A 408,368-nucleotide genomic window follows, 5' to 3' on the forward strand; every position below is an offset into this window, starting at 1 on the left:
GCACACATCCTAGGCAAGTCTCAGAGCAAGCTGGGGCCCAGGGCCCTACTAAGTGGGAGTAAGGCTCTCCTTTTATCTGGTCAGAGCAGCCCCCCACATCTCATCAAAGAAAGGGAGCCTACCCCAGGGCTGCAGGGGTGGGCCCCAGGGGATCCAAGCCAGTGGGGCACCGGGCTGCAGAGACTTAAGGGACCAGGGGAAACTCACAGGCCTTCCCTGTCTCCCAGCAACATGGGACAGTTCTAGCTACCAGGGACGAGCCCCAGCCTCACCAGGCATTTGCTTCCCGCAATCTTTCCTAAGGTGGGCATTTGCAGGTCCTGCTGGGGAAGAAGCCAGCTATGTATGGACAAGCAGGAAGACGAGGGGGCGCTTTTTCAATGGGGAAGATCCCCGTATTCCACACAACGGGACCAAAGGGAAAGACCCCTCCAACCCCTACTATGGAAGGAAGCAAAGAAAAGACATCCCTGGGGCATTCACTCTGGGGCATTGCACTGTGTTTTTGCACGGTAGTATTTGCCTTGTTTTTAATCTCACCAGTCCTGTAAAGCAGATCTGATAACTCCCATTTTCACAGATGAGAGGTTAAAGGCTATTTAAAGGCAGAGCCAGCACCTAAACTTGACCCCACAGGGCAGGCCGATCTGTGTTCTAGGGGCTCAGAGCTGCTGCAGGTGGGGGGGTGGGGGGAGGAGAGGCCCAGCCCCCACAGTCCCAGCCCCAGCGAACATCCTCTCTGCCCGCCTTTGTTCACAAAACCGAAAAAGTGATGATGGTTTTCCTTCCTCTGTTTAAGAAAACAACAGAATCAAAACAAACAGAGAAGGGGAACTCCCCTCCTGTAGCTTTTGCCAGAAATAAAAGGAAGAAACAGTCCCAGTCATGCTCTGGGCAGCCCTGCTGTTGGGATGGGGCCTGGAAGGGGAAGAGAGAGCAGCCCTCGTGAAAACTGGAAGCTTCAGTGTCCCCACCCCCTGGTCCTGCTGGGGGTGGTGGGAGCTCTGCTTCACCCTTGCAACCCTTCCCCACTTGTGGCCTCACCACCCAATTGTGACACACACAGCTGAGGCAGCTGAAACTTTCCAGAGGGCTTCAGTAAATCCCAAGGAAGGACAAAGAGGAAATAAAAACACACAAGTCCAAGAAATAAAAATAGCTCCCAGAATGCATGCTGGCACTGCCGACCCCCATGGTCAATTCCCACGTAGGGCCCCTGGGCCTGCCCTGTGTCCCCCTCCTGAGCTACCTGCCCTGGCATCCCCATGGAGACACTTCATGGGATCCCTCCCTTGCAAGGGTCAGGATTGTCTTGTATGTCAGTGGCCACAACAGAGTGGGGAGTAGTGCTGGGCTGGAGGAACTGCAGGATGCCCACCCCACCCAAGCTGCCCAGGGCCCGCCCACTTGCCACCTAGTTCTGATTACAGTTCCAGATGTCTTGTGCCGATTGGTTCACTTGGGGGTGACTGACAGCTTCAGAGACCTGCCCCCTGTGCGTGGGTGGGTGGCCTTAAAGGCTCAACAAAGTCATTAATACCAGGCCCCACATAATAGGCGTTGGTCTCACAGAGGCTGCCCGTAAGCCAACCTCACACTTGGACAGGGCCTCTGAAGCTGGCAAGAACCTTCTGAACACTGTCTGGGAAGATCAAGGAATTTATGGTCTGGGTTCAAAGTCCATCGGTAGTTGGAGAATAGTTTTTTCCCCCATTGAGATAAGTCTCAGCAAATACTAAATGAGCACTTAGTCATGTACTCAGTACTGTACCTGGTCCCAAGGGGAATGTATGAAGACGGACGAGTCTCAGCATCTCCCAGGGACCTGGGAGAGATGGTGGTGGCAGAGGGATTGTTCGAAACAGTTAGAGGAGAGTCTAAACAGGGACTCTTCCCTTTTTGGAGCTGTGGGAGGTCGGAGGGAGGAATGCGTGGGTGACGCTGCTGACTGTCCAGTCCTGCCTCTCTGGTTCCCTCTTGCATCCCAGGGCCGACTGGTCCTGCACTTAGTAGGTGCGCAGTGGGTGGCTGTTGGATGAACAGCCACTGTCTGGGTTAGTTGTGGATTAAATGAGGTGCATTCTGAGTAGGGATTCACAGCACTTGCCGGCTTTCCTCAGCATTATCAAGATGGTAGTTTGTCTTCCCACTGGCCCAGGAAGCTTCTCCAGGGTAGGCACTGTGCGAGAGCCACCCTGCATCCTCTTGCAGGTCCCAGCTCAGCGTTGTGCCACTGGAGGAGTTCAGTAATGCTCATAGACCAGCACCGATGGATTTGGTTTCTCCCCAACCCAGAACACCCTCCTCTGCCCTCCCCAGCCCCAGCACACTCTTACTGCCTCTAAGACCTGCTCTATCTGCCTCCTCCAGGAAGCTTTCCCTGTCACTTGGGTCAGATCCTTCCGTGTCCCCACTGCATGGACAGCATGTAAGTCTGAACTGACTGCATTATTGTAGAACTGTTTCTGGTTTAGGCAGCCGGCTCCCAGGAGAGTGTCCCACCTCTTCCCTGTGGAGTCTGGCTCAGCAGCAGCCCAGCAGGATTTTGATGAATGAATTGAGGAACCCACTTGGTGACCTTGAGCACATTCCCTCTGTCCCTTTCTAACAAGGGGCAAACGCTGTCTTTCTTGGGTAAGTGGGACGAAAGGTCTGGAAGTAGAGGAGACGGGAGCAGGAGAAGAATGGGGTGGCTCTGACACCCACCACCGCCAGATGGGATCTGAAAGGGGCTCACCCAGGGAGAACCAAGGGAGAGCCTGGCCCCACCCCCAGGTGTGCCCTGGGTAGGGGGCTCTTCCCACAAGGGGTTGGAAGGGCGCAGTCCCTTGGCAGAGCCCATTTTGAAGAGGAGGTCTGTGTTTCCAGGCTCTTCTCTCAGACAACCTGGTCCGGGCGACCTTCCCCCAGGATCTGCCTCGCCCTGCTGGCCATCAGCAGCGGCTGTGACCTTGCGTCGGTCACCACTCTCCCCTGGTCTTCCAAGTTCTCTCTACCCACCAGGGCTTAAGGTACCACCATGGGCAGGTGCCTGGGAAGGAGCCCAAGGATGGAATCCGGGCTGGCTGACCACCCCTCGCTGGGGTGTTGGCCCTGGCCTGAGGGTGTCAGGTTTCAGCTTTCAGAGTGTTTTCCTGTCTAGGGCACTTACTGTTTTTCAATACTTTTCCTATCACAGCCAAACAACAAAAAAGGAAATTGGTGAGGCTTCTAAGGGCTGGGCTGGTGGGGGTGGGCAGGACCCACCATGGGAAAGGCCGGGGGAGGCCTGGAGGGGGAGAGGCCCCTCTACCCCCATGCCCCTGCCTTCCTCTCGTCCTCCCCTCCTCCCCACAGGGCTGACTCATTGTTTTGCAACAAACAGCGGGCAGCCAAGCCCTGGCAGTTTCTCGAAGTCCAGGCTCGGTTCAATCCCGGCCCTCCCAAAGGCCCAGCCGGGCCCTAAACGATTGGGTTATCTCTGCCCGCGTCCCCTTTGTTTGGGGGCGGCCACCTGCTCCTCCGAGGTAAACAAACTCTGAGCAAGTGAGAAAAGGAGGCACCCGTTATCTCCGAGGCCACAGAGGCCTGGCGGGCTGCGGAGCTGGAGCAGGACTCTTTGAGATCCCCCTCCCCCAGAGAGTTTCCCCTGTGGAGGAGAGGGGTTTTCAGAGCACAACATCCAGAGCCTGGTGCCTGGGTTCAAATCCCAGCTCTGCTACTTACTGCTGGTGACCTTGGGCAAGTCCCTGACCATCTGCTTCCACCTTCCTAGCTGCAAGATGTCGGGATAATGGCATCTACCTCATACGGTTGTTGTCAGCATCGATGAGCTCCTATTTATAAAAGGGTTACATTAATCATGTTAAATTTTAAGAGTTATCAAAAGTGGTGTCCAATGGGCTGGGAGGAGTGATCCATAAGTAATGTTAAATAAAATAAGCCCAACACCCAAGGCCAAGCCAGGAGGGAATCTCCCATCCCCGGCCCCACTTTCCCAGAAGGCCAGCTCCCTCACTCCGCATCCCTGAGCTGAGGGCATTAATGGGCCCCAGCGGGATAGGCACTGAGGCCCCCAGCTCCTTTTCAAATGGAAGTTGTAGGGTGGGGGTGGAAATCCTCGAGGGAGGTAGGCGCCAGCCTGGGAGGGTCTGACCACCTGAGGGGTTGCACGGACAGGCTTTTGGGTTTCCTGCAAGAGCTCTTGGAATTTCACAAAGATACCTGCAGGGATGGGGAGCCCACAGGGGTGAAGCGATGGGGGAGGGGGTCAGGACTGCAAGCTCTTCCTGAAGTCCAGCAGTGGGACCTGTCCTGCCATTCTCTTTTCTGGGCCGATTTTCTTAGGCTCCGGTTTCAGATTCAGATCTAGATCCTGACGCATACTAGCTGGGAGACTTTGAGCAAGTTACTTCCTCTCTGTAAAGCTCCATTTCCTTGTCTATAACAAGAGATAATAATCCCACCTTGTCAGGCCATCAGGGGATCAAATGAGGCAACACAAGCAAAGCTCATAGAGAGGCGCCTGGGTGCAGGACTCAGGCTCCATCTGTGGGGGACCTGGGAATCTCCTTACTTCCACACTGACTCAATTTGGCTGTGGATGCCCACCTCCACCCTTGACCCCACCCTGCTTCCTGCATCCTTTCCCATGAGTCTAAGGGCCTGAGGCTGGCTTCTCATCCTCTTCCTTCCTGGTTCCTTAGTGCTGCCAATGTCACACGGTGTTAATAGTGCTCAAGAGATTGGGGCTGACGTCCACTCTCCTCCCTCACCATCACTAGGGCCCATGGTCACAAGTCATGGGTCTTCTCCAAACTTCTGTCATTCAGTCATTCATTTGGCAAATATGAGCACCTGCTCTGTGCCTGACACTGTACAGGGTGCTGCAGGTACAGTGGTTAATGAAATAGAGTCATAGTCTAGCAAGGGAGACAACTATTAAATGTATACCCAAACCCGTATTTACTGATTGTTATGGAGAGTGAAGGGTACTATGAGCTAACATTTCCTGGAGGGCTCAAGAGAATGTATTCCTGAGATTTAAGCCAGGACATCCAAGAATGAAAAGAGCTGGGGAAGTAGAAGGAGAGAACAGTGTATAGACAGCAGAAATAGCATGTACAAAGGCCCTGAAGTCACAAGACTTTGGTACCTGAAGGGAGTTGATGGTGAGTGAGCAAAAGCAAGACTCAAGCTGAGGTTGGAGGATAGAAAGGACCAGATCTGATGGGACCACAGAGACTTTGGGAAAGGTTTTGGATGAAAACCACTGAGTCATTTTAAGGAGTGGTGGGGGTGGGGGGATGTTGTTAGAGCTCTTTCAAAAATGTCTCCAGCAGCTAAATGGATACTGGCTTGGAGTGGATTCTGGGAGAGCAAGGAGGAACCTATCTTCCAAGGTAGAGGGGCTGTAGCAGGACGAGAGACAACAGAGCTGGAAGGAAGGGGGCACAGCCGATGCCTAAGGTGTAGGCACAAGAGGCATTGGTGATAGGGGAGGTGTGGAGGGTGAAGGAGAACGTGTCAAATATGACCTTCAGGTATCTGACGTGGGAAGCTGGGTGGAAGACAGGGCTAGTTCCATAGAGAGGAGGCCCCAGGAGAGAGGCAGATTTGATGGGAGGGAAGAAGATAGCAGGAGTTTAATTTTAGACATCTATGTCTGTAATACCTTAAAAAATATTTTTTAATTAAAACATTTTTTTTTAAGATTTTAAAAAATGTATTTATTTGTGGACACCTGGGTGGCTCAGCATTTGAGCGTCTGCCTTCAGCTCAGGGTGTGATTCCAGGATCCGGGGTCGAGTCCCATATTGGGCTCCCTGCGAGGAGCCTGCTTCTCCCTCTGCCTATGTCTCCCCCTCTCTTTGTGTCTCTTATGAATAAATAAACAAAATCTTAAAAAAAAAAAAAAAGAGGGCCAAGTCCAAGGCCCCAGAAGCACCCCATTTCCATTTAAGCATCTGGAGAAACTGGAGCCTTGGTCTTACCACCTCCAAAATAAGTCACAGGATCTGTAGCTCACAGCTAGACTGAAGATTATGTTAAGTAATGGATGTCAGGACTTAGCCAGGCGCCTGCCCGGCACACAGTAAGCGCACAATAAATGATGGGTGGGAAAGCTGTGAGGACACATTCAGAGGTGATTTTCTTCATTTGCAAGTGATAGAAACTCAGACTAGTCTTAGAAAAAAAGGAGTTTATTCAAATGATTCACGGTTATCTCGGACAATGAGAGGAAGAAGGGAATGTCTGAGCCCCCCACAAAGGCCGAGCAAGCCCTCCTTCGGGGGACTAAGCCTCTCCTCCCCAATTCCTCTTACGACCATTTCTTTTTTCACAGATTCTCTGGCTTCCCTTACTCGAGGGGGGACACAGCTCTGCGTCTCACATCCTGCTGTTCCCTCCACCCGAGAAGGACTTACTCATATTTGCTCCCATCCCACATTAACAACAGCTCAGCTCTGTTTGGGAGCCTGCCCTGCACCACTCAGCCAGGAGCAGCAAGGGGCTGGTACCCAGAGTGACAGTGATGAGGCTCTATGGGGGTGGGGTGGGGAAGGAGGCCTGCTACCAGCAAATAAGTAGGTGGCCGCCTCAAATTAAGCTGGAGATGCACTTGCAGTCAAGAAAGGAGCTAATTTGGGGCCCCTGGGTGGCTCAGTCGGTTAAGCGTCTGCCTTGGGCTCAGGTCATGATCTCTGGGTTCTGGGATGGAGTTTTCTCCCTCTCCCTCTGCCACACCCCCTCCCACTCTTGCTTTCTCTCTCTTTCTCCCAAATAAATAAATAAAATCTTAAAAAGAAGAAGAAGAAGGAGGAGGAGGAGGAGGAGGAAAAGGAGAAGGAGGAGGAGGAGGAGAAGGAGAAGAAGAAAGGGGCTAATTTGGTACCTATAGGTGATTAAAAACAAAACAACACCTGGCTACGTTGCCACCTATTGTTCCAACTTTCTGACTCCCTTGATAACCATCTTTCTCCCAACCCTCACCCCAATCGCCTGGACTCACCAGTCACCTCATCTGTGCTTCCCACGCCCATGGTGTTTGCCCACAGAGAGCCTCCCCCCCCGCAGTCAGGCAGACCTTGCAGGTAGACAGCCCTCTCAGTCCCACTTTGAAGGGTCCCCTTGGCAGAGCCTTCAGTGGCCAACTTGGACCCTGAGACTGAGGCCAGTTTCCCAGGCCTGACCTCTCAACCTTTCTCCTCCTTCTATGACCACACTTCTCATATCAGTCAGGGCTCAACTAACCCCAGACCTCCTCCGGGAAGGGTCCCTGACCTCTCCAGCCTCATGCCTCCTCCCACTGACCTCCAAGGGCCTGCTGCAATGTTCAGTGCTTACATTTAAAGAGTGCCTGCCGCCTGCCAGTCACCGAGATTAGGAAGTGCTTTTAGATGCTTCATCATGCTTCCTCCCTGAATGACAGGCACCACCATCCCCATTCCAGAGAGAGGAAGCAGGCTCAGTGAGATTCGGTAACTTGCCCCGAATGACACCATTGGTGAGAGAGATAACCAGGGCCTGAATTTGACTGATGACCAATCCCAAAACCATTCCCCTAAATCAGAGGCCAGCAACCTTGTGGCCCCTGCCGGTCAAATTCTTCCAACTGTCTGCGTGGCTCAGTAGCTGAGCATCTGCCTTCGGCTCAGGATGTAATCCCAGGATCTGGGATCGGGTCCACACTGGGTTCCCTGCATGGAGCCTGCTTCTCCCTCTGCCTGTGTCTCTCTGCCTCTCTCTGTGTGTGTCTCTCATGAATGAATAAATAAAATCTTAAAAAAAAAAAATCTGCCAACTGTTTGTTTGCTTCTGTGCTGCCCAAGAGCTAGGATGGTTTTTACATGGCTGGGGAAAGAAAATTGAGAAAAGGGTAAACTTTGGGCATGTGGGAAAACCACATGAAATTAAAATTTCATCACCTATTAATAAAGTTTTATTGGAACATAGTCACCCATTAATTTAGATACCGTCTGTGGCTGTTTTCTCACTACAGTGGCAGAGCTGGGTAGTTGTGAACGAGACCAGCTTAAAATTTTTACTATTTGGCTTTTTACAGAAGTTTTGCTGATCCCTGCCCTAAAAGGCACCACCAGCCTGCCTTACTTTGTGACCTTACCTTACAGCTACATGAGTTCTTTTTTTTTTTTTTTTTAAGACTTTATTATTCATGAGAGACACAGAGAGAGGCAGACACATAGGCAGAGGGAGAAGCAGGCTCCTTGCAGGGAGCCCAATGGGGGACTGGATCCCAGGACCCCGGGATCACGACCTGAGCCAAAGGCAGATGCTCAACCACTGAGCCACCCAGGTGTCCCAGCTCCATGAGTTCTAAATACCCACCTGCCTCTAGGGGTTGCGGTCCTTCTGTAAAGATGAGCCTGCAGTGGAATCGTGGAGGGAAAGCAAGGTGGGTTGTGGTCCTCTCTCTACCCCCAGCCTCCCAAGACTTGCCCCTGATGGGACTCGAGGTTCAGACCTGAGAACATACAGGAAATCCCCCTCAGCCAACCGTTGTCCCCCTGGCTGAGCCAGGCTGTCCATCCAGGGTGGGCTGCAGACCTTTGTTCTGACAGGATCTGACTCATCTAGAGTATACATACTCTGGTCTTGTTTGATTTTCAAGGAAGCAGCTTCAGGGAAAGAAGCAGAAGGAATGGGTCTTATCCAGAAGAATGAGTCCAAGAGTTGTCCTGGGAGCTAACTGGGTTCAGGAAAGAAAGCACTAACCCTGAAGGCTGGCTTGTGCTTGTTCATCTGCAAAATTCAGGAAGATCCGGGCTTTTGCTGGCCTGTGTGGGGTTTTCCTGTAAACTAGAAAAAGGCTCCTCTTCCTCTAGCGCATGGGACTCTGCCCACACCAGGACACCCTTGTTGAGTGGAGTGAGAGGGACACTTCAGCCCTCACTCCCATCTCAGGCCGGGTGCCTTTGTGCAGTGCACATAGTTTGCAACTGTCTGTGGTAGCCCTACTGGACCTAGAGTAGGGAGGTTTGAATGGAGTTTCCTGAATCCTTCCTCCACCTCCCCCCCATAACTCTGACCACTACCTCCACAAACCCTCCTGGGCTTCCGTTTCCTCTTCTGTATAATGAGGATGCTTGTCCTGTTTCCCTTCCTCGGGCAATTCTGAGGATGAAATGAGGGAGCAGATGTGGAAACCAAGAGTGGAGGGTTTTGATGTTAACCAAATGACCAAATGGAAACCTGCCATTTGGGGTCCTCTAGAAGCTGCTATTTACAGAGAGGGCTTTGTTGTTGATGTTTTTAGAAATTATATGTTGTATAAAGTTTGGAAAGCAGGGGGCTATGGTGCCCATAATCTACCACAGTTATCATTTCTACACTTTATCTTGCTTTGTGTGGGGGACGAAGCAGGAGGAGAGATCCAAAGAGGGGAAGATACTAGAGCAGTATTTCTCAAACTTCACCTGGGAGGTTTGTGAAAAGCAGGTTCTGATTCAGTAGGTCTGGGATGGGCTCCCAGATAACACCCGTCTGGGGATTACTCTGTCACTAGGACCTAGAAGACCCTAGAGAATCCTGCAAAGGTAGAGCCTGGGTTTCTTAGCTCCAAGGGCGCAGTGGGAACAGTGAGAGTTTTTCCCATCCCAGTTGACCTGCTTCTGGAAGCAAGGGGCAGGGGCAGACTCCCGGGACCCCAGGGATCAGCTCAGCTGGCCAATGATCTGGAAAATGGGACTGAAGGCCCCCAAGGCCCCACACCCTCAGTGGAGGGGGGTAGGGGGGTAGGTACAGAAGCCAGGGAGGCCGGGAAGGGCTGGGTTTCCCCCAGATCAAAGCAGGTTCTCCAGCCTTTGATTCGAAAACAAGCAGCCTCTTTGGAGGCTGACTGGAGTTTGGGGCTGGCTGGCCTTGGGGCCTGGGGTGAGTGGTCAGAGGCCCCAGCCCCCTCTCTTTTTGCATAACAGCTTGGCTGCCTAACAAAAGGGCGGTCCTTGAAAGGCCGTATGGGGCTGTTAAAAGCTTCCGGCAATGGTTTAATTGGGGGCGATTAAAGTGTCCTCCCCAGGAAGATCTGCCCTTCAAAGGCCAACCAGGCCCGGCTCCCCTGCCCTCAGCACCTTTCCCTTGGCCACGCCCCCCGGGCTAGCCCTGCCCCAGCCTCTCCCCTCCCCCTCCGGCCCCCCCACTTCCCTGCGGCTCCCTGCGGACCTGGCAAGTCGGGCGACTGGCCCCTTTGGCCAGCCTGTCTGGGAAGATTCCGTCCCAGCCCCGGGACCATCAGCACCATTTGCTCACACAGTTTGGTCTCGTGGCTGAGTCTGATGTGGGAGGGCGGGGAGGGCTGGTTAGAGACACAAAGGGCTCGGTGGGCCCACCCCAGCACTGCTGCCGTCTCTCCCCTGGGACACCTAGACTGGCCTCTGGGCCCCCTCCTGGAGCTCCCTCACCAGCCCCTGTCCCCAAGGCCCCTGCCCGACTGGAACTTCACCGTCACCGTTGGGGGTCCCCTGGCCGACCACACATTCATCTTCCAGACATCTGCTTAGCACGACCTGGGAGGCCTTGGTGGCAGAGGTGACCAGACAGGGACCACGACGGGGTTGGGGAGGGCACTGCGTAAGTGAACAGGCCCAAGCGATCTGGCGTGATACGAGGTGAAATGAAGCAGGGAAGACTCCAGAAGCAGCAGAGCCTCGAGGTAGAACGTGGTCGGCTGATTTGGCCCATTTACCCTGATGTCAATGGCAAGGCCGCAGCTGGCTCCACTAACAGACTTGCCCCACAACCAACCGGGGGATCTTTGAAAGGGGAAGCAGGGTAGGCCTTCCTTCAAGTCTAGAAATAATTGTTCTGTGGGTATCTGGTACAGAACAGACATTTCCCCGGAGCCCACTGGAGTCTCAAATACCTTCCTTGGCTGAACCAACCTTTAGGGAGCCTTGTTAAGGGATGCTTCGGATGCTGTTTTCCTGTCTTATCCCTTTAGCCACCCCCACCCCAAGGTCCAAGGCCTTTCCCTTCAGGGTCTTTGCTTCATCCCCCCAAGCCCGGCTCTCATCTCCTCCATTGGGCTTGGGCTCCATTTTGACTGGCCAGAGCCCTTCTGAGGACAGAAGAGCTGGGCACAAGGGACTGTAGGATTTCCATATCCCCGCTAAGGAAGCTTCTTCCTTTTTCCAGAATGAGTGTGGGATAAAACCAAGCCCCGGGGCTAGGAGGCAGGGAGACCTAGGCCTGAACTGCAAGCTGTGGAAAGCCTCCATTCTGACATCCCTGTCCTGCTTTGAAACCTCTCTACAGAGGGGTCCCTAACTATTCCCCGACACACCTGCCAGCTTTCCTGTCCTGTCCCCAGAATGTGCTCTGGCCCTCAGAAGCCCATGCAGGGTAGGCAGGCCAAGTTAGCAGGGGCACTGAGAGGGGGTGGGGGCCGAAGCTCTGAGCAAGCCTTCCGACTGGACCCCAATACCAGGCCGGTGCCCTGACTTTGACTTTCAGCAATTCCTGATCTCAGACACCTGAGCCCTGGTTCTACCTGTGGTGTTGTAGCAGCTCGGCAAGCAGAGCAGTGAGTGGTGGGGCCCAGGACCCGCTCTGAGCCCCATCCCCACCCCTGAAGCTCCTGCAGAGCAGCAGACAGCGAAGATTGTCCTGTGAACTCTCTATCTAGTTCACCCTCGGCCTGGCAAAGAAGCCGCCTGGTGCAGCGGCTCCGAGCTTCCAGATTCGGGGACTCGAGGTCACACCTGAGTGGTGTCCTCACAGGGGTACGTGCTGAAGATGAGGGGACGTGGCTAAGAAACAGGACTGTGGGAACTCGGGAAAGAGGTGTTTGCTCTCCCCTCCTGGCGGCCCACCTGACTCACCCCTTCTCTCCTGGGGCGGCCAACATCCCAGTTTCCCGGGACCGAGAGGGTTCCCGGAATAAGGAACTTTCAGTTTTAAAACCTGAACAGTCCCAGGCAAACCATCCTGACTGAGGGATTTCCCAGGACAGGCTTTCAGTGTTGAAACCGGAAAGGCCCTGGGCAGACTGGACAAATTAGTCACCTGACCTTGTCTCCAGCCCCCCAGGCCCACCCCACCGCCCCCAGCCTGGCCTCTGTCCCCATCAGTCCCATGTAACACGTACAAAGGCCACCGCCAACCTGCAAACATCGGTCCCCGTGTCCTCTTCTCCCTCCTCCTGCCCCACTGGGGTGGTGGTAGGGATGGTTGGAGGCTGGGGCTAAACCCAACTGGGGCGGGGGGAGCAATGGGGGTGGGGCAAGGGGCAGGCGGGTGGCAGCCTTGCTTGTCCCTCCCTTCATGAGCCAGTTGCTTACACCCTTTATCACTGCCTCACACTATCTAGACCCTGAAGGAGTATCTCCTCTGAGCCCACCCCTGCCCTGCCCCAACTCAGATAAACCAAGGGGCCACCCCAGGAAGACAGAGGTGACTCTCTGGCCTGGGTCCTTCCCTGCCCGACCACTCTGCCTGACCCTTGGTCCAACCTTGGCCAGAAAAGCAGCAGGCCCCCCGTTGGGGTCACATACACTGTCGCTGGCTGGAGCTCCTCGGCTCACTTGGTGGATGAAAAAAAATGGCAGCAAGGGAAATGAAGTGACCTGCTCAAGGTCGCTGGGGAGGACCCAGAGAATGCAGGAGCCAGAAGAGGCCTCAGAGAGCATGGCCAAGGGCTCCTGTGCTGCAGCTCCATAGAGGCTGTGTTTAGAGCCTCCCCCAGGAGAGAAAGACCCAGAGATGAAGATTGAGCACTTGTACTTCCCTGCTGGCCTCAGGCCGCCTTCCAGACCACTCAAGCCCAGGGCCTTGGGCCCTGCCTCCCACAGCGCTCCTGTCCCTCAGAAGGCCTTCCGCCTGGCTTCTCTCACCGCCGAGGCCAGCTCTTGGCTGCCAAAGCTCAGCCTTAGTGTTGTGGTTCCCATTATCCCAGGACAGCCTGACATTCTGAACCTTCCCCGACCCCAGCCCCCACTTCCGACCTGCTGGCAGTGGCTGTGGCCACATGGAATTCCTCGTGGTCCCCAAATATGTTTGCCTCCGCAGGGAATGTACACCTTTCCTTCACCTGGATCTGTGGAAGCTGGTCCCTCAAAGGCCTGCTTATGTGTCTCCTCCTCCAGGGGCTTCCCTGAACATGTGAGTCAAAAACACACTCTCCTTCAAATGGCTTTGGCGTTTACCCTGTTCCAGGCACGGTATGGGGCCCCGTCTCACCTAACCCTTATGACAGCCACAAGGAGCAAGGAGTTTACTATTATTATCCCCATGTTATAGACAGGAAGCTGAAGCACAGAGAGGTTAGGCGACAGGCCCAACGCCACACAGCTGGAAAAGGACAGAGGCAGGAGGTGGCAGTTCGGATACGCAGCCCGAGGCCTACACCACCAACGGCCTGCCCCTCGTGGTGTGCAAACCTCCATTGGGCTTCCCTCTTACACGGGGCAGTATGTCTCGTTCTAGCTACACTGGACTAGAAGTCCCTTGGGGGCAGAGAGCATAGACCAGGATTGGCATCTTCTGTGGAAGTCTTGCTATTTGCTGAGAGAGCACAGAGAAGGACCCTTACCTCAGACCCCGCCACCGCCCCAGAGACCCCTCCCCAGGGGAGAACAGAATTCTGTTTCTGGTAACTCTAAGCCCAGCTTCTCAGAAGTCTCTGTCTGGTTTCTTTTTTGGCTCCAGGGGCCTGGGCCCAGCCTGAGCATGAGACACGGGTGGGGCAGCCGGTGGCGGGGAGCTCCAGTAGCCCCCAGGACCTCTCTCTGCCCTTTGAGTCCCTCCCCCCTAAAGGCCAGCTCCACTTCCACCTCCTCTAAGACAGCCTGCCTCAGCCTGGCCCTTCTGTCTCCTTCCTGCCCTTTCCTGTCCCCTCCGCGGGGGTGTGTCTGGATCCCCATGTCGATCCTCACGCCCGCCCCACCCCCCGCTGCATCTCTACTGAAGAGGGGGACAGAGAAAAGCAACTCTGCTTTGAAGGAGACCCGTAAAAGACTTTTCTTTTTTAAGATTTTATTTATTTATTCATGAGACACACACACACACAGGCAGAGGCAGAGGCAGAGGGAGAAGCAGGTTCCATGCAGGGAGCCCGACATGGGACTCGATCCTGGGTCTCAGGGTCAGGCCCTGGGCTGAAGGCAGCGCTAAACCGCTGAGCCACCCAGGCTGCCCCCACCCCCCACCGCCATAAAAGACTTCTTGATGCACCCTAAAGACTTCAGTCCTCTGGGGGGTGTCAGCAGGGCTCAGGGCAGGGCTGGCAAAGAGGCACATCCATGCCCAAGGGCGCACTTGTCTGTGTGTCCGCATGCCCGTGGGTGACCGCGCATATGGGTGTGTGAGCATGAGTGTGCAAGTGTGATTCAGAGACACCCTCTCACAGTCCACTTCTGTGCTTGACTGCTCCTGGCTACGTGCGAGCACCCATGCAGGCACGCCCCCTCCCCCAGCAAGCCCGACTCCTGCTCCCCAATCAGGGGGCGCTCCCCTGCCCCGCCTCACCCCTCAAGCCGGCTCTGACCCGCTGGCTCACACTGTCCTCGCCCCACCCTCCCCGCGGGCCCTGCGGCCCTGACCTGCTGACCTACATCACAAACACTACCCATCTCGCTCTGGTTCAGGCCTGGAGTTTGGTCACCCTTGCTCCCTGAGGGCAAGGCTAACTCCTTTTCAAATCAGCCCCAAAGCCAGGGTTAGGACCGGGGGACACAGGCTGGCCAGCACACTCACCCACCTGGATCACAACCACTGCGTGGAAGGGAGCTGCGTCTAAGTGCCTGGAAACCAGAGCACGCGCTAGCTCTCCTCTCTCCTCTTTAAATTCTCCCACTCTCTATCCTTCCGCCTTGTTTGCTGTCCCAATCTTCATCTTATAAAATACTTCCCTGTATGCCCATTATCTCAGTCGAATCTTTTCAAGATAAGAATACTTATCCCGGTGGCACAGATGAGGAAACTGAGGCCCAGGGAAGCGACATGATTCACTCAAGGTCACACGGCCTGGAAGTGGGGGGCCGCCATCCTCACGCAGGAATGAACACCCCTCTCCACCAGTAAAGCGCCTCCAGGGCCAGAGGGCGATCCGGATCTGGGATCTGGAGGGGGTGGTCTTCCTGACCCTCTCATACCCTCTCCGTGGCCTGGGGTCACCACCCGGAGGAGATGAACCAGGGCCCTCAGGGCCAGGGGTGACCCCACCCAGCCAGCACTCCCAGCACCGGAGAGGCCCTGAGATCCGTGAACATTGTTCCCAGTCCCTGGTTACTGATTTGACAACAGTCTCGTTCCTCTTCAGCCAGCTATGGAGTTAATGATTAAGGAAGGATTAAATATTAACCACCTGTCGGGCCATGGCGTAATGTCTGCACCTGAGCCTACCTAAAAATACCTCCCACCTGCTGTGGGCCGCCCCGTGCAGGCCCCTAAGCCCCTGCTTCTGGCCTCCACCTCCCGGTGCCCCCACCCTGGCCCCGGCCCACTTTTTCCCACCCATGCCCACCTGCTTCCACTCTCCCATACCCATGGCACAGACGCAAGAAGTTTTTCTGCAGCCCGGCATCTGCAAACCACACCACCGAAAGCACTCCTGGTGGGCTTTCCGGAGGAGGAAGACTGGCCTGCCACTAACTGCTGTGTGTTCCTGGGGCTTGGAGGACGGCCTGGGGTCAGTAGGTTACATTCCTACATGTGATCTAGTTTATCAGTGTCCTTATCTCCTCTCCCAGCTCCTTCCTCCACCTAAAGACCTCTCCGAATCTACAGATACCAAGCCCCAACACCGGGGGCTGCAGGGATTTATTTCATGGAAGAATCACAAAGGAGTGGCACCTTCCCCAGCCAAGCTGTTCTTTTCTCTTAGCCCTCGGGATCTGGGGGCCGCCTCCAGGAAGCCTCTCAGACTAACCTGGCCCTAAGCACTGCCCGCCGGGCCGCTCCTCCAGCTTCCCTCAGCCCGGGGTGATTCAGACTGCTGTGGGCTGTTGTACAGCTGCAGGAAACTGGCTGCATCTGTTAGAACGGTCCTTTGAAGTTCAACGTGTAGCCCATGTGGCCCTCTAAGGGCTGGGGGCAGGGACAGCTCCATCACACCCAAGCCCGAGGCCTGCCCTCTGGTGAGCAAGCCTGTGGTCAGCTTCCCCCCTTCAAGAACCACAGACCTATGACACAGAGCTCACTCAGTCTTTTTCTAGAAAAACTGAATTCTTTGTTCAAGTAACAACTCTACTGAAAAGCTCTCAGTTTCTGTTCACGGGGAAGCCCCGAGTGTGCTTGCCAAGCACCCACATGGGCTTGAACTACCCTCCCTGTGTGCCTTGTGGCACCGCGTTTCGATGGCAAGCCTGGTGACAGGCATTATCGTCCCCATTTTACAGACGGCCAAACTGAGGTTGGGTAAGGTTAAGGGACTCAGCCAGGTTCAGAATGTCCAGAAAAATGGCAGAGGCTGGGCTGCGTGACCCCAAAGCCATATAAAATTGGAAAACCTTGACACTGCTCTTCTCACAGCTGCCTGAACCCCACATTCAGCTCTTCAAACCATTTACCCATGGTGTGTTTCCTTTCTCCTTTAACTTTCTCTCACGTACATTGATACTTGTACTCTTAATCCCGCAGAAACACTTGTGTGGGGGACTCTCCTAAAGGTGCTCCCTGTCTCCTGAGTGTCGAGGGTGTGACCCAAGGAGACTCCACAGGGAGACTCAGGAGCTCTAAATGGGGATTTCCAAGTCCCTTCCCAAATGGGGCTCACCCTTTAAGATGTGTAGTTATGCTTCTCCCAGGGACTTCTAGAAGGACTCACAGCCTGCCTTCCTTCTGTAGGTTATAAATCATCTTACCAGGCCCAGGCTGCTTAGAATCAGCATTGCACAATGGTTTCCTCACACCATCACTTGTGTTTACAGATGAGGAAACCCAGGCCCCCGGAGGTCAAGTGCCTCGTTGGCCATGTGGCTCCCACACGAGTCCCTCAGGACAGCAGTGGCGCTGGGTGCCTAGACGGCCTCTAGTTTGCACCGGTGGGGACTTCCAAGCCAACCCTAGGAGGTTTCCTCGGGGGGCCACAGCATCTGTCTTAGGCTTGGAGCACATGCACACTCTGGCTCACCCCGGCAGCCGCTTTTGCCGTGGCACCCCTCCCTAGGCCACCACTCCCCAGAGTCTGTCTGCCTTCCCCCATCTTTGACAGCACCCCTGAAGTTTTCCCAAAGACTCTGAAGCCCAGGGGACATGCACATCTTAGCCATAAAGAACCACCCTTTGATTCAGGCTCCCTGTGGGAGTGTAGTCTAGGCCTTGCACTTTCACTCAGGCTCAGAGACCCAGATCTCGAGTCCCCGGCCCCCAGGCTGGGCCCCTCGCCCCACGATGTCTTTTTTTTTTTTTTTTTTTTTTAATTTATTTATTTATGATAGTCACAGAGAGAGAGAGAGGCAGAGACACAGGCAGAGGGAGAAGCAGGCTCCATGCACTGGGAGCCTGATGTGGGATTCGATCCCGGGTCTCCAGGATCGCGCCCTGGGCCAAAGGCAGGCGCCAAACCGCTGCGCCACCCAGGGATCCCGCCACGATGTCTTTTTACTCTGTATCCTGGCTTCTCTCTCGCATACGCAGCACAGTCACAGACACACAGTCACAAATTTAGATGTATCTGGTGGAGCAGGCAGGAGGGCGCGATACCCAGTACCCACACTGGTGTTAAGTGGGGGTGGGGAGTGTGCTCCATTTTTATTTGCATCTCTTTTTGCATTTATTTGCATGGGCTGCTTTGGAAGGTCTCCATTTTCCCAAAGAACACAGAAAAGTAACAGATTTGTGGGCCAGGGAGCAGGAAGGCCTCAGTGAGGTTTTCAAATGCTTGGGGTGGGTCTCAGGATTTGGGTCCTGAGTGCAGAGGAGGAGAGAGAGGGTGGAGCACTGAGTTGAGGGGTTAGGGGTGGCATAGAGGGAGTGGGGGAAGCAGCCACCATGGGGGTGGGGCCTAGAAGACCTCATGGGCCTCGGCTGCCTTCCTGTGGCAGGGACCCCTACTCTGTGCACCCTTCCACTTGTAGACCACTGCTAGGCCAGGCTAGGGGTGGCCAGTATGGGTTTTCCAAAAGTCCGGGTGTGCGGTGAGGCATACTTCTGGGAGCCAAATATGGTAGGCAGGAGAGAAACTTAAGAGGATGGACCCTGAGGAAGGGGAAATTATGAGACACTGAGGCAGGACCAGAGGAAAAGCATACCCAGGAAAGTATGGCCTCAGGACGGAGGTTGTTGGGGAAGGTGGGTCCTGCCTTTCAGGCGAAGCAGATTTTGGTGTGACCTGACACCTGCTCTCCCACCCTGCCTGTCGGATTTATTCCCCACAGAACCTGAGGCATAGTTCTAGGTGAGTCAGAGCTCTGGCCTGACTCTGCAGCCCTGGCTGGGTGACCTTGGGTGAGTCTCTATCCCTCTCTGGGCTTTAGTTTTCCTCTTCAATAAATTATCCATGAGAAGATGATTTCCACAGGCCCAGCCAGGTCTGACATTCTCCGCTACCCCGGCGCAGCCTCTCCTGGTTCCCTGTGGCTCAGGAAACATCTACCTCTAAGATCAAGTTCAAATTTGAGACTGTTCGGGATCCTTCTGGGTTTGGTACCATCTAATCTAATCGGCCTCATCTTTCCCTGAGCAGGCCCAGTTCTTCCCTGCCACTTGGATGCTTGCTCCCCACTCCTGTCCTTTCCCGACCAACTGTCCCCTCCTGCAACATGTGCCCATCCCACAGGCCGGCTTCATTGGCACGTGTCCTGTGCACGGCAAGACCCTGCACTTAGAAGAGCCCTGTGCTTGGTCGGTATAATGGTCAGTCAATGCCATCCTGAAATTTAAAAATTTAAGCAAGGAGCCCCGAATTTTCATTTAATGATGAACTTCCCGGATTATGCACCTGGTCATGCCTTCCTGTCCTCCCACCAACACTGCCTCAGTTCCTCCTCTCTTCAGAGCCCTCTCTTTACCCAGGCGAAGCTCTGGCCTGGGATGGTTGGAACTCCTGGCCCATGAGGAAGTGGAGGAGAGCCTCTGCCCCTCAGGCCCAGGCCTTATGTCATCTGGGAGAATGGCTCAGGAGCTGCCAGAGAGCATGGAAAACAGAAAGAGGCAGACCCCCTGGCTCTGTTTTTTTTTTTTTTTTTTTTTAATGTTTATATTTCTTTATTTTTTATTTATTTATGACAGTCACACGGAGAGAGAGAGAGAGAGAGGCAGAGGGAGAAGCAGGCTCCATGCACCGGGAGCCCGACGTGGGATTCGATCCCGGGTCTCCAGGATCGTGCCCTGGGCCAAAGGCAGGCGCCAAACCGCTGCGCCACCCAGGGATCCCCCCTGGCTCTGTTTTAGAAGGAAACCTGGCTTCTATTTCAGAAGGCCCTAATCTGATGGGGGAGGCCAAGTCTCCGGCTCAGGGAGACTTTAACCTTACCAGGAAGGTGGCTGTCAGGGCACAGTGGGGGTGGGGACAAGCCCACATTTTGAAGATTTTATTTATCCATGAGAGACACACATAGAGAGAGGCAGAGACACAGGCAGAGGGAGAAACAGGGCTCCGAGCAGGGAGCCCGATGCAGGGCTCTATCCCGGGTCTCCAGGATCATGCCCTGGGCCGAAGGCGGCACTAAACTGCTGAGCCCCCCGGGCTGCCCCCCACATTTTGAATTTCACTTTTGACCTCCCTTTGACCCTTGCTAGGAACAAGAGAGGTGGAGACGTGGGGTGCTTCAGGGCTGGGAGGAGAAGCTGGGTACCCCTCTATCGCCAGGCCCCACCCTGCAGAGCTCTCTCTCCAATGCAAGGAGACTTGCATCTGCAAAGAGAAGCCTCTACCTACATACTCCACTGAGGAGACTGGGGCAGTGCCTCTCCTGCCTGCAAACAGCCTCACTGAACCGGTGGGCACGACTGCTGGAGGAAGGGCCTGCTCCCTCTCTCTAGCCTAAGGACCCATGGTCTGACCTTCCCAGGAGCCTATGAGTCACGTCCCACCCCCACCCTGGAGCCACAGGCAGGGCCAAGGGCCAGAACTGCTGCTCACCTGGAGGAGCCTGATTGTCATGTATGTAGCGATGGGGCCACTAGGCCCTGCAGGGGCTCGGTCCCGCTGAAACCCCAGGCCAGTCCTTGACCCCAGAGACCGGAGGAGGGGAGGTGGCATGAGTGGGCTGCACAGCCCCAACAGACCTCTGGCTTCTCCTCCCAGAACCTTCTTGAACAATAGCCCTGCCCACATCAGGCAGCTGTCTGCCTCTGGGCCTCCTCTAATGGAACACCTTCCCATCTTTCTTTGCATGGCTAATTCCACTCATCATTGAACATCTGACTTGAGAGTCTCTTTCCCCCAGGAAAACACAGGGTCCCTGAACCACAGGATGGCCTGGCCTTTCCCATGCTGTTCCCTCAGAAAGTACTTGGCTCTGTATGCCTCTAGCCTGATCAGCTTGGGGTGGGGGCGCGGGTGAGGGGGCTTCCTGAGGACTGGACTGAGGCCTCTCCTCTCCATGACCTCGGGGGCAGGTCTGCAGCTGGGATCCCGCTCACGGGTGTGGCAGGGTAGCCAGCCTGGGCAGAAGGTGAGGGGCAGGGGGGAGCTTGGGGCAAGGTGAGATTTCTTCCTGTCCAACACATGCGTTGCAACTTCTGAGTGAGTGCACCTGCTGAGTGGACATTCACAGGTGATGAAGCTGGGTCTAGGTACAGCGGCCTGCTTGAATCACATGGTGAGGTCTGCCTGCGGGGGCAGGACATGGGCCCAATGACGTTGGAGACCTCAGCTGCCTGGCCCAGATATGTCTCATGTCTCATACCAAGGCAGGGGGCGGACTAACTGACCTCTCCAGGGCCTCCAGGTCAGGCTTTGTGTATCCAAGGGACCCCCAGGCTGAGGCTCCACCCCCACCCCAAGCTTGCCACCCCCCAGGCGCCCCCCCGCCCCCCACCCCCCGCCAGATAAACGACAAATGTCCTCCCTCTCCACCAGCCCAACCAGCTCCCGGTTCAGCTGCACAAACGGCCCAAACGTCTCTCTGGAACCCAAACAGGAAGCTGGGGAGAAGAGGGCCAACGGCCCGGGGATCTCTGAGGCTCCTCCAGGAAACATGTGGGGAGGAGGGAGGGGCAAAGACAGGGCTGCTCAGCCCACAGCCTGGCCCTGGAGCCCACCACAGGCGTGAGCATCCCCCAATCCACCTCCCTCCGTGTCCTCTTACGGGAGACACTGTGGACAGGGCCCTTTGGGGCTTCTCACTCCTGGGTCACTTTTTTCCTTTTCTTTTTCCTTTTTTAATAGACTTTATTTTTTATTTTCATTTTATGTTTAAATATTTTATTTATTCATTCACAAGAGACACTGAGAGAGAGAGGCAGAGGCACAGGCAGAAGGAGAAGCAGGCTCCCCGCAGGGAGCCCAGTGCGGAACTCGATCCCAGGACCCCGCGATCACTCCCTGAGCCGAAGGCAGACATTCAACCACTGAGCCACCCAGGTGCCCCTGGATTTTATTTTTTAGAGCGGTTTTAGGTTCACAGCAAAATTGAGTGGAAAGTACAGAGACTTCCCATATACCCCTGCTTCCCCCACCAGCAACATCCCCCACCAGAGTGGTACATTTGTTATAAGGGATGAACCTGCAACGACACATCGTTATCACTAGGAGCCCAGAGTTAACATGTGTGCTCATTCTTGCAGAATGTACGACACATTCTGTTTGGACAAATGTATAATGACACGTCTCCACCATCGTAGTATCATACAGAGTAGTTTGGCTGCCCCCCCTCCATCCTCTGTGTTCTGCCCATTTGTCCTTCTGTCTTCCTTAGCCCCAGGCAACCGCTGATCTTTTTACTGTCTCCATAGTTTTGCCTTTTTTCAGAATGTCATATAGTAAAAAAAAAAAAAAGAATGTCATATAGTTGGAATCAAATGGTATGTGGGCTCTCAGAGTGACTTCTGTCACTTAGTAATATGCATTTAAGGTTCCTCCATGTCTTCTCAAGGTTTGATAGGTCTTTTTTTTTTTTTTTTAAAGCACTAAAGATGTCGTTGTCTAGACATACCACAGTTTATCCATTTAGTTACTGAAGGACATCTCAGGTGCTTCCAAGTTGAGGCGAGCTGCTATAAACAATCCACGTGCAGGTTTCTGTGTGGACATGAGTTTTCAACTCATTTGGGTAAATATCAAGGAATGCAATTGCTAGATCATAAACAGTATGACATTTGTTGAGTTTGGTAAAAAGCTGCCAAACTGCGTTCTAAAGTGGCTGTACCGTTTGCGTTCCCACCAGCCATGAATGAGAGTTATTGTTTCTCTATATCCTCGCCAGCATTTGGTGTTGTCAGTAGTTTGGATTTTCGCCATTCGAACAGGTGTGCGGTGGTATCTCATCGTTTTAATCCACAGTTCCCTAATCTCATATGAGGTCGAGATGGGTCACTTTTTAAAAAAATTTTTTATTTATTTATGATAGTCACACAGAGAGAGAGAGGCAGAGACATAGGCAGAGGGAGAAGCAGGCTCCATGCACCGGGAGCCCGACGTGGGATTCAATCCCAGGTCTCCAGGATCGCGCCCTGGGCCAAAGGCAGGCACTAAACCGCTGAGCCACCCAGGGTTCCCAGAGATGGGTCACTTTTAAGATGGGTTTTTCTTTAAATAATCCTGAGACCATATTAACTTCATTTTTAAAAATCAACTCACCCTACAGGATCGAGGACTGGAGACATACCTGAATTTCAGACTCTGTTATGTCTCACTAGCTTGCTTTCAGCCTTGGCAAGTCACTTACCAACCTGGACCTCACGTTTCTCAGGCTATGAAATGGAGCTGAAGGCACTCTTCCCCCTTGAGGAGGTATGGGGGGTCTCTGTCCTCTAGGATGTGGGTAATAGTTTGGCATGATGGAGGGTGGTGAGTGAAGCCAGGTGCTGGGCCAGCTGTGACTGCAAGCTAGGGTGCCCCACGGACCAGAACTGAGGAGAGAGAGTCAGGGGTACTCACAGCAGGGCCCTAGGAGGCTGCCAGCGAGGCCAGGAGGGCGGGGCTAAGCAGGAGCACCTGCCACAGGGCTTGCCCCGCCGGCTAAGCTCTGCCCCTTTTGGGGCGGGGTGGGACAACCGAAGGCAGGACAGGCCCTGGTGGGGTCGTCCAAATTGCAGGCAAAACTCAGGCAAACAGACAGAGCTCCTGGTTCTTGTCCCCACAGAAGAAGAGCATATGGTCTGGGAGGGCTTAGCTCAAACAACAACAGGAGAGAGGGCGCCAGAGCCTCAAGCGCTGGCCTGGGCTCCTCAAAGGCCTCCAGAGCCAGTTGGGAATGGGGAAGAAGAAGCAGTAGGCAGGGCCCCCTCCTACCCTCCTTTTTTCTGGGGTCCATGGGCCCTTTAACCTCTTGCTCCCAGCCAGGCCCTGCCCTCAAAAGCAAGACCCAACACAACCATACCCCTTCTCCCAGCTTTCATTACTTTTTTTTGACACTATAGTAAAGAGCAGCATGGCTCATATCCCAAGTGCTCTGATCTGTTGAATTAAAAAACTAATTAAAAAAAAAAACTAATAGGTACATGGTAGGAAAGCCAAACAGAAGAGAAATATTTATGTATTTATTTATTTATTTATTTATTTATTTATTTATTTATTTATTTATTTATTTATTTTTAAGAGAAACATTTAAAATAAGACATACCCTTCATCCTTTCCCCAACCTCTGTCCAACAGCAACCAGGTAAGAGATGAAAATGTTACATCCACACTGGCACGTATAAACGTGTGTCCATTTAAGACAATGTACAGGAGGGATGCCTGGGTGGTTCAGCGGTTGAGCCTCTGTCTTTGGCTCAGGTCATGATCCCAGAATCCTGGGATCGTGTCCCTCATCGGGCTCCCTGCATGGAGCCTGCTTCCCCCTCTGCACCTCTCATGAATAAATTAATAAACTCTTTAAAAAAAATAAGACGATGTACAGGAAAGAAGGTTGTGCTGTCATACAGGTCTTGCCTTTTTTTTTTTTTAAGATTTCATTCATTTGGGATCCCTGGGTGGCGCAGCGGTTTGGTGCCTGCCTTTGGCCCAGGGTGCGATCCTGGAGACCCGGGATTGAATCCCACGTCGGGCTCCCGGTGCATGGAGACTGCTTCTCCCTCTGCCCGTGTCTCTGCCTCTCTCTCTCTCTCTCTGTGTGACTATCATAAATAAATAAAAATTAAAAAAATAAGATTATTAAAAAAAAAGATTTCATTCATTTATTCGTGAGAGACACACAGAGGCAGAGACATAGGAAGAGGGAGGAGAAGCAGGCTCCATGCAGGGAGCCTGATGTGGGACTGGATCCCAGGACCCCGGGACCACACCTTGAGCCAAAGGCAGACGCTCAACCGCTGAGCCACCCAGGTGTCCCTTGCCTTGTTCTTTTAACTTCACAGCTGACACAGACCACCCCGTCTTGGGCCATGTGGATCAAAGCACGCCCCAGATGAGCTGTGGTGGGACCAGTCCCCTGTGAACAGGCCTCTACGTGGTGTCCAGTCTCTTGATAAAGCATTTGAAATGTTTACCCACCTCTCTTCTTAATCACCCGTAGGCCAGAATCTCTGTGGCCCATCTCAGATCCCAGGAATCCGAGTTGCAATGAACCCAATGCAGGCAGAGAAGCTCGTGGAGGCAAGGTGGTCTGATGGCCTCGGGCAAAGCATGAGTTTTATCTGAACCTCAAATTTTTGTCTCCTTAACATGGGGTGACCCTCTCATAAAGTGGAGGTGGGGGATTTTTAAAAGGTGGTATGATCCTAAGAATGGGCTTCCTATAGACCGTTCTGGAACACAGATGCTATTTGAAATGACAAAATTTCCTCTGGGACCTCAGGGCCAGGAGAATAATAGATGAGGAAACAGAGGACAGAGGGATTGAGGAATTTGCCCAAGATCACACAGCTGGTCAGAGGGACAGCGGGGATAGCACGAGTTCAGTCTGGCTCTGGGGCTGTGCTCGGGAATAGCGGGTGAAGAGACAGCTTCGTGAGGGCCTGGCCCTGGTGTAACATCCGGGGACTGGACAGCCACAGTGATCTGGGCAGAAAGGCAGCAGGGGGTGGATAGGGGCCAAGCGAGCAAAAAGGACCTTCCAAACTGGACAAGGTATGTGAGCTCACCCACCTCCATCCCAGGGCAGGGTGAGGGGGGTCTCAAGCCCCTCTGGATCCCTCCTCCTCCATGGAGCCCCAGGGCCAGGGGGACTCACTGTCAACTCCAACTTGCTAGAAGGAGTGATCGCAGGAAGGTTTGCAGGGACAGTGCCCAAGGAGAGCTGGGAAGAGGCCCTGGCATAATTTCGTGGCATTGTGTGCCAGGTGTGGTATCTTTTATGCATTTAATTATCATACGACAGTTTTACTACTGGCCCATGGACATCCTCCCCCCCAAGGGTAGGGGACTGCATGCTAGGGGAACACTCTAGGGGAACAGAGGGAGGCAGGTAATGTGATCCTGGGCTTGAGAGCCCACGAGGGTCAGGGTGAGTGGGCAGGAGGCTTTCTCTGCAGGGCAGGGCTGGGGGTGACCACGGAGCCAGCTGTAGGCCACTGCTCCCTCTTGCCTGGGCTCCTCCTTCCTTCCTGCTGTCCTGCCCTGTCATTCACTTTGGCCAGGATCATAGCTGCCTCCTGAGTCATCTTTGCTTTCTAGTTTTCTGGTTTTTACTCACCTGGCCCCCTGGTGTGGGTTTCTACCTTAGTGGAGAGAATTTTTTCTCTCCCCTCCCTCCTGTGCATTCATAAGGACAGACAGCCTGCTTGGTGACAACGCCTCCAAAGGGTTCTCAGGGAAGGACCTCAAGGTTAAGAGGACCCTGCACCTCTCAGCCCACCGGAGGCCCACAAGGTGTGAGCCTTGGCTCTAGAGTCTCCGAGTCAGAGGCTGGCATTCCCGGAGCTGACCAGCCCACCCAGGTTATTATTATTATTTTTTAAAGATTTCATTTATTCATTCATGAGAGAGAGAGAGAGAGAGGCAGAGACAGAGGGAGAAGTAGGCTCCATGCAAGGAGCCCGATGTGGGACTCAATCCTGGGTCTCCAGGATCACGCCCTGGGCGGAAGGCAGGCGCTAAACCGCTGAGCCACCCAGGGATCCCCCACCCAGGTTATAAGATACCTCCTTCAATCCTGCGCTCCTCTACCACAGACCTGGCTGGGTTGAACCTGTAGCAAGAGGCCCTGTTGGTCCAAAGACAAGGACATGGGCCTTATCTCTCCTGTGCTTGGGCAAAGTCGGTAGGTATTAGGAATCCCGCCTCCCAAGACTTACTGGGACTATCCATGCCTGTTCCTGCCATGACTCCTGCCCACTCTTCTCTTCTGAAATTGATCTGAACTTAGAGAAAGGGAGAACAGCTTGGCTGGGCACCATCTGCCCTGTGATGAGGTCATCGAGGGGAGGCTGTGCCATAGGCAGTGGCAATCCTGGAAACCTTTCTGCAAGAGGTGGCATGATACAGCCAGAGGAGGGCTTTGGGAAGGCATTGCTGGAGGGACCTAATAGGGTGGAAGTAAATTTACATGGCATGAGTGTGCAATGGGTAGGAGGGAGGAGATAATGCAATCATTCCTTCGAATTTCTGTTAAGCATCTACTATGTGCCAGGCTCTGTTCTAAGCACTGGGGCCATAGTAAAACAGATGAAACAAACAAAAATCGCTGCAGCTGACATTTTAACAGGAAGGATACCCCGAGGGGGTAAGACTGCACATTTCCCAAAGGGTCTGAAGCTCAACTGAGTCAGGATGACAGGATTGACCCATTCTAGTGGCCCCTCACCCAGTGACAGCCAGGCCTGTGGCTCCGTCTGTGCCATCAGAGAAAAACTCAGCACAGATGGGGCATGTGGAGATCCAGGCCAAAGCTACCTCCAAGTAATTGCAGCCTGTGCCAGTGTCTTCCTTCTTTAAGAGTTAGAGTTGTTCTCATGTCCGCCTGTTCCTGGAGGCCCTCCTTGGTTAACCTCTCCCCTCACTGGGGTGGAAAAATGAGAGTGCCCATTTTTCTTAGAGAACACTGCCCTTGAACTGATCAGAAACTTTCTTTAAAGTCTAGAAAGATATCCACCTTCCACCGACCTCACTACCTCTACCCACGTGGACCTGGATGAAAAATGCTGACCCGTATCCTTAAGAGTCTGAGCTAGGAATCCGTGATTTGCAGATGCGTTCCAGACCCTGCAAGGTCTCAGGAAAACTGTTTCTCTGGGCCTCAGTTCCTCCCCTGTACAATAGGGGAAGATGCATGCCCCTGCGATACCCCTCAAAGGGGGAACAGTGGCGGCCGCTGGCCTCTGCCAACCGCTAGATGCATGGCAGGCACAGCGCCAGGCTCGGCCCACGCACAGGCTTGCACGCGTGGCAGTGCTGCACGCAATCCTCGCGGTATCCTTGCGGGAAGGCGCGTTCCCATTCTTCAGATGAGAAGAGTGAGACTCAGAGGGCTTCGTGTGTTGTCTAAAGTCATAAGGTTGTGCAATTCTGGAAAAACTCTGCTCTGAACATATCAGTCTCTATGGTTCTGAGTAAAAGGTTCCATTCCATTCTGTTCAGCCAGTTACCTGGATGAAAGGCATCGATGACACAGCAGCCCTGGGGAAGCATCTTGAGGGTGCCCAGCTGGCTCTCTGCTGAGGGAGGTGGGGGGCAGGTTCCTACCCTCCCGGAGCCCGGGGGTGTGGGGAGATGGGGCTCAGCCACGGGACGCTGTGAACATAGGCTCCGCTGCCAGGCACTCGCAGGTGTAGATAGAACCATGGATAATTCCCATAACCTCCCTCTGCTTGAGTTCCAGCCACGTGAAGGTGGTAAGATGCCACCTTCTAGAACTGGCATGAGGGTGACATCGTCAGAACAAGGGCACTTTAGGGGACCACTTTAAGGGACTTTAAGCTGAGAGTGTGCTACACAAGTTGTGGCCACTATTATGAAAGTGAACAACCGGAGAACAAGGAACGATGGTGCCCGGTCAGGTGTCGGGTTGTGTGTCCAGAGGCACCTCAGGAGCTTGGAGCAGGAAGGGAGCAGCAAGGCCCGAAGCAGGCCGGGGAGGCTTCCTGGAAGAGGGAGTCTCAGTGTGTTGTGGAAGGGCTGGGTTGCTGGGAGCCAGCGGGAGGGCAGGGGTCCAGCCCGGGATGAGGTGTCAGAGGCACGGAGGGTGCACCTTTGTGTGTACGTGAGGGACAGAGAGGCAGAGACAGCAGGCTCCGAGGTCACCCCAAGAGTGGGAGCACACACACGCGAGCGGCGAGTCTGCACTGGAGGGCGAGGGGCTCCAGTGCCAGGGACAGGCCTCTGGGACACAGGGAGCCTCCAAAGGCTTTAAAGAGAAGGCAACTTGGGGGATCCCTGAGTGGCTCAGTGGTTTAGTGCCTGCCTTCGGCCTAGGGCATGATCCTGGGGTCCCGGGATCGAGTCCCACATCGGGCTCCCTGCAGGGAGCCTGCCTCTCCCTCTGCCTGTGTCTCTCATGAATAAATAAATAAAATCTTTAAAAATAATAATAATAAAAAAAATAAAGAGAAGGCAACTGTGGGGTGAGGAAGGCAGCACGCCTCGTTTGTGGGGGCTGCCTGGCCTGAGGCCGACCCAGCAGAAGCCCAGGGAGACCCCATGGGCTCTCCCCTCTGTCCTGCCCCCGGGCCGGGATCCGGAGCCTCGGATGCTCACTCCTGGAGAGTTCCCCGACCCCTGGCCCGGGCTCCCGGGCCTGCGTTATCACCTCGGCCCAGGCCAGCCCGCAGCGCCGAGGCGCAGGCATGGGGGGCCGGAAGAGCTGCTCTGTCCAGGGCCTGTTTGTGGCAGGCGAGGGAAAGGCCCAGAATGGTGTTTACATTTTTCCTCCTTTCCTTCTGGTGGCCTGGCCGGCCGGCGGTTACACCACTGCGGTTTGTTGGCCCCAGGGAGTGCCTCCCTTACATAACGCCTCACACAACCGCCCCTAAAACACACACGCACACTGGCACACGACCAGGCGCGCGCGCACACTCACCCCCACGCTCTCAGAGAGATACACCTGCGCAGTCTCACAGCCTCCATTGGCAAAGCTGTTGTCCCAGAGCCCTTTCTGCTGCTGCCCCCGCCCAGTAGTCACCTAGATGGGGCCTCCCCCACGCCACCCCTGGGGTCCATGGGAGAGTTTTCCCACCTCCTGGCCCTCGAACCCCATGGGACTGACCCGGGCCTGCCCGGGGCTCCCAGGTGGCAGCCTGTGTCTTGGGCACCAGCCCGGGGGTGGACAACCGCAGGCTGCCCTCTGGGAGCCTGGAGGTGTGGGGAGATGGGGCTGAGCCACAGGAGGGTTAGAGGACAGGACAGGGAGACAGACAAAGACCAGACCCCAGGGGGCAGCCTCTGTGATGCAAACTCCAGAAACTCAGAACAGGCAAACAGGGAGCAAACGGGTGGAATGGGTGGCCTCTGAGGCACGGCGGGATGGGAGGTACTGGGCGCACCATGCTTGGGGGCGACTATTGCTGGCAGGTGTCAGGGTTTCAATGCACAATGCCCTCCAGAGAAACACATGGGCTGCCCGCAACCTAGCTCTGCTGCCCTTCGGGGTCTGTCTGATAGAAATACTCACACAGGGGTCTGGGTATGAGGATATTTGTGCTGGACAGTCCACAGAACCGTACTAGTGTGCAACTTTTTTTTTTTTAAAGATTCCACTCATTTATTCATGAGATAGAGAGAGAGAGAGAGAGAGAGGCAAAGACACAGGCAGAGGGAGAAGCAGGCTCCATCCCTGCAGGGAGCCCGATGTGGGACTCGATCCCGGGACCCCAGGATTATGCCCTGGGCTGAAGGCAGGCGCTAAACCACTGAGCCACCCTGGCGTCCCTACTAGGGCGCAACCTTGGTGGCCATCACTAGGGCCCTCATGCCGTGAGGTACCATGCCACCACCGAAAGAAGGTGCTAGCACCCTGAGTGTGGGGAGTGGGCCGATGGACAGGAGGTCCAGCATGACCTGGTGGTGTGAATTGACACAACATGTGAACATGTGTGTAAATATTTATAGGTGGAGCCTCACAATCAAATCCCTGGAGTCCATCACACAAAGAGGTTCAAAGCAGTCAGCTTCGCCGAGTGGGATTGAGGAGGAAGGTGAGGAGGGACTTTTCTAGACGCCAGAACCTGGTGTCCCCCTTCGGAAGGGCCGGGGCCCCCGTGGGGAAGGAGGGGGAGGGGCAGCATGGCCCCACCATTCACGAGCTGGACGACCTTGAGTGGGTGTCCTTTCCCCGAGCTGCATTTTCCTCATCTGTCAAATGGGAGAGAACAGAGGCGCTCTCAGGCTGCGGTTACCGAGGCCTCTGGGAGCCAGGCTGGAAGGTGCAAGGAGGAACACGAGGACGTTCTCGCTCTGAAGGAACTTCCAGGCCAGGGAGCCCACAGAGCCTGAACCAGCTGGCATAGGACAGTGTGCCCCGTGCTCCTACTGAGGCCTTCTCAGGGGGCACAAGCACCTCGAGCTGGTGGGGATCAGTGGAGGGGCCAGGCCTGAGGTGGAGACTCTGCGGAGGCAGAGAAAGCAGCGGGGACGTTGCAGGTGCGTTCCAGGCAGGGGCATCATCAGCCGTCAGCACTCCAGCACAGGGGAGGGGCAGCCGGTGTCGAGGCAGAGCCTCACGGAGCATGTTTGGAGGCTTGGATCTGAACCGGGGGTGAGGGCGCTCTTCAGGGACTTAGGACAGAAGGGGCACTATTGCCTAAGAGTTTTATTTTATTTTTAAAGATTTATGTATTGTAGAGAAAGAGAGAGGGAAAAAAAAAAAAAAAGAGAGAGGGAGTGGGGGAGGAGCAGAGGGAGAGGGAGAGAACCCCAAGCGGACTCTGCGCTGAGCGTGGAGGCCAATGCGGGGCTCAGTCCCATGACCCTGAGATCATGACCTGAGCCAAAACCGAGAGTCAGATGCTTAACCGACTGAGCCACCCAGGTGGCCCTGCCTGAGCGTTTGAGAAGCTGGCTCTGAATGACAGATGGGTGGCTAGGAGGAGGACCAGCTGAGGGCTCCTGCGTCATCACTGTCCGGGTGAGATGGGGAGCGTGAGCTGCTGAGGCAGTAGAGATGCGCAAGAGGAGGCAGTGCCTGTGCATGGTTAGAAAGCACTTACTAGGGTCAGGCCGCCTGTGAGGGAAGGGGTGGAGGGAACTAGAGAAAGACCCCAGGAGGACACCAGGTTCTGGCATCAGTGGGTGGATGTGGTACCACAGCTGTGCAGACAGGGACGACGAGAGGGGTCCGTGTCCCTGGGGTGTCTGAGAGGAGGCAGGTCCCCGGCTGCCAGGCAGGGTTGTGAGGTGCCACCATGCAGTGAGTGGCTCCTTCATTCCTCCTCCACTGGCACTGGTAGTCTACTGGACAGAGCGGTGGTTTTAGAATTATTTCAGACCCTCTCGGCTCAGGGAGGGAGAGAGAGCCATCAAGGGCATTGTGGGTATGTTCCAGGACTGCCTTTGGAAAAGGCCAACCCTTCAAGGGTTGGATGCTAGCTATTTGTATTTCATAGAACATTCTAGAATAGCCATGCTGTTCAGTGCCTGTGGCTGTGAGCACTTAAAATGTGGCTAGTCGACTGAGGAAGTGAGTGTTACATTTTGTTTGACAGAAATTAAATTTAGGTAGTCACACGTGGCTAGCGCCTGCCAGTTTACACAAGGCAGATCTATTTAGAATTTCTGAGGGAAGGCAGTCACCGCTCTTATCTTAAGGCTTGTGTGGTTGGGGAGTTTGGTAGAGGCAGAATGGTAGCCTTCTTGACACCATGCCTCGCCGCCCCAGATTTGGTGCCTCTTGTTTAGGTGTGAAAAAAAAACCCAAGAGATTCAATAACAAACTGTTACATTGCACTTGTGTATGTGTATATATGTTTGTATGTATTCATCATTCACTTAGAAGTTGCTCCACATGCTGCACTAGTTTCAGGTGTGCAATATAGTGGTCTGACATCTCTGTACGTTACACTGTGCTCACAAGTGTAGTTGTGTCACCGCAAAACACCGTATTCCCTTTTATACTGTGACCTATTCGTTCCCTAACTGGAAGCCTCTACTTCCCACTCCCCTTCACGCACTTTGCCCATCCCCCCACCCCCCTCCCCTATGTCATGTTTTTGCTGTGCCAGCTTCTGTTCTCACTACATGGGTTGACTCACTTAAGCTTCGTGACAGCGCTAGGACATAGGCCCGGTATCTTAGAGATGAGGACATCAAGGCACAGAGAGCGTTAGCAGCTGGCTCACGGTCTCACAGCTGGCAGCAGCCAGCTGCGCTTTGAACCAGGCGGCTCCAGTGGCTGACTACTCCGCTCAGTCTCCACAGTTTCATCTGGGGGACCCTGAACCAGGCCCTCTCCTAGACACTTCACACGTGGCATCATATTTGACCCTCACGGGGGTCTTGTGCAGCAGGAACTGGACCATCATCCCCATTTCACGGATGCGGAGACCGGGGCTCAGAGGTCTGCTCAGGATTACACAGCTAGGGAGTGGCAGTGGGATGGGGTTTGAAGGCAGATCTCTGGGGGCCTCTGCTTGTAGCCCTGGTGTGACCAGCCCCTTGAACGGCAGTGGTGACGCCTGCCTGGAGCCCTCCCATGGCCCAGCCCCGGCCCCTGCAGCAGCTCTGGGCTCATAGGGCTGTGCTCTGTAAGGTCCTGGCCATGTCCACCCAGTGGACCCTCCAAGCCCGCCCTGAGAGGCTGGAGGGACATAACATCCAGAAACCAGCTGCTCCGGAGCCTCTTAGCCCAGAGGGATTTAGGTCTGCTTTGGTGAGAGATGATATTTACATTTTTTACAGCCCTACTGGCACAGGTCATACCTTAGGGAGGACAGTGTCCCGGGTGGTCTCTTTTTCCAGGGCTCCTGTAGAAAGCCAGAAATTAGAAAGTCTCCAGAGTGGCGTCCCCTCCCTGCCCGCCCACCCCCCCCCCCCCGCCCCCAGCCATCTCTAAGCCTTAGTTTTCTCATCTGTGGAATGAAAGGGATATACTAGGTCATGAATTTTTAAACCTTTTTTAGCATTAAAATTTTTTTTCCAGTCTACTCTCTGCACAACTGAAATCATTTAAAAATGTAAATGTGGTGGAGGCGCCAGGCAGGCTCAGTTGGTAGAGCATGTGACTCTTGATTTCAGGGTTGTGAGTTTATGCCCCATGTTTGGTGCAGAGATTATAAATAAATGAACTTTAAAAAGCCGTAAATGTGGTTATCTTACTCCCCAGCTTAAAATCCTTCAGTGGCTTTCCCTGCTCTGGGGACGGTGCCTGCCCTCATGAAGCTTAGAGTCTAAGAAGGAAGGACAATATGTACATAAAGGCATTTAAAAATATGGCAAATGATAACAAATGCTAGGGAAAACATAAAATAGGATGAGAGGGGAGGAATGCTAGATAGAGCTGTTGTTTTAGAAAGGGTGGTCTGGGTGGCCCCCTGAAAAGGTGATGGCAGGAAACTGAAGGAACTGGGTCATATGGAAGAGCATGGAGGGAATAGCAAGTGCAAAGGCTCTGAGTGGGTGCAGCAAGGAGGCCTGTGTGGTTGGTGCAGGACGAGGGAAGGTAGAGTCAAGGTCAGTAAGTAAAAGAGTTGCGGAGGGGGCAGGAGGGGAGGGACAGATAATGAGGACCTTGTAGGCCTTGTTGAGATTTTAAGCTTTTTATTTAAAAAAAATTTTTTTTATTTATTCATGAGACACACACAGAGAGAGGCAGAGACACAGGCAGAGGGAGAAGTAGGCTCCCTGCAGGGAGCCTGACGCAGGACTCGATCCCAGGACCCCGGGATCACAACCTGACCCAAAGGCAGACACTCAACTGTTGAGCCACCCAGGCGCCCCTTAATTGTGTTTTAAACGCACTGATGAGGCAGGATACAGTCGTCCCGGGGTTGGAACCCTGGAAGTCTTTTTGGAAATACGGGTTTATAGGCAGTGTAAGAAAAGGCAGGTTGAGAAGAGTCAGAGAAGTAGCCCCAGGTGATATGAAGGGGCAACAGTTTAAATTCTTTTTTTTTGTTTTGTTTTTTTTTTGTTTTTTTTTAGTTTAGTTATAGACAGGCAGAGACACAGGCAGAGGGAGAAGCAGGCTCCATGCACCGGGAGCCTGACGTGGGATTCGATCCCGGGTCTCCAGGATCGCGCCCTGGGCCAAAGGCAGGCGCCAAACCGCTGCGCCACCCAGGGATCCCCAGTTTAGATTCTTTTGAATTCTCCTCCAGCCTTTCCAGTTTCAGGCGTATGACAACTCCTCTGAGCTCAGTTTCCTCATCTTTGAAACGGGGATAGTTACCAGTACCTCAGTCTTGCATAGACATAAAGGACTATCCTTACCATATGTAAAGCTTTAGCAAAAAATAGAAACTCCATAAATAGTAATTATTAGAATCTTTAAGGCATTCCTACCAGGAGACCTGTAGGCATGAGCTGGGGAGAGGGGAAAGCAGAAGGCGAGGAAGCACCGTGGTAATACAGTGGTCTCCCCTTATTGTAGGGGATGTGTTCCAACACCCCCAGTGGATGCTGAAACTGTGAATAGTACAGAACCCTCCATACACTATGTGTTTTCCCATATACACATATGTATGATAAAGTTTCATGTATGGATTAGGCACAGTAAGAGATGAACAGCAATAACTAATAATCCAATAGAACAATCATAACACTGTACTGTAATAAAAATTACACGAGTGTGGTATCTCTCTCAAAATATCTTCCTGCGCTGTACTCACCCTTGTGATGCTCTGAGGTGATAAAACGCGCCGTGATGAGAGGAAGTGAGGTGAACGACATAGGCAGCGTGACGTAGCATTAGGCTGCAATGAGAAGACAGGAGCGTAGAGATCATTGAAGCAAAAATACAATGTTTGAATAGAGGAATTGGTGGAAAGCAGAAGGCAGGACAGAGATCTTCTGGGGCTGAGTCCACTGCCCTGGCCCCAGACTCTGCCACCTTGCTCCATTCTCCACCCCTTGGCACCATATCCTCCATCCTTTCTGCTCTGGAACCAGGCTCCTTCCAACCACAGGGCCTTTGCACTAGCTCCTTTTACTTGGACACTCTTTCACTGGCACTTTATCTCATTCAGTGTTACTTACCCTCTGCCCTTCTCACATTAGGGCCCTTCCTGGGCCCTAAGTGAGATTAGTTTCCCTGATAGAGGCTCTCTTCCCTCTTGCAGCCTAGATTTCAGCTTGCGAGTATACGTTTTTTAAAAAGAAAGATATTGTTCACATACAATAAAACTCGCCAGATTAAAGTACACAAATGTGCAGATTTTAGTATGTTCACAAGGTTGTGCAACCATCATTATTATCTAATTCCAGAACATCTCCATCAACCCCGAGAGAAACACATCTCTTGGTACTCATTCCCCATTGGTCCCCTAGCTCCTGGTCACCGCCACTCTACTTTCTATCTCTGTGGATCTGCCCGTTCTGGACACTTCGTGTAAGAAGTGTCATATGATACCATATGATAGCTGGCCTTCTGTGTCTGGCTTCTTTCACTTAACATTATGTTCTTCAGGAGCATCCATGTGTCAATACTTCATTCCTTTCTCTGACTCAATACTATTCCATTGTAAGGATAGGCCATATTTTGGTTGATTTATTCATCCGCTGATGGACATTTGGGTTGTTTCCCCTTCTTGGCTATGGTGAACAAGTGTACAAGTTTTCTTACGTGGACATCATGAAGCCTGCATGAGGTCAAGAAAGGGGGAAACTAACATTGATAAAACAGTTCTGGGGGTACCTGGGGGGCTCAGTTGGTTAAGTATCTGCCTTCAGCTCAGGTCATAATCTCTGGGGTCCCAGGATCAAGCCCCATGTCTGGCTTCCTGCTCAGCAGGTACTCTGCTTCTCCCTCTCCCTCTGCCTCTCTCCACCACCTGTTTCTCTCTCTCTCAAATAAATAAATAACAACCTTAAAAAAAAAAAAAACCACCACAATTCTGAAAACCAATGTATCACTTTGGAAAATAGTAAGACAGCTCCTCAAAAGGTAAACACAGAGTTACTGTACGATGCAGCAATTCTACTTCTAGGTAGACAACCCAAACTGACAATGTGTTTGCGCAAAAGCTTATGCACAGATGATTGTAGCAGCATTATTCAACAAGAGCCAAGAAGCTGGAAGAACTCAAATGGCTGTCAACTGAGGAGTGGATAAACCAAATGTGGTGGATCCATATAACATATAATGGAATATTATCCTGCTATATATACAAAGGAGTGAAAGCGGATTCATACTACATCGTGATCGGACCTTGATCGGACAGGGACATCCATTATGGTAGGGGGTGACATCTGTTAGCATTTACCATGGGACGGCTGGAGGGTCCCAGCCAGCAGCCCCAGCACCCCATGCCTTCCCTGTCTGGGCTGGATCTCAGGGCAGGGAGGCGGCGGGCCTGCCAGCGAGTAAGTCTGAATCACACCAGGTGTGGCTCTCGGTGGCAGGAGCCTCTCGCCCTGCAGGAGTCTCTGATTTCTGCTTCAGGACATGCTGCCTTGGGACTCTAGGCATCCTGCTGGTGCCCAGTGAAGTGCTGGCACCCTGGCCTGACTGGACCTGCAGCTTCCTTAGTGGCCAGGCCAGCAGGCAGCCACCAGACAGCACTTCCCTTCCCGGGCAGTGGGCCCCTCCTGGGCTCAGTGGGTAGGCGGGCAAGGGGCAGGTTCCCAATGGCCCCACGGCCACTTCTCAAGAGGTCCCAGGCTCAGAGACAGCCTCGCAAGCAGCCCCTCACCTGTCACCGAGAGGGTAGCACACGGCCCTGGACCTGCATTTCGAAGGGTCCACTTCCCCATAAAACTGGCACAGGGCCCGGCGGAGGGGTCACAGGCCATCTGCCGGCCCAGCCCCACCTCCTGCGGAGGGGTCCCTGGGAATTCTGTGTTTTGTCAAATATTGCTGGGCTGTGGAGTTTTATTTGAAAATAATTTTAATTAGCTGGAAACTAGGAGTCTAATAAATGGAAAACAGAAAACTTTCCAAGGCCACGGCTGGGAAACACTTGCTTTTTTAAAAATTCCGCCTGGCTTCGCAGGCCAGCTAAGCACCCTGACACGAGGGCCCGATTGCCAGAGGAATCCACAAGGAAAACAAAGCTTATTTTTAGAGAAATATTTTAAACTCAGTTTCAGCGAGCTCAGGAGTTTTCTTGTCTGTCGAAAATCCTTAATATCTTTCCTTCTATTTCAGAGCTGCCTCTCACCCCAGAGGTCTCAAGAACTCCTATCCGATGAGAGCTATTTCTGTGCAGATGAAAATAAAGGGGTCCCCTCCCCCTCCAACCAGAGAATTCATTGTTTCTAAATATGTCCCTGCAGTCAGGCTCTGGCGGCCGGTCCTTGGCAGGTGCGCCCAGCAGTCAGGTGGGTCTGGGGTCCCCACAGGCCTGGAGGCCTGCCTGCTGCCCTCCCACTCGGCCCTGGTCTGCCCACCACCCTGCAGGAAACAGATGACAGCCTGGTCACCATTTCCGGGTTTTGAAAGCAGTTTTTCACTTGAAAGAGGCCTGCTAAAAAGGGCTGCTTTTCCTCTGTAGGTGTTAACACCCTCACCTCCACACAGACACATCCAGACCCAAACATAGAGCAACACCCTCGGATCCTTCCTCACACCCCACAGACCCACACACCTACCCACAGCCATAGCTACACAGATGCAGCCACCCACAGCAAAAGGCACAGCCACACATACCTGTACACTTACGCACACACACCCCGACACACACCCACGCAGCAACAGACACACCCAAACCTCGACCCCTACTCACACACAGACCCTGGAACGCACACCTGTACACACACCAACACAACACTCTCATACTCTACGGACATATATACCCCCCCCCCCCCGCCCACATATCGACAGCCCCACATGCCACGACTCCCCTACGACAACAGCACACAGACCCCTGAACACCTGCATACAGAATGATACCCGGGAACATGTGCACACCCGGCTAGACATGCAAGGACACAGATACACATACCCCTCCATAGGGACGCTCCCCCCCCAGACCTCTGTCCACACACACAGACACACCCTTAGGCAGGGAGGGGGCGCAGGGGGGTGGATCCTGGAGGGGCTGTGGGCTTCCTGCTGGGCCCCCTCACCCACCTCCTGCCAGCAGGGCTCCTCCTGGGCAGCCCTGGCCCGGCCCCTCCCTCTTCCTCCCTTCCTCCTGGGCCTGGCCAGCAGCGCGGAACTGGAACTGCCCTGGATGGCCACAGGTCTGCACAACCCCCAGTGCCAACAACAAAACATAAACATGATTAAGTGGGGGAGCAACAATGAGAGTGGCTTTGGTCCTCTTAGGGAAGGGGAGCCTGGCTGTGGCTCAGTCTCCAGGGACTCCTTTGGCTGCCCTGAGTCACCAGCCCAAGGAAAGCTCAGAGACCCAACTTCTGCTTTCAAGACGACTTGGCCAGAGTCACCTCTAGATCTTTGCTCTTGTCACTGCAAGCAAAGCTGGTGTACACCAAGTGGCTGGAGGTGATTCCCTCCAGGTTCAAATGCTCTAGGGTGTCCTCCTCAAACATGTCCAGCCTGAGGGGAGGTCTTCTCAGGACCCCCACCTCCCACAAGCAGATTTTAGTACCCACCATCCGTCCTCTTGCTGGGCCTCCCCACTTGGGTCCTTCCTTCTCTGGGCTCCCCACAAGGCCTGGCCCTTTTATCCAGGTTCCTGAGCAGCCGCAGGGCTCCTAATCTCCCCCCCCACCCAAATCCCAGATCTATTCCCATGGGCAGGTGGGGGGCTTTGGCCTTTCAATTGTTTGTGTGTGTGTGTGTGTGTGTTGTTTTCCCCTTCTATATACTTAGCAATAGATTCAGAGTGAGGGGTGGCAAATATGTCCACATGGGCATTCCTTCTCTGAAATAATCTAGAAAGTGGCACATACTACTCAATGGGCTACTCAAAAAAACAAAACAAAAAAACCCTTCCTTTTCAAACAGCCAATGGCAACGCTACTATTAAGACATTCTCAACACCCTCCCATCCTGGGCTCATTTTCACAATTGGCTGCAAAAGAATTTTATCTCGAGTATAACACAGTCTTGGACCCAGTGAGCTTCAGTTCCGCTCCCTGGCCCGTGACAGGAATCCCAGCTTGTCCTTACTTGCAATTTTTACTTCTAGTCCCCTTGGTTTGCAAGGAGACTTTCCTAAGGGTGATCGAGCAATAGTAGAGAGTTTTGTTTGCTGTTCATTCCAGCCGCTGCAGAAAGACAATGACCTATATACCCTCCATTGATCTGTGGCAAGAGGAAATTTCTGAATGATTCCCCCTCAGCTGGCCATGCTCCACTGGGTCTCAGACACAAAACATCAAATCCTAGCAGTTGGGCTTTCAAACAACCCAATTTTTAAAAATGATGTGGCTTACCCCAACAAGTCTGACATTCCAGCCGATCAAAAGTCCTTGTTTAGAAAAATAAGTTTTGGAATGAGGTGGAAACAAGGCCTTTGAAATGCAGCTTGGCCTAAATAGCAGCGCATTTCAGACTTTTCCTCCCCACTGCACATTCTTTATGGTGAAGAGGCCAGGGAGCCCGCAGGGTCTGGCCGGCCAGGCCCTCCTTGGCTTCAGGCTTCCCCTCCCCCAAGGCGAAGCCCTTCGCCAGGGGCCCAGCATCTGGGAGAACTTTGAAACTGTTCCCCAGCCCCTTTGGCAGCCAAGCACCAAAACGCTCCAGTTAACACCAGCGCAATCATCGCTAACGTGAAACAGCTGCCCGGCCCGGCGGGCTCCAGACCACCCCCCACCCACCCGGCTCAGCTGGGAGACACAGGAGACCCGGCAGAGGGGTACAAGCAGTGGTTGATAGGGCCCAGCTGTTGTAGATAAGAAAACAAACTATTGCTAAATCTTTTACCTACTTTGGAAAAAGTGTCTGAACTGGGGATTGGCGGGGGAGGGGAGGCAGGGAGGATGGAGCAGGGAAAAACATGAATTGATTGATGAACCTGATTTTGAAGTATTAAAAGTTGATTGTAGGAAAAACAAAAACAAAAAAAACAACCCACCATACCAAGGTTTTGTTCAATTGTGTGTGAATCGGCAAATTGGGGCCTTTTTTTTTTTAACTTACTTTTTCTAAGAGGCCTGGGTTGAATTTGCTTTCTGGCCACTTACAGTCGCCCGAAGCAGACACTAATCCTTTTGCATAAATAACGTGTGTGCTCATTCCCAGAGGAAGCTGTCCGCATAAACAAACATTACCCAGATATAAGTTTGACCTGTTTTCGTCTTCCTCCCCGGACAAGGACACAACCAGGCTTCCCAAAGTCCAGGCAAAACCCTGCTTCTCCAGCTTGAGAGGCTGGGTCTAGGCCAATCGGCTCCCCTTCTGCGGCTGAGCCCTCTAGGGGGGGCCCACAGCACCCTCCCTTCTTTCACCACCCTAGCTCTAGCCGGTCCATTCCCTGGGCGTCCCAAAAAAAAAAAAAAAAAAAAAAGGACCTTCAGCTGCCACCGCAGACACGTGATCCACTTGGTGACTCACAGGCGGGCCACACCCCTTCAGGCCTTCAGCCAGGTCCAGCCACCAGCCAGTCAGCCAACACAGGGATGCATCTTATTACCAAGGGGAACAGCTAACTAATGCCCTTGACAGTCCAAATAATTATTTTCCTTCAGCTAAAAGAACTTGCTATAAAATACACAGGGGCAGGCCCTTCCGAACCCCGACTGTGCCAAGCTTCCAAAATCTCACCCCCCACCCCCCAGCCCCTCCAAGGCCTGGGCAATGCCTGACAGTGGTGCCAAGCTAATGCTCAAGGTTTCTGGTTTAAAAAACGAATCTTACAGATTAATACCTTTTTTCCCAAAAATTTTATTGGGGGAAACTACAAAACATTTACAGTACAATGTTTACAGTCACAATTTGTAGTGAACTGATTCCCCAAAATATATTACAACTCAAGTTGACTTATCTTGTTACATTCAAAAACCTACTTCTGTCAAAGTAGTCCAGAGTACATACATACAGAGTGCTCCAACTGTACCTACGTACAAACAAACTAAAGCTACTGCTCATTCATCCGCTGTCCAGGAAAGCATTCCTGCCTTTCTACACACGCAAAAAAAAAAAAAAAAAAAAAAAAAAAGTACAAGTTTTGGAATTTTCTGTAATGAAACAAGGCATATTCATGTACTACATACCATTTTTTTTTTTAGCACTAAGAGGTGGCCTCTTCACTTTAGATCTATATAAAAAAAGTGGTAAATATCTTTTCCTTTTGTGCAGTTGAACCCATCCTACATTCAAATTCTCTCAAGCACTAATAGAAAAATACTTATTTGGTTGAGGAAGATTTAAGGCAAGTTCTGGCCCTTCCAAAGGCACTGTGAGACTAAACCCCCACCCCATTATTGCTACATGTCTTTATACGCAGAGTATGTCACAGTAGAATTGGTGGAATAAACAAAAGACCTTTTTTTTTTTTGCTAATTTAAAAAGTTGGAATGAGAAAAGCATGCCACATTGAAGTCTGATTTGCAAAGTATGTGGTCACTTCTTTAAAGTTGGATGGGCTACAACCATTATACATTCTAAGAAAACTCATAAGATATTCCTCAAACTACTTCCACAGCATCAGGATAGGATTTCTGTAAAGAAATCACGCAATCTTTCAAAATTTACGTAAACAAGGAAAGAAATTAATGAAATAAATATTACATACAATCTCTTAAATTAAGATTTTTTTTTACTCATTTACAATAAAATAACCAAGTGAAGTTACAAAAGGCATATATTACTGTGAAAAGAACATACACTCCACATTTTGCCGATTAATAATGGCAATCATAATTTAACATAATAAAAGAATATATATCTATTGCTTTTCATCATACTTGATAAATACAGTATGAACAAAATTTTCAATGTATACTTTTCACAAGATAATAAATAAGTTAAATAGTTTTTTCATATTGAGTTGTGGTGCAGTGGTGCGAATCAACTCAAAACAGCTAAAAATTCAGCAGTTATTCCCCCCAACGATTACGAACTAAGCTCTGCCCAAGGCTTCCAGAAAGAGCAGACAAAATGGTTCTAAAATTAAACATCCACTAAGTGGTGGCAATGAAACCAGTAACCAGTAGGAAACTTTGGAATGCAGGTGTTTTTTTTTTTCCCAGACAAAAAAACTTGGTGTCAAACAAACAAAAACCTAGGGAGCTGAGGACTACAATCAAGGCATATTCCTGGTAGAATGTTGGATTCCAGAAGCTTAGAGGTTTAGCAAGGTGGTGGCTGGCTGGTTTGTTTACACTGGTCTGAGACAAACGACAATTAGGAACTTCAAGATAAGAGTTCCCACATCTGGACTGTAACTAATGCTTTTCAAGTGAAGATATGGAATGGTGGTTGGTAGCTGCTGGTGCTGGGTTGATTTTATTTTATTTTTTTCCTAAAGTCCCAAACTCCTAGGAGACCTAAAAAAGTTTAAGTGTTTGGTTTTTCTTTTTTTTTTTTTTTGTTCTGTTCGCATCACAACTGCCCTGTTGTGAATATTTTTGTTCATCAATACAAAAGTTCGTTGGCTTTGTTTTGCTCAACAAGAATGAAAACTTCGTAATAATAATAAAAATAATTAAAAAAAAAAAAAAAAAGAGGAAACCGAAAGGGGGAGGGGTGGGGGCCCCTCCCGGCACACAAGTTCGAGTCCAAGTGCTCGGTGCGGCCCCGCAGTCTGCAGGCGGCCGGGGCGCCCTCCAACACCCCCGGGGCGGCCTGGCCTCCCCTCCTCCTCCTCCTCCTCCTCCTCCTCCTCCTCCTCCTCGCTGGCGCCCTCTTGCCTCAGTCGTCGGAGATGGACAGGCGGCTGAAGATGGGCAGGCGGCGGCCGGGGTCGAGGCTGGGGGACTCGGAGCCGCTGAGGCTGCCCGAGCTCAGGGAGCCGCTCAGGTAGCTGTCGCGGTCCGACAGCGAGTCCGGGGGGCTCGGGGGCGCGTCGAACACGGGCGACTCGGACAGGCGGCGCGGCAGCTGGAAGCTGAAGGGCGGCGAGGGCGGCGCGGCGGCGCTGGCGGGGAGGGGCGCGCCGGGCGGCGCGGGCGGCGGCGCGGGCGGCCCCAGGCCCTGCTGCTGCTGCTGGCTGCGGTAGTACGCGGCCGCCACCGTGGCGAAGCTGTGCGTCTGGATGGCGAGCGGCGTGATGAGGCTGCTCAGCTCCGGGCCGAAGGCGAAGGCGTTGTTGGCGCACGAGGCGGACGAGCAGGCCGCGCACGGGGCGCCCGGCGCCAGCAGGTCCTCGGCGCCCCCGCTGCCGTACAGCAGCGCCGCGGCGGCCGCGGCCGAGGGGCAGCACGTCGGGGCGCCCGAGGGCGTGGAGGCCGACGAGCAGGACGAGGCGGACGAGGAGCAGGACGAGGCCGAGGAGCAGGAGGGCGGCGGCGGCGGCGTGCGCGACGTGGGGCTGTCGAGCAGCAGCGGCGACTCGAGGCCGCCCGGGGGCTGGTGGTGGCCCGACGGGAAGCCCGAGAAGCTGAGGCTGTGATGGAGCTTGGGCCGCGGCTCGCGGGGGAAGCCCAGGTGCAGCGCGTCCCGCGCGCTGAAGGCGCGCAGGTCCCCGGAGGCGCCCCCCGACGGCGCGGGCCGCCGCTCGTCCGCGTTGTGGATGAAGTGGCAGCGCGGCCCGTAGGGGCAGAAGCCGATGGTGTGGAAGGTGCGGCACAGCTCCGTCTTGTACTTGGGGTGCCGGGTGAGGCTGCGCAGCTCGTGGAAGCCGTGCGCGAACTGGCACTTCTCGCCGTACTTGCACGTGCCGCTCTCCTCGAAGGGCCGGCACAGCTCAGTCTTGTAGCGGGTCGAGTTGATCTGGGAGCCGCCGCCGCCGCCGCCGCCGCCCCCCTTCTGCTGCTGCTGCTGCTGCAGGTGCAAGAGGTGCTGGCTGCGCTCGCCGTTCTCGCTGAACGAGCGGTCCCGAAACTTGTTCTCCTTGTTGAGCAGGGCGGTGCCGCCGCCCCCCGACGGCTCCTTGAGGGTGCCGTAGGAGGCCGGGCCGCCCGCCGCCCCGCCGCCGCAGCTGCCGCCGTTAGCCGCGCCCGGGAACTTGGGCGAGCAGCTGCCGGCGCTGGGCGCGGGGTGGGCGAGCGCGTGCAGGTTGCTGGCCGAGTGCCGTCGGAGAAAGCCCGGCGTGAAGCCCGAGCTCGGGGCGGCGGCCACGGGCGTCCCCACCGCCTTCTTGTCCAGCATGTTCAGGTTGAGGTTGGCCAGGGATTTCTCCGTCTGCCAAAAGGAGGGGGGCGAGGACGGGATGAAATATGGACAGGGAGGGGAGAGTCGGGGCGAGCCGCGGAGGAACTTCAGGACTCCGGAGTCTTCTTCCTTTCTGCAGGGCTTTCGACTCGGCCCCCACCCTCCACCCGTACACGCGCAAAGGTAAGACAAAAAAAAAAAAAAAAAAAAAAAAAAGCCAAGTTCGCGCGGGGAGGGGCCGACTCCCACCCCGAGCCACGCTCGGTTTCGACCTGGGATCCTCAGCCCGCGGGCCGCCGGCCTGGGCGGCGCAGAGCCCGTCCGGGAAGCCCCGGGCAGCGTGGCCGCGGTCGGCGCCGGAGGAGGCCAGCGGCGGCGGCGGCGGCGGCGGCGGCTCGCTCTGCCCTTCCTCCGCGTCCTCCCCCGCCCACACGGCACGAGCACACGCTGCAGCGGCCTCCGGCAACTCCTCCCGGCCCCAAAGTCAAGGCGGGGAGGGCTGCCCCGAAGCCGAGCGCAGAGGCACCGTCCGAACGCCCGCCCGCCCTCCTCCCGCCTCCGTGCGCCCTCGCGTACCTTGCACAAGAAGTCGATATCGTAGAAGGCGGACAGAAGTGTGGTCGACATGTTTCTGGATCCCGTAATGGTCGGAGCTGCGGGCGGGGAGGTCCGGAGGAGCCCTCGGGGCGGCGCGGCCGGGCTCGAGCCACGACGAATAACGGGTGAGGGGCGGGGGAGGGACCGAAAGTTTGCCGGGGGACGCGACGGCAGGGACGGGGGAGCGGCGCGGACCGTTCTCGGGGCTGCCCGGGAGTGCGGGGTGGGGGGAAAGGAGAGAGAAGCAGGGAGCGCTCCTCCGCGCCCCGGGGTGCCCGGCCCGCCCCCCCCCCGCGCGGAGCCGACGACAGCTCGCGGACTGCTGGAACTCCGCGGCCCGCGAGCGCGCGCCCTATATAGAGCCCGGGAGCGCGGCAGCGGCGGGGCGGGCGTGCCGGGGGAGGGGACAGAACGCTGACCCCGCCGGGGTCTCCAGGCAACGCCGCCCGCCGGCTCGCGGACGTCAAGCGCCTCCGTGGCCTCCCATTGGCCGCCGCCAATTTTTTTTTCCTGGGGGGGAGGGGGCGGGAGGCCTCGGGGCGGGGCGGGCTGCCGGGGCGCCCGCGGCGGCGTGGAGAGCTCGTCCCTGATGGGTGCTGCTGGGTGGCGGCGGGAAGATAAGGGCCCCCTCCGCCGGGGCCGCGCTGTTGGAAATCCCCTGCACGTTTAACGTGGCCGCGGTTCTGCAGCCCTGGACGTGTCTGTCCCCGCCCGATCCTGCTAGGCAAAATTGCGGAGCTTTTATCTCCCACTCTGGGTTTTTATACCGGGCGCGGGAATTGCAAAATGCAAGAATATTGCAACCGTCCGCGCGGCCCGGCTGGCTTGCAAAGGGTGCTCCGGTCGGGGGGCGGGGGCCCAGGGCGTGCGTCCGGTGGGTGGCGGCTCCATCCCGAGTGCACGTGGAGGCGCGGTGGGGGTGGGGGTGGGGGCGGGGGCGGGAGCGGCCACGCGGGCGGCCGCCGCGGCAGTCTCGCCCGGAGGAGCCTGGGCCCGATTCTCCGCCCCCTCCCCGCCCAGGCTGCAGTAAACAGGGCTTCAGCGCCGAGGCCTGCCGGGCCGGGCCGAGTGTCTGAGGACAAGGCGCTGGCTTTGCTAATCACATCACAAGACCTTGAGCCTGGGCCAAAGGCGCGGAGTGGCGCGGAGCGTCCCGGGCGGGGGAGCCGGCTGGGAGGCCGGGAGGGCCGGCGGGAGGGCAGCGCAGGCCTGGAGGCGACTTCCCGCCACCGCGTCCTGCCGCCCCTCGGCCCGGCCTTCCGCAGCCCTCCAGGAGTCGGGGCGCAGCTAGCGGCTGGCTGGGGCGCGCCCTCTACGCCCCTTCCCTCCCCGGCCGCTGGGGGCGCCGCGCCCTGCGTTAGCTCGCGGTGGGCCGCGGCCGGGGGCTGGGGCGGGCGGGGCTGGGCACCGAGGACGCTCACGCGGGTTCGCCCGCCGGTTCCACACCCTAAAAAGCCTGGGAAATGCCTTGGCCACGGGGCTCCCCCCGGGGATGGGGCGGACCCCCCCCCCCCCAGCGCCCAGTTAGGCTAAAGCGGCTGACGCCCCGGTTCGGGCAGATCTGGGGGCAGGTCCAGGACACCTCACTCTGCGTGGAAACCCAGGCTGCCAAGGAAAAGCGGAGCGGGCCCAGGATCTCGCACACCTGGCGGCCTAGGCTGCGCTCGGGCCTGCTGGAAGGCCCCGGTCCCTCTAGGGAAGGAAGCAACCCACGCCCCTTCCAAAGTTGATCTTTCTCGCTGTTTCCTCGTGGTTGTTTCCCTTCGTGAACCTGGAAGGGGACGCGCCGGGCCTGTCACTCCTGGAACTGACTCCTCAGAGTTCCGTTGGCTGCTGTAACTCCCCACACCGCCACCCACAGAGCTAGAGTCCACACAGGGCTGCAAGGACTTTAGGATCAGAAACAGGGCTGGAGTTCAGGCCCTGCCCCTTCCAGGCCATGTGATCCCAGGCAAATCACATAATCTCTTTGGTACGTGGATTTCATTATAAAACTAAGAGAATTCCTGCTTTACTCATCTCTCATCTTTGTCAAGGTGCAAATGAGTTACCTGTTAAGATGTATAAAGGAGCAACAGGTATAACCCTTATTGTTTATTAAGCCAAGTTGACAAAGCATAGAAATGGAGATAGCCAGGTGTCTGAGCTGTGGCCAGATGGGGAGAGGTGCACAGAATCATGCGTGCAGACCTGCGGGGGCCCGGAATCTTGGACCCTCTAGCTTGGAGCCAAGGGCAGTGACTTCAGAACAGGGGACTCCTTCGCTCTGGGTGATTGCAGCACCCAGCCTACACTGGCCCCCAGGCAGTGCTGGGCAACTGTGGCTGACACTCACAGCCAGGAGTGCCCAAGAACCCCAACTGTTGTTTTGTTCTTTGTCGGAATGACCCCAAACACGGGAGTTCCAGGGTAGCCCTGACAGTAGTACTCCAAGATTCTCCTGGGAATGCATCAGGCAATGTGAAACAGCCATTTCCTTAGCCACTGCTGTTGTAGGTCAGTAACAAGATTTCACATACAAAACCAGGAGAAACATCTGTCCCTCCTGTCCTTCCAGGCTGGCCACAGCCAGCCAACATCAAAATCTGGGGTGATTCCCAGTCGGCAGCCCTGAGAACACCCACTCTGCAGGCTTGGTAGAAGGAACCTGGGGATTACGTGTAAATATGCTATAGTACAGGTTTTGGTACAGAGTACCTGCTGGTATAAAGTGTTTTTATTATTATGTAACTGCTTTTATTTCATTTTAAATGGAGAAAAAAGGAATGCTGGTCTTTTCCAGTGAGCTGGGCTTTGCTGGGCCAGTTTCATAGTTATTGAACCATGGTCATCACTGCATCATGCCAAAGATTCCCTGACTTCTCACCCAGTCAGGTCTTCGCAGAACAAAAAGAAATGTGGGGGAGATGCCTGGTTGGCACAGTGGTTGAGCATCTGCCTTCAGCTCAGGGTGTGGTCCTGGGGTCTCTGGATTGAGTCCCGCATGGGGCTCCCATTGAGGATCCTGCTTCTCCCTCTGACTGTGTCTCTGCTTCTCTCTGTGTCTCTCATGAATAAATAAATAAATAAAATCTTAAAAAAAGAAAAAAAAGGTTAGACTGGCAACTTTCCACCAAGTGTGGGCTACACAGATGCCCAACCAGGTAATTTATTCAGGATCACAAAAAAACACATTTTGAGTGGAATAGTGCAAAACCACCAAGAATCTCCTATTCTCTTTAGGACAAAACTTTGGATTCTAGGTTTCCCTTCATTCCCTGCCTTTTCTCTACATTTCCAGCACAGCTGTATTTTTAGTATTAGGTGGTTTTCTTTTAAAGAGAACACATTCAAAATACGAGCCTTTCTGCAGTAGAAAATTATATCAAATTCTCACTCCTCTAAACTGCTCCTTAAAGGCAGCCCGGGTGGCTCAGCGGTTTAGCGCCGCCTTCAGCCCAGGGTGTGATCCTGGAGACTCAGGATCGAGTCCCGAGTCCCACGTCGGGCTCCCTGCATGGAGCCTGCTTCTCTCTGCCTCTCTCTCTCTGTCTCAGGAATAAATTTAAAAAATCTTAAAAAAATAATAAGCTGCCCCTTTAACATAATTCCAAGTGACCGCTCACCTGAGAAGTATTTAAAACTACTGGGATGACTGGGTGGTTCAGTGGTTGAACCGTCTGCCTTTGGCTCAGGTGTGATCCCAGGGTCCCAGGATTGAGTCCCACATCAGGCTTCCTGCAGGGATCCTGCTTCTCCCTCTGCCTCCCCGGCACCTCTCATGAATTAAAAAAAAAAAAAAAAAAAAAAAAAAAAAACCAAAACTATTGACAGACCAAAAAGGCTAGACCAACTTTACGTAATACTAAAATGGCTTTTTCCAGGATGAAAAATGAATATGGATGAGGCTATGGCCAATACAAGCTATGAATTTCAAGATAGCTGTCTGTAGGTAACGCTTATTCTGAAATCTTTTTTTTTTTTATTCTGAAATCTTAAGTAGAAAATGGCAAGGCAATGAAACGCAGGACCAGCAGCAAAATGTATGCAAGAGCGACACCTGCTGGATATCAAAGGAACAGGGCTGGGTCCGGCATCCAAAGGCCAGGCGTCTAAGATTCAAACACTGAAATGGATAAATGTGTTTTCTAAGATTTTTAAAAAAAGATTTTATTTATTTATTCATGAGAGACACACACAGACAGAGGGAGAGAGAGACATAGGCAGGGGAGAAGCATGCTCCATGCAGGGAGCCCAACATGGGACTCGATTCCAGAACTCCGGGATCACACCCCAAGCCAAAGGCAGATGTTCAACTGCTGAACCACCCAGGCGTCCCTGTTTTCTGACATCTTAAATGAGAATCTTGTTATTGCCACCGAGAAAATGACAGTAGTCAGTGTAGACATCGAAGAAATAATTTACTCTGGCTTTCCCTTCCCTGCGCTTCCTTCTAACAACCAAGGGTCTGTGCTTTCAGTGGGTGGTAAAAATCAGGTTTCCTGGCCTTAGCACAAACACTTTTGTGGGTAGGAGCTCTTTTAATAATTCAGATGGCATGTGCAGGTCACCACAGGGCTTGGGCACATGTGGAGAGTAAAAACAAAACTATTTCTATACAGTTGATCTTGAATTCTCCCAGGAGCCAACATTCGGAACATACTTCTGCCTTAGCTAAAATGGAATAAAATTTGGAATTCTGACCCAGTGGGCTGCCTGCCAACGAATCCAGCTCTTCTATGCAGTGGGAAAAAGAAGAGAAAATCATGAGTTAAAATCCAGTTCTGTACAGTCAGTTTGCAGAAAATGCCGGCTGGCTAGGCCTGGATGTGCGAGGTCGTGGAGGAAGAAAAAAGGCGAATTCAGGTCTGCAGGTGGCCAGCACCTGGGAGCAGAGTAAATATTCAACGTGGTAGCCTCACTTCCTACAGTAGCTGCAAAAACCCGGGCTGCCCTGAATGAGTGAACTGGAGAAAGACTCTGCAGGAAGGGACAGAGACTAGACCCACAAAGGGAGAACATATTTGAATTTATGTTCCACGGGTTCCCGGCAGATTTAGTGGGGGGAACGGTCTGCCCCCCACCCCACCCCCCAAAGTCTTCTTTCTTCAATGAGCTGTTTCTGTTTTGGCAAGAGTAAACTGATTCGCTTCTGCAGGTGAGTCTGAAGCCCTGAGGACGGGGGTATCTTCCCTTTCCTTTCCTTCTAGAAAGGCCAGCAGCTGCAGGCAAGCCAGAGTCCTCTCCTCCTGAATGCGCAGTCGTGTGAATTCCACGGTCTTCAAGAACTCAGCAGCTGGGGGCAGCTCTCTGAAGAGCTGCGAAAGGAGGTGGCCCTGCTCTGATGCTGTCCTGCGGAGATGGCGGAGGCTTTCAGGGCTGAGGGGACGGCGGCTGGACGTGGAGAGGAGACGGAGGAGGTGCTCGTGGAGGTATTTCACGAAGATCAGGGTCTCGGCCCAAAAGTTGATTTCTGCTTTTTCAAACAGGTAGTCTTCCACCTAAATCAAAAGACAAAGCCCAAAGTCAGCATAACGGGGGATGTCGACAGCTCCAATCCAGACCAGAGTCCCACCCCCTCCTGAGGCAGGGCCTGCTCCCGCCTGTCAGCACCCACATACAGATGCCACTCGCAGCCTGGAAGGTCACCTTCTATTTTCATTTGCTGTTCTGCTCTACCAGGGAGGAATTTTCCTCCCCAGACTTAACATGACCTTTGATAAAGATGTGTTTATGGTGCCGAGCCAAGATATTTTGGGGGCCTGCTGTTGAAGGGGACCTCAACAGGGGAGTGGGCCCTAGACCCAAAGGTGCGTCTAGAAATCAGAGGGTGGGGGTGGGGAGGAAAGAGAAATCTCAGCAGCAGAACAAAGAGCAAAGGATTGCCAAACACGAGACACTACCCTCTAAGTATGAAACCAAATTTCTATGATGCTGGGGATTTTTCAAGGTTATTTTATCACAGACACTTTATCTTGTCTTCAAATTTCCCATAAACAAGCTGCTTTTTGAACTCTTGGCCTGTTGGGTATGTCAAGAGGGCCAGCTGAATCAGACACTGGTGGATGGATATAGATTTCAGTTGACAAGATGCTTTTGCTGCCTGCCTTGATCCTCAGTTTCCCGGTCTGCTGACTCATCTGGAGGGGGCGAATAGTTTTCTCTAAGCAATAAATACCCTGGAAAGATCCCGATTCTCTGGAATTGTTTCACCTTCAGACCTAACTGTGGGGCGAGCCTCTCACTATTGCAACGCTCAGTAATAAGCATTCTCCATAATTAAGCCCTCAACTTCCAAGGGGCCTCTGCCTTTCCTATCTTTTCTTTTCTATTGAGGTTTAACTGACATACAATATTATACTAGTCTCGATGTACAACACAGTGACTCGACATTTGTATACAGTGTGAATTGATCACCACACTATCTAGTTACTCTCACCCTACAAAGTTACTATAATCTTAGTGACTGTATTCCACATGCTATACATTAATCCCCATGACTTAGTCATCTTATAACTGGGAGTCTGTACTTCTTGATCTCCTTTACCCATTTCACACCACCTTAACCCCCCTTCCCTCTGGCAACCACCGATCTGTTCTCTAGGAGTCTGGGTTCGGTTTGGTTTTGCTGGTTTGTTTTTTAGATTCCACATATTAAGTGAAATCAGGTGGTATCTGTTCTCCTCTGACTTCTTTCTCTTAGTATAATATCCTCAAGGTCCATCTGTGTTGTCTCAAATGACAACATTCCATTCTTCTTCATGGCTGAGTAATATATATATATATATATATATATATATATATATATATATTTATAGGAAAACACACACACCCAATAGATACACAATGTATGCATGTATGTGTACACACACAGACACACACACCCTTTATCTATTCATCCACTGAAGGACACATTTAGGTTGCTTCTATATCTTGGCTATTGTAAATAATGCTACAGTGAACAGAGTAGTGTATGTATCTTTTCAAATGAGTGTTTTCATTTTCTTTGGGTAGATGCTCAGCATTGGAATTGCTAGATCCTGTGGTAGTTCTATTTTTAATTTTATGAGGAATCTCCATACTGTTTTCTAGAGTGGCTGCACAGATTTACATTCCCAGCAATAGTGCATGAGAGGTCTCTTTTCTCCACATCCTTGCCAACACTTATCTTTTTGATAATAGTCATTCTGACTCTGGTGTTAGGTGATACCTCATTGTGGCTTTGATTTGCATTTCCCTGATGATTAGAGATGCTGAGCATCTTTTCAGGTACCTGTTGGCCAGCCGTATGTCTCTTTGGGAACATGTCTATTCAGATCCTCTGCCCTTTTTTTTTTTTTTTTTAAGATTTTATTTTATTAACTCACGAGAGACACCGAGCGAGAGAGAGGCAGAGGGAGAAGCAGGCTCCACGCAGGGAGCCCGATGTGGGACTGGATCCCGGGTCTCCAGGATCAGGCCCTGGGCTGCAGGCAGCGCTAAACCGCTGCGCCACGGGGGCTGCCCCCTCTGCCCATTTTTTAATCAGATATTTTTTTGTTGTTATTGAGTTGTAAGATTTCTTTATAATTTTTGGATATATATATATTGCAAATATCTTCTCCCATTTGGTAGGTTCTATTTTCATTTTGTTGATGATTTCCTTCACTGTGCATAAGCTTTTTAGTTTGATTTAGTCCCACTTGTTTATTTTTGCTTTTGTTTCCCCTTGCTTTTCGAGTCAGATTCATAAAAACATCTGATGTCAAAAGGAGTTTACAACCTGTATTTTATTCTAGTAGTTTTATAGTTTCAGATCTTACAATTAGGTCTTTAATCCATTTTGAGTTAATTTTTGTATATGGCATAATAAAGTGGTCCAATTTCATTCTTTTGCATGTAGCTGTCCAGTTTTCCCAATACTATTTATTGAAGAGACTATTCATTTCTCATTGTATACCCATAATTTAGGTTTATTTCTGGGCTCTCTATTCTGCTCCACTGATCTTTATGTCTGTTTTTGTGCCACTGCCATACTGTTCTGATTACTATAGCTTTGTAGTATAGTTTGAAGTCAAGGCACATAATATCTCTGGCTTTGTTCTTTCTCAAGACTGTTTTGGTTGCTTGGGGTCTTGGGGTCTTTGGTGGTTCCCTATAAATTTTAGAATATATGTTCTAGTTCTGTGAAAAATACTGTTGGAATTTTGATAGGGTTTGCATTGAATCTGTTGACTGCTTTGGGCAGATGGATATTTTATTTATTTATTTATTTATTTTTTTAAATTTTTATTTTTATTTATGATAGTCACACACACAGAGAGAGAGAGAGAGGCAGAGACATAGGCAGAGGGAGAAACAGGCTCCATGCACCGGGAGCCCGACGTGGGATTTGATCCCGGGTCTCCAGGATCACGCCCTGGGCCAAAGGCAGGCGCTAAACCGCTGCGCCACCCAGGGATCCCAGATGGATATTTTAATGATATTAATTCTTCCAATCCAACAGCATGGAATAATATCTTTCCATTTATTTGTGTCTTCTTTAATTTCTTTAATCAATATCTTATAGTTTTATAAGGTTTTTCACCTCCTTGGTTAATTGTATTCCTAGATATTTTTTCTTTTTTATGCAACTGTAGATGGAACTTTTTTTTTTATTTCTCTGATAGTTTATTAGTGTATAGAAATGCAACAGATTTTTTACATTGATTTTGTATCATGCAACTTTATTTAATTCATTTATTAGTTCTAAAAGGTTTCTTTTTTTTGGTGGAGTCTTTAGTCATCTGCAAACAGTGACAATTTTACTTCCTCCTTTCCAATTTATATGCCTTTTCTTTTTCTTGTGTAATTGCTGTAGCTAGCATTTCCAAGACTCTGTTGCATAAAAGTGGTGAGAGTGGGCATCTTTGTCTTGTTCTTGATCTTAGAGAAAAGCTTTCAGGTTTTATCCACTGAGTATTAGCTGCGGGTTTGTCATATATGGCTTTCATTATGTTAAGATATGTACCCTCTGTACCCACTTAGTTGAGCTTTTTAAAACCATAAATGGATGTTGAATTTTGTCCAATGCTTTTCTGCATCTCAATGATGAGATGATCATCATTGTTATCTTTCCTTTTGTTAATATTGTGTATCACAATGACTAATTTGTAGATGGTGAATCACTCTTGCATCCCTGGAATAAATCCCACTTCATTATGGTATATGATACTTTTAATGTATTGTTGAACTCAGTTTGCTAATAGTTTGTTGAGGATTTTGCATCTATGTTCATCAGGGATATTGGCCTATAAATTTCTTTCATTCTTTCTTTTTTGTGGTGTCCTTATCTGGCTTTGGTGTATGTGCTGCTGAAGTGAGCTCCTTATCTGGTTTTGGTATCAGGGTAATACTGGCCTTGTAAAATGAACTTGGAAGCACTCCCTCCTCTTTAATTTTTTGGAAGAGTTTGAAAGGGTAAGTATTAAATCGTTGAATGTTTGGTAGAATTTATCAATGAAGCTGTCTGGTCTTGGACTTCTGTTTGTTTGGAGGTTTTTATTATTTTTTTTAAATTTAAAGATTCTCTTTATTCATCACAGACACACAGAGAGAGGCAGAGAGACACAGGCAGAGGGAGAGGCAGGCTCCCTGCGAGGAGCCTGATGCAGTACTCAATCCCAGGACCCTGGGATCATGACCTGAGCTGAAGGCGGATGTTCAACCACTGAGCCACCCAGGCGTCCCTGTTGGGAGGTTCTTAATTGTCTCCCAGTAATTGGTCTATTCAGATTTTTTATTTCTTTATGATTCAGTCTTAGAAGATTGCAAGTTTTTAGGAATTTATCCATCCTTTCTCAGTTGTCCAGTTTGTTGGTATATAATTGTTCACAGTAGTCTCTCTTTTTTTATCCTTCACAAGTTCCTTTCTAAATTCATCATAAATAAGAATTGTCTTAAAAATAACTTTCAGTATTTCAGAAAAATGGATTCAAACAATAGTACTGTAGTAACATTCATCAAACTGTTTATTCACTCTATTTATTGAACATCCACCACGAGTAGGTATTGGCAGCACAATGATAAATGAATAGTCCTTGTCCTCTCAAGGCTTCCAGTTTAACAGAGGAGAAAAATGTAAAGAAATGCCCCTAAAGCCCTGGTTTTATCAGCCAGTTCTTAGAACCATAATATTTTTTACAAAGGTGTTACTCCATAACCTTTACACATACAAAAGCCAATAATTGCTAGTCAACGGCATTCACTGACCAAGTGGGTAGGTCTATGGGAAAGTGGTTTTCATAGTGCCAGCTGTATAACCTCTAAAAGGTCATGAGATCAGTATGGGTTGCAGCCAGCTAAAAATAATCCAATAGAATGGTTCAGAAAACATTAGCACCATGTGTTGTTAAGTATCATTTAGTGAAATGTTTCAGAAATACAGAGAGGGAAGTGCTTCCCTGTCTTCCTATATACATCTCCCATTCCCTTTCCACCTGCCCCAACACACATCCTTAGCACTGTCATTCAATTCACGGTAGCCTCTTATGATCCTTTGTATTTCTGTGGTATCAGTTGTAACCTCTCCTTTTTCATTTTTTTTTTATTTGAGCCCTCTGTTTTTCATGGCCAATCTAGCTAAGGTTTGTCTATTTTGTTTATCTTTTTAAAGAACCAGCTTTTTGTTACATTGATGTTTTTCTACTTTTTTTTATTGTCTCTATTTCATTTATTTCCACTCTGATCCTTTATTATTCCCTTCCTCCTAATTTTGGGTTTTGTTTGTTCTCAGTGAGGTGTAAAGTTAGGTTGTTTATTTGAGATGTTTCTTGTTTTTTGATAATAGGCATTTATCACTTGAACTTCCCTCTTAGAACCACTTTTTCTGGATCCCATACCTTTTGGTATGTTGTGTTGCTGTCTTCATTTGTTTCTAGGTGCTTAATTTCTCCTTTGATTACTTCTAATGATCCAATAGTTGTTCAGTAACACGTTGTTTAATTTCCATGTATTTGTAGTTTTTCCAGTTTTCTTCTTATAACTGATTTCTAGTTTTATACCATTGTGGTCAGAAAAGATGCTTGACATGATTTTTACCTTTTTGTATTTACTGTTTTGTGGCCTAACATATGATCTATCCTGAAGAATGTTCCATGTGCACTTGAGAAGAATGTGTATTCTTCTGCTTTTGGATGGGATGTTCTGTATATACCTATTAAGTCCATGTGGTCTAATACATTCTTTAAAGCCAACATTTCTTTACTGATTTTGTTTGGATGACAATGGAATGTTAAAGTCCCCTACTATTATTGCGTTAGTCATAACTTCTCCCTTTAGGTCTGTTATTATTTGCTCTATATATTCTGGTGCTCCTATGTTGGGTGTATATTTATAAATGTTATATATTCTTGCTGGATTGACCTTTTAATCAATATAGTGGCCCTCTTTCTCTTTTATTACAGTCTTTGTTCTAAAGTCTATTTTGTCTGATATGAGTATAGTTACACCAGCTTTCTTTTTGTTCCTATTTGCATGAAATGTAGTTCTACATCCTTTCACTTTTGGGCTGCATGTGTCCTTACTTCTGAAGTAAGTCAGGACAGTTCACAGGGTACTGCAGGCGGTATACAGATGCATCTTTTTTAAAAATTCATTTAGCCATTCTATGTCTTGATTGGAGAATTAGTCCATTTACATTTAAAGTGATTATTGATAGGTATCTTCTTATTGCCATTTTGTTAACTATTTGCTGGCTGTTTTGTACATCCTGTATGTTCCTTTCTTCTCTTTCTTCTCTTGTGGTTTGATGACTTTTTTTAGTGTTTAGATTCCTTTCTCGTTTTCTTTATATATGTATAATAAGTTTTTGCTGGGGACGCCCGGGTGGCTCAGCGGTTGAGTGTCTGCCTTCAGTTCAGGGCCTGATTCCAGATTCCAGGGATCGAATCCCACATCGGGCACCGTGCATGGAGCCTGCCTCTTCTCCCTCTGCCTGTGTCTCTGCCTCTTTTTTTGTGTCTCTCATGAATGAATGAATAAGATCTTAAAAAAAAAAATGAGTTTTTGCTGGGATGCCTGGGTGGCTTAGCAAAAGCATCCGCCTTTGGCTCAGGGTGTGATCCTGGTCCTGGGATCGAGTCCTGCATCCGGCTCCCCACAAGGAGCTCCTCCTGCTATCTATGTCTCTCTGCCTCTCTGTGTCTCTCATGAATAAATAAATAAAATCTTTTTCTTTTTTTTTTTAAAGAGAGAGAGAGAGAGAGAGAGAAAGGCAGAGACACAGGCAGAGGGAGAAGCAGGCTCCATGCAGGGAGCCCAACATGGGACTCGATCCTGGGTCTCCAGGATCAGGCCCTGGGCTGAAGGAGGCGATAAACCACTGAGCCGGGATCCCTGGGTGGCGCAGTGGTTTGGCGCCTGCCTTTGGCCCAGGGCGCGATCCTGGAGACCTGGGATCGAATCCCACGTCGGGCTCCCGGTGCATGGAGCCTGCTTCTCTCTCTGCCTCTCTCTCTGTGTGTGACTATTATAAATAAAAAACAAAACAAAACAAAACAAAAAACAAACAAACAAAAAAAAACCCACTGAGCCACCCGGGCTGCCCTAAGCAAATAAAATCTTTAAAAAAAAAAAAGTTTTGCTCTGTGGTTACCGTGAGGTTCACAAATATCATCCTTTAACAGCCTAGTTGAAGTTGATTGCAACTTAAATTTGAATACATTCCAGAACTCTACAGTTTTACTCCATTTTATGTTTTGATGTCACATTTTACATCTTTTTATGTTTCCCTTAATTATTGTAGTTTTAGTTCATTTTGCTAATTTTTTTCTTTTAACCTTCAAAGTAGCTTTTTGTAAGGGATTAACCTACTACCCTTACTATATATTTACTTTTTACAATGGGATTTTTATTTTTATATGTTTTCTTATTAATTTGTGCCATTTCTTTTTTTAACTTAAGGGAGTCGTTTAACACTTCTTGTAAGGGCAGTTTAGTGGTGATGAATTCCTTTAGTTTTTGCTTGTCTGGGAAAATTCTTTATCTCGCCTTCCATTCTGAATGATAACCTTGCTGGTTATAGTATTCTTGGTTGGAAGGTTTTGAGTATGTCATGTCACTTCCTTCTGGCCTGCAAAATTACTGCTCAGAAATCTGCTGATAGCCTTAGGGGGTTTCCCTTATACAATTTGTTTTTCTCTTGCTACTTTTAAGATTCTCTTTTTAACTTCTGACATTTTAATGTGGTCTGCTGTAGATCTCTTTAGGTTCAGCTTATTTGGAATTCTTTGGGCTTCCTTGAGCCTGGATGTCTGTTTCCCTTTCCAGGCGAGGGAAGTTTTCAGCCATTGTTTCTTCAAATTAGTTTTCTGCCCCTTTCACTCTTTCCTTCTGGGACCCCTATGGTATGAATGTCATTCCACCTGATGCTGTCCCATAGCTCTCTTCATTTTAAAAATTTGTTTTCCTTTTTACTGCTCTGTCTGGATGAGCTCCAATGCTTTGTCTTCCAGCTCCCTGATCCATTCTTCTGTGTCATCCAGTCTGCTGTTGAGCCCTTCTAGTGTATTTCTCAGTTTAATTATTGTACTCTTTGGCTCTATGCCTTCTATTTGGTACTTTCTTATGTTTTCTCTTTGTTGAAGTTCTGTGTTCATCCATTCTTCTCTTAAATTCAGTGGGTTTCTTTATGGTCATGACTTTGAATACTTTATCAGGTAGATTTCTTATCTCCATATCATTAAGGTCTTTTTCTGAGGTTTTGTCTTATCTTCCATTTGGAACATATTTCTGTTTCCTCATTTTGCTTGACTCTGTGTTTGTTTCTATGTATTAGCCAAAGCAGCTCTCAGTCTTGAAGAGTGGGTGGCCTTGTGGGTGATGAAACATCTCATTCAACCTTGCCCTAGTTCTTTGTTGTCTCTTGAACTTTTCTGATTGCCTAAACTGCTGAATTTATTCTTAATATGTCCCTGTTGTTGAGGGACATAGGGCTGTGTGCCAAGACCTGTCAGTGCTCCAAGGGGAGGAATCTCATTTAGCACCTGCTTTCAGGTTGATTGGAAGCCAGACCCTTTAGCAGCAGATTTTAAAATAAAATACTATACTGTGGGATGGCAACAATAATCTTTGCTGGCCTCCAAGCCAGGAGATCTAGGGATCTAGGGATCTAGTCCCCTAGGCAACTATTGAAAAAAAATGGGGCTCTAGATGAACGTATTAGCTCTTTTCTGAGAGGTCTAGTGGAGCTGTATCAAGGCCAAGGGGGCATGCAAGGATGTCACCTTCTGGGGCAGCCCTGGTGGCTCATAAGTTTGGCACTGTCTTCAGCCCAGGGCCTGATTCTGGGGTCCTGGGATCAAGTTTCACGTCAGGCTCCCCGCAGGGAGCCTGCTTCTCCCTCTGCCTGTGTCTCTGCCTCTCTCTGTGTCTCTCATGAATAAATAAATAAAATCTTAAAAAAAAAAAAAAAAAAAAGGATGTCACCTTCTGCTTATATTCCCTGGGAACACCTCCTGAGCTTCTTGATGTGTGGGAAATCTGAAGCCTGTCTCTCAGGTTGAAGTTCCAGGCTAAGTAAATAGGCTTTGTTCCCATGAAGACTGGGGTTGTATTTCAGTCTCTTGTCTGTACAGTGCCCTGGGGGTGGTGGACTGCCAGGAACTGTCTTCCTTCCTGATCATCACCTTCATGCGGAGTTCAGGATGCCAACTCCCTTGGCTATGAGAGCCAAGCAATCAAGGAGTGTCCTGGGTGTGGAGTAGACATGACTGCTGGCTTTAACTAGGCAGTTGGAGAGTTTAGGGGATGGGCACACCCGCTGGCTTCAGAAACCAAGGAGTCTTTTTCAAAGTCCTCTCCCCTGGTGATCTGAAGACTTACCACTGGAACCTCAAAAGTCAGCATGAAAGCTGCCCCAGTGCCCCCAGCAGCATCTAGCAGGTTGGAGACTTTCCTAATTGGTTATTGATCTGTATGTGAGTATCTGGAAGCACACTTTCAGCAGCCACATGAAGTCTAATTAAGCCTGGTGTGCTACATCTAGTGGGTTCAGGACACCACCACTCTGACTTCACCTCTACCCCGAGACCCTAGGATTACCTGATGTGTGTTTTCCAGATGGACCACGAAATCATCATCCTCTCCCAACAGCCATCCCAGCAGGACTGGGAGTCCAAGGGCCAGCTGGTCCCACTGCTGGAGCAGGTCACACAGCACAGCTAGGGCTAGGGTCAGTGCAATTGAAGCATCCACCTGGCAGAAGGCAAATTCTGTGGAAACAAGAGAGAGGCGAGCAGTGAATGTGCTGCTCAGGGAGTCTCTGCAGGACTCTGGGAATGTGAAGGGCCTCAGGTTAAATCACTGTCACCAGCCTGCAGGGAGGCTGCTGGGATAGGCTCCTCAGAGGTTATTAATCCATTTCATTCTGGTGGAATGAGTCAGAGGCCCGAACCCCAGCATTTCAGCGGCCCCTTCTCTGTGTGGTCAGGAGCAAGTCCACCTGCAAGATTAGACATTTAGCCACCATCAGTCCATCTAGTGTAATTAGAAGGATATCAGAAAGCTTTCTGCCCAGTGTCTCCTCTGTAGGCTTGCCACAAGGCCTGAATTCCACTGGTTTGCCTTTCCCTCTGAAAGCAAATCCTGCTGGCCACATGACACATAAATCTCTTAATATTTGAGAGCAGGGCACCAGTAAACTTTTTCTTAAAAGGTCAGAGAATAAATATTTTAGACTTTGAGGGTCTTCAGGTTTCTGTCACAACTACTCAACTTTGCTGAAAGCAGCTACAGACAATATGTAAACTATATTTATGTTCCAATAAAATTTTAGTTTCACATAATTTTCACATGGCATAAAATATTCTTCTTTTGATTTTTTCAACCATTTAAGAACATAAAAACCATTCATAGTTCATAGGCTGTACAACAGATGGCAAGATGGATTTGCCTTCTTTGAATTCATTTTTCAGACAATTGTCTTCCTAGCTGGCTGAGAAAGGGTGCATAAAGAGGAGAATGGGGTGCAGAAAGAGGAAGCGGGTGCTTTGGGGAAACCATTGCTTGCTTCATCATTTTGCCTCAGACAGTCCTAAATATGGGCTTGAAGAGAGGCTCTGGGTGTTGACACTTCCGCCAACAACCCCAGCCATTGCACCCCCAACCTGGAGGAAGTCTGAGATATGGGACTGAAATACCACCACAAAATGAACCCCTTTGGATCCATCCATGTACCAGTGCCTGTCTTTCAGTGAGGCACTTCTGTTGAGGCCTCATCCTCCCCTAATCCATATCTCCAACTCTAGGACACACACTTGGCCCTTACCATTGGCCCCCACAGAGAGACCTGCCCAGCACACAGGGAGAGGGCTCAGTCTGGATTGAAAGCTTGAGCTCTTAGGGTACCGAACCGGCCCAAGTAGAATGGCCTCTCGAGGGCCTATTATGTGCTAGGCCCTCACCTAGTACTTCCTGTCCATTCCTTCAACATCCTACAGGTTGGGAATTGCCACCCCTGCTTCACAGGTGAGGAATCCTGGGCTCAGATGAACCCACTTTAAGTAGCTGTAAATAATCAGAATGGCCAAACATTTCATGGTGCCTCCTGAGCACAAATTTGGAGAATTAGCACCAACATTCTAGATATCTAGGTCTTCCCAGTGAGAATAGCAGGGTTGGTGACCCTACAGTGGGGCCAGTTCCACCTGGAGCCCACCCGGCAGAGTCCAAACTCATGGCGCAGCCACAAGACTGATGTCACCATTGCCAAGTCAATCCCCCAGGACACCTGCCCCTTGGTGCTGCTGCCTTGGCTGTCTAGAACTGGGATTTAACCCAGGCAACAGAAAAAGAGGACGGGGATGGACGAGAAGCAGGGAGCAAATGTGCATTTTGGCTGTAGGTCTGGGCCATGTGTTGTTCCAGCCTTTACCTATTATATAACCTCTATTTTTTAAAATACTTTTTAAAAAGATTTTATTTATTCACGACACACACACACACACACACACACACACACACACACACACAGAGGCAGAGACACAGGCAGAGGGAGAAGCAGGCTCCCCACAGGGAGGGAGCCCAATGCGGACTCGATCCTCCATCTCCAGGATCACGCCCCAGGCCAAAGGCGGCGCCAAATTGCTGAGCCACCCAGGCTGCCCTATAACCTCTATTTTTTATCTCTACCTGACTCTGCTGTGTAGTTCTCAGATGGTTTAGAATCTGTATGGGGAGGTGGTACAGTTAATCAGCATCTTTCATACCTCAAAGAATTGAAAATAAACATGAAGACCAGCATAGGATTAAACACATAGCAGATTGCCAGAATATTCCAATGTGTGGCTCCAGAGATAATGAAATCTTTTCCTTTACCCCTGCCTTGATTTAGTTTGAACACTAATGTAGGGACAAAGAAAGCATTCACTAAATGGTTAACTAGATTACTGTGGATAATAATGAACACTGGCCTATCTAACCCTTACTGCTCCCGCACGAGCAGGGAGGTATCCTTATTTATTTATTTATTATTTAAAGATTTTATTTATTTATTTATTCATAGAGACACAGAGACAGAGAGGCAGAGGGAGAAGCAGGCTCCATGCAGGAACCCGACGCGGGACTCGATCCCGGGTCTCCAGGATCACACCCCAGGCTGCAGGCGGCACCAAACCACTGCGCCACCGGGGCTGCCCTAGGTATCCTTATTTAACCAATGAAGAAGCTATGCTCATAGGTAAAGGATCCAAGTTTGCAGAGTGAACAGTGGTGGCAGTGAGTTAAGTCTGCCTCAGTGCAGGGGCTGCTCCTACCCTGCTGGGAGGCCATGGACAGACACCCCCAGCACCCCATGGAGATGAAGAACTCACATTGGCTTTATCACTTTTATTCATTAGAAAAAGCTCCCAGCTGGGGGCCATATTTTTAAAGTAGATAATATAGTAAATCCTTAGTATTGTGCAGTGGGTCATCTTATGGGAAACCTTTTTCTAAAGGTTTCTACTTCTTATTTACTGCCTGTCCTCCTTTTGGCCTCCACAAGACAAGGATTAGAAACTCCACAGGAAAGGAAAGTTTTACCCACCAACAAAATCAGTGCTTGCAGCTCAAGTGACACTCCTGTTAGCTCCATAAAGAACACATGGGTGTGACTGGAGATGCCGCCAGGAAGGCCAGGCCGCTGCACTTGCCACCTCCATCCTGTACCACCTTGTCATGAATTGTGCTTAGGAAGTGGCAGGAGAGTGATGGGCATGAAAGATGCACAGAGCAGCACTGGTGTGATTTGGCTAGAAGCAGCTCCAGAGAAAATTATAATCGTCTAAATACTGACTTTGAAAGATGAAGAAGGAAGGAGAAAGAAAGCTGGGCAGGGTGGGGCGAATTAGTTGGATTTAAATCTGCTTGAGGGGCCAGATGTATCCCACCAAGTTTCCTCTTTTATTACCTTGCCCTGGACTAGGATGGCTTGGCCAGAATAACCCAGATCTTTACTGGCCAAATGCCTTGTGAAGGAGGCAGAAGAGTGGAAGAGGAATTTTTTAGCTAACCAAGCAGGCCAGCCAGGCTCTCACAGGCTTGCCAGTCCATCAAAAAAACAAGAAAGCAAATGACCAAGCAACCACTGTGTCTGAAGAATCTGCTGCATGTCTAGAGCAGCCAAATAATCTGGAAAAACAAAACAGAACTGGGAAGACTCACACATTTTGACTTTAAAACTTACTACAAAGCTACACTAACCAAGACAGTGTGGTGCTGGCATAAGGACAGATACACAGGTCAATGGAATAGAACTGAGATTCTAGAAATAAACCCTCATGCTTACATTCCATTCCATTCTTTTCTTTTCTTTTTTCTTTTGATAAGAGTGCCAAAGCAAATAATGGTAGGGTAAGGACAGTTTGTTTCAACTAGTAGAGCTGGGACAACTGGGTATCCATCCACATGCAAAAGAATGAAGTTGGACCTACCTCACAGCATATACAAAAATGGACTCAAAATGTATCAAAGGCCTAAATTTAAGAGATAAAACTATAAAACACATAGAAGAGAATATAAAAGTGAAGCTTTGTGATCTTGGATTAGGCAATGGTTTCTTAAATAAGACATCAAAAGCCCAAGCAATAAAAGAAAGGTTAGACCTCATCAGAATAGCATGTGCTCCAAAGGATATTGTTAAATAAAGTGAAGACAACTCACAGAGATGGAGAATATCTGCAAATCCTATATCTGACAAGGGACATATATTTAGAATACATAAAACACTCTTAGAATGAAATAATAGAAAGACAACCCAATGAAAACATGTGCATGGGGACACCTGGGGGCTCAGCAGGTGAGCTTCTGCCTTCAGCTCAGGGTGTGATCCTGGAGTCCTGGGATCGAGTCGCACATCGGGCTCCCTGCATGGAGCCTGCTTCTCCCTCTGCCTGTGTCTCTGCCTCTCTCTTGCTCTCTGTGTCTCTCATGAATAAATAAATAAAATCTTTAAAAAAATGTGCAAAGAATCTGAATAGACGTTTCTCCAGAGAAGATCCACAAATGACCAAGAAGCATAGGAAAAGATGCTTAGCGTCATTAACCACCAGGAAAGTGCAAATCAAAACCACAGTGAGATACCACTTCACAACCATTAGGAGAGCTATAATAAAAAAGGCAGATAATAAGTTTTGGTGAAAATGTGGAGAAGTTGGAACTCTCAGACACCGCTGGTGGGGATATAAAAATGGTGCAGCCATATGTCCATACAAAAACTTGTACACAAAATGTTCATACTAGTCAAAATGTAGAAACAATCAAAATGCCCATCAACAACATGGATAAACAAAAAGGAATGAAGTACTGCTATAGGTTACACCACAGATGAACCTTGGAAACATGCTAAGTAGAAAAAGCCAGACACAAAAGACCATGTATTGTATGTGAAGTATCCAGAATAGGCAAATCATAGAGTCAAAAAGTGTATTAGTGGTTGCCAGGGGTTGGAGAATGGGGAAACTGAGGAATGACTGCTGATCGAAATAGTGTTTCTTTTTTGGGTTGATGAAAAATGTTCTGGAACTACATAGTGGTGACGGCTGCACAGCCTTGTGAATATACTAAGATGCATAACTCCGTACACTTTAATTTGCTGAATTTGTGGTATATGAATGATCTAGGGCCAGGGGCATGGGGAATGTGACAGGCTGAAAATAGCTTCGGCCCCTGGAACCTGTGAATATTACCTTACTTGGAAAAAGGGTCTTTGTAGAGGTGATTTAGTTAATGATATTGAGATGAGGAATTAATCTTAGAGGATCTGGGTGGACCCTAAATGCCATTGTAAACGTCCCAGTAAGTGAGAGCAGAGAGACACCTGACACCCAAGAGAAGGTGATGTGAAGCCAGAAGACTGGAGTGATGCCAGCTTCTGGAGACTGGAAAAGACAAGGAATTCCCTAGAGCAAGATTCTCCCAAGAGCCTCCAGAGGAAGTATGGCCCTGCTGACACTTTAATTTTGGACTTCCGGCCTTATGAGGCCATCTAGGTCACCAAGTTTATGGTAATTTCTTATGTTACAACAGCCCCAGGAGAACGAAGGGGGAGTGCTGAAGGCATGGGTTTCTTCTCGCAGTGACAAGAATGACCCACCATTGACTGTGGCGATGGTTGCACAACTCTACGAAGATGCTACGACTAGTTCACCGTACCCTCTCAGGGGGTGACTTGTGTGGTACACGCATGGTACATCTCAGTAAAACCGTGGAACTGAAACATCTGCTGTGTACAAGTTGGTTCCGATTGCTGAGCACAGTGGATGCCTTGAAAGAGTTCACAGGATAGTTGAGCCCTCGTGCTTGCTTACAGTGCCCAGGCCTTGGGTGCCGAAGGACTCTGCAGAGGCGCGTTGGCTCAGCGGGTGGGCAGGGTGCCTGAGAGGGCTTCCTGGAGGAGCCGCATCTCTGCCTGGCCCTTCACCCATCAGGAAGCTGGTGCTCAGGGTCTCCTCTGTGGCCAGCACTGTGCTGAGTCCTGGGGGAAACCAAGTCAAGGACATCTCCTGTACTTGAGAAGGTGGTGCTCTGGGAGGGGAGGTTAAGCTAAAACTCAGGCAACAGCGAGATATCTGGCGCTCAACAGAGTGGTGTGGATTCCCAGACCTGCAGGAATCTGGGGAGGGAAGAATTCAGTGTGGGAAAAATCAAGCATCGCCCCCAATGGCTACACAGCTAAAGCAAGAGTGAAATATGCCTTAGACCCCTCCGGGAGTGCCGCAAGTGGGTGAGGTGTGCTGGTACATACTCTTGTCTGTGGTAGGCCTACATGAGGGGTGGCAATGAGCTGGCAACCCAACGAATCAGTATTTATTTATTTATTTTAAAAGATTTTATTTATTCATGAGAGACACAGACCGAGAGAGAGGCAGAGACACAGGCAGAGGGAGAAGCAGGCTCCATGCAGGAAGCCTGACGTGGGACTCGATCCCGGGTCTCCAGGATCATGCCCTGGGCTGAAGGCGGCACTAAACCGCTAAGCCACCAGGGCTGCCCCAAATCGGCATTTAGAACTAGCTAATCCTGGCCTTCTACCCTTGTGAATGGAACTTGGATCATAGGGGGAGGGGAGCAAACATAGTGCTTCAGGGCTGCTGCACTGTAGACTCACTCTCGCTGCTGCCTCAGCTGCTTTGGGGCTCCTCTGCCAAGGCAGACACCTGGCTAACCAAAGACCCTACTTGAGGATACTCCTGAGGTGAGCCCGGGGAGTCCCACAGCCCTGCCGTCCATGTTCTTTCCCTACTTCCATAAGGGGGCCCGCCTTGGAGCTGGCAGTTGGGGGCAGGCTTCACACAGTGTGCTGGATGCACTTCAAGTCCCTGGCTTTGAGGTGGTCTTCAACCATACTTAGGAAGATGAAAATGCCAAAGTCCACTTGCAGGTGCCAACCTTGAAAACTGCTTCAAACCATGGTTTAAAAGTGCATAATCTGATTCTAAAGTTAGCGTGGGGGAGATGCCTTCTAGAGTAAGGCTGTTGGTCAAGTCTCCTTCCCAAGAGAGGCCAAGTCAGCACAGTAAGTGGAGATGGGTTGAGTGTTCCCTGTGCTTGGCTCTGGGGTATCCTGTTCCAGATACTTGTGGAACTCCCTCAACCTTGCTGTCCAACCATCTCTCCGTCCACTTACTCACCCATTCATCCATCAATTCAGGCTTCTATAGGCCCACAGCACTTACTATCATCTGCTGTGTGTGTGTGAAACACGAGGAAAACCCTAGTCCCTTCTCTTGAGAGAGAAGAGCATAGTCCGAGGTGAGCTGACACACATGAAGGGTCAGGAAATAGTCCACAATGGTATATGATGGGGCCTGACGATACCATCAGTAGCAGTAATAAAAGAACAGAAAAGGAAAAAAAATGTGGGGAGTGGGAGGAGGGAGCTTCATAGAGGGACAACTGGGTGGGCCAAGGATAAGGGGCCACGCACAGCTGGGACGAGACAGAGGGGCAGGGAGATCAGGCCTGCCCAGGCGAACTAGAGGTGAAGCTGGAGGGCCAGACAGGCTGGAGCAGGCCTGGGGAGGAAGGGCAGTGTTTGAGTGAAGGCATAGTACTGTGTCTTCTTTTTCTGAGAGAAAATATTTTCAGGTTGCAAAGGCTGTTTCCAGACAACTTCATTATTTTCGGTCTTCTCCATAGACTTCTTCACTTCCCCTCAGCAAGAGCAAGTCTGTATTTTATACAGTCATGAGAAACAAGCGTGGAACCGACGCTTGGTCCAACTGCTGACTCTGCCATTAGCCTCTTCCTGAGGCTTCCAGAGCCCCTCTGCCTCCCTGCCTCGCCAGGGCCTCTACCCTAGAGCCCACAGCTCTCTGCTTTCAGGGCCTGTGGAGCCAGGACTCTGGATTTCCTGGCATGGCAGTCAGCCACATGACTTCATGGCTATACCAAAGGTCACCATCTCAGCCTTTACCACTAAACAGAACTCCCAGGTGACCCTTACCCGAGACAAATGGCCCAGAGGAAGGTCTGTGTCCTAATGAAAGAAAACGAGTGGCATCTCCAGTTTTGAACTCAGCAGGAAGTCTGGGTGGGGGAACATGGGTGTTAGTGATATTAGTTTTTGTTCTCTATTTGAATATTTAAAAAATTTCATCAAAGAACCAAATGTGCTAGGCAGTGCTCTCAAGAGCAGTTCCAGCCCCAGGCCCAGCATGCACTGGGTCAAGTGCCACGAGCGTGGGCAGCACCGAGACTACTGCCCACTCACTCACTGCTCCAAGTTGGTGCCTCAGGACTACACGAATCCTTCCCTTCCACTCCCAGCCTGGCCATGGTATCAAGTCTGGAGGGGAACTCTGACTTCACCTGACCCACGTGGACCCCTCTTCTTCCTACTTCTTTTGTTTTCTTAAGCCCTGGGAGCTATTGCTTAAGAGACAGTACACAGGAGACAGAACCTAACCAAATGCACAGCTCAAGGGTTCTAAGGCCCCAAAGGGCTCATTGGAAACATCTGGCCAGGGATGCAAATGGACTGTTTGGTCTCCACACAAATCTGGTATGGCTTACATGGGTTTTTTTTAAAGTCAAGAGATTTCTCATAAAAATCCAAATTTCTAGCCATCTTTTGAAAATTCCAAAAATCAGAACCTGGTGTCCTAGGCCTGCATGGTGATAGATGCTTGGAGCAGAGCAATGGCCACGCTCCATAGGAGGCATCAGCGCATCCTACTGCTCCCCCGTCCTGTAGCTGTGTCAGTTTATGACTCCTACACCCAAGTACTGAGGAAGGTAACTGGTCCCGAGCCAGCCCCTCATCTTCACAGATGAGAACACCAAGACCCTCCACCAAAGCTGTTCGATCACCAGGCTCCCTCTAGGGCTCTCTGGGCCTTCTTCCCCCCACCTATTCTGGCTCCAGTTTGCTTACCATTCCCATGGTCTACTAGATCTTCTCTCATCCTGACTTAGCCAGGCCTACCCATCCCTCGGGACCCAACTTAGGTCCTGTGGTCTAGATTTTTTCCAGCCTGCTGTGATCTTTCTCTGCTCGTATCTGTCCAACACTCAGTGTGCTGACAGATGGTGAGAGAGGGCATTCCCATGTCTTTGCTTTTTCCAGAATCATCCATAAAACAGCACTGGGCACAAAGCAGATACCATCCACTTGGTACTTGATTAGAGCTATGTACTAAACAATTTACTGGGCAGCCTGGGTGGCTCAGTGGTTTAGCACCACCTTCAGCCCAGGGTATGATCTTGGAGACCCGGGATCGAGTCCCACGTCGGGTTCCCTGCATGGAGCCTGCTTCTCCCTCTGCCTGTCTCTCATGAATAAATGAATAAAATCTTTAAAAAAAATAAAATAAAAAAAATATAAACAATTTACTCAGGACTTGTGTCTCCCCAATAGGAAACCTCCAAGACTGCAAGACTTAGGTCACATATGTAGGCAGAATTATTGCTGCCATCCTACATCTGAGGTTACTGAAAGAAGTCACTTGTTCAAGATCACACAGGGGAAGTGGCAGGGGACACATACAAGCCCAGGCTTATCTGACTTCAGGGCCTGTTTTCTTGACCATTTTGCTAAGCTGCCTGTAGTTGTTGAATGGCTACATGGATGGATGGTAGAGTGGTTCTTTGCTGTTTGTGTCCCCATCCATTTTTTGTCCTTCTGCACCCCGCTTAGTGCCCCGGGGGCTGACCTTTCTGGGCCTGCATGATGCAGGCTCCTTACCACCTGGGTTCTGGCAGGATTCATCCAATGGGAAGGGAACGCTGGGAATTTGAAAGGTAGAAAGAGAAAGTTGGATACTTCTTTCCTATGACCTCCCCTGTGAGCCACCAAGGTTCCGGCAGTGGCTGCGCTACCCCATTCAGCCCTCCTTGGGTTCAGGAAACCCCATTCCCTCCGCTCTCAGAGTGGTAGGGGCTTCAACACCACTTATGGCTTCCCTCCACCTAGTGGTTCTCAGCCTCAACCAGAGATGATATTGCCTTGCAGAGTGTCAACGTCTGGACACGTTTTGGGTTGTCACAAGTCAGAGGAGGCGGTGCTAATTGGCATGTAGTGGGTGGAGGCCAGGGATGCTGTGAACCACCCTACAATGCACAAGATACCTCCCCTAAATGTCAACAGTGCTGAGGTGCAGGAGCCCTGCCTTACCTCCAAAATAGTCCACAATCTTACACAACTGTACAAAGTCCCTGCCTGCGGTGAAGTCTCTCCAAGTCAACAGTTTGGTGGGTGGATAGACGGAACCCTTCAGTTCACAGCATTAGGGGCTCAGGGATCTATTTGGGGCAGATGAGAAGCACCTCACCTCCTCTTATCTTTTGTCTGAAAGGCCCTCCCTAGCTCCCTGCCTCCTCCTTAGTTCTCTGTGCAGGGAGGTGTCAACAGGTGAAAAGCAGCCTCGTGAGATGAACAGCTTACTACACAGAGCCCTTTCTGTATGGAGGGGGAAAAAATTTCCAGGTCTGAAGGCAAAGGATGAAAACATCATTTAAAATTCTAAAAATAGTTGGGGGAAAAACTTTCAAATATTAATAATTTGCCTTTTCTTAATTTTCTAGCCATTTTCATATGGAACAAATAGCCCCAGTTCCCAAAGTTCCTGTAGACCCAGCTTCCAAAGACTGAGGATCCCTCCCCAATGCAGTCATATGCCTGACATAAACATTTTCCTGATGACCCATCACAAAACCAGAAAACATCCGGCAAAGCTTTTGTTTTCATTTTAAAGACAAGATAGCCTTTATTTGTAAAGTTAAAAAAGCTATAATTTAAAAAATGTGGGCCCAACCTCAAATCACTGGGTAAATACATGTAGATTTTTCCCTAATTTTAAAAATGGATACAGTCAACATGAATAAAAACAAATAGGCGTTTCATATGAGTTAAAAGTGTGCACTTTTTGCTTAGGAGGGCCATACTTCACTGAAATGGGGTTGATGAAATAAATTAGGGCTGGTTAATAGTACACTCAGCTCAAAGCTTATAAAAATGCTTGCAATTGTTCACTTCCAACCACACCAAAGAATGAGGAATAGATTAAAACCAACTCCTAGGCAATAATGGCTGTGAAAAAACCTGGGTTCTCCTAGGGGCATTCAGCCTGGGAAGATGGGGAGTACCACCCACCAGCTTAAGCCTTTCAGAGTACTCAGCTGTACCTAGTTTTGTGTGCAACTCACTGTCCTGTTTCTTGTGGCTACTGCCAAAGCTCAAAGGGAAGGAGTAGGTGCATGTGAGCTTTGTCCATGGCCACTCCAGAGCAGGTTGATGAAGGCCTGGTGTGGGAAGGGGTCACAGGGTAAAGAGTGGGCTGGGTCCAGCCCGGAGATGGTCTGGACAACAGCATCTGGCCTACACCTGATGCTCGGGTGCAGGTGCAAAGTCAGCCCTTCTCCCCAGGTGCTCCACCCTCTCTAGCGGCACTTCCCTTGTGCTCTGTGGAGCCTCCCAAAATGTTCAATCACCTCCATCTCTTTGTGGAAGAGGAATAAAGCACAAGAGGTGCTTGTGCTTTATTCCTTTCTGCTAGGTCACCCACCCCAATCTGAGGGGCAATCCGACCCCTTCTCCCCATCTCCCTGACTCTGCCTGATGAGCCAGTGAGGAGGTGGGATACAGTGAGGATGCCTGCAGACGGAGAAGCTCTGGGGGGCGATGCTGGGTAACTTGAGTCCCCTTTGGCCATCAGCCTCCTCTTCCTCTGCCTGGGCAGAGTTCAAGGGTGCTGCAGACAGTCTACATTCCGCAGTGACCAGCGTGGATCTCACCATTCTTTCTCTTTTCCCTTTCCTTAAAGTCATTCCAGTTTTCTTTAGTTTATTTCCCTTCTTTCTCTTAAAGGAAATTTCTTCTCAGCCTGAGCTCTGAAGACTGACTAGTTCTTTTGGAGTTCTTCCTAAGCTTCTCTGACTCTCAGGGCCAGTACCCACCTCCCTTACTCTCCCCTTGGTCCCCCCATTCCCATTCTCAACCCTTTTAGCTTATTCAGGGCTTGAGGTGGGAGACAGGAAGAAAACCCAACAAGTGATTCATTTTAGCAAAGCTGTCATGAGCATAAGGCGCTGTGCCAGTCAGAAGCCAGAACTCCCCAAAACATGTGTCCAGTCTAAGCATGGGACACAAAGCACAGAGCACAAGATGGGGGTTTGTTCCTTTTTTTTGGGGGGGGGGGGGGTTTGTTCCTTTATTCTGGGCCACTGAGTTACCTTCTCATTCAATTCTTCCTCTGCTTCAATCCAACTTTCGAGTGGCCCCCAAGCCCCTTAGCACCCTACCCCTTCCCCAACATACTAGTGGACTATGGAAGGTAGTGGTACAGATGGTCCTGAAATGTAACTGAAGACTAGAAATTTAAAATCAGAAAAATTCAGGAAGATAATTTTTGTCCTGAGGATGTTACCACTACCATCTATCTCTTAGCCTTATCTAGAATCCAGAAAGCTCCTTTATAGGTAGCTCTCGCCTCACTCTCAGGCTTTTACAGCTTTAAGTAGAACAAAAACAGTCCACAGAAATATGGCAAGTTCATCAAGGGATGAATGATCCCTAAACTCACAAGGTAATTTTAAGATTTATAAACAGTGCTCAAAATGTTAAGTAGCTGTGATTTCAAAATTTCTGGAAATTTTATACCTTGAAAGTGAGTTCACTCGCAGGCTTCTCAAGGGCCTTTCCTATCATCAGTTCCTTGTGGCCAGGACTCCCCATCGGCCTCCCCTGAATTGCTGCCCACCTCCCAAAGGTGTGGGAAACTACTGCTGCCATGGCTCTGGGATGATGGGAATGGGGTGGCTGGGGTGAGGGAGGGGAATGGAAAGGCCACAGAAAATCTGTCTTCAACAACAAGCCAAGGAAGAGATGACAATTTAGAGAACACAGGTCAATAAGTTAGTTGGGTTTCTAGCCAACTAAAAAAAGGAAAAAAAGTCAAACTGTTGTAGGGTGGATTCAAACTAGCTGCTAGGAAGAGTGCCTGGGTTCTCTGAGTGCCCAGAAGAGTCCACTGCTTCTTTTCTCTCAGGACCAGTCTTTGATGGGAAGGGTGGAAGGGGGTTTAGAAGGAAAAATTCTGGGAAGAAGTGGGCTGCATTTGACCTTAAGCATGTTTTGATCTAGCCATGAATGTTACTGCTGAAAATAATCAACATACCACTAAACTGACAATGGCTCAATAGCACATGACAAAATTCACAACTGACCAAAGAAGTTATTTTGTCAGTAACACTGAAATCTGCAGAAAATAACAATAGCAACTGGGGGGAGAATGCGACCCAATGGAAGAACACCCACTTAAAAAAAAAAAATACTGAAATCTAAAACCCAGGTATGGTAAAACTCTTATTGACTAAAATTTCTAACCAGAAAGTCAAGTCTTTATTGTTAAATTTATGCCTAAAAGAGCTGATACTTAAGAAAATAAAGGAGAACATCAGAAATGGTTTCAGGCTCTGTGTAGAAAATTGATCAAAGAATTCAACTGTCCTGATGGAGTTACAAATAGTTTCTTGATGAAAATTAATCAGGGTTGGTGTAATACAGATGAAAACTGTATTTAGTTAGTTAGAATTTTGGACTTTAGTCCTCTATCAAGAAGGAGTAGTCTGGCCTGCTTCCACAACGTCCCAGTCCCTAAGCTCACCCCTTTCGCCTCTTACCTGGCTGGACACTTGGGCAGTGGGCACTGTGCTCTGGAGCCCCTGGGCCTCTCTGCAGCTCTCTCCTCTGCCACTCACTGCCGTGTCTTCTCAGGGATCTCGTGTCCTCCGCCCTCACCTCTGCATGTGGGTAGCTGTCACAATGCCAGGACCTCGGGATTACGATCTGAGCCAAAGGCAGATGCTCAACCACTAAGCCACCCAGGTGCTTCCTCCCTCTTTCCAGTTGTCTTCCTCTCCTCCATGCCGCCCTCCCTCCACCCTATAGTCAAGGTGATACTTCTAAAGCCTCCTTTATAAAAGCCCTCAGTGGCTCCTCAAAGCTGAGTGTCCTAGTTCCTCACCCTAAAGGGCTCTTTCTGCCTGGCTCCCTCTACCCCATCGTCAGTCTATTGCTCTCCTCACTTATCACTCTTTCACTCCGTACCAGCCATGGGTGTTTTAAGTTCACATATTCCTTTATTCTGGGCCACTGAGTTCCCTTCTCACTCAATTCTTCCCCTGGCTTAGTCCAATCTTTGAGGGCCCCCAAGCCCCTTAGCTCCCTATCATTTCCCCAGACTGTCTTCCTTCTGATTACCAGCATTTCTTTGGTGACCTTATTCACTTCCAGAGAAACTCCTGACTCCTCAGTCTTATTCTTTCAGTTTCTTCCAGGTCTAACAGAGTGAAGTCAACATGTCTTGGGGTCTGGGTCTGGGGTGGTATATGCCCACTATTCCTTGACAGAGTGGATCTAGGAGAATGTCCATCAAGAAGGAAACTCCAGGGGCATCTGGCTGGCTGAGTCAGAAGAGCATGTGACTCTTGATCTCAGGAAGATGAATTCAAGCCCCACATTGCGCAGAAAGCTTACTAAAAAAAATTTAAAAAAGGGGGACCTCCAGTTAAACCTAGAATTACAATACAGCAATTCCAAGAACCGAAATCAGGGACTCAAACAAAAACTTGTACATCCATATTTATAGCAGCACTACTCAGAGTAGCCAAAGGTAGAAACAACCCAAATGTCCATCATGGATGACTAGATGAACAAAATATAGTACCTCCACATAGTAGAGTATTAGGCACAAGGAAAGCACTGATACACGTTACCACATACCACAGAGATGAAGCTTGAGAACATTATGCCGAGTGAAAAAAGCCAGGCACACAAGTATTATATGATTTCGTTTATATGAAATACCCAGAAAAGGAAGAGCTGGAGACAGAAAGAAGACTGGTGGTTGCCAGGGGCTGGGAGGGAAAGGGGAGTCAGAGTGGTTGCTTAATGGACATGGGTGTTTTTGAGGGGCTAAGGGAGCATGATGAAAAGGCTCTGGGGGTGCGTGGGTGGCTCAGTCTGCTGAGCGTCTGCCTTCGGCTCAGGTCACGATCCCAGGGTCCTGGGATCAAGTCCCCCATCAGGCTCCCTGCTCCTTGGAGAGTCTGCTTCTCTCTCTCTCCCTCTGGCCCTCCCCCCGTGTGTGCTCTCTCACTCTCTTTATTTCATAAATAAATAGATAAATAGTTTTGTTTTGTTTTAAAGAAAAGGCTCTGGAACTAGAGGGGATGGTTGTACAATATTATGAATATACTAAGTGCCACTGATTTTATACTTAAGATATTTAATCTTATGTTAAGTGAATTTTACCTCAATAAAAGACAACAAAAATACAAAAAATAAAGGATCTCCTTGGGGCTGGAGCCAGAGTGTGCTAAGAACAGAGGATGGCAGATAATTCAGTTCTGTGCTCCTGCGGCTTTAAGAAAAGAGGGTAGGTAAGAAAGAGCCACCTCAATGAGTAGTGCTCCCTGGCACACACATCCCCAAGACTAACTCTGAGCAGGGTTGTGAGGGGTGGATGGATGAAGGTAGACATGGGGGTTAGAGGAGGTGTACATGGGACTAGCCCTCCCTCCCCACTGCTGGAGCTGGGCTCATACAAAGATGAGAGATACAGGACCTGTTGGGACTAGAAAGGTGGCAAGCCTAGGAGGGTGGTCTGAACAGCCACTGAGGAGGGAATCCTTGTTTTCTTATTCATTTGGTAATAAAACAAGACATATTATGTCTAAAAGCACCTGCGAGGTAAGACCTATGTAAGTGGATCCCCTGAAATAGAATTTTATGCAGAGAGCAGGGATCAGATCACAAAGCTGCAAGGAGAAATCTCCTTGCCCAAATTACACAGACCCACTTGTCTGGTTTCCATTTCATTGCCTGAGTCTGTTTTATAGTTGTGCTTTTTCATGAGAGCTTTTAAGGAAGGCTATTCCCTGACGTCATGCAAAAAAAATGTCCAAATACAATTACATTACTGAGCGGCGCTTTTGGAAGTGAACGTGGCCTGGAAGCTTGCTGGTGTCCCGTTCCCTTCCCTTTAAAGCCATTTGTCTGCTCTCTAAAAGCAGAAGCCCTCAATGCCAGTCCTCCTGGTCCCTCTATGCTCAGAGCACCCCATAGCACCGACGTGGGAAATGCACACAGCACCGGGTACCCCCAGAGCAGGAGAGTGGATGGGTGGGCAGGGGGGCGTCCGGCCGGGGCGCGCCCAGCACAGCGCACAGTCCTGAGCCAGCGTGTCTAATGCTGCACATCCTACAATCGAGGTGAGGGAACAGAGCCCCCCATCTACTGGCTTTTCCGAGAATCTACTCTAAAACCGCCTTCCCATTTCCTTCCTTATGCTCAAGCCTTCTTCAGATTTGCCCTCAGGCTTGGGGAGTGGATTTTCTTAAACTATATTAGGAAAAACACCTCTTTTCAATCCAAATCTTTTCTACTGTGAGCAAATTCTCCACTTTTTTCATCCTTGGTTCATTCCTATCTCCTCCGGGCAGAACATTGCTCGCTTTCCAGTAGAGGCTATTCCTTCCTTCCTTGGTCTCTGACTCAGACAGATCAGCACCTCCTTCCTCCACTTCTAGAAGCCACTCTCTCCTCCTCTCTCAACAATCTGTCTTCCCTTGAAGCTCATAGTAGCTACCTCTCCATTTTTGTTAACTTCAGCTAGAGACCTGGCCTTTCTCAGGGACACACAGACTTGTTGCCACCCCACTGGTGACCTCCATATCCATAAACGTGTCTCTCCCAGAATTTGGGTTCACCATTCTTCAACCTTCTCAATTCCAATACTTTCCATCTCCAATTTCACTCCACTCACAACAAGCATGAGAGTGGAGGTCTCTTCAGTTGAGAACCTGGCATTACTGAGAATTGTTTCAACCTCAAGGTCTCAAGTTCTTTTTTTTTTTTTTTAAATAAGATCATTTATTTATTTATTTATTTGAGGGAGTGAGGGAGGGAGGAAGAGAGAAAAAGAGAGAGAGAGAAAGAGAGAGAGAGAGAGAACAAGCAGAGCAGGGGAGGAGCAGAGGGAGAAGGAGAAGAAGACTCCCCACTGAGCAGGGAGCCCGATGTGGGATCATGACCTGAGCCGAAGGCAGATACTTAACCAGCTGAGCCACCCAGGTGCCCCTCAAGATCTCAAGTTCTAAGGCTTCCCATCACTTTTTGTTTGTTTTGTAATTTTTTTTTTTAAGATTTATTATTTGAAAGAGCATGCAAGTCGGGAGGGGCAGAGGGAGAGAGAAACTTCCAAGTCTCTCCTGGAGGTTGATCTCATGACCCATGAGACCATGACCTGAGCTGAAATCAAGAGTTGGACACTCAATTGACTCATCCACCCAGACGCCCCTGTTTTGCTTTTTATTTATTTATTTTTTCTGTTTTGCTTTTCAAAGTAAAAAGCACTAGGTTTTACTGTGCTGTGCATGGAGCCTAGTGTGGGACTTGAACTCTAGACTTTGCGATCAAGATCTGAGCTGAGATCAGATGCTTAACCAACTAAGTCACCCAGGTACCCCCTCCTTTTCATTACTTTTAAATGAACATCCCCATTGCCAACATTCACTGAGTACTTATTACACAAGTACTATCATAAGTACCTCATATGTATTAATTACAACGACCTTTTGAAGGTTTTATGAGCCTCATTTTATAAGGTTAAGTGGAGACACAGGTTAGGATATGGGATTTAAACCACATAGTCTATATACAATATCATACACCATATGGCCTCTCTAATATTCCCAACATAACTGTTTAACCTTCTATTTCTTCCACTGAGACAACTCCCTCACACGAATCCTGACCCCATCAATGACCCTGCCTCTTCTCTCAGGCTATCACTTGCCTTTTCTTTCTTTTTTTTCTTTTCTTTACTTCCTTTTCTTTACTTGTACTTTTATTTAATTTAGGACTTTGAGTTCGTGTGCGGGGAGTGATATTGATCGGCATTGACGGTCGGGGGGAGGGGCGGGAGGTGAGGGATGGGCGGATGCGGAAGGGAGGGAGTGAGGGAGGGAGGGAGGGATTGGGAGGGGGGTAGGGAGGGGGTTGAGGGAGGGAGGGAGGTACTTTGAGTCTTCTTTCTTTTCGTTGTTCTTTGATCTTTTTAGTCTTTCTTTATTTTCGGACTTCCTTCATTCCTGCCTTTCTTTCTTCTTTCTTCTTTCTCTTCCCCTTTCTTCCTCCCTCCCTCCCTCCCTTCCTTCCTTTTTTTTGCCTTTTCATTACATACCCTGGCCTCCCTGGTCTGTGATACTCTTCCAGCCCCCAACCCCCATGTCAAATTGACCTGCCACCAGGCTCAACAGTGCTCCATAACCACCTCTCTGCGAACCCAAGCGAATCGACCGCTCTAGTCTGTGCCACTGATTCCAGCCAGAGAGGGGCAGTATGTCAATTACGCTCTCTATAAATTTAAACTATTCAATCTCAGCTGGCCTCCCACTGGCCCCTGGCAATTCTTTCATTCATTTTTTGGTGACCCACAGCTAAATCTCTAAACAAACTGTTCTAACCTTCTCCCTGTCCCTATATCCCACTCCCTATCCACTCATTCTTACAGATAATCTTGTCTTCCACAAAGGATATTCCACCTAAGCTCAAACTTCTGTCCTCCCCAACTTCAAAATTTCTCTAATGATTCTTTTGAAACATTATCTTAAGGCAGAACAGGGCCTAAGAAATGTCATCTTAGGACAAGAGAGTAATGTCAACATTTATATGAGAGATAGCCCTGGAGAGGGAGGGGGGCCTAAAGACACATGAGAGAAAAGGACAGCATGGTTGGATAAAGGTCATGGGGATGGCATCAGGTCCTTTGTGAAAAATGTGTGGAGGTGAAGGAGGTTTTTGTTTTTGCTGAGTTTGGAGCAGGGGGGAAGAGAAGACGGATGATGTTACAGGGTAGCCTCCTACTTACTTCTGAACCCCTTGAAGTTAGCTTCTGACTGTCCTACTACCGGACCTTCTCTTTCAATTCTCCCTTCTGACATCTTCTCAGTCCCTATCCTCCTTGACCTGGCCTTTTGACAATGTTTGGCCTTTTGACCAACTCTGTCCTCTTGACAATTTTTCCTTCTGTGGGTTTCATGACAATGGAACTTCTTGATTTTCTTGATGAGTCCTCATTACTTCCTTTATTAGCTCCCCTCAGAAACTATTACAATACCCTCCTACAATGGCATTGCTATCCCCACCCTCAATCCATCCACTTATCTCCCTCATTCCATACATAGTTGAGCTCCTACCATGTGCCAAGCACATGGTAATTATTAAACTGTAGCTGAATTCATCTTAATGCACAGTTCTTTTTTTTAAGATTTTATTTATTTATTCATGAGAGACACACAGAGAGAGAGGCAGAGACATAGGCAGAGGGAGAAGCAGGCTCCATGCAGGGAGCCCGATGTGGGTCTCGATCCGGGGTCTCCAGGATCAGGCCCTGGGCTGAAGGCAGCACTAAACCGCTGAGCCACCCGGGCTGCCCTTAATGCACAGTTCTGATCATTTGTTCAGAAATTTTTACTGGTTCTCTGCCACAAATGATATCCAGATTTATTGGCCTGGTATTCTAGGTTTTAGTGGACATCTATTGTTTTTGTGGCCTAACTTCCATTAATTTTTTCAGGATACCTGGATCCCACACTCCCCCTACAGCCAGCCCCTCCATATCTTTTAGTCCATGTGGTTTGGGTGGGACCAGCCCTACTCTTAACTCCAGGCATGGACATCTGCCCCAGGTCCAAGCCACTCAGGGCATCATGTTCCCTGACTCAGATTAATTCTGAGACGGGCTGGAACTGGACGACAACCATTAAGAAAGCATTTAAAGGTAAAGGAACTCTACTGACACAGGCCTCAAATGATGATGCAAAGGCCAGAGCTGCTGCAGCTACCTTATAACTGCAAGGGCAGTGACAGCTTATCTGAAAATAGAATCAACCAAAGAGTAGAGGGGAGAAATGGCAAGAAACCAGGTCCTTGGGACACTGCTTGAATTCTTGAATTATGGCACATCTGAATCCAGCCCAAGCCCCAGAATTCGCACTTATATGACCCAATGTGCCCCTCAGTGCTCACGTGGTTGAGTCAGACTCTGTGACCTGTGTGTTTGGAAGAGTCCTACTTGATCCAGGGGTCTTGCATTGCATTCCTGCCCCGTCTGATCCCACCCTACTCATGCACTTGAGGCTTGTACTATACTTATTCATTTTCTGAGCAGGCCTCACACTTGGCCACCCCTGTCTTTCTGGAATGCTCCCTGTCTTTCTTGACTGAAATCATAACCACTCTTTAACAGTCACTTCTAATGAACCTTCCTCCAAGCGCTGTTCTTCTCCAATTTCCCCCAATGACAAATGTTTGTTGAATATACAACCAAATGAACACAAAATGACATAGAGAAACAGAGCCCAGTGGGGGTAGGGTACTCCATACTGCTGTACAGAGCTGGGTTCCAGCAATCATGTCCATTGTCCCTCAGGGGTGGGGATTTATTTTCTCCATCTCCCACTGGTCTAAATCCCGGCTTTCAACCCTCTTTGGCCTATCATTCGCCAAAATGTCTTCCTTGGGAAACTGGCTTTTTAGAATGCTAATAGATACTTAAAACAAAACAAATCAGAATGGAAAAACTCCAAACTCCAAAACCAACCAAAAGTGAAAACAAAAGATTTGGCTATTAAAAAAGTTGGAAAATTCTGGGTGAAACAAAGGTTTTTTGTTTGAAATTCGGGAGGTGGGGAGGTAGGGGAGACAGGGCATGTACCTTTCTCCAACTTACTCTTACTCATAAAACAGGTACTGGTTGCAGAAGGAAGTGCCACATTCTTCCCTGCAGACATGCTTTGGGGTTTAAGGCAGTGCGGGTTATTTTATATACACATATAAATATCCTTTCCTTTGTTCAAGGTGCCTATTTGCTCTGCACAGTGACTATTATGAACACAAAAAACTGTTCATTGTTAAATACGGCATGCTAAGTGGTTTTGCTTTCTGGCAAATCTCCAGACCATAATTATTAAGGGACTCGAGCTGCTGAGGAATTCTTGGGTTACAAGAGGCTTTGATCCTGCTCCTGCCTTCTTTCCCTGACCCAAATTTCCATGGGTGTGGCTGATGTGTATTGTTTCTTGCTGCTGTGGGGCAGGAGCTTTGAGCCTGGAAGGTGAGAGCTGAACAGACTCCCAGGTGATTGGGGGCTTGGGCCCCACAGCAACTGAGACAAGGCTCTGGCTAAATCTCTGTGCCTTTTGGAGTCCCAAATGGCTGTAACCAAGGGAATGCACAAGCTCCGTCCAAGTATCAGAGTCGGAATGCTGTGGCCTCTACGATTCAGTTTCCCACACATTCTGGGGAGCCCAGATTCTTCAGCCTCCCTCATTACTGGGTTTCCAGCTGGGAGAAAACCTCCGAACTAGATGAACTAGACGGCTGACGTGACTTTGCTCAGCAAAAGGCAACAGGCCTTGGGTGGGTGAGGCTTTGTTATTTTATTCCCATCAAAGTGGAGACGTCTGCTCCAAAATTCTTCGGGTGGCCATGTGGTGAGTGTTGACCTCCAACTGGCGTAGCTGCCTCCTCCATGGACGGAAGACACCTCCACTCAGTCGTAAACCTAAGTGAGGGCAAACTTTTCAAAGAGCCAGACTTCCTTCTACTGAAATATATGATGAAATGTCAAGGGGGGAGAGTCTATTCCTTTAGATTCTTTAAAATTTTCCCCTACCTGAAAGGAGAGATAGGTAAGAACACTAGATACTTATGAGCCCAAGACAGAAGGAATAAAAAGTCATCTTCCAAATGAAGTGGTGAGGTTCTCTAATTGGAGGAGAGGAAAGGATTCTACAGCCAACAGCAAGTTTCTGGCTTTTCAGCATTAAAAAATATCATTTAGCAACTGGATTGGGGATGGAATCTTGTTCACTTTTTGACACGTTTTTATTCACATTTTAATATAGTTTTTCTGAGACATGTGATCATTCCCATTTCACAGATGACAAAACTGAGGCCAAGCAATTAGAAGCAACTAGTTCAGGATAGAAGTGACTCCCTGACTCCCAGATCACTATTCTTTCTCCAAGATGGCACTGCCATTCACAGGTCTGCTTCCCAGATGGGAAGGCACCTTTGGGGTCATGGTGGTGGAGAGCAGGGATGGAGAAAAAAAAGGGCAGGGAGAGAATGGAAGAAATACAAACATCACAGTAGCTCAGGGCAGTGACTACAAAACAGAGGTTCTGATTCTGGAAGAGCTCAGAGAATTGCCCTGTCCCCCCACTCCTTTTGGAGAGGAAGCCAGAATGAAGTTGCCTTCCAAAGTCCTCTTTCATCAGGAGGGACAGGGAGGGAATGGAAGCAGAAGGCCACTGGGCTCTGGTTATTAGCTGCAAATCTAATATGTTCTTCGCTGTCTATCAGAGGCAGCTTCTTGCTGGGAACGAGCCAGTTGACCAATCACAAAGAGAAGAGAGCTGGACTCTGCTCTGGGCGGCTGGGCCCAGGGCCAAAGGCGAGGCTTTGGGCCAGTACAAGAGGCTTCTGAGCTCCTTCTCCTAAGTTGAATAGTCAGCTTAGCAGGATCCCCCCTTTGGTCCCCCACTTCAATCTTTCCCATTACCACCTTCCCTACTGGCATCCGTCTTTGGAAGTGCATGTGAATTCATTCTGGAAATGGGAGACCTTTCTTCTAGCTCAAGGTGAATGAAGGTCAATGATTCATAACAGCTAAAAATGAACTTGAGGCCACCTATCAATAAAAGGAAAATGAAACACACAAAGTTAAATTCCCCTGCTATTTAAATTATAGTAAGGAACCTAAAACCTTATTTAGTAATTATAACCAACACTCAAATATGCAAACTTTAATTACATGTTTCGGGCCAGCTAGAGCAAAACGAGGAAAAAGGAGAAGTGAGGGCAGGGGAAAGCCACAGACTATAAGAGAGGAAGGCAAGAGGCAGGAAGTGAGGTGTAGCTCAGGAGTTGGGGCAGCAAGGAAAGGGGGGGGGAGGCACCAACAGTGGGGTGGGGCGTTCAGGAGGTTCTGGGTGTCAGGTGACGTAAACTCCTGGTGATCTTCATCCTTAAACTTTCAGATGCCCCCTTTTGGAATGTGGGAGCCAAGGAAGCCCACTGGAGTAGAATTGCTGAATGAAATGGGGGTTACCCAGTTAAATTAGAACTTCAGATAAACAACGGATAACCTTTTAGCATAAGTATGTCCCAAATATTGCATGGGGCATAGTTATACAGAAAATACTATTCATGGTCATTCTGAAAAGCAGATTTATAGACCTGAATATTTATCTGCTAAATCTGGCAACCCTATATTGGAGGTCAAACCATTCTTTGGACCAAAGCCCAATTGGCCAGGCCGGTATTTACACAGAAGGTGGGGGCGGGGGGCCTGTGGAGGGGACATCAAGTTGAAAGTCACTTTTAAAAATAAGGAGTGAAGCAGCATAGAGGCTGGAGAGAAATCAGCAACTGGAAGAGATCAATCCTTGAGCTTTCTCCTCCTTGAGTTATTTCCTGCCATTCTTTTTCAGTACAGCTGGGGCTGTTGGCCCCTCTCCCTGCCAAGGGTTGCAGAGACTAGAAAAAGAGTAACTCTTCACAGGGTTACATTGGGATTGTGGGTAACTTGGCCAGTGTGGGGCCTCCTGAAGATTCTGGAATATTCTGGGGGTTCTTAGGCAGAGAGCAAGTTTACAGAACACTACAGAACAAGTAAAACCAAAACAAAACATAGTCCATAAGTTCTAGGGTGCTAAGTGAAAAAAAAAAAATCTTTTTATTTTTTAAAAGTAGGCTCCATGCCCAGAGGGAGCCCAACACAAGGCTTGAACTCACAACCCTATCAAGATCTGAGCTGAGATCAAGAGTGGGGCCTTAACTGATGGAGCCACCCAGGGTGCCCCCTAAAAATAAAATCTTAAACTCAATTTTAATCACTATAACTTTCTGAGTGACAGGACTGAGCCCATACCTTCACACTCACAGGAAAGGGGCAATGAGACTGCCTGCCACCAGAAGCTCCAGGTTCACGCTATGCTTGCTAAGAGGACACAGGATGACGTTGGCAGGGGCTAGCCCTGCTGTCCTCACAAAAGGGCCACAGAGGTCATCTTCGGGCACAAGAGTTGCCAATCCTGAGTCCTGATCCATGGACTCTGGGTAGGACCTTGCAAGTTTACAAATCACGACAATTGAGAAGGCACCTGCTCACTACAGCCCCTGCTCTTTACTGTGACTGCACACTCGGCTGGCTCACCCATTTATGCCCTATGCCAGGTCCCTGTGGGCACCAGAGACTGAATTCAGGATATACAGCCATCCAGGCTTGAAAAAATTACATATTTATATATAATAACAGTTATTTTTTTCAGGTAACAATATGCCAAGGGTACCTTTGGATGTCGGTTCATATAGATCTACTCTTTTTTTTAACTGCCTCATGGTACACGCATGTATCATGTTTCTTTAATCCTTTGAGTTGTACATATATCTTTGCGCACGTCCACTTATTTCCATAAGATATATTCCTCTGGAATTACCGGAATCAATTGACAAAAACATTAAAAATCTCTAAAGATATCATTAAGATACCATTAAGCTCCCTCCAAAAATGCACCGATTTACAGCCGAACCAGTAAGACATGGGGAATCAGGGCGCTGTTAGTTGGTCAGCGTTTCTTTATCATTAGCAAGGAGAGTGTGTTTTGTCCTGTGTGTACCATTCTTGGCTGTTTTTAATTCCACGAAGTGCTGGGTTTTTATCTCTTGCCTCTATTTCCACTACCTTCACTTAACTGATTTTGAGAGAATTACCTGTTTTTAGGGAGGACACTTTACTTGTCCATGACAGTGCAAGCATTTCCTCTGAGGATAGGTTCATCTGCTCAAATACAGATAGCCCTTTTCATCTGTTTGGGGTGTGAAAGGAGTCTCTAATTTTTATTTTGTCATTGGCAGAACTTCTTTAGATTGTGTATAAATAAAGAATTATGGCACTTTATTGTTGTATTTTTATTTCAAATGTCTAGTTTCCTTGCAGTTTGGTTAGAATGTGGCCTAGAAAGATTCCTAAAGATTCCTACCTTGTGGAATTGAGATTTTTCTTAGGGGCTTGAAATATAATCAATTTTTGCATATTTTTTGTACCTATTTGAGACGGATGCTTATTTTCTGTCCACAGAGTACATTTTTTTATACACACTTAAGCTTTAAAATATGGCATTCGAGTCCTTTTTAACCTTATTTATGTTTGGTCTGCTTGGCCTCATAAATTCTGAGAAAGGTGGGTTAAAGTATCCTACTGCGGTGATAACGTTAACAATTTTTTCCTAATATTTCTTACAGTGGTTTTTGGAGGGGGGGTGGGTAGATTTTTTACCTAATGTAAAAAGGTTCATGTCTGTGACATGTTCTTTGTTGACCATACCCTTTAATCACTATCATGGTCCAATTACCCCCCTTCCTCTTTCTATTCTTTTGTCTAAAATTTTAGTCTGCCTAATATTACTATTGCCACCCCTTTTAGTTGTCATTCGCCTGGAATAGTTTTGTTCATCCCTTTATTTTCAACCACTCCTTGTCATTTTAGGTGTAACTCTTGTATCAATGTGGCATGTAGCTAAATGTGCTCCTTTGTTCCTTAGTAAGGGAATTCTAGGTGATGTGCCCAGGCCAAAATAATACATTCCTCTGCACATCTTACAGCTTAAAAGGCCCATGTTACTAAGTTGTAGCCAGGGAGAGGTACGCTGAAGTGCACTGTGGGACTTTGGGAGGGCCCCTTCAAAGGGAGTAGGCTGGAGCCCTTCACTGCTCTCCTTTCTTTCCCTTCTTCTCATCAGCAATGAGGATGGGGTGGCTAATGCTTCTAGCAGCCATCTGGGATCAAGAGGTGCCCTTGAGAATAGAAGCCACGTGTCAGGATAGGGAAGCAGAAAGACACGGGAAGCCTAGGCCTGGGGCTAATGACTGAGAGCCCCTGATAAGCCTGGATTCCTTATGGACTACATAAACTTGAGAGAGAGAAACTTCCACTGTTTTGGCTTTTCTGTTACCTGTAGACATTAAGACTCCCAAAAGATACATCAGATTTTGCTCCCCACCCTTTTTGGGAGAAGCTCAATGTAAGAGTTATTGTCATTTTTCCTTTAATATTTGAGTCTCAATTCCTATTCCAGTGATATTAGTAGATGTATTAAAATGTTTAACAAACATATTTGGTCATTTCTTCCTCCCTCCCTCTCTTCCCTCCTTTCATGACTCTATCCTTACATAATCTCTACACCCAACATGGGGCTCGAACTCACAACCCTGAGGTCAAGAGTCATGTGCTCCTCTGACTGAGCCAGCCAGGTACCTCTGGGCATTTATTTCTGAAGAGATTTCCTTTAGGGTCTTGCTACTCTGAGTTGGGTCCCTTGACCAGCTACATTAACATCACCTTGGAGGTGGTAAGAGATGTGGAATCTCATGCCTTCCCCAAACCTACTGAATCCCCAACTCACGTCACAAGATCCTCAGATGGCCTGTGTACATCCTAGAGGGTGGGACCACTGCTTTAGGGGGCACCGCATCCCCTCCCCTCCTCTAGGTGATGATGTGTATTGATCTCCTGGATTCCCACAGAGAGCCAAGTCCTTAGCAGGGCATTCTTGGACCCTGATGTGGCCTTCACCTCTCCAGTTTAGCTCTGCTTCTTCCTCCATCACAGCCCATTCTCCACTTCTTTTGAGGGCTACTTCTACAGTTCCTTAGGCGTGTCAGGGCATTCCCTGGGCACATACTCAGACCTCTCCTAGTAGTCCACCAGTAGCCACTCCCTCTCCCTTGCTATCATAAGTTCAATTTAGTTCTGGGGGAGACATGTGCGCTTGCAGGTGATGTGTCTCACCCCTTCTCATACCTTTGTAGCTAAGATGGCCATTACCCAGACCTGGCCAAGGAGACATACAGAGATGGGCTTTAGAGGACATTTTTTCTCCCTGGATGAAAATTACCTTGAGATAAGAGAATTTTATCCTCCTTCTTCTTACCTAGAATATTGGAAGTGATGGCTGAAGGTGCAACCAGTCTTGTAACCATGAGAACAAGCATGAGGTCAAAAGCCAACATGTTGAGGATGACAAAGCAGAAAGACAAAAAAAAAAGAGCCAGGCCTTTGACTGGGAATCTCTGTTTCTCTGTTCCTCCCACCTCCTCTCTCTTCTCATCTGGTCCAAACTGACCCTTCCTTCAGCTCTGCTCTAGCTAGTATCACATGTATCAATGTGGCATGTAGCTAAATGTGCTCCTTTGTTCCTTAGTAAGGGAATTCTAGGTGATGTGCCCAGGCCAAAATAATACATTCCTCTGCACATCTTACAGCTTAACAGGACCATGTTACTAAGTTGTAGCCAGGGAGAGGTATGCCGAAGTGCACTGTGGGACTTTGGGAGGGCCCCTTCAAAGGGAGTAGGCTAGAGCCCTTCACTGCTCTCCTTTCTTTCCCTTCTTCTCATCTGCAACGAGGATGGGATGGATTCCTGATGGAATTAGAGTATATTTTAGTCCATTAGCTATATTATGCTGTATTCCTTTTTTTAATTTATAGTAACAGCTACATTAAGCCTGTCCTTATAAATGTCACTCATCTTCCCAAATCTCCCTGCCCACCAAATCCACCACTCTAGAATGAGAACAGTGGGCTTTTAGTTCTCTGAGACTTGGCAATTATTCTCCCCCATGGGTTTGAGCCAGCCATTTCTGATCTAGGCCAACCTCCCCTCCTTCTCCCATTCCCAGGTGGCCAGCCCTGGTTCTTGCAGGCTATGTCAGGGGGCACTTTGCCTATTGGGACTGATATTTTTAAATTTCTGTGGTTTCTGGGGAGTAGAAGTTGTAAAATGGAGTGAAAAGAAACTGAAGTTTGAAATTTGGTGAACTTTCCCCTGCCCCTTACATGTGAATAATGACTTGCTGATAGAAGCGGCTTTTTCAAAGATGAAAAACAATCTAAGATTTATGGACGAATCTGTTCAAAAAGAACCAGCGCTGTTTGTAGCCAAGGTGGAAACGTCAGGAGATTCCTAGATCTATTCCGGTTGGAGGAAGGGAAGGACAGAGAGGAGCCTGGAGGGTGGTGGGGGGGGGGGAGAAGGAGAAAAGATCATGGGGGGGGGGGGTTGGAATTAGGCCAGAGAAGAACATGGGGTGGTGAGCACTGGGAAAGGTTTCTCATGTCTGTTTCCTAAGTTCTACAGCAACATGAACGCGACAACCATTTCCAGCAAATGATGGTGAATGAAACAAACGAGACTGCTTTGCTGGCATTGTTTTTATGAAGAACCATGCCACACACACCTTCTACATGGACGGCGAGGGAAGATGGGGGCCAGGACAACTGTACATATGGAGATGAATGAACTCTTTACAGGACACTGCTTCTAAGGGTCCTGACCTCTTATTGTGAGCTTGGGAAGCCTTCAGGAAAATATTCCTGAGAGTTTTTCAGGGTCAAATCTATAACACTTGGCCAGAGTTCTGCTCCTTGTTGGACCAGTCTCTTAGAGCAACTGCTGTCCCCTGTCCCTCCAGTCCCTCCCCAAGAGGCCAGGGGTGGGGGCAGGGCCCTCCTGGGAGCAGTCCCAACACTGCATCTGGACAGCCTCCTGTGTCTTGTGGGTGCAGAGCCAACATTTTTGAGCGTATATTTTATGACCACAGTTTCAAAGTATAAAAATAGAGTGTGAAAAATAAAAACAGAACTCACAAGCAGAGCCTCAGCCTCCCTGCTGGTTAGAGAGGTTAGAGAAATAATAGAACGAGAGTAACCAAATTGAACACTTGAAGAGGGCTCCCTCGCCTTGGCAAGGAGAAATCCAGGGCCAGACTTGCGCACACTTTTGTAAGTGCTGAAGGCAGCGTGGCTCCCACTTAGAACGTCTGTTATCACTCCTGTCTCCCCTGGGGAGTTATTTATGAAGGAAGGTTTCCTGGCCAGCCTGCCAAGCAAGGCATCTTTCACAGGGACCGGCCCAGGCAGGAGGAGCTGAATGAAAAGCCCACAAAGGCTGTGGGTCGAGGTGCCACTCACTTCTGCTTCTTCAAACACACCCAAGCTGTAACTCAAAACCTGAAAACAACCCAAATCCTTCTCCAAACAAAAACCAAATCTTTTATGTCAGGTTCCATATATTTTCCTACCTCCATTCCCCATCCCAGCTTCTCTCCACAGCAGAAATCAATTTGCTTAACAGAGAAAATTCTGGGGAGTTTGCCTTCTTGAAGCTCTCATTTGGAACAGATTAAGGAGGAGGAGGCACGAATATGATTTTTTTTTCTTTTACTTTGAAACAAATTAACACACTTGAGACTTTGAGGCAGAACCACTATGTTCTATGTCTGGCTTTTAAAAGAAGAGGCGAATTTCATTTTCTGGCATAATGGGACTGCATTGCTTGGGGAGCCCTTGCCAACCCATTCTAATTAATTTATTATTTTAAAAAGTAGGCTTGATGCCAGCGTGGAGCCCAATATGAGGCTTGAACTTACAACCCTGAGATCAAGACCTGAGCTGAGATCAAGAGTCAGACACTTAACCGACCGAGCCACCCAGGTGCCCCCACCCCATCCCAATTTAGCCTGACTCTGAAGACCCAGCATGGATCACTGGGCATCCTGGGGCTCACTTTGAGGATGGGCAGGAGCCTCTCACCCAAAGACAGCTGCTCACCTCAACCCCCATGTGCACATTCATCTCCAAAAACCATGCTGCTAGAGCAATATGTCAGCCTGATGTGAGCTACTCAAGAATTTAACACACGCAGCTTCACTGAGATGGAGATCCAGCCCTTAAAAAGCTTACAGTGTGGGTGGGATCCTAACCAAGAAACAATGTAAGAGCTAAACAGTGTGGATCTGACAGAGAGAGAGAGAGAGAGAGAGAAACAAAGGCCCGGAGGCTTTGTGTAAAAGGAGGGCCTGGGGGCTGGACCTTGTGGAAACAGCCACATTTATGTAGGTCGATGACACACCAGGCACAAGGCCATATGGGTGAAAGCAGACAGGGAACGTGCAGGAAGAGATGGCCTCTAGGCTCTCTCCTCCATGTTCCTGTTCTTGGGTCTCTTCTAAGTGTGGTCTCCCCCACATCTCCATTAAAGAGATAGCTTTCTAGTAAATTCTGGCTATGGGTAATGCAATTGCAAAACCTGCTGTCTTGTTTTCTAAAAAAGTTTTTTGTTTGTTTGTTTTTTTTTGGCATTTTAGTTGATGTGTGTGGTCCTAAGAAATGTAATGTGGATAAGCAACTAAACTTGTCTTTTTTTTTTAAAAGATTTTATTTATTTATTCATAGAGATGCAAAGAGAGAGAGAGAGAGGCAGAGACAGAAGCAGGCTCCATGCAGAGAGTCCGATGTGGGACTCGATCCAGGGTCTCCAGGATCACGCCCTGGGCTGCAGGCGGCACCAAACCGCTGCGCCACCGGGGCTGCCCACACCTAAACTTGTCAAGCTGGTGAAAAAACTGAGATGAAAATCCTTATTGTTGATTACTAATTGCTGCCTTTTCTTATAAAATGGTCACAGGAGTTACTTAAAAAAATATGGATGCCAATACAGGGAAACCTATTGACTTTAGATGGAATAACACCCAAGAGGGCAGAGGCCCAAAAGTTAAGGCCAGAGGCTCTATCTCATTCATCTGTGTCCTCAGCTGTTAGCAAGCAGTCAGAACTTTCCAGGAACTTAATAATTAGTACCTGTGTGAAAATAAGAAGATCAGAAAGGGCGAGAAGTGAAGGTCCTATCTCCCCAAATCCATTCTTCCCTCCTTACACAAATAGACTCTTTACCTCTATACATGTCCACTTAATGCACATTTGTGAGCCTCCTTCGCTGAACCATGTGACACATGACTAAGTCCTGGATGATGAGACACCTCTGGATGTGGTGTTTATAATGTCCAGGTGGGCTATCCTTTCCCTCCTCCCCACTCATTGGACTGTGGATATGCAGTGGGATGGCAACTGCTACCTTGGATCATGAGCAGAATGGTGCCTACTAAAAGCAGCCAAACACCAAGAAAGAAGTGGGGGGGGGTCCCCTGGTGATTGTAGACCATTACAGCAGCATACTGAGCCCCCCCTTTTTTTTGAGAGAGAGAGAGAGAATGGGAAAGAGCATGCACATGTGCAACTAGGTGCATGAGTAGAGGGTGGGGGTGAACGGGGCAGAAGGAGGAAAGAATCTTAAGTAGGCTCCAAGCTGAGCATGGAGCCCAATGTGGGGCTTGATCTCACGACCCTGAGATCATGACTTGAGCTGTAACCAAGATCGGATGCTTAACTGACTGAGTCACCTAGGTGACCCATGAGCCTTTTATGTGAGGAGAGTGAAATAAGCTAACTTGTTTAAGCCACTTAAAAAAAAAAAAAAGATTTTATTTACTTGAGAGAGAGAGAGAGGGCGCACAAGCAGGGGCAGCCGCAGAGGGAGAGGGAGCCTGACATGGGGATCATGACCCAAGCCAAAGGCAGACACTTAACTGACTAAGCCACCCAGGCATGCATGTATACACCACTTTTACCTTGGGTCTCTGTTACAGGTGCCAAATCTATACCCTGACTAGAACACCAGTTGCTTCATGCTTGAGATCCCAAGAAAATACTTCAGAAAGTCTGTCTCAAGATATGCCCTGAAGTAAGATCCTTGGTTGTCCTTTACTAACTTGAGTACTTTGGCTGGAGGTAGGGGTGGGTGGAGAGGGAAATGGGGCAGGGGCGTGGGTGGAGGCAAGCTGCAGTCAGTGCCAACATTTGTCTCAGATCCTCACTTGATGCTCTCCACTCCTGTAGACCAACTTCACAAGAAACCACTTTTGAAAACCTGGATTACAGAACTACATGAGGATTTCCCACTCATTTAGATGATGTAGGCGTGACCTGGTCAAAGCATATCCCCTACAATCTCATTCTTCTCATGACATCAGTGTACATGTTCATGTCCAAACTGCTTCTGTGTCCTCTTTACAGAGAGCCACGTTGAAAGGAGTCCTGATTTACAACACACCAGCTCACACGTGTACCCAAATGTACACACACACACACACACACACTCACACACGCTCCATGTGTACAGTAAAAATACACCCTGTGAAGCCCTGTCACCACCAGAGCCACCTCCCATTTTGTTCTGCCTACACGACCTTTTGGCATGTGGATTCCTGTAGTCAAAGGAGGGCCATTGGGGGATCCCTGGGTGGCTCAGCGGTTTAGCACCTACCTTCAGCCCAGCGGGTGTGATCCTGGAGTCCTGGGATCGAGTCCCACATTGGGCTCCCTGCGTTGGAACCTGCTTCTCCCTCTGCCTGTCTCTGTATCTCTCTGTCTCATGAATAAATAAATAAAATCTTAAACAAACAAAAACAACAAAGGAGGGCTGTTGAGATCAAGGAAGCCTGGGTGATCAAGCTCAGACACTTGAGAACAGAACTTGGGAGGTTTCATGGGCAGCATGAGGGCTTTCCAGGCTCCAATGTTACTTTTCACAGCTCTTGGGATAACAGCAGGATGCTGAAGCATGAGAGGCTACTACAGGGCCCACATATACTTTTTTGGGCAGTTATGTTATCACAGTGCAGACTTGAACTCATTTGTTTTGGAGACCGGAGGAAGAAGGTCATCCTCTGGCCAGTCTGCAGGTGAGTGGACTTGGGTGGGAAAAGGGGTCATGTGCATGGCTATGTGTAGATGAAAGGTGTGGAGGGATTGCTCAGGGAAGGCATTCTCCAAGGAGCTGGGGTGGGAGGTGAATGCGGCTGGCCAGTCCAGGGATGAATGAAGATGGGGACCCATCTGGTCATCCCGACAAAGAGGTGATCCTAACTCCTGAGATTGGCTTAGGTTCCAGAAGGGAGATGGTTCACAATAGTCAGAAGAGGAATCCTGAGTCCTGGTGTGGCCTAGCTGAGGAAAGTAGAGGCTCCTGAGGTCGGAAGAGGAAAGCACAGAGATTCTCTGTGAGGCTGGGGCAGGAGAATGAAGATCACCGGGCACTGGGCTTGTCCTGACCAAACACGTCAGTGCCAGAGAACTGTGGGCTGATCATCACCCTCAGGGATCAGTCACCTTGGGCCCAGGAAGCTTGGCTTTCGGGAGCAGCAAGAGTGGAGGCAAAATAATGCAAAACTGACCCTCATTTCCTCGAGAGGAGCCTGTTGTTGTCTCTCTAGGGCTTAGTAACCGGGAGGCCCTGGAAACAATCTCATTGCCCCAGCAACCAGGCCCAGTCAGGGTACTCAGTGGCAATGGCAACCCACTCCCAGATTTAAGGCAGTATCATTAGTTAGCATCTGTCTTTGCACATCGGGGGCAGCTGCCAGTGACGCACTTGCCAAGACGCAGGTGAACGTCACGGCCAGGCTTTCAGGGACACGGTGATGGGGGAAGGTGGTCTGGTGAGAGGTAAGTGGGGCTGCACCGGGAGAAGAGAGAACATACTCCTGACAGGCTCCCTCCTCCAACAGCTGCTTCCCTTCACCCTCTGTCGAATTCTTGCTTAAGAAATTCCATCTAGTGTGAGACAGAAATGAAAAGGCGAGGGAGGGGACAGCTAGTCCAGGCTTTACCACTGTGGCCTTGCCTTAGCAGGTGCTCAATCAGTTCCTTGGTGCCACAGGTCCTCCTGGGAGTTAGAATCACAATTCCCAGCTTGTTGTGTTTCCTCCCCTGGAACACTATTGGCACTATGGATGAGCACCCAGAGGCCCTAAGAGCAGGGCCCCAGAGAGAGCAAGGCTGTGGAGTGTCAGGGCTCACCACAGGGTGTGGTTTTATTGCTGGGAGATGCCTGGTTTCACTCTGTTCTTCCCAGCCCTGTGATGCTGGAGTTCCTCCAGGCCCTCTCTCCAAGGCAGTGTTTGCTCTCCTCTGCCCCTACCCCACAGCTCCGACTTCACCCCTTGGCCCCATCCCAAGAGTCCAGAGTATTCTCAGGGGCGCCCCTACATTTCTGTCACTTCTGTAAGTTGAGGCCAGGGGAGCAGTAGAGAAGAGCTGCTCTGTCTCGGGAGGGTGGGGGAGGGTCTGTGTCAATTTAGACCTTTTCCCCCACTACTTATGTAACACTGGGACAATCATTTATCTTCCCTGGCCTTTGGTTTCTACATCTAAACCCTTCAGGTCCTGTGATCCCCATCCTTTAGGAAGGGGATTGGGAAATGGGAACAAATCAACCTTGATGGTGGACCTCCCGCCACCTCCCACTGCAGCCATCCACCCGTGCTGCCCCAACTCCTACTGCCTTCCCCGGGATAAGCTCTATCTGAGCTCCAGGATCCCCAAGCCATTTGCCTGGGTTGATTTTAGTGCCTTCCTTTCAAACCCAACAGTGAATTTAGAAGCCCTTCAGCATCCCTCTTCAGTTAACTCCTTGGCTCCAAACCTAGAGGGCTGGGTTCAGAGTCCCCTTCCTGTGTCAGAGGAAATAGTGAATGTGCAAGGCCTTTGTCCCTATGGAACCTGAGCTCTATCGCTGCTCACTACTTCTCTCCGCAGGGCCTGGGGTCCACTGCTTCAACTCTGACCTTTAGCTGATTCGTATTTAAAATGGAGGCAAAGTAACATATCTCTGAGTGGCTGTGAGAATTGAAAGAAGCCAGAGTGCCTGCTGGGTGATGTTCTCCATCTCCCCACCCCTGCCGCTGGCCTACTCAGAATGGGGAGGAGACTACTGCAAGAGGCCCCAGGATGAAGGGGCCTCCATCCTCAGGGCTGCCGCCACCAGCTCTAGGTCTTCCAGGTGGATCCATTTGGCGCAGGCCCGGTCTCCTGGCCGGGGCCTGAGGATCAACTGGAATTTTCCCCTGGCTGGCCACGTCCCAGCCCAGTGGGCTACTACGGATGGAATTCTTGCTCAAGAAATTCCATCTAGCGGGAGACAGAAATGAAAAGGCGAGGGAGGGGACAGTTAGTCCAGGCTTTACCACTGTGGTCTTGCCTTAGCAGGTGCTCAATCAGTTCCTTGTTGAGTTACTGTCTCTGGGAAGACGTGGGGCCTAAGGTAGCCAACTGGGTCTGCAGTAACAAGGATCCGCCACCTCCAGGCCATTTCACAACAAAGAGAATTCAAAGAGCCCTGCCTCCCTCGCCTTCGGTTGCTTCTAAAATCACTGATCTTTTTACTGTGTTTAATTACTGTGATGGGCGCATTCCTCCATTCCTTTATTCAACTGATTGTTCAATAGTGATCCCCCCCCCCCCCCCCCCCCAGCATCTATTATGTGCCAGGTTCTGGGAATATAGCAGCAAGCAGAAGAGACAAAAATCTTGCCCTCTTGGAACTTTTATTCTGGTAGGGGGAGACAAAGAACAAAGTAAATAAATAGTAAAATAAGACAGTGAAAGGACTAAGCAGAGAGTTAAACCAGCAGACGACTGGGTGGGTACTCTAAACTGGCTTGTCAAGGCAGGCTCTCGGTGGAGATGACACTGAAGCAGAGATTGAAATGACAGGAAGGAGGTTAGCTGTGTGGGACCAGGGAAGACCATTCCAAGCAGAGGGAGTGGCTAGTGCAAAGGACCTGAGGCTGGGTGGCTGGAGCAGAAAGAAAGAGAGGGAGAGAGTGTAGCAGATGAGGGTGGAGAAGGGCAGGGGTGAGGTCAGGTATGGCTTTATGTTACTTTAGGAGGTGGCTTTTATTCTGAGAAAGAAGGGAAGCCTGGAGGACAGGCAATTTGTAACTATTTCTTAAACGAATATGCTTGATGTCACCACTTTCGGCTTCGTACTTAAATACTAAGAGAAAAAGCTGTATCTAGGTAGGTGTGATGGAGGAACTGAGAAAACAATTCGGAGTTTAAGAACAGGCAAAAAGAAATGATGGAGGCAGGTCAGGCCTGGAAGGTGTGAAGGCTCATTCTAGTGCGGTGGTTATCTTATCTGGATCATTTTCTCCAGGAAAATGTACTTGGTATATACACCTCAGGTTACCCTCAAGGGGCTTGAAAGCCCTCTAAATCTGCGTTTGGGGCCAGGCTCTGGCACCACAGCACGGAGGAGACACTGTGGGGACAGCACATGTGAGCAGGTCAGGGAAGAACCTATAGGGAGGCAGAGGGAGGAGGGAGGCCAGACTCTGAGGGCTCTTCTTCCAGGACCACCTGGGAATTGAAAATAGCACAGGCCTCCACGCCCCCACCCCTCTCCTGGGCGTGTGGCTGGGTGGGCTGGAGGCCTTGGTGTGTAGTCCTAGAAGTTCTGGGGGTGGAGCTGCCTGTGACTCAGCCGAAGCCCCACAGCTCCGGGGCTTTGCTGACCGGGCGTTGCCGTGGGGCTGCTGTGTAATGTCAACGTGACCCGGCCTCCCTCCCTGCTTGCTCAAGGGTTGGAGCCTGTGAGATATGTTGGTGCTGTTGTGCTGTCTCTCGGGCTCTGTGTGGGTAGCAACCGTGCACGTGTGCATGTGTGCGAGGAGGTAGGGGCATGGGTACGGGGGGAGGAATACAGTTTGGGGGAAACTGGGCAGATGTTGGGTCTTTTGTTCTTCACCATGCCCTAGGCTAGATGACTTGCAATTCTTCCCACAAAGCCACCGGCCTACGGCCCCATCTTCTCACCTCTGACTCTCACTTTTTTACCTTCTGTTCCTGGTCTGCTCTTTCACCTCCCTGCTAAGCTATGCTGTTACTCTGGAATCTCCAGGGCTCCCCATGCCAAGCACAGAGACTCCTGTTGTGTCTCTCCTGCTGCTCCCTGGCCCCGCAGCCTGAGGCCCAGACCTGAGAGGTAAGGGTGAGGAAGAGCTGAGCGCTACAGGGCGGCCAGCTCTTAGCGTGCAAGACCTGGGCAGTGGGTCACTTAGCACTGCTGCTCCAGTTGCCCCTGGAGCGGATTCTCGCACAGAGGGTCAGGCTGCCTGTTCTGGAGCACTCTCTCGGTTCAGAGGGCACTAATGTCCTCAGGATCTCAAGACTGACCAGGCAGTTCCTGACTGTTAGGCAGCCTACTGTGGTCAAAAGGCAGTCCATCAACACAAATTGAGCACCCACAGTGTATGTAACAGGAGAATATCTAGCTCGGGGGCTGGTTGAGAAGACAAAGCTACATAAAGCACATGAAAAGGAAAATACTAAGAAAGTAGACAATGAAGGGCGATGTGGGGTGAGGCAAAGACAGCAGGGGTTCAGAGAAGTGGAGATCCTGGGAAGCTAGGGTGGTGGAGGTGGGATTTAAGGTGTCACTACAAAGGATGAGCAGAAGTTTTACATGATTTTTTGTGGGGAAGAGGCCTGGTGAGAGAGAGGGATTGGAATTACTCGGAGCCAGGCCTCCAAGGAAAAGAACAACCAGCTGTGCTTGTGCAGGTAGGCTTGCTTCTCTTTTCCTGTGTGTGTGTGTGCGCGCGCCTGTCCATCTCTCTTTCTTAAAAGTCCTTTATACTTTTTACGTGAGAAATTGCTACCCAGAAGTCATTCTTTTTGAACCTAAATACTGAAATGGGTATGGGGTCTGGAAGCCCTTCAAATTTCTCCCTGTTGCTCTCACCCAGAACTCTGCCTAACTTGAGAATCACACAAATTTAGTGAGTTAAGTGTAAATACTGTCCAGGTTGGTCCCTCTGCTCCTCACACCCAACGGAAGCTCTGTTCAAGTGGAATCCAACATGAAATCCTGATGTGAACGGGACCAGCATGAGTGAGCTGCTCTGGCAAGAGCGGGGAGCCCAGGGAGGCAGGAGCCGCAGAGCTGATGGCCTTCAGTGTCTCCTGCTCTGGAAACTGCAGCTCTTTCCAGAGCATTCCAAGGCTGGAAGTAGGGGTCCAAGCAGGGTAAGGAGAAGATGGAGCCTCACCTGGAGCCCTGCCCATACCCTTTCTTGTCCTACCTGCAAGTTTCAATCCCTTCTTCCTGAGTCCAGAAACGCCATTTCCACCGTCCCTCTCAGAGCACTCGGTGGCTGATCTAGGAGTAGGGAGCTAGAGAGGGTGGTGCTGCTGGGGCTTCCTTAGGTCATGCTTGCAAAGCTGGGCTCCCCGGGGGCACTCAGAGAGTTGTTGACCGGCTGTGCGTTTCACTTTCCAGGTGACCATGCGGGATGAAGCATGGGGTTATTTTCACCAGGCCTCCCAGGATCATTAACCAACAGATGCCACAAATCTACACCTGAAGCCAGCCGTGGGCAAAGTGACAAGCTAGGGATGCGGTCTGAATGACTGGTTTAGCACTTGCCTCTCCTGTGCCTTCCAGAACCCGCACTGGGGCTCCCAGGATAACTGCGAGGTGTGCCGGACAGGGCAGGGCCGAGCTGTTCCTGCAGCAGGTAAAGGCCCCCTCTTGCCCTCTCAGTTTCCATCACCCATCTCCCCACGGCCTGAGGAATACTCTGTCCCAGATCACAGAGTCTTGTAGTCTCCGTCCCCTTCCCAATTCCTGGTAGTTTCACTTCCTGGGAGGTGACTGCTCAACTGCTCTGTCAGTGCCAGAGGCGCATCCGGGTGTTTCTCCAGGGTCACCTCACAGGTTTGAGGCCCCAGAGCCCTCTCTGCTTTCCCTTCTCACCCACTCCTGCCAGCACCAGCAGTCGACCTGCCATGCTCTCCCCTCCCATCTCCACCGACAGCGGCTCAGGAGGATCTTTGCTACCTGCTCCCAGCTGGCCTCCCTCCCGGACCCCAGCCCAGGTCCCCTGGCACATGGCTGCTAGAAAAAGCTCCTCAGACATGCCACTGGCAACACTGCTCCCCACTTTAGAGCCCTCTCCAGCCTCCTATCACCTATAGAAGGAGACCCTTAACTTGGCGTTCAGAATCATCCTAAGAGAGCGTGCTTTCTCTTCCACCCCACTCCCCTGGCCTCTGCCTGTGTTCTGGCCATGTGGCCCCCTAGTCGGCTCCCAAGCTCTCCCCGACTCTCCCAAGTTCTGGCTCTATCTTCTTCTGCATTGTAAAGCTCCCCTCTGGGTCCCATTTACCCTGTCTTTTGGGCCAGCCCCACTCTCAGGGACCTCCCTAGACCACACAGTCAAGATGCACCTTGCATATCCCTGTGCACCCAGCACACTCACTACTCGATAGTGTACGTGCAAAGCTCTCGGACCACGTCTAGCCCTCATTTATAGGATGGGGTCTCAGAGGCAGGGAGTCCTTGTGTTTTACTTTATTCTTAGGAGGTAAAGTGAGAATTATTATTGTTATTATTTACAATATTTAATCTTCTCAAAGAAAACATTAAATATTGCCATGATTTAATAATATTATACTGTGACATTCATTAAACCATTGACTTGGGGACAAAACTAAGGACATGTGTTTTCAAGCCATTCAAGACTCAATAGTGATGATTAACTTTGGACACCACAGAGCAAACCATTAGTAGTGTAGTCTACAAGATCCCTGCATGCTGAAGGAATAAGAAAAGTTACCATCAGCCACTTGATATCCTTAAGAAATGTCAAAACAAGACAATATTGTTCTCCTGAATTAGCTGGCTGAACTTCTGACTAAAGCGAAAAATCAGGGGTGATCCTCAGCCTTCAGCTACTTGTCAGTTCCAAACAGAAAGATATATTTTTTTTTGCTTGAGAAAACCAAGCTGTATTACAGAGGTTCTGTCTAAGTACTGCTGCCAGGCTGAACAAGGAACACATGAGAAAGTGGTGAGCGAGTGTCCCCACACAGTGATATTATGTTGCTGAGACCTTTGAGGAATCTGGCTTGGGTCTGATTTTTTTGGATTCAAAAATTCACTCAAAATGAGTAAAACAAAAAACAAAAAACAAAAAACAAAACAAAACGGAGGGAGTGGGTGGGTAGGATGCTTTCATATAACTTAGGGGAAAGGAGTCACCACAGGGGCTGTATTGTAGGTAAACCAGTCAGATGGTCTAGCAGTATATGCTGTGTTGGTGTTTTCAAGTTGTGGAACTGGATATTTTAAAAAACATTTTATTCCTAAGTAATTTCAAATATACAGAAAAGATGCAAGTATAGTAACCCCATATCTGTGCTCACTATTTACATGCACACACAATTTTTTTCCCTGAACCATCTGAGAGTATGTAGCAGGTGTCGTGCCTCTTTTATGCCTTAATATTGCTGTTGTAGATTTCCTAAGAACAAAATATTTTCTTACAAAACCACAGTACAGTTATCAAATACAGGAAATTTAACATTGATTTTAATCTACAGACAATATTTCAATATTGTCAGTTCTTCTAGAAATTTCCTGTACGGCTTTTCATCCCTCTAGCACAGGACCTGGTCCAAGGTAGCATACCACATTTAATTATTATAGAATTCTTGTCTTTTTCATACCTCTTTTTATGGGCCAAGGCGAGGAATACAAAAATAGGTAGTCTTTTACATTTATTCTTCCTGCAGAGGCTTTACACATGGATTTTTACGTGTGAAAGGCACTCAATATATAATTATTGGTTTGTATTTCTTGAGGAAAAATTCAAACTAATAGGAGGAAGACTGTGGTAATACACTTTTACTCTAGATGAACTTGGGAGAAATTCTGAAAGAAGTAAAAATAGTCAGAGAACAGTTATCAAGATTAGGAAGGAGTAAGTCCACTGATGAGTTCCAGGATGTAATAACCGTTCCCATTTTAGGTGGAGAGGGTCCTAGAGAGATCTGGTGAGTATTATATTCCACCAAATATTTACTGAGCACTTGCTGGATGCTCTGTGTGTCCTTCTAAGGGAAACACACAGTAGGAAAAAGGAATGAATCACTAATGGCAGAATTACATACCCAGGAACTCTGACAGCGTGAGAAAGGGGTGAGGAGAGGGCAGCTTGCACATTACTACCAGATCAAACTGTGTCTTCCCACTGAGAGGCAAAGCTGGTCCTGATCAAATGTGCTCTGGAGCAGCATCACAAAGAGATTATTAAAAAACCAGCTTCTCCCATATATGCCACTACAACAGAAGACTCTGGTACAAGGAAGTTCATATTCCAAGGGAAGCCCCCAAGATCCCCAACCACTGGGATGAGGAGCCCAGAGTTCGTTACAAACCCTATATGGCTATTCCCTTTCCCATTCTGCTATCAAGGTAAACTTCTTTGTTTACAGAGGCCTGTGATCTCTTGCCTCCAAATGGTGTTCTTGCTTCTTGGGATGGCTGACCCAGAGATCTTTTGAGACAACCCTAGTGAAGGGAATCCAAGTCCACCAGGGCAGTCACCCTCCCAGCTGGCCACTTGTCCAGAGGTGTGACCTTGCTTCTACTCCAAGTTAACTTGTCTCACATGCATCTGTTTTTATCACAGGCAAAAATTAATAGAAGTACAAAATGATGGAGCTTTGATTCCCAGGTTATGTAACCACACAGATAATCAGGACTTAGCCTTATTTAAAAAGGATGGCAAAAAAAAAAAAAAAAAAAAAGACAATGTAACTAGTAAAAAGCACTGCCTACTAGATTTCTGTCTTTGAAGACAATTTTTCTCTATGATGTCTTAGAGCAGGGGTCAGCAAATCTGGGCAGCAGCCTATTTCTGTAAGTAAAGTTTTACTGGAACACAGTCATGCCCACACGTTTATCTGTTGTTTAGGGCTGCTTTCCCATCAAAACAGCAGAGTTGAGACAGAAACCAAATGGCCACCAAAGGCTAAAATATCCACTCTCTGGCTACTTACGGAAAAAGTGTGCCAACTTCTGTCTGGGAGCAGTAAGCTGCTGCAAAAGGGTAAGAATGAGGTACCTGTTGATCGGCAGGTGTTTTCTTGTGACATTGCGGTCACTACCGTTCCCGTGGCTGCATCTCTGACAGCTTGCTCCTCACTCTGCAGGAGGGTGAGGACACATCTCCAGAGAGCAAGTGTATCCTGCAAACCTAAGAAGACCAAAAGGGATTCAAATGACCTATGGTTCAATTTATAAGCAGGTACAAATAGTGCTTTAAATCCATGGTGGAAGACAGCAGTATTTAATGAGCAACAGCCATTCTTTTCTTCCTGGATATTTCAAGAAAGGAAGACTTGGCAGTCGGATAAACACGGAAGAGAGAGGGCCCTAAGGGGGCAGTTTGGAAATGTCTGTCTTTTTGAGGAGGAAGGCTTCTGGAGGCAAGCAGCCCAAGGCAAGGCCCCCCAGAAGGTGCGGCACGGCTGACTAAGGCCCTGGCCCCAGCTGTCCACAATGACTCATGATTCTCAGGAATGAAATTTTATGCATCAAGAATGCTTTGGGGAAACTAGCCCAGTGTTGCTTTGAGTGACTGCTGGAGCTTATAAATTCTGAAAGCAAAGTTTCAATCAAGATTATACTTTGGGGGGACCCCTGAGTGGCTCAGTGGTTGAGCATCTGCCTTCAGCTCAGGGGGTGATCCTGGAGTCCCAGGATCGAGTCCCACATCGGGCTCCCTGTGGGGAGCCTGCTTCTCCCTCTTCTCATGTTTCTGCCTCTCTCTCTATGTCTCTCATGAATAAATAAATAAAATCTTAAAAAAAAAAAAGATTATACTTTGAGGTGGTGGTGGTAAGAACTGAAAAGGGCAGGGAATCATCCATGATAGCCTGGGACGAGTCTGTGTGGGGCCTGCTATCTGACCACCAGAGTTCCTTGGGCAGGAACTCTGTGTGGTCCCTGCGCCAGGTGCTGCTATGGACAATGGGAGAGGAAAAGATAGTATTTGTTCCTGAGCAATAGCAAGGAACACCAAGGACACACGACAAGGAGAGGTCAGGGATGGAAACGTGTGGCTGTGCCTCATGGAAAGGGTATGTGCTGTCCAGGGGGTGGGCCCAGGCTTGGGCAGAGTCACAGTGGGTAAGCCAAAGGAAACCATCACTCCATCATCCCTAACCTTTCGATGGGGTACCTACCCTGTCCTACGAAGTCTCCTTAGACTACCCGACTACCCTCTCTCTCATCTGCCTGCAGAGAACCTGGTAGCAGAGTTTACAGGGCGTTAGTCATACCAAGAACAGCAACGTTCTCTCTGGGGTTTTGTTCTCTCTTCTCTGTTTTAAATCTGGCTTTAAATTTTACGCAGTCTTTCAGAATCTATCCATTCTAATGGTTCTTTTGGGTTTAATATTTTCCTTTCTTAATATTTGCTTCTTTAAAGCTTGGTCATTTATCCCCACTGAGATCTTCAGTCTTCTTTCTTTAGTCCATTTCAAATTTTCTTTTTCCTTAAATGACTGCTCTGTCCTTAACTTGTCCCCATGCACTTTCATGTCTGTTGTCTCTCAGTTCTGTACCTATTTGTCATGCTCTTATAGCCATCACCACCACCGGCCTTCTTCCTCATTACCTATAATGCTATAACCGGTTCCAGAAATTAATTATGAACCATGGCTTTTAACTAGTATATTTCACTCAGCATTCTAGATTATTCTACATACATTTTGCCTGATATGAGCTAGCATTACAGTATCCAGAGTCACCCAGAAAATGCTGTAAATGATATACTAATTGGAGAAGCTTCATCAAAACTTTTGGTGAAGTTTTTTTTTCTTATTCCTCTGGGTCTGATGATTAAATCACCATCAATGGGGCAGCCCAGGTGGCTCAGCGGTTTAGCGCCGCCTTCAGCCCAGGGCCTGATCCTGGAGACCTGGGATCAAGTCCCATGTCAGGCTCCCTGCGTGGAGCCTGCTTCTCCCTCTGCCTATGTCTCTGACTCTCTCTCTCTCTCCTTTCTGTGTATTCTCATGAATAAATAAATAAAATCTTAAAAAAAAATCACCATCAATGAAGGCCCCTTCCAGTCCTCCTTTGGGTCTAAGAAAAATGCCTGGAAGTCACTTAGAAGAAAGAATTAAAAGGATTATCAAAGACAACTTTGTTTCCCAGGGAGATCCAGGGATGAGACATTTCACTGGTCTGAACTGTGCTGGCTTAAAATCTGAATCTCACCATCTAAAAAAACAATTATTTCCTTTCTCCACAACTACACTGACAGCTCCATGGATGCTGGGACTGTGGCTCATTCTTATTCTTTGAATCTTCCATTCACATTAACCTCTATGGAGTCCTGTTGAGTTACTTCCTAAACACTCCTTGAGCCTGTCCTTTCTTCCTCCTCAATGCCCTGGCTTCACCCTGACCATTGCTTTCTCACCAAGATCACTGCATCAGGCTTCCTGGAAGAGATGACAGTTAGGCTGAGTCTTGAAAGACAAACAGAAGTCATTCAAGCAGCAGTTTGTCTCAAGGACTGTTCCCTGCCAATGATGTATGGAGCCTGTGTTGGGGAATGTGGCTGATGAGCAGGGAGGGCTGAGGAGGGTATTTAGATTTTAAATCTAAAATCTAGATTTAGATTTGGAAGGGTATTTAGATTTTATCTTGAAGGCAATGGGAACCCACTCAACGGCTTTAAGAAGTGGAGTGAAACGATCAGTTCTGTATTTTGGAAAGACCACACAAGCTTTTGGAAGCATAAGGAGAATGGCTTTGGGGGCAAGGCTGAAAGAAAGAGGCTGGTTAAGAGGCTCTTAGTGAAAAATGAGGAGTTAGGAGGGTGGGGGGAACACGTGTGAAAGATGCAAAAGTATGGTGCACATGGGTCAGTTTCATCTTCCCTTCTTTTCTACTCTGGAGTGTCTATTCACACTTTTAACTCATTTGGTGCAACGGGCTTCCCCTAGCCCAGAGCACTTACCAAGAACGGGATGGGGGCTGGTAAGCAAGAACGGTGTGGTGCTGGTGAGGGCTTCCGCAGCAGCCAGCCTGGACTCTGTGGGAAGGTGTTCTCCACAGGATGAGACGACCAACTGAACCCACTGCTTCAGTGTGGGGGCCACTGAGTCCCTGGTCTGAAAGCACAGAGTGTATGACAGTTGAGCAGACGCAATTAAGGGCTGACATGGAACTAGGTACGAGCCACCTATACCACATAGGATCTGCAAATTAGCTCTTACTACAGGGAAGAAAGGTTTTTGTAGTTGCTTTTCCAACCCAACTAGGGAGAAATAAACAAGCCCAGGGAAGAAAATGTGACTTGTCTTTCAGTAATACTGAGTCACTAAAACTAGTAAGCAAGTTCCTGGAGTCTTTCTGACGCAAAAAAAAGGGTACCAGAACATTGGTGTATTTGATAGCTTCAGTAAAGACAAGCCTTTTGGGAAAAGACCACGGCAGCAAATAATACCATTGTCTTCAATAACCTGATGCTCCTTCCTTTTTTTTCTTTTTTTAAAATTTATTCATTTTATTGGAGAGAGAGAGAGTGACAGAGATAGTGAGAGAGAGCATGAACAGAGAGGAGAGGGAGAAGCAGGCTTTCTGCTGAGCAGGGAGTCCCATACAGGGCTTGATCCCGGGACCCTGAGATCATGACCCAAGCCAAAGGCAGATACCTAACTGACTGAGCCACCCAGGCATATCCCCCCCAACTCCACCCCTCGTCCCCTACCCCAGATTCCTTCTATCTTAAGGAACAGAACCTTAGATTTTTGGCTGGGTGTGTGGGCACCCAGCTAAAGACTACATTTCCCAAACGCCCTTGCACTTGAGAGTAATATGTGATTAGGTTCTGATTAATCGTGTATTATTTTTAGGTCAAGCCTTAGGAAACACATGTGACCTTTCCTTCCTGGGTTTCTCTTCTCCTGCTACCTGAACAAGGACAAGATGGTGGAAGCTGGAGCCACCATCTGGGGCCATAAGATGGAAGATATGTTGAGAATGGCAGGATGAGAAGGTACAAGAGCCTGGGGGCCCAATATTGTCAAGCCACTCTATCTGCTTTGACTGCTGTGATCTAGTTTAAGCCACTATATTTAAGTGTTTCTGCTGTAACATTTAAAGCAGTATCCTAACTAACATTATTGTTTAAACAAAGCTCTATTTTTTTTAAAGGAACAGCTTTTTAAAAATTGAGATACAATTCACATGATACAATTCTCCTATTTAAAGTATATAGTTGAGTTTTTAGTATACTCATAGGTTTGTACACTCACTACCAGTCAATTTTAGAACATTTTCATCACCAAAAAGAGAAATCCTGTACCCTTTAGTTACCAAAACCCTCTCTGCCCCATCTTGTAAATTCCCCACTCACAGCCTTAAACCATTAATCTACTTTCTATCTCTATGGGTTTGCCTATTCTGGACATTCCATATAAAGTGAACCATACAATATGTGGTCTTTTGTGACTGTCTTCTTTTCTTTAGAATGTCTTTAAAGTTCATCGACGTTATAGATATATCAGCACTTCATTGCTTTTTTGTGACTGAATAATATTTTATTGAATGGACAACCACATTTTGTTCACCCATTCATCAGCTGATGGACATTTGGATTGTCTCCATCTTTTAAACCCTGGTTTTCTATGTATTCTAGAAATGGGATTATTGTTCAAAATATACTTTACTTCCCCGATTAAAGAAGCCTCTTGGGATCCCTGGGTGGCTCAGTGGTTTGGTGCCTGCCTTTGGCTCAGGGCGTGATGCTGGAGTCCTGAGATCGAGTCCCGCATCAGGCTCCCGTCATGGAACTGCTTCTCCCTCTGCCTGTATCTCTGTCTCTGTCTCTCTCTGTGTCTTTCATGAATAAATAAATAAAATCTTAAAAAAAAAAAAGAAGTCTCTTTAACTGTTCAAAATAACTGTTAATGGGCTTCTGTGGAACTAAACTGATGAGCATCTTAGACCTTGAGGAAGAGGCTGACTCCTAATGTACAAAAAAACCCAGGTCTCTCTGGGAACTTCCTTCATGTGTTTTTCTATGGTTTTGCTAATTTTTCTCTCCCTGGAAATCTCCCAATTTTATCAAATGTTTCATTCGAGTATCAAGTACTGCCTTTAAGAAGCACATGACTACTGGTTAGTAGTAGATGAAAACGTAGACGCCTGTAGATGAGAACGATGTCTTTTGGCAGATGGGATAGGCTGCCCTGTGACTATTTGCTTAGAATTTTTTTCCCTCTGGGCTGTAGTTTTTTCCAGCAAATCCTCTCCCTTCCTACAAACCTCTCCCCTTTAAGCCCCCAATACATACCACTGACTTTTTTTTTTGCTCTTTGTTTCTCCTAGTGACCAGCAAGCTTTGGCCTCCTGGCGTGTCTCTGAATGACCCAAGGAAACCATGGATCTGCTTAGTTCTCACCCTTTGTCCCCTCTGCCCAGTCCCTGCTTTCTGAACTCAACGACCTCCTCTGTGAAGTCTTCTCCTTAGCATGCCTACACTCCCTTCCTCCTCTGGATTTCTTGGGCCTCTTTCCTAGTCATGATCTAAAGCTCCTTCTCACTCACGACACTGTCCCTCCATCCCTGTCCATCTGATCTCCTGCACCTCTGGCTATGCCACTTTACCATAAGGAACTGGAATCTGCGATGTTATGCTGCCACTATGATAGTATGGTCACATGTAACCAGGAGCTTCAGGTAATTTTACTGTAGTATCGACTGCCTTCTACTTTTAATAATTCTCTGACGGCAGCTTTCTCATATGCCCCTAAGTATACATGTAGTTGTCTTAGGGCATCTTCCTAGGAAGCTGTTTTGGTTACTCTCGTTCCACCTCTCCCCTAAAGGACATGTAAGAGAGATAAAGCACATCTGGGCCTCCATCCAAAGTCAGCTAGGCCATGTTCTGGGGAAATAGTTAACCCTTAGGGATGTATTTTCATACTTAGTTGGCCAGGATGCAATCCTAGTGACTTGCTCACTTGTTCTTTAAAAAAAGGGTCTAGGGGTACCTGGGTGGCTCAGTCCATTAAGCAGCTGCCTTCTGCTCAGATCATGAACCTGCAGTCCTGGGATTGGGCCCCGTGTTGGGCTCCCTCCTCAGTGAGGGAGACTGTTTCTCCCTCTGCCCCTCTCCCAACTTGTGCTCTCTTACTCACTCTCTCTCTAATAAATAACTAAAATCTTTAAATAGGAAAAAAAAAAAAAAGGGTTTGGGCATGTGTGTGAATGTGTGAGTGTGGGTGTCGATGTGTTGTAGGAGAGGAGGTTGTGTTACCCTCACGGATTCAAATCAGGTATGCCCAGGACAAGAAAAAAGAAATGCTGACTCAGAAAATTTTACATAAGTTATACCCAAAGTGAAAAACCAAAAAGAATAACATTTTTGTAGAAGCTGCGCATACATGCCTCAGTGATTCTGCTTGCTGAGACAGTTCACCTTTGTCGACACCTTCCCAGTGAAGAAGAGCGCAAAAACCCAGACCCTAGGCCAGAGGCCAAATCAGCCTTACCTCCTCACACATCTGTAGGTGGTGGGCAATCACTCTGGAGGCAAGTCTCAGAGCTACACTTTGAACTTCAGACCTAGACAAAGTAAGCCAAAACACACAAAAAATAAACCCAAATATACTTTATATATGGATGGGTTTTTGCAGATAGTCTGTAATCCATTCCATCGTGAAAGGTGGAAATGCTCACCTCATGGCCATACAAATGCCTCCAGAGGTAATTACCATTTGGTTATTAATGTGAAACTCTGACATCATTCTACGGCTTGAGCTTAGAACATGCTCATGAGATTCAGAAGGAAACCCAGAACCCAAGCCCTTAGGGGAGGACTGTGCTCAAGTTCATTATGTAAGTGACTGCTGGGATGGAGCACATGTCACACTGAGGTTGCACATGGAATACAGGGGCAAACCTTTCATTGGAAGCAATATCCATTGTCCAGATCAGGAACTCCTTTGGGGTGAGGTGGATACAGCGCTGCATGTGGGAAAGCCACTCACTGGGGTCCATGCAATGGAGAATTTTCAATATCTGTGTGTTAAAAAAAAAAAAATTCAGGAAAAAGTCTCCAAAGCCAAATAATCATCACTTATACCAATAAGGGGGTCTATCTTTCAAAAAGCTTCACGGACTTCTTATTTCTCCCTTACTATTTTTGGGAGACCAAGACAGGGTAGAGCAGTGACACACCCAAGGGACCTAGGTGACCTGAGATCAGAGTCTAGATGCCCTGATTGCTAGGTCAGTGCCCTTTCCTTTCCTTTCTAGGTGGCCATCTGTCCCCAAATAGCCACACTGACAAAGACTACCCTCTGCCACAGTCTATAGCCAATTTTCAATGCTGCATTTCTTACAGCACTGAGTGGCTTCCTCTCAATCTCTGTCTTGGCTTACTGCCATCATCATTACCATCGTTATCACTTTTTTAGTGCCCTTCCATGCATGAGGCCATGACAAACACTATATGAAGAGCATTCTTGCCCACTGGATGTTGTACCTTCTTCCTATTGCTCCTGGAGAAGCCCAACCCAATCCTGTCTAGGTGATCTTGTTATGGTGAAGGGGACGGTCAGTACGCCAGAGACTTTACCTTGCAGAAGCATTCCGGGTGATTTTCCTTCACAGCCAACATCAAGAATGTCTCCCCCATATTCCGCTGCAAAGGTGGCAGCCCCTTCTCTCCTAATCCCAAGGCTGCTGTTGAGAACCTTTCCAGCAGGGCTTCTAATGTCAGCAGGCGCACTTCAGGGAAGGAAGACTCCAACAGCTGAGAGAAGGATATGGGAATGTTCCCTGCCTGCTCTCCAGCCTGGGCCGCCACTGCCGCTGTGGTGATGGCTAGTTTGGTGAGACTCTGGAGGTACTGGGGCAGGCCTGGCACCGTGAAGGTATAGGTGAATCCCGTTATCAGCTCTGATCCTGAGATGATCCTTCTGACATCCTCCCAGAAGCCAAGACACTCCACAGCTAAAAAAGAAAACAAAAAAGTAAAGGAAAAGAGGTAATCACTTTATTCAAAGTTCCACAAAAGGATAATGGAGAATGCAAGGCTCTGAGTACACGGGGTGGACTACCAGGCGCCATTCTTGGATAGATTTCACAGGAATGATGTAATAAGTGACTAGCCCATCTATGTTCAGAAGTCTGAAGACATGAGCCACAAGTCTGAACCTAAGTGGGCTAGTCACTTATTACCTTTGCCCAGAAGCAATTTCTGTTTGGGTAATTCATAATGTCTCCCCCAGAGGGACAAAAGGCTCCTGGATCAGAGAATGTGCTCCTGGCACCCCTTCCCAATATTCAGTATTATGGACTCAGGGACCTCCTGAATTATTAAGCCTCAGAGTTGAGCAGGATAAAAGCACATCTAGTCCAAACTTCCTTTAGGGGCTCAGATTCCTCTGCAGCACCTTTCCTCGGAGGCTCCTGATCCACTCCTACAGTGACTCAGAGCTCATAAGACAGACTATTGCACTGTTAGTAGATCCAAGTGTCACTGAGTTCTTTTGAGACTTTCTACTCACTGGCCTAATTTGGCATTTTGAGGTTCTCCATGAGCCCTTCAGGCATCAGAGCCCCTGTCTTCCCCAGAGGAGACACCCCTACTTCCTTCAACTACTCCCCATATGGTGGGGTTCGTCTTCTCTCACTCTTCTAGCTGCCCTCCTTTGGACGTGCTCTACCTCTCTCAAAGTCTGACGCCATAGAATGGACATGACTCTCCCATGTGGTATGACCACAGGACGATGACTTTCCCTGTTCTGACACTAGGTTATAGTAGTTGCATCACACTGTTGACTCACGGACCTTAAAGTTAACTAAAACCACAGCCTTTCTTTTTTTACATGGTCTACTGAAGGTGGTGAGTCATCTTTCTCCCACCTTGCACTCAGTACTTAGATTGGGACCTGTTTTTTTTTGTTTGTTTGTTTTAAGCCCAAGTAGAACCACTGGTATAGTTTATCTCTTAAGTTTTATGGTCTCCCTTTTAGGTTGCCAAGATCTTTTTGTATTTTTACTTCTGATCAAAAAACACTTATTGCCTACTTACTGCGTGAAGGGCACTAAGTAAAATAAGAACACTGCTTGAGGAGTTTATAGTCTAGTTTGAGAGTGAGAAAGGAATGACCAGGTAATTCCAATACTGTGGTGTAAATGATAATCTGAGTCTTCAAGGGGAAGGGAAGGGAGAATGTGTTGGAGCCACCAAAGGCAGAGCAAAGGACCATAGGAATGAACCAGAATGGACGGTGTGGGGAACTACAGGCAGTCTGATATCATTACAGCATGGAGTTCGAGGTGGGGAATAGTAGGAGACGAGTCCAGAGAAGTATGGTGGCCAGGACATTCAGAACCTCCTAGGCCATGTGAAGGAGCCTGGGCATTCTTCTGGAGGCTAGGGAATGCCACTGATGGATTACTACAAGCAACAAAGTCAGGCAGTAGTCTAGGGGAGAAATGATGAGGCTCTGAAGTAAGGAAGGGATAGGGAGAAGATGGATTTGAGAAAGTAGTGAGAGAGTAAAACAGGTGACACTGGCAACTGACTGGGGGAGGGGTCTTGGGTATGTCCCCAAACCCAGATATGCTCCACAGAACACATCCATCATCCAACAGAAGTTGTGTAAACCTCAGTGTGACAAGCATGTCATAAATGCCTGCAATCAAATAATTACTGAAACTGTGAACTGGGCCAGTTGGAGGACAGAGGACATCAGTGAGTGTCAGAGGCAGCTCCCTGCCCACCCCCACCGTTCCCCTGACCTGCCCACTCCAAACTCTTACCGACTCATGATCAGTTATAAATCCTCCTACCTTGATCATTCTGTGCCTAGAATTTCATCTGCAAGAACATCAGGATAGACTTCATCAAAGGTCTTGCTGAAATTTAAGTATCTCATAACTTGGTGAACACTACTGACTTCTAGAAAAAACTATCATATATGTAATAGAAATGTGAAAGATTATGGTAATAAAAACACTTACTTGAAATTGCAAAATCTTATAAACTTGCAATAATCCAGGATTTAAAAATATGGACTATTCACATTACACATCAAATTGTTACAAAAAGAAGTTTGCCTCAAAAGGCTAAGTGGGGGCTCAAGCTCTAATATGACTGGGTCCCATGGAAGACACTATCCACCATCTGCCAGCTGTGGTTACAGACATACCTCTGCTCTTAATTCAGAGTCAGTTCAAGTATGAGGACACTCATCTTTACAAAGCAGCAGGGAAGCCCCAGGCAGTTGGGATCCTCAACTTGTGTCACCAAGTTGATGCCTTTATTTTCGATGCCTAAAAACCCATCTGACTACAATTTAGTAATGAGACCCTCGCACCACGTGGTCTTCAGGTACCACTTCCCTCTCCTTCCCACCCACCGCTGCCTCAAGACAACACTGCCTTAAAAAGGAATTTCATTTGTTTGGCAAGGAGTCAGAAACATGGCTCAGAGATCTGCTCTTTAGAATGTAATTAAAAACAGGAAGACTGTCTAGGCCATTCTGGATAATTTTCAGAGGAACCTGTTATCTGAAAGAGATTTCAGGCAGAGGGCATTGTTCACTGGACTCAAGAGCCAGGTACCCAGACACATTTGCCTCCTCTAGGGCCTCGAGGAAGGATGATATTATCATGAACCCAGGGGATGAAGGCACTCCCCCCAAAGAAAAGGAAGATGGAGTCAGGCTTAGGAAGGGCTCCTATGGAAATTCTTAGCCTACCTGGACTTTGGAATGCAGTACAATTCCATAAGCATTTACTGAGCATATATTAGGTACTCTTGGAGAGAGATTCAGAGTTGAGAAAGAAAAATTACTTGCTATCAAAAAGCTTTACAGCTAACAAGAGGATAAACACAACTACCAAAAGTGCCAAATGCTTAGTGCCCTAAAATTGTTAGTGAGGAAAGCTATATTTATGTGCCGGGCACTACAGAATGTTGTATGTCCATTATTTAATGTTAGGAATAATAATTACTTTTAGCTGACACTTGAGTACTATTCTAAGCACCTCAACAAGAGTTAATGCATTTAATTAAAGCAGTTGGTGCTAGTACTATTTCCATTTTACAGATGAGGAAACAGGTTAAGTTACTTGCCCAAGGTTGCAGGGGATGGGAGGTAAAGAGAATACATAAGCCATTAAGAAGGACCAAAATAAATGTGACAGGCACTTATTTTCTACAGGGAAAAGACAAAATAAAAGCTTTCAGTAGGGAATAAAGTTGAAGATGGGCCCTGCAGGCTTCCCAGAGGTGGCTGACTAGTGGAGCAAGGGGCAAATGCTCCAGGGGAAGTTAAGAGACAAAGAGTGACCTGTGAATTCATTTGCTGAATTATCAGCAGAGGAGCAGTTAGGTCAGAGCTATAAGCTAGGAAATTATCAAATAACATTCATTTAGACATTTTTTCCTAACTGCTGCTTAAGGAAAAAAACCCAAAAAGCACCTTTTTGTGCACTGAGACCCAAAGAGATGACCTAAGCAGAGTTTCTCAAACTGGAGTGTGCCTAGAATCACCTGGAGGGCTTGCTAACCCACAGACTGCTGCCTCACCCTCAAAGCGTCTGATTCAGGAGATCTGGGGAAGAGGCTGAGTTTGCATTTCTAATAAGCTCCCAGGTGATGCTGCTGCTGCCGCCGCCAGATCAGATGCTTTAAAACCACCACCCTCAAGTGATGCTACATAACTAGAGCTTATTAAAACCACACGGACCTGAATCCCACGCCTGCATATTTGGAGTCAGGTGGCTTGAGGTGGGCACAGACACCTGTAGTCTTAAGAAGCCCACAGCTAATTCTGCTACGTACCCCAGCTGAGAACCATGCTCCTAAGACACGACTTTCACAGGGGTCCGTAGGGTTAATGGGTGGGGAAGTAGGGGTCTGCAGTCCTCAGCAGAGCACACTTGATTCCAGCCTGGTACTTCACTTCTTTTCTCTTACAAATAGACATCAAAGGAGGGAAAACCACCAAGAATTCAAAAGAATGAATAAGCCCTAGAATAAAGGCCTCTGGCCTCAACTGTGGCTCAGAAGGTCCAGGTTCTGTTCTCAGTCTAGGATGTAGCCATGAGACATCAGAAAGACCAGGACTCTATTCTTACGGAGTTCCCACAAATGTGGGGACCACAGAGCCCCTCTCCCCCTGTGCCTTCCTTGTGCCTCCAGGGGCTCTTGAGGCTGGAGTTAGAGGTAACAAATATTTTCACATAAGCAGCTCTAGTGACTAGAGCTTTAGAAAAACAATGGTAGGGGACCCTTTACCGCATGTCTGGGGCAAGTCTGGTTTTAAAGCACCGGGTGATTCTAGTGTGATTACCCTGGGCTTGACAGCTACTGCTTTACTGGCTCTGCACCCCACAGCTGATAGACAGTTGGCCAAATGGTTCTCACAACCAAGACTTCCTCCTGGCTGAGCACTGTTTTGTGTCCTGCACTACCAAATGCATTTCAAAGTCTAGATCAACCTGGGGAAATTTATTTCCATTTCCGGCAGTGACAGCATGCAAAAAACTGAAGCTGGTTCTTGGATGGGGTTCCTCAGTGTGAGGTTTAGAACTTCTCTTCTCTGGAAGATAACATTTCTGTTTGCAATTTCAATTGTGATTGCTTTGGATTTTTCTTCTTTCTGATCTTTCTTGGAAAGCCAAGTGTTCCAATGAAAGAATCGAGTCCCTCCTTTAGTGGCCCCATCTTTTCATAAATTAGACAAATTTTATAAATTTATTAATTGGGAGTTTCTTCTAGTCCTCCTTGTTTGGAAAGTCTTTGGACTTTCTCACCAGTGCAGTCATTTTAGTAACTCAAGAATGTAGGGCTGATTTTAAACCTTATATTTTATTTTGTTTTTGAAATTAACTTTTTGTTTCTTTAGAGCAGGCATGTTTTTAGCCTTCAAAGGAATGGCTAACTGGCTGGCTTCACTTGGAAGGGCAATACCTCCTGCTGTGCTAAGTCCTGGTTCAACGGAGAAGTAGTTCCCAAGTTTGGAATCCAAAGATCAAGAAAATGTCAAAAACACTGTGACAGACTGGTACACATTGCCAACTTTTTATCTTGTCCAGGAAGGATGTTAAAAACCCATCATCTTTATTATTTCATGAAAGAAGGGCCATCTCAACACCAAAACCGGTAGTAAATCCACAGTGTCATCATAAAAGGGCAATTCTTTTTTTTTTTTTTTAAGATTTTATTTATTTATTCATGAGAGACATAGAGAGAGGCAGAGACATGGTCAGAGGGATAAGCAGGCTCCCTGCAGTGGGACTCGATTCCAGGGCCCTGGAATCACGACCAGAGCCAGCGGATGCTCAACCACTGAGATACCCAGTGCCCCAAAAGGGCAGTTCTTTAAAGACATCTGGCTTTAAGAAAAATTTGCCATAGTATCGTTTGGTTATAGCTTGATTGTGAAAGTGTCACCAGGGACCAGCATAAGGGAACTGCATTTTTGGGGAAGCTGGTAACAGTTTCCTGAGTGTGATCTGTTTGGACAGCATGACTACCCTGAACAGAGGTCTCCTACGGAGGAACCACAGGGACTCAGCCGAGTCCCTCGGGGCAGCGAGCAGAGTGTCTGTGTGAAGGAGCACAGTGGTCCATTCACACAATTCCCTCTGGTAATCTCACTTGTGTTATTCTAGCAGTCCTTGGTTCTTTGGCAAGTTGCAGATTTCAGTGTTATGTCTGCAGCCTGAACAGTGATTGCTAAATTAACTGAATTTCAAAGTTGCCACTCCCTAACCAACCAAGGTAGGGTGCTAACATCAACGAGGCTGCTGAAAGAGGATTTAAAAGCAGCACGTATTCTGAGCAGGGACAGCATCCTTTGTCAAAAATTCTGTTTTATAGGGGATCCCTGGGTGGCGCAGCGGTTTGGCGCCTGCCTTTGGCCCAGGGCGCGATCCTGGAGACCCGGGATCGAGTCCCACGTCGGGCTCCCGGTGCATGGAGCCTGCTTCTCCCTCTGCCTGTGTCTCTGCCTCTCTCTCTATCTGTGTGTGACTATCATAAATAAATAAAAATTAAAAAAAAAATTCTGTTTTATCATTTAGGGAAGTGTATCTTTGCCCCAGAGGAGAGCATATCCTCAAAAGGCAGGCCTGTGGGTCATTTATCTTTGATTTTCTGAGCTACTCATGCAGATTTGTTAAAATTTCTTTTAAAAAATCAACATAATCTTAAAAGATGCGTGTTAATCTAAACAGCCTTAATAAGGACATTGTGGGAGAAAATGTGGGATGATATCATTGCCACATAATTATGGATACAGTGGAGTTGCACCATAAGAGCATTTAATTTAGGTGAATTTAACTCTAAGTACTCAGCAGAGAGAGACAGATCGGAAAATAACAATTAAAATAGAGGGCAGTTTTGCCTGGCACCCTAGTCACTGTGCATATTTCCAGAAGGGCGGTGGTGCTGCTACCTCAGACCAGGGGTTTCTCAGACGTTAGTGTGCTTCTTTTGCAGAGGTCCTGATTCAGTTAGGTCTGGGGCAGGGCCCCCCCCCAGATCACATTTCTAACAAATTCCCAGGTGACACTGGTGCTGCTATTCAGGAACCACTGTCTTAGCTCATCTGTGCTCCTCACGGTGTAAACACTTCGTTGTGCTGAATGTGTGACTCTAGTGTTTAGTGGCGCTTGTTTTTGTACACCACAGGCCCTAATCCTAAGTCAACCCCTTCATCTAGTGTTCAGCCAAAAGCTCCTGGCCTTCACTGTTAAGTCATAAATCCAGATAGCCTGATTTTGTGCTGAACTTGCCAAAGTAAAATAGGCAAGAGGGAGTAAATGTGCCTGCCCAAAGGCAGCATTTCCTTGGCTCCGTAGAGATAGTTCTAGGGGAAGTCAAAGCCCCAGTGGTCACAGCAAAGTTGTTCTAAGTAGCAATCGGCACTCATGATGGGTGAAAAATCCTTCCCAGGATTGAAAAGGCCAAACGGAAGAGAATAGTATCACTGCTATGGGATAAGTCATTTACTGGGATACTGTGTAAGTGGCAATGATATTGACAATGCCACTGTGGTGGTCACTTGCCACTGTGACTCGGAGAAAGTTTCTCCATTCTGCCTGACATGTTCCCTCTGCCTCAGATGAATCAATGAATGAACAAATGATTAAATTTCTCTTTCACATATTGAAGAGGCTCTGAGTTCTCTGACACCAGTAGGTCAAGAAAAGTTTGCAGATAGATGTAACTGTTCTGAAGTCTCCCAGATGCTCCCTCTTTCTCCCAAAATTTCTACCCTCCTTAAAAAAGTAGGGAGTGAGAAAATATAAAGCAGATTTCACTTTTAATGTATAGCAAGGTGGCCGTTTTTTTGTTTTTTTTTTTTTTTGGTGGCAGTTTTTTTTTTTCTGTTTCAAAGAACTGTGGCTCTGGTCAGAGATCTGTAATCAGATCCAACAAAAGTTCTTACCTCAAACAGTTGATAAACTGGTTCTAAAAATAATCAGATGATAATTTGTACGCTCTGTGAATGTTAATGTCCTGTTACGCAATTTGTCAGTAAAAAAATTATATTTGGGGAGAAAAGGAAACCATAGGAACTGCAACAACAACAACAACAACAACAACTCAACTGATTTCATAAACGTTGGCTTCTCCTTATCAAAGGGAAATTCCATTCTTCTATTTAATCCTCTGCCCCTCCCAATACACTGTAATCCTGACCCCAGGGGCCCCTCCAACAACAAACATGCAGGATGACCTGGTAGAAGGATCTGGAGACTGTCTTTTTTTTTTTTTTTTTTTAAGATTTTATTTATTCATGAGACACACACATACACACAGGCAGAGACACAGGCAGAGGGAGAAGCAGGCTCCATGCAGGGAGCCCGATGTGGGACTCTATCCCAGGTCTCCAGGAGAGAAACTGCTGAGCCACCTGGGCTGCCCTGGAGACTGTTTTGAGAAGCATGCTGAACTGGTGGTGCTGGCTGCTTACTTCTTGCCTCCTTCTGTTTCTTGGGCTCTGAAGCCCTTCATGCCCTGCTGACACAGGTGTGGCCCCAACACACATCCCTTTGAAAATATTCCCTCCTTCCTCTGCCCCCAGCATATTCTCAAAGGCATGTATTTTCCAAGCACAGAATTCCTTATCTGTGGCTGAGGGAGGAGGATGAACTTCCCAGAAGACCATCTGAAGACTATCTTGTCCACCCAAGAAATAAACAGTCCTGGGCTTGGGAGCCTGCTCGGGGCGGGAGCTCTGAAAGGATTTGGGCCAGCTAAAAGTGAGCTCATCGGGCACCGGGTGGGACCAGCTTTTACTTCTGGACTCCACCCACCATCCCATTGCTGCCTCTGCCCAACACAGGGGGGAAGTCAGGAAATACTTGTGGATAAACACATGACAACCAAAAGATACAAACATGAAATTACTTCTAAGCAAACACTGTTTCTGGTTCTTTGTCAGTGACAGGCTACTCAGGACAAGATTGGGAAATCAGGAATCTCTCTAGTACCACACCGTCGACATCCCTGTATAGATCTGCCTTTCCCCCCCAAAAGATGTGGGGCTTCTCTTCCATCCTCAGGCAATGAGATACAGTGTGAACCAACTGGAGAGGAAGTAGCTGGCTGGGAAGATCTCCTGTGGTAAGGGAGGAGCGAAGACCACCTACCTCTGTCCCCTGCCAGTGCTACAGTTTACAGTTCTGGGAGAAACTGTAAGGCTGAAGAAGTTCCTGGCACTACTGGACTGCACTCTAACACCTGTAGGAATGATGCTCTGAGGTGCAGTTTATAGCTGGCAAATCCAACAGAGTCTGGGGAATGCTATTTAACGTGAAATCCAGCCCCAACATGGAGGGAGGAGTTAAGTACATTTTGCCATATGAGCAATGGAGGTGAGCCTGGAAGTGGGACCTGGCCATAGGACCAGCAGAAGCTCTGTCTCCTGCTCTGGATAAGATGATCACTCACTTCTTTAGTTTTGCTATCAATTTTAACTCCTGATAGCTTCTTTTCTTCCAACATTGGATTTTTCATCACTTTTCAAGTTTTCATTTTTTAAGAAAAGATTTTATTTATTTGAAAGAAAGGGAGAGAACATGACCAAGAGAGGAGGGAGAGAGGGAGAAACCAATTCCCCACCGAGCAGGAGCCTGACTTGGGGCTTGATCCCAGGACCCTGAGATCATGACCAAAGGCAGATGCTTAGCCAACTGAGCAACCCAGATGCCTCCATATATATATATACATATATATATTTTTATGATAGTCACAGAGAGAGAGAGAGAGAGGAGAGAGAGGCAGAGACACAGGCAGAGGGAGAAGCAGGCTCCATGCACCGGGAGCCCGACGCGTGGGATTCGATCCCGGGTCTCCAGGATCGCACCCTGGGCCAAAGGCAGGCGCCAAACTGCTGCGCCACCCAGGGATCCCTCCATATATTTTTTTTTATGTGACTTTCATCACCCCAGTCTTCAGAGGGTATTATCCCCATTTTACAGTTGAGGAATCAACAGGCTTCAAAAACAAAGTGATAGAAGTGATTTTCTAGTGACCGAGCCAGTCAGGCACCCCAAAGTCCAACACTTTAAAGGAATAAAATAAACCCAATACTCAACAACATAAAATTAATATGGTCTGGCACCTAATAAAAAAATATCAGCATGCAAAAAAGTGGGAAGTATGGGAAAATATGACCCATAACTAGGAGAAAAATTAATAAATAGACCCCCAAAAAACAATAATGGAAGGAGAGACAAGGACGTGATAATAGCTACTATAAACATGCTACATTTGCTCAAGTATCTAGAGGAAAATGGAACACGATGAAGAGAGATATGAAAGACATTAAAGGGACACAAATCAAACTTACAGAGGTGAAAAAGATAATACGTGAAATAAAAAAATACACTAGATCAATTAGCAGCAGATTAGACACTGCAAAAGATTAGTGAATTTAGAGACATAGATTAGAAGCTATCAAAAATGAAACACAGCTAGGAAAAAAAAAAAGAGTATCAGTGATGTGTGGGACAACTCCCAGTGACCTAATATACATATAGTGGAATCCTAGAAAGAGAAGAAAAAGGGAAAGGACTAGAAAAAATATTTGAAGAAATAATGGTGCTGGAATAATTGGTTATTTGTTTGCAAGAAATGAAAAAGAGAAATTCAATCTTATGAGATGCATGAAAATTAGCTTGATGTCAATTAAAGATATAAATGTAAAATCCTAAATACAAAATTGTAGAAGAAAACGTGTGCGAACATCTTTGTGACCTTGGGATAGGCAAAGACTTCTTTACTAGGGCACAAAAAACATGAAGCAAAAAAACCTGATAAATTGGACTTCATCAAAATTAAAAATGTTTGCTCTTCAAAAGACATTGTTAAGAAAATGAAGAGATAAGCAATAGACAGGTAGCAAATACCTGCAAACTATTTGTTTGTATAAAGGACTTATATCCAGAATAAAGAACTTTCAATAATAAGATTCAACAGTAAGATAAACAACTCAATTTATTTTATTTTTAAAAAGATTTCATTTATTTATTTATTTGAGAGAGACAGAGAAAGAAAGCTCTCGAGCAGAAGGAGTGGCAGAGGTTAGAGGGAGAAGCAGACTCCCCGCTGAGCAGGGAGCCTACTGTGGGGCTCAATTCTAGGACCCTGGGATCATGACCTGAGCTGAAGGCAGATGCTTAACTAACTGAGCTACCCAGGTGACCCAACAACTCAATTTAAAAAAGAAATGTGTAAGAGATTTGAATAGACGCTTTACCAAAAACATATATGTATAGCAAATATGGTACCTGAAAAGATGCTCAATATAACTGGTCATTAGAGAAATGCAAATTAAAATCACAATGAGATACCACTATACCCACTCAAATAGCTACTAGAGGGATAATATCAAGTCTAGGTAAGGATGTAGAACAACTAGACCTCTCGTATAGTGCTGGTGGGGATACAAAGTGGTAAGCCCCTTTGGAAAACAAGTTTGGCAGTTTCTTGTAATTCTTATCATATGACCCAATAATCACTTTCCTAGGTTTTGCTTAAGAGGATTAAAACATGACCACACAAACACTTCTATATGAATGCGCAGAGCCACATTATTCACAATTTCCAAAAAGTAGAGATGCCCAAATGTATTTCAATTGGTGCGTTAATATAAACAAGCCATGCATATAATGGAGCAGTGCTAAACAATAAAAAGCAACAGGGTCACATCATATTAATAAAAGGTAAAAAATCACATGATCATCTCAATAGATACGGAAGAAAATTATACAAACTCCAACACCCTTTCACAGTAAAAATACTCAACAAACTAGAAATAAGGGGAACTTCTTCAACCTGATAAGGGATATGTATGAAAAACCCACAGCTGACAACATACTTGATGGTGAAAGATGGAAAGCTCTCTCCTGAAGATCAAGAAAAAGACAAGAATGTCTACTCTTGTCATTTCTATTTAACACTGTCCAGGAAGTTCTAGCCTGGGCAATTAGGCAAGAAAAATAAATAAAATGCTCCAGATTGGAAAGGAAGAAGCTCATGCATATGACATGATCTCATATATAGAAAACCCCAAAGAGTCCACCAAAAACCCCTAATAAATGACTTCAGTAAGGTTGCAGGATAAAAGATTAATGTACAAATTTCAATTGTACTTCTATACAGTAGCAACAAACCACCCAAAATTGAAATTAAGAACATAATTTCATTTATAACAGCTCACAAAGAATATAATAGGAATACATTATTTAGCAAAGATATTCATGATGTATATACTGGAAACTACAAAACACCACTGAAAGAAAATCTACATAAATGGAATGACATCCTGTATTATTATTCTTTTTTTTTTTTTGACATCCCGTATTCTGATCTGAATTTTTGAAGACATAATATTGTTATAATGACAATACTCCTCAAACTCAACTATAGATTTAAGACAATACCTATCAAGATCTTAGCTGGTTTTTCTTTCCTTTTTGCAGAAGTTGACAAACTGTTCCTAAAATTTGTATAACAATGTAAGCGACCCAGCCAAAACAATCTTGAAACAGAAGAACAAAATTGGAGGGTTTACAACCTGATTTCCAAAGTTACTAGAAAGCAATGATAATCAAGACAGTATGGTTCTGGCATAAGGGCAGGCATATAGATCAATGGAAAAGAACTGAGAGTCCAGAAATAAATCCATATATTAATGGTCAATTGATTATTTGACCAGGGTACCAAGACAATTAAACGAGGAAAGGATAATAAGTCTTTTCAACAAATAGTGCTGGGATAAATGCATAACCACATGCAAAACAATGAAGCTGGATTTGTACCTCACACCAAATATAAAAATTCACTCAAAATAGATCAGAAACCAGGGTACCTGGGTGGCACAGTCAGTTGAGTGTCTAGGACTCTTGATTTTGGCTCAGGTTGCGAGATCAACCCCCATGTTGGGCACTATGCAAGCATGGAGTTGGCTTGAGACTCACTCTCTCCCTCTGTCTCCACTGCCACCCCCCCAATAAATAAATATTTTTTTTAAAAAAGAAAAAGGATCAGAAACCTAAATGTTAAGAGATAAAACTATAACAGTCTTTTTTTTTTTTTTTATAACAGTCTTTAGAAGAAAACATGGGTACACATCTTTGTGACCTTGGATTAGGCAATGGTTTGTTAGATTTGATGACAAAAGCACAAGCAACAAAAGAAAAATAGATAAACTAGATTACATCAAAACTTAAACTTTTTTTTTCTCTTTAAGAGGGAGAAGCAGGCTCCCTACCCTGAAGTGGTACTCAATCCCAGGACCCCAGGATCACGACCTGAGCCAAAGGCAGACGCTCAACCACTGAGCTACCCAGGCGTCCCAAAACTACAACTTCTGTACATCAAAGGACATTATCAAGAAGGTGAAAAGACAACTCACAGAATGAGAGAATATAGTTGTATATCATATATCTGATAAGGGATTAACAGAATATATAAAGAACTCTTACAACTCAAGAATAAAAAGACAGCCCAATTTAAAAATGGACAAAGGATCTAAACAGACATTTTCCTAAAGATATACAAATGGCCAGTTAGCAATAGAACAGATGTTTGACATCACTAGCCATAAGCGAAATGCAAATCAAAAGTATAATGCAATATTGCTTCATGCCAACCAGGATGGCAATGATAAAAAAGAAGGACAATAACAAGTGCTGTCAAGGATGTGGAGAAATTGAAGCCCTTATATATATACATTGCTGGCAGAAATGTAAAATGATGCAGTCTTTGGAAACAGTTTGCCAATTCTTCAGAAAGTTCAATTTAGAGTTGGCATATGGCCCAGCAATTCTTCTAGGTCAATACCCAAGGGAACTCAAAACATACATCCTCACAAACACTTGTCCATGAATCCTCATAATAGTATTATTCATAATAGCCAAAAAAGTAGAAAGAACCTAAATGTCCATCAACTGATGAATAAACAAAATGTGGTATATTGATCCCATGGAATACCATAAAAAAGCATAGTGTTGGTTCATGTACAACCAGATGAACCTTGAAAACATTGTTAAGTGAAAGAAGCCAGACACAAAAGGCTACATGTTGTATCCCAAGCTTTCAAAAACAACCTGCTTAACTAATTTAATTGACATGGGTAACTAGTATCAGATTATCTGTGATGAGGGCTGCTGGAGTGTAGCAAGACAAGAACACAGAAGAAAACTGAAATCACAGAGACTCCTGGGTGGCTCAGAGGTTGGGCGTCTGCCTTCGGCTCAGGGAGTCCTGGAGTCCAGGATTGAGTCCCATATCAGGCTGCCTGTTTAGAGACTGCTTCTCTCTCTGCCTGTGTCTCTGCCTCTCTCTCTGTGTCTCTCATGAATAAATAAATAAATCTTAAAAAAAAAAAAAACCTGAAATTACAGATGTTGTATGTAATAGTATTTTACTCCTGGGGTGGAAAGGTGGTAAGACAGTTTCAAGATATGGTTCCATTACAGATCCAGACACTTAACCCAACTCACACTACTGGAGGCTCTTAATTTTGGTTATGGAAATAAGCATCGGACCAGAAGCCAAGGAAGCTTGACTATTTCACTAACCAGCTGTGTGACCTTGGGCAAGTCATTTAATTGGTATAGTCTCCATTCTACCTACTGATTAAATGGTCTCTAAACTTTAAAATTCTAAGAACCATGGGCCTATGTCTTCAGCACCACGCTTGGAATTAACGAGGGGTAGACACCACATGAACCTAGCAATCTAATAACACATCCTCTATTATTCTGACTTCTGAAAGGCAGCTAGAATCATCTGCTTATTTTAGGAGCTCACTGTTCCCTGGGAAAGATATTTCTGGCAAAAGCAACCGTTCAGATGACAGTCTCAGTGTTTTGGAGAAAAGCAACTAATTTATTGACAACAAAGCCTGTTTTTTTTTTTTTTTCCCTTGAAATTTCATAGCTGCAGGCCCAGAAATAAAAAGTCCCCAGAAGACTCTAAAAATATGTTCTCAATTCCCTTTTATCTCCCACCCAGAGCTAAGAGAATAGCACCAACTGTGTCATATTAAACACATCTGCATCCAACACCGATAAAAGTACATGACCAAGGGAACAGATAAGAATTGTTTTCAATTTGTTCAGATGGGATTGGTTAAATTTAACCTAATTAGACCAAATAATCAAAGCAGGTGTTTGTAAGTTGCCAATGTTTTTATTCTCTGTAATTGTTTGGCTCTATTTCCCAGGAACTTAGGTAAAGGAAGTTAGTATGTCATAAAAATCATTGACCTTATATTTATTCATGTCACACATATATTATTCATGTTCAAGGCAGTACAAATACAAGGCCTTGTTGGATACTTGTCACAGGTTTTACCATTTAACCATCATCAACATCTGAGCTGGCCTTTGGGAGCGCTTACATTACCTAACTTCCATTATATAAATACAAGTAGTAATAAATGAGAGCCTGTCTTCTAATCTTATACTGATCTACAAAGCACACTGACTTGGCATTCAGACTATTTAGGGATTCTGACTTCACGCCCACAAGCTGGTCACTTTTAAGGCATTAAGAAGAAAAATAATAACAGTAATAAAAGTTACATTCCAGTAAAACAAAATGTTTATTGCATTTGGCAGAATGATGAGATTTGAACTATAAATCCCAACTAACAAAGAAATCACAAAATGTAGCCGCCAGCAGCCTGGTACTGGGAAGCGTTTCGTGGGCCATAGGTCCACTAGCAAAGACGAAAAGGGCAGATGGCTGCCTGGGAGCAGTCAAGCTTCCTCTTTCTAGCAACTGCTTCTGTCCCAGGTACACCCTCACATTATTCCACATACTGCTGGCATGGAGGACAGAAATGCAGGCAAGAAAGTCCCCATGAAAGCATGTGATCTGGAAGCTCCTTATGAAGGCGATCCGTCCCTGAGGCCTGGGGGTCCTACAGGAGAGGAAGAGGAATGGGAAGTTGGAACAACCCAGAAGGTTCCAGGGCACCCTCACTGAAGTAGAGGTTTTCCCGATTCTGGCCCTGTGTGGTGGGGAATCTCAGGCTGTGTTCTCTTACTATTCTTGGGACACTTGGCCAAGTTGTGTTTGTGCCTTGGGTGTCCTCATGTCTAACATGAAGGACCACTACTATTTCCCTCATTAATGAGGCAAAATGCTTGCATGATGCTTGGCACAGAGTTAGGTGCTCAGTAACTGTTGGTCAGAATTATCCCGCAGGGAGGTTGGTATTGAAAATGTTTCCTCAGGGGATCCCTGGGTGGCTCAGCGGTTTAGCGATTGCCTTCAGTCCAGGGCGTGATCCTGGAGTCCCGGGATCGAGTCCCACATCGGGCTTCTGCATGGAGCCTGCTTCTCCCTCTGCCTGTGTCTCTGCCTCTCTCTCTCTCTCTGTGTCTCTCATGAATAAATAAATAAAATCTTAAAAAAAAGAAAAAAGAAAAAAGAAAATGTTTCCTCAGAATAAGTGTACGCTGGGCATCCTAGAAACATTTTCAAGGGCAGGGAAACAAACAGCCTGTACACTGACTGCAGAGTAGGATGGAAAATGTCCAACCTGAGAGCGACGAATTATAGGTGGGTTTCCAATGACAGTGAAAGCTGTGTCTCCCCATCCCTGCCCAGGCCTGCAAGACAGCCTCGGAGTGCTTGGGGTGGTTAGGCCTCTTCTTCCTCATCCCCCAACTCCACCCAGAGACTATAATTTTCTTTCCAGCAGGAAACTGATGTATACGAATGATGACAGCTGGATTCAGAAGAGGAAAAAGAATACAGGGGACAGAGAGTCCTGTGGGTTTAAATCACTTTGGAACTCAAAACAAAACCCCCAGATCTGGAATTTTTAAAACCTAGTTAATGGCTGAGGAAACCTCAAAGGATGGGGAAGCACTAAGATAAAAGTCTGAATCACACAAAACACATCATTATCTGAAGCTTTTCTAATCATCTTCCCTGCCTTTCCCCTGCACTGGTTCTCCTCCTTGTGTATGCCCCCAGCCTCTCAACGTGGTTCTGAGAAAATGTAGGGGTGGAAATAGCCTTCTAAGGTCATGTATCGAATAGTGTTTGCGAGGAGATGGACAGATCCTCCTCCAACCAAAGTTTCCCTGAAATGGATACTACTTCATTCCTTTTGGAAATAATTAATCACCTTCAAGATTCATAGTTAGATACATTCACTGTTGAAATACAAATATATACTCCCCTATGAATAAACCAGAATTATGGTGTTTAAGATTTGTAAAATGGAAATAAGAGGAGGAAACCCCCCTCATGGCACCATTCCAAGACAACTATTTTTAGCACGATATTGCCTTTACGTTCAGTCTGGTTCTCTGCTCCCCACTCCCACTTCCCAGAGCCCCAATGCTGATGATCACAATGTCTGGACAAATCCCCCTGACATTCCATGAATGGATTTTCAGTTATATTCTTTCTTGGTGACAATTGGAACTTAGTTCATAAGGATGGGAGCATAGAAGGAAATGTCACCTTGTCTTAAAAACCACACGATGTGACTCTTATGTCCTTCAAATTGATTCTCCTTTGTCCACAAGGTCAAGTACAAGCTCTTCGATTAGCCTGTGAGTTCCTTCATGATTGAGTTCTTGCTTCTGCAGCCTCATTTCCATCATGACACTCAGGTCACTGTCCTAGCTCTGTGAAGGCTGTGCTGACTTGTACCTCTGTGGCTCTGGCCATGCTTCTCCCTCTATCTATAATGCCCACCTTCACCTTGCACATATGGTCAATCTCTACTTTCCCTCAAAACTCAGCTCAACCAATTCTTTTCTATGAAGCCCTCCTATCTTCCCAAATAGAAATGTACTTCCATTCTTGGGTGCCTCCAATGAATCCTATAAAGACTCTTTTTATAGCACCTATAATCCCTTACTGCCCCTACTTATAAGCCTAAAACTCATGTATGCGTATCTCTAGCTATAGGTATTCAATCTGTCTGATATTAGCATGTCATTTTTGATGAATGAAAAAATAAATGAGCAACAAAAAAATGATACTTTTTTGGAATCAATCAGAGGGGCAGGAGCATCCTTAATCAAGTGGATTTTCTGACATTCTTTTTTTTTTTAAGATTTTATTTATTTATTTATTCATGAGAGAGAGAGAGGCACAGACACAGGCAGAGGGAGAAGCAGTCTCCACGCAGGGAGCCCGACACGGGACTTGATCCCGGGTCTCCAGGACCACACACCCTGGGCTGAAGGCGGCACTAAACCCCTGAGCCACCTGGGCTGCCCAATTTTCTGACATTCTATGATGGCTATGCCATGTTTCAGTATTTTCCTAGGAAAGCAGGCATTTCTTCTTTCCTGAAGATGTTTAAGAGAATTGTGAATGTGAGGGGCTGCAGGGGACTGGATTAGATGCATGTTTCCTGCTAATGATAATGATGATCATGATAATATAACAATATCTTATATTTATTGAGCACTTATTCTGTGTGATGCAAAGCACATTCTTTATATAAGAATGTACATAAATTTGTGAACAACCACTCTAAGATACAGATCCTGTTATCACCCCCAATTACAATTGAGAAAAATCGTCTCCCAGAGATTCAATGACTTGCCTAAGGTCACAAAGCTAAATGGCAGATCTGGGATTCAAACCCAGGGCTATGGCTTCAGAGCCTAAATGATACACCTACTCTGAGCTTTGTGAGCTAATAATGGAAGTACGTGCACATTTATAGACATGATATGAACACGATAACATGATATCAACATACCATTTGAATTCAGAAAATGAATTTACATCTGATAGATACATGAATTTCAATAAGACTTTTGTATCTTGATGACAACTGTTACTATTCTAAAAACTGAGGAAAACTCTGCATTTCACTCAGTTCATAACCCATTTAATGATGGCTTGCTATGTGCTTAGCTGAGGGGCAAAGAATCTTTTTTTTAAAAATTATTTATTTATTTATTCATGACAGACACAGAGACAGAGAGAGAAAGAGAGAGGCAGAAACACTGACAGAGGGAGAAGCAGGCTCCATACAGGGAGCCCGACGTGGGACCCGATCCCGGGTCTCCAGGATCACACCCTGGACCCAAGGCGGCGCTAAACCACTGAACCACCGGGGCCGCCCAGGGGCAAAGAATCTAAGGCACTATTCATTCTTTCAAGGTACTTGCAAGGTAACACATTATAATGTCATGACATTATTTTGAAATCATATGGAAGTCTATATCTCAGTAAGTGATCGCTTTGTTTGGGAACATGTTTGGCTATTGCTCAAACTGCCTTCAGAAACAATTTATGAAACACATAAGAATAGATTTTATTACTTTAAGTTCACAGTTCATTTTTTTCCTCAACAGTGCCATCCATCTTAATTGCCATTGTATTTGGCATTTGGTTAGTTCTAAATATCCAGTTCCATCCTCAAAAGAGGAAAATTTGTTACCACTGTTTGTGTGGATATATGATATGATTATATAACATTCATACAGATAGACATGCATATATACACACACATCTGTGGCTTATGTGGGCAAACTCCAAGGGACTGGATAAAATCCTTACTTGTCTGATAGGAATATAATAGGAGCCATATATGCAATTTTTGATTTTCTAGCAGCCACATTTTTTAAAGTAAAAAGAAACAGGTGAAATTAATTTTAATAATTTATCTAATTTAATCCAATATATCAAAAATATTATTATTCCAAGATGTAATCAATATAAAGTAAATGAGAAATTTCGCATTCCTTTTTTCATACAAACTCTTTGAAGTTGGATGTGTATTTTATTCTTATGAAACATTCCCATTTGGATCGGCAACATCCCAAGTGCTTAGGAGTCACATGTGGCTGGCTAGTGACTGCCATACTGGGCAGTGCAGGATAAAATATTTAGAGCGATGGCTGTCATACTAGAACAAAGGCAAGAACACCCACCCTGTTGCATCCTACTCTGCAGAGTAACTAATTTGTTCAGAGGAATGATGCATTGATGCAAGTACAATACTGCTGCATAAAATAAACGACAGCTGTGACCACATTTAACTGGGATACAAATTCTTATATAACGCAAGACTTTGGAGCAAAGGATGGTTCAAAAAGACCAACACATTCATGGAGGAGCCCAATCATCAGTAAAGGGCAGGCAGTTGGAGAACAGAGAAGGGAAACCCACAACATTCAAGGGTGAACCCCCCTGGACAAGGAATAAAGGTACTAATACATTAAGAGAAACTTAGTTCAGGGGCACCTGGGTGGTGGCTCAATCAGTTATGTGTCTGCCTTCAGCTCAGGTCATGATCCTGGGGTCCTGGGATGGAGCCCTGTCTAGGCCTCTCTCTCTCCCTCAGCTCCTCCCTCTCCCTCAGCTCCTCCTTCCCCTGACTTATGTGTGATCTCTCTCTCTCTCAATAAATAAATAAATAAAATCTTAAAAAAAAAAAGGGAGGGGAGAAACTTAATTCAAATAAACTGATGATTACAATCAACCACACAACTCCAAGAGGATCGCAAAGGCTGGACTCATTAGTCATGAGCAACTCTTTCGTGGCCAAAGTCCTTCAGCTACTAAGCAGAGAAGTACTGTAAAGCTATATGGAATCTGGAACTGAAATACAAAAATAAAGGAAACCAGGAACAACTTACTTGGTACCATCTGATTTATAATCTCTGCACCCCAGTTAGTTCAAGTGTAAAATAAGGTGGTGCAACCCTGAGGTCCCTTACAGAGAGGGTGATCTATAATTTCTGCTGCAAACCTGGACACTTTCAAGAGTGAAGGGGGGCACTATTAATAATTATGCTGGGACAAGAGGCATAAACTAGGACTGGTTTATAGCTATAAAACTATATGATCTTATTCCATCAAATGGATACAATAGCTACCCCTATGCAGGGATATGGAGCTGATGAAAATCCAGGCGTGTTCTTCTTACCTCTGCATGGCCACAGGGGCTTTGTGGGCTAATATACACTGATCCGGGTGAGGTGGTTTCGCACCTCCCCCTCAAAGCACTTTAAATTGGTTTGAATTTGGGAACAGGGTTCCATATGGACAGAGCCGGACTCTGACAGCCTGAATATATTTACTGAAGACAACAAATCATTGACAGACTAAATGTAACAGAGGAAAGGCCTGGCCTGCTTGTACTCAGAATGTGACTTTGTAATTGTAGCCTCCTTTAGACAGGCCTAATCAATTAGAAGAGGCTGATTTTAACCAGTTGCAGGCTCATTACCCTGCATTCCAGTTTGTGTTGATGAAAATCAGTTTCAGTCTGTGGCCTGGAACTCATGTACAGCACTTCCTGCAGCCTCTTATATAAACACATAAAAAAATTTTTTTTTTATTTGGAGTTGCCCTTCTCTGTTTTAAGAAAACCACTCTGAATCATGATTAAAACAGAACAATTGTATATGGATCTGGCGCCTGATAGAGACATATATGACCAAGGAACACATCTTAAGGCAGTAATGGGTAGATTGGGACAGTGTCTCAGGTATTCAGACTCCAGGATCAAATGAGCCCAACTCAGCTCCACGAAATGAAGCATAGACTCTCAGTTGTTGAAATTGATGAACTTTCAAAGAAAATTCAACGGAAGGGGAAAAAGCCAAGGTCTCTGAAACACACGGGATATCTGAATAGAGTCCACATTGTCTCCTGAAACACCAAATAGAAAATAAATGAAAAACTTCCCATTCAACAAGAACTTTCCTTGAGAAGCTTCTATGAGGGAACCATATGATACCATGCTTAATTTTGATGTGTGGTTAGTTTGACAAAAGTCAAAGCTGGGGGCAGTGTGTGGTAGAACCACTATAAGCCCCACCTGTATTTCAAAGATCCATCATCATTCCAAAATATGATATAACTATGAATCATACCTGGCTGGTTGCCTTTTGTGGGTTTGTCAAGGCAGCGAGTCAACAGGAAGAGAATGTCAATATATACAGCTCTGGTCACCAAACATGGATTTTGCCTAGAAAGGTAAAGAACAGGAGATAAATTGATATTTTTTCTCCCTGAGGTCTGGGTCACACAGAAGAGAAAAAGGTATTTTCTCATAGGCCTATCATGAGGCCTAGGGCTTCATGGCAAATGCTTTTAGACATTTAATCACCAATAGTAAAAACACGTCAGTAAGTCAAATGAGGAAATGAAATCCTAGAGCATATGGTGGAGGTTGGGGACATGCATACACAAAACAGATAAAAAACTCTATGCTCTGGTTCCAAATAAAACAAACTAAAAACAAACAAAACCCAGTATCCTATCCCAGTTATTTGAAAACAAGGAGATTGGCAGGGGGAGTTATATTCTATTATTTTTCCTGTTTAGTGGACAAATCTGGGGGGAAAGAATCATTGGTTACAAGTATCGCTGACTTAGCATTTTGGAGAAAGGAGAACTGCACTACCATAGGACAAACCAGACCTATGGACTTAAAATAACCAGCTGAAAAACAAACACACAGAAGCACTAACAAACACTGTGACACACATTCCTTTCCTGGCAAATGGAATTTTTTTGTCTTTCAATAAATGGAGTTGACTTTACTCTTTGAACCATACGCTGGGAAAGGTAAGTGGGCTGGATTTAGGGGTCTGGATAAAAAAGGAAGAATGAAGACTTTCTTCTGAGAACAGTGCTGCTGAAGGTCCCCTGATTCTGAGCCTCAGTTCAGACTGACCATGAAGAAAGGCCCCACCCTCCTTGGTGTACTAATAATTCAGTACAAGTAGTAAAAAGAGAAGGGACAGATCTGGGTTTGAATATTGGCTTTGCCGCCTATTTCTGTGACCTGAGTCATATTCCTGACTTGTACAATGGGAACACTAATCACTGCGTAGTGAGTCACTGTGAGCTTCGGATGTGGCAGGGCAACCAGAAGGCCCGCCTCGCTGCTGGGCCGTGGCAGACACTCCCACAGTGTTTGTTCCCTGCCCTTGTCTGCTTCCAACCGGAGATTAGGGAATGGCACAAGTGTTCTGGCTAGGGAAATCGCATTTACTTGACCGCTAAACCCATCCTCCTCACTCTCTGCATTTTAACAGTTTTATACTTTCTCTAAAGTTTATTCCCACTCTAGCCTGAACTGCCCATATTCTAGGGCTGGCATATGCTCTCACATGAAAAGCGAATCAGATACTTCTGATTTTTATTTATTTTTTTAATTTTTATTTATTTATGATAGTCACAGAGAGAGAGAGAGAGAGAGAGAGAGAGGCAGAGACACAGGCAGAGGGAGAAGCAGGCTCCGTGCACTGGGAGCCCGACGTGGGATTCGATCCCGGGTCGCCAGGATCGCGCCCTGGGCCAAAGGCAGGCGCCAAACCGCTGCGCCACCCAGGGATCCCGAATCAGATACTTCTGACTTGAAACTGTCTTGTGTCAAAGTCTCTCCGTGGCTGACCTGTCTCATTTATGTCCTACTGACTTGCTTCCTCTATAGTTATCAGCTTGCTTCAACTCCTACCCTACCATGATTCCTAGTTTATATGTATACCTCACGCTTGGCCTAATTTCATACTGCACCTCGTTCTTTTTTTTTTTTTAAGATTTTATTGATTTATTCATGAGAGGCACACAGAGAGCAGAGACAGGCAGAGGGAGAAGCAGGCTTCTCAGAGGGAGCCCAATGCGGGACTCAATCCCCAGACTGGGATCACGCCTTGAGCTGAAGACAGATGCTCAACCACTGAGTCACCCAGGCATCCCCACCTAGCTCTTTTTTAAAAATTAGCTTTAAAAAATAGATAAATGTGCACATGGTATAAAAATAAGTCAGTACCAAAGGACATGCAGTGAAAATTAAGTTCTTTGCCATCCACTGTCCTCTACTCATATTCTGTTCCCTGGAAGGAACCACATTATTACTCAGTATGTCTTTTAGGCACATTCTGTTCATTTACAAGCATCTGTCTATAGCTACCTACTTGTTTATTTTTATAAAAATAGTAGTTTGCTATATACTAAGTTCTAGGCATTACTTTTTTCCACTTATATATATTCGATATCATTCCATTAAAAACAGAGATTTGCCTCATTTTTAAATGCCTGTAGACTGCTCTGTGTCACGGAGGTACCAATCCCCTTTTGAAATAATTTAGTTTATGATACTTTGCTAAAAACAATAAAGAATGTATATGTACATCAGTTTTGTGCATATAAATGAGTACTCAGGGGAGAAATTCCTAGAAGTTGAAGGGATGAATCAAGATATTTGCACATATAAAATTATGATAGATTTTAATAAGATGTTCTCCAAAGGGACTGTAACCAATTCATACTCTTACCAACAGCATGTAAGAATTCTAGTCTCCCACAACCTGACCAACACAGTGCACTATTAAACTTTTTTACTTTTACCAAGTGAAAAAAACATTATCTCATCATTTTAAGTTGCAACTATTTTGTTATAAGTGAAGTTGATCATCACTTTATATGCTTTTCAAAAAAGGTACTTGAACTTCTTTTTCTGTAAAATGTATTCAATTCCCTGTCCGTTATGTTGGTGGTGGTCTTCTCGTTGATTTGTAGGAGCTTGCTGTATATATTAAGGAAATGTACTCTTTGTCATATGTACTACAAATATTTTTGCAGTTTTGTCTTTCAACTTTATAGTTTTTATAATTCAAAAACATTTAGTCCTATACAGCCAAATATATTGGTATTTTTATTTCTGTCCCCTGGGTTTCATATCATGCTTACAAAGCCCAAACTTTCTTCAAAATTCTCTATATCCATATCCATATCTATATCTATACATATGTATATACACAGAATTTTCCCATATTTTCTTGTAGAACTTTACAGTTTCATTTTTTTCTTATTGTTGCTTAAAACTTTTATCTATTTGGAATTTTTATTCCGAATCCTACCCCTATCTTTTGTTTCTATCTAGTTTTTCCCAGGTCTCTCAATCCTAACTCCCTGTCCTTATTCTTCTACTCCCTATGAAAGGCCCACAGTTTATGAAAATTTCTTTAATGACATAATTTGCAATTCTGGCATTTCTACCATATAACAGGTAGGACTTCCCTCTGCCAAATAAAGGGCCACTCAAGAAACAAAGTGAGAAAAGCCAATGCTAGGAGTTAATGAATCATCAAATAGCTAGCACAGGGCTGAGTAAGTGGCCTGTGGATAGCAGAGAGAATCCCCTGAGCATCTAGCTTTGTGCTAAGTGCTGGGAAGTGAGGTCCATGAGTTGATTTCTGATCTCAGAGAATTCTGTCCATTTATGAAGACAAGAATAAGGTCAAGCTTTGTGACAGGATGTAAGGAGTGAAGAGAAAGAATATCAGGGTGGATTGGAGAAATGGGAAAGGTTAATAAAGATGTAATTCCAACTGAGCTGTGAAGGATGGAAAGATTTTAGCTAGATAAAGTTGATCAGGAAGGGCATTTTGAGAGGGGGCAATAGATATGGGAAGGAATTAGTCTGGCCTGTCTATGGACCCGGGAAGATCAGGATGGGAAGAATAGAGAATGTGTTGAAAAACAGGAACAAGAATAAGGCAGGCCAGGCCTTCAGAAGATGGGCTACTTCGTGCTAACTGGATGCTCCGTAGTGTAAAAATTGCACTGACTGCTCCCATGTGGCCTCAGAATCATAGCCTCTCCGATGTTTTTCTGTTGATAGAGCCATATAGAACCATGAAGGGAAATCTGGGGGAAGCTGGTTTGACTTTCAACTCTGATGAGGAGCTTCTGTGAGATTTTAGCTAAGTTCATATATTTTTTAGAATTTCTAAATGAATAGAGGAAAGGTTGGCAATCTTTAGAGCCCCCTGCCTGGTTAAAGTGTTTCTGCATCCTTTTTTGAACCTGGCATGGGCTGGTGACCTTGCTGGTCTCCTGGGAACACTTCGGGACCACTCTGATTGCCCCCATAATGGAAAGGCTCTGGGCCAAGTCTGATGTAGTCAATGAGATTGTGGGATGCTCCCTCAAATGCTGCTGCTTTTGATTCCAGGAAACAGAGATCTGGGGCCAGAAAGGAGTCCATCTATGGCTTTTCCTTTGAGACCAACTCAGACAGAAATTCTGGCTTGGAGTCCACTCTTCATGGCTCTACCCTCAAGGACGGCCACAGCCACAGCCACAGCCATAGCCACATAACATCCCTGTCTGGAGTCAGAATTGGGCCTCACTCTGAACTGGCTTCTAGGTCAGGAAAATAATTTTGTTCCCTTTCTTTTTCTCTCACTGTTACTTGATGTTTGTTCTGACTTGGAAATGGTACACTGTGAATTCAGGGTGAGCCAGAGGTTTGTTCTTGGTCTGTCAAGTCACTTTGATGATGGGAATAAAATCCTGGGGAACAGCAAGCCAGCTGGACAGGAAACCAACCCACAGGGTTTTGGTGGGCTTGGGGATTTTTTTTCTACCCCCAAATGGAAAAATCCTGGCATGGGACACAGTATAATAGAGATTTAGAGTGTTCTAAAAAAAAAAAAAAAATCAGAAGTGGTCGGGTCTAACAGATTGGTTGAAAAATGGCAGGGTCGTGGCTGTAGAAGGAGCAGCAGGATCCAGGTACTAGGAGAACAAAGTTTACATATATAAAATCAAACAAAGGGCTTGTTAAGAATCTTGCTTTCTTCCATTTTTTAAACCATTTGTCCCTTGACAAATACCTACCCGAGAACCTGATGAATCCACTTCTTGTCTCCAGAAATCTCTGAACTTCATTAAACCTCCTGCCCTCTCTCCTGGAAACTAGGGGGAGGGAGAAGGCAGGGCAGAGAGAGTAGGGCTTCCCAGACACATCCACAATGGCCCCAGTGTCTAGAGGACAGCAGGAGTTCCTGGGAAGTCTGTGATAAATTATTCACTTCTGTCCCTTCCGGAATCCCGGTGGCTGCAGAGCTTAACTGAGGCCCATTCATTCGGAAAACATTTACTGAGAGGCTACTGAGAGCTCAGGAATAGTGCCAGGCTTTGGAAATATGAAGATAAAATGATTCATGGACACAGTTACTGCCCTCAAGGAACTTAGAGTCCTGAATTGTGTTTTTCAAACTGTAGGTTATGACCCATTTTGTTGACTGTGAAATCAACTAGTGAATGGTGACCAGCATAACAGGGAGAAAGGAACTGAGAGAAAGAAGGGGAAGAGAGAGGTGAGGGGAAACAGAGAGGATCTGGGGCCACAAAGGAGGGAGGGAGCCAGATGGAAGAAAAGAGGGGCAGAGAGAGGGAGGAAAAGAGGAAGGGAAAAAAAAAAAAAAAGAAAAGAGGAAGGGAAGGAGGGAGGGAGTGCATCAACTATAATCAGAGTGCATCAAAGCAGTCAAGTAAGTATTGTTTCCTTCACTTGTTGCTATAAAGTCCTTGCCTGAGATAAATTTTTAATAAATTATCTTTGGTGTTAGAGGTAAATAATTTATGAAATGTAATCATTTTAAGTAAAAAATTAAATTTTTTTTATTTTAAAGATTTTCTATTCATTCATGAGAGACACACAGAGAGAGGCAGAGACATAGGTAAAGGGAGAAGCAGGCTCCCTATACGGAGCCTGACATTAGAGTGGGTCACTCTAATCCCCAGAACCCTGGGATCATGACCTGAGCCAAAGGCAGATGCTCAACCACTGAGCCACCCGGGTATTCCTTTAAGTAAAAACGTTGACTGATTTGTTCTCCTTTCTTTTTCCTTTCCTGGTAATAAGCCATCCTGAATCATACTGAATGGTATCAACAGGGTTATGCTTGGTATCCAAAGTGATGGTGGGTATGTTGAAAGCAAACATTCCTGAACTGAAACGTGCTACAACTTGAGTAAATTCCCCTGTTGCATTTTTTTCTTACAGACTGTTCATATCTCATATAGATATTATCACAATTTCAAACTGTGCAAGATTTCTTATGTGTGTGCATATAGACACATATGGCATACATACACATTAGGTCATATGTAAAATGTATTTGTTTTGAGTGCCTGTCAAAAAACCTTGAAAGCCACTACTTTAGCAGGAGAAACATGCAACCAATCATGCTAGAGTACAAGGAGTTTGACACAGTAAAAATTAAGGATGGCTGAAGAGGGGACCTGCCCAGTCCTCCTGGTAAGTTAGGAAGTGACTTGGCCAAGAGCTGAAGAGTGAGGAGTCTGGGATAAGGAACATGGGCAGAGTGACCCCAGCAGAAGAAGTAGCAAGTCCAAAGACCAGGGTACATGACACATTTGGAGAATAGTGAGAAGTACAAAGGGGATACGGAAGGGGAAGGACAATAGGAAATGATATAGTGAAACACTCAAAAGGAAAGCTTAGGAGTGACCTTTAAGGGTTCCAAAGCTCCAAAGGATTAAAGCCACCTGTGGGACCCCACTGGCCAAATCTACACAGCAAAGCGAGGATCCCCACTTACTAGTGTGAAGCTTGGTGGGTCCCCTAAAAGGGACAGAGGTCATTCTGGACACACTGTAGTCTTCCAGAAGCATTCACTGACATCTTCAGAGGGCTGGAGACAGCTGTTGTGACTTTAGGCTGCTAGTGTCTGTTAAGTCTCTATGTCAAGAGACTGTATCTGGACTTCAACAGAGTCAGGGTTTGAGGTCACTCTAATCCCCAGGGAATGACTCCCTCCAGAAACCTAATTAGACTTATGGCTTCACTTTATTAATCTAGAAACCCTTACTGAGCTCCATGGGGAATATCCTACCTGGGACAGAAAGGGAGAGAAAGGAGAAAGTTCTGGCCTTGCAGAATTTATGGCCTTGTGTGTGTGTGTGTACACAGAAAAAAAAAAATGTACAAAAAAACAGAGGGAATGTCATGGAAGGAGGGGTCTGGAGACATGGAAGGATCTGGCCAGTGAAGGGAAAGAAGGAATCCAGGCAGGGGAGCTCACTGGAGCAGATACAATGGTAAGAACATGCTTGCCACATGCAAGGATGAATGAATACCAGAAAGTCTAACAAGTGCAGTTGATGAGCTTAATGGCTTAGAATGACTCTGGAGCTGGAGTCCTAGCAGGGGCTCATCGTAGCCCATTGCAGGCTCTAATCCTGGCCCCCACCCATGCTCACTCCTACTTAGACCACTACTGTTGTTCTCAACCATGACGATGAGCAGAAAGCACTAGCTGCCTCTTTTCAGGGAGCCAGCAATGGAGTTAATGATGCGATATCCTGGGGACTACTACCAGGCACCGAATAGGCTGGGAAGAAGAAAACCAGAAAAAGAGAAAGAAAGTAGGTGGGGAGAAGGAAGGTAGGTGGGGAGCAGGGGGGGAGAAGGTAGGGGAGTAGTGGGGGAAGGGGCAAGAAAAGACTGATGAGAGAGGGAAGGTGGTAGTAGAAAGAAAGGGGGAGTCAACAGTCTGGAACATGTTCCCATATCCTGCCACGAACCCCAGACTTGACACATGTCCAGCCACACCACATCCTTTATTCAAAGTTCACTTCAAAACCTGCCCTCTAGGAAAACTTTTCCTGACTAACCAACAGAAAACAGCCTCCAAGGACAATCTGAATGGCTGACTTGACACAGGGTGTTTGGTTGACCTTCCTTTGGTCTCCCATGGATCAAGATGGCCATCTTTGCAATCCTAGGCAGTTCTCGTCCCTGCAATGGTAGCTGCCCACAACAGCATCAGAGCTGCCTCTCTTTACATTTGAATATAAAAGGAAGAGCTGTTGTGGGTTCGGAGCCAGGAGGTACTTCTTTGATGCAGGCCACATTAAGTCATGTAAATATGGAAGTGTAAATTAAATAAAAAAGAACCTCTCTCTCCCTTCTCATTTCCATTTTTACCACAGCCCCCAGCCAAGCAACCATCACATGGCATTCTTGGAGAAACAATAGGGGATTTGTTTAAACCAAGATGCCAAATGGTCATGAATTGCAGAATATATATTTTTAAACAAGTTATTTTCCCCCACTGTAACATCCAGAATTTAGATCTGCACTCGGAGCCAGCTGGCAGCGGCATGCAGGGTCTGGCTGGCTACCCAGGACTGCTCATTTACCTTGCCCTCCCCAGAGGGGGTGTGACGGCAGAGCTGCATTTTTATGGTATGCTCCAACTTCCATCCAGCCTTCCTCGGTCTGGAGCTTTGCAAGTGTTTATACTCACACCCACATGGAGAAGCTGCCCCGTGGCTCTCCTACTTGAATTTTCCTTTTAAAGTGAAGCCATCTTCATGCCCTGCTCTGGTGGTTGACCAATTTATAGGGAACTGAGTTGCCTATGCCCAAAGCAAGAGACCAGGAGCTGTGAGTCTGTCCAGAAAGGGACCAAATATCCTAGCCATCTGCTACAGTGTAACTGGGGCTTCCCCTGGAAAAGCAGCTTTTGTTCCAGGGTATGGAATCTGTGAAAACAGGGCCCTGACCCCTTTACCAGGGTTCTGGGTAGGCACTCGACAAAGCCCAGGTTGTCTGTAGAAGGCACCAGGGCACTTCATAGGTCAGGGTCCAGACCATAGCTGCCTCTGCTTCCCTGGCAAAACCGCTGCTCAAGAGGAAACCCACAACCTCAAGGCCAAAGCTTTGCCTTTTCCCTCTATTAAGGCTCACCTGCCTTTTCAGAGGACCCTCAGGGAGCCTCCCACACCCCCCCAAGAGGCCCTCATATTTTTCCGTCTTTCTATTAGGCATCTTTTTCTCATTAATGTACTAACACTCAAGTTATGTGCAGAGAATGAGGAAAAAGAGACCTTGTGTGGGGCTTGGGATTTGTTCAAAGCCTGGGGAAATCGTTTTAGAGGGTGTATGTTTTTTATTCCTTTTATGAGAGATGCATGTTTCCCCCCCTCTGTGACTTGTTTAAAAGTAAAGTTTAATATGCTGCCAGAGAAATTGCTGGTTAATAACTTAATAAGCTATGTGCTAGGAATTATGGGAGAAAAGTAGTATCCAAGAAAACTTTTATTGTACAGTTTGGGACTTGGAGGATATATAGCTTCAGTTATTATATAAAATGCTAACAGAAGTCCCCTTTCTTTTCAAACCTTACTTTCTCCCCAGGATTATAAAAAAAGGATAAATAAGTGAGGCGAATGAAAACTTCTGGAAGCTGCATCAGAAATCTGTATGCAGATCACAAGGTGAGAATTTCCAACAGCCCAGTCAACAGAACTGTGCTAATGTGAACCTGGCACAGCACATACTTGGAAATTAGCCCTGGCAATAATAGTAATACTGATAATAATAATAATAATAATAATAATAATAATAATATCAACTGCCTTTTATTAGAAGTTTTGTCTTCAAAAAATGTTCCTACCTTATCTTTACAAAATTCTTAAGAGGGGGGATCCCTGGGTGGCGCAGCGGTTTGGCGCCTGCCTTTGGCCCAGGGCGCGATCCTGGAGACCCGGGATCGAATCCCACATTGGGCTCCCGGTGCATGGAGCCTGCTTCTCCCTCTGCCTATGTCTCTGCCCCTCTCTCTCTCTCTCTCTCTCTGTGACTATCATAAATAAATTAAAATAAAAAATTCTTAAGAGGGAAGAAAAATAGGCATTATTATTCCCATTTTTTACATATCAACAGAGTAGCTCATATAGCTCAAGTGACCTACCCAAGATTAGGGCAAAAAACAAGAATAGAATCAAGGTATTTTATTTTATTTTATTTTATTTATTTTATTTTAATTTTTTAGAATCAAGGTTTTCTTGACAAATTGTATCTATGTGTCCCAAACACAATCAGATGAAAAGTGAGCCGCTTTGCCAAACAATGAGAGTATTTTGGTTTGCAGCCACATGCTGTGGTGTTATGTCCCGTAGCCAGTCTGGTGAAAAGCAAGGGCTCCGAGCACAGCTGTTCCTGTGAGGCCAACATAAAGGCCTGTTTTCAACATGGCTGATTATGTTGATAAAGACTTAATTATCTGACAATAGATATTTCCTCTATTTGCTTAGCTCTTCCATACTCTCACACTCATTACTCACCATGTTCCTCCTTGCCCACATTGGTGTCCCACTGTCATTTTACGGGTTCCCACTGTACAGATTAAAAACTGAGTCCCCAGGACGCCTGGGTATATCAGTGGTTGATCCTCTGCCTTCAGCTCAGGGCGTGATCCCAGGGTCTTGGGATTGAGTCCCGGATCAGGTTCTCCATGAGGAAGCTGCTTCTCCCTCTGCCTATGTCTCCTCTCTGTCTCTCATGAATAAATAAATAAAATCTTTAAAAAACAAACAAACAAACAAACAAAAAACTGAGTCCCCATGAAATGGCTGGCCCCACACGGTTGGTTTGAGCTGAATAGGGCCCAGAACTCAGACCTGCTATATAACCTTGAGTATACTCCGCCTCTCCTCAACTTCAACAGGATGCATACACAGGTTAGAGCTTTTCCATTTGCCAAGTCCCTCTCAAAGTGCCCCCTCCTATGGTCACCCAGAAACACAAGGCCTTTGGGTTCAGCCAGGGAGCCCTGGAGTAAGCTCCCGATACTGCGCGGCGAAAGTGTTATTTCCAGAGGTATGCAGGCCAGTCCTATCACCAAGGAACCCTGGGTATCACTGGCAGCTGAGAGGGAGGTAGGAAGGATAGTGAGGCTCGGGAGGTTTCTCTTAAAGCTGCTCCTTTGGTCCATTCTTATAAGACCAGTCCAAAACCCCTCCTGGAGGCAGCCTGAGGTCTGGCTGCATAGGACAAACATACCGCAGTTGAGTCGGCTCAATATAAGGGCAGAGAAGCAGGAGGCCAAGTGAGGTATAAAGAAGCACTCCTGCCAGGTCTACGTGTTGCCTGAAAGCCTGCCTTCAGAGCTACTGACTTCAGTTAAGAGTACTGTCTCCAAAGATCACTACTGAAAAACAGCTGTATGATCCAGGGGAATTAACTTGTTTACATATTAGAACTTAGTAACACATTAGCATGATTCATTGGTCAGATCAGGTGGCAGTGGCAGTCATCTAGCTGAGAATAGATTTCTAAGGGAAGAGGACCTAATAGCTAACTTTAGATGGCAAGGAGGTCTAGAGCATGGGTCCCTGTCCAAGAAGGGCAGTTCCCAGAGAGAGCCCAAGGGCATTGGGTTGCAGGATATGCTATGAGTATGATCAGGCCACAGCTGAAGAAGGAAGTGGATCAAGAGGCAAAAAGCAAATTTGCTATTTATGCCCAACTTGGGCCATCTCCAGAATCAGTCACATCTGTCAAAAAGGAAGAAGTCACTTGCCCTCTTGTACCATTCCTCATCTATAAATACTGGTTTGGATTAGATTCCTATTTTGAAATAGGAAGTCATGATGCTCCTCTTAGTCCCTTTTGGGGGACCCCAATGGGTGAAAGGCCATGTGGATGGGCCTCCAGGCCCCCATCCCAGCTTGCACCACAGGTGTCATCTTCAACATCTTGAACGTCCTCTTATGCTTCTATTTGAAGAAAGGATTCCACTGACTAGATAGATGATATCTAAATTTCCTTCCTGCTATCAATTCTGTGGCTCACTGGTTCTCTTGGCAATGCTGAGAAGACAACAGCCAGGCAGTCCAAAATGCACACAAGCAACAGCTCTACTCTCATCACCAGCTGCCCAGGCAGGTAATAGGGGCTTCCCAGTGACAGAGTTGGTAGATGGTTACTAGGGAGCTTTTGCTAACCACCAGGAGGGGCTGGAAATTTTGTTGATCGCTGGGAGAGACTGCAAAGATTTAATACTTTGAGATACACTCCCCAGTGTATCTCATGTGCATGGCGAGAGCAGTGTATTTACTAGTATAAGCCTGAGCTTACTGACTTCCTCTTAACTCTTGGATCAAATCCAAATTCCTCTGGCTGACATTTAAGGCCTGCCACAACTGGTCTCTTATCAAATCTTGTACTGCTCTCCGAAACATAGCATGTCTTCTGCAGCTCTATCCCCTCACTGGCACACAATATATCCCATGTATTCCCCGCAGTATGTCCTCGCACATGTTGTCCACAATCTTGACATGTTCTTTTCCTACCATGTTGGGTGTTTCCAAATCACACCAATGCTCTAGGACCCATTTTAAATACTCAACTCCCCTAGAAAGCAAAGCGTTCCCTGACTATTCCAGTCTACATTCTTCCCTGAATTCTTGACTTTCTCTATGTACTACAGCATTAGAACTTCTTTAAGCATGTCACTGTTGGTTGTTTCACACGGATAAGCTCTCCTTTCAACTAGACTAAATTATCACTAAACTCTGACAATAGAGACTCCATTATAAATGCCTAAAGTGGTTCCCACAACACTGAGCACCGTGCTAAGATTCCTTCCTTTGTACTTGGGCAATGAGACCTTCACAATTTATTTAGCAACACAGACTATTGGTCTAAACTCACTCATTCTCCAATATAAGAAAATTAACCTTAACTAATAATTACATCTCACCCAGCCTTTAAAGACTTTTTCCTCCTCCTCGAAGACTTCCTTGGCACCCTGACCCCACAAGCTGGCTCCTGCAACACACTCTGACCTCATTTCAGAATTTACCAGATTCTTACTTGTTTACAGTTAATTCAATCCATACCTGTCTTATTCACATGGTTTTTGAAATAGGGACGATACCATTAATCTCTATATTCCCCACTGTGTTTACTACATTGCTTTGTACTATTTGCGAATCTAAACTGGCTCAAATTCATTGGGAATGGTTCCATGCGTTGATTTATCCAAAAGATGGAACATGTTACATGCTAAAGGAAAAAAATAAGCCACTATGTTATTGTTTTACATAATATTATGAAAATGTGTTGAGGACACTTAAAGCTTGCGTTCTTTTGCAAGCTGGGCAATGACAACATTGCCCAAATCTTCCAACAGCAATACCTCCATAAGCCAACAGCTACAAGTGGAGCAAAACAGATATTTCTGAGTCCTTTATCAAATTAATTGCCATTTCCAGGTTAGGTCTGCAGATTTCTATATTTAAAAACTAGAAAGCATCAGCAGTTGGCAGCAGAAGTCTTGATGTGTAGTTGCATGAAAAGACTATTTTTATTTCTCACTGTAATATGAAGAAGCTTTGATCTTGGGCAACTTGCTCAAAGGCTCAGTTTAATATATTGATCTCTTGTGACTACTTTCACCTGACTAGTTTCCATAAGCTCAGCCTGTCAACAAGAAATACCTCATATATTCTCAAGCTTCACTTCTTCTCAAACACCTTATCCCTTCAAGCCTTGACATATTTTTAAAAGGAATAGCTAATGAAGAAAATGTTTTGCACCTTGTCCATTGGTTTGGGTTGAAATGCGCTAACTTAATGGTTCTTTCTGTTTTTAAAAAATACAAACAGGATCTCATCCCGAGATATCTTGACCTTAGTATTTCTGAGAAGTCTGAAAGAGAAGTGAACAAATGTCAACAAGCTTGGGTCTAAAATACACCAACTTCATTTCTCTCATCCTTCAAGTATGCATAAGGCTCAAGGAGACTGTCGAGCTGGAGGACTCAGAGTGGTCCTAACAGGAATCTCCCTCCCCCATAAAATCTGGGGGTTGAAAGAAAAGCAATTTTAAAAAAGAGGAGGTGGGAGGGGAGTACTGGGAAAACTTTTATTTTGAAAGGAAAAAAAAGAAAGAAAAAGAACGAAGAAGAAATAAACCAAAAAAGCAAAACCCAACCCCCAGCAATGCCTGGAAACTTGCTATGTAACCAATCATCCCTGTTCAGACTTGCTTTCCTTACAGTTTTGGCAGGGACCACAAATGATAGCCTTAAAATGCCACATGAACATCAGAATATTTTAGCAATCCTTCTCGACGGGATTCATTTCAGAGGCATGGGAGAGAAACAGCAACCTGCAGCTGTGGCAAAGGGCTGAGACCTCTCTTTATTTTGAGCAGTTGCGAAAGGAGGACCTCTTCCTTCAGGAGGGGAGCAGCCCAGGAGGCACGAAGGGTTTGGGAAGGGTGAAGGACAGTGGGAAAACGAAATGAGACCTAAACCCCAGTGTTTCTGCTTGGGAGGTGCAGTCTCTTGTGGGAATCGATCTGGCGGTTAGAACATAGATGCTGTGTTCAGCTGTGAGGCAAAACAGAATCCCAAACCAGAGCTTCTGCAGCTGGCCACAGACCCCCCTGGGGGCAGGACTGGGATTGCTGCACAAAAGCCAGTCCTAGCTTTGTCTCTATAAGCATATTTTCCTCAAGCATTTAAATCCTAGGACTTTAAGGAGCTTACCACTCCTCTTAGTTGGGCCCAGTAACTAAGAGAGGAAATGGGGAGACAATGAGAGTATGGAGAAGGGGGTGGACAGGGAAGGAGATATACAAATGGCTAGAGGTATGTACTGGAAAGGTGGAGGAGTGGACGAGTTGCCCGTGGAGGAGTAAATAGAGGGTGTCAGGAGCACTGATGGAGGGAAGCTGTATCAGGAAGTGGAAGGATCATATAGCTAATATTTTTGGCAAATGAGAATTACCTTGGGGTAACAAATCATTAGTTCTAATACAAAGAGATCTTCAACAAACATTAACGTCCTGCACCATTTATGCTCCCCATCAGGACTGTTTACTAAAAAATGTGTTGCCAAGGTTGCTTTCCTTGTAACCTTGGGGATTGTTCTTGTATTCCTGAGAGCCTGTTTTTCTCATTCGAGTATCAGCCTGTTATTTTCAAAATGATACTACTCTCTGCATGCCAATAAACATTGGTCCTACCCTAGGCACTGAGGCCACTGGGATGGCTGCCAGGACAAGGGAGGTGGGCTCCCCATTGGAAGTGCAGAAGCCATGCAGCCCTTCTGTGCAGGGCATCCCAGGTGGATGGGGAAAGAATTCTGCATCCACACCTTCAGTGGTCTTAGTCTTCTCCTTTGTACCCAAGCTCCAGCCTTTGAGAATGTGGGTGTGAAGGTGGGAGTATTTCAAAGGGGCACAGTCTGATGATCACAGTGACCCCTGGCCCTTACAATATGTACCGTGTCCCCGAACCAGCAGCATCAGAAGTACATGAGAACTCATCAGAAATGCAAGATCTTAGTCACCATCTCAGACCTACTGAATGAGAGTCTTCATTTTAAGCAGATCCCCAGGTGATTCATGGGCACATTAAGGTCTGAGAAGCACTGTTCTAGACAATGCTTAAGCTTTGACATTCAAAAGCCTTGACATAAAAACACTGGACAGATGGAGGTGGCTGGAGGGGAGCAGGGAGAGGGCAGTAGAAAGAGCCTCTCAAAGATCAGGGAAGAAGTCCTCAACAAATGTTAATTGTTATCAGATAGGATCTTACCCCTGCCCTGGTAGGCTGTGTGGAAATGAACAAATCTCTCAACCTCTCTGGGCTGCACTTTCCCATATGCATGCCGATGGGAGTAGACTGCAAGAAACTTCATGATTCCTTCTAGTTCTAAAGTTCTGGGTCTATGATTCAATTTGATAAGACTCTGTTTTGTTGCCTTCTCTACACTGAAGTTTGGTTTTAATAGACAGGTGTAGTATTTAATACAGCCTGGCATACAGTGGGGCTCGGTAAGTATTTGTTGAATGGAGTGATACAGATATGAGTCTATTCTCTTCAAGCCTCACCTCAAAAACAAAATGAGCCATAAGCTTCCAGGACGGTAGACCACACTAGAGTATGAGATCTAACTTCTCAGGGCAACTGACATAACTTAAAATACCTTGCTAAGGCAGCTTTTAAGTAATCTACCTCGGAAATTCACTCATACATGAAACTACACAGCGGTGTGGCCCCCCTTACTGGCCCATCTGTGGAACAAAAGTGTTAACCACCGTATCTCCTCGGTAGCAGACTAGAGGGATGGTTTTTCTCGAATGAGTCTGTGTCTGCGGCCTCAGAAGAAAAATCCAACTGTGCTCTAACATGGCTGCTATTTCACTCAATGCTCATCCTTCCTCTTCTGGCTCAAGGAGATGGGAGACACAAGAATGCATAAGAACACCTCAGTAGTTCTCAATCTGACTGCATTTTAGAATCTCCTGGTGAATTTTAAAACTACCAGTCCTTGGGTCACACCCTCAACCAAAAAAAATCAGAAATTCTGGAGGTGGAACCTGGCATTCGGTTTAAAGACCTCTTCAGATGATTCTAATATGTAGCCATCAGCATTAAGAACTACTGCCTGGAGCAAAAACTCACTGTCGCCAATCTGGGTACTTAATAAATGCCAATACCTGGAGACACAAACTCCAGAACTCTTTCCATCTTGTAAAACTACAACTCTATGCCTATTAAACACTATCTCCTCATTCCCTCTCCCCCACCCCTGGCAACCACCATTCTATTTTCTGTCTCCAAGAATGTGACTACTCTTGGGACCTCACATAAGTGGAATCATGCAGGATTTGTCTTTTTGTGACTGGCTTATTTTACTTAGCATGAGGTCCTCAAGGTCCATCCATGTGGTAGCCTGTGTCAGGATTTCCTTCCTTTTTAAGGCTGAATAATATTATGTTGCCCATAAATGCCACATTGTTTACCTGTTCAACCATCAATGGACACTCAGGTTATGTCTACCTTCTGGCTCTTGTGAATAATGCAGCCATGAACATAGGTGTACAAATATCTCTTCGAAACTGCTCTTAATTAATTTAGGTCTATCCCCAGAAGTAGAATTGCTAGGTCATATGGTAATGCTATTTTTAATATTTTGAGGAAACGCCATCTTATTTTCCATAGTAGCTATACCACAAAGAGTTTTTTTAATAATGATGGCAAACACTGTCATGAACTATTAAGTGAAAAAAGTGAGCTCTTCTACGTACAGCAAAACTACAACTATGTTAAAAAAAAAAAGGCACAGGCAAAAAGATGAAATAAGTGTATATGTAAAACTGAAACTAGTAATAGTGGCTTCCACTGGATGTTGGTAAGAGCAGACTTATATTCTCTTCCTTCCCAAATTTCATACTTGCCTAATTTTCTATGATAAGTATATGCTACAGTGACAACCAAGAAAAAAAAAAGAGAAAAAAATTTTAGTAGGCCCTATTTTTCTTCCTGGTCATCACATCATCCATTGCACTTAGTCTGAGGTTCACTTAGTCCACTGCATTTATCTGAAGAGTCCACTGCATTTATCTGACAGAAAGTGCACACACACACACTTCTCCCTTTTAGAACCAAAATGAGTTCTGAAAACTTTTAAGCCCAATATAATAATAATTCCAACTCTTGATCTAAATAATAAGTCTTTTCTCCTCTTAGTTCTATTTGACAGGACTTTCAAAAAGTCCAGCCTATTTAGGCAGGGTCTATGGTCCAGCTGGGGAGGTAGGGCTGAAATCTGCTGTTAGCAAGGGTGGCCCAGGGGGTCAGGCTGGGTGGCTGCCGAGTGCCCTCACTGGGTGCCCGCAGCCAGCCTCCCCAGGCCCGCCACCGACCTCTCTGTGCACTCCGCTTGTGGCCTGGGTCAGCTTCGTTTTCCTTCAGTAGTTGTTAAACTGTCTTTACACCATAAGAGAGACACTGACCTGAACTGAGGAGGGAGGGATGGAGGAAAAGGGGAAGGAAGGAACAAGAAGGATTAATGAGCTGATTTCCATAAAGGCTTTGACATTTTGGAATGAAAAGCGGCCTGTAAGAGCAGAAGCCCAGGCCTCTACTCAGGCCATGTTGCCAGCTGGCCGTTCATCACCAAAAATTCCCCCAACAACTTCAGGGCTATTGCTTAACCACCTCATATAAATCCCAATTAATCTTGCAAAGTCAAAACATAAATATATGACAAAAGTCTTTATTTTATGTGCCCTCAATTTCAGGGTCAAAATTTTAAAAACCAAATTGGTTATCCAATGGCTCCAATGACATTTTTTTAAAGAAACCTTCTTTGGTAATAAAAAGACAAATAAATGACACCCTTACTAATGTGTATGTACTTATTGGGATGAATGAGCTCAGGCTAATAATCAAATCAACTATAGAAGAAAAAAGGTGTTGGTGCTAAAATTTTTTTTAACGATTTATTTATTTGAGAGAAAGATCGAGAAGAGAGCAAGCAAGCACACAGAGGGCAGAGGGCGGGAGAAGCAGACTCCTCACTCAACAGGGAGCCTGATGAGGGGCTCGATCCAAGGACCCTGGGATCATGACCTGAGCCAAAGGGAACCGCTTAATTGATTCAGTCACCCAGGTGTCCCATCGGTGCTAAAATTTAAACTAGCTTTTTTTTTTTTTTTTTTTTGTGGCAGTAACATTAATGTTTCACAGCTTCTACTCAGAAGATACAGAAAATCCTTGGTAGTCACAAAGGAACATTTATTCTTCTTTCATATGTAAATTGCTAGGGACATAAAGAGCCTCTTGAGCAGTGGAACTGAGAACACTCCACATTGCAATGTCTTTCATGGGAAAGGCAGGTGATAATATGAACATGGCTTTGAGAATGGCCCATTAGGACCCAGAATGGGCTCCTGTGAGCATGGAGGTATTAGTATAGACACAAGCCTCCCAGGGTAGCACTCTCAAAGGACCTCAGGGACAAGGCAGGTATGTCTCACAGGACAGCCCGAAGCTTCATCATTTATATTTGGTGCTCTACTTTCCTCTTCAGGAACCTCAAGGTTATCATGTCAATGATGCGGATAATACAGAAAGACTGATTGGTGGCTTTGGAATGGACTGTGCTCCAGCAGTGAGTTTTCCTCTCAAACTTTATTTCAGGCTCTGAACACATCCTGATTAATATAGTAAAAGTGCATTGGGAGCGAGAGGAGGCCTGGTGTTAGGAACTACCTATAGACCACCCACAAAGTATAAAGTTCACACTTGAATAATAAAGAGTTGACTGCGCTGGAAACATAAAAGTGGCTGTCCTGGACTCTCGGCAAGGAAGGTAGAAACGCGGTGAATTGCAGTGATTCATGCTTTTGTTTTCTAGGGCTGGAAAATCACGGAGAAAAATCAAAGAAGGTGTGTCTGTGTTGGGGGGGGGGGGGGGCAGTGATGATGCTGAAAGCCTAGTTAGCAAATTGCAATAGGGACCAGAGGGAAAGTTAAAAGAGGATGGGAGGACCTCTCCAGATGGAGAGGAGGCTGATGGCAGCTTGGTCATCCATCTTCAGGCACTGACTGCTCAGCATGAAAGTCTATTCAGATGGCTGGCTTATTATACCAACTCATCCTTCCCATCCAACAAGAAGGAATGGGCTCAGGAGGCCAGTAGATGATGAATTTCTATGAGACCCATTAAGGGGTAGCAGGCTAAGGGGGGCAGAAATGCCTCTACAGCATCTGCAGAACAGGAGATTTAGGATTCTGTCTTAGGGCAGGATTCTGTCTTGGGGCAGGCCTGGCTGGATGTTGAAATTTCAATAGGATGGTTCCTGGAGAGCCCTGACTTCCTGATCCCCAGAAACAACAGCTAGGAGGACCTAGTCTGCTATTGATAAACAGATGAGGGCAGGAATGTGATTGCAACTCCCTATTCTCCCCAAAAAGGCAGTTTAGGGAATTTAGCTAAAAGTCACAAGGAAGGCAAATGATACTAGGCTCAGAGAAGCAGTTTATGGTCAGTCAACTTCTGTTCTCTACATAAAAGAGAGAAAACACAAACTGATCTAAAAATGAGAGTTAACCATCACTTTACTGACATTTCAGACATAAGAGAATTTCCCCATCAATATCTCTTTCCAGAGCTATAGGTGCTTAGACAGGGAGACTCACATATCCACACACCAAGAAATCCTTCAATGGTTCCCTTTCATGGAAAAGTTTCCTTGAGGAGTTTTCACTGTATGGCCTCCACGTATTTCTGCTGCCTTGTGTACCCTTCTACTAGGTTCCAGAAGAGCTAACTTTTTTTTAAAAGAGTTTATTTATTTATTCATGAGAGACACAGAGAAAGAAGCAGAGACAGAGGCAGAGGGAGAAGCAGGCTCCATTCAGGGAGCCTGATGTGGGACTCGATCCAGGGACCCCAGGATCACACACTGAGCCGAAGGCGGACACACTTAACCGCTGAGCCACCCAGGCGTTCCCTGGAGCTAACTTCTTTATATCTCTACACACTCACCCTACCACTTCACTCTCCCGTGTCTTTGCACTGACACTACCAGAGCCTGGAATGCCCTCCCTGCCCCGTCACTTGCTGAAATTCTACTCATCTCTTGAAGAGCTGTCCCTGCCCCTCCTCTTGGCTACTCATGTGCTTCCTACACACATTTGTTATTACCCTTGCCTTACGGGATGAAGATTATTTATTTACACATCTTTCTCGCCTCCTGGATATCAGTTCCTTAAAGCCAGAGCTAGTTTTTCTGTATCTTTGCATCCTTTATATCTCCTAACACAAAGGCCAGCGTGTAGCCTGTGTTCAACAAGAATCTGTTGGATTATAGTGACTTGTGGTTCTTATACTACCCATTTTCTGCCTTTCCATATAAGGTGAGGAATCAACAAAAGTGAACAAAAGTACATTTTTTGTACTTTTGAAGTACAAAAGAAAAGGCCATGATGTAAGGCAACTAATACACTGACTTTCTAATTGAATCCAAGATACTCTGGCATGGAATGTGGTAGCCTCTGGGCCTCCCCTGAACCTCCTGTGTTGGCATTTACAGAGGACATACTGGGAGGCCCTTTGCAGTAACTGTCCTGTCAATATCAGAGTCTTACAACATGGATTTTGAACATATTGTTACAGAGAGGCCTCCCTGCATATTAAATGAGAAATTCTTTTTATTTTGTCTTTCACATAGTAAATGTTATAAGATCTAGAATAAACTAACAATGGCGAGAATAAAAAAATATGTACCCACACTCCTTTGTCTTGATTATTCAAGTTATTCTACTGTCTACCTAAAAAGGGGCAACTTGCACATCTTTCTTATTCACATCCTACTGGTTTCTCTGTGCCTGTTCAAGTCTTCCCCTAATTTCTAATCTATGAATTGCCGTGGCACCTGAGTTTGTATCATGTGATTGTAGTCAATTACTGCCTTTCGTTGCCATAATATTTGATACAGGGCTGGGCACATGACAGGTATTAATAAAAATAAGCTGATTGATAGACAGATAAAAAGCCATATTACATGCCCCCCAGCCATAGAGCAGTTTCAGAAAAATTGTCAAGAAAATATTTTTCTTTCTTTACCACAACCCAAAGTTCTAAAAAGATAAATACTCCAATAAATTTAGAAAACTCATGCCAATGACTTTTAAAACTCCCACAACTAGAAACAGCAATTCTCCAATGTATTCCTAACCCCTGATAACTCCTTGCTCATGTGGGGTTTTAACATACCTCTCGGCCAGCCAGAGTTTGGCTCTGGTACAAACAGCAACGTCAGCCAGCTCCTGCTGAAAGTATGTATTCAGTCTGTATTTGGAGTCTGTGAAGGCTTGTAACAAATGAAAAACCTAAACCAAAAAAGAGAAAAAGCAATATCCTGCTGTGAAAATATATTTTTCCTAAATGTTCAGTTCCTCTCTGTTAGGTTTCCTCAAAATATTCCCCTCAAAGAAAACAGACACCTGCAGAATGTGGCTCTGGTCTCTGTGCAGGAAACAAGTTGGTTTGGGAGGACGTAGCAAGTGGCAAGAAATCTAGGCCCTTAATCCCTACCTACGCTCTAGGTTCCCTGCACAATTCCAAACAAGAGTGACTACTCTCAGACTTTTTTTTTTTTTTTTGACTACTCTCAGACTTAACAATCATTTGATACAAGAGTTTATTAGTTACAACAACCTATATAAATTGATATAAGCAAAAAAAAAGGCCAATATCTTACTCTATGTTAGCAGTCCCATATGAAACAAATGCACTATTACTTACTTAATTAATTAAAAAAGATTTTATTTATCTATTTGACAGAGAGAGAGGGAGCGAGCGAGCAAGCCCACACAGGGGGAACAGCAGAGGTAGATGGAGAAGGAGGCTCTCTGTGAGCAGGGAGCCCAATACGGGGTTCAATCCCAGGACCCTGGGATCATGACCTGAGCAAAAGGCAGATGCTTAACTGACTGAGCCACCCAGGTGCCCCTAAATGTACCTTTTAAAGTCAAAGTCTTACTGCAGAGGCAAAATCAATTGTCTCAGAGTCCCAACTGGTTTGTGTGTCAGGTTTATCAAAACATTCTTGGCCAAAGAAGCAGGCCACGATGATGCTTGCCTTTGCAAACATGGGACAGTGATGTTTGTAAACTATTTTGATTATTTTTAGCAGTTTTCCACTGAGATGTGGAGTGGAAGCAGCAATACAGACATATCCTACTCTTATAGGACATTATATATTCGAATTAAGCAGAGAAAAACAAATCCTCTAGTTGCCCCTATTTAGAATGAAGGTCACAGATGCAGCACGCATGACCATGTGTACGTCTATGTGAGTGGCTCATTTAGCACGTCATGGATTCACACTCAGTAATGACATCAACAACACTGCGACGAGTACAAACCTGCAGCAGAGAGAAAGGACTATGGCACAGATGAGATCCTCTGACCTAATCAGTGCCAAGGAGAATGACGCATGTCAGAGAAATCCCTCAGTCCCCTCATCTAAACCAAGTGGAGGAGGTGGGCAGAGCAAGTATGGATAAACACACCCAGAACTTTGAAGTCCATTTTAATAATTAGTTTGTTTCCTTTCCCTTTTGCATCCTTCACCAGAGCTTCAGATGATTCTCTCAAAGCAGCAAGATTCAACTTTTTCTTCCCTTCCTCTCCTGTGCATGAGGAGCGGGAGAGTTAAATAGGGAAGTGAGTAATGAGAAAAAGCAAGAGGCCAAGATAAGAGATCCAGAATCATCAGAGCCTAAACAGGAATGAACTAGCAGTCTTCTTGGGTCAGACATCTGCAGTTACCAACAACAAATACACCCTGAGCACCTTTGTTTAAAGAATTAAAAAAAATTGTGATTCCTTTGCTATATGTTACTACTTTTTTTGGGGGGGGGGGGTCTAAACAGACATAATTGTATAGGAGAATGCACATAAGTCCTGATGTGGAGACTGCAAACGTTTTCTCTAATAATGGATCTGTTATTTCAGAGGCAACAGATCAAGTATCACTACTTTACCACACCCCCGCAGGGACCCAAACCACCCGTCGTGAAGTCTGGAGAAATGGGTCTGGCTGGGGCTTCTGTTCTTATGTGGTGACTGCCAGAGTGAAAAAAACTACCTCCCTCTGCTTGAATCCCCACTATCCTGAAAGAGTTGGCAAAGTCACTGGGCCTTGCTTTGCTTTTCTCCACAGCTGCACAAAACCAACCACCAGGGCTTTTCATGGTGTCACAGGATCGTAATTAATCAGCAGACACCAGCAAAATACATGACTGTGGAATTTACTTGTAAAGAAAGCTGTGAGATTTTCGAATGCCTCTCATTTAGAAGCAATCACCTCAAAAATAACTCCTGATGGATGTTTAAACTTAGTCCTATATTTGCTCACCTTACTTGGCAAAAACAAGGCTGTTTTTGAAACGCTTGGTAGCTCTGGTTTATGAAAATCAGCCTCCAGGTCCATCAGTTCTGTCACCTTGGGCACAACAACCCAGACAACAATTGTGATCCTGGTTATTCACCAGGAACAGAGAGCGATCTATTTACACGGGACAACTGCAGAGGGAGGCACACTTAGAAGAGCCACGGCGGAAAGGCATGTGGGAGAGACAGCAATACAAGTGAAAGATAGGGTCACAGAAGTCAAGGGAAAACTGGGCAGGGAAGGAGAGGAGGGAACAGGGAGGAGAGAAAAGTTTTGTAGGCAAATGTCTGAAACAAGTCTACTGTGTCGGAGATAATTGTTTTTTCTTCAAGAAAATTAATGACTATATTTGAATACATGACTACATTCACATGACATTTAGAGGGTCTGTTTCAATTTTTTCAAGAAAAATGAGGCCATCTTTTGGTGTGAAGTCCAGAGGTGGGGCCAGGCCTCTGGAACTACGGTTCAAGGTCAGGTCCAGGAGCACCAGGCGGCTCCCAGGAAGGGTCATTTGTCCATCAGCTCAGAAAAGATGGCAGGGGCATGGCAATTCCTCCTCCTTTGCCCTTTTCTGAAAGTTCTGGTCCAGGAAAACCTCTGGACTAGGAGTGTGGTCTATCTAGGCCAGACCTGGGATAATTTGCAAACAGCCTGTAATACAGGATTGCACTAAACCAAACAGAGAAACCGAAGCTGCGTGACCAGCTGAATGCACGTGAGAGCTCTGAGAAGTGAAGTGTCACTTTAGGTCTCCCAAATTTGCAATAGGATTCAAATATTCACTCCACAGATATTTACTAAGCAACAACTACTATCAGGCACTAGCCTAGGAGCTGCAGCACAGAACAAATGAGTGCTTGCTCTCTGCAGTTTACACTCTAGTTGCAGAGAAGCGGAAAATCCATAGCTTTCCTGCCTCTGCTCTTGATTTTTAAAAAAAATTTTTAAAACAATTTTTTATTTATGAGAGTCATACAGAGAGAGAGAGAGAGAGAGAGAGAGAGAGGCAGAGACACAGGCAGAGGGAGAAGCAGGCTCCATGCACCGGGAGCCCGACGTGGGATTCGATCCCGGGTCTCCAGGATCACGCCCTGGGCCAAAGGCAGGCGCCAAACCGCTGCGCCACCCAGGGATCCCTGTCTGCTCTCGATTTATCACCTGCGTGGCAGCACTGCCATCATCTTCCTTTTATGCTTGACCTCATACATGACCAAGTCCAGGACACGGCAGCATTTGCTGAATTGACATTGATCCGTGGTGCCTCTTCCTAGGCTGACTCTGCCTTTAGGACACGTGCCTTTGGGTTTGGTGAGCTCCTACAACTCCGTGTAAGGAGTGGAGACACAGCTGAACACCACCACACTCCTCACCGCAGTGGGGAGAGCAGGGAGGCTAGATATGTGGTGGGAAAGCAGCCCTAGGGGAGGAGTGCAGGCCTAGGAGCCAGGTGGACATGGGTGTAAACCCAGTTATTAACTATGGGGCTTTGGGCAACTTATTTAACCTCTGTTTCCTCACGGTAAACAGTTTATAATAGTATCTGGCTTATAGGACTGTAGAGAGATTTAAAGGAATATATAGTACTTGGCATCCATTAGGCACCTGATAAAAATGTTACTTCTCTTCCTCTTTTTGTCTGCTCCCTCCCTTCCAGGCCCCATTCAAAAAATAAACGTTCAGAGAAGGCTTTGCAAAAAAAAAGTGATATTCCTATTTGGCCTTTAAACAAATCTTGTCAGAATCTGGGGAAAGCCATGCAAGCAGAGGAAACTGAATCATAAAAAATTTTTTAAAGGGTATTATAATAGCAATATTGCCAACAAAAAGAATAAACCTTAATGTAAACTATGGTCTTGAGTTAATAATGATGTGTCAATATTGGTTCATTGATTGTAACAAACATACCACTCTGATGCAAGATACAACTGGGGAGGAGAGGAATATATGGGAACTCTGTATTACTTGGTCAGTTTTTCTATAAATCTATAATTGTTCTTAAAAAAAAAAAAACCTATCAGGGGCACCTGGGTGGCTCAGTTGGTTAAGTGTCTGCCTTTGGCTCAGGTCATGGTCTCAAGGATAGAGCCCCACATTGGGTTCCCTGCTTCTCCCTCACCCTCTGCCTACTACCCCCCTTGCTTATGCATGCTCTCTGTGTCAAATAAATAAAATCTTAAAAAAAAAAAAAAAAAAAAAAAACAAACCTATGAATAGAAAGAAAATATTAGGACTGCTCAGAGGACATCAAGGAATTATATGTGGAGAGAACACAGCCAGGGTGTGTGCAGGGTGGTAAGAGACACAGCTGCAAAGAGGGGTCATGTTGGAATGAGGACGATCTAGATAGAACCAGCAAGGGACCTCTGTTCTGCAGGTGGCAAAGGCCTCTTTAGACATAGGGCTCACATAATCAGATATGTAATTTGTAAAGGAAAGTCCAGGGCGGTTTGGAGGCTGGGTAAGAAAAGGCAGGATGACCAAGATTGCTGTTAGTCTACTGAGGGTTGCTGGAGGGGAGGGGGCGGTGGATGGATATTAAGGAGGGCACGTGATGTAATGAGCACTGGGTGTTATATAAGACTGATGAGTCACTGACCTCTACCTCTGAAAACAATAATACATTATATGTTATTTAACTGAATTTAAATAAAATTAAAACAAATATATGTGTACATAAAAAACTAAGATTGTTATCAGTCTAGACTAGAGGTGATGAGGGTCAAAGCCAGAGGCTGAAAGCCAAGGATGGCGGTGGGCCCCAAGTGGCTGCAGATGTTTTCTTTGACCAATACAGTATTTTTAACCTGTCGTTTACAAATTGTGAGATTTCACACCAAAATCATCCTGCTTTCCAATTTCTTTTGAAAAATCAGAAGACCTGGGGCCCACATTCCTTTGGGGCAATAGTCACCTGTGGGAGCTGGTTCACCACCACACCAACTATTGCCTATTACTTGTGGGACTAAGGCAGAGTGTCAGTGTTATTTATCACTGCTTCCATGCTCTTTTTTTTTTTTTTTTTTAACTTTTGGAGAGTCAAGAGAAAAATGAAGTATTTACTGAATCTAAATCTCATCAAAAGTTTAAAAACAAAGGATTGGATCAACAGGGCCTTCATTCACTTATCTGCCTGGTAGCTTTCACTTAGCTGCTGGGAAGCTGGTAGGACTCTGATTTTGTGAGAGGCCCAATCTAGATGGTAAAAGGAGTGGAATGGAGAGGGAACAGGTACACTTGAGAGACATTTTAGAAGCGGAAGAAGCAGGATTTGGCAACTTGGCATTAGATGTGGAACTGAAGGTCAAAATAAGTCGCTTAACTCAGGCAGCTGGTCCAAGATGGGGACTGCAAGGGAATATGCAGGTTTGGGAATGAGAGAAGGGGACCTGGGGGGTTTAGTAAGAATATCTGCATGATGATTGCTCTAGTCAGGGGTAATTTATCTTGCAAAGCAAGAATTTTTTTGAGAGTGCAAAGGAACTCTATGAAGGACCACCCTGGGACAAAGCAGGACAGTGGGTTGCCTCTAGCTTCTGCAGGCCCTCAGAGAAAGACTAGAGTGGAATTAGAGGTGTCTTTGGCAAAAGAAACAGCAGAAAGCTTTGCTGACTTAAGACAGTTGTGACCAGGTCAGAAGGAAAGCACAACCAACAACCAAGTGCAAACCAGCAGCACCGCCCATGACTATCGCAGGCAATAGGACTGCCAGGAGATGCCCTCAGGAGGGGAGGCCAGACAGCAGCGGGGAGTAGGCTAGCATTCCTGCCCCTGAGATGCAAGCCCCAATGAAACGGGAGGACTGAAGCAAAGTCTAGAGAACCTGGAAGCAGTTATTCTTTGCCCACCTCCATCCCCAATCTAAACACAGAGAGAGACTCGGGGGAGCCCCCAAGCATCTGTGTGAAGCATGGGGTCCATTTGGGCAGCTTTGAATCCCAAAAGCGACTCCACAAGAGCACATGTAAAGCTCTTTGAATAAATGCCACAGGCCTAAAAAGAGTCATGAGGCAGATCCCTGAAAAAAACTTGCACTACACCAGTAAAATATGTCTGGTTTATGCTGCTAGACTAAAATACTGACTTGTGTTAGACAAGATCAAGATGATATATGGCTGTTTGGGAATGCAACGCTGAGATGGGTTTTCCTCTTCACCAAGCGTGGCTTCCAGGCAATTTTCCCCCTTATAAAATCAACAGCAGCTGAGCTCCACAAACAGCAGGATCCAGCAATAACAGGCCCAGGTTAGGCAGGCCGTGAAAAAAGACAACTCCAAAGAGAAAAGTGATGTTCATTTCAGAGGTCAGATATAAATGAGTTCAATGTATTGTAATCATTAATAATCCCAAACTCTGAAAATCAACACATCTACCCACATTTTGCAACGTATTTTCTCAAAAACGGATCCTGTTCTCCTTTTGCACCATGCAGACTTTGGGAGAACACTTTTGCCCCTATCACCTTCAGCCCAGGATAAAATTTCTGTAGCTGCCATTTTGCCTAGGCTTCTCTCTGCACTGCTCCAACCCCCACGGCTAAGTCAGAGCCACATTTTTCCAAGCCCAGTGTTTACACAGGATTTTATTTCGGCTGGTAAAACATCTGTATTTTTTCAGGGACTTAAATAAATGATCTATGCCGGGAATGTACAGTATAGGGTGATGTCAGGCCCCCTTTTTCTCTCGACTCACTGGGCAGAACAGGCAAACATTGTTTCAGCCTGTAGTTGGGAATGTGAATATTTATCCTGTCGACTTAATTCATACAAACAGAACGAAAGGCAGGCAGGCAGAAGTATTTTATGGCTTTAAGTCAGGCTGAAAGGGGGAAGGGTGTGAGAAGAGGAATGACTGAGGGAGGAATCTAAACTTTCTAATTCACAGAAATATGCTTAATCATTTAAATGTGGAGAAAGAGAGCAAAAATTATTTAAAAGGTAGACTGCATTTGTATATGTGTACAAGGTGTGTGTGGGGGGTGGGCAGGAGATGGGAAAGCAAGAGACAGAAGAGTCTCCTAACTTATATACCCTACCTAATCATTACAATGAGGGTTAGGTTGTTTTCTGCTTCAGGCCCATTAACCTTATCCTCAACCAGACCACAGGCTTCTCAGGGAACCCTTCTCACCTCCGACTTCCACAGCGCGGGGGCATGGTGCTTGTTGGGTGTATATACCTGCCTATGTCATCTGTACAGAGAGCTCAGCATATTTCTCTTTTTATTTTTATTTATTTATTTATTTATTTATTTTATTTTTTTATTTATTTATGATAGTCACACAGAGAGAGAGAGAGAGAGAGGCAGAGACACAGGAAGAGGCAGAAGCAGGCTCCATACACCGGGAGCCCGATGTGGGGTTCGATCCCGGGTCTTCAGGATCGCGCCCTGGGCCAAAGGCAGGCGCCAAACCGCTGTGCCACCCAGGGATCCCATATTTCTCTTTTTAAATTGACAAGGGATCCCTGGGTGGCGCAGCGGTTTAGCTCCTGCCTTTAGCCCAGGGCGCGATCCTGGAGACCCAGGATCGAATCCCACGTCAGGCTCCCGGTGCATGGAGCTTGCTTCTCCCTCTGCCTGTGTCTCTGCCTCTCTCTCTCTCTCTCTCTCTCTCTCTCTCTGTGACTATCATAAATAATAAATAAATAAATAAATAAATAAATAAATAAATAAATAAATAAATAAATAAATAAATTGACAGCCCAGTGAATGGGACACATGACCCCAGGACACTTCAGCTACTCAGCCTGGTCATCCCTAAAGAAAGGACTTGGTGGGCATGTACCACCCACAGTTACCCACCAATGCTAGAGCACAGGCCAGGAAGCACTTCGAGTGGGTACTCTTCCAAACCTCAACCTGTTTATCAGATGAGAACACGTCCTTAGGAAGGTCTTGGTAAGTTCCCAAAAGGTGACACTTGGCTGTGTTGTGCTGTTGCTGCCAGGAAAAGGGAGCTAATCACGAAGTGTAATTAATTCCTAGCTGACACTGGCTTGGGGAAGAGAATCACAGAAAATGGGCCCACGAATATCTTTAAGGACTAAAATGTACACAAACACAAAGTGTGTAGGAGCCTGTGAAGTCACTTTGTGTGTCAATGCATTCCCTCCTTTCAATGAACACTCCCCTTGTTCCAGTTCAGGAACCAAAGATCTTATGCCTAGAAAATGAAAACAACTCACTGATCTCTGCCTCCGAAGCTTATTTTACACATGGCTGCAGAGAGACTTCCTTAAAGCCCTGATTGTATCACTTCCAAGTTCAAAATCCTTCGATGACTTACAATTGCCTAAAGAATTTGCTGCTGGGCACTGAAGTCTCCATCTACCTTTCTGGTTTTACCTCCTTCTTCCTCTATTTCACATACCTATTTTGTGGTTAAATGGGACAATTTCCCCTTCCCAACAAGTTACAAATGCTTTTCTGCCCAGGATGTTCCTTCTCACCAACTCCCAACTCTGCCTATTGAAATTCCATTCATAGTATAAGGCCCAGCTAAGGCCAACTTCCTCCATAAAACCTTCTTTAGCTTTTTCATCAACCACCATCCCCTTCCTCACCACCGAGACATACTCTTTTCCTACAAGTGCCCAACAGCTCATTTCACTTGATTACAAAAATACTTTTAAAAAATTTTGTCATCATAGTTATCAATCTACAATTTCCTATCCCAGAGTATAGCTCTTTGAAGGCAAGGACTATGTCCCGTTCTTTATAGTCTTTGGGGCCCCAAGGATATGTAGCTTTGTTGGGTAGAGAGAGGGGCTCAACGAATGGAGCATTTCTTGATTTGGAATTGTACCATGCCTCCATGTTCCCTAGCAGCAGCCAGGATGCTAAAAGTGACCTCTCTACACAGTCCCCACGCAAAGGGGCTGGGAGAAATACACAGTATTAATGAGATAGTGAGTATACATTTATCTTAGATCATTTCTGGCCTAGTGCTCCAAATTTTACAATGCAATTGGGAGTCCCCTCACCCAGAAGAAGCATCAAGGGCCCCCAGCTATAGGGTAAGAGTGAGGTTTAGAAAGTGATGTCAAGGGTATTCAGTGTCAACCCAGCATACAAACAAAGGTTTTCAAGTAAAGATTAACAATTTACTGGGGGACCTGGCTAGCTCAGTCAGTGGAGCATGCTACTCTTGATCTCAGGGTTGTGAGTTTGAATCCCACATTGGGTACAGAGATTACTTAAAATCTTAAAAAAACAAAAACAATTTACTCAACACTGATATAATATCTTCCTAACCAAATGGTTCCTAATTTTGAAACACAGATATATTTCTGTAAAACTTTGTATAAAATGCTTTAAATTACACATTATTTCTTTGTAAAATAAATCCCAGCTTAACTTATTTAGGAGAAGCTTTATTATACTTGCCAATTTATCTTTTCTATCTATCTGGATTTTCAACTATTGGGTTTCTTTAAAGACAATACTGAGATCAATAAGAATGTCTTTGAGATACCAAAACTTATTAATGAACAATAACACGGATAATCTGTACAGTCAAGACAGTTAACTTTAGCAATACAGGAGGGAGGAAGTTGGTGGTGGAATAAATGAGACTGTATTAGTTATAAATCAATAACTGTTGAAGCCGAGTGATGGGTATATGAGATTCATTATTTTATTCTGCCTACATTTGTGTATATTTAAAATTTTTTATAATAAAAGCTTCAGAAAAAGGCTTTAGCAGAGGAGGGAAAGAGAAAAGAAAATAGCTATAGAACATAGAGATGCAATAAGTGTAAAAAGCTTATGATCTAGTGCAGGAAGTTATGTACCTACATAAATAAAATGCATAAAATCCAAGACAGAACACTAAGCACTATAAGGAGAGAATTCAGAGTCCAGAAATGCAGAGGATGGTAAAAGTGACATTTACATAATAGTGAAGAGACCGGCTTGTTTAACAAGGGTATTAGGACAACCAACAAAGTCTTAGGGAAATAATATGGCTGGGTCTTTACCCAAAGCCTTGCACTGAAATAAATTCCAGATGGAGAGCTAATCAAATGTAAAAAAAAAGAAACTATAAAGGTGCTGGAAGAAAACAGGAAAATATTTTATAATCTTAAGGTGAAAATGGGCTTTTTAAGAATGAACACAAAGCCACAAATAAAAGATGCAGAGATATGTCAACATAACAACTGAAATCTTTTGTCTAGCAAAAATTAATAGGAATATTCAAAAGTAAAAAACAAGCACATCTGTTAATTCCTCCAAGGAACAAACCTCTTGCAAATCAATAACAAAAATGAAAGTAATGGAATGAAATATGACAGAGAATTACTCTGGGTAATTCTTCATTCATAGCACCCTTACACCTCAATAATTTTTTCATGGTACCTCTAAGCAAAAGAAATACCTAACAGTTCCATTTATTAAGTAGTTAGGTCCAAACAACCTAATAAGTATTTATGCCATAACAACTCAGAAACTGTTCGAAAAAATAATACACATAAGTTGAAAGAAAAAATATTTTGATTTCATTCTATAATAATCACAATTACTTACTAATGAGATGTGTATGCCTGTTGGATACTTCATAACTTCCCAAGCCTTGGAGTCACTGGACTCCACCACCCTCATTCCTGTTCTACATGGCTTTTCCCATGGTACTTGCTTTTTACTATAGCAACTATCAAATACTCAACTTTGCAAAGATGTATGGCATCATCAAAAGGAATACAGTGTGAGCTAACATTGATAACTGTAAATTACTTCAAGCTAGTAGTTCACATAGTATTTCACAGATGGCAAGTGTCACCATGCTTCTCACAAAAATTTAAAATATCCCACAGTACTTTGGCACACACTTTGGGAACTGCAAATATTTACAAGGAATATAAACAAGCAATTCACAGATGAAATACAAATAGACAATAAACACATGAAGAAATGTTTAATTTCATTAATGGTTAAGGAAGTGCAATTGAAACAATAATTTTTTTTAAACATTGATTTGCACAGATTTTTTTTTTTAAAGGGTGGGACCCAACTAGTAACTGGATAACGAAACAGACACTCTCATTCATCATTGGTGGGAGTATAAATCATCACGGTCTTTTTGAGGAGTAATCGGTAGGGCCATTTTTTTGCACATATGATGTATTCTGTACAAATCGTAACCCCTGGAGCTGGACAAAGTCTGGCAGTTGCTATCAAAATGGAAAACGCACACTTTCTCAGGCTTGCAATACCCACCTCTAGAAATTTATTTAACAGAAACACTTAGAGCCATGGGCAAAGATACAGATGCCCAAGGATAATCCTCAGCAGAACTGACTAGAACAGGAAAATTTAGAAACCACCAGTACAGGATCAGTTGAAAAAATATGGAATATTACTTCAAGTATCCCATCATATATGGCCAAGCTATAGAGCATTAAAAGTAAGTTATAAATTTATATGGACTGACATGAAATGATCTTCAAGACATACTGGTAAGTGAAAAAGCAAGCTGCAAAAATAGCATGACCTTATTTTTACTAATGCCAAATTATTAACAGTGGGGGCAGAATTTTTACATTCAATGCCACATATTTGTGGAATTTAGAATGTTTTACAGCAAGGATGTATCACTTTTTTTAACTTTTCATTTTGAAGTAATTACAGCTTCATAACAAGTTGCAAAATGGTAGAGTTGGTGTGCCTTTCACTCAGCTTCCCCCAACCATGACATTTTACATGACTGTAGTACTATATCAGAGCCAGAACACTGGCACCGTCACACTACTGTTAACTAGACTACACACCTTATTTGGTTTCTGCCATTTTTCACATGTATTCATGTGTGTGGGGGGAGGGGAAGTTTCACCCCATGCACAGATTTGTATAATTTACCACCACAACTAAGATACAGGACTGTCTTAGCACCACAAAGGAAGAATGTGTTAATTTTGGAGTCAGAACCAATAAAAGCTAAATAATACTCTTTTTATCATGTATCCCCCAACTCCATACTCAATATGAAAATTCACACATTACATTATTGCCACAGGCGGCTGCGTGGCATTTCTTACTAAGATAATTCAAAGAAAAGGAACTTTTCAAGCATGAAAGGGAAGATGTTAAGACTTTTCCAAGGCTACTCCTGCTCTCATCGAACTTTTCAGATCTGTACTCAATGTGGGTGGAAGAGCAGCTCAGAGGAGAGACCCACTGAGGGTGGAGAAGGCTGGCCATAGGAGGTGGCGGGTGGGAGGAGTGGAGGTTTGGGGGAAGGGGAACAGCATTCCTGAGAATTGTAGTCCTAATCCCCAGTGTGTGCGTTTGTGTGTGTGTGTGTGGGGGGGGGGGGGGTGCAGCGGTGGCAAACAGAGCAAAGGAAATACAAAGTTATTATATTAATTTGCATTTTCCAGAGTTTAGTGCAGCTGTAAAATCTGCCTTATAAAAAGAGCTGACCCACAGAGAACTGGCCTTTAGCATGTTCTCAGGCTGCTAATGCACATTACTCTGAGCTGCCCAGTGAGGGGGTTTGGGGCAGAAGGCCCTGTGAGTCCAGGCCTGGGTGAGAGCCAGCCTCGGGAGTCTGCTGGCTTCCAGCACACTGTGGTAACAGAGACTCCTCTTTATGAAAAATGAAGATGGAAAAAAATTTTTTTGAATGTTTGGGTTGCAGCTTATTTCAAAGGTCATCAAAGTAAACAAAAGGAAAAGACTAAATCTTTATAAGTCAAAAAGTGAAAACTGTTTATGAAGCAACTGTTTATATTTTCACATGGAGGAAGGAGAAAAAGGATTCCTCTAAGCCCCTAGGAATGGAGATTTGGGTGGCTCCCCCCCACCCCGTTTGTTTGTTCATTTGCCACTCAACACCTCCCGCAGTGAGTACAAGGAACATCTGCTGCATCCATTTTATACAGAATTATAAATGTCTCCTGGATGGCTGGTATTCATGGAATAAACCAGGCAGTGTTTTGAGAAGCAAAAGCCTCTGTCACCCTTGTTGATAACCGCCTCCCACCATCTAGCTGAGTATGTGTAATGCCCAAACCCATACAGACAGGCTGCAATAAGGTCTCTCCAAATCTTGAGCTCTGTTTCCAATGAGGGCACCTCTGTTCAGAGAAGGGTGATTCCATCTAATGGGATCAAAGGGATTAGTGAAACCAAGCCTCATGAACCTAGTCTGTCCCCTGAGAGTGAGCAAAAAAACCCTTTTCACATATGAGTCTTCCTGATGATGAGTTCTAGACGATTATCATGGATGAGCCCCTAAATGGATTTCATATCTGTTATCGGACATAATCCAAAATAACAAGACTAGATGTTTTAACATAAGTATCTAAAATGTACAGTTTTTACACTTGGAGGCTGTGTGATCCAGTCCATTATACAGATTTCATAGAATTTCCACTTATCCTTTAAGGCTCAGCTCATTAGACCCCTTTGTGAAGTTCTCCCTGACAATTCTAGGTAGTGCAATCTCTCCATCCTCTCATTCCATAGTATTATCTGAACCACTCATTTGGCACCTAAGATATGTTGCCTTGATTGCTGTTTATCTCTTTGTGTAAACCACATCGTTTTATCTCCTACAGAGCCTTACTGGAATGCAAAAGTTTGTTGATTTGATTTTAAATTTAAGGCAATTACCATGTGGGCTGAGATAAACAGTACTTTCAAGGCAATAGTTAACTCAATAGTGAAAGTAAACACCAAGACTCCTTGCAAAATGGGCTGGCTTACAAAGTAAAATGGCCAATGAATCCAAGTCCTCAAGACGGGATATGTTTGCGGCCTGGGCCACCAGCCCGCTCTGCTATTCCTAGCCTACCAACATGTCGTGTCATCTGCATGAATTCGTCATCCTCCAAGCTCATCTCCAGGAAACTCGTGATCTTCCCTCTCAACTCATTTCGCCTCAAACACTGGTGCCTCTATGAAACTACTCTCCCAGGAACTGCGACATTTATTTGTTGAATAACTGGCTGAACAAGACAACGGCCCTTTCTAAGTAACCATCCATAATCCATTTTGGCCTGTCTCCTTTTCCCTATGCTGCCGGAAGGGTGTGAAAACCAAGTTTAGTGGATTGGGGTATGTATTTCCCCCCGTAAACAAGCTTTCTTGGCCAGATTCGAGGCCAACTGTAATGCAGTGACAGGATATTCCTCTGGGTGCTCACTAGGTTCCCACTCAGGAACTTGAGTCTTTAGACCAGGGGTTCGAAATGGGGGGTGATTTTACCTCCAGGAGACATTTGGCAATGACTGGAAACATTTTTTGGTTGCCACAACTGAGAGGGTGGTGCCACTAGTGCCTAGTGAGCAGAGGTGAGAGATGCTGCTAAACATCCTACAATGCAAAGGACAGTTCCCCAAGACAAAAGAGTCATCTGACCCCAAAGGTCAGTGGTGCTGAGGTAGATGCTGTAAGAGCACAGGCTTTGCAGGCAGTCAACATTTAAGCTGGTGACCTCAGGAAAATGATTTAACCTCTCTGGGCCTTAGTTTCCTCATCTACAAAATGGAACTAATGATACAACTCATCTCATGAGGTTCTTGTGAAGTTTAAAAGATAACTAATGTGAAAAGTACTTTGTAACTGCTCCTTAAAAAACTAGGTGTTTTTTTTTTTTTTTAAAGATTTTATTTATTTATTCATGAAACACACACACACACACACACACACACACACACACACGGGCAGAGACATAGGCAGAGGGAGAAGCAGGTACCCTGCAAGGAGCCCCATGTGGGACTCGATCATGGATCCCAGGATCATGCCCTGAGCTGAAGGTAGACGTTCAACTGCTGAGCCACCCAGGTGTCCCAAACTAGGTATTCTTATTAATGGGGAGGATGCCCATGTGTGGTTTTAATTGTGCTGGGTGCACTTTAGGCATTGCTAGGTGTTAGTATAGAAAGGAAACCCACCTCACCCTTCTCCATCCAGCTGAGGTATCCAGGTTTTCCTGACTCTGCTTATTAAGTAGCTTTCTTAACTCCTCTGTGGTACTTGCTTTTATTCTTTTTATTTGGCAGTTGTTTTAGCTTGGCCACTGGACTTCTGTCTCATGCAGTATTATGCCTCAGCAATATTTTCCTTAGTGGTCTTTGATGATTTTCCCAGGAACAGTGCTTTCTGACTAATCATTTTACTCAGCTCATACTAGTGACCAAGTGTAAGGCAAGGGTGAATTAATGATTATTCCTCAGGGTAATCCTTTGAGAAGTATAATACTTATTATCAAGTTTGCCCTTTTTGTCATAAGCTAAATTTCCCATACGTGATTTATATCTAAGAATAAGTTGTGCCATTTAGTGTCTCAGAAGAATAATTTAGTGACCCTTGAAGATATTAGTTCTATTAGCTATGATCCTCAAGAGGCTCATTCTTGATACTTTTTTCAACAGAGCACACTCCATAAATTCACATATTCAGAGGAATAATTTCCAGCTCCTTTGTCCTGCCTCAGAGAGGCAAACACTTTAAAATAAGCTAAGTAAGCACATTCTTATTTTCTTAAGTATTTCCTGAATGACCCAAATCAGGTAACACTTTAACGAATACTTTAGCTTCCACCCAACTCATTTTCTGGGTGAATCTGGATAGTCTGCTTTCATTTTATTCAAAGGAAGCAAAGCATTTTTCTTGGTTCTATTTGCCTTACAAAATGGATATCTGGGTATTTATATGGAGAAGCCTACAGTCTTACATTGTGATCTTATCTGTGTATGCATAGGTCTGCCTGTATTTAAAATTCTATAGATTCCTGATTTTTTTTAAAAAGGCAATATAGTGGTTAGTTCCAATCTTCTTGAAATTAATGGTGAACTCTTAGTAGAATAAGTCATGTCTCCATAACTGGCAGAATCATGGCTATCGGGTTGCCTGGGTGGCTCTGTGGTTGCGCATCTGCCTGTGGCCCAGGGCGTGATTCCGGAATCCAGGATCGGGTCCCACGGTCAGGCTCCTTGCAAGGAGCCTGCTTCTCCCTCTGCCTGTGTCTGTCTGTCTGTCTGTCTCTCTGTGTCTCTAATGAATAAATAAATAAAATATTAAAAACAAAACAAAACAAAACAAAAACAGAATCTTAGCTATCGTGAAAAAGACATTAACTCATAAATCTCTGAAATGGTAGGGGGGGGAAGATTTCTCACCTGATCCAGAGGGATGCCTTCAACTTTGGAGATTAGTGGTCATCTTATTATTAGAAGAACAAATAAAAGGCTGAGTTCATGTGAGTATTATGAGGAGATTGAGCAAGATGCTCACCAATAGAGGAATCTTAATTCCTAAGTTTGTGGCCCAGGGGCATTGTGCTTATGGATATAACATACAGTCCCTGAGGACAGGACAGTAGTCTTTAATCAAGGAGATTCATATTCCTAGTATTATTTAAATAGACTATTTATAGAATGTGATGGACTTATCGAATGACCAACAGCGCTACTAAAACTGACATCTCCTAATTTAAATACTTTAGTCTAGGGGATCCCTGGGTGGCTAAGCGGTTTGGCGCCTGCCTTTGGCCCAGGGCGTGATCCTGGAGTCCGGGATCGAGTCCCACGTCGGGCTCCCGGCATGGAGCCTGCTTCTCCCTCCTCCTGTGTCTCTGCCTCTCTCTCTCTATGTCTATCATAAATAAATAAATCTTAAAAAACAAACAAAACAAAACACTACCTTTAAAAAGAAAAAATACCTTAGTGTAAAGTAAGGTTTTCCAACCTCAGCACTACTGACATTTGAGGATGGATCATTCTTCGTTATGGGTCCTGTCCTGTGCATTATAGGATGTTCACTGGTATCTCTGGCCTCTACTCACTACAGGCTGATGACATACTGCCAGTTATGAAAATCAACAGTATCTTCAGACATTGCCATATGTCCCCGTGGAAGAAAATAGCCCCCAGTGGAGAACCACTGCACTAGGCATTCTAATCTACATATTTGTACCATGTATCATATCTACTTTTGAGACATGGTACCTAAGTACAGTCTATATCCTTAAGGAGCTCCTGACTCATTCATTCACTCAGCAAATATAATGTTTGCTGAAAACCTGCTTATGTCTCCTCCAGGCAGAGTGAAGACAATGTACCAAGGTAGGACAAGGCTGAGGTATTAGAGGAAGGTTCATGAGGTTAGAGTTGAATGAAAGGAGGAAAGCAACATGAGATGAGGTTGGAGAGGCAGGGCTGGTCATGTCATTTTGGTGCTTATAAACTATTGTAAGAAGTCTAGATTTATTTAAAGTGTGATGGAAAATGACTAATGGGTTTTAAGCAGAGAATTAAGTTAATCTCATCTGTGTTTTAAAAAGGTCCTTCTGCCCTATATCAAGAAGGGCTTGAAGGGGGCAAGAATATAAGCAGAGAGGCAAATGCTGATGTCCAAGCAAAAGATGAGGGTGGCTTGGACAAGGATAGTGGTTTAGAGATGAAGAGTAGAGAAGTTGATAATACTGGTAGGTTAGACACCGAGCCAAAAAAGGGGAAGGATTCAAAACTTGATCCCCAGATTCCATCTTAACAACTGAGTGAATGGTAGCACCATTTACTAAGAACGGGAAATATAACAGAGTGCCAGGTTTGTGGCTTGGTCAGGGGATGGAAAAGAATTTACATTTGCTCAGATAAAAGGCATTATCTCTTGGTCCAATGGGGGTGCAAGTTATGACAATTTCTACTCTCTAGAAGTCTATAATTTATTTGAGGAGAGCATATAAGTATAATACAGTCTCACCCTCTGTAGAAATAGGGTCTAAACCGAGTGGCTAAGGGGAACACTGTGTACAGGAAAAATTGCCTTGAACTGTATTCAGCACAGCCAGAGACACTAAAGAGATCATACATTTCTAATACATATCTCACTGTTCACTCTAGGACACATGCTCACTGATAGAAAAGGCAATGTTTACTAGGCAATTTGCAAACAGTTATTTACTCTCTTTTATTTCTTAGCTTGGCACAGATTTAGCAAGTTAAATGGGTTCTATGGGACTCTATTAAATAAAAGATAAAACCAATTTCACTTAAAAAGCAAAATACCAACAAATGAAAACTACTGTCTAGTAAACTATAAACACATGAGGATTCAGTTAATAAAAGATCTAAGTGAGATGGGGTGAAGGAGAAGCTCATTTTCTGAAGAATATGAAGTTTCAATAAGGAAAAAGCCACAGATACAGAGATTTGGAATTACATCCATATAATTGGTAGTTACATTCTGTGGCCACCTGGGTCTTCCTATTTCTCAAGTCTCCAAAAAATTTCAGGGAAAAACAGATGATTTAATTGTTTTACTAGAAATGGGGTACACAGGTGAGTGGGGAGGGAAGGTACCCATGACACAGTGGAGGAATGCCAATGAGAAAGCTTAAGTTTATGCACAATAGTTCTTAATATGAGGAAAATGAAGCCCAGAAACAAACCATCAAGGTACCCAATGAAGTTATTTACTGTCTAACTAAAACCAGAAATTAAGATTCTGTACATTTCTGTAGGAAAAAAAAATACTGCTGTTCCTCAAAAAACTAAACATAGAATTATAAAAAAAATATGTGATCCAGCAGTTCTACTTCTGGATTTAAAAGAACTGAAAGGAAGTTTTCAAAGAGATATTTGTGCAGCCATGTTCATAGCAGCATTATTCATAGCAAAAGGTGGAAGCCATCTGAGGGTTCGATGGTCAATGAATGGATAATGCATGCATATATACACAATGGGATATTATTCAACCATAGGAAGGATGGGAATCCTGACACAGGCTTCAACATAGATGAATATTGAGGACACTATGCAAAGAGAAATAAGCCAGTCACAGAAAAAAAAGAATAGCATATGATTTCACTTATATGAGGTATCAAAAGTAGTCAAACTCATAGAAACAGAAAGTAGAACGATAGTTGCCAGGGCTTGGGGGAAGGGAGAAGTAGGGAGTTGTTTACCAGGCATGAAGTTTCAATTTTTGCAAAATGAAAAAGTTCTGGAGGTGATTTGTACAACAATGTGAATATACTTAACATTATTGAACACTCAAAAATGGTTACAATGGTAAACTCTTTGTGTATTTTATCACAAAAATTTAGAAAACAAATTTTTAGAAGATTCTCTATATTCAAGTCACTGATATTCAATACAATACTGCAGTATTGTATTCATGCTATTTCTGGGATATTTTAAAAATTCCCTCATTAGAGAGGTCCTCATCTATTTAAAAAGCCTTGTTGGGTGAACTACACATTTACTTGGGAGTACTGATTGGTATTGTGAGCTTGCATTAATTAGATACTCTTAGAATCACATTTTGATTTCTTATAATCCTTTAAAAAAACAGCATCAGGTGCTGATTAAAAATAGTCCTATTTATCCTTTGAGGCAAGCTACAAGGTTATACGAACTGCAAAGGAATGATTCTCAAGGGACAGTGAGACAACTGGAATGTATGTAAAGATATGTTTTACTGCTTTTCTAGTGTCTACCGCTTTTCCAGTCTCTCTACTACTATGGAGAAAAAAAAATCCACCATCACAACTAAATTCTGAGACAAAGTTTAATTTCTAAAAACTTTTCTCCATTGCAAACTATTTTTAAAATATTATGCTTATCAGAGGAAAATGTGGTTGAGACTATTATGATGGTCAGTATAGTTTGTCATCTCTATGTTATCTGAAGGAGGCACAAAAATTTGTTTTATACTCACACACTTGTGAACCATCGCCTCTGCTTCCCATTCAATATTTCTTTTTCTGCTCACAGCTGAAAACCTCAACATTTTCAGACCCTTCATTATCCTATTGCACCTCACTTTTTAACCTGTTAATAACTTTTTTCATTTAGTTATGCTGATCTGCTCAGAACTTCCAAACTCACCAACTCAACTCAACATCAAGATTGTCTTTTCCTCCTCTTCTCCATCCCCCCAACTCTTACCCAACCTAATACCACAGATCAGAAAACCTACTGGCTTTAGTTCTTACTTTTTTCTCTAGTTCACTATCTGTGACAAAGTCACCTCTCCCAACATCACCAGGTCTCCAGCTGTAAAACTGAAACAATATAACCAACTTCCCTCTATTGTCTGGGTAAGAACACCATGAGGACATGAGGATGCCATGAGGACCCAGGCTTAGTGCGCACAGCTGGCCTCCTTGATACTTAGAAGATGTGTCATTAGTGTTATCTCAGCCTAGGTTTTCCCACAACCCTTACTTCATGCCTCTTGATCTTGACCAAAAAACACTGTGCTACTACACAGCTCACTGGGTCTCCTGCTTCCTCCATTCCTGCCTTTGGACAGTCTTGCCAGCTGCCCTTTAAACTTGGAAGAGTCTCTCCTCGCATCTGCCAAGCTACTATTTCAAATGTTTCCTCCTTACTCATGTCTGCCTGCCTGCTTTCCACATGAATGACCAGGAGGAGCAGCACCCTTCCTAGAGAGGAGCTGGTTTGGGGCATAAATAAGTGATGAAATCCCAAACACTTTTGGCCCATTTAATATTTGGGCTTAGAAATTTCAAGATTTTCTTACTGCTCTTCATGGTCCTTCAGTCTCAGCAAATCAGCCAGGTGACATGTAATAGCCATCTTTTGGGGATAAATCTCTGATATCTCCTGGACCTGACACAAGAATCACTCGTCTCTTATATTAATTCAGTTTTGTACATTGAGTCCCTCTTCTTCCACTCTTAATCCAATGCTTTCCAAACTTGCCTGATCATAAGAATCACCTGTGTTGCACACTAAGAAAGCAGATTCTGGGGTCCTGTCTCAGATCTACACACTCATGACAGGGGCCTGGAAACCTGTATGTTAACAGTGCCCCAGTAACCCTTGAAAAGCCTTTGACAGCCCGTCAGATCTTCCTGTTTATTGTCAGGGTCCCAACAACCAGAGGACAGAAGACACAGTAGCCAGATGACCTAAATCATTAAGAATTTACTTATGAAGATTGTACCTACTCCAACTGCGCCGATAAACTGACTTGAAGTCAAATACTATGTGATTCTGCATGCCAAAGGTTTGGTTGCAGATTTGTTGGTTGTATTTCACCAGTCATACCACAAGATTCTGGGGATGAAATTATGCTGTTTTATATTCTCTCAGTGCTTCGTTAGCACAGTACAGAGCATTTAATTGAACTTAATTAAAACCTTAACTGATTGATCGGTAAAGGTACCACCCAACTCAAAACAAATGAACAAACGAACAAACAAACCCTAAAATCTTGTGTCTTAGAGACTACCTGAATAGCACTAAATCCTTCCCTCACCATCAAGTTAATGAGAATGAGAATGCAAACCTAGGGTTTGCCTCTTGGCCTGGAAGAGGAAGGCAATTATTCAGCAATTTGGCCAGATTTCTAGAAACTATTGTTATGCCTTGTCTGACTGCCTAGATTTCTCATAAGAGTCAACTTCCTTTCATCCCTCAAGGATTACTGCTTTGACCCTGTGTTCTTTCCACCGTCATGCTGGGGAGATCTCAGAGTTAATGATTTGCGTCTGATAGTGCATCATAAAAATTTGAGTAGCAGGCCTTCGTTCAGGCAAGGACACAGAGGAACACTACTAAGAAACTAACAGTAGTTTCATGCTAAACAGTACAAATGTTCAAGGATGCTTCTTTCAAACATACTTCTTCAAAACATGAAGGCCATTCTAGATTAATTTATTTATTCATGAGAATACACAGAGGGGAGAGAGAGAGAGGCAGAGACACAGGCAGAGGGAGAAGCAGGCTCCATGCAGGGAGCCCGATGCGGAACTCGATCCCAGGTCTCCAGGATCACGCCCTGGCCATTCTAGATTAAAATATAAATGAATTATAACAAATAGAAGAGAATGTAGGGCCCTTTCTAAAAAGTGCAAGATTACTCCTTACATAATATCCAGAAAAGAAAGTTGAACAAACAATGTGAAGCCAAGTTATTCAAGAAGTTAATACTGAAAACAAAAGTTTCAAGGGGGGGGGGGGGGTGCTATCACAGCTATGTGCAGTATTACATTTTTCAAAAGGAAGAATCCATTCTCTGTTAAATACAAAGCTTCAAACATAAACAATGAATGGTCCGTATGATGAGATCTAGCCCTGAAATTGAGCAGATTTCTAAATCAGTGCATAGAGCAGGCTATTTATAAACTCGGACTTCCCATCAACCTCAGCACGATGTCAACTAACAATAACAAGTTAATGTTTTCCAGTCATCTTCACTGTGCCACTTAATTGCCAGCACTCGGGCCAAGGTAAACTTGACAGTAACAAAAGAGCTAACATCACAATCAAAGAATAAGATTAATGAATACTGCATTTCTGCTTTGAAGTGAACACTGAAAATCATGCCCATAACATACTCTTTTTCAGCCGCTGGATTTCAATTGTACCTACTGGTCTATATACAGATTTGAAGGCAGAGTTTATAAATATTCTATTTTTAATGAACCACAAGATTCAGTCCCTGAGGAACTTTTTAAAATGAAGAACATCCTCTTCATAAAGTGTGTAACTCCCCAGATTATCACAATTCCTAAGCCCTGACCACCATTCCTTTTTTTTTTTTCTGACCACCATTCCTAATTAAGGTGTTTTTTTTTTTAACTGAAATAAATACAACTTAAAAGTGCCAAGTCCTAAGTGTAAAGCTTAATGAATTTTTATATTTGCCTAATTATAGTTTTTACTTATAATAACGTAACTCAACAAATGATTCATTATATAAAATTACTAAAAATTATCACATTTGTTCTAAAAAGTACATTATAACATTCCTTTGCATTGGTGATTAAATGGTAGAACTCTCACCTCTCATATTGACTTAAATATTAAGAGCAGATACTGAGTGTTCATAATACAACAAATAGCAGCACTGACTTTTTGCAGCAGAGGGGGAGGGAAGAACCTTTAGAAGAAAATAATTTGCCTCTCTACATTAAAAAATATACCGTAGGAAAAAAAAATACCATAGAAAATGGTCTTATAAAAATAAAAACAAAAAAATAAAGACCAAAATATGCATCTTTTGCTACAAAGGAGAAACATCGTTGACTCTGAGTTTCAAACTCTTTGATCTTTTTTTTTTTTTAACTCAACCCTGAACACAGCAGCTCTTCAGTAAACAAAATGAATTAAACCTTTATGGTTTTTCCAATGAAAACTGTTTTACTGACTGTGGACCAAATCACTTCAGTCTGTTTTCTAAACCTGCACAATTTTTTGGTCACTTAATTGCTAAAAATGTCCACTATCATTCCCTTTTCTGGTAGGCTAAGAAATCACTTGTCATTTTAGCAGCTATGTTTATATGCTAACTCTGCCCATTGTTTAAATACCTACCACCCAAGCCAGTGATGGATTATAAAACCCAGACCCAGGATATACAACTCATCCTGGATTTCTGATGGTTGAGATAACTCGTCCCTAGGTGTTAGGTTTTTGTCACCACTCGTCCAAACACACTCTCCCATCTTTTAACTGCCTGTTGTTACCTCCTCATGATATAAACTTCTTTGTTAGGCTACAATAGTGATGTACTCAGTTAAACAAAAATCTATCAGTGGCAAATATCTAAGAAATAGTGAAACTTTCTGAATATAAAATTGGGAAAAGACCAGCCTGAATGCACGAGAAATAATTTTAAACAACAGTTTTTAAAGAGTTGCTGGTCTATTACTTAATATGGTCAGTAACATGAATTACATTAAAAACAAATGACTGTCAAGTAATATATTTGTTAAGCTGAACCTGAATAAATTCAGAAGATGAATTTGTAATGAACATTAATGGAGAAAAGTAAATTTGTGTGCCGTCTTAATGTTAGAATTGCAAAAACAAAATTCTAAAATAGTAAAATCCAAATTAATGAGATTTCCTCTGTAATCGAGAAGAATCATACTCTTTTTAATGAATAAACTAAGAGTTGATGTGGCCATTAAACCTGGAGTTCCAAAGTCAGGAGTTTCTAACCTCTCTGAGTACTTAACATTGCAAGTTTGAAGGTCCTCAGCTGATCAAGGGGGAACTTCCTTGTTCTGCCATACAGCAGCATTTCAATGTTCCACGTCACAAAAAGAAAAAAAAAGAAAGAAAGCCATCCAAACTATATCTCAAAGTCATAGAAAGTTCAGCCTCCAATGTGATAATGTGACAAAAGTAGACCATGAGTCTAAATAAGTATTTAAAATCTTTAGAATATCCCAGAACACTTGTTTCTAATGCTATGAATAGGAAAACATTACCATACCATTTGGATTCTTAAAAAACAACCTTAATCTAGTTAATTTATTCAACTAAACTTTATTGAGGGTTTAAAGTCAAATGCTATGGAAGTGTATGAAATAATCATGACATGTTTGCATGGTTATTTAAAGTACAACATACAATGTATAGTTGAAGTCATAAATGGTGATTTAAAGAGTAAAGCAAAAAGACCAACATTTTCAATATCCCTATGAAAACTGACCTTTACAGTCATAATAGAACCTTTACAATATAACTTTCATATATAGGGTCTGTTTCTTCAATTTGTCCTCTAATGTTTCTTTCTAATGATGAGTTAGTAGCATACTTCTTATTAATAATAGAAAGATTACAAATATTGGGATCCCTGGGTGGCACAGCGGTTTGGCGCCTGCCTTTGGTCCAGGGCGCGATCCTGGAGATCCGGGATCGAATCCCACATCGGGCTCCCAGTGCATGGAGCCTGCTTCTCCCTCTGCCTGTGTCTCTGCCTCTCTCTCTCTGTGTGACTATCATAAATAAATAAAAATTAAAAAAAAAAAAACCCACTGTTTAAAAAAAAAAAAAAGAAAGATTACAAATATTAATGTGTTTTAGGATTTGATTTAGCAAGTTGATATTTTCCAAAAATTTTTTCCACATCCAGGAAAAACCTACAGGTAATATCCTATGAGATGATGATAGGCTGAATGCTTTTCCTCTTTGGTTGGGAAAAAGTAAGAATGTCCATTCTCACTACTTCTCCTCAACATTATACTGGATTAGCCAGTTCAATAAGGCAAAAAAAAAAAAAAAAAAAAATATATATATATATATATATATATGGCACACCAACTACAAAGAAAGAAATAAAATTATCTTATTCATAGAGGACATGATTATCGATGCAGTAAAACCCTAAAGAATCTATTTTAAGACATAAAACTAAGTTTAGCAAAGTTTTAGAACATGAGGTCATTATATGAAAATTAACTATATTTTCTAAAGACTAGCAATGAGCACTTAGGATTTGAAATTTTCAAAAGTTAACGTTTTTAATAGTATCAGAAACATGAAATATTTTGGGATAACCCTAAGAAAATACATTAAGATACATCATCCAAATATCATGTAAGCTTGTATTTAGCAAACTTTTTCCTAAGGGGCCAGAAAGTAAATACAATAGGCTTTCTGGGTCATATGATCTCTGTTGTAACCACTCAGCTCTGGCATTATATTATAAAAGCAACCATAGAAAATATGTAAACAAATGGGCATGGCTTTATTTACAAAATAGGAGGCAGGATGGATTTCTCCTTGTTACTGATTAAAGGTTCCAGACCTAGTGAAGTTGTGAACTTGTAGGCTTTTGTGGGATGGAAACAAAAATAATTTCTCTCTAGAGGCGCCTGGCTGGCTCAGTAGGTAGGGCATCTGACTCTTGATCTTACAGTCCCCACGTTGGGCATGCAAACTACTAGAAAATAATAATAATAGGGGCACCTGGGTAGCTCAGTTAGTTAAATATCTGCCTTCGGCTCAGGTCATGACTCAAGGTCCTGGGATAGAGCCCTGCATTAGGCTCTCTGCTCAGCAGAGAGTCTGCTTCTCCTCTCTTTCTGATCCTCCTTCCTGCTTGTGTTTTTTCTCTGTCTCAAATAAACAAAAACTTAAAATGATAATAATAATTTCTCTCTATTGGAACAAAGGACCCCAGGGATTTATGATCTGCTGGACATTAAACTGTCTTATATCTAATTTAGTAATCTTATTCTAACATTCTGTTAAATTGCCTATAAATGCCCTAGTTTGTCAGATGCTCTTTAACTGATCATATATCTTTCTGGTCCCTTCATTAATTAACGAGTTAAATAATATATTTTACACATGTTTATTTATTTACTTATTTTTAAAAAAGATATTATTTATTCATGAGAGATAGACCGAGACATAAGCAGAGGGAATAGCAGGCTCCTTATGGGGAGCCTGATGCGGGGCTTAATCCCAGGACCCTGGAATCACGGCCTGAGCCAAAGGCAGATGCTCAACCACTGAGCCACCCAAGGTGCCCCACATGTTTATTTTATATTTCCCTGCAAGTGATGATTTTACTTTCATGAAAATTATACTTTAACAGTGTTAATTCTCCCCTAAATTGGACTAAAGATTCAATGTAATCCCAATCAAAAAAATATTTGGTCTTTCATATGAATCAAGTGAAAATTTTATTGGAATGCATTAAACCCATGTTTAAATTTGGGGAAAACTGACATCTCTGTGATATTCAGTCTTATCAAATACATACAGTATCTTTGGGGAAAACTCAAGAGATTCAACAGAAAACATATTACAAGGGATCTTTACAAATGATATTATTACAAATAAGAGTTAGGTGACCGAGTACAGTATAGTATAGAACTTACAGGAGTATTGGCTCTGAAAAACCCTGGATCTGTCACTTGCTAGAAGTGTGACCCTGAGTAAGTTACTGAACTTCTCTGAGCTTCAGTTTCTTATTGTAAAAGAGCACTCACTTTCTAGGATTGTTATGAATATTTAATAAATAAAAATACATAAGTACATAAAACTGTGTTTAACACAGACTAAGTATAAGTGATGATGAACAGTATTACAAAGTGCATATGTGGAAATCAATCACTTTCAAAAGTAAAAACAGCACAAGTCAGAGCTAAAACATAAGAAAAGGACTCATGATGACAATAATAAGAAATAGAAAAATCAGGGATCCCTGAGTGGTTCAGTGGTTTAGTACCTGCCTTTGGCCCAGGGCGTGATCCTGGAGTCCCGGGATCGAGTCCCGGGATCGAGTTCTGCATCAGGCTCCCTGCATGGAGCCTGCTTCTCCCTCTGCTTGTGTTTCTGCCTCTCTCTCTCTCTCTCTCTCGCTGTCTCTCTGTGTCTATCATGAATAAATAAATAAAATCTTAAAAAAAGAGAAATAGAAAAATAGAACATAAAATCTATATGAGAAAAGCTTTAAAATATGATACTAGTGAGAAACATAAAAGACAAATGAGGGCAGCCCTGGTGGCGCAGCGGTTTAGCGCCGCCTGCAGCCGGGTGTGATCCTGGAGTCAGGCTTCCTGTATGGAGCCTGCTTTTCCCTCTGCCTGTGTCTCTGCCCCTCTCTCCGTCTCTATGAATAAATAAAATCTTAAAAAAAAAAAAAAAAGACAAATGAATGGAAAGGCACACCATGTTGTGAAATACAACAGTAGCATAATAAAGATGTATGTATAATTAACAATGTGATGTATAAATCTAATGTTATCTCAATAAAATGGTAAAAATAATCAACCAAATGGAAGATAAGGGAATTAGACAAGCTGACACAAAGTGCTGGAAAAGTAATGAATGGGAATTGGTCTCCAACAAACTCTATAAAATGTATTATATAGAGCTACTATGTGCAACCAGTGTGTAAGGAGACAAACTGTTTAATGAACAGACTAAAAATCTAGAAAATAAAAGCAGCTGCATACGGATATTCAGTATATGACAGAGCCTTTCTGTCAGGAGAAATAAGATGTACTTTTCAACAACTAAATTTGGTACTAAAAAAACAAGACAAAAACAAACCCTGTATAATAGCTCTTCAGTTATTTTTTTATTGTCCTCAATGACATTAAATAATTCTCATAACAGTATTTTTAAACGTATAGTTATAGATGAGACCATTTATTAACAAACTGTATCACGACAGCCACTATACTGGGAATTTGCACATATACTGTCTCTCCTCTTGCCGACCTTGGAAATTATGTTTTATTATTATTTTAACAAATGGTTAAGCTTCAGTTTAGAATTTAAGTGATTTGCCCTGGGCCAAATATCTAGAAAATGGGCGAAAGAGTATGTCAAGCCCAGGTCTGCCTAGATCCAAAACCTCCTTTCATATACTACCCTCTCTCCACGAAATAATCTAGTATGTCAATGAGACTCAAAGAACGGGGCCATAAGAATAGTGTGCGGGGCACCTAGGTGGCTCAGTCAATTAAGCACCTGACTCTTGATCTCAGCTCAGGCCTTGATCTCAGGGTCGTGAGTTCAAGCCCCACGTTGGGCTGTATGCTGGGCGTGGAGCCTACTTTAAAAAAAAAAAAGCACATGATTACAACTGTACATACCATCTAGGAATGAAGTAACTATAAAAAAAAACACAGTATCTTCTCTTTATGCTTTTTAGTTTTAAGATGGTAAGCACACTGGGGTCTGTGTCTTATTTATACTCTTTCACAGTCACCTGGCATTTCAGTCATTGGAAGACATCCAAGGTGAATCCACTGTTACAGCTCATTCTTTCCGATAAAGAAGAGAATTAAAGTGAAGCTAGAGTAAGCATCAACATAATTTGACACTGAGGAAAATTTTGTAACTGTTTTAATTTTGTATGTACCAGGTCCCAATGTGGGAAACTGGAAATCTGTATGCCAAAAGAATATAACGCTGGTTATTTTGACTTCCCTCTGCTGGGCAATAAACCTCCTGAACTTCTGTCTATTTTTGGGAATTGAGGTATCCCTTTAATCCTGTTACAGAACTGCTGACGGCAGTAAGACAGCAGAGGAAAATCGGCACAGGGCCTGTGCCAGGAAGGTCTCCAAGAACAGGGATAAGACAAAGCACAAGCAAGCAAAAGCATTTTGCAAGAGTTCTGTGAAATCGGTGTCAGTGTTCACAACCCAACATGAGAAACACCACCCAACTGCAAGCCATTTTAGTCTAAAAAGGGCCCCTGATGCTGGCTCAACGTTGTGAAACTCCCAGAGCCAATATTTACAGCAGAATTAAAGTTGTACTTGCAGAAAACAGAACAGCCCTTCTCTCTGTCCTCCCTGTGGATTCTACACATAACCAGCAGTGCTCTCTTCTGCTTTACTTGGTGTGTAAAGATACAGTTCGGGGAGTGTAGGCCTTCTGTGTGGACTGTCAGGTACACAGACACTGCTGCGTACACTCTTGAAGGCCTCCCCCAATTTTTAAAAAGACTCTTTTGATGATGGTTTGTTTTCTACATGCAGTTGAGATAGTTGAGCCAACTTTTTTTTTTTAATGAAAACCACCTCATCTTCAAAAACGGTCTCCAGTTGGCTCAAGTCATTTTCAAAGTTCTTTATGATTCTAAAGCTGAATACACACAGAACTAATGTCCCTTTCCCCAAAATGAATTTAGTGTTAGGGATTTACTAGGATACCCTCAGTCAATGACAAAGATCCATACTCTAAACATTCAATTTCAGTTACTGAAGGCCACATGTTAAATGAACGAAGCCTAATTCTAGCTCTCTTAGAAGCAAAATAAACAGCACCTGCTTGGCATCAAGAGTGAGGACTCTGACCAAGGCCCAAGTACCACACTCAAATGAAGTCTGATGTCTATAATTATTGACATCCAGCACAGAGGCTCTGGCAATCTGGATGCACACAGCTCGCTTCTCATCACTACACTCTATGAGAAAAGCTGTTCTTCTAAGTGAGAGGACTAGAAAGTGGGTATATTACAGTGAGTTTTAGATGGAACAAAATTCCTGCCCATCCCTCACCCAATTCCCCCACTGTTACCATCTTACATTACTATGGTACATGTGTCACAACTACAGTAGTAAGTGGTATATTACTATTAACTAAACACATACTTTCTTCAGATTTCACCAGTTTTCTTTTTTTAAGATTTTATTTATTTGTTGACACACACAGAGAGAGCAAGAGCACATAAGCAGGAGGAGTGGCAAGCAGAGGGAGAGGGAGAAGCAGGCTCCCACTGAGCAGGGAGCCTGACACCAGGTTCAATCCCAGGACCCTGGTATCATGGTCTGAGCTGAAGGCAGATGCTTAACTGACTGAGCTACCCAGGGGGTCCCAGATTTCATTAGTTTTCAGCTAATGGCTTTTTTTTTTTTTTTTTGTCTCAGGATCCCATCTAGGTTACCACATTACATTTAGTTATCCTATCTCCTTAGGCTCCTCTGGTCTGTAGCAGCTTCTCAGAATTTTTCCTTGTTTTTGATGATCTTAACAGTTTTGAGGAGTACTGATCAGATATTTTATAAAAAGTCCCTCAATTTGGTTTTTTTTTTTTTTTAGTTTTTTGGTTCTGGATTAGACTAGGATCACAGGTTCTTGGGAGGAAGGCCACAGAGGTGACATGCCATTCTCATCACATTGTAACAAGGGCACGTTATAAGCAATCACCATGACTTATCACTGTTAAAGTTAGACTTGATCTAACTTAAGGTGCTTAAGGTGCTATTTGCTAGATTTCTCCACTGTGCTATTTGCTAGATTTCTCCACTGTGGAGTTCTTTTCCTCACCTCCTTCTTTCCAGAGTCTGTGGAAGCAAGTCACCACGTGTAGCCCACACTCAAGGATTGAGGGAAGGGAAGTTAAGCCTCACTTTCTGGAGTCAGGGTTGTGGGGAGAGAAGCTCCATAAAATTATCTGGAATTCTGAATAGGAGGGAGATTTGTCTCTTCTCCTCCATTTGTTTATTTGTATCAGTTATGGATATTTATTTTACAACTTTGGGTTATAGGCCCACTATAAAATCCTAGAAAACCCTTATTTGAACTAATACTTCTTAAAACTTTAATGAGCATATGAGTTTAAGTGGGGATCTCCTGAAATCACAGATTCTGATTCGGAAGGTCTGGTGTAGCAATGCCAGTGCTGCCCGTCTGGCACTACACTTGAACAACAAGGCTCTCTACACTGGGCTTGGCCTCCTCTGGGAATGAGTGCTCACTACACTCCACAGCAACCTGTTCCACTTTTGAAAGTTCAACCAGGGATGGAAAAGTAAAACGAAAATGTTTCAGTACTCAAATCTATGCCAAAATAGTGAAAAATATTCATTTGAACACGACCTCTGAGGTGGACTTTTGGTATCCTTTTTGTTTTTGTTTTAAACTAAATTGTAGATATGTTTAGACCTCCACCACCATTGTACACACACACACACACACACACACACACACACACACACACACGAGGCCACCTCTCCCTTCTCTGTATGAATTTAAAAATGACTAGACTTGTGACTGATGCAGTGATACCTGAGATTTACCTTCTGAAATCGACAGACACCTGGGAACTGTGCATCTCTATTCACTCTGTGCCCTCCTGCAGGAGGGAGAAAGTAAACATTAGAGAAACCAAAGAAGGAAAAGCTAGGCCAAAGGGACATTAACAAAGTAAATCATACATTCATTCCAAACAGATGAAGGGAGTCTTAAAGACACATTTGCAAAACAATATGGTCCTCCTTCTTTCTCTACTGAGGCCCTGGAGTTTGGAAGGAGGAATGAGGTGCATGAGCAAGAGCCTCACCACTACTAAAATTATACAGTGAAGGGCTCTAGTACTGATTTTCTTCAGAAATCTACCACCTGGTACCTTTTGAGTCAGTGGCCATGGATTATATGACATCTGTAATTCACTATCGGGGTTTCCTTTGAAGAACATGGACTTGAATTTCTAGCAGCTTAATTCTGAATGTACATACACACACAGAGACTCACACGCACATGAGCATATGTTCAAACATAAATTTTAAAACAAATTATTGCCTTGTTTCTCTGTTCTTGGAGCACACATCTGAAAATGATGGCTAAATTTTCTCTCAAATAGACTGATCAGTGATCAATGAATACTGCTTTTCAGTATGAAAAGAAAAGGTTGCTAACTGGACTAGTATCTCACATACTTGAAAAAAATCAATTATAAAACGAGCAACTACATTTCAGAAACAATGTGTTAGATATAAAAATTACTATATATACTGTCATAGAAGAAAGGAAAGACATAAGGTCTTTTTGCTATAAACTGACTTAAACTTACAATAGTAAAACCTGTCTTAACCATCTACATGAAATAAAGATACATTTTAAAGGCTTAAGTAGTGAAAAGGGAAATTAACATTGAAGGTGTTAATTATACTGATTTCTTTGAAGATGAACAAAGGTGATGGAATTTTCTGGCACTTATAAATTCTTCAAAGTCACAATTTAAAAAAACATTAAATCCATTTGATATAAAAAATAACTAAACAACTTTGGATCTTTTTTTGGAAATGTAATTCTCAGAAAGTTAATGAAAGATACTCCCCTTATCAGAAAGTCTATTTATCAAGATTAAAAAGACATTTCAAGTAGGAGACTGACCAAGATCCTAGAGAAAATAGAGGATTACCTATTCAGTTATGAACACGGGTACAAATTAAAATCTGATACCTGTATATACCTAACAATTCCTCCAGAGTGCCATTAATTCAAGTATATAACATGTATCCCCTTCATTAATAAAGAAAAAAGTGGAAAATAAAGGAGTAAGACAATAGTCCACTTCATTTAGCTAAAACAACAACAAAAAACCACATGGAGATTTAGACTTGCTATGAATCCCCAGCAGCAGACTGTATTCAAGAGAGATCCCAGAACTCATCTGCACACTGAGGATATGAGCGAGGGAGGCTTTAGAATAGTTTCAGAAGACCCCCTTTTCTTGCCCTAAAAAAATTCTTCCCTGCTATCTCCTGGAGCCAGAAGATCTGGCTATTAGAGTCACTCCATTTTATCTCACTTTTGGTTTTTACAACTACTCCCCCCGCCCCAAATATTTGTTTCTCCATTTTATAGAAGAGAAAACAAAGGCTAAGAAATCTAAGCTGTCAAAGGAACTAGGAACCCAGATAGTTTGAACTCCAGAAACTTTTCTCTTAACAACTATTACATTAAGCAGAACTATTAATTTGGAAAGAAAGACAAATGAAGCACAAGAGCAAAGACTAAACCTAATAATCTAAGAACAAAGGTTCGAGTGTGGGACATGGAGGAAGGGATTCAGGGTAGCCAGGGAGTCAGAAGGGTCAGCATTCTTCTAGGAGATGGATGCATACATGATTTTGTTGAATAAATGCATTATATCATCTAAGGGTCTAGTGGAGCACAGGAATAAGCAAAACAAAGAAATAAGAAAGGCAATTATATGAACAACTAACTATATGGCAACAAATTGGACAACCTAGAAAAAATGGGTAAATTCCTAGAAACATGCCTAGAAACCTACCAAGACTGAATTAGGAAGCAGAAAAGCTGAACAGACCAATAATGAGTAAGGAATTGAGTAAGTAATCAAAAATCAAAAATCTCCCAAAAAAGAAAAATCCAGGACAGATTCAATGGTGAATTCTACCAAACATTTAAAAAAGAATTAATGCCAATCCTTCCCAAACTTTTCCTAAAATGGAAGAGGAGGAAACACTCCCAAACTCATATTACAAGGCTAGCATTATCCCAATATCAAAGCCAGATAGGAACACTACATGAAAACTACAGGCCGACATCCCTGATAGAGATGTAAAACTACTCAACAAAATACTAAGAGGACAAATTCAACAGCATATTAAGAAGATTTATACCATAATCAAGTGGGATTCATTCCTGAGATGCGAGGATGGCTCAATATATGCAATCGTCAATATGATACATCACACTAATAGGATGGAAGATAAAAATCATATGATCATCTTGACAGATGCAGAAAAAACATTTGACAAAATTCAATAACCATTCATAATAAAAAACTCTCAACAAACTGGATATAGAATGAATATATGTCAACATAAAAAGCCCATATATGACAAGCCCTTAGCTAACATCACACTCAAAGTAAAAGGCTGCAAATTTTTCCTTTAAGATTAAGATAAAACTCACCTCTCCTATTCAACCTAGTACTATAAGTCCTAGTTAGAGCAATTAGTCAAGAAAAAGAAATAAAAGGCATTTGAATTGGAAAAGAAGTAAAATTGTCTCTATTTGCAGATGACATGATCTTATATACAGGCAATTCTAAAGATTCTGCTAAACAACTATTTGAACTTAATAAATCCAGTAAAGTTTCAAGATACAAAATCAACACACAAAAACTGGTTGCATTTCTACCCACTAACAGTGAATTACCTGAAAAAGAAGTAAAGAAAATGACCCTATTTACAGTAACATCAAAGCCAATAAACTACTTAATAAACTGAACTAAGGAGATGAAAGGTCTGTACACTGAAAATCATAAGGCACCGATGAAAGAAATTGAAGATGACACAAACAGATGGAAACATAGCCTGTGTTCATAGACTGTAAGAATTAATACCGCTAGAAGTCATTAATTAATTAATATTGTTAAAAGCCCAAAGCCATCTATAGATTCAACACAATTCCTCAAAATTCTAATGGTCCTTTTTTTTTTTAACAGAAATAGAAAAAATAATCCTAAAATTTTTGGAGCCATGAAAAATCCCAAATAGCCAAAGCAATCCTGAAAAGGAAGAGCAAAGCTGTAGGTATCACACTTCCTGAACACCTGGGTGGCTCAGTCTTCTGCCTTCAGCTCAGGTCATGATCCCAGAGTCTGCTTCTTCTTCTGACCCTCCCTTCTCTTGTTGTCTCTCTCTCAGATAGATAGATAGATAGGTAGATCGATACAAACCATATTACAAAGCTATAGTAATTAAAACAGTATGGTACTAATATAAAAATATACACATAGACCATCTGAGCAGACTCAAGAGCCCATAAATAAACCCCAAGCATATGGGTCAGCTATTATTTGAGAAGGAAGCCAAAAGTACTCAATAGAGAAAAGATGTTTTATTCAATAAATGGTGGTGTCAAAACTAAATTTTAACATGCAAAAGGATGAAGATGGACCTCTATTTTATACCACTCACAAAAATTAACTCAAGATGTATTAAAGGCTTAAACATAACACCTGAAACCATAAAGCTCCTGGCAGAAAACACAAAGAATAAGCTCCTTGACATTGGTCTTGGCAATGTTTTATGGATATGACAAAAGCATAAGCAACCAAAGGAAAAATAAACCAGTGGGACTACATCAAATTAAAAAGCTCTGCACAGCAAAAGATACAATTAACAAAATGGAATGAAGAAAATATTTGCAAACTACATATCTGAGTAGGAGTTAATATCCAAATATATATAAGGAACTCATACAATTCAATAGCAAAACAACCCAATAGAAAAAGGGCAAAAGACCTCAGGAGACATTTTCTCCAAAGAAGACATTGAAATGACCAATAGGTACATGAAAAGGTGTTCAACATCACTAATCATTAAGGACATGCAAATCAAAAGATGAGATATGATCTTCACACCTGTTGGAATGGCTGATGAGAATGTGAAGAAATGGGAACTCCTGTGCACTGATAGTAGGAATAAAAATTGGTGCAGCCACTACGGAAAACACTACGGAAGTTCTTCAAAAAATTAAAAATAAGGGGCACCTGACTGGCTCAGTCAGTAGAGTGTGCACCTCTTGATCTCAGGGTTGTGAGTTCAAGCCCCATGGTGGGGGTAGAGATTACTTAAAATAACATAAACATTAAAAATAGAACTAGCATATGATCTAGAAATTCCATTTCTGAGAATATATCTGAAGGAAATGAAGTCAGTATTTCGAAGACATATCTGCACTCTAGTGTTCACTGCAGCATTCTTTACAACAGCCCAGACATGGAAATAACATAAGTGTCCACTGATGGATGGATGGATGGATGAAAAAAATGTGCCACATACACACACGCACACACATGATTATTACTCAGCCACAAAAAAAAGAAGGAAACTCTGCCATTTGCAACAACATAGATGGACCTTGAGGGCATTAAGCTAAGATTATTTTTTTAAGCTAAAATAATTTAGGCAGGGAAAGGCAAATACTGTAACACCTCACTTACATGTGGAATCTAAAAAAAGAAATGCAAAAAAAATAAAAAGAAATACAGAAAGAGAGCAGAGTAGTGGTTGCAGGGCAGAGGGGAACAGGTAAAGGTGGTCAAAGGGTGCAAATTTCCAGTTATAATACAAATATGGTCTGGAGATGTCATATAAGAGCATGGTGACTATAGTTAACAATAATGTACCATGTATTTAAAAGTTGCTAGGAAAACAGATCTTAAAAGTTCTCACCACAAAAACAAAATTGTAACTATGTGAGGTGATGGATATGCTAACCAACCTTAATGTGGTATAATTATTTTGCAATATATACGTGTATCAAACTACTACATTGTACACAAACTTATACAATGCTATAAGTCAACTGTATCTTAATAAAGCTGAAAAAAGGCATGTATATAAGAGATGGACTTTTTCTTCTTACCAATGTAGGCAGGAAAAACTGTGGATAACTGGCGGAATTCATTATTCAAAGGTAGTGTTGCAAAATCACAAGACATATGAGAGATGCTGTCAGTGAATGTATATTTCATAAGAAATAGGAATTCAGCAGTGGTCTACATGAATGGATTTCCTTAATTAAATGGGGAAAAAATACCACTGCTCATATGTTTGCTCTAAGGAGTATTATGAGCTTGGTTCTGTATTCTTTATATATATTCTTTATATTTTGATATCAAGATGTATAATGAACTTAATAGGGTGATGGGTAAATTAACTGTGCAAAACTTGGAATAGATTTACCAAAACATTTACATTCTCTTGATGTGAAGAGAAGGCACAGGAAGTTCTTGTTATTGACAGTAACAAGAGAAATTCGATTAGGATTTAATTTGCTTATTTTTTCAACCATTGCCTTTAATAAAAACAGAAAGTAAGGCTTCATTTTAATATCTGTAGCTATCCTTTTTGTTATTGTTGTTGTTTTTAGAGATGGAGAGAGAGGTTTGGGGGGCATAGGGAGAGAGACAATCTTACTTAAGCAGGCTTCATGCCCAGCTCAGAGCCTGACACAGGGCTCAATCTTACGACCCCGAGATTATGACCTGAGCTGAAATCAAGAGTTGGATGCTTAACCAACTGAGTTGCCTTGGTGCCCCTGTAGCTATCTTTTTAGACAAAGAAGCACACATAAGGATTATCTGACAATTTCTAAAAGAGGTATTAAGGATGTGCTTTTAAAATTCTCATTTTTAAATATATTGTAACATTTCTGAGAGTGAAGCCACAAATTTACTACAGGCTTTCTAGATATTTATATATCTGAGACACAATTTTTAAGAGCTTTTTGAAAATAAAATGAATATAATCACTATGTAGTTTAGCACCCTCATCTAGATTTATCCTCCAGTTTTCCTTTTCTGAAGTTTGAATCTGGGGATCTGAAGAAAGCTTTATGTTTAACTCAAAAATAAAATTTTGATGTTCCAGGTTAAGTTTTCAGCAGAACTTCTGTTCTTAGGGAAGATCTTTCCACACAGCTTGTTGCCTCCAGCCCAAGAGAGGCTCAATGAAATAGACAGCAAGTGTACTCAGTAATAAAAATACACTAGCACTTCAAAAAACAGAAGTAAGAAAATTCTAATTATGTGTTATTTTCCTAAGCTCCCAGAGATAAATAGAACCTAGAGTTTTATTATGCTCCCTGAGTCTGGGGAGGGCAGAAATAAATGTCAACTATACGTTATGCAAGCAGATCAGAGGCAGGTTGGGACAGGGACACAAAGCAAACGATATAAAGCTAGGATTTTGAAAGAGAGTTGGCTTACATGTTCATAGCACTTTTCTGGCAGAGAGAGAGAAAGAGAGAGGCTGAGAGGAGAAAAGTGCTTCCTTAGGGATTGCTAGCCTGAATTTTGTATTGCCCCTCCTCTTCTCTTATTTCATGCACAGCTCATTGTAGTCTGTTGGGCCAATAATTTGTTCATGGGTCAGGAATGGTTTCTTCCATGGCCATCAGTATTTAAAAGAACCGCAGCACACCTTATCCACACAGGATGATAGTGAAAATCCATGTGGTACCCTGTAGAAAAGGTTCTCAGCCATGGGTGCGATTTTGCCCCCTCTAGGGACCAGATGGAAATGTTTGCAGACAGTTTTGCTATCACAGCTGGGAGGGTGGGTACTACAGGCAATCTACTACCAAACGTATCATAATGCACAGCAGAGTCCACACGAGAAAGAGTCACCAAGCTGATGTTGAGAAACCTGTCACAGAAGGACAGGGTAGAGGGGATGGAGGTACACAGCACTGAGAAATAGAAGAATGTCATGAACAACAATATGGCTTAAAATAGGAGTTTTATTACTTATTTATACTTTCCTTTAGGCCCATGAGCTGATTTTACTTCAGCCCTCTGGGGTAGCTGCCAAATTGTCTGGCTATACTCAACCGCAGTGCTTTTAAACAGCCAAGTTGGTCCTCAGTAACCGAAATATATTGGGTGCTCTAAATCAATCCCAGGGCAATGCAACAAGTACATATGCTCTGCAATCTCAAAAATGCTTCCCCAACAAAAGCCCTAAACAGCCCTGTTGCTGTTTGATTGGCACAGCTGAAAGCAGACAACAATGTTATTTTCATAGGATGAAGACCCACCAAGCAAATCGCATCACATAATGGGACCACATACCATCAGATATTTTATAGGAATTCTGGGAAACAATAGAAGCCTGCTAGTGCGCCCACAGGTGATGTTTTGTTGTATTGTGTTTTTAAAGCACGTTCAGAATTATCTTTGGTCATAAAAAGTCCCAAGCAATAATGCTAGGCGGGATGGAAAGCGTGTCTTCCAAGATGAAAAATGAACTCAGAAAAGTGCTAGATGAATCTATCTACGAGGATCCTATATCCCCCTTTCACTTTCTGAACTTCAAATTTCCCCCGTGAGTGATGAAAGCCTCCTTTGTCTGGAGACAGTGTGACGGTGTTCCTTTCCTGACTCATCAGGTTTGTGATGGGGTCTGAGGGTGGGGCTGTAATTCAAAACAAAACAGGTGCAGTGAATAACAACTCAAGGCAGGAACTCAACCCTTAAAAATCAGAACTAATCTTAGCTCTTACAACCTTTAATATGATCTACAGGAAGGTAGAGAGCACTGACTGACCAAAGGAACCTTTCTGTGGAGCAAGCTAACATGTTCCGTCAAGGCTGCTGAAAATCGACTTATTTCTGTCCTAAGCACACACTCACATATCAACAGAAATCCTCGCATTGTTAACAGCATTATTTCAATACTACATCCATTGTTCTAGAACACAGCCTCCCCGAGTGCCAAATCTTTCACTCGCCATCAACAGCAGTGGTCTTTGCATTTGGGGATCCTAAATCCCCTTTGGGACTGGTTGTGAGGGTAGTGGTGGCACCAAGTAGGAATGGTAACAACCAATGTTCATGGCCTGTCTCCTGCATGCCAGAGACCGTGACCAGCACCGCTCATGTATTAATTCCTTTAACCCTCGCGACCAATCTATGAGACAGTGGTATTTTCCCATTTACTGAGGAAGTGGTGAAGCACAGCAATCAACTCACCCAAAATAACATGGCTAGCAAGCAGTGGAGCTAGGGTCTACGTGGAGACAAGTTGGCTCCAGAGGCAATGCTCCTACTTCTGTGGAATAACCTCTTTGAGCACAGGCTGGCAGCTTTTATAGACTTATTTATTTAGAAATTATATACTACTCTGTTGATAACAGACATTATTATACATCCGATATAAAATAGTAGTCAAAAGGATGTGACAGACAACACACCAACCTATTCTTCCACACACATTAGTGTCTTGCACACCTCACTTTGAAGGCTGCGGGCCTACACAGTGCAAATGGCTTGGCCTGGCATTTGTGGTCTCTCCAATGGTGATCTGTGCCCACCTTTCCATCACACAGTCCACCTCTCCGACACACTCCAGTACCTGATGGGCTTACCCACTGTCTGCCGCAAACACCTTTTGCACACCCCCTTCCGAGCCTTGGCTCACAGTCCCTATGTCAACGACAGAAAATTGTTTAAAGGCTCATCCCAAGACCCAATGCCCTTACAAAGCTTTCTCTGAGCTCTCCTCTCAGGTGTGTGTTTTCAGCCACTTGCCTGGCCCACAGCACACGTATTTCTGGGTGGCTGTTTGTGGTGTGGATGGCTTGTTCTCCACAGCAGCTCATAGCCTCTTGAGGGCAGAGAACATGCTATATATTTTCTTTGTATCTTCCATGGCACCTGGCATAGTATCATGTACTCAATTATCATTCAGTAAGTATTTGCTAAATAAAAGGGTACGTAAACATTCTCTGTATTTACTCTGCGTGTCTAAGGCCCATGTGCAAAGGGTTAAAGGAAAGATTATCCTAGAAGACAGGAGATATGATTAGATACTTTCTTCCTTATCGAAGCTCAAGGGAACTAAGACAGACTGACTTGCTTGTTCAGGGAAATGACTTCATATAGTCCCCAGTAATCTGCATGTATAGCACGGGGTCTTTACAGAGCATTCCAATTTCTCAAGTAAAGTATCCCTCCTAGCTTTGTTTACTTACTACTCACTGCTTACTCTGTTAGCACTTCTTTATAGTTAAAGGTAACCTTGAATGTACAGGCATGTGTAACAAACCCAACTTCAAGAGAAAAGAGGTTTATGTTTTATTTTAAAAAAGAGGTTTATGTTTTCCCTCATCTCTTAATGCGATTTGCTCAAATGTTATCTTTTCAACAATGACTCTTCTAAGACTTCATTGAATACTGCCATCTGCCCTCCTCTCTAACCAACTCCTGATTCACCTTATTCTACTCTGCTTATTCTTTTTGTCCACAGAAATTATTACCTTCTAATAAATGATGTAATTTATTATAATAAATTAGAACAGATTCTTTTATAGTATCATTTACTCTTGTCTGGCTCCCTGCCTCTTGAATGTAAGGTCTGTGAGAGCAGTGATCTCTGCGAGCAAGGATCTGTCTCCTTTGTTCTTTCTTTTTTTTTTTTTTAAGATTTTATTTATTTATTCATGAGAGACATACAGAGAGACAGGCAGAGACACAGGCAGAGGGAGAAGCAGACTCTCCGCAAGGTGAGTGGGACTCGATCCCGGATCCCGGGAGCACATCCTGGGCCAAAGGCAGCTGAGCCACCTAGGTGTCCCTGTCTCCTTTGTTCTCTGATGGATTCCAAGTATCTCCAACAGTGTCTGGCATGCAGTTGGTACTCAATTAATAGAATGCACAAATAAGTAGACAATTTTCATTTCACTCCACACCTCGAAGGCCTCAGAGAGAGTCACTCTAACCTCAGAATGTTCTTTCCCTCATCCAGAGAAGTGGTATGGCATGGCAGTTAACTATACAAGCTTGAAAGCTTTGATTCCCAGCTCTGCTTTTGCTAATTTATCCCTGCACAACTTTAGCCAGATCTCATAACCCTTCCTACCCTCAGTTCTCAGTTTTCTCATCAGTACAATGGGAATAATACCCATCACCAGGAAGAGCCTCCACAGACACTCAACACACACACACACACACACACACACACACTCTACATATGGACTCAGCAACTGATGTGTGTGTGTGTGTGTGTGTGTGTGTATTCTTTTCATCATTGCTTCTCCTACTGTAATCTCAAAGAGCAATAAAAGCCTGGGGATACATCTTCTGATAAATCTATAAGTACTACATGCTATGAGTTCAGATCACTACAAAACAGCAGTAGCACTTTTGGCTGGTGACAATGACAATGCACCACAGTCAATGCTCCAGAGCTGGCAGCTAAATACTGTCTCCTATACCCAGAGAAAGCTCCCTAAGTAACACATGCCAAATAAAAGCCTTTCGATATTTATAAGGAAAGGATTAATTCATCTTCAGAAGTAGCATTTTAATTAAAAATGACTTTTCTGGGCTTATATCCAAAAAAGGAATATATTGCCAAAAGGTAAGATTTAACAAGGTTTAGTTCTTTAATTTTTTTTTTTTTTTTTTTTTTCAGATTAAAGTGCTTCCCAATCCTTTTCACGTCAGGGCACACACAGAAAATAATCTTTCTTTGGCACTCTGGGACAAACAGATGCTGCTGCTCCCAGCTGCAGGTGACTGCATAGAGCCTCAAGCCCTGCTAGGCCCCACTCAGACTCACTGAGAGCTGAAGGAATCAATAAATACTTGGCACGTTTGCAAGCACACCAATGGAGAACCTCTGCCTTGGCCCTTCTTGGACTGGAGAACTTCCTAGCAACCTAGATTTTTCTCCTTTCACACCAACACCAATCCTCGGAAAGAAAGAATGAATCTGGCCACGAATGACCAGAGCGAGCATTTTCTTTATGACTCACTCCAGAAAAAAAGCACACTGACCAGCAATCCATTTATAACTTACAACATCAGCATAATTTCATGCTTTTGTTTTTACTTTCCATTCTGAAATTTTATTTTCTGTGTATAAAATAAACAGTGGAGATAGGCCAACCTTAAGTCACCAAATGGAATCTAGCAAGCAATGTTCTATTTCTGGGCAGCTTGAGCATTCTACTTTATGTTTCACAATTTTGTACTTTTAAGAAATATGAAAAGGATACAATTTTTCTAGCATAAGGTGCTGTCTTATGTGGTCCTATTTTTGAAAGATGGAACTGATCATTCTTTTAAACTTAATTTTAAGTTTTGGTGTAACAGTAAAAAATACACGGTTTCTAAAAACATTCACTTCCTTATATTTAGAAGATGCCGACAGAATTTATACCTAAGACTACCTCAATCAGAGATTTTCTTTTTGTTTCCACTACTTCTATCTGCAGCAGAGAGCTAAGGATAGTTGGTCTTACCCTGTTGCCTAAACTTCAGGAAATTTTTCCTTCAGAAAAGTAGCCGGCTGAATTGACCTACCTTTACTTCTTTCCTGGTTTTCTGCTTTTCTTTTCCACAAAGGTAATGCCAAGATCTGCCTCTATTTTTGTCCTCCTGCTGTCCTGCCCAGCCCAGCACAGCTGTTCCCACCCCCAGAAAGATCCTAACTCTAGGCCTGACACAGAGTGTTCTAGACTAAAACAGAATGTTATCTTAGTCTCAGTTTCCTTTCATGCCTGATGCCCTATCTGGCAGCTTTATCTTTTGCCTCATCCTCATTTCTGTTATTCATATGCTCCCTGGTCCCCAAGGGTTCGGCTGGCTCACTTGGCTACTAACTCATAGCTCTCCACACTGGGAGGTAAGAGCCTTAAAGGCAAACTCCTGTCTTCATCTGTACCTAGAACTGGGTAAGAACTGCTGAGTGTGAAACTGAGTCCAGTCTTGACCTCTTTTTCACGTTCCCAGCAGTTCTCAGGCCTAGAACCCACAATTCCTGTGGGTGTTTATGTTTGAGAGGTTTTGTCACACCCTTAAGGATGACAGAAGGTATGGCAACTTTGCACCTGGCTATAACCTAGGTCCCAATGGAGGATCCTGTATTCTTAGGTTCATGTATAGAGTTGGTGAATCACTGTTATACCCCTGAGACTAATGTAACATTGTGTGCCAACTATACTAAAGTCTTTTACCAGACTTTGTAGCCTCTTAGGGCTTCACTGACCTCCTTTATCCCTCTGTCTTTACAATAATGATGGATTTACTTTGTTTCCAGGATCAAATCAGATTTTTAGGACTGACAAACTAAAACAGTGAAGATGGCTTCTTTCTTTGGTTTCCCTAGGCATAAAAAGTTGTTATTCACATCACAGTCAGGCAGTACTTTCCAAACACCCGGTACAATTGCTGAGAGTATTAATGAAATCACATAAGCAATTTATGTAGTATACAGGAGGTACTCAAAGTGTTCATTTTACTTATATTCTGGCAAACTCACCAAATTTGTGGGCCTAGGCTGTTTGAGGTCCATCCTCAGCTAATATTTCATGTCAACCCAAGTGTGCAATCCTGCCACTCAGCTCCACAGCCAGAAAAGAGGCTCAGAATTCTCCAAGTACAAAAATCAAGGCCCAAATTTGGGTCATAGGGGAAAAGGTGGAGGAATAAGAGAATTAAACAAGGTGTTCAACAGATTACTGAGAAAATTTAATACCAGCAAAGGGATATTTAAAACTGCAGGTATTATTTGGATTGACTGATAAAAAAAAGAATTTTACTTTTGCCTAGAATGTTCACATAATGCAAAAGTAGCTTTTCTGCTTCAACAGAAGCTGAATGGCCTCAACTGTCCACTGTACTCACAAGAGAGCTTCCTTAAGTAAAGAAAAAGCAGGGACCACCTCTTATATGTTTATATCATGAGAAAAGGAACAAAATAGAAAATGGAAAAAACTCAAAATTCAAGTTTCTATTTCAAGTGGTATTTATTTCCTTACGAAACACCAAAATGTGAGTTAAGTACCCAAGAATCAGAATAAATCTTGCCTTATAACTGTTGGCCAAAACGCTTCCTCAACACAAGAGAACTTTTTGGATGCCAATATGATTTCTCGGGGGTGATAAGTAACCTAGTAATAATGTTAAGGCCCCAACATGAAGAATTTTGGCAACAAAAACAGACGGTTAATTCTACTTAAAAGACAGGGTAGCCCTGCCAGCCAGTGTTGTTCCCAAATGAGGTAATGTCCATGGCTCTTATCTAGCCTTTATGGAGATTTAATGTCATTTACCACTGGCTCTTACAAACCGGCTGCATAATCTCACCTTTTCTCATGTGCGTTACTTCCATCCATCTCAGCATTGCAATTAGAAACCTCTGGTTTTTAAAATGATTAAGAAACAATTCCCACATGTTTTCTTTTTATGCATGTCCTATAATTTGAGTCTTTCTTCCATCATTCTAGAAAATTCAGAGATCAGCATATTTCTCATTTTCAAGGTATCTTATAGAAAGACTCTGAGGTTGGATTATATGTATGTAAACATTGTTCAAAGAAGCTGAAATGTGTAATTCAAGAAAATGCTCTGTGAAAGAATTTGTTTTCTGATTACAAAATGATTTCCTCCTTTTGAAAAAAAAAAAAAAAAAAGGATTTTATATTTACTTAGCTGGTTCTGAAAGTCCCATGGAGATTCTCAGACCTTTCAATCCCTAACACCTCATTTCCAGGTGCAGGCTTTTTATGGATTTCAAAGGTAGCTTTATGTAGCGAAGGAATCCATAAGCTGTAGAAAGGAATGAGAAAAAGCCCTCCCCATCTTAACTCATGCTTTCCTCACAAAGAACAACAGAGTGGAACTGAGCTATCACAACATAGATAAGACAGCCGAATGGACACGAAAGAGAGATTTGCACATGCCTTTGACTTCCTTTCTTCAACCAGGGTACAAACCAATCTTGGTAAAGACAGCAATTGGTTGGGCGAACATGAACACAATACTCAACACCCAATGCCCATTCTGTTTTGTTTTGTTTTCAACAAGCCCTTCATCTCCCAACAATCAGGAATAAAAGCAACAGCCGCAACCAACCTGAAGTTACAGGGTTTTTACCTTTCATGGTGTTTCACACTTTAGGTAACAGAAAAAGTATGGGATATTAAAGGCAGCCCAGAGACAGAGAGAAGACCGTGCTCTGTCACTGGGCAGACTGATGAGACACAAGCCAGATCTGTTAGTGGCTGTGTGTGGGAAATGAGGCTGGGAGGCCCATTTGTACAAGTGGTGAGACAGCCAAAGAAGCAATTCCAACCTCATTACTTCTGACAAAAATTCAGCCGAGAGTGGATCTGCAGGAAAGAAGATCTGATGGCTGATCTCCCCTCCTCCCTTGACCATCTGAGCCCCTCTTCTAACTCAGATACAGAATCTAGGCATCTTTGAAAAGCCTTCGTTACTCATTGCCAGCTCCTTCCCTTCAAAGTAGCAGAGTTTGACAGAATCAAGTCATCTAACTTGTATGGGCCTCAGGGTCCCATGTTTAAAAGCAAGATAATTATCCCTCCAACCATCTCTTCATCACTGAGATAATAATGAGGACCAAGTGAGACAAGTGCTCAAGAGTCTGCACTAAGGAGACCAACAGAAGGGCACCTGCATGGCTCAGTTGGTTAAGTGTCTGCCTGCAGCTCATAATCCTGGGTCCTGGGATCAAGCCCCCATCAAGCTCTCTGCTCAGTGTGGAGCCTGCTTCTCTCTCTCCCTTTGCAGTTCCCTCTGCTGTGCTCTCTGTAAAATAAATAAATAAAATCTTAAAAAGAGAGAGAGAGAGAGAGAGAGAGACCGACCACTAGAGACCTGCAGCATATACAATACAGACCAGAGGGTCTGCTCTGGGGCCTCTGGGGGTCACACAGTCTTTCTGGGAGATCTGCAAGATCAACCTATTTTCAAGATGCCATAAAAACACTCCTTCCCTCCTTTGCTCTCCTTCTTGTACAGCACACAGAAGAGTTTGCCAGGGCTACAAGGTGTGTAATGACGTCCTTGTTCTAATAATGACTAATGGAATGTGTGCTTGTGAGTTCTTGTGTTTTAAGATTTTCTCTTTTAGTTTCTAATTAAATATTGACAGACAATCTCTCAGGAATCCTCAATGACTTTCCTGAAGTTAAAGAGGTCCTGAGACCAGTGTGAGACCAGCCAACCTAGAATTTAGTCCCACCGAAGCTTGCAGGTCCTAGGTAGGTCAACTTCCCACCCACCCTGAGCCTTGCTATATGCTGTTCTCTCTGCATGGGGGACTCTTCCTCCCTCCTCTGCTTTGGTTAACTTTTTCTGCTCTTTACTTAGATGTCACTTTCTCTGGAAGGTCTCCTTGACTTCCCCGAAACCAATCAGGTGGCTCTGCTATGTGCTCCTCTAGCACTTAGCATGCTACATCATGATTGCCCATTTTCAGATCTTTTCTTATCTTTGACTCCTTGAATGCAAGAACTGTTCTGACAGACACAGTAGTATGTAGGAGAGGCACTCAATAACTACTTACTGAATATATACAACAACCAAGGAAGGAAGGCAAGAAAGGTCTCTTTTGCATTCATTCTCACCTAGAGGGAATTAGTTACTAAAGATATTAGTGTTCTATATTATAGTACCAGCTCATTAAAACTATGATAACAACAATAGTAACTATATATCACATTATGTACCAGGTACTATTCTTGGCACTTCATATGCATTAATTCATTTAATCTTCACAAAATCCCTACCAGGTATGCATTACTACTACCCTTATCTCAAAAACAAAGACAGAACAATGTATGCTAGTGATACTATAAAATGAAAAAATTTAAAAAAATGAAGACACAGATGTGCAGGTAGCGAGTAGTAGATTTGAGATTGATACCGAGACAGTCTGGCTCCAGAGTCCTATACTGTTAACCACTATATACACTGCCTCTCATGTCAGCAGTGAAGACCTCAAGCTTATAGCATATACTGAGATCTCAAGGTCAGCTTTCAACTCTGCTCACAAACCAGAAACATGATTTGATATTTAAATCCCACCCCCCTGAATCCTGACCCACCACGAGTGACCCCAGCATACACATGAACAGATCTCACCATTAAGACCTGTTCCCACGTTTATAATTAGGGTTTAAAAAAAGACAGTTTCAGTAAGTCTATTTTTTGCTCTTTTGTTGTACTTTAGTCACTTCTAGAGGAAATGTTAAGTTAAAAGCAGTAAGTATACTTGTGTATTTGTTAGAAAGAAAAAGTCTCTTTTGTAGCACAGAGAAAACAGGAAAGTAGGGATAGACCTTCCCATGTACTATGGTGTTGCACTGCAGAGCAAACTCTCCCTGATGTGTATAACTCTGCTTCTGTGTCTTGTGCTAACTTCTCTTTCAAGGAATGCTCACAACTTCACCCCTAACAGAGAGTGGCACTTGATGGAAAAGACAAAACTCTAAATGGTTCAGAGAGGTAAGTCCAAACAGAAAGCATGTTGTATAAAACAGGATTTAATGCAAAAGATGATCTGTGTCGCTGTACTCCTGTTTGTAATGAAAACATTACCCAGGAAATACCTGTTTTTTTCAGCAACAGAAAAAAGTTCTTCAGATAAAGTTAAAAGCTTGTGTATCAAATCTTTGCCTGCTAACAGTATATGAGAAACCAAAGTTTATCTTGTGCTGTTTGACAAAAAGTAGCTTTATTTACCTGGAGCAGCGTCCCATGAATATGGTTTTGCCGGAAACGCTGGTCAGTGCAGTTTGGGAGTTTGGCCAACAGAGTTCGGATGGTAGTGGGGATTTCATCTACCATAACAAATGGGACCAAGGCACGAGCTGCCATTTCACGGGAACGGTAGTCAGGTGAGCGACCACATCTGGGGAGACATAAAAACCACAAGACCATTCAATACTCATTTCCATATCCATGCCTTTGTATATGCTGATATTCTCTCTAGCTCCAGATGGGACATCTGAGCTGGGAGGAGGTAGGAGATAGGAGTTCGTTCTTATTTCAAGGATTGTCAATGTGTGTTAGTGTTAGCTCTACAGGTGATTTTCCTTTACATATAAGTCTCATTAATATCTATGATTTTATCACAGGGATAAATGTAGATTGGCTTTGGGAATGATTGAATAACAGGTAGTAGCAAAAAGAGCTTCCTCCTCAACAATCAAACAACTGTTCACTGGGTACTCAAAATGAACAAATGATAAGTGCCATTAGAAATAAGACAGTCATTGTGGTCTTTGAGAAACCTACACTCTGGTTGGCAAGATGAGCAGTACAATTGAGAAGATGAGCAAAAGCACAAGATAGTCCTGGAAAAATAAGCAAGTGATTGTCATATTTTGGCTACATGAGGATAAGACCATAGGTCGTGGTATCGAGAGGGATAGAATCCAGGAAAGCAAGCATGATTTTAAGAAGGCTGAAACCAGGAAGTTCTTTTAACCAGAAACAGTGGTATAGAGAGTAAAGGTAAAAATGCTCAAGGTATAAGTAGATGTGTCTGACTGAAGTAGAGGCTTCAGAAATAACAGTGGAACTTCAGGCTGAGAAGTGGGCCTGGCCAGACTGGGTAGTGCCACAAATGGCAGACTACATGATCTTAAACTTATTGTCAAGAGTAAGAGCTAGACCCTCAAGTCACTGAATCCTTCCCTCTAGGCTGACTCACACCCAAAGAACTGGAATAAAAGCCAGTTCTTAAATCAGTGAAAGTCACGGACAAGTGGTACTTTGAGATTCTACATAGGTCATTGGAAAGGCAGGTCATCTAAGGGCCTCTTGACTTTGTAAACACTCAGAACCTGAGAGTCCACAACGATTTTGCTGAAACTGTGCACTTCAGAGCCTTCACACAGATAGTATTATTTGAGAGGAAGGCCCAATATATTAAGACACCATGATCTTTTATCCAATTCAAAAAGCAACTCAACTTACAGAAATATCTTGGATGTCAAGATAAGGATGGGGAAGATCAGAAGACAGCAGACTCTGTGAAGGAAAGAGATGGTCTTTTGCTTTGTTTTCAACATTAAATAGTATTCCGAAAGGAATTATTGGTAAGATCTGGGCCATGTAGGCTTCACATGTGGAAGGATGAAGACCTATGACTGAAACGTTTCCAATATCCCAGAGGCATCACTGACATTTATCTTAATAGGACAATGAAAGAACAGATACAATTTCTATACAAATGGAATACCCCAAACAGAATTTCATCATGGGGAGCGGGGAGAGAGAGAGAGGAGGAAGAGGCACAGGGTAAGTCAAACATTGTGTCATTTCCCCCTATCAGCTCAGCACACACTTTATGGATTGAGAGGAGCTCACCTTACAGCACACTGTGAGAAGACACTGAGGGCTGATGTTACAGTAAGTCGCTAGAGATTTCCCAATGGTCTTTGAGTAGGTTTTGCCAAACCACCCATTTTCTATGTATTTTTCCTTTAAAATGATTAAATATTTAATCTTTAATTGGCAAATTAAATTGGTAAAATGTTTGCTTTGGCCCATGGTGCGAGGGGTAGGGGGAGTGACAAACTTCACTTGACAGAGAAAAGAAAATACTCTGAAAATGCTTTGAGATTTAATTAGCAAATGACCTCACTCAGCCCAGTCATGTGTCGGGAGCTTCCCCATCTGTCCGTCCCCTACCCCTCCAACACACACACTTTGTGGTAGAGGGTGTTTTATGTTACCGAACAGGGCTCTTGTATATAAATGTTTCTTTTCAAATACAAATAACTCTGACATGGTCACAGATGTTTAGTTTCTAATTAGCAGTAACTGTACACTAAAGAATGCCCCTCCTTTTGCTCCTGACCTTTAGCAAATGATGATTTCCCAAAGGAATCTGGCATCCATACAGGAGAAATAATAGAAAGTGGGAAAAGTGCCAGAATTTTCTGCTTTTTGATACTCTGCGCTAAGGTACTTTCCAAATGCACACAATCAGGTTAAAGAGCAAAACAAAATCTCCCCTAAAAAAGTAATGCAATTACAGAAAAAGAGCTTATTTTAAAAGTAATATTTAATTATCACTCATTATGAAACAACGATTAAATGTAATTTAAAACTCCTCTCTATTGCACATTATTAAAAACGGAAGGATAGATTATAGTCAACACACACACACACACACACACACACCCATACCCATTAAGCAAAAAACATTTCCAGGTTACTGTTTTGTCACGTACTGAGGGGCTGGGAGGGGTCTGATGAGATTTAGCTTTTCTCCAGTTCTATATGACCTGGAGTGTGAGGGGATATAAACATAGTCTTTTTAGCCTTGAGCAGAATATATTTGAAGGAAGCTTAAATCTATCTTTCCTTTGGATAGAATCTCCTAGTCTGATTCAGTAAATGTGCCAAAACCAAGCAGAGATGCTTTTTGGGGTTAGAGAGTGTAGTGGCTATAAAGGATGGAAAATCAGAACACCTGGGTCTCCATCATGCTTTTGGATACCGTTTTATGACCTGGAGAAGTCACCGTAACCCCTCTGGGTCTCTGTTGAGCTGACAGTGGTAGCAATAATCTATACCCGGTGTTTTCATCTGATGTCTACAAGAACATTCCAAGAGGAAAGATGCTTTGTTAATACAAAGTTTCCGTAGTGCAATGTACCTGTGCCCAGTACAGGACCAGCATGTTCTAAGTTTGTACACCTCTAAATGGCTTCAATGAGAGAATTTTGACTGTGGTATGAATGCTGGACCAATTTGAAGAAGATGACAAAATGATGATATGAAGGCAGTGAGTTTTGTTTTGGTTTGGGCTGTGTGTGTGCATGTGTGTGTGTGTGTGTGTGTGTGTGTGGATCTCCATTAAAAGAGAGGAAGAGGCATCTCAAGCCCTTCTGAAAAGAAGTGGAACTGCTTCTGTCTCTCTAATCCTCAGTTTCTTCTGGAAAACAAAGCAAATGGATTTGGGATCTGGAAGGTCATTTCTCCTTTTACTATTGTTTGAAAAACACATCCTCAGTAGCCCCAGCTATATTCTAGGCCTGAATACTGAGTCCTTCCACAGAATGTACAGGACATGCAAACACCCAAACCTCTAGACCTTTCACTCCAATTAACCATTTCCACGTTCACTTTAATCTCATATTTACTGAGCACCTCCTGTGTTCTCAGCACTGTGTAACATGAAAATGACACATCTGTCATCATAATACTTGCATCCTGCAATTATATAGCCTTGGCAGTTTATAAAACAGCTGCACACCCATATTTCTCTATCATGCAACATTCCTGCAGGACATGAGGGCATTATAAACCTAAATTAACAGATGAAACATAAAACGAAGCTCAGAGAAGCTAAGTGGACCCTTCAGGATATACAAGCAGTAGCACCCAGAACCACTATCCAAGACTCCGAGATGGAGCCTGTGAGCTATTCCAAGCTGTAGCTCACACCTGGAAATGGAGGGAGCATAAAAATATCTCCCAGCTAATAAAAACACAAGCTTTACAAGTTATGTAGAAAATCTCTAAATGAGTGTGTTGAGTTTTTTGTTTTTAATATTTGTGGGATCATGACAACATTTCAGAATCTAATGTACACTGTGGGTGCTCTCAAAAGAGAAACAGATTTACAAACATATACATGCAATTTCCCATATAATTTCAGAGGTTCATGACACACACCCAAAACCCTTGGGGCAGTGTTTCCCAGACCCAGGGCAAGAATCTCCTGTTGCTCTTTTACATGCAGTGTGACTGCCAGGTATGTGCTCTGCTTTAGAGATAGGGAGATGGAGAACAGGACTTCACTCACAGGAAATCACCAGTCAAGGGGGGAGCCAGACAGATAACCCCATGATCACAAACCAGTAGTACCCATGGAGATACACATGGCTGTGAGCAGCACAGAGAAGCCAAGCAGAAGGGAGAGTTGGAGTGGCTTTCTGGAGGAGATAAAGGACCTTCAAATGAGGATAATACATCCCTCTGGACTTCAGAAACCCTGGGGAAGCCTGAAGAGTTTAGAATATGGTATCCTGAGCAGGCAAGAGTTCTTCTGAGATCTTCCTCCCAGTTCACCTTGTTTCCTAGAGTGGTGGCTGAGCTTTATCCAGGTTTTCCTCTCTATATTTACCCTTAGAATCTGCTCCAATTTTCCTGAAAGGTTTCACAGTTAAGTGGCTGGACATCACCCAAACTGTCTTTGTTCACCCTTATCTCCTAGACGAGGCATTGAGACATCTACTGAGTGCCTAGCACAAGCACACACTGGGATAGGTACCAGAAAATCAGAGAGCAAAGCCACTCCCATGCCCCAGGATCCTACAGTGCAGTGGGAAAGACAGGCCAATCAGTCAGTGCTTCTCAGGGCCACAAGAAGTAAACACAGGCGGTTGTAGTAGATCTAAGGGGAGATACACAGACAAGAGGGTGGATAGTCTGGGAGATACGGTCCAGCTGGGATGAAACAGTGGCTGAAGGAGAGAACATTTGGGTTTGGCCTGTGTCTTTCCCTACATGAACCCAAACCGCCCCTCTTTGTATCCAGACAGAAGGAAGTGAACTGAATTTTACTAAATGCCTACCGTGTACTGTGATTGGCTACTTTAGACATGCTGTTTCATTTACTTCACTGAATCTTCATTTAAGATCATTATCATCATCCCTCTCTTAAGATGAGGAAAGTGATCCCAACATTCTTGAGATCCTAAAAATAGCAAGTGGCAGATCCTGCATTCCAGTTAAGGTCTGTCCACCTGCAAAATCCAGTCTTTCTAAGCCTTGACAATGCGGATGCCTCAAAATTTTTAGCCTTGGAAAAGCTTTGGAAAAGTTCACCCTAGTCACACTGAAGTGTGACTGGCTTATGGAACCATCCAGTCTCTAATTGGTAGAATGTGAAGCACAACAATAAAAATGATGCTGACAATAGCTAACACTTCCTGAGCTTTTTTTTTTAAGATTTTATTTATTTATTCATGAGAGAGACACAGGCAGAGGGAGAAGCAGGCTCCATGCAGGGAGCCCAACGTGGGACTCGATCCCAGGTCTCCAGGATCACACCCCAGGCTGCAGGCGGTGCTAAACCGCTGCACCACCAGGGCTGCCCACTTCCTGAGTTTCTACAGAGGTCCCGACTTAGTGTTAAAATCTTTGCGTGTATTACATCATTTAATCCTCACAGCAAGGGGCACCCAGGTGGCTTAGCAGTTGAGCATCTGCCTTTGGCTCAGGTCCTGGGGTCCTGGGATCGAGTCCCCCACATCGGGCTTCCCACAGTGAGCCTGCTTCTCCCTCTGTGTCTCTGCCTCTCTCTCTGTGTCTCTCATGAATAAATAAATAAAATCTTTAAAAAAAAAAATCCTCACAGCAAGACAGAATGGCTGAGAGAACACTTCTAGGCAATGCGAGGGAAGCATTTTTGAAAGGACTTCATAAGGTTCAGTGACCTCATGTGAATCCCTCATTTCATGAGGATCAGAGTGCCAGACTTCCGAGAAGTCGCAGAATGACTTCACAATCCAGCTAGTATCTCCTTTTACTCTCCCTTACTGACATAATTAATGCTCCTCCAGTTCCTCTGCATTCCCAGACCCAGCTCCAGTCTTATCCTCACTTTCTGGAGGCCAAGCTGCATCTTGTACAAAACAGAAGCCCCCACACTTCTGCTGCTGATGAAGATGATCATCTACCTTTTCTAGATGCCCCTACCTGACCAAGGGGTTGACATCTTGGGCGCTGGGCTGAGTTTAAAGAAGCTATGTGTGACTTACTTCCAGGTCCCTCACCAGATTTACTCAGGAATGCCCTGCCATCATGGTCTGTTTCTCACGCAGCAGGGCCATCCGCCATTGTGGAACGAATGGTCAGCTTTCGATAAAAGTTGCGATAATCCTACCTTGCAGGATATCTCTGCATGCTGGGTGAGAAGGCAGAGCCTGAGACCTCAGGCAATACTGTTCTAAAAAGAAAAATCTTGCTAACAAGTTGACCTTTGAATAACATGGGTCTGAACTGCATAGGCCCACTAATATGCAGATTTTTTTCAATAAATATATTGGAAAAAATTGGGGGGAGGATATTTGTGACAATTTGAAAAACTCACAGACGAACTATATAGCCTAGAGATACTGAAAATTTTTCAGAAAAAAACAGGCATTGTATACTCTAAGGATACAGTATACAATACATATAACATATAAAACTATGTGTCAGTCAACTGTTCATTATCAATACAAAGCTTCCAGTCAACAGTCGGCTATCAGTTAAGTTCTGGGGGAGCCAAAAGCTACATGCAGATTTTCAACTGTATGCAGTAGAAGGGTCAGTGGCCCTAAGCCTGGTGTTGTTCAAGGGTCAACTGCGTATGTTCCGTCAAACCAACTATTGTTTCATCCTTAGCACCTCTGCCCATGTAATTTGCTTTCACTGGAATGAATGTCCTTTCACCCTCTATACTTGGGGGACCCCTCTTCTTCTGAACTCTGCTCAGGTATCAGGTCTTTTGCAAGAGAGCAGAAACATAGGACAGGAGCCAAGAACATGTCCTGGAATCTAGAAGACCTTAGTTTAAATCCAGGTCCTGCCGCTTACTAGTGTATGACCTTGGGCAGGTCAGTGAACCTCCTAAATTTTTATCTTCAATAAGATGGGCAAGAGAAATAACCTCATAGTGCCCTTGTGAAGCCTAAATGAGTTAAAGCATATGAGACGCAACACCTACAAGTTAGTGATCAGTAAGTGGGAGCTATCATTGAAGCAACAGGTGGAATACCTCTCAAACTTAAAAGCTTTTTATCTACGGGTACAAACTCCATCTCAACCACTGGCTGAGGACCCAGAGCCCTGCTTATACGTAACAAGCTTCAAGGGCTTATAAAGGCTACCCTTCCCCTTCCCCACCAAAGGAGCTGGAAAAGACGGATGGAAGATTGAGTTTCTTTGGGGGCAACTGGCTAGTTTATGTGAGGCCCACTGCCTTTATTCTTCAGGTCCAGGATCCAAATTGTATTCCATTCTAATCCTGTGTCTAACGCTGTTTCACCAAAGAGTTCTTTTTCCTTTTCATTGTGTATAGTTCTTAGTTTCAAATCTTGCCTTCCTGAAACATGTACATTTGTGTGGGTATGTGTGCATGCGCAAAAGAGAGAAACCACTACAAAAATAAGTTTGTACCAGTGAATCTGAAGAAGCAGACATTTCAGCATGTCCTGTGACTATTAATTATGTTTTTGTTACACCATGTGGCATTCCTGAAGCCCTTCTCCCACATTCTCAGGTGAGTTCAGTACCCATCAAGGTTGCCAGATTCTCTACTTGTCCTTCCTATACCAATTTTCAGTTCATCAAAAGCCCTACACCACCCGAACTCCTTGTTCCTTTTCCTGAAACTCAAACCACTAGCACTTAAAAGTACCATTTACTGTAATCTTGCCCTCTGCACAGCTCATGGATTTCTTTATTCAAATATATTTCTTGGAAGGATAATGGGTTCAGGATTTTTTGAAGTTTGATTTTCTAAAGTCTTTGGTTTGGGTAGTAAGAGGGAAATAAAAGCAGTAGGCAGCAGCTAAGCTAGAAATGGAACATTTCCAGCTTTCCTGGACAAATATATATATGTATATATATGTATCTACAGGCAAAATGCTAAGTTTAAATGTTTATCTACTGGGTAGCTCACAGCAGTAACTGCTCTTTGCAAATTAACTCCAAACAACACAGTAGAACCTTTTTTTAAAAAATGTTTTTATGAAGAAATGCTGACAATAACAAACCACAAGAGAACATCTGAAAACAGCAGCGTGTAACCACCTGGGACAGCCCAACCACAGAGTTAAGCCATAGAAGGCACATTCTCTTAAGATCACCTGCCCTCCACCTCCAAGTTACCAAAGTTTTATGCAGACTGACCAGTCACAGGCTGCTAATCCCAAAGTGGTGAACATGGCAGCTGCCAGGAGCTGGGAATCGGCCTCCATTGCAGTGACACCCCTCCATCTGCTCCTGTAAGAGCTGGGCACAGCATTAGGCCACGTATGTGGCAAATGCACGGAGGCATGAGTGCAATGACAATGGCTACTTGCATCCATGCCATTTCTTTTGGTATTAGGAAATACAGTGAGGGCATTGTCCAACAGGGACAGAAGAAGTTATCTAGGGTGGTACTTACTTCAAAAAGCTCTTTGAATACTGCTCTTTAATTATTTAGAATTACAATCATGTCTTAAATGAAAAGATCATGATTTCTGAATGTGAATCCTTGGTTACTTGTTGAGATCAAAATATACAAAGTGTGAAAATTATACTTCATCTGAAATTTCATTCCATTCTTTCATTTTTTTTTTTTTTGCCTAGATAACAATAAATTCAATTTGAAACTGAATTTTTCAGATTCCAACCAAATGGTCTACACAGTTGGGAAGAAGGGGTTTTTCTCTGGAGCAATGAATCGTGGTGTACCTTCACAATGATTTTTTTCCTGACTCTGGGAAAAAACATGAAAAATACTTTATAGCAACAGAAATGCAAAGACTTTGGAAGACTAGAGATTAAAAGGGAATAATTAATTTCAGTCTTTACCCAAAATAAAATGGAGTATTTATGAAGGGAAAAAAATACAGATATATAACATCAAAAGTACAAAAATTTCCAAAACAATGAAAATAATCAGTAGATACAGTTTGAAATTTTGGTATAATCTTCCCTCCCTGTGCACGTGCGGGTTTTCTGACACTGAATCAATAAGCTGCATACTGGTCTACTGGTCTCCTTATGGACAGCTAGAAAAGCTGGATCTACCCTCAGGGCTCCCGGGGCTGGGATAAGCTGTGTGCAGGGCAGGAGCTGAGAGCGGCAGCCCATGTAGACTGAGGGAAAGAGCTGCACATTCTTCTCAAAAGCAAAAGCCCTCATACTGTTTCTTCTCTGGTTCTACAAAAAGCTGAGCGATGAGCACATTCAGGCAGCCAGTGACTCTCTAAAGGGATTGAACATAATACTTGGCTCCAGGATGTCTTCCTTCTTTCCTTGCAGGTAGTCAGAGGTTCAGAGAAAATAGTCCTGAACACGCAGGGTCTCCTTAGAGGATGGTCACTGCTCAAAGGCCAAGTTCTCAAAGCAGTTTTATACAGTTGAAAGTCACTTCATTAAACTTTACAGAGTGTGGATCCATATTTACCATGAGTGGTTTCCAGTTCACAAACACAGGACTGGGTGGTCAACTCAATGGACTACACAAAGGTATAGAGAGAATTTACCTTCTTTTTATTCTAATACATATACGTAAGGGGAACATTTAGAAAGGAATGTTTTTGGTTCAGTTGAAAAAGTTTTGTTTGTTTGTAGCTTTCAAATGTTTTGGAACCCATGACAGCTCTCTATTGCCACATTAAATATAAATGTCTCATTCTGGCATTCAAAGCATCCTCAATCTAGCCCAAGACTGAGTGAGCAAATCACAGGTGCCAAGTAAATCTTGAACCAACAGAACCTGACTTTTCAGGTGACTATATCTAAAAAAATGTTAAAATCTTATAAAATCTAAATATCCTATGAATCAAGTAAGTGCTTAGCATACACTTATGATAATTTTTATTTTTAATTTTTTTCACTTATGATAATTTTTAAATAAACACTTTTAAATACGAACAGCTTTATGAACTTCCCTTTTGACAAGAATTTGTTAGGTTTTTGAAGGACTCCAATACCCAAGACTAAAACCCAAGAAAAGAAAAAAAAAAAGAAGGTAGGATCATTCACTATGTGTCTGCTAGATTTCAGGCAATATGCTAGATATTTTTGAATATATTATGAGATTTTTTAGTACTTATATAAACCCTTTAAAATAAGTATATAATACTATATAAATATATGTAGGTTTTTGCTCTAGATGGTCTAGTGGGAACATGTATAGAATGATGAGTTATCAAATAAAATGTAACCACAATTAAATAAATTGCATTGTGCCAATTTCTTTCATTTATGGTAATAGAGGTGTAATCCTCTGTAAGCAATTTATTCTACTTAATCCCACTTGTTAGAAATCATATTTGCAGACCCTATACATAATGAATTGGTGGCCTAGAAAGGTTTCCTACTGCTCCAAATAGTGTTTTACAAAATGAAACCTAAAGCTTTATAGTATATTATCTTTAAGGAAGGCAAACTAGTCACCAGGACACAATAACTGACCCAAAGTCATCCAGCAAATGAGTCTTTGTAGCACAACCATCAACCAGAAGTTAACAAAGAACCCCATATCAGACAGGCACAGACTCCCCAAAGATTGTGGCAGTGTCTTCTACTGACCTCGATCAATACTGAATGCCTCCGGTCAAATCATCTACAGTCATTTAAAGTATAGCATTTATTTAGAGACAAGTTCAAAATGTCCAAGAATAGAAATCCTTAACATTTTTAATGACAAGAAGAGACACATGCAGGTCAGTACACTGGCTCTTCGTTGGCTTGGAAAAAAAATAATACACATAATAATCAGCTTTAAGTGACGATTATGACGGAGTAAAAGCTGCTGTGAGTAGAAACTCTCACATGGGCCCCGTGGTGTCTCTGGAGTGAGGCTACTTTTAAGACATCCTCAGAGTAAAATATTAGCATCTAGCAATGTGGCCACAGGCAAATTACATAATGTCTCTTCATAGCCTCATCTGTAAAAGGAGATTAGAATAAGTGATCTCTAAGGTCCTCTTCAATAACTGAATCCTACAATTCAATGGACATTTAAACATCCTAGGCAGATAGCTATCTTCTTATTTTAAAGTATCTTTATGACCTCTCTTGACTTGTTCCATTGCTTAATCTCATAATAATATTGATGCCAATAATAAAAGTTTTATGTCTAACACTACCCACACTCAATCTTTCTAAACTTGGAGCCAATTTTCTCTCATTTGAGCTTTTCTGTAGTTGGAGAACAAATGACCAGTGTTTTCGACACACAGGAAAACCCTTCATTAACTGTATTGGAATCCTGTCATTAAATCACCCCTTGCTCTTCCCTTCCGCAGGCTAAAACCACCCAACTCCTTTAATCAATGTAGAACTTCTTCTCTAGAATCTAGTTAATTATTTTGCCTCTACAAAGAGTTAAAAGAATCTTCCCAATACTATTAGCTAAAACAATGATTTGTGCTACTGCATTGTGAGAGAAATTTAGAAATCTGAGCATTTCTTCGGATTTGATTACTCTCCAGAGATTGCAATTTGTTTTTGCTAAGGCCAATTAATGCCCCTGAATGACCCTCGTATGTTTCATAGCAACATTTCAAGCTAAAGTCAGAGAGACCGAATTTAAAAAAACCATAAAGTACATGGAAAGTTTTGAAAAATTCCAAGAAACTGCATATTTGGGGCCTGAAAAAAAAAAGAGCACCAAAAAGCAAGGAATATTGAGATGTTAGCAACAGACCTACCCCAGGGAAGATTCCTTCCTCAAATGAAGACTGCAATTAGGTAAATTGAGTCATACATCAGCAAGCCTACAGCATCCAAACAGACCATTGCCAGCCCTATTTTTGAATACCTTCAGGGAAAGTTTTACATCCTCTTTTGGTTGCCCCAATGCCCATATTAGTGTCACAATCACAAAGTACTGATGTATAATTATACTCTTTCCTGCTGCAACTTAATTTCTTTTTGCTGGTTCTATATTCCAGGGAAATTAATGAATCTACATCTAAAAGCACAACTTTCTGACTTGCACCCAAAATATATTCTGAATAATAAGAAAACAACCGAATTAAAAAACAAAACAAAACTCTGAACTGACATGTCAACAAAGAAGATATATGGATGGCAAATAAACACAGGTAAAGGTGCTCAACATCCTTTGTCGTTAGGGAAGTTCAAATCAAAACCACAATGAAATACTACTTACACACTCACTAGAAAGACTAAAATTAAAGACTGAGCATATCAAGAGTTGACTGGGATATGGAACAACTGCAACTCTCATCCTTTGCTGGTGGGAACATAAAATGGTATATCACTTTGGAAAACATTTGACATATAAAGTTAAACATATGCCATCCATACAACCTACTCATTCCACTCCTAGGTGTTTATGCTAGAGAAATGAAAACATGTCAATCCAAAGACTTGTACATGAATATTCCTAGTACCCTCATTTGTAAGAGTCAAAACAAGATATAGCACAAATGTCCAGCAACAGGTGAGTCTGTAAAAAAAAATTGTGGTACATCTGAACAATGAAATACTATTTAGTGATAAAAGAGAACAGACACACATAATAACATGAATGACTCTCAAAATTAATATGCTGAGTGATAAAGCCAGGCAAAATAGATTGCATACTGTAGGAGTCCATTTATATGAATGGAAATTATAAAATGCAAATTAATCTATGGTGATAGAACACAGGACAGCTGTTGCCAGGTGAAGGGAGCAGAGTGGCTAGAGATGGTTACAAAGAGGCACAAGGAAACCTTTGTAGGTGATAGATATGTTCACTATCTTGATAGGGTGATGGTTTTATGGGTGTACAAATTTATCAAATAGTACAAATTAAACACGAACATGCATTTTATTTTACACCAATTGTACCTCCATAACGTTGGTTTAAAGAGCAACCTTTCACATACCTTAGAAAAGTTACTAAGCTATCCACATCCCATCTGGTTTTCCTTCTCTGTTTCCAGTTCCACTTGTACAACATCTCTAGTCTTCCCTTCCTCAGATCAAACAGGCCCAGCTATTTCCTTTGAACTTTTATGACCAGAATTAATTTTTCCTTATGCTCTCTTAAATAGTCAAATCAATAAACACTGAAATTCTAACAATTAATCATATAAGAATAAAAAAAGAAAAAAAATTTTTTTTTTTCTGGAACAATGTTCCAAATCAACATGTTGTTCTAGGACAGGCTTAGAGAGATTAAGTGACTTGCTCAAGCTTAGAACAGGAGTGAATGAACAAGCTGATATTCAAAATCAAATCTGTCTGCCTCTACTGTGTGGGCTAGTTGCAAAAACTAATGTGCTTCAACTATGAGACCTTTTTACCATCATAGGATTGAAGAGCAGTAACACATATTAAAAGAAATTCAATTTCATTACACTTACATACACTTGACAACTCAAACCATACAACTGAACAACATCAGATTTGTTGGGCCAGCTTTAATAAACACATCTGCATTTAGCAGTAGGATTTTCCATGTGGTTATTAAGGTTAAACAGATTTTTCCCATCTTGAGTAGATTAAACCTGCTTCCTAATATCTTTTTTTTTTGTTATTTTAATAATTTGCTTATTCCATAGTGAAAAGTCAAATTTCAACTCATCCCAGTTTGAATCATGTCAATTACTGAGAAAACAGAAGCCAAGTTATTTAATATAGTCCAAATGAATACACAATGGAGACCACTGTGCAAAGTTTAAAGATGAAGCAAAACTGATCACACACACATACACACACACACACACACACACACACCCTACTACTAATTAAAAATATACTAGTGTTACAACTATACAATTTCAGTGGTGGTATTATCTTTGTTCGGAAGCAAGGTACACTGCTATATGACTGAAGCTCTCCAGCATTTAATTAGGTTATTAATTATAAGGAGAATCACATTACCTTTAAGTCCTTCCTTGGATCGTGACTATGGCTTAATACATTAATTTCACGGTGATTGTACTTTAAGATGAGGAGCATGTCAATAAAGAATTCTGGCCACATCCTCCAACAAGTACACGTGACTAAAGGTTTGGGCTGTGACACAGTTTGATACATTCACTGGAAAAAAAAAATCACTAATTCTCACTGCTAATTTTAGTGGCCAAGAGATATTTTACATTGCATTTCAAGTAAAAGTAGCATTCCAAGGAATCTTTACAGAAGATATACACATGAATATAAGAAGAAACAAGAAAATTAAGTGGCACTTATTTATTTCCATTTGATTTTAATAAATTAAGCCTCATTTATTTCCATTTGATTTTAATAAATTAAGCCTCAATTCTGTATCATCTTACTTCCAAGCTTCCCTCCTTGACCATCGAAGAAGAAGAAGAAGAAGAAGAAGAAGAAGAAGAAGAAGAAGAAGAAGAAGAAAGAAGTAGTAGTACTAGTAGTAGTAGTAGTAGTAGTAAAGTCAGTGCAAATTATATGAGTCATTCTTCAATCATGCCAAGGATATAACCTTCAACCTAAGATTAAAAATAAAGCGCTATGTGTGAAACTCAATACTGTTTAACTTCTGGGTGCTAAGATCTAATAAATATAACATTTCAAAGGAAAATTAAACAATCTGGATCATTTCCATTCATCATCATGATTTCACCAGTAGATTTCTATGGCTTTGGCGACATTTGCTAATATTTAGATCCTGGGTAAGCTGGTGGAATTTGCCATCACTTTGTTTATAATCAGTATCGCCAGTTCGTACAAGGCACCGAAAAGTCCTCCACTCTCCTATATACTTCAAAGCATTTCATTTATTATTTAAATGATCATTCTGACAAAACCATTAGTCAAGAAGAAAGCAAAGAAATCTTGATTTTTAAGGTGGAGATTTTTAAAGATGCATCTTCCACATTAGTCTGCTTTAACCACCAATGCTATTTCTGGCAAAACCTTTATTTCCAATAAGAAAACTTTTTTAAAAAAATCCAATTTTTCTTACCTATAAGAAAAGGTCAGGGCTTATTTTTACTGGTTTCACTCAAAATGAGTTTTATATATTTTAAATTTACTTTAACTTCTTTGTAGGCCCCTATATTTTCTTGCTTTTTCTATGGAAAATACCAAATTTGAGAAAAGTATTGCTGAAGCCATGATTAATGTCTCACAACTTCCTTCAATTTTTTTTTTATTATTTTTTTTTTATTATTTATTTATGATAGTCACACAGAGAGAGAGAGAGAGGCAGAGACATAGGCAGAGGGAGAAGCAGGCTCCATGCACCGGGAGCCCGATGTGGGATTCGATCCCGGGTCTCCAGGATCGCGCCCTGGGCCAAAGGCAGGCGCCAAACCGCTGCGCCACCCAGGGATCCCTCACAACTTCCTTCAAAAGATGGCAGGAATGAGGGCATATGCACACACTTACACAGGATAAAAGAAGCATCCTTTGGTCAGGGTTCTGAGTTCAAATGGGCTTCCAGGGTTAACAACAAAAAAAAGTTTCAGATTTTTTTTTTAAGATTTTATTTATTTATTCATATGAGAGAGAGAGAGAGAGAGAGAGAAGCACATATCCAGGCAGAGGGAGAAGCAGGTTCCACGCAGGGAGCCTGACATGGGACTGGATCCTGGGTCTCCAAGATCACACCCTAAGCTGAAGGCAGCACTAAAACGCTGAGCCACTCGGGCTGCCCAGAAGTTTCAGATTTGGAATAGGGTTATACTTGTATTTCTTTTTTTTCTATCCTGAAATTCATACCACAGCTAGGTCACCAGGGAACATGTTTGCAGGGCTTGAGAAGTTTTTTGGCTGAGCAAAAAAAAAAAAAAAAAAAAAAGGCAAAATGTCACCCTCAAAAAGAACCCCATCACTAGTAAAGCTGAAAGAACTGGCTGAGTCACAGGTCAAGAGCCTTGTAACAAAAATGGGTTGGGCTCAGGACAGAACCTAACAGGAAAGCATAAGGTCAGATGCAAGTTTAATTTGGTGAAGAAACATGTGCTTGACCACTTAATGACTGCCAGATACCACAGAGGAGGTTAACTTACCTACCTAATACTACTTCTGGTCAAGGAACATTTCAGTGCTACTCTTTGAGAATCAGAGCAAAAGATGCCACTATTCAAAAAAAAAAAAAAAAAAATAGATGTTACTCTTCTAGCCATCAAGAGACCTTATTCCCCTGTTTTGTTACCTCTGTGGAAGGAAAGTGGCAATAGTGGTTTAGAATCATTTTCCAGATAGGGCTCTTTCAATGCCCCAATTTCCCAGTATGTCCATATCATGGCGGCAAAACAGTTTCTTTATCCTGTGTTCATTGAAGGGCTCTGTCCTCACAATCTTACAGCTCTTAAAAGGGTGAATAATGTCTTACATGCAACAGAAATTCCATTCAAAATAAAGCAGACCATGCAGCCCAACCCTTTGGTATTTCTAACTGTGACCAAAGTACTGGCGTTGCCAGGAAGCAAGCATTTTTAATTAATTAATTAATTAATTTTTATTATGGTAAAATAGAGATAACACAACATTTGCACATTTTTAAGTGTACAATTCGGTGGCATAAAGTACATTTTCCAAGCTGTTTTAGGACATTTTAGACTCTGGCCTCAATGTCTAGGTACTCAGTCATTCACTGGTTGATACTCCTATCTTCACATAGATAAATGTCATTCTATTTCCAGGTAACTTCTTGGCTAAGTATTCAAAGTAAGAGTTCACTCAGCACACTAGGGTTTGCATGCTTGAGGTGAGGAATGAAGCACCAAACTCAAGCCTTTGTCCATTTCCTTCCAGATTGAAGATAGAAACTCTGATATTCTCTTCCTTGCCATTAAACCTTTTGGAAAATAAGGAACCCACTATTCCCTGACCTTTGGGATTCTTAAAAACATCAGACTGCAGTTCAGAACACAGACAAGAAACTATCCAAGGAAAACATGCCCCCAAAAGAACAGGATACAAACAGAGCTGTAACTAGGTAATTAATGGTAGGGACTTAATTCCCCTCACTTCACTTCTCTGATAACAATCTGGTATTTTATCAGCAGGGTCTTTTATCTGGAAGGATTCACTGTGTTCTGCTGCCTGGAACTATTCTGGGAAGGGACAAAGACCAGCTTTCATCTTGGAAAGGAAATGGAACCACATCTAGAAGGATAAGGAAGAGTCAAAGCTGTAAAAAAAAAAAAAAAAAAAACACCAGAAAAACACCTCTAAGTCTTCCCCTGCCAGAAGGGAGACATAAATAGAAAATACGAGAGCAAATCCCAGTAGGGAAGAAGTCACCACAGTCCTTGCCCAAGCCACATGTGTGAAGGTGGCAACATGTTTTCTGCCTTAGTTTCAAGTTTTGCATCCTCTTCCCCCATCTGCCTTACCCTATTCCCAACACTTCACCCAACCAATGTCTTCTATTACTCTTCCTGTCAAAACCCAGGAAACTTAAACTAAATCGTACTGTGGTATAACTAATAATTGCTTAAAAGTAATATGCTTCACAGTGTTATTTCCATTTCAGAAGGGATCGAAACCATATACTTAAGTAATGAAAATCTACCTGTGCAACTTCCAAGTTCAGCTCAAAATGGAGAAGGCACCTGAGAAAATTGGGCGAGTAGAAGGTACCTCTTAAGACTTCTGAAATCATTTCAGACAGGTTTCAACCACTCTAGGAGTAAAGCTGGTCTGAGTGAATGGCTACGGTGGGGTCAGAATCTGGCCCTGTGAGTGGCTTCATTCCTAAGGGAAAACGGATTGCTAGGGAGTTCATATTAATAAGCAGCAGAAAGCATTCCTTTATTTTCCCTCCACACATGGCCATTCCACTCAGACCTCCTAACATGTCATGGATTGGTGGTAGAAGGACTTGGGAAAAGCAGGGCTTTGAATTCTCCAACCTACTTAGAATCAGGGATATTTACCCAGGGTTGAGCCAGGGTGGCTGGTGAGTTCCAAAAGCCACAGCCTGGGGCTTATAAAGCCAGAGCATAGCTTGCCTTGTGATACTGCTCCCTTCTGTCAGGCTGTGAAGCAATCCTGCGGAGGCCCCTTGGTTCTATTCAGGGCCCTCATGACAGACAGTTCACAGTAGCCCAGACAAGGGGACGGTGCTAGGAAGTCTCTCTGCTGGCCAGTTTTCAGCGGGGACTTCTATCAGGACATGGCATTCTAAAGCTGCTATTTTCGGGATGTGTTCAACCATGCAGCAGAATGCAAATCCCTCTTTAGTCTTTTCAAGTTTTCCCTAAGTCCGGTTTTTATTGTGGCTATGAATTAAATTCTGATGTCTTAAATCATGCAGAAAGAAAAAGTGGGCAAAAGTGATTGAATTATATTAATTATATAGCATTAGAGCTTAGCTAGAAAACAAGAATTACATTTCTTAAGTTTCTCTTCACTGGACTTATGCAGGTTATAGTAGTATTAAATGAATTTCACTTTTTTTTTCATCCAAGCTGAAAAGAAGCTGAGCCTTAAACTCTGGTTTATAGGAAAAATGTTCTTCTGGCCAAAAAAAAAAAAAAAAAAGAATAGAATAAACAGTTAAGCAAAAAACAAACCCACACTACATACCCATCACCCAAAAGGACAGCCTTAAGGGACTCACTTGTTTAGTATTCAAAAATATTTTCTACCCACTGCTTTGTAAATTATTTTCTTGTCTGTGTGACACATCCTTCAGTAACAATTCAGCTCTTCCTTGGTTACCTAGATATATTTCCATAGTTTCTACCCAAACAGCCTTTTCCTGTTGCGATTGTAATAATAAAAAAGGAGATACTTATTTACATAGCAGCACCCTTCAGACAAATATATTTTTGTTAAGGCTCAGGACATTGTAGAGACCAAAGAGAAAAATCTCATTTGAGTGTGTGTGGGCCCGCCTAATTTTAATTTTGCAGTTATTTAGACTTAGGACCAGCTTAAGTTTACCTTTGAGACTGAGAGTTTTCATTTAAATTTAGGAGAAATGTGGCCATCTCTTGGGGACTGGTGGCCAGGACACGAACATACCAGGCCAAGAATTCTGTGATACAAAAGAAAAAAGAAAAAAAAAAGAAAAGAAAAAAAAAAAAAAAACAACCCAGGGGGCTGGGTTTAGCTCTCAGTATGCTTTCCAACAGGTTTTGGCTAGGAGTCTTTGGTTAGTGAAGGAGGGAGGTGGGACTGTGCATATGAAAAATGTGAAAGTGAGAAGCAAGGGTGGGGTGGGGATTTAAACCCACCTCAGGGGCTCTGTACTGTGGGTTATGGACCAGTATAGTAACCAGATGATAGTTATCCACCCATGGGTGTAGTTCCCGAAAGTTACTATATGCAGTTTGGAGTAATGAAACTTTCATTTCATAATAGGCAGTAGTCTGAACATGGATTCAGACTGGCCATTTTTCCAGATAAGTTTAGAATTACCACAGAAGAAAACCTTGACAATTTTTAAAAATTTCAACATGTGCTGGATAGCCTGGAGATTCTGTTTCCTTCCAAGAGAATAAAAAGAGGATGATCAAGTAAGCTACTGTGTGTCAAAGTCTTATATACATGTTTGTTGCTGTATTTTTTTTCCTTTTTCTTTCAACAACTCTGAGGATTTTCAAAGTTATGCAAAGTTTCAAACGTGGAAACCTAACATGGTAGAGACAAATGAAAAATATATTCTCTAATAGTTAAAAAGTTATGCATAAGGAGCTGTCCACAAATAATCTCATTAAGACTTTATGCTTCTTGGGCCTCAAGATACATTTTCTTCTTTGCTAAGACACTAAAACTGTGCAATGACCCATGATTTCCTATTATAAGGAAAATTTCTTTTGTAAGAAATTCGTAGTATTTCTCAAGAATCTCAGAACTTCAGTTGAGCCAGTTTTATTTAGCAACCTGTCATAACCACTTGGGCTTAACTGCAAGCTTTTTCTTCCTTATCTGCTGATTTCAGATTAGAAAATGTGACCACTGCCAAAGCAATGCCCAAGGTGGGTGGAGGGAGGAGATCTCAAGGAAGCAAAGTTATTTAAAATTGCAGGTTAATTTTGGCATGTTGAGAACTACCTTGCCACGTGGCATCATAAACAGATGAGTAGAAAGGCATACTATGGTGTTAAGTACTGGTGTAGCTAGGGAGTGGCAAAGAGCCTGGGTTTCAGAGCCAGACTGCCTGGTTCAAATCCCAGCCTTATCATTTCTTAGCAGCATGACCTAGGGCACGTTTCTAAACCTTCTATGGCCCAACTGGGCTTCTCTGTAGAATGGGGATAATAACATTATAGACCACATAGTGTTATGATGATTAAATGAGTCAGTAGGTGTCAAGTCCTAAAATAATGCCTGGCCCATAATAAACATTTGTTAATTATTATCATTTATCACTAATTTGATGGAAAAAAATCAGAGCCCAAAGAAAGGTGCCAACACCCGTCACTTGAGGTATCAAACTGATCATCGCCGGTATAAGAGAGAAAGCAAAAAAAAAAAAAAAAAAAAAAAAAGGCAAATCATTTCAAACTTACTGGAGGGATATTAAAAGTCAATGAAATTTTAAGCCAATGTTTCTTTGTTACTGAGTACACATGAACACAGTCAATGACATCAGGAGGATCCTTGTATATCCTGAGTCCTGATTCAAACATGTTTCCTATCAAGAGGTCTTCTGACTACAGCTGGCCAGGTGGAATGCAACGTTAGATGTTGTATGAGGCCCTAAGAGATGGCTGTCCGAGTCTTAGGGTGCAGAGGGATTCCTGGGGGCTTATTTTGAAATTGCCAACTTTCAGACACTTCTCAGGTATCTATGGGACACGCAGAAGAAGTTGGCCAACAGAACACTGAATCTATGAACCCATACAAGTTCTAGATCTAGGTCATCACTACATGTGAGGAACAACTCCAGACAGTGCATGCAAAGTGAAAATGAAGAGGGCAGAGGGAAGGGCAAAGAGCCACACCAATATTTGGGAGGCAGCAGGAGGAAGGGGTTCTCCCAGAGGGGAAAGATGTAATGGCCAAAGAAGGCCAGAGAGGAAAGAGTGTCACAAAAAAGGGAGCATGCAATAGTGTCAAATTCCAGAGAAAGGTAAAGAACAATGAGCGCTGAAAAGCATCCAGAGGCTTCTGGGACTAGGTCACTCCTATTGCACCTTTGTAAGGGCAGCTGCAGTGAAGTGGTGGCAGCAGCATCTCAGCTGCAGTAGTTTAAGGAATGAATAAGAGGGGAGGGAGTGAAGTCTAAACACAGAAAACCTTTTCCAAGTGTCTGGCTATAAAACAAGAGAGAGAACTATGGTGGGAGGTAGAGTGGGTGCCTCCATGGAGAGTCTAGGGCTGTTGGCCTCTATTTTCTCTTGCACAGGGGAGGTGATGAAAGTGAGAGTTTGGGCAATGACACGAAGTAGGCCCTCAGCAAATGTATTTATTTATTTATTTATTTATTTATTTATTTATTTATTTATTTATTTATTTATTTTGATCAGCAAATGTATTTAATGGACAGATGAACTGGTGACGAAGAACACTCACAAAATAAAGTGAAAGACAAGAATAAATGGCGAAGAAGGGGATATCTGTAACTGGTGTCGGGGGGGGGCAAGATGAGCCCCTTGAGGCAAGAGTCTCAATGCTCAAGATGAGTGAGGAAAATAAAATGCAAAGGAAAAAGTAAAAGAATATGAGGATGAATGTATCTTGTGCAGCTGATGTTACTAATGCAACTTGTTTTAACTAGAAGATTATAAATAGACTGGTAAGGGTCAAGGCCCAGAGGAGAGGGAGGAAAAAACTGTGCCAGTCAGGGAAAGATATTTCAAACATGCTGGGTCATTATTTTCCCCTGTCCTCATTTTAAGCCTACTATAATTCATCTACTCTATTCCCTAATTCGTATTTGCTGCCTAAAGAGAAAGACATACATTTTTTTATCTTACAATATTCCCTACCATGTAGGATAAGATGACTGCCTATCAGTTGACATTTGGGGCTTGCTACCATCAAAGCCTTTAATTCAGCATTTAAAATGCCTGCTGAGCACCTTGGCTACAATTCTTAAGAAAATAATTAAGACCAAGGAGATAAAAGCTCCTTAGGGAAAGATATCATTAAAATATTTTAATATGTAAATATTACTGTTTGTAATACTTTTTCTACTACTATTATTATTTTCATGTGCCTTAAATGTGTAATTTAGAACAAATACCATCCTTTAATAAAATTAGCAGTCTCTATCATTGGTTTCTCTTGTTAGGCAGCAAATCAAGTATTTTGAGAATTTCCTGGGTCACCCTTGATTCAAGTGAAAGCAAAGCTCTTTATGATGACTTCCAAGTTATGAATCATAGGACTCTATCAATCTTTCCCTTGTTGGATCTAATCATCTACAGAGTAGATAGTCTGACTTTTCTCTTGTCTTGCGTGAGCTACTAATCACTATGGGGAATTTCTAAAGGTCCTCAAGATAGTGGCCTGAATTCTCTTATTCTTTTCCTGCCTTGCTACTTGGGAACACTTCCTGAACTTCTCCAAGAGCACTAGTGCTCTTCCCCTTGTTTATAAGCCCTTGGTCCTTAGTGTATCTGTCACACAATTCAGTGGTTAAAATTCAGTACATCAGGTGCATAAGCATGGGTTTTATCTCACTAGCTAGACTGTAAGTTCCTCAAGGATGAAGACCTTTTTTTACTTTGCATCCTACCCAAGATCTAATACTAGCTAGGTATGCAATGTATGTTTAACAACTACTTTGTTAATCTATTAACTGATTGGATTCTAACTTTTAGAGTGAATGGCATCAATAGGCCATGGATTATCATCATTGTCAAAAATTTCACCTAAGAATGAAGCTGTTTGCAGATCAAATCACTTGTTCTAACATGACCTGAATTGGCCCATTAAAGTAACAGATAACACTTGAAGAAAAGCTGGTCCCTACAAGTTTTGTTTTTTTAGCTTGCTTTGTCAATGCATTCCATAAGAGGTGAACTCCTCATTCCTTTTGCTCAAAAACATATTTAGAAAATAGTCTTAAAGAGATCTGGTCCCAGAAATGAAGTTGGCCAGGCCCCTCTCTAGGAACTAAGAGATAAAAATCAGTGACAGATGACAGAGTATCCTTTTATGTCAGTACTCTTTGCAAAAAAAGCCACACAATGCCGGAAACATGATTTCATTCCACATGTTGAACCTTAGCTACCCCTGGGTAGAAGTCAGAAATTCAGGAGGCCGTAAGCACAGCATCCCAGAATAAGCACTAGGTAAAGCAAGACCACAGTAAAAAGGAGACGGAGTAGGTAGCTACCTGAACTGTGATTTTACCAGCATTAGGAAACAACCTTCCAGTCTCTGCTTTTTAGATCCTCCCTCCTCTCTGTTAAGGTCCCAAACTCCAACACCAACTTTCATTGCTATACTTCAAAACATATGTCTCTGTAACACAACAAATAGCCCCAAAGAAGCTAATAACTAGGGTCACTTACACATCTATATGGAAGGAAGGAGTGGGCACAGGTTTGGTTTATAGACAAGGAGGAAAAGGGAGCAGCTGGAAAAATCTCTGAGCAGAACTGAACATGCGCACCTTGACAATCTTGCCCACCTTGACAATCTTACCCAAAGCCTGACCTGGTATCAGAGTCACACTAGTGAAACCAGAGGTCAGAGTTTCCACACATTCATGGGATGGCAGTTCCCTTCTTTCATCCAACCACAGCTAGCAGATAGGGATAGTATAGGGACATTCCTAACCTTTAATCTCAATCTCAAAGGCGCACGGAATTTAGCAGTAACCACAGGAGCGGTAGGGTTCTGGTCCTCTGGCATGGCCAAGTGGGAACAAGTTCTACATTAACAGCACCGGCAAAGACCTATTCCCAGCTATCTCTTCTTATAATGGGCTAGGCTTCAGGACTCTTGTATTCTCTCTATAAGCATCTCTGTTCAACGAAGAGCATTCAGGAAGTTTGGACAGCAAAGAGTTACCTATTTTAATCACTTTTCAGAAAAGCATCTCTCTGACTTTTCTCAAAATACTCAGATGTAAAAAAAAAAAAAAAAAAAAAAACTCAGATGTTCCTTGTACTTGTCAGAAAACAAATGTGGTTTAAGCCAACATCTGGAATAGAGAAAAAATATAGAAACCACAAAAAAAGATAATTAAATTAATAAGGAATGCTTTTCAGACATAACATCCCATAGGCCAAAAAAATGTTTTCAGAACTATCTGGGACAAAGTTATAGAAGTTACTTAGAAGCTAAATTTAAACAAATTAACTGCTGGAGGGCACCATGTAGCACCAGACCACTGTAGCCTTGTGGGCCATGCCAAAAATGGCACCCCAACTTCTTTTCTTTGGGAGACAGAGGAGCCCATAAATAAAAATGTACAAATGACATGTTACAGGTTCAGAGGCTTACCATGTCCTTCACTGCACATTTAGAATTTACAACTGAGTCGTTTGGCTGTTCCAAAATAAGACATCTCAAAAAGATGCCCTGTTGGTCATTTAGTTCAGATGCACTGCAGAAAGCCCAGCATGTGATCAGTTTTCCTTGAATACTTTCAATGACCAGCAGCTCAGTGTTATGGAAATCTGTTGATTCCCTTGATGGAGAATGCTAACTTTCACAAAATTCTTCTTTATATTAAAATCTGAAATCTATCTCTTACTTTCCCATTGGGAGCACAAGAAAGAAATTATGTGCCTTCTGCCATATGGCAGCCTCTCAAGTATGTAAAGACCATTACCATGTTGCCTCTAAGTCTTTTCCAGTTTAACTATTTCCAGATGTTTAGCTTCCTCATCTTGGTTATCTCCTCTGGATAAATATTAGTTTATCAGTGACCCTCCTAAAATGGGAAGCCCAGGGCAGAGTAACAGAATAAGCAAATGATGTAGGTTTAATCTGATGGCACAGTTCAGAGAAACCATAGTCTTCACTATCTGGAAACAGCAACTGTGTCACACTGCTTCCTCAGGACTCACCAGGAAATCCTCTTTCCCAAGATTTTTTCATAAAAACTCTTAGGGAGCCAGACAGCTCTCATCCTGTATGTACACAATCTTGACTTTTCTTGAGAAAATCAGAGTATGACATATCTCTATTAACCAACATCTTGATAATCTCAGCCCATCAATCCAAGGCTATTTTGAATCTCATTTTTAAAGTATGGACAATGTCAGACATATCAAATAAAAAAGAGTATATAGAATAACATGACAATCAACCGCTTGCCCGGAATCTAGCATAAGAACATATCAGAAATAAAACCAAAGCTTCTAGTATATGCTTTCTCCAGTTTATCCCCTTCTTCCCCAGCCACACAGAAAGAATGGCCACTAGCCTGATTTTGTGTTTGTCAATCCCATGCTTAAAGACTATTTTGAAAAAAAAGAAAAAAAAAAAGACTATTTTGAATTTTGATTCCATCACCATTAATATTTATGTTATATACAAACCTGATAAGCATGCAATCTAGGTGCATTCATTTAAGTAAGTAATTCACATGTTGAATCAAGCAACATTGTCATCATCTATCAGGCTGATAATACCATTGAAACAGTGAGGTAACTCAGGCAGGACTCATTTTTATTCAACCTCAGCAAACAAACTGTAAAGCTCTTGCAAGTAATACAATGAATGATCCAGTCTAAAACAATCAGTATCAATACAATTGTTTGGTCACTGGTAAAATACACCTATATGCCTTTCCCCTTCTCTTTTGAAAATCCTTCTCCAAGCTCCCAGCAGAACATGGCTAGCCCACATTTCCCCCAAATTACTGACATGGTTCTAGGCTCACATGTACCTGAGGCTATAAGTTACCTGGGTCCAGGGATTTGCCTTCATCAACAGGACAACACAGTGCTCTTTTTTTTTTTTTTTTTTTTTTTTAATCTTCTCCCCTACATCTGGCTTCAGGGCCTTCCTTCCAGCTAACTCGTTGGGACAAGCCAAAGCAGGAGTTTTAAAAGTCTGCCCTCTTTCTATCACCATCAACCCCTTTTTCTCTACAGAATTTTTCTTAAAAAACAAACCAAAGGGCCTTTTATCTGTCATTTTGTAAGCAGTATCAGCCCCACTAGACAATCTGAGAGCCTGAAGCACACAGGGGCCCTCCTATTTTTGCCATAATAATCTGGAAGGCTTGCATATATAGATAGTTCTCTGACTTTCAGCAAAAAAATGACATCTCCCTCCTTTCTTCCTTCTTCCATTCTTATCAATCCAGGCTCCTCTCGTTTGGCGCTAAAGCCTACAGCAGGATAGCTGTGAAGTGGGCCTCCAGAGCAGTTTGCTGGACAGCAGTCAGGGGTAAGGGGCTCAGAAGCCAGGAAATACTTCGCTTATAGGCTCCTGAAGCCAGAGAGGACCTAGGTAATATTCAATACTTTGATAGATAAGGAAACAGAGGGTCAGTGAGGTGAAGTCAAAATAAAGGGAAATGTCCAGAGTTCATCCTGGAACACAAGACCCCTCAAAGGGCCAGTAAAACACAAGACCCAGCTGAGCTGGGTAACCAGTGGGATATGAAATGTGGCTCCAACACAGGAGGACTAGGAGTCCCTAAGTACTTCACAGATACACCAATCTGCTATGTCTCAATTCGTGATTACTTTCATTTCTAGGTTAATAATTCAGTCCCTGTGCCCAAACCTGGTTGAGGCAGAGAAGGGAACCAAAGAACAAAAACAAACCAAAAACCCAGAATGGCTTCTGCATGGAAAGAGGTTAAGATTTATTTGGAGAGAAAAAGCACCAAGCACACAAATTACAGTTATGTATGTTACAGCAGTGATGAATAGTAGGATAAGAGGTTAAATAACAAATGCTATAGCCATTCAGAGAGAACGATGAACCAGGGGTGAAATGAAGAGAAAGGGAGAAGGGCAAGTCTTCCTTCCCAGCAATGTTTCAACTGTTCTCTGCCTGTTTATGTCTCTGTAAAGCAAAGCCTACCCTCTACTTATCTACAAGGATTCTGAGAAGACAGAGCAGAGAGAAACGTGCCCTGCAGCCTTGAAGAGGAGTTCCTGGTATTACAATTGCAAGTGAAGATAGAAGCCATCTACCGTCTCCTGTAAAAACCCCAACTCTACACTATGGAAAACAAGTTCCTTCAACTCCACAACCTGGGAAAGGAGTAATGTGGTAATCCTTGAATTATGTAACTTTCAAGGACAAGAAAACAAGGGCCAATGTTATTTCTCAATATCACAGGCTTAAAAGGCCTAACTCAGTTTTTATACCTTCTACCCTTCCTCCCTTTTTAAGACTGGTACAATCCAAAGATCCTATGAAATATTTTTTAAATGTACAAAACATGCATTTTCCTTTTTTTTTTTTTTAATTCTTGGTTAGATTTTTCAACATCTCAATGAATAAAAGTGTCCACAGCATAGGTCCCCATGGGTGATTTCCACAGCCACGTATTTAAGATTGTATAGTTATTAGCACTTCAGTATTTTTCAGAGAAAAGAACAGCAGATTTCACCAAAAAGTTCTCAACAGTAAACAATGAAATGATTTGAGGAAAGACATACTGAAAGTCATTTGCAATGAAGATTGGCCCCTGAGGACACCTGGGTGCCTCACCGGTTGAATGTCAGCCTTTGGCTCAGGGTGTGATCCCGGATTTCCGGGATCGAGTCCCGCATTGGGCTCCCCGCTTGGAGCCTGCTTCTCCTCCCTCTGCCTGTGTCCCTGCCTCTCTTTTTGTGTCTTTCATGAATAAATACATAAAATCTTAAAAAAAAAAAAAAAAAAAAAAAAAAAGATCAGCTCCCAAAAAGGCAAGGGGTTTGGGGAGATCCTTTTAAAAGCACACAAAGAATAAATAAAAAGCAGTGGAGAGGTTTCTCCCATAGATATTAATCCAATGCTGAGATCTATTGGCAGCACCAGAAAGGGCTTTCTGGTTCAGCTGGACACCCGCCTGCACAGTGATACCACACTGGTTCCGAGAGGGTAGAGGGCCTTGCCCAAGTGTCAGTCAGTCAGTAAGTGGCAGACCTTGGACAGAACTGGTCTCTTAAATCCAGAGCCTTTCTTCTATTCAGGATGCCATGCTGTGGCCTCAGTTTGGGGCATATTTGTTTTCCTGTAGTTCTTCAATTCACACTTGAAACTCTCTTGTAAAACAGAATTCAAAGGTACATGTAGAGAGATACTCTGGTCTAGAAAGCCCTAGACAAGGTGTATTCAGAGGAGCCTGTTGGGGGTCCCATTTAAAGCATGAGTCACTCGTCTTGGTGGTATTTGAACTGAAGGGTGAATGGTCTTTAACTGCAGACCTCATATTTGCATGGTAAAGGGCTGTGAATCTGGATCCCTCACAGCATCAGGCACATAAAATACACTCGATTAAAAAAAACTTGCAAACAAAACATTGTGATTAACATTATCATTTCTGTTCCAAGGTGATGCAACAATCATAACTGCACACACGCATAACTTTGGAAAACCCAAATCAGAACTTCTAAGATTTCAGTCAACAAAGTAGATCAATAGAGATATAAATTTATACTTCTAAATGTGGGATAAGGAACAAAAATACAAACAATACCTACAAACATCTTACAAAGAGGAAGGAAATGGCAGGTAAGCATACATAAATCAAAGGGAAATAAGAAGCTATTATTGGGGCTTTTAATCTTCTGTTTGTGCAATTCACTTTAGCACGGTCAGAGCAACCCTCATGCTACTCCCACTAGCTGAAAAATTTCTATTTAACTAAACTCAGAATATCCAAGATCCTGATTAGACTCTTCCAAGTACATAAATTAACACTGGCAATGCTACAAAAATAAAGCATCACCCAACCACTCATGCATACATCCATCTTTTCAGCTATTATCCCAAGTCAAAATAGCCCAACCTTTATCATCACTAGAACCAAAAATATTGCCTGGAATGACAGGTTTTATGATCAATCTTTTACTTCCTTCACAATGAATTTTCTCAGAAGTAATTTAAATCAATGTGTACAATTTTATCAAAATCACCATTTTTATGGTCTATCTGCCCAGAGTGATTGCGAACATTTTATAGTAGTACAGGGCTGCCCCTCTACTGGGTTGATGAAACCCCAAACTGGGATTTTGACTAAACTTCAAGTCTAGGATCCTTCCATTGTATCACAGAAGATAGTCAGGGCTTAGCTAAACTAGCCTCCTCCACACCTGTCACAGACTAACCCTGATACCTCAGGCAATGATCCTGCAGAGGTGAACCCAAGAGAAGCCATCCTCAATACTGGAAAAGCAAAGCAAGAAGCAGATCCCACTGCTGGTGGGGACAGGACTTCTATATCGTGAAAACAGTCTGCACTTGGATCCACCAACTCTGGAGATAGGCTCCTCCTCATTCTAAATTACATCAATTTGAGCCCACAAGCCTACTCAGCATAGCCACTGCTCTTGGCTGAACAAAAGGAAGCTGGTTATTTTGGTGTAATGGAAAGAGTACACCCAACACCCTGACAGCGTTATACTCTTGGGTTCCTATTCTAGCGCTGTTACTGACTCACTCTCTGAACCTCAACTTCCTCAACAGGAAAGTGGAGGTGATAACACGTCCTCTTGGAATCGTTGTAAACAAGATGGCCGGTTCAGCGCCTAGAAAATAGTCAAAGTTCAACAAATGCTGGTGTACTTTCTACTAACATCTCTGCTCAGAATACTTTCTTGTTTGTTCTCTGCATTCCTGGGTCAAAATCTACTTCTTATAAACCCCTGGAGTAGCCTAATCAAGTACCAAGCTATTGTCTAGTTTGTTAAAACCATGTACATGGTGGGGGGCAAAGAGGGGTTGTGATAATATTTAATATCCCAAATTTAATACTGGTACTCAAAGTGTGATCTACAGACCAGCAGCATCAGCGTTACCTGGAAGTCTGTGTGAAAGATCCTTGGGCCCCAATCCAGACCTTCCAAAACTGAATTTATGAGATTCCCAAAGTGATAGGTTTATCTCTTAAAGTTTGAGAAACACTGTTCTATACCACAAATGGACATTCAATAACAGGGCCTATTGACACTCTAAGGAATCAGCTGTGGCACTTGTGCTGTTGGTGGCACTCTATGAATGCTTTATTCGCATAGAGAGCAACTACTGACCAAGGCAATTTCCCTGGAAGGACCGTGCAATGGACTCTTTGTGCCTTTTGAGCTTATAACTTTATGGCATTATTTAAATCTTCTATATTAGTGCAATCTGTTATATAATAAATGTCCTGAATATAATTAGCAATATGAGCATTCTGATTATATGTAGACTATCAATAACAGGAAGAATACTTTCAATGTAGTAATTTCTGGTTTCTATGATGTAACACATAACAGATTGATTAGTAATAGACTTCCACAAATTGAATGTTCTCAGCACAGAATGACAAGAGTTCTAAAGCATGTCCTTCTGTGATTCTGAGCATGTGCCTTTCTCCCTAACCCCGTCAACCTTCTGAAACATTTTTTAGTTCTTTCCAGTTATATGTGAAAGTACAGTTTTTCAATGCTCCTGAAAGTAAAATTTACAACCCAAATTCCTAAAATGAATCACCAAATGCTGGATACAGGAGACTGGTAACTTTGTGTATCAGGAAACAAAAACCGATCCGAGTGAGTCATCTCTGTGATCAGAGATAATACAGCCACAGCCTGAGCTTGGTGCAAACAAATGGCTACAGCAATCACATGCCAGCATCTTGTACTTAATGGTTTCTCACATTAAAATGCATCAGTCAGCTCTGTGAAACCAGGAAGTGGAACCCAGGGTGCCACATAAATAACAAACACATTCTCTTGAGTTTGCTGTATCTCTAACGTTTTGCTCCAAGTCTACCTCAATTTTTGGTAGATAAATAAAAATGAAAGTGCTGCTTTATTGAGACATAAGCAGAAAGGTAAAAGCTGACTAGTATCACTGGGCTTCTGAAATGTTCCATACGAAAATTTTTAATACTTTTCAGAGGCCTACTTTGATCGAAAATGAAAAAGGTGATCAGAAGTTGGGAAATACCTCAAAAACTGTAACAGAGGAAGTGGCAATAAGCTCTAGAGCAGAAAAGCCTGTTATCATCTGATTCCATGTATAATCTATCTGCATGGCTTTTTCTCAGGTACTCCGTGCTAGAAAAAGAAGATGACGAGGAAGTGAACCTGTGCCACATTGCACTGCCACCTGGATGCTACCCCTTGCACCCACTAGCAAACTCTGATTTCAGAGTGAAGAGACAAATGTCCTCTTGAAACCTTGGACAGGAGGCTATAATGCCAGGACCAAGCCTGCTTCATGCTGATGAGGCTTAACCCAGGGATGATGCAAACACCTAGGCTATGGTTTTCAAAAGCAGGCATCTCCTGTCAACACCACACATCCGTTAGTCGGCAGAGTGCCAAAGAAACATTAATTAAACAGTGGGTATGGGCTTCTGTACCCACAAAAGAAGCACTTTCCTCTGAACCATTGGAGACCAGTTGGGGGGGCAACGGTAATAACCCCCAGGCCCTGCTTTCATAAGACCCCTCTCAAAATTAAACAAAAACAAAAAACGACATAGTTTCTAAAATAAGAACAAGTTAAAATACTCCATAAAGCCCCCGTGCCTACCCCATTATTTCCATGAAGTATACACTACCTCATAATGAAGGGAATGAAAGGTGCCATGCTGAGAGCTGAGTAAGTGCCGTCCATCGGAGAAGGGTAGAGTCTTCCCAACACCAAAAGTAAGAGAAACATGCTTGGATGACGGTTGAGTTCTCCTGTATCACTGAAAAAAAAATTATTGTACACAAAAGATTTATAATTTGAGAGGTGAGACACTGCCTTCAAACATTTTTCCCATCAAAGAATTATGAATATAAAGTGAGACTCTGGATGATCAGATCATTTTCTTTCATTTGTGTGTTTTTCCCTCCATTCATTTCATATATTTCTAACATGCAAATAAGGAAGAGCTACTGGCAAAGCTATGGATTGGGCTTTTGCACACGATTCTCTTCTCAAAGCTAACTGTTAATTCTTGTCTGTGTTTTGATTTGGGCTGTTCATACAGCAGAAAGGAGTTCCACAGTATGAAATGTGAAACTTTCAACAGCTAAATGTACTTATGAAAGCTTGAACGGTCACTTACTGGGGCCAGAAAAGCCTGTCTGTACAAATTACTAATGTGAGGAAATTTATCATAAGCAGAAATAAAATTCATTGATGTTATTTTACTTCCCTATTAATAAAGTGCATATCAAGTGCAAATATTGCTAGAAGAATAAAAAAAAGCACATGTTCCAACACACCTTTCTAAAAATTCTACTGTTGATACAGGATGTGATTGAAAGGACAATGGTAAACTTTTCTATGTGCCCTGATCTGACTGGGAGCCTTCTGAAGAGCTGTATTTTGTGTTTGCAGGGTCAGGTATGCCAGTGCCATTTCTGGTCACCTGTTTGCCGGCTATTTGCTTACCCTCACAATGGTCAACTGCAACAAGCCAGTAAGAAAAAAAAAGACTGCTGTTTGTTACAGCAAACTCAGTAGGTAAACACAAAGATCTTTAAATATCATGGGAAGAAAATGCTTTTTGTGCTTCTAAGAAGCTAATTTCTGAAAAATGTTCACTGAAAACAGAGTTAAATTTGAAAAAACAATATAAAAAAGGATTTTAAAAATATATTATAAAAACAGGATTTTTGGGCAGCTGGGGTGGTTCAGCGGTTTAGCGCCACCTTCAGCCCAGAGCCTGATCCTGAAGACCTGGGATCGAGTCCCATGTCGGGCTCCCTGTATGGAGCCTGCTTCTCCCTCTGCCTGTGTCTCTCCCTCTCTCTCTGTGTGTCTCTCATGAATAAATAAATGAAATCTTAAAAAAAAAATCCAGGATTTTAGAGGCATCTAAAATGGTGGCTAAATGGTGGCTCAGTCGTTTAAGTGTCCCACTCTTGATTTCAGCTTAGCATCTGATCTCAGAGTCATTAAGAGCCCCGAGTCCTGGGGCTCTGTGCTGGAAGTGAAGCCTGCTTAAGATTCTCTCCCTCTTTTCATCCCCCACCTCTAAACAAAAACAAAAACAAACAGGATTTTATATAACTTTTCAAGTACAAATCTACTGTAGAGAGTCAGGCAACATGATGTACTAAACACTTTTTAAAAAGTCATCTATGTTACAAGGAAGGAGTTGATTAAAAACTGTTGCCTGGAGGCAAAAATCTCAATTAATGAAGTAATTCACTTCCTTGATTTCACTGCGTCCCACCCTATTCTCTTCTTACCTGTCCACAGTATTAGCTACAGCTTCCAACTGTTGGAGAAGAAAGGGATAGAGTTCTGGGAAACGAGAAAAAAATTCGCTGCCTGTCATTCTGTAGAGGGAAGAAAAATAAATTACTATCATTTATTTCCTCTAATCTAATAATAAGGCCTTTTTAATTTATTTTATTTAAAGGAAGATAGCCAAAGTCATTTCCTTGAATATGTAATGAAAAAAAAGTTAAGAATAAACCATCTTAATAATTTCACAATCAATTGAAATAATATAGTTAATTTTGATTTCGGAAATGCTTTTAACACAGGGAATTTTATCTCCAAATTTAAGATTATGTATATTTGCAAATGTTTGATATTAAATTCTCTTGGGGAAGAAATATTTGTGCAAATGACAAGTTTCCACAATTGATTTGGACTATGAATATAGTCAACATCTGGTTGGCTAATGCTGACAGCTTCTATAATAAAAACAGGTCTAGAAAAGGTTTCTCCCAAGTTGGCACCAGTGATATTTTGGACCAGACAATTCTTTGCTGTGGAGGACTCTCATGTGATTGTAGGATGTTTAGCAGCCTTCATGGCTTCTACCCATCAAATGCCAATAATATACCTTTTCCCCTCAAGTTATAACAATCAAAACTGTCTCTGGATGTTGCCAAATGCATCCTGAGGGGCAAAATGGTCCCTAGTTGAAAAACATTGGTCTGGAGCATGGTTATCAGAAGCACAGATTTGGTGTATACAGTTCTGGATATTCAATCCTAGCTGATAATCTGTGAGGATCACCTTTCCATCTTTATAAACACTACTCTTGAATTCTTATAAGATCCAGTCAATCAGTTTTCACAAATGTAACCCACTCCTATAAAGACTCAGAAAAGTTTCCTTGTGCCCCTTCCCAGTCAACTCTCAATACCCAAAGCAACCACTGATTTTATTTCTATTCCAATATCCTTTTGTCTATTCTAGAATTTCATATAAATGTAATAATACATTACATAACTTTTTGTACCTGGCTTTTTTTTCACTGAGCATAAAGTTTAACCATGTTACTTATGTATCAATAGTTTCTTTTTTGGTTGAATAGTATTCTATTGTATGAATATATAAGTTTGTTTATCCACTCTCCTCTTGACAGATTCGGGCTGTTTCCATTTGTAGGCTATTATGAATAAAGCTGCTAGGAACATTCTTACATAGGTTTTTTGTGGACATGTTTTAATTTCTCTTGAATTAAGTATCTGAGAATAAAGTTTCTGTATGTTTAACATTTTAGGAAACTGAGAGTTTCCCAAAATAATTATAGCATTTTATACTTCCACCAACAATAAATGAGAATTCTAAGGCTCTATGTCCTTTCCAACATTTGCAGTTGTCTTTTTTTCCACGTTAGCCATCCTAGTGGTAGATCTCTGTGGTTTTGATTTGCATTTTCTTGATGACTAATGATGATATTAAACACTATGTCCTTTGGTTATTGAAATGGCCTTTTGTGAAGTATCTATTCAAAATGTTTGCCCATTTTTATGTTTGGTTGCTTGTTTTCTTTGCAATACATGTGCATTATATATACCTTTTTTTGTGGCTTGCCAATTTATTTTCCTAATAATGTCTTTTCATGAGAAGAAGTCGTCAGTCCAATAATTAGATCCTTTTTTTTTTTTTTAAGATTTCATGTTTTCTGTGGCTTAAGAAATCTTTGCCTACTCCAATATCACAAAGTTATTCTGTTTTTTTCTAAGAGTTTTATAGTTTTAGCTTTTATCTTGAGGTCCATGATTCCTCTCAAATTAATTTTTATGTATGGTGTCAGGTAGAGGCAAAGGTTATCTTTTTCTTTTAAAAATTTATTATTTCTAATTGAAGTATAGTTGACATACAATGTTACATTAGTTTCAGGTGCAAGACTCTTTCTCTTCTACATTGGCATATCATAATTTAATAGGAAGATGCTGTAAGAAAAAAATATAGGCCTTAAATAGGAAAGATGTGCCAGGTTTATAAATAAGAAGATTCGATAATACAACGAGGAAATTCTCACCAAATTCAATGCAATTCCAATAAAAATAATAATTATGTGTGTGTGTCTGTGTGTGTAACTGGACAAGCAGATTCATTCTTTTTTTTTTTTTAGAGAAAGAGAGTGCACATGAGCAAGTTGGGAGCAGGGAACAGAGGGAGGGAGAGAATGCCAAGCAGGCTTCCTGCCCAGCACAGAGCCCACCACAGGGCTTGATCTCATGACCCTGAGATCATGATCTGAGCCAAAATCAAGAGTTGGATGCTTAATCAACTGAGCCCCAGGTGCCCCTGGACAAGCAGATTCTAAAATGTATATAGATGCACCAAAGGCCAAGAGTTGCAAAGATAATCTTGAAGAACAAATATAGAGGACTTACTCAATCAGGTAGCTAGAAATATTATAAAACTTTAATAATTAGGACATCATGGTGACAAGTAGGCTATTGAACACATACATGAGGACCTGATTTATAAGAGAGTTGGTACTGTAGATGACAGTACTATGTAGTTCAGGGGCTCTGATAACTAGGTTTCTACACAGACAAAATTAAAACTGGATCTCAACCTCCCACCACATACAGAATTAAATCCTAGTTAATTCAAGACTTAAAAGTAAAAGGTAAAACTGCTAAAGTCATTAGAAAACTGTAGAGAATAGAATTTATTAAACAAGACCCCCAAAGCATCAACTAGTAGGAAAAATTTATATATTCAACTACATCAGTTAATATTTTTTAAAAAATTTTACTCACACAAAAAAGGCACAAATAAAAACACAAAATAATACATGTACAAAGTATTTTTGACAGAGGAGGAGTATCAAACATTATGAAATAAGACACTAAGAGACTGGCAGCCCAGGTGGCTCAGCAGTTTGGCGCCTGCCTTCCACCCAGGGTGTGATCCAGGAAACCCAGGATCGAGTCCCACATCGGGCTCCCTGCGTGGAGCCTGCTTCTCCCTCTGCCTGTGTCTTTGCCTCTCTCTCTCTCTCTCTCTCTCTCTCTCTCTGTGTCTCTCTCATGAATAAATAAAGAAAATCTTAAAAAAAAAAAAGACACTAAGAGATTTAGACTTATGAGGTCAAAAAAGACTAAACACATGTGGATCTTGATTCTAACAAGCCTATTTTAAAAAGATATTTCTAAGACAATTGGGAAAAGCTGAAGGTTAAGGAATTATTAACTCTGTTACAAGTGATAATAGCATGATGGTTATTTCTTTTTAAACTCTCTTATCAAATCAGTCATGCATCCTGAGGTATTTACGGGAAAAATGACATGATGTCTGTGACCTCCTCGGGAAGACAAGAAATGGACAAAATAAGATTGGCAAGATGCTGACAATTGTGGAAGCTGAGTGATGGATATGCAGGGGTTAGTTGTACTATCCTCTTCATTCTTACATATGTTAAAAATTCCCATAATAAAAAGGTTTTAAAATGATGGAAGTAAATGTTTTTATTTGCCAAGCCACAAATGAGGAGAAAATATGTAATGCGTGTAACTGAGAATTACGTAATTAGTATTATAATATATGAAGAACTCCAGTGAAATCAGTAAAAGACAAACAACTGAATTTTATAAAAATGGATAAAACCTATTAAAAATATAATCCCTAGAAAATAAACATTAGCAACCAATAAACAGAAGATGTTCAATCATACTAAGAGACCATTTTATATCAACTGGCAAAGATTGAAAAGTCCAATAATATGAAGTATTGTAACTCTTAGACACTTCTGATGGAAACAAAAATTACTACAACAATTTAAAAAATAATTGGCATTTTCTTGAAAGTCACAGATATGTTTAGCCAGTGATTCACAAATGCTATTTCTAGGTAAATGGCCTAATAAACTCTTGGACGTGGGCACCAGAAAGCTTGTACAAGCATATGCATAGCAGCCATATGTCCATCAACAGTAGAGTGAATAAACTGTACACTCACACAATGGAGTACTGTAGAGCAGTAAATCTGAATGAACTACAGATGTATTAACACAGGAACATAATGTTAAGTGAAAAAAGTAAGCTAAAGAAGAATACATGTAAAATATAATCTTTTTATGCAAGTTTACAATAATGCACCACTAAATAATACATTGCTTAGAGAAACAAACTTAAGCGATAAAAAAATGAAAAGCAAAGAAATAAATAAAAACAAAATTGGCAAAAATAATCAATCACTTCTCCAAGAGGAGAGGAAAGGGGATGGGATCAGGAAAGAATATATAAGGGGCTTCAAAAGAAATGTTCTGTTACTTAACTAGGTGGTAGATCTAAAGGTATTGGTTGTATAGTTACTCTTTATAGTTCACACACACTATATAAATTTTCTTTTGTACCTATTTCACATTTGTAAACCAATTTTTTTTTAAAGAAGAGAAAGTCTTTACTTCCTTTTAAATTACAGGTCTATTGAACATTTATTGGACATTCATGGAAAAAATGTGCTCATTTCCTTTTTAAATTAGTAGATATTTTTGTGGAAAAAAGAACAAACACAAACGTTAAAAAAAAAAAACCCACATATTAGATCTCCTAGTGCCCCTCCTCATAGCCAACTATGCAAAAGCACCTCAGCTTTCCTTTTAAAAAAATTGTTTATACAAGTACGTATTTTTAGTTTACTCCTTTTCCCCACAAATACACATATTATACATATGGTTGTGCCTCACCCCCTTTTTTGTGCTCCTTGATTTTATTTTTCATTTGACCTGTATCGGAGAAATCTTTCAGGATCAAGCACACCATTCTATTTCTTTCCATTTAATGGCTGAAGGGTAATCCATTGTATGTTGAGTATAATTGATTTGATCCCAAATGATAGGCCTTTTGGTCATCACCTTACTGTTACAAACAATGAAATGTAAATTTCCTTGTTAATAAATGGCAAACCTGGGCTTTGCAGGGTCAATGTTTTACACAGGGAGATCACAAAACCATTCCACTATAGGCCGTTGTTACATTCTTTAGTATCACTAAGCAAAATTGGTCAAGAACATCAGTTTCCATTTTTAGTGGAGTCACTTAAAATTGTGTATGAATTCAGTACTGAGATCTCTGCATGTACTTGTCCATATAGCATATAGAATCTCTCCAACTATACCATAAAGCCTGTGGATATGCCTTCTTGAAGAATCCATATTTCCAGTAAGTCATTCCTAAATGGTCTGATATCTCTTGGTAGTGTTAGAGAGATTAACTATTCTCATGTAAGCAGACCATGTGATTGCATTACCATGATCTAGAAATTGCCTTGATAAATAACAGGCTCTGCTGACCACAAATACTGCCAGAGAAACGGGCTGTGGAGCTACTATTCTCAAATTAAAGTCATTGTCTTAATTGAATTAAAACTAATTGTCCCAAACAGCGAATTACCTTATTCAGTTACCTTAGCAGATATTTATTGCTAGTTAATGTTGCACATCATATGAAGAAGGTATGTTACTCAAAGTTAAACGTTCAGTAAATGTTTTAAGGAATTGATTTGTTCTTAATAATTTGGTGAGTTTTGGCTATATCTTAAAAAAATATTCTGTTAAAGTTATTGTGTCCATGCTTAATGGTGTAGGACTTTGAAGCATCAACTGTGCATCTGTCAGAGTTTAAGAAAAACCAAAATTATTTTCAGAGAATTTTGACCTTGCTTAGGCACTCTGAGTACACAGGAGTTGCCTTCTATTCTAGCATTCTCAGGCTCCTCAATACTGTTAAGAAAATGTCAACTCAAAAATACTCTTAACTACAGAAAACAAACTGAGGGTTGATGGAGGGAGGTGGGTGGGAGATGGGCTAAATGAATAAATAAATAAATAAAATCTTAAAGAAAGAAAGGTAGAAAGAAAGAAGTCAACTCTATTTCTGGCCAGGGCTCCAATTCACTGCAAATGGAGAAGAGCCGAGTACTTGCTAGATTAGCATCATCTCATTTCTGCATCAGCCAATGGCTAGTAAAGACTTGGCTAAATATGTACAGAGTCCTGCCTGAAGGATATTCACTATTAACAATTCTTGTGTTTTATAAAACCTTACCTCAAGAGGTAACACATAGGAAGATATCAGAATTATCTAAGGGGCTTAACCAAACTTCTCATTCTTGATTCTCAACTACAGCAAAAGGCATAGGCTGCTCACAGGTTTGGGACTGCCCATATAGGTCCGTAACCTATAGCTTTATTTTATTTTTTTAAACATTTTTTAAAAGATTTTATTTATTTATTCATGAGAGACACATTGAGAGAGAGGCAGAGACATAGGCAGAGGGAGAAGCAGGCTCCCTGCAGTGAGGTGAACCAGATGTAGGACTCAGTCCCAGGACCCCAGGATCATGACTTGAGCCAAAGGCAGAGGGTCAACCGCTGAGCCACCCAGGTGTCCCTAAATAAATAAAATCTTAAAAAAACAAAAAACAAAAAACTATAGCTTGATCATAGTTTTCTCAGGAAAGCAGCAAATATTTTAAATACCTACATACTTCATGTTGAACACTGTGCTAGATCGCACAGAAGACACTACAGTTTGAGATAGTCACTGCTCTTGGGGATTAAGATCTGGTTAGGAACACAAGGCATATGCATAGATTGTAACTAGGTAAGGCAAACTGCTTCAAGGATCAAATAACTGAAGCTTCCAGAACAGGAGAGTTGGGAAAGATATCACTGGCAGTTGGAGACGTTAGGGAATGGTGTGTGGGAAACATGGGAGACCAAGATGAGTTTTGGAAAATTGGGTAAGAATGGATTAAAAGGAAGAGAAAATAGCATGGAGAAAGTATGTAGTTACAGAAACTAACTGGGTAGATAAACTGGCTGGATGAAAAGAGGACTTTGTGACAAGACAAGATAGAAAAGGCAGGATGGCATACAAGTTTTTAGAAATTTCAATGCCAGACTAAGCAGCTTAGCCTGCGTCTTACAGGCACTGAAGGTTTCTGAACAGCAGAGAAAGATGACAAGAGCAGATAATCCGGACTAGAGAGAGGGTAGAAAGACGGTGACCCAATGGACATTCACTGAATACCTTTTTACCTCAACTATAGCATAAATATCTATAGGGAAAGGATTATATTCATACTTCCCTGTATCACTCTTGATACAAACCACAATTTTGCATAAACGTTGGCTGACTGGTAAATATTCTGGCCATGAATGAATAGGTAAGATTAGCCAGAGAGGAAAAACATTCCTAATATAGATGACCTTAACCTCTGCCTTAAGCCTTTTTTCTGTTCTCAGTGACTGGTACCCCCCCGCCCCCAACTGACACCTAACCACCCATCCAACTTCAACACAATTTCTCCTCATCAAGGAGAAAAGGAATTATGACTAAGATGGTAACAAATTAAAAATTTCTTAAAGTGAATCGTTAGCTATATCTAAGGACATTCAGAATCCTGATTCGAGTTAATAAATTGATAGTTGCAATTTCTTAAACACAAATATATAAAGCTTGTCTCACTGATTTACAAATAGTTCAATTCTAGTTCACCCACAGAAGCGAACAGGCTGATATGTCACCTCCACAAATATAGCAAGCCCTGGGGGTAAATTCTCCAGTGACAGGCATTTCAAACCTGTTTATCTATGTGGCCAAAAACTAGCCCTGCAACTTTATGGAAACAAAAGAAGTGATAACCAAAAAGGAAAAACAGAATCTCTGTAAATTTAAGCTTCAAGGAAGACAAAAGGAGACCACCAAATACTGTGAATGGGATAAAACACACAGACAAAGGTGAAAACAAACAAGCCAGGATAGAGAATGAGAATAAGGCAGCTTTAACATTGGGACTGTCAAGACTCTACAAAAGGTGAGTTATTCCCCATCCCATCAGGTAAGAACTATGCAGGCCCAACCCATGGAGAGGCCCTTGGGGAAACACAGAAGCTCCTTGAAGCAATCCACTTGCCCAGCACCAGCAGCACAGAGTGGCTGTGAGCTCCAAGGCACTATGTCTGATCCATTCAGTGGTGGGCTCCCCCAGAGCCCAGCCAAGTCTGTGAACAAAATTGGCAGGCAACAGAGGTTGACTGAATGAATGAAAATGCCTGCCCAGCACCATTCTGTCTTATTTTAAAAGCTTTTTTTTTTTTTTTTAAGATTTTATTTATTTATTTGAGAGTGATAGAGCAAGCATGAACAAGGTGTTATGGGGATGGGCAGAGGGAGAGGGAGAAGCAGACTCCTCTCTGAGCAGGGAGCTGATGCGGGGCTTGATCCCAGGACCCTGGGATCATGACCTGGGCCAAAGGCAGATGTGTAACCACCCAGGTACCCCTTAAAAGCTTTTTAAAAATTATTCTAGCACTACTTGTTTACTGAGGAAAAATCAGATAATAAAGGACACTGCAAAGAAAAATCTGAAAACCACCATGAACCCATCACCTAAAGATGGCTGCCAGTCTGTTCCGATGTCTGCCTATCTACATGTTTCTTCTCCTTAGATATTCCCCCCCCCCCCCCCGCTTTTTACACTTATCAAGAACACTGTTCTATATCAATCTGGACCCATTTGAATGCAGTAGCTTCAGTGCAGTATACTCTCCATGTGTTTCCTACATTTGAACATATGTCCGGGGGCCTAACCCAGACACCAGGCCCAGAATGACTCGTCCCCAGCCTGGCCAAGCCATGCATGGAAGGCCGTCCCTACCCCAGCCACATTCGGAGCTTCCCTCGGTTTGCACATTCCACATCTAATCTTGGTAATGCCGAGGTAATGGTAATGCTCTAGTTTTTGAGAGCATCTATGCTTTCATCATTTTGACCGTCTTTGAATCCTGCCTGCCATCTAAAAGCCTAGGAAAATCTTCATTTGAATCAAGATTCTATTTCTCTTAGAGACCCCATCCTAAGATCTGCCACACATATGGATATTGAAATGCTGAAAGCAAATGCTTCTGAGTTTAACAAAAGCATCCTGATTAAAAAAAAAAAAATGATCGTGCTTTGTGGTGTCACAAGTAAAAATAGGTATCCCCCCAATTCCTTTTTCCCCCCCAATTCCTATATACAGATCCCCTATCATTTTGAGTCATCTCAGGAACAGGAATCAAGAGAGTAATGTACAAAGATATAAAGAGAGAAAGCTTGAAAGGCAAGCAAAAACATGCAGAAGAGGGAACTCCATAGTAAACAGCAGCAAAGGCATAGCTTGTGCCTGGTTTTAAAAAAACAAAAAACACAAAACAGGACTTATTCACAGGCCATGGAGCAAACACCATAAACCTGGTTTCATTAGATGAAAACAAACACTGAAGGCAAAAGCCTGGAGGTTTTTAGTCGGTTTTTCAAATGAGAACCCAATAAACTATTAAAACCTAGCTACTCCCCAGATTCTGGCCTATAAAACCACTCTAGAGGAGAGAAATCAGCTTCAGGCCTGTGTCTCCTTGCCACAGTGATTGCTGATAGAAAGAGTTAACGCATCTTAAGAAAACCAGTACCCCGAAATGGAAACAAACCTACAAAGAAGACAAAGCACACATACATTTCAAAGGAGGAGCAAATGCAAACTAATAAAACAGAAAGAACTAATAAAAAAGAAATCTGGGTTTGGAACCCCACCAGGAGGACCATCCATCTCTGACTTTGTTCCTAGAATCCTCTCCCCACCTCTGTGAGTGGGCCTGACACCAGCATTTCTCCATTGAGTGGTGGTAATTTAAAAAGAATGAGTGATTAGACTGAACAGATGTCAGAGGCCCCATGGCCAGAATCTCACACTTAGCAAGCACTTGTGATTATGGCAATGGTTCCATCAGGAAGTCCTCTTACTAAATTTCAGGCAAACCATGAAGGAAGTTAAAGGAAGAGCATCTTCTTCAGAGTCTCTATTCTAAGAGCACCGACTCCGACCAGGTCTCCTGCCAATATCATCTTCCCCCGGATCCTCCGTAGAGAGCTATGACATTCTTGAACTTCCTGAAAGTTTTCCAAATCCTTCCCTTTGGGAGCGGCTTTCCAGGTGGAGAATCTCTCAAATCACAAAATCAGCCATCACCATACTAACCCATGGAGAGAAGTGGCAACTCTTGGTTCTGGAAATGCCCTGCTACTCTCCTTGTAGAAATTATTGGCCCAAGGGTGACCCTGGACATACATTTCTACTCATTACACAGCCAGATGGTCAGTAAACATGCATCTCCTGAATTCCTCATGTGTGCAAGGTCCTATTTGGGCAGCTTATATGGATTTTTTTACCTCAGAAATTTGTTTCTTAGAGAATGTTTCTTTTTAAATCCTGTCATCTATAAAATCTCACAATCAGTCCATCTCCAATAGTTAATTCGAGAATCATTTTCTAAACAGTTTAGGGTAGACTGTTTGCAAAGAAGGCCAAAAATAACTCCTACTACCCTTGCTATAGGGTAGCATGCCTCCCTCCCTTCAAGAGGTAGGATCTATTTCCTTTCCCTCTGACTCTGGTTTAGCCTATGACTTCTTTGATCAACAGAAGGCAGAGGAAGTGATGCTGTGCCAGTTCTGCCTTAGGCTTCAAGAGGCATGGCAGCTTACGCATTCACAGTGTTCCAGACTTGACTACTCTGCTAGAGAGAGGCCTCACGAGCCGCCCCCTCTCTACCCCCCACACCCATCATTTCTGCTCCCTGTTGAGGTTCCAGACATGTGATTGTGAAACCATCTTGGTCATTCCAGTCCCAGCTGAGGTCTCAGATATTCACCTGAGTGATCCCAGATGACACCACGTGGTGAAGGTGAACCAGCTGAACCTAGTCAACCTACAGAACTGTGAGAAATAATGAGTTGTTACTTTAAGCCACTAAATTTTAAGGTGTTTGTTATGCAGCAACAGGTAACTAAAACACAGCTATGATACTCAAGCGACCAAGTTAGACTCTGTGGAAAAGGTAATACTGAATAAAAGGGATGCTGGTATCAAGGAAGAGACAATCTATCCTAACTACTATATTTATTTTCTCTCAGCTCTAGAAGCCAGAAATCTAAAACAATATCGATGGTCTAGGGAAGTCTGGCTGGCTCAGTCAGTAGAGAGAGTATGCAACTCTTAATCTCAGGATTGTAAATTCAAGCCCCATGTTCATTGTAGAGGTTACTTAAAAATAAAGTCTTGGGGCACCTGGGTGGCTCAGTTAGACATCTGACTCTTTTTTTTTTTTTTTTTTTTTTTTATTTATGATAGTCACAGAGAGAGAGAGAGAGGCAGAGACACAGGCAGAGGGAGAAGCAGGCTCCATGCACCGGGAGCCTGACGTGGGATTCGATCCCGGGTCTCCAGGATCGCGCCCTGGGCCAAAGGCAGGCGCTAAACTGCTGCGCCACCCAGGGATCCCGGCATCTGACTCTTGACTTTAGCTCAGGTCATGGTCTCAAGGTTGTGGGACTGAGCAGTGTGTTGGGCTCCACGCTGGGTATGCAGCCTGCTTGGGATTCTCTCTCTCCCTCAGCCTTTCCCCCACTAAAATAAATAAAGTCTTAAAAAATTATTTAAAAAAAAAAAAAAAAGTCCAAAATCAAAGTGCCAGCGGGGCACCTCCAGAGGCTCTAGAGGAGAACCTGATTCTCGTCTCTTCTAGCTTCTGGTGGCTGCTGGCCTTTCTTGGCCTGTAGCTCTATAGCTCTAATCTCTGCCTCTGTGGTCACACTGTGTTCTCTTCTGTCTCTCAGACCTCACCCTGCCTTCACCTTATCGGTGATTGCACTAGAGTCCACCCAAACAATCCAAGATAATCACTCCACTGTAAGAGCCTTAATTGAATCAACATCGACACAGAGCTCTTGTTTTTACAAGGTAGTATTTCTAGGTTCCAGGGATTGGGACTTTGTTGGGGGGGGGGGGGGGGTATTTTGCCTTTTTATCACAGTGGCCAAAACATAAGAGCTAAGACACTAACAGGCAAGAATGACATAACTGGTTTATTCCCAGGCAGTTGTTTTCAAATCTTTAAAGCAACGCACTATTTTCAAATATAATCCCAATATTTAAAACAAAAAAAAAACAGAGCCAAAATTGTTCTTTCTGGTTGAAGCTGGGTTGTGAGGTGAGTGATCACACTTGGCCTCCTCCTCATCCTTAGCAAGCATAGGCCCTGAGATACACCTCCATGAACTCAAGAGGTACACTTTAGAGTTTGAAGGTTTTGCAAGACAAAGTCCACATTCCTTACCTCCTCCCTTCCTATTATCCCCATTGTTCCAACCTCTCTAGCTAAAGAAGCACACTCCATCCACCACTGCTCACCATTCCATACAAAAACTCTTGTTTTATTAAACATGTTTTCAAGTCCGTCTCCTCTCACTAGGAAGTTGCTCCTTGAAACTGAAAGCTGTCTTGTTTCTGCTCCAATCCCAACACGTAAAATGGTGCCAACACCTAGGAGGCGCTCTGTAAATACCTGCTGCCTTTTAATGTTTTTCTCAGAACTCCCTCCACAAATCTTGCCCCAATTAACCATGGGCTATCCTCTCTTCAACCATAGGGGGTCCTATCCCCTGACTCTATAAAGATGTGTGCAGAGCTGAAAAAAATTCTTACTAGATAATTTTGAAGAGCATCGTGTAAGTATTAAAACCCTAGTCAAGAACATGCACTAAACATGCAAACAGTTCAAATAGTGCTAAAGCTGCTTCATCCAAAACACTAGCAAAAAACCACCTAGTTTTTTTTTTATGTGTTAACAATGCTAATGCTAATTTAGCATTAGGTCCAATATTTCAAAATAAGTTTTTTGGTTTCTATTCCTATAATGCTTTTGTTCAATGAACTGTTTCAATATCCTACTCCAAACCCTATAGACATTTTCACTAAGGCTGGTATTAATTTGCCAATTTGTATTATTAAAGCAAAGGAAAGGTGCCAATATAGCCCCAACCTTCAAGGAACATATTCAAACTAGAAGGACTTTCAGAAAAATCTACTATTCTGATCATTTAATCTCACAGATGAGGAAAATGATGCCCAGAGGAATTATGGGAGTCTCCCAAAATCAAAATACAGTCTAGGGGGAAAGTGTAGGACTAGAACCCAATTCTCTTGCTCCCCAATCTAGCCACCAGACTTTTCAAAGTTTTATTACACAGGGAACCCAACCATCCCTGTGTGAGGCATCCACTTAATGAGCAGAGGACAATGTGGCCCAGATAGGCCAGTTTTCACAGGAGTACATGTCCCATGATTGGGTCAGATAGCGATCTCTCTACTGCTGTCGATCAGCCTGGTCACGTTAGATTATAGTTCCCAACCTGAGCTTCTACTCCCATGCACTGAGCCAGGCCCATCCACTGACTTTAAAGGGAGTAGATGAGCAGGTAAAATGCCAACTAAACTAATCTTTAAAAAATCTATCCATCTGCTCTTACAAAAGTATTTTGGAGATCATGGGACCACTGATCTTCCATTTGGTCTAATAAGTTTCAAGTCTCTCTGTATTTAAATTAAGAGAATCTTACTAATTCATTATAATACCTCTAACCACCTTCCACACACCCCCCAAAACAAAAACTAAAATAAAAACAAAGCCCCTCTAAATCTCATGCAAATCAAACCAGAAAAGAGAGTATGGACTTATTCTTATTTAGGCTCAATGCTTCTTTTCCCCCACTGAATCCATGTTTCTGTAAGTTTGTGAACACTTAGGCCAAGGCTTATTTACAAGGAAAACAAAAACAAAAAAAGAGTCACCAGGCAAATGTTATACTCCCAATTAATACACAGTGTTGTCCACAACTAGGTATGATGTGATATCCGGTGTACATTTTCCCAAATTTGAACTTAGAAGAAATGAAATAAGACTCAGAACACAAAGTGTCATTTTCCTCTGCTGCAGAAGTATGGAAAAGAGTCTCCATTTGTGGCTGTCCATCTCAGCCTGTAGGATTTAGTCTTTCTGAACTGCCTGGAAGTACTCAAAAAAAAAAAAAAAAAAAAAAGGATAATTTTCAACAGATTGGCTGGATCTCCAGACAGAGAGGAGAAGCCAGCACTTGGCAGAGTTGTGATAGGAACATTTTGGACATCTTAGCCATTTGTTTTTTGGAAAGCCAGAAAACTAATCTGGAATAAGTATAACTCATTATTGTTATTATTATTAAAAACCCTAACCTCTGGCTCCTGGGGTTGGCAGCAGGAAGCATGTTGGTTTCTATAGAAATGCAAATGAAAGTTATTAAATTAGACATTCCAAGATCAGGGTCCTGTGTTTGGTGTTCTCACGAATGCTGGTTTTTTAAAAGTACTCTGAAGTAAGTAGGCTGCCATCTCTTTGCAGACCCTGGAAAGCCATCTGCTTGGCCCTGAGAGTAGCCTGTACATTGAGATCACACAGAGGCAGACTTTCAACACGGCTGGGAGCCATTCCCTTCCATGCGTGTTTCCCCTTAACAGCCAGACCCAAAATCCTTCAAAGGCTGAGGCTGTGTTTGCTACTTCAACTGTATCTCCTACAGAACCTAGTAGAGGAGACAGACATAGCATGCACTTCCCATATTTTTAAAAATAAATGAAGGAATAAGTCATGTCTCTTTTCTTCCTCTCTTCTAAATTATATTCTATTGATTACAATTAATGTATACTCATTTTTTAAAAAATCAGATAATATACAGAGTAAGTAGTAAAAGAAATTTCACCCTGCCCCATTCTAAACCTTTCCTACACACATATAAAAAATGTTAAAATTATACATTCAATATACAAAGTTGTTTGGGAGGAGTGCAGACATTGGTGTGTTGAACAAATGTTGTTTAGGAACTTGCTCTTTATAAAATATTTAGGTGCCTTCACTCATTTGTGTTCTGGAAGTAGAAAGAAAAAAATCTAGTTTTCCTTATTCTTAATTTTTAAAAAATGTTTCAAATAAGAGTACATTCAATTATTTTATTTCCACATTGGATCAATAGTCTGGCTGAACACAAAATAAGAAGAAGGAAATCACATGCTGTCAGAATTTTGAAGGTAATTCTGAAGGTTCCATTAACTTCTGTCTTCTAAGTCTGATGCCATTTTGATTCTTAATTCTCTAAATGTTAACTATTTGAGGTTCTTTTCCCCTACAAAATTTAAGACATTGCATGATGATGTGTGGTGTGGATTGTTTTCCATTCATTGTACTAGAACTCATGTCCTTTACTTTCAGGAAATTTTCCTGTGCTATTATTCCTTTGACAATTTCCTGCTCTCAATTTTCTCAGCTCTTCTATAAGCTGGATGTGAACTGCTTGAAATAATCTTCTAGTTTTCTTATTTTTTTTCTCTTCCACATTCCATCCCTCTTGCTCTCTTTAGTTTGACCTTTGAAAGAGTTATTTACTCTGTCTTCCAACCTATGTACCGAAATCTTATTTGGGTTATCATACTTTTAAATTTCTGGAGCTCTTTCTTATTCTCTGGTTGCTCCTTTTTAAGATACCATTCTGTTCTTAATTCGTGTAGTTCATGTAATCAATTTCATCTTATTTCTCTGAGAATATTAACCTTTTTAAAAGTTTTCTTCTGGTCCCTATATTATGTCTGCTTCTATTTAATTCGTCTTTTTTTTTTTTTTAAAGAAGCTCTATCTTTTTCTCATACTGATTGTAATTTTAGATGGCGGCTGTTTCTTGGAATGGTTGTAGTATTTCTCTCCCTGTCACACAAATACACACGTACACATACTCTAATGCAACGAGAAATTCTACCAGTTAAAAACAGAAACATGAAATTCGGTAATGTGTCAAATAAGGGTTACAGACAGGTCAACAAGAAGGCACAAATGAAGACCACTGTGAATAAGCAACATAGCAGAAAGGTATTTTTATTCAAAGGCTATGTCTGGTTTATATTCATCCACAGAAGCTTTTCATTCTATGAATTTAAAGAACACCAATTCTAAACACAAAATGTTCTACTTAAAAAAATTTTCCCTTCTTTCCAACTCGGCTATGACTCTAAAGAAATAGAGACACAATAGTTATTAAGGAGGCAGGAAACCCTTTCAGCTAACCAACTTTTACATACTGTTCCTTATGGTCAAAATGTTGACCACATTGTGGTAACTCTTTTTGACTTTATGACCTTATTACTAAGACCATCAATTATATTCACCGTTATTTGAGCAGAGGAACTGCTTGAATACCAGAAGACTGCTCTACAGTGCTATTTAACTTTTCCCAACAGAGGCCCGTTGAAGCTAGGAGTTTGGTAAAATGTTTTACCTAACCTTGCAAAGATACTTCCCAGTAAATATTTGAAGTATATAAATACCTCTAAGAAAAGTCTTAAAAATGTGTGCAACTCCCCAAAATTAAGCCATCTCAATTATATAATCACATTTAAAGTAAAATATTACCAGGGGACCTGGGTGGCTCAGTCAGTTAAGTGGTTACCTTCAGCTCAGGTCATAATCTCAGGGTCATGAGATCGAGTCCCACATCAGGCTCCCTGCTCAGTAGGGAGTCTGTTTCTCCTTCTCCTTCTGCCTGCCACGCCCACTGCTTGTATTCTCTCACTCATGTGCATTCTCTCTCAAATAGATAAACAGTGCTCGCTTCGGCAGCACATATACTAAAATCAAATAGATAAATAAAATCTTTTTTAAAAATTAAAGTAAAATAATGCCATGAGTTCTAACAAAGGTAATAATATGACCATAAACTAAGGCAGTTCAAATATTCTTTCTTGGGGCAGCCCGGGTGGTGCAGCGGTTTAGCACCGCCTTCAGCCCAGGACGTGATCTTGGAGACCCGGGATCGAGTCCCACGTCGGGCTCCCTGCATGGAGCCTGCTTCTCCCTCTGCCTGTGTCTCTGCCTCTGTGTGTGTATGTGTCTCTCATTAATAAATAAATAAATCTTAAAAAAAAATTCTTTTTCTTAAGATTTATTTATTTATTTTAGAGATTCTGAGAGAGCATGGGGAAGGAGGAGGCAGAGGGAGAAAGAGAGACAGAATCTCAAGCAGACTCCCTGCTGAGCACAGAAGACAATGCAGGGCTAGAATCCATGACCCTGTGATCATGACCTGAGCCAAAATCAAGACTCGAACACTTAACTGAGCCACCCATGTGACCCAGTTCAAATATTCTTTATCTTCCTAAACTAAGCCTATTTCCAAAGGCAACATATTTTTTTTAAATAATATGCACAGCATCATATTTTAGAAAAGGCTGCTACTACATCATACAGTAAAATTTAAAACCATGTCCCATTTATTATTTACTCTGTGGTGGAGTGGGAATGAGGAAATAAAATATACAGAAAGAGCAAAGTTTTGGAATCAGCCAGAGCAGATCAGTACTACTTATAAGTGTAACCTTGAGTGATTTGTCCAACCCTGCTGAGTCTTCTGTTTTGTTTTCTATAAATTGGGAATAATAGTTCCTATTCTGTGGAGTTATTGTGAGGAATGAGATAATATGTGGGCAAATTTAACATTGTACCTTCTTAACAAATTATATGTGCATTGTTCTTAGGCCTTGGATCCTGCTACCTCACCCTCTTTGTTTCTCTCCCCACTTTAAAGAGAGATGAAAGGAACAAAGAGGAGATCGGTATAAATTACCACTAAAGTCAACATACTCTGAGATCCTAAGATCCAAGAGTACCAGAGAACATAGGTCATTTTCATTCTTGCTATACAAATAAGTCTTTAAAAATACATTAAGCGGAGGCATTTGAAAATAGGGGTGAAATTTGGGTTTCACATAAAAAATATATGTAATATTTTAAATGTGTTAACACCTATACTTAACAGTAATCATACACTAAATTATATATGTAAGAGCCAAAGGCGAGAAAGAAAGCTATAAAATGAAATGGGTGAATCCACACTGGTAGAAAAAACATGGTTTGGGTGTCTAAACAAACTCTCTCTCTCTCTCTCTCTCATACACACACACACACACACACACACACGATATGTGTGAGGCAATGACAGTACCCAATGTTGCTCTCACACTCTTCCACTCACACATTCTCAGAAAACACTATTTGTTTTTGATGTATTCACTCTAGTAGCAAAAATAAACACTTCCATAATGGAATATACAGAAATAGCTGCAGATGCTTCAAAAAATATATTTCATCTTGGAAAAGAATACCACATTTCTCATCTGATCATTTGTGATTACAATAGACTGGCTAGCAGTTGAGTCTGTACAGAAATAATTTAAAGTCACTCTAATAGTTTTACAGAGAGTCTCCAAATTTGTCAGAAACCAGGCAGCCTACAAAATGATTGATATAAAGCCTAAATAAAAACAACTAATTGAAGGAAAAGTCAGTGATAGTTTTCATATGTAAATTTTGGCATTCCCTCTTCTTTTTAATTGATACCATTAAATTGGTGTTTCATAGGTCAGAGGATTTTATGACTGTACACCAAAAATGTTGTTTATAACGCCATTTACAGGGAACTACCCGCAAATATTTTCTAATACATTTTTTCCTTTTGTCCGATTCAAATTGTTATTGCTTCATTTTTTCCCCCATTTAAGCCCAATTTTGTTTTTATTTACTTCCACTTCCTTTCTTTGCCCTTCAACAAGAGGAAGTCCCTTATAAAGTGTGTCCCAGTCTTTTTGGAATTTAGGTAGCACTAAATTACTTTAATCTGCAAGCATACTAAAGAACAAAAGGGGGAAATAAACATAGCAAACCAGGTGGTAGGAGATAAATATCCTTATATACACATAGAGCATTACCTCCTCACTGTCTCCCCCTCCACAAAATCCCATAAATAGTGTGGCCAAGGCTTATTTATAGAAAGGACAAAGGGTAACACAGGATAAAAATGAAAATACAGCCAAAGAAGCCTCTTAGTCTTCTCTGGCCTAATTTAAATAGGGTTACTCAAGTTCATGGATTGGTAATGGATGATGTTGTGAAATGAGGATGAATCAAAGAGTCATCTGCGAAATATTGTTTTATCCTAAGAATGGACTATATCATATGTTTTGTCCTAAAAGACATGACTCACAGGGAGCCCATGATTCCTTTTCCTTTCTTCCCTGAAATCTGAGCAAACCCAAAAGGGCAGAGTGGAGGAGCCATGCATCCAGAGTCCCACTTCAGGGGGTTGTTACCAGATGTGACTTGTCACCTGACTTCTGGGTCTCAGCTTCCTCATCTGTGAAGTGGGGATAATTACACCTAACCACCTCACACAGCTACCATAGGATCAAATGAGGTAAGAGATCTGAAAGCACTTTGAAATCACTGACTTCTACTGATTCCACCTTCTTTCTCTCAACTGTGGTCTTCCCATCACCATAGTCGTTACTCTAACTCAGACTGCCAACATTTTTTCCTAGGCTTGATCACCGGTTTACAAATATCAGATCACATACGTGCCCAATCATGGGGAAAAGGGAGAAGGGGGACAAAACAGGGCCATTTAGTAAGTTTTTCATCAAGCTAAATATATTCCATTTAGATAGCTAACGTTTATTTGAGATTCTCCTGTGTGAGTGGGGTATGTAGATTTGTGGATATGTCCTTTACTTTATGAAATGATACTGATAGGTGGTTTTTGTTTGTTTGCTTAATGTCTCTACTTAACAAAATGAAAAGGTCAGCAACTCTATTATGTTGAGCCTCAATATTTAAAAAAGAAGTTTGCTGGTTCATAAAATCCGTAAGTCTGAGTACCACCAGTCTATATTATCCTGACAAACAAAACTATTCCAACAAATTGATCTCCCAGTCTTCAGCTTTCATTTCCAATTCAGCTACCGTAGTGTGTTCTCTTCACCACAGTGAAAATGATCAAACTGAAACAAATCTAGTCCTGTTGTATCCGTGCTCAAAATGCTTTCCTTGCTCCCACATCCTCAAGTTGGCTGACAAAGACCCTACCTCACCTCCTGCCCCCCTCCCTTGTACTCTACACAGCAATCCTATTTTTTTTTTTTTTAAAGATTTTATTTATTTATTCATGAGAGACAGAGAGAGAGAGAGAGAGGCAGAGACACAGGCAGAGGGAGAAGCAGGCTCCATGCAGGGAGCCAGATGTGGGACTCGATCCCGGGTCTCCAGGATCAGGCCCTGGGCTGAAGGCGGCGCTAAACCGCTGCACCACCAGGGCTGCCCAGCAATCCTATTTTGTGATGGCTCGTGTCACCTCTAGACTTTTGCACCAGAGTAGTCTCCCACCTAACTCACCTCTTCTTTCCCAGCTAATTTTTTTTTTTGTAATGTAAAGATACTCCATGGTATCTTTCTTTCTTTTTTTTTTTTTTAAATTTTACTTATTTATTCATGAGAAACACATGAGAGAGAGATAGGGGCAGAGACATAGGCAGAGGGAGAAGCAGACTCCCTACAGCGAGCCTGACGCGAGACTCAAACCCAGGACCCCAGGATTATGATCTCAGCCAAAGACAGACGCTCAACCACTGAGCCACCCAGGGGCCTCCTAGCTAAATACTGTGTATCCTTCTGTTCAGCCATTATCTTTATTGCTCTGGGATGTCTTCCTTGATTTGCCCAAGCCAGGTTACATGTACCTTCCATGTGCTCTTATAGCAATGCCAACTTGCCTCACTGTAGAACTTCATCCAAACGCTGATAAAGGTTTACTGGGCTTCTGCTATATGTCAGGGACTGCTATAAATGCTGGAGACATAGCCCATCCCCAAGGAGCTGACATGTTAGTAAGAGGAAACAGACTAGAAATTAAAATTCAAAATAACAGAGAAGTAAAATATCTGGTGATTGCTCATCATCATAGCCACCCAGCACAATGCCTAGTTCCTAGCTAATGCTCAAAAGATATCTGTTAATGAGTAAGTGGCAGGAGTGTCAAAAAGCGCTACACAGATGTGAAGGACTGACCTCCGTGAGCATGGGTTCCTACTGGTACATTAAAACCTCTTCTTCAAGCCTGGCCTGAGCTTTCAGAAGCCTCAAAGCATGCTGTGTCAGTCACACCAGGGCACTCACTATTCCAAGACTTGGTTTAATACTTAGCAAAAGTGGTAATTTTACCAGTAATTTTCAGATCAAATGAGTTAAGCACTGAAGTCTCAAAAGTCCCTACTTGGCAGAGTAGGCATCTTCCTCAAACTCAAAACACAAAATTAAAAGAAAGCCAGTGCCTTATATGGTGCACACACCAGAATGCTGGCTTCATGCTATATCAAAAAGGTTAATACTGGAAAAGTCAATAACTGCCACGAACAAGGACCCTGTCAGATCTCTGTCAGGGCATAATCCCACCTGAGTTATCACTTGCTAAAGTGAATTAAAATCAAGAAAGTAAACATTTAATGAATATTCACTTGCCTTTGGTTGAAGAAAGGGCTTAGACATAAGCTTTCCTTTAATTAAAAATAAAAGTAACCCAGAAAGCTGAAATGAGATCTGAGGAACACTCAACAGGGTCCACGAGTCAGCATAAGAAAGAGTTGGCAATACTGGCGTCAAACTGCCCCAGGGTGTGACTATAACACCATTTTGTTGATGCAAAGATTTGGAAAATAGATTTTCTGGACAGAACTAGGCCTAACATCTCCAATACCAAGCATGAGCCAAAAAATAAACCTGGTACAAAGGTACCCAGTGGTTCTGAAAATAGCTTGCTGTCTTCACAGACTGCAAATATGTCAAGCCCTGGGCCTGCGACGTGCACCAATCAATCAACCAACTGACAAACATGTATTAAGTACTGGGCTAAGTGCTCTGGAAGACTCTAGCACATATAAGTTACAATTCTAAGCCTCACAGAACTTAAAAGCTCAAGTTTAAAAAACAAGACAGAAATCCATGGAAAAACAAAAACAAACTATGATTGAAGGACTGGCATGGCAGGAGCCAAAGAAGTGGTATAACCTTGCTCCAGAAGCTGAAGAAGGGAGAACCTACAGAGGAATGTTCGGGGAAGGCTAGTTTCACAAGAAGCGAGGCAGCCAGGAGGCTGACAGATTTAAGAAAGCAGAGGAAGAGAGGTCCTAAACTAGTCTGAGTGAGCCTTGGCCTTGCAGCATGGTCAGGATTCACTGTTTCTGGGGAGTAAAGAGTTTGAGGGAGGAGGAAGAGAGTGTGTGCAGGAGAAGGGGATAGCGTGAGGACTCTGCTGAGGCAGAGATGTGTGAGGCCTGCCTGGGGCAGTGGAAAGGGCTGGAACAAAAAGTCTCCTGTGGAAGAGAATAGGCTGGTCTGTGGAAGGCCCTGAATGCCAAGCTAGTGAATTTAAACCATATTTCTCAAATACTGGAAAGCGGCTTAAAGTTTTGGCAAATGAGTAACATGATGAATTGTGTTTGGGTTTGTCCTAAACATTTTCACATAAGTCTACATTGCCCATACAAAAGAATTAAAAAAAGAATTTTTCTAAACAATGTTTGAAAGTTTAAAAAACAGTATATTTTCGTAGATATTTGAGTAAAATCCTATCACTGTGCTAAGTTTTAGATTATTCAGTAAATCACGCATAGTTGAGAAAATGCAGCAACCATTGAAAGGTCCATTTAACTTTATTTTATTTTTAAAGATTTTATTTATTTATTTATTTATTTGATAGAAGGGCGGGGGAGAGAGAGAGAGAGAACAAGCAGAGGGAGCAGTAGGCAGAGGGAGAGGGAAAAGCAGGTTCTACACGGAGCAGGGAGCCTGATGTGGGGCTCAATCTCAGGACCCTGGAAGCACTACCTGAGCCAAAGGCAGATGTTTAACTGACTGAGCCACCCAGGTGCCCCTGAAAAGTCCATTTTAAACAGCACTGAAAAGTGACTTTGAAAGGCAAAACTATTCCTTTACTACGCCCACTACCTTACTTCACCCACCCCCAACCTGACTAGGGTCTTTATTTTGCTTTAAGTGTTACAGATTTCCTTACGTACCTAGAAGGAAGAGCTGTTAGTCATCAATCTGGATGGTGTATGTTAATAGGGCCTTTGTTCAGAAATCTTAATAACAGGTTTGAGCCTTAGATGAATGTAAAATGAAAATACTGGAGGGGACTTTCTCTCTGCTAATCTGCCAAGTAAGCAGGACCACGGGCTTTCAAAACTGTTCCTGTGTGCATCATTGGCGAGGCTGTCTCTACCCTGGTGTATGAGGCATGGCCGACCCGAGTTTACTCCTACTTGCTTCTCTGGCCTGATCTTGGGCTGCCCTGTACCACTTAACTTCCAACAAAGGTTCTACAATCAAAGGCCCAAAGATGCTCAAATGTAATTTTGGCAGTTTCATACCTCTTAGAGGCTCTTGCCTCAACAAAGGCAGCATGACTGCACTGGCTTGTGCTGGCTCCAGGCAACCCCAGGGCTTTACCACCTTTGACCCCCATAAGCTGGGTAAAGGGAACACAGAGTTTAAAGCCAAGCTTTAATCTACCTGAAAGTTTACGAAATAATTTTACTCTGGGAGGTGATTATCTGGGGGAGGCTGCTGAACCAAAGGTATTTGGGGCTACATTTTATACTTGACACATTAATACTATAATCATTATCATATAGATACTAGCATTTAAAAATTATGTAAACAAGGAACCAAACAGCAATAGTACCAGTTACAGACACTGGATTTTCAAAGTTTTCTGAGCACCAACAAAGCAAGGAGAAAACTCTGGTTAACAAAAGACCTGCTTTCTAAACCTTGGGACGTGTTCAGGCGCTCTTCCACGGAAAATCTAAGATTCACACCAGTGTCACAAAAGGGAAAGTTGCTGACCAAAAAGGTCAGTAAAATCAGTATGAAAAGTATAAAGAGAATTTCCCAGTGCAGTAGGATGAACAACTCCAAGTGCCTAAAAATCTCTAAGTCTTATCCCCAAAAGCACTACAAAGTGATGGCAAAATTTTTAATTCAAAAAAGGTAGAAGTACCTTTTTAATTTCAAAGTAAAATAAAGTTAACAACCTCCCCAATATATTCAAATGTTCAGATTCCTAAAGAAAAGCAGTAAATATAATATACATAATATTATTAAGGCAACATTTAATCGAAAGATGGAAGGAACTAAACTCAGTAGTTCGTTTTGGAAACAAGACGAAAGGGGCTTTGGTTTCTCTTAATTTCAGCCATTCTTTCATTCACTGAACCCTTATGCTATTAGAGGCACGATGTTTGGCATTGTGGGGATGCAAAGATAAATTTGGTTTTCAGGTCCCCTAAGTACAGGGATGGGGGCAAGTGGGGAGAAGCAGGAACCCCAAAACCATATCATAAAAACACACAACAACAAAAAGCCATCCTTTTTTGAAACCAGTCTCAAACATTAAAAGGCATTTGCTGTTGAAAATGCAAAGGTAACTATTCCCACAGAAAGACAATTATTTGGATAGAGACATGTGGTAAACATTTCCTAGGGAAGGAGCAAATGAAAAAAGGTCAAAGGTAAAAGTCAACTGAGAAGAGCTGCAACATCTTAGCAATTTACAAATTTAAAGGAGAGTACCCTTTGAAGGGTGGGGATACACACACCACCTCCATTCATTATAAACAGATTTAAGAGAGAATCTTTTCCTTCTCTGGGGTGAATACCATAACATCTGTTTTCTTGTCAAAACAGCAACTGAGTTGATTCAAGAAAATATTCTCTCTCTCTTTTTAAAGTTGTTGGTGCATAATTACATGATTTCTCTTGAGCCCTGGTTTCCTTAAGACGTGTTTATTCTGCACATCTGCTCTCCCCATACCTGATTACACAAAGGTATCATAAATAGCAAACCAACAGGTATAAAGAGACCAGCCCTCAAAACAGATCAAAGCAAACAGCCCGTGGAGTCCTTTGGAAATCTTGGCTGGCAGCTCTTGTAAATAAAAGTGCTTCTAAAGCAGAAAGCATTCAACTACCGTATTTATATAGGGCGTGATTGACAGGTCAGTTATTAACTGCATAAAAACACAGGCAATGTTAACTAGCAAGAATGTTTGTTCTAGCTGTTCTATCTGAAGGAAAATGAAATCCAAGATAGAATGGCCTGCTCTCTGTTTCTTTTAAGTATTTATTTTAGAACCGTGCAGTATAAAAGAATGTTTTTTCAAGTCAGTGAACTTAAGCTATTTTGCTTACTGTTCTGGAATTTAAGTATGTTGTTATAATTCTTTAGAAAACAAATGTTACATTTACTAAAGGCAAATTCCAATGGTGCACCATGATCTTTTCAAACCCTAAGAAACATTTTATTCATTTGAATTACTAAAATTAAAGAAATTTTACATTAATTAATGTCTCTTCCAGTAACTAAAGTATATCAAATCGGAGGATCAAAGAACAGGAAGGTTTCCTCCCACTGCTCTGGAAGAAGGCATGTGTTCCTTGAATTGCTTAGGGTAGCAAGTCTAAAATTCACCAAAAGGAGATAAGAATAAACTGGTTTGTATTTTATTACTATTATTTTTTATTACTAATATATCCTATCATGATCATTTACTTCAACATTGCACAATGCAATATATTTTGTTTTAAAAATTCTTTCAAAAAATGATGTCAGCTGTATACAGATATGTGGTCAGGAAATCCTCAAAATCCACTTTTGCATGCAATGGTTTTCATTCTTGAGGTTTAATATGATTAGCCCCCACTCCCATCCCAGTGGAAAGCAAAAATGCCACACTGTTTCTCCAGCTAGAAGAACAACTTCTATAATAGTAGCTTTAAGAAACTACATAGCAAAAAAATCTAAAAACCTTGCATTTATCCAATCTATAATTTTAGTCTTCCATAAAATGAAATTTTTAAGGTAACAAGGAAGAAGTAGAGGGGAAAAGTTAGGGGAAAGAAAAACCAAGTTTTCCCTTTTTGAATCAATCAGCCAATACTTTTAAGACTGAAATTATATTAAAGTTAGCATTTTCCAGCCAAATAAATGCTTATGAAGTAGACCATGTGTTTATGCGCATGGCTGTTTATACATGTTTAATATCCTCAGTTGGAGAGCTTTTCCATGTAAACATAAGTTTTGTTAAATGTCTCTTGAATAAAATTAAAAAGCTTACTTCTTATCAAAATGTTTTACTCTTAGCAAAGGCTGCCATCATATGAGCTGAATTTCCAAACACAAAAGCGAACCCCAAATTCCCAGAAAACCCATCCTTCCTAATCAGTACATTTAATGTACCACAGTCTTGCTTCCTCTAGCATTCCTACAAGCAACAGTCTTTCAGAACACAGAATTCTTATGAAATAAATACACAGCCTTAGAACATGCCCTGGCCTCCTCCGATATCCACCCCTCCCCCTTCCCCCGCAGGACTGTATTTTCAAACTAGAATATTTGTTTTGACAGACTTCTGCTTGCTTAATTCTCTGGCAAAGGATTTCTTGCTCACCCTTTGCCAGTAATGAACATTTTGCCAGAAATATGCAACTTCTGGCATGACAAGAATAGGGGGGAAAAAAAAAGCCATGCCGGCAGAGACTTCCAGAACTAAAGATAAAAGCAGGCACACTGGAGGAACAGAATCCTTTCCCTTAACATATTATAATTTCCTCTTGTTTTCCCTGCTCCTCATTATCATGAGGAAAACCTTCATTTGGCAGTTTCACATACCTTCCCTATGCTCTAGAAAGCAATGGGAAACTATTCCCTAAATCTTGGTTGCTAATTAAAGAACTACTTATCCAAATGAAAAACGTAGGTTAGCTAATCCTACTCAGAGAGTAAATCTCCAAAACAATTTCTTAATAATAGTTTATCAGGAAAATTAAAATCCATTGAACTTGTTTAATCCCAATGGAATACTTCTCTTTCATTATTTCTCCAGTTACATTTAAGGACCTAACACTCAAAAACTTAACAATGCAAGATGGCTCCACCTCCCAGCACTGAACTCGGAAGGGTTGGGCAGGATACCACACAGCTCTCCTCAGAGAGCTAAGGGTGTGGGTGAAGTGCCTCTTTCTGCAACTACCAAGATTCTTGGGAGAAGGAGTAGCCCACAGAGTAGATTTCCTGCATGGGTGGAGTCAGGCACTCTCCAAAAAAACAAAACAAAACAAAATACTCATGGTTCGTAGGAGAACAGACAAGCATGTCCCAAAGAATACCAGGTTGTTGAAATACTCAATCTCTGCTGAGAGATCCTCTTTCCTCCACAGGTCACCTAAACGATGATGCCCCAGGAGTCTACCTCATCCCTCTGGGTTATTTCATTCACTCTCCAGGCATAAAATACCATCTATACACGGACAAATCCTTCACGCAGCTCAGGACTCTCTCCTATGCTCCAGACCCAGTATACTGAAGTGCTTCATGAATATGTTTTCCATTGGATGTCCCTCAGGCATCTTGAAACACAGACTCCAAACTGAACTTGCTATCCACCAACCTCCCCCCACATCCTTCAACAACATGCTTATCCTCCAAAATCTTCACCTCTGCTGATGGCATCATCATTCCAATTATCCCACCATCTTTCCTCCTCCCCGGTCCCCTCATTTCTCATCAAGTCCTGTCAAATCTATTGTCTTAATTACTCTAATCAATGTCCCCTGTTCCGTCCTCCTTGCCCACCCCATTTCTGACCTAAATTATTTTTTTACCACCCAGCCCACCCAGAATTTCCTCAAGTATGTTCTTTAAAACATAGTTCTTCCCAAGATACTCCATTAAAAAAGGATTCTATGATTCAATATTTTCAGTGAGTAACTGCACTGTGACTGCAGAGTCACAGTACATACCAGCATATTAAAGTTTTCAAGAACCCCTGGCCTGAAGAAACATGTTCATACCGACCTTTCACCATCATCACTTCCCCTGGCTCCCTTTCCCCAACTGCTTTTCTTCACTTGGCTAACTTCTACTTATCCTTCAAGCTCAGACCTTGCCTCTTACAGGAAGGCCCCTGAGAATAGATACCTGTCCCTACGCTGTGCTTCCAGATCTCTCCTTGCACGCCCCTATACAGAACCTTCATGCTAATGGCATGCAGTCTGGAGTATGCCTCCTGTACTTGGTTGTGAGACCCTTGAGGGGAAAGACTCTGACTGACTTATCTTCCAAAGTCCAGCAGGTTATCTGGCACGTGGCAGTGAATTAATAAACCCTATTGAGTAAATGAATGCTAACAATACCTAAATGTGTTATCATTTATTCTGTGACAGGCATCTGCTAATCTCCTTGCATGTATTAACTATTTAACCCACCCAAAGATCCTAGGAGGTGAGTGCTAGTATTTTTCCCATTTGACACATGGGGCAACCAAGGCAGGAGGAGTGAATATGTTTCATTTTTCCTCCCATACAATCTTATTTTCTCATTTCCAGCAGCATAAACATGAGTATTTTTACCCTGCTTCTTAGGAAAGAGGATGTGATCAAACCAATGGAAAGCTGGCAGAACATTGTTACTTTTAGAAATACTGTTATGTTATAGAACAAAAAAGCTTTAGTATAAAGGGAAAATAACTAGAATTAGGAGTCTTATCTGAATTTGAAGACCAGCTCTGTTTCATATTAGAAGATATGAGACATGTAGCAAATTAATAATCTAAATTCCAACGGTTACTTAAAATGAGGACAGTTATACTTATCTTATTGAATATTCCTACCATAATTACATGAGGTAAGTATATGAAAGTTCTTTGCAGCTTTTAGGTTATAAAATTGAGAATACTGATATCATTACTTTTACAAACAATATAATGGAATGATGTCTGACCTCCCTACTAGCAAATATTTATAATTGGTTACTATGGATTTCTATTTTTATTTTCCTTATGGATAAACTGGTCCAAATAATTGGAAAAGCTTTCAAATCTACATGGAGATTTCTACTGCAAGTTAAAAAACATTCTACTAAATTGAACCAATTGAACTACATCTGTTTTGAGGCTCACAGTATAAACTTGGAAATAAGGAAAAATCATTGAGTATTAATAAAAAAAAGCTTGACAAAAGTCTTAAAAATTTCAACAAAACCACGACCAGCACAACCGACTAAATTATCTACACTGTAGAGACTGTCTACACTCTCCTGTCATTAATGGAATCTTATATAATATAGCCAGTGCTCTCAGCCCTACAAACTATGAACAGCTCAGTAGATAAATCTCAATAAGCCTCCACATCAAACAGACTGGAAGAAATCAAAAGACCGCTGAGCTAAGCCAGACCAGGCTGATATTTTGGTTTATTGGTTAACTGTTATGTTTGGAAAGGCATAAAGCTTAATTGCGAGGCTTGAGGTGTATGTCAAAAATGCCTGACTTAAGTAGAAATTCTGATCATAGCATCTGTCACTAGTTAAAATACATGGAGATCTTTATCCAGGCTATTTTTTTGTTGTTTATGTTTTCAATAAATGAAAATAACCCAGTCACATGGTGACTAAATATGAATCATTGTTTCAACTTTTTGAGAAGGTTGGAAATCCCAGGTGTAAATTAGGGACTAACACCGTTGTTAATCCAAGGCATGTAAAAGTTAAAAAGGGGAAAAATCTGGTTTAGTTTATGACTTCTTGTGGTATTAACCATAGGTTTCTCACAAATACTAATGAATGCAACATTTTGAAACACTATATGGAAAAGTGAAATCCGGTGGTGTTATTTGGATATTTTTACCATTTTCTACTGAATAACTAACTCCATTTGGCTGAGTAAGTAACAAAACTAAACATTTCTTAAAAGGCCCTAGGAGAAAGTAATTTTTCCTAGTAAAGGTTCTATTTAAAGACGGCAAATGAGGTGCTCATCACTGCTACCAAAGCTACTCAACCATACTCAACACATCAGTATTTCCTCGGTGCTTTAGGACATGCAACAAACTTAAAAGACAAGCCCTCTCCTTCAGAACTTGGAATTGAGTTCAGAGTCCATAACTAATTCACAAGAAGCAATAGCAACACAAGAAAGAGAGCATGCCCCATCTGTGGCACCTCAGGGAAAGTCCTAAAGAAAGGGAGCGCAATGAGTCCAGGGATGACCCGTTTATTTGTTCAGCTAATTTAAAGACAATTCTCACTAATGCTCACCAAGCCTAGACCCTTTATAAGCCTTTGTGACATTTACTCCTATTTACTCCTCATAATGACTCTGGAGATAGGTCCTGTTACCATCCCCAATATATGATGATGCTGAGATAAACTCAGACTCGAGGGACTAAATAGCCCAAAGTCTGAGCTGGAAGTTCAATGTAGACCTAACTCAACATGCATTTTCTGAGCAAGGTCAATGTATCACTTCTTTGTCCCCTATATGAGGCACTGGGGTAAAAAGGAGCATCAGACCCAAGCCTTGCTATCAAGAAAGCCACAGTCAGGTTAGGGAGGACTTCCTGGAGGAAAAAAGATTCAGGCTTAACCCCCACAGAATGGGGAAAGCTAGCAGACTGTAAATAGAAGAGAAGGGACTGGTACATCCAGAGGAGAAAAAGCAGGCACAAAAGCAACAAAAAAGAAAATCATACCATATTCAAAGGATCAGTAGGGAGATTAGCTTGGTTGGAGTATACGTATTTGTTGATAGTTGGTAGGAGTTTAATAAATATTTGTGGGTTTGAATAATAGGAGATAAGGTGAAAAGGGCAAGTCCAAATTAACATAGGGCCTTGAAAACTAAGCTGAATAAAATACAATTAGTTAATAAATTATGTGGGCCAGTGTCCAACCTCACTCCTAATAAAAGCAACAGAAATTGAAACAACATGGTAATTTCCCCCTCACACTCTCTTAAACTTGCATTAAAGATTAATGATACCCACTGCTGGGAAGATTACACATGCTAGTGAATTTATAAATTGTATCTTCTTATTTATTTTTTAATTTATTTTTTTAAAGATTTTATTTATTATTTATTCACGAGAGACAGAGACAGAGAGGCAGAGACACAGGCAGAGGGAGAAGCAGGCTCCATGCAAGGAGCCTGATGTGGGACTCGATCCCGGACTCCAGGATCATGCCCTGGGCCAAAGGGAGGCGCTCAACCGCTGAGCCACACTGGCGTCCCTATATCTTCTTATTTAAAAGAAGCCTAACTATGAGTTTTCTGGAATGTTTACATTCTTGAACACAGTATTTCCATTTCTGATAATTTATCCCAAAGAAATAATCCAAAAACACAAGTAAAGCTAAAATGCATGAGGATATACCCTGTACCACTTTTTATATGTGGAAAACTTTGGGTGGAAAGTAAATGCTCAGTGTTAGGCAGTTGGTTAAAACAAAAAGGAAAAAGTTTAACAAAATAGGAAAGGCCGATGAAAGGGGTATGGGCTTTAGACCAGAGGCAGCAGTGAGCTAGTGAAAATTCCTGAGTAGGAAGGTGAAATGGGAAACTGTTTTTCAAGAAGATCAGTTTACCGAGCAATCTGAAAACACACAAATAGAATCTAAAGACTAGTTATACTGTAATAGCCAGAAATTACACCAGGTGAGATAACCTTACATATTAAAACACTTTGTAAATAAAAGTACTCAGCACACCATTACTAATAATATATATATTAAAAAAAACAAACAAACCCTAGGAGGGGGAAATTAAATATTTAATAATAAGAGAAATACTAAGTAAATCATGGTTTGTCCATTAAAGGAATGCTACTTTGATTGATATTACACATGAAACCCTGAAAAATGATTACATTTTATTTTGGTGAGGGGCAGGAGCAGGAAGAGATTTCTAGAGACAGAAACCTCCACAGAAAATGCCATGGATCCCATGGAATTCAATTTTCATGGGTGAGCCAAACGGTTTGGCAGTGCACAGCAGAACAATTCTGAAGGCAATTAGGGCTGAAAACAAGCAAGTATTTAAGAATGGTATGTCCATCTGTGGAAAGGCCACAACTGATAAATGATCATATGCCAACTGAAATACATTCTTCCCAAGGCATAAATCTATTTACTTCCCCACTGAAACATTATACTTTCACAATGATAAAAAACTGAAGCCTCTATTAGTCAATATTTGTAACTAATCAAAACGAGAGCACACACACCACCCCGAGAAATTCTCCTTTATTGCCCTAACATGTTGAAGCTAATGGAAAAGTTGGTTTACTGAAAGCATAAAGGAAAAAAGAGATGATGACTTGTGCTATGTGTCTGGGGAAAACTGGATACTCACCACTTTTATTTTAGAAGTCAGTGACACTGTTTTTTTAGCACACAGAATCTGATTTCTGAATATAGACAGAGGAGGCAGACCGCCAATACTGCTTTAATGTTTAATGTGAGGATCTGAATCACTGATTGTCCTATAGATAGGACAAAAGAAGGTAGTAAGATAAAGAAGTGATCAGGTGAGCTGTTCCTGCCTGAACGGCAGAAGAACTGAGAAGGGGAGGGCAGTGGCATTTATAGGGGCCACCTGTTTGAAGAGGGTGAGGAAGAGCCCGCAGAGGTGCAATCACACAGCAGCATGAAAGTGAAGAGGCACAGGAGTGGGGCAGGCAGGCAGCCTCCTCCCCCGGGGAGACGAAGGGAGTTAAGAGAGTACTGAAGGCTTTCCACCTTGCAGTACAGGTGAGTCTTATCTCTTCAACTGTTCTTCAGATATTTAGATCACATTTTATAAATGTCTGTATTCCTCTCAGTACTCAGAGTCTTGAACCTAAGTAAGCATTTTTGTTGAAATAGTGATTAAGGGAAAAAAAGATCGGGTCACCTAAACAGGCCACCAGTTATGGCCAGAACCAATGGCTGAGGAGGAGTTTGCACGGGGTCAAAGAGAGAATCAAGTGGGTTAAGGGGAGGAAGTGTGTAACTGACCATTTATATGTATCTAGATCAGTTGTCCATAGCTTGAGTGATCACAGAGATAAACATGAGAAAGAGATGTACTCAGAGCGATGGATGGCTCTAGAATTGTGTTTATAGGGTAGAACACTTTAGATCTCCAAGATTCAGCAAATGAATCACACCTAATGGTCCTCATCAAACATAGCCAGTCTGACTCCATCTTCTGTCCAGCCCAAAGGTTTGCCGTGACCCAGACAGCCTCATGGTCCACTCCTACAAAAGGCTGTTTGTACAGAACAAAACAGTAACAATTTGAAGGAGAGAAAAGAAAGAAACTTGGCAGATAGAGAAAGTGAGACTGTTCAAAACAAATGGCCTAATTTGATTTCAGAGGCCAAAAAAGTACATCAAAATATGACACTGGGTTTAAATGAAATAGGGATTTTTGGTTAATAAATGAAAATAATTAAGTACCAATTCCAATAAATTTAGAAAGATCATCTGACTTCATAGGATTTGGCGACACAATAACATCAATGTTGTAATATAGAGGTCAAATTCCAAAATGAATTCAAGTTCCTAATAAAAAACAGTGTTAGCATTCTGTCAGCTTGTTAGAGATTAGTCATGAACCAGGGAGACATTTCACATCGCAGAGTAGCATTTTTCTGACTTAGAAGTTAATTGTATTTTATTTGGAACCTCTATTTTAATACTCTACAAAACTTTTTTCATGTGTAAAGGCATATACTTTGTTCTTGAGTAAAATTTTTATAATGCAAGCTTCCTTACAGTAATGAATTATATATAACCATATAGCCAGACACACTCGTACTACTTCATATCTTTTTTAAAATTACATGAAGGAATTGCATAAGGAAAAAAAAATCACATTTTCCTATTAGGCTAAAATACTACATATACTACTTATCTTCCTATTAAGCCGTTGTTCTTAATGAAAACATTTTCAAAGCTTTCGAAATAGCCTAGAAGAACGTAGCAGCAGACTTCATTAGTTGCCTACTAAAAATTCATTCCCCCATCCCATCCTTCCTTTTAACAGTATTTGAGTTTGGTTTGGTATATACCCTTCTCTGAGTATGCTGAATATGCTCTGATATGCTTCAGGGAAGATTGGCACCAACCCCAGACCCAACTGGAGAATCCTGATTAGTCTAAGATAATTATGGTGTATTCATTTCCCTTGTCAGGGATAAGTTGGGGCATGCTAAAATGTTAATTCTGGCCAAAAAGATGCAAAGGGAAGTCTGCAGGGTGTGGGATTGAGAGCATGGGAACATACAGGAGGTGGTGTTGTCACTTTTAAAAAGAGAGGTGCAAGGCCACTGGATATTGTGCCTAGACACTGTTGCATCTAGATGTGATAGCTGGAACTGCAGCTATCATGCAACCATGAAGGAAGCTTGCCTGCGGCCAATGTCATTACATCAAGGATGACACAGCAGAAAAATGAAAAAACCCGGGTCTTTGATGGTGTTATCAACCTAGAATGAATCAATTCCCCCTCAAAACTTCTTGGTTATATATGAGATAATAACATCTCCTTATTCTTTAAATTTTGATTTTGGTTTTCTGTTACTTGCAGTCAAAAGCATTCTAACTGCTACAAGTCTGAAGTATTTCAAGTCTCTGTTTAAATTATAACAAATGGCTATTATTTGGGAGATGAACTACAACAACAGAATATGCTGCTTAATTTACTAGCTAGACATATAGTTTAAAGATAGAAAACTCAGCTACATGAGTAGATCCTAAAGCCTTACCTATTTTACTTCAAAGCTGGTTACTCTTCTGTTCCCCTCTCCCTAACTACCCACTCTACACACACACACACACACACACACACACACACACACACACACAGAGGTACATACATCATATGCTAATGGCTTGGAATTGACCTCATCCTCATACTAATGATCTGGGAAAACGGACATCTTCTGACAAAACAGTAGAAGAGTCTAACATAGAATATAAAGTTTTCCCAAAGAGGCACTTTAAATATCCTAAGATTAGAAACAGTCTAAGATTATGAAATTTTCATTGATTCATATTTATTATCTACTATATGTTAGGATGCCATTTTGAATTTTTATCTGAAAATCTGGAATAATTTATAGTATATTTAACTGCAAGTAAATGTACGTTTTTCTGTTCCTACTGAGGTATATCTGAAATATCTTCCTTTCTCACAAATAGTGCTGCTCCTGATGATCGGAACCATGCCTTCCACCTGCCTTGATCAGTTTTCCGAAAGTAGTCACTCCTAAAGTATATCTGATGGAACACAAGACGGTAATAAATGTTCTTTAAAAGAGAGAGAGGGGTGCCTGGGTGGCTCAGTGGGTTAAGTGTTTCACTCTTGGTTTTGGTTTACCTTATGATCTCAGGGTCATGAGATCAAGCCCTTAACTGGGTTCCAAGCTCAGTGCAGAGTCACTTGAGATTTTCCCTCTCTTTCTGCCTCTCCTCACTCCTCTCTCAAATCAATCAATCAATCAATCAATCTTTTAAAAAAGAGAAAGAAAAAGAGAGTTTGCCAAGGTCAAATAATTTGGGAGAACTACTGCATGTTATATCCCAATTTTGAAGATTCACAAAATATATTATAGTATATGAACTGTCCTGAGAAGTCCTGTCATAAAGAGATTTTTAATTAACTCAATGTTTCTGAAACTTGCTTGACTCTAGATTTTTTTTCCACTAAATATCTTTCAGTATCTGAGGAAATTAGTAATCTTTAACATATGACACATTCCCTTCTAATACAGCCACTACTCAATTTAGAAATAACAAAAAGAACAAATACTAAAATAACCACATCAACTAGAACTATGCCTTAACAATCTACAGAGACTAGTAGTTATTCTTAAGTAACTTTCTTTCATATTCTCCAATTCCATCTGCCAGGGACACAGAATGTAATTTCTTCTCAAATGATTCCAAAAACAATGCTTTTATTATATAGCAATACTACATTACAAAAACTTCTAAATGATTCCTAATGTCATGTACGATTCAAACTAGCCTCCCTGACATATCTGTTTTACTCACCGGGATAGCCCCAGAACCTCGGAATAGTGATTACAGCAAAGTAGGTGGTCAATGAATCATTGCTCGAAGAATGAATGAAAGAATGGATGAATATCTCCATCACATCCTCCTCTCCACCTGTCTAAATCTTGCCCATCCCTTTTTTTTTTTTAAGATTTTATTTATTTATTCATGAGAGATACAGAGAGAGAGAGAGAGGCAGAGACACAGGCAGAAGGAGAAGCAGGCTCCATGCAGGAAGCCCAATGTGGGACTTGATCCTGGGACTCCAGGATCACACCTGGGCTGAAGGCAGAAGCTCAACGGCTGAGCTACACAGGCATCCCTTGCCCATCCTTTCAGGTGTAGATTAAGCCCTAACTCCTGTATGGAGCCTGGCCTCGTCCCCTTCTGATCCCCTATCCCCTGACAGTACTAGAGAGTTTGATACTCATTTTTCCTAAATTAGTTCACATGTTGGTCTTCTCTCTCAGTAAATGATGAACTCCTTGAAATCCGAGACTATGTTATAAACTACTTTTGTATGTATTAGAATGCCAAGGTAGAACAATAAATATTCAATGAAAAAATTTTATTCAGGGCAGCCCGGGTGGCTCAGCGGTTTAGCGCCGCCTTCAGCCCAGGGCATGATCCTGGAGACCTGGGATCGAGTCCCACGTCGGGCTCCCTGCTTGGAGCCTGCTTCTCCTTCTGCCTGTCTCTGCCTCTCTCTGTGTGTCTCTCATGAATAAATAAATTAAAAAAAAATTTATTCATTACATTTCATTAAAAAATCAGTGTGTAACAAGAATAACTGGAAATTCTTGGAATTTCTAAACCTATACGTTACTAAAATCAGTAGTTATAAGGACCAAGTTCTATGGTGTATTCATATCCAATTTCTAAAGAAACTATTCCCTCTGACTTTAACCTCTTTGACTTCATTTTCTCATTTGGAAAATAGCTCTGTGGTATTTCTCTACAGGTATTGAATGAGCAACAAATACTGCTTGTAAACCCCCTGATAAAGGAAGACTTTATCTCATAGTCCTGGAAGCAATCCTGACGTCTTAAATTATGTAATCCTGGTATTACATTATATTAGTCTGGTTCATATAAAATGTAAGCTACAAAAATACCAAAGCTAAGAAAAAATATTTACTCATGCTTTTACTAAGATGCAGAGAGAGGATGCATGCATTGCCAAAATTCCATAGAACATGCTCAAACTAAAGCAACAATGCCTTAGTTATTAAAGAAGGCAATGGCCTGAAGCAGTACTTAGGAACAAAGATTACTTGGTCCATGCAAGAGTCAATATTTAAGAACACAATGACTAATTCCCACTTCAAGTTCATGAACATATTTCTTTTTAAGAGCTTCTTTTTGGTTAAAATTTTTATTTGTGGTTTCCCTACTTATGATCCATGAACCTAAGAATGAACAAAAACTTGAAACATGAAACTCTCCAGTAGGCCAAAGTGTCAGTATAGACTTAATTCTGATTTTAAAGACTTCTCAACAAGGGTTACACGAAACTTGTACTTTACTTCTCAGTCTCCAAAAATACTCATTTATCAACTCGGCCTAAAGAACCAGACTGAATGTTCTTGAACAACCGTGGAAAATGCATGAATGACACCTCCAGACCATATCAAAACACTTGGGCTCTTAATTTAATTTCAAATTACTTGAATCCCAACTAGTATTATTGTTGCCAATAGAAACTCCATTTATAAATAATCAGCTTTTTTTTTTTTTAATGTTCTAGTTGAGCTTACCCTGAGCTAAAAGTAATCATTAAATTCATTTCCAGCACTACCTGTGTGACCCTTCAGCAAACTGCTCAATTTTCCACACCTCAATTTTCACCTTAGGTTCTCTCAAAGATAAAAACTAGCAACAGTTCTTATTATCGCTTTTTAAAGATTTTACTTATTTGAGAAAGAGAGAGATCATGGGTGGAGTGGGGAGGAGGGGCATAGAGGCAGAGGGAGAAGCTGACTCCACATGGAGCAGGGAGCTCAACTTGGAGCTTAATCCCAGAACCCTGGGATCACATCCTGAGCCAAAGGCAGACACTTAACTGATTGAGCCATCCAGGCTCCTCTCATTTTTGTTAAAGATACGAATGAAAAATATAAGCGCGGACTTGAAAAACATTAGGTTAAATCAAGAAGACATCAATCATACCATAGACAAGGATTATCACAAAACTCCCAAATCCTCTCCCTACAGCACCAAACTATCATCAAATACAAGAGGTGAATGTCTTACTGGCCACACCAATAATCCTATTGAGGTAATTTAATTCATCTCCTACTTGCCAACCAGAAAACTAAGATTTCTACATTCCTGACACTACAGTAGGACATTAGAAGCCTTGTGACCTGCTGCTCCCTTGGGTGTCTGCATGAAAACAGAGTGTGAAGTTCCCTAGGAAGAGAATATCCACGGGACAGAGGCTTTTGCCATCCATAGAAAGGGTCTCATAGTCACCTCAAAACAAACTTCTCCATTGGCCCCCTTCCCACCTTTCCTCCTAAAAACAACAGACCACATAGAAGATGTGAGATTCTTGCTCTACATTGAGACCCTAGGGGACGTGGCTCATTTCCCATAGTTTGACAACATAAAACCTACAGTCAGACTCTAAAAAGCTGATTCACTGCTCATGAGGGGCTACGTGTATTGGTGTGTAAATCGGCATGCATTCTACAAATGGACTTGATTTGTGTTCTAGTTCTGCCACTTTCTGGCTGTATGACCTGGGGCAAATAATTAATCTGCTAATCTTAGTTTACTTCTCTGAGAAATTAGGATGACTATCCACTCTGCAGGGGTACAATAGAGGCAAAATTAGACACCCATCAACGGTCTGGCGAGGCCAACCACACAAACAAGCACGGAAGCTATGCTAACCCCTTTCCTTCTGCATCCGTGGAACAGAGACTGCAAGCATAGCAGATAACCGCAGATATTCTTCATGAGACTGTCAGGTTCCCCAGTGCCAAGGGCACGTCTGATTCATCTTTGGATCTCAGTGACCAGCAGAGGGCCTGGCCCAGAGTAAACACATAATAAGTGCTTTTTAAATGGAGAAAATGAGAATCCTTTGGGTTGGAGGATGTTACGATTATCCTGGCCACAGTCAAAGAAAAATTTGATTTTCAGTTTGGCCAAACGGGTGCTTGCTACAAACTATTCTATAGTTCAAAGCAAATAGGCTATTCTGAATTCTAATAATTACATTCTCTAAAATATGAAAACCCAAATGCCCTACAGCTCTCAATTTTAGTTTTGAGAATCCAATTATTCCCTAAACAATGGAGTGGGTAACCACAGAAACTTGTGGAATCTCTTTTCCTAGAAAACATGAAGAACAGGAGAGAAGCCAGTCTGTCTGGAAACTGCCTCAAATTCTATCTATAAGCAAAGGCTGGATCAGATCAGATGCTAAGAGGATCCTTTAAGACCTACACAACTACGATGTTAAGAGAAATAAACTAAAATAATTCTCTGTAGTTTACACCCAGAAAAGTAAAATAAATACAATTCAACATCTCCTAACGTAGTCATCAGAAATAATTTTACTTGACCTAGTGGTGCTTTTATAAACATATTTTTCTGAAATTGTGCTAAACCATCCCAAGCTATCAATTTAAATATGAGCTTTCTCTAATAAGACAGAATAGAGGTTATTATAACTTAACAACACAAAAACCAAGATTATTATCCTATTGTTCCATTTTTCAATCTACCTGTTTCCATGTAGCCCAAATCTACTCATTTCCAAGGCTTTTTAAGAAACACTATTTCCCCCAAACATCCCATGCAGCTTTCCCATTAATGATTTTCTAGTGCATCTGTTGATCATGTCACACTGTGCAGCTGCTTACTACAAACGGTCTTCTACTTGTATCTTTTGCAAATAATAATTTTTGTTCCCCTAACAAAACATAAGCTCCTTGAGCAAGGTCCAAGTGTACTCCCCTATTGTGTCAATGAGTTCATGACAAAGGCTTACAAATTTTCATTGGCTGATTAATTGATTTACAATGAACAGAGAGGGGCGCCTGGGTGGCTCAGTTGGTTAAGTGTCTGACTCTTGAATTTGGCTCAGGTCATGAACTCAGGGTCCTGAGATCAAGTCCTGTGTGGGGCTCTGTGCTGGGCAGGAAGCCTGCTTAAAAATCTCTCTCTCCCTCTCCCCTTTCTCTCACTTGCATGCACGTGTCCATGCACTCTGTCATTCTCTCTCTCTCAAATACATAAATAAAATAAGATGATAAGATAAGTTAAGATAAGAGATCCCTGGGTGGCTCAGCGGTTTAGCGCCTGCCTTTGGCCCAGGGCATGATCCTAGGGTCCTGGGATCGAGTCCTGCATTGGGCTACCTGCATGCAGCCTGCTTCTCCCTCTGCCTGTGTCTCTGCCCCACTGCCCCCCTCTCTCTCTTTCTGTGTCTTTCATGAATAAATAAATAAATTCTTAAAAAATAAAATAAAATTGAAATAAATGAAATGAAATGAAATGAGAAAGCAAAAGCTATAGAACACTCTCTACACTGAGGACCAATATGAAGCTTTGGCAAAATCTAAATTAAAGTTTTCAGAAAAAAAAAAAAATAAAGTTTTCAGGCTGCTATATATTGACATTTGTCATTTACCTGAAACTAGAATAGTTGGAGGTTAATGCTTGTAGGGGCTAAAGAGAAAGACCTAGAGTTAACACATCGGTTTAGCTCCTGTCCTGTACGTAACAAGGAAGGGTTCAAGGGTGCCCACTCACAACACTGCTGATGGAGACCATTTTGGGAAGCCCAGCACAATCCCCAGATGACAGAGCTGTGCAAGCTCTGCTCCTATATAGGATCAAAGATTCATTCTGTCAGGCCAAGTCAACTAGGGAGTAATAAATAAAAAGGAAAGGAAATTTAGCAAATTAAAATGTTGTAACATTATTTTTTTAAAAAACCAAGTTAAACAACTTTTCTCATTCTTTACAATCCAAGAAATATATCTAGAATAAGACTAAGGAGCTCTAGAGTCCAGTCATTACCAGTGCACTCTACATACTTATAAATAGGAATGCAGAACCTCCTGCTCCCTTCTTTACATATGAAAAGGGAACTTCTTGTCTATACTACAAGGCAGGTACTGTTTTAGGAACTGGGAATAGAGCACTTTACCAAACCTACAATTTTAGTAACAATTACATAAAGCCTTAGCTTAGTATTTTACAAAAATAAGAGACCTCCAGGATTGACCAATCTCTTATCTTAGAGGAGAAAACCAAAGTCCAGAAAGGTTAACTAATTTGTCTCAGTTGATTATTGTGGCTATATGGCAACAAAGGCAGGGAATAGAAACCAGATTTCTTATCTCTCCTCTAGTAACAAAATTTACTTACTCTTTAAGCAACTATTTCTGTGTTCTAGCTACACATATGTTAATTGCCAGGTATACAAATAGGTAAGATACGGACTCTGTTCTTAAAAATTTCAGTTAACTCTAAGGTGATGGGATAAGCACCTTAATAGAGATGGTAACAGAAAAAAGCAAACTCTGTCTCTAATTGTGTAGGACTTCCAATGTTTTATTTATTTATTTTTAAAGATTATTTATCTATTTGAGAGAGAGAGGGTGAGCATGTGTACGTGCAAGGCAGGGGAGGAGCAGAGGGAGAGGGACAAGCAGACTCCATCTGTGCTGAGCTTAGAGCCTCCCATGGGACTCCAGCTCAGAACCCTGAGATCAAGACCTGAGCTGAAATCAAGAGCCGGACACTTACCCGACTGAACCAGCCAGGCACCCAACTTCCAACATTTTAAAAGAAAATAAATGGTTAATCATTTATTTTATCCCCACCATAGCCCTGAGTACAGAGTACAGATCTTATTCTTGTTACATAGATGGAGAAATTGAAGTACAAAGAGGATGAGGCAGTATATTAAGGTCATCTCTAGCAGCAGCAAAATGCCTAGAAACCAAGTCTGTTTACTCCAAGATAGACATTTTTTTCCCACTAGATGGGAAAGGCAGATGTTCTTTTTATGACCAGTTCCCTTCTGACCAAAAGCACACATTTGCAAGACGGTGTGCAGAACAATCTGTGGCTGTGAAAGTAGACTTAACTGGCCTGTGAGGTCTCATCAGCTAAGTGTAGTTATTCGATGGTTGAGTAACCAACCAACCAACAAGACATCATTATTACTAGCATTCTTAAAGTGCCCATTATGTATACACAGAATAGATGGGAAAGGTTCTGCCCTCAGGGAGTTAATATTGTAGGGAACAGGGTTATAAACATTTCAACAAAAAGTGACATAATTAAACAAACTACGACTAGAATAACCACTACAAATAATGGCTAATTTAAGACACTAAAGGTTTTGCAGAGCAAATCTAGTAGATGCTTCCAGGAAATATACTCTTTAAGAGTTAAGCAAACAGAAGCCTTGTATACATAATGATACAGACCAATCTTCAGATTATTAAAAAAAAGGCTCTTTCTTACCAAGAATGTTCATCATATTAAAAAAACTATTATTTCCTTCATTTCGCCTTTCAACTTTACTCAAAACGATTTTATGAATGGAATAATTTCTCTCTTTCTAGGAAGTTACATATTTTGTAACCTTTCCTATTTAAGAAGAATGAATTTATAATGGGGCTCCCATCAGCATGCCTTTGGCAAAAGGATTAAAGCAGGATGGTTTCATTGTGTTATTCTTTCACCCTCCTTCAGATGTAACCTACATGGAATGAATCTGATGATTTCCTCCTATACACAGTAAAATCTGTATACGCATCCAAGAATAGTCACACTATAAAAGTAAAAGGGAAAAAAGTATTTCTTAATTGTCACGTTCAGTTTTAAACATTAATTTCGCTATTAATTATCTCATATTTTATTTATGCCATTATTTATCATGGCCTTATAACATGACCAAACTGTTTTAAACCTTAACACTTTTTAGAATTATTAACAAAGAAAGCCAAGGATAAACAAATATTAGTGATTTCAAATTACTGAGAGAAACAATTTCTTTAGAAACTGGCTAAATAGTAAAAATTGTAATCATATCAAAGGAATAATGTTAGCATTATTTAAAAAAAAAATACAACTTGATTTAAAAAAAAAAAAAAAAACAACTCTGCAGTATTTCCTGAAAACACTCAAGGGATTAAAAGAAGCCAATTGCCTTCTTTTAAAATATTTGTTAAATTTCATAAGGTGATAAGCAGCAACTTAAATGGCAATTCAAAACTATCAGTAGATTTCATTAGAATTATCAACGGTGCATCATAAAATTATTTCATGACATTTTCTAATTCCTAAAACTCACTTCCATCACAAGAAAGTATTTTCCCAAGTAACAGCTCAAAATCTAAATTTAAAATGTGATAATCAGCCTTTTTAGGTAGGAGAGGAATAGTACCTTAGTTATCTATAGATCATTCAGAGACAGTACTGGGCCTCATCAGATTCTGAAGTAAAGAAAGTAATTAAACACGCAGTGACAGTGACATCTAGTGTCAGCACTTGCAAGCCACTAGATTACCATCAAATTCTCCCACATGCTGAAGAAAGAACTATTCAAAACTTGTCTTCTAAAAAAAACCCCAACTAATGGAACTTCTGCATTGTATCTAAAAATGACCCATCATCAAAGTGTTTCAATAAGTTTCCTTCCAGACATTAAAAAAAACTTTAAGAGGAAAACATCTTAAAGGAAAACCATAACACTAAAGACCTAAAAGTAAAAAAGCGTTGTTTATTCCATGTAGCCAACATCTATCTGTAACTGCTCCCCTTGGCTACAGAGTTTATGCAAAAGTAATCTGGGACACATTCTGATTAAGTATATTGTAAACATTTAAACTTCCAGATATAAAAGCAAAGATACTACACAAGCTAGTACTTGGTTAACAAACACATTAAAAAAAAAAAAAAAAGCAATTTAGGACATTTCAGGAATACCTGAGGATGCAAAGAAAAAAAAACTTCAGCTGTTGCACTGAGAAACAAGCTCGACATTTCAGCCCTTGCTACCTTGCCGTATTTTTGTTGCTTTAAAAGGTACACTTATTAAACAGTAGGTATTTTTGCCCAATAGCTTACAATTTGGCAGCCTAGATTAATTTACTATAGCATTTTAATAGTTTTATGCTCTAGATAAATCCATAAAAGTAAGCAAATTTCCAAAAATTATTTTTGGCCAGGACAATATTTTGTAAAAAGTAAAGTTAGCAATAGATGAAGCTTACCTATTTTTTTTGGAGAGTTCATCCTTTCCCCTTTTAACTCCAAATATTCTTGTGATCAAGGTACTAAAAAGAAGTGTGGATGAATTTCTCACCTAATGTAAAAATAAATGCACAATAAGGGTTAAGAAATATATATGGCATGAAACCAACATTTACCATGTTCAAACTTGACATTCAAAGTCCTTACCCAATTGGCTAATGTGGGGCTAAAGAAGATATGGTTTGTGTTCATGAAATAATTTTCAAAAACTGTACAGTAGCTGACTCAATGACTTCCTCTTACACTAAACTTTGTAACCCAACCACATGCATACAAGGGCTCTTTCCTGTACTCCTAACATTACTACCAATTGTTTTCTTTGTACTTGTATCATCAAATAACACTATTTTTAAATTTTAAAAAATTCATTTTCCTATATTATTTCTGACAAGAAATACCCCAGTAAAGAGCTCAGCTCTTTCCATTTATTTTCTGTAATTGTTTACCTATGGGAAATATTTATGATATCTAAGTTAATCCACATTAATTAATATGGCCAAGAAAATATTTAATATCCAAAGTATTGTTTATTAACACCACAATGTAGTAATTTAATAAGTTGTCTGTTATAACTGTCTGAGACAACTGGTTAATAAAAGAGGGAACGATCATTAATAAACACAAATCATTTCTTCAAAATGATAATAACAGAGATACCTATTTCCAAACCAACGTGTCAAGATGTTTTGTTGGATCATAAAAACATCTTGAATGCCACAGCATAAAGGGCTTCCTCGATTACCTTGCCAAATCAGAGCAGAGATGTATAAATACGTACTGACTTCCCTATAGGATGTAAGTCACTATGCCAGCCCCATGGAAGATACCTAGCAATAGAAGACACTTACAGCCAATACGAAACCTGTATCTTAATGAGATAGGTGTCATAATCATATGGTATGTTTAAACAACATAAGAAAAATAATTAAAAGAACCAAATGTAAGATTACAAAAGAGCCCTCTGAAACCACTGCAATAAGGGTCACAAATTCAAAGGCCCACAGGGACCAGTGAGTGACAGGGGCAGCACATGGCTGAGTCTAATGCAGTCACTATTCAGCTTCAGCTGAGCTGCATGAGGGAACATAAGCCCAGTGTTGCCAGATCTGCTTTTTCAAGAGAAGCCAAAAAACCCAGTTTTTATGTGAAATCTCACTATTTTGAAATGCTGGCAACAAAATAAAGGGGGAAAAAAAAAACCAACATCAACGAGGCCAAATAAAACACAGTTGTACGCTAGATTTGACCTATCAGCCACCGGTTTGCAACCTCTCCTCTTGAAGCCCAAGACTGACTCAATTCACACATGGTAACTCTGGAAGTGGACAATTCATACCAAAGTGGCATAATTCATACCAATATTGCTATGAAACCCTAAAATTGGACAAATTCACTTATGTTCATTCCACAGTCAACATTAATGAAGCACCTACTACCTGCCCTAATGTCCCCAAACAACAAATCAATCTGTCCTGTTACACTATCAATATGCCCTCACTCAGATCTTGATTCTCTCTCACCTGGTCTATTGACTTAGTGCCCAAAAACTCTTGGGTTTACAATGACTTGGTAAAGTCATATGAAACCTTGTCTCCTCTCAGGAATCGCACAAAGACAGAAAAACAGAAGCACAAATTCCAACTTACCCCTAAGCCAAACTTTCTAACAAAGGCTGCCAAGTGCAATCAAGCCAAAATAGGAATTCCTGGAGACGAAAGAGGATGACTGCCAAGGAACACCTTAACCAAAACTTAGAGGACTGTTTTACAAAGTGAATTGGTACCCCCAGAAAAAAAAAAAATCCCTTTGTCTGATTCAATAAACTGGAGGCAGGAGACAGTCTTTCAGTAATATTAAGATGGATCTGAGGGTTCCAACAGTACTAGCCTGATAAATTCAGTACCAAGTTCCCTTATTAGGAGCCATAATCATCATCATCGATTCCAGTAGGCGTAGCAAAACAGTGATATTCTACCATTAATTAGATACAATTTTTTTTTAAATTAGATACAATTTTAAGAAAAATAAAGTTTTCCCTTATCAGCTCTTTGGTTACCCCGTTAATTGATTACTAAAGAATCATTTCCATAAATTTACCAGTTTGCAGAATAATGAGTTCATGACATAGCAACCCCCAAGGGCCAACAAATAATGATTTTTTTTAAAGATTTTATTTATTTATTCATGAGAGAAAGAGGCAGAGACATAAGCAGAGAGAGAAGCAGGCTCCATGCAGGGAGCCCAGTGTGGGACTCCATCCCGGGTCTCCAGGATCACACCCTGGGCTGAAGGTGGCGCTAAACCACTGGGCCACCCGGGCTGCCCCCAAATAATGATTTTTAAGGCATTGAAAAGATAATTTTCCTTTTATTGAGATAAAATTCACATACCATAAAATTCACCATATTAAAGGGTACTATTCAGTGGTTTTTTATTACATTCATAATGTAGTATTTTCATCACTCCAAAATGAAACGCTATACACATTACCAGTCATTACGCATCTGCCCACACCAGGCCAAGCACTAATCTACTTTCATTTCTATCGACTTGCCTATTTGGACATCTCATATTTGTGGGATCATGCAGTAGGCAGCCTTTTCATCTGGCTTCTTTCACTTAGCTATTCTCATGGTTCACCCATGCTATAGCATGTTTCAGTATGACATTCTTTTTCATGGTCAAATATGCCATTGCATGGATATACCACATTTTAAAAATCCACTCATCATCTGATGGACATCTGGGTTATTTCCATTTGGGGCTAGTATGGATAACTATGCTATGAACACTCCTATACAAGTTTTTGTGTGAACATGTTTTCATTTCTTTTGGATACATAGGTACAAATAGTACTGCTGGGTCATATAGTAATGATAGAGTAGGCAGTCAGACAAGAGTTAAAGGCAATGGCAGTGATAAATACGTGATGTATTAGAAGCCTGGGGCATAGCATCCTGACTTCGTGGCTTTTAACATCCTGGCCTTATGGCTTCCAATGCCCCAGGGCTGACAGACCAGGAGCCACGGGCGCAGAATATGCACTCTCCTTTCCAATCTCTGCCCCCAAGGTATAGCTTCATTATAATATATTTACATTGTGGTTTCTTCAACCTACCCCTAACTCATCCCCATAGCAGAAGATGGCCATGACAGTTCCATCAAGAGTATCTTAGATGACTGGAAACAACCTCAGTCAGAGACTGCTCTAGCTATGACCTACAACATATGCAAACATAAAAAGAAAAGATACCCTTAACTCCTGTACAGTGGCCACTTTTGGGCCTGCCCACTCTCCCACCTTGAGAGTATAATGTCCTTAATAAGCTGCTTTGTGCTTGCTACTTTCCTTCTGGCTGTCTTGATTTGAGTGCGGATCCTCACGTAAATCGTTCATGGGAAATCCAAGAAACAAAACCTTCATTCACACAATGCAGATGTCCCCACTGGTAACAGTAGCTGTACATCAACCTTTTGAGGACCTGCCACAGTGGTGGTATCATTTTACATTTGTGCCAGCAATGTATGAGGGTTCTGATTTCACCAAGTCTCCAAATGCTCCCCAATAATTGTTACCATCCATCTTTTTGATTTGAACTATTCTAAATGGTTGTGAAATGGTATCTCATTGTGATTTTGATGTGCGTTTCCCTACTGAGTAATGATTTGAATATTTTTGTTTCCCTACTGTGTAATGATGTTGAGTATTTTTTCATGTGCTTATTGTACATTTACATATCTTTTCTGGATAAATTTCAAGTTCTTCGCCTATTTTTTAACCAGGTTGTCATAATTTTTCTCACAGAGTTTTAAGAGTTTTTTTTTCTTAAAGATGTTATTTATTTATTCATGAGAGACATAGATACATGTATACATATATGTATATATATGTATATATGTGTATATATATGTGTGTATATATATATATATATAGAGAGAGAGAGAGAGAGAGAGAGAGAGAAACAGAGGGAGAAGCAGGCTCCACACAGGGAGCCCGATGTAGGACTCGATCCTGGGACTCCAGGATCACACCCTGGGCTGAAGGCAGGTGCCAAACCACTGAGCCACCCAAGGATCCCCTTAAGAGTTCTTTATATATTCTGGGGCACTAGGGGGGCTCATTTGGTTGGGTATCCAACTCTTGATCTTGATCAGGTACTGATCTCAGCATCCTGAGTTCAAGCCCCATGATAGGCTCCATGCTGGGTATGGATCCTACTTTAAAAAAAGTCCTTTATATATTTTATATATTAACCAAATATCAGATATATGTTTTACAAATATTTTATCCATTCTGTCTTTTGTGTTTTCATTTTCTTGATGTATTCTTTGAAACATAAACATTTTAAATTTTTATCAAGTCTAATTTATCATTTTTCTTTTGCTGCTTGTGCTTTAGGTGTCATATCTTAGAAACTGTTACCTAACCCAAGGTTACAAAGATTGGCAGTTAATATTTTCTTCTAAAAGTCTTACCATTTTAGCTTTTTACATTTAGGAGTTTGACTCATTTTGAGTTAATTTTTTAATATGGCATAAGATAAGAAGGAAATTCATTCTTTTTCATGTGTATATCCAATTGCCCCAGTATCATTTGCTGAACAGACTATTCTTTCCCTCACTGAATTATCTTTTTTTACTAAATGTTAGGTTTTATTTCTAGACACTTAATTCTATTCCATTGATTTATAAATGTCTATCCTTATGCCAATATCATGCTATCTTGATTACTGTCACCTTTGTCATAAGTTTTGAAATTTGAGCATGTGAGTCCTCTTTTTTTCTCAAGATTGTTTTGGCTAGTCTGAGTCCCTTGCTTTTCATCTGAATTTTACAATCACTTTGTCATTTTCTGCAAAAAATTCAGATGAGATTTAAATAGAGACTACATTGAAATCTGTAGATCAATTTGGGGAGTATTGCTATCCAATACATGAACATGAAATATCTTTCCACTTATTTGAGCCTTCAATTTCTTTCAAAAATGTTCTGTAATTTTCAGTGTACAAGTCTTCACATTTCTTTTGTTAAATGTATTTAACAAAATACAAGTATTTTATTCCCTTTGATGGTATTATTAATGTGTGTGTGTGTTTATTCCTCAGGACTTTCGATACAGAAGACTATCACTGAAAAATAGATAAGTTTTGCATCTCCCTTTCCAATTTGGCTGATTTTTTTTTTAAGATTTTATTTATTTAGTCATGAGAGACACAGAGAGAGACAGAGACACAGGCAGAGGGAGAAGGGAGAAGCAGGCTCCCTGCAAGGAGCCTGATGTGGGACTTGATCCCAGATCCCGGAATCATGTCCTGGGCCAAAGGCAGACGCTCAACCACTGAGCTACCCAGACATCCCAATTTGGCTGATTTTTATTTCTTATTCTTGCCTAATTGCCCTACCTACAACTTTTAGTACAATATTGAATAGATATGGTTAAGAGTTGATATCCTTGTCCTATTTCTGATCTTATGAGGAAAACTTTCAGTCTTTCACTATGGAGTATGTTATTAGCTACAGGTTTTCCATTGGTACCCTTTGTCAGGTTGAAAAAGTCCCCTTCCATTCCTAGTTAATTGTTATTTATAACATGAAATGGTGTTTGGATTTCTGCACCTGTTTAGATGATCATGTGGTTTCATCCTTCACTATTCCTATGGTACATTATATTGATTTTCATATGTTGAAATATAAACTATATTTTTAAATGTGTAGAAGTTATATAGCATAACATTAGAAACATTAATGTAAATACAGAGGAAATAACTAGCATGGAAGACACTACTTGTTACTTAAGATAGAAGAGCATCCCCGTTTTTTCGTGCAGGAGTATAAATGCTTCCAGGACATCTGGTTAAGGTACTCCCTTTTTTTTTTTTTTTAAGGTACTCCTTTTTATTTTCATCCATATTTTCTGTCCCAATCCACTACAAAGCTAATTAAAGAAGGAAATTATGTAGAAGTACAATTGAGAGAGAGGTTAAGACTGGCTGACAAACTGCATTACCAACTCCTAAATCATTCATAGTAGATGCTAATATGAATCTTTGATATCATATCAATGTAGGTAATGAAAAAGGTACTAATCAGTACTAATATACTTTGAAAAACTCTTCATAGTAACAACAATGAAAACATGTCCTGTTTGGGAAGGATGGATCAAGGAGAATACAAGTAAAAAGGAGAGACAATAGAAAAAAGTAGTAGTAAAAAATGGAGAGAATAGAATGGCTGCCAAATAACTTCAGCTATAATCAATCCTTATCATAAGAAAAATACCAGAAAACCGTCCTGTTTTCTTACTTCTTTCTCCATCAAGCCCCCAACATATGGTTGATAAGGACCTGATATTCAGCTACAAATTAACAATTACTATCAATTCTTCCTTTCTTTTCACTAAGTACATAACATTTTCTTTCCTTTCAAGCATGAAAAAGCTAACCATATAGACTTGTATAAAATATGGAAGGATTTGATAAAGGAAAAGAAAATTAGGTTTCACAAAGCAATATGTGTGTGTGTAGAAGTGTGTATGCTTGTGTGTATGTATATGTGCACATAACACATTTTTCTTACATATATATGGCTTTTCTAACATAAATGCTCCCTTGACAAATAGTTTTAAAATATAAATGCAAGGATGCCTGGGTGGCTTAGCGATTGGCTCAGCGGTTGGACTGCCTTCAGGCTCAGGTCATGATCCTGGGATCCGGGATTAAGTCCTACATCGGGCTCCTGTGAAAAGCCTGCTTCTCCCTCTGCCTATGTCTCTGCCTCTCTCTATATATCTCTTGTGAATAAATAGATAAATCTTTGAAAAAATTAAAATAAAATAAAATAAATAAAAATGCAGACAGAAACTATCATGTGCAATCACTATGTGGTACAGTCATTTATACATCATACACCTTTACCCTTAACAGATGGTCACATCCCTAAGAATGGGATCTGCATGTAATATATTTTGTCTAGTGTACATGGTGCCAGTTTATAATAGAAAAAAATACTTTCTGAAAAAATTAAATGGGATTTGGATTTTAATTTGCCTTTCATCACTTCTTAGCCATGTGACCATGAAAAAGACACTTAAAAATTTAGGTCATAAATCCCTCATCTGTAATCCAGTAAAGCTGTACTGAGATTTCTGGGCCTAAGATTAAGGGGAGGGCCAGCCAAGTCTGGAGTTCGTGGTAATCTCGTTCCAAAATAGTGAGGCAAAGAGAGAGACAGAGCTTCAATACACCACCTATGCGTGATTTCTTTTTTAAAGTACCTTTCCAAAAAAAAAAAAAATAAAGTACCTTTCCTGTGAGTAAAGCTCCATGCCAAGGCATGTAACGTAATGAGTAGAGAGCATGGCTAGGTTTAAGTACCACACAGCCTTCCACCTGGAACCCTTGTAGCAAACTCACAACTACCAGAGACTCTGAACATGCTCATACCAACAGAGCACAGAGTATATACATGGCAGTGCCACTGGAAATATCTGAAAGGCTCCTTTTCCTCCTCTGAAACCCACTGCATATTGCAGACCAGAGCTGGCCTGAGGGAAACAACTAACGATATACCAGATAGAACTATAAGACCAGTGTGGGTCTTAGTACGATGCTACAATGGTACACTCAGTGGAGTTTCTAGGCAAGCTGGGAAGATGAGTTACCTGCCCTGCAATGAGGATGCAGGGAAAGATCAGGTTTTCCAGTCACTGAACAAAAAAAAGGGACTGCCCAGAAATGTCTCAGTTTCTATACATGCACCTGTAAGTTACTCTTACCTAAATTTTTTTTTAATTTTTTTTTTTTTTATGATAGTCACACACAGAGAGAGAGAGAGAGAGGCAGAGACATAGGCAGAGGGAGAAGCAGGCTCCATGCACCGGGAGCCCGACGTGGGATTCGATCCCGGGTCTCCAGGATCGCACCCTGGGCCAAAGGCAGGCGCTAAACCGCTGCGCCACCCAGGGATCCCCCTCTTACCTAAATTTTTAATAAAGATTTTATTTATTTGAGAGACAGCATGAGCAGCGGAAGTGGTATGGTGGGTGGCAGGAGGTGGAGAGAGGCAGAGGGAGAGGGAGAAGAGGCTCCCTGCCCAGAAGGCTGACTCTAGGAATCCAAGGATCATGACTTGAGCCCAAGGTAGACACTTAACCAACTGAGTCACCCAGGCTCTTTAACTTGACTAGCTTCATCTCTAAAATACATGTCAAAAATCATCACCTGTCACCATTTTTACTAATATTTTTCCATTCTGAGCCATCAGAACTATTACAATAGCTTCCTGATTAGTTTTCCTCCTTCCCTCTTGCCACCTTTCAACTGAGTCTTTTTAACTACATCAATCAGATTCCAGCACTCTCCTACTGAGAAGCTCTCTCATAAAGGTGGGAGCAGTGGGAGCCACAGTTCCAAAGCCCAGGTCTGTCCCAACTAAATCTATGGAGGCTGTGACTCATCCAGCCATTTTCAGACTCAGACGAGACGCTACCACAGGGCATGGGAACTGCCTTCTCTTGCAGCTGCCCGAGGGTTGTGCCAGCACCTGTCTGAGTTGTGCTAATGCCCCAAGTGTTAACCTTTGACCAGTAAGAGGGGAGATGGGACTGTTCCAAGAGGTGGCAGTTTCACATGGCCTGCCCAGAAGATCTATCACGAGACCAGACAACTAGCTCAGTCTTCCTGCAAGTTCAAGGCCTGCTCAGTAATACTTTTCCTCTTTCCTTGTCTCACCTACTTTTTCCTTCATTCTTGCTGCTTTGAGTTTGTACCATTCAATAAAACCTTAGCACCTAGATTATACTTCCAGCTCTGTTTCCTAAGGAAAAGAACCCAAACCCTACAAGGTAGGTAAAATGCACCTTCTTTGTATTCCTACAACACCAAAAACTTTCCCCATTAATAGCACAGATTCTGGAGTCAGACAGATAATAGTTGTGTGTCCTTACACAAAGTTATTTTGCCTCTCTGAGCCTCGTCTTCCTTATCTGTAAATGGAGATTATAGTAATAGAATTGACTTTGCAAAGCTGTCCTGAGCATTAACAGATATTATCAAGGTAAATGATGCCAGGTACAGAAAATTCTCAACAGGACAGCCATTATTATGTTTATGTCTTATTTATTCTTGTATTTCTAGTGTTTAATATATCATCTGCCACACAGTAGGTGTGCCTAATGCCTAATATGTTTACAATACCTTTCCCTTATATTTTAAAAATGTCCAACAAGTGGCAAAGATCAAAAAATCTGTTGGTCTTAATACAAAAGACTGAGGAATCTGTAAAAATAAAATTATATACGAATGCTTGTTGGAAAATGTCCCTTTACTGCAAAATTTACATTAAGTTAATTTTACTTGTGTTTTGTTATTTTTTTTCCTCTCCACCAAGAGAAAACAGTTAAGTCAGAAGTACAGATGTAGTGATCTTTAGGCACAAAATACATTCCTGAGAAGATACACACAAATTACATTTCTATAAGTTAAAACACATTTCACCTGCATTCAGGAAAAATCAATTCTTTAAATGACCTCAACAGAGAATCCTGTAGTAACCTGCTTTAAACTGTTGTAAATTTTAATAGTTTTAAAATGAAGCCCTCTTCACATTCATTGGTTATGTTTATTTATAGTTTTGGAATATATTAAAGTTTTTATAAGAAAAAATGTAACAATCAATATATTAAAGTCATAGATTGATCATTAGGGCTATGGTGTTGACTTCCTCTAGTACAGCTGAGGAAATAACCAGAACCAAAAAGATTCCTTCATAACCAGGGTTAGTAAGGAAGATTCCCAAAAATAAAACTACACATGAGCACATACACATATTTACACAGTTTTTTGTGGATATATGTGTGTATCTGAGTACTACAAACATATAAAACCCACATTTAAAAAAAGGCAGAAAATTAATAATGACTATATATGTATGGTAGTTAAACAGGTAACTTTCACTTTTCTTTTAATGCTTTTCTTTATTTTCAAAACTTCTCTGGTACATGTGTTACTGTTTTAAAGGTCCCCAAAAAAAGATTTTTAAAAAAATGAGCCACTCATTTTTGATACTTTCAGTTTTATTAAAAGGTTGGAAAAGTCACCAGGTTTCATTCTCTGAAAGATTTCTTTGTTCATCTTGAATTTATGACTTAAAGAAAACAATATTGATATTTCTGGCAATCAGTTTTACGATCTCTAGTTTTCCGGATGGTCAAGCCACATTCCTACCTCTATGACTCTACTAAAGGTACACAGGTATTGCTCTCTGCTTCCTGAAAATGCAAAAGGTAAACACTGTGTCCTTGGGAGTAGTTAGGCAATGCTCCTAGACAGGATTTTAGACATTTGTCTTTCTTACAGGAAGACGCCCAATTTTCCAGGCAGAAGTTGGCAACCTTGAGGATTCCTCTTCACATTAGCAGTCTGACTCCTAATATACTATACTATGACATACTGACTCTCAGAGGCTATGCCTATACTTTGCCTATACTACGATATACTGACTCTCAGAGGCTTATCTTATAGTTATAAAATGGTTTGTGTGGATCACTGACCGGAACACCTGCCTTTCTAGCAAATTCTCCATTTTGCAAGTAACATATTAAGGTCTAAGGTCTAGCTTCTTTCCTCTTCTCCCTTTGACAGTCTTTTTTTTTTTTTTTTTTTTTTTAAGCCACATGTCAAGTACTCACAAACCACAGGTTAGTCTCCTTTATTCTGGAAGGAAGACAATAAAATCATGGTATTTCTCCTAAGAGTTATGAAAGTTGACCTTCTTAAACCCAACAGCTACTATCCTGGGTATTGTCCCCTATCTTTAGAGTTCTGAGTCCAAAACAGTGATCATATTGCAAAACAAAACAAAACAAAACAAAACAAAACAACAAACAAAAAAGTGACTCAATATTTAACCTCTTCCATTTTAATACTTTGTGTTTGTTTGTTTGTTTCTAACCCTTTAATAGAGTATATTTACAACACTTGAACTCAACACAGATACCCAGAGCCCACAGCATCCAAAGGAAAAACTCATTAAGATACTAAGAGTTGTTCTACTTCTAGCTCAACATCATTAGCCACCAGGGAAATATAAATCAAAACCAGAATGAGATAGCATTTCACACCCATTAGGTTGGCTATTATCAAAAAACAACAACAACAACAACAACAAAACAGAACAGAAAATAGTAAGTGTTGGCAAGGGTGTAAAGAAAATAGAACTCTTGTATGTTGCTGATGGAAGTATAAAATGGTACTGCCACTGTGGAATACAGTTTGGCTGTTTCTCAAAAAGTTAAACACAGAATTATCATATGATATACACAAAAGAATTAGAATCAGAAACTTAGTACTTATACACCAATGTTTGTTGTAGCATATTCACAATAGCCAAAAAGAAAGAATCTAAATGTCTATCAACAAATGAATGCATAAACAAAATGTCACATATATGCACAATGGAACATCATTCAGCCTTAAAAAGGAATGAAATTACGACACACACTATGTTAAAAACACTATTCTAGGTGAAACAATCCAGATACAAAAGGACAAACATTCTATGATTTCACTTATATGAGGTACTTAACAATAGGCAAATTCACAGAGCCTGGAAAGTAGAAGAGAGGTTACTAGGGAAAGGGGGAAGAGGGAGAAGAGAAACTGTTCAATAGATACAGAGCTCCTGTTTAGGATGATGCAAATGCTCTAAAAAACAAAGGGAATGACTGCACAACACTGCAAATGTACTTTATGCCACTGAACTGTACATTTTAAAATGGTACATTTTGAAAAAGAAACAAATGACAGTTTAAACAAAAATAACCATGTAGTATAGGTCTGTAACACACGTAAAAGTGGAATGTGTAATAAATGCACAAAGATTAGGAGAAGAGAAATCGAAGTATTATATTGTTAGGTTCTTATAAAGTCTTAAACTTCAATTGAAGTGATAAATACCACTTAAGGGTTGACTGTGAGGCTAAAGATACATGCTAAAATCCCTAATGCAATCACTTAAATAGGAAAACAAAGAGTTATGGCTAAAAACCCAAGAAAGGAGATAAAAAGTAGTTTATTAAAACCTACTTAGAACTATAATTAGGTGAATGAAAATAAATGGCAAAAGCACTTACTGCCCAGACTGGTGATGTAAAGCCTAGAATTGCAGCCTTAGCTCCATCAGCAACATACGGAATAATATTTTCTCCCAGACGTGTATCTCTGAACAAGGCTCTAAGAATATTTAAAGCATGAACCTAGAATAAAAATCTGAAAATTAGTTTTGCGTTGAAGACCATGGTAATTCTAGATCTGTACATATCCAATAATTTAACCTCAAAATTAAAAAAAAATTACTGAATTACAAGAATAGGTAATCCACAGAAAAAATAGCACATTTTTAAAAAGATTTATTTATTTATTCATGAGAGACACACAGAGAGAGAGAGAGGGAGAGACACAAGCAGAGGGAGAAGCAGGCTCCCTCTGGGGAGCCCTCTGGGGGACTTGATCCTGGATCCCAGTGTCATGCCCTGAGCCAAAGGCATCTGCTCAACTGCTGAGCCATCCAGGCATTCCTAAAATAGCATATTTTAATAAAACAACTATTATCTGATAAATCAATTTTTTAAAAGTAAGATTTGAACAATGCAATAAAAAAAAAGCTTGGTCCAATGGACATATGCAAAATCCTGTACCTAACAAATAGACACAATGTGCTGTTTTCAAGTACACATTAAACATCTATTTTTTAAAATGACTTAAATCTATCTACAAATAAAATCTCAACAAATACCACATAATTAAAATCTTACAGATTATGCTCTAATTATACTATAATTAAATTAGAAACTGATTTCTTTAAATACCATTAAAACTGACACTTTTAAAATACACTGGTCAAAGGAAAAAAATTGTTTATATTTAGAGGTGAATAACAACCAAGATGCTACACATGAACATTTGTAAGTAGAACTTAAAAGAAATGCATATCCTACATGTTTCTATTTTTTAAAAAGACTAAAAATAAATATGCTAAGTATCCAATTAAGATGATAAACAATAAATTCAAAACAGAGAGAAAATTTAAAAGAGCAGAAAATTTGAAAAAAGCAACAACATAAGCAAGATCATTAACAAAACCCAAAGCTGATATTTTAAAATAAAAACAAACCTCTGACTAACCAAGAAGAAAGAAGAAAATAAGCAGTATCATGGGAATACCAAATGACATGACTACAGATATACCAGAGAATAAAGCAAAACTACTATAATACTACCCTAAATCAGTTTGAAGAATTAAGTCAAAATGAAAAATTTCCCAGAAAACAGAATTTATCAAAGCAAATTCAAGGAGAAATTTAAAAATTAGATAGAGGCTATCATTACATAAAGGAAATCAATAGATAAAAATCCTACCCAGACACCAAAAACAGAAAAACAAACCCAACCTATTAATTACCAAAAAAACCAGACCCATGTCATTTTATGTATAAGTTCTGCCATAATTCAAAGAATACATAATCCCAATTCATATAAACTACTAGAAGAAAAGACTCCCAAATTTATTTTATCAGTCCAAAAATAAAGTAAGGACAACCACTTTGGGAAAACGGTAATATCTACTAAAACTAATATACAACATACCAAATAACCGTTCCTAGGTATCTACTGAAAAGAAAGGTACATGAATGTTTACCATTAGGTATGTACAAGAATGTTCTTAAAAGTCCTGGATTAATAATCCAGATTAAAAAACTACACAAATGTTCGTCAACAGAAGAATGAAGAAGTTATATAATATTATATAGCAATGAAAATGAATAAATTACAACTTGGATAGATACGATAAACATAACATTGGTCAAAAGAAGCCATATCAAAAAAGTATATAATGGATGGTTTCATTTATTTAAAATTTTAAATAAAAAAAAACAGGTAAAACTAAAACTAAGGTGTTAAAGTTAGAATAGTGGTTACCCTTGGGGAAAAGGTACTGATGAGAAGGGAACATGAGGAAACTTACAGGTACTAAAATGTTCTGTCTCTTGCTAGTTACAGAAGTGTGTTCACCTGTGGAACTTTACTGCGGTATACATGTGATTTAAACATAACTTTCTAAGGTTATAATCCAATAAAAATTTTACATAAAAAATAAGGACAGGGGGATCCCTGGGTGGCGCAGCGGTTTGGCGCCTGCCTTTGGCCCAGGGCGCGATCCTGGAGACCCGGGATCGAATCCCACATCGGGCTCCCGGTGCATGGAGCCTGCTTCTCCCTCTGCCTGTGTCTCTGCCTCTCTCTCTCTCTCTGTGACTATCATGAATAAATAAATAAAATCTTTAAAAAAAAAAAAAAAAAAAATAAGGACAGGGATGCCTGGATGGCTCAGTGGTTGAGCATCTGCCTTCGGCTCAGGGCGTGACCCTGGGGTAAGGGCATTGAGTTCCACATCGGGCTCTTTGCATGGAGCCTGCTTCTCCCTCTGCCTGTGTCTGTCTGTCTCTCTGTCATGAATAAATAAATAAAATCTTAAAAAAAAAAAAAAAGGACAGGTACAGCACAAGAAAGAGAATCCATAGGCCAACCTCATTTATGAATCCAGTGAAAATATGTAAAAAATATTTTTAAAGAGCCTTTAAGTGAATCTATCAATGTGTAAAAAATATTCATCATGTGAAAGTTGTGGGTTTGGTCTCTGTATGGGAAGATGGTATTGTATGAAAAATCACTATATTCATATTCGCAAAAATGTTCTATGACCAAAAATTAGAAAGATAAAACACATTTAAGCATTATTCACTGAGGATATTGTTATCCACAAAGAAAATCTAAAATCCAAAAGAATTTACGTAACATTAGTTGTAGTATAGCAATTGTTGGCGTGACTTTTTTTTTTTTAAGAGAGTGCACAAGCAAGGGGAGTGGGAGACGGAGAGGGAGAGGCAAGCTTCCCAGCCAGGAGGGAGCCCCATGCAGGGCTCAATCCCAGAACCCTGAGATCATGAGCGGAAAGGAAGGCAGACACCCAAACGAGTCAACCCCAGTATCTTTTTGGATATTGAATTTTCCAGTTCATGAGCATGACTTTTTTCTCCATTTATTCAGATCTTCCTCTATGTCTTTCATTGTTTTTAAGAATAATTTTCTAGAAATCTTATAGATCTTTTGTGAGATTTAATTCCATATATTTTATAATGTTTGTAGTGATTACAAATGGTATTTTAAAGATTATATTGTATGTTGCTGGTGTGTATAAATACAATTAATTTTTTTGGTTATCGTTGTGCTTATATTCAATATAAAGTCATCTTTCTCAAACAAATCAATAAATTTAAATTCCAACCAAAATTCTAAAAGGGGTTGAACTTACCAAGCTGATTCTATACTTATATGGAAGTGCAGTTGAACAAATATAGCCAAAACAATTCCAAAGGGAAAAAAGGGAGATTCATACTACCAGATACCAAAACTTATTAAAAAGACAGTAATTAAAATAATGATATTGGCTCAGGGACAGACAGACTAGTAGACCAATAAAATACAGCACACAAACAGATATGCATATCAAAAAAAAAACAGTACATGAAAGATAGAACAGTGTTATAAATTAAGGGGAAAGGATATACTGTATCAAAAATGCTTGTATATTAATTAAGTAGAAAATAATAAAATTATTTTCTTATCTTATGCACAAACAAAAACAAATTACAGGTGGTATAAAGACAGAAATGTGAGAAGTAAAACTCTAAAACTTTAAAAAGAAATAAAAAAATATCATTCTGACCTTGGGGTATTTATTAATCAAGACCCAAATGCACAAGCCATAAAAGAAAAAGCTGACATATTCCATTTCGTTAAAATTTGAAACTGAATGAGAAGTCATCAGAGAGGGAGAAAAACCTTGAGACTCTTAGTTAACTACAGGAAACAAACTGAGGGTTGCTGCATGGGAGGTAAGTACGAGGATGAGATAACTGGGTGATAGGTATTAAGGAGGGCACATGATGCGATGAACAATGGATGTTATACATAACTGATAAATCACTGAACACTACATTTGAATACTATAAATATGATGTACTATAAATTGAATTTAAATTAAAAAAATAATAATAAAATTTAAAACTTTCATGCAATAATAGCATAAGCAAAGTGAAAGGAGAAGTCACAGATTGGGAGAAGGTATGTGTAACTCAAATAACCAGAAAGGAATATAGTTATCAGGAAAATCATTTTTTAAAGATTTATTTATTTATTTATTTATTTATTTGAAAGAGAGAGAGAGAGCAGGAGCAGGGATCAAGGGATAGTGGGTGTTGAGAAGGAGAAGCAGTCGCTCCGCTGAGCAGGGAACCCATGCAGGGCTTGATCCCAGGACCCTGAGATCATGACCTTAGCTGAAAGCAGACGCTAAACTGACTGAACTACCCAGGGGCCCCAGGAAAATCATTTTAAAACAGAAAAAACCCAACTCCTACAAGACAAAGACAAATAACCAGTTTAAGGTAGCCAAAAGTCTTTAAATGGGCAATTCACAGAAGTAATCCAGAAGACTAATTAATACAGGAAAAGATGTTAAAGCTAGCCAGGTATCAAAGAAATGTGAAATAAAACTGGGAAGCGCCATTTCACATGAAGCAGAATCCAGGTAGAAATTATGTACAGTGTAATACCATTCAGAAATTATAATAAACTTGGAATGCCTGGGTGGCTCAATCAATTAAGTGTCTGACTCTTGGTTTTGGTTTAGGTCATAATCTCCCAAACACGGGATCAGGCCCCTTGACAGGCTCCATGCTCAGCACGGAGTTTGCTTAAGATTCTCAATCCTTCTCCCTCTCCTATGCCCCTCCCTCCCCCATGTTCTCTCTAAAATCAATCGATCTTAAAAAAAAAAAACATTACAATGAACTTATGGACTTACAGCTCATTCATTGAAAAATAATGTTCATTGTAAACACCCCAACTATAAAAAGATGTACGGATGATACCATTTATGTTTAAAAAAAAAAAAGGGTCATAAAAGAATGCAAAATGGAAAAACTTGGCTTAGTGATTATAGCTGAGGGGGAAGAAAGGGGCACAAATTGTGGAGGACCCCACAGCACATATGATTCTATGTGCAATGTTTTACTTCTTTAGCTTGGAAGTGGTTTTATAGATGTTCACTGTTCACTGTACATTTTTATATGCTGAAATGTTTCACAGATACGTAATAAAAATAATAAGAAATACAACACAAAAGGGGAGAAGGAAAGCAAGTTATCAACTAATGCCTAGAAGGCTGGTCAGAGATGAAATTTTTAAATCTTACCAACCTAATAAAAATGACCACTAAAATGCCATGAATGATCTTTTTTTTTTTTTTTTTTTTAATTTATTTATGATAGTCATACAGAGAGAGAGAGAGAGAGAGAGAGAGGCAGAGACACAGGCAGAGGGAGAAGCAGGCTCCATGCACCGGGAGCCCGATGTGGGACTCGATCCCAGGTCTCCAGGATCGCGCCCTGGGCCAAAGGCAGGCGCTAAACCGCTGCGCCACCCAGGGATCCCGCCATGAATGATCTTGAAGCAGGGTAGGACAATAATCATCCAACACTCCTTAAAATCAAATTTCAGGGATCCCTGGGTGGCGCAGCGGTTTAGCGCCTGCCTTTGGCCCGGGGCGCGATCCTGGAGACCCGGGATCGAGTCCCACGTTGGGCTCCCAGTGCATGGAGCCTGCTTCTCCCTCTGCCTATTCTCTGCCTCTCTGTGTGTGTGTGTGTGTGTGACTATCATAAATAAATAAAAATTTAAAAAAAATAAAAAATAAAAATAAAATAAAATTCCATTATTTTCATATGTTCTCATAAAAAAAAAAACAGCACTTCTCTTTTTAAGTGAGAGTCTAGGAAAATGGAACCAAATTATATTTTTCACATTTTGCTGGGGGAAAAAAATCTAAAATTAATAATTTCTGAAAGGTGATTAGCAACATTTTAAAAGTTGTAGAGAAATGAGGATATTTTACATCTTATAGTCATAGGCCAGAAAGTGGCATATGCTAATAAACCCCATTCTTTCCCACTAGTCACACTCTGGCCCACAGGCTCCCCTTTAACACCTCCCACAGGCTCTTTAAGTAAAACCACACGTATGTATGTACGTATTATACTTGATTGACACGTCAGCTCTTCTGTTCCCTGACCTAGTCTGGGCCTCCTACAGTTGGGTAGGAAAGTCCTACTACAAAGCATTTACTAAGAAAACTTAGACAAGGTGTCCTTGAAGATATTCACCATCACGGAGTGGAGGGGAGCTGCAAGGATACCTACCTCAATTTCTCACTCATATACACATACACCCCCACACACACACTTAACCCAGCTGTAGCAGTGATTAAAAGAGACTGAATATAAGCTAAAATTAAAATATGAATATACCAAAAGTTAGATACTTCATTTTAGGGAAAGATCAGCTACTGAATTACAACATGTACAGCAACTCAAAGAAGCACACGGGAAATTTAAAAGTGATAGCACATTCATTTAAAAACTTTTACTTTTTTTTAAAGATTTTATTTATTTATTCATAGAGGCAGAGAGGGGCGAGACACAGGCAGAGGGAGAAGCAGGCATCATACAGAGAGCCTGACGTGGGACTCGATCCAGGGTCTCCAGGATCACGCCCTGGGCTGCAGGCAGCGCTAAACCGCTGCGCCACCAGAGCTGCCCCTTAAAAACTTTTAGATGCAAGAATAGTATTATAAAATACCTTATCTAAGTTGGATGTTTTTACCAGAGTTTAAAAATAGTTCATTTTGGTTAATATATATCAAGTAAAGCAATGGTTTATTTTGTGGACAAGAAAGGCCAAGAAAACAAATCAAAACAATCCAGATCAAGCTTCAAATGCCTGTCCTATTTTCGAGAATTTTGTATCTTTAGCAGATACTTTTTTTTTTTTTTTTTGTACAACAAAGATTTAAAATCACTTCCTTCTTAGCAGGCTTTGTATATTTCCATTATTACCTGGGGGACTGTGCTCTGTGAGTCATCTGTAGGTCCAGCCAAGGAGATTAACTCTTTCATTGTTATTTTTAACAAATCCATTTTGCCTTTCTTAGGTTCAGATGCCAATAGCGCCTATGGAAAAATAAGGCAAAAATTAATGGGGATCTTATTTTACATATACCTATTTGCTATTTCCCAGCATCAATCCCAAAGTGCAAAATCCCCCTATAAAAATAGGAGGTATCAAGTAAGTTAATTAAGCCACGTGGCCTTGGGCAAGTAGCTTAACCTCTCCATCCCTTAGATTCTTCATCTGTAGAATTCAATGAGACTGATATCATGGAATCTCTAAGGTCATTTCCGGGTTTGCTGGTTAACTGTATAATTTTAAGAGGTTGAGGGAATAGCTCTTATTGACAACTCTTTTAGGACCATAACTAGGTGGCAGGTCTCAGATACAATAAGCAAGTCTGTTTTTATTTTTTATTTTTTTAAAGATTTATTTATTTATTTATTCATGAGAGACACAGAGAAAGAGAGAGGCAGAGACATAGGCAGAGGGAAAGGCAGGCTCTTCCCAGGGAGACTAATGCAGGACTCGATCCTAGATCCCAGGATCATCACAACCTGAACTGAAGGCAACCACCCAACCACTGAGCCACCCAGGCATCCCCATTTTTATAATATATTTACCAACAAGAAAAATCTCCTTTATTTAAAAGACAAAACACACACACACACACACACACACACACACACATACACACACAAAACCTGTGGATTAAATTTCTAGCAAGAATTTGGAAACTCCCTGGAGATTGATCAATTATTTAATTCTTTACTAAAGAGTCTCTTCTCCACCTTGGAGTACTATCAAATTGTAGCACAGGAAGCTTCCATGGAGCTAAAAAAAAAAAATACTACAAACTCCAAAGGAGTCCCATATTTGTATTTCTAAGAGCTGCTTGTTTACTTTGTGTGTAACATTTTTTCAGTATACAATAAACATAAAAATAGGATATTAAACTACCTGAGGCAATAAAAAGGAATGAAGCAACATGGATGGATTTTGAAACATGCTAAGTAAAAGAAACCAGACATGAAGGCCACACATTATGATTCCATTTATATGAAATGTCCAGAATAGGCAAATCTATAGAAACAGAAAATAGATTAGTGGTTGTATAGAATTAAGAGTAGGAGTAGCAGTGATTATTTCATTTGTACGTAGCTACTAGCTCCCAAGAGTGAAAGTTTCAAGCTACTCTGCATCTTTGGAGATTTTTATAATCCATGAAAGAAGAATACCCAAAATAGATAAATTTAAAAGAGAATTTTATCATAGTATGTTTAAGCTCAGAAAACATATACACTATTTTTCTAATGACCACTCAAAAAAACTTCATTATCTGCACAAAAGATAAGTTCATTAAGTAGGGCAGTTTTTCTCCATAGTTAACACTAAGTAGAGGTTTCCATGAGAACATAACTTACAGGTAGGTTATACTATAAGGAATGGGACCTCTCTGATTTTTCTTATAATTTAGATTTTACTCAACTAACATAAATAAAGGTATATGCAATTACTGAAATGTCTCCTTGGAATCATAGTTTTTTTTCTGTCAAGAACTGTGTGCATAGTTATAACACTCTTCACAAGGATGGGCTAAGAAAGTGCATGTCCTGACTGCTCTGTCACTGTGACTAATATTTAGTGTGAAATGGGAACCAGAAGTGGAATAAGGATAGCATAAACATGCAACTAGACCTTGCTACTGTATTAACATTTGTCCTCAGACGAATGATGCAAAAACATGAATGAAGTCAGAATGAATTACAGGCAGAACATGAACCAAACTGATATCAGATCAGAGAGGAGTTCATTCCTGAAAGTCACCAAAATTCATCCAGCAGAACTACCTCAATGATCTCTGGATCAAATCAACCACCTCTGTAAGTGCTGTCCATTGTTACCAGACAACAATGACTTTGGAAATTTGAGGAAGGAATAAGAAAAAGAAGGAAAAAAACATAGGTAGGGGCATTAAAAAAAAAAAAAAAAAAAAGATTTCATTTCACTTATTTTTATTGCTTTTATTATACTGCCCCCATTCCTGGACTATATCTTACTGAATATTAAACAAAGGCCTTTTAGGTTCGGGTCTGATTTAGTATATGAGGGCTCTGGTTTTTATTCACTGCATTTATGAGAGTGACAGCTTCTTAATTTCAACACTGTGGAAATAAAATGTTTTTGTATCAACTAGTAATATCTGGGCATGCTGATATGTAGTGTTCTTTAAGGTATAATGTTAAATGAAAAAAAAGCAAGGACAAAACAGTGTGTATAATGTTTTCTTCTGCATTAAAAAAAGAAAACACACTCACACATACCCATTCAATCAGGCTGCTTGGGCTTCAAGTAAGTCTTAACTCTGCTCACACTATCTCTGGGGCTTTTAGAAAGTTAACTTGACTTTCCTAAGCTTCTTAGATAAGTTTCTTCATCTACAATATATGGATGATCAAAGGACATATCTCATAGGGCTTGAGAAGGATTACATAAGATATTATATGTGAAATAACCACTTATAATTGTTAGCTACTACTAGGATTAAAATTATTTTGCACATGGGACATTTTATGGAGGGATTAAAAAGAAACTGTTAATACTGGTTGCTTACAGAGTCTTAAGGGTCCTGAAATAACAGAAAGACTATTTTTTCTAATTCAACAAAAAAGGCAACATGTATACTTCCTAGAAGTGAGGCGGAAATCTATACCACTCTCTGTTCATATTACAAGACTGATCTTGTAGAGGGTTTGTTCCAAGAACAAATCTCTCATGGGAACACATTGTTCACACATACAACAAAGCCACAAATGCTATAGCACTTAAAAGACAGAGCTGTCCCTTATACAATATGCTAACTCACACATCAAGGAGATTGTCAAAAGACAAAACAAATTATCAAAAGACAAACAGCTATATCCCATGAATAGGTACCTGTATGTAGAAAGGAATTCCAGCACTGCGCCTTGTAGCACAGAGTTTAGATGAAGGATCACTGCATTTAATTTCCTCTAAAACATTCCATAACCACTGTTCTGGTAGCTTTTGCAAACTCACATTGGGGCACCTAAAAGGCATATATAAAGCAAACATTTGGAATAATCAAGTACCAGAAGGTAAAAGTACAAACTATTGATACACATCAACACTGTTAGAAAGGAATAAATATTCTTAACATTTAGAAGGAGGGAAACTAAAAATTGTCTCTTTCTACTTTTCACTCCCTTTCCTCTTTATTATAAGTCTTAAGATTTGAAGCTACTAAAGATTCCACCTCCTACAAAAGCATATAAAGCATGTGTCTTGTCTGCAAAATAAGCTTTAATACCATGGCTTATACCCAGTCAAAATGTTTTGGTGTTCTGACATTAATTAAATTCTTATAATCTATACTGCAAAACTCAAGATTTCCAACAAAGAGAATATAACTTTGTTATAATTTATGTTCTATCTTTATAAAGATTATTTATATTAAAAAAACACATATTAAGGTATATTTTAAGGTATATTTTAATAATCACTTCCATGTCTTTCAAAATGATGTGGCCTACTACAAAATTTTCAACAAGATCCTATGGAGAATTAATAAAGCAAGTTGGCATAAACAATTTGAGGTTATTTGGACATTCCTGTTAGTGAGATTCTGCTCTATTATATTTTTATTCTAGAGTGCTTAAGAACATTTTGTTTAAAAAATTTTTTTAACCTTATGCCTTACTAGATTTTATAACATTACCTTAAGAAACAGTATATCCAGTGGTAGATGGACAATTATTTTAGGAGGATTGTAATTAGATTTAACTAAAATTAATACATGAAAATAAAGAGATAAAGTCCAAAGAAAAAATATTTTCTTACATTGTGGAAGACATTCTGTAGAAAGATAACTGATTTCTAATTTGCAGTGAGAATTAGATCTCTCAGAAACACATGTGGGATTTTTTTTCTTATTCTAGTTTGATATAAGATAGACAACTTCAGTTTCTAATTAAATATTCCAAATAGCAATTCAATTTAGTTGCACAAAACAAAATATATGTAAATACTACTACTCTGAAAGACTTTTTTCTAAGTTTGGCATGGGCCTAAAAATATTATTTCAGCCATAAATGTTACAATCAATCTCCCCACTCCCACCAAGCTTTGTGATTTCAAGTTTTCTTTTCACATGGCTTACAAAATTCATCCCACCTGTGCTTCATCCCACTCAGCCACCAAAACCAGCCATCAACAATCTGAACTACAGAAATAAAAGAGATCCAAAGGCATAAGAACTAAATGCAAAGTGTGAACCTTGTTTAGATTCTAACTTGCACAAAACCAATGCAAAAAAGATATTTTCAAATAACAGAGGAAATTTACATGTACTAGATATTATACGACACCAAGGAATTATTTATAGGCTGTGTCAGGACATGAGAGAAAGTGTCCATATTGTTTAGAGATCCACACTAAAAAGTGTCTAGGAGGGAAAATAATAAATGAGGAATGTACTTTATAACACTTCAGTAAGCCATAATGAAAGGTATAGATGAAGCAAGTGTGGCAAAAAATTCTGATAAATGTTGAGTCTGGGTGATGGGCAAAGGTGGTTCATTTTATTATTCTCGCTACTTTTATATATTTATATATATGTATGTTTGAAATTATATGCTTTATATATTTATATATTATGTATGTCTAAAATTTACATTTGAAACTTCTCATAATAAAAATCCATTTGTGTAATATTTGAAATTTTTATAATAAAAATAGTCCTCCTGCATCTTTATATTCATAAGAATTGAAGTTACTATTGTTGGATTTGTATCTTTTAAAAATTAAGATAAATGCCTTGAGTTTCATGGAATCATCTTCTAGTTTATTACTAACATTGCCAGCATGGTATAATTCTCATACAGTTACTCAATCAAAAACTGAAATCCAAATTTCCCAGAGCTCTTAAATGCTGATGATATGGTTATAGATTATAATCTTCCTTTGCTCATTCTTCAGTCTTTTAAGTATATTTGGGTTAATTTACTCCGCAATGGGTAAACAGAGAAAAGAAAAGGAAAATCAAAGCAAAAGACATCTTTTGTGATGTAATCCATCCAAAAAATTGGAGTCACAGAGGTAAATAAAGTAAAAACTACTTGATCTAAGATTACATATAGATTTCATTTACCTGTTATTTTCCCCACCACAGGGCCATTGGCAATGTAGGACTGGCTTATAGATAATGTTGCAGTCTATGGTCAAGTCTTCTATAGGGATTGACTATATAGGAAAAACTAAGAGGGAAAAGGAACTGTAAGAAAGAAGGGGTATTTTCCTATTTCCTTATTTTCTTTTCAAGTGACTAAAATACGAGTACAATAAATACTAGCTCAGTAATGCTCCTCAACACTGCCCATGAGCCTCGCCTGAGCCTCCTAGACCTAGCACACAGAGGTTCTAGCAAAACCAACCAATCTGAAAAGTGTAGGCAGGTCTGAGATGAGACCAGGCCACCTCACCATGCATCATCCTTCCTTGCCTGAATTTACAAGGGTTCATGACTGTTAACAAATCTTGATCTAATTCCTTTTCCATCTTAATAAAATATTCCAGCGTGAGTCTAACCTTAAAATTTTTTCCACATTCCTATAGCCTTCTGTTTTAGCAAGGCTGTATACTTGCCGGTCCCCATTCTAACACACATGCTACACACACACACACACACACACACACACACACACACAGAGGCACATACACATACTCTCTCCATATTCCCAACTAAGCATTTGTTTATGATCTCCACACTTATCCCTATTCATTCAAATCAATAAAACTTACTCCAAATATTATATCTCACAAGGACATTTCCTTTCTTAAAGTCTCTAATGTATTTCAAGGAACTAGACACAAGGTATACAGGGGGTCAGTACAGGGGTGGATTTGAGCTGGGCTCGGAGGATGTGCAGGCAGAATGGTGGAAGGCCCAGATGTGTAGGCTTGGCGAAGCAGGAAAGGAGGAAATAGTTGTTTCAGGGCCCAGAGGCAATTCCCTAATTTAGATTCTTGGCTATCATACCTATAAACAGCTAACCAATTGATTTATTCCCTTGAGTGTTGCACACTAAGACTAAATGCTCCTTGTTAATTTGGGGAATTGAAAACAAAGGTTAGTGAACACTCAAAGAGGTCAAGGCTGGCAAAGTACCCTCACCAAAGTCCTCTCTGGCTCACTCCCAAGGATACAGGAACCTCAGGAGCTCTGGGAAATGCTCAAGGCACCAGCTCCTCCCATCTAGTCCACATAGTATCTTGATCTGGAATTCCCTAGGATCACCAGATTTTCTGTAGAATCCTTCAGTTGTCTGGTTTTCAATTTAGACTTTGCACTGTACCCTATTTCTCTGATTCCCTAGCTTCCTAGCTCTGCATCTCTCCCAGGCCAGTCCTGTCCCCACAGCCACACAAGAAAATTAGTCCAATAATAGAATTCCTACCCTTCTTACTAAAATGAAACATGCTATATTTTAAACTAAATGAACTTACAAGTTTTGTTTAAATTGTCACACCGAAAATATATTTGCCTGCCACTAAGGAAAGAAAAATAAACATTTACTCAATGTTATTATACATCAGATACAACACTAGACTTTTCACATCTTATCTTACTTTGCAACAAACAAGTCTGTGAAAAGGTCTGATTTTCCCCAACGGCCAGGTGGGAGAGTACATGACAGTGGCTAGGAAGACAGACTACAGAGCCAAGTTATTTAGTTTAGAATCCTCACTCTGCCACTTAATAGTTGTGTGATCCAGAACAAGTTATGAAACCTCCCCATTTTTTACTTTCCTCTTTTATAAAATGAAAGGTTTTTTTTTTTTGGGGGGGGGGGGTGAGATTAAATTAGTTTGTCCTGGTGAAGTATTTAATATGTACTGAACAGGTTTTCTAAAATTATTACCTATCAGTGGGGTGACTGGCTGGCTTAGTCAGTGGAACATGTGACTCTTGATCTTGGAGTTGTAAGTTTGAGCCCCACTTTGGATGTAGAGATTACTTTAAAAAGTAAGATCTTAAAAAATAAAATAATTATTATTATGAGAAAAGCAAGCTTTAAAGAATTTCAATTGAACTGATAGAGATGGAACTGTTGGTTTACATTTTAACAAGGCATGCCCCCCAAAACATATTAATAATAACCAAAATATTCAAATAGAACCCCAAAACCAACTGAGGTCAAAAACAAGGTAATTCTCTGAGTAAAACAGAATAGAAATGCAAAGAAGCAAGAGTGCTGATACCAGAGATCTGTTGGGGTTACAGCTCTGAAAGGAGCAATGATGGCCAAGAAGTCAGTTCCTGAAGGGTAACTCACCTCAGGCCCAGGAAGTGGGAAATTTTAGGGCTTCCTCTCCCATGAAAGGAAGTTGGAGAAAGGCTATTGCCAGAACTGCAACAGTAGGAAAAGTCACGGGCCCAGGGAAACCCCAAACCAGGCTGACTACTAGCTTGATGACCAGATCTGTAATATTCCCAGTATAACTTTGGGTGGGAGACGAGACCCAAAATGCCACTATCTAATCTAGTTTCTCTGATGGAGAAGAATGAGCCAAAGGAAAATAAGTAGAGACCAAAAAGACTCCCAATTAGATAGTCAGTAAATCAAAATTTAAAACACAGAGATGTTTTATATGAAGAAAATCAATTTTAGGGGATCCCTGGGTGGCTCAGCAGTTTAGCGCCTGCCTTTGGCCCAGGGAGCGATCCTGGAGTCCCGGGATCGAGTCCCACGTCGGGCTCCCGGCATGTAGCCTGCTTCTCCCTCCTCCTGTGTCTCTGCCTCTCTCTCTCTATGTCTATCATAAATAAATCTTTAAAAAAAATCAATTTTAAAAAGCAGTAATTTGAACATAAAGTCAATCCATATGAAACTTATTTTTATGGAACAGTCTGACAAAGACTTTAAAATAACTGTTACGAATACTCAAGAGATAAGGAATAACTTCTATTTAAAAAGAGGAAGAAATTATGAAAAATGGGGTTGGGGGAGGCCTGGGTGGCTCAGTCGGTTAAGTATCTGACTCCTGATTTCAACTCAGGTCATAATCTCAGGGTTGTGAGATGGAGTCCTGAGTCAGGCTCAGTGCAGAGTCTGTTTGAGATTTTCTCTCTCTCTTCCTCTGTCTCTCCCCTGCTCATACTTACTCTAACTAACTAAATAAAATCTTTATGAAAGAAAAAGATACAGGAAACACTGGAAATAAAAATGTACTTCCAAAAAAGGTAACAGATAAGATAAAGTCTAGAGAATTAATGACTCAGACAACAGTTTTCCAGGAAATATACCCAGAACATTACAGAGAAAGAAGACAAAAACACAAAATATATATGTGCACACATATATGTATGTGTGTACATACATACACATGATAGCTCCAGAGAAACCAATATACTTTAAGCAAGGTTACATAAAGTGGGAATGTCAAAAGAAAAATACTCTAAGAAATATCTAGAAAATTTCCAGAATTGAATAAAGTCACAAGATCTTAGATTTAAAGTATATTCCAAGTACTCATTCCAAGTAAATAAACTCATACCTAGGCATGTCACAGTGAAATTGTGACTAAGAAAACCTTAAAAGCAAAAAAAAGAAAAAAAGAAAACCTTAAGAGCCACAGGAGATGAAAGAAAAAATAGGATACCTTACAAGGGAAATCAATTTTACCAAAGACAAGTTTCTCACTGGCAATAATAAAAGACATAGTATCTTCAAAGCACTGAGAGAAAATAACTGTTAACCAGAATTCTATACCCAGCTAAACTACATTCAAAAGTAGAGGTAAGGGATCCCTGGGTGGCTCAGCGGTTTAGTGTTTGCCTTCAGCCCAGGGCGTAATCCTAGAGTCCCAGGATCGAGTCCCACATCGGGCTCCCTGCATGGAGCCTGCTTCTCCCTCTGCCTGTGTCTCTGCCTCTCTCTCTCTCTCTCTCATGAATAAATAAATAAAATCTTAAAAAAAAAAAGTGGAGGTAAGATAAAGACAATTTGAGACAAATAGTAAGTTGGCCTCCCAGAGATCCTCATGAAAAGAAAATTCTAAAGAACATGCTTCTGCAAAATTAAGTAGACCCAGAGCAGTCTCAATCTTGAGGTATCTATTAGACACACCTCAAGCTCAACATACCCCAGACTAAACTGATGGTCTTCCTCTAAAAATCTACTCTGGCCACAGTCTTCCCCAACATATCATATGAAAGATACATCTAGGTCAAAAGTTTCAGGATCATCTTTTCTCTTTTTTTTTCTTTCTCTCTCTCAAATACCAAATCCAATCGGTCAATATATCCTGTCTATTCTGTTCTACCTTCAAATTACATCCAGATTCAGATCACTGTTCCCATCCCCACCAGTCTTCAAAAGCCATCATCACCTCTTTCTTAAATTACAATAAAACTGTAACCTCCTAACTGGTCTCTCTGCTTTTATTTTTATAGTCTATTCTCAACCCAGCAATCAAAGTAATCCTTTAAAAAAAAAAAAAAAAAAAAAAAAAAAAAACAAAGTAATCCTTTTAAAAGGCCAGATCATAACACTCCTCTGTTCACAAACCCTCCAAAGGCTCTATTTTACTCAGAATACAAGCCGAAGTCCTTACTACATCTTATAGTATCTAGTCCTCATTACCTCTTTGATCTTATCCTCTACAATTCCTTTTCTTATTCTACTCTGGTCACAAATTGTTTGCCTGCTGCTCCTTAAATACTCTAAGTTCATGCCTCTCAAGACCTTGGCACCTGACCTTCTCTCTACCTGGAACAGTCTTCCTCCAGCTATACGATTGTTGATTAGTTCACCATATTTACCAGTACATTCAAATCTTTAATCCTAGTTTTTAAAATCAAGTTAAAAAAAAAAGAAATTAAATAATTTCTCCAACATTAAAAGGCTTGTAAGTGACAGAGGGAGAATTAAAATGTAGATTGACACCAAAGCCCTTACTTGAAGGTGCTTGTCCTATATTCAGTTCTGTATCTGCTGCAACCTGCCCATGACAGATATACTATAAACCCTCTATTCTTTGCTTCAGTGGATTTCATTCATTCATTTGGGAAAAAGATCTACTAAGTATCTAGTAGTTTGCCTGGCACTATGCTATGCCCAGGAAAGGGAAAAGAAAATAAAAATTCCAAATCACACATAATTCAGAAAGCATGTTCCTGTGACTTTGGAATGTATTATCAGAGTATATGGATTTTAAGAAATTTACCTTCCTAATCACGTTTTATTCAGGTTATCCCTCAGATTGATTTGAATCCCTGAACATATACTATCAGGGTGGGGGTTAGAGTTGTTTTAAACAAACTGAGTGATACGGATGGAAAGCTAGCTGGAGAATTAAAACATCCCACAGAAAAACCACAGGAGATAACTATTTGTAACTGCCTTGACGCGAGCTCTGTCTCACTCATTCTGGAAGTATTCCAATTCCCTTGGACAACTGGGAACATTTATGACTGTTAATAAACTTTCCTACATTAACTGAATGACTCACCACTGGCTTAAAGAAATTATTTCACCTGCAAACACAAAGCAACTAATTTCACATTTTAAATGCAAAGTACATTTAAATCCAATATACAAAACAAAATTCCCAGAAAATTATCAAGACTCAATTGCCAGGAAAGTAATTATATGTAACCTCAATTGAGTAAAGGTCAAGCCTTTGACAATATCTTCATTTCCCAAATAATACTTTATTTACCAAGCTGTTATCACTAAGGGCACAAGAAGGAAGAAAATCCTTTCCTTTTCCCATAAACATAGACTTCCATTTTGCCAGGTGTAAGAGCAATTCCAAATGAAACTTCATTCAACTAAATAAGTTACTGGCTTGAGAAAAATGAGTGCCAATGAAAATAAAGCTATTTATTTACTAATTGTTAATAAACTTTTACCCTACTATGCTTCCTCATTACACTTTATTTTTATTTGCTAATAATTTAAATGATTCTAAATAATGAAAAAAAAAGGAGTTTATTTGGGGGGTCAAAAACCAGAATTTGTTCCCAATCCTGATACAAAGCCAATGATGCATGTTTACTCAAGTTGAACATCATCAGTCATAACCACCATCTGAGTGAAAACAGTTACGAACAATAATTTCAAAAAATAACACTCTTAGCCTGGCTATTGAAAATAGCACACTTAGAATCCTCGAATAGTGCATATCACATCAGAGTAAATGATACACAGGCAACCATGGAGGTAATAATTGGTACTGGTCTGATATCCAAAATAAGACTTTGATTCCTTCATACAGATGAAAACAAAGGAAACTGAAAAACACGTACCTAATTACACTTAAACAAACAAAAATAGAGTGAGGATTTCAGGGAAAGTAGAAGGATAACCTGATAATTTAGAATCATCTCCAAATGTCTACCATATTAATGCTGTCATGAGCAATTCCAGTTTTCTCACTCACTCAAGTTCAAAGTTTTGTAAAGCAAAGCTTTAGCTGCTTACAATATAAAATCAAGTTTGACTGTTGACTTTGAACTGGAGTGGGGGCGCTACACCCTTACACTTGGGGCAGCATACCATTTAGGTTTAGAAGAGAAAAATTACCCACAATGTAAAAGGAAATTTTTGCTTTCACAAGCTTCATGCTTTAAATATTCCATGTACTGGGGAGCCTGGGTGGTTCAGTAGATTAAGCATCTGCCTTCAGCTCAGGTCATGATCCCAGGGTCCTGGGATTGAGCCCTGAGTCAGGCTCCCTGCTCAATCTTTTTCTCCCTCTGCTCCTCTCCCCACTCATGCTCTCTCTCTCAAATAAATGAATAAAATATTTTTTTAATAATAAATAAATATTCCATGCGCTAGCCAAAAATCATCCACTGATGACACCAAACAAATGGATCTAAGATTCCAAGTACAGGGTAAGAAAAGAGTCAAGAGGAGAATAAAAACAGCATGGAGAGATATAGCATACTTTACTTTCTGGCAACAAAAACGTTATCTCCATTTATTTTACACATTCATGTTGTTTCTCACATGTCCTATTCTAGCTCCTCTGTCTTTTTCTATATATAACCCCATAACGCACACTATGTATCTTATTTGTTGATGATCTTAAAGCTACTTACTGGGATCCATATATATTAATGTTTGCACAATTCTCAAGATACCTTTTATTTTTATATCCATGTGACTGGAGACTCTCAGAAAAAAAAAAAAAAAAAATATCCCAGGGCATAAAATCCAGAGTCCTTATCCTAGGATTCACAAAATCCTAAATATTTGGAATAAGCTCATTCAACTTCATCTTACTGCTGAGAAAGCTCTTCCCAGAAAGCTGCTGCTGCTTGTCCTTCAAGCCTTGCATAAAGGAAAAGACATGCTTCCTTTCCTTAAATGCTTCCTTTCCATAAAGGAAGACATACTTCCTTAGCATAAAGGAAAGAGACATTTTTCCTTACCACCAAACTTTATCACATCAAATTACCTATTACTATCTGATAGTTTTCTTACTAATTTCTAAATGTCCTTTAACATGGAGTTATCTATAAACTCCATACCAGGGACACTCTCTGTCTTCTCTACTTGTCTCTGCCTGCCACCCAATTAGGAACTCAATAAATACCTGTTGAAGAAATGAACAACCCATAACTTAGCAACTCTGTTAAGGGTGCCTTTCTAAAAAACCAGGTTGACAAAGAAAGGAGGGGTATGGTAACTGGAAAGGAAAACATGAACAAAAGTGTTTTCCAATGATAAGAGGTGCCACCATTAAAGCCAGAGGTAACCCTGATTATTCTTCTCATCACCTGGGACAGAAAGCTCAGCAAGTACAATGTTTTCTTGACCCTTTCATTTCTGCCTTGTAGATCATCTAGTTTACTTCTCTAATCCCAAAGATTCAAATGCTGGGCTCCAAGTTCCTCTAAGAACAAGAACCATGTCTTATCAACATTTTTTCTATGATGTCTGCCCATCACGATTTCTTATATATAACAGGTGATCAATGAAGCTTTTGTTGAACTGCTACACCCTGAAGCAATATGAAGTTACAAAAAAAGTTGGATTCTAGTGCTAGTTCAACTGGTCACTAACTAGATGTGTGGCTACGGACAAAGCACTTGATTTTTTAGTGCCTAAAAATGAAAATAAAAGAATTAAAAAATTGCTTTGAAATTCAATGAGACATTATTACCTGGGTTCCTGTTCCAAATAAAAGCAAGCTCTGACTCTAAATTACATTAAGTACCCAAAGCTCCTGATAAGAATGTCCCCCAACTAAAAAAAAAAAAAAGAGAGAAAGAATATCCCCTAAAACACTGAGCCCCATCATGGCCTTAGTCCTTTGTTCAGGTCTTAATTCTACAGAGTTAAATGTTTTGACTTCAGATTCTAGTAATTTTCTCTAAGTTCACAGCAACTCTCTGGCCCACCACATCATACTCTCAATGGTCAAACAGAGAGTTTCTAACACAACATCTGGTACACAGTAGAGATTCAAAAAATCTTTTATCAAACGATTAGGCAAAGACAACTAGTGTTGATGCCAGAGGCTGCACATTAGCTGTGCCTTCAGTTAGGCAGATAATTGGAACAAAACAAAACAGGTGTAGAAAAGGAGGGCTGGAAGTTTAAAGCTTCTAATGGTGAAGCCACTGTGCCTATAAAAACACAATAGCCTAACCTAGAGCTCTGAATAGTCAATGAACCTTCTGTCTACTCTCCAGCAAGGAAAGATGACTTTCTAAGGAAGTGATTTCAAAACTCGAGTTGCTGGTCCTATGATAATGAAGGAATTGAGAGGTACAAATGGAACCATGCAAGGCTCCCAAGAACAATGCAACAACTCTAGTTATTTGTTTTGGTTCCTCATTATACCCTCCAGAGGTCAGCAAGGAAAAGGGAAAGGTTCTTGAGTGAAGCAGTCCTTGGTTCTCTGTGCCAGCCAGCTCTATGCAATCCCAGCCACGGCCATGGGGAATTCCAATCCAGCGTTTGCTAGCAAAGGCCTCTCCACTCAAAGAACGGCATCCTCTTCCTCTGAAGGATCATTTGTTTTATTTCATTTCCATGTCAACTTAATACAAAATACACAATGTCTTTAAGTCTTGAGTACATCATACAAATTGTAACATTCTTACAAGGGATTCAAGGTTCTTCATAAAAACCTCTCATTAAATGTCATTAATCCACAAAATACTCCTAAGAGATGGTTTACCAGTTCTAAAGGATGTTTACTAAAAATGATCCAACTTCCCCCAATCTTTCATGCCCTCTATCAGACTAGACTTTCCCAATCAGAAACTAGAGCAGCACTGTACAATGAGTAGGACACTCAGAGCTGAAAGACACCCGAGAAAGCTGAACCCTCTCATTTCATCAGGGAGGACACATGACCCAAAGAGGTTAAATAGCTTTCCTCTTGTCAACAAAGCTGGTAGATGGAGCTCAGCTCCAATTCATACCTCAATATTCTTTCTTCTAAACACAGAAGAAGGTGGTGGTTGAGAGCATGGGGTGGGAGGAATCAGATCATTCTGATTATCCTGTTCAACAGTGTCCAAAAAAAAAAAAAAAAAAGACTGCCGTGGGTAGGAGATGTTTTTTGGTTTTTGTTTTTCCTACGTTAAGGGGCTATGGCCTGAATCTCTACTAAAAGTAAGAGAAATGAAGAGGGCAGGCCATCACTACTGTTTAGGCCTTTGTGTTGTCTTGAACAAATCACTGGAGCAAATTATTGTTCCATAAGCAGATTAGTCCACTTTCTATCCACAAGGCTATCTCACTCATAGTGGATAAGTATTCTAAGATAAGCATAAAACCCGCAGACTGAAATCAAATTATATATGCTGTATACCCAACTAATTGGTCATTAGACTATTTTGTGCCAGTAAATCAGGTTCCCTGGCTACAAAGTGGCTTTCCGATGGCTTCATCCGTCCACCTAAGTATGCTAACACAGTTATTTTTTGTTGAGTTCTGATTAGTTTTATTACTATTGTTAATTGAGAAATGTTATCTTCATTTCCTCAAACTCTTTCAGTATGGTTATTTTTCCTAACTTAGAGATTTTTCCCAATCTCCAATTATTTCATAAGCTAAATTCTCTATTCATTCTCTGGTCAAGTATTATGTTTATTATTTCAAGGTTCATGTTTATTATTTCAATTAAACTAAACAGTGACAGATGTCTGTGAAGGTTGTGTGCATGTGCACACACATTTTAAAAAGGTAACATAACCCTGAAGCATGGAGAAACTTTAAGCCTGAAAAATGATTTGCCCAAATGAGATCCAGTGAGAAAGCTACATATCAACAGAAGTCATCTTAACCTCCCTCACCATCATCAAATATTGTTGAGGTTTACTGCAGGCTAAAACATCAGGGGGCTATTTTGAAGACTGAGCTTCAGGCACAAGCAGTAACAACAGTGACCAAATCTAAATTGAATTACCAATAAGAAGGCCATAGGGAAAGGGCAAGATACAGTGGATTTTAAAAAGTGGTTATAAGGGCAGATTAGATTGTTGGTTCCCTTAATATTTAATATAACCATTCTCTGAGATCAAGGAGAAAAATGAATATTGAAAACTTTGGGACTTTACTAACAGAGCTGAGATAGAGGTTACTCACTGAGAACAAGAGTTCTCTGTTATTATGTCTAAATGACTCAGTATTACTATAAGAACTTTAAAAACAAGTTATTCAAAGTTCCAGAAAGAAGGTAATACCTGACTCAACTATGGAGTGGGCTTAAAAATAAAAATTCAAAGGCCGAAAACCAAAGACACCAAGATTTAGAATTTAAATGTTAAGACACCCTAGTTTTCCACAAATCCTTTCAATCTGCTACAGAAATGGGAAATTTAAAAGATTTCCTCTCTATATAAAGAATAAGTATGGTTTTCCAGAGTAGACTGTAACTTAGTTATTCTTTATTTAATTATTAATGTTTTAAATAAAATTCATAGGGCACTAAGAAATAAAAGTGTTTTATTTAGACACATTTGCCAAAAGAGATGTGAATAAAAGTTTAGACAAGATTGTATATCACGAGTTGAATGACTTTTTAACCAAATCTCATACAGTACAGTCTATATTTATTTCTTTCTCAATCACATATTCCATAGAGACTCAGTCTTTCATTCTCCAGTGAAGTAGAGGAAATTATATTTTCATTATTATAATTCAATTGTTCATAAGAAGTCTTCTATTGAATTTAAATTATAGTAGCTATAATTAATTGATGAAATTTTAAATACATATTTAAATTACTTCTACCATCATTGTTGACATCCACAAGTTAGCATTACCATTTTATGACAAACTCTGCTAAATGTCAGTAGTTCATATTTTCAGGCCAATAATTGTTAATGATTGTAATTATTACAGTAAATGGTTGTAGGTTAAGTTACATTTCAATACACAGAACAATTCACATATATGCAGAAGACAATATTAAGCATTCACGAATCTCCCTTCTACATTAAGAATTGTAGTCAATAATTTAGTCCCCTTAGTTAAGATTAATTCATGGTTGTACAAATGAAAGCCAGGGTCCCTGGCCTAACACCCTACTTTAAGAGTCTATTCATTTTCACTGAAAAAACAACTTAAAATACAAAGGTCATAAAGGGTAAACAAGCAAATATAAATTTCATCAGAAACTTAACCTTCGAGTTATGACTTGAATGTACCTAACCACTTCAATCAAATATGTAGGCACGTACTTACGTTTTCAGAGTATACATGTTTCGTCAAATTCTAAATAGAAAGCACAATATACAAAAATCATATTTTAAAAAAATAATATACTGTTTATGTGTGTATATGTGCAAATGTTGCTTTTGAAAAGTTCCCAGAAAAAGAAAAATAGCATCTCCCATTCCCATTTATTCTTAGATGATTGTTTAATAGTGAAGTCAGTTTACATTTGAAGACATTTTGAATAATCCTATTAAAAACCAATTCAAACAATGTGGCTCATGTTTAACTCTTCAGTTATTTATCCATTAATCTCTTCAAGTGCTTCCTTCCCAACACAGCTGTAGTTCAAGAGGTGGCCAGCAGTTGGCCTCCATTTCAGTGGATTTTCATGAAAGCCCAGATTTCTTTTTGCAAACTTCTAAAAAGTTGTATGAAAAATAACTTTTTCATAACTTAAGAGGTTATAAAAAGCTTTCAAAAGGATCCAAAAGAAACACATTTTCTTTTAAGAATAAAAGCCAAACAAAAGGAAGCCACACACATTGTAAAGATGTTCTTTGCAAAACATTCTGTTCAGCAGATCTGAAATGTCTCCAAAGAGACCAAGAACCACTTGGTTTGGAAGCAACAGTTGAGAACTTGTAACAGGTTAAAAGCCAAGAGTGACAACCATGAAGAGATTTTTAAAGCAGATTAGGAGTGCCTGAGATACTGGGCACTGGGCCTTGCCTAGTCTCTCTGTTCCATTTATTTGGAATACCTTCAACTGTACCATTCAACCACCCAACATACAGCTGTTCAAAAGCCTCTGTCCTTGGTCCTCTGTTCTTTTCTCCTTTTACACTGTCCCCTAAAGACTACAATCCTCCTAACTATGATGGTTACAGTGACAGCTCCTAAACCTACATTTCTGTTTCTGTTATATCTCCCAAACTTAATCTCTATCTCCAAGTTTGACTTAAATATCTCCATCAGGATATGCCATTATTATCTCACATACAACACATACGAAACAAATTTATTCATCTTTATCAAACTAATTCCCTCTTTCAGTTTCCCTGTCTTTGTTAACATTAATCCCATTGTTCTGGTCACCATCAATCAAACCATAGAAACAATCATGGACTCCCTGGTGCCCTCCATCACTCACATTCAGTTGGTTCATGTGGCAGATTGCATTTTTCAAAGATGGCCACCACAGTATCTCCCATCCCACATGTATTTCAGCAACACAATCTTGCCACTTCAGCATCAAACACATAGTGGAGTCTAATTCCTCTCTCCCTGAATCTGGACTGGCCTTAAGATTCACTTACAACCAGAAGAATGTGACTGAAGCAATGCTATCAGACTCCTGAGGTTATGTCAGAAAAGACCATGAAAAAAAGAAAAAGAAAAGAAAATCCTGTGCCTCTCCTGCCTAGTTCTCTCAGAACTCTTTCTGGGGGAAGCCAGCTGCACACATGAATGCCAACTACCTTAACACTGTCCTGCTCAGAGACCACATGTAGTCCCAACCTGGCCCAATCTTCCAGCTATCCCACCAAGGTGCCATAATATGAATAAAGCCATCCTCGATCCTCTTGACCAGTTCATCTGCCAGCCCTATGCCACCATACTGTATTTAGTGTATGCTGGCAGATTCACCCAACTGAGCCATGCCCCTAATTCTTGACACATAAAATCATGAAATACATTATGTAAATGTATATTATAAATATAATAAAATCCACAGCTTCCTTCAAAGCATCAATAAGTTGTAAGTAGAGTTGTTACTATGTGGGGCTAAATTTTAACTGACATACCAGTTCTTTCCCTCCATTCCCAAGGCCATCACCACAGAGGAAGCTCTTGTCACCTTAGACCTAGATCATTATAACTGATTCCAGGCTCTCCTCACTATAATCTGCCATTACAATCTATCTAACCCAGTAGTTCCAACTGGAAAACTACTTTTACACACCAACACCACAATCAGCACCAATCTCACTGATGTTTTCCACTTGTAGAAAGTTTTATAATGCAAACTTCATCTATATAACAACAGCCAGAGAGCTGTCAATAGGGAAAATATTCTTTTTCTTATTCTTTTCCTCTTTTCCTTACTTTAGGGGAGAGAGATCAGAGCTAAGGAGATTAACTTTTAAACAATCTCACTGCCAATAAATGGAATGAATATAAACAGAACTAAGACGCTGTGTCAAAATTTACTATTTCTCTGTTCTACAATGCTTCCTATCATCTATTTCAGATAAAAAATGTTCAATGTCTTTTTCCCTCCCCACTACAGCAAACCTACTTTCTAAACATCCTTGATTTGGTCTCAATCTATCCAGTTATTTGGTATTGGCTACTAACACCATTACCATCACCACCAGCACTACCACCACCACCACCACCACCACCACCACCACCACCACCACAATAAGGATGGCTTATTCACTCCCCTAACAATATGCCATTCTGATTCTAGCCTCTGTACATCTGCTCAAAAGTTTCTTCCTTTCTCCTGATATCTACTTAAACCTTGATCATGCATTAGCATAAATGCCACCTCCTCCATTAAGTCCTACCAGCCTCTGTTGCTTTCTCTCACTATATTCCTACAGAATTTGTAAATTTCAGTAAAATTTTGACAATTACATTGGATTGTTTATCTTGCTCAAGTGTGTTGGTCTTTTCTTTTTTTTTTTAAGATTTTATTTACTTATTCATGACAGACACAGAGAGAGGCAGAGACACAGGCATTGTGAGAAGCAGGCTCCATGCAGGGAGCCCAATATGGGACTCGATCCCGGGTCTCCAGGATCACACCCCCGGCCGAAGGCAGCGCTAAACCGCTGAGCCACCAGGGCTGCCCAAGTGTGTTGGTCTTACTTTCCAGGCTGGTATTTAGCTAACACACATCCATACATATAGCAATGTGGGTGCTGACAGCCAGTGTCTGTTCTGGTCAGTCAGTACTCATGACGCACCATCTATTAAATATTTTGAATTTCATCCCTGTTTATTTCCTACACTAAACAATACGCTCTTTAAGAACACGACCCTTAAAAAAAAAAAAAAAAAAAAAGAAGAGGACCCTTGTCTTATAAAGAAGTCCTATATCCTTCAAACCAAACACAGTACTAAGCACACAACTAGCATTCAAAATATATTTGACAACTGATTTGAAGGGAATGAAGTGTGCTGTGTTATGAGAAAAAATATTCCTAAGTCATGTCTACACTGGAAAGAAAGAATTGAAAAGATAATAAAATATTTTCAAGATCAGCATTTTAACCTCAGGGACATTTTATAATGTATCATTTAAAGATGTTCTGTGCAGCCCATAACTGCAAAATGCTCTATAAATGTTTTTACCAGGAGTGTGAAAAAAAAGTTTCAAAAATATTCAGGGAGTAGATGTCTTACCAGCCCAAAATAAAATGTTTGCTGAGGCTACAAGACTGGCAGAACTCTGCTTCATTTCAAAAAGTTTCCAGGCAATGGAAATGTTTTCCTGGAAAATACTACCTTTTATTTAGAGAACACTTGCCATGAACACTTAGTCATTAAATAATTTAAGGTTTCCTTACAAGCTCTTTGGAGGAAATCTATTATATGAATGAATGAAATTATCAGCACCTATAACGTCAAAAAAATACATTTGGCTAAATATATGAAATCTACCTAAGTATTTTTCCAGGGGGAAAAACCCTTGATAGGTTTTGGCCTGTTTACTTTTCTTTTACAATTTTCTATAAGATAAAATTATGAAGAAAAATACAAAATCCTTAAGTGTTTCTCTGTCTGTAATATACACAAATCCAAAAAACTGGAAGGCTTATTTTATTCCAAATGCCAAGTAATTTTCAAACATACAAAACAGTCATTTCATTCAATGAAATGAAATGGTAACTTCAAAACTATTTTTAGCAAAATCTTTGAGTTTGCTTCAAATCACCTTTCAATGAGAGAACAACTTGGTTTGGACATTTCACTCAATCATCTGCAGTAAATCATACAATGAAACCTAAGAAAACAATTTCTTCCAAGAGTTTGAAGCCAACTAACTCTTATTCTTTTAAACATCAAAAGATTCATGGTTCATACACTTAGTCTTTTAAAAACATACACAAAAGGATATTTGTTTTGTTTACCTGTTTAGTATTTCAGTGAGTTTCACAAAGCCAGTGTAAGCCAGTTCAAATGCTCCTCTGTGCCTGGACTGTAAGAGGTGTTGTTTAAAGTAATCCCCTATTTCTTTTACCTTTAAAACAAAATAAAAAATAAATGTGTGATTTATACTTACTTACATTTATAGATATATTTATGTCAGTAATATCATGTAGAACTCAGAACTAGATCTTTCTTTATTAACCATTTAGCACTTACTTTGTGACCGGTAGTTTTTTAAGTGTTTTTATTATCACATTTAATCCTCACAGTAATTCCACGAAATAAGCACTCTTACCATCCCCACTTTTCAATTGGGACAAGGCCCAGAAAGGCCAAGTAATTTATTCAAGGTCACACAGCAAGTATGTAGTAGAGCCGGTACATACAACCAGGCAGTTTGGCTCCCGTTGGCCGTTTTTTACTACTAAACTAGAGCTGCCTCCCTATGCCAGCTTCACAAACCTTGCTGTTTTCTCTGTTAGCTTGTATCACCCGACATCAACAGCAAATCACACAAAGTGACAACCCTCACTCATCTGGGCCTGGGTGAAATAATTACCTTTTTGTGTTAAAAAAAAAAAATCTTGTTCTACTGTGGTTAAAATATACTCAAGATTTACCATTGTTACCATTTTTAGGTGTACGGTTTCGTGGCACTCAGGCTATTCATATTATTGTGTAATCATCAGCACTACCCATCTACAGAACTTTTTTACCTTCCCAAACGGAAACTCCAGTCCATTAAACAATAACTCCTAGTAATCACCTTTTAGAAACATATAATTATTAATGGCAATGCAAGATTTGTGCAAAGGGACTCCTGAAAATTGAAAATTGACAGGCTTCACTCTGAGTCAGAACTATGGAATTTTCCAGAATGCTACCTAATTACTTTCTTACATGTTGCCTTTCTGCATGCAAGTTCAGACAAATTAACAAATGTGACAATTTATTTTAAAGAAGGCATGACTAACAATTAGTTGTTGATGAGATTTTGCACAGAATTAACTGGTAAACTGGGCTAATTATATTTTTATACCAGGAATATTTGGTGGCTATCAACTTTAGAAAATCCAAATTTTGTATAAAGCTCAGAACCAAAGCTGTAACTGGCTCTATTGATTCAAGTCTCCCCAGCAGATCACAGTACGGTGGAAAGGCAAGCTGTCCTAAGACAGCTCAGATATGCTTACCTAGAACACCTTCTCCCTCAGCACAGTGAATAGGTTAGTGCTCTGCACACATTGGAGATAGTACACAGTACAAGGTATAGTTAAACATTTGGCCATTGGCAAGTGTCTTTGTTTCCTCATCTATAAACTAGGAATAACAATAGTACTTGTCACGAATGTTGCATACTAAAATAAGTTAATAAACCTAAAAGTTCAGAACAGGCCCATAACCTATAATCCAATTCAGTCTCTAGGTTTCCAAATAGAGGATAAGTAAAGATGTACTCCATACTCAAAATATATTTGATTATAGAGAGGTAACAAGTGATACATTTAGAGAAATAAAAATCAGACATAAAACAACAAAGAATCAGAAAAGCAATATATAATAGGATTTTTAAAAACCTAACACTTTAAAAAAAAAAAAACCTAACACTTTAAATAACCCAAGAATGCCAGGTCAGGTTCTTCAGCTCAAGTTTTCAGGTAAAGATCTGATGATACTTCTAATTTTTCATATTTTTTAAGAGCCACATACTACTAGCTATCAAAACCACAGTCAGGGCAAGCTTGATCATTTTCTCTTCAATCCAGTAATTTCAGAGCATATTTTGACCAGAATTATCAAGCCTTAAATCTGAATTTAACCCCCAAGCTAGATCTAATGCTCAATAATCCTACAAAAATGGGGACCAGAAGAAACTCCACTTAGCAAATTTGTTATGACTATCATTTCTATTATTAGAGAAATAAAAGAAGATTTCCAGTAAGGTATTTTTTTAAGCCACAGAAAATAAAAACAGGAAGCCCTAAAGATGGGTCTAACTTCTTCAATTCTCTTTTTCTAAAATGTTAGATAGTAAAACATACTGCAAGAAAACACAAATGTTAGCTATTAAAGTGCTTCTCTGTGAAATTACTAGAGTTCACCATCTAGTTCTTTTTTTTTTTTTTTTAAGATTTATTTATTTATTCATGAGAGACACAGAGAGAGAGAAAGAGAGGCAGAGACACAGGCAGAGGGAGAAGCAGGCTCCATGCAGGGAGCCTGACATGGGACTTGATCTCCAGGATCAGGCCCTGGGCCAAAGGCAGCACTAAACCGCTGAGCCACCCGGGCTGCCCCAACATCTAGCTCTTTTTTTTTTTTTTTTTTTTTCACTATCTAGTTCTTAAGCAAAAATTTGATTTTCAGATTCCTTTATCCTAACTGCTTAAAGGGTCCTAAATCAAAAAGCATATAATAAAATCAAGGATTTCAGAAGTGTGACCAGTAGATGGTCTTCTTAAGGGTGGGCCTGAATTTTAGGTAATCCTAGCCTCAGGAAACAGAATGAGGTTCTAAAGACACAAGTGAAAAGTAGATAGTTTTCCCTCATTTCATTTTGGACATAATCTCCCAACAAACTCACCTAGGTAATACTATGAATTTTTGCCTTTGAAGAGAATATACAATGTCTATTAATCAGACAGTAAATATTTCTTTAGCACCTAATCAAATGCTTAGCAGCTTAGCACTAGGGTAGATAGGGAAGAACAAAACAAGACAACTGTCTTCAAGAGGCTTTCAGTTCAGACAAAACCAATATGCTGAGTGGTACCCACCAGACACCTAACAGCTCCAAGAAATGAAAGATCCGGGCAGCCCAGGTAGCTCAGCAATTTAGCGCCGCCTTCAGCCGAGGGTGTGATCCTGGCGACCTAGGATCAAGTCCCGCATCAGGCTCCCTGTATGGAGCCTACTTCTGCCTCTGTCTGTGCCTGTCTGTCTGTCTCTCTCTCTCTCTCTCACGAATAAATAAAGTCTTTTAAAAAAATAAATGAAAGATCCTTCTGCCCCGGAAATTAATTATTACAAGAAGCTTCAAAAGCTTCATGTTCAGACCTTGAACCGGATACACGTGGGTGAACCAAAATGGAAGAGGGTAACTAACATGAGAAGGGGCATGAGAAGGGTGACTAGAAGGAATGAATAAACATTTATTAACTACCTGCTATCTGCCAGACACTTTACTAGATCTTTCTATGAATGAACACAGAATATACAGAAGTTTAGCAGGCCTGGCTGAATGACTCTAAGGTTTCATACTAGAAAACAGTGGAAGAGATGGTTGCAAGTTGGGGATGGACCCCATTAACAAGGGTAGGAGGAGTCAGCAGGGCAGTGTGGTCTATGAGCAACTGGACAGGAAAAAGAGCCATGCTAACACCTCCCACTGGATAATCAGACTACAAGCAACAGATGTGGTCCAAACAACTTAGAAAATTAATGACAATAGTTAGAATCAGAAATAGAATTTTAAAATTTATTTTTAAAATGTAAAAATGCTCTGAAAACTCTGACCCAATCGTCTTTTTATTAGATGCCACTCAGGTCCAATCTAAAGTTCACAAAAACATGGATGAGGTTTTCACAAAGTATTTTCTTAATGAATAACACACATCTGGAGACTTTTAAAAGGGAATTAAGGTAAAAATGCCAAAAAAAAAAAAAAGGCACCGATTTCTATTCTTAAAATTAAATTCTAGTCACTATCATTTTAAATTTGCAGATCCTCATTCTAAATTTTCATAAAACCTATTTTTAAAAATATTTTTAAAAATTTATTTATTCATGAGAGAGTGAGAGAGGAAGAGACACAGGCAGAGGGAGAAGCAGGCTCCATGCAGGGAGCCCGATGTCGGACTTGACCCTGGGGACTCCAGGATGAGGCCCTGGGCTGAAAGCGGCGCTAAACCGCTGAGCCACACAGGCATCCCAAAACCTATTTCTAAGGCCAATTAACATGCTTTCTAGTTTTACAGGGCATACATTTCCACAGGGGAAAAGAGCTACCTTCCCTGTCTCTAGGCATCTGTAATTCACCAGTGGACAAATTAGAGGAGCTAAATGCTCATCTAGGGCCTAAAACCCACAAAGGGCAAATGCAAATGCATTTTTAAAAATTTGTCCTCTATCTATTGAGAGAAATACAGCTGAAAAATCAAAGCTAATTCCACTCATTATAAAGTTAGATCAACCCATGAGGCTTTAAGTACTGGTGAAATGTTTCTACAAAAAGCACATGTGGTAGTCAAGCTGTGATACTCTGGAGCCGGGAGGGCTAAGTGCAGGAACCCTACTCAGCTACCTTACTAATATAAGCTAATTAAACCAGTTCCTTCATCTGTAAAATGGGGATAAAATTAGAACCTATTTCAAAGGATTATTCTGAGAAATAAGTTAGATTACACATATAAGCATTTATTTTTTTTGTTTTTTGTTTTTTTTTTTTTTGGTTTTTTTTTTTTTTTGTTTTTTTTCATATAAGCATTTAGAAGAGTACCTGGCAGACTAGCCAACAATAAATGTCCATTTTTGTTTTTATTTTGTATCATCAAGTAGTGAGACTTAATCTCTTTTTTTAAAGATTTTATTTATTTATTCATGAGAGACTGAGAGAGAGAGAGAGGGGCAGAGACACAGGCAGAGGGAGAAGCAGGCTCCATGCAGGGAGCCTGATATGGGACTCAATCCCAGGACTCCAGGATTGCACCCTGGGCCAAAGGCAGGTGCTAAACTGCTGAGCCACCCAGGGATCCCCGAGACTTAATCTCTTAACCTTAATTTTGACTTTAGGACACAACCACTTCTTACAAACTTAGGAATGTCACTAATTCCACTTTGGTTAAATAGAACAGTTTATAAAAGTTTACATAACAGTAAGATAATTAATGTTTCAAACTGTACATTCTCTACAATAGGTATTTCTTACTAATAGTGAGGATTCTTCAAAGCCCAAACATTGCTCCCCTATGTAATAACAACAGAGATAATAGTTTTCTGGTATTGAGGGGTACCTGAGTAGTTCAGTTGGTTAAACGTCTGCCTTAGGCTTAGGTCATGATCCCAGGGTCCTGGTATGGAGCCCCCTCCCTTACCATCGGCTCCCTGCTCAGCAGGGCTGCTTCTCCCTTTCTCTCTGCCCTGCCCCCCCTTCCTTCTCTCTTTCAAATAAATAAATAAATAAAATCTTTAAAAAAAATAGTTTTCTGGTTTTTATACATCTTCTTACCAGCAGTTTATTCTTTGCTTTCTAGCAAATTCTTAGCCATGTGTCATTTTAACTGATGACCTTTACTTTTTAAAATGAATCTGTCTTGGATAGTATCCCTTACTACATTTCTAAGCCCTTCCAGGTCAGAGAACCACATATTACATTTCTTTATGTTCCCACAACACCCTTGTAGTACAATAGTCAATAAACAGGTGACTAAAAGATGTGTCTAATTCCATTTCGGGGGCACCTGGGTGGCTCAGTGGTTGAGTGCCTGCCTTCAGCTCAGCTCGTGATCCCAAGGTCCTGGGATCAAGTCCCACATCAGGCTCCCCGCAGGGATCCTCCTGCTCCCACTGCCTATGTCTCTGCCTCTCTCTCTCTCTCTGTGTCTCTCATGAATAAATAAAATCTTTAAAAAAAAAAAAATCCATTTCACAGCTTAAAATTGGTAACCTGCATTTAGTACAATTCAATGAATACTTACTCATAATTTCTAAAAAATAAAACTTGGCAAAATAAAAAAGGCAGTTTAAGACTTATAGATGCTAATACACATATCCCCTGTTGCAGCCCATTATAGAAAATTTTTTTTAATTTTTTTTATTTATTTATGATAGTCACAGAGAGAGAGAGAGAGGCAGAGACACAAGCAGAGGGAGAAGCAGGCTCCATGCACCGGGAGCCCGACATGGGATTCGATCCCGGGTCTCCAGGATCGCGCCCTGGGCCAAAGGCAGGCGCCAAACCGCTGCGCCACCCAGGGATCCCCCATTATAGAAAATTTAACACAGTAATGAAAGACACTGAGAAAATGTGTAAACCCATTTAGCCATGCACATCATAAAAATTATAACAAAATCTACAGTAGGAATTTTTAAAAAGTAGCTAACTTCTAACCATTGGCAATTATTTTTATTCAGGTGATTTCTGTGGTGATAATTACTAGGAAGGGGAAAGCAAATATGAAAAATCTACCCCAAAGCTTCTTTTTTAAGAATATTAGAGGAAATATATATGAGTTGATACTCTAGATAGAGGAAATTGCTTAAAAAAGTCAGTAGGCACTAGGTATCCAATATCCCTTGGAAAGAGGACCAACAAAATGTGTCAAGTAAAAGCTCTCCATCAGCAAAACGTCCAGCTTGAAACCTAGACAACACACATCAGCCAGGAAGTTGTGAGATAAGGTTGCTCCTACTGCCCACTCTTTAAGGGTCTCAACTTACATCCCTCAAAGTTGGTTTTATCTCTGCCTCTTATACAGGGACATTATGAAAGAACCTTTCATTAGGTGATTACCTTGCAGGAGGAAAGTCAGACATGCCTCTGAATGAACACATTTTCCTCTTGCTGAAGCCGTGGAGGACACACTGCTTCACAAGAAGTGATTTAGGGAAATGAATCATTTGCTAAAAAGCTCAGTAGCAAGTTACCTTACTGTCCTGTTGCTTGTAAAAGTCTGGTTGGTATGGGGAGCAGGGAAAATTAAATTTAAAGAAAAATTAAATGAGCAGCTCAGAACAAAGGCAGTACTGTGCCGTATCTGAACACAGGCTGGAAAGGAGAGCTGGGTTCCTGTCCCCTAACTGCCACAAACCAGCTTTGTGATCTTGGGCAAACCAGGTAACACCTGAGGGCTTCAGCCTGGCCCTGTACAGGAGGGCTGGATCCTATCATCCCTGTGATCCTTCCAGCTCTAACAGTCTGTGAATATAGCGAGGAATACTCAGTTGCAAATGGGCACCAGTCCTTCTCCTACTGCAGCAAATTGTAATCTTCAAAATGTATCTCACGGTTTGTGAGCTGGTTAGAAACCACCCTCATGTATGCAGGATTTCAGTGGTCATCCCTTCAACAAATGGCCCTAAAACTAGGATGGGATTAAAGGCACCGGGCTACAAAAGAAATTCTCCCAGCTGTCTACATTTGAGACATCCGATTTCACATTTTAATAGAATCATATTGCTTTTTCAAGAGTGACGGGCAAATGGAGAGTAAAAGAAGCATGAAGCTGACTATCAATATTTTAGGTTAGGTATGGAACAGCCTCCTCAACCATTGAGAGAAAAGCAGAGCACAGTTGTTATTATTCTTGGGAATAAGAAATGCAAGTCCCAGATTCTTCCCCAAAGTGACTTTTGCCTCTACGTCACTTTGCTGCCTCTGTCTGTGCACGTCTGTTGTAGTCACCAATCACCTAAGATACTGACTCCTAAATTCTTAGTTTTGCTGCTAGGTGCACACAAGCTGCAGTGTTGTAAGAGTGATTGTGCTCTGGGAAGGATAGTGGACCTCAGGATGGCCCAGCCACTCCAATGCAAATCATGTTCTTCTCTGTCATATACATATTTTTAACTCTTCAAAGTTTTAAGTACAAGGGAGTATTTTTAATTTAAAAGGATTTCACGGAAAAAAATCCGAGGTTTGAAAGTAGGAATTCTCAAGCTATATGAATAACACTAATTTCTTGATGACTGATTTTGACTAAATGCTCCTAAACGGAGGCATTTCTTCTAGTTACATCAGACACCAGAATAAAGTCTTCCATAGGCGGCAGGGTTTCAAAGTTGGAACGGTACACTCTTGATTGCTCATTCAGCAGTTAATTTCTTCGCAAACCAAAAATGTGATGGCACCACATGAACAGCAACATGGAAAAATGACTGAATCTCACTAGGGAAAGAAATTAATATTTTACAGAAAAAAACGAGATTCTTTTTTTTATTCAAGAAAACAGCCAATAGAAGAGTTCTCTGCTTTGTTATTGTTGCTGTTCAGTTTTGGGAGTTTTGTTTTGTTTTGTTTTGTTTACAAACATCTCTTTTATTTTATATAAATTCTCAATTCAACAAGGTTATCCTACATAAATTCAGAGGACTTGGATGCTATGTAAAAGATGTCAAGGCCAGATGGTTTTCACAGGAAGCTTTCAGGTCTTTCTCAACTACAGTAAAAGCAAAATATGTTTCCCTGAATTTTTGTTTTAAACACTATTCAACAAATCCCAAAAAACTAAATGTTTTAAACTTGTCCTTGAAAAGAAGAGTTGAACACTAAAGAGATTCTAGCACATGTTTACTTCTTAGTAAGATGGTGAACATCAGTGAAGTAATCATTAATCATAGCTGGATTCCTCAGCAAAGATGTTGGCATTGGCACTCCAGCTAGTCACCAGCAATGACTACAAGTAACTCTAGAACACTGACGCCTATTTGATTTGGAAGAGAATAAGGAACACAATGATGCCGGCAGTGTACTGTTCCCCTCGGCTGGTCTCAGGGCCTTGCAACATCACAGGCCCAGCTGTTAACCAGATGCAAGCACATGGCTGCAGAGAGTGTGAGAATAAAAATATTAGCATTATTTCCATGGAACTAGTCACATGGTTATTATAGAAATAATCAGCATTTAGCGTACTACAATATTTGTTTTGTTCCTAAATGTTGTAACTCCCTAGGGGAAAAATTATCTTTATTTGAAAAAGGTTAAAAATGAAAGTATTTGTTATATATCTTTGCTGGAAAATGGTGGGAAATAGATTTGTTGAAACCATATGGAAAGGAAGAGGGAATCAATTAAAAACAGAAATCTAATAAATCTAAAATATTTCCAAATGAAATGCTTGTGGTAAGCTAATTTCTTGTAAACACTGCACTCAAGTCACTTGAACAGTCCCAGATGGTGAACTGACTTTGTGGTCTTAAAATAAAAGTCAGCCAAAAAACCAAAGCGACTACAACTTTATTTCAATGTAGTGGGAAACAAGAATCCATAATCAACCAATATATTACATTTTTTCCTTCGTGAAATTTAAGAGGTTTGTGGGATATTACTAACTAGACAATGTCATTTAAATTTATATGTGCTAAATGGAGAAAAAATTAAATGACAATACTGAAGTTAGAAGGTAAAATCTACAATATTTATAATTTAGGAAAATAAAAATAGTTCTAAAAATGCCACAGTTGTGAAATGTACTACGAGGTCTAATTTCTATACCACCATGAATTTTCTTCAGTTGACATCTGTATATTGTATTAAAGAAAAATTCAAAACTCATCTTTTTTTAAATTGAGTTATATGACCGAAGTTATAGCAGGTGGAATAAACATCTACCCTACCTGCTCCTCTGTCAATAATCCATTGGAAGATTCTGGCACAGACTGCATGGGGAGAAGCTGGCACAGTGTGCCTAAAAGTAAAGCAACTTCCTTCATACTTCGCCAACAACATACCAGCACCATCTGAGCAGTTACATCACATGTTTTTCTTTCTTTACCTTAAAAAAAAAAAATTGATTGCAACACTAGACACTTGATTACTCACATTCCAAGTTTCTTAGAATAAGATTATTCATGATTTCCCCAAGAATAACCTGCTCAAACAAACCAATTGTTACATTTATTCATGAGAAAACAACTAACATTTGTTGAGCATGTGCTCCAAGTAAGAATCATGCTAAGTATTTGATATACTATTTTCAAAATAAATTTTAAAATAAAACACAATACCATTTCAAAATTAATTTCTAATTTTCAGAAATTAATGAAACGAACTCTTTCTGCCTCTTAGTCATCCATACATTATGACTATAATAAATATACTTCATTATACATCTTGGTGAAGGTGGCTGTTATATCAGTAAAGGGGCAGGATAAAACTTTTAAAATCAAAAGAAAATATAAATTCTCTTTCAAAATATATTTAAGCTCCACAGCCAATAAGCACCAATTATGCTTACTCTCTTTTTCTAGCTTTTAGAATATTTTAGTATTAACATAAAAAAAAATCCAAGACAATTTAAAAGGCAAGTTAACAAACCAATATTTATAATACCATTTGTGTTAAGAGCCCACTAAACTAAAAGAATAAATGTACATATACATCAATACACAGAACAGACCGAAAAGCACATACAACACTCAAAAGGGAAGAAGTGGGATGGGGAGTAAATGAAGGACTTTTATTTTTTTGTTCTTTTTTTAAAGATAAAATGTAAACACTGAATTGAAATTTTAATTAAGGCTCTAAGTTGTTTTTAATTCAAATTTACCTCTGGGTTGCTTGAAACTATTACAACAAGCATATATTTAGATGTTATAGTGTGTAATTTAAAAAAAAAAATCACAAAGAGAAACTTTTATGACAATATCTCCATCTAGTGGAGACTGTAGAATATGTAATAAGTCACTAAGATATTACTGCTGATGACTTCTTATAACATTATAGAAAATAATAAAATAATGAGAAAACAAGCAAGAAGAACACAACTTCTGGAGGCTTGATACAACAGAGCAGTTCACATTTTACTGGGTAATAAGGCTGATCTCCCTTAAGTCAAGGCTGCTTGACTATAAGGACCCTCACTGCAGACAACGAAGCACACCACTGGGAGAAGCTGACCGGGGCCGGAACCCAAGCTGACAGAGCGCGTCACCCAAGCTGACGAAGCGTCACTGCTCTTCCACCACCTGACTGCCAAGACAGGTGTTAGCACTCAAAGGCTTTCTGTTGTAGCACCTTATATACTGCACCAGGGTGCACCATTTCCTGGGAAAAGTCTTAGAACTTATTCTCCAAAATAAATCATTGATCAGCTCAAAGACTTTACTTTCTAGAAATGTTCTGCAAACATCTGCAGCCTGATTTAATATATAAAAAGCACATTTTGTACATTATGTCACTGAAATCTCCATTACAATATTACAATATTTACTTTATACATGCTACCTTTGACCTCTGCAGAAGCACCAATATTCTGCACACTGACATTCAAGTCTTCCAAATCAAAGCTATCATGTTCTTTGAGTATTTTGGCTTGAGTGAAGTAATCATTAGTATCTCGTGGCTGAATCTCATTTAGAATCGTCTGTAAGCGGCTTGCTGACTCTGAGGGAGAGAGAAAGGAGTGCATAAACCCCAGTTCCACAGCCCCTGCAGATTTCCCTTTGGAGTATTGGCCCTTGGGATTTTTTTTTTTTTTTTTTTTTTTTTTGAGAGAGGAAGAGGAGGAAGGAGGAGAGGAAAAGGGAGAATCTTAAGTAGGCTCCATGCTCATCGGGGCTCCATCTCACAACCCTGAAATCATGACATGACCCAAAATCAAGAGTCCCACACTTAACCTACTAAGCCACCCAGGTGCTCCAAATTTTATAATTTTTTTTGATCTTACGTTCCTTTATTATATATATTATATATGTAAATGTTTTATGTACAATAATTGGTTCTATCAAATAATCATACCAAGGCCTTCTACTAGTAATCTTCCTCAAGATAGATTCAGGTGAGATTAGGTATTTGCGCACTTTGTGGATTAACCACACTTGAGACTTCGTGATTGATTTCAGTTTTGAGGCCATGCACACAATTCAAAATATACACAAACTGGATTAAGGCGATAAAGTGGGATGAAAGAAAGCACAGGACTTGGAACGAATAAACTGTATTTTTCTTGCAGTAGAGCCACCATGTGACCAGCAAATGCTCTGTGCATCTCAGAGCTGTTTTACTGTAGTGTGAGGGGCTTCTGAACGCCTACAGTGACCGCGTGGCAGGTGTCAGACACTGCTGGACACTTCATTGAGGGCTCATTTCTTCTCTGCCTCTTCTTTCTTAGGTTCTTGTTTCAGTTTGTAATCAGCCAGGGCAGCCTTGATTGCATCTTCGGCCAGCATGGAGCAGTTTCACGAGGGGAAGGCAGAGCTCCTTGGCGATGTCCGTGTTCTTGATGGTCAAGGTTTCCTCCACCGTCTTGCCTTTTACCCAGTCAGTGGCTAAGGAGCTGGAGGCAATTTCAGACCCACAGCCAAATGTTTTAAACCTGGCATCCACAATCTTCCCCTTTTCATCCACTTGAATCTGTAATTTCATTACGTCACCACATGCTGGAGCCCCCACCAATCCAGTTCCAACATTTTTTGATGTCTTGTCAAGGGACCCACGTTTCTAGGATTTTCATAATGATCAACAACCTTCTTGTGATAGAGCCGGGCCGGAGCCAACAGTTCCCGGGCAGGCAGGCGCGGGCTCCGGAGCAGCAAGGCCAACGCTGCCTGCCTCAGACGGCCAGCTCCAGCCGCCACCATCTTCCGGGCTTGCGCCTGCCCAAATTTTATAATTTTTAATACTTGATAATCAAGTCTATTAGAAGGGACTCATGGGGTAGATAATGAGAAAATTATTTACATATGGTCTTCATGACACTTGAGTGTGCTTTTAAAATGCAGTAAAAATTTTACATTGGCTAAAGACAGGACAAAACAACCACCAGAAACTCTTCATAGGACAAAGACCACCATCTCATTTACATTGCTTTTCTTTTTTTTTTTTTTTTTTTTAAATATATTTTTTATTTATTTATGATAGTCATACAGAGAGAGAGAGAGAGGCAGAGACACAGGCAGAGGGAGAAGCAGGCTCCATGCACCGGGAGCCCGACGTGGGATTCGATCCTGGGTCTCCAGGATCGCGCCCTGGGCCAAGGGCAGGCGCCAAACCGCTGCGCCACCCAGGGATCCCTACATTGCTTTTCTTAGTGTTGTCCAAGAATCTCAAATATGGTGCTCAAGCATGTGAAAAAAGAACTAAACTTCAGGCAATTTTGTATGAAGAGGTAAGAAACCACCACAACAAAAACAATCTTTAATACAATATTGGACTGTCAACTATACTTCAATTAAAAATAAAGAAAAAAATCTTTTATAGCCCAGGAATGTTATACAGATGTTAAACAATCTTTAATACAATATTGGACTGTCAACTATACTTCAATTAAAAATAAAGAAAAAAATCTTTTATAGCCCAGGAATGTTATACAGACTTCAAATCTGACTTTGAAATGCATTAGGTAATATACTGCTTTCTAAGTATGATTTATAAGTCCTAGTATTATATTGAACTTCATTTTTATTCCTTAAGCACTCAATGGATTAGGAAATGTTAAGCTCTGCAAATGTAGCATTTTGTTTACTGCTGAGTCTCCAGAGCCTACAACAGAAACTGGCTCACGGCAGAGGTTCAGTAACATAGGCTAAGGGAATGAACAGCTAACAAGGTAATAAAGAGCTAGCCAGGCTCAGACGGCTTAAGAAAAAAAAAAAAAAAACAACGGCTAGTCACCTGAAATCAATTAACAAATCAAAGAACAGGTATTTTATATACCTATTAAATACACTTACATTTTAGGTCTTATAGGAGATACAAAGACCCAAAGTGCTGTCATGATGATTCAACCAACATCTTATGTTCACTTGTGGCTTCCAAGAAATATTGCCAAAACAAATTTTGACAGCCATGAAAAAGTAACACTGGCTCCAAATAGAAACCATGGAAAGACTAAGAAAGAAAGGATGATCAGAGTAAAATTTTACCCATTCATTTTTATGGCTTTCAGGAAAGATTTCAAGGAATTCAGAATGCATGGTGGATAATGTGGGACAGAAACAGAAATGGAGACAACCAGAAGAGAAAAGAAAAGCAAAATCAAGGAAAAGTCTGTGGGCCACAGACTGTTTTTGAGACCAACAGATATTTTAAAACTTTAACCATAAACAGAATTTTAGCATACTCTGTAGGTGACAAATACTCAAGATTTCTCATCCAGAATATACTGGTACTTGCCTGATCCAAATCTTAGCTTTCAGATTGGATGTTCCTTTTTCCCAAGTACTGTTTAAGTAGGAAAACTAAATCACCAAATTTCGGTGGACTACCAGCTAAAATAAACAAGTAACTGTGTCTTAGTATCATGAACCATCACCAATCTGCCAATTCATTTTTGGTAAAGAACAAAACATTCTGTGCAAACATACAACTCCAGGTTACTTAGTTGGGTATTTATGATATGCTCAGAGTGTTTTCAATACAAGCCTCTCACTTGTACTCCAAAATGCATTCACAAACTTTGTTTCAACACCAAATGTGTACTTTTCACAACCAATCCCTTCTGGCTGTTACAGTGCAGGTATATATATGCCACCTATGACATCCCACGCACTGAGTGGGATCACTTTCAGTAATTGCTCATTCATTGATTTATTCATTATAACAAATATTTATTGTGTACCTATTTCTACCAGGCACTTGTTAAGGACAAGGGAGGAAAATATTGATAAAATCTCTCTTAAATTGCAACAACTCCATGAAAAACACTTCGGGAAGAAAAAGAGACAAGACTGGCAAAGAGCCCAACTACTACAGGACCTGGTCTGAGGTCACTCAAGTATTTTTAAAAAGGGGCATGGGGTGGCATAGAGCACAAGGGTTAAGTAGAGATTATGTGTAACATGAATTACATAAGTAGAAAAGATTGCTGCGGATACGGTATAAAAAGAAAATGGAAGGAGCTAAAAGTAGATGGGGGGAAACCAGTTGGGAGGCCCCTGGAGTCATCCAGACAAGAGAGATAAAAGCCTGGAGTAAGGTAAGATGATGCAGATAAAAAAACATATTTGGGAGATATTTAAGGGGTACCACTGAAAGAACATGAGGACAGGCAAGATATAAGAAACAAAAGAGAGATGTCAAACAGTTCTAGGATCCTGACTTAAACAAACAGGAGGCCCATTTGCAAAGACACAGGGGTTGGGAGGGAAAAGGCAGATGAAAGTTCATGAGTTCAATTTAGGGCATTTTGAGTATCTCCTTCTATTTTTTTTTTTAATTAAATGGTCTTTGTATGTCAAATGCTCTTTGCCAATTTCTGATTCCTAACAAGCTGCCATCTCTGACTAAACCCCAACTCCCTAATTTATAGTGCCCACACTCCCAGCCCCAGCAGCTACCTGGTAGGTGGTGCTCTGAAATGACAATATTAGAAAATCCAATTTACCCCAGAAAAGGAAGTACCTTGCTGACCACCTGGTTTATTTATTTGTTTTGGTTCTTTTTTTAAGAGTTAAAGACATTACTAAAGTGGTAGAATTATCACTAGTCAGAATAAATAATTTCTTGATCCACCTAGTTAGCTTCTGTATCTTCCCAAAGGAAAGATTTGCAGGAGAAGGAGGGTAATAAACAAAAAATACAGAAATTCTAGCTTGTTTCATTTGCTGACCTGAATCAGTGTCCATTGGGATGAGGCCCTCTGGAGAGGAACTCTGAATGACCGGAGACACCACAGCAGAAAGCCTGTATGACATCAAAAGGAGCTTCTCGATCACAGGTCTCCATTCACTCACCAACTGCAGGTTGCTGCAATAAGAGCAATAAGGAAATTTACATTAAAAGCAAAATTCAAAATCCTTAAATGGAAATGAATACATCAAAGAAGGTAAATCTGTTTCAAATTTGTACAATCTATGCAGTATTTAAATTTTTAAAAATATGTGTATATAGGTACATTTTAAAATCTAATTTTTAATTACCTTTAAGGCAATCCATTCCTTTCCCAGGACACATTCCAATAGGAGTTTAAAGCTCAAATGTGTGCTCAGGAGAGAGCTGTGGCTATACTTACTTTAGAGATAACCTCTGCAAAGCTCCTGTTACACAGTGGACTCGCCCATACAGTGGAAATGATGCTGCTGCCTGAAGCAGAGAATTTTCAGCCTGAGATACTTCTTCCTCAAGATTTTCCAACAAGCATTTGATAACTAAAAAAAGCAAACAAAAATCCAAAGTAATGCCAGCTTACAAACACAGTGGTAAATTTGGGAATAGCTACATGTCCTCACAAAACATCCGATATCAACCAAACTTTGTCAGAGTTTTGGGGTTTTTTTAAGATTTTATTTATTTATTTGACACACAGAGAGAGAGCAAGCACAGGAAGGGGAGGAGAGGGAGATGAATAAGCAGGCTCCCCACTGAGCAGGGAGCCCAATGCAGGACTCAATCCCAGGATCCCAGGATCATGACCTGAGCTGAGGCAGATACCCAACTGACTGAACCACCCAGGCACCCATGTTGGAGGTTTTATATTAAAAAGAGATCTTTCAAAGTTATCTAGCCTGTTAGGCATTTCCAGTTAAGACAGATTGTGTCTGTCTCTAACTTCCTGGATCCATTTTCATCATTTACTCTGAATCAGTCCTCCTAGATATACTCTGAGTATCAGATCCAGGCCCATGTGTCATGTGCTATTTGAACAGTTGTTGTTTTGTTTTTAAATGGCTTCCTTGAGATAGAATTCACATACCATGTAATTTATACATTTAAAGTGTACAAGTCAATGGTTTTTAATGGTCACAGACACTACGCAATCATCACTACCATGAATTTTTTTTTTTTTTTTTTTTTTTTTTACGATAGGCACACAGTGAGAGAGAGGCAGAGACACAGGCAGAGGCAGAAGCAGGCTCCATGCACCGGGAGCCCGACGTGGGATTCGATCCCGGGTCTCCAGGATGGCGCCCTGGGCCAAAGGCAGGCGCTAAACCGCTGCGCCACCCAGGAATCCCACTACCATGAATTTTAGAACATTAATCCTCCCCACCTCAATAAACCCTCACTCTTTGTCAGTCACTCCCCTCCCTGCACCTCTCACCTTCTCCAGCCCTAAGCAAATATTTATCTATTTTTTGTCTCTATAGATTTGCCTATTCTAGATATACATAAACAGAATCATAAAATACTTGGCTTCTTTCACTTAGTGTTTTCAAAGTTCATCCATATTATGGCATGTACAACTATTTCATTCCTTTTTATGGCTGAATATATTCATCATATGAATATACTACATTTTATTTATCCATTTATCAGTTGATGGACAAGGGAGTGGTTTCCATTTTTTGGCTATTATGAATAATGCTGCTGTGAACATTCACATACAAGTTTTCGTTTGGGCATAGTTTTCATTTCTCTTAGTATGTGCCCAGTACTAAAATGTTTGTGTCCTTCTCAAAACTCCTATTTGAAGCCCCAAGCCCATATTTGAAAGTGGAGTTTTTAGAAAGAAATTACATTTAGATGAGGTCATGAGAGAGTAGGACTCCCATGTCAGGATTATAGTCCTTAGAAGAAGAGAGATCAGAGCTTGCTTTCACTCCTTCATGTGAGCACACAGCAAGAAGGCATTGTTTGAAGCCAGGGAGAGGATTCTCACCAGGAACAGAAATTGCTTACACCTTAATCTTGAACTTCCCCGCCTCTAGAACCCTGACAGATAAATGTTTATTGTTTAAGCTGCCCAGGCTATGGTGTCTTGTTACAGCAGCCTGAGCATGGAACTATGGGGTCTTATGGTAACACTATGTTTAACTTTTCAAGGAACTGCCCGACTGTTTTCCAATGCACCATTTTACATTCCTTCCAGCAGTGTGCGAGGGCTGTACTCTTCCCACATCCCAACATCTGTTGTCTATTTTCTTGTTTATAGCCATCCTACTGGGTGTGAAGTGCTTCCTCACTGTAATTTTTTTTTTAAGATTTTATTTATTTATTCGTGAGAGAGAAAGAGAGAGAGGCAGAGGGAGAAGCAGGCTCCATGCTGGGAGCCCGATGCGGGACTTGATCCCAGGACTCCAGGATCACACCCTGAATCCAAGGCAGATGCTTAACCACTGAACCACCCAGGCATCCCTCCTCACTGTAATTTTGATTTGCATTTCCCTACTGGCTAATGATGTTGAGCATCTTTTCCTGTGATTATTTTTCACATTTACCTTTTATGGAGAAATATCTATTCAGATTCCTTGTACATTTTAAAATTTGGCTATACACTTTTTACTAGTGAGTTATAAAAATTCTTTATATATTCTAGATACAGGTCTCTTATCAGATAAAGGAACCACAAATATATTTCTCATTCTTTCCAAAAGGTTTCCCTATTTCCCAACCTTTCAAAAGGTTGTCTTTTCACTTTCTTAATGGCACCCTTGACAAACACAAGTTTCAAATTTTCATTAGGTCCTATTTATCTATTTTTTCTCTGCTTGTGCTTTGGGTGTCAGATCTAAGAAAAAACTACCTAATCTAAGATCACAAAGATTTATACTCATGTTTTCTTCTAAGAGTTTTATTGTTTTTAGTTTTTGCATTTAGGTCTTTGATCCATCTTAAACTAATTTTTGTATATGGCATTAAGTAGGTGAGTTAACTTCATTCTTTTGCATGTAACTATCCAATTATCCCAGCATAGTCAATGTCTCCTCGAACCACTCAAGAGTTATAAATTTTAGAACTGTGTATAACCAGTAAATTACTAACATTTAATATATACAAAAAAGTCCTAAAAATCAATAGGAAAAAGACAAACAACCCTACAGAAGACCAAAAGAACATGAACAAGCATTTCACAGAAGGGGAAAAATGAATGGCTTATAAGCACATAAAAAAGATGCTCAATTTCATTAGCAATTGGAAAAATGCAAGATGAAACCACAAGATACCTTTATATTCCGCAAATATTTAAAATCTGACAATAGCAAGTCATGATGATAAAATGTAACACACCACAACTCTCAAAATTTATTGGTGGGAATGTAATTTAAAAATTTGGCATTGTCTAGTTAGGTTGAAGATGCACATACTTTATGACTAGGCTATTCTACTTTTTTTTTGTTTACCATAAACTCTTAGACATATCTATTAGAAGAAATATATACGAGAATATTCACATCAGCATTATTTATTTAGAAAAAAGAAGTCAATCAACAGGAAAATATATTGAAAAAATATGGTAAATTTGTAAAATACATATGGTATTATTTATATAAAATTCAAAAATCAAGTAAAAGTAAACATATTGTTTAACAATATATACATGGGTGATAAAAATCTTGGTAAAAACAAAATGAAAGACTGACATAAAACACAGGACAGTAATTATATGGCAGGGAGAGGGAGCTAGGATAGAAGATAAGCTTTAAAAGTATGGGTGCAAAAAAAATAAAAAATAAAAAAAATAAAAGTATGGGTGCTAAAAAAAAAATATGGGTGCTGTTGTACTTCTTAATATTATCATCTGGCTTGGGAATAAAACTTGTGACATATTTATACTCTTACCATGTAAATCTTATAAATATTTAAATATTTTTGAATGCTTGAAATATTTCATGGAGTTTTTAAATGACTTGAATTTGAAAGCCTGTACATGAACAGTTTACCCTAAGTGCAAACCTCTTCCTGTCAAGTATCAGGATCTCCTTTTAAATCTAGCCCTGAAGCAACTAGAGTGGACAAGTGCCATCCTCCATGGCATGGCACTGTCACCTCTCTAACCCCATTTCCACCAAAACTACCCATGGCCTCCTAATTTTCTCCCATTATTAGTTGTCTTTCTTGGGGCATTTTTTACCATCTTGGAGAGAACGGTGTTTAACACTCTCCCTGCATCTGACCTCGCTCTCTCTTTTTTCTTAAATAAAAGTCCATATCAAAATTCATGCAAAAATCCAACTACAAAATGAAGATTTACTAGCACAATTTTTTTTTTAAGATTTTATTTTTTTATTCATGAGAGACACAGAGAGAGAGGCAGAGACAGAAGCAAGCTCCCCACAAGGAGCCCGAAGCAGGACTCAATCCCGGGACTCTGGGATCATGCCATGAGCCAAAGGCAGATGCTCAACCACTGAGCCACCCGGGCATCCGTACTAGCACAAAATTAAGCACATGAATCCCCAATAAATATTTGTTGGAAATCACTAAACCTAAGCCAACCAACTAGGTTTTAGAACTGGCTGTGTGAGAAGAATAAAAGGCAGGGGTGTTAACAGTCAGTTAAAACATAAACCTGATAGACAAAGGAACTCTGCTCTTTATAGAAATAGCAAAGATTATCTGGTTATAGTCATAGTAAAATTTTTGCCAAAAAACCACTACATTTTTGGTAGAGAAAGAGGTCCTATTTAAATAAGAGCTTTATTAATGTACATTTGTATAATCTACTTATTTAACATGAACCCTCTGTTTAGGAACAGTGTTATAGCTGAGTACACTATTTACCTGCAAAAGAGAAATTCACAGTATTCTTATATGCTAGTAAACCCTTCAATAAAAAATAAATAAATAAATAAATAAATAAACAAACAAACGTTTAACCGCTAGTTGTGCTAACTAAATGAGTAGTGACAGAGTAAGATACTGGTTTTGATAAGCAACAGCAAAAGGTCATTTATTCAATACAAACCCATTAATGTGTTCCTTTCCACCACAATAGCAGACTTATCGCCATCTTCGCATGCAGTCTGCTGAGTTTTTAAGGAGTCAAACAGAGATGAGGGCAGGACATCCTGCCAGATTAAGAAGTTCAACAGGTAGGAAGCTGTCACACAGTCGTATGGTTTAGTGCTTGAGCTGAGCTCCAATGCTGCTTGGAATAAGCCTTGTAGTTTCTCTGAATCCTAGAAAAAGCACAGACTCAGTAACTGTCACTGAAATAGTTCAGTTTGAAGTAATAGTACATATTTAAAAAGAGAGCCTGCCACATAAGTATAACTCAATATAAGTATTAATTCCCTTATTCCCAGAATATAGGTTAGACTTTTTTTTAATAATAATTACTGATTATTATTACTCAGCTCCAGTAATGAGGATTTTGAAAATAATTCAGTTGGGAAATTCCACATTGATAAAGTTTTTTTTTTTAAGATTTTATTTATTTATTCATAGAGACGCAGAGAGAGAGAGAGAGACAGAGACAGAGACACAGGCAGAGGGAGAAGCAGGCACCATGCAGAAAGCCCAACGTGGGACTCGATCCAGAATCTCCAGGATCACGCCCTGGGCTGCAGGTGGTGCTAAACCGCTGCGCCACCGGGGCTGCCCAAGCTTTTTTTTTTTTTTTTTTTTTTAAGTACCTCTTTCTCCAGCAAAAGTATGCTTTTTCCTGTAGAAATTCTGCTATAACTATGGCCAGATCATCTTTGTTACTTCCATATAGACCAAAGGTTTTTTTTTGTACATTGAAGCTTATTTTACCTGGGCAGCATAGTCCTGTACTTTCCCCATCCCCTTTCCATTCAGCTAATTCAATGGAAAAAAAAATACAAATTCACACAAAAGTACAAATCCACCAGGCTATTCCTGGTGAAAATCCATGTATATGTGTGGAAAATAAAGTGATCACATCAGTCTCAGAAATTCTGCATCAGAGCTCCCACACCTGTATCTCATGGAAACATCTACCCACATGCATGTCCTAAAGACAGAAAAAAGGAAGTTCACTGTAACACACATAGAACGGCACTAGGCTGAGGTCAGGAGACATGGGTCCTCATCCCAATTCCACAGTTGTCAAACTGCATGTTCAGCACACTGGGTCTCAGGGTTTCACTGCTCAATAATATTAATTCTATTATGATTGCTCCAAAATTGTATAATACAAGGGAAAAGATCACTCTAAGCTTAATTTTTAATTTGGTTATAGGTACATCAATGTTTATTTTAATTGGGAATCTATTCATTTCTAATAGTTATCAAACATACTGATTCAAACACCAGTTTCTTTTATTTTTTCTTTTTAATTTTTATTTATTTATGATAGTCACAGAGAGAGAGAGAGAGAGAGGCAGAGACACAGGCAGAGGGAGAAGCAGGCTCCATGCACCGGGAGCCCGATGTGGGATTCGATCCCAGGTCTCCAGGATCGCACCCTGGGCCAAAGGCAGGCGCTAAACCGCTGCGCCACCCAGGGATCCCGAAATACCAGTTTCTTTTAGTTTAAATTCTTTGCCATTTGATATGTTTAATTTTCTGTGACCTAAAAAACTTAAAAGATAGTGGTCAAAATTTTAAATCTAAATAAATATTAGAACGAACCAACTAAAAGCCATTTTTTGGTAACTAATAGTTAAATCCCTGAATTGCTTAACTAACAATTACTAAGAAACACAATAAATAGCCTTTGAAGTCTAAAATATATTTGTTTATCATCTGAGGTCAGTAAAAATATAATATAAAGACCTTGGATATGTAGTTCCACAAGAAAAAAGGCCAACAGACTATGTGAGAAATAAAGTTATGTACTACAAAGATATGCCATCAAAAATGTATATACACAGGTCCTTAGAGTAGTTAAGATTCAAAAATGTTTTAAAGTTATCTCAAAGGACTAAGTCTTTCATATAGGTGCTATAATATACCCCTCTACATTTGAGATATTCCCAAAATGTTTGCCAGGAATGTGTCATAGTTATATATATATATATATATATATATATATATATATATATATATGTAGTTATATATATGTAGTTATATATATTATATTATATACGTTACATATATTATATATTATATTATATACATATATAATATATGTAGATATATAATATATAATTATTACATATATAAATTATTATATTATATATATTATATATATAATATATATTATTATATATATTATATATAAATATAATACAAGGGGCAAGGAGGATGGGAAAGTGGAAGAGGAGAAAGGATCTCCTTTAAAAACTCTATATGGGGGATCCCTGGGTGGCGCAGCGGTTTGGCGCCTGCCTTTGGCCCAGGGCGCGATCCTGGAGACCCGGGATCGAATCCCACGTCGGGCTCCCGGTGCATGGAGTCTGCTTCTCCCTCTGCCTGTGTTTCTGCCTCTCTCTCTCTCTCTGTGTGACTATCATAAATAAATAAAAATAAAAATAAAAAAAAGCCATGTATAGTTATAAAAAAATAAATAAATAAATAAAATAAAAACTCTATATGGTACAAAAGTTAGAAGCCTAAGTACCAAAAGAAGCTTCTGCTTACCATGGCACCTGAAACACCCACAAGGATAAATGGACGCCAGAGAACAACTCCTAATAGGGACCCAAGTTAGAAAAAATGCTCTAGGATCTTGGCAGTGCCATTTGGAAGCCATGGAACCAGACACCTTGTGCTCTCCGACATGTACTCCTACAGAATCCCACTGTACCTACAAACTGTCCTGCCTGAAATAGAGCCTCAAGGCCAGAGAACAGACCATAGCTCAGCTGCAGCCCTAGTAGGTGCCTTTGACCTCTATGTAGCTCTAAAAGAAAGCCACAGCAAGGCTCTGCAGCCAGTAAACCGACAGCTGCTGGTGATCTCACAGCCCCAGAACATACCTCAAGTGGAGGGGGTAGCTGCTTCCATCCCCATGCTGTGCCCTCACTCCCAAGCCCACCTTTGCTTCCCACCCCATGGTTGGCAGTACCAGCTGTCAGGAAGAGAGTAGGGGCTGGGGATGGGGGAGAAGGCTGGAGGAGAAAACTGCTGTTAACCTCAAGTACTCAAGAGTTTCAGTCTCAGTTTAGCTATTGCTTGTTGGAAGATCAGAAACCTGCTCTCTGCCTCACTTACACTCAGCTTCCTCGTCAACTTAGCAAGGATCTTATCTCAAAAAAAAAAACAAAAACGCAAGTTACTGTAAGTGGTGTGTTTTGACAGAATATTACCATGTCCACGGGAACTGAGGAGACTGCTGGTAACTGAAAGCTACCAATAACCTTGTGAGCAGTAAAACTACTGCTTCATGCACCTCCCTTTTTGTCAAAAACAGTAAGAAAAGCAAAGCTGGCGGATTTGAACTTTGTTTTCTTTTATGATATTTCCTCCTTCTATATCATCCATCCCTACCTCCTCCAACCTTCCTCCCTGCAACAGAAGTATTAGTAACTATAACAGAAGATGTAAGAAGGTAGGTGCAAAAAACCTGCACAGTCCACAGATTGCTTGATTTGCTGCTGAAATGGAAAGTTTTCATGCATATATACCACATTCACATTTATACAGGAAAAGTCCAAATACCTGAAATTGTACAACTGTCTTTGGTAACTTCATTAGAAGATCAAATGCTAAAATCTTCACTTCTTCAAAAGTGCTGGTAAAACATTCCATCAGTGTTTGGAAACGACCAACATCAATATCATGACTCAGCTGATACACTGCTTGGACTTGACCTAAAAAAAGAAAAAGATTTTAAAATGAATACAAGGGGTACCTGGCTCAAACATCTGCTTTCAGCTCAGTCATGATCCTGGGGTCCTGGGATGGAGTCCCTCGTCCCTGCTGAGCAGGGAGTCTGCTTCTCTCTCTCCCTCTGCCCCTCCCCACCATTTGTCCTCTCTCTCAAATAAATAAAATCTTTAAAATAAATAAAATAAAAGTGAATACAAGAGGAGGCGCCTGGATGGCTCAGTTCGTAGAGCATGGGACTCTTGATCTCAGAGTCATGAATTCAAGTTCACATTGGGCATGGAGCCTATTTAAATAAATAAAAATTTTAAAAAGTTAATAAAAGAAAAAGGAAATCAACATGTTGAAGTTATCTGACCACATTTACAGAAAACTGGTGCAAAGAGTTACACTTCATAGTTCACCCACATTAGCATTAAAATAATAATTTTTCCTTAATTTATTTCCTAAAATGGTAAGTATTAAAGTTCCCCAAATAAAAAATATCTCCTAAAATTTTGTTTAAAACCACTTCATTCTCTTTCAAAAGACTGTATTTTATACAAGAGATTCCTAAGTTAGTTTCTTTTTTTTTTTTAAAGATTTTATTTATTTATTCATGAGAGACAGAGAAAGGCAGAGACACAGGCAGAGGGAGAAGCAGACTCCATGCAGGTAGCCTGATGTGGGACTCAATCCTGGGAATCCGGGATCGGGCCCTGAGCCAAAGGCAGATAGATGCTCAACCGCTGAGCCATCCAGGCATCCCAGTTTCTTTTTTTAAGATTTTATTTATTTATTCATGAGAGACAGAGAGAGAGAAAGAGAGAGGCAGATACTTAGGCAGAGGGAGAGGCTCCCTACAGGGAGCCTGATGTAGGACCCTATCCCAGGACCCTGGGATCATGACTCGAGCCAAGGCAGACGCTCAACCACTGAGCCACCCAGGTGCCCCCCTAAGTTAGTTTCTAAATAAATGAAAAGAAATAAATTTAGGAATACGTCTTTTAAAAAAATCTTCGTAAAATGTCTTGTCCTAGAATCCAAAGTCCTACAACGTCTTAGTTAAACCTATACAGAATAATTGATACAATGATTTATCCTAATAGAATTATTTGGCATCAAAGATAAAGGGATCTTCTGGCCATTCAAACACAAAGCTCAAGTGAAATCTCCAAAATGGAAAAAATCAAGCTGGCTTAACTCTTCACCTTAGCAACATGTAGTGCTATAAGATACTGGAGCAATGCTTACAACATCTTCAGAGAAAGTTGTGGTGAAAAATTATACATCAATCCTACTTTAGAGGTGCCTGGGTAGCTTAGTTGGTTAAGCAACCAACCCTTGATTTCGGCTCAGGTCACGATCTCAATGTCATAAGATCCAGCTCTATGTTGGGATCTACACTCAGGGGGTTGGAGGTGCTGCTTGAGGATTCTCTCCCGCCCCCCCCACCCCCCGCCCCATACTCTGTCTGACTTTCTCTTGAATAAATAAATAAATCTTAAAAAAAAAATCCTACTCCAACATCAAATGCAAAACACAGCATTTTTGAATAGTAAGAAATTAACTAAATTTCCCCAAAAACTCTTCTCAAAAAAAAGATAAATTTCAGCAAACCAATAAATAAACAAAACTATCACAAAAGAAGGACAGTAGTTATCAAATCTACTTAACTCTGAGATTAAGACTAAACAAAAATGGCAACGAGTTTCACAGCAGAATGCAAAGAACATTTAACAACATTTAATAAATTTACCATTCTGGCAACACCTGAAAACATTCCTATGCTAATTTGAGGAATGATGTTCAATATGATATGCGTTTCTTATTTAATCTTAACTTGTAAGTTAGCGGAACCCTGTAGAGCAAATAAATGAAGTTTTTGTCACTTCATTTGCACCTCTGCTTAAATTTGCCTCTTTTCCAACTCAGATGCTTTTAATTCCTTTTTCTTGCCTTACTGCTCTGGCTAAAGTTTTCAGTAAGATGGTGATCAGCAGAGCTCAAAGTGAGCATCTGTGTCTTATTCCTGATCATAGAGGTAAGGCTTTTGGTCTTTTATCATTGAGTAGGGTGTCAACTGTGGGTGTTTCATGAAAGCCCTTTATCCTACTAAGGAAGCTCCCTTCTATTCCTAGTTTCTTGAGTGTTTATTATTATAACAGGATGTTGAATTTTGTCAACAGCTTTTCTGCATCAATTGATATTATCATGGGGCTTTTTTCCTCAACATTTTAATGTGTGTATTACATTGACTATTTTTTTCTTACATTGAACCATCCTTGCATTCCTGGGATAAATTTCACTTAGTCATGGGTATAATACTTTTAATATGCTGTTGGGTTTGTTTTGCTAGTATTCAGTTGAGAACGTTTGCATTTATGTTCGTAAGGGATACTGGCCTATAGTTTTCTTGTGGTGTCTCTCTCTGGCTTTAGTATCAGGGTGATGCTGGCTTCAAAGGATGAGTTCGGAAATGTTCCCTCCCGTACAATTTTTTAGTAGAGTTTGTGAAGGACTGATGTTAATTCTTTAAATGTTTGGTAGACTTCACCAGTGAAGCCCCTCCCTCTGGACATTCCTTTGCTGAGAAGCTTTTGACTACGACCCCACCTCTTATTTGCTATGGGTAACAAATTTTCTATTTGTTAAATCAGTAATTTGTTTGTTTCTAGGCATCTGTTCATTTCACCTAAGTTATCTAATTTATTGAAAATACAATTGTTCATAATACTGTCTTACAATCCTTTTTATTCCTATAAGGTCAGTAGAAATGTCCCTGCTTGTATTTCTGATCTTAGTCATTTGCACTTTCCTTCGTTTTATTCTTAGTATAGCAAAGATTTTGTCAATTTCGTTGACCTTTTAAAAAAGCCAACTTTTGTTTTCATTGATTCTCTATAATGCTTTCCTATTCCCCACTTCGTTTATCTCTGTTTTTAATCTTTATTATTTCCTTCCTTCTGCTAACTTGGGGTAAGGTTTGCACTTCTTTTTCGAATTCCTTGAGGTGTAAAGTTAGCTTATTGATTTGAGATCTTTCCTCCTTTTTTTTTTTTATTTTTTTTTATTTTTTTTAAATTTATTTATGATAGTCACAGAGAGAGAGAGAGGCAGAGACACAGGCAGAGGCAGAAGCAGGCTCCATGCACCGGGAGCCTGACGTGGGATTCGATCCCGGGTCTCCAGGATCGCGCCCTGGGCCAAAGGCAGGCGCCAAACCGCTGCGCCACCCAGGGATCCCTCTTTCCTCCTTTTTAATTAGGTATTACAGCTCTAAAGCTCCCTATGAGCACTGCTTTTGCTTCAACACATGAGTTCTGGTAACTTGTGCTCTTGTTTTCACTCTTCTTAAAGTATTTTCTAACTTCCTTTATGATTTCTTCTATGACCCACCAGCTGTTTAATAGCTCTGCTCCAATCTGAAACCTTCTCTGACACTACTGTATGAAATAGCTCCCCATGCTCCTAGGTAGACACTATATTCTCACCACTTTTCTTCCTGAAATATTTTTTCATAATACTTATCTCCATCTGATATTCTATGTATTACTTGTTAATTTATTGTCTGTCTCCCTTCACTAAAATATCTAAGCTCAAAAATAGGAAGCATTTGGTTTTGTATACTGCATATTGTTGGCTGCTTGACATATAATAAGCATTAAATAAGTATTTGTTGGGCAAACTCTTTTAAAGTAATTGTGGAATCCAATTTCTAACCGTGAATACTGTGACATTTATTCTAAGTGAAAAAGGTATATGCAGCTTATTCTTCTTGCACTAGAATATACTTAAGGGAGAAACTATGTTGACTAATCCCAAACCACAGTCCTTCAATAAAATAAAAACCCACATTCAAGTTCTTGAGATAAAGGTGAAGAATGAATTTATTTTCCATCCTGTAATTCATGATCATGCATCTTTAGTTTCCTTGAAAGTTAATGGCTAAAGGGGCAGCTGGGTGGCTCAGTTGGTAAAGTGTCCAATTCTTGATTTCCACTCAGGTTATGATCTCAGGGTTGTGAGAGCGAGACCTGCATCAGGCTCCACACCTAGTATGGAGCCTGTTTTAGATTCTCTCTCTCTCCCCCCCTTCCCCTCTACTCCTTCCCACCTCTTTCCCTCTCTAAAAAAATAATAATATGTAAATAAAGTTAATAGGTAAAGTATGGCTTGCTCCATTTGCATTACCTCCCAGTTGTTTAATTAATATAATTACTGTGATATCGGTCACTGCCCAATTATATGTGACTTATTCATTTGGAAGATGACTCAGGTTTTTCATTTTTTAAAGTACACTTAAGTATACTTAAACTACTCTAATTAAAAAATTACCAGAAAAAAAATAAATAAAAATTAAAAATTACCAGTACAACTCAGCCTAGTGTTATTTCCCATACACCTAGGTACAACCATAACTATACTAAACATACAGAAAAATTTTTGTTAAATGGATAATCACTCTCGGTTAAAACCTTATTTTCTAAGTTCAGTTGTAGTCTGATTAAAATTCCCTTACCTAAGAGATATCACTGTAATCATTTTCTGCGCATGCTGTAACATATTACCATAAACCTGGTGGCTTAAAACCACAGAAATCTATTTTTTCACAGTACTGGAAACCATTTTGCCTAATGTTCAATTAATCCAATACGAAAGTGCTAGTGGAGCCATGCACACTCTAGAGGCTCTAAGGGAAAACTCATTCCTTGCCTTGTTCCACTTCTGGTGGCTGCCAGCATCCCATGGCTTAGAGCCATATCACTCCAATCTCCACAACCACTGTCACAGTGACAACTCCTTTTCTGTGTGTCACATCTCCCTCTGTTCCTCTCTAACAAGAGCTGTGGTGGCATTTAGACCCATCCAGATAATCTTGGATTATCTGATTTTGAGATCCTTACCTTAATCATATCTGCAAAGGCCCCCTTTCTATGAAAGGTTCACATTCATAGATTCTAAGGAAAGGTTGCTTTTCAACCTACCACATTTATCTTAATCAGGCGATCAAATTTATCATCATGAGTAACAGGACAAACCAAACTCGTATCTCCTGATATGATGCCCTGAGAACACCACATTACCCATGCAATATCCCTACCCCAAATGCACAACCTTAATCAATCATGAGGAAACAATAAGGAAAACCCAAATGGAGACACATTCTCCCAAAATGCTAATATCATGAAATTAAAAATTTTTCAAATTAAAGGAGACTAAAGAGGCATAACAACAAAACACAATGTATAATCTTGGATTGGTACCCAGATCACAGTAAAAAATTCCTTTTTCTAAAAAAGGCCACTAACTGGGACAACTGGCAAATTTTGTTATGGATTATATATTAGATAATAGCATCATGTCAACAGTAAATTTCCTGAATTTGATCATTGTGTCATGGTTAAAAAATTAATGAAAGGGAGATAAACCAAATATAGTAAAATATTAACAACTGATGAATCTAGGTAGAGGGTATATGACTGTTCATGAATATCCTTAAAACTCTGCTATTGGTTTGAATCTTTGAATCCTTCAAACGAAGGAAGGCTGTATTAGCAGCAAAAACTGTCTTTCTTCCTGCCAAGAAATTACACTTTGTCTACAAATTTAAACCAAAAATAGTAATAATAATAATAAATAAGGCAACTATAGTGTAAAACTCTCTGGTCCTCTTCGTGGACCTCCAACAAAACAGCTGAGCAGGATATTTTTCTATTTGACCACAGTCAAGGAAAACTGAGCACAAACAAGAAATCCACATCAAAACATACACACTCAAGTACAGATATAAAAAGAACTATTTGTTGTCAAAAAGGAAAAAAAAACGACTCAAAAGGAAGTTAAATGTTCATCCTCTTGAGTACCCTAAAGGAGAAATAAAGGGTATCACTAAACCAGAATGCCTGGAAATGACATCCTCATTTTGTCTTCCTGAAACCAGACTGAGACTTATGAAACTGATAGCATATAAGGGAAACCACATTTTAACCACAAAGACTCATTAAGAAATGCTATACATAAAGAAACTATTATTTTTTTAATTTTTAAAACTTAAAGAACAGATTTACATTATCTTCAAACAGCAACACATGAACTGGGGGTTAAGAAAAGCAACTCTTCTTGTAATAAGCATTAATCCATGAAACCTAGAGTTTTGGGTTGGGAAACAATGAGCACTGAAAACAACTTCACAGCCTTGTGTCTTTTACTGACAAATTTATTTATGTCCAAGTAAGAACTACATATTGAGAATAAAATCTTCCATAAGAATGTAAACAAAAGACAACAAAACTAAAACGTAAGTAAAATAAAATGTTGAAAAAGTATGTGTTTTGTAGGAAAAAAAAACACTTCCCCCAAACATTACTGAAAGCTTACCCTCTGTGACAGGAAAAACTTCGGCTATTGAGCCTAAAATCGTTAAAGCTGAAAACCTAGTTGGGTAGGAAGACCCAGGAAACAGTGCTTCAAAAAGATGACTGCAAATGGATGACATGAAATTCTTAAAAAAAAAAAAAAAAAAAATTACATAAGTATAATTGAGTTATAATAGGTTATTTTCAAAGTAACCCCCACCTGGAAGGGTGGGGTTCTTTTTTAATTAACAAGGAAAAGATTTTTTAAAACAATACTAGTTGTTCACTTCACTTGACAATTCAGACTGGTACCCTTGACCATAAGCTATATTATGACTTCAATGAACCCTATGTTTCTAGGGTCAACAGGAAGTATAATTCCTAGTCCATAAAAGAAAATACAACACTCAGCACCCATTTTTGGTGAAAGTAAGATCTGTTCTAAAGCTGTATGAATATTGGTTTTCTTCACCAGGGATATTCAGGCTTCAAAGTTTTTAAATAACAACAACAAAAATCCAATACAGACTACTTGATAAATATGGTAAGTATAATACTTGATAAATGTGGCTGACATAATTCATAAAAAGATCCAACTATTCCACTGTCTTCCTGTCCTCTATATTCCCCTTTGAGACTCTTGCTCTACCATTCTATGTATAGAAATGATTTTTTTAAAAAAATAGAAACTTAGTAAAATGTAATTTAAAAAAAGAATAGGAAATAGTTTACCCAAGATAAAGTCTTCTTCCTAGTTAAAATAATAATTATTATCATTGTTTCTGTATAAAACCAAACAGAAAACTTAGAAGGAAAAGCTGTGATCCTCAAGCATCTTACATATACTGCTATGCCCTAACAACGTCTGTTTTTAACTGAGCAGCACAAAAGCAGTTCTAGTCCTGATTCTAGAAAGGATCTCAGCATTCATTTCTTTGGTCAATGACACACAATCCTGAGGATTTATCCTATAGGCCCTTACAAGCCCTCAGTAAGAGTTTGTTAGTTTATTAAATCTATTGGGTTTCAAGGGAATAGAGTAGTTATTGAAAATATTCTAGTTAAACTCATATTAAATATAAATGAGTAGTACAGTATTCACATGAAAGGGCAACAAGTTCATCCTTTAGGAATGATCTTATCCTGTCTGCAGTATCATTTATATTTTTAGAAGTAGTTCTTTCCCTCCACCACACTGTAACCACAGTGGAGGCAGGGACCACAGTTCATACATTTATATCCCTAGTCCTAAGCATACTGTCCTAGACATACAGAACAGGCTCGATAATATGCTCTCATCATTTTCAACAACTCCTAGTGAGGCTTCCAAATACCTTAGCCTAGCATTCAAAATCTCTCTGGATAACTCAGGCATCTTCTCTACTTGCCCTTAAGGTTTTTTGCCATGTTATAGCTTAAGCTATCGAAAAGTGACCTTAAAATTGTTAAAAGTGATAAATTTCAAATTGCAGATATCCTTAATTCTATTGTTACACTACATTTTCAAGCACAGGAGATGAAATAATTAGGTTAGCAGAGAGGGAACCCAACTACAGATATGAAATTGGTTTCTACTTCCAGCTCTGTCACTTGTTAGCTATGTAACTACAATATGAAATTTCCACAGCAGCTACCTCATAGATCAAAATAAAAATACTTTACTTGTATTCTTAGGGTAACAAACTTTATTTATTTGTAAATACATGTGTGTTAGTTAAGCTGTTTGGTTTTTTTTGTTTGTTTGTTTGTTTTTTTAGTTAAGCTGTTTTATCATAGCAAAAAAAAAAAAGAAAAAAAATTCCAACTCCCAGCTCCAACTTGATTTTCTAATTCATTTCTTTTTACTCACCTCCTTTGTTGCTCCAAGTATCTTATATGTCATTCACAACAGTGAATTCACTGTTCCCCAAATTCTCCCTGTACTTTCTTACCTCCAAGCTTTCAGTTAAGCAGGGACTTGGAAAAAACTATTCAGATTTTAGAAACGAGAGCAGATTCAGATAGGAGGCTGCCCCTATCACTCAGTAGCTGTGGGGCCTTGGGCAGGTTACTCAACTTTTCCAAGCTTCAGTTTCCTATTTTCAAGTAAGCTCTACACCCAACATGGGGCTTGAACTCACAACCCTGAGACCAAGAGTTGCATGCTTCACTGACTGAGCCAGCCAGGTGCCCTAATTTTCACATATGTTAAGTGAGGATTATTAATGCCTATATCACAGCTTTGTTATTAAAGATTTAAATGAGAATGTGAGTACAAAGTATTTTGTCAAAAGTACTCTAGCTAATAATACTAGCTATTTAGGTATGAAATAATCTCTTTCACTAGACTAGAAGACATCTTTTCTAACTAACAGCTTCCTCTTCTCCCCCAGGACTGTTGATTGGCACCAAGCCTACCACATACTGCATGACACCCATTGTTATAAAGATGATGATAAGTAATTTAGTGCCAAAGTCACAGTCTCCAAAAGCCAGAGGTGACTACAGTTGGGAGGAACTATCAGAACCATGAGATAGACTCAGATTAAGACTCTAAAGGGCTAATTTTCAATAACACAAATATTCGCAAGGACAAGTAAGAAACCATACATACATGAAAATTCAGAACGTCAATCCACTACAAGGGTTTTGTGTTCTAAGTACCTCAGTTTTCACAAATGTCATTTTATCCCTTGCAAAAAGCAGCAAAAGGGATGTGTTTTCTTAGATCATCTAAAAATGATCGAAGAAAGGCTAAAAAAAAAAAACCTGTTCCACACACAACGCAAGTGCTCAGAATACACTCCAGTCACTTTTAATGACTTCCAGCGAGGCTTTTTGTAGGATGATTCAGAATTTACAAACAGCTTTCTCGTTTAATCCTCAAATCCTCAGCTTTTTCAGAGAGGTTACTTATCCCTCTTAGAGTCCAGCAGACATCAAGTAAGCCAACTAGTCTGTGGCCGAAATGGGACTAAACCCATGTCCTGCAAGTTTAGGTCATTCCTTTCCAAACTTCACTTTGGTATTTTACAAAGAGGAAGCTAACTTCAGCTTTGGTAAAGGAATAGTCTTCTTTAGATGATTTTCTGTCTTTTAATTATAAAACTGAAAACTAAGGGCCATCTATACTAATGATTAGAGTAGGTAGTGAGTTTAACATGGCTCTAATGTATCATTACTTGATTACAATTGTTTCCCTAAATGAAATACAATAGATGAGCTCTGTTCACTATCTGAGTCTTAGAAGACAGTAAGATTTCTGCTTCTGAGAGGCTAGGTCTGGATTAAGAAACCAGTGAAAAACTCATTCTGTTCTGATGGACAGAAATGGAAGGCTGTCAACTTGAGCTCTGGCCCCAGACTGGAGCCACATCCATCCCATTAATACAGTGCCCCGAAACCTACCCTTACTCTTCATGCTCCCTCCAAAATGGGATGGACAGGAACCTGCATCGCTGGACCACAGACCAGGAGGTACCAATATCAAGCCACTATAAGTCATATTAGTCTAAAGGGGAAGCAGGCCCAGATACAGCAATCTTCCACTCTGAGGAGGGGTGGAGGAGTTCAGGGCCAGCAAGTACCTTTTTGCTAAAGTACTAAATTAATGTGGCCTGCAGGAAGCTGTGAACAACTGAGGTTAACCCATTCTTGTTATTCTGAAACAGGCCTTAAGTCCAGCACCAATTCTGCAGCTCAGGATACCTCAAGAGAAGTACCAAAGCACAAGAAGGAATATGTAAAACTCAGCTTGAAGGAAAAAAGCACAGAAACACCATTCACTACAAGACTTCCATTTATTTCCCTCTATTGTTTATTCACAATTGTCCTATGCTTCTTAAATATTCGTATGGCTAGAAATAGATCACCTACCTTATACTGTTGTAAAGAAACAGAAGGGTGCTGTTTGGTTAACTCATTCTCTGGCTCATGTTTGGATCTACTTTGCTCCTGTTTATAAAGCACCTGAGAACTTTCCTGTATCCTACAGAACAACTTTTGAGAAAAAGAAAAATGAAGCATATGTAAGCCATATTAATCTTCACTGTTCGCCTAAAAAAAAAAAGCAAAGGACAAATTTTCTAAATTCTTTAGACTAGAGCTTCAGGCAAGGAGAGTACTGGTTTCTAAACTCTTAATATTTATACAGTTTCTCTGACAGAAAATTAACATATGTTTTTAAAATCAAAAACAAAATATTACTGCAAACCAGAATACAGTCATTAAATCATGGTTCTATTTCCTTTAGGTTGGTATGACGCTAGAGATATAGTCACTCCTATTCTCTCCAAATTCTTCATCCCGTAAATGAGGCCATGTGATTAATTTGACTTGAATTAATCTTACAATGACCATTTCATGAGGCCCTTAAATGCTAAAACTACAAGGGCATCTTTCCTTCTCTCATCAAAGTTTTCTTAAAATACGTTTCATGCTGAAAGATCCATCATTACATTTTTTTTCTTTCAAAAAAAAAAAAGAGCTCAAGTTCAATTTCTTTTACACCAGAATGAAAGGACTTTATACCCTAGACTTGAATCTCAAATGTAAACTTTATGGAATCATAGAATGGTTCACAGAAGGGCCATGAAGGAATGTGGCAGTCCAATCCCACGATCATTATTCCTATACTCTCCCAAAATCTTAGCTCTTTTCAAAATTGATTTGTAGAGCAGAGTTTACCACTATCCTGCATTTTCTGATGAGAAATTCTACCTTTTTAAGAAGAGAACAAATCTGTTGTCGGACTCCTGGGGACTGACTGTTAAGATTGTAGGTGATAAAGAATTGAATCCACTGCATTTCTTCTGTGGAAACAATTTCTGTACTTCGATTACTCTCACAAAGCAAGCCTAAGGTATCTATCCGTACCTAAAATACATCAAGCAATAAAATGTTAATTTTTCAATGAAATAGGCAAATTGTAAACCATTTGACATGTTTATTTACAAAAGCTACCAAAGGAGGAAAAACCAGTAACCCTCAGTTTAGCCATGTATACTTCAGAAAAGTTCCCTAATCCCAAAGATCCTGGGGTTACATGATACAGAATTATTTTATTAAATGTGTAAACTGGGTATTTGTAAGTCAACAATCTTAAAAATTCTTATTCCATGGTAATGCTCAAGTTCATTCTTTTTCCTCTACTTTACCTCAGGACCTCATCATCTCACTCGTAGGTCACTGTCATGCACATCTAACCAGTCTCCTGGTTTCTTTTTGCTCTCACACTGGAAACTCATCTCTGTTGCCATTAATTCTACTTCCTTGCAGAATGCAGAATAGCTTGTGTCCAGTTATCAACGGAATGAAATCTGAAGTCTTCAACCTAGCGTTGGAGGCCTCTCTACTCCCACCAAACAACATCCTGAATTATCCTCCAGACCTTGTTTTATATTCTCCCATTTGGGGTTTTCATTTGTTTGTTTTTAAAGTCATTTTATTTATTTTTTTCTTCATCATTACAATAGTACTTTTTAATTCTTATCCCCTATTTTCCCCTTCCCCCCAACCACCTCCCCTCTGGTAACCATCTGTTTGTTCTCTATAGTTAAGGGTCTGTTTCTTCATTTGTCTCTTTTTTTTTTTTCCTTTGCTTGTTTTCTTTTTTTTTTTTTTTTAAGATTTTACTTATATATTCATGAGAGACACAGAGAGAGAGGCAGAGACATAGGCAGAGGGAGAAGCAGTCTCCCTGCGGGAAGCCTGATGTGAGCCTCGATCCCAGGACCCTGGGATCACGACCTGAGATGAAGGCAGACGCTCAACCACTGAGCCACCCAGGCGTCCCTTTTTATTTCTTAAATCCCACATGAGTGAGATCACATGGTATTTGTCTTTTTCTAATTTAGTCTGCTTAGCATCATACTCTCTAGCTCTATTTTAAGATTTTATTTATTTATTCTAGACACAGAGAGAGGGGCAGAGACACAGAGGGAGAAGCAGGCTCCATGCAGGGAGCCCGATGTGGGACTTGATCCCGGGTCTCCAGGATCATACCCCAGGCTGCAGGCGGCGTCAAACTGCTGCACCACCAGGGCTGCCTCTCTAGCTCTATACATGTTGTTGCAAATGGCAAGATTTCATTTTTATGGCTGAGTAATGTTCCACTGTGTGTGTGTATGTATATATGTATGTACATATACATACCACCTCCTCTTTATCCATTCATCTATCCATGGACCCTACAGCTGCTTCCGTAGTTTGGCTATTATATATATATATTATATATAATAAACACTTTGAATGAGTGTTTTTGAATTTTGGGGGGTAAATAATAGTGTAATTAGCTGGATTATAGGGTAATTCTATTTTTAATATTTTGTGGAACCTCCGTGTTTTCCACATTGGCTGCACTAGTGCAATCCTACCAACAGCTCAAAAGCGTTCCTTTTTATTTTCATCCTCTCCAACACTTGTTTCTTATGGTTTTGATTTTAGCCATTCTGAAAGGTATGAGGTGATAGGTCATTATAGTTTTGATTTGCATTTCTCTGATGATGATGAGTAATGGTGAGCATCTTTTCATGTCTGTTGGCCATCTAGCTGTGTTCCTTGGAGAAATGTCTGTTCATGTCTTCTGCCCAATTTTAATCAGATTGTTTTTTGGGTATTGAGTTATATCAGTTCTCTATATATTTTGGAATACTATCCCTTTATTGGATATGTTATTTGCAAATATCTTCTCCCATTCAGTAGGCTGCCTTTTAGTTTTCTTGATTATTTCCTTTGGTGTACAGAAGCTTTTTATTTTGATGTAGTCTCAACAGTTTATTTTTGCTCTTGTTTCCCTTGCCTCAGGAAGCATATCTAGAAAAATGTTGCTACCACTTATGTCAGAGAGATTACTGCCTGTTCAAGTATTTTTATGGATTTAGGTCTTACATTTAGGTCTTTAATCCATTTTTTTAATCCATTTTTTAGTTTACTTTTATGTAAGGTGAAAGAAAATGGTCCAGTTTCATTCTTTTGCTTGTGGCTGTCCAGTTTCCCCAGCACCATTTGTTGAAGACACTTGCCTTTTTCCCACTGTATATTCATCCCTCCTTTGCCAAAGATGAATTGATCATATAATTGTGGGTTTATTTCTGGATTTTCCATTCTATCCCATTGACCTATGTGTCTATTTTTCTGCCAGCACCATACTGTTTTAATTAATACCACACGATAATATAACTTGAAATGTAGAATTGTGATGCCTCCAGTTTTGTTCTTCTTTTTCAAGATCACTTTGACTATATGAGGTCTTTTGTGGGCTCCATACAAATTTTAGGATTGTTTGTTCTACTTCTGTGAAAAAAGCCATTGGTATTTTGATAGGGACTGCAATAAATGTGTACATTGGTTTGAGTAGTATAGACATTTTAACAATATTTGTTCTTCCAACCCATGAGCATGAAATATCTTTCCATTTCTTTGCATTGTCTTGAATTCCTTTCATCAATGTTTTATAGTTTTTGGAGTAGAGGTCTTTCATCTCTGCTGCTTCATTATTAGTGTATAGGTAAGCAACAGAATTCTGTACATTGATTTTCCACCCTGCTACTGTACTGAATTCATTTATCAGTAGTGTTCTCTCATTCTGTGTGCTGCTCCATTGTCTCCTCTCCTTTAATCACATTTAATACATTCCTAATCAACTACTACCTACTCATTTCTGAGCCCCCAAGTCCATATGCATAAAGGCGCACTTATATCTGTATTGTCTTCTAAGGGTTTCCAGTTGTTTTATGTAGGTTTTCTTATTCCTTCAACTAAAATTGAAATAGCCCAAATACAAGGTCTACACTTTTCATTTTCCATTCATCATCCTTATAGACCCTTAAAACAGTGCTGACCTTGACATAGGGGCCTCTATATTATACTAACTCTACTGTATGTATAAAATGTCCAGGTATTTTACTTACTTGGCAGTGCTGATGAATTAAGCCTTGTTTTATTCTTGCACTGGACACAAGGTTCCTCCAGGTATCAGTTGCAGACTGAAGATGTCCATGAGCTCTAGCCGTTCGCAGACATGCCATCAAAGCTCCCAGAGCCCCTCTACTGTTATAAGACCCTAAGGATGGAAAAGATTGTTCTTGTCTCAAAAGCACAGTAACAAAGACAACTACTGTGCTATGTAACAACTGTTATAATTTTCATTTTGCAACTAACATTGTATTTTAAGAAATAAAAATCATCTTTTAAATTCTAACACAAATTAAAGTTCCTATTATAAAATAATCATTGCTGAAAAGGATTTAATAGTTCTTGTGTCAATAATTTCAAGAAAGCATAATCCCCTAAGGTTAAAGAAATCATTATTTTTTGCTATTTTTACCTTTTCCTTGACACTTAGAAACGAGCCAGGAAATGATTCAGGGGGGAAAAGGTCAGGCAGAGAAATATTTAAAACAGTAAGAATAACTAAAATGATTTTCAGCCAAAATCAGGAAAAACACTTTAGTGGCTAAATATTTCTCTAAAAATAAATACTAAACCTCTCTGTATATCTTGGAGTTATTATTTCTCCCTAGTAAAAAAGATAAAAAGGAGGATTACAAGGAACCTGATGCTTTTGAAGGCTAGGACATCAGCCTTTACTAACAGGACAGGGAACGCTGGCTCAAAGGGAACAATGATATAAAAACAGAGACTGCTTAGGGTATGTAGGTGGCTCAGTCAGTTAAGTGTCTGCCTTTGGCTCAGGTCATGATCCCCAGGTCCTGGGACAGAGCCGTGTGTTGGGTTCCTTGCCTTTAGCAGGGAGCCTGCTTCTCCCTCTCCTCCCCACTCATGCTCTCTCTCATTATCTGCCTCTCTCTCTAATAAATAAATAAAATCTTAAAAAAAAAAAGAGAGACTGCCTTGAGAAGATTCACGAATCTTCAACTTTAGATGGCTTCTCAAAAAGGCAAGAACAATTTTTTTTTAAAGATTTTATTTTGTGGGCAGCCCAGGTGGCTCAGCGGTTTAGCGCTGCCTTCAGCCCAGGGTTGATTCTGGAGACCTGCGATCAAGTGCCACGTCGGGCTCCCTGCATAGAGCCTGCTGCTCCCTCTGCCTGTGTCTCTGCCCCTCTCTCTGTGTCTCTCGTGAAAAACAAAATAAAATATTTTTTTTAAGATTTTATTTATTTATGAGAGACACAGAAAGAGAGAGAGAGAGAGAGAGGCAGAGACACAGGCAGAGGGAGAAGCAGGCTCCATGCAGGGAGTCCGATGCGGGACTCGATCCTCGGGACTCTGGAATCACGCCCCGAGCCAAAGGCAGAGGTTCAACCACTGAGCCATCCAGGCATCCCAAGCTAAGAACAATTATTGTTAAAAACTACAATGAAAAAGAAACCAACTCCAAATAATGGCTTATTTTTATATACAGGAATCAGATTTTTCCAGCTATCTCATGGTTACTCTTTGAAGTATTGAAACTTTTAAGTTATTTTTAATTTTTTTTAATTTTTTATTTATTTATGATAGTCACACAGAGAGAGAGAGAGGGGGGCAGAGACACAGGCAGAGGGAGAAGCAGGCTCCATGCACCGGGAGCCCGACATGGGATTCGATCCCGGGTCTCCAGGATCGCGCCTTGGGCCAAAGGCAGGCGCTAAACCGCTGCGCCACCCAGGGATCCCTTTAAGTTATTTTTAATTGTAAATATTCTTTTTTTTTTTTTTTTTTGAGAGAAAGAGAGTACCTGGGTGCACATGGGTTGGGGAAGGGGCAGAGGGAGACAAAGAGATAATCTTGAGACTCCGCACTCAGCACAGAGCCTGATGCAGGGCTCGATCTCACAACCCTGATCATGACCTGAGCTGAAATCAACTGAGCCACCCAGGTGCCCCTTGCTGTAAATATTCTTAAATTGTGATGTAGGGTACATACAATATGGTAATATTCCTATTTTGTTAAACAGAATACAGTCATTTTAAGATTCACATAAGTCGGGATCATCCTTTATATATTAATTATTGAATTATGCTTTAATGCAGTGATTCTTTCAGTGCTAAGTTTCAGTGGCATCTTTACCCCTATTCTAAATGACTATAAAGAGTTGTTTCTTAGGTTAATACATCTACATTTTTTGTCTCTTTCCCAGAGACAAAAATTTGCTACTCTAGTTTTTGTCTTTATCCTTGCCTAAAACAATTTTTAATTACTGTTTTGATCACTTAGCAACTTCTATAAAACACTCAAACTTTTATTCCAGTCTGACAACTGAACAAATAAGAACTTGGTAAATGAATTAAAACTAGTAATAATCATAACTGGAATCAATCCTTAGCTTGAAATGACATCAGCCAAAAACTTTATTCTGCTCTTGACAGGAACATTAGTTTCAATCTGAAATCTCTATTGTTAAAACTCTCTTTCACTTTTTACAGAAGTGGTAGTATTTATATTTGAATATGGTCCATATCTGCCTAGGTACCTACCCTTAAACATCTTAACTAGAAATTACTAAAAGAATGATTGATTTTCTTACCAGTTTTAGCATCAGCAGAAGTTTGAAGAATCTTTACCATGTAGCTTAAGCTTTCAGGACTGCAATTCAATAATTTTGGCAAGTAATAATCAATCACATAAGATTTTTGATCCAAATTTCCTTCACATAGTATAAAAAGGAGAGGAGAAACCCAAGTCTCATGCCACTCATCAATCCAGGTACTGTCAAGAGCCTGGGACTTCAAATGATTCTTGTGACTTCTGAACATGGTTTCCAAGAGGTCACTTGCATAAGGTACCAATGACTGGTCTCCCATCACCTCTAAGATTTGTGATGGAATAGTTTTAGCTAGAGCCAAAATATGTCCAATTCCTATGTAATCTACTAAACAACCAAGGCATGTGTACTTCCCTTTAACATGCCATTCCAATCGCAGAAGACCTTCAGTCAAATCACAGATGAAATGATCGGCAGCCAAACCTGACACTTCTGAGTTTGACTTTTCTTTAGTGAGCTGGTGCATTTGGAGAATATTTCTGAATATAATTTTGGTTTGGTGTCTCAAAGCATCCAGTGGATGCTCCCAGTGGGTATAGACATATTCCAAAAGTCTCCCAACTACACTTGATTTCCCATTCAGACTGTTCTTTAGGCTTGGGGAACTTGATTTAAGGACATGTATGGCTGAGTTAGTCCAGGATGCCAAAATTCTAGACAGAAACAATTCCAGAGTTGATTCCTTGATCCTGAAGAAAAATGAGTCATGTTATTATCAACTGATTAGTAGCAGAAACTTTATTTATTTATTTATTTATTTATTTATTTATTTATTTATTTATAAAGATTTTATTTATCTATTTGACAGAGACAGAGAGCGAGTGCACAAGCAGGGGGAGCAGCAGGCAGAGGGAAAGGGAGAAGCAGTCTCCCTGCTGAGCTGGGAGTCTGATGCAGAGCTCGATCCCAGGATCCTGGGATCATGACCTGAGCTGAACAAAGATACCTAACTGATTGAGCCATGAAGCACCCAGAATTCTCATTTTATAATCATCCAGACTTTAAAAATATAAAAGATAAAGAATGATCAGAAAATTCAATAATTATTAAATTTACAAAAACAAAAAATTACAAACAATGCCAAAACAGATCTCAAATTTATTAGTGAATCTTTTTATCTTATAGAAATAATCCAAAAAGGACACAAGAAAACTTTTGGGTGATGGAAATGTTCATTATTTTGATTTTGATGAGGTTCCACATGTGTTTTAAAATATACCAAGAGGGGCACCTGGGTGGCTCAGCTGGTTAAGCGACTGACTCTTCGTTTCAGCTCAGGTCATGATCTCAGGGTCATGAGATCAAGCCCCACGTCGGGATCTGTGCTGGGTGTGGAGCCTGCTTAAGATTCTCTCTCCTTGGGGATCCCTGGGTGGCTCAGCGGTTTAGCGCCTGCCTTTGGCCCAGGGCGCGATCCTGGAGTTCTGGGATCAAGTCCCGCATCAGGCTCCCTGCATGGAGCCTGCTTCTCCCTCTGCCTGTGTCTCTGCTTCTCTCTCCCCCTATGTCTATCATGAATAGATAAAATCTTTTAAAAAAAAAAAAAAAAAGATTCTCTCTCCTTTTCCTTCTACCCATCCCATTCCTTGTCTAAAAACAATAGTAACAATAATTTTTATATTCTTTGGAAATATGCATAATTTTCCTATATAAACTGAAAAACATGTAAGAATTATTTTAGAACAGGGTACCTTTTGTCCTTTACCTACATGTTCATTACTATCAAGCTGTATCTATGGTTTAACATTTTAACTACATGATCAATTTCAGGCATCATGAATAAAACACCGGAAAAAAAAACACAAAACACAATCCCATGAAATCGAAAAGAGCTGGTTATAGTTCTGCCTCAGGTGCTTATTAGCAATACACTTAAGTTTTAACATTTACTTTTCTAACTTCACTTTACACACTCGACATAATAGATTCCATCTACCAAACACATGAGGCTCATACTGAATTACTTATGTTGATGTTGTTCATAAACTCCAAAATGCAAGCATTAGAGACTAACTGTTAACGTTAACATTAGAAATGTTCAGTACAGGTTCACTTGTATCAATAATACCTATAACTCTCTCCCCCCTCATCATCGCATCTTCTCTTGTTCTACTTCATACTCACTTCATTATCTCCCTTTTAATTCAGCATTATCCTGAGCAATTTTCATTGAATTACTAAGTATGCTACTGTTCAGCTGTCTTTTAAATGTCTGACAAAACAAAATATGAGACAGTAGCATGAAAACTCACTGTGAACTCAAGGTGAACAAAATATGTACAATATTCAGGAGCAGGGCCTCCCCGCTCAGGTCCATACTCCCATTCTGCCAGTCCAACATGGTGAGTGTCCCCTGACACAGGAATAAGAGGGTTGACTGCGAGACATCAGTACAACAAAGGCTCCTGCAGCAGTTCAAAAACCAGTCGGGAATGCTGGTGCAGTCTACTGAACGGAGAAGCAAACTGCTAATCTGGAAAAACATAACAGAGCTAACATTTATAAAGCCTCTAAAACGTCTCAGATATTTCAAAATGTAAATCCAAAATTCCCTTTCCCCTGAAACTTACTAGGGAAAATAACTGAACCTAAAGATGAGAAGCCACAAGTGTTAAAATTATTATATCAAAAGGGAAAAAAGTTAAATCTAAGCACGTGAACAATTCTGCTGGGTTGAATGTTATTTGTAGAGCAAAACATATCGCCACCTGCAGGTGGATGAACTTAACTAATGCTTTTTAGATGTGATTTTAGAAATCAAATTGTTAAATTTTATTCAGTGGTAAATACTTTGTGTGATCTCATAGGAAAGTATACATCTATTTTGTATAAAGTCAGGTAAATAACTAAAATAAGTTTCTAGATAACATAGTAAGGGAGAATAAATCTACTAGTACTGAATACAAGAATTCTAGCCCAGATTATCAATTATACTTTCCATCTAACCAAATGCACAGAAAAAATGATTCTAACATACTTCTCATCAAAAGTATAGTATTTGGGGGTCAGGGGAGGCCTGGGTGACACAGTCAGCTGAGCATCCAACTCCTGGTTTCAGTTCAGGTCATGATCTCAGGGTTGTGGGATCCAGTCTGGTGTTGGGCTCCATGCTCAGCGCTGAGCCCACTTAGGATTCTCTCTTTCTCTCCCTCTGCTCCTCCTGTTCCTTCTCTCTCTTTAAATTAAATAAACCTTTGATAAATTAATAAATAAATAAAAATAAAGAACAATATTTGGATTATTGTTTTTTTTCTCTAAATAGGCTTCATGCCTACATGGAACCCAACACGGGGCTTGAACTCATGACCCTGAGATCAAGATTTAAGCTGAAATCAAGAGTTGGATGCTTAACTGACTAAGCCACCCAGGCGTCCCTGGGTTATTCCTAATAAAAAGGACATATTTATCAAAAAGTAATGACTTCTTGTATCTATACATTAATCTCTGCATAATTTTAATATAACTATCTTTTATAATACTGAGAGATGGAATTGAACCAACAGTACAAGAAACAAACTAAAAGGATATACCCCAAAAGACATTGATAGTGATTATCTTTGTGAGATGAATTTATAGGTGATTGCTATCATCTTCTGCTTTTTCTGCATTTTTGGATTGTCTCTTATTGTAAAAGAAAAAGATCATCAGAAGGATTCTATGTAGAAAGAAATTTTTAATCCACTTCTTTAAAAATATTTTTATTTATTTATTATTTATTTATTTATTTTTAAATTTTGTTTACTTATTCATGAGAGACACAGAGAGAAAGAGAGAGAGAGAGAGAGACAGAGACACAGACAGAGGGAGAAGCAGGCTCTGTGCAAGGAGCCTGACGTGGGACTCGATCCCAAATCATGCCCTGGGCTGAAGGCGGCGCTAAACCGCTAAGCCACCGGGCTGCTCTAAAAATATTTTTATTTATTTTTTTTATTTATTATTTTTTAAAGATTTTATTTCTTTATTCATACAGACACACAGAGAGAGGCAGAGACAACAAGCAGAGGAAGAAGCTGGCTCCACACAGGGAGCCCGACGTGGGACTTGATCCTGGGTCTCCAGGATCACACCCTGGGCAGAAGGCAGCGCTAAACCACTGAGCCACCCAGGCTGGCCCTAAAAATATCTTTAAAACATGTGTTTAATTCAATAAATAAAGCACAATTCTCCAAAGGAGATGCACTCACCAAATCAGGAATCTTCTCAGGTGGATGAAACATAGCCTTAATAAAAAGAATAACAGCTAATCCAGACGTACTCTGAATTGTCTGTAAGAGGTCATCTATATGGCAAAAAAGTAGACAGCACGTATTAAATGACAATAGATATTTTGGTCCAGTGGAAAAAGCACATGGCACAGAGTCAGACAGTCCTGGGTACAATTTCTAGCATGACCACTTCCTAGGTTGAATAGACCTTGGGCAAGTTATTTAACCTCCCAGGAGCCCAGCTTTCTCTTCTGTAAAATGAGAAAATGTAACTCCTATCTGACCATTATTATAATGTTTAAATGCATAATTAACATAAGGCTTTTACGGCCAGCACATACACACTTATTAATATATGTGATTCCTTCCTCTCTCCTCTTAACAACCACTCACTTTTCCTCTCCCCCCAGCACATCTAGGAGCAACACCACTTGTCTCCTCTACACTGATCAGCCTCTCCATCCCAACTCCCACATATACTACTATTTTTTTTTTAATTTTTTTATTTATTTATGATAGGCACACAGTGAGAGAGACAGGCAGAGACACAGGCAGAGGAAGAAGCAGGCTCCGTGCACCGGGAGCCTGACGTGGGATTCGATCCTGGGTCTCCAGGATCACGCCCTGGGCCAAAGGCAGGCGCTAAACTGCTACGCCACCCAGGGATCCCTACTACTATTTTTTTTAACATGATTTCAGGGCTTGTGTAAAGAGCCTGGATAAGTGCTAACTGCAAACTTTGCTATCACTGGCACTGTACCCAATGCAGCCAATCTCGGCTTGCTATCTTCTCTTTGTTTTCTATCAGCCTCTGGTTTGTGAGAAAGTTTACCAAATATGGTGAATTATTCAACCTGAGCTAAGAATCATAAATACCTACCATAAACTACCTAATAAACATCCATTCTGCCATTTATCACTGCTAACAGAACTGTGACTTTGATTGGGGCACCAATGTGCTCAGCCAAAGACAGTATACTTGCTTCTTCAATCTTCCCTGCAACTAAAGGTAGCCATGAGGGTTCAGGCCAATGGGATGTAAGTAGGTACTTAGGTATTTTTGTTTCTCCTGATTAAAGAAAAAATGAAACTGGCCTTCCTTCCTGTCTCACACATATTCGTAATTCCAGAACTACAGCAGTCAAATGGCAGCTACAAGGTACAAACATGGGAGTGAAAGTCAACATGCTGAAGATAGCCGAGCAGAAAGGCAGAAATGTTTAGGTCCTAGACTGCATACAGCAGTTTGGGATCATCTGCCTCTGAACTTCATGTTATGTGGGGGTGAGGGGAGGCACATTTGCTTAAGTCTCTGAAATTTGGTTTTCTGTTACTTGCAGCCAAACATTTTACTGACAGATGAAGCTTTAAAACCTTGGGGAAGAACAGCAGTGGACAGGCCCGTCAACCACCCAGAAAAGAGGCCGCCTCATATTAAAATCAGGTCTTCTCTGTATTTTATCAGTTGTGTGTTGTTGTTTTTTTAAGATAACAATGTCCTCTTTTAAAACAGATCTGTAAATTGTATCTTAGAGTAACACTTTCATTTTTTTTTGTAAGGTTTTATTTATTTGAAAGAGAGCATGCACAAGCACGGGGAACAGGCCGAAGGAGAGGGAGAAGCGGGCTCTCAGCTGAGCAGGGAGTCCCATTCGAGGCTTGATCCCAGGACTCTGGGATCATGACCTGAGCCAAATGCAGTTGCTTAATCGACCTGATCCACCCAGGTGCCCCTCCTTTCCTTTTATAACTACCTGAGATCCTAGCCAAAATAAATGAATAAATAATGCTATTTTGACAATATATCTAGCACTTTTACTAGTTACTAGGACTCAAAACATATAAACAATGAGGTACTATTTTTTTCCTATTAGACTAGCAAAACCAGAGTCAATTACTGCTCTTTATAAACAAAAGTTCTAGGGATCCCTGGGTGGCACAGTGGTTTGGCGCCTGCCTTTGGCCTAGGGCGCGATCCTGGAGACCCGGGATCGAATCCCACATCGGGCTCACGGTGCATGGAGCCTGCTTCTCCCTCTGCCTGTGTCTCTGCCTCTCTCTCTCTCTCTGTGACTATCATAAATAAACAAAAATTTAAAAAAAAATTTTATAAACAAAAGTTCTAAATCAATCCCATTTATTTTTTAATTAAGTTAATATTTATGCATACATGACCATATAGAACGTGAGGTAAAGGGTAAAAATGTAATTAACTTTTTATAAATACTCACGTGTTAAGTATCATTTTTCCATTAATCATATTGTAATGTAACACACTGATACAGGAAAATAGCCACAACAAATGTATAGCTTAACAAATTATTTGAAAGTGAACACCCTTGTACCCAGCATCCAAGGTGAAAAATCGAACTCAGGCACCCAACCCATAAGGCTCATCCATATGTCTCTTCCCAAACATAAACCCTTTTCTCACCCTGAGTAAACATTATCGTGACTTGCAAAGTAATGGCTTTCTGATTTTTAAATGGTTTTATTAATCAAATGTGCATCCCTAGACACTACAGTTTAATCCTGTACATTTTTCAAAAATCTGATACACCTTTTAAGTGCCTTTCAATCTACAAGTGCCCTCTCCACCCCTTTCATTTCATTACAATTTCTCTATTCAAGAGCTCTGGCCTTGATCTGCAGTTTCCCACAGTCTGGATGTGGGTCTGCTTTGTCCTAATGCAGTTCAGCATACTCTTCTGTCTTCTGTAATTCCTGTAAATTGGCAGGTGACCTAAAGATCAGTCTCAAGCTCAGCCCCTTTGCAAAGCGTGTATAGGTGGTAAAAGCAAGACTCTAAAGGGCACATGCTGTCTGTCTGTTCTGTAATGTTAGTAGTTGCTGATGCTTAATGCCTACATCAATTCATCAGGTTACAAAATGGTAATACCATTTTAATTTATAGTTTGAAATGCTTTTAGAAAGAGGGACTTCCTCTCATTTACTATTTGGCTTCCCAGGAACACAGATCATATGAATAGAAGCAACACATGAGACATATAAGGGGGAATGATGACCACCCCCACAAGGACTACTGTCATTACTTGAGGATGAAGCCTGCTCCTAAGGAGAACTGTATGGTTTATGTTCACCTTTCCAGACCTTCCTTCCAAGTATGGACTCTTCTTATTGAGAACTTTCTTTTGCCATTTAAAGTCTGGGGCTTTTCAACCCTAAGACTGTTAGGTTTTCTTTTTTACAAAACACACACATTTAGAAAAGTCCTTCAACATTATTCCTTGCAGAATTGGTATATTTGAAAGAAAAAGCATAAAAAAACCTTATAACCCAGGGCCTTTCCCCATTTTAAGGAGCTGGGGGAAAAGAAGTTCTCCATCTCAGGTAAGTATCAAACATTTCATACCATTATTAGCAAAAGCTGAGTGACACTCAATTATAATCATCATTTTTATGGTCTTATACTTACCATCACTTAAAAACTTGGTGAAAATACTCAGCAATCCACACATACTTTGCCATGTGGGAGAACTGGAAGTCTTCAAATGAATTCTCTGAATGTCTTGTATTTTCTGCACCAACATCACTGAAACTCTAGTGCCTACCAATAAGTCATTCATCAACTGTGTCTGAACTATACGATTTCCAGCAAATTTTCTATAATGAAAAAAAGACGTTATTCCAAAAGAAAAGTCACATGAAAATGCCACCATTTCTATCCCTCTGCAAAAGAAATATTACCAATCAAAGGGCCAAAATTTGTTTTAGATTATGTTAGACATCTATACCTCTCTCTTCCACTCCCATAACATTCCAATTACTTGGACATTTATTGCAAACTTTCAATGCTCTTACCTCAAAATATCCCTCCTTCTCTGCTAACAACTAATCTCATTTCTTCTTTTAGAGTAGAAATAACAGGTAAAATGAATGCCACAATTTCTAAACTTGAACACTCCCTCAACCTTGATCCACTTTCCTCACTTGTTTTCCAAGACACTAAGCTCTCCTCCATTTTCTCCCACTTCACCATTGCTCCTTCCTATATACCTCAGCTAGTTCATCCACTTTTCCCCAATCTCTTTATGTTACAGCTCTCCACAACTCAGTCTTTACTCTCCCTCTTTGGTCCAGTTACTTTATTCCCTTGATGCTGATTTCATAAAGTACAAACTTTAAATTATAATCTGTATGCTGACAATTCCCAAATTTTTATCTCCAGCCTCAACTTCTTTCTAATCCCAGACTTATATATGCAACTTCTTACTCAATATCTTGATTTCAATGTCCAACAGACAGACATCTCAAACTACATGAACTCATCTTCAACTCCAAATCTGCTCCACTTGCTGAGATCTCTACCCTACAAAAACTTTGTCATCATCCTTGACTTCTCCCTTCCCTACTCCACTGTAAGAAAATCCTGCTGTCCTACCTTCAAAATATATCCAGAATCAGACCACCTCCACTGCTACTCTTGGTCTGAGTCACTCACACCTCTCCCTTGGATTAATGCAATGGTCTCCTAACTGGTCTCCCAGCTTCTATCCTTGCCCCCACCCCCAGTCCATTCTCAACATAACAGAACACAGAGTGATGACATTAAAACAGAAGTCAGGGAAAACAGTTTAGGAGTCCTTTATAAAGTTATGATCCACTAATTCTGCTCTAGGTATATACCCAAAAGAACTGAATGAAGGGCCTCAAACAGGTATTTGCATACCGATGTTTATAGCAGCATTATTTATATTTAGCCAAAAGGTAGAAACAACACAAATGTACATCAGCATAAGAATGGATAAGCAAGGGATCCTTGGGTGGCGCAGCGGTTTGGCGCCTGCCTTTGGCCCAGGGCGCGATCCTGGAGACCCGGGATCGAATCCCACGTCGGGCTCCCGGTGCATGGAGCCTGCTCCTCCCTCTGCCTATGTCTCTGCCTCTCTCTCTCTCTCTCTCTCTCTGTGACTATCATAGATAAATAAAAAATTAAAAAAAAAAAAAAAAAAAAAAAGAATGGATAAGCAAAATGTGGTACATACATTACAGTGGAATGTTATTCAGACAAAAAAAAATTCTGATACATGCTACAACATGGATTAACCCTGAAAACACACAAAAGAACAAATATTGCATTCCATTTATGTGACATATTTAGAATAGGCAAAGTCAAAGAAACAGAAAGAAGTTACCAGCAAGTAGGAGGAAAAAGGCCGTGAATTTTCTTTTAGACACAATGAATTTGATGCACTTATAAAACATCCAAGTGGAGATGTCCAAGAGGCAAATGACTATATGAATCTACCACTTCAGGGAAGAGATCTAACCTGGAGTGAGAAATCTGGGAATCCTGAATATATAGATGACAATTTTTTTGTCCTGGGAATCCTAAATACACAGAAGTAGATGGTATTAAGCAATAAAAACAAATAGAATAAAAAGGATAGAACCCATATTTAACAGAAGAAGAATCTAAAAAGAGACAGAGAAGGCACTACTGGAAAGAGAAAGGGAGGCCCCATGTTAAAGATGGCACACAGAGGCTAAAATAAAAAACACAAGAGACAATAAGTGTTGGTGAAGATGTGGAGAAAAAGGAACCCTACTGTATACCTGGCAGAAATGCAAATTGGTACAGCTACTGCAGAAAACATGGAGATTCCTCAAAAAATTAAAAATAGAATTACCATATGATCCAGTAATCACACTATTGGATATTTACCCAAATATGTGAAAACACTAATTTGAGGGCAGCCCCGGTGGCGCAGCGGTTTAGCGCCGCCTGCAGCCCGGGGCATGATCCTGGAGACCCTGGATCGAGTCCCACATCGGGCTCCCTGCATGGAGCCTGCTTCTCCCTGTGCCTGTGTCTCTGCCTCTCTCTCCCTCTGTGTCTCTCTCATGAGTGGATAAATAAAACCTTTAAAAAAAAAAAAAAAAAAAAAAAAACACTAATTTGAAAGGATATATACACCTCTCTGTTTACTGCAACAATAGCCAAGATATGGAAGCAATCCAAGTATCCACAGATATATGAATGGATAAAGATGTGGTGTGTGTATTGTGTGTGTGTGTGTGTGTGTGTAATGGAATATTATTCAGCCATAAAAAAGAATGAAATCTTTTTGCAACAACAGGGATAGATCTAGAGGATATAATGCTAAATGAAGTAAGGCAGTCAGAGAAAGACAAATACTGTATGATTTCACTCATATGTGGAATTTAAGAAACAAATGACCAAAGTAAAAAAAAAAAAAAAAAAAGAAAAGAAACAAATAAAAAAGGATACTTATCTATAGAGAACAGATGGTTTCCAGAGGGGAGGTAGCAGGGGGATAGGTGCATAAATAGGTGAGTACACTTATTGTGACAAACACTGAGTAATGTATAGAATTGTTGAATCACTCTATTGTACACTTGACACTAATATAATGCTGTATGTTAACCACCATACTGGAATAAAATAAAAACTAATTAATTAAAAAAAAAAAAAAAAAAAAGAATAGCACACAGATACTACCTATATTCTCTCCCAGAACCTCAGTAAACCAACAGCCACAGGATTGAAAACATAAAAAGACAAAATATGAAGAGCAACAAACAAACAATAACAATAAAATTTTGGAAGCACACAGAAAACTGATTCAGCAGAAACCAAAAAGGTAAATACTGGGGCACCTGAGTGGCTCAGTTGATTAAGTGGCCAACTCTTGGTTTTGGCTCAGGTCAGGTCATGAGATTAAGCCCCGCATCAGGCTGTGTGTTCAGCGTGGAGGCTGCTTGAGATTCTTCCCCCTCCTTCTCCTTCCCCCTCTGTTCGTGTCCCCCCCATAAAATCAATTAATTAATTAATTAATTTTTTTAAAAAGGTAAATATTGGGATGCCTGGGTGGCTTAACAATTGAGCAGAGTCTGCCTTCAGCACAGGGCATGATCCTGGTCCAGGGATCAAGTCCCGCATCAAACCCCATGAGGAGCCTGCTTCTCCCTCTGCCTATGTCTCTGCCTCTCTCTGTGTGTCTCTCATCTCTAAATAAATAAAAATCTTTAAAAATTAAAAGGTAAATAGGTAAGCCAGAAAATCATCCCCAAAACAACCTGATTTGCAGCCCCAAAAGGCTAAGAAACTGTTGGCATCAGGTACTACTTGATATGGAAATAAATGTAAGGCTGAAAATAGGAAGACTGGCTGCAAGTCTGTTGAAGAATAAGAACCAGCAAAAAACTGGCTTACCTAGAGAAGGTAAAACAACATGCACAGATAAGGCATGAACACCGTAGTGCAAACAAGAAAATTAGGTAAATATATGAACAATGAACAATGAATGCCAAATGCCACAACCTCAGCTTTCTTCACTCCTTCAGCAATCAGAATTTTAAGCCAATAGTTTGGTTCCATGGTGAATCTGTTACCCATGCAAAAAGACCTAACAATATTGACATCATAGGTTTTCCAAAGAAATAGCCTGCCTAAAGTAGCCTATAAAAAAACCTGAAATTAAAAAAAAAATTTAAAAAATTTAAAAACCTGAAATAAACCCCATCAATATGCACTGATTCAAATCAACTCTCAGTGCCTCATCCTTAAATATAAGCATTTGGCCAAAAATCACTTCTGATGAAAGCTTCTAGCAACAAATGCAGTGACTGAAAGCATCAAACAGGAAAAAAAGCAACTTAGAAGAAAGAGAACTATGTAAAGATGAGAAAACTATTAAAGAAAAACTATCATTAATATCCTCAGAAAGATAACCAGATATTTCATTCATAAAATGATGCTATGAGTAAGGAACACTCATGGAGGAAGAAACTCATTCTCATATTCTTGTAATAATTTATTTGATTTTTTAAATTAACTATCAAACCTCTAAAAAAAGTAAATTTCAATAATCAGGTCCAATATTATCAGTGAGGGATACAATGAAGCACATTCTGGAAACTTTTTTTAAATTTCCTTTGTAGAAAGACAACACGCAACCTCAAGTGTACATCCACACCTGTACAAGCATGCAAACAGATACTTGCCGATTTTCTTCTGAGATTTCAATTAAACTCTTCTGCAGAAAATGAAGCACTGAAACAAAAAGAATATATCATGACAAAGCAGAACCTCCAACTGTAAACTTTAATGTCAGTATAAGAAAATATTTTAAGTCACTGTTACCTATAATGATATCATGGTATAGAAGTAGAAATTAAAAAGGAAGGGGCATGATGCATCTTAGTAATCTGCAAGACTCTACCCACTGCCAAGAAATTTAAAAGAACCAGTTCTAAAATGACTCATACAAGCAGTTACCCCCTCAGAATAAAACAAAATAGCAGGACTTACCATTTTTAAGAAGATTATTAACACCTGCTCTACCTGTAGGGATAAAAACATTAACACTGGTAAGGAGCCTCAGAACCAAAATTAACATCATTTAAAAAGAATGATGTAATGACAGAAAAAAAATACACAAAAAAGCTGGCTTACCCAAGTCAAAGTTCTCCATACAAGAAGATATATTGTCAATTACTTTCCTATAAGAGTATAGATCAGTAGTATTCAATTCTTCCTGAAGACGAGAAGTAAAACTTTGTATAGCCTCAGTTAGAAAAAATTCAGGTAGGCCATTTAGTGAGCTAGAAAAAGAATCAAGTATTAAAAATCTGACAACCGTGTGGTAAGTAGATGTATGGAGTGGGAAGGGAATCCTACAAATGAAGGAATTCTGAACTACCCCTTCAAAATACAGCCAGAAAATTTTAACTACATGCTCCAATCACTGAAACTCCCTGCTTCCATCTTGCTTCCATCCTCAAGAGAGTAGCCAGAGTGATATTATAAAAATACCATAGTAGTCTTCTACTAAAATCGTCCAACAATGTCCCTCTCAAATTAGTAACCATAGTGCTGACAATGACTTACCAGAGTCTACACACTCTAGCCCCACCATCATCTCACCAGCCTCATCTCAAATCTTGTTCATTTAGCTCTAGCTACATGGACTTCCTTGTTGTGACAATATACCAAAGCCTTTGCTCTTGCTATTTCCTCCACCTGACACTCTTCCTTCAAATAGACCCAACAATCATTCTCTCATCCCTGAGATCATGACCTAAGCCACCCAGGTGCTCTCCAGATGAAGTATTTTCAGAGAAGCAGGTAATTTTATACAATCTTATAGTAGAGAAAGCATACATAAGGAAGGCATGAAACTCAGAATTTTTTTTTTTTTTAAGATTTTATTCTGAGAGAGTGAGAGAGCATGAGCAGGGTGAGCCTGAGGGGCAGAGGGAGAAGCAGGCTCCCAGTTGAGCAGGGAGCCCAATGAGGGGCTTGATCCCAGAACTCTGGGATCATGACCTAAGCCAAAGGCAGACTCTCACCAACTGTGCCACCCAGGTGCCCCGAAACTCAGAAATCTATACAAAGAAAAACATTAGTGGGATTGATTACTAAGAAAGGTTTTGTAATTTTTATAAGGCAAACACATCCTAAAGAAAGTTCAAAGACAAGTAATAAAACAAAGGAATGGGGCACCTGTGTAGCATAGTCAGTTGAGATCCAACTCTTGGTTTTGGCTCAGATCATGATCTCAGGGTTGTGAGATTGGGCCCCACATGGGGCTCTCTGTTCAGCACAGAGTCTATTCTCTCTCTCCCTCTGACCCTCCCATTCATGCTTTCTTTAAATTAAAAACACAAATCTTAAAAACAAAATGAAAAGATCTTTAAAAAAACACCAAAGAAATATATTTAGAGCTCTTATACCCATGCCATGTTTTCTTTATTGGCAAAACCCACTTCTCACTAGAGAGGCTAAAGGTGTGAGAGTTTCCACTTCTCAGCCCTTCTTACAACCAGAAGGGTAAATGACCCAATCTTGACAACAGAAAGTGATGGAAAGTGTCCTGGAACCTTGTGCAAAGTGTTTTTCTCTCCAATAAAAAGAAATAGAGAAGAGGAAATTTTCTTTATTTTTTTCTGGATGCTGTCATGTCTGCATAAGGTGCCAGTAACTGCTACAGCCCCTTGTAGTTCTGAAGGAATATACAGGCAACACTTGGGAGAAAAAATGGAAAATATCAAGCTCTATGACATTGTTGACTACTTCCCCACAACCCTAGAACCGGCCAGTTATTTGATCATTTGCTCTTTGACACATTAAATACATTTACTTATATAAGAAAAAGAGAGTGCCTGAGTGGCTCAGTTGGTTAAGTGTCTGCCTTCAGCTCAAGTCATGATCCCAGGGTCCTGGGATGAAGTCCCACATCCGGCTCCCTGCTCGGCAGAAAGCCTGCTTCTCTCTCTCCACCTGCCTACTGCTCCCCCTGCTTGTGCTCTCTCTCTCTAAAATAAATAAAATCTTAAAAATAAATAAATTAATTAAAAAAGGAAAGAAAAGACATTCTAACAAGGAAATACAAAAGATACATAATCACAACTAGTCAAACTCTACATATTAAAAAATGTTCAATCTCACTAGTAATCTGGAAGTGAAAAGTAAAACAGAAGGTTATTTTTTTATCTATTAGATCTTAAATAGTTTAAAGATTGATATTATCTAGTGTGATAAAGATATGAAGACACTGGCACTCTCATTCATTGTTAGTAAGAGTATAAACTTGGAATAGCTTTTGGGAGTACAGTTTAGTAACATCTTTGGTGAAGAAATTCCACCTATAGGAATTTATCTCAGGGAAATACACATAACAATTATAGACATAATTAAGAATACCATGCATCATTGTTGGAATAATGAAAACAAAACTAAACACCAATAAATATATACATAAAATTGTTGGCATTACCCATATTATGGAATATTTATAGCTGTAAGAAAATATAAGGACTTTTGGTGGGAACATAAAATAATGCAGACATTATGGAAAATAAAGGAGGTTCCTCAGAAAATTAGTAATAGAATTACCATATGATCTAGTAATTCACTTCTGGATATGTATCCAAAAGAACTGAAAGCAGGGCCTCAAACAGATATTTACATACTCATGTGCATAGCAGCATTGTTCACAATAGTCAAGAGGAAGAAGCAACCCTGATGTCTATCAACAGAATAATGAATGAATACAATGCAGTGCATATGGACAATAAAATATAATCCAGCCTTAAAAAAGGACAAAGATCTTGCCACATGCTATCACATGGATGAACCTTGAGAACATTATGCTAAGTAAATAAGCCAATCAAAAAAAAGAAAAACACAAATATTCCACTTACATGTGGTAACTAAAGTAATTAAATTCATAGAAGCAGAAAGTAGAACTGTAGTAACCAGGAGCTCGGCAGAGGAGCAAATGAGGATTTACTATTTAATAATACTGGGTTTGGGGACGCCTGGCTGGCTCAGCAGTTGGGCAGCCGCCTTTGGCTCAGGTCATGATCGCGGTATGCTGGGATCGAGTCCCACATCGGGCTCCTGCAAAGAGTCTGCTTCTCCCTCTGCCTGGGTCTCTGTCTCTCTCTCTCTCTGTACCTCTCATGAATAAATAAAAATTTTTTAAATAAAATAAAATAATAACAATAATAATAATACTGGGTTTGGGTTTTTTTAAGTAAGATTTTACTTAAAAAAATAAATAAAGATTTTACTTATTTATTCTGAGAGACACAGAGAGGCATAGACATAGGCAGAGGGAGAAGCAGGCTCCATGTGGGGAGCCCAATGTGGGACTTGATCCCAGGACCCCAGGATCACGCCCTGAGCCAAAGGTAGACACTCAACCACTGAGCCACTCAGGTACCCCAATAATACTGTTTATAGAGTTTCAGTTTTGCAAGATGAAAAAATTCTGGAGATATACTGCAAGACAATGTAAATATACTTAATACTCCAAAATGATTAAGATGGAAAATTTTATGTTGTGTATTTTTTAACACCATTAAAAAAAACAAGGATTATACTGACATGAAAGTATCTCTAAGACCTTCTTCAGTGAAAAAAAAACAGGTTACAGAGCAGTGAGTAGAGTATAACCCCATTTATGTAAAAATAAGAAAACTAAAATACAATACCCACACTAAACCCAAAGAAAAGGCCTCAGGATGTAGACACCAAAATGTTAAGTCATGACCTTTACTAAAGAAAGTAAGATATGCCAGAAACAACAAACCAGAAGGCTCACTTATTTTGTTCACTTCTATATTGCTTAAAGCCTTTACATCAAGCATATATTGCTGTATTACCTGTATAATTAAAAATTTTTTGGTTTTTTTTTTTGTTTTTTAAGATTTATTTATTTATTCATTCAGAAAGAGCAAAGAGAGAGGCAGAGACACAGGCAGAGGGAGAAGCAGGCTCCATGCAGGAAGCCTGATGTGGGACTTGATCCTGGTTCTCCAGGATCACACCCCGGGCTGCAGGCGGCACTAAACCGCTGCACCACCCGGGCTGCCCTAAAAGTATGTTTAAACCAAGAACAAGGGCAGCCCAGGTGGCTCAGCCGTTTGACACCGCCTTCAGCCCAGGGTGTGATCCTGGAGAGCCAGGATCGAGTCCCATGTTGGGCTCCCTGCATGGAGCCTGCCTTCTCCCTCTACCTGTGTCTCTGCCTCTCTCTGTCTGTGTCTCTCATAAATAAATAAATAAAATCTTTAAAAAATAATAAACCAAGAACAAATGGAAAAAAAGGAAAAAGTAATAGCAAGATGACAGATTAAACTTAACCAATAATAGCATTAATGTAAATTGACTAAACCAGGAGTCAGTAAACTACAGCCCATAGCCTGTTTTATTAAGGCCTGTGACCTAAAAAAAAAGCCATTCCACGTTTTTAAAAAGTTGTAATAAGTATAGACACCTGGGTGGCTCAGTGGTTGAGCATCTGCCTTTGGTTCAGGGTGTGGTCCCAGGGTCCTGGTATCGAGTCCCGCATCATGCTCCCCACAAGACAGCCTGCTTCTCCCTCTGCCTATGTGTCTGCCTCTCTCTCTCTCTGTCTCTCATGAATAAATAAATAAAATCTTATTTAAAAAATTTTTAATTAAAAAATAAATAAATAAAAATAAAAAGTTGTAATAAGTAAACAAAACAGAGACCATATAAACTGTTAGTGACGTATTTCAGTTCAGTTTTACCAAGCCAGGAGAACTTTAAATACTGATTACTTTTGGTCAAATTCAACATTTGTAATGTTTAACTTCCTTTCTTTTTTATCCTTACCTTGCTAAGACTTTCTTCAAGGGATTCTTTACACTCAGAGAAAGATAGATGCCTGCTAAAATATCCAAACAACTTCGAATAATGGGATCACATGCACCATTCTTATCTGCCTTCTCCAGTAAAGGCACAATCTACAATCCAAAAAATTCAAAATCACAGTAATTTTTTCTAAAATCAAGTATATAGAGCAAAGTAACATAGCCAAATACTCTTTTAAGTCTCAATTATAATGTGAAATATATTCTATAGTGCATTGTTGAGGATACCGATTTAAATACCTATTTTAGTAGTTTTTAACTTTTTAACCCATATCTCCAACTCCCATTTTACTCTCCAGACCGACCTCTATTAAGAATTAGACTTATTAATGGCTTAAGGTATAGGAATTCTGTTGCAATACTGAAAAACCAGTAATATATATAATTGCTTCCCCCCAAAATTATGCAAGTTCAAAAGGTAAACCCTAATACTGAAACACTGGTAAGGAGAGTCTTTATATTTTAAATTAACTTTTTAATATGTCTGCTAAAAAGTTTGAAAGGTTCAAATAGAGATAATTTTTAAAAATTTATCTCCACAGAAAAGATATGCACAATTGTCTCATTATCCTATAGCTTTCTAGCTCCAATGTTGGTGGAAGGCTGAATATGGCATCTACTGATACTCTGAATAAAATGAGATTATACAACAAACAGAAAAGGAAAGGAAAAACCTCTATTCTTTAATGACACATTGATATTAAATAATCGGGTGCCAAAAACTGTCAGTTAATTTTAAAAGTCCATAGTAGCATGATAATCTCAAGATGTATCCATGAATATCAATCCAGTCTTACCTGTTTAACATAATGGATTTGTGACACTCCATCAGTGAGTTGTACACAGTATAACAGCAAAGAAGCTAAATTCTTTCCTTCCACATCAGCCAAAACTAGATAACACACAAACAGAAATTTCTTCAAGGATCTAACAACATACGCACATGAGTTTGCCAAAAAAAAAAAAAAAAGGCAGGCAGAACTTAGTCTGAAGACAGAATTTTTAGGAAACCATTTTACATGCAAAATTAAATGTAAAGAACATGGAAAAAATTAAATAGCAAGAGTCTGAACAAGATATTTAGTCTCAGAGATAAAAATACCCTGCAACCCAGGAAAGAAAGAAAGTAATGAAGTCAGAAATCACTTACATCTCAAAGTTTCAAGGTCTTGATGGCAAATAGTCAGTGCAGTTACTTGCATTTCTTTTTTCTTCTTTACACCCATTTTAAACAGAATTAATGGTAGTCACTGCAAAAAAAGAAGAGTTTATTTTTTTATTTTTATTTTTTTAAAAAGAAGAGTTTAAAGCATTGTCTAATTCAGGATTTCTGAACCTCAGTACTATTGGCATTTGGAGCAAGATAATTTTTTGCTATGGGGTATCATTCTATGTATTGTAGGATATTGAACAGGTTCCTGGCCTCTGCCCATTAGATGCCAGCAGCATCCCCTTCCCAGCAAGTTATGACAATCGAAAAATGCCAAATGTCTCCTGGAGACCAAAGTGGCCCCAGGTTGAGAATTACTGGTCTAAGGATTTTTGCTCCAAAAAAGAAAAACATTTTTTAAGCTCAACAAGAGTTTATTATTGTCTAAAGTTACTATTACCTATTATGACCCAGTCTTTGTATTTTAAAATACAGACAACCTTCAGGCACCTGGGTGGCTCAGTTGGTTGAACGTCTACCTTTGGTTCAGGTCGTGGTCCCGGGGTTCTGGAACGGAGTCCTGTGTCAGGCTCCCATGGGGAGCCTGCTTCTCCCCCTGCTTGTGCTCTCTCACACTCTGTCAAATAAATAAATAAAATCTTTTTAGGAAAATTTTACAATAAAAAATAAAATACAGCCAACCTTCATTTTAGTAATAAATAACAATAAAAAAAAAATGGTGTGGTCTTTCTAAAAGTAAACTGGGCCCAACTAACCTCAGTGCCTTCCCAGTTAACCAGAGGTGTTTGGCCTGGAGACAAAAGGATGGGGACAAGTGCTATAAAGCAGCTGTTGTTGTTGGAGGACTGTCAGAAAAAGAGGAGATATTTTCTGTCTTGCTAAAGAATTAGGAAATGTCAGTGCAAGTTTCAATGAGGCAGATCCCTGCTTAATGTAAAGAAAGAACTCTCTAATCCACCTATGTATGGCACAGACTGCCTTGTAAGCAGAGAATTTCCCCATCCTGGAAATATCCCACCAGAAGTTGTATGAGGCCTCTGCAGCTGGACCCTTGCAATAGCCTCACAGATGGTCTATTCTCTTCTCCCTTGATTCTGAGGACTCCCCGCTTTTCACAGGCATCATAGCAATCTTTTTAAAACTCTAATCAAATCTAATTACTCGCTTGCTTAAAACTCTGCAAGGGATTCCAGTTACACTTAGAATTAAATCCAACTTGATACTTGAGACCTTGGCCTTCGAGGCACCAAGGAATTTGGTCCTGCCTTCCTCTGCATTTCATCTCAAATCAATCTTCTCTTCACCATCCGAGGGGCTTTGCCTTTCCTCATACCTCTGCCTGTTAATGCTTGTTCCACCAGATCTTTGCAAGATCTTTTTCCCATCTTTCAGGTGTCTTCTCAAATAGCACCTCCAATGAGAAGCCTTCCATGACCACTCAAACTATATCAAATGCCAGCACTCCAACTCACAGATCATTTCCATTACTCTATTTTCTCCATAGTACTACTACTACCTAAGACCGCAAGAACTTGTTTATTTATATATTGTCTGTCTCCCCCAGTAATAAACTCCACGAAGGCAGCAACTTTCATCTGTTTCACCCACTATTTTAATTCTCAATTCCTAAAACAGTACCTGGCATATATCCAGCGGTTAATAAACATCTGATGAATAAGCAAATGAATTAATTAACAAACATTGTCAGCGATGCATGCCTTTAACAACAGAAAAGTGCACTACCCGGTTATGTATATTCTGTATCTAAGTGACAAGCCAGTCCTGACACTGAAGAACCTGTGGTCCGTCTGCAAAGTAAGAAATCGATAGGGCACTGGAATGTGAAAAACCATTTAACAGAAAATAGTAATAAAAACGGACACTGCCAGAATGGCAAGGACAAGGGAAGAACTTGCAAAATGACATGATGAGGTCTAGCGTAATAATTGGGGATCGCTTCCTAGCAAAGTGGCCAATACAGAAACTTAAGAAGAGCTGGAGACAGATAAATGAGGAGACTACTCTCTCGTAAATGCTAAGTTTACAGCAGGATACGATCGTGGAACCCTAAAGACTACACAAAAATAGGTTCGGTGCTTATGCGTGCTCAACAGACGCCTGAACCTTTGTCCTGATGAACTGGGCTTCCCCAATCGGGGAAACTCCCGTGCCCACCCTACAACAGTGCTTCAGTGACGAGAAGATGCTCCGCAAATCGTACTCCCACTGGCTGCTTCGCTTCGGACCGCTGCCTCGCTCCCATCTACACCTTCCTGGCTGACTCCCACAAACGTTCTTTGTGCAGTTTCCGAACCACGTGGAGTCCGGAGAATGACAGGCGACCCAAAACACTGGTTCAAGTGCTGTCTCCATGGAGACCTAAGCGACCGGAAATCGGTAGAGCAACCGCCAAGACCTCGCGATAGCAAAGGACGAGAATTGGTGCGAATCCCCCGGCTGCCCCAGGAAAGTGGCGGAGGCGAGCAGTGCCGAGTCGCGCGCGCTGCCGCGAGTCTGGCACACGGGACGCCCGGGAGCCAAACCTTGTGCCCGTGAGCGTCTAGGAAGAGTTCGCTGCCGTCTGGACGAGTACCGAAGCTGGTCTAGTTCTACGATGCCTCCGTGGCTCGCAACGTGGTCTGTTGACTACCGGGTCTGCGCAATGGGAGGGAGGCAAGGGAGACCCGAACAGACGTCATCGCGAGAACTGAGCGGCTGCGCTCTTCCAATCAGGAGTCCGGGGCGGTGGTGACGTCACCGGGAGCGGGTGTTAGCGAGCGGGTTTGGGTAGATGGCGGCTGTAAATAGAGCGCGCGGGGTACGCTCGCGGCGCGGGGCAAGCCCGCCGCTGGGAGGCCCTTCCGTCTCGGTCGTCTTAGGGCAGTGTAGACCTGGAGTACCTGGGCAGCACTTTAGCCTCCATCCGGGCATTCCACCCTCCTCCCACGCGGCCCGCCCAGCCCGGAGAAGGGGAGAAAACCGCCCCAGGGCTGTGAGAACCGGCGACCGTAGGGCCTGCGAGATGGGATCCTTCGGGCCTTACGCTGAAGCCACGCCAAGAGTTTTGGCTAAAACGAGAAGCGCCAAAATGAACTAACGCGTGTCGTGTCCCGAGTGCGTTTGTTCGTTCGTCAGATGGTGAATGAGCGCGAACTGTCCGAGCTCCTGCCAGGCGGGGTGGCCTAGAAGTCATCAGACGATTCATTACCTTAGAAAGAAATCAGGTGCGGGACACCACGCTAGGAGCTGGGACAGAGGGTCGGGGTAAGGTCAGGACATAGAGACGGATGCTGTGCAAGGTGGCCAGTGTGGCGGGAGCCAACGGGGGAGGTTGTAGGGAAGCCCTGACGTAGGGCAGTGGGGCCGGGGAAGTTAGGTGATGTAAAGCCCCATTGCCCTATGTCAGGGCTTCTAACTCCGTGAAATGGGGAGTCATTTTGAGCCGAAGAGTGATAGGGTTGTCTATATTTCAAAAGAATCACTGGAGCTACTTTGTAGTGGAGGCTGGACGACCAGTAAGTGAGGAAGCTATTCTTGGAAACTAGTAAGATGCTAGTGACTCAAACCAGGGTGATAGCAGTGGAAAGAAAGTATGAGGGGTGGACAGGTTCTGGATTCTGACTTGAAAAGTAAGCTAACCCGATTTTTTTAAGGATAAGCTGTGGGGGGTGAAGAAAGAGGATTCAATGAGGATCCCAAGATTTCTGATTTGAGCAAGGGGAGGATGAAATTGCCATTATGGAGTGATGGGGCAAAAATTTGGAGTGTATTTGAATGGGTGTAAAACACACTGGGAGAGGAAATGTCAAGATCAAGTAGAAACAACTCTAGTACTTCCATTAGGGTCAAATAAATGAAGCAGTAACTATGGGAATTAGAGGCAATGAAGGTTTAGGTTTTAAAGGTTCAAATAGAAAAAAAATGTTTTAATTTTTAAAAAAGGTTCAAAGAGTAACGAGAAGATAGCCTTTTGTTTTTGCAAAGCCACTTAAGCTACCAACTTGAAACTAAATTAACTTCTCTGCTTGAGGTTTTCTAGACTACAGCATGAATTTAAGCCATGAACTTTTAAGTAGCTATTTATTTGTAAAAACGTATTCCAAGGGAATTTTTAAAGAGTCCATAATCCTTAGTATATAAAAGTGTAGAAACACTTAAATGACATCTTATTGTAAAAGTGGACTACATAAAATCATGAAAAATAATATGTCCATGTTTTGTTAAGTGTTAAGCTAAAGCTTTGGAAATAAGTACCTGTTGAAGCAGCATTGTCCCCTCAATTATGGAATGGATTTTTTTATACTTATTTAATGACACATTTTCACAGATAATGATTTTTAAAATTTTTGACACTTGACAGGACATTTGATTAAAATTTGATCTCTGAAAGCCACAAAAAAAGGATATTTTTATCTAAGATTTTATTTATTCATGGGAGACATAGTGAGAGGCAGAAACAGGCAGAGGGAGAAGCAGGCTCCCTGCAGGAAGCCCAATGCGAGATTCGATCCCAGGACCCTGTGATCATGACCTCAGCCAAAGGCAGATGCTAAAGCACTGAGCCACCCGGGTGCCCAAAAAAGGCTTTAATTGCTTACTCATTTATTACTTATCCATAAAAGTCTCTATAGAAGCCAAACTACTTACCAACTCAAGCTAAGTTTCTTTTGTAAGTACTGTTTTGCATAACTGAAAAGCATAATATAGTCTGTCAGTTTTATAGTCCCATTACCTCCTAAAAAAAAATAGCTTATGGTAATCTGCAAGCAATACATGATTTACATAAAGAGTCCCTCATAAAAAGCCTTATTTCATATTTTCATGTCTAAAATGAAGTCCAAAAGCATATACTAGAGCTATGAATATTGTGTCATTTTTTAATAGAAGATGAAATCTTGCTGCTTGTTAATAAATGTTATTGTTTGTCCCCTAGTCTATGGAAGAAAGCAAAGTTCTTCTGTTATTTATCTTGCTGTATAATAAATTACCCCAAAACTTAATGTCTTCAAACACTACATTTTTACTTTTTACAGTTTCTCTGGGTCAGAAATTTAGCAGCATTGTGTGTGGCTGAGTGCTACTGGCCAGGAGTCTCCCATGAGCCTGCAGTCACCGGAAGATCTGGCTGGGGCAAGAGGAACCACTTCCAAGATGACTTAATCCAGCGTCTCTGGTTGTTGACAGGGGGCCTCAATCCCTTACCATGTGGGCTTCTCTTCAGGCTGCTTAAACAGTCTCATAACATGGTGTCAAGCCTTCCCCAGAATGAGCACAGGAAAGCAAGGTAGAAGCTTCGATGACATTGATGGCCCAGCCACGGAAGTTACACACCATTTCAACAACATTCTGTAGTCACACAGGTTAGCTCTATTCATTGTGAGAAGGGTTGACAGAGAAGTGGATCAGGAGGCCAATGTAATTGGGGAGTACCATTTTGGAGGCTGGCTACCACAGTATTAGAACACATCTGCTGGGTTTTCCTCAATTCTTGAAATGTACTAGCTAAGGAATCACGACTACGAAATAATTTTTTTTTTAAGATTTATTTATTTATTCATGAAAGAGAGAGCAAGAGAGAGGCAGAGACACAGGCAGAGGGAGAAGCAGGCTCCACGCAGGGAGGCCAACGTGGGACTTGATCCCAGGACTCCAGGATCAGGCCCTGGGCCGAAGGCAGGTGCTCAACCACTGAGCTGCCCAGGTGTCCCAGAAAGGAAAATTTTAGATGCTTTTCCAACTTTCTCTTTTTCAGCTGTTCTGATCCCTTCCCGAATTAAGAGCACACATAGCGGCTTGTCTTCCATGTGACACTCCTTTTCCTTCCCCATACACCAGGCTCCAGCTGGAGTGGCCTTCTCAATAGTCCCTGAAAGCACTGCTCCATCCATGTGCATCCATCCATCCATCCTCTCTGCTGAGAGGGCCTTTCTTATTCTCACCTGAGAAACTGCAGCACACTTGAAGACCCGTCTCAAATGTCACCTCCTCAATGAAACCTGACAAGAAATCCCTGTTCTGCCATACTTAGATTTTTGTCTCAGTTATAACAATGTCATTTTGTCATTTTGTCAGTACATGCTAGTTATTTGTATGCTTGTCAGTCTTCCTACAAGTCCTTCCAAGACAGGGACCGTCTTTAGACAGTGCCTAGTGCAGTGCTGAGCGTAAATAGCTCAGCAAATATTTGTTGGGTTAGGGTAATGGCTATCGTGTTCTTTACAGTGTTAATGGGCAGTGGTGCTTATTTTACCACCATGTGGCAACAAACTATGGAATTATTTCTACCTTTGAATAAGGAGTTCAGCCAGGATGAATATTCACCAAATTGTAGTCTGTGGTTTTTTGGGGAGTAGAATTACAGGAGGCCCTCATTTTCCATGCTATTTCGGCATTGTTTGAATAATAGTATGTTTTTTCATGTGGGATGTAGCACTCATACAGGAAATAAGTATTTACAAAGAAATTTTACCTTATTAACTTCCTACCCAAAAGTATGTTAGAATAACTTGTTGACTCAAATTAGTTAATATACAAATAGAATACATTCAAATAGAAGATTACTTTGTGAAAATTGAGCAATTTTATTCACACAGTGCTCAGTACTGCACTAGGCAGTAATCCCAACTCTGGAATATGTTGGTATTTTGATAGGGATCGCATTAAATCTATAGATTGCTTGGGTGGTATGGACATTTTAATAATATTGACTTTTCCAATCCATTAGCATGGAATATCTATCTATTTGTGTCATCTTTAGTTTCTTTTATCAGTGTTTTATAGTTTTCAGAGTACAGGTATTTCCTTGGCTAAGTTTATTCATAGGTATTATTTTTGGTGTAATCATAAATGGAATTGTTTTCAATATCGTGTTTTTAAAATTCAGCATTATTGCTGCTTATGCCTTTTAAATCAAAAAACCAAATATTTAAAAGAAAATTTAAGTCAGGAATGAAGTAATAAGGAAAAATATTTATAAAATAATATGACCTAAAAAAAAATGAAAATAAATAAATAAATAAAATAATATGACCTAAAAATATTGGAACAGAAAATTATGTATACATTATGTTTACAACTTCATAAAAATATAGATACTGTGAATAAGGGTTGGAAGAGAATGTGTTTGGAAAAGTAGTTTATTAAGCTGGTAAGATTGAACATTTTTTCTTCTTAAACTGCCTTTAATGTTGTAACACTGGGTTAATAAACTTTTCTTTTAAGGCCTGTTTTTGTAATCACCAAAAAGTTAACATTTTTTACTATTTGAATTATGTTACTGTCATTTTATTTTATTTAGATTTTATTTATTTTTTTGGTGGGGAGTGTGTAGAGAAGGGCAGAAGGGGAAGGAGAGGGACAAGCAGACTCTGCGCTGAGTAGGAAGCCTGACATAGGGCTGCATCTCACAACCCTAAGATCACTACCTGAGCAGAAATCAAGAGTCAGCCGCTCAACCTCCCGAGCCACCCAGGGGCCCGTGTTACTGCCTTTAAAGAAAGGCAACGGTTTAAGGAACCTCCACACAGTTTTCCAGAGTGGCTGCACCAGTTCACATTCCCACCAACAGTGTAAGAGGGTTCCCTTTTCTCAAACAGTTAAAATAGACCTGCCCTACGACCCAGCAATTGCACTGTTGGGGATTTACCCCAAAGATACAAATGCAATGAAACGCCGGGACACCTGCACCCCGATGTTTATAGCAGCAATGGCCACGATAGCCAAACTGTGGAAGGAGCCTCGGTGTCCAACGAAAGATGAATGGATAAAGAAGATGTGGTTTATGTATACAATGGAATATTATTCAGCTATTAGAAATGACAAATACCCACCATTTGCTTCAACGTGGATGGAACTGGAGGGTATTATGCTGAATGAAGTAAGTCAGTCGGTGAAGGACAAACATTATATGTACTCATTCATTTGGGGAATATAAATAATAGTGAAAGGGAATATAAGGGAAGGGAGAAGAAATGTGTGGGAAATATCAGAAAGGGAGACAGAACGTAAAGACTGCTAACTCTGGGAAACGAACTAGGGGTGGTGGAAGGGGAGAAGGGCGGGGGGTGGGAGTGAATGGGTGACGGGCACTGGGGGTTATTCTGTATGTTAGTAAATTGAACACCAATAAAAAATAAATTAAAAAAAATAAAGAAAGGCAACAATTGTGTAGGGCGCAGATAGAAAAAAACAAAAATTTTAAATTCATAGCACCATCCTTGACTAAAATGCTTTTGAAAAGAAATGTTTTTCATTCTTGTTTCAAAAAGCAATCCTGGAGGGATCCCTGGGTGGCGCAGCAGTTTGGCGCCTCCCTTTGGCCCAGGGCGCGATCCTGGAGACCCAGGATCTAATCCCACGTCGGGCTCCCGGTGCATGGAGCCTGCTTCTCCCTCTGCCTGTGTCTCTGCCTCTCTCTCTCTCTCTCTCTCTCTCTCTCTCTCTCTCTCTGTGACTATCATAAATAAAAAAAATAAATAAAAATAAAAAAAAAGAATAAAAAAAAAAAAAAAAAGCAATCCTGGAACACCTGGGTGGCTCAGTGGTTGGGCATCTGCCTTTGCTGGGGGCATGATCCCGGTCCCAGGATCGAGTCCCTCATCAGGCTGCCTTGCGGGGAGCCTGCTTCTCCTTCTGCCTGTGTCTCAGCCTCTCTCTCTCTGTCTCTCATGAGTAAATAAAATCTTTTTTAAGAAAAAAGGTAAAGATTGTGTTGAATTTTTGATACCCATACTTATCCTGACTCCGTGCTTTAGGTTTCTGGAGCAGAGCAGATTGCTATTATTTACTTCCAGCAAACAACAGTTGCATGGTTCCCCAGTGCTCAAATCCTTATCCCTCAGATGACCTGAGAACCAGTTGAATAAAACTCTACATATGAACAATGTATTATAGGTGAGGATCCTCCCAACATGAATCTCGGCACTTAAATAGAAGGGAGAGACAGCTATCCTCAGAGAGTGTCCTTCGAGATATAATAGGAGAAATCCTGGGTTCTCTTAACCCTTTGGAGTATAAATAAATTTTTCCAGGGAAAAGATAAACCTAGTGTCTGTCTCCAGCTTTACTACCCAGAGATGCACCTACAAGTCTCATTCCTCCCAAGAAGTGTAAACACAAAACACATATATCCAAGAGGTGAATCTCTGTAATTTACCTCTTGTAGGTGTTACAGAATGAATGTTGTATAAATTTTATGTATGTATAGTAAATCTTTTCTGCATGTGTCACAGAGTTCTCTCACTAATCAGTCATAAATTAACCTTCCAAGACTTGATTTTAGTCCAAGTCCCCAGTAAAATTTGCTTACTAACTGTGCAAAAAGATAAAAATATTTTCTTTATCGTTCCACAGATTGGTTAGAACATCCCAAAACTAGTATGTCTAAGTTGGTGAGACCTTTCACTTTTATATCAATCTTGCTGCAATTACTTAAAATTTCTGAAACTCCTATCATTCTTTTTGTGTTATTTTGAATGCATAAGAAAATCAGCCTTGCTGTTTATGGACTGACTTTGCTTTTGGCCGATGATCAATTGATCACTCTCTTTGATCCTATCTGCCATGTCTTACAGTTACTTTTAATGGTTCCCCAAACTCAAATCCAATTACAAGGGATAAAGATTTCTATACCACTGGATATCCTGAGAAAAATGTTCTAAAAAGAACACCCAGGAGTGCCTGAGTGGCTCAGTTGGTTAAGTGTCTGCCTTCAGCTCAGGTCATGATCCCATGATCCCAGCCCCACATCGGGCTCCCTGCTCACAATGGAGAGTCTGCCTCTTCCTCTCCCTCTGCTGCTCCCTCTGTGCTCTATTGCTCTCTGTATGTCAAAATCTTAAATAGAAACGTCCAAAAAGATTTCAAAAATATGAGCTATACCAAAAGAAGAAACAAGTATATGGCCTTCCAAGGTGATTTCTCTAGTGGGGACTATTCTCATTTGGATATGTAAGTTCCATGCTGTTCTATATATATTTTTTTTTTAAATTCACACAGCTTTTTATAAGAAACATAAAGGTGTGTTCTGATCCTGACTTGTCACTAGCATTAATCCTTAACTTTTGAAGGTAACCTATGAAGTAAATCTTGCCTACAAGTGAATGGACTGTTCTTCCAACCTTGCTACAAATGAATGGAATATTCTTTTTCTAATATCTATACTGTTACACTCTAAGAGCTGCTGTAATACCTTTCTTTTGCCTAAGGTATAAGCAAGACACCATAAAGGTAGCTAGCTAATCCAATACTGGTTACTTGGGCTTAATGCACATTGATGATATCATACCTAGGTGATAATCAGGGACACAAGAACTCCAGTAGCAGTAATACCAAGTGGGCATAAGCAACCTTATCCCGACCTCTCCGTTCACAGCAGCTCTCAGCAGGCACATGAATATATAGGAACAGGGCCTGGCCCCTGGGGTGAAGAGTGTGCCAAAGGAATGGTAGGCAGGACTTCAGGGCAGGGATCTAGGCTCATAAAGCAGTAGCCCAATGGAAATAAAGACTGCTTCTCGGTAGACAGCCAGGGGGACCCAGAACTCACTCCTAACAGCCAGGTATTGGTCTATCTCAAATCCGAGTGGCCCAGCCACAAAAGGAATGAACTAGATCTGAACATTTCAAATGGTATGCTTAGCTGACTGGTGGTGTTACAAATGGTCAACAATACACCAAGATCAACATCCCTCAGCCTTCATGTAAGTCAGACCATGGCTGGGGATCCTGACACATACCATCTATCCATGTATCTGCGTGCTATTCATTATTCTTATTTTCTCTGTAATGAGAAGCCCTGGACAAGTTCTTTCAGCCTTGAGGACAAGAGCTGATCAGTTTGGGGTCATTTTTTTGGAGATACAAAGTTTAATAACCCAAGTACTCATGTTCAGCTGCTGTACATGCAGGCCATAGGCATGAAAGGTACCTAAGTGGATTTAAAAGATGATTAAAAGCCCAGATCCAAAGCTTCTTGCTGAGCAGGGAGCTCGACAGGTTCAATTCCAGGACCCTGGGATCATGACCTGAGCTGAAGGCAGACGTTTAACCAACTGAAACACCCAGTCGCCCCTCAACTTTATTTTAAAGTAATACACAAAATACTACATGCAAAAAATAGTATTTTCCTTCAACTGAATGCTTTGCCCTAGTATTGCATGGTACCACCTCTGTGGCAGCATAGAAATTTAGAGCTTACAGCCTACTTGCCTAGAACTACTATGCCAGGGCTCCTGCCTACCTTGGTCAAAGTTAACTTAGAACAGGGTGAGGCTCTGCCCACCAGAGAGAGAGAGAGGGAGCACTTGAGCTGGGAGGGATGGGACAGTTAGGGCTGACAGACCATAGCAACAATGGCTGTCACTCCTGGAGCATTCAGCAGGAGCCACATCATCTCAGTCCTTTACACTGTCAGCTCAGTTAATTCTCACACAAACATATGGCTAGTTACTGTCTCCATTTCACAAATGAGAAAACTGATTTTCCTAGAGATTAAGGGAAAGGATTGAATCAGAGGCAAGTGTGAAGCTTTACCACCAACATATAAACTATTTGACTTCTCTGAGCCTCAATTTTCTCACTTTTTAAAAAACAGTTCTAGGGGCACCTGAGTGGCTCAGTCAATTAAGCACCTGCCTTCAGCTCAGGTCATAATCCTGGGTCCTGGGGTGCAGCTTGCGTCAGGTTCCTCGCTGAGCAGGGAGTCTGCTTGTCCCTTGCCCTCCCTCTCTGCTCCTTCCCCTACTTGTGCTTTCTCAGTCTCTCAAATAAATCAAGAAAATCTTTAAAAATTTTTATAAGTTAGAAACAGCTGTAATAATGCCTACTTTGCTACATTGCTGTGAGAATTAAATGAGATAGCACATGTAAGGTGCCTATCCTAGTTCCCGGAACATAATACAAATTCAACAAATGATCTGCTATTTTTCTCATTCACATTTGACCCTAGACCTGTAACCTCTCCAACTCACTCTCAATTTTCAGAACTCTCTCTGGTAAACTGCATCAAGTCTTTCCAAAGATGCCCATGTGGTAATACAGGGACCTGTGAATATTTTACCTAACATGGAAAAAGAGGTTTTGCAGATGGGATTATATTAAGGATTTTGAGGTGAGATTATCCTGGATTACCTGGGTGGTCCATTGTAATCAGAGGGATCCTTATGAGAAAGAGGCAGGAGGACCAGCATCAGAAAAAAGAAATGCGGTAACAGAAGCAGGGGTTACAGTGATGTGCTCTGAGGATGGAAGGAAGGGCCACCAGCCAAGGAACACAGTCTAGCTGACACCTTGATTTCTAACTGGGTAAGACCCATTTGCGGCTTCTGAGCTCCAGAACTACAATATAATAAATGTGTATTTTAAGGTACTAAGTTTGTGGTATTTGTTGCAGTAACAATAAGAAATTAATACTTTCCCTAACTGAAAAAGGAGCGAGCAGACGCCAGGCTGCACACCTCCGCTGAGGTCAGTACCCGGGAGTGGTCCTCACCTGGCTGACTGTCCCCATCACAGCTGGTGAAACTAAACCTATGCTGCTGGAGTTTTTGAGTTTTCGGCTTATTCTCCAAAAGATTTCTCTTTTTTTAATTAAGGGACAGATTTTGAGGAGAAAAGAAACATGGGACAGAGAAGTCAGAAATAGAAAATACAAATGCAGGCTGTTTTTACTAGTTGTTTTATAACCACAGCAAACTGGTACAGAGAATAACCGGTACAAACATCACAAGTTTCAAGGACGTTGGTGTTCCTTTAGCACAGATAGGTCTTTGGAATTTAGGCTACAGTCCTTGTTTTGGGGTGGATCACTGGGTCCCTGGCAGGGTCCCTGCTTTAAGCCGGATTTGAACAGAGGACCATGCAGCAGAAGTGGTTGGATTCATGTGTCACAAGACTGCTGAAGCTCCTCCCCTTGGGGAACAGCATCCTCCTCTAAGTGGTACCTCTGGGCACCTGAGTGACAGGCTCCAGGAGTCCGGTGGCCTGTCCAGTCACATCTACCTCTTTGATCCCCTACTTTCAGGGGCACGTGGTTCTAAACCTGCCCCAAACTGCCCTGGCTTGGCTGGCCCTGGCCTCTTCCTAACACCTGCCACCAGTGTGGCAATGGGTGAATCCAGGCAGTGAGGTGACCATCCCATCACAATGTGAAAAATCCGGCCACACCCCACTCTCCCTCCTTGGTCTCACAGCACATACACAGGCCAGGGCAGTAGTTGGGGATCCTTGGAAGAAGTACACCAAACTGTCCGTACCCCAGGGTGCAGGAACCTCAGAGGGGTGGGGGCACAGGCCCAGGAATAGCTGCTCTGAGGCGCCTAGGAGTCTGGCTTGGACTGGAGCATAAGTATCAGGAGCCAGGACCTCCTTGCAGGACATCACACCCCATCCCACACCCAGCCCTCAGCCTGGGAGCCAGGAAAGTCCCTCCACCTTATGGACTAGGGAAGAACGCAAGCACTCCCTTCAACCAGGCCCCAGTAATTTTCATGTATTCCTCACAACAGACTGTGAAGTGCCATTCTCATTTTACTGGAGAAAAAAACAGTTCAAATGGAATAAAGTGGCCAGTGTGCGGTGGTTCTGATGCTTAGATGCTTACTCTGTCCAGGGCTCTTTCCATTATATTCCAAGCGCTCCTTTTTATATGCAAATGAGGCCAATTGTGTCGGTGACACTTTCCTACAAAATGAAACAATGTCATAATTACGAAGGCTTGGGAATTGATGGTATTAAATGGGTAATTTGGATTTAATGTTAAATCCTGGAGTATGTGACCTAGGTCCAGAAAGAGTGCCTTTCCAAGTGTCACCTCTGCCATCTACTGGTCAAATGACAATATAACTAAAACAAGTGGGTATTGATATTATCATCACATAGAAGTGTGCATGCCCCTAAGGCTGGGTGAATGATTTTGAGTGTGGACTCTGACTTTTAGGGCCTGAGATGACAAAGTAAAATGTTAAATATACAGATAAAGGTCAGATGTTTTCCACAATAATCTCCGCTCAGGATGAGGAACCTCATAGTTTACAATGGAAGAGCCCATTCATCCATTTGTTCAACAAATATTTATTAAACATGGTCTTAAGTCTGTTTCCCAGGAAACAGATTCTAGACAGAGGTTTGTGGAAAAGAGGGTTTCTGGGAAGTACTCTTAAGAATAAACCCCAGGAAGGCTTGGGGGAAACAACTGATCAGAGAAGGTTGAACAGAAATGAATTTGCCACAGAGGACTTTAGCCAATCCTACCAGGAGCTCTGGAGTTGGCTTGCCAAGGGACAGAGCCTCTGTCCTTCTACATCGACCAGTTATTTGATCAGTGAGCTATATCAGCTAACACTAGCCACATCTAGGGGAGTGAGGGCCTTGGTCTTGAATGGGGGATCTGGGAAGCACACCACCCCATCTACTGCAGATCCCTGCTATATCCTGGGCATCGTGCCGTGGTCTAGGGATGTGATATTGAACAAAACAACATCCTTGCCTTCAAAGGCACCCAGGAGTGCTAAGTTAAAAAATAAAATAAACGTAAAAAAAAATCCAGGAACTAGAAAATTATCTTGTAGCTAGAAAATGTATCCCATAAGCTTAAGTGAACAACAAGGAAAAATCCTTGCTTCTTAGGGATGGTAATAAAGAAAGTTGAAAATATTTAGGATGCAAAGTGAATTCACTCTCTGAAGATGTAAAAATTAACGATGAAGGAAGAAGTTTGTGCAAAAACAGTTCTAGAGAAACTTGCCTATGAAATGCAACTAGAGCAGTGGGAGATCACTTTGGCGTTCCTCTGCAGCAACGGTGGATCCCTCCAGCTCTACCCAAGAATGGGTGATGGCGTTTTCCCTCTATGCTGGGGCCCGCAAGTGTTCTGAGCTATTGGTAAGAAGGCTGCCCATAGGCAGATGTCATTCCTGAGTGGCAGGGTGGGGGTGGGCTGCTGATTTGGGGTTGTTCTCCCCAGACATAGCACTTTGGTACAGTCAGGAAAGGCAGTTCCTTGGTGCCTGCTCAGGCAGAGCCAGGGCAGTCCTGAGGCTGATTCTGCTCCTGTCCATTGAGAATCCTCCCACCGGATACTATTGTCTCTTCCTCCTCCACATCCCCTTGTCCTTCCTCCTCCCCACTTGTGGCATCTTTATTTCATCTCTGAGAAGAAGTACTTGGACTTGCCTATTATCCCAGGCTGCTACGTGCAGCAGGACGATGCTCTCTATACCTGGAGCTCATTAGGGCTTACATTCTTGAAATACACGAAACTATTTCTTTGCCATGAGTTTCGGAGAAATTATGTGAGACTTACAAAGCCAAAATTCACCTCCTTGTCCCCTGGTTTAGTTGTGGTATCTAATCTCTGAGGCAAGAGGGAGGGAACTGTCTCAGAGGTTTGGCTGAAACAGAGGACTACAACAGGTACTGCTGACAGTTCTAAAATGTCTTTTCGGAGCTCCGGGTGCTACCCTTCAAACATCCTCATTTGATGTTCTGCCACAAACTCCTCTCTGTTTTCCTCACTTCCACCCAACTAGCTCCTCCTGGATTCCCTTTGTGAGCTCATGCCCTACAGGAATCTTTCTTTCCCTCAAACACTACTCCCTCCCCGCCCCCTTGATGATTAATCATCAGATTCTAGATAGTTGTATATTTGCTGTCACTGCCCCAGCTAGACACTGCTAACAACCTCTTTATGTGTCCCTGTAGAGCAGAGTTTCTTGACCTCAGCACTATTGACATTTGGGTTTGGATCATTCCTTCTGGAAGTGTTCTCTGCATCGTAGGATGTTGAGCAGCATCCCTGGCTACTACCCACTAGATGTCAGTAGCACCCCTTAGTCGTGGCAATCAAAAATGTCCCAACCACTGCTGTGCCAAGCCATATTGGAGCCTGAGGTAAAAGGAAAAATGTGTGCCCTGTGTACACTTAGCAAAATGTCCTCTCATAGTCTGAACCAAGTGTGAAAAGTTAATGAAAGTTTTGAAACAACAACAAAAAGACTAAATTCACTCTACACTGATGTAAAATTTGAAAGGCAGAAAACAAACACCAGAAACCATTACAGAGGAAATTTTGTAAGGCCCAGCACAAAATGAAAATACAGGGCTCCTTCTTTAAAAATGATGAGGAATTTTAAAACAGTGACAGAAGAATGTTAAACCAAGTGTGGGGCCTTTCTAAGTATAGGGTCCTTCTGAATGTGGGGCCCTATTCAACTGCATAGTTCTCATATCCATGAAGCTCAGCCTGAATCCCATGTTACCCAATCTGCCTGATGGGGAATGTGACACTATGTGGGCCCTGGGAACCCCAAGCTGATTGGGAACAACTGTTCCCATTGCACAATAACACAGCATCCTGGAACAAATAGCATTGTGAATTTTTGGCATTAATTTTTATTTTAAAAATATTGCATTAAAATATTATTTATCTTGATTACTGAGGATTTTAAAAAATATTTATTTATGTGGGGAGAGAGGGGAAGAGGGAGACAGAGATCTTAGGCGGACTCCCCACCGAGCATGGAGCCCCATGCAAGGCTCTGTCTCATGACCCTGAGATCAGGATGCTTAGCGCACGACCCCGAGCTTATGACCTTGACTGAGATGATGACTTGAGTGGAAACCAAGAGTCAGACACTTAACTGGCTAAGCCACCCAGGTGCCCCTTGATTCCTGATGATTTGGGCACCCTTTTAAATTTTACACCTGACTTTCTCACTTGCTGCCCCCTAATCCATGACTTTGTCAGATGCTCCCTGCTGATTTAGAGGAGTGGTTTAGAGGAGCCAAACTCTGGCTGGTATGAAAAATTCCTGGGAAGCGTGTTAAGACACAGCCTGGTGGGCCCCTCACCCAGTTTCTGATTCAGTAGGTCTGGGGTGGGGACTGGGGATTTGCATTTCTAACAAGTCCCCAGATAATGTTGCAGCTGCTAGTCCAGAGCACATTGAGAACCACTGCTTTCAAGCCATCCTTCATGTGCCAGCGAGAGCTATGTTTCCAAAATACAAGGCACCTCTGTGCTAAACTCTTCATGGATCTCATGGCCTCTAGAATACACTAGATGCTCCTTGGCCTGCAGTCCACCTTTCCAGTCCTTTCTTGTGTCTCACTTGGTGCTCTAGTACGATGGGACTGAATGACTCTTACTCAAATCATCTGTCATCATCCCTGGAAGCCTTTCTAAAGCCTCTAGGTTGAGCTAAGTGCCTTTCCTTCGTCCTCCTACTGCATAGTGAATATACCTTTCTGTTAGCATTTAACTTTGTACTGAAATTATCTGTTTGTGTGAATTCCTACCCCATCAGATGGCAGGATCCTGGAGGGGTTACCTTTATTCTTCTAGTCACTGTTTACCTTCTGTGACAAAGAAGTCCTCCAAGTAGCATCTAATGAACTCAGCTGAACTGACCTGAACACCATTCTGTGTTACAGCTCAGTAAAAATAGAGAAAAAGAATACAATCTTGAGTGACAGCTAGAGATATAAATGCATAAGGAGAACACAGCTGAGTCTTGAGAGTCTTGAAGCTTATGGATCTGGCAGACAGTTTTTTAGTTGTTTGTGAGAATCTAATGCTTTTTAATGTAGTATTTACCCTTAATGTGTTATTGATGACCTCTAGATCATATGGTTAACAGTATCCATACAAGCCATGAAAGAAAACAGCTAAGAAAGAAAAATGTGAAGCACTGGTTCAAACTAGTAGGAAATGCAGCCAAGAAGAAAGAGCAACAGTAGAACAGAATGGTCTAGGATGACACAGGTAGGAAAACAGAGCGCAAGAGAAAAAAAATTCTTACAGTCAGAGGGAAAGTGGGTTTTTTTTTTCCTCCACTAAGAGATAATTCTTATAATGTTAAAATTCTTCAATAATATCTATTATATTAAAAAAGTTCCAAGAGACCAGTTGGTTTCATTGCTTTAAAATAGGTTTGAAGAATTATAATATGAAAAATTAACACTGCACTTTAAAGTACAGAGTTACCATATGAATCAGTTTAAGTGAAATTTGTTTGGATACTTGGCTCCTGATGTCATGGAAAGGGGATGGAAAATATGAAATTCACAGCACCTCAAAGGAGAGAGTGATCTGTAATCTACCATGGAAAATGTTAGATGTCTTTTGGGATAAAGTAAACCAAAATTCTGGGATAAAAGTATTGACCATGAAACTTTAAGAAAGTAAGCTACACAGCAATGCTTCAAATTCTAATAACGTCTCTGAGAAAAATGTGTTTGTAGTCTATTTCCAATATACTGATTTTCATCATCCGTCTTTATTGCTTTCCACACCTTTTTAAATAGACACATTGTTAGGGAAATTTGAACATAATCTACCTCATTTGAAACTGTAACTGGGAGTTATGAAATAATCCTGCAGTAGACACAGAGATCTTACTTCAGGGAAGGACTTGCTGCCCTGGTTGCTCAGAATTAACCTCTAGCTGTCCTTTCAGGGTTTCCCTAACACACCCTTCCATCCAACTACTGATAAGCTGATAGCATTCTTGATGTATTTCAGGTCCCTGTGAGACAACTCCAGTTGAGGTCCTATGTGCACTCGAGGACTCCCCATGGTGTTTCCTGAGGCTTTGGGGAGTCTCACCTCCATCAGAAAGGTTATCTCTGGGATGCCTGGTAGCTCAGTAGGCTAAGCATCTGCCTTCTGCTCAGGTCAGGATCTCAGGGTCCTCAGATCCAGCCCCCAGTAGGGCTCCCTGCAGAGTGAGGAATCTGTTTCTCCCTCTCTCTCTCTGCCCCTCCCCTCTGCTCATGCTCAAGTGTGCTCTCTCTCTCTCTCTCAAATAAATAATAAAATCTTCTAAAAAAAAGAAGAAAGGGATCCCTGGGTGGCGCAGCGGTTTGGCGCCTGCCTTTGGCCCAGGGCGCGATCCTGGAGACCCGGGATCGAATCCCACGTCGGGTCCCGATGCATGGAGCCTGCTTCTCCCTCTGCCTGTGTCTCTGCCTCTCTCTCTCTCTGTATGACTATCATAAATAAATAAAAATTTTAAAAATTAGTATTAAAAAAATAAAAATAAAAAAAAATAAAAAAAGAAGAAAGAAAAGTGGCCCCTAATAAATATCCTGAATACAAGCCCCATCTCACAGAACACAGATGTTTTCACAGAACTAATTGAAGGCATATATTAACAAGTTTATGGGGTAAGACATATTTGTAGTTCTTCACCTCTTTTACTAATTAAGCAAGAGCAGTACATGAGTAATGGATGGTTGGATGGATGGACAGATGAATGAACAGATGGATAAATAGATGATAGATAGATGATAGATGATAGATAGATAGATAGATAGATAGATGATAGATAGATAGATAGATAGATAGATAGATAGATAGATAGATAGATAGATGATAGATAGATAGATAGGCAAAATAGATATACCAGTAGATCTATCGATGTCTATATTTATATTCGCTTTCACTCTGCGGTCATTCTTTTTTTGATGTAGGATAGTCATGGATTTTACAGTCATTACTCCTCAAAGTAATAGAATCAGGAAATGACCTTCAGAAGCAGAACTAATTATTCAATCATTCATTCAACAAATATTTAGTGAGTGCCTTACTCTGTGCCAGGCCCTTTACGTTCCAGTGCCGAATGATACAAAGACATATTTTCTGTTCTCTAAGGAATTCCATCTAGCATTGAAGAAAAACATTGCCAAGGGTTGGAACAGAGGAAACACTCACTGGTTATAGAGATGGGACAAAGGAGAAAGTGATTATTTTGGCTTATGGGAGGCAAGAGAAGCCACACAGCCAAAAGGTTTTCAAGATGCAGAAGTGCGCGGTAAATAGGTGGCATTCCAGCCATTCCCAGCAGAGGGAACAACACATGCAAAGACTTGAACACATGAACGAATCCATGCCTTTGGGGAGGGTGAGTCTTCAGTCTGGCAACGTCTCCTCTCACTGTTCACCCTTTTCCAAGAGTGGAAACACTCGTGACTCTCCTAATTTCCCACCTGGATTAGCTCCTTGTCTTTTATGTCTTAGAGCTGTACTTCCTCCAAGAATTCTTCCTTGATTCCCTTAAATCTGGGCTACGTGAGACTGCTGCATGGTCCCACAGGGTCTAGTACTTCCACCTATCACAGCCTTTATTATACTGTGCTTTAAATGGCCAATTTACTTGTCATTTGCCTCTAACTAGACTGAAGGCAGAGGTTACTCACTGTTCATCATCAGATCACAGCATAGTGACTAAAAGATAAAAGGTACTATTTGTTGAATGACTAAATGAAAGCTGCTAAGTGCAATACATTTTAAGAAGGTATATTTTATTTATTTAATAAACACTATTTCCGTGCCCATTATGTACTAGACATCTCCAGGCAGAGAATAAAATGAGACTAAGTAGAACAAAGAACCTCCCAGAGATTACATTATACTGGGAAAGAAAAGCCATAGACAAACTGGTATAAAGTAATACAAAACAGGATGGGGAAGGAGAAGTTTCTTATTTCATATAAGGTAGTCAGGCAAGACCTCACTCATGAGGTTATATTTGAGTAAAGTCCTGAAGGAAATGAAGGGATGAGCTATAAATACTTGACAAATAGCATGTATGTTAGATACATTTGCAATACTTCTTAAAATTACCCCAGTAATGCTGGCTCTATACCAACAGCTAATTTCTCTCAGCTATTGTAACGCCATGAAGGATTTTTGTTAAATTATCCCTTTTATTGTGGCTGTCTCTTTAGGTTTTAGCAAAACATTTCAAGGTTTTTTCTTTCACAGTCCATTTGATAAGGATTCCTGTAGTGGTCAGGGGATTTCTTTGTTTCTAAGGTATTTTGAAATCACAGACTAACCCAAATAATATCTACTATCAGTCCAAATATTTTATCATTTGTTTGTTGGCAGGCTAGGGCAAGAGCAATTAACATGGTCACTGAACTGATTTAATTTCTGTGAGAAGCTTCTATTTCCAGGGTAAATTCGAGTCTGTGATAGCCTCACCTGTTAGGCAATTTTTAGTTTGAGCATAGACAATTACAAAATTATGTCAGGGATACACAAAGAAGTCTCTACAAGGTATGTAAGAGACAAGGAGAGTTCCCTGGTAGGAATTAAGTCATCACAGAGTTCTTTTTTTTTTTTTCATGGAAAGGAAAGATGGTGGCTATGTTAGTGTTGCAGTGATGGAAAGGGCAATACAATTTTGTATAAAGAATAGGTGGTGACTAGCTGAAAAGTGATGAGCATTTTCCATCAATAGAAGAATCTAAAAAAAAAAAAAAAAGAGTCTGTAATAGCATGGGAACCATTATATTTACTGGAGACCTTAAAACAAAATCATTGAATCTTTTACACATTTTGCTACTGCCGCCATATTTTTTTTCTTTCTTCTTTTTTTTTTTTTTTTTTTTTTTTCCTGTCACATTTTCAAACAAGGTATCTATGTTTTGGTTACTTGGTGAAATGCTGAAATAAGCAATAGATCTCTGAAAATTACCAGGTATTTGAGTTCATATTGCTAGTGTCTATTCAAACTTTGCATGAACAAAAAGGGAGGCGCACCTGGGTGGCTCAGTGGCTGAGTGTCTGCCTTTGGTTGAGGTCATGATCCTGGGGTCCTGGGATCAAGTTCCACATCAGGCTCCCCTCAGGGAGCCTGCTTCTCCCTCTGCCTAGGTCTCTGCCTCTCTCTGTGTGTCTCTCATGAATAAATAAATAAAATCTTAAAAACAAACAAACAAAAAAACCAAAAAGGGAAATACAAATTATGACTCTAGAATCCTAGAAAACACATTTCAATAGATAGTTATTGTACCAGTCTTTGGGCTTATTATACAGAAGCATGTTTTACAAATAAAAATTTGAAAAATATACAATCCTAGAAAGTATAGTCATATACATACTTGTATTTAAGAAACATATTTTACTTAAGGATAATTTGCCTAAGAAGATAAATTCTCTTTTTATTATTAGGGTTTTTTTAATCCTAAATTTGTCAAAAAAAAAAAAAAAGGAATTCTCATATAGGTTTCCAATTAAGTACAATTTGGACAATTTTAGGCAAACTTGATTATTCCTATTTTCCTTTCTTTTACAGAGGGATGGAGCAACTCTTTCTCTTACCTAGTAGTTTTTTAGGAACCTGAAAGATAGTTCATCATAAGGCATCTTACCAGTTTTATTATTCAGAATTTGAGGCTTGAATTTAGAAAAGGTAACATCAAGAATCATTAAAAGAGGCAGATTAATAAATAACTAAAGGCTAACAATTTACAGCAAAGTTGTAAAAACACAGTAATGAACAATTCCTAGGAATTTACCTTTTTTTTAGAAGTAAGGATTTTTTTTTTTTTAAGATTTTAGTTTTAAGTAAACTCTCTACCCAACAGGGCTTGAACTTACAATCTTAAGATCAAGAGTCATATGCTTTCCTGACTGAGCCAACCAGGCACCCCAAAAGGAGGGACTCTTTTTTTTTTTTAAGATTTTATTTATTTATTCATGAGAGACCCAGAGAGAGAGAAAGGCTCAGAGACACAGGCAGAAGCAGGCTCCATGCAGAGAGCCTGATGTGGGACTCCATCCCAGGATCACACCCTGGGCTGAAGGCAGGCACTAAACTGCTAAGCCACCCAGGCAACCCAGGAGGGACTCTTAAAAAAATGATTTAAGACTACCTCAGGAAGCACTAAATTGAGCAGAATAATTTGGTGACCTCTATTGATCTGTACATAAAACAACATTTTGTAGGAAAAAAGATCCAAATTCTATTACTCCTTTTGTATGTTATTACATAATGGTCTGCAGTAAAGGACTTATTGTTACATCTTTATATGTATTCATTCTCACATTCATATATAAATATGCAAATATTCAAGTACTCACTTGAAGCCTTCTACTATAGTTTTAAAATATAATTAACAATAATAAAGTAAATATATCATAATAAATTTACCACCTAAATCAACTATAACTTCCTTAAAAACTGGAAAAGCATATGCATTATCATTGTGTCTATTTATATTTTAAAATATTATTAGGGGCATTTGGGTGGCTCAGATGGTTAAGTGTCTGTCTTCGACCCAGGTCACTATCCCTGGGTCCTGGGATTGAACCTCGCTTGGGCTCCTTACTCGGCTGGGAGTCTGCTTCTCCCTCCCTCTGCCTCTGCCTCTGTTCATGCACATGCTCTCTCTATCTGAAATGAATGAATAAAATCTTAAAAAAAAAAAACTTTAAAAATAATATTGTATCTAGTGTAATTAAACATTTATATTGTCACACTTAATCAAGGTAACCTTTTCTTCAGACACAAAACTAGAGAATTGAGAAACAAGTGCTGTTCAGCAATTTGTTTCTTCTTAAGAAGAAGAATAAATTTCATTTAATTCTATTTATTTCACTTAATTTTAACAAATTTGAGGAGGCAAAAATAAATGTGTGTCTGTATCATCTAAATGTATTTGCATATTTTGTTAATCTATTGTCAATTTAAGCAATAAAGATAAAAATATTATGTTTAGTGACCAATGTTTTGTATGTGTTTCTTCTATTTTTTTATTTTTAAAAAATATTTATTTGAGAGAGAGAGAGAGAGAGAACAAGCAGGGAGAGGGACAGAGGGAACAGCAGATTCCCCACTGAGCAGCGAGCCCAATGCAGGGCTCCATCCCAGGACCCTGAAATTATGACCTGAGCTAAAGCCAGAGGCTTAACCAACTGAGCCACTGAAGCATCCTTGTCTGTTTCTTCTTTTAGAGACTACCTGTGAATCCAAAGATTATTTATTAATTCAATTAATGATTTGCTTAAGGTTTTAAAGTTAGCTTAAAAATCTGGAAATATAACATAGCTAATACATTAAATCCCTATCATTTGTAGTATTGCAAGAATTTCATAAAATTAAACCTTTGAACATTCATTATCATTCCATTTAGTTGAATATAATTTTATAATATAACTTTTTACTTAAAGCAAGTTGTAGAAATAGTGGTAATTAAATTAATTCATAAAACCAGTATAAAAATTTTTAAGAAGTTTGAATCACAAGAAATTTAACTCTGGTCTTAAACAAATCAAACTGTTGGGCTGACATTTTTATGTGGTAAACTAATTTTTAAAGCCATGACACGTTGGGCTCCCTGCATGGAGCCTGTTTCTCCCTCTGCCTATGTCTCTGCCTCTCTCTCTTTCTCTCTCTATCTCTCATGAATAAGTAAATAAAATCTTTAGGAAAAAAAGCTATGACAAAAATTATTCTTTTAAAATTAAAGGCTTTTGTTATTATCTCACAGCTGTTATGCAGGCGAGTGTATAAACATACTGTTTCAGTGTCAATAAGAAGAAACATAGTTTAATAACTTTTTTCTTTCTTTTAGATACTTTTGACTGCCTATCTGGACTATATTCTTCAAGTGAGCACATCAACCACTGACTGCTCCTTTAAAGTTAATTAATAAATGAGGGAACCAGCTTCAGACAAATATAAAATTGTTCTCGTAAAAAGCTAATTATGTTCCCTTTGCAAGGAAAGGAAAGAAAGCTTAGATAGAGAAAAAATAAATTTTAGATATATACACACAAAAGAGAGTGATATGTAGTGGGTTTTGACAAAACTTGACTCCTTGACAACTTTATCAAGCCATAAATCAAAGCATGAGGTCTCATTAATTCTTGAAGTATGAAAACAAAGAAGGTGATGTTTCTACCGTTAAACAGAATATTCTCTCTTTTGGACAAACGAGTCAATTTCCTTAAGAAAGTTTCTTTCTTCTTTTTGTTCTAAGGCACTTCTCAAATGAACAGCCTCACTCATGTCAAAATTTCCCCAAATTGGCCACTGCATTCCAAACTGTCCCTAGTGAAACTGTGCCAGTAAGAAAGTTAAGGGTATAGGTTAGAATGTAAAAAGAAAACACAAAGGCAGCAGGTGTGTCATTTGGAAGAGACTCAGTTTTATATTGAGAAAAACCTCTGAGGATGGAATGGTTTATAAGAATAAGGCTTACTAGCTTTGTGTCTCTGGAACTGGGCTAAAGGCCAATGGTTGATAATCCAGAGCTGAACAGAATCTCTCGATTTGGTACAGACAGAATGAAACAGTGCAAATCTGTGACTATACTAAAACCATCGGGACACCTGGGTGGCTCAGCGGCTGAGCATCTGCCTTTGGCTTAGGTCGTGATCCCGGAGTCCTGGGATCAAGTTTTGCAAGGGGCTCCCACTAGGGAGCCTGCTTCTCCCTCTGCCTGTGTCGCTGCTTCTCTCTGTGTATCTCTCATGAATGAATAAAGAAAATCTTTTTTTTTAAAAAAAGCTAAAAAGCATTGATTTGTACACTTTAAATGGGTGAGTTGTATAGTATGTGAATTATATCTCAATAAAGCTGTTCTGAAAAAAGTTTTCCAAAAACCTATTATATTTGGAAAATGCAAAAGCATTGAAACAGTTTTGTTGTTTTTATACTAGTGAAAAACTGGGAACAGCCCAATTGTACATTAACAAGAGAATGGTTAAATAAATTAGGGTATAATCCTATGGTGGAATGTCAGGTAGTCATCAAAAATGTTTTCAAATACTACTTCACGAAAAAGAAAATGTTCACGATAGAATCTTAAGTGTAAAAGCAAGACAAAATGTGAGAATTCAGCATAATCTTATAAGGAAATCTCATCAAGGGAAAACAGTATATAGAAATAAACACCAAATGGAAAGACAGCCATGACAGTGGTTATGGATGATGGATTGTGGGTGACTTCAGTTTTCTTCTTTGTTCTGTTTTCCAATGAAAATGAGTTTATATTGCTTTTATAATCAGGAAACAAAATGTAAAACAAAAATGGCTATGGGGAACTAAAAAATGTTTTTATTGTTGATTTGAGTATATTATAGGGTAACAGCAGAAAGTTCAAAGTACAGGGTCACCATATGAATTTGGTTAAGTGAAGGCAAAGACTACTGAAAACAAGGATGCAAGTAATTACTTTTTTCATTTCAACTGTTAGTTTGAAATGCTGCTGCCAAGTCATCTCACAGTACTCCAATGAGGCTCAGAGTGAACCCACCTCTTGATCAACACGACGTTGACCCTCCTCTGTCCCTACTTACAGCCCTCTCATTGGTACATTTCCCTTCCCTCATCTCCCCACTTCTCCTCACTTCAGTTCAGGATTTTCCTGCTGTGTATCTGCTATCCTTCCAATAAATGTTTCATGAAAGCTTACAAATAGCTTGTATGTACTAGCATTGTACTTGAATCAGTTCCGTGCCAATCAAATACCTCTTCAATGGCCCTGCCAGGTTTTCTGAAACAACCCCACTATATTCCATAGGCAATGATAGAAGAAACCTGGTACATGCGTTTGTTGCAGTAGGTCTTGCTCCTCAACACCTCAGTGTCAGCTGTTAAGATTGGACTGTTGGGATGCCTGGGTGGCTCAGCAGTTGAGCATCTGCCTTTGGCTCAGGGTGTGATCCTGGGGTCCTGGGATCAAGTCCCACATCAGGCTCCCTGCATGGAGCCTGCTTCTCCTTCTGCCTGTGTCTCTGCCTATCTCTGTGTATCTTTCATGAATAAATAAATAAAATTTTTTAAAAAAGAGATTGGACTGTCAATTAATGCCAAACCTCTTTCCTTCCAGCTGGGGCAGGCTGGTTTAATCTACCTCATGGATACCACATTCATTCATTCATTCATTTATTCATTCATATACAGGCTATTTCCTCCTGGGCTCCAGCAGTTCATTCACCCCCACCCAGCCAATGTAGTAACTAGTTCTTTCTGATTCACCAAATCATCACGCCCTGCCTCCTCACTAAATGTTCTCTGCTTGCTACCACCCTGTTCACCTCTGCTTTTTCCACAGTCTTTTGAGGATCTTTTTTCATTTCACAGTTATTGCCAAGTACATAATAATGTCCTCTTGATGTGTTTTTTCTCTGTCAGTGACAGGGGACGTTGTGGTCAGTTTTGCTGTGGCTTTTTGTTGTTGTTGTTCCTTTACTTCCAGCTTAAGCTGTACCTTTATGCAATATAGAAAGAGAAAGGGAAAATTTTCTTATTTTAAGATTCTATTTATTTATCCATGAGACACACACACACACACACAGAGGGGGAGAGAGAGAGAGAGAGAGAGAGGCAGAAACATAGGCAGAGGGAGAAGCAGGATCCCTGCCAGAGCCTGATGCGGGACTGGATCCTGGAATCCTGGGATCACGACCGGGAGCCAAAGGCAGACACTCAACCACTGAGCCACCCAGGTGCTGCAGGAAAATTTTTAGTTACTAGCTGTGATATGGATCTGTACCAGAATGGGGGCCTCTGCCTGGTAGGTACTGACCTTAAACAGAAAAAATAATCTGTTGACGTTTAACAATTTTTTTATACTGTTTGGGTCACAGGCTTCCTATGTGACTCTCATGTGTGGTGTCTTTGTTTTAAATAAACTTCATGGGTCCTGACTGAGCCATGGCTGACTATCCCTCAATCTGCTTCAACGGTTCTTCTCTTCATTTGCCCTAAAATAAGTGATCTGCAAAGCTCTGCCCCAGCGTTTTTCTTTTTCCTTTGTACACACTTATTCTTTCTCTGTGGTCTTACTGATTCCCATTAAAGTCTTACCTCCACCAGTCTTGGCCTTGACCTCGCCCCATGATGAGCTGCTCCCCATACCAGACTGTGATAGTGGGGGCCCAGCTTACCTGATGGAGTGAAGTGAGGTTGAAGAGGGTTCTGCTTCATTGCAGACCTAACAGATTGAGCAGACCATTACAACCTGGGCACTGGGCACAACCTACACACCAGCAGGACAGCCATCTCCCTGGTCCACCTCTATTAGGGTCAGATTCTTTGGTTCATAGAGTTTGCTGGTTTTCTGGGTTGCAGGTAAACATCTTGGGGCATCCCAGTCTATACCCTAGACTTTTATCCCGGTCAGTTGGTAAGAGTTTGTTCCTGCCAGCCTTATTTCCTTTTCCCAATCTTCTTCCTCTTGCCTTTGATATATTTCCCCTCATGCTGGGAATTCCAATTTTTGAACTGGGATCTCCACTCTACTCCAGCCACATGCTCATTCTGTGTAGAGGTCAGTGACTCCTTCCTCTTTTGGATTTTATGTGTGATCAGATTAAAGAGCCAGACCTGTCTTCCCAAGTATTTATCCAGGTCCCTTATCCTTGCTCTCTCCAACCCCTCTGTCCTTGCTTGTAGTACACCAAGTGGCCCTGTGGTCAGCAATCATTCTGGAATTCACAAGAATCTCTCCTCTAAGCATATTACCTTGAAATGTATACCCAAATCCAGACCTTTTTCTCCATTTCAGCCTGACTCATTTTCTGCTGGCTCTCCTCCTTGGGTTGTACTTGGCACATCTAAGCCAAATCTCATTCTTCTTCCAGTTAACTAATTCCTCTTCTCCTTGCTTCCTTACTTTGGTTAATGGTACCATCATTTCCCAGTCACACAAAGCCTCCCAAGGCCCTCATGTTCCCAGCCATCAAATCAGTTGTTAGAACTCATAGATTCAATTTCTCAAAAGAAGTTGAGATATCATATGGAGTAGTGGTTACTGTGAAACCAGAATTCCCAGTTCCACTACATAATATCTGGGTAACTTTAGGACAGTTATGGAACCTCTCTGTGCCTCAGTTGTCCAATTTGTCAGATGGGAATAACAACTGTTCCTACATCACAAAATTATCATGAGTTTACATGCTAAAGCACTTGGAAGAAAGCCTGGCCCATTGTGCAATTGTCTACTATTTTTATCTACCCCACCCAGAATATTTCGATGCTACCATGGCCTTCATTTCTTTTTTTTTTTTTTGTTTTTTTGTTTTTTTTTTTTTCATGGCCTTCATTTCATTCTTACCCTGACCACCCTCATTCAGATCTTCACAGAACTACTCCCTTAGCTCCCAACTGTTCCTCCCTCTCCTAGCTGTTCTTGCTGTGTGCTGGATAGAGCTTCCTAAAGCATGGTTTTGGTCACTCATTGCTTTTCTCTGTCACCTCCGCTACCCAGCCACCACCATCTCTCACCAGGATGACTGACATAGATCCCCATCTGGTCAGATTGAATCTACTTGTGTCTCTTCTAATCCACCTCCATACTTTTGTCATATCGATCTTGTCATGTTCCTGTTTAAAACACTTCGGTGGATACCCAGCGCTCCTGGAACAATTGTAGTCACAGCCTTGCTACTCAAAGTGTGACCCTGGAGCTTGTTAGACATGAGAATCTTGGTTCCCATCCCAGACCTACCTGCTGCATCTGAATCTGCATTTTGACAAGATCTCCATTCAACATGTATTTTCCTTTTTAGAATGGCTTTATTAAGCTTTAATCCATATGACATATGATTTCACTCATTTAAACTACCTGTCAGTAGTGTCTAGTATATTCATACACATTGTACAATCATCACCACAAATTTTAGAATTTTTTTTATTTCCTCAAAGAAACCCTTCTCCCCTTAGCCATCACTCCCATCCTCTCCAGCCCCTCATCACTACTAATCTATTTCCTGGCTCTATAAATTTATCAGTTCTGGATATTTCATGTAAATAAGTTTATACACAGGGGCACCGAGGTGGCTGTCAATTGGGCATCTGCCTTGGGCTCCAGTCATGATCCCGGGATCCTGGAATTGAGCCCACATCAGGCTCCCTGCTTAGTGGGGAGTCTGCTTCTCCCTCTCCTTCTGCACCTCTCCCTGCTCATTCTCTCTCTCTCTCTCTCTCATGCTGTCTCTCAAATAAATAAAAATCGTTTAGAGAAATAAAAAATAAATAAGATCATATAAAATGTGATCTTTTATGACTACCTCCTTTCACTCAGCACATTTTCAAAATTTATCTATGTTGTAGCATTTATAAGTACCTCATTTCTTTTTATTGCTAAATAATATTCCATTGTACCATGTATTTTTCTTAGCACAGCCAGAAACAGGATGCCATTCCACTGTATTTGCCATAGCCAAACAAATTCAATTTGTCATGTTTCTAGAAAAAGGTGACAGTAAGTAAATGTTGGCTGAGATTTACAAGGGTGGCAGCCGTGTTTAGAAAGCTTCTTTTCATGAGTGACTTTATTCACTCAGCTCTCTTAGTCTGTTTAGTATTCTGACTCACAAACGGAAGTGATTCTATTTTGGCATTCTTTCACTCTTTCTCCTGCACTTAATTCTTTGGTCTCTACTGACTTGCTGCATTAAATTATGCAAGTTACTTAAACTCTGTTTATTTAACTCCTGCGTGCTCTGTAAAATAAGCCCAGGCCAGCCTGCTTGTTTGCCAAAGCTGTTTGGAGACAATTTTTCATATGATATGCATCATCAGCTCCCACAGAAGGCAAAAGGAATTTGATGTGTGGGGGTAGTCTGGGATCCAGTCCAAAATTAGTGCTCATCTGGAAGAAATATGGAAGCCTGATACTTGCTCACTGGCCTTTTAGTTGTATTCATTTATTGCCTTCTTCCCTCTAAGGAACTTTGTAAATCTTTATCTCTTTTATGCATTTTCTATATAAGGTAAGATAAGCTTAAAAAAAAAAAAGATGGTAATGGAAAAAGCCTTCTGACATCCTTTATTGGCCAACTGTGAACCAAAGGGAGTAATTTGTCTGACCTAACTTTATGACCTGCAGAAGGATTACCCATGATATTCAGAATTCTAGTTTTTCCCACTTGAGACTGTCCTTGCCAGACCCCATCTGGGTTTGTAAAACCCAATTGGATTCAAATTATCACTCCTCCACTTAAGCAGTGCTTTGTGCTGGGTGCTGAGGAGGCTGCAAAAAGAAAGAAAATGGATCCCTGGTTCAAAGAGCTCACAATCTAATGCACAGATAAGAAGCAGTACATAAGGCAGAATGAGCTCAGCGCCAAGAGGAGTAAAAACCTAAATGATGCTCACGGAGCAGCAACAGGAGAAGAGATGCTTGCCAGGAGGGGTGACAGGCATGGTTACGTGGAGATTATTTGAGCTGTGTCTTAGAGGTCGGTTAGAACTTTTAAAGGGGACGGAGAAAACAGTAGGTAAACGTTCCCAACAGACTTCCCTGGGGTGGGGCAAGTGCACAGCAAGACTCCAGCGAAGGGGGCAGCCCGGGTGGCTCAGCGGTTTAGCGCCCCCTTCAGCCCAGGGCGTGATCCTGGAGTCCCAAGATCGAGTCCCAAGATCGAGTCCCAAGATCGAGTCCCAGGATCGAGTCACAGGATCGAGTCCCACGTCGGGCTCCCTGCATGGAGCCTGCTTCTCCCTCTGCCTGGGCGTCTCTCTCCTCTCTGTTTCTCATGAATAAATAAATAAAATCTTAAAAAAAAAAAAAGACTCGAGTGAAGGGCAGCTGTAAAAGATAAGCCTGGAAAAGTAGGTTGGAGGCCTCGAATACTAGCCTAGGGAGTCTATTTTTTTTAATATTTTATTTATTCATGAGAGAGAGAGAGAGAGAGAGAGAGAGGCAGAGTCACAGGCAGAGGGAGAAGCAGGCTCCACGCAGGGAGCCAGACGTGGGACTCGATCCCGAGTCTCCAGGATCACACCCTGGGCCCAAGGCAGGCGCTAAACCGCTGAGCCACCCAGGGATCCCCTAGGGAGTCTATTCTTGATCATTTAAGCAAAAGAGAGCCAACGAAGGCCTTTGGCAGGGTGTGCAT

General features: G+C 41.7%; 2 protein-coding genes, 6 long non-coding RNA genes and 1 pseudogene across 11 annotated transcripts; 5 read left to right on the forward strand and 4 right to left on the reverse strand.

The window, feature by feature from the left end:
• Window positions 1-29,724: 29,724 nt before the first annotated feature.
• On the reverse strand, window positions 29,725-40,562 carry LOC119873664. The gene is made up of 4 exons (XR_005365224.1): window positions 40,119-40,562; window positions 34,741-34,824; window positions 32,834-32,877; window positions 29,725-30,271 (listed from the first exon to the last, which is right to left on the reverse strand). It is a non-coding gene; the product is annotated as an uncharacterized LOC119873664 (long non-coding RNA).
• A 280-nt stretch (window positions 40,563-40,842) lies between these two features.
• Window positions 40,843-45,151, reverse strand: ZFP36L2 (ZFP36 ring finger protein like 2). The gene is made up of 2 exons (XM_038551155.1): window positions 44,808-45,151; window positions 40,843-44,261 (listed from the first exon to the last, which is right to left on the reverse strand). Exons 1-2 carry the CDS (start codon window positions 44,856-44,858, stop codon window positions 42,831-42,833), a joined length of 1,482 nt encoding a protein of 493 aa, XP_038407083.1. The 5' UTR covers window positions 44,859-45,151; the 3' UTR covers window positions 40,843-42,830.
• On the forward strand, window positions 44,682-107,474 carry LOC106559410. 3 transcript variants are annotated; one of them, XR_005365810.1, is made up of 5 exons: window positions 44,682-44,953; window positions 91,360-91,454; window positions 97,836-98,073; window positions 105,275-105,417; window positions 106,752-107,474. It is a non-coding gene; the product is annotated as an uncharacterized LOC106559410 (long non-coding RNA). The 3 variants fall into 3 exon arrangements; XR_005365812.1 differs by lacking the exons at window positions 44,682-44,953; window positions 91,360-91,454 and adding an exon at window positions 95,053-96,228; XR_005365811.1 differs by lacking the exons at window positions 44,682-44,953; window positions 91,360-91,454 and adding an exon at window positions 96,258-97,582.
• THADA (THADA armadillo repeat containing) lies at window positions 49,889-377,325 on the reverse strand. The gene is given in 38 exon segments (NM_001109959.1): window positions 49,889-50,308; window positions 59,868-60,037; window positions 101,467-101,598; window positions 104,377-104,530; window positions 107,918-107,990; window positions 108,328-108,446; window positions 109,006-109,382; window positions 130,788-130,882; window positions 152,053-152,168; window positions 200,243-200,411; window positions 231,798-231,929; window positions 233,425-233,514; window positions 277,350-277,441; window positions 289,520-289,642; window positions 296,402-296,515; window positions 299,391-299,523; window positions 317,305-317,414; window positions 326,657-326,814; window positions 328,266-328,424; window positions 332,590-332,726; window positions 332,992-333,127; window positions 337,606-337,819; window positions 341,208-341,359; window positions 347,736-347,859; window positions 351,569-351,691; window positions 352,412-352,567; window positions 355,603-355,754; window positions 358,163-358,869; window positions 360,433-360,653; window positions 362,365-362,459; window positions 365,822-366,009; window positions 370,375-370,423; window positions 370,682-370,714; window positions 370,826-370,974; window positions 375,518-375,648; window positions 376,353-376,447; window positions 376,706-376,805; window positions 377,245-377,325. Coding segments are annotated over 37 exon segments (5,847 nt in total). The 5' UTR covers window positions 376,782-376,805; window positions 377,245-377,325; the 3' UTR covers window positions 49,889-49,915.
• On the forward strand, window positions 201,394-212,331 carry LOC119873665. The gene is made up of 3 exons (XR_005365814.1): window positions 201,394-201,805; window positions 209,543-209,749; window positions 212,185-212,331. It is a non-coding gene; the product is annotated as an uncharacterized LOC119873665 (long non-coding RNA).
• On the forward strand, window positions 240,123-261,753 carry LOC111097722. The gene is made up of 3 exons (XR_005365813.1): window positions 240,123-241,255; window positions 258,582-258,716; window positions 260,442-261,753. It is a non-coding gene; the product is annotated as an uncharacterized LOC111097722 (long non-coding RNA).
• Window positions 265,489-272,621, forward strand: LOC102151475. 2 transcript variants are annotated; one of them, XR_005365809.1, is made up of 3 exons: window positions 265,489-265,806; window positions 268,243-268,338; window positions 270,062-270,966. It is a non-coding gene; the product is annotated as an uncharacterized LOC102151475 (long non-coding RNA). The 2 variants fall into 2 exon arrangements; XR_005365808.1 differs by lacking the exon at window positions 270,062-270,966 and adding an exon at window positions 272,447-272,621 and having other exon boundaries at window positions 265,493-265,806.
• On the reverse strand, window positions 328,682-329,901 carry LOC100686765 (annotated as a pseudogene).
• A 1,818-nt stretch (window positions 377,326-379,143) lies between the features above and the next one.
• On the forward strand, window positions 379,144-383,994 carry LOC111097721. The gene is made up of 2 exons (XR_005365807.1): window positions 379,144-379,950; window positions 381,760-383,994. It is a non-coding gene; the product is annotated as an uncharacterized LOC111097721 (long non-coding RNA).
• Window positions 383,995-408,368: the final 24,374 nt, after the last annotated feature.

This window comes from Canis lupus, chromosome 10, assembly GCF_011100685.1.
Source record: "Canis lupus familiaris isolate Mischka breed German Shepherd chromosome 10, alternate assembly UU_Cfam_GSD_1.0, whole genome shotgun sequence".
NCBI lineage: Eukaryota > Metazoa > Chordata > Mammalia > Carnivora > Canidae > Canis > Canis lupus.

Excerpts from the sequence above, each read along its gene's own strand:
- ZFP36L2 (XM_038551155.1), bottom strand. The coding sequence starts at position 44,858 with ATGTCGACCACACTTCTGTCCGCCTTCTACGATATCGACTTCTTGTGC. Across the intron at positions 44,262-44,807 it reads ATATCGACTTCTTGTGCAAG|ACGGAGAAATCCCTGGCCAA; the intron begins GTACGCGAGGGC and ends TCCTTTTGGCAG.